General features: G+C 37.6%; 13 protein-coding genes and 2 long non-coding RNA genes across 24 annotated transcripts; 5 read left to right on the top strand and 10 right to left on the bottom strand.

Annotated features, from left to right (window-relative positions):
- The first annotated feature begins 18214 nt into the window (after window positions 1-18214).
- On the top strand, window positions 18215-44869 carry LOC5578347 (liver carboxylesterase 4). 3 transcript variants are annotated; one of them, XM_021849100.1, is made up of 6 exons: window positions 18215-18770; window positions 19348-19531; window positions 41943-42146; window positions 42206-43285; window positions 43354-43778; window positions 43833-44869. In XM_021849100.1, the coding sequence occupies exons 3-6, from the start codon at window positions 41982-41984 to the stop codon at window positions 44407-44409; spliced, it is 2247 nt and encodes a 748-aa protein (XP_021704792.1). In that variant the 5' UTR covers window positions 18215-18770; window positions 19348-19531; window positions 41943-41981; the 3' UTR covers window positions 44410-44869. The 3 variants fall into 3 exon arrangements, with proteins under 3 accessions (XP_021704792.1, XP_021704793.1, XP_021704794.1); XM_021849101.1 differs by lacking the exon at window positions 19348-19531; XM_021849102.1 differs by lacking the exons at window positions 18215-18770; window positions 19348-19531 and adding an exon at window positions 19561-19672.
- LOC110678194 lies at window positions 44410-44869 on the top strand (the record flags this gene model as incomplete). Its single annotated transcript, XM_021850821.1, has 1 exon — window positions 44410-44869. A coding segment is annotated over one exon (420 nt), but the record flags the coding sequence as incomplete, so codon positions are not given.
- Window positions 44870-66309: 21440 nt separating this feature from the next.
- Window positions 66310-68481, bottom strand: LOC5578346. The gene is made up of 2 exons (XM_021849099.1): window positions 68365-68481; window positions 66310-68294 (listed from the first exon to the last, which is right to left on the bottom strand). The coding sequence occupies exon 2, from the start codon at window positions 68288-68290 to the stop codon at window positions 66680-66682; it is 1611 nt and encodes a 536-aa protein (XP_021704791.1). The 5' UTR covers window positions 68291-68294; window positions 68365-68481; the 3' UTR covers window positions 66310-66679.
- An 825-nt stretch (window positions 68482-69306) lies between these two features.
- LOC110677760 lies at window positions 69307-72833 on the bottom strand. Its single transcript, XR_002501174.1, has 2 exons — window positions 72676-72833; window positions 69307-69479 (listed from the first exon to the last, which is right to left on the bottom strand). It is a non-coding gene; the product is annotated as an uncharacterized LOC110677760 (long non-coding RNA).
- Window positions 72834-85212: 12379 nt separating this feature from the next.
- Window positions 85213-352436, bottom strand: LOC5574775 (RNA-binding protein fusilli). 4 transcript variants are annotated; one of them, XM_021851400.1, is made up of 14 exons: window positions 351338-352432; window positions 298559-299601; window positions 213117-213428; window positions 172171-172456; window positions 144625-144714; window positions 141852-141906; window positions 115319-115429; window positions 102402-102534; window positions 102205-102342; window positions 101928-102143; window positions 101520-101762; window positions 101209-101419; window positions 91719-91966; window positions 85213-87546 (listed from the first exon to the last, which is right to left on the bottom strand). In XM_021851400.1, the coding sequence occupies exons 2-14, from the start codon at window positions 298685-298687 to the stop codon at window positions 87055-87057; spliced, it is 2664 nt and encodes an 887-aa protein (XP_021707092.1). In that variant the 5' UTR covers window positions 298688-299601; window positions 351338-352432; the 3' UTR covers window positions 85213-87054. The 4 variants fall into 4 exon arrangements, with proteins under 4 accessions (XP_021707092.1, XP_021707093.1, XP_021707090.1 ...); XM_021851401.1 differs by having other exon boundaries at window positions 85213-87597; window positions 351338-352430; XM_021851398.1 differs by lacking the exons at window positions 85213-87546; window positions 91719-91966 and having other exon boundaries at window positions 97961-101419; window positions 351338-352241; window positions 352312-352436.
- A 10819-nt stretch (window positions 352437-363255) lies between these two features.
- On the top strand, window positions 363256-363918 carry LOC110678318. The gene is made up of 2 exons (XR_002501496.1): window positions 363256-363435; window positions 363496-363918. It is a non-coding gene; the product is annotated as an uncharacterized LOC110678318 (long non-coding RNA).
- A 17478-nt stretch (window positions 363919-381396) lies between these two features.
- Window positions 381397-383702, bottom strand: LOC5574773 (AP-3 complex subunit mu-1). Its single transcript, XM_001655281.2, has 6 exons — window positions 383541-383702; window positions 383304-383391; window positions 382924-383249; window positions 382704-382863; window positions 381679-382178; window positions 381397-381618 (listed from the first exon to the last, which is right to left on the bottom strand). Exons 1-6 carry the CDS (start codon window positions 383573-383575, stop codon window positions 381483-381485), a joined length of 1245 nt encoding a protein of 414 aa, XP_001655331.2. The 5' UTR covers window positions 383576-383702; the 3' UTR covers window positions 381397-381482.
- An 8556-nt stretch (window positions 383703-392258) lies between these two features.
- Window positions 392259-393186, bottom strand: LOC5574772 (histone H3.3). The gene has a single exon (XM_001655282.2). It carries the CDS (start codon window positions 393073-393075, stop codon window positions 392665-392667), a length of 411 nt encoding a protein of 136 aa, XP_001655332.2. The 5' UTR covers window positions 393076-393186; the 3' UTR covers window positions 392259-392664.
- A 12696-nt stretch (window positions 393187-405882) lies between these two features.
- On the bottom strand, window positions 405883-409034 carry LOC5574771 (IQ domain-containing protein G). The gene is made up of 5 exons (XM_001655283.1): window positions 408675-409034; window positions 408514-408612; window positions 407130-407422; window positions 406752-407060; window positions 405883-406063 (listed from the first exon to the last, which is right to left on the bottom strand). The coding sequence occupies exons 1-5, from the start codon at window positions 409032-409034 to the stop codon at window positions 405883-405885; spliced, it is 1242 nt and encodes a 413-aa protein (XP_001655333.1).
- A 5919-nt stretch (window positions 409035-414953) lies between these two features.
- On the bottom strand, window positions 414954-416800 carry LOC5574770 (IQ domain-containing protein G). Its single transcript, XM_001655284.2, has 5 exons — window positions 416408-416800; window positions 416252-416344; window positions 415829-416121; window positions 415462-415770; window positions 414954-415403 (listed from the first exon to the last, which is right to left on the bottom strand). The coding sequence occupies exons 1-5, from the start codon at window positions 416765-416767 to the stop codon at window positions 415223-415225; spliced, it is 1236 nt and encodes a 411-aa protein (XP_001655334.2). The 5' UTR covers window positions 416768-416800; the 3' UTR covers window positions 414954-415222.
- Window positions 416801-416857: 57 nt separating this feature from the next.
- LOC5574768 (coiled-coil domain-containing protein 65) lies at window positions 416858-436089 on the top strand. Its single transcript, XM_001655286.2, has 3 exons — window positions 416858-417223; window positions 433188-433664; window positions 435084-436089. The coding sequence occupies exons 1-3, from the start codon at window positions 417083-417085 to the stop codon at window positions 436062-436064; spliced, it is 1599 nt and encodes a 532-aa protein (XP_001655336.2). The 5' UTR covers window positions 416858-417082; the 3' UTR covers window positions 436065-436089.
- Window positions 433671-434808, bottom strand: LOC5574769 (general odorant-binding protein 71). The gene has a single exon (XM_001655285.2). The coding sequence runs from the start codon at window positions 434682-434684 to the stop codon at window positions 433770-433772; it is 915 nt and encodes a 304-aa protein (XP_001655335.2). The 5' UTR covers window positions 434685-434808; the 3' UTR covers window positions 433671-433769.
- Window positions 436090-436141: 52 nt separating the features above from the next.
- Window positions 436142-532533, bottom strand: LOC5574780 (switch-associated protein 70). Of its 5 annotated transcripts, none has more exons than XM_021852511.1 (5): window positions 516292-516393; window positions 455483-455872; window positions 437842-438030; window positions 436528-437781; window positions 436142-436469 (listed from the first exon to the last, which is right to left on the bottom strand). In XM_021852511.1, the coding sequence occupies exons 2-5, from the start codon at window positions 455579-455581 to the stop codon at window positions 436368-436370; spliced, it is 1644 nt and encodes a 547-aa protein (XP_021708203.1). In that variant the 5' UTR covers window positions 455582-455872; window positions 516292-516393; the 3' UTR covers window positions 436142-436367. The 5 variants fall into 5 exon arrangements, with proteins under 5 accessions (XP_021708203.1, XP_001655337.2, XP_021708207.1 ...); XM_001655287.2 differs by having other exon boundaries at window positions 455483-455869; XM_021852515.1 differs by lacking the exon at window positions 516292-516393 and adding an exon at window positions 516008-516280.
- LOC5574781 (E3 ubiquitin-protein ligase RNF25) lies at window positions 531239-543307 on the bottom strand. The gene is made up of 5 exons (XM_001655288.2): window positions 542979-543307; window positions 542800-542921; window positions 542610-542678; window positions 533229-533925; window positions 531239-533074 (listed from the first exon to the last, which is right to left on the bottom strand). Exons 2-5 carry the CDS (start codon window positions 542805-542807, stop codon window positions 532616-532618), a joined length of 1233 nt encoding a protein of 410 aa, XP_001655338.2. The 5' UTR covers window positions 542808-542921; window positions 542979-543307; the 3' UTR covers window positions 531239-532615.
- An 11246-nt stretch (window positions 543308-554553) lies between these two features.
- LOC5574782 (FACT complex subunit Ssrp1) lies at window positions 554554-568994 on the top strand. The gene is made up of 5 exons (XM_001655289.2): window positions 554554-554775; window positions 554844-555465; window positions 565344-565665; window positions 567431-568529; window positions 568653-568994. The coding sequence occupies exons 1-5, from the start codon at window positions 554725-554727 to the stop codon at window positions 568740-568742; spliced, it is 2184 nt and encodes a 727-aa protein (XP_001655339.1). The 5' UTR covers window positions 554554-554724; the 3' UTR covers window positions 568743-568994.
- Window positions 568995-569303: the final 309 nt, after the last annotated feature.

The following is a 569303-nucleotide window of genomic DNA, read 5'->3' as shown; positions in this document are numbered from 1 at the left end:
TTGAAAACGTGCACAATTTTAATTAAGGAATCACTAGTCCAACCGAAATTCAAATTACTCAGGATTTTTAACGCATTCTCAAATGGAGAACGTTTTCAAAAAATATTGGCGGACTGATTTGGAAGCGGACAATTATGGGAACTGTTATTAAAAAAATCATAAATATTAAAGCCCCTGTATCGATTTCTTTGCATCCTCCAATGATGGAATTTTTATATCCTCGACAAGAAATATCCAGTGACTAGCTTAACATTCTTGGTTGATATATTTAACAACTCAGTTGGCATTACTTTCTTGATGACTGGAAAATTAAAAACCGGCTTTTTCAATCAGTAAACTTATAAATTTTCAAACTTGTTGAAAATGTATTTTTAAACCAAATGTTGTCACCATCAATATTTTCCCATGGAAAATTTGGATTCTGACATTCAATTTTGACACTGAGCTGAACGTTCCAACAAATCTGAACGCTATTCATCTGGTTTTTCTCTTCTACACATAGAAAAAGTATTCGACAGCGTTTGGTTCAGTTTTAAAATTAAAAAAAATTGAACATTGTTAAAATAATCCATTCTGAAACTAACATTGTCACATCTGACTTACCTGAATTACCTCAGGAATGTCACAAAACTTTGTTTGCGGTTTTATGTTTAGATTTTAGATATGTTTTCATCATACCTTCGAAAATGGAAGAATTCTTCTAATGCTTCCACAACTTAATTTGCAATGTAATGTAATTGATAGTTTGATTAAATTCTACAAAATTGAGATGATAATGTTTCAGAACACATAACATTTACACATAAATAACGAATGTAATAATTTAAAGGATACTATTTAATGAAGGAATTTAAAAAATATTCATTCAATTTTCAGCTCATCCGTTTAAGCTCATTATGGTGTTTCGAGGGACAATCTTTCGCAGATGTTGATAACCCCTAGCGCAATCCAATAGTATAATTCTCGCTGTAAACGTATCAGCTGCTTGAAAATTGCGATAAAAATACATCTCAATGAGCAGACTTCCTCGGAATTCATAATTAGCATCGTTTCTATGTACAAATAAATCCCTTATCTGTGGGATCGCGAATTGTTTGCCGAATATATCTTTCGATTGCTTGGAAAACGGATTTACCTAATGGCACCACAGGCGACGAGTAAACGTTCGACTTCCGATGGTATTTTTCATTAATTGCAGGCAAAGTAAACGAAATCAATGTTCCTACAGCAGTGAGTTGCAGAAAATACTGTCAATATAAATAAATTATTTGTCCGCAATTATTTTGATAATTGATACAGAGTCGGAACCAGTAAGATTTTTTTTCAAGAAAGTTATCATCTAATTTTTACACAGAGAATATCACATTTTGAGGGAACTTTTTGCTTAATAGTGAATGAAATTCGTAATTTTTTTTTAGTGACAACAAACAAAAACACAGCAGAGTTCAAATTACGTGATTCAGTTTTTCTTCTACCAGACCTCATCTGACGCCTAAAATTACATTCATTTGATAAAAAAAATATTCTTTTGTTATATTCAAATTTGTCTTAGCACCATTGTAAGCTATGAGAAATGTGTAACAAATTTATTTAGGATGATCTATAAATATCAATAAAAGTATGCAGTCAGATTGGACCAAGTGCTTTAAACCAAAATAACGAAAACGTTCAATGGAGTGCGAGAAAATGGGAGACATTCCATTTCCATTTGTCAAACTTTTCAGCATTCAATGCTTCACCTTCTCTTGCATAAATGTAAATTGGTTAACTCTACGTAAACCCGATGCATTTGATTTTGATTTGTTACTCGATTTCAAAGTAAGATTTAAGTTGGCTGCCGCAAAAAGGCTCTCTTTCTGGTAGGGATCAGTCGATTTGACGTTTGTCTTGGGTCCGTTCAATATAAAACGACCCAAGCCAAGCGGCAGCCCTTAGCGCTTTTAAAAAGCTGGACAGATTTTGGACGGTACTCAACTCACTTTCTCTCATTTATCCAGAATTAAATCCAGGTTTTTATAGGTTTCTCCAGGAATTTCAATATGAGTTGGGTATGAGAAAAAAGCATTTAAACCTTAAAATCCCGCAAAAAACCTTGAATTTTTAAATGATCACAATTTGAAGACTAGTTGATCAATAAATTTGAAATAAATTTTAAAGTTAATGCGATTAGTTGGGCTTATTATCCTTGGGTGAGATATCCCCCTGACCCTCCCCCCTTTCTCCAAAATTTCCATCAAACGGAAATCTCAACATCCACATAAGCTAGGTTGTTGTCTTCGGAAAAGCTGCTCAGCAGATTAAGAGCTATCTGGCGGTGAAGAATTTGATCGGGAATTCATCCGCTATTTGGTGTTAGTAAAAATCAATTTTTAATCTTCTCTACATCAAGATCCTTATCAGTTTAGAGGTTGGTGTATTTGGTAAAGATATGCAACAGATTGACGGCTATCTAGCGGTGAAGAATCTGATTGAGAATTTATCTGCTAGGTGGTGCTAACGACAAATTTTCTTTGTTTGTATCTCAAGATTTTCATTAGTCAGAAGTTTGGTTCTTCTGCTTCTTCTTGGCATTACGTCCTCACTTGGACAGAACCTACTTCTCAGCTATTCAATGAGCACTTCCACAGTTATGAACTGAGATCTTTCTTTGCCAAAGTTGCCATTTTCGCATTTGTATATCGTGTGGATAGCAATACTCTAAGCCCAGGGACGTCAGGGACATTTCTATTACGAAAAGATCCTGGAATGAGCGTGCATTGAACCCAGACATCTTCTAGCTTTGCTATGTAGCGCCGGATCTAACTACTCGGCTAAGGAAGGCCCCTACGAGAAGGTCGGTGTCTTCGGCCAAGCCGTTCAACAGATTATGTACTATCTTGAGGTGAAAAATCTGATTAGAAACATATTCAATTGATGGCGCTAGTAACAATTTTATTTTCTATCTTTTGTATCTCAAGATCCTTATCAGCTGATCAAGGATTATTTGGCCATGAAAAATCATATTGAGAATCAAACCTCTAGGTGACGCCAGTAACCATATTTTCTTCAATCTCCAGTAAATCGATTTACTGCAAAAAAAGGGTTCGTGTCTAATGCAGCCCACAGACGCTCAGACGGTTTGACCAACATTGACTCCGCCCCCAAGTTAGTCAAACCGATTTATGTTTCTGCAACCGTTTGACCGACTGTCAAAGTTTGTTGCAGCAACACCATATTTCTTCGCATGTTTTGAATGCTCTCGGCAAGCCTAGTGAATATGTGATTGTTATTTTTTTCGATTTCTGTGGCTGTGGGGGTGAATATTTCTATGGCAATAATCGTTATGAGAAAGAGCAGAACTTTCAGAATTTAAATACCGGAAGAAATGGATATTGAGGAGGAATTACAATTACAATTCACACGAAGTATTCCGGCGGAACTCTAAAATTATGAGGGATCTCTATCGGGGATTATTCTGAGCAGTCATCGATATGAGAATGACTAGGGTAATTTCTTCAAAGTTTGTATTCGGAGTCTTTAGCGGTTTCCTCTAGTTATTCTACTTTGAAGTCTTTCCAGAACCATTGATTATACTAGGGATTCCACCAGAAAGTCATCTTGGGATTCTACCAGGAATTTCATCAACAATTCCTCTAGAAATTTATCCACATATTTACACAGAAATTCCTCCGAGGAAAATTCTTCAGGCTGGCTTTCTTCCAGAGGTTTCTTTAAAGATTCCTCTGCTAATTATTCAGGGTTTCCTCTACTGATTACTTCAAAGATCAAAAAAATCCTCAAGTGATTTCTTCAGTAATTTTTCAGAGTTTACTTCAAGGCTAACTTCAAGAATTCTTCTGGAGATTGCTATCACAATTTTTCAAAGATTCCTTTATTTCCTCTGAAAGTTATATCATTATTCAGGAATCACATAACGAATTATTTTAGATACTTCTCAATAAATTTATAACCATAAATTCCCATAAGGATTTCACCAGAACTTTTTTCAGGGCATCTCCTAGGACTCCTCCTTAAATTCAACCAAAGGAATTTCTTCAGCGATTCTTTCTTGTAATTTTCTCTACAGAGTCCTCCAGAGATTTACCTAAAAACTTCCGAGGGATTTATTCATTCAATGCTTCCTTCAAGAATTCCTCCAAAATATCTTCCGCAGATGTATTTAGGAATTCCTCCATCGAAACTTCATGAAATTCTATACAGATTATACAAGGATTTTTTTCCTGCGCTTTTACTAGGAATTCCTCTAGAAATTTTTATAGAGATTGCTCAAGAAATTATTACAGGAATTCCATCAATAATTCCACCAGGAATTTCTCCTATGCATCAAAAACCTTTCCCTAGGAGTACCTCCAAAAAATCCTTCAGTGATTAACCCAAACATTCTTACAGAGATTACTACGCGATTTTCGCTAGAAATTCTTCAAAAACTCCTACAGAAATACATGTAGAGATTCACTTTAGGAACCCTTACAGTGATTCCACCCAAAATTTCTCCAAGGATTCATTAAGGAATTCCTCTTGAGATTCCACCAGGAAGCTTTCGAGAATTCAGCAAGAAATACTGCAAAATAATTCAAAAAAAAATTTCGCACACGGGATTTCACCAGGAATTCCTTTAGAAATTCCGCTTGCAATTTTTCGAGAGGTTCCCCCAGGTTACTTTCAGGGGATTCTTCTAGGGAATCTTCAATAAATTATTTTCTGAATTCTTCCAGTGTTTCCTTAAAAGATTTTTCTTTGTATCCCTTAAGGGAACCTACGAGGCATTCTACCTCGAATTTTTGAAGGAATTACTTCAAGAATCTACCGGATATTTCTCCGAGGATTCCTAAAGGAATTTATCCATCAATTCCTTCCAGTATATCTTGGAGGGTTTTTTCCAAGGAATCCACCAGGGATTGCCTTAGAGAATCCTGTATAAACTCGTGAATTTCTCCAGTGTTTTCTTTGGTGATTCCTCCAATGATTTCAGTATAAATAATTCCATGATTTTTTCCAGAAATTTTCCAAAAAATCCTTCAAGGAATTCTACTTGAAGTTCAACCCTTCGTGGAATTGCTGGTTGATTCTCTCGCGGTTTTCCAGAAAAAAATAGTCATTTGAACTTGTGGTTTTTTTTATTGATACCCTGGAGGAATTTCTGATAATCCTGAATAATTCGAAAAAGGAAAATCCTAGTCAAAGCATTGAAGTATTTTCTGGTAGAACTTCTGGCGAATCTGTATTAGATTTTTCTGGTATAGAATTTCTAGCGAAATTCTATTGATATTCCTAACTCTGGAAGAACTCATGGCAAAATTTCTTAAAAAACTCTGAAGGAACCAAAGGATTTTTTCCAGAATGTTTTGGAAGAACTTTCAGAAGATTTTCTTGAATTTCCGGTGAAATCAACGGAAAAATATTGATGAAGCTTCTAAAAGAATTTTTAGTGGAATCCCTATGATAATTTCAGCTCATTCCTTGAAGTTTTTCCTGATGGAAATCACGGAGAATTATCTGGGCGAATTTCAGATTCAATCCATCGATGAACCTTTGGTGGAATCCAAAATTCCTGGAGGGTTTTAGTTGGAATGCCTAGAGGAAATCCTAGCGAAATTTTCGAAGCAATTCCTGTTGGATTCAATGAACGAATTCTCAGAGGAATCGCTGAAGGAATTCCTTTTTTGAATCCTAGGAGGAACTCCTCACAGAGTCACTTGAGGATATACTGATGGAATCCCTTATTACTTGTGAAATTTTTATTAGAAATTTTTGGTAAAATTGCTGAATTAATTTCTGAAAACCCCCAAGAATCTCTGAAGATATTTAGTGAGAAATTCCTTGAGAAATTTCCGATGGAATCTGGAGAGTTATTCCGGTGATAAAATTCTGAGACATTTCCGGAAAAATCTTAGGAGGAATTCCTGATAACCTTTGAGTATCGTTGGAGATATCAATTCCTTGAAGAATTTTCGGAGGCATCCCATCCGAGTGATTAGAGTCCGCGGCTACAAAGCATCGCCATGCTGAAGGTGTCTGGGTTCGATTCCCGGTCGGTCCAGGATCTTTTCGTAAAGGAAATTTCCTTGACTTCTCTGGACATAGAGTATAATCGTACCTGCCACACGATATACGAATGCGAAAATGGCAACTTTGGCAAAGAAAGCTCTTAGTTAATAACTGTGGAAGTGCCCATAAAAACAGTAAGCTGAGAAGTCGGCTGTGTCCCAGTGGGGACGTTAATGCCAAGAAGAAGAAGAATTATTGCAGGAACTCCAGATGAAATCATAGAAGGAACTCCTGATGAAATACCTTGAACAATTCCCTATGGAATCACTATAGGAACTCCTGATGAAATCCCTGGAGGAATTCCTGATATAATTCCTGCTGGAACTCCCGATAGAATGCCTAGAGAAATTCCTTATGATATCCCTAGAAGATCCTGATGTTAGTCGTAGGTGACCTCCTGATATAAACTCTGGTAGAACTCCTAATAGAATCTCGAATGAAATGCTAGCTGGAATTTCTGAAGGAACTCTTGATGGAATTCCTGGATGAACTCGTGATGAAATCCTCAGAAGAACTCTAATGGTAGCCCTAAAGGTACTCCTAACAGAATCCCTATTGGAATTCCTGATAGAATCCCTAGAGGAACTCTTGATGGCATCCTTGGAGGAATCAGTAACGAATCGTAACCTCATTTTCTACCTGTCCTATGATTCTAAAAATACTATTTCGACAAATTTAGAATATAGATCAAAAAGTAATCAAAGAGTAAATTATTGAAATCGTCCTTTCTAACAAATCTCTGCTCATTGCATGCAAATTTGTTGCTGAAATTCTAGAATTTATATTCGTGGGACAGGTAGATTTGAGGTTAGGGAATCGTTACTGGGATGAAAATAAAGATATTGTAAGAGGAACAACTGATAGAATCAGGAGTCCCGATGAAATCTCTAGATGAACTCCACATGAAATTTCTGGAGGAATTCCTGATAAGTTTCCTGAAGGAACTCCTGATAGAATCTATAGAGGAACTCCTGATAGAATCTCTTGAGGAATTCCGGTGAAATCTCAGAAGAAACCCTGGAGGAATTTCTTGCAGGAAATCCTAAATATATTATTGGAGGAGCTCCTGATGGAGGAATTTCTGATGAAATTCGTAGATTAACTAGTGATGGAATCCCTAGAGAAACCCCTGATGGAATCTCTGGAAGAATTCCAGGTGGTATCTCTGAAGGAACTTCTAATGGAATTGCTAGATATATTCCTAATGGAATCCCTGGAGAAGTTCCAGTCGCTGAAGGAACTCCTAATGGAATCCCTGAAGAAATTTCTGATGAAACTCCTGTAAGAATCTAGAAGAATTCTTTATGATATCCCTAGAAAGAGTCCTGATGGAATTCCTCAAGGAATTCCTGATATAATTTTCTGGAGGAAATCCTGATTGAATGTTTGGAGGCAATTCAGGTGGAATCTCTTAAAGAACTCTGGAGGAACTCCTGATGCAATCCCCAGAAGAACTCTGATGGAAGCCCTAAAGGTATTCCTGTTAGTACCCCTATAGAAACTCCTGATGGAATCCTTGGAGAAACTCCTGATGGAATCCTTGGAAGAACTCTTATCTATAAATATTCTTGAAAAAACTCCTAAACATTGGAGGGACTTCTGATGGAATCCCTTTAGGAACTCCTGATAAAATCCCTGGTAGAAAACATGATAAGTTTTCAGATAGAACTCCTGATAGAATCCCTAGAGGAACTCCTCATAATATTTCTAGAAGAAACATTGATGGAATTCCTCGAGGAACATTTGATTTAATCTCTTGAAATCTCAGAAGGAACTCTTGATGGAATCCCTGGAGGAACTCCTTATGAAATCTCCAGAAGAACTCTGATGAAAGCCCTCAAGGTACTCCCGATAGAATCCAGATGCAGATACATAAATACAGATAATATAGATACAGGAGCCCTTGATGAAATCCGTGGGGGAACTCCTGAAGGAATTCTTGGAAGAATTTGTAAAGATATTCTTGAAGGAACTCTGTATGGAATCATTGAAGGAATTCCTGTTGAAATCCCGAGAAGAACTCCTAGAACTAGAGCAACGACGGACAGAGTCCATGGATGAATTCCAGGTGGAATCTCTGAAATTTTCTTCTGATAGAATCCCTGGAGAAACTTCTGATGAACTCCCTAGTTGAGTTCTAGGTGCAATCCCTGAAAGAATTCCTGATCGAATCTCTGGAGGAATTCCAAATGGAATCCCTGAAAGAATTCCTGGTGGAATCCCTAGCCGAACAGCTGATGATACCCCCAGAAGAATTCTTGATGGTGTTCCTAAAGGAACTAGAATCTCTAGAGCTTGTCCTGATAAAAACCCTGAAGGAACTGCTACATGAAACCTTCGTGAAATTTACGATTGAATCTTTAGAAGTTCTCCTGATGGAATGCCTGGATGAAATTGTGTTTAATTCCCTAGAATAACTCCTGATTCTAGAGGCTTTCCTTAGCCGAGTAGTCAGAGTCCGCGACTACAAAGCAAAACCATGCTGAAGGTTTCTGGGTTAAATTTCCGGTCGGTCCAGAATCTTTTCGTAATGGAAATTTCCTGGACATGGAGTATCATCGTACCTGCCACACGATATATGAATGCGCAAATGACAACTTTGGCAAAGGAAGCTCTCAGTTAAAAATTGTAGAAACTCTAGAGTTGAGAAGCAGGCTCTATCCCAGGGAAGACGCAACGCCAAGAAGAAGAAGAACTCATCATTCTCAGAGGAATCACTGATGGAATCTTTGTAGAAACTCCTGATAGAATCCCATGAGGAATTTCAGTTAAACTTTCGGTAAGAATTTATAAAGGAATTCTAACAAAAATTTCATGTTAAATCACTAGACAAAATCTTGATTGGATTTCTGGAGGAACACCTGGTGGAATCATGAAGCAGTTTTGGAAGAATTTCTGAAGATATTACAAGAGAATTACCTGGAGAAATTCCTGGTAAAATTCTTGAAGGAATCCCTGAAGTACAAATCCAAATACAATCCATGGATGGATTTTTTTGAATTACAGGTAAAACTGCTGATGGATTCTCTGAAGATATTTCTGGAGAAATTGGTTCAGGAATAATTAAGGAATCCTTGATGAATTTGCTAAAAAACCGGTTAGAGATAGTTGGAAACGATATTTTACTATCTATATAGAAACAACTCAAAAGCGCGCATTTGCTAGATCACTATGGCACCGACGCTGCGTAAATTCACGCATTTTGACTTTTCACCCATCTGCATCGGTAGTTCATGGGACGTCGAAGCTTCAATTTGACATGATGACGTCGATGTTCGTGCAACATCCCTACAGACGGTACGATCGGTTCGTCAAACATTTGGCTCCGCCTACCAGTGGTTTGAGCAAAATCAAACTCGTTTGGTTTTGGCCGACCGATTCGTCAACCGTCAAATCGGTTTCACAAACTGTCAAATTGGTTCGTCAAGCAGCATCACACACGGTCAAACATAGCACCAACATGAGCATCAACCTGGGGGGCGGAGTCAATGTTGGTCAAACCGTCTGAGCGTCTGTGGGCAGCATAACGGTGGAATCTAATTGAGAATGAATCCAATGGATGGCGCAACAGGCATCTCTCCATAATTTTATATTCAGAATATTTGTATTGAGTTAAAGAACCATATTAAGATACAAGACAATCTAGATGAATTCTTAACAACATAACTAACTAGTCAAAGTGAATTTTACGGAACTAATTTATTTCATGACCGTACGGTCAGTGTCGTCAGATATTAAAACACATCGTGTTAAGGTTCAATTCCCGCTTCAACTGTGCAGCTAAATTGTTGAAGACGACTTCCGTGTATATTTTGTTGGAATAGTATGGGTCAATAGTCGCCGATAAGCGAAACAAGCGTCGTCATCGGAAATTGTGTGGATTTATTGAAAGAGGTAGGTATTTCTTAGAAGGAATATTAATATAAAGGGTATACGGAATTAAATTGCACCACTTTTATGTGGCTGTAACTTTTTACCCGTTGAATATTTTCTGTTCAAATTTTTAGTGTAATTTGTTCAATATACATTTGTTTACGCTGTGTAAGTTTCACTAGCAGATACGCAATCGTTCTGAAGATGGAGTCGGACGAACAACAGCGGCGCAAAGAAATTTTGCGCACGTGCCTCGAAAACCCGGGTCTATTTCATCGTACCATCAGCAGAAAACTGCGAATGGTACATTCTAAGGTATCTCGTGTTTTTAATCGGTACCCCGAACGTTTGACCATCGATCGAAAAAAGTGACAAAAATGGATCTCCGTATTTGTAGTGTTAAGAATCACAAACGGGTAGTTCAAGCTTTCAAGAGGAATCCCAACAGTTCAGTTTGATATTTGACGAAGAAACTGAATCTATCCAATAGTTTTGTGCAAGAAGCCAAAAAACGAGGAGGACTACATACAACAAAGTCCAAATCGCGATGAACGGCAGAATACGGTAGGGAAAACACGTGCACGGAAGCTCTACACCCAGATGTTGACGAAACCACATTGCCTCGTTATGGATGATAAGACGTATGTGGAAACAGACTTCCGGCAGCTTCCGGGGCTCCAGTTTTTCACTGCTCATCATAAATTCGATGTCCCTGAAGACGTTGGAAAGCAGAAGATGTCAAAATTGACAAAAAAAATATGTGCTATTTGCTCGTGTGGAAAGCGGACCACCTCATTCGTGACATTTTTTCTACTATTGATCCCTTTACGATCCTTGTTTGGACCCGTGCCTTCGATTTTTCGTTGGACCCGTTGGCGAAAGCTAGCGGTGGTAATCCTTCTTGGGAGGAAACCTCTCGAAGGTCACGTCTTTTTTCGTTTATTCACTAAACATGGTTGCAACTACAAACAAAAGGAAGGGTGAATCTCTGAATTCACAACTTCCTCCCAAAAAAGTGGGATTTAAAACTGTCACTAAACGTGGCAAGAATGGAAGAAAGGACGTTTCTCCGGAATGCGAACTTTTTTCCAAGGGTGAAATGAATAATGTTGATAATTGCATCGAAATGAGCAATCAGTTCGATGCTCTAGACAAATTTTCCGAACACCCAATCGAAGCTGTCTCTAGCCCAGGCTCTTTGATTCAAGTGAGGAAGCAAAAAGTGCCACCTATCGTGGTCAGTTGTTCCGAATTTGGGGAATTTAGGCAGGAGATCTTGAACTCCTTTAGGGGAATCAAGGTCTCCATCCAAATCGCAAAGAAAGGAGACTGTCGCGTTTAGCCGGAAACTCTTAAAGATCGCGAACTTCTTCTCAAACATCTTGAAGAGAAGAAGCACAATTGTTTTACTTATGATGACAAAACTGAACGTTTGTTCAAAGTCGTCTTGAAAGGTTTCTCAAGTGACTATAAGTCACCTGAAGAGATCAAAAATGGAATGAATGATTTACTTGGATTTTCCCCAGTCCAAGTAATCATTATGAAAAAGAGAACCCAATCTGGCATCGCTCGGAAAGAGCTTTCTCAAGAATATTATTTAGTTCACTTTAACAGAAAAGAACAAAATAATTTTAAAGCTTTAGAAAAACCAAACTTTTGTTCGTTGTCCGTGTGACGTGGGAACATTTTCAGAAACCTGGAGGAAATTACCAGAACCCCACTCAGTGCCGTCGGTGCCGGCTCCAGAGACACGTTCCCCGCCATTTGGGAGATTTGTGCCATCGCCATATTTGAGTCTATTTCATCATCTACCCGATAGGAGAGGAAAGGGAAGAGAAAGATGGGAGGAAATAGGAGTGGGGTCCCTTGAAGAGGGAAAAACGCATAAGCAAAATGAGAGCATGTAGCTCCATACCACAATAGGTTCGAACAGCGCCCTAAAAAGGGCACTGCAAAACGCATGATTTTTAGATTTTTGTTTGATAAAACGTTTTAAACTATTAGTATTACAGACTAAGAGGAGCAGATAGCTGTAGCGGTAAATGAGCAGCTATTCAAAAAGACCAAGCTGAGGGACGTGGGTTCAAATCCCACCGGTCGATAAGCTCACGAAAAATTATCAATTGGCAATTGCAATTGGCAACATAGCTGAGGAGTAGGCTCTGTCCCAGTTGAGACGTAACGCCAGATAGGAAATTGAAAATATCATAAACTTCCGAAGTTTTCATAGTTTCTAAGAAATAAATGTTTTTTTTTAATGTTATCAGGATCATCTTCTAGACTTTTTTACTCAAGCTATTATAGGCAACTGTATTTTTAACATTGTCATAATTATTTTCCTTTCTTTAAATATTATGTTATGTCTTCAGGGCTAACAAATACAAGGACTTATATGTTTCAAAGGAGATTTACCCTTCTTTATATAATTGATTATTCCTTATATTTGTAATGAAAAGGATTTTTGCTGCCTGCAGCTAACAGAGGCAATGGAAGTTATATAAACAATATTATGTCATCTCATTTTTCAATAATTAAAATGATTGGAAAAAGTCAAAGAAAGACTGGTAATAATAAAACGTTTGCAAAGAGGCTTTAAGTGAAAATGAAATATATAAAAATCGGAAAATACAGAGTCGCTGACAGTCCCATAAAAATAGAAGTATTGGAAGTGAGTTAATCATGGAATGTTAACCATGACGTTTATCTAATTTGTAATCTTCAATGGCTCAAGTGATTCTTAAAACATAAATGTTCATAACTGAGTTGTTTCGTACAGAAAGTAACTGAATATGAAACAAAAAATTCTGTGAGTTTTTCGGTTTCCTCCGTGCATCATGGCCACGTGGCAGTCCTCCAAGGGATTTCTGAATATCGCAGGTACCAGATAGCAGAAATACTGAAGATTGAAGAATTTTTCGGCAGCCTGTCGTAAATTCTGTAAAATTATTTTAAAACAAAAAACACGTGGTTCAAATTATTTTTAAGATTGAAAAAGTTTAACATTTTTTGCAATGACTGAATAATGTATATAAATTTATAACCGAAATAACGTTGGGCTGAGTCATTAGATTTATACTGTTAAAATAATTATTGGCGCTAAACTTGTCATATTTCAAACATAATTTTCCCTTCTTTCAATGAAAGGCTGTTGTTTTTAGTTGTTTTGCGATATTTCGTAAAGATACACTATTCAGCAATTCGACTATACTAATTCATGCCAAACGCTCTCAGCTCTTTTTCCTCAGGTCAGCTATATAACAAAAAAAGGTAATCTTACATCAGTTCTGCCACACACCTGTCACGTTGTGCAAATTGCATAAAATTGTATGCGAAGGATTGTAACAAAATTGACTAAATTACATAGATTGATCAATCGAGTTGTTTTATATTCTTTATAACCTGAGGGGTGCGGATACGAATGTTTCGGTCATTCAATTTGAACACAATATTTTCCACCAGTGCTAACCGTTGTTTGTTTGCTTGTCTCGCAGGAAACTAATTCCAAGGCGCACACTTAAAATACTTCACAAATAGTCTATGCTATTTGATGCAGGCAATAAATTCAATAAATAAGCAGGACCAGATAGTTTTTGATCGTACATTAACAAGACTATGAGATATGAGACAAAAGTTTAAAAAAAAATATGCATGTGTATTACCAAGTATAACGTTTCTTCAAAAATTGGCAGTTTTTGTGTTACATCAAATGTATAACATTCTTTAGCGTGACTAAATAATGATCGCACACTTCTAGGCATACTAAGATCATTTTTATGAAAATTTTATTTTGACAGCAGCCTGGCTGCTTGTTGATATTCACTTCGCACCCCCAGGTTATCACGGCGTGTATATGGGAAAGGTTTATCACAAAAAAATAAGCATCGCTAAATCTTTCACCATTCGAAAATATAGGTTTTTAGCTTTCATTTGACGTGTTCCCCAAAAAAATCCACCGAGGGATCCCGAACATTTTTTTTATTTAAAATTTTTGTTTTTTTTTAGAGTACATTATTTTTTAATGTAATCATTGTGAAAGACAGTTTCATTGGTATTGAGCTCGATGAAACTTTAAATTCCAAACAAAATCTCATCAAATATATAAACATACATATGAGGTTAATTTTATAAAAAACAAAACTGTCCTATGTCAATTTGAGGATTTTATGAGCCATAGGACACTTATTCGATTAGATATGTTGGAAGTTCGACTGTTGGACACTTACCCGTACTGTGGAAGTATATCAATCCGAGCACTGATTCCTTTCATGGTTAGAAGACATTAAATATATCTTCTTCTTATGTCTGGCATTACACCTCTGCTGGATTATATCCTGCTTCCCAGCATAGAGTTCGTTGAGCATTTAGATATTAAATGAAAGTTTTCTTTGCCAATCAACCGTAATTCCATAAATTACTGTCCGTATTGGTTTATTATGAGGTTCATAAAAAGTATAATCGATCAACATTACAACAGCTTACGATAGGGAACGAAATATGCTTGAGTGCCGTACACCCAAAGCTTCAGCAAAAAGCTTCAAAAATCCTCATTAAACATTTGATTCAGGCACCCCGGAGTAAGTGACAACCCAAAGACGTGTTTAATAGTATTGAAATTATTTTGTTGTTGTTAACATAGAATTTCAAAATTTAACAATAATATAGTGGACGATATTTCCAGTTCAATCAAACCTTAAAAAATAATTCCACCGTTAAAATGGTTTTCTGACAAGCATACAAACAATAACGCTATTTTCACATTAACTGCAGTAATTGAAACACGTAATCAGCTTAAAAACAGGAAAGTTTTACCATTTCATATTCTTTTTTTTTTGATACCATATTCTAATAATATATGTTTTCAACGTGAAATATGGATAATTATGTGATTAATGACAACGGAAAGTATTATGAGGTAGATTATCAAGATAAATTTCATGTGTCCCACTTACAGAGCAGATTATTTGCAATTTACAGTATTTGTTTAAGACTTTCTTCTAAGGGTTTCAATATCTCGAAAAGATACATTCCTGTTTATGCGGACATCAGCAGATACCCTGCACCATCTTTTAGTCGGTTTGTGAAAATTGAATAAATTTGTAAAAAAAATGACTCAATAATTTTTTAACGTGGACGCTGGTCCAAACAGTTACTACTTGGTCATCGGATGGCGTTTCTTGAAACTAGAATAGATTTTCTGTTCCTCGAATGAGGCATTTTTGCTTATTTATTGGCTTCATATGGTATCTGCCTGTTTTTCAAGGAAATAAAAGTTGAGTTAACACAACTGCGAGACCATTTTCAATTCAAAGACGGACGGGGTTGGTGGTCTGATGGCTACCGCTTCTGCTTCATATGCAGAAGGTCATGGGTTCAATCCCAGGCCCGTCCCTTTCCTCGTACTTTGTAGTTGTATATCTCTCACTTGCTTCTATCTTCCATTCTAAATATACCACACTCAAACTATTCGTTCATAGCAAACGCTAGAACCAGAGACGGACAAGAAACCGTTTCCCTAACGCTTCCTACTTCCACGCGCACGCCTTTCTTACGCCTGATACATAGGCAGTCTGCTAACCACAAAAGATGCAGTGGAATATACGGTCTACGTGGGAGTCAGTTCAATGCATCATCAATTCCTCCCCCTTCCCCTCATTGGTCTGCATTCTGACGTGGCAGGTGCCATTGTTGCCTAAAAATAGAAGATCACCAGCATTTATACACTGAGGATGCCTGTTAGTCCCAAGCAGTCATTTGGTTGGTTCCTTGTGTAAGTGTAGCTGATCTGGCGATACTGGAGTGCATCCACGGGCGGCCAATCAAGCTCAAGCTCAAGCTCAAGCTCAAGACCATTTTCAATTCAAAGAGTCACTATTTTGGCATGTTGTTTCGGTGTAAAGTTATTCATGATTGAAATTGTACTGAATTGACGTTTTCAAAACATGTCAAACCAAACCAATCGATTAATGTCAAAGTTATTCAATGTTCACACACCAACATAAAAGATGACGCGCCGTATATACTATCACAAGGTGATCCATTAGATATTAAAAATATTTGGAATTGAACATTTTATTGCAAAATTCACTGAATTACTTATATGTTGCCCCGTTAAATTAAAATCAACTGCTCTACTGCGCTTACTTGTCCCATGCTCTAAGTAAACCTTATAGACCGCGGCACAAATATGCGTAGAACGGCAGTCAATCATTATACTGACTGAAGGATTAATCTCCTCTCCTTTATTTTCTCACTACCAAACTAGGAAATCAAGCATCTTTGTTTATCATTTTAATTGTGAAAAAGATGGAAATCAATTAATAAGTAACCGAAGAACTCTAAGCTGAGAAGCTGGCTTTGTCTCAATAGGAGTGTAATTCCAGATAGAAGAAAAAGAAATCTCATGCATTCTAACCATGAAAAGAAACAGTTATACGCTAAAATCAAAAACACACTTAAATCAAAATGCCGATCACAGCTGTGCAAATCTCGGTTAAAGGTCGTTTGCTGACATCTCAGTAAAAGTGACGTTTGATGTCAGTGGCACCCAAAGGTGCGGCTGTAATTAAACTTATTTTTTGCTCACATATAAATTAAAATTCATTTGCTGACTGCTGGGCTGTGTGGATCTTAGCAAAAGAATGAAAATTAGTTGAACTCAACTGAGTGTGTACTTCCACTCTACGAATAAGTGTCTCATGGCTTATTAAATCCACAAGATCACAAAGGACAGTTTTGTCCATTACAACATGTAATCTTATATAGCTTTGTTTTATCAACTTTCATTTGAAATTTGGGCTGCCATCGAGCTTGAGAAAAAAAAGACTGTCTTTAACCATGATTTAATTTGAAAATAATGTGCTTTAAGGAACAAAAATTTAAAATAAAAAAAATGTTCGGGATCCCTCGGTGAATTTTTTTGGGGAACACGTCAAATGAAAGCTTAAAACCTATATTTTCGTATGGTGAAAGATTTGGCGATGCCTATTTTTTTGTGATAATATTGTTCTACCAGACACGCCGTGTTATAACATTACAATGATATGAATATTATTTGGCACAACATTCACGACGCGATGTACTGCAGAAGTGCCGCTAAATTTCAATTCATGCAGTGCTAATAGTCCAATCCTCTTGATGAAATAATCTGAATGTCAATGTTTCATGATCTAAATACATATAATATAAAAGACTTCAAGATACCAAAATTGCAAGTATTGAAAAATTTGGTAGCCTCAAATTTTCTACAAATATGTCGATCAATAGATATCAAGGTTGAAAATAAATTACAAAGAAATGATTCTGGGGAATGGTTTCCTGGCGAATGGTACATTTTGGCAAATGGTTTTCTGGCATATGTCGTACAATCATTTTCCCATTTGCTGGGCGGATACGGGTTAATTGGAAGAGCATAAGAAACATCATTCAAGTCTCTAAGTATTTATATGAAATGATGTTTGAATTGGTATCGATAGATTCTCATGTTTCGAAATTAAAGTCAACCGTGTTTGGAATATGAATAATTATATTTCGAACAAAATCGTGTGAGTTGAATTAAGTAAATAGGGCAATGCATACATCTAGGCGTTAAACGATATATGGGAATTTCCTATTACAAAAATGTTCCCAATTTGTAAAAATGCTCTTCGCTAAGAGATTTGTGACAAAATTCCAATTCTAAAATAACTAGGCTGTGAAGAATTAGTGACGAACTTTTCAAAACTTCATCAAAAGTGATCGTAGAACAGATTGTTTGTAAGCATTTCAAAAATGATACATTCAAAATTCGATTGAGAGCTTCAAATGTTCTCGACTCCAACGAAAATAGCTCTGACATAGAGTGTCATACTAATACTCTTTCCTTTGCATTAATTTTTCTTAACTGATCTACATAAATTATGTTATTTCGTTTTGTATACTGTGGATCCCGCACTGTCAAAGTTAACTGTATTAACAAAGAAACCATGATTTACGGTACATTTATTAGTTCCAATATCATCTGTATTTGACTACTTCAGGTTCGCAAAATATGCACTAAGTTTCTACTAGACTATAATGAATTCTTTTAAATCGAATAATTGATGATCGCTGCCATACACGCAACTTCCCATCTATCGCTCCCTCTTTAATCAGCCACACACTCTTCTGCGAACCCCAAATTGCATTATTTAACCAAACCTGCGTCCACAATACCTGGCGAGGCACATAATAACAATATACCATTAAAAAAACGAGCTGGTGATCTTCATCGGTTGGATGACTTTTTCCCGTGTGGCCACCGAGAGACTGGAGTTTTCAGTTCAGTTCTAATTCGGTGCTAGTGACGAGTGGTTGATCGTTTCGTGCAGAACTTCGGGTCACAATTGGTACCCCCGTTGCTGTGAATTACAGCCAATTTTGGAACCATTGTTAAATTGAATTGAGTCATCTCAAAATCGCGAAGAGGGCGTTTCGGTTGCCGTGACCTTGGAGCCGAAGAAATTTGTTTGTTTTCTCAACGAGGTGCTGCTTCTTCACTGTTGAAAAAATAAGTGTATAAGACAATGGCAACGGCCAAAGAATCGCGTCGGAGATGCACCAGACCGGAAACGAGGGGCAAATTTTAAAACGTTGTGCACTGCATGTTCAAGTCTGCTGGAGGATTAATTGTGCAAATATAGTTTGCAAGAGTGATAAAGTTTTTAGAAGAAGTGCTTAAATCTTTAAAACAGTGTGGCCTGGCGACAAAAATAACGATTTCGAAACGCCACCACAATCAATTCGTGGATTAGCGAAGGTTAATTGGTGACGGATTGGTGACCATCTCTTCCGCGAATTTCAAACGGTTTTACCCCGGATAACACACACAAAAAGTAAGCAAAGCCTAGAAAAACAACCCTGAAAGTCCGCAAAACTGTTGATTGGACATTTTTGGTGCGGTGATATATCGGTGAATGTTCGCCACTATGGGCCTGAAATCAAAAATTCAAGCGCTTGCATTATGAACAAATATCAATCTAAAAACCTACATGAAAAAGTGGTGTTTGGAGTTATTAAGATGTATTTTGAATTAAATTGGGAACATGGTTTTTGACACTTACACCCCTTTTGCTGCTAAACCCCTCATTTTTTTGAAAGAGACAGAAAATAGTACAAATTGTATAAAGTAGGTTAATATATAAAGTGCAACGGAATTCTGTAGTAAATCAATAAATCGTTGCTATACAATCACACATGTTCTCAATAATGAGAAAACCATTTCATATAATGTATTCTATAAAAAGTAGCTTGAACTTTGGTCACTTAATTTTGATTCCTGGCCCATAGCGGTTCGGTGGTTTTGGATGACGCGCAATTTTCCACCCGCACAATTGAAGCCGAGTCGCGTTATGACAACCAACGAGGAAATAGCGCTCTAGAATAATACGAAATTTCCATTCTACCCATCAGAAGCGTAGCAAAGCGGCGGCGGCTGTGGCAGAACAAAACAAAAAAGAGCCGGAATAAAACACAAATCACTGATCCATTCATTCAACCACCACTGAGCTGAACTAGCCCGGGCTGGAGAGTGAAAAGCGTGGAGCGTGAACTTTTTGTGTCGGCTGGAAAAGTGAAGCTCGGCATATAGTCAAAGGTGGGTGAATAGAACCATTGCTGGATGCCTACCATTGAAAAGCGCGCCAATTAAACATTTTAAAAGCGTGAAACGAGGGTGATGCGGATGGGAAGAGCGCGATCGAGATAATGATCTCTGATGGACGAATTTCTAGCTCCGGTATTTATTTATTATTGGTTTTTGCGATGCATGTTGCATTTTGTAGCAAAATCGACCGCTTTGCCTACGAAATGTAAGGTCACTCAAATGATTTGCCACTAACTGGCGAAGTTGAAATCTGTCTTCTGTTAGGCAGACACTAAATTATTCGTGTGTCAACAAAAACACTAGATTTGCACACCTAGGATCTTATAAGCAGTGCTTCAAATTGATTTGATAGCATTCGATAATTAATCATTTTTAAGGAATCAAATTAGAGATGGAGAAATGATTGAAATATGAAAGAAAGTCACCCAGGAAAGGGAATCTTTTCGGTGTCTCATTGTATAAAATCAAATATTTGAGTTCAGTTTTAAAATAGCTAATTCAAGGCGACAAGATCTGTCATTAATTTTCGAATTTTCAAAAGCAGTTTTTTTTTGTTCAAAGTTAAGAACAGGGTTTCCCAATCAGTGGTCCGCGGACCCCTAGGGGGCCGTGATGCGTTCTCAGGGGGTCCGTGAAGCCATCGAAAGTACATAAGTGGCGTTTCTCCTGATTAATGAATAATTGTGAGGAATATTTTATCCAACTTGATTTAAAGAGAACATTTATACTGAGTTGCAATTTTTCTGTGCAAATTATCTGTTAAGTATTTTAAAATTAACATCTATTTTGTTTGTTTTAACTGTGAAAAAAAACCTTTATTGTGATCAGTTAAGGATTGCAAGTCTGCTATAATACTCAAGCACATCCATTCTAATTCTATCCAGGGTTTCCTAAAAACTAAAATCCATGATGTATCTATAGAAAATTTCCGGAATATTTGCGGCTTAATCTTTAGTAGATTTTGCCAGCTTACTGACGAGATGCAAGGTTTTCCTGACGACTTATTTGATAGTACTCCCAGTTGGCTTCTAAAAAACCTATGAAATCTGCAAATCTCCAGGAAATATTTTTGACGATTTATTAGCAACTTCAGAATGTTTCCATGTGGAGTATTTTATTATTTGCATTAGTGATTCTCGACAGTTTATTTTTTTAAGAACTACTGAACTTATATTTGGTCACAATACACGTTGTTTCCAAGCACTGCTAATTGTCACGTTTCAGACAATTAAAACGAGAATGACCTGGTCAAAAAGGATCGTGCATAAATTCTTTACTTTATCTTGAATCGTACATAAATGCGGCTTATTGATGTTTTTCAGACTATTAGATAGCAAAACATCCCAAGGAGTTTGTCCTACTTGCCCTGCATGACTTGTTGAATTTTGTCAAGATCCTTTATGAAAGTTGGAAAATTCCCGACTCAATTTTTAGCGGACCACAACAGGATTCTAGCATTGACAATTTTTCCATTAACATCTGTTGGTGACTACAAACATAATTTGTAGAAGTGCCTGCCCAGTACACCAGATAACACTGTGAGAGACCACGTGCTCAGTAGCATAGCATCGTAGCAACATAGGCGTAGCAAGGTGTAACATAGTAACCTAGTTGACTTGTTATGTTGAATAAATAAGTTTTTTGCAATTTCTCATCGTAATAGGCTGTTTTTCATCACGCCAATCTGTCATGAAACGGCCTACTTTCCTGCACTGAAGTATGCAGTGCGGGAATAGTCATTACCTAACTGAAAGCAGTGCTGTAATGATTCATTACGCAACGCATTCTCATTACGCAACTGTTTTGAGTTGCGTAATGAATCATAACACAACAATTTCTCAGAAATTGTAAAATAATGGTGAATGCATTCCGATATAATTTCTGATACTCTCAAGTGGTCTTCAACGAAATTTGCAAAAAATGTTGTACGTAACTCGTTGCAGAACTCGATTTTTACAGCACTCGTCGTAATTATCCTACTCGGCAAGCCTCGTAGGATAAATTTACCACTCGTGCTGTAAAAATCATCATTCTGCAACTTGTTCCGTAAACTATTATTTCATTCCCTGTTGATGAATCACTCAAACAAGACGTGTTTCAATACGCGCTAGTTGCATAGCTCTATCAGGTTGTGGTGCCCAGATAAAAACCACTAGGCGTATTTGAAGTCCAGTAGGAGTGATTATTTGGAATCCAAAGTCAAGAAGCGTAGCAGTTGATATCCTGTGATGGAGTGGGGACGAATCCCGAAGCTCAACAGTTCCAACTATCAGTCGTGGTCGTTTGCGATGAAAGCGTTGCTGAGACGGGAGCAATTATGGAAATTTGTCGACCCAGGGACAGCACCGGCTGAAGTAACCGACGCGTGGACGAATGGTGACGAAAAGGCTCTGTCTACAATTCAACTTACAGTGGAAGAGAGTCAATTCACCATTATCGAGGCAGAAACGACGGCAAAATCGACTTGGAAGGCGTTGAAGGAATATCACAGTAAGATTTCGCTTGGACAGAAAGTGACTCTTTTGAAGCAGATCACCAATCAAAACTACCGTGTTGGAGAGAGCATGGAAGCTTATCTTGCGGATATACTGAAGAACTACTCAAGACTGGATAGTTCCAGTTTCCAGTCGCACTTATCCTTCGAGGACTTCCGGAATCTTTTAACCCTTTGACGACGGCTTTGGAAGATCGTAAAGAAGAAGATCTGACGCTTGAATTTGTGAAGATGAAACTCATCGACGAAGCCGACAAGCAGTCCAAACCGAAGGGCGGAATGGAAGAACAAGCTTTAAAGATAGGAGGCAGAGGTAAGCAGCAAAAATCTGTGGCGTGTTACTTCTGTGGAATTCAAGGTCATCGGAAGAAGGATTGCCGGGCCTATTTTGCGGAGCAGAATTCCAACGAAAAGTCCAAGAAGAGGTCTTACAAGGAAAAGGCGAAAGTAGTGCATGAAGATGACCAAAATAAGGCGTTTACGTTTATGGTGCGAAGTCGTAGACAGGAATCAAAATCCTAGATAGTGGACTCCGGGGCGACATCCCATCTTGCGAATGATCACAAATCGTTCCAGCGTTTGGACAGTTCAGCGCGTCCGGAAATCACAGGTGCAGCAAAGGCAAAGAAGTGAAGATTACGCTGACTGAGGTCATCTACGCCCCTGACGTTGAAGGAAACCTGTTGTCGATCACGAAGCTCACGGAAAAAGGTGTACGTGCTATGTTTGAAGCCAATCGATGCAGTATGTGGACCAATGGTGAGGAAATTGCGACGGCAGATCGAGTTAGTGGCCTGTACAGGCTGAATACGGTAGAAGAATCGCGTTCCTTGATGGTAGCAAATCGTCAACACAATAAGGACTGTCAACACTTGTGGCATCGCAGACTTGGCCATAGAGATCCGGATGTTCTTGGAGAAATCGAACGGAAGAATTTGGTATCTGGTATGCAAGTTAAGAATTGTAGTATACAGTTGACGTGTGAATGCTGCATCGAAGGGAAAATGGCCCGACCCACATTTGCAAAGGAAGCTGTGAAGACTTCAAAGGAGATTTAGGATATCGTTCACAGTGACGTGAGTGGCCCGATGACGAAAACTCAAGGCGGTTGCAGATATTACCTCACCATTAGACTGGCCCTTAAACAAAAAAGTTGTAAAACTCAATGGGGCACCCCCTAGATATGAGCCTTAGGGTAAGAAAAACGCTCTCTCAAAATTTCAACTCAATTGGTTGCTTCACCAGCTGGCGCATTCGATTTGAAGTTTGTATGGGATATTCGTCTCAAATATATTGAAAATTGATCCTATGTCACTGTTTCGTTCCGTATACTAATTGTTCGCGTTCAAATAAGCCCAGAATGACAAATACACTAGTTGATACCCTAATGAACATAATTGCAAAAGGTTGTATCTGGATTTAATCTCATTTTCATTACTCTTTCAGTTGTTGAAAGTTAGGCTTAGATCAGCACTCCCGTACAGTCACTTATATGCATGCGGCATGTGCCTCAGCTCGCCCACGGTCATAGGTGGCTATGATGCGCTCAGTGGCTACCTCCAAGCTATGTTGAAGAAATACAAGCAGTGTTGCATGATATACTTCAGATAGTTAAAACACCAACGTTATTAATTTTGATCATGGTACAATCTTCTACAATATTCTTCGCTATTATATCAAGTAGTGTTTTTGACATTCTGGGTCCAATTGAACGCGATCATCAATTTTCCTGAACCAAACAGTACATGATGTGCTGTTGCCCATATGTTTTAGCTGAAAATCCCATATTAACTTCAATCCAAATGCGCCAGCTCATGGAACGACCAAATGAGCTGAATTTTTCAGAAAGGCTTCGTCTAACCCCAAGAAATAATCCTGGGGGGTGCCCCGTGGAATCATACTACTTTATTTTTCTCCCATACGGAGCTGGGCCAGTCTACTCACCATGATAGATGATCACAGCCGTTACACGATGGTATATTTTTTGAAAGAGAAGTCCGAAGTTGAAGGCAGAATTCGTGAGTATGTACGTTTTGTTGAAACTCAGTTCGGAAGAAAACCGAAAGCCATTCGATCGGATAGAGGGGGCGAGTACACAAGTCACAGTTTACGGAAGTTCTACGTTTCGGAAGGTATCAAGGCAGAATACACGGCTGGGTATGCACCCCAGCAAAACGGCGTGGCGGAACAAAAAAATAGAAGCTTGAATGAGATGGGACTGTGCATGCTGCTCGACGCTGGACTACCGCGGAAGTTTTGGGCGGAAGCAGTTAATACAGCAGTATATTTGCAGAACAGACTTCCGACGAAAGCGACTGACATCACACCATTCGAAGTACCGTCGATGGGGGTGACAATGGGTCTAGGGGGTGAGATTGGGTCAAAACGGAAAAATATGTTTTGTGAAATATTTCAGCTAATAACGCTGATATTACTTAAATTAATAATTCATATGTTAGGGAACATATTATTACACATAATTCATAACAATATACATTTTTAGAAATAGTAGTTTTTGTTTACTACATCAATAAACTTGCATGTTGAAACTAGATAAAATTTACAACAATAAATTTCTCCTGTACAAAGTATCACGCATGTACTCTAGCCTCTATCGTTGTATTAGTAGAATGTTAAAAGTCTTTTCATTACACATCACAGGTATTTTCCGCAATTTCTTTCAGCATCTCTGAAACATCAAACAAGTCTACTTGAGTATTCCGTGCATTGAATAACAATATAACGCATTTTGTCAACTTCTCAAACCAGCAACTGTGTTTCGTGCGCAGCAACATCGTAAATTTTTATCAAAAGGGTGTTTTTTTCTAAATTTGATTATTTATCAGTGTTTTCATATAATAGAAACATCTCAAGGAAGTACAAATGAGTTGGATCGCTGAAATACTGGGATTATGACGTCAACTTCTGCCTGAAATTTATTGATCGTGGAATGTGGCACCGAAATTTAACTATTTGCGAAGGTTTAAAATAATCACTGTTTCATTACACCTTTGGGGAAGCTGAATGGGCTTTATAGCAATGGGGATGAGACTTTGAAGACAATTTGAAGGATAAACCAAGAAAATTTATGTAAACTTGACGATAAATGTTGGGTTTACATATTTTTTCTCATAGCTCTTCAATTTGCTGTATAATATTCCTTTTAAGTGGGTTTATCATACTTGTGAAACATCTTAGATATCTTTTTGTCTTGTTTGCATCGTTTTTTATCAATATTTTTCAGTTGTGAATGGTTTTGAAATCATATTCTCAAAAACAAGTTATTTTTATTACAGTGACCCAATGTCACCCCCTCTATGGGGTGAGATTGGGTCATTTTTCATTCACTTGTGGTGCCGCTGTGAATAAAAATTTGTCTTTAATTTTTTGAACAGTTGTTAATGTACCATCAAAGTACATACACACCAAATTTGAAGTTTATTGGAGTTAAATTGCGATAGTTATTCAAAAAATAAGTCGCACATATCCCTTTTTGACCCATTGTCACCCCCAACGACGGTATGGTTTGGAAGAAAACCGGATTTAAGCCACCTGAGGGTGTTCGGGTGCGGAGTGTATGGTTGGAAACCACAGCAAAAACGTAAAAGAAGTTTGAATCGAAGGCAGTGAAGCTTACGTTTGTTGGATATGCTACCGACAGCAAAGCATACAGATTATTGAACACCAAGACGGGAGAAATAGTCATTAGCCGGGATGTAAGATTCCTGGAGGTGGACGAATTAGCGAAGAAGATACCAGACGGTTCCATGGAAAAACCAGCAATTGATAAAGCTGAAGAAACAGAAGTTCCTCTACAATTGACTGATTTGGAAAACGTCGCGCCGGAAGTAGCTGAACAACGTGATGAGTTTAAAGACCCCGAAGTCGAAGATGATGAGGAAGCCTATGAGCTTGCGGAACTAACATTATCGGATGGTGACGAGAGTCAACTAAATGATGACACGATGAAACAAGCAGTAGTACGACGATCAACTCGGCCGAACATTGGAGTGCCGCCTGATAGGTCCCAAGACGTGGTAAGCCTGGCTGTGGATCTAGCTGAACCCAAGACGTTTGCAGAAGCAGTATTTGGTGCTGAGCAAGTTTAGTGGAAGGCTGCAATGAAAGAAGAGATGACGTCACATCGAGAGAATGGAACATGGGAGATTACCGAGCTACCACCTGGTCGGACAGCGATAGGATGTATATGGGTCTACAAGCGGAAGCAAGATGAGACTGGTCAAGTGACAAGATATAAAGCGAGACGTTTTGACGCTAGCAAGCAGGGACCGGATGCTGGTACACCATGTAGACATCAAGACAGCCTATCTGTATGGAGAGCTGCAGGAGGAGATCTATATGAAGCAACCTCCGGGTTTCATGAGCAGCAATGTGAACGACGTGTGCAAATTACGACGCAGTCTGTATGGACTCAAGCAAGCTGCAAGAGTATGGAACCATAGGATCGACGGAGTGTTCAAGAAATTGGGCTTCCATAGCTCAACTGCGGATCCATGCCTCTGCGTGCGGCGAACGAAGAATGGATTCTTGTATTTGCTGATCTATGTAGATGACATTGTCGTTGTTGTATGAACGGAATCCGAGTATCGAGCATTGATGGCGGCGCTTAAGGAGGAGTTTAAAATAACAGAATTGGGAGATTTACGTTTTTTTCTCGAACTGCGAGTGAGGAAGAAAAATGGAAGATACTCATTGAATCAAAGAAGCTATATAATAAAAGATTCGTCTCGATTCCGAATGGAGAATGCCAAGACATCGAGAATTCCAATGATGACCGGCTTTCTACAACCAAAGGAGGAGAAATTGATGCAGAACCAAGGAGAGTTCCAGAACCTGATCGGATGTTTGTTGTATATCGCCGTCAATACTAGGCCTGATGTGGCAATTGCAACTTCTATCCTTGGACGACGAGTTTCAAATCCAACCACAGCGGACTGGAATGAAGCAAAAAAAATACTTCGATATCTCAAAGGCGCAGCGGACCATCAATTGCACTTGCGTGGAGGAGAGCCATGCGAGATGGAGTGCTACGTGGACGCAGACTGGGCTGGAGAGATCGGTGAGCGAAAGTCAAACACCGGCTACATTCTCAAGCTAGGAGGAGGTCTTGTCAACTGGAGATGCAGCAAACAGACTAGCGTTTCGTTATCAAGTACTGAGGCGGAATACATTGCACTTGCAGAATGTCTTCAAGAGCTGCAGTGGTTGCGCAAGCTGATGGACGATCTAGGCGAGTCGATGAAGTTACCAGTACGTGTGAACGAAGATAATCAAAGCTGTATTGCCCTTGCTGTTGCAGATAGAATCACTCGAAAATCTAAGCATATTGACACTAAATACTGCTATGTGAAGGATCTTGTGAAGAACGGAATTGTAACTATCCAATATTGCCCAACGGATAAGATGGAAGCTGATCTGTTAACCAAGCCTTTGGGAGCAGTTAAACTGAAGCAGCTGAGAGAAGCGATTGGAGTACGGCTGGCCAATGTTGAGGAGGAGTTTGAGAGGCCACGTGCTCAGTAGCATAGCATCGTAGCAACATAGGCGTAGCAAGGTGTAACATAGTAACCTAGTTGACTTGTTATGTTGAATAAATTAGTTTTTCATTCTCTGTTGATAAATCACTCAAACAAGACGTTTTTCAATACGCGCTAGCTGCATAACTCTATCAAACACTTCAATATTCACATTGTGAACTTTGTACAACACAGTTGAGTGCTTCTGGCGATGGTGAACCGCGTGTAAATTGTTTAGAGAGATTCGCAATTTCCATAAACATTGATTTCAAGAACATCCATCTTTAAGGGTCCACAAGACGTTTGTAAATCTTAAAAGGGGGTCGCGGCTCCGAAAAGGTTGAGCATCACTGGTCAAGAAAGTTTACATGCAAATATGGTCACTGTATTATATTCTTTATTACTTTACTACACCTCATTTTTCAAGCAGGCAGCTTGTTGGTATGAAGACAAGTAGCATTGATTACAACGTACTGGAAGTAAGCTTCAGAGGTTGCTCCTCATGCTTTGAGATTGCGGAGTCGAGTGGAGTGATTTATGCATGGATAAAAGTTATGGAAATATAGTGAGATTTTATATTGCCGTGGAAATTCTAAGATTATGAAGAGAATTCCGGTGAGAATATAGCAATTTCCGAGGGAATTTCAAATTTTCATGGCAATCCTGATATTATAATCCTTATTTTTCGATTTTCATAGGAATACTTGAACTAGGGTGACAATTTAGGAACATTAACGAAAATTCTGAATTTGACATGAAAACTCTGATATTAAAAAATATATCGGGGCTTTTGTGAGAGTTCTAGCACACTTGCGGAAATTTTAGAAATCCAGTGGCCGCTTTCGGAAATGAATCTTTTGAAATCCTGTGGGAATCTTTAATACTCCGACCGGAATCTTTCAGATTCAATGGGTCCCCTGCCATCTGGTTCGAATCTTTGGACTTCCAATGGCACTCTTGAAATCGATATGAGTATATTTTCAATTTCAACTAGTTGTCCCGGCAAACTTCGTCTTGCCATCAAGTACCGTTTTGATTCATATTACGGACACTTAAGGCCTCAGTGAAGTATAACCCAGCATAGAGCATACAAAATAAATCATTCTGTATAATTCTTTAGCGTTATCAGGCGTCGGAAGCCCTAAACTTTCAAATGGTGGCTAAAGAATACGCTTTCGCAACTTGAATAATTTTAAATAAATCAAAATATGTGGCCTTTTCATGATTCTTATTCCGGACGCTTCCTCACTTTTGCCTTATATTCCGGATCATTAATGGGACAGTCAAATCATCAATTGAAATCGTCAAACCACTAAAGAGACATCTAAGGTAGTTGGGCATTATAAATTTTCAAAGATATTTATGGAAAAATTTCAAGATCATATCTATATGAAATATTTCAAAATCGGATAGCCCGTTCTCAAGCTATTTCGTGACGTACAAAAACCATTCCATTTTTATTTTTATAGAAGATAATCATCGATATTCCGGAATTTGGTACGAACCTTTTGAATGCCGCCGATCGGAATCTTTGTGATAAGAGTAACATTATTTACGGTGATCCAGAAAATATTTAAACCTTAAACCTAAAAGCAGCCAACTAGAAGCAAACAATACCAGTTCACTGTAAACGTCCACGGAGTGAAGAAGTTGAAACGTTAGTACGTAGTATCCCGACCAGAAGGAAGAAACAAGATTATAACAGAATATGTTCCCGTGATATGATTTTTTTTATATCACCAGTTGTTATAAAACTTGTACCGTTAGTAGTTAAAATAACAAAAATTCTAACTAAATTTGCACCATACTAAACTAATATATAACAAACCCTGTTATAATAATAACAAAATTATTACAGAATGTGTTGCAAGGATGTTACAAAATAACAAAATTATAGCAAACTATGATACTGTTTATGACATCGGATGTTATTTGCAACAAACTTATAAATGTGATGTCAAAAATATAACAAATGTTGTTATAAATGTGTTACAAAAATGTAACAAGATGAAAACAAAGCCATCTTGATAACAAAATTATATCAATTTCTGTTATTTTTAACTGCTGCTGATAGGAATGTGTTATAATCTTGTTACGTGGTTCTGGTCGGGTATACCACTGTTTAACGCGGCTTCTGAAAGTTACCTGAATTGAGATCGCACGAGAAGCCATTATAATTATTGTAATATATAAATTACGTCACGCTCCAAAGGGGGGGGGGTCAAGCCAAGCGTGACAAGCCTTATAAAACTTTCTAAGGACTCATACAACAAACGTGTCAAAGGGGGGGGGGGAGGTAGTAATTTAGCGTGACATAATTTGTGTACCATCCCAGACATCGATTTGAATGTCATATTTGGTGTAGGGACGTTCCGATATTTTCGATGTATCGGAATACCGCTATTTATCTTTCGATATTTCCTATTCAATATATCGGGGATTTCGACATTTCCTTACGATATAGCGTACCCTAATATTTGGAAGACAATATGGTTTTATATGGTATGGTTTTCTTCAAATAAAGTTTAAATTTTGTATTTGTATCATTTCCCATTCAAATTCCAATATAGTTTATCTTAACAGAAGACATTTAAGTCAATTTAACATATTAATAATCTCAAAGATACAAGGTTTTATTTTCAAATCTTGAGAAACTAAACGGTAGGTCACTAAGCGTTATAGGATTCGTTCGCCATTCAAATTTATCATATGTTTCAAGTTGTATCCTTACTACCTCAAAGTAGACTTAGAACGACCGAAGTTAATAATCAAGCGGACGAATAACCAGCGGACCAGTGAATCAAATTATCATCGAAATAGACAAAAAACAAACAACAAAACAAACTCGCTCACAACCGTTTGTCGCAACTGTTTTGGATAAGGACACAATCGAAAGCAAAATTATCATGACAATCACAGAGTGCAACATTGTTGCAACCTTTTCAACTCGCAATTAATCAGTTATTTTAAACACAAAATCAAATTTGTTTTATGGATGCTGCTTGATAATGTGCCAATGTTTACTAACACGAAGAAAATTCTCAAAAATTGCAATGCGAAGCACAGAAAATCGCTGCGCAAGTGGCGATCGATCTTTGTCATATTCTGTTCAAGTAATGATAAACTGATGTTGCGGAATAAAATTGTTGCAACAAGAATAGGAGGTGACAATGTCTTTGTTGCTGCGTGTGGGGTGACAATTGATACACTGCAGCGGACTGTTCCCTAAGCACGGTTATATTTACGCTGTCTGTCTGTTTGTCTGTGATTTTTCTTTATAAAAATTCGTATAACAAATACAACCAAATAATTTTAGGTTTGTTTCTGAATTTGTGTGTCAAGCTTACTACAAGAAGCACTTGTGGCATTGAAAGTCATGAAAATTGTGCATTTGGATGGAATGGATGGAGAAAACCCCAGAAATAAGGAAGCCTTTGAATGCTATTTTTATGCAATAAACTGAATTGCCCCATAATGGGGGATTTTAAGGTACCCATCATGGTAAATGGTCGTAAATCAAAATCAAATGCATCAAATTAAGTAATATTTATAAATTTCTATTGATGGTTAAGTAGAAGAATCATTCGATGTCGAAAAATCTGACAAATCTTTTGAAATGTTTTTCATTTCCTCGCATTCCTTGGCGCGCTGATCATTTTCGCTGTTATATTAATAAGCACCTGGGTTCTCTGACTGCACACTTTAATCGATTTGTATTGATCATCCAAAGTAAATTTGTTACATATCTCTCGCAGTTTACAGCATTCATCAAATCCGATCAAAGTGAGACGGAGGTAAGGTAATTTCGCATCTAATGAGAGAATAATCCAATTTTCCCAAGTTTTGTACTTGGTCCCTTCTGACTTAACACCAACCAATTGTTTGTCGAAAAGGTAGATCGGAAAAAAAAACTTCGACGGTGGATGCTATTCGGACGGTCATCGCATGCAAGGAGAATTATCGCGTCCAACTGCACAGTTGTAGCGATAGATGTTAAGAACGCGTTCAACAGTACCAGTTGGGAAATAATCGCCGCAGCCCTACACAGAATGCGGGTCCTCGAATATCTGTGTAAAGTTCTGCAAAATTACTTTCAGAACGGGGCACTGATTTACGACACAAACCAGGCCGGCGGGAGTTCCACATGGATCCATACTTGGTCCAACACTGTGGAATATGATGTACAATGGAGTACTTACTGAATGGAGTCAAGATCGTCACAGATGATGTCGTTCTTACGATAATTGCCAAGACTTGAGTCAAGCTGCAGTTGGCTCATCATAAAACGGAGGTGGTGCTGGTCAGCAAATGCAAGGCGGTTCAGCAGTTCGAGATCAACATCGGAGAACACGCAATCTTATCGAAGCGCTCTCTAAAGCACCTTGGGGTATCGGTCAACAGTAGGCTAAACTTCGACAGCCACGAAGACTATGCCTGCGAAAAGACAGCGAGAGCAGCTAACACTGTACATGCCCAACATTTAAGGACCAAGAAACAGTACGAGGCGTCTTTGAACGACCGCATCAACATTCATATTGATATAAGAAGCTCCGGCTTGGGCTGCAGCGCAATCAAGAGCAGCTTGCAGGTACATTCCGGCTCACGGCTATACGGATGACGAGTGCCTACCGTACTATATCGTCGGAAGCAGTGTGCGTTATCGCCGGAATGGTCCCATCTGCATCACTCCAACTGAGAATATAGCATGCTACCAGAGAAGGGACACATAGGGGGTCCGTAGCCTTGAGGTTACGCTTTCGCTTCATAAGCGGAAGGTCATGGATTCAATTCCCAGCCCCTCCAAAAAAATAACCTGTCCTGCCACTAGAAGACGCCGCACGGAGGACCGTGCTTAGGGGAGCACATCTATCCTCCGTCAGTATCAGATGGTGACTGAGACAAACTGACCCACTTCGCAGGCAGCTAGCCTCAAATGACTCAGGAACACGGCAAAACGAACCACCGCAAGAGTAATGGACTATGGCTTATGGAAATCGATTGGACCAACAGCAGAGCACTCTCCTACCTGCTCGGTGTGAGAGCAAAAGAGCAGAAGAGAGTGAATGCAGATGTAAATATAGATTAGTTAAAAATAGAACTGTATCGGTAAGGAAGATACAGATAAACTGATTCCGGCACAGTAGTGGCCACGAGCACGAAGTGTCATAAAAAAAAGAGAAGGGACACAAGAAATATGAGAAATACTTTCAGATTGGATGTAATGGACAAGTTGCAGCAGGAGTGGAATAACTCGGAGAAAGGATGCTTCCGAAAATATCTACACGGATCAGATAACGCAGAGTATCCACATTACTGCTGTCGATTCAGGGATATACGAAGCAAGATGATGTCAGAAACCGCATTCGTCTTAAATTTGGACGACATCGTGCATAACATGACTCAACATGAAAGCACTCGGAATGCGGTGAACAGAGGTGAACAAGGCAGATTATATCGTCGCTGCAAAAAAAAAGATGGTGTGAAGACCAGAGCGCTCCGGGCCGCGATCGGAGTAGGTTAGGCGGCGTCCACAAATTACGTAACGCTGTAGGGGGAGGGGGAGAGTAGGTTCAAGCGTTACGGCTCATACAAAAATTTGAAATTTTTCATACAAAAAGCGTTACGGAGGAGGGGGTAGGGGGTCAAAAATTTCAAATTTTAGCGTTACGTAATAAATGGACGCTGCCTTAGATCCTCCGTCGTGGACTAGACCGAGTAGAGCGGGCGTATCGTAGTAATGGTAATAAGTCATCTGTTACCCGACCGGTCGGAGGGACCTGGCTCAAATATAGAGACTCTTAGGGTCGGCTTAAGCTCGTCAAAGGTTCAAGTAAAACGCACTCAATTTCTCTGATTCTTTTATTTGACTTACTGGGTGTGATGTGGGGGTGACGTGTATTGTCTCGATGCGGCCGACCGGAAGTGGGGCACGTGGGGGTTGATCGGCACGATCTATGCTGAACGCGATGACTTTGCCAACTCAGTGGGTATAGGCTGATACCGGTGCTTCAACGGGTTGTGCCAACTTCCTAGAGCGTCGGAGGATCCAATGGTCTGCTGCAGGTATCCTTGGCGTGATCCTTGGACCTTGAGCGGACCTTCAGGGCAGCTATATGGGTTCACCACTGGTTTAGACCGGTCGTTGGAGCGTTTGCCAAATTCTTCAGGCAAACGATAACGGGTCCTGGTAGTAGGTTTATGGGTAGGGCGTTAGGATTTCTATTGGGGTTTCTGGATACCTTTTGTATCGAAGCTACTCAAACCTGATTGGAACGGTCTATGCATTTATGTAATTGAATCTGAATAACTTACTAAGCGCCAACTTAATTTTGGAAATATTTCCGGGTGCTCTCGCTGAGATTTAGATTGGAAAAGACCTTTTACTTGGCGCATTTCAACCTAGATGCCTGCGATCTTCTCAACGGTAACACATTCTTCAACCGGAAATGCAGAACCGACTCTGACACTAGGCTGACCAACATCGAGTCGTAGTAGGCTGAGTAATTCGTCCTCGGCATCTGCCCGTATAGCATCAGTTCGGCATATTTTCCGCCACCAGGGAAATCATCGTCGGAGTTGGATAGATCCACCCTCGTGGACTACTCTGAGTAAAACGTAACGTATCACCGGCTTGAGTCGTCCGGGCGCGCTGTGAACCGGAAGTCATTATCCAACCGGAATCGTTGGACCGACCTCGGCATCCAACTGGTCAACCAAAAGAGCTCGAAAAGCACCAGCGGAGAACGAGTCGTTGTAGAATAGCGAAATGCACATGAGCGTCCAGTAGAAGTTAAACAGAGCACTGGAGTGAGGCCAGCTCAAGAGAAGTCACGGAGACACCGTAGATACCACACTTAAGGTGAAGGTTAGTCGAAGCCAAAACACAAATTTTCAAGAGCACGAATCTGGAGAACTGAACATCCATTCAGGCTGAAAACTTAATCGGTTGATCACCAGCTGGTGGTGACCAATCGATTAAGTTTTCAGCTCAAATGGGTGTTCGGTTCTCCAGATCCGTGCTTTTGAAAATTTGAAGTTTGACTTCGATTCATCTTCACCTTAAGCTGGTGGTGACCAATCGATTAGGTTTTCAGCTCAAACGGGTGTTTAGTTCTCCAGATACGTGCTCTTGAAAATTTGAATTTTGGCTTCGATTCATCTTAACCTTAAGCTCTAACAGCGAATTAGCAGAATCAGGCAGGAAGTTCTTAATAATTTTCATTTTGGAAAAGTATTTCTAAAGCACTTAAGTACTGATTACGCAGGGGAACAAAAATAACTTTTTCGTGAGTTTCAAAGTTCAAATTCCGTGTCTACAGTATATGTCAAACAGTTGAATGTTCCAGCATATCACAATTTTGTGCTACATGTCGTCAAAGTTGTACAAAATATGGGTTTATCAATGTTTATATGAAATTACTGCTGGAGAACAGTGAAAGCAGCCATCAACGATGCAGCTGAGAGCAACGTCGCGGGTATGTGGGATGCAGTAGTGTAGCTAGGGGGGTGCGGTGATTGCGGTCCACACCGGGCCCCGAGTTCATAGGGGCCCCCAAATCGAAGTAAGAATTTATTTGAATATTATGAATTGAATATAATGAATCTTTTATAATTTCTAGAAAACTAACACATTAACAAACAGACACAAATTTAGTTTCAAGGTGACCATGATTGTCAATGTGTAGGGGCCCCTTGATCAATGGTATTAGTAACTAGAGTAGCCTAAACACCTATTCAAACTTCATTCTCCATAACTTGGTTAAATTTTGCAATTCAGTCAGATCTACCTAAATGTGTGGGCCCATAATCGTATCTGGAACTGATTTGGAGGTATGTTGCAGACCATATTCTTAACCCTCTAATATCCAACCTCGCCTTTGAACGGCGTACACTTTAGAATTTTGTGTATGTTTTCGTTGCTCGGAAATCAAAATTATTTTATTTTTGGCTTAAACCTTGGCTAATAACACGTATATAAGGAAGGTGTTTTATGACTTTTGAAACTTTAATGTTTGTTTTCTCAACTTTTTTTTAACAGATTGTAATTTTATATAACCTACAAATGCCTGGAGTACCTACAAAATATCGCACCATATATATTTTTCTACTATCAACTTATCACAGAAGAAGAGCCTGGTGGTACAAAAATAATTTCAAACCTGTTTTTCTGTAGTTACTTAAAAAAATATCAAAAGTACCGTAAAACTTGAATTTTTATTATTGCTAAAAATCAGTGACCAGAAGAAGCTTCAAAAAATAAATGAAAAATAACAGGAATTTTGAGCTTGATTGGCCGCCCGTGGATGCACTCCAGTATCGCCAGATCAGCTGCACTTACACAAGGAACCAACCGAATGACTGCTTGGGACTAACAGGCATCCTCAGTGTATAAGTGCTGGTGATCTTCTATTTTTAGGCAACAATGGCACCTGCCACGTCAGAATGCAGACCAATGAAAGGAAGGGGGAGGAATTGATGATGCATTGAACTGACTCCCACGTAGACCGTATATTCCACTGCATCCACGTCAGTTCATGCGGGAGTGTATGGATTGGGGGAAAGGCATGGCAGAGAGGTTTGCTTTTGTGGTTAGCAGACTGCCTATGTATCAGGCGTAAGAAAGGCGTGCGCGTGGAAGTAGGAAGCGTTAGGGAAACGGTTTCTTGTCCGTCTCTGGTTCTAGCGTTTGCTATGAACGAATAGTTTGAGTGTGATATATTTAGAATGGAAGATAGAAGCAAGTGAGAGATATACAACTACAAAGTACGAGGAAAGGGACGGGCCTGGGATTGAACCCATGACCTTCTGCATATGAAGCAGAAGCGGTAGCCATCAGACCACCAACCCCGTCAGCAGGAATTTTCAAAAATTAAAAACAATCACGAAACTTCATAAATTTACGAATAAAAATTAATCATTGTTCAAAACGTGTGTAGAACGATTTTAGAAAACGAATCGAAATAAAAATATGGGTATTAGAGGGTTAAACAAATCATTTATTATCTTCCGGAAATGGTCTGTACCCATTCAAGTTTGGTAGCAGATCTCTTTTTATATACTAAGTCTCCATTTTTAACGGAAGGTCTTGAATGTCTCTATTTTAAGTAAAATGGTCCTAAAGTTACTTATTTCTCTATTCTGCTTGCAGAGATTTCTGCTTCTAGATACTTTTTTTTGCATTCAGTCACTTTCAATCAATTTTCAGATTCCTCGAGGAAAAACTTTAGGAATACTTCTAGTGATTTATACAAAGATCTCTTCAGGTATACTTCTGGGATCTTCTTCAGAAATATCTCTATTAGTTCCACCACCAAGTTTCCCAAAAAATCTTCCAGGGCTGTTGCAAGCTAAGACAAGACGTGACAAGTCAAAGTACAAAAACGAAACCAATTGCCTGTCAAAAAAGACCACTTCCCATTGGTCGTTTTGGCAAAGGCCTACTTTCACAACGTTGAGTTGGATCGCAACAGGGCACTTTGTTGCTAGCCCGGCCGTGCTGCTAGTTCATAGATTAGAATTTTTATCAAAAGTTCGGAAAGTTTTCATGAAATCTTTTTGTTTCAAATCTATTTATGTTCGAACTCAACTTCAAAGCATGAGCTCCTACAATGCAAAAATGAATAAAAAATACTTTATTGTAACCAATATAATGCTAATTATGTCAATTCTCTCTGAAAATGTCGCCAGTTTTGAATTTAACCCTGATTTTTTTAAAATATAGCATCCTCTGTTGTACTAAATGAATTAACCGTGCAAGAAACAATCAAGTTATGAGTTTTGATATTTAAATTTATTCACAAGATTCTCTTCAAAATGATACTGGTAACACTGGATTTAGTATCGTCAAGGTTATTGACTGAAAAACAAAGGGGCAGTCTTCGTTGAGCTGTCACGTCCTGTCCTAGGTTGCAAGGAATGATTATAGGAATTTCTACTTAATTTGCCCCAAGAAATCCATGCGCATTACAACGCTTTTCTTGCCTATTCCAATTTCCCCAGAGTTTCCTACAGGAGTCTTAAGAAAAAACCTACAGTACTTGAAGACATTCATTAGAGGATTTTTCCAGGAAGATTCAAGGGAATTTTTACGCCAGTTTCTCCAGTTATCCTTTCAGATTTTTTTATTTAGGTTCTATTAAAAATTCATCCCCATTTATTCTAGGAATTGCTACTAAAGTCCTGCAGGGATTATACGTGGAACTATAATCAATGCTCTTCCAGGTATTCCTCCTCAAATTTGACCTGTGTTTTTTCATAAAGCTCCATCAGAAATTTATCTAAGATTTCTTCAACATTCCGTATGAAATTATTCTTACAATACTTCCAATTAATTTCTCGTGCATTTTTTCAAGAAAAATCTTCATGGCTTCTTTGAAAGCTCATCTGAGTTTCCATACCAGCTAATACTACAGTAAATATTCCAATCATGTTAGCAATTTATCTAAGAAATCCTACAAGACTTCCTCAAGAGCTTAAGAGTTCTACAAAGGTAAATTTCAAATTTTATCAAGTTTCATCAGATGTTACTTTGGGATTTAAACAAATTCATAAATAAATTTTTTTTTATGAATTTTTTTAAAACCCTAAGGATTTCAAAAAAAAATCTTAAAATGATTTAAATAATTTCTGAAAAAAAAAATCTTTTTCTGGAGATATTCCTGGCAAAATTCTTTGAAAATATCATTGGAAAATTTCTCCAAGAACTTCTAGAATAATTATGGAAGGAATCTTAGGAACAATCTCTTTTCGAAACTTTCTGGCGAAAATACTAGTAGAAATCTTCAAAATGTTGTAAACGGAAATCTTGGTTGTAGTTGTAAGAAAACGATAGTAAAATAATTGGATACATTCCTGGTGTACCCATGATTTTCTTGAAAAATTTCTTAAAGAATCCTTGAAGGAATTCATGGTGGAATATCTGAGGTAACTTCTATGGTTATCCTTATAAAAAATCTACTTTGCATTTTTGAAGGTATCTTAGGAAGTTCGTGAAATCACAAAATTAACACCTGAAGAATTTCACTAGAAGTCCTCGCTATAAATCTCAGTAAGCTAATTTTTTTCTGAACAAGAATTAAGCAAAGAACAACTTGTTTAGTCATAATTTTACAAAATTTATTTGTTCTCGTTTATTTCAACAGTCGATTTCACATTAGCGCCTTATACCTAGACGGCGTTCATCTTAATTTTGAGGGCCCCTAAATCGAACTCCGCACCAGGCCCCAAAAACCCTAGCTACGCCACTGGTGGGACGGAGTCGACGGAACGATTGGTTCAACGAGGAATGTAGGCAGATTCTGGAGGAGAAGGATGCAGCGCGGGCGGTCATGCTGCAGCAAGGGACCCGGCAGAACGTGGAACGTTATAGACGGAAACGGCAACAGCAGACCCGCCTCTTTCGGGAGAAAAAAAACGCCGCCTGGAGGAGACGGAGTGCGAGGAGATGGAACAGCTGTGCCGGTCTCAAGAAACGCGTAAGTTCTATCAGAAGCTCAACACATCCCGCAACGGCTTCGTGCCGCGAGCCGAGATGTGCAGGGATAAGGATAGGAGCCTTCCGACGGACGAGCGTGAGGTGATCGAAAGATGGAAGCAGCACTTCGACGAACACCTGAATGGCGCTGAGAGCACAGGCAATGAAGGATGGGACAACGGAAGAAATGCCTTCGTCAGTACTGCGGGCGATATGGTTAGTTTCCAGCTTTGAGGGAGGTTAAGGATGCCATTCACCAGCTCAAGAACAATAAAGCTGCTGGTAAGGATGGTATCGGAGCTGAACTCATAAAGATGGGCCCGGAGAGGCTGGCCATTTGTCTGCACCGGCTGATAGACACAATCTGGGAAACAAAACAGCTACCGAAGGAATGCAAGGAAGGGTGCCTCATCCACAAGAAGGCAAAGTTAGATTGTGAGAACTTTCGAGCGATCACCATTCTAAATGCGGCCTACAAATTATTATCCCAGATTATCTTCCGTCGTCTGTCACCCGTAGTAAACGAGTTCATGGAAAGTTATCAATCCGGCTTCGTTGACGGCCGATCGACAACGGACCAGATATTTACTGTACGGCAAATCCTCCAAAAATTTCGTGAATACCAGATCCCAACGCATCACCTTTTCGTCGATTTCAATGCGACATACGACAGTATCGACCGCGTAGAGCTATGGAAAATCATGGACGAGAACAGCTTTCCCGGGAAGCTCACGAGACTGATAAGTGCGACGATTGAAGGTGTGCAAAATTGTGTGAAGGTGTCAGGCGAACACTCCAGCTCGATTGGATCCCACCGGGGACTACGACAAGATGATGGTCTTTCGTGCCTGTTGTTCAATATTGCGCTAGAAGGTGTTATGTGGAGAGCCAGGCTTAACAGCCGAGGTAAGATTTTATGAGATCCAGTCAATTTGTTTGCTTCGCGGATGATATGCACATTGTCGGCTGAACATTTGAAAAGGTGCCTGCCTGAAACGCGAGGCAGCAAATGTTGGTGGTGAGTGCGACCAAGACAAAGCACATGTTAGCTGGTGGGGCCGAGCGCGACAGAGCTCGCCTATGTAGCATTGTTACGATAGACGGGGATACGTTCGAGGTGGTCGACGAGTTCGTTTACCTTGGAGCCTTGCTGACAATAACGTTAGTCGTGAAATACGGAGGCGCATCATCAGTGGAAGTCGGGCCTACTGTGGCCTCCAGAAGAAGCTGCGGTCAAAAAAGATTCACGCCCGCACCAAATGTACCATGTACAAAACGTTCATTAGGCCGGTAGTCCTCTACGAGCATGAAACGTGGACCATCCTCGAGGAGGACCTGCAAACACTGGGAGTCTTCGAATGTCGGGTGCCTAGGACGATCTTCGGCGGTGTGTAGGAAAACGGTGTGTGGCGGCGAAGGATGAACCACGAGCTCGCCCAACTCTACGGCGAACCCAGTATCCAGAAGGTGGTCAAAGCTGGAAGGATACGATGGGCAGGGCATATTGCAAGAATGCCGGACAGCAACCCTGCAAAGATGGTGTTCGCGTCGGATCCGGTTGGTACAAGAAGGCGTGGAGCGCTGCGAGCTAGGTGGGCGGATCAAGTGCGTATCTATTTGGCGAGCGTGGGGCAAAACCGAGGATGGAGAGATGCGGCCACGAACCGAGTATTGTGGCGTGAAATTGTTGATTCAGTGTTATCTGTTTAGATGTTAACCAAATAAATGAAATGAATTATATAAATTTTGACACCAAAATTGTTTCAGCGATAGTACTTTGAGAAAAAAAAAAAACAACAGGTTAGTTGCTTGTATCGTTTGCAGCACTCATATGAGACATGAATCTTTGGTAGTGTCATCCACTATCATGGAAATTATTGTTTCGAAAAGTTAATGAATTTGCATATAAACAAAACTCAATTTCAACAATAATCACAATTCTTATAAGCTTATGAGTATGAGAAAAAGAAGCACTATTCGTGCATTGCAAATGTTCCATCGAAAAATGTTGATTCGCTCTTTTTACGAGGAGGTTCATTCTGATCAATGTTACCTCGCTGATCAAAACGGGATAACAATTATGAGCTCAGTAGCTTTCAAGTAATCCATTTGCCGAAAAGCAGACTTGCTATGACATTTTTAAAACGGAAATGGATTCAGGGACCTTATTAAGTGATTATTGATATTTTTAAGCTTGAGACAAAACTTTCATTGCCCAAAACTTATTCATGGACCCCTTGTTTTTAAGAATGCGATCTGCCATCAACACGCAACAGAACTGATGGTATGGGTAACTACCGGCCGCATGTTCAGAATTTTCACTCCGCTAATTTATTGTCACCTGTTTCGAATTGCTTCCCTTCGAAGTAGGTACGTATATTACACGCTCTCTGATGCGTATTGCTCTTCCAAACAACCCAGTAGTGATCTCGTCAATGTTTTATGATGCTTTAACATGCTATACAACGATACCATTTTCATGCAAATGATGTTTACCGCGTGGTTGCGAAAAAAAACATTGATAAACCGTTACTTCACCACTACACGACTATACAACTGAATTCGTATGTTTTTGAGAAATAATTTTAGTCTTAAAATACATCGCAAATATAATCTATGATAGTCACAACACAGTGATGACCACCGCATGGCCTTAGTCCCTTACGCTATCGCACCATGTCATTACAGGCAGTCTTCTCCCCTTTGTGAATTATTTTCGGAATCGATGCGTGACCGATCATTACAGCAAAAAGCTCCGTTTCACATGTTAGTCTGCTAAGCACGGGTCACATGCCCAGCCCACCTTACGACACTGGTATTTGATTGCGAAATTTACTCGTTTGTGTGATAAATGGTTAATAGTAATAACCCCCCACTTTTTCACTTTCGCCCCCACAGACTTGGAGTCGATCAGCATGTCGAACCTAATCAGGTCCTATGTTTTATCAACTGAAGTTCACTATTAGTACCGAAGTCATGATCGCGGTGAGATCATTGCTTTACAGGTTCACGCTAGGAATATTACTGTTAGCTACGCGGAGTACAACACGGGCCCAGATACAAGATGTCACCATTGTTCTCAGCCAGGGAACGATTGTTGGGGTAATCCAGATCATTGATTTCATTGAGTATTTCTTTATTGACGAAATTCATTCCCTTAGCTCAAAGTATTTCCAGAAACATCCAGAATACCGGTCTTCACCTACCTAGGAATCCCATACGCGAAACCTCCGCTGGATGAGCTGCGATTCACACCCCCAGTGCCGAGTCCGGGATGGAACAGAACTTTGTACGCCCGAGACTTCAAACCCATCTGCCCACAGTTAGAACACAACAGTTACGACGATGTGGATTCCCAAGGTCACTACAAGTTCCGCGAAACGAGCGAGGATTGCCTTTACCTAAATATCTGGATGCCAGAGACGGCCATTCGCTACGGAGGTTTTCCGGTGCTGGTCATGATCACCGGCGAAGAAATGGCTTTCGATTGGTCCATCAATCGGGCTACTGGTCTTGATCTTGCGTCTGATGGAATCATTGTAGTTACAGTTCAGTATCGAACCAATGTGTTTGGTTGGCTGTCCCTAGGACAAAAGTATGCACCAGGAAATCTTGGTCTTCTCGATCAGCAGCTGGCCTTGGTTTGGGTTAGGGATAACATTCAGAAGTTTGGAGGCGATACCAACAGGATCACGCTACTAGGTCATGGAACTACCGGAGGACCAAACGTAATGACCCACATGGTTAGTCCCATGACTCGAGGGCTGTTTTCCAAGGCTATCGTAATGTCGGGCACAATCTTCTCGCCGTATTCTCGCGTGAACACAGATCGTGGTTTATCCGATGAAATTGTGAAGATCCTAGCGTGTAATTACGATATCGGGCGTAACGTTCTGAAGTGTTTGCAACAGAAAAGTGTTCATGACCTCCTCAAGGCTTACGAGTACGTCTACCGAAATGGGAACTACACGGTCAACCTGGGTCCGATCGTAGACGATTATCTTCCTGTGATGGAGCGTTACATTCTGGACGATCCTCGGGCGTTGTTCGCATCCAAGTCGTTCATCATAGAAGATATGCCGATCATGTTCGGGATCACTAGCAACGAGGGTGGCTTCATGCTGAACAGGTGGCTCGACTTTGCCAAACAAGGTCAGGACTATCTGCGAAAGTACATCAATGAAACGATGATACCGAACATTTTGGAACAGTACGATTTCGACGGGGTTGGACGGAATCAGGTGAGTTTGTTAACAAACTTCACGGCACGTACAATTAGATAAACAATTTTCATTCCAATTCTTTAAAGATTCGTGAAACCATCAACTGGCGGTTCTTCGACCAGATTCCGGACACCACTGCGCACCTGCTCCACTCAATCATCAAGCTGACAACGGAAACTAAATTTGAAATTCCGTTCTACAAAACGCTGGAAGTGTTCAGCATGACCTCTGCCGATCAAACCGATCAGGATCCTACATTGAACGACGAATCTCTACACCAGCAAGCCCTTCGGGGTGGTGGCAACCTTTACGTCTACCTCTTCCATCATTCCAACTCGATGGATATGCGAGGCAAGATCAACTATTTTGGTGGGGCTTCCCATTCTTCCGACCTGCCGTTCCTGATGGGACCCAGTTTGTTTCAGGAAATTGGCCGAAAAAGGCTGTCTCAATCCGAGGATAAGCTGTGTAAGAAAATACGAGCGTTGTTCACCGAGTTCATCAAAGTTGGGTAAGTTATTCGTTCCCTGTTGCACGCACATTATAATTCCCAAATCGATTCCAGCGATCCAACGCCCGGTCGTAAGATTGACTCGTGGACACCGTACACCGAGAACCTCAAGTACATCAAACTGATCTCCACGCGAGCGGAGAACCTCTTCCAAAACGACAAACACAGTCTGGAAACCAGTTTCGAAGACAACATCAAAACTATCGAATCCAAACTGCTGAACGTGAACCAGGATGACGCCCCCAACCCAGAAAATCCCTACCTCTTGGGTCACATCAACCTGGACGACCAGGAGAGCTCCCGCTCGTCCAAAAGCGCCATCTACCTGGACAATACCAAAGATTCCGAGTACTTCCATTACCTTCGCCGAATCGACAGCTTCTGGTTCGGATTCCTACCGAAGCTGTCTCATATTATGAACGCCACCGACCAGGAACGACTTCGGAACCGACGGATCGATCTGATCCTCGAAGAAGAGCAGGAACTCTTCCGTGAGTCGTCCGAGGCATCCCGCTACAAGCATGCCTTTTTTTCTATGCTAACCCTAGTCTGCATGCTACTAGCGGTGCTGTGCGTCTGCGTCTACGTCCTGAAAAAGAATACGAACACAAGCTTTACCAACATTTTATGACACAAGTTCTTCTTCCGGTCGAAGTTGTTCGATCGGAAGAACCGCTCGAAAAAAGCGGGAGTGAGTGATAGTGCGGCGGAAGACGATGAGTTCAACATTACCGGCATCAGCCACCGGATCAAGACGACCACCGCAAGTGGAACGTCGACGAGCCGAGTGGTGCGGAACAATCCGTTGTACGGAGAGAACTTCAAGAGGTTCGTCGCTGGAGGTGAGAGTTTGGGGGCCATCAGTTTCGGTGCTAGTGCTAGCAATAAGAGTGTCATTGGAGGTTTGAGAACAGTGGAAGGATCTTCGGTGAGTGGTGCTCGCCGAGGGAATAACGAATTCGGGGAGAACGTAAATGCTATACTGACCGACTTGGACGAAGAACTGGAGGTCAGAAACTGGCGGTATCAACTTTCCAATGACCATTTCTAGAGTGTAAGATGTGTGTGATAGGTGTACTTGGATAGTTTTATGACAGACAAAATTCAGGAATAATGAGTGACTTTCATTAGTGGACTTTAACCAAAGTATTTTTTTAAATAAAGTAATCTTTTGAATTTAAAAGGTATTCTGAAGTATTCTGATTGTCCATGGAACTTTTGGTCTTATAATAGGGTCACAAAATGACTTTATTAATTTATTTATTTGGTTTTACATTAATGAAAAATCCTTCATCACAATCATCGTCATTATCGAAATTTCAAAAGCAGTTTTTCTGTTCAAAACTGAAATTTATTCGCTGAAAATAATAGCATATCATATCATATTATGTTCATTTAAGGTGCTGAAGGTGTCTGGGTTCGATTCCCGTCAATCAACCTTAACTTCAAGTTTTTGTAGGCTCGTTTTTTGGAGGCATTTCCAACATGGTCGTGTCCGTAGAGGACAACCGGTACAAATAGTTTTATGTGCATTGGCGTAGCCAGAATTTACGTGAGAATAGGGGCGATGAGCGTTTAAGTTCGCTTCATATAAGAAAATATTAAGCTATAAGGGACACCCATTTTTTTCCTTTTTTTATTCACAGTGGAGTCTAATAGTAGTACGCTGTTCATAAGAACTGTGCAAAAGGATTGGACAAGAAACCGGCAAGGAATGATTCCGCTATCGAAATTACTTGAGCTATAGGTAGTTTTTATTAGTTGAATTGAAATATTATACTAACATTTGTTGCATTTTTCCTCCGTACACTATTTCAAGTTATTTTCCATGGATTTCATTTCAATAAGTATTTTTATATTAGATCCACTAATAATACATTCAATTTCTTAAAGATTTCTTCGGATATTTTCTCATGAATTCCTACAGACATTCTCTAGAAACTCCTTTAGGTATTGTTTCAGACATACTTCCAAGGTTTAGGGTAACCAATATATGTTGGACCTCTATATATTTTGGACCCCCTGGGCCATTTTCCTACATAATTCCCAGTTTTAATAGAAAGACCAACTCAATTCGCATGTCATTTGGAAAGATAGGACTATTCCGCACTTGCATCAACCGTTTGTACATAGAAACTGTGTTTATTTTATCTGAAATTAATTTAATTTAATTTAATTAGTTCATCCATGCAACGAGCATATTATACAACCAGTGTCGTGGGCTTTGTCGCCAAACGATAAAAAAATGCCGGGGTCCAAAATATATACTTTGAGGGTCTAAAATGTATTGGTGTGTCCAAAATAATGAGAAACAGCGCTTCACAATTCAATTATTTTCGACGTTTTGTGGATCCTATATGACCGTATGGGCATTTTTATCTCGTAGAGGAAGTTTTTCTCTACATGTTGGCATGTTCTTTGACTTGGTCACGCTGTGCATTTAATTAATTGGACAAAAAACTAAAATCACTTCCTTAGGGTGTCCAAAATACGACCGTTACCCTATCTATCTATCTATCTACACAGCGGGGATTCGCTGATTGGAATACGACTGCCCTCTATCTAGGCAGCACGCTGCTCTAGAGTATTTCACTCTAATGATGTTGAGGATCATTATCAAGCCTATTACAGTGATACCCTGTAATAGAGTGATACCTCCATGAGTCGATGTTCCATGACTCGATATCGACTCATGGAACCATAGAGTAAGGTGGGGCAAAAGTTCGACTTTAGTGGTATAATCAAAGTCTCCAAAAAAAAACAATAGCAGTTAAAACAAAACAAATACCATACAGTGAACCTTCAACATATTGGCTATAATTTTGCTGAACAAACTTGTGTCAAAATATTTACCCATTTTTAGTTATAACAGTTTCAAAATTGATTGTCTTATTCGAACTTTTGCCCCACCGGTGGGGCTAGAGTTCAAATCTAGTGTGGGGCAAAAGTTCGCTGGCTAAAACACAAAATATCGATTCTTTTATGACAGGCATACTTCACACCAGCCGTAAACTTAAGTTTGACGAAAAATACACACTAAATTTTCATCAAAAAATTACCCAAAACCGGGTTGATTGTAATATACTCAAAAATACCAGTTTTTCGCAAAACTAAGTAGAAATGTAAAATTTTGGTGACAGTTTTCACACGATCAGACTAATTTAACTAAGTTTGAAGATAATATGTGGATTTTAGGCAATTTGAAAATTTTTCCGTGATTTTATACATAGGTCGAACTTTTGCCCCACTATGGACCAAAAATTGTTTTCAAGCATTTATGCAAAAACGAATACACCTCAAAGCAACCTTATGATAGGCCTAGAAACGCCCTTACATAATTTATTGAAAAAGATTTTATCTTCAATTGATTCCTTGCAACGAAAGTTTGACCAAAAATTACAATATTCACGTCGAAAAACAACAAATAGCCATAACTTTTCTAAATCTCAATCGATTTTTATGATATTTGGATTGAAAGTCTCTTACTTGAATAGCATTCGAACCACCGTGACATTTATAAGATTTGTTTTGAATTGACCTAGAAATCTTAAAAAGAAACTCTTACCCCACTCGAACTTTTGCCCCACTTTACTCTACTAGGATTTCGGTTCCATGACTCGATATTTCCATGAGTCGATGGTCCCTTCAGATATCGACTCATGGAGGTTTCACTGTATATAAAAGCCCTTCAATTATGCTTTTATTTTTGAAATGAAAACAATAGGGGAACATGGTCCAATTCGGACCAAGTAACAGTTTTTTGGCCATATATTTCCAACACGATGAACGGCATGAAAAGTTTTATGTTTGATTGAAAGCCTATTTCAGCGCGCGCACTTTTCTCTTAGAGAGTTTTGTGATATCTCCTACCAGGACATGACTAGACATGTTTGAACAAAATTCTCCAAAAGGTCCGAATTGGACCAACCCTGTTCCATTTCGGACCCCCCGTGTTCTAATTCGGACCACCCTATATTCCATCGTTATTTTCTATGGTAGTTAAAAAATATAACTCCAATTTGTTTGGTATTAAAGCTCGTTGAATTTCTTCAATAAGCGCAAGCATAAAAAATAAACTCAATGCTTGAAAAATTCTCTTTAATTTCGAGTCACAACTAGCTCAAGTAAAATTTTAATTTCTTTAAAAAAAACGTGGATGAAATCCAAACCTGGTTCAAAATTGAGTACAGTGAATTTTCCCTAACTCGGTTTTAAACGTACCATCGTGTATGGGATATATCGATATTAAAAAAAAAAACATTTTTTTCAATTTTGGAGCTTTCTGTTATTTTGACAAAATACATTGGAGAAAAGCCATTTTTGGCTCAAATATAGTAAATATTGAAACGTGGCATTGAAATAAATAGATGAACTTGTTCGGGAAACTGAAAGAGACAGCATGGAGTCTCGGGACATCAAGTTGGAGAAATATTGACATACTTTTTAGGGTCAAAGTAAGCTATATTAAAATTTTATAGTTCAAGACATATTATATCGGGTAAGGGAAAGTTGATTGTATTGTTCTCAGTACTCGTAAACGTTTACCATCCATCAATATTACAACTTGCGTGATCTTCTACCAAGTCGAGAAGACTTTTACGGGGTGGAGCTTATGAAAAAGACTGATTGCTCGTTGAAAATCAAGAGGTCCATATTGAACCATATCAAAAGATCCGGATTGGACCAACACATATTTTGTAATTTTCAAACTAATAGAGCACAGAGAGTGCATAGACATATCAAAACCATATGGTCAGATTAAAGCCTAGGCTTGGGGGATTCGATTATAAAATAACACAGAAAGATTGGAAAATTATTGTCAATTACAGAGGCTTTCAAATAATGTTCACCGATAGCACACTAGAGCACTTCAAAACAACAAACTTATATAAAAATCAAACGAATTATCTGAAAGGCATCAAATTTATTATGTTAGATCCTAGCCAGACGGTGGGTACAAAAACGGTACACACGATCTTTATAGTAGCGCCAGTATTGAGAAATGCATGATGGTCCGAATTAGAACAGGGTCCGAATTGGACCAGCTTCCCCTTATAAATAAATGGATATTTCGTCTGTTTAAGCATCGCCTAGATAATAGGGTCGTAAAGCCCTGTCCCAATTTTAATATCACACGCTTAAGTTTAGGGCAGAAACACATGTTTACTCAATTTTTAAATGATTTTCATTGATTTAAGTACAAAAAACATTTTTCTATGATTTTTGAGATTTTGTCACGCCCCTTGGTTCAAACTCAAATTTTGGGTATATTTTGTTTTCCGCGTCCCTTCCGAAAGGTCAGATAGGAACAACCCCAGTGTTAAAACTATAAGCCCTGTGGCAATTTTGTCGAAAAAGTGAATGTCAAACATGATCACAAGTGTCAAGGTTCATATTTGGAACTATTTGAAAATTGTGTCAAGGTTCATATTTGGAATTGAATTTTAAAAAGGTTATAGCCGTTATTTGAGCTAGAAAAATTGCTAAAGTAGTTGCAAGACCATGCTCTTTCGTATTATTAAATAAAAACAAGAATTCATTAAACATTTTAGGACCCCATTCCCAAATGTGCATGCTCAAATATAATTGAGGTTTATACTAGTACGGCACATTTTTGAAATATGCACTACTTTTATGTATTTTGCCTACTACTTTTCTATAGAAAAGATATAACTATATATAGCTAAGATAGGGGATAAGTCACTCAGGAGAGATTGATAAAAGTAAAGTGTTCCAGTTTACGTTTTAGATCAGACTGTCTGATATAATTTATTTTCAGTTTAGTTTAGCCCTTCGGCTCTGCCTATCGTTCACATACATATACACTGCCCATAAAAGCATAACTGTCCCATATTGATTTGCGAACCAACACCTTTTATCATCGCAATATTCATGTTTTAATATGCACTTCACTAGGCATATGAAAATTTATACACTTTGTTCGAAAATGTTGTGGAAAAACATGAAGTTGGTGCAGTCTCATATTGGAAAATAAAGGCATAACAGTCTCTATATGAACTTTTAACCCCAATAGAAACTCCAAAACTGGAATTATGTTCAACTTTATATTTTTTACTGACCAATATTAGCAAATTGAGTATTCTGTGGGGTGAAGCTAAATCAATATTGCATTCAAAAATGTACTAGAAAATTATAAACATTTGTATGAAAATGCAAACTTTAAACTTTGAGCGCTGTTTTCTCAATGCCTACTAATTCCATATGGGACAGTTATGCCTTTATGTGCAGTACAGCTTTGTATAAAGAATCACATGTAATGTATTCGTTCTTATGCATGTAGAACACAACAGTTCTTTCCCCTTAAGAAATCATTCTGATCTTCAGAATTTGACCTTCGTCAACCACGAACTTTCAATTCAGATTTCGATTCACTGGTCAAATCGGTAACTAACTTAACACTTTAAATATATCTATGTGGGAAAAAAATATAACAATCCTTGTACCCAGGGCACTTAGATTTTCTAAATCTATTCCTGACTTCTACATATAATATTAACAATTTCGAATGTTTCATTTCAATCGTCCATTTGGAGCTTCTCGAAGATGACTAAAATCAGGAATTTAGCCTGCACATACTGCCACTCGACGTTGTTCCGCATCGTATTGCGCTGGGTATCATTGTTGATTTTCAATGTATTCAGCCACGTCGTAGTCGTTGGTTGGATTAAGCATTCGCGATCCCACATCTAGTAACAATAGTCACCATTTTATCAATGATTTTAAAATTCTCCGTATGAAGTACTGTGTCATTTGTACAAGCCTTCGCTTCCACCGGAATTATCCCTTTTACAAAATAAAACACTAGTTGTTCTCCTGTACCTAGTACTGCACATTAAAATGATTATCCTGTCAACAAAAAGGAATTCGTCAACAATGCAGTGTTTCATAGCATTTGCTAATTTTGTCAATTTATACAAATTTCTTCCATTACACGAATTTACTACTACAATGAACCTTAAGGTGACACAGGAGACCGTGCTATTTTCCCTATCTTTCGTCTCACTCTAACAATTATCATCAAAACTTTGTGGAAGCAAATCTCGAGTTTTAGTCAACCGATGAAGCCAAAAACTTATTGGGTTGTGCACTACATATATAGAATCATAGTGATACATTTTCACATCGATATATGGAGTGGTTCTTGGGATTTGCTTCTTGAAATGGATAAGGTGATTATGATGACGTACCGTGCGGCCTTAAAACCTCGTTTGACACCATATTATTAGCCAATTTAAAGTCCACAGCGACTTCATTAGCACACAACAAAAACATACTCACAAAAACATATTGAAATGTACGTTTTATTGCATTTGCAATTGTTCCTCCTGGCCAATAGTAAGGTCTGGTCGTTGTTAACATTCTTGTGATGCCATATTGCTCACTCTTTTCATATTTATCCCTCAGCATCCGTTCTATACACATTTATATCACATGCACTTCTTTTGCACCACTTATGTATGCTGTTTGCTGTGGAAACACGATTATTACCACACTATTGATTATGCAAATAATTGGACAGTGCGTGCCCCAAGAATCATTTGCCTGTTTTATAATCATTTATTAAGCATTTTTTCACAACTACATATTGAATAGTTGCTTTATTATATTACTTTGCAGCTGCTACGCACACATTGTTCAAGCAAATCTGGCGAAATCATTAGGCTACTTATCATTTAGTGATTGTAACAGGCATGGATCGATGCACGAGTTCACTATTTGACGTTTGAGCAGTGCCGTGTTATTTATGTGGCCATGACAACGACTGAATTCGGCACCGCTCAAACGTCAAATTAGTGAACTCGTGCATCGGTCCATTGCAAACTCATCTAATAAACGAGATCATCTTCGGATAATGGAAAGATATTATCTTAAATCCAAGAGCGCTCTGAAATGATATCATATCTCAATCTTGATCATCAAAAGATAACCTTGACAGCTGTTTTGTTGTTTGCTTCAATCTTCCTTTTTAATTTATTTTTACGCTTATTTTTCTATTGACTTTCATTACAGAATTAACAACGATGGATTTGAGAGCAATTTTTCGGAATCTTTTTGTTTTCCCAACAACTGTGATCTTTGAATATACCGTCCTATTTGGCACTCAATAATGGCGAGAAATAGTTTTGGAATATTGGTTCCAAGCAATGAAAATTTAAATTTATGAATAACACGAGCACTTTTCTTGTACCACAATGCCGGGCTTGTATTATTTTTATAATAAAATAACAGTATTTCCATGAACAAAACTCATAATGTTATGCCTCAGAGTGACCGGGAAGTTCCTTTTCAATTCGTTTAGTAAATATATTGTCCTCTTGTTCACCTCATGAGCTGAGTTTTTAGCTGTCCAGTATCAGGGAAATCCAGATCATCTGTTTCATCTCCCACTCTATAGGTAATCGAATACACGGATTCTTTCTGGGACGATCTTGAAAGGCGGTGAACCATCTTAACAGGATTCGTAGATTATGGAATTAGATGAACTAGATGACAATTAAACATTATTTTCGTTGAGTGAGAGTTAGAGTGAATGCCTTGTAATTGTTGCCGCTAAAACCATGTTCAAATCAATTGTGTGTGTTTCCATATTTATGCCACGAGTATTCAATATACGTTGTTCAATCAGATTCCGACTTGGGGATAGCTATAGGTACATTATTAAATAATATACAATAAAACTACATTTATGTAGATGAATTGAAATTAACAAACTTGCAATCCTTCTGATTAACAACTAAAATAACTTTTATTGATCCCATCAACTATATCATTTCTAAATTTTTTTTCCGGCTTCCGGTAGAAGAAAAATGTTGCAAATCCTAAAAAAGTTAATGAAAATTAAGACGAGGTTTTATTTTAACAAATATTATTCACGTAAATTAGTTGTGATTGATGATTTCCGTTGCAGTTGGGAATTTGTCCGGTAGTTTTTCACTAACAAATAAAAATAAGTGGAATTCCGACAAGTGTGTGTGTGTTTCCGCCAAGTAGACCAAACGCGTGGATTGCTGAGCTCAAGATGACTCATCTGAGCATAAGATATTGACGAAAAATCGATCACAGAGCTCTCACGATTCGATCCATATCATGCTCAGAGGATCCAAAGATGGGATGAAATGTAATGCCTGGATTGTAATCATCTATCGTAATGATGTTCAATCAGGTTTCACTAAGCCTAATAAGGATTGTTGATTTAACAACGCCAATTTAACAAACAACATTATTGCAGTTTAATTCAGCATCATGTTTAACAACATTTTATTTATTTTCATGTGAAGCCTTTGTTCAGGCGTTGTTCACACAATTTTGGAGAAGTTATAAAGCGTGTCGTTGTATAGGGCAAACGCTCCCTTAGTGGAGGTAGATCCAATAGTGGAGGTAGTGTGTATTGACATGTTTCGCACTTTTTTATGGCTATGTGATATTTTTCTATGATGTACGATGTGAAAATGATACAAGTTATCGAAAAATATTCATGAAATTTAACCATAAACCTATTTTAAACAATTATTTTGCTTAAATTTTTTGCTCCTTTGCACCTATAGTGGTGCATCAGTACCTATAGTGGAGGGTCTCATAAGAAATCAATGGTTTGCGCCACTAAAGGAACCATTATTAAAACATACCTCCACTAAAGGAACAGTGTTCCTATTGTTGGTGCAAGGCTTTTTGCAGGGAAATTTCAAATGAATCGTGATTTTTATACATTTGAAAGATAGAAGGATTTGAGATCTAGCGATTGATACGCTAAAATCATATAATTCATGATTTTATCACCATGTTTTAGCAGTTTTCCCTTAGGTGCACCACTAATGGTACATTTGCCCGATTGACTTTATTCTACAACTTTAAAATCGCTTTATAAGCATTTATCACAGCTTTTATACAACTGCCACAAAATAATTGAAAACAAATAAATGACCAAAAATTGCTAACATTGTACATCAAATGCCCACACTTTTTATTTTGTGATTTTATTTTGTCGCAAGCTTCTGCGAATACTATAAATCGACTTAGAGTAGCTTTAAATTGTTGTGCTAGATTTGTATTCAATCTCAACAGATATGCAAACGTGACTCATTTACAGCATTTTTTAATTGGTTGCAGGTTTGATAAGTTTACAAAACTTAGAAGTGTTGTTTTGTTTCAAAACATTGTACAATCCAAAACACCACCATATTTATTTTCGAAAATAGTACCATTAAGAAGTCAGCGTGACAGGAAGTTTCAAATCCCCCGTCATAGAACATCACAATACGGGAGCTCATTTTTTGTAAGAGGCATACATTTCTGGAGTGAACTACCTTCTGGTATTCAAACCATTAATTCCACATGGGGTTTCAAAAGGGCGTGTCTTGAGCATTTTAATTAGTAAGTTGGAAGTTGTGTTAATTTTTAATGTGTTTCTCAGCGTTTTTTTTGTAATCATGTTATTCTTATCCTCAGCACATAAACATAAAAGACAACAGTCTTAAGTTTAAAGAGATCAATAAATAAAAATTAAAAAAAAATGCAGTGTATTCTTTTACCATGAATTAATAATAGTCACTTTTAATAATTATCTGGATACTGGATTCAAACTCGAGACCTTCCCATCGTCAGCGGTATACCTTTCCATTAGCGCCATCCTTGAATTCATATATCAGCCTTTCAGTGCCCAATATAAACCTCTTGCAGCTGAATATTGATCATGCTTGAGCTTCTATTCAACAATTTCTAATAAACATGTGCTATGCTGATCAACAACTGAACAAACGCATTCTTCTGCTACTGTTCAGTACTGATGCAAGCTGAATTCAGTCGGCTATTTATAGCGCATAGTGATAAAATTTATGTCAATTCTGGTCGAAAATAAAGTTTATTCTTAAAGTGAAACAGTCTGAAATGTTTAATCGAATTTCATAATAAGTTTCAACCTGTTAAAACTTCAATTTAATTGTTCATCTAACTATACTATTTCAATTATTTCATGTACAATATTTTTATTAGGTTAATATTTTAATTATTTTTCGTACCTTTTCTATCTCTTAACAATTATAGAATTATAAAATATATTTCAATCATTTGTATGTTAAATGTGCTCTTTTTATTTTTCAAAATAATCCTTAATCAGAAGACTGATTCAAAATATTTTCTAAACATAATTGAATGATTGCATTGAGAAAGTTATGATTGTATCCAATATGTGTTTATATATTAGCAAGTTAGTGAAGAATTCGCAAGAGCGAAAAACTAATCAAATAGAGATAAATAATAATAATATTAGTAAGTTAAACATTGCAATACATTAGGAATACAACGCAATTTTTAGATATTTTGTCCATTTTTCGAAAATTTGGCTATGGTGTGACCTCTTTTGTAAAGCTTATTTGTTGTTAAACAATGTGTTTAGTAATCGTTATTTTAGCCTTCTAAGGATGACCTGCTCGGATGATATATCTATGTTGTACTAAAATGTTATAAAATACCTATTCAGCTTTTAATCATGTTCATGTTAAGCATAGAAACAGCTGAAGTGTGAAGCAACCAAAACGTTAGTTCGCCTCCTATACATCTGTTTACACAACTACATTTGTTTGGTGGAATATTGGCTCTTTAATAGACGGAAAAATGACTTGTTCAACTCATTAGTAAAACAATCTTGACAAGTCGACAGCGATTATTTGGAAAAGTGTAATAAGTGTTGATTCTATTATTATTCATTCCAATGAAAAATGTCGAACATTGACTTAAATTTGAAACTTAATAGCATCTTCTCAGCTCTTTGTAAGGCATTTTTTTAGCTGTCACTATTATTCAACAATAATTGAACATGTATGTTTATTTGTGATTCTGGACTGTAGGTTTCGTAACCACTTTCATGTAATTATTGTTAAATTATTATTTATGCTTCGATTATTATTAAAAATGTTATGGTAAGTAACTTTTACCGATATCAATAACGTCGCAGATGATGATCACTACATTTGGAAAATTTAAATTGTGATCTTTTTAATTCAATGTGATTCGAACTTTATCCTCGTTGATCCATAGTCGCCTACATGTCTTAGATTTGATTTGAAACATTTGTAAATAACATAAAAAGACATAATATGTTTTGCTTGAATAAAAGCATACTCATAGAGTCATAGACTGTTATTCGCATTGTTTTTAGATTTTACTAATCATGCTGGTCAACATTTTAAGTATAAGACACTGAAACTTTTGTACGATTTGTTGTTAATCAAATGTTCAATATTCTTCTAAAATGATGGCTACAACCTATAGAAGCTTTTAATCAGTCAATTGTTAAACTTCTTATGTGTTGTAGAACAGAAGTTACTTTAAAAGCATTTCCGGAGGTTTATTCAGCTCTTACTCAAAACACAAACTTCAAGTGGAACAACAGCTTTTTTATAAGCGGAAATTAATTTTATTCAATTAATGATTCAACTTAAACATTGTTCAGCAATGGTTGCTGCTATGCAGCTTGTATTAAACACGTAAGTATTTTAAAAGCTACCATTTGTTCCTTGGGGCTTTGTTTTACCATGAATGTCTCATCAATGAAAATGTAAAACCGATAGGTACACGATACTACAGTTGTATGTGCTATAGATTTTCGCAATGCCTTTGTTTCTTCTATTGTACATTGCAAAGAATGAGACAACGATTTTCCACACAATTAATATTGTAAAACACAACAACCGATTTTGTGCCGACTTATGTTGATTCAATAAACCAAACGGCAAATAGGTGCATTGCCTTAATGTACTTTGCACATCTATCCGTCTGTTTATAATCAGATTTTTTTTTTCAAATAAGGTGATCCAACTCCGTGTAAGTCATATGGTCAACCGTACAACCCAAAATGATGATTGGTGCACTCTATACGAATAGATACGATGAGTACGATGAACATAAACCATCGTAGGCTGTTGATGTACCAAATAAGACGCCTCTATATAATTTGGCGTTGGATACAAGAATTAATGATATTCACACGCGAAACAATGTTTTTCTCGTCACCACTTTTGTATACCTAATACTTTTCTATAGAAAAGATTTAACTATACAGCCATTCCATGAAAAACCGATCTAGTGGGTCTTCGAATTCCGTGCAAATTTGCTATTTTGTTCCTCATCCGAAATAAGGATACACGTATTTTTGGATTTTTTGATTAGGGTGACCATTTCCAAAATAGGGTGACCAGAAAAATCGCGATTTTGCAAAATTTTTATTTTTAAAAAAATTATAACTTTTGAACCGTTTGACCGATTTTCAATCTTTTTGGACGAAATGAAGGCTAAAGATTTTGCCTTTTCGGGAAAAATATAAAATTTCACAAAAATTGTGTTTTTTACATGAAAAAACTCAATAGTTTCCGTTTTTTCGTGTTTTGAAGGCCTCGGGACCAAAGGGGCTATTGCTGTTCTCATTTTTTCTTAAAAGTTCAGAAAATATTACGTAAACTGTCAAATTTCCAGCGATGTATGATTTTTAGTTTTTGAGGTATATTTTTTTGAAAATAAAAAATCAGTCATTTTTCATCGGCACACACTGTAGATCTCAGCGCATTAGATTTGTAATGTTTAAAAAAAATCATAACTTTTGAACAGCTCAACCGATTTCCAATCTTTTTTATGGAATGAAAGCTTAAGGTCTTTCATTCCATAAAAAAATACAAAAAGATTGGAAATCGGTTAAGCTGTTCAAAAGTTATAATTTTTTTAAACAGATATTGTATAAGCTACAGCTTTGTATAAAGAATCACATGGATTGTATTCTTTCTTATGCATGTAGAACACAACAACTACAAGAGGTGAATAGACCGAATATGGTTTTAGTATAGCATTTAAGCTTTTCAGTATATTTAATTTTCTGCGTCGACAAACGTTGACAAACAGTTTGTGCACAGTGAAGCTAAGAAAAATGTTACCCCTATGCAATTTTAGACCGAAAATTTAATGTTCCTATATTTGAGGGGTTCAAAACGCAAGAGGTGTAAGTGACGTTTTAGTCGGTTTAGTCAAAGAAATTCTACTGTTTTCAAGCGTTCTAATGATATTTTCAGGAGACTAAACCTCTTGTCTTTTTGAAATAAGAAACCTCTGCCCGAAAAAAGAGATCTTAAAAGGAACCAGAAAGAGGCCGTAAAGAGACCAAACCCAATAGGAGCTAGCAGATAAGAGATTGATTCCTCTCAGCATCAGAGCTGACATTTCAAGATCCAAGACCTTTTTGGAATTACTTGATTCCGAAATTTATTCAGATAAAATGTTCAGATTTATTATGCCAAGGAGAAGAAGAAGCTCAGATATTACTCAGGAAATTTCTAAAGGAGTTGACCGGATTTTTCTAGGGAATTTCTCAAAAAAAAATTGTTTTTGATGCCTCAAGAATTACCTGGATGTATCCAAGAAGAACCAAAGAAATACAATTTCTCCAATGATTGTTTCAGGAATCATCATAATTCCTCCAAAAAGTCCTAACTCCTATAAGATTGTATCCAGTGATTAATCCATCAATTTTCCTGGGATATCCGGCAAGGCATCTGGTCAAAACATTTTCTAATATTTCAATCAATAAATTCACCAGAAATATTGCCAAGTATTTTTAGATATTTTCTCTGTTTTGAGAATTCATTTAAGATTTCATCTAGCAATTAAAAATACCTTCAGCAATTGCCCCAAAGATTCCTTCCAAGATTTCTGCAGAAATTCGTCTTGTAATACTTTGAGACTTTCCCAAGTATGTCTCGAAAGTTGTTTTTTTATAGCATTGTCTCCAGGGAAGTGACAAGGACATTTTCAGGCACTTCTTAAGAAAATCCTGAAGAAACTTTATATAAAACTAGTGGAAATTTTGAAGCCACTTCTCATGAACAATGATCTCTGAAATAACGCCTGGACTCTAGTGAAAGTTTAAGTAGATTTCCTAGATAATTTAAAAAAAATCAATCTCGGGATAGTATTTTCCAGGGTTTTCTCAACGAATTTCTCTAAAAACATTGGACAGAATTTCTATGGAAGTTTGTGTATGAATGATTGAAGGAATTATTGGGATCTCTGGGAGAATTCATAGATGAATTCTTGAAGAAATCCACATGAACAGGCGGCTGTATTATTGTAGGGTTTCTAGAAAAACCACTCAGCCATTATTTTCTTCCAAAATCTCTGGAATAAACCTTCGAAGATTTCCTCAGGAGAAATTCTGTAGAAATCTAAGGAAGATATTATTGGATTAGTGAAAAAAATATGTAGTGGAAATTCTAGGATAGTTTTAGAAAAGAAAATCAAGGTAATATCTGAGAAAGTTACTGGAGGTACTAGCTTTAGAATTCTCAAGGATTTCCTGGAGCATATTCTGAGGAAATTTTTCTAAGCATCATTTGAAAATCTCTGGAAGAGCCTGTTCGACCCGTAATAGGCTTTGAAGGTATCGCTGGTAACCTTAGAGATATTTTGTTTAAAATATAGGCATATGAGATGTTTCATTTAAAACTTTTGAGAGACTTGCATTAAAAAAAGGAAACAAGACTTTAAAAATATAACTGCTATCGCCTCTATTTTAGTTCATTTATTGGATCAACTAGTATTATGATTCATATTGAAATATATTAATATCCTCTATATTTATATTCTTTTTGATTCAATTTTATTAAGTAATTTAGATTAAAATTGATTATCTTTACAACAAGTGAGGTTGTTCTATTTTCCTAGATAACAAATTGTGAACCTAATTGCAAACGTTGTCAGAAAAAAAACTAAAGATTCTTGAAAATTGTTTCATCGCGCAAAACCTCCATCAAATATTTTACTGGACTTTCTTTAACAATCATGCAAAAAAAAAACTTTTAGAAAATCGTCACAATCTGCTCTAAATATGTTAATTATTGATGCCACAAACATCAGCGGGAATTTCATCAGCTCATATTTCAGGAAATAACTTTTGGAGTTTTTAAGGAATTGCCTTGAAATTCAGCAATTCAGCATTACTCAGATAGGTTATATCAAGAGCGATCGCACTTTCGGAAAACGCTAGCACCGCCACACTCGTGCAGTGTATAACACGATTGTTCAATAAATTACTATGGAAGTTCCAGCAACTTGTCAAGAATTACTTCCAGGAACGCTCATGGCAATCTATCCCAGAACTATTAAGGACTGTTCATTTTATAAAGTGGACACCTTGTTTATGGTATATCTTTTTTATTTATTGATGAAATCGTAAACGGTTTTCTGTGTATCGTTCAACTATTATTCTACAATGTTATGAAAAAACAGAAACTTACAAAATGCTTTCGGTTGAAGAACTATATAGTTTTTGCAAAAACTCCTAAGAAAAACTGTTCGTCAAGTTTAAGCATTATTTTTCGCATGAAAAAAATCCTAAATTTAATGAACAAATTGTATGTTGGTATCCTTTACTATTCAACTTAAGGTAGAGCTTTTAAAAACATCAATAATATTCCATCAGTTCCTGACGCTGAGTCACTTTACTGATCTATTCCTTATGGTCAAATTTGCTGATACACCACCTTTTTACTACCAGCAAAAAAGTAAAGTAATAAGCGTGTTCAAAACTGGTTTATATTAGTAAAGAAACTATATATGTATAAAAAAAAAGCAAAATCTTAAGTTTTAACCGCATTCTTGGGTACCAAATTTACTCTTTATGGTCGTTTTATTGAAAAATCCCATACTTTTAAAATTATATACGCATGTTTATCGATCTAGAGCAAACTGTAAGCGTTTTTCTCAAAATATTTTGATAGGTAGTCTCAGAATAACACATTCTGAAAATAATACATGCAAAATAAATTTGATTTAATTCAAGCAGTGTTCCCAATCTTGATGATTGTCATTGTGCTTTGAGTGGTCTTCTGAAAATAAATTATTTGTTTTTCTATTGTGCTTAAAATATGACGTGGGGACTAAATTAGCAACTCTATGAAGGCGTAAGTTATTTTTATTATAAATACTATTTTATTACTTCCGTCTGGACGTACTTTAAACCTTAAAATTCTACTCATATCAGTTCCATTTAAATTTAAGATATTTTTCTTTAAAAAAAATTGATAAAAAATGATTTTATGATATCTGCAAAATTGCTTCTCCAAAAATAACTTGATATTTTTTAGCAAGCTTCTAATTGATGATGCTTTCTAAGTACAAGCATTTTTTGAAAATAAAAAATATAAATTGTCGAATTTTCCTGCCGATTTTTAATAATCCTTGATTTTGATAACCTCCAAAAATCGACCGTTCTAAACGTTGTGCCTTATTAGTGTGAAATCATATTATTTTGGTAACTTTTTTATTACCACAGCATTGTACAATATTAGTCGAACGATGTACAGAAAACCGATTTCGATTTTGTGATAGCTTGAATTAAGTACGTCCACTCTCTGTAGGTGCATACAATAATCTGAATTTATTATTTACAAATCTAATCAAAGCCTACTAATACACAACGATAGCACATCTCCTTTTTCTTATAATTTTGGAATAGCAAATACATAACAGGTTATAACATGGTTCAAAAGTTCATAAAATAATATTATTCAAATTTAAACATCAATAGTTCATTGTCCAAATCCGCAAATCAGTCATCAGAAGAGAATCCTCGGAACTCAGGTTCATCATCATCCGAAGGTAGGATTGTTGATTCCTTCGTCATCACTGGGCCTGATTCATTAAATGTAGGGTTGTTATAGTCTTCACAATTGAATGTTGTGGCTGATATGGAAGGGTTAACCTTTTTCAAATGTGCAATGTTTCTTTCGTATGTTACTCCTGTTTCTTGATCTTCTACTATAGCTCGGGCTCCTGTACGTTTTGTCACTTTATATTTCGATCTCCCAAACGTTGTAGCTAGTTTATTGGCTGGTAACAAGTTTATCATTAAAACAATATCTCCATCCTTAATATCCGATTCATGAGCATGACGTCTTCTATCTTCTCTTTCTTTTCCTTGCTGTTTGTTTATTATATCTTTATCACGATAGTCCGATGATACTGGAACTGTTTCTATGTCTTCAATGGATGGTATCTTAGATCTTATTGTACGTCCAAAACATAATTCCGTAGGAGTTTTGCCTGTTGTTGAATGCGGGGTCGTGTAATACATGATTAAATAATCGTTCAAATCCTTCTTCCAATCTCTTCTCAATGCATTACTTATTTGCAATCTTTTCAAAAGCGATCTATTTTGTCTTTCAACCAATCCATTTTCCTGTGGCCAATATGGTGCAGAATGGTTCAAATGAATTCCGTGTAATTTACAATATTCTTCAAACTCTTTCGCAATAAATTGTTTCGCATTGTCAAGAGTTTTAGTTCTTGGATATCCCAATCGTATAAAAATTTTATTCAACTTGTTGACAGTTTCCCGAGAATTGATCTTTGACATGACTTCATCTTCTTTATATCTACTGAAATAATCCACTATCACTAGTAAGTATTCTCCTGAAGGAAGTGGTCCCATAAAATCAATAGCAACATCGATCCATGGTTTTGTAGGTAACTCTCGTCTACTCATTGGAAGCGGTTTACTTGGTAGTCCTATTAGTTGACATCCTTCACAGTTTGAAACAATCTCTTTTGCTTCGCGGTCCATACCTGGCCACCAAGCTCGATCTCGTAACCTTTTCTTCATAATCGACTCTCCTGGATGACCCTCATGTGCTAACTGAAGCATTCTAGGACGCAATTCTTGTGGAACAACCAATTTATTTCCTCGTACAATTGTATCTTCAATCATACCAAGCTCATTTCGAAATGGTTCATATGGTTTTACTAAAGGATCAGTCCAATTTCCTGACACAAGACAATCCTTGACTGCTTTGAGTTCTAGATCCACTTTAGAAGCGTTTTCGATTTCACCCACATCAATGGCCGCTGATTCTTGAACAGCAAGAACAAGAAAATGATTGTCAGTTTCAAACTCAACTGGATCATTTCCAACAACAAGTCGTGATAGAGAATCTGCAATGTTTCCTGATCCTTTCCGGTACTTAACGGTAAATTTGAATGATTGAAGCCTTAGCACCCACCGTTCAATTCTAGCACAAGGTGTAGATGTAGGTGAAAATATAATCTCCAGTGGTTTATGATCCGTTTCTAATTCAAATTCTCGACCTATAAGGTACATTGAAAATTTTTCTACTGCCCATACCAACGCTAATGCTTCCTTTTCCGTTTGGCAATATCTTTTTTCCGTTACAGTTAAACTTTTGCTTGCATAGCTGATGATACGAGGATCACAATCTTTCATTCCATCAAATTGAACCAATACCGCACCTAAAGCTACTGGTGAGGCATCCGCAATCACTCGTGTCCTCAATGAGTTATCAAAAAATGACAGCGTTTGTACATTAGATATTAATCTTTTTAAATGTTCAAAACTTTTCTGATGTTCTTGCGTCCAAACAAATTTGTTCTCTTTGCAAATTAATTGACGGAGTGGTTCCGTGATTGAAGCTAAATCAGGAATAAACTTTCCAACATACGTAACAAGTCCCAGAAAATTCCTGATCTCTTCGGAAGTCTTTGGTTCTCTAAATTTCTGTAATGCTTCGACTTTGCTAACAGTCGGACGAATTCCTTCTGAAGACATCAAATGCCCGAGAAACTCAACCTCCCTACTTTGAAAATACATTTGTCCTGGTTCAGCAAGATATTTCGATTTTTCAGTACATTCAGAACTTTCTCCAAAGCTTCGTCGTGTTCCTTCTCAGTCTCACCAAATATTATCGTATCATCAATATAATTAACCACATTTTCGCATTCTGCTAGAATATGCTCCATTATCTTTTGAAACATTTCTGGTGCACATGAAATGCCAAACATTAGACGTTTATAGCGGAACAGCCCTTTGTGGCATATGAATGTTGTAATATGTCTAGATGATTCTTCCAGCTCAATCTAAATAAATCATAATCAAAATAGGACAACATTCAACAATATTAATAACTACATAATAATACAAATACACATAACTGTCTTTAAGATTATCTATATCTAGTTTACCTGGTGAAAAGCATCCTTGATATCTAAACGACTGAAGAATCTAGCTGACTTGAAACGTGGCAGAAAATCTTCAAAGGATGGCATCATATGGTGTTCTCTCTGAATTGCTTGGTATGGACGGCGCATATCCACACATAGGCGTAGGTCACCATTGTCTTTGATGACAGTAACCAGCGGAGATACCCACTGTGCTGGACCTGATACGGGTTCAATTATATCCATAGCCAACAGTTGATTCAATTTGTCTTCAATCTTGTTTAACAATGCAATCGGTGGACGGCGAACTCTTTGCGTAACTGGGGTAATACTCTGGTTGATGGGAATCCTCACCTTAACATTCTTCATTTTTGGAAAAGGACGTTTCTCCATAGACATCAGCATGTTAATTGAATTCTCAGGACCAGGTAGTCCAATTCTTAACACACCTAGAGATTTTGCTGTTTCCTTGCCAAGCAATGATTGTTGTCCTCCTTTTATAACATAGAACGTCGCGATTGTTTCAAGTTTGCTGTCTGACGAATCAACAGATATCGAAGCTTCAAAAACATGAACGATTTCCAATGGTTTCGCATTCGGGCCGTATCCTCTCAAAATTGTGCTCGGTACATAATTTGGAACGCAACTCTTCACATGATGTTTTTTCATGTACTGCCAGGTTGTGTCATCAATAATATTCTTTGAACTACCTGAATCTATTAATACTTGTATCAGCACACCTCCTACTTTTGTCCATAGGTATTCATCTCCATCACCAATATTGAAAATAAAACTCTCCGGTTCATTTTGTCCATCGTCGGTGCTTTCTTCATCTTCGATAACATCTGCTCCTTCTATGGAATAGAATAAATCTTGAAGCTCGAGGCCTCCCTTCGCAAGCAATATGTTTTTGATTTTCGTCGAGTTCTTTTCCTCACTGGCTGCAACAATGACCTCAAAGTTTCGTTTCCATCGCATCCATTCCTTTCGGGTTTGTGTCTCGGGAAGATGGTTGAACTTAAATGGATTTATATTCCATCCTTCCATTCTTTCAGCTAAAATTTTTTAAACTTAGTCATAGGGATGGTTGCTATGGTAATAGCTCATCTGTTATTTTTCAAACAATTGTGGATTTTTTTTCCTGCATTTCGCAGTGAAAGTGTCCTGCTTATAGCAGTATAGCTTATTTCTACAAATGGTAGAGGCTTTTACGCCTTCCCTGCTATTAGCAGCGGAGTGTCCTGCGTATAGCAGTGTACTGTTTTTTTAAAACACATTAATTTCTAACCAATTCAAAAAAATGTTTTCTCTAAATTCGTAATCCTTTGAAATATTTGTCTTTTTGAAATAGATTCGTTATCCGTTTGAAATATTCGTAATGCGTGTTCCGAGTTCGTGTTCCAAATACTTTGATCCCACCCTCGTCGCCAGATGTGATAGCTTGAATTAAGTACGTCCACTCTCTGTAGGTGCATACAATAATCTGAATTTATTATTTACAAATCTAATCAAAGCCTACTAATACACAACGATAGCACAGATTTCATTGATAAATTAAAAAGATATTGCATGTCCAAAGTGTCCACTTTATAAAATGAACAGTCCTTACAGACTAGTCGTGTATATTTTTCAAGAAACCATCCATTGATTCATTCAGAAATACCATAGAGGATTGCTCCATTATTTTTCTAACGGTTAAAGAAGTTTCTAGTAACAATTCTTATAGTTAGTTTCCTATTCGGTATCATTCGCCACACGAGCTTGTATGTATATTGAACAGATGATAATTAATTTAAATTAATTTTCAAGCTTTTTCCAAAATTTATTTTCTTTGTTTTGAATCGTGGGTAGGACAATCCTTTGACTGTCCCACCGTGGTGTTTTTGTGCGTAGTACATGTCCTTCCTGTTCTACCCACTTCCAGCGCCATTTAACACACATTTTAACCAGTGAATCAATTGTCACCCAACACGCAGCAACAAAGACATTGTCATCTCCTATTCTTGTTGCAACAATTTTATTCCGCAACATCAGTTTATCAGCACTTGAACAGAATATGACAATGATCGACCACTACGCGCGCAGCGATTTTCTGGGCTTCGCATTGCAATTTTCGAGAACTTTCTCCTTGTTGGTAAGCGTTGACACGATATCGAACAGCATCCATTAAGCAAACTTTGTTTTGTGTTTAAAATAACTGATAAATCGCGAGTTGAAAATGTTGCAACAATGTTGCGCTCTGTGATTGTCATGACAATTTTACTTTTTATTGTATCCTTATCCGCAACAGTTGGGACAAACGGTTGTGAGCGAGCTTGCGAGAGACAATTTGATTCACTGATTTTGACTGATTTCACTGAAGAATTTTGCGTTTTTAAACAGATTGTGTTGTTTATATGCGTGATTAAATGAAGTGGACTCATTATTTTACCGGTGACCTTATATGGGTTCTCAGTTATACGCATCCGTTTTGTAAATCTAGGCTTTTCTTTCAAATTTAAATAATTATGACATGGTAAAATTATGAAGGTGTATACAAAAATGATTTTTGTATTTACGTTGCATCAAATTTCAATTTATCAGTGGGAATATTCGTGCTTAAACCATGAGAATCTAGTCATTTACTTAAAAATTTAAAAACTAAATACTGTTGCTTTTTAAGCGAGAAACAAAAGAAAAAAAAACGGTTTTACAATTCATCAAAATAGGACAGAATGCGTTGAAACGCATTTCTCGCACGAGTGTAACTGTTCAACATCAAAAACGATCAAATTTAGAGTTGGACCAATACACTTACAGTTATAAAAAAGAGTATCAAATACACACTAATACAGCTAACGTTAAGTCGTCAAATGTGATAAAAGCGAAGAACCCAGCCTTTTGGAGGGAGACTACTTCACATCTTTGAGCAGTTCCATTGTGTAGAAGTAGCTGGCGTTCAGATTCTTCCGGTTCCGTTCCGCTGGGCTGTCCAACTTCTGCTGACAGAAGCGAATCTGGTGGTGGTCCAGCTGGGTGATTGTGTAGAAGCGCTGCTGGCATTTTTTGCAACTGACCGTCTTGCGTTGATCATCGCTGCTGCTTCCTTCGCCAGGGCCTCCGCTCGACGAATCTGGGGTCTGTGAGAGGAGTGTGTTTTTGATCATGTCCACCTCATTGGGAGATGGTGCAATTGGAGCTGGAGGAAATCGTGCGGGCGTTTTGAGATTATTCGGGGTGGTGACAACGAGTGGAGCTCGATGGTAGTTTAGATTGTGTGCTTCCAGTTCGGTGACCGATTCGAATGTCACGTGGCATTCTTCGCACCGGGTAATCGCTACCAGAGGGGAGATGGAAGTTGATCCGGTGGTGAATGAGCTTCGGCCATCATCAACTTGACGGTGCAACACAGAAGGTGAAACGATTTTGGATCCCTCGGGGTTGAAGCTCAGTCGAAGCTTCTCCAAATTGCTCAGGAAAGATTGTTCGATTTTGATTGACTCCTCGTCGGCAGCTTTCGCACTCGAACTCTCTACAGCTTCCAGTTCCGGTTCGATACTTTGCTCGCCGTAGCAAGAAATTATTTCAACGGTTTTCTTCACGGAGAACACTACCCTCCGGATGAACTCAAACGAAGAGATAGATCGGTTCTCCTTTAGAAACAGGAAATGATACACTTCCCTTATGAACTTAACCAACTTGAACAGAAGACATTCTTTGAGATGTTCGTTGTACGATTCCTCGAACATGAATCGTCTCCGGCAAGAGGGACACTTCTTTTCCTTATAATCTTCCGGCAGATTAAACGTTATGTTGTGCTCCTTAAGATCGTCCAGTTCCATGATATCATCTTCCTGAAATTCCTTCTCCGTATAACTGAAGAATCCCCTCGCGTCTTCCGTTCCATTTTCCTCCGGGGACGAATCATGCCACCTGCTGAGCAACGCCTCCTCGATTCGCCTCTGCTCCTCTTCAGCGTTATTCTGTTTCTTCTTCTGTTGAACGTTCCCACCCAGCACCTGCTGAAGCACTTCCTTGTCCAAATTCTTCTGGAAAGAGATTCCAGTCTTTCGTCCTCTTCCTCCAGGGTTCATCATTTTGTAGCTAATTTCGTTAACGTTAGCCCGAATAACCGTTGGGCTTGGCATCGTTGGAATGATCTCCATCGCGTCTTTGGAATCCTTCCTTTGTTCCTGCACCCCAATCAGATACTTGGCTGCCAGCAAGGCTGCAACGTTGTCGATTGTCTGCCTTCGGAATGTGTAGGCGTGTTTCAGGTACGAAATGCAGAGGACGCAAATGTGCTGTGGAAGCCCATCATCCTGGGTAATCTCCAGCCCCGTCACTTCCGTGATGAGCCTGTGAATCTGGAACGGCCACCGGGCGCACTCCCGAGGATGTTCATGCAGGTAGGCTGGAATTCTTTGGAAAATGCTGTGCGATCCGGGAGCGGAACAAACTCGGCATAGGCTTGCGATGTTACTGCAGATGGTTTCCTGTGAGGTGACAGTGCTGCAAATCATGGTGCTGGGAAGATTAAACGAGAGATTGGTCATTTAATGCAAAAGGGGGAATCACGATTTGCAATAAATCTTACCTTATAAAGAAAACGGAATGAACCGAAAGGAAAGGGCAATGATTTTTCGACGCTGCAGCGGATTCTTGTTGTGAATTTCTTGTTTTGTTTTTGAAGATGCTACTAATGTGAAGCTCACTGTGAAGACGATGACAGCTGCGGATAATGTAGGAGCGTTACATTTCATAAGCACCTATTTTGAATCCATCAATTCACACTGAAAAAAAAATCACGGAACCTTGTGGGGTCCTTCCTTAAGGTGAAGATGAATCGAAGCCAAACCTCAAATTTTCAAGAGCACGGATCTGGAGAATCACACATCCGTTTAAGCTGAAAATTTAATCGATTGGTCACTCGCTGGTGGTGACCAATCGATTAAGTTTTCAGCTCAAACGGGTGTTCGGTTCTCCAGATATGTGCTCTTGAAAATACAGATTTACCGTACTTCATAGAGTGGCTACCATAATAAGACATAAATGATATCACTGAAAAAAAAACTACACGCTTGATCCGTGTGTTTAAAATTATGGATCGATTCATGAACGTCTATGAAGATTTGTTGTAATTTTCTTACAAACTTCGTGTGTATTACACATTCAATTCTTTAGTTTTGCTTCATTGACTGATTCATCAACCGACAACATGATTATTTGCCATTATTTTGCTTTCATTTATGTATTTTTTAATTATTTTTGCATTGTAAGAGCACATGCGGTAAACTTAACATCGAATATAAATGGATTGAAAACAAAAAGATTTCATGAAATTTTCCAAACTTTTGATAAAAACTCTAACTTATGAAACTAGCAACACGGCCAGGCTAGCAACAAAGTGCCCTGTTGTAATCCAACTCAACGATGTGAAAGTAGGCCTTTGCCAAACCGACCAATGAGAAGTGGTTTTTTTTGACAGGCAATTGGCTTCATTTTTGTACTTCGACCTGACACGTCTTGTCTTATGTCGTTTTCGATTATTCCCGACGGTGCACCGTGCGAGTGTAACAATTGACACCGGAAAATAGAACGGTTTCGGTGCAATATTTTGACAGCGTATGATAGTATTAGTGAAGGCGTCAATCAAAACAAAATGTCATTCTTCAAACAGATAGAACAGCTGTTTCTGTTATTCATGATTTGCTGTAAGGGATTCGGAAACATTAGATTCGTTCGGGTTTTGGATAGTTTGTTAATGGTGTTTACAACACTGGCTGAATGTAAAATGTTTAAATAAATGTTTGGCATATGAACATTAATTTATTTTTCCTGATAATTGATACCATGAATAAATGCTAAAAAAATCAGAATTTTCATATTTCAATAGTGTAAGGACTTATTTAATTTCATCGATCCTCTCTCTGGCTAATAACTTCGCCAAAACTCATACTCCCGCAATGTTTCTAGCTCACGATGCAAAAGCTGATTTTTTTTTTGTAATAAGGCGAAGAGAGCAACGGAAATCAATCATCATTAGAATTTAATTCTATTGGAAAATCAATGTCGATTACTCGTCAATATTTTTGAAAAACATAGAACCAGAAATTTTGAATTCCGTGCTTAAGATACGGGAACATACAGCTCCAGCCGCTACTTATTCTATTTTGTTGGCATCCATGAGCAAATTTCGGAAAATTTGACCGAGCTAAAGTGTTTTTAATGTATTACTGTAGTACTGGTATACATGCAATTCAAACACCTGAGAGAAGCCTTCCTTTTTTTAATATAAGCCGTAAAAGCTCCTACTGATGAAACATACTCAGTATATCTTATTATTCTTATAAAACCTGTATTTATTGTAGCATTAATAAATACTAAGAATATTCAATTCCGAAATAAATCCATTTTATCTGCGTAGTCGAAAATGAGCGCAAATGTGTTGAATTAGTGTAGTGACAGCCCCTTGGTAGGAAACACAAAATGAGTGTGTAGTCAACCCCTTGGTCGATGCAATGACAACTGTTTGATGAGTGACTATGAGTGTGAATGTCAGAAAAAGAGATCGACGATGCATTTTTGCTGAGAACTATGTATATTTATTATTGTATGTTGATTGTTTAGTCCGTACTATACCGTAGTTAAATAGACGTCGTAAAGAAACGTAGTCCGTGTTTTTCTACTTTCTTTGTACGTGAATCCCGGAACAAGAATTCGCGGATTGTGTTGTCGTATCCATTGCGCTGGGATTCTAATAGGTTATGGCCCAGTTTTTTCACGAAGAAAGTGACTAAAAAGTGTCTATCGAAAAAGGCATTGTGTTAACTGCGTTTAGTGAACGTTTCGAATAATGATTGTTTCCCCGGCGTGTCTAAATGCTGCGTTCGAATAGCAGTTTTAGGAGAAAGTGTTGAGTCGGTGGAGTACGTTGACGGCAATGTAGGCCATACAAAACCGAAATTGAATAGTACGGACAGAGTTGTGGTGGCAAAAGAGTTAGATCGAGGAGGAGTGGTTGTCAGTTGCGCCGATTCAAGTATTGAAATGTTCTACTGGTGTTCATTTTGTTTTGCTCTTGTGTAGACTATCATGTGAGACTGTATTGTACTGTACGTGTTGTTATTTGGAAACAGTAGAGAGAAAGACAGCACAGTGGGCCAAGTAGATTTGTTTTTGAGATAAATTGAACCAGTTGTGAAATGGCTGAAGCGAAGATTACGTTCGATCGGTTGAACGATGTCAACTGGTCAACATGGAGATTCAGAATGGAGTTGCTATTAATGAAGGAAGATTTGTGGACAGTAGTGAAGGACCCTAAGCCGGAGCCGCCAGATGTAACGTCAGCGTGGACAAGGAAAGATGAAAAGGCTCGAGCTGTGATTGGATTAGCGCTGGACGACAGCCAGCTGATCCACATCATGGAAGCTGCTAGTGCGAAGATAATGTGGGACAAGCTCAAAAGCTACCATGAGCGAGGATCATTATCAAACAAGATCCACGTACTGAGGAAACTTTGTTCGATGCGTTTGGAAGAAGAAGGAAACATGTCCGATCATCTGGTGGAAGCTTCAGAGTTGGTTCACCGGCTGGCTAGATTAGGCGAGTCTTTGAAAGAGCACCTTGTTGTGGCGATTTTGTTGTCCAGTCTGCCTGTGTCGTACAGCCCTCTTGTAACTGCTCTAGAAGGACGCCCTGAAGAAGACCTGAAACTGGACTACGTGAAGGGGAAGCTATTGGATGAGTGGAGAAGGAGAAACGAAAGCTGTAAGCAAGAGAATGTCCATGAAAAGGTGATGAAGTCTACAGTGCAGTTTGGGAATCGAAGAAGTTTTGTTCGGACGTGCTACTACTGTGGACGTGAAGGCCATCTCCAGCGAAGTTGTCCTGTTTTGTTGGAAGAGACGAAAGCTAGCATGCGAAATGTAGGTCAAGCTAAATCAACAACTGTGCAGCAACCGGAACCGGAAAGCAATGGTGATGATCGTGGAGTATGCTTCACGGTGACTACTAAAAGTGATGTGCCTCCTGAAAAATGGATTCTGGACACCGGATGCACAAAACACATGACGAATTCGATTGCGCACCTTGGCTGGTGGAATCCTAGTAATGAAGATGTGATTTTGGCAGATGGGAAAAAGGTTAAAGCAAAAGGTAGCGGACAGGGAAGAATTACTGGAGTTAGATTAGATGGTGAGCAAGTTGTTGTCAAACTGAAGGAGCTTCTTTATGTGCCTGAATTATCTAGAAATGTGCTGTCGGTTAGTCAGATAACGGAGGAAGGATACAATGTAGTTTTTGGTCCAACGAATTGTCGGATCATGGATGTTAATAGGGTGCTCGTAGTAGGTGAGAAAAGTGAGGGTTTGTACTACTTGAAGCAGTAGGAGCAAAGTTTTTTTTTTTAATTCGAGTTCTACGTAGGAGGAGTATAGACGAGACAGTAGATTAGGGGGCTGCACTAAGGAGGAGTGTTGAATTAGTGTAGTGACAGCCCCTTGGTAGGAAACACAAAATGAGTGTGTAGTCAACCCCTTGGTCGATGCAATGACAACTGTTTGATGAGTGACTATGAGTGTGAATGTCAGAAAAAGAGATCGACGATGCATTTTTGCTGAGAACTATGTATATTTATTATTGTATGTTGATTGTTTAGTCCGTACTATACCGTAGTTAAATAGACGTCGTAAAGAAACGTAGTCCGTGTTTTTCTACTTTCTTTGTACGTGAATCCCGGAACAAGAATTCGCGGATTGTGTTGTCGTATCCATTGCGCTGGGATTCTAATAAAATGAAGATCTCGCTTGTTCGTTACCGAAAACAACAAAATCTACCAAAACGACCAAAACAAGAACACCACTGACAGTTAAGATCCATATATGTATTGGTAAAAAGAGTGCATTACCTGCTACACCCAGCTCGATCAGGGTGTAGGATTTTCTGCACCGGTGGCAACCGAGTGTAAAAACGGTGTGCTACCTGCGGAATAAAAGAACGGTTTGGGTGCAACTTTTGCTACACCGGTGGGAAAACGGTGCAGGCGGTGCAAATAAAGAAAAACGACATTAGGTGTTCATGTTCAGTTTTTGAACAAACACAAGGATTACTAGACTGATCGCGTATTCGTGTTCTCAAACTTTTTGACAAGCTCGCATTTACAGTATCCACAGCCTTACAATCCCACGATTCCACTATCAATCTACCGTTTTGACTCGTATTCCGAACACTTAAGCACAGACAAACAGACGTCACACTCTCATCATTGTCCATCGACCACCTTTTTAACGGTCGATTCAAAAATATGGTAGGTGGCCAATCCGCCACCCGCAGCGCTCGCATCGTTTTTGTTCGCGTTTGACGTTTACACACTACCGCCATCTGTTGGCCCGTCGGCCAAATACACTAATTCTAGCATTGGGCGTACATGTCTTCGTGACTATGATTTGGATCGAGATTTGTTCTAAGTGTTACGTCTGTTTGTCTGTGACTTAAGGCCAACAGTGGAGGGATTCCACGGAGGCATGCAAGTCGATTCTGATCGACCATTTCAAAAATATCTGAAACTTTGCACAGTTTTTCAGTTCCATCTAAATCGTCATTTTCCGATAACAAATCTTCAAGTTGAGTCACGACTAACTTTTCAAAAGGGTGTATGTGAAAATGGTTCAAAAATATTCAAAAAGCTGCACAGCAAAAACGGTTCGTTCGATTGTTAGACAACTAAAGAAACAAAGTTAGACAACTAAATAAAGATTCCAAAAAAAATACACACAGTAAAAAAAATTTTTTTTGCATTAAGAAACATCAATTTTGTCACAAAAACTCAAATATCTCAAAACCCTATCGGAATACCAACGTAATTTTTTGAGGGAAAACGGTCCATTATATTAGCTATCTACCATAAAAATGGTGATGGTAAGCCAATAAACAAAAAAGTTATGACATTTCAAATATTTCACAAATTTGACACTTAGTGATAAAAAATTTTTTTTTTCATTGTTAATTTTTTTTACGACCGCAGTTTGTTGCTGAATTTTTTATTAAGGGTACCACATGAGGTTAACAAGTTGTTTTCATGATATTTTATTTAATTATTCATAACTATTATAGCATCTATTAGAAAGTTAGACGCGATCCAGTGTTGTGATCTAAAGTCTTGATAGTGTCATATTTTTTATTGTACGTAACTGAAGAAAAATTCTCTCGATAGTGTTGAAACCTTTTGATAAAAGAAACCTATAAGAAATCTAATATTGAAGACAAAAGCAACAAAAAAAGTTTTCTATACAGGTATACGACTAGTTTACCTGCAAAAAGTTTACCTCGTAGAGAACAAGGCGGGTATATACCCAGGTGATCTAGTATACGTAAAGCAGGTCGGTTTTCTCGGCGCTGGTTTTCTCCACAAAGTTAAAATCTGATTACACCTGGGTATAGACCCGCCTTGGTAGAGAATAGACTTTGTTAATCATATTTGGGAGAAAGCGAGTAACTTCAACAACATCAAAAACATGATAGGTACATACCATGAACATACTCACGAAAAAGCTAAAAATATACTACCACTATGGTTATAAAAGATTTAATTGTAAAATTTTTCTTCAGTCAAGCAAACGACACCAAACTAGTCAGTAAAAACTTAAAAGTGATTTTGTTTATTAAAATCTAACGAGCAACATGAGTAGTCGCTTTCTCAACTGTTGCAGGCCGTTTGCAGAAAAAAAGTGTTCGAAAGAGCTACGAAATCTCACCGAAGCACCATAGATAAACTGAAAGCGGCTGGTTATGCTCCAATGTCTACATTGAATACAAATTTACGCATTTGTACGTCCTGCCGTTTAAACGTTGACAAACGGGCAATCTGTACATCATCGGTGGATCAGGTTGCAGGAAGTTCGAAAACAACAACAACTGAGGAATTACTAGATGCACCGACAACAACTGAGGAGTTACCAGAAGTACCAAGTGCAGATAGTCTTGCCACGGTACCATCAGCGACATCTGTTTCAACAAATCAATCAGAAGATGAGTGCATCCAGAAGGTCAACATCGAACGCTTCAACGAAGGGATAGCTGGAATAAAAGTGACTCCGATTAAATGGACTAAGATGGGTTACGTCAATTATCCCGAGAAAAAATACCGTGAAATCAACGAAGCTGTACGAAGAAACCTCTTCAAATTAGGACCTGAGGATGTGGAAAATACAGACTACGATGAGGTAATTATGAATATGAAGGAAAGGTTCTCGAATCTAGCCACGACAAGGAAAGAAAAATTATTGATTTTGTCGATGCTGCCAAGCTCATGGTCTATTCAAGACGCCATTGATGAGTTCAAAACCAAAAGAAATACAGCAAAAGAGGCAAAACAATTCAAAAATAACTGTCTTGCAACCAAAAATGCTAGGTCGAGTACTTCATTAACAGATGAGACAAAAGAAAAAATAATTCAATATTTTGAAGACGATGAAGTAAGTAGAGCTATGCCTGGCCAAAAAGATTATGTATCTGTAAAAAAAGATGGAAAGCGTCAAGCAATCCAAAAACGATTAATGATGACTACTTTGAAAGAAGCGTATACACGCTTCAAGGAAATTAACGAAAATATTAAAGTAGGTTTTTCCTCATTTGCAAGCCTTCGTCCAAGGCAATGCAAGCTTCTATCCAATTCAGGAACACATAATGTTTGTGTGTGCACAACACACGAAAATATTAACCTAATCTTATTGAGCATTTTGCACCTTATTAGACTACTGTGCAGAAAATATTTGCACAGTGAACAATTGCACACTTCACACAACCACGTACTTTAGAGTTTGAAAGCATGCTTTGATACTAACTTTTTAAGTGTTTGTTTTGATTTGGGGAAATGATTCAACTGACGAACTAAATTTACTCGGTCCGGGAATGCAATCCGAACATTGCCAGAAATGCCACCCAAAGAAAGATACAATGGCTTGTGCAGATATCATACCTGGTATACCTCTAGATGACAAGTTAAGTTCGATCCTCAACGTGAAATAGTTGGGTGAGCCGTTGGACAGCGGCGAGGATCAAGTTAGTAAAAGTTCTTTCGCTAGGAGGAATGCTGAATCGCTAATCGATTACGTACTGTATCTGCGGAAACGGCTCTGATTCCGAAGACGATTTAGATGATGGATCATCAGATAATATCTTCACAAAGAAAAAAAAATCCATCCCAATTGCAGATGCTGGCTGTTGGCTGCCGCTCGCGATTATAAGACCCAGGAAAAGGGACAAGAGAAATGAAGTTTGTTTGTGGGATGTAGCTGGCAATACGGTAGACACTTTTCTATACCAATGCTAATTACTTTCTAATAAACATAACTAAAAAAAAGTTTTCATTTCTCTGCTTGAAATTATTTTGAAACGTCATAAATAGCTTTCGAGGCATATGCCTACTGGTGTTAGTGAGTGTGCAAATTGTCTCTAGCACATGAACAATTTCAATAGAATCTAAAAATTCGTGCAATGGTCAATACATAGTTTGAAAAGAATCAATTTATCAAAGGATATTAAAATGTTAACTGGTAGTCTTTTGTGTGAAAATACAACATCAAATTGCTATCTACGATCTTGTTCGGATTGTCCAAATTCTTCATCATTGGAAAATACTTTATTCGCTGAGTTTGAAGAAAATTATATTGATCAGTTATCATTTGAGCAATGGGTGACCACGGATAGGTGTGACCTAGAAACTATTGTAAAACCTGTAGATGAGTTTGTGTCATGTTTTTGCTTGAAATTAGAAAGTTTAATTCCTCACGACTTTATTAAAACAGAGCAATCCCGCTTTTTAAAAAATACGAAAAATACATTACAAGATAATGAATTTTTAGTCATTTGTGATTTTTCTGAAAACTATAGCTTTGTATTGCAAGATGAAGTGCAGTCCCATCACTGGAACGTACAACAAGCTACAATTCATCCATTCGTTATTTATTTCAATGGAAGTACGCAAATTGAACATTTTAGTTTTATTGTAATTTCCGAAGATTTAAGACACGACTCAGTATCTGTAAATTTGTTCATTGCCAAAATGATTAACTTTTTACGCGTTGATAAGGATAAAGAAATCAGAAAGATATATTTCATGTCTGATGGAGCAGCATCGCAGTACAAAAACCGTAAGAATTTTTCGAGCCTATGTCAATTTAAATCAAAGTACGGAATTGATGCAGAATGGCATTTCTTTGCTACGTCACATGGCAAAGGTCCTTGTGATGCTATTGGAGGAACCATAAAGCGCATGGCCACAAGAGCAAGTTTAGCCAAAGAACGTGAGCATCCAATTAAAACTGCAAAAGAAGTATTTGATTGGGCGAATCGCAGAAAAGAAGAAGATTTAACAAAATTATCATTTTGTTTTACTACTACTGAAGAGTACGAATTAACGGCATCAGAGCTCAGCGAGCAATATAATAACGCGAAAACGATCCAAGGAACCCAAAAATTTCACTGTTTCATTCCATTGTCAGAAAATAAAATTAAAGCAAAACTATACTCGAACTGTACTGATAATGATGCAAAAGTGTTCGATATTGTAAAAAAATTGAATAACAATAAATAAATAAATAAGTATTAATAAAATGTTTTCATGATCTCATAACGCATACCCAAATCCAAAACTTTTAAAGTTTATATATAACATTTACAAACTCATCGATCATACTCTAAAAAAAATATCCTGGTAAAAAAAAAATATTTTCGTGTAATCTGTTAATTCATTTTAATTTATACATATATACATATACATATAATATTTATACATATACATAATATTTCTACATATAATATACATAATACTAATGAATACATGAAAACGACTTGTTTAATTCACGCAAGGCCCTTAACAATAAAATCAGCAACAAACTGCGGTTCCCGTAATAATTTAAACCGAAAAAAAAATTTTTTTTCTACTAAATGTAAAAATTGTGACATGTTTGAAATGTCATAACTTTTTTGTTTATTGGTTTACCATCACCAAATTTGTATGGTAGATAGCTAATATAATGGACCGTTTTCCCTCAAAAAATTACGTTGGTTTTTCGATAGGGTTTTGAGATATTTGAGTTTTTGTGTCAAAAATTATGTTTTTTAATGCAAAAAAAAATTTTTTTGTGTATATTTTGTATATTTTTTTGGAATCTTTATTTAGTTGTCTAACTTTGTTTCTTTAGTTGTCTAACAATCGAACGAACCGTTTTTGCTGTGCAGCTTTTTGAATATTTTTGAACCATTTTCACATACACCCTTTTGAAAAGTTAGTCGTGACTCAACTTGAAGATTTGATATCGGAAAATGACGATTTAGATGGAACTGGAAAACTGTGCAAAGTTTCAGCTCAATAGAAAAAAATGAATTAAAAAATTTACCAAATTTTGGTGCTGTTGCTTGGAATCACTCAGTGACTTCAAATGCATCTGGGAGGCATAAATAAGCTCATATTTGTGAAAATTTAAATTTCTTCACAAAGTCTAACTGTTAGTTGTTGGGTGTGTCGATGAAAAAGTTCATTTAAACTTGTTTAGTATTGTTTTTACGTAAAAGTATGTAACAACATTTTGATTCAAATGCCGAACACTGCGTTCATTCTGTCTCATGTTCCGAACACCTTGACTCAAATTCCGAACAGCACGAATGAATCGCATTCAGATGAATAATTTTGCAAATAAATATATCTGAGCTAATTTCACTGACCTTGACCTAGCGAATTATAACCACTCCCGGGGTATAACATATATTTATATGCGTTTAAATTGAATTTCAATTGACTGCCATTTCATGGTAATTTGGTGACATATTTCAGCGAAACATTTCAACAAAATCGCCATACAAAAACCGAGTGTTCGGAATATGAGTCTGTTCGGAATTTGAGACAAAACGGTACCCCTTTTTCTACCCCGATTTTAATATAGCGTGGATCTATTGATTAGGCCATGGCTGCGCCTCAACAAGGGAATTGTATGCACTTATTGAGCCAACTGAAACTTGGGATGAATGATCAAAAATCACACATATCCAGCTTTTTACGCTAGCTATAAAACAACGAGGGGTGAAACGTTTTGAGAAACAATTGAATAGGATAACCATGTATCCTGCATTTAATTAACCATGCACTCAGGTAAATTAATTAACGAATTTCAATTATCCTTATGAAACATTGAAAAATCTATAAAAATCTATTTCAGAAGGTTAATATGGATTTCATACCGTTGAAATGATAATAATAATTAAGAAAAATGTTATATATAATGAACTTTTACAAATTTCATTGCAAGCCTTATGATTTCCATTGCCGTCATGAGTCATTTTCTAAATGATACCATATTTCATAAGGCTATTATGGACTTCATATTAGTTCAATGAAAACCATAAGTGCGAAGCATGTTTCACTTCATTATCATATTACCACAGACAAAATTACCATAACACAAAACGGAAAATCAAAATTTCGTTAAACGATTTTTGTTTTATAAAAATTTCTTCAATAGCTAGGGTTATTTTTTATAATAACGTTCCATCTAAAATTACTTCAAATACACATAAAATAACTTCATGAACCTTTCAAAAAATTAACAATGATTGAACCAGAGAGCACCCGACGATTTTTCAGAGATTTTTTCAAGGATTTTCGTATAAGATATAAGTACAGTCAACTATCGTTCGTTGCACTAAACCTGTAGCCTACTAAGTGAAAAACTTTCACTAATCGGGCTGATTTTCGAGCTGTCAAATAACATAGAACAAAAGGAAAACAAAGCTACCAACATTGATAATAGGCCTTTTCATGTGACAGGTCCGTCTACATCGGTAGATTATCGGGACTGTCATGACTGTCATCTCCATAGATCAGAAAATGACGTTTGTCTTCGTTTTAGGTGGGCTACACACTAAGCTCTTACGGTGAATTTCACCGTAATCTCAACAGCTGAACAGTTCGGTGAAATAAAACACCGTAATTCAGTCGAAATTTTACGGATTCCGGTGATTTTTCACCGAATACTGTAAAAATTTACCGTACTCCGTTAATTTATTTCACCGAACTGTTCAGCTGTTGAGATTTTACAGGAATCCGTAAAATAATATAAGTTTGTATAGCCCAACTAACGGGAGTCCAATTAAAACGTAGCCCACATAAAAATAGTGCAACGAACGAAATTCAACTGTATTAAAATAATCCTTTGGAATAACTGCTGGCAATTTCTCTGAAATCCTGTCATGAGCTACTTCATATATTTAGCTATTTAGTCCTCCATCGATCCTTTTCTCTGAAGTCGATTCATGAAATGCATTCGATAGTTCGTCCCGAGAATCGTCTGAGACCAGCATTGAGAATTCTACTAATCATTTCACTAGTAATTATTGCAGACTTACCTTCTGGGATTTTTCATGTCCAACATCTGCAACTATTTGAATAATCTAAAGATTTATTCAAGATAATCAAAATTCCTAAACAGATTCATTTACAAACAAGGGATAACGAGCTTTGTAGGAACTATACAAAATACGCATTCAATATTCTTCACTGTGGACATTTTCTTTCTAAATAAATGAGATTCTTCACAACGGTACATCTACCTTTAAAAAAATAGTTCATTTATTGTAACCAACGTTGTTCAAACTTGATTGGGCATGTATTGCACAGCGCGTGAATTAATCGGTCGATTGTTACTAGTGTAGTAGTTGGCATCAAATTCATCGTAAATTAAAAAAAAAAACATGAATAAACATCTAAACAGCAAACAATTGTCAACCAATGATTTCGATTACCTGATCGGGTTTGATTTAACTTCCTATACGTATATACGTCACCTTTGAGATGGATTTAACATTAACAAGAGAACAATAGTATGTTATTGCAGCGTTTTTCTTTATCATTGCTTCAACTTGAATAGTTGCTCTGTTTTCGTCGTTGGCACTTGAGCGCATCCAATTTTACTTCAAAAGTATTTTTGGTCGTATTGTGTCGTTCGGAACACTCTAAAATGATTAACAAACACATTGTTGAACAATTTTCCATTTCATACCTATTCGTTCGATTTGAAATCCTTGGGTAAGTAACGATTCGTTTGCTTTTTTTTTGTGTCGATTGGCATGTTAGGGCTAGGGGGATTGAGCAAATGTTTTCTTTCGTTTTCCACTATATGTACAATTGGTTTCGGTTTAGTAAGATTTATGAATGATAGTTCAGTAAATTGCTATTCACTTTGCTTTGGCTCGTTACCGCCGTCAGAGACCGGAAAGCACCTTCGATTCGAGATTTGCGTTGGTTGGATGGTAATGTAATATCTTCCTCGAATGTTTTATACTAACAATGTAATCCAACGCAACGTCACCAAAAATGCAACTTGTGCATAACCATAATATCAGCAAGTTGCATTGATTTTTTTTGCTCATTTAGTTATTCCATATATCACTGAAGTAAAACTTTCTGACGGCTTACAGAGCTGTTGGTAGATTCTTATATTTTACTCAAATAATATAATTTACTATGTCTATGTACGAATATAACACTGACAAACAGACGTAGCACTCAACTAATTGTCTTTCGTCCACTTATTAACGATCGATTTGCATCGTTTTTAATTCTGTTCAGTGATACGTCTGTTGGTCTGTGAACATAACTTAAACATATTTCATAAATTAAGTGCAATGAAGTGTTTCGCCGATGTAAAAAGTGGCAATCATAAACTTTGTTTCCACTACTCGACTACAGTGCTTTCCCTGCTGAATGTGACTCACACAAGGAGATAGTTTCTTCACAGAATATGGATGCTCAAAGTTGTTATCTGATTCATGACCAAAAAAATCGCAAATAAGGACTGTGACAAACTAAACATGGACGTTTTCCCTTTCAGTAATCTATGCTAATGTGCCAAAAATGTGGAATAATAGGGACATTCATACTATAAGCACGAATTGTATTTATTAACATATCAAAAATATCAACGTTTTTTTAAACAAAAAGTCAAGTCCCGATATCTGGCAACAACAAACTTTCGGTGTTCATTTGAATAAATGGTGTTTTCTGTTACTTCTAGTCTTTTTTCCTTTTGCGTGTTTCAGGTTTTTGAACTATCGCTCTTGTGGTTCTGTATTTATGTTGTTTATTACATATTTCATAGAGAACTCCAAAAGCCTAGCAATTGCTAAAGGTACTTTTTTCTCCACGCCTACTAGGACTCCGAAATGTTAAAAGATCAAAACTGTAACCCTTCCTGTTAAGGCTGTGAACCGTTTCACCAGTTCGTTTAACTATTAGTTAAAATTTGATATTTCGATTCGTTTCTGATCTTTGCATTTTAAGCTTTCTGCTACAAATAGAGATGAAATGATCTGTGAGCAGATGAGAATATTTTGTGATGTCTTGATAAATTGAAACATTTTTTAGGAATCCTGTAGTGAATTTTGTTATTAAAAACAAACGAATCAATAAACGAACAGAAGAACTGATGTTCTTTTCAGAATACTGGACATAATTGTTAAAAACAGAACGGAAAAAAAACTTATACTTATACTGATACTTTGCAGAAAAATTTTGAGCAAAAATGATAAATAAACTTATTTTTTCAAACTTTTTGTGAACACAAAAATGTAGACAAATTTTTGGAAATATTGGAAATTATTGTTTCAAAACCCACTTAATTTTTCGTAATTAGTGGAAGAAAAACTTCTTTTAAAAAAAGTAAAACAAAATTGGAGTTCTTGGATTTTTGGCATGGTGAAAGAACATTATTCCAAAGAAAATAAATAAGTGTCTTCAAAAGACCCATGAAATGAAAGTTTAAGCTCTTCCCTTTTATTAAGTGCTAAAAAGGAAATGATCTATCATATTCCTATACAAAATTTTGGGAAACCCGAAAATAGGCATTTTCTTGAAATTATGGAGGGTGCCCCGAGGGTAATTCCTATAGAAAATGCTGGAGATGCTCCTAGAGATAACCCAGAGAGCCACTCGAACATTTTTTTTTGAACGCTCTTACTACCGATACTTTGAAATTTCTGAAGAAAATGGTGGAGACTTCCTAGGGAAATTCTCGATTGAACTATTCGAATGATGTTTGCATTTTCAAAATATCTATTGAACAATTTCTTGAATAAACTCCGAAACATGCAGCAGAAACTGTATTTAAAAATTGCAAATATTGGACATTATTCTCTACAGGAGCTAGAACAAAGTTTTCTGGATAATATTGAGAAAGTTAAACTATGAATTTGAACAACAGTGGAATATTTAAATGAATCTTGATTAGAATTGTAAGTGCATTTTGTAAACAAGTCTAGTAAAAACATAAATAGAAATATATTATTTTACATTAATACAATTCAAAATAAATTATCATTTTTCATAAATTTTCTTACTGAAATACATCCAGTTTTTTTTACAAGCCCCGATGTCTGCCACAAAAAGGCTCGCTTTTTGGTAGGGATTAGTCGATTTGACGTTTGGCTTGGGTCATTCTATATAGGCCTTTTCATGTGACAGGTCCGTCTATAGGCCTATCCAAATGACGTCTCAAATCAGCTGATCGGGAAGCACTTTGACATTTCTTCTATGGAAATGACAGCCTCGTGTTAGCACCGGTCCTCCACCGATGTAAACAAATGCATAGACGGATCTGTCACATGAAAAGGCCTATGCATTTGTTTACATCGGTGGAAGACCGGAGCAAACACGAGGCTGTCATTTCCATAGAAGAACTGTCAAAAAGCTTCCCGATCAGCTGATTTCGAACGTCTTGTGAATAGGCCTATTGAACGGATCCAAGCCAAACGTCAAAACTACTGATCTCTACGAGAAAGCGAGCCTTTTGCGGCAGCCATTAGCGTTCGTCCTTTTCTAATTTGTACCTCTTTTTGTTTTGGGTTCCTGGAATGGTTGCGGGTCACATTGCGAGTGGTAGAAAGTTGTTTTAGCTTTTCAGATTCTCAACTACTTCGCGGCAATACGGGTACGACACTTTGTATTTCGCGGTAAAACTACTCTGCAAAAATGAAAAAAAAAAAAAAAAGGTCAATCAAATTCATAACGCTGAAGGGGGTGGTTCCTTCTGATGTTACAGTTCACACAAAATTTCTAGAATATTCATTTAAAAAGCGTTACAAGGGGGTGTCAAAAATGGCAATTTTTGGCGTTATGAAATTTGTGAATAAACCCAAACTGGATTCATGCAAACCGGCGTAATTGCTACCGGTGATAGCAAAACTTATAAACAAACTGGCGAAATTGACAATTGTTTTTCCAATTGGACTAGGCAAGGGCGCAATTGGATTTATGACTGAGATCGAATATTCTGAAAGGCGCAATCAGCACAGCATTCTAAAAAGGGCGTGATGATAATTTTCGCAAATTGAAGCGGCAAAATCAGCATAATAAAATTGTGCAAACGATAAAATATTTCATATTGAACAAATGATGTCGATGTCAATATCGCCCTTTTGAAAAAGCGTACAGAAATAAGCTCAATTTCCCTATATTGATAAATGGGTTTCGATCCACTTCGTCGCAAGCGCTATTATTCGTCGTATCAAAGTTGAAATACTCCACAATGGCGGGTATTCGAAACATGGATTCTTTTTCCAAGTGTAATTTTGTGAAAGCTGTCATGGTTCGCCCACTTGTACACCAATAATACAATAAAACAACTGTATTTCGGTAAATAACTTCAGTTCAGTTATCCACTTTGCATTTTTTTTTATCACAGTGACGAAGACGTACCGACCGAAATATGCTAAGCGATCCACTGAGTCTCACCACATTATGATTCAAATTTTTTCCCGGCCCCTGTGTGACTTACTTCACCGGGCAAGTGTACACTATGGAAAACCTTCGTACATCTTTACTGAAGGATTTCATACCAAACTCGCGCCGTAAAACTTGTTGTGATTGTTTTCGCTGCACTGTGAGTCGTCATCTAGGGACAAGACACATACCATAAGAAGCACTTCAATACGACGCATATTGTGGCCAAATATGAGCTTTGTAGCTTTCAAACACCAATAGAAATATTAGTAGTAGAACGCTTGTGGCAACAGCAAAATTGATTTTATTTTTTTTTTACCTTAAATTATGGTTTTTCATTGTTTGCTCCATTCCATGTCGTTGTTTTGGTTTTTAAAATTAATTTGACACTTTGAGGCCCGGTACTCACGTTGTCAGACGTGGCAAACTAGATGTTGGTAACACGAACAGCAGCGACATTAGCATTCTTAGGTTAATGCTTCTACTCAAACACCCCACTGCCCAAATGAATCAAAAGTACCAAGAATTGGATCCGGCTTCCTATAAGGATTAGGTCATAGCGGGCCACTTATAGGCACTAGTACTATCAAGTAACGATCAACCTTGTAGACGTCGAGAATAGCTGAATCGGCCTTTTTGTCCTCATTTTATTTATTTCATTCCGCATTCGGTATAGTTCGTCTGAACAATTCCTTCTGTCAAAAATGAAAAGACAAATATGGATCATGGCTAACTCGGTGAACTCTGCACTTTGAAAGTATTATATAAGTAATAATACCATCTAGTAATACTTAATCCTGCTAATTTCATCAAAGATGTCTTGCCCCTAGGTCGTCATGTACTTGTTCGGTCAAAAGTAATTGTGCTTATACGTTTGTGTATTATTTTGATGGGACCATTGGATTTTAAGGGAAATATTTCATGATGCTGTGAGAATGGAGATGGATGCTTGAAGATCAAAAAATCTTGTTAAACAATTTATTATAGCGTTGAAGTGTCGTATTTTGACCACTCACTATCACAATGAGCCGTTGGTTGTGAGACGAATAAAAACTGATGACGACCGATATGAAAAAGGATACGACGAATGTAGGCTACGGTAATTTCATTGTATTATTTCCAATAAACAAACAAGTTTAATCAAAATCTCATTGCACATTGCAAAAGCCGTCTAGGAAAAGAATAGTTTGACATCGGTTTGGATCAGCATCATTCACTGCAACACTGGGAAAATTGCAGATGCTCACTGATCAAAGATTAATAAGATGTTAACATTTACTGAATGCTCGGAGTTGTTTGGCATAAAATCAAATAAATTTTCATGAAAACATATTTATAAGATTATTGATTTGAATAATAAAGCTGAATTTTAAAAGTATGTACAATTAATGTAGACAATTTTACTTCACTACGAGTTTTTTTGTGCGATTGCAATCCTACTCAAATAATTATTTGAATAATGCAACTGTTGACGAGAGATTAAATTGTTATTGATGCTCAACTCTTTTTATCAGCACTTTTTACGAAAACATTTTTTTTGTATCAAAACAATTAATGAAAGTCATGAATAAGAAAGAGTTAACGCGGTTCTTCGTCTGAATTTTTCAATTCTATGTCGAATAATTTGTCCAGGTATTGTACGGTGGGCTCCATTTGCAATGATATCTATGGATGAAATTGATCAAGAAATTTTTTTGCAAGGTTCACATAGCCCCTTCAAGATAACTTTCTCCAGCGTGGGTCGCTAATCAAGCATTGAGAAACACTGCACTAGATTCCATGACATAGTTTTTTTTTTTACGATCTATAATATTTGGAAGACATATTGTGAATCTTTTGTTGTTCAATAAAATTTCTTCTTATACAAAAATAATATATAAAGATGTCGAACAAAACAAGAAACAAATATGATGAATAAACTTAACAGGTAATAATTGCTTAACCGCTATAAATAGAGCACAACATGTTTCTTAGTACGCACAATGTGGTGGTAATCAGTTATGTGAAAACTTTGAGCAAATAATATGGTATTGCTTTTAGCAAATCTTATACAATAGTCTACACCTAACTATCTAAACATAGATAAACTGTTTGCTAAATAAGTTTAGAAAATATAACATACTTTTAAAAATTTATACTTCATCTATTGTACTTAGCGTTCTTAAAGTGGGATTAAACTTGGCTACAACTACGATGCGCGACTGCTTCTTCTTCTACTTCTTCCGTCTTCCTCGTTCTTAACCGCTAGGCTTTGATATGTATGTCTTGGATTAGGTTGTTGGAATGCGATTTCTCCTGCCACATCGATTCACTTCGTGGATTGAGCATTCCTTTTCGTATCGAAGTAGATCGTTTTGATTGCTTTTGGTAAAACTATAAATAATATTGTTCCTATAAAACACTGAACAGAAAACGACTCGCACACACTGAGGCAAACATTCACTCGAAACTCGGAAGCTTTAGGTGGCCTTTCTGCTTGGCAACTGCTTTCTGCAGTTCTAGTCATGCGCTCAGAGACTAAACGATGAACAACTCGACGTACTGATTTGGGATGAGCGAGGGCGTGGTCGCGGTCAGGATGCTTCCCGGAGAGGTGACCAGCTTATCGTGGATATGGTGCTCGTAGGTGGGAGGTGGCGGTGGAAGCTGTTGATGTCCAAAGTGGCCTTGGGGATGGTGATGGTGATGGGGGTGATGATGATGGTGGTGGTGATGTTGGTGCGAAATTGGCGATAAGGGTGTCGTTGTGTAGGCTGGCAGGTGGGTAGTTGGAATCGGAATCGTCAGGGTGGACGCCGGAATGGCGGTTAGGAGGGGCGGTGACGAGGTATTTCCGCTTTGTTGTTGCTGCTGCTGCTGGGAAAAGGAAGGTGGGATGGGGGATAGTGGAGACTGGGGCTGCGGGGTGGACGATTGCTGCGATTCGCGACCTGATGAGGAACCAGCCACGGAACTGGCCTGGGTTGGTGTTGCCGGCGGTTGCAGATGGTGATCCGTCGATACCGGAAGCTGTGAGAGTGTGGGGTGGTAAAGAAGTTAGAAATAACTGTCAATTGTGACCTGTTACGGGGAGAGGAAGAGAAAAGTGGAAGAAAGAGAAGAGAAGAAACGAGAATCATGTACCGAGGTGTTACTAGGGTTTGGAACCCTTAATTTTGTCTGATCGTTACTGGGGGACATAAACCAGAACCATGCGTAATATTACGTTTAGACTAGAGCTGATAATTCGTATAATAAGTTCTCTTAACATAGTTTTCCTGTACCAACCGTCGAACGGTATCTTTGATAATGCGGATAACTTTGATAGTGCTGGATCCACAACACACTAAATAAAACAAAAGACAATTTTGGCTGTGATTCGAAATACCGCCACCCCCCACCCTCCCCCTAATTCCACCATGGTAAGATTTTTCAAAAAAAAAAAAAATAATAATTTGTTTGGTAAGTAAGAAATCTCCAAAACTTCCACTCCATAATTTCTTGGACAATTAATGTAGTGTCCCTTCATAATTTCTGATAATCAGTTAGACGCCACCCACAAATTACGTAGAAGGGAAGGCATAGATTTAAACGTTACCACTCATACAAAAATTTGAAAATTTTCATACAAATTGGTACTTTAACATTTATGCACCCTATATGCACGAAATATTGAACTATGAAGAACATCCACCCTTCTTTTTGATTAACAATGCCCAAAGTAAAATCTATAACACTCTTGAACAGTAAAAAAAAACTGTGGAAACATGTTTTTCAAAGTGCTAAAAGTATTTTTTTTTCGGGAGATGATTTGCTTGCGTTTTGCTCGAAAGCGCTCTGTGATATATCCAGCAATAAAATTCGTTTCTCGCGACTCGTTTTTTTTCTATCTCCTGTTTGCGTTAAGCGTGTTGATTGAAAATATGGAATGTGAAAAGCGACGGATTGCAAAGGAGATTCGAAAAAGGAATTTGGTGAGTTTGTTCTGATCAGCAGCGCATGATCTTCTTCTTTCTGGCATTACGTCCCAACTGGGACAAAGCCTGCTTCTCAGATTAGTGTTCTTATGAGCACTTCCACAGTTATTAACTGAGAGCTTTCTTTGCCGATTGGCCATTTTTGCATGTGTATATCGTGTGGCAGGTACGAAGATACTCTATGCCCTGGGAATCGAGAAAATTTCCTTCACGAAAAGATCTTCGACCAGCGGGATTTGAACCCACGACCCTCAGCATGGTCATGCTGAATAGCTGTGCGTTTACCGCTACGGCTATCTGGGCAGCGCATGATCACAATGCGTAAATATTAACAATCATTTGTCGGCCAGAACGTCTACCAATCGTATCCTATAGCACTAACCTTTTCATCAACATTCCACAACATCCCGTAACACCTATGAGAGGTCGTAGAGTTCTAAGCATCTTTCTTAAGTAGGTGTTCAATCAATCATCCTTTCCCATTCCACAGCTTTCGCAAGGACGTGGCCAGGACAGCTCTCGATTATTGTAGGATGCGTCAATCTTGTCTAAGAGTTAGAGGTTAGTCCCAAATTTCTGACTTTGGTAACGGACGGGAAGGAGGCAACCCTCATACAATGGTCTAGGACTACGAATTTGTACGAAATGCTTAATGCTAATGCTAATGCTAACTTCATTGAGTCATTAAAAGCAAAAAAAAAAAACCCGAGAAAATTATCAGGATCAATTTCTAAAAGTATATCTTGAAGGATTACTGATTTTATCTTAAATAAAAACTGCCTGAGTTGAACAAAATACTTTCAAAGTGATTCTAAGAAATATACCTCCTAAAGCAAAATTGTGGATTTAATTTCCGATCAAGTTCAAACGGCAGTGCATGAAAAAATGTCCTGAAAAAAATATGTAGAAAAATTCACGATGGTGGCATTATAGAAAAATATTTGGAGGAATACCTACAAACTTCTCCTTGTATTTAAAAAAAAGTTTTTCAAGATTTCATAGATGCATTCTAGGAGGTGTCTTGAGTGAAATGCTTTGTGATGTATTTGTAGAGATTTTATAGGAATTCTTGGATGAAATCCAGGATGAACCTCTGAAATGAAAAAAAAAATTAAGAGGCAAAAAAATTTCTGAGAGGTATTGCTGAGGATTCGATGTAGAAATTTGAGCTACTTTCAGGAACGATTTCTGATATCAATGTTTGGAATGTTTAATGAGAAGCTCCTTGCAGATGCGTTGGAAAAACCTTTAGTGTTTCATAACAGATTTTTGGCAGATTCCTGGCAAGATCCATAACGGACTGTTGATAAAACCTACGCATTGTTTCTGATAAGTTTTTTGGTAGATGTCCGATTTTTAGTTGGACTCCAAAAATTGTTCGAAAAGTTTGTCTTGTTGACAGTTAACAGTGGGGCCTAAGGAAATGAGTTTTAAAAAAAGATTAAACTGAACTTCACTCGATGAAACGCGGATTTTGACAATCTTTAAAAAATTCAACCAACATATTTATATTTGTGGCAAACCAGAATTATTATTGATCCATCATTTAATGCAATCATCAAAGAATCCATTATTCAATCATCAGCAATCATCAAAAATTAGAAACATTTTTTTTCGTTCAAATTTTAAGCAATCTTTATAAGTGCTTCGAAATGGCCCGAACAATCAAATTGGATTTTGCGTCTCGGTGGTGTTTTTTTCTTTTTGTTAAGCTCATGTGCGTTCGGAGTGCTGGTGATGGAGTTGAAAGTAGCTGCCCTATCGACGATGAATTATCAATTGGCGAACTCGTTCCATGTTTCTATTTAAAAATTTTAAAATTTGTTTAACCGTGCCTTTATTGAGACAACAGTATAATTTTTATGTTTATGAATTTATTAAAAGAATATAAATTTTTCATATTTTTCATATATAAAGACCTTTGCTCTTGTTTGTAATTACAAAAATAAATTTAATGGTGCAACACAAGAAGTGTCGACGTTTTCTTTATAACCTGGTATGCAGCACTACCCTAGTTAATTTTTTTAAATGTTTGAATGGTTCAGAACACCAGCGATGTCGACATACTTTATTTCCAATTTTATCTATCTAAATGGATGACATTTTGAGGTTAAATGAATCACATCACTTACTAAGGTAAATCCTGATTGTGTAGCTTCTGATCCCACTAACCATCCCAACACCATCCCACTAACAAAAACTTCTTCCCGTGTGTCAAGCATGAAGATGCAATACTCGGCTTTAGTAACAATCGATGTCACAGTAACATTCCTTCTCTTCTCCGATGGCCGGTGCCGTTATTGAATTTATAATGTTCTGGAAATTGTACTATGAAAATTATAGCTATGTACTCTCAAGCTCCGTCTGTTGATTCCAAGTGCAATTCGAGTTCAATCACGGAGCAGCAACTAAAAATTGTACGGCCATCACTGCTCATGATCATGCCCATGCTAAAATTTCAATAGCAATCATCGTGAATATTTATAGTTAAATTTCAGCTAGCAATGATGGATTTCATTGACCATTGCGTCGATTTTGAGCAAAATAACTGGTTTTGATTTAATTTAAATATATTATTTTGCTCTTAAATGGAGAGTGTCTAAAACACATACTTTAAGGGTCCAGAATGTAATGTGGTGCCAAACATAATAAAAAATAGTGTTTCATACAGGAAATATTTTCAACGTATTTCGGACTAAACATGATCGTGTGAGCAATTTTACCCCTCAGACGAAGGTTTTCTCTTTATTTGATTGACTTCGTTACGCTGTGCAATTTATTATTTGCGACAAAAGCCTAATGTCACTTCCTTAAATGGTACAAAATTCAACAGTTACCCGGCGGTAACTTACCCCCAGATGTTCTAGAAAAAAAACTACAAAATTTATCCCGTTTCACGGAATCTAGATTTCACTGGAAATAACAAGTATGACATTTGATATCAGAATATCCCTAACATAAGGGTGAGTCGCCAATTGTTGACTAAAATAATTTCTTGCTCAATATTGAATTGTGCCTGCTTTTCTTAGGGGGTGTTCTACAATTAGTGAGAAATTATACCGTTCAACATTTGGTTACTTACCCAACGTAATATTAGCTGTAGTCTGAACGTAGTATAAGAAGATCATGAATGAAATTGCTAGAATTTTGAAGGGCGTATTCAATATTTGCCGAATTCGGAATTATCTAGGGTAGGGGAGGCGACCAAAACTATTTAAAACTCACCAGCGCCGGTTGATGGTGATGATGCGGGGGCATGTTTGGTGGCAGATGGTGGTGGGGTGGGGCGGTTGCCGTCGCCGGCGCCCCATAGTAGGTGGTCGGCGATACTGGCGGGCTGGGATAACCCCAGTATAGGATCGGCTGCGGGTAGAAGGCCGGATGGGCTGGGTGAGCTCGGGGCGGCAGAACCGCCGTCGGTGGCGGTCCAAATGGGCTGAATCCTGCGAATGGGGCTCCTACAATGGTACCACCTGTGTCCGATGGGAGGGTGGAGTGGGGTACGGGGAGAGATATGAAGAACGTTATTCAATTGCTTAGGGTAAGGTCTAAAATTATGAAGCTAATCAAGGTAGAACTCAAGAAGAAATCATAATATTCAACATGATGAACAGGGATTGTATTGGGATGAGGAAAATTGTTTTTTGGGGGGGGGAAGTTCAGTTGTTATTTGCTGCAAATTTAATTCTCTTTCGTTTTCCTATTATACCTTAGACTTATTTACCCGTGCAAATGAAACGAAAATGCGGAAAAATCTTATTCTGAAACACCAATTATCCAACTATTGTAGCACTCATGAGATTTAGCGTAATTGAACTGCAGCTAGAAAATGAGCAATACAAAATTATTGCAATGTCAAAGAACAGCCTTTGTCGACTGAAAACAGATATAGCAATTGATATAACCAGTTTCATATAAACTTTTTAAAACGATTTCGACTCTGGTCGTCCTACCATGCTGTGGAATGAGTAAATATATGATTGACATTCTTATAAATACAACCATTTGTTAAAAGCTCTTGAATTGGGGTTTTAGTGTGAACAAAGTTTGAGCTTTCTGAAGCTTGCTCCACTAATTTTTCCTTAATATGTCATCTTCTTCTTGGCATTACGTCTTCACTGGGACAGCGCCAGCTTCTCAGCTTAGTGTTCAATGAGCACTTCCACAGTTATTAACTGAGAGCTTTCTTTGCCGAAGTTGCCATTGTCGCATTCGTATACCGTGTGGCAGGTACGAGGATACTCTATGCTCAGGGAAGTCAAGAAAATTTCCATTACGAATCGATCCTGGACCGACCGGGAATCGAACCCAGACGCCTTCAGCATGGTGGACTCGAACCACTCGGCTAAGGAAGGGCACTCTCCTAAATCAGTATAACATAAATTTATTATCAATCGATATCCTTATTTTGGTATTATGAAATACTTAAAGAGATTTTGATCTTGTACCTATAATGACATTTTAATTCATATAATGAAATCTCATCGCAAATGTTACTTTGCCAAAAGATGATTCAAAAGTTATTTCTATATAATTAGGCGTTCGATAATGGCGCGATTCGATTTTGACTATACTTGGAGAAATTCAATGTAAGCACATTTCGTCAAAAATGTTAATGATAAGTACAATCTCATATAAAAAAAGCTCACAAACGAAGCTCATACCTCGACAATTTTTAGTCCCTTGAAAAACATATCAATTCTAAAGCTATATTTTAAATCATAAGACTTTTGTATACTACATAATTATTTCAAAAAGTTTTCAATCTATGTTTAACAGGAAAAATATAAAAAGTAGTCATAAACTTTGTTTTTTGTTTTGTATTCAAAACTGGAATATTAAATAATGAATCAGTTGCATTATGTTTTTAATTTCTGTTCCTGAATTTGCACCCTAGGTTGATTTCTTATGGAAGGAGGCGTATTTAAGAACACCATTTAAGAGGAAGGGAGCTTGGAAACACACTTCAAACAAGCTAAAATTTCAAGATTTTTTTTTCAATTGTTTTCACAAAAAAATTAAGGTATCTGAAAATACCATCAATCGTTTTAAGGCTAAGTAACCCATCTTTCTAGGGCCCATATAGCCGTACGAGTGAATGTGCAGCTATTCCACAAGACCAAGCTGAGGGTGGGTTTGAATCCCAGCGATCGAGGCTCTTTTTTTATGCGAACAAATTTCAGTGACGGCCTACTTCGCCCTAAATGATTCAATGAGCATTGAACAATTTCTGTCTATTTTCGTCATAAAGCGGTATATAGTTAGGACACATACATAACGCTCGGTTTTATTCTATTGTTCAGCAAAATATCGCTAAATTCTAATATTTCGTAGGTAGTATGCCACATGCTCCCTTGTGGTGCTCGTATTGCTTTTGTTCAAGTTTGACGTTTGTACACTATAGGTGCCCTATGCGTTAGGCGAAAAGCAGTATTTTTTAACATGGGGCGTCAATGTTCACGGCACAAGTCGGACTCGATTATGCAAACATACTCGCCAGATAGCCAGCTGTAGCTTCCACCTTCCCGGCAGCTAACTTCACCTTGCATCCACTGACTGCTTTGATTGATGAACCTCCCTTCAAGTAACCTTGATGACGGCTTTTCAAGAAATGTTTTGGTCCGGTGCGAATGTTTAAATCAAACTAGGGAGCCGGATCCTATTCTTAGCACTTTTGATTCATTTCGGCAGTGGGGTCTTTTGAAAGCTACTGAGCTCATATTTGCCCACAATATGAAGTGCTTCTTATTGCAAAGTTTCAAACAATTCGACCGAGAAAAACCCCCCATGCCAAAGTGAATCATGGAAGTTCCCGAGGAAGCTCTTCACCCTAACATCGTTCTTAGGGGATTTCCATAGTAGATTCTTGGAAGTACCTTGGTAAACTATTGACGGGATTGAAAAAACTCGGAATTCTTTGCTTTTTTCACTATTATTCCACTATCAGCAGGATCTTTGATGAGATTTTCGACTCATCCTTGAAAGATTTTCATGAAGACTCTTGAAGGACAATGTTTTTGAGGAGTTCCTATCGATATTTTAAACGAAGTCTTTCAACGCTCGTTAGTGTGCATTTATGAAATCCATAAGCATGCTGAACTTCTGTCAAAAACCTTGGGGATACTCAAGGAAATCTAGGGATAATAATCCTCGGCAATGAGCCGAAAGTATGTCAAAAGAGAATTGAGAATGAGTCAAAAACGAGTCTGTATATAAATGAAAGTGAATCAGAGAACCGAGTGTGAGCCCAAATTGTGTTAAGACATGGATTGAATCCTGAGAAAATTGAGCGAATCTCTCACTTATCGCTCTCTGAACAATCATGATTCGCAGCACATGGTGAGAGCCTGTTTATCTTATACTGTTACAGCTCTGACTAGATCGGGTGGATATCACTGCATGATGAAAACCCCTCTAAGCTCCAAACCTGGGGACACTCTTGCAATCAGATGTTCGAAGATTGTTTACTGTGCCAGTAAAATAAAACACCTAATCCCAGTATATAAAGCGAGAAAAATGGAATTTATCATCGCTATCTCGTTTGTTGCTCTTGTTTATAAAACTTGTTGCTACTTGCGATACATTAATGATCATGGACCGCTGCAGATGAAATATACTTCTCAGCTTGTTTTGATCTATTGATTTCAAAATCAATAGAGAATGAATTCTGCAATGCCTGGTTAGAACTGTTAAGTCAGATTCCAATGAATTTATTCGAAACTTTTGCAGGATTTCTTCGAAAACCTGAGTAATTTCTATTGCCGTAGGAGAACTAATGCAAAACGCTAACAGATTTCGAAGATAGCAATCTTCTGATTGTCGACATATATCGTTCCCAAATTTATTGTGTAAAATCGAAAGATAATGGAGCTCAACTTAGGAAAAGTAGTTAAAAAACGAAAAATTAAGGCAAGTGGATGGCAACATCTCATCATGGCTAACTTTAAGTACGTACTGTGATATAAAATAAACGCCAAAAGCATTTCGGAACTTGCATTATGATTAGAACGTTGAAAGCGCTGAAAAGCAATAATAATTTGCTACCCCAAATGGATGATCGATAACACAACCCATCAATATTTTTACTAGTCTACCATTCAATTTTTAGCTAAATCTCATGCTGCTTTATCGTTGATTGTCGTCTATTTCACCGTTACATAACCATTAAAAAACCTAACAAATCTAGAACATTGCCATAATGTTACAGTAAATTCAAAGCATTTGAATTGGACACAGGTTATACATGTATTTAGAAAGTATTTTCATTAACCGTTACCCACATGTAAAAAAATAAAACGAAAACCTATTTTCCCGCCCCTAGTAGCGATAACAACTACCGAATAGGATAAATGAAGAGCGTGAAAATGTGTGAAGGACTTATGCTGGGATTTGGTGGTGATCTTATGGAAACATAAATAAACTAAAGAATGAAAATGAGAAATAAGCGACAGATTAAGGTTAGAATTTAGGACAAACAATCGAAATTAGGTTGGACGAAGATGATAAGAATACCAGAAGGAAATTAAACAGAAGATAACTAAGATTAGAGTAGAAACAATAAGTACAAAGAGGAAATGACAGAATGTGTAGATACAAAAATGTATAATAAAAAAACACTCACCGTAGATGCAAATTATATAATAATATTATGTTACCATTGCATGATAAGAGAGAGGAATTTGCCCACAAACCACCGAATATACTCTGGCCATAGGAAACACTCCGCGTTGCAGTTGTTGTTGTGGTAGTTATAGGTAGTAGTGGCTGACAGGTAGGTAGTGATCCTTCTGTTTGGTTGATTGGTTGGTTTTTAGACAAATGAACTGGAGCGCAGTAGGCGAGGCTTGCAGGCACACGCACACAGACAAACTGGTTTTGGTTATTCTAAGCCCGATTACACAAACACACCGCCATCCCGATGATACTGCAGTCCCCTATAGAGCACGTGGTTGTGGTGGTGGTTGTGATGACAGAGAAGGAAAGAAGCGAACTGCTCCAATGCTTTTGTTCTACGTTTAGGCCGCTCTATTGGTTGTTATCCGTTTGTTCCGTTACAGCGTTTTAACTCAGGCGCGAGCACACCCGTTCACCGACCGTTACACCGCGTTATTTGTTTGAAATGTTTACCGCTTCGAAATGATGATGAAACAAAATCCGCCACGCAAACGCATACACACTACGCACACATACAAACTTCACCCATTGCTTTCGTTGCCCTCTAGATTATTGCGCATTTCTTTCGCCACTGGACCATCGCAGTTCTTACAAGTTCAGAAACCCTAATAAAAGTGCGCGATTGCATCAAATTGAGTTGGTGTCTTCAGCGGAATTAATCTTTGTAAATCAAAGAATAAGTGTTCAGAAGACACCAACATAATTCGCACTTTCGCACTTATGAAGCCGCACTTCGCAATCTAGTAGTGAAAGAAATACACAATATACAAAAGACATACATTGCGACAGCTGGAACTGCAATCTTTGTAAGATTACTTGGCGCCAGTTGATCGACATTACGAAGGAAAAGTAGGCGTATAAGGATTCACTTTTAGTTTTTAGTACAGACGTATACGGCGTAGGCATCTCTACTACATTCTAGTTGACTGGCACGTATCTTATTATTATTCGCCATCGACCAAGAACAAGACACTATTGATGCAGCATCCCTCCCGTATTAATATAGCATTTGAAAAGTCGTAGTATAAAATGAAAGTTCTACTCTTACAAGCAATATTCAGTGATGTATTTGCTTGGATTAAAACAGAATGAAAATGATCTAAACAACAGCACTTGGTTATTCAAGGAAGTTTTGACGCTACCAGGGCTAGACCAAACTTTTTGGTGGAAACGAAACTTTTTGGTGGAAGCGATGATAGCATTGCTGATTACAAGGAACAGATTTCTATTGTCTGAGGAAGTTGGACGTTTGAAGAGGATTTTTATGCAAATTTCTGTTCTAAAACATTGTTCTGAGAAAATTTAATATGAATTAAAAGGCTTGAATAGATGACGAATTTGCAAAAAAAAAATACGATAACTCTGGTATAAGATAAGAAAACGAGAACATAAATGAAGAATTATTTTAGGATGCCAAATTCGATGTTAGCCTTTTTGGTGGTAATTTCTTCAGAATGGCGTAACTAAGTCTATCTTACAGTTTTTGATTTTTGTAACACCCTTATTAGCCCTGAGGCGAAAAGAGGATTGCAAAAAGCGTTATTTTTTAGAACAAAAACGCAGATCAATCAATAGTAGTTTTCATTATTTTACAAACATGACATTTGTGACAAAGTAAACACCACTTCAACGTTTAGCTCCTCAGCCAACAAAATCCCAAAACCTAATCGAATTGCGATGCACAATAAAAGGATAGAGAAGTGAATGGGTGTAAATAAACTGCAACCACGTTATGGATGTTTTTTTTTGTTATTTAATATTAATTGTATTAAGGTTCCATTGCTTATTGATAAAATATGAAAAATAAAATCAATGAAAATATTAAATCTACTCGGTACATCATAAACGCTTATCCACGTACACAATCTAAGGAAAACAAATCTATTTAGCTGAGCAATTAGGAAGAAAATTGGTGTCTTTTTTCAGTTTTTAACGGACGTAACAATATCATAGGTTTGTTTTTTCCTCGACCTCTAGCGCTCTGGAGACTGTCCGAGGCCAAAACTGCCTCGAAGGTCCCAGGAAGACAGAAGGGCGAAATCCCAAACGGAAGAATTTCCGGTCAGTTGTGCGAATTTAAGCGAGTTTTGTAAAATCCACCGACAAAGAGTATTTCCGTAAAGTGCAACATTCTGATTTACAAGCAGACGTTTAGTAATGAAATAAACAAAATAAAATCCAAGTGATAAGAGAATAAATGTGAGAGATGACAGTAAAAAAACAATCAAAAACCATAAAACAATAGAAGAGGCCCGTCTACCAAACATTCTTGCGTCTGGATTCCCCGTTCTGCCTTTACAACATTTATGTATTACGAAAAATAAAACTAAACAACTAACAAACCTTAACTTATATAAGGAAAAGTACAGTTTAGCCTTTTGCTTGACCTTTTCTTGTCTCCAATCACTTTAGCCGGATCGGAAACGACAAACTGCGTGCGTTCATGGTTTGCTTTGATAAATTCCATTTTTAGTACGGTTCAACAAACATAGAATAGCATTTTGAGCAAAATACTTTTATTGATACACACTGTTTCGCCGTTTCCCACCCAAACCAACACAGTTAAGCCCTTTTCACCATCCGCTTTACATTGAGACATATTGTTTAGTTGGTCCGCTCCATTAAATAAAAAAAAAACAACAATATGAATTATAATGTGAATGTGTGTGTTTGTTTTTGATTCCGTTTCTTCACGATGATCTAGATTTGGTTAGGAGGAAAAATGTGAAGTAAAAGCAGCCTCACCACGCGGATTAAGAATGTAGATTTGGAGCGGCTGAGATGTACTGACGGCTAAAAACAATTGCATCTAATAGTACGAGCACAATGTAACAATAGGCCTGAGCAAGTTACGTAACCGCACCTTTCGATTTGGCAACCGGTGCCCCTGATGAAAAAGTGCGGCCAGATAACTCCGATTAGTGTTTTCCGAGGACCGATTGGTGTGTATGTGTTAGTAGGAAAACGATCAAAATGCCTTGGAATGCGTGGTGTGCGTTTGTGTTTCTGTGGCTGCCTCGATTGGAATGTATTTGACAGTCTGTCTAAAATTTAGTACATCGATTATCTAATTTCAAAGTTAACTGTTGTGGAATGTGATTTGTTTGATTTCATTTTCAGGCAATCGGGAGAATAGTAACAAATAAAAACGAAACTCAAACGTGTTCCTTATGCAAATAAGTCTTAGATTTTAGAATTCACTAACAAGGCATTTAATGATAAAAGAAAGTACTAATCCTAACATTGCAAAAATATCAGTGATAAGAGCTGCTTCCGACCATCTCACACAAAAGTTCATTCACAATGAATCCTTCTCCAGTCTGTATGTGTTTACTCTCTTGGCGCTATAGCGCCTCACAACGAAATTACATTAAATAACGATTGTAGTTATAATAATCCCGACACCCCCAGAGTTTTGATTTGTATGGATTGGTATTTAAGGTAGAATGAGTCCCAACAAACCGCCTTTACATAAACACACAGCAGCAGTCGTTACTATTATATGTATGAGGTACCATCGAACACGTTCCATTGGTGTTGGTGTGAGTGTGTTTTGTTCACATATAGGGCTTGCGTTGCGTCATTCCCCAAGGGATAGTGTTAATTCTTAGTTGGATTAGACTGTTCCATGTTGTTTGCAAATTGCCGGAAACCAGGTCACATGAAAGAGGGGGATAGGAGTAGCTTTTTGGGGGTGGATCGGGTAAGGATTTGGGTTTCATGTAAGCACAACTTTTTCGCTTATCTAACTAGCATTTTGTGTATATAAAGACTTCAATAATATATATATGAACAAGTTTATATCAATATCTGTGGAAAAGTGTATATGAATGATTGCTCTAATAAGTACGTTTAGTAGCGTCTATCGATTGGAAGAGAGTCTTCTTTGATGAGTGCGTTTGCTCACAACCACGCTCTAAATGTCTTGTGGGTCACAACTTGGTGTTCTAAATAACGATAGCTGCATCGGACTGCAGTGGATGGAATAGTTGTTTTCTTTTGTCTAAGTATTAAGGCAAATCTAGCTACAACTTATTGGAATGAATTCATAATTTAAAAAAGGCAAAAAGCACTATAAAATAAATTGGTAATGTTTTAGTACATATGTACTAAAATATCAACTTTAGAGCCAACATGATACCTAGCGTTAAATTAACCTAAAGCTATGCTTTCCCTCATATGTGGGGATGATAATAGGGCGTATAGAGAGCCGCCGTCGCCGCAGCTGCTGCAGCCGCCTGGTTGCCGCCATGGAAGGCGCGTTTTGAGCCGGTGGTCGTTGTCAGCTGTGATTGGTCGTTACGAAAGGCATTATCGTAGGAGCGTTTGATGCTACTCGGGAGCATAGAGGCATTGGCTGTCATGGCAGCGGCATGTTGTTGCTGGGCAGAGGCAGCGGCGGCAGAGTGGCTAAGTGTACCGGGGTGTGCAATTCCGGTTGGTGTAGCAATTGGGGTTTGGGCAAGGCCACCGGTTGCTCCTGCAGCGGTGGCCGCTCCGGGAAAGTGCAGAGGGCTCATACCTGGCGGCATGAAACCAACCGGAAAGCCACCAGGCGCAAACATTTGCCGTGGCATGAACACAAATTGTGGATATTGTGCACCCTGAACACCAGCCGCCGTCAAGTGGCTTGGAATGCCGGCAGCGGCTGCTTGATTCATGCTTGGAATAGAGGGAGGAGGCCCATGAGTGTGTTGCATTTGATAACTCGCAGACTGTGGGCTGACAGTTGTCGATGTTGCATAGGTGGGCGGGGCTTGCGATACGACTGCCGAGTTCGCACCCGTTGAGTGAGTCGGGTGCATTGCAAGATGTTGGTACAAGTATTGCTCTTGCTGTTGGGCGGCTGCTGCTGCGGCGGCGGCTTGACGCGCCATTAGACTATGTTGTGCTATGAAATGAGCTTGCTGTTGTGCTATCATTTGGGGAGTGGGAGGGGGAATCGACAAAGTTAGCGGAGGTGGAACGGACAACGGGAGCTGAGACAGCGCTAGTGCTTGTTGATTTTGTGTTGGCGGCTGTTGCGCAGTTGGTAACATACCGGGTGATAACAGTGGCGGCTTGGAGATATTCGTCGGCGGCTGGAATCCACCGTTCAGGACCATGTTCATATCATCACCCGAACATTGGAACACTTCGATGTAGCGCTGCTTTTTACCGAACATCATGTTCTTGTGGTGCTTTTGTTGAGCCGACTGGTAGGCGGCTGTCTCCGAATCCATTTGGATGAATGCTTCGCCGTTAAACTGACCCTATACGTATCCACAGAAAATGAGAATTTGTTACCATCGACCACATGTTAGAGTAGATACCCAAGCACAGAAACACCCGAAGCATGCAAAAGTCACCTACCTGTGCGTTGTAAACTAGATGCACGCCCTGGTAGACAATGTTCTTGGCAAAGTCCTCCAGGAAGTGTAGAATGTGCTCCACCTTGGCTTCGTACGGCAGCCCACGCAACCGAATGCAATTTTTCTCCGTCCCACTTGTGATCACATGCTGTGGAAGCAGCGGCAACTGCACCGGTGGCAACGCGGCAATCAATGGTGGCTGCGGCGGCTCGTATGTCTTCGGATCCATCGAGCGGTTCAGAACCTGTATTTGGAGTAAAACAAGTCCACATTAACGATCCCATCGTACTTCAAAGGCGACACTCTTACCAATAAGCTTCCAACTTTGGCAATGCAAGATAGTTCAAATCAAATTCTGTTTTAGTACAACACGTGTTTCAAGTCCCATTAACACCCCAATCTAACTTACCTGCTGAACTTCCGCCGTCGTTGACCGGAACAGCTCGATGTAGCGCTGCCCGATCGATTCCCGATGCTTGGAGAGCGCCTTCGGGGCGTCAGTTTCCTGTGAAAATAGTACGAACGCATCTCCGGTAGCTCGGCCGTCCGGTTTCTTCACGAACAGTATCCCATCGGCTCCGTCCAGGACGGTGCAATTGTTGTCGCCATTGGCGAAGAATTCAAGCTGCAAGTGGATACTCATTAGAAATACCATCCAAACGGCGATTGAATGCAAAATAACCTACCACTTGCTTGGCGGTGCAATCGTAGGGGAGTCCTCGCATGCGGATGATGACCTGAGCACCCTTGGAGAGAAACGCCTGCGCCTCGTTGGATGCTCCACCGGCAACGGCTAGGAAGTCTTCCCCGGTAGCTCGGTACACCTGAAAACAAATTGGATTTATTGTTAAATTGAAGATGTTAAAAGGTTTTGAATCCATACCTCGATGTACCGGTTGCCAATGTGATGCTTGTGTCGCTTTAGCGCCATGTCACGGTGCTCCTGTGAAACGAACCGCACTAATGCTTCGCCGTTACGGCGCCCTTGTGGCGATAAGCAGAGTGCAACTCCACCTCTGTAAATATAATAAGAAACGAAAGTCATAAGAAAAGCGATTGCGTGTGCAAGGTATAAAAAAAGTGAGAATTACTAGTAAGAAAGTTGCTGTTCTCGTGATTCTAATCTTTCGGGGGGAGTTGTAGTATTCAAAACGAATCTTGCAATTCACAGGGTATAATGTAGATTAGATTAGTAATGTTACGAACCGTAACAAAATTATGTATCTCGTCATAACGTCATGTAACGCTGATGATAGATTTCAGAGAAATAGAAGAACTTCACAGCAATCCCCATAGGATACCTGTTGGTTACGCTTATATGAAAACCACGTGAGACTCTAAGCCTGTGTTGCCACACACCACTTTTCCGTCAATCTGTTTTAGCCAGAGCTCCATGATTACAGCTTACGACTTACAGACAATGACCTACATACTAGCTCTACAAACACCTATATCCTGCTACTGTATGATCATTCAAAGTTAATGTCTTGCTAACAGAAACTCAAGAGGTAATCTACAATTCATGTGTGAGAACAAATAATGTCACTGTAAGTATAGAGTGCTCCGCAAGCTCTGGCTGGACGGTGTTCAGACCAAAGATAGCTTTGCAACAGGTACATGAGCTCCAGGCTGTATGGGAATCAAGAACTGACGCACTGGGTTTCAAGGACCAACTTGCGTAGAGCTGCACGCGAAGAGGGTCGAACCTACCAACAACGAACTTGACGATAGAACCTGACAACAACTTTACCGATTATAGACAATTCCATCATTATTAAACATTTAATTGCAAAAAGGTCCAATACTATTTTTCTGAAACAAAACTTTAGGCATAATTTCCCGCAATACTAGGATGGGTTTACGCATAATTTTAGGTAAGATGTCAAATTGTCTGATTTCCCAAAAAATCTTGAATGAAAATCCTGGACAAATCCAGGGACTCTGCTAAAATTTTAGAATGATCCTTGGGCGAGATTGTGACTGGATCAGAGGCAAAACACCTACAAAATCTTGCACATGATTTCTGCTAGATTATGAGCCGTATTCACTCCGAAAAATTCGGCGAGGTTTCTGCAGAATCCGAAAAATGGTTCTCCCAGAATTCTTAAAATTGTTATCTACTAGATACTAAAGATTCTGACAGATTGCTATGCAGATATCAGAATTACATATGAGCTAGATTCATATACAATTTTTGACATTATTGTTACAAAATCCTGAATCAAGTTTGAACAGATTTTGACGTAATCATAGAGCAATTAATACAAAATGTTGGGAAGAATTGGTGTAGTTAGAATAAAAAATGTGTAAGAGACAAAAAACTACTGTTGAATGAAATGAATTCGAAGTTTTTCTGTAAATTTGTTTTTTCATTAAAATTGTATAAGAGTGGTTTTTGCCCTAGGTGAGTTCACCACTCAACAAATTCAATTCTATGAATTGTGTGATTAGTCTGGTTGAGCCGAAAAATACCTTAAGCACCATTGGAAAGCTTGAAAATAGTAGATTGCTTGCTTGTCAGCTCCTTAATTCTAACTCAATCCTGAGCATGGTTCCTAGCAGCATTTTTTCTACCATTTTTTGAAATCTTTTTTAATAGCTGAATTATGTTTTATTTTACAAATATACTGGAAATATATGTGCACTAAAATAATGTGGCCCGCCGCATAATGTTGTTTCCAAGATGCCCTACAAAAAATTCGAATTTTCTATGGAAATGAAGAGTGACCAGATAACATATGTCACGCAACGTATAACTCACCCAGACAACCAGAAGTCGAATAACAGTTTACGAACAAAGTCGATTATTTATCCAATTTGCATCATACCCGCATCATGTTATAAGATGGATGAAATCGTATTATCGATGACGCATTAAACGCTATTTAATGAGTTCATATGTACATTGCGTTTTGTCTCATATACTCGTACAAAGTGAAAGACAATTTACACCGTCTTCAGCCAAAGCCAAAGCAGCACAGACTGAACATAACTTACATTAGACAACGGACACACGGAACAACCAGTGGACCAGTGAAGAATTTTTCGTTTGACGAAAAGTTTCCTCCAACTGGGGCGGGAATTGAACCCACACTCCGTAGCGCAATACGCCTAAACGACTGACGCCGCTAGCCGCACGGCTACGAAGCCCACAACTCGGATCAATCCGTATGAGCTGTCAAATAAACTTTGTTATCATAAATTAAGTCACATAAGTGTACGGAATAGTTTGCAATAAAAAACAACACACTTGCATTGCATGCTATTTTTCATCGTACAATAATACATGCACGTATATCGCCTTCAGTTTTGTACGTAGACTATTTCGCTACATCTAAATATCTTATAACTTTGCGCGACGTTCGTTTCATTACCATGCTCAACAGTCACAGCACGAGCGGTACAATGAATGTCGACAAACACAAAAAAGTGTCAATTGAATCAGACGACATAAGTTTTTCATAGTCATAAGTATTTCATAGAATTTAGACATCGGATCATAAATAACATGAATAGTTTGATCTTGACGTTATGTCGAATGTGACACACATACAGCGAAAGCAGAACAGAAACAAACAAAACCGTAACGTTTCCTAGCAAAGCTATCGTGGTTAGTGGCATTCAAATGACCTTTTTCTTTTCGACATTCGTTTGATTGCTCGTATTGCGAATGTTTAAGGGAAGCGCTGCCGAACGTGTCGACTACCGTAATTGCTTACAACACTGTTCTTTGGTTTGGAAGATTATGAAAAAAAAAAAAACCTATCGAAGTATTAAGCTGCCGGTGAAAGCATATCTCTCTGAACATTACTAAAGCACCTATGTACAAATGATAGGTTATCTCCTCTCTCACTCTCTTTCGATTATAACAGTGGAATATAGTTTTTGGAAAGTTTTTCACTATAGATTGGAAGGCAATTTCAGGGTGTTCCAGATTTCCTATTCTCGGAATTTTCCCGGAGGCCCAATAAATTAAAAAAAAAACGGTTGGGAAAATGATCCCATGACTTTATTTTTTTTCTCATACAATATGGACAAATTTGTAGAAATTGATCTAATTTATTTATGAATTATTTTCAATTACATTTATCAAACACTGTGAGCTCAAAACGGTTTGGAAAAAAAAACATTCTAACGTTTTGAACAAAAAGATATAAAATAATTATTGAAATATCACAAAAAAAACGTCCACCCCCAAGGATTGAAAGTTGAACAATTTTGGAATTATATAGATAAAATCCTACTCTGTGCATCTAAACTTCATGCCTCCGGAGTTGTGCGTTAGACATGGCCCATGTACCTGGAGAAGTTCTCGATATGTTGAAACTCATCCAAGCAAAGATCTATTTAACAGAGACGATTTCTCCAAATACATTTTGTTGTTCTTCTTTGAAACTGGCTGTTACTTTTGGCATTGACATTGACTTTGGTTGAATTTTCCAAGCTTCTTTGAAAGATTTGGTCAAGAATTTTTATATTAGGGGGAAGTGGGGCAAAATAAATCACAAAAACATGCAAAATCACAAAAACTGATATAACTGCAAGTATGTACCATCAAATTTCGTCTTCTTCTTTCTGACGTAACAGAAGCCTGCTTCTCAACTTTCATGAGCACTTCCACAGTTATTAACTGACAGCTCTCTTTGTCATTCAATGGATCAATTTTATAATCACCTTAGCCATATTAAAACATGAATTAACTTTTTGATCATAAAAGTGAAATTGTTACGTATATTCCAGCTTTTTGAAAAATTACATAAAACAATAAATTTTTTTCAACTTTATTGAAATATTTGGAAACTATCAGATTTGAAACTAAATACACTGGCAATGCTTCTAATAAGACAATTCATAAGACAGCTGCGATCAGCAGGCTTTTTGGTTTGTCATGAGTTTTTAAAGTTTCGCAATCGGTGTGACCGTTAGATTACAAAGGAAAATGTAAAGCTCTGACCCTACTTGTATGTTTTGTTTTCCCTTTCATTTCGGTTGCATGGGCACTTTTAGCTGTCAATCCTACAGTGGAAAGTTTCCCGGCAACATTATGTACGATTGTAATTCTTTGGCTTTCTCAGTCTTATAATTAAACGGCTTTTTTGGCCGTTTTGATTATAAGACTGAAAAAGCCAAAAAATTACAATTATCCTCCCAGTCGCAACACCATCACTAATTATGTACGATTATGACCTTTGAAGGGAGCATCTCACGAATCAACGGACTAACATGAAACGCCAAATGCAAGGCTGGTAGCGAGTCACTTTTAAGTGACTTGGTCACTTTTTTGAGGCCAGTCACTTTAAAGTCTCTTTTTTGAAGCCATTTCAACTTAAGTCGCAAATACGATTCCCAGTACTAGTTGGGTATCTTTCATGAGCATATGAAATAAATAATATTTGTAGGAAAAGATTAGAGCTAGTAAAAATAGTATATTTTCAGGTAAGCAGATCTTTTTCAAAGGCTTGGATACTATTTCAATGCATATCTCTAAAAAGTGTTTATTTTTAGTTAATATCTCTAAAGACATTATAATCAATATGGTATCTAAAGTCACTTTTTTGACATAACCCTCTTATCAGATCTTATCTTTACTTATCAGATTAATCCAAAAGTCAACTAACTTTTTAAATAGTAAAACTATTGGTAAGCAATCAGTTTACTATTGTAAAACAACCAACAAATTTTAAACTGATTTTGAAAAAAATATACCTTTTGAAATAAAATTGTTTTTTGAATTACTTTTTATAAAAACGCTTTTTCATAAAGAAACTGTCGATTAAAGTAGTCGGAAATAGATGGTTGATCTGCTTGCAATGAATTCTGGTGCAACATTCTAGAGGCTCCAGAGAAACCTTCAGAGACTATTACGTAACTATTTATCCAGAGATTCCTTCTGGAATACTTTCAAAAACTCCACCAGGAATGCCACCAGAAATTTTTCAATAGAAGCTCAGAGGAATTTCTTCTCAATTTTATACTAAAAATTTTAGAGCATTCCTACGCTACTACCTCCAGTAATTTTAATAGAGATTACTCTGAAGAAAAAATCTCAGTATTTCCTCTAGATCACTGATTCTTTCACAGATTTCTTCAATCGCTACTTGTAGGATTCTTCCCGCATGCCCTACAGAAGTTTTTCCCCAAAGGTTTATCATAGAGTATTCGAAAAAAATCGAAATTTTACAAGAAACCCTACAATAATTCCTACGCCTTTTTTATTTAATCCAGGCAATTTTATAAGGATTCTCTCAAAAATTCATCCATAATTACTCTCCGAAATTTCTCAAAACTTACTTAAGGTATTATTGGATAAAATCTTTTATAAGAATTGCACGATGAATTGCATCTGGGATTCCTCATTAGATTCCTCTAGAAATTTCTCCAGCATTTCTTCAAAATATTATTTCTGCGGCTCAAACACTTCACTGATATTTTTTCGAATACAGTTTCCAGACCTGCATAGATTCTTTAAAATTTCATTCAAGGTTCCACACTAGTTAATACTACAGCAATTATTACAGTTATAGCTCCGACCATTGATGGATTAATATGCTTTTATTATCATAGCAATTTATCAAGAACAATATTCATCAAGAATTCGAGAGATCTTTCAGTAATCCTCGTAGGTATTCATCATTATAACTCACACAAGTTTCATCAGAAATTACACTAGGATTTTTTTTAGAAATTCCTCGTGGATTTTTCAAAATTATTCACAAAAAATATGAAATTGTTTTAAATTTAAGTTTTTTTTCGTTCGTGGTTTTTCTTAAAAAAAAAAAACAGATTGAATACATGAAGGTATATAAACGATTCTTAGAAAATTTACATAAAAAGTTCGTAAAAATCACAAAACAAACTCCTGAAGAGGTATTCGAAGTAATAATAAATTTACGGCAAAACGAAAAGTTACTTGTCGAAATTGGATGAGGAAGTCTTAGAATGTGAATACCTTCCATTAAACTTACTGATGGAAAATTTCTTCTTTAGTCGGCGTTTAAAGGACGCGGTTTGAGCAGTATTCCAATTAAATTCGATCTTCTGTCATCATTTTTTATTTGAAATATCGATTAATGCATAAAAATATTGACATTATTAGGTAGAAAAGCTGGAGTTTAAATGGAAATGTGAAATGACAAAAAATTAATTTTACAAGTGTTCCAAATTCTTATTAAAATTCACAATATAAAATACTTTGGCAATATAAAAGACACACAATTTTGAAAATATTGAAAATCTAATTAAAAATAATCCTTTTTTAGTAGATTTTCAGATTTCAGACGTAAATATAAACTACCCTGTTTGAAAAAAATCTTCAAATTTGTAAATTTGAAAGCACAATAAAAATGTCCAAATATGGTACTCAACTAGACCTACTACCTGCAGAAGATCATATGGAATATTCCCTATCATAATTGATGTTGATCGTAAAACAGTATACTAGAATTGAAATAAAATTGATTACGGCTTGCTTTTCAAGTCACTTTTAGTCACTTTTTCGAGAATAGAAAGTCACTTTTTAGTCACTTATTTCTCAAATTTGGTTACTAAAATAACTTTTTTTGGTACCAATTCTTGCTACCAGCCCTGCAAATGGCACAGTCGTAATACGTTCATGACGAAAAAAAAAACACTGCAGCGGGAATTGAACCTACACTACTTTGATCGATACAGCTAGTTACTTTGCAACACTATACGCAAATATAGTACTGCAAAAGTTTTAAATTTCCCAGTTCAAAACGCATTTCGTACATCAACATCATAAACAACATTTTTGCGAGGTATACCAGCATGGGCTGCATACATCAATAGTATGCCATTTAAAATACTCTGCAGTTCAGAAGCAAATAGTAAGTGAAGGTTTTCATCTACAGTTGTCCAATTTCATAAATATTATTGCAGATATTGAACCAGCATGCATTGTAGAACACCAAAATGGATTATCGCTTCAACATGGTATTGACAGATTATCAAAGCAAGGGGACATTCAAATATTACGTCCATTGTTTTAAGTCTATCTAAATCCTTCCTATGCTCACTAACACGCTTTTTCCCAAACCCCTAGTACTAGCACTGTCACACTTTCGTACATCCCCATTCCCCTAAATGATTGTCGTAATTTTTTAACGTTCCTCAAAAGTTTTACTGTTTCTTATACTTTGCTATAGGATATTTAAAACAATAAATGTGATTCGCAATCTATTTCAAATATGCACTTATAAAAAAAGTGTTAAACCAAAGCTATGAGTTTCTGTTACATAGTTTTTGTACGGTACATAATTTTATGATTCGTGTGTAATCACTAATTAATGTTTTAATGCAATATCATGCAAAATTGTCGACATTAGAACCAGTTTCATTCAGTTATCTTGATCAAAATACTGAAAATGAAAATTGGTAGTCCACAACGAACATCGACCGGGTAAGTGCCAGCACCAGCACAATTGTGCTGGTCCCACTTTGTCCCTCCAGAAATCTTTGCTGTGTGAATCAATTCTAATTTGGTCTTCACCATTTCAAAGAATGACTCTTTCACTCTCGATTCATACCTGTGCATACCTAGAAGCAACGAATAGTTGAAAAGTTGCGACAGATAAAACTTTTTCAATTCTTACGTTGTTTTTTTACATTTTGTTTACCCTGAGCTGGTGTTTTCTAAACACGATGTAAACAAAAGCTTTTGTGCTTAATTACAAGTATCAATTATAATTCAATAATCGAAATCAAAAAAGTTTAGTAAAACAATGATTTATTGGCTAAAAGAATCATTCAATGTCATGGGTGCCGAACAGCACAATTGTGCTGGTTCGTCCCGAAAGGGATATTTGAGGAACAATATATATGAACGATTAAATAGCATAACGTCAATGTATTGTAATCTTGGTTAATCCATTTTTACGAAGTATGTTAAAAAAAGTTTACTTAATTCTTCCAACCGTTTTTTTTTATTAAAAATACCTTCTCAAACAGCATAACCTTCAAGTTTACAAACCCCCATACAAACCAAATCCAGGTTGCGCCACTGAATTGAACTTCTGGAGAAGTTCCTGATGATTCCTGCAAACATCTCTAAAAATTCGTGGACTTTCTGAAAGAATTCCATGAAATACATAGTACGAAATCTCTGAACAAATTTTTTATGGAATAATGGGTGGAATTACTGGAATAATTGCCAAAGTATTTACTGATAAAAAACCCTCAATGAACTTTTGAATAATCAATGAAGATTTTACTTGATAAATCATTCGAGAAAAGTTTGAGAAAACTGCAGAAGTAGTTCCTGGATGGAGTGTTGGAGATATTTCTGGAGATATTCATGAATTTCCAGTCGATTTTGTTGAGAAATTCTTGGACGAGTTCTCAATGGACTTCATGATGCAATTCTTGGAAGAAGCCGTGAAAAAATTCTTGACGGAATCCATACAAAAATGGCGGGAAGGGCAACTGGAAAAACCGAGATGAGAAGGATTTTTTTAGGGGTTTCTGATAAAACCTTAGCGAATATATATATTTAAAAACTCTGGAATAAATCTTTATGGTATTTTCTGGAAGATATCCTAGCATCTAGAGTAACAACTGTAGAAATTGGTGAACAACCAGTGGGAAAATATGCTTTGGCATGTGGAGTTTCCATTAGAGTTTCTTTGCAATGAGAAGTACTTAAGTACGTCAAATATGAGTTCAACAGTTAAAAAAACCTCTATCGAAGTGAATCAAAAGTATCAAAAATAGAATTCAGATCCTTGGTTCTTGGGGAAATTTAAGTAACCCAAGGAGAAGGTTGAGGTGCTCAAAGATTTCCTGTAACAATTTTTGAAGAAAAAAGAAGAAAAAATCGCTCAGCGAATACTTAAAGGATTTCAATTATTTTTCGTCAGTTTACTCGTATACATATCTAGTTCCTAAAAGTGGCCAAAGGATCTTGGGAATATTCATGTGGCCGTAGTTATACCACTTAGGTCGAGTGAAAAGGGTGCTGTGGGTAGGCAAATTTCAAGCCACAGATAGTTTCCAGAATCGGTTATAATGTGACCACTATGTCAAACAATTTTAAGATGAACGCATCAGCGTGAACCTTTTGAGAAACGATTGAATTGTATAACCATGTGTTCTCATTTGATTGACCCTACAAATGACCATTGTAGGATCCCCGGGACGCCACAAATTTATAACGAAGTGGCGAATTTGTATCTAAACATCTGTCCCAAGCTTATGGGAACGCATTTTGTAGTGAACTAGTATGTTTGAACTCTAGATTTCGAGAATTGAAACGATTTAGTATACATCAAAACTTTAGCCGGTTCCTCAGGGCATTAAGTCCGAGTGGCCACATCCGATACATCCTAAATGGTGCTAACCTCTTCATTTATAATGATGAGTATCAGATTTTATTGATTTATTCAAATTAAAATGATTGTCATTGCAAATAAATAAAGATAACTTAGCATGTCCCGGAAATTAGTGCTTTTTTACCCGACTTGACCCAGTGACCTTCAGTAATAACTCCGGCCACATGAATATTCCCGAGCGCCTCTGGTCACTTCTTGAAACCAGATATGTGTACCAGTATACTGACAAAAAATATTTGAATCCGTTAAGTATTCACTGAGCAGTGAGGTTTTTAGCAATTTTGCTTTCACTCAGGCCTATACGGGTTAAAAAAGTGACCGAGATTCTAAAAAGAAACCCGCTACCAGCCCTGCAAGAGCTATCAAATAATTGTCAAATAGATTCAGAATTTATTAGTTAGGTGGCGATGCCGTATACGCAACAAACTATGCGTGTATAGGGCCTAGCCGTCCGCATTTTTTTGTTTGGAAATTTAGTGAAAATAGCGACTGTTCTAAATTTTAGTTGAGCTTCAAGGAGTAATTTTTGTTCGTAGCCAAATATGGAAAATGTATAAATTGCAATATGATGTTCACTTCCTTAAAAAAAAAAATTAGTTGCTGCGCAAAGTTGGTGCTTACACTGTTGTAGTGTATATAGAATTTTGAAGACTTTCATATCCAAAGATCTCAATAAGTCTTCGGCAAAGTTCTTCAACAGAATGATATTGCTTATAAATTGGATCGATGGATCACTAAAGACGTTTTCAAGCTTAGTTCTTCTTCTTCTTCTTTGACATTACGTCCCCATTGGGACAGCGCATGCTTCACAGCATAGTATTGCATAAGCACTTCCCCAGTTACTAACTGAGAGCTTTCTTTGCCGAAGTTGCCATTGCTACATTCGTAAATTGTATAACAAGTACGATTACACGCTATGCCCTAGGATGTCCGAGAAAATGTCTATTGCGTAAAGATTCTGGATCGACCTGAAATTGAACCTAGACACCTTCAGCATGGCTTTCGGCAAAAGCCTGGTATTAACCTTGTGTTAGACTGGAAATTTTCTCTATTTCCTTGGACATAAAGCATAATCATGCCTTCTCTATGATATACGAATGCAAGAATAGCATCTTTGGAAAAGAAACCCATCAGTTCATAACTATGGAAGTGCCCTTAAACACTAAGCAAAATAGCATGCTATATCGCAGCTAAGATGTAATGCTGAAAATGAGGAGAACATGTTTAATAACTACTGAACAAAAATATGATCATCCATCCTTCTGCTGACCAACAAAGCTTGGCGCCAGCATTGTAACAAAGCTTAACTATGGTGCGCAATTACCATCCATCACCGGCAAACCGCTATCATCGCTGTCAATCTCAATAGGATTCAAAACACTGGAAAGGGCCCACGTCTTGGCTAGGGATTCTCCTCACCCTTTCACAATAGATCATCAAAACTATAAACACAACGGTCAGAACAACACTGATGGAGCAGGAAAGAAAGTTCAACCTCATTATACCTAGTGAAATCATGCGCCACTTCTGTTGCAAGTCCTCCATTAGTCACAGTCTCGGACCACGACTCATTGGCCGACCTCAAACCTTTGCTACTACTGCTGACCGTCGGATCCGTTAAACAACCTTCTTGTATCACAGAATCAGCGGAAACTTCAGCTTCACTACAGACACTTTCGCTCATTTTCTAAATCGCACTCCGCGGCCCTATGAACTGTGTACGCACTCCTCGACTCAGTGCCGCAGTAAGCAGTCAGCAGAGTGTGGTAAGCGCGAACTTACGTTGATTGAACCTTAATGACCTCCGAGCGATGGACGGCCAGGCGGCAAAGCGGTCAGTTCACTAAACTGAATTTGCAAATTTTGCGAAAAAAAAACCGTGGCAAGCACAAAACCTCGTAGGTATACGAGTGAAAAAAAATGTTAGTAGGTAGAGAGGTGTTCTACCGGACGAGTTCTCTCCGTTCTGGCCGCACTCGTTGAACTCATTATGAGAGAGATTAGTGCACGGGGTTTGATTTGCGACTTGGAACATCGCATCGTGGTGGACGTTGTGGTAGTGTGGTGCGATTTGTTTCGAAAACAACCCAGAATCGATCGCGTACTTGATATTTATGCCGGGTAAGCAAGCGCAACAGCTAGCAGAAGCGTGTTGGTTCCGTTGACCGGTATTGGAAATGTAACGTCCTATGATCAGTTTAGGTCACATCAATTAGTTCGGTTTTTTAGAGCAATTGGCTGATGTCGTCGTGATGTATGGGAATTTGCATTAGGTGGTTCTGCAATGCAGTATTTTTTATTGTTTAAAATATTTTTTCAATATAGTACCAAATTGAGTTATTGCCTACTGAACAATATCTAATTATGGTATGATACCAAAATATGGTATGATTAGATTATTGCGAGTTATTTGTTCCTACTCGGGTGGCCAGGGCAAAGTTTTCAGTGAATGGGACTGCAACCAGTTGAATCTTTTTTTTGGCCTGGAATTGCTCAAGCCATCACTCAGCTTTACAAATTGATCCAAGGCGAAATTTGAACTGCACAATGTGAAAAACGTTCTAAGTTTCATTTACAAATAGTGCTGTGGCTGAGTATACCCAGGTACCTCGTATATCGGGCTCAATCCCTTATACAAAGCTCATACAGTGCTGGAGCCTTCTTTGGCCGAGTGGTTAGAGTCCGCGGCTACAAAGCAAACCCATGCCAAAGGTATCTGGATTCGATTCCCGGTCGATCCAGGATCTTTTCGTAATTGAAATTTCCTTGACTTCCCTGGGCATATAGTATCATCGTACCTGCCACACGATATACGAATGCTAAAATGACAACTTAAGCAAAGAAAGCTCTCAGGTAATAACTGTGGAAGTGGTCTTAGAACACTACGCTGAAGCCCTCAGTACACTCTTTGCCAAGTGTACAAATTTTTCCACACGCATAAACTAACACTTGAATATCCACTTGACACTTCAGATGTTTTGTCATTGTTGAGACCGATGTTTGCATGTTGGTTTATGCGTGCGGAAAAATTTGCACACTTGACAAACAGTGTACTGAGGGCTTGAGTAGCCGGTTCTGTCTCAGTGGGGACGTTAATGCCAAGAAGAAGAAGATAGTGCTGTTCAGCAGCTTATAGGCATTATATCAACCGTAATTGGACATTTTGGACGAATAACCAATAAGCCGGTTATATGAGCAAGATTCATTTTTGCGCGAATTTCATGAATAAACCTATAAGGTCAATCGACTCCCTGATGAAAATCCAAGCTACACCCATGCTAATCCGAACCAATGTGAAAAGGTCGCTCAATTATCAGCGGCGCAAAGACGAGCGTGTTTGCATTTTCCGACAAATGTGCACTTGTGTGGTGATGTCTCGAGTCTTTTAGTATAAATGGAAACGTATTGGGACTATCTATATACATAGGCGCTAGAGATGGACTACTCTACTTACTTGGCCACATTCAGTCCCCGGAAGAACCGAGCGATGTCCTGATCGCTGCTCTGCCAGGGTAAACCACGCGCACGCACTATACACGTGCCATCGATTTCGTCATCGATTGAGCTGAAAACAAAAAGAAAACAAGGATTTAGATTCAATACTAATGAATGTTCAATTGTTCGGCAATGTTGATGGTTTGGTGAAAAAAAAATCAATTCATACGTTTAGAAATTGCGAAGTCATTCTTGTCAATACACATACATGTATTGAACTCATCCCGCACAGACAGTATAAAATGTTTCTGATAAGCGTCATTAAACCATTATTACGCTCAGTCATTTCGCGATCAACAGTACTCTCATGGAGCAAGTAAATAAACGGTTTGGTGATGTCGCTGGATGGCGTAGATCCGATATGACGTAGCCAAGTATTTTTTGTATTTTGTTTGGTACACGGAGACGCGATTTAACTCAATTTTGAGATGTTTCACGTTCTTCTTCTTCTTTCTGGCGTTACGTCCCAACTGGGACAAAGCCTGCTTCTCAGCTTAGTGTTCTCATGAGCACTTCCACAGTTATTAACTGAGAGCTTTCTTTGCCTATTGACCATTTTTGCATTTGTATATCGTGTGGCAGGTACGATGATACTCTATGCCCTGGGTGTCGAGAAAGTTTCCAACCCGAAAACATCCTCGACTGGTGGGATTCGAACCCACGACCCTCAGCTTAATCTTGCTGAATAGCTGCGCGTTTACCGCTACGGCTATCTGGGCCCCAGATGTTTCACGTATACTTAGTTTAAAGCAAAATTGAGTTATTTAAACCCAAGCTTAAGAAAAAAAGCCATTTACCCAAATTAGGCTTATCGGGCCAAAGTACTCCCATTGGATATATGCCGCTCTCTCTATTTTTGGCAACATTCGAAAATAATAAAGCGAATACCGAGAGATTTTGGGTTGAAAGAATTATCGGTATACTTAATTTTAGGTGTAGTAAACTCAAGATTTAAGTATTTTTTCATCCGTGTATTACGTTTCAGGAATCGTCCATAAACACGTTACGCCAAATTTGGCCGTTTTCAACCCTTCCTCCCTATGTCACACTTTTTGTATGAAGACTTTGAAAATTTATGGAAAATTATGAATCGCAACTTTTCTCCAAACCCAATTCTCACCCCTAGAACAGTGACATAGTTTACGGTCGGTCAAACCGTGAGTTTTACGGTTTCCCAAAAAATCACATAGTATGATGGGAAGTAAATACGATTTTGTAAAAACATATGAATTTGATTCGGCTCCGTTATACCTTAAGGCACTTAAGCCATTTAAGTTTAGCGGCCCCTTAACGTGGGAATCGATTTCATGGAAAATATAATTAATACAGTTACAGAGTAATTTCCTCTTTTCGAGCTGTTAAGCTGCCCATAAATGCATAACTGTCATATAAAGAAAAACTAGCGCTCAAAGTTTGGAGTTTGTCTTCTCATATAAATGTTCAAAATTTTCTAATGATGTGCACAAATGGCTACAATATTTTCAAACGAAACGTGTTATTTTGTATATGCGTAATCAAATAAATATTAAAACATAAATGTTACGATTAAAAGATGTTAGTTCAAAAGTCCTCTCTCGAAGACGTCATAGCCTATTGTTTTATAGTTACTGGCAAAATAAGAAAAATGAGTGAAAAACATGTTTTTTTTCACAAATTTTGACATTTTTCTTAAGAACTATGTCATGTATAATATTTTGCTAATAACAATATAACAAACACAAACTGTGGTTAAAAAGTATTCATAATACCAGGCAGAAAAATTAAGAAATAATGAAAAAACTTGAAAAATAGAGCATTTTTTAACCTTGGTAGGTATCTTAAAAAGCGCAAAAAATCGCAAGCGAAATTTTTCAGGCAAAACAGAACAATATTAGATGGAACGGATATCAAAATTTCAGAGAGGTGTTTTATGGTGTTTGTGAGTTTTTTTTCATTTTTCTATTTTATTTTTATTACGCGATTAATATTTTCGTGGCAAATATTTAAGTGTTATTTAAAAATAGAGGAAAATATATTTTATTAGTTCATGAAATTATTATGTCAACCTACAAAAAAGCGGTTTCTTACTAATTTGGTCTTATTTTGTCAATAACTCGTATACAGTGTGGAATTTTGACGTCTTCGAGAGAGTTGTTAATTTTATCAAAACATGTCAAGTCTCTAGAACGTCACAGTAAAAAAATAGATTGCACGCCACCTAAGCGGACGATTTACGAACTATCCGTTTATGTCAGTAGATGATCATCTTTGTTACAAAAACTTTGCTGAAGACACCAAATACCGGAAATGCGTCGTTGCCAAATTATCAATTTTGTCCCGCCAGATTGCGTCCCTGGGCCATAGTGCATTGGTCGGAATGTAAGATTTCAAATCAACATTTATTGATTGTTCATAACTTATATTAACAAGTTGAGAAAAATTAAGATTTTTTCCAACTTTTCGAAACAGTTATCTCTATTATCATAGAAGATACTATCAAAGATCCATGTCTCACATGTGTTCTGCAAACGATATAAGCATGCATTGCAGATTTCGATATCATTGGATTTTGAAGCACGATCAAAGTAAGTGAGAAAAAAATCGCATCTCTATCGATCCATGATCGGCAATGTTTCGCAAAATGTATCAAACTTGACAAATAACAGCAGAGAAAGAGAGCCCTAAAGAGAAAACGTGAACTGCTATAATTGTTGATCATTGTAATGACGAAAGATCGATCCGATCATATGCACTGATCCATCTTTATCGGCTCTAAACTTATCGCGATAATTATCACAAGGTACATAACAAAAATGTTTGCCACCGATGGGATTCAAACCCATATCCATGAACAAAAACGTTTTCAGAAACGCGCGCGCACCATAACCAGTCAACCACGCCAGCTGGACGAAGGGGGAGAGATATTTGGTGTATAAAAGCTACATGCGGAAGCGAAGGAAACTTAAAACGATGAAACAAGGGTAGAAAAGAAGGAAGCCAACTTCTCGCTGCTGTTGATAATATAAATTCGCTGATACAGATCTCATGAGAGCATATTCTCACAGTACACACGTTTCTTTCCTTCGGAAAATCGACTTGAGCGGTAGGCTTCTGATTTTCGACGTGGCCGATAATTTCACTCCCTGGTCGAAAGTAGCCTCTTTTTTGTTTTCAAGGGCGCATTTTTTTCGCTATTCAAGCATTTTTTTTATTTCTTCATGGATTTTTTTCATATTTTGCACGTTTGCTATGCACATATACAACTTAGATATATGCAAGAGTTATCGAAATCTATCCATAATTTTGAAAGATACAAATCCTCAAAGTTGAAGAATGCAAATAATGTCAAAAGAAGCCCCGTTTGACAGTAGGCCAAAATCGTATGGATTGGTTTAAAATTAGTGCTAGGTAATTTTCCCATAATTGTCAAGAGACATGAATTTAATTCGACTCCTTAATGCGCTTATGTCACCAAAGATAAGCGCTTAAGTTTTAAAATATTATGAACGGCTTAGAGCCTCTTAGTGCCCGTAGAACACTAAATTGAGAGGTAGACTTTCAGTGGGAACGTACTGATAAATGAAAGAAAATACTGCTTAGAACGAAAGGTATGTTGAAGAATGATTTAATGGTACATAAAATATCGAATGGAACTCTTAAGTACGTCGGTGTCCGGCCATTTGGCCGAATATCATTTGGCCGAAAGGGTAGTTTGGCAGAATGCCGTTTGGCCGAATTACGAACGAAAAATTAATAAGATGCGTAGAATTTATAAATGCGGCCCAATGACTCATCAGCTTTTGAGTTTGTAGTTTTTTATGATGCTACCGGACGTCATGTTTGTCACTGTATAAAGCTTCAAGAGAAAGATTAAACCGATTTGTAATTTGAGAAAAATCCTTGAATTTCGCACATGATTTAGAGACTCTTAGCTGATGACTGATTGGTTTTTGGGTTATCCACTTTGTGTTGAAGTTGATGTACTTCTGATGTAATCAGATTTTTTTCCTTTTTTAAACATAGGCTATTCATTCGAGTTTGACTGGTTTCATCACTATAGACAAAAACAAAGTCATCCTAGATTTTTCTTTCTTACATGAAAAGGGTATTCTTTCAATTTATGTACTATCAGCAATGATTATTTCTTCAACTTATACTGCAGAGCTATATATCAATGATAATTTGTTTAAGAAATGGGCTTTTCTTTCAATTGATAATGATAAAATAATTGGCCGGTAGTAATGTTTGCTTACGCAAGGACTCTCTTAGAAGAGGGGATTTTTTTTTATTTCCGTACAAAGTGGGCCGAAGGGTCTCAGATTTTCATGAAACTTTTTCCACAGGCAGAGCTCATCAATATATAAATAAAAAAAAATTGAGAAAAATTCAGAGTCGCTTATTTTCCCGGAAAACTCAGTTGGAAATTTTTTGGTTTCCTCTGACACTATTTACTTTGAAAAATCATAACACAAGAACGAAGCATCGTAGAAACAAAGTTTTTTTTATGAAAATGAAAGCATTGCTCAAGAATAAAAAAAAATATTAACTGGAAAAAGTTTTCCACAAAATTTTCCACCGTTGAGAAAATTCGTAAAGAAAAGCCGGAAAAACTATGCTCCAACTCGTAGAAAATTTTCAAAAAAATATTTTTGAGAAGATAATTTTATAAGCTTTAATCGCTGAAATTTTTGAAATGGTATTTTTTTTTTTCGTTTTTGAGTTATGGCCAATTTTGTAAACTATGTGCATATGTGCCATTTTGAGCCTTTTCTTTGAAAAATCATAACTCAAGAAAGTAGCATCGTAGAAACAAAGTTTTTTTTTATGAAAATGAAAGCAAATTTTCTCAGGAATAAAAAAAAACGTTAAGTTGAATTACCTTCTCAAAAATATATTTTTGAAAGTTTTCCACTAATTGGAACATAGTTTTTCCGGCTTTTCTTTACGAGTTTTCTCAACGGTGGAAAATTTTGTGGAAAAGTTTTTCCAGTTAACATTTTTTTCTATTCCTTAGAAAATTTGCTTTCATTTTCATAAAAAAAAACTTTGTTTCTACGATGCTTCTTTCTTCTTCTTCTTTCTGGCATTACGTCCCTACTGGGACAGAGCCTGCTTCTCAGCTTAGTATTCTTATGAGCACTTCCACAGTTATTAACTGAGAGCTTACTGTGCCAATGACCATTTTTGCATGCGTATATCGTGTGGCAGGTACGAAGATACTCTATGCCCTGTGAAGTCGAGAAAATTTCCAACCCGAAAAGATCCTCGACCGGTGGGATTCGAACCCACGACGCTCAGCTTGGTCTTGCTGAATAGCTGCGCGTTTACCGCTACGGCTATCTGGGCCCTGATTTTTCAAAGAAAAGGCTCAAAATGGCACATTTGCACATTTTTTACAAAATTGGCCATAACTCAAAAACGAAAAAAAATACCATTTCAAAAATTTCAGCGATTAAAGCTTATGAAATTACGTTCTCAAAAAAATATTTTTGAAAGTTTTCCACTAATTAGAACATAGTTTTTCCGGCTTTTCTTTACGAATTTTCTCAACGGTGGAAAATTTTGTGGAAAACAGTTCTTGAGTTATGATTCTTCAAAGTAAGTAGTGTCAGGGGAAAACAAAAAAAATTTAACTGAGTTTTCCGGGAAAATAGGCGACTCTGAATTTTTCTCATTTTTTTATTCATATATTGATGAGCCCTGCCTGTGGAGAAAGCCATCGCAATTTCCGGGTTTTCCTGTATTTTTCCTGATGGATTCAAATTCCCGTCTTGCTCCCACTGTATTGACCACCTCACCAAGTGTTCCACCAGAAATTCCGTGATCGTCTAGATTTGACCTTTGAAAAACTTCATTGTTAATGATTCAGAAAGTTTTTGAAAAATTCTTTACCAATACGCTCATTTGGGCCATGACGAAACTGCCCAGCAAAACGCCGAAAATGAAACAAGATTTTCAAAAAACGAACATGTTTGCTTCAGATGTAACGAAGCATTGCCTTTCTTCAATGAAAGATACAAGTTCAAAACAAATGATAAAATGCGTATTGTGAAAGTGTTCAAATAGACGATTGAAAAACAAATCTCAAAGATAGGTGCAAAACATCAAAGTATCCTAGTTATATTGTCTTTTAATAAAGTTTTCTCAAACTAACTGCAAAGATTCTTGACTACTATAGCTTTTCAATGTCCAGCGTCAATCCTATGAACATTTTCATTCGTAAATTTTGTACGTTAATATTACATAATAAGCTCTAATTTGAACTTCTAAGAAATAATGGGAAGTATACAAATCACTGAAACTTTTCTCGAAGAAATTATTTCAAATTTACAGAGAAGATGCTTGGATATCACATGCTTTGAATGTTTAATGCAAAGCTGATGGTTACTCGGCTGGTTTGCAAATCAATAATGATGCACTTTTGGGGAATATTTTGAAGCATATGAATATCCCTTTCAAAATAGCTCAAAATCTTCAAATCTCGATAACTTTCGATTCCCTCGTTAGAATATTTTCATATTCTTCGACACTGGCTCAGACTGACCACGCTTCACTATAGGTACGCTTCAAGCTCGTTCCGGTTATTATGGTTCTGAACTCGGGGTCTGTACCACAATACATTTGTCGCCACTTGGTAGCTTTGCAGCTTAGACCAATAGAGAACAGTTTGAGGTGAGGAATTACTTTTTGGGAAAGACGAGCGGAATCTGAATATTCGAATGATTCTACTTTCTAGTTTGAGGTCAAATAGAAAAGCGAAAATTATGATTCTCGCAAGTGGTAACAAAACTGGTAAAACCAGAAGCTATGTTGCAGTTCGAATAGAAAAGCAGCAGCTATGCTTTTGGTCATTGGGTAATTGACATGCATGCACGCATTGAAATTTGAGCATACACAACGTCAAACGGTAAATAGGTGGATGTGGTTGATACTGGGACAGTATGAATAGGTTTCAGATATGAAGCTTTTTCTGAAGATTTGTTATGAATAAAAAAATAGTTTTATTCTGGTTAAAAGAGTTGATGTAGGGGCCTTAACCGGCGAAAAAAAAACAACTAGTTTGCCACAAATGTGAATATATTGTTTGATTTTTTTAAAAATGGTACCTATAATATAGAAAATTGTCTCATGATTAACTTTTTGAGTAATTCTTGTAGTTATCCTAAAACTAATTAACTTCCAACAACTGCCAAGAATCTTACCAGAAATCATTCGAAGGTTTTACCAACAAGGCAGCTTCCATTTATTGCGTAACGCTAAAATTGCCAATTTTTGAACCTCTGCTCCCCCTTCGTAACGCTTTTTGAATGAAAAAAAATAAATAAATTTTTGTATGGGCCGTAATGCTTGAACCTACTCCCCCTCCCCCTAGAGCGTTAAGTAATTTATGCTCGGCGCCCAATCCGCAGTGGATCTTGCGATGAATCTGCCAAATATCTCATGAAACTTTTTCAGTAATACTTCGAAGAGAGCGATAAGGAATTCGATAAGGAATTACTCTACGTATTCATCAGGAATTTATTCTGCCCATTCTTCTTGTTTCCACTATATATGTATTTTTAGATTCTTCATGGAATTTCCCCAATAAGCATTCCAACAATACTTCTCAAAAATCTTTCCTAGGAGTAGCTCATCTTATCTTCAGCAATCTCTCAATATATTCCTCGTTCTTTATCTTTATTTTTCATGAAATCTGTACGAAAAAAATCACAAAGGATTTCTTGGAAGACACCTTTAAGAATTCATGCATAGAATCCTGACAAAGCATCAGAAAATCATAGAAATCCTGACAAAAACACAGATTTAATCATTTTTATATATTTTTTTTTAATTGCAACATGAATTATTTCAGTTATTGCAGTCTTTAGTAAGGTGTTGTACTGGGAAGTTTGTAGGGATTCCTCAAAGTATTATTTTAAGATGACACCTTCAAGAATTCTTCTAAATACCTTCACGCATTCTATCTTGAACTTGATCAGAAATAACATTTTGAGATTCATATTTTTAACTAAAATTCTTCCAATTTTTTCTCAAGACATTGTTTGTTGTAATTGATCCTGATCTCACCGGCTTTTGTCTTTAATGACTTTAGAAACCTCTGAGAACACCTATAAACCATTATAAACAACTTCTCCAGAAAATTCATTTCCCTTCTACAGTCAAACAGAACTAAAACCAAACAAGGAATTTCACTGAGAACATCGGAGAAGATGCTTGAATGCTATATCTCTCAAACGGTAGGTGCCAAATTTTTGGACATTTTTTTTTGCCGGCTTCTGGCACAGCGTGGGTTATTATAACTGAACTGAAGAATACCTTCAAGATACCTTTGGCGAAATTTTAGATAAATATAAAGATCTTCTTGAGAAGTTCCTTGAACTAATTGGTTTTATGACAAATGGCAAAGTTGAGTCTATATAATGAACTCACATAACTCATGTGTATCTCACGTCGAAAAATAACGAACTTCACTAACCTTTTTGTAACAATCAATCAGCAAGATAAAGAACAATACAGCTTTCCCCTAAAGTTACAATCTAACACACGAAATATGCTTCCTAATCTTCTTTCAGTCCAGGATACACTTACACCAGACAAGAAGCGCACCACTATCTTGGATCACTTAGCTTCTCTTCCGAAATAATCTAATATTGTTATGCTTCCTTATCACCGCACACGTATCGATCCAAATTGGGCTTCAACCACTAATCACTATCACTGGATCGTAATTCGAATCGCCTTCCCGAACAACTTCCCTATCACTAAAACTCCACCTAAATCCCTTGACGTGAGCCACACATGCGATTACACCGACTGACTGCGTTTCATTCACATCCACCGAACGATTACAGCTCGAATACGTGGCACCACGCCGCCGAAATTTGGCCCACCTCGTCACCACATATGGAGAGTGCTTAATCCACACACTTTAAGCACTTTTTCCAGCTACATGAAAAAAACTGTTTTGCTCATCAAAAAAGACTCGAATCGAATTACACCGATCGGTTATTCCACCATACAGGGAGATAGGCCTTTTTCAAATCACGACACGCTCTGAGTCACGAAAGGTCGAACCGAATTTGCACCACCAAGTCGCGCAACGTGTTCAGCGCAGATCCTACGGGACGGCACGTATCAACTCGGTAATAATTGTAACAAGCTCTCTGCGCGCTATTAAGCAGGAAAAATCTAAATCGCGTTCTGGCTGCAGTCGAATCGTTCGGAATGTCCACAGAAAACGCCGCGGCCTGCCTTCACTGCGAGAGAACGCGACTCGGAATGGATGGCGCTGCGCTGGGAGATCGGCACAGAACTATACCATTCTACTAGCCCGAGCAGAAAATGATGACAATCGAATACTGTACTGTTTAAATTTAATACCAGCAATAACAAAACATGCTGTGTAAGTTTTCAAAGGATCTTCACTCTTGATTATATTACAGTCAACCCCTCCCTCGATATTCTGCTTCTCGATATTGAGCTAGAGAACCATAGTAGAAGTTGTTTTTTTCGTGGCTAATTCGATGGTCCGTTGGATCGCATTTGCACTGGTTTTGTGTACTATAAGTCGATACCTCCATAACTCGATGGTCCCTTCAATATCGTGTGATGGAGAGTTGACTGTATATCGTAAAAATCGAAAAGAGTATATTGTCAACAGCCCATTCTCTTATTGTAGCATAATATGGTCTTCATCAGCTTATCCATATGATAGCATATCAAAAATGGGTCGAGGTATTGTAACTCATTCAAGCATGTGATTGTTATTAACTTGCTGTTTTCCTCTGGTCGGGATGTGCTCTGCATGGCCGACTGATGTCGCTCGCGCTATCAGTAGGTATCGCCCAGCGCCGTAGCAGTACTCTGAACCAGTCGTTTGTTGATTTTTCAGCAAGTGGAACAACAACAGAGGTGACCGTGCAGTGGTGCTGCATTGAGAAATTGCTTGGGGTTGACAGGGTTAGGGTACCCCTATTAGGGATTTTTGAACTTCCAGATGTCTAAATTTTAACGATTGATTTACTGCCGTGAATCGCATGTCAGTCCCATCTGTAAAAAGCAGGCATTGAGAAAATGACTGAGAAGTTTTCAATTTCATTCCCCATACAAATATTCAAACAAAATTAGGAGATTGGAACAGATGGGATTGATTTGCGATTCACGGCAGTTTAGGTTCGATAACTTCAGCTAAACTTAGTATACAATATTTAAACTATTATAAATCAACAACCGGTATGACATCACATTTAAACCCTCACTTCAAGCTCAACGCCAATCAGAACTTAAGACTGAAAGCCTCTAAGAAAATCCCCGGTGCGACGTCAACGAAAGTGAAAATTGAAACATCTTAACAAATAAGAAGTCTTGTTGCAGGAAATCTGGAGCACAGCTGGGTAAATGTTGAATATGCAGAGAAGGGGACGGAAGTCTTCTTCTGAATGAGTCGAGTCGAGAATAAATGTGGGATAGGTAGGAGGTTCGAGTTGGGTCAGAGGTTTCCAATGTTTGCCATACAAGCCAATGGAACTTCTTGTACCGAAAATAGTTGATATGAGTTGTGTGTTTAAGAATTTCTTAAAGATTTTACGATCCATTTGAAAATTGAAAGAACACAATAAATGTTCCAAGACTGTGTGAAACTACTCATGAGAATCGAAAGATTTGGATGCAAGAAACTGACACTGAAGTAGGATGCAAGTGGTAGTCGAGGTACACTTCTTCTTCTTATTATTTTTGGCTTTACATCCCAACAGGGACAAGGCCTACTTCTCAACTTATACCTTTTTGGAATGCACAAGCAAAGAGTTACTTTTTGCCCTGGGAAGTCGAGAAAATTTCCTTTTCTAGAAGAGACCGGCGAGATTTGAACCCATGACCTTCAGCTTGAACTTACTGAATAGCTGCGCGTTCACAGCTACGATCTCACGCAAATTACACGTATTTTTCAACATTACGAAATGAGAGCGACATGATAAGATACAATACTAAGGGATGGTACACAAATTATGTCACGCTAAATTTCAACTTTTTCGAACCCTCCCCCCCCCCTCTTTGTCACACTTTTTGTATGAGTCCTCCGAAAATTTTGTAAGGCTTGTCACGCTTGGTTCGACCACCTCCCCCCCCCCTTGGAGCGTGACGTAATTTGTGCATGATCCCTAAATAGAATCATGCATCAATTCAAATTGTTGGAGTTGGCTGAATTTTTTTTAAATGTGATGGATTCCTGGAAGCTCAGACTCTTGGTCTTAGTATAAAGTGACCAGATATTTTGGACTTCAATGCGGGACACCAATTATAAACTTTTGAAAATAAGTGTAAATAACATTGAACATTACTCCAGTTTTTGAAACCAGTTTCAAAGACATTGAGGCAAAACTGGATCGAACTGGATCCTTTGAGGATTCTGTACTGAATATTCTAAAAGAAAGAATCTAAATCTAGAATGCTCCATATTTAGATCCGGTGAGTTAGTATGCTAAACAAAATCCTCAGAATCTAGAATTGATTATGGGCAAAATCTTTGCAGGAATTGAAACAAATATCTTGAAAACAGAACAATCACAAATTATTGGAAGCTTCTGAACAGAATCAAGAGAAAGTTTTCAACAGTGCCAAGAGAAAATCTTGAATTGAATCATGAGCTGAAAATATGATAAATGTTGTTCCGTATCCTGTTAGTATTTTGATCAACTTTGGCAAAAATATTGTGAAAATGTCTACCCATGAACACCTACTGTGAAAATTCTGATTTTCACCAGAATTGTGTTAGGACTTTGACTATAACTAAATCTGTAGATTTCATAAATTCCGATCATAAATCAAATAGTTACAGCAATCTGTATGGATCCTGTATGAATCTTGATTAGAAGCTTGTTGGTTCATGAAGAAAACCGACTAGTATGTGAATTTAAATTTTCAATTTGCATATAAAAATAAATTGCATTTCCTTGTTTATATTTAAAGTACAATTTTCATGATTTTTGGCTATTTCTACAATCCGGGACGTTTTTCGGGACGCTTGGTGATGCGGGACAGGTTGCTCAAATCCGGGACTGTTCTGCATAATCCGGGACGTCTGGTCACTTTATCTTAGTACATCCGTGTTTCAAGGGTTATCTATGACTTTTCACATGTTAGTCTAGCAATGAAGCATCAGAGTAGTGTTTGATCCTTTGCTCGCGTCACTTGCTCCTGCGGGGGCGGGTGATGTGAACAGAATCAATCATGTCGCGCGTCGCTCGCGTGGCATGATTAATTAGTGGCGCGGATCGCGAAGCAGGTAGTAGTGTTTAATCATTTGCTCGCGTCAAAATTTTTATCATGGTCTAATCGCTTATCAAAGTGAATCCTGTGACCCAATGATCCTCCCCATTAACAAACATCCCTCCCAGTAACCTTTGTGGAGATGCAGAGGCAAACACGGTCTCCAAATAGCAAAGGTTACACACTAACATTCCTTCCTCAAATCCCACCTGACTGCAAGGACGTCGCCGGCGCCGTTATTGACCCTGTATAAATAGAGGCACTGAATTATGCACACTGAAGAAGATTATGGCCAATCCCAGCCGAACTTCTAGTTGATTCTTTGTGCATTTTCACTGACTTCGGTCAATCACGGAATAGCAACCATTGATATGTGTAGTCAGTCTAAGCTAAGCTAAGCTAAGCTAAGCTAAGTTAGTCTAGCAATGAAGCATCAATGGTTGGTGGATCCTTGCTTCTTATAACCCATTGGTTCCCAACTTTTTTGAAGCTGCGACCCCTTAAAAGATTAACAAACCTTCCGCGGACCCCTAAAAACGGATGATATCAAAACGAAAAATTATGGAAACTCTAAAAAAAATAAATTATAAAATAATAGATATCCTTGGTAGAGACACACCCAAATGTTTCGTCTGTAATTCATCATAATGCAAGAATTCTTCCATGATTATCTGGTATTCACTAATTCCACTAAGAATCTCTACAGGAGTCTATCAAAAATCTTCCCAAAAGTCCGTTCACGTTCAAGAATCCATCATCGTAATCATCATCATCATCGAAATTTTAAAAGAACTTTTTTCGTTCAAAATTAAGAAAGTTCACATGAAAATATGTTCACTGTTTTTCAGTTGGAGAATATAATATACCTAGTGAACGAATTTTCATGTAAAGTTACTTAATTTTAAATGAAAATCTGCCTTCGAAAATTATAAAATCAATGACAGATGCTGCCCCTTGAGAAAATTAGAAAAAATGATGTTGCTAAAATCCAACTAAAAAATATGTGAAAAAATTTCTCAAAAAAAAAAATCAATCGTTATAAATTTCCCAGGAGTTCAATGAAGATTTCTTCAAGAACCAAACGAAAAAAAAAATAATATAAAAAAAACATGTGTGTACTCTTCAAAGTTCCACCAGAATCCGTAAAGAAATTTTTCTTAGATAGGTAAAGAATACACCAAGCTTTCCGCTGCAAGCTGTTTCAATATTTTAAGAATATTTCTTAATGAGCTTCTAAGGAGCCCACTAACGGAGACGAAGATTTCGCAATGAGCTCTTAAAAAATCTTGTCGGATATCTGTAGAAAATCTCATAAAAATGCCATTGATTGTTTGAGAATTAATTCTCCAAAGTTATTTTTTCTAAGATATTTACAACAAACTAACGAAATCTGCCAAAAGCCAAGCCTGAAGTATTTCGGAAATATAATTTTTTTTATATTTTAAATATTTAAATTCTCACATTCATCCATCAATCAAAAACGAAATTTATTAACAATTACTTCGCGGACCTCCTGAGAAGTCATCACGACCCTCTGGGGGTCCGCGGACCACCGGTAGGGAAACCCTGTTATAACCCTTTATGGGATTCAAAAAGCACCATAAGATCTTTTCGATCCTCATTAGTTTCACACAGTCTTAAAACATCTACCGTGTTCTTCAAATTTTCAAATGAATCACAAAATCTCCAAGTTTCTGTTTAAAACTATGTAAAGTGAATCTAAATTAGAAAATGAATTATGTTTGATAACGCCAGGGAAAAAAAAAGAGATGTGCACTTCGACTACCACTTGTAGCTTTCTTCAGTGACAATCGGATGACAGTAACTGCAATGCTAGTCGACATGCGCGTATCGGACAAATTATTCAAAGGGTAACAGAATAATTTTAGGAACTTGTACCCCACAACCCATTGCCAAAGCTTGAGTGAATTCCATTAATTCTTAAAAGGGCCCAACAAGCTCGAACGTTGAATGTAAAAAATTGTTCAAATTTATGGGATAGACAAAGAGTTGTATTCGATGCATTTCTTTCGTTAGTGATCAGTCTTCATTCTCCAGTTCCATCAGTCTTCAGTCTTCAGTCTACAGTCTACAGTCTTCAGTCTGCAGTCTGCAGTCTTAAGTTATCAGTCTCCAGTCTTCAGTTTCCAGTCTTCAGTTTTCAGTCTTCAGGTTTCAATTTTTAGTTTTCAGATTTCAGTCTTTAGTCTTCAGTCTGCAGTCTTCAGTCAACAGTCTTCATTTTCCAGTTTTCAGTTTTCAGTTTTCAGTTTTCAGTTTTCAGTCTTCAGTCATCAGTCTTCAGTTTTCAGTCGTCAGTTTTCAGTTTTTATTTTTCAGATATCAGTCTTCAATATTCAGTCTACAGTCTTTTTAGTCTACTGTCTTTTTAGTCATCAACCTTTCAGACTTCAGTCCTCAGTCTTCAGTCTTCAATCATCATTCTTCAGTCTACATTCTTTTCAATCTTTAGTCATTCAGTCTTTAGTCTTCAGTCTTCAGTCTTCAATCTTCAGTCTACAGTTTACAGCCTTTAGTCTTCAGTCATCAGTCATCAGTCATAAGTCATCAGTTATCATTCATCAGTCATCAGTCATCAGTCATCAGTCATCAGTCATCAGTCATCAGTCATCAGTCATCAGTCATCAGTCATCAGTCTTCAGTCTTCAGTCATCATTCTCCAGTCATCATTCTTCAGTTTTTCAATCTTTAGTCATTCAGTCTTTAGTATTCAGTCTTCAGTCTTCAATCTTCAGTCATCAGTCTGCAGTCTTCAGTCTTTAGTCATCAGTCTGCAGTTTCCAGTCGTTAGTTTTTTTAGTTTACAGATATCAGTCTTCAATCTTCAGTCTTTAGAAGTCTTTTAGTGTTCAGTCTTCAGTCTATAGTTTTTCAAGTCATCAGCTTTTCAGTCGTCAGTCTTTGTCTTCAGTCTACAGCAGGGCTGCCCAACGTCCGGCCCGCGACGCTATTTTGTGTGGCCCGTGGAAGGTACGAAGGTTCTTTTCATATTTGGCCCGTTGACTATCCTACCAACCTGAAGTTATAAACTATTCTATTTTCATTTTAGTTTCAACCTAATATTTTATATAGGTTGTTTTGTTTCCTTTAAATTTTTTCTAGATACTTAAATTTATGAATGATTCAAGTTCTAATTCTCAAAATCTGTGTATTTTAACAATGTTTCTACCATGACTTCCTTAGGCATTCAAAAATGCAACCTAAACAAAACTTATGGACAAAATGCCAAGTTTTCATACACATTTTCACTGAATCATAGGCTACCATTCTCATAGAATCCTAGAAAATAAATTTTACCAACACCTAGGCGTTATTCACGCAGATTCCTTACCAGGATAACAAAAAGACAAGATTTTTACACAATCTTGAACCGGATTGTTTTATGAATTCTCAACACTACTTCCACGGATAACATTTACAAGATTCTCACACATTTCCCCAGGATTTCATACACTACTAGCCAAGATTTACAACGGAATCATTATATAATTTTCTAAAATTTTGGGCAAGATTACAATACACCACTATATAACGTTTTGCTAGAACTTTAAGCTAATTTATATTAAAATTTTAAGCAGCTAACTTTTGAAATACTTTTTAGCACTCTCAAAGATTTCAAGGTTGCATTTCGATATAATTATTTAGTGAAACTCTGAAGGAATCCTAGGCACGATTCTTATATAATCCTGGAATTCTGCCCAAGATTTTCGTAAAAGTTTGATCAGGATTTTAGCACATTTCGGTTCGGATTTTGACAGAATTCGGAGTATGACTTTTATAAAATTCTGGGAATTCTTCGCATGGAATCCGAAAATTTTGAAATAGATTCTGCAAAATATTCTGCACAAGATTATTATATAGTTTTGGAAGAAACTATCGCAATATCCGGCAGAATGCTTAGCATCTGTTTTTCGAACTCTTCAAATCAAATTCTCTTCATTCACTGATTTTTGTCAGATTTTATGAACTTCATTTTTTTACTTTTGTCAGAGTTCATGCGAATAATTGTGCTTTTTTTAATGTGGCTCGCGACACAACATTGTTTCTGTGATTTGGCCCGCGGTTCAAAAAGGTCGGGCAGGCCTGGTCTACAGTCTTTAGTCTTCAGTCTTCAGTCATCAGTCCTCAGTCTTCAGTCTACTGTATTATCCTGAAGACTGGTGCAGTGTTCAGTTTTCAATGTTTTTAGTTTTCAGTTTTCATTTTTCAGAATTAAGTTTTTTAGTCTTCAATCTTCAATCTGCATTCCTCAGTATTCAGTCTTCAGCCTTTCAGTCTACAGTCGTTCAGTCTTCAGTCGTCAGTTTTCAGTCTTTAGTCTTTGATCTTCAGTCTTCAGTCATCAATCTCAGTCTTCAGTCTTCAGTCTCCAGTCATCAGCCTTCAGTCTTCAGTCTTTAGAATTTAAGTCTTTTAGTTTTCAGTCCTCAATGTTCAGTCCTCAGTCTTCGGTCTTTTCAGTCTTCAGCCGAAAAGTCTTTTAGTCTTCAGTCTGCAGCCTTCAGTCCTTAGTCTTCACTTTTCAGTATTAATTTAATCTTACTTTTATTACTCTTTAGGCTTAATTCTTAGTCTTTAACCTGGTTTAACAACTGAAAAGTTCAATAAAAAATCTGCTAAAGTTACTTTTCTTTTCTCCATAACTACAACCAACACTCCCGCTGTATGATACGGTAATTTACTGCCGCCCGTCATAACTTGCTGGCTGGCTTCTAGAGTTGCCGTCATGTTTCCAACCACCAGATGATATAGCAAAACTATCAACAACATAGTTTAATGCAACACCTCTATGACTAATTCGGCGAGAAGTGCCCTCCTTTCTTCGACACTGGCTCAGACTGACCACGCTTCACAATAGGTCGCTTCAAGCTCGTTCCGGTTATTATGGTTCTGAACTCGGGGTCTGTACCTCAATACATTTGTCGCCACTTGGTAGCTTTGCAGCTTAGACCAATGGAGAACAGTTTGAGGTGAGGAATTACTTTATGGGAAAGACGAGCGGAATCTGAATATTCGAATGATATTACTTTCTAGTTTGAGGTCAAATAGAAAAGCGAAAATTATGATTCTCGCAAGTGGTAACAAAACTGGTAAAACCAGAAGCTATGTTGCAGTTTGAATAGAAAAGCAGCAGCTATGCTTTTGGTCATTGGGTAATTGACATGCATGCACGCATTGAAATTTGAGCATACACAAAGTCAAACGGTAAATAGGTGGATGTGGTTGACACTGGGACAGTATGAATAGGTTTCAGATATGAAGCTTTTTCTAAAGATTTGTTATGAATAAAAAATTTAGTTTTATTCTGGTCAAAAGAGTTGATGTAGGGGCCTTGACCGGCGAAAAAAAACAACTAGTTTGCCACAAATGTGAATACCGTTTTGACTCATATTCCGAACACTTAAGGCCAACCGTCGCTTCAAATGCCACTGATAGGCATAAATTAGCTGATATTTTTGAATATTTTAATTTCTTCACAAAGTCTAACTGTTAGTTGTTGGGTTTGCCGATAAAATTGTTTATTTAAACTTGTTTAGCATTGTTTTTACGTAAAAGTGTGGAACAACATTTTGATTCAAATGCCGAACACTGTGTTCATTATGTCTCATATTCCGAACACCTTGATTCAAATTCCGAACAGCACGAATAAATCATATTCAAATGAATAATTTCGTTCTACTGGTCTCAAACTAGAGAATCATCACTACTCCCGAGGTATAAAATAGATTGGTAGACGTTAAATTTAAATTGCAATTGACTGCCATTTCCTGGTTATTTGATGACATATTTCAGCGAAACATTTCAACCAAATCGCCATACAAAAACCGAGTGTTCGGAATATGAGTCTGTTCGGAATTTGAGACAAAACGGTATATTGTTTGATTTGTTTTAAAAATGGTACCTATAATATAGAAAATTGTCTCATGATTAACTTTTTGAGTAATTCTTGTAGTTAACCTAAAACTAACTAACTTCCAACAACTGCCAAGAATCTTACCAGAAATCATTCGAAGGTTTTATCAACAAGGCAGCTCCCATTTATTGCGTAACGCTAAAATTGCCAATTTTTGAACCTCTGCTCCCCCTTCGTAACGCTTTTTGAATGAAAAAAAAAGTTTTTGTATGGTCCGTAATGCTTGAACCTACTCCCCCTCCCCCTAGAGCGTTAAGTAATTTATGCACGGCGCCCAATCCGCAGTGGATCTTGCGATGAATCTGCCAAATATCTCATGAAACTTTTTCAGTAATACTTCGAAGAGAGCGATAAGGAATTCGATAAGAAATTACTCTACGTATTCATCAGGAATTTATTCTGCCCATTCTTCTTGTTTCCACTATATATGTATTTTTAGATTCTTCATGGAATTTCCCCAATAAGCATTCTAACAATTTTTCTCAACAATCTTTCCTAGGAGTAGCTCATTTTTTTCCATCTTATCTTCAGCAATCTCTCAATATATTCCTCGTTTTTTATCTTTATTTGAAAATTTTCATGAAATCTGTACGAAAAAAATCACAAAGGATTTCTTGGAAGACACCTTCAAGAATTCATGTATAGAATCCTGACAAAGCTCTGTGTTTTTAATCATTTTTATATATATATTTTTTTTTTTTTTTGATTGCAACATGAATTATTTCAGTCATTGTAGCATATAGTAAAGGGTTGTACTGGGAAGTTTGTAGGGATTCCTCAAAGTATTATTTTAAGATGACACCTTCAAGAATTCTTCTAAATACCTTCACGCATTCTATCTTGAACTTGATCAGAAATAACATTTTGGGACTCATATTTTTAACTAAAATTCTTCCAGTTTTTTCTCAAGACATTGTTTGTTGTAATTGATCCTGATCTCACCGGCTTTTGTCTTTAATGACTTTAGAAACCTCTGAGAACACCTATAAACCTTTTTAAACAATTTCTCCAGAAAATTCATTTCCCTTCTACAGTCAAACAGAACTTAGACCAAACAAGGAATTTCATTGAGAACATCTGACTTAGGCTGGGATTACCCAAATATTTTTATTTATTGCTATCTAAAGTTTTATCGGCTCTATCAGTTTTTAGGCAGCTAAAACGACTTTTGCTTCTACTTCTCCGACGTTTCGACGTATATTTCGACTTCTTCAAGGGTTTAGAAACGTCTAAACGTCGGAGATGTAGAAGCAAAAGTCATTTAAGCTGCCTTAAGACTGACAGAGCCGATAAAACTTTAGAAAGAAATTAGTCATCACAGTCGAGAGCATTATTTATTGCAAATTTTTTTCCAGTAACCTGCTTGGAGGTAATATCCTCGCGATTTCCCCCGGGAATGCTGATTGGGCTTCGTCCAAGAATTTTCCAGAATTCATATAATTGGAATTTGTTCCAGGAAGGAATTTCTCATGTATTTTTTTCATGTATCTCTTTTCGGATTATTCTTGGAATCACACCAGGTGTAACACGAAAAATAACTTACAATTATTCCTTCATTTGTTCCAGATATTTCTCTGGAATTTCACCAGAGATTTTCCTAAGAATTTTATCAGATCATTCTCCTTGGAGTTATTTTAAAGATTGTTAAAAAAGTTCATCAAAAAATAGCAAAAAGATTCCCATTATTTGGAAATTTTCAAGAGTTCCATACATTTAATCAGAAGTATCTAAAGATTTATGTTTTGATTTCCTTCAGGTATCATTACAAAACTTATCATAACGTCTCGCATTGATTGCAGGAATTAAACCTGTAATTTCCCTAGAATATTTTTTCTCAGAACTCCTTCAAATATTGAAACAGAAATTCTACCAAGAATACATTAGAAGATAGTCTAAACAAAATTTTCCGGATTTCATCCAACATTTCCTTTTGGCTTAACAGAAATTAAACTAAGACTATCTCTAAGAACACTACCAAAAGTTATTCTGAAAAATCAAAATCTTCTTCTTGGATTCCATACATATCTGCAAGGGATCTTTTCATGAAAATCCTAGATGAAAATAGAAAAGACAATTTACACCGTCTTCAGCCATAGGCTGCACAGACTGAACATAACTAACATTAGACAACGGACACACGGAACGACCAATGGACCAGTGAAGAATTTTTCGTTTGATGAAAAGTTTTCTCCGACTGGGGCGGGCATCGAACCCACACTCCGTAGCACAATACGCCTAAACGACAGACACCGCTAACCGCACGGCTACGAAGCCCACGATGAATCTTTTGACTTCCTGATAAGTATTCTGAAGTATGTTTAGACGAAATTTCTGAAGAAACCCCCGGATGAATTTTACAGGAGTTCTTTGGAATATTCACGATTAGATCTCAGGATAAGATTCTAGAAGAATTTGTTACATTATGATCAAAGGAATGCTTATAAAAGGAAATAGCTGTTAGGAAATTCTTAAGAAACACACAGAAAAACTATTATATTAATCTCTGTAAGAATTTTAATTACCTAAGATATAAAAATATTGAACTTATCGATCGGTGTAGTTGTTGGTGCTCATTCTGAAAGAACCTTTGAAAGTATGCCAGAAAGTACTTCTGAAAAATCTTAGGAGATTTTTTACAATTTTTCTCAGAGACATCCCTGAAAGAACTTTTGAAGAAATCCCAGAGTTCCAGAAAAATGCTAGGAATAACATCTCATGAAATATCTTGACGATATTCCATGGAAAAAAAAAAGATGCTATTTAAAAGAAATTCTTGAAATAATTTTGAATTTTTTCCTGAAACAAACAATGACAGTATCTCTAAAATAATCTCTTCAGAAATTTTAGTTATAATTGCTAAAGAACTTTAACAAACATTTTCGAAGAAATTTGCTGGGAAATTTAATTTATCGTTAGTGGAACTCTTACAAAATACTCAGAGGAACTTAGGACGAGGATCTTTTCCGAAACCGAGTATCTTTGTACCTGACACACGATATTTATATTCAAAAATAATCAATTGGCAAAGAAAACTTTCAGTTTATAAGTATGTAAATTTTCATAAGAACACTAAGCTGAAAAGCAGGATTTGTCCTAGTTGAGACGTTCAGCTATGAGGAAGAAGAACTCCATGGTAAAATCGCTGGTCTTTAGGGTCTCCATCAATCGTATTTTCTAACATTTTCAAATCGGACGTTTTCCAAATAGTAATGTACCTGTTACTCAGAAAATAAATAGGGTAACGACTGCTAACAGTTGACAACCTTTTGAGCATTCAGTTTCTCTCACTAGCCGTGGAGCGGCGACGCTGATGCTTGCATTACAGTCACTGATCGCGCTACGGTTGGTTCTCAAACATCTCGAACTTCCAACACAAACGCATGGAAGAAAGGTAGTCAAGAACTGTCAAACCGTATGGAAAATAATAAAAAACGTATATTACTAGCAATTAGGAAACTGGAACGAAAAAGTAGTTATTAGAAATCAAGCGTAATGTCAAAAGGGAAAGTGTCCCACTTATGGCCATAGTGGTTTGCTATTTGGTCATATGTAAAATTTCCATAACAATCACATTTTTTTGTTTTTGTTTTTAAATCAAGGTGTCTCCTATATCTTACTGCTAAAACACACAAAACCTTTCAAAATGTGGAGACATTCAAGTTATCACGTATTGCGAAATAGAGAACCAGTATGGCCATATGTGGAACACCCTATACCCTACACAGTACTAAAAAATCATGTCATTTACGTCTTTTGGGATGCACATAAAAGAAGCGAGCCAAATGACGTAAATTTGAGTCGAATTTTAAATACGTTAATGTCTGATTCTGGAAATGTCGCTCACACTTCTATCGTTTTCGTGTCCTTCAACATGTAAAATTACATTTTTGGTTAAATACATCTTCAAGGCCACGTTTTTGTGTCGTTCCATCGCTTACATCATGTGCCATTCAGTCACAACTAGAATTACGTCCACAGTAATTTTCATTATTTTTAAGAGTGTAGAGAACTTGTATTTAGTTCATCTTCCGTGGTACTTTCTTTGCTTCAGGATTTCATTATACTACTACTAAAAATTGCTTTTCAATTAGTAGATAAATTCAACTGAGATGCGTTTGGGGTTTAAATCACGTTAATTTGGCCTTTTGATTTTCTCAAGACTGGGAAAACCAAATCGATGTACCAAGACGTATTTTGGACTCAACTTTGCTAACAGTAAACGAAAAACGAGGATTGCTGTTCTTCGTAGTTCAATGTTTCATGCAAAAAGGGTGCAGAGTACCGTTTTGATTCATATTACGGACAGCTTCAAATTCCGGACATTGTACTTTGTATGTGAAACATTTCACACGAAATGTTTCAATTTTTGCCGTTCAAAAGTTCTCACTTTCAAGGCTCATTTTAGTCAACTTTTTCCATAGATATCTATGAAAATTTATAATGCTCAGCTGCCTTGGACGCCTCTTTATAGAGGTTTGCAGATCTCAATCAATGATTTGATTTTTCTATCTATGATTTTCGGACAGATTCGAATCAGAGTGTCCGGAATATGAGGCAAAAGTAAGGAAGCGTCCGGAATGAGAATCATGAAAATTCCACACATGCATACTTATTCAACATTATTCATGTTGCGGAATCAAAATCTTCATCCACCATTCGAAAGTTAATTGTTTTGAAGGCTCGATAACGCGGAGGAATCATAAGTGTCTGTAATATGAATCAAAACGGTACAATAATAATTTTGGTTAGAATTCGTGAACAAGTTTTCAATGCTCGCTCTGGTAAGGCAAAGTTTAACAAAATAGATTCAACTCGGCAATTTTTCTGTGGATGTACCACATTTTCATGTTTAAAAATAGGAAAAGCAAGTTGTCTCACTGCAAGCCGCTCTCCCCTACACGAAAATACATCCACCATGAGACCTTTGTTGGGAAGCATAACAACCGCAAAATCATGCCAGCGACTGAGCAAAACACGAGGTCCCCAGGCCGGAAGTGAACTCGAAATCCACGCAGTGGTCCAGATAAAAAAAGAAAGGTTTCACATTCGCATTATTTTACTATTTCTAGCCATGAAAAGTGTTTGAGACATGATTTAGGGTTGAAGACTTCGTTTTTGGCATATTCACAGTTGTTGTTGGCTCACAAAAACACAGTTCTAACAAAATTGCTATTTTTTATACACTTTTTAGCTATCAACTTTATCAAAAATCCACTGTTTAGGCAAACATTTGCAAAAAGAATCTTCTCTTATCGATTCATTTGTCTTGAAGGCGCGCTTGTGCAAGATATCTCCGTGGGGAGATATGGGGTCGACATGTAAGGCATAGAGAAACTGACCTATAATTGCAGAGCGAATTGATTGAAAATTGTGTTGTCGCCAGCTTTTTGAAATACTAAACCTCTGTGCCACAGTAAGTTTAGCACGATGTGGTTCCAGCGAAGTTATGAAATCGACGTGATTTCATCGCGTCGTCCCTTCCCATCATTTATTGGCACATTGACGCTGCAAGTCGCGGTAGTGTTGTTGCATCGCTGCACTCGGTCAACAATGAGCGCGGTTTGTAAATGTATTGAATCAATATTTGACACTCTTGAAAACCTTGAACGCCACGCCGGAGGAGATGCGCTGTAAATCTTGAGTGTGCGATGTTGATTTTTCTCAACCATAAAAAATCTTTCCCCGTCGCAGGGGAAACAGCAATCGGCGTTTACGATTCTAATAAATAATTGCAATTTACCCGGGGGATCATTTATGCAAAATTCAAAATCGCCAATCGGAAAGAGCGATGCCTATCGGCGGCTTGAAGTGCAGCAGCGTGCTCGAAGCGATTAAAGTCCATTTACCGGTCTGTGGCGCTCGCATTCACGCTCAAAGAAAGGTATACAGATTTGACTACGATTACACTCTTGAAATCACACTTATGCTGAATTATTCTTCTTTTGCTAAAGTTTTGTAACGTACAGGATTGCTCGATATTGGTAATCATTTCTGTATGTCATAAAGTGGTAGAAAAACAAAAAAAAAACACAGGAGCGATTTTAAGATGAAACATGTCGGAATCTAAACATGGTTGTTACAATGGTCAGTTTGTGCCCCTTCTCACGATTTCCACTAATATGCAAGAATAGTGAACGTAAGAAGTCAATGTTTTTATTTAAAACTTTCTGCTAGTGCACAAATTTAAAATAGGAATTGCACCCGACAGTGTAGATTGATGCTTCTTTCGCGAGATTTGTGCGCCTCCAAAGTTATGGAACATTATTGAATTTGGATCCCAAGCTATTTCGCCTTAAGGAACATGTAAAACTTACACAAATTTTGTGTTGGTCCAGAAGAGTTCGATTTGGTATGGGTCGTACTCAATTCTTTGTAACTTTTTCTAAGCGTGTTGATTGTCAATGGTTCGGTAGGTTTAGTGGCATCATTATTTGAATGGTAGCTCCCCGGCTGTTGATAACTCCGAAATGCCACTACAGCCCACCATTCCATATGTTCCATTTGATGGCACCGACAAATTGTTCGATTGGTTGGGGGCTCTCCATCTGAATTGTTTAGATAGCGAAGCTTGGCACTTGTGCCGATATGTGAAGCTGGGTTTTCGAGTGGTTATGAGTCCGAAATACATTTCCTACGTTTTGAAATCGAGTAATAGTCACTTGTTCACGACCAATGATTTTGAGAAATCATAGGCAATGAGTGTTGGAAGTTATCGAAGAATTTCTCCAGATTTGTTCACTATTTCTTCTAGTGACTGCCCCAAAAGATACTTCAATGATTTCTACAGATATGTCTCTTAGAAAAGTTCGTCTAATAATTCTTCTGAGAACATCTACAAGAATTATTCTGATTCGTTTGATATTATGCCAGGCCTTCTGGAGTACCTTCCAAAATTTTTTCTCTTTCCGAAATCATGTCGAGACACCTAATCATTTTTTTTCTCTTGGAAGTTTTGTTCAGCCAAATATTTTGTTTCTATCAAGGATTCCAGTAAACACACCTGGTATTGTTTTGCAAACATCATGGAATTAATTGATAATTTGACAATTATCAAGAAATTCCATGTTGTTTGCAAAAACTGTCAGGTCGTGTGTCTACTGGAACCTTTGAAAAAAAAAAAACGGAATATTTGGCTGAACAAAACTTCTAAGATCCTGTGAAGATTTTTTAATAATACTTCGAGGCATTAATGCTTCCTGGATACATTCCTAGTTCACCGAAGTTGCTCAACGAGTTCATTGGCATTGGAATTAAAAGTGGTGGAAGAAAAAAAATGGCGACAGTTAAATTCCATGGGTAGTATAGAAAAGTATGGATTTCATCCACTTCAACTGTAATTCGAGAACTACCATCAGCAGCTAATAATGATAAGGATTCCCCAAATCCACTTGAACTTGCAAGAGACCATATCCAAAGCAACACCTAATCTTTAAAGTACAACGATCATCACCACCATCATAATCATCATCATAAACATTTTGTGTACAAGAAATATGATAATAACAAAGATTCCCTCCGTTCACTAAGTAGCTACGCGCACGTCGCAGCGAATCACGCAAATGAGTTTTCCTAGAGTCCCGCTACAGCTGAAGCTGAACAACTGAAAAACCGATACCGAGCGCGAATCGGACAGGGAAAAAATCTGGTTTCACTTACGACCTGCGACCGACGACGTCAAGTGTCACGTTGTGGCAACCGACAGAGTCGTAATTTCCCATATCGTTCTAACTACGACCACCGTCGTTCGCGTTTTATGTTTTCCACATATGTTGCTTTTATGTAGTTTGACCCTTTGTATGTTTTTTGTTTGTAATGCTCTGTGATTTGTTCCTGAAGGGAAATTATTGCCATCAGTGCAACACAATTTTAAAATAAAATAAAACTGATTACTGATTTGAACAATTTGAACGATTCTCTGTTTTACCATAAATGTTTGACAATTGGGAACATCTTCTTCTTCTTCTTCTTGGCATTTACGTCCTCACTGGGCCCAGATCCTGCTACTCAGCTTAATGTTCTTATGAGCACTTCCACAGTTATTAACTGAGAGCTTTCTTTGCCTAAGTTGCCATTTTCGCATTCGAATATCTTGTGGCAGGTACGATTATACTCTATGCCCAGGGAAGTCAAGGAATTTCCATTACGAAAAGATCCTGGACCGACAATTTCGAACATACAGACGGTCAAAGGGCTGCAAGTGCAACTCGAAAATCAACAACAGACGGCTAACGATCGGTCGGTGTTAAAAATGAAGTATCGATGACGATACGGTATGAAAAGTGCAATGAACATAAGGAAACTCGATACTCACCATATTCCAGGTTCTAAACTTAAATTCACTACTTCGTTTGCTTCGAATTTATGACCTGTAACGGGAAGAAAGAGCAATGAAATGGATTAGTATTATAAAAAAACGAAAACAAATGATAAGCTTCGAAAGATTTCAAATTTGTTTTGTGCATATTGTTGTTATCTAGCGTAATTTAATATTTATTATATTATAATAGATGCATGATGCAATTAACATCACATTCTTGAGCAGTCCAGGGCTCTGTTATCCAAATTGAGCAATAAGGGAAATGACACCCAAACATACTTGTCGATTTACAAACGAATAAATTTCTCCGACAAAGTTATTTTAAATTTATAGATCAATAAATTACAATATTCAAATATTGCAAGGGTTTTTATGAGTTACAATAATTTTGAAAATGATTGAACATATGAAAAGACATAAACAAAACGGGTGCACGCCGTTAGGCATAAGGACGTTAGGCATAAGTACGATGGGCATAATAGACTTTTGACGTAATAGATGTTTGGCATATGCCAGCAAAGTCGACGTTCTCGACGCTCATATGTAACTCCAGTGATAGGACCCCTTCGTACATCCCATTCCACTGTGTCGGTCCCAGTATGGATCCTTGCGGAACTCTCGCCGTTACTCGTAACTCCTTTCGGCCGGCGTCGGTTCCATACACGAACACCCGATACTCGAAGTAGCTCTGCTCTTCGTTTTTGCTACGATGCCTTTTCGGCCGTTCGAATTACGTCTACCGTCAATTTTCCCTTCCGGAATCCGAACTGTCTTTCTGATAGTCCATTCTCGCTCTCCGTACATTTAGCCACCGTGTTAAGAATGGCCCGTTCCAAGAGTTGCCCAGTGTATCCAGCAAGCATACAGGCCTGTATGCCGATGTATAACCGGGTGGTTTTCCTGGCTTCAGTAGCAACACCAGCTTCTGGATCTTCCAAATATCTGAGAAGTAACCTTCTGCATTTCTGCATCACCTTCCGGAGCATATCCGGGTACGCTAGGATCGCCGTTTTATGTACCACATTCGGTATTCTATCCGGTTCGTGGCCCTTTCTTACCTTCAATGCTTTCGCTGCTGCTACAAGCTCGTCATTGGAGACCTGACGATCCTCGGCGTCGGTCATGCGTTGGGAAGAGACTCTCGACAATAACTCACAGCTTTTCAGCACACGTTTCAACCGGCTCTGGTAACGCGTCCTGGCTTTAAATCAAGCAGCACGGAGCGCGTTGAGTTCCTCGTTCCACCAGTACGCGGGATATCGATCATTGCGGGGCTCCCGTTTTCGTAGCATCGCTGTATCACATGCCCTTGCCATCGCTGTTGCCAGTCCTACCGCATCCAAGTTCCGGGTATCGGTGTCGGTGCGAAGTCCCTCAACGAAGAGATCTTTCTCTAAATCCTTCGTCTTCCACTGCCGATCGCCAATTGTGTTCCTCTGAACTGCCGCAATATTCCACTGGCCAATTCTGTAGCGTATCGCCTGCTGATCATCATGGATGTACTCTTCGCTTACCCTTCAGTTCATGTTGCCCACCAGTGATGGGCTACAAAATGTTGGATTGATGATCGACTCCCATCCGTCTTTTCGAAATGTGCTAACGATGCCTTCGTTACACAATTGTAGCCTCCAGTAGGTGGTTACCCTGCTACCCCATTCCACGACCCATCCAATGAAGTCACCTCCAATCAGCACTGGTTTTCGACCAACTAGCTCGACGGTCAACTCCTCCAACATCCGACTAAATTCTTCGAGCGTCCATCTTGGAGACGCGTAGCAGCTGCAAAAGTAGATTCCGTTGATGTTGGCGATCACGAACCTTGTGACTGAGCTGGCAACTACTTCCTGGATGGGAAACCTACCCGTTGCTTGTATCGCCGCTGCGCCTGTGCTATCCGCCACCCAACTGGGGTTATTGAGTGGTAATCGACATGGTTCAGCAACGTCGCACTTAGTTTCTGTTGTCGACTGCCACAAGAGTTGCTGTGCGGTGTAACAGTGATTCAGGTTGATCTACGTTACCTCCGTTACTTTTGGGCTGCGATCGCCTTTTGGTACGCACGGCAATTGAAGCTGCCCGTCGAATGGCTGTGATGTGATGACTAAAGATCCCTCTATCAATATCAATATCATAATAAATCTCGTAAGAAGTCTTTCGATTATGGCATCAGGAAACTAGGAACTTTCAGGAAGAATTCGTAAGGAGCTCGCATGAAATTATAGTAAGGCATCTGTTAAGCAATGATCTTGAAATACGCTAATTGGTTCTGTAAAAATCTTGGTAGAAACCTATTTTTTTTTAATTCAACAAGCAATACAACATGAATTTTACCAAAACTCAAACAAGCAGAAACAAATCTATCCGTTAAGTATTTTGACAAGCATTTCATCAGAAGTATCTCATCAGAAATAAAGGAAGGATTCTTCTTCTTATTTCTGGCATAACGTCCCAACTGGGACAAAGCCTGCTTCTCAGATTAGTGTTCTTATGAGCACTTCAACAGTTATTAACTGAGAGCATTCTATGCCAATTAACCATTTTTGCATGTGTATATCGTGCGGCAGGTACGAGGATACTCTATGCCCTGGAATGTCGAGAAAATTTTCAAAGATCCTCGACCGGTGGGGAGAAAGGATTAAATAATATCAATTAAATTAATTGAAACTTAATTGATCTTAATTTAAAAAAAAAAAAACAAACGTTAGATTCGATTAGAAGCACCAAAGTGATCTCCTGAAAGCGTCATGCCAACGGCTCTGCAACTCACCTAATGATATCATGTGCTGGATGATTGTGACCATATCACGAGCTTCTTTCACGTAGAACTCGTTGTCCTGGTACGCTGGAAGATCAAGATCTGAAAATAAATTTAAAAACAAAACTCCATTTAATCAACTGAAAGTATATGTATCTACTAAATCAAGAGATAAGTTAGCTAGAAAAGGTAAAATTTAATGATCCCGATTCATTGAATTGGAAACGTAAATCAATTGAAACAATCGCAAGCCCTTAGACTTTCGAAGCATTCGCCATCAATTGTTTTACTTTTGCAACGCTTTTCCTTATTTTGTGTGCATTTGGAACGTAGCTATCTTTCAACCCATGATTCATTGGCACATTGGATTATATCTTGGATAATACCTTGCAAGCAGCGCACGGGTGTGATCAAACAATGAACTAGATTCTTAAATGCAATCTATAGCGAAAATCGATTTAGCAGCAGATTTTCACACTTTCGGCAGCCCCCAAACTCCAGCTACGTGACGTAAATCAGCAAATATAAATAAATCTATAACACTATTAACTGTAATATCCATAACCAATGCGCATTTGACACTGAACGTTCATGCTGCAAACCGCGAAAACCCCAGATTTATGTGTAACTCCGAAATCACCGTCAAACTGAAATTATCCCCGCGACGTATTTTCACCCATTGGGTCCAATAAACCGACACCCAAACGGCAGCAATGAACGCGATTAATTTGATGTTGTCATCACAACTCAATCAACGCGAACCCTAAACCCATTAATCGAATTACTGCTGACTGCCTCGCGAAGTGATTTAGTTCTCCAGATAGAAATGGATGGCTGACGGACGCACTTCAAAGATGACGACGACAACCAAAGACGCGAACTAGTGGAAGCTGAATGGATATGAGCAGGGATATGTCTCCTTAGTTTCGTACGTGATATCCTGACTAACAAATGATATCAAAATGATATCGTAGATGTATCATATTGAGATTATTTATAGTTGTTATTATTTAGGAATCTATTACAAAAGGTCGAAAGGTCAAAAGGTCCAAGAACAAAATAGAAGGGACAAGAGGTCGAAAATATTTTTTCAAAGAAGGAAACATTTCCCACCTAGTAAAATTTTTTCGACCTTTTGTCCTTTTGACGTTTTGTCTTTCGACCTTTTGTCCATAAGCCAAGTATGGGTATTTTCATTTGAATTGGAACAATTCGAACGGTTACCCGTAGTGAGAAAATTTTAAGGGGACGATCTAAAATTACCTAACATTGGCATAGGGTATTTCCATTCGAACTTAAAAGATTCGAACGGTTGTCCGATGGAAGAAAATTTACAAGAGATCTTTATATGAAAAATAAAAATTGTTGGAGATTTAGCCTGGAGATACCGGCTACGAAAAAAGTTGCCGTTCATCTGGTACGATCCCCAACGATTCATTTGCGCGAAGGACAATCTGAAAAGTTAGACTTATGATTGCCCCCGTGAATAGCGCATACAAACTTTTTGGTTTCTTCCTTCACTATATTTTACCCTGATTCATTCTTATCCAGAGTGGTCTCTATAACAACACAGAGCCTACTACAGCGTAGCGTTCCTATGAGCACTTCCACAGTTATTAACTGAGAGCTTTCTTTGCCAAATTTGCCATTTTTGCATTCGTATATCGTGTGGCAGGTACGATTATCCTCTATGCCCAGGGAAATCAAGGAAATTTCCATCACGAAAGAACTTGGACCGAACGGGAATCGAATCCAGACACCCTCAGCATGGCTTTGCTTTGTAGCCGCGGACTCCAACTACTTGGTTGAGGAAGGCCCGTTATGATTCTGTTAGTTTCAACTTGTCGGGATATGATGTGTTCAGCTTAGCGTTGAGCTCATATGTATAGTTAAGTCAAAGGCATTCTACTGTATACAGAATGTTTGTGGGATCAGCTAAGTGTTACTGCTACCAAACTGTAATGTTTCGTATGCGGGTGTACGATTGAATTATTCCAATAGGAAGTGGAAGGGAATGGAATTCCTAGGGAATGACAATCTACCAATTAAGTTTTCTTGTAGGTCTGCCATATCCAAAACAAGCAATTTGAACTCGTTTTTTCAATATTTTAGATTCATAATATTTAATTATCCTATATGTAAATATCTGCTGTCTATTGAAGTCTTTTTCCGTTGTAATTGGCAAAGATAAATTTAGTATCATAGAATCAGTTTGAATAGTAAATTCATTAAAACTACTCTTACTTTTAATAACGGGTTTTAAGTCATTTGAAAAATCTATCGTTTAGATTTTTCCGTAAAACTGAAAAGCCTTCAATTCAAAAAGGAGAAAAACAGTCGTTATCAAATTTATACTACTCCCAAATTTTCGACTTCTAAATGAATCAGTGACATGTTAAATCCACGTTCAATAATGATTCGATTTTCCACTTCAAAGTTTTCCCAAGCGAAGGCCGGCAGCAAATGGCAACAAGTGTTTTCAATTCGACAGTCCGCTCCGGAGACGACAAACATAAATGCGATTATCCAAGCCCAATACCTACTGAGCATGTCGGTGTCGGTCGTCGGAGCAGTGATTTATAAATCTCTCCAACCGCACGCATCAAGTGGCACTCCAGTTTGCGACACGACCACCAGTTGCCGACGAATGCTGACTATTAGAGCTAAACACTTGAAATTGGCCTATCTTCTGAAAGAGTGGCTCTTGTTGTTTACTTACAACTTTCATTAGACAGTATATTTTTAAGTTTTTCAGTGCTTCCGTAATAAACAAGTAATCTATTGGAAAATTTTATACAGTTGATTCAACCATGATTGTATATTGATACAAAAATATATGATTGGCCAACTCATCTCAACTAAGAAAGGAGTCACAAGCTTGAGAAGTGTCCAAAAATACCAGGCTGACAACGGACTAGATATACATTGTTATAGATCTTGGATAAATTTCAGGAGTATAATATGCAGAATCATCATCTGTTCATGGATTCCAAGGAAGCGTACGAATGGAAAGAAATGCACTGTGGCAAATAATACCTGAACATGATTTTCCGGCGAAACTAAAATTATTATACGTGTAACGCTGCATAATTCGAAATCGAGTGTACGGAGTGCGGACGGGGTGTGAACCTAGTTTGAGACGTTAGACGGGTTGAAACAAGGAGACGCACTTTCAAAACTATTGTTAATTCAACCAAATCGAAGATCATGGTTGCAGGAAGAGATAGAAATAAATCTAGTGGTGTTGGTACTGAGATCCTAAATTCAATACTTGAACGTAGTCCTACGTCAAAACATATATCATTACTGAAGGTATAGTACACCCCAACCTCTTTTTACGACCGTTATCGGGGGGTCGTAAAAAAAATCGGTCGTAAAAAAAATCAGGGTTATAATTATGTTGTTGAAAAATGCAACGTCTAGATGCGGAAATACTGATTCGAGATCTTCGGCATAGTTGAAGCATGGATTGAGAACTTTCCAAAATGGCCGTTCAAGTTTTCATATTTTGGTAAAAGATGGCAACACTGCTCGATTGTTATCAAAAGAGCCAATTTTATGGGGGTGTGATTTGCAAATACCAAAACAATTAAAGATAACGATACCGAATGTTCACCAAAGTCGAAGGAAGTGTTGCGTGCCATACAATCGCCTGAATCACAAATGTTCATGTGGCTGGCAACACTGTTTAAGAAGAATAAAGTTAAGATCATAACCATCAAACTTGAGCGGAACAGAAAAATATAATGCTTAGCAACATAGCAATAGTCTTCAACTGTAATCCAGTTTTTCATGAAGGGTTCAAATTTTTTTTCGTAGCTGGCAACACTGCTTAAGTGAAATTGCGCCATCAGGCAGTACAAGTGTGCATGCAACTATTGTTTTGCGGATATCTCAGGATCCTGGCCATTTATGAAGATGGCGCCTTCGGCAAAGTTGTTCAGTAGCTCAAGGACTACACAGCGCAACAAAAATTACATTTTTGCGTGTCTCAAGGATGTCTCTAGTAGATTTGCGATTGATGAATCTGATGCCGCTCTCAGAAATTTCCCATCACGTCACAATTTTTAGCTACAGGTCGCCAAAGTTGTATAAAACGTTGGTTTTATTGATGTTTACCTAATATTTGAAGTATATTTTATCAAACTGTTTTGTGATCTTATCCACCAAGCATGCAAAAGAGGACCTAAACTTTTGTTTTAGATATCCTTTGGTTGAAATTTCACAATTAAATTTAGATTAAACCGATTTTTTCAACATGCTTGCAGCCTCCATACAAAATTCTTCGCTTCTCTTATATGGCAAATTACAATTCTTTTCTAAACCATCAAAAAATAACTTTTCCGCATCAAAACTATTATAAACTTTGATGATTAGTATTGTTATACACATAAAGTTTGAACTCTGTGGCAAATTAAGCAAATAAATTTCCTTACAAGCTGGCAAACTTGCATGCAAGTTCGCTGAAATAGTCAATTTTTGCATTTTCAACAATCAATATCTCAAAAACTAGACGTGCTATGATATTTCTGTAAACAGCAATGGTTTCAGCTACCTTTAATTAAGTGAATAGAGGTATTTTGATGCTGGAGACAAAATCGTGTTCCGCAGTGCTATCATTATAAACGCTATGAGGTTCAAAATTTTGCCACCAGGCGGTGCTAGTGAGCATGATTTTTTTTATTTTGCGGATATCTCAGGATCCTGGCCATTTAGAAAGATGGCGCCTTCGGCAAAGTTGTTCAGTAGCTCAAGGACTACCATTTTAAACGCTATGAGGTTCAAAATTTTGCCACCAGGCGGCGCAAGTGAGCATATAAAAAAAGACACTGACACGTTAATGCTTCCAGTGGGCATTTATGCCCTTTGAAGGAAGCACCACACTAGACAACGGACTAGCATGCCACGCCCAGTGACACAGTCGGAAAACTTTCCTCACGAAAAGTTTACTGGCCTGAGGCGGGAATCGACCCCTAGGGAGTGTGGGTTGCGGCACGATGCGGCTTAATGCCTGGTGACACTAACCACACGGCTACGAAGCCCACATTAATTTTTGTTTTCAGGATAGCTCAGGATCCTAGCCACTTAGAAAGATGGCGTCTTCGGCAAATTTGTTCAGTAGCTCAAGGACTATCATTATAAAAACTGTGAGGTTCAAAATTTTGCCACCAGGCGGCGCTAGTGAGCATGATTTTTTTGTTTTGCGGATATCTCAGGATCCTGGCCATTTAGAAAGATGGCGTCTTCGGCAAAGTTGTTCAGTTGCTCAAGGACTATCATAATTCTAGCCAAGAGATTCGAGATGTTGCCACCAGGCGGCACTTGTGAGCATGAAACATTTGTTTTGCGGATATCTTAGGATCCTGGCCACTTAGAAAGATAGCGCCTTCGGCAGAGTTGCTCAGTAGCTCAAGCATTATGATTATAAAAGTTGAGATTCGAAATTTTGCCACCAGGCGGCGCTAGTGAGCATAGAACTTTTATTTTGCGAATAGCTTAGGATCCTGACCATTTAGAATGATAGTGCCTTCGGCAAAGTTATTCATTAGCTCAAGGTCTATCATTATAAATGCTATGAGGTTCAAAATTTTGCTACCAGGCGGCGCTAGTGAGCATGAAACTTTTGTTTTGCGGATATCTCAGGATCCTGGCCATTTAAAAAGAAGGCGCCCTCGGCAAAGTTGTTCAGTAGCTCAAGCGATATACTAAAAATAATCCACACGTTTGATCCTTATTATTTTCAACGTGGATCTGTTGTGTCGAATTGCAAGGTGAAATGACATGTATAACTTGTGATTATGTGAAGGATTGACTTTGGTTCGATAGTAAAGTCGTTTACACATGATTTGAACGTTTTTTACAATGGAGAATTCAATCACTAGTAGAACTAGTTCACGCGTGACAGGACATGTTATTTTTGGAGAAACTGGGTGCCCGTAATGGGTACCTGGAATCAGAAAATCAAGCAATAAAAATTTGAAAATGGTTCTGAAGCTTCCTCCCTGCTATAGTACCAATGAGTTACATAGAAAATCCAATGTTGAAACATTGGAACAAATGACAAATAAAATAATTAAAATCATTACAATCTTCTATTGCCACGATGAATGCGTTATATGTTTAGGTTAAGTTAGGTTAAGTATATTCAAAGCGTTTTTTTTCTCTTATAAGCAGGTAAAATCAACTCACCTGTAAAAAATCTGAACTGCTACGGCAAATAAAATGTAATATGTTGTTAACAAAATGTTAATAAAATCTTAAATTTGTTTTACCAAATTAGGATGATAGTGTTGTCTAATAACACAGAACACCTAGGTATAAGAAATTAATGTAATGTTTGGAATGATACTAATAATGAATTTGGAGCCGATAGCGACTGGTTTTACACCATCGTTTGATGAGTTTTACAATTAGTGAAATTCACGTGTGAAACACATTGATCCAGCTTGTAGAATGTTTTCAGTGTATCATTATAAAAGTTATGAGATTTAATATTTTGCCACCAGGCGGCGCTAGTGAGCATGATTTTTTTTGCAAATATCTCAGGATTCTGACCACTTAGAAAGATGGCGTCTTCGGCAAAGTTGTCCAATTGGTCAAGCGCTATCATTATAAAAGCCATGAGATTGAAAATGTTGCCACCAGCTGGCGCTAGTGAGTATGAAACTTTCGTTGTGCGGATATCTCAGGATCCTGACCAATAAGAAAGATCGAGTCTTCGGTAAACTTGTTCAATAGCTCAACTTTGCCCAAGACGCCATGTCTATGTAGTCAGGATCCTAATATATCCGCAAAACAAAAGTTTCATGCTCACTAGCGCCGCCTGGTGGCAAAATTTTGAATCTTATAGCTTTTATGATGATAGTCCTTGAGCTGATGAATAACTTTGCCCAAGACGCCACCTTTTTGAATAGTCGTAATCCAGAGCTATCCGGAAAACAAAAATTATATGCTCACTAGCGCCGCCTGGTGGCAAAATTTTGAATCTCATAACTTTTATAATGATAGCGCTTGAGCTACTGAACAACTTTGCCGAAGGCGCCATCTTTTTAAATGGCCAGGATCCTGAGATATCCGCAAAACAAAAGTTCTTTGCTCACTAGAGCCGCCTGGTGGCGGAATTTCGAACCTCATAGCGTTCATAATGATAGTGCTTGAGCTACTGAACAACTTTGCCCAAGACGCCATCTCTCTAAGCGGTCAGGATCCTGAGCTATTCGCAAAACAAAAGTTTCATGCTCACTAGCGCCGCCTGGTGGCAAAATTATGAACCTCATAGCAATTATAATGATAGTCCATGAGCTACTGAACAACTTTGCCGAAGACGCCATCTTTCTAAGTGGCCAGGATCCTGAGATATCCGCAAAACAAAAGTTTCATGCTCACTAGCGCCGCCTAGTGGCAGAATTCCGCAATTCAATGACCACCATATGTTAGCCCTTGAACTACTGAACAATTTTGCTGAACATCATGATCCTCTATTTGAATAGTTTTTAAGATAATAATAATTTATAAAAACGGTCGTTAATCTGAATTTCGGTCGTAAAAAAGTGGTCGGAAAAAGAACCGTCGGTAAAAAAACGGTCGTAAAAAGAGGTTGGAGTGTACTCATAGATTCCAACCATACTATCTTCGACCCATCAGCATCGCTCCATTGCATTGCGGGCTGGGATATTTATCAGTCCATTCACACTCGCCATGCTCCTTTATTGAATCGTTTGGCTACCTTTTTAAGATAGATCTAACCGGTTTACATCGGACGGATCGGTTCACACAACGGGCATTGAAGGAGCGTGCCAGACCCTCTCGGCGACGGACGGTGCTCAATGATCGTGGTTTTCAATTATTAGCGGCAGACATTTTGGCGTCGGTGATTTTTATGTGGAGCTCACTGAATTAATGTTCGGCAGGAGGCGGCTGACGAAGTGCAAACAAAGTTTTCTGGGATATGATCGAGCGGGTCAATAACTGGTGGTGTAATTGGGTTGTGTCGTGGGTGAATACATATCAATCAATGTGTGACATAGAGAATTGGGGATAGTCCGTTTAGCTGCTTTGAGAACCGTTAAGCTTGATTAATTACTAAGAAATAATGCCTTGGCTAGATTTTGGAGAAAGATATCCCTGATAATCCAATAGGATTTATGTGTATTCAAATTTCATTCCCACTTGCGTACTTGTCAATCACTTCGTAGTTTGCACTGCTCTACATACGGTAGTGTAAAACTTGTATGATAAGCACATGGCGCACGACAGTGCAGCGCCAATCTACCCATTAGTGGTCGCTAGCCAAACTGGTGCGCGCGGCAACCGATACTTTGCGCCAGTTGATAACATTTTGCTTTAATGCATCATCAAATCGAAAATCTGCTGAACCAGTACGAATGCAGTGCTGATAGCGTCTGGCAAATAGGAACTTTGGACACGTCTGGCCTGAAAGACGAGACCAAACCAAAATTAGAAAATAACTTAGTTTTAATCATTTTTCCTCAGAGAATCCACTCAGACATCTTTCAGATGGTTCTACTTCTTATTCTTGTCATTACGTCCTCACTGGGACAGAGCCTGCTTCTCAGCTTAGTGTTCAATGAGCACTTCCACAGTTATTAACTGAGAGCTTTCTTTGCCAATGTTGCCATTTTCGCATTCGTATATCGTGTGGCAGGTACGATGATACTCTATGCCCAGGGAAGACAAGGAAATTTACATTACGAAAAGGTCCTGGACCGACCGGGCATCGAACCCAGACTCCTTCAGCATGGCTTTGCTTTGTAGCCGCGGACTCTCACCACTCGGCTAAGGAATAAATACATATACTTACGATGATTATAAACACAACTTTGATGATTAACGAGCTAAAATATTAGCTAGTAACGATATTGAACACTTGTTAGCCTCGGTATGTTCTAGCTCAGGGTTTCTCAACCGGTGGTCTGCGGACCCCTAGGGGGCCGTGATGACTTCTCAGGGGATCCGCGAAGCCGTTTTTTAATAAATGTTATTTTTGCATTGGTGAATGAATGAGAGGAATTTCTCGCCTCGCTTGTTTTGCAAGAGTTCATAGATAGTGGAGTTTTATTTTTTATTAATATTAGAAAAACGACTTCTTTTATTCATACAATTCCCGATAAAATAATAATAATGTAATTATGTCCATATGAGGTTACAAGCCTAACTTTCAGTGCCAGCCAGAAAAAAAATTAACATCTTTCCTAACGATAATCGTAAAAAAAATCCTGGCATTCTTCAGGGCTAATTCTTGACATATTTCGCCAGTTTCTTGGTGAGATCCTCGAAAAGTTTCTGGGCAGTGTTTTAGCGAACTGTTCACGGGATAGAAAAAATTGAAATTATTCTCTGTTTCCACACAAACTATAGGCAAAATCTTCTTAAATGGATTAGCAGGATTTTTATGAGATTTTCTGGTCCTTGAAAAAATACTACGAATTTTTTTGTTGAGTGCTTCGTGAAGCCCAAGCAGGACAGTTCGGTTTTGAGTCGTCCGATAGATTTTGCTCATGGTTTCGCGCGTGTTTTTGTCGCCGGAGATTTTTTTTCACGCGTATCGTTATTTTATACAATCCGATGACTCTGGAGGGATCGGTTTTGCTTTTTTACTGGCTATTGAGCAAAAATATTACTGCCCAATCGACAAGCATTTCGCGAAATACTATTTATACTATAAATAAACGTTTGTTTTCTCTATTGATTGCCGGCATTCAAAAGATCAAATTGAAAACACTTAAACAACAAATGTTTATGATCTATCGCCTGCTTTCTAGGCGAATCCTGACAATATACCTTCCCCAACCTCCAACTCCTTAGCACTTATACTTAACTTTTTTCTAACCGAAGAAATCTTCCATATCTAGTACAAAAAATTACAATGTTTTTCGGATAAATTTTCAGTCTAAGTACCCCTGGACATTTCTGGAAGTAATTTTTGCTGAAATTTTCTCAACTAACTGATTTATTGTAGGATTTTGTAAGATCCTTCAGAAATTTATCATCGGATTCATGGGAAGATGTTTGACAGACTGGCAAAATTTTTAGTAGATTCCGAATGATCTTGGAAAAATTCTCCCATTATCTTGGAGGATCACAGAGTAAATTATCGGGTGGGTCTATCAAGGATATCTGTTGATTCATGAATTATCTTTGAAAAATGTTCAAGACCTCTTGTTTGAAGATCATCAAATTTAGGGGTCCGCGGAAAGTTTGTCAAACTTTGAAGGGGGTCGCAGCTTCAAAAAGGTTGAGAACCACTGTTCTAGCTTCAGCTTGGTGGAATAAACAAAAGGTCAAATATGAGAAGAATCTTCAAAACCTCCGCGGGCCGCACAAAATGAAGTCACGGGCCGGGTACGTTGGACAGCCCTGCTTTAAGAGATTAATCATACAGTTGCATGTAACAAAATTACCTCCATCACATTCAACAGATTTTAAAATTGAAGTTTTGCGCATGTATACAATATTCTATGCAAGAAATTCTTTGGTGTAAAATTATAAGCAATGTTATATAAATTTGAACGTTATTATATTTACGTTGGATGTAAATTTCTAAATTTTCATTTTTGCAGGATTTTTTTCCAAGGATACCTGTAGAGACTAATCTATAGATTTATTTATATATTTGTTAAAAAAACTTCCCCAGAGATGCTGTCTGAATTTATGCAAGGAGATGTGAAGCCCTACCTGCATTCATTTTGTGACTCTTTTATGAATATCCTTAGGATTTCATGGTTTTCGCTTGAGACAATTTCTACAGAGGTACAATTTGTGTTATTTACACCTAACATAAATCTAAGGCAGCATCCATTTATTACGTAATGCTGGAATTGGAAAAATTTGATTCCCCCCCCCCTGCGTAACGCTTTTTATATGAAAAATTTCAATTTTTTGTTTGAGCCGTAACGCTTGAGACTACTCTCCCCCTCCCTCCCCTTGAGCGTTACGTAATTTGTTGATTTCTGGCAAGGAATTTTGTATACAAGCTGCACACTTAGTCTGGGGCTGTCCATTAATTATGTAAGACAATTTTGCTGGTTTTTCAACCCCCTCCCCTCCCCATAAACCCTTAGGTAATTAATGGACCACCCCAAACCTTAATTTTAAAAGCCAATAGGGTCCTAAAGCCCTGTCCCAATTTTAGTGCCAAATGCTCAAGTTTAGGTCAAAAACACATGTTCACTCAATTTTCTAATGTTTTCCGTTGGTTTAAGTCCAAAAAACATTTTTTTTGTGTATTCTTAGATTTTGTCACACCCCTTGACTAAAACTCAAAATTTGGGTGTATTTTGTTTTCCGTGTCCCTTCCGAAATGTCAGATAGGAACAACCCCAGTGTTAAAACTAAAACCCCTGTGGTGTTTTTGTCGACTAAGCGAACGTCAAACATGGTCAAAAGTGTCAAGGTTCATTTATGGACCCAATTTTCAAATTAAAGTTTAAACATGATATAGACGTTATTTGATCGGAAAAAATTGCTAAAGTAGTTGCAGTAGCATGCTCTTTCGTGTTATTGAATAAAAACAAAATTTTATTAAAAAATTTAGGGCCCAATTGAAAAATTTAACTGTGTAGATTACTATCAGTGATTGCAGGACATCTCCAGAGCATCCGCCAGGCATATTCTTTAAAATTTTCGGTCAGTATTTCAGTAAGATTTCAACTCGAAATTTCTCCAGAAATTTCTTCAGGAACATCTCCAGGGATAACTTCAGGAACATCTTCGGGTACTATCCCGTTAGGCTGAATGCCGAATCGGAAGCCGAAGGTCATTAGACCGAATGCCGTTAAGACGAAAAGGTCATTAGGCCGAAAATGACCGATAGTTCTATTGAAATGTAAGGTCGAATGGATAACTATCAGGGATAGGTCAGGATGATTTGCGTTACGTAGAAGCTGTCGAATGAATTTTTCGATCAGGATAATTTGAATTACCTAGAAGCCCACAATATCCGTAGTGAAATATAACTAGAGAGAACAGCCTTTGAAAGGAAAAAACACTGATGAATGTGTTAGCCATATGAAATAGTACTAAATGATCAAATGTTATTTCACCCTACCGACCCTTTCGGCCTAATGGCATTCGGCCTAACGATTTACACCCTCTCTAAAATTTTCGGTCAGTATTTCTGTTAGATTTCAACACGAAATTACTCCAGGGATATTGTCAGGAACATCTCCATATCATATGACCAGTTCGTTTACCACCTTAAACATCATAATTCCTCACGACAATTATGAGTACCAAAGGCTTTTCGGAGAAGTAGGCTATTCGGGGAAATGGAATATTCCGAGCATGGCGTTCGGGGAACCGACATTCGGGGAAAGTAGCACAACCGTGAATTAAATATAACCAATATAATGCCCACTTCAGACACGCAATCCAATTTTTTGATAAAAATCGTTCTTTATTTGTTTGAATGACGTATAGATAGGATTCAATATTTTGTTTTGTGCGAATCTTGTCCATTGTTTCGAAACACTTTGAATATTTTTTTAAACACCTTAGATCTTAAAATTCGATTAGATTAGATTCGAAAATATTGGTACCACTTCATCGGATTCTAATTGAGGGGCTTAAACTCAAAGAGATGTGACGTTTTATTAGGTTTGAGTTAAGTATACTAAAAATACTACTATTTTCAAGCTTTCTACCACTTTTTTCATGAATTTTTCTTCCAATAAAAAATAACAAATTCATAGTAGATTAGCTTGCTTTTTTTGATTCTCATACAATTTTAATGGAATGAAAAAATGCTAAAAATAAAATTTCTCAAAGGAAGATTTTTTGCTTTTAACCGTTTGTTCTTAGAAGCCTGTTAATAAATATTTTTAAGTGAAATTCTGAAGAATTCTTTTACGCCAGGTCTGCCCAACATTTTTGAACTGCAGGCTAAATCTCAGCAACGAAATATGACGACAGGCCAAACTTTTTGTGGTCAACAAAAAAATCTTTTTAATAATATCGAACAAAGTTATCCATTAAAACATTTGCTTGCCACTTTTAAAGAGTTTTTTTTTTGTGAGCATCTTTCCTTGAATTTTATAGGAATGAAATTAAAGTTTTTATAGGACAACTACTCAGATTTCTTTCACGATCCAACATGTTTCTGGTAACCGACAAGTGAATAACAACAGAGTTGTGACAGATTTTATCACTCAGTTAGCGCGTTAAAATATTGGCTGATTAGTAGTTAAAATAACAAAAATTATAACACAATTTCCTCTACACTAAACAAAGTTGAAACAAAATATATTATAATTTAAACAAAAATATAACTCATTATGTTTCATATCAAACAAAAATCTAACTCATTTTATTATTTTCCATAATAAAATTATAACAAAATTAGTTATAAGCTATAGAAATCAATCTATTATATCAAATTGTGTTATAATTATGTTATAAATTGAAACAAGTTTTAAACAGACTTTGTTATTAGAATTGATTTTGTTTCAATTATAATTTCCTCCATCAACTCAATGTGCTTCTAACAAAAATGAAACAAAATTTGTTATTTGTAACAAATCTTGATATAACTGTGCTATAATTTTGATGTAAACCACTGGTCGGGTAGTCCTGCCTAGAATTCTCAAAAATAGGTCCTGGATTTTTCGAGAAGGCTGTCCAAGATTTTGCCTAGAATTATATGAGAACTATGCGCAGGATTCTGTAAAAATAGTGCATAGCATTATGTCAGAATATTGTTTAAGATTTGTTTTGTGATCCTGTCCAGGAATATGTGAAACTGCTGTCTAGTACATTATTTGAATCCTACTCAGAATTTGATAAAAATTTCACCTTAGATAATGTGAATGCCTAATACATGATTATGTTCCAGATTTAGTGTTTAATTTATCGAGGATACTACCAAAAATTTTGTAAGAATCCTGCCCAACACACATGAGAATTTTGCACAAGTTGTTCGTAATATTCATGTCAATGATTTTATAAAAATCATGCCCAAGATTTTTTGCAAAAGCTTCCTAATATTTTCAACATTCCTGCCCAGGGATTTGATTTTCCAGAATTGTGTAAAATTATTTCCCAGAATGAAGTACGATAGAATTTCAGTGTTTTTTTTTCTATCAAAAAGTGAAAAATAGGCTTTTTCATTATGAACTTTAAAACTTCAACTTTTTGCTAAATTGAAAAATAGTTTTAAGGGATATTTAAATTCTACAAAAAGTTCATAGAATCCAACTTCTACATATTCACTCATTAAAAAAAAGGTAGATAAAGTTCATTTTAGAAATAACATAAAAGAAAAGGAAAAAAATAGTCTTGGTATGCTCTAACTTCAAGTTGGTAAAACATTCAGCGGGCCAGATATGAGACGAATCTTCAAACTCTTCGCGGGCTACACAAAATGAAGCCGCGAGCCGTACGTTGGGCAGCCCTGCTTTACACTTTACTTGGGAAATTTTCGGTAGTAATACCTGGATGAAACGGTGAAGACATCTATGGTAACATTTGTGGAGGAAATACCAGATCCTGGAATTGGGAATCCATGGAAGAGTTTTTAAAAGATTTAGTGGAATAATCCCTGCATGAATTCATGAACAAATATAGAATAGTGGAGGAATTCTTCAAGAAAATCCTATGAAGCTGACAAGAAGAATTTCTGAAAAAAAATGTCGAACTAACATCTCCAGGAGTTTTTAGGGTCCTAACCGAATTTCTTCAACCCTAGGATAAGCCTTTGTAGATTTTAAGAGATCATGCATAAATTATGTCACATTCCAAGGGATTGAAGGGGAAAGAAGCGATCGAAAAAGCCCCAGTTTTTCTTGTCATAATTCATGTACTATCCCTAACTATTAGGGGCAAATAGAGAAATTGTTAAAAGACATCCTGGAAGAAATACTTGAGAAATTACTGGAGGAAATTCTTAGAAGCATTGCTTGAGAAATCTTCAAAGAAATTAAGAGGAAGATGCTCTGAATGTATTCCCGAACAAATCCCCGAAGAATCCCAGAAGTTTTTCCTCCAATAATCTGTTAAATATTTCCAATACAATTTATGGTACAGTCGAGTAGAAAACTTTGGAGTACATCAGATAAAAAGCAAAAAAAAAACATCAGAGTTCATTCAGATTAAAAATTTAAATTAGAGACATACTCTAAAAGTCTTTGGAAAACTTGCTACCAGACCTGAGACATTTCATTCTAATTCGTTCATGATTTAAATGTTTCGACATATACAGATGTACTTCTTATATATTCGCAGACACACACAGAGAGTCACACGATTATTCATATCAATTAAATAATCTACAAAATCGTTTATGACTAACTCAAGGAATTGTTCCGAAGCTTCCAAGGAAGCTATGTTATAATTGTTTCAACTCTAATATATGGCATACTCATAAATTGTTATGACATCCTATGACAAAAAAAGTAATTATTTAGATCGCTTAAAAGCTTGCCGTTTTTTCCTCGGTACATTTTCGTCCTTGGCCATGATTTAGCATGGCTCTGTCACTTACCATTCAATCTCCTACTCATCTGTTTCAGCTACTTTTTTTGTTATCAAACCCATCGTGGCAGCAATAATACGCAAATCGTGCCATTAGGTGACGATAAAGAAGTGCCCACCATTCTCCGGCCGAAAACTAATTGCAACTTCATTATGAGCGTGTCATTAGAACCTTGGCCAATAACGTTTTTTACTAGCTGTCAGATATTACCATCAAATGGTCAAGACCCACGAGCAGTGCGATCATAAATCACCACAATGGTGGCAAACAAAACCGAACGCTGGATGATCCCATAGGAAAGCCCGAAAAGAGCCAGAGAAAAGTTTTTACCATCCGTGCGTCGAGTCGAGTCAATTACCATTGCGTTATGCGAGACTTATGCGACGGCCCATTAGCGCCAGACAATTTCCGAGTGTGATGAAACGACACAAGAGGTTTAATTTCTGTCGATGATACATCTTCAAGGACCGTGTGTTTAGAAGAAGGTAACCTACACTAACGCACGTGTAGCTCGTGCGTAGATCCCGATCGCACCAAAGATTAACAGCGACCGCTCTTGACCTCAGATATTGACGCCACTGTGCCTGGCGTAATTATGCCATACGGGCCCAAAATTAGCTATCAATCACCGTGCCACAGTGAGCTGAAAAAAAGAGCGATAATCTTTCCTCAAGAAAGAAAAGGAAATGTATAACCCATCCATAGTCAACCGAAAAATGGTCATTCGAAGGTGCTTCAGCAGTTCGTGCAGTTATCGGAGGCGCATTGTTCGGATTACCTAATTCAAGGTCTGCGAGCTCTACCAAGATAACCAACCCACTCCTCTGCAGGGGGAGGGGCGGAGGTGTTTGGTATCGTTTTTCGCCAGCCCCACAATGATTGTCGCTTTTGGCTGGGAAGGAATTTGAGTGATAGAGCAGCCGGCCGGCGTTTTGTTTCCACTCGGTGCTTATCAGAGCATCACTGGGCTGATAAGCTTTTCTTTGGGTTCACAATAACCCGACAAGTGGGTTAGAACAACATTCTATCACAATTACATGAAAATAGGAAACAAATAACAATTTTAATCAGGAGTACTCTGAATTGAAGGAAAATATACCATAACTGAAACAAAAATAGTTATAACAACAAAATCTGATTTTATTTTTTTAATTAAAAACAAATAATAACAAAGTTTGGAATAATTTCAACTAGTTATAAAGAAAATAACATTTTTTTTTGTTCATATTCAGTTATTGAAAACACAATAATTTGTTATATTTTTGTTTGAATTTTTACAAATCGTGTACTTTTTCCTTTAAATTCTAACAAATTTGTTTTATGTTTGTTAATTTTATTTTAATTGTTTTTATTTATACTACAAACGAGCTAAAATTATAACATATTTTGTTAGAAAAAAAAAAACAGTTACAAAATCTGTTACAATTCAATGGTAGTGCACTGGTCGGGAAGACTCGCGCATGGGGGTGCCCGAAGGAGCCATTGTTTACTGCCGCCGTTTGCCGGTCCGATTGTGACGTGGAACTTACAAGCGCAATTATCTGCAAGTGGTCAAGTGTACTTAACTGGATTGCACACAAAAAAACGCGTATCCGTCACTACCAGAGGATTGAACTGGTTTTGCGTTCATCGGTGGGTGATATGAGTTTTTTTCGTTGAAAAATAACAAATGATTGTTAGATTTCATTTTAATTCAAATTGAAAACACATTGAGGAAATCAAATTTGATTCCTTTTCAATAAAGTACTCTAGACATATCTGAACTATTCAATGAATTGTTTCTTATGGAAATTTACGATTGACTTTGAACTGCATTGAAAGGTTATGACGTGCATGTAGATTTACACTCTGAAAAAAGACGATGTCTTGAAAAGCTTTCCGCATTTTTTGAAATGCGAAATGACGTCAAACTTTAACTTAAAACCTTGCCTAATTTACGCCGTTACTTTCAAGACTGACACTATTCTAAAAACAATGAATATTTGAGTGCTCTTCGGAAACTTGGTATATATTTTTACATACAATTACGTCATAGACAAACAATAAAATTCGAAAAAGTGGTAACGAACTTTTTAGCATAAGAGCATTTCCGTCCTGTTTGACGATTTGATAATCCTTCAAATCAGACGTTGAACATACAAAAGAAAAATATATCTTTAGCAGAATTACAAATCGTATGGTGAATTTTATATTTTTTTTCTTACTCGCCATAGGATTTTTAACCTGCTGAGAATGCCCTTTTATATTGTATATAGAAATTTGAAAGATAAGGTATTAAATCTTCAAACAGGATGAAAATGGGTACTCTTATGCTAAAAAGTATGTGTAGTTAATTGATAAATTGCAATTTGAAAATTTATTTTTGATCGATTTTTGGTACCATAATTGTCGATGCAGATTAACCACAATGTTTAAGGGCCGTCGTGTTGAAACGGTTCGCACAGATTTTTAGCTTTTTAATCATAGATTAATTTTCCAATTCTATTCAGTATATTTAAAACACTATGTATTTTTAGTAAATTGATGAAAAACAAGAGTGATTGAACTGAAAGGTATTGAAAATCGAAAACAAATGCATTTGATCCTAATTTTGGTGCTTATTATCATCATTTTTTATAGAAAACCAAATCGATACAAAAACATCGATTCAAAGGATTTAAAATTCTATAAACCTCGAAATTCTTCGATCGATTTTTATGAAATTTTTAGGAAAAATCACAAATGAGTTCTCGCTGAGACCGGCCCACTTTTTACACTTGGTCTTTCAAAATGTCTAAAATTATGCTCATTCGAAGCTTTCGAAAGCTCCTGTCGAGTAACTGAAGGCACTGCATTCGGTTGGTCAAATTGATGGACCCATCGGTAGAAATAATCAAAACAGTTATTGAGGACCCCTCGATTTTCAACAACCCCTACAAAATAACATGGTTTTAGAAAGAGAAGAACAACATTCATTCATTTGCAAAAATAAAAAAATCAACAAGAAAATTATTAAGCGTAAAGGAGAAAAAAACGGAGAACATTTCTACGCCCACTCCAGTTGTTTAGCAAAAATATTGTGAGGAAAAATTGTGCTTACTTTCTTCCTTCATTTTCAGTTATACACATATTTCTGAAGAAAATTGATGTTTTCGTTTGATCCAAAAGGATAGTTTTCAAAGGAATTAGTTCGATTTGCGTAAGGCTTCTAAATTCCTTCAGAGCCTCTTTCATAAATTCCACAAATAGGTCATTCAGGGAACGGTAAAGGATATTTTTCAGATAACATTAGAGAATTTTTCTTCGAAAACATAAGAAGGAACTATAGCAGGGCTGGTAGCAGTTGGACAGCAAAATAATAGTGACTTTAGTGACCAAAATGATCAAAATAGTGACCAAAAAGTGACCTAGAAGTGACTTCAAAATTACAAGTATTAGTCATTAAAATGACTAGAAATGAAAATTCGTTATATGTGTAGCCAATCTACATATTGGGTGAATATAGAATGTATAGAACTGCAGTAATTTCAAATCTTAAACAATAAGCTATCCGGAATGAGACAAAAAGATGGCGCATTGTAGATTTCACATATCATTTTTTTACGAGACGATCATTAACTTGATATAAGTGACTATTTTATATTTCTGATTTCAGTCAAAAAAAATCAAATACATGAACTACGGTACTCGTGATAGAATGTTTAGAATAACTCCTGTTCATGATGAACTTACAGGCAAAAATTCATTGAAGATTTTGAAGTAGGGATGCAAAACGAATTACTAGAAGCATTTCTCAACAAATCTGTGGAATAAATCGGTGGAAAAATGTTGGTTGAAGACAAAACTGTGGTGAAAATCGTCAATTTATTTCAAAGTATTCTGAAAAAAATCCTTACAGAATTACAAGTTCAAAAAACGAACGAAAAATTAAAATTCAAGCCAAATTTTCGACAGAATTTCTGTAAAATTAAACCATTACTTCCGAATAAACAACGGTAACTCTAAAACACAACTGCTTATTGGCAAACTCGAGACAAACCAAATTCGATGAATGTCTTGCATAAAGATTTAGAAAATAATTCCATGCATACTTAAAATACTTATATTTCAATTGATCGTTTCTATAACTAAATTAGGTTTTGAAAACAATCATATCACCCAGTGGCGACTCGTAACCACACGTAATTGTTATCGTCCAATAATGTTGAAGCATTCATTATAGTAACGTGTTTTTTGTATAGAAAGAGTTGACCATAGTCGTGTATAAAACTGCCAATAGGTAATCAATGAAAACATGTATAGTTTATATGTTGGAATATCTAATGTAATATCAGCAATGGTTCCTAGCAAAACTAGTACACGGTATTAAAATCATGGACGAGTTTATGACAAACTTTTTGAATTTTTGTTGTTATTTCTAATCGTCTTTGACTTATTCTCCAGTTGAGTTTTGATGATGTTCATTCAGGAGGCAGGTTTAGGATTCCTTCTATAGCCGTAGATTACTGCAGAAAGTTCACTGGTAATTTATTCAACACGTCTGTTAGATATTAGTTCGGCTTTGTGTCAAAATTTATCAAAATATTTCGGACAAAAATTTCTTCCCGAAGTTGCTTCCTAAGTTTTGCCAGAATCTTCTCCAAAAACTTTTCCCAGGAAATTTTTACATTTTCCGTTGGAAATATCTATGGAATATTCACCTGAATTCTTCCAGAAAGTTAGTTGGGAGTCTCTATTTTGCTTGAGTCAAGAATCTTAACACTTTGATTTCAAAATCACACTATAGTTGCCTTGATAATGATAAATATCTATTTCTTTTTGATTATGTTTGAAGTGCTATCCCTGTCTAAGATTTCTTGCATACTCTGAGATAACGCCCTAAAAGCCATTGGTAGCCACGTGTGTAGCTCGTTATTTCTGAGCAAATGAAAGAATAAGCATCCAAACCAACATCACGGGCTGGTAGATAATGATCCTTTCTTCCACATAGTGTTGTTAAATAACATGAAAATCCATTCAAATGCTCAGAAACAACGAGCTACACACATGGTTACCAATGGCTTTTAGGGCGAGATCAGAAGTTATGCGAGATTTCATTATCATCAGATCACTTAAAAAGTGACTTTAGTGACATTTTGTCGAAAGTAATGACTTTTTAGTGACCAGGTCGAAAAAAGCGACCAAGTCACTAAAAAGTGACTTACAACCAGCCCTGCTATAGCAGCCTTGATGGAATCTTAGAAGACTTTCAAGCTTAACTGCTGGAGTTATTGTAAAACTATTGGAAGATATTTAAAATGAAAGATTCTTGCAGATTTTTCTACAGGAATTCCTAATCAACCTATGGTAAAATTTTTGTATGAATAGTCGGAGGAATTACTGTAATAATTCCTGCAACATTACCTGGCGGAAATCCCAAATAAAGTTTTTGATGGATCCAAGGAGGAGTTTTGAGCAAGAAAAACTTGTTGAAAATGCTAGTGGAATCACCAGAAAATAGGTATAGGTATAGGTTTAAAACCCCTTCAGATTCCTTCAAAAACTCTGAATTAAACTTTTGTAGAATTTCCTGAAGCAATTTCTGTAGTAATCTTTAGACGATCTGCTGGAGTTTTAACTGCAGCATGGAGAAATCTGTGGAAAAACTACCAGAAGAAAGTCTATCTAGAAATTACTGCAATAACTTTGAATTGCTTGGAGGAAATTCTGGAGGAATTTGTTTGAAGATTCTTCAACCAGAAATCTTAGGTGGAATTTCGAAACGAAACCCTCTAAAAAACGGTTGAAGCAACCTGACTGTCTTCCTGAGAAAAAAAAAACCTTTAAAAAATCAATAGAGAAATTACTGAAGTTCTTTCTACTAGAACCTGAAAATGAGTCTCTAAAAATAACACAATGGTCCTAAGCAAGCAGAGGCGCCAACTTAATGAAAGCATTGAGGGGCTGAAGTTTCTGTTTCAAAGATCTTGAAGATTTTTTTGTAGTGTGCGAAAGGAAATACTTTTGTAAATTTTGTTATTTGAAAAAGTGAGAATTTCAAACTCTTACCTAAATAAGACCTTAACTAACTAAGTATCATTAATTTACAGCTATGATTCGACAGTTTATTTTGCATGGGTTTGTATTTAGATTAAACTTATGAGAAATGTCTGAAAGTTGAGCAATTTTTAGGGGTATGTTAAATCTTAGGGTTGAGAGTGAGGTTAGATTTTGGATTTTTTATTGTTCTTCAACACCACTTAGAGAAGATCTTATGTTTGAGTTTTTGGACAATTGCATGTTTCCAGCAGCTTCGTTATAAGCAGGGCCAAACTTTTGCAATATTCGTTGGTGTTCGGAGGCTGAGTTCTGAGATAATTGAGAGAATCTCTTACTTTTCGCTCTCTGTAACAATCATCAACCGCAACTCTTCATGGAAGTCCGTTTATCATCTTCTGCTACAGCTATGATTAGATCTGAGGAATAACTGTGCATGATTGAGGGGCCAGGATCCGTCATTGATTTCGGAATTTTCGAAATTAAGAAATTTACAGGAAAATGTGTTCACAGTATTCTTCTCTCCAACAGAAACACAGTGAACACATTTTCATTGAATAATTTTTAGTTTTGAACAGAAAAACTGCTTTTGAAGTTTCGATGATGACGATGATTACGATGACGGAGCGTTGAACGTTAACCCCATCAAAACAAGCTCCAAACCTGAGGGACTCTATTACTTAGGATGTTCGGGAATTGTTTATCATTTCAGTACAATAAAACAATCATTAGGGGGAGGCCCAATGACAAATGGTCGAGAGAAACGGGATTTATCATCGCTCTCTCGTTCGCTGCTGCTTGATAAAACTTGTTACAACTGACGATACATTGCCGATCATGGGCTGATACAGATAGTATGTCTTTCTTCGCTGGCGTCGATTGTGCTTCAAAATCATATGAGAACGAATTCTGCAATCCCCGCTGGTGTTTATAACGACTAAGCAACGGAATGCCTTATGATTCTGCGGAGTAATGATGCAGGTGATTTCGTACTTCTTGTAGATGATCAGCTGCCCCTATTCAGCCTCAATATTAGGGCAAATCTTCACCATGAAAGATCAGCAACGATCAATATTTGCAGGCTCATGCAAAATACTACAGCTCAAGAAAAAGGAATTTCTATCTAGGTAATCTCGTCGTGGACCCAGTTTTTACTACTTTCAACAAACATGAACTCGCAAGGTTCGTGGTTTCTACGATTTTTTTTTTTTTGGTTTTGCAAATGCATATTTATGAAATTGAATCCGATTCCTAGTGGCGAATGCCGAATTTTGATATGGCTTTTCTATGTACTTAGATTGACCTTTTGCATGAGTGCAGAAGAAAGCTGACAAAAACGTTAGCATACGGCTGACTGACATATTGCGTGAAATTTGTGGAAAACTGCTTAACCCATTATCTAGTGATCTATTTTGAAATCAGTTACTTTTATGAATACAGTTAATTTTTTAAACAAAATGGATGGATGGTATCTTGGCAATATTGTGAAAGAGCTCAAGGGCAGTCTAATGACAGGTTTCAGATTTCTCTCGTAAAGTTGCACTGTAAGTAAAAAAATATTTCAATTTTTTCAGCTGTTTTATCAACAACTCTTGTCGGCATTATCGTCCTATATTAAAATAAGCAAAACCAGCGAGGATTTCGGGATTCCAGTGTGAATTCTGAGAGTTCAGAATGGATCCTACGATTTTAGGATGGATCATCATGGGATTCCAGTGTGCATCCTTGGATTCCAGTATGGATCCTGCATTGTAGTGTACAATCCCTGGATCCACACAGGATTATTATGTGGATTGCTGAATTTCTGTGTGGAACTTGGGATTCTTGTGTGGATCTTAGTGTGGTTTTTGGAACTCCTGTGTGAATCTTGGAATTTCATTGTGGATCCATTCATTATAATATGGATCATGGGACTGTATTATGGATTGAAGTCTGGATCGCATAATTTCGGTGTGGTTCTTGGGATTCCAGTATGGATCCCAGAACACTATTGTGGATTCTGGCATTTCAACGTGGATTCCTTTATTCCAGTGTTAATCTAATCCGAGTGTAGATCGTAGGCATTGGGGGAGAGTTCCTGGGACTATGATGTGGTTTTAGAGTGACAGTGGGGATCTTATTATTCCAGAGTGGATTCCAGGTTTGACCCTAGTATTGCAGTGTGGATTTTGGAATCTCCGGTAGTTCCTGGGACTCCGTGATGGATCTTGGGATTACAGTGCGGATCTCGAGATACCAGTCTGGATTCTGATATTTCAGAGTGGATTCTTTGGTAACAGTGTGAATCTTATGATTGAAGTGTTCATCGTGGGATTTCAGTATGGATCTTGGGGGATCACAATATTCCAGCCAGGTTGGTAGTTCAATGTAAATCTTGGGTGTAAAGTGTGGAAGTAGGGATTTCAGTACGGATTCTAGGATTCCAGCGTAGATCCTGTGATTTCAGCGTGGAGCATGGATTACCAGTATAGATTCTGCGAATCCTGTGTGGATCCAGGGATTGTAGTGTGCATCCTGGTATACAAGTGTGGGTATACTAGTGTGGCACCCGGGATTTCAGTATGGACCCTGGAATTCCAGTATGAATGCTCAGATTCCAGTATAGATCTTCGAACTCCAGTGTGGATAACGATATTCGATTGTGGATCCTAGGATTTCAGTATGGATCCTGGGAATCCAGCGAGGATTCTGGGGTTCCAGTGTGGATCCTGGTGTCACGGTATGGATCCTGGTATTCCAGTATGGGTCCTAATATTGTAGTTTACCATGGAATTGCAGTATGGATGCTCGAATTTCAGTGTGATCATGGGATTCTAGTATGGATCCTTGTATTCCAGCGTGGATTATGGGATACCAGTGTGGATCCTCGGGATACAGTATGAATCCTGGTATTCTTGTAAAAATCCTGGGATTTCAGTATTGATTCTGAAATTTCAGTGTGGATGTTGAGATCCCAGTGTGGATGCTGTGATGGTGTGATTTTTGATATTTCAGTGTGAATCCAAAGATTCCAGTGTGGATGCTATGATTCCGGTGTAGATTCCAGCATTTCAATGTAGATCCAATAAAGCCATTGTGAATCCTTGGATTCCTGTATGGATTCCAGTGAGAATTGTTAAATGAGAATTCTAAGACTCCTATGGCTTTGAGAGGCAATACTGTAGGAGTTATGTTGAAATACTAAGCAAATGTCGTGGAAATACTGCGGAAATAGTGAACAAATCGTTTGAAAATACAATGAAAATCTTACTGGAATCCTGGGATTCTTGTTAGTGTCGTGTGCAAATTCTTTGGATATTCTGAGAGGTTCCAGTGTAAGTTCGGAGGGAATCCTGTAAGAGCTATGTGCAAACAATTAGAATTCCTGAGAGAAACCTGTGGAATTACTTTGGGAATCATGTAAGAATACCATAAGAGTCCTGTAAGAATTCTCTGGAAACTTTGTGCTAAACCTTTAGGAATTCTGTGGGATTTGTGTAGAAATACTGCGGAAATTGTGAGAATCCTATGGAAATCCCATATGGTTTCTATGAGCATCCTGGGGAAACTCCAATGGAAATTCAGTGGGAATCTGGCGGATATTGTGTGAGAATCCTATGGGAATCCTGCTGAATTCATTTTGGGGTTGTGTGGGAAACTCCAAAATTCCTGTGGAAATAATATGGAAATATCTTGGCAATCCTGCTGAACTCTCAGTGATTTTTATTACACGTTGGTATGTATGTATGAACGTAAACGAGTACGTGTTCTGCATATTCGTCTATGTGCTCGTTTGTGTTTCGTACGCATGTCACTTTTCAATATCGACGGGGTTGGTAGTCTAATGGCTATCGCTTTTGCTTCTCAAGCAGGAGGTCCTGGGTTCAATCCCTGGCCCGTTCCTTTCTCATCTATGTAACGTTCTATCTAATAGCTATCTTTTTCTATTCGGCGCCGTTATCAATCTAGAAATATCAAGGATAGTGTAATTGCACATTGAAGATGGTAAAAAGCTAAAACCCAAGCTCCCATCTGAGTGGTTCTCTGTGCAAATACTATCCTGATTGATCACGGAGTAGCAACTACGAAGTGTATGTTCCATCAGTTGATCGTTTTTGTTTTTTGATCGTACGCATGTCACTTTTCAATATCAGTTGTTTAACTTTTCATAATTTACAAATAAACCTCGTTTTGTCAATTGTAATTATAACTGTAAATTTTATCGAAGATTACCATTTAAATGATGATTTTCTCATTCTCTTATCATGTTGCGATACTCCAGAAAGAATCAGGTGATTACTATGAATGTAAAATGATTCGGGCGTTAATGTGTTGATGTTATATTCCCTGTCAAATATTGAAATATTTTGAACTATGGTAACCAGAAGAAGGTAATTAGCGACTAAGTTTTTAAAAAGATACTTGCTACTTGATAATAGGTCTAAGAATATTGATATGTTGATTAATTGACGCTTGGTGTTCTGCAAATATCTTGATGAATACCTAATAAGATCCTGATGAACTCCATGTGAGATCCTTGGTTGATCTTGATATATATTCATATGCAAATATATGTGAGATCTGGGGCAGATTTCTGATAAAATCTTCAACCAATGACTAGTGATGCCTTGGCTGTTTTCAGTGCTAGTGAATTCACAACTTAATATGATATCATCTTTTGATACCAAATCAGTTACAGCAAGGACCCGATTTTGTCAGCCCCCGATGAATTTTAGAAATGAAATGGGGAACCTGACAAAATCGGGTCATTTTATTTTGTTCCTGTTTTTCAAATTTTGACGTGTTACATGGTTGCATGGACTTTTAAGAGGGCGATAGACATGGGCGATGCCAGTTTTTTTTTATCAGGGGCTCCCCCCTCCCTTATATTGGTAATATAGATTTTTAACACTTAATAAGGGGCATTGCCATTGTCCCCTTTGGCTACACCTATGCATGCATGACATCAAACATCATCATCAATTTTAATGTAAACGTGGTAAAACATGACAATAATATTTTTTGACAAATTTAAAATAGGTAAACAAAATTGGGTCAAAAAGCTGTCAAAATCGGGGGTAGACAAAATCGGGGGCAAAAAAAATCGGAGGCTGACAAAATCGGATCAGTACTGTGTTACATTACATGACTATTACGAAGCCACAAATGTAGCTTCGGATGAAATATCCTTCACAGTTTTCTGACGAGATATTTGAAGCATTCTTGGTAGAGTTATTTGGACGGATTCCAGAGTTTTCTTGTTTTTTCGACAGGAATTTACTAAAAATTATCCTTACATTTCAGAAAAAAATCTTAAAGTTTAAGCTTTGGCCTTCAAACCAGTAATTTGATATACCTATTTGTCTTCCAAACCTCAGTTTTTTTCAGCTTCTGGAGGTAAGCTTTTCTAAAGCTAGTTTTTTCAGATTTTAGAAGAGAAGCTCTTCCAGCTTCTGGCAGAAAAAAAAAAATTTCCAGCCTCCGGAAGAAAAAAAAATTCCAGCTTCTGGAAGTGAAGCGTATCCAATTTCTGGAAGAGAAGCTTTTCCAGCTTCTGGAAGAGAAGTCTTTCCAGCTTCTAGAAAAGTAACTTTTACAGCTTCCGGGAGACGCTCTGGATTCTGAAAGAGATGCTTATACAGCTTCTGAAGGCTTCGCTTTTTAGTTTCTGTAAAAGCGTAGCTTTTTTAGCATCTGGTATAGAAGTTTTTCCAGCTTGTAGAAAAGAAACTTTTCCAGCTTCTGGAATAGAGTTTTAACAACTTCTGGTAGAGAATCTTTTCCAATATCTAGTAGACATATCTTTCTAGGGCTCTGTAAATGCAGCTTTTTTAGGGTTTATAAATATGATATGATGTGATAGTGAGCTTTAACAGCTTCTGGAAAAGAAGCTTTTCCAGCTTCTAGCTAAGAAACTTTTCCAGCTTCAATCTAAGAAACGTTTCCAGATTTCTGTAGAAAGGTTTTCAAGGTTTAAGATTTTCTAGCGGTCGCAGTATAATTTGCTGTTGAAAGTTTTAAATTGCATACTCGTACAAAATCACAATAAACCACCATACAACCAATCTAATACTCACCTTGCATAATATCAGCCACCGAGGCGGGCACCGTCGGCAGCCGGGGCATCGTGTGCAGCTTGGTCACATCGGACACCGGAACCAGGGCCCGAGCCAAATCTCCAGCCTTGCAGCGCACGTACTCCTTCCGCAGGTCGCTGAATCGCCAGTAGTACGCGGGTAGCTGAATATCTTTGGCACCGGCTTCCGGGTGGAGACACTGCCGCAGGGGCAGCTGTCCATCGACCACCAGCCGAAAGTTGCCCCCGCAGGGGTCAATCTGGAGGGACCGTGTGTAGGAATCGAACTGCAAAATAGGGTGGAAGAAAAAACGAAATGATGATTAGTCGAGATGTAAGGGGGTTTTGGTTGGATGCTGCTTTGCCCGCTTATTTTATGGAAACAAAGCTTTTGATAATAATTTTGGAACTTAAGCACAATAGAGTCCTATTTTTTTTTTTTTTTTGATAATACTTTGTTTTTATTGAATAACACAGGGGTTCAACTTTTTATCACTGGGGTGGTTCATATCTGACATTTTAGAAGGGACACGGAAAACAAAATACACCCAAAGTTTGAGTATAAACCAAAATCTCAAAAACCGAAAACAATTGTTTATTAGACTTAAACCAAAGAAAAACGTTTAAAAATTTAGTAAATATGTGTTTCTGGCCTAAGCTTAAGTATTTGGTATTGAAATTGAGACAGGGCTTTAGGACCCAATCTTGAGATACGTCGTACGTTGTATTAACCAAGCACGCACGCTTGGCAATCTTATCGCAACGGGGATTTCGGTTTATTGTTTTCCCTCCGGAGGGGGCGCCCGAGTATATATGCACAAACAGAAATTTACGACCCCGGGTGACTGCTGGCAGCAAAATTCGATAAGTTACGGTAGCCGATCGAGTCGAATTTGGATGAGTCTGTTTCGCTATTTCGTAATTTAGTAGGCTGCCTCGAGGAGAAAGAGGGTAGGAAACTACTCATTTTCTGTTTGGTGGTCAACATATGCAACTGTAATGCAACGCAGCAATGGAACGAAGGAATAGTGGGGCAGGATGGCGCTATCTATCACCAGAGAAATGAGAGAAAATTAGTCAGCCACTGGGGTATCTAAATAGCAACATTGCGGACACAAACTGGTTGCCATGGGTGGCGAAACCTAGGGCCCGGTTTTAATTATAGAGACCTCTACGGGGTGTGCAATGGCTAATTCTACGCCAATTGGAGTCATTCGCAGTCGTACACACAGACTGCGTGACACGGTGGTACACTTTCCGGGTTTTCCATCTCGGCATTCGCTTTCAATCGATTGGTGTCCAGTGACGATGCGAGGGATGGGCAAAAGGATGGTCAATCAAGATTAAGTAAATTAGAAAAACATTCGGTTTTTCACTCATACAATGTGTTTAAGGCTAAGTAGCCCGTCATTCGTTTTGGGAACAATGAAGACTTTGCAGCTTGCAATTCCAAAGTGATATAATTCAGTCTTGATAGTTTATATTGGCTTGAAAAAGTAACACTGTACCCGCAAACATGCATAAAGTATGCTGATACTTTTTTCAGCTGTGTCAGTGCAAAATCGGCAAAACCAACTGGTTTTCTTTGATTCGAAATTGTGAGATGAATGAGCAACAATGATCAACGACGGGTACACATTTCAATTACGGCCTACTTCGCCTTAAAATAGAAAATAGAAAAATTAAAATATTGAATAATAGAATGATCTCATCAGTTTGTTTAGTACATATGATATAAAAATTTCCTATAAGGGGTGATCTTTTGAACTACCGAACCATACTCGACAAAAGAATAGTAACTATTGAGTCCTTGAAGAAGATCATCAAAGGACCTAAACTTTGAACAAAATAAAATAAACAGCCGGACACCCTCATACTCTGTGACTTCTTATACGAAGGACAATTATTCGTTACATTTTTTTTTACATCGTCAAACAGAAAAAAGTTCTCAAACTGCCTATGATCACGATTGCCCAGCTGTTCGTAAATGACAGATTAGTCATCATGATTCAGTTGTTCCCTCTGATGGAACATCGCTAAGCTTCAACTTCCCACCAGTCAGCGCACTTCACACAAATACGCACATTCCTGCCTCATACTGTTGAGAGACGAAAACTAGTTCTGAAGCATTTCTCAATCTGTCATGTTGTAGCCGTTGATCGTTTGGTTGGATTAACGACTCTCCATTTCATGTGGAAACATAAGCTCACGCACCAGCAGCAACTATACCCGTCTAGTATCTATTTAGCAGTAGCTCAGACTACTAATATATTGAGCTCAACATAGTTGCAGCCTAATTATTAAACGACAACGATTAAGCCCAACAACGAACGCAAGCTTCAATGGCTTTGAACTGTCTGTCCGTCCGCCAACAAAACTTCATTCTGCGTTTTTTCTTGCTCCCAGTCGCTTATACTTATTACACTGATTCAATTGAGTCGAAAAAATGGCGACAACCGGAGAATGCTTGCATTACATGCATTACAGCTCATTATTGCTTGCCAAGCAGACAAAGATCAAAGTCACTTGTAAGTATGTTACACGGCTGAATCAAAACACCAATTCGATTGTGGCTTAGACAGTTCATACCACGAACCTAACAACGATATAATTGGGCGTAATTAGGCGGTGGACATTGATGCAAGTAAGTGCCGACATCTAGACTAAATGGATATGACCACTGTATGGCCATTCAGCGTTGACAGACAAAAAGGTTCGAAATAAAGTCGTTTAATGCCACAACAATAATTAATATCGAAGGCGCCTTGAAAACAAGGACAGCGACACATAGATCCTGCATCGAAATACATTGTAAACGCAACTGAATTCTAGATTAAATCGAACAATTTTACAACAATCTTATTCATGTTTGAATTGAACTGCAATTAGAATAACAATAATTTTCTCAAAGTTCTTTTCTTTTACTCCGATCGACTTTCTGAAATCTTTTCTTTTACTCCGATCGACTTTCTGACGCAGTGTTCGTAGATTCACGCTCAAATCCCAATCATTGAGTTCTCCCTCGAGGGCAAACTCATATGAGATTAGCTTCGCATGCAATTTTGATGCAAGCGAGTGATTCGCTTACACTCATGCCGTTCAGACATAACACCCAATGATATTGTTTACATCACAAAAATTTGTTGTATTTCTAAGCAAAAGCATCAATGACCGTACAATTCGTAGTTACTACTCCGTGATTGACCAGAATAATCAGAATTGCACTAGGAACCAACAGACGGAGGTTGGGAGTAGCGTACCATCTTCAGAATACAATTTCGAGAAATCCAAGCATTATAAAGTCAAAAATGGCGCCGGCCACGTTCTTACGGTCATCAGGGAAGGGAAGGAATGTTAGTGTTACTAAAGACCGAGTATACCTCTGCATCTCCATGGTTGTCACGGAAAGGAGTTTTTGTTAGTGGAAAGTAGTAGGAAACTACACCATTTGCACGCAAACAAATCCGTTCTCATAATCGTGAACAAAAAGTCATGGTAAACGGAACACAATGCTTGTTCTATTTTATGAATCTATTCCCAAAAGCGTGATTGTTTGCATCTCGTTTATATGAACCTAATCAGTAATCCAAGAACATAGTTCTTGCCTCTTCCAATAGCATGCTTGTTTAGTAACGCTTTCGGTATCATGACTCTCAAATCATGATATCCAGAACCCATTGAACCATTTTCACGATTTGGTTCCTGATAACAAGAACTCTGTTCACGCGCGCTGTCAAAAATGATAACGCATGCGCATAAACAAATATCCTCGGTAGTCAACAAAGGAATGGCGGTCCGGAATGAGAATTGAGAGTATGCATGTTTGTTTTAGATTTTCATCATAATTTGCATGTTTGAACGTTTTCTGCGTGAATTATCAAGTAAGTAACTATTTTTTCTTCATGCTATGCGTGCAGAAATATTACGTATTGCTCAAAATGTGCTCGATTTGCTGCTGAAAAATTGCGTATTCCTTCAACTAAGCGGGCGTAGCTTTCGAAAGGTGTTGAAAGAAGGATTTGCTGCTACCTTGTCGTGTTTTCGGATTGCGTAGCTTACGGATTTACAGTCATGGCATCTCAATACAATCAATTGCATTAGAAAATACTTCTATAATCATTCACTAACGAAAAACAGGCCATAAAAAATCATCATGTATCTTAAAGGTGCCAGGAATCCAAAACATCACCATGAACTATGTTCCAGGTTCCAAGAATACTGTTCTAGTTTACTAGAACAAAAATCACGGATCCTTGATTTTCTTCCTACCATTGATCCGTTTCGCAGGCGTTACGAATGATTTGAGGAACATAGTTCCCGATGACGTGATTTTTATTCATGGTGTACATTCGTAAACCGAAATTCACCTTGTTCCAGAGTTCGTGATTGATTGTGCGCATTTTCTGGAACGGTTTTATTTGCGTGTGGATTCACCTTGGTAGGTGATGTGATTAATGTAGCCTCAATTTAAAATTATCTTTTTAGATGAAGACTGAAACATGAAATATGTCGACACTTCTGGTGACGAACCATTCATAATTTTTTGCAAATACAAAAGAGGATATGTTTGGAAGGAATTTTAGTATGGCATCCATTGTGACCAGAGACCGAGTATATTTAAGCATCTCCATGATTATCACATAAGAATCATCTTATAGATTTAATTTGATAAGTTCTTCTTCTTCTTCTTCTTTCTGGCATTACGTCCCCACTGGGACAAAGCCTGCTTCTCAGCTTAGTGTTCTTATGAGCACTTCCACAGTTATTAACTGAGAGCTTACTGTGCCAATGACCATTTTTGCATGCGTATATCGTGTGGCAGGTACGAAGATACTCTATGCCCTGGGAAGTCGAGAAAATTTCCAACCCGAAAAGATCCTCGACCGGCGGGATTCGAACCCACGACCCTCAGCTTGGTCTTGCTGAATAGCTGCGCGTTTACCGCTACGGCTATCTGAGCCCCCAATTTGATAAGTTCTAGAACATTAATTAAGAAAGTCATCTATCAGTCTCGAAACGTCGACACTTCTTGTGTCGAACAACTCAAACACAACAATTATTCTTTGTAATTTCTAAGCAAGAGCAATCGTATGTGTCTTTTTTTTTATTTATTTATGGGGAAAAGCCCGTTGAAGTGAATTCCTTTCGAGTTTCTTCTTCAATAGGCATAAAACCCATCTATTTTTATTATTTTTTCCGAACATTTTTACAAGCTTTTAGCATTTTCCAGTGAGTTGTACTCTTTTAAGGAATTTGCTACGAATCTCATAAATTAATTGCATACATTAATACATTATGAACAAATTCTTGGAATTCAATATTCAAAGATTATTAGTGATAATTGAGTTTGATGTTGAAGCGATGACGGTGGCGATGAATGGCGGCGGGCAGTTTGTGGGCGGATGATTTGCGTTAGGTGGCGGGTGGTGGGTTGGTGGTAGGCAGTGGGCGGTTATTGGTGGCTGATGGCGGGTGGCGGGCGGTGGGCGGCAGTAATTTTGGTCACTTGGTCTTTATGAATGGGATTGTAATTTAATTGATCACGGCATCCTGTCAGTGTACGCTCCCTATTTGGACAAGGAAAAAGTAATGTATGTATGATGCAAAATATGAATTAGAGCATGCCGACACTTAAGTGTGCACTTGGAACCAATGATTTTTTTATATACATTTTCATATACGTTGAATTCATACCGTTTTCCCGATAAAGATATGTATTGACATATTTCAATTATTTCAAATAGAAGCATGAAACGAGCTCGCCAATTGGTAATCCATCGTCGTCAATTTCGTCATCCATACACCTAACATACACACGGGCTGCCGAAACGCGAAATCGTAATTGATTGCTCGGGCCTTCTCGAAACACTGCCCGGCAAAGACGCGCAAACCGAGAGGGAAAAACCAAACACACAATTCCTTCTCGGAGCACTCAATTACATTACAAAGATTTGTTGTATTTCTGTCCCAAAAATAAAGAGTAAGGTTTGAGTGAAAAAACTGTGGAAATTCATAGAAGCCAATAAGTCAAAAACATGAGCCAAATCATGCAAGATGTCTTTGCTGTTGAAATGCGTGAGCTACAAAAAAATATCAAGCATGAGATATGAAAATATGAGAATTTAGCTGTACACACTTAGATCAAATCACGAAGTCGGTAATTTATTTACCGAAATCTCAACAGCTGAACGTTCGGTAATCGGTTCGGTAAACGAATGGATTACCGAAATTTCGGTAAATTGAATTTTTGAGCGCAGCTGTCAAAACTACCAATTTTTCGGTAATCTGCTACCGAAAAAATGTAGCCCTGTCCCCCGGTTTTTTTTTCCTTGATAACCTGCATTACCATTAGTAATACCAATAAAATAGGCAAAACTATACTATCACAAAATAATTCTCATATTTTATTGTATTGTGCAATCGCGAACAACTACTATTGCTTAACATCCAAAATTAAGCACGTCTGAAGATGAGGGCCATCGATGTTGGAAGTACCATGAAAAAAATGATAAATTCTTTTGTTCTCATGACTTTTACTGTGCGCCGTGTGTTGTTGCTGTCTCGCTCTCTCTCAAGCACATTTTGAAAACAGGGCGCACAGTAAAAGTCAAACGTTTTATAGCATGCATAGGCTCATATAAATTCCAAAGGGTATACTGCGAAACCAGAAAAAAAAGACACATGACGACAGATGTTGTCAACTTGCAGATTTACCGATTTCGGTGAGCTGATAGATAGATTACCGAAACATCAGTGAAATATTTTACCGTTGCCGGTGATGCTGGCGATTCACAGACGCAGATCAGCGATAATTCACCGAAATTCGGTAGTATTGCTGTCAAGAACTGCTTCATTACCGAAACATCTGTAATTTATCGTTCTACAGTTCGAATTCGGTAATTTTATTTACCGAACTCCAACACTCTGTTTAAGTGTGTACCTGATGTTTTGTTCGAAATCACAATAATTTGATTATATCGACCTTAAACAATTGCTTCCAAGAATGAAAACCTATTCATTTAGTGAATATAAATGCGGAATTTACTCGTATTACCCAAAAAAAAAGTTTCAGTACGATTTCTTGAACTAGAAATTCCAGAGGTTTCTACTAGCAGCGAAGTATAAAAATACTGCAGTTGTATTATACACATTTTACAGATTCTTCAGAAGTAGGGCCTAGATAGTTTGATCTACAAATGTGAAAGATTTGGTGACATGTGACTCAGAGGTATGGGAAAAAATATGACCCTCAGTACTTCACTGCATGACACAACATAACATTATAAATGTTCAATAAACATGAAATCTCATATCATTCTAATCAAAATTAAATTTCTGATAACTTTTTAGACTATCAAATTTGTTTCAAACTTTCCCAGATTTCTTCATGTGCTTTTAACCCTTCAGTCGTCGCGCGGTTTGGCACCGTCAGAACCACCACGCTGATGCTGTGTACGATAAGCGAGGTTTTTTCACCACTGTTGTACAAAATACAACAGCGCGACGACTGAAGTGTTAAGAATAATTTCATTGTTTTCGAACGATGTAAACAAAAAATGAAAAAATGCTTGTTTAAGTTTCCATAGTTCATATGAGAGATAAGCTAGTAAATCTGCAATGTTATAGAATAAAGAAGGTCGCAGAATTTTTTTAAATTTTTATTTTATTTTAAAACAACAATACCGTTTGAGTTTATATTGCATGTATTTAAGGCCTCAGCAAAGCTCAACTCTTCAAGCACTTAAGGCTTTAATGAAGTCTCATCAGCAAACACAAATTAATTATTTATGTTCACACCTTAGCATTACCAATCTTTGAAAGCCTTCGGATGGTGAGTGAAGATTTCGGTACCGCATATTCAATAACCTCAAATAAATAAACATTTGTGGTATTTTAGTGATTCGTATTGCGAACGCTAATGAACATATCATTAGAAACGTCAAATCAAGCATGACTTTTCAATCCGACGTATATGCAAAATTAAACAAATCGATAAAATGTGCTTTGCATGTGCTCGTCAAACGCAATTATTATTTGACTTTAGAAAACAAATTTAGATTATGTCCTACGAGCAATTTTCTCAGTGCAGGCATTGCAGAAATCGTACTTTTTTGATTTAGCACGATCAAAGCAAGCGAAGAAAAACATCCCATCTGTTGCGGTCTATTATCGACAATGTATCGCAAGTTGTAACAAGTCTGATAAATAGGAGCAACGAGCAAGAGCCCCAAAGAGAGAGCGATGATAAAATCCATTTTTCTCGTTTGTTTCGGGGGTAGGAGTTTTACTTTAGTGGCACAGTAGACAATCCCCTAACACCCGATAGCAATAGTGCCCCCCAGATTTGGAGCTTGTTTAGAGAAGTTTAATCATGCACTACTATCCCCCCGATTTGATCAAAGTTGTAGCAGTATACGATAAACAGTCTCTCAAAAAGTGTTATGATAGTTACAGAGAGCGATACGTGAGAGATTCTCTCAATTTTCTCGGGATTCAGTCCCTGTCTCAGTGTTTTCAATTTGACTACATACACCCTACGTTTGCAAAGCGAGTCAACTTTCAAAAATATTCACGCTGGCACATACACCATACATACGCCCATAGTAAAACGACCTATGTGCAGAATCAAAACGTACAATTTCGATCAATAGATACGTCATATTGTATCTGAATCACTAAACATGTTGGAAATCGAGAGATTCGAAAACCAATATTTGTTGTTGCTGAACATAGAAAGTGACGAATTATAACTTACTTTATTAGGTTTTTATGTGAATTTACAAACCTAAGTTTGTGAAACTTCAAAACAACTACCGGTGTATCTTAAGTGACGCAAGTGCAAAAGTAACTGTAAAATCAACGCACCAAGAAAGGTGTATGTAACAATGATATCGACCATCGACCATGACTAGAACAAAGCATAGGGTACGTTTAATATTTTTATCATATTTTCAATCTAATTTAAAGCAACTCGGCATTGCTTATTAGTGGTTAGAAACAGTGTTTTTTTTTTTCAACTTATACAAAATACAACAATAGAAAAAAGCAAGCTATTTTTAATAGGATTTAAAATGCTATACAATATATTGCATCGCATGTTTCTCGAATCCTTCCGAGTGTTTGATACGCAGTTTTTTTACCAATGTGGTGATATGAGCACCTTACTTTTGGTTGTAAAATTTTATCATCTATCTATATAAATAAAAATGGAGTGGTGTTTGTATGTCACGAAATGGCTTCCAAACGGGTCAACCGATTTGAATGGTTATTTTTCCGTTTTGTTCGTCAAGTGTTCCAACGTGTTTGTGTGTATAAAAATCCCAGGATATTCACCGGGAAAGTCGGAAAAACGAGCGTGAAGGAAACTGTCATTTTGTATGGGGCGATCCAAAGCATTTTTCAACAGCCTACTTGATGGCAAGACGAAGTTTGCCGGGCCCACTAGTATGTTATAAAATTGCAATTATTTTTTTAAACTGAACTTCAAATTTATTAGTATTTATGAACACTTCGTGCAAGGAGATTAAATTTTAGAGAATATTCTAACAGTCAAACATCATCATTCTTAAATGATAAAATTTGAAAAGGACATTTGGGGCAATATCGGTAGTTTTTTCGAATATAATTTGTTTATTTTTCTTTGAGTTTATTAAGTATTTATTCATACAGTTTTCAAGCGATGCTCATTCTATCCCATCGACCAAACCGTCCCATCTTTCCCTAAAACAATTTTCATACCAAATCTGCGGAATTTGAAGCTGCCCGTAATTTGAATCATAACGGTATACACCTTTACATGATTTTTATTCCAGACGACTCTTCGTTTTTTGTTTTATATAACAAACACATTGATTTGAATTTCGGATTGCTCATGAAAGGCAACATTAGAAAAGTCAAACAAGTGATAAACTCATCAAACGATTAGAGATACTGTTTAGTTAGATAATCATTGACATGACATCAATAAATGTCAATAAAAATAAAGATTTATTGAATGAGCTTCCAAAGTTGAAAGCTTATGTTTATCAAGACCTAGTTGCTTATAAGTTTCTACTTGTAGTTCTCGCGTTGAGTATCACACAGGCGATGATCGTTTTTCTCTTTGGATTAGTACATGAAAATCAATTGGTTTGCGAAGCATTCTGAGATGCAGGATAACAAAGGACGACGATTACTTTCTACTGAATCAGAAACAACAGTCAAACACAATCACTCGGTCAAGCACTTAACAAAAAAAGTAAATCAATGAAGATAAATCGATCGCTGCAGATACGCCCTCATGAAACTGAACGCGAGAGTTGTTGATTGAGAGCTTTCTTTGCCTAGGTAGCCATTTTCGCAATTGTATTTCATCCGACAGGAACGATTATGTTATATGTCCAGGGAAGTCAAGGAAATTTACATACATTAAAAAAAGATCCTTGGGTGATCGATAAATTATACCCAGACACCTTCAGCTTACACAATTAGATTTTTTCACGAGCTCAGCTGTGCAAATCTCGGTTTTTCAGTTTCAACTGAGACTCAGCTAACAAATAGTCCGGTTGCTTAGTAACGAACACAGATAAAAATATTGAAATTCCAATGTAGTGTAAACTGAGGCATAGAGTAAAAATAAATCAAATTCATCTATTGTTACGGCATTTCGTTTAGTTTTCAACCAAAAATGCTGGAATGCTACATGATCGTGTAAATTTATAGTGCATTTGATAAAAAAATAAGCAATTTCGCTAATATTTCAGTTCATTTTATGCTCCAAATATGTGCATGAAAATAAACTTAAATTTACAACATATTTTGAGCTATGAAGCACAATTTACTGATACTCGGCTTTTATTTCCTGAGTTCCGAGGAAATTTGTTTGCGGACTGCTCGGCTGTGCAAATCTCGATTAAAATTATCCGATATTCGGCATTCTAAATTAAGTGTATAAGAGAACTGTTTTTTTGTTATAATGGCAATAGTTCCAAATAAACAGTAACCTTATTTAACAGTTATCGCAAAGACAGGTTTCAACAATGGTATTATATTCACATTTACAATACTTTACCTAACATTTGATAGAAATTAATTTATGAAAAACTACTGAGAGTTCTGATATTGATTTATAATTTTTTTTGTCATACTGTGCTAAGTCCAATTTGGTAAAGTCTGTGCTCAAAATACAATTACTTGAAACATACATCTGAAAATATATCGTATCGTACCTTACATCTTCTTCTTCTTGGCATTTCATCCTCACTGGAACAGAGCCTACGTCTCAGCTTAGTCTTCTTATGAACACTTCCACAGTTATTAACTGAGAGTTTCCTTTGCCAAAGTTAGCATTTTTGCATTCGTATATCGTGTGGCAGGTACGATGATGATACTCTATGCCCAGGGAAGTCAAAACAAGATCCTGGACAGACAGTGAATCGAACCCAGACACCTTCAGCATGGCTTTGCTTTATAGCCGTATACTTTAACCACTCGGCTAAGGAAGGCCCCATCGTACCATAGATACGATCATTTTAACAACTCTTTCATGAGGCTAAATTATCCATTGAACGGTTTCACTTTGCTGCACTACGACAAATAGGTAGCACGAGGTTGAATTTTTCCATAATGTTCACGCTGCAGTTATATGTTACATCGCAACTTTCCAGTCAATAAAAGAAAAACAAAATGTTCGTGGTGCACTGATTTGAATACTCGCCCATCGAATGGAAAATTTTGCTGCCCTTCTATTATTAGAGTGGTGGGCATCTTATAAACCGCTCCAGATGACAATAAACAGGAGCAAAAAAGTCCCCAACTTGTTGATTCTACTGCCACGCAATATCGCCTTGACGCCATAGGACTTTCCTCAATCAAATGGCGACTCTGCCATAAGGCACTTTACAGCAGCGTCGTTATAAGATGACGCATACGCACGGCAGCAAGATGCGATGGGATTTTGACAAGTCCAATCTCATCGACCGCCATCCTAAAAGTAGATGCTTTTAATGCATCTTGTTACTGTTACTGGTCGTTTGAACGCACGGTACAAAAAGTTAATAGTTATGTTATTATTATTACTGACACGAGATTATACAAGAGCAATAGCGCACGTGCTGCTCGGTATGTTTCCCCTTGTAAATTACGCTTAGGTTGGTGGTGTTGAATGTAATTAAAATCATGTCGTCCATAGTGGCCCTTCTAGTCTAGTGCTGTGGTGAGTAGAGGCCGTAAAAGTTGTACATTATGATCCTAAGAGTAATACTACATCTGATGTGCGCAGTAAATCAAATGCATATGTCGGTGCGATACACCTTTGAATGTAAGGTAATACGCATAATGTTTGGATTGGATAAAAACAGTATAGTATTATGCAACATGTCCCAATATGTTCAAATTCCATGTATCTAAGATTCAGGAATTGAATTTTGAGAAAATTGAGAGTATCTTTAACTTATCGCTTTCTGTGAAAATCATGATCCTCAGCAAATCACGAGACTCTGTTTATCATCTTCTGCTATAGCTCAGAATAGATCGGGGTATAAACCTCCTAATATATGGCCTAGATAGCCGTAGCGGTAAACACAAGACCAGGCTTTGGGAAATTTAACGATCATTGACACACGAGCCATAATTTCATCCAATTTATCCGGCTGTATTCATACAACACGCATGACATTTATCGTTCGTGGAAGATAACGAGCCATGAACGAAAACAAGACAGACACACACCACCTACTGTTTGGCGCCGATCACTGTGTGTCAACACTTGTAACATTCGCTGACCCATTCTCATTCCAATCAAGAAAAAGGCGAATATTTTTTTTTTATTTTCTGTGCTATGATTGCAACCAGAAAATATGAATGTTATTACCAATTTAATGCAAAACATAAATCACCCGAATGGCTCGATACTGTTGCAATCTGTGAGAGTTGCTGGTCTTGAACGCTCTCGTGCCACGGTACCAAACGAGAGAGTGAATGTTTACATTTATAGGGCTCTCCGAATGCGATGTGTCACGAACTGTTATGGTTCGTGAACTGTAACACTCTCCAAATATGGTTCGATCGGCTAATTCGGGACAAAATCCAAACACTGCACAAGATCAAGCTCAGGGTTGTGTTTTCAAATCCCACCGGTCGAGGATCTCAATTTCCCAGGACATAGAGTTCCATCGTATTTGCCACGATAAACACACTCAAAATTGGTCAACTGGCAAAGAAAGCTCTCAGTTAATAAACGTGTAAGTGCTCTTAAGAACACTTAGCTGAGAAGCAGGCTCTATTCTAGTTGGAACATAACGCCAGAAAGATGAAAAAGATCCTAATGTATTAAGAAAATGTTACGCAATGGCAAATCACTTTGAAATGCTCTAAGGTTTTCATTATTTTCGCTTTACATTAAAGGGTTTATTCACAAAATTCATAACGCCAAAAATGGTTATTTTTGACACCCACCCACCCCTTCGTAACGCACTTTGTATTAATATTCTACAAATTTTGTATGAGCTGAAACATCACGAGGACACCTACCCACCCCCTTCAGCGTTATGAAATTTGTGAATGGGCCCAAATACATGAGAATCTAGAATGAAATCACGCATATTTTATGTAAATATGGCCATTTTGGACACATAGGCACCAGTAACCTACTTCAAAAGGAAGCCACATTCAGAATTTCATACGATTGACAACACATGGACAATCATGGATACCTAGATTTGGTCAAAATTCAGTGGAAAACCTATGGACCTATGCACGGATTCACTATTTGACGTTTTAGCGGTGCCGTGTTATTTATGTGACCATGGCAACCAGTGAATTCGGCACCTTTCAAACGTCAAATTAGTGAACTCGTGCATTGGTTCAATTGGTGAAGTTCAGTCGTCGCGCAGTTTGCCACCGTCAGAGCCATTGCGCTGCTGTTGTGAACGAAAAGCGAGGTTTTTTCAGCGGTGTTGTACAAAATACAACAGCGCGACGACTGAAGTGTTAAATACACTAAGTGTGATGTTTGCTTGTGTATCAAAAAAAGACAAAAACTTCTTCACAGCTTTTTATTTTCCACCAGAATTGACGAGAGGTGTGCAGAACACGCTGTTCAAATAAAATGTATGAGTAAAAACAATCAAATAGAAAAATATTGACGTCTCTTTCTTACCCTAGTTGCAGTCATCTTGCCATCACAATAAATATTTTTTCAGTTCTATTCATATTTTCGAGTAAAATGTTACAAGTTTTGTTCTGGCGATTTATCCAGATATCACATTTTCTATTTTTAAACTTTGAAAAACCTCGCGGGAAAGAAAGGGTTAACAGTTCCTCCAGTGATTCTTCAAGAAATTCTTCCTGAGAATCCTCTAGATTCCCTCAGAGATTCTTTCATTTATACCTTAAAGAATTGCTTCAGATACTTCTCAACATGCACAGGATTTCTTTCAAAGTTTCCTCCATGAATTTTGACTGAAAGTTTTCAAGCTTTTTCCTCCCTAGATTTTTTCTAGAAATTCCTCTGAAGTTCTTCCGAAAACAGGGATTTCCAGGGTTCCACTAAGTGTTTGGCCTGGATTTTTTCAAGTTGTTTCTCTGATAATCCTCTAGAATCTCGCCCCAGGGCTTTTCAAGGAAAATCTCTTGGAATTACTCTAAAAATTCCTCAGAAATTTGCAGCTAGGATAAAAGAAATTTCTCTAAAAACTCTATCAGTATGCTTCTAGCGATTTCTCATGGGCTTTTTCCTACCATTCAGGGGCACATGCAGGTAGTCTTCCTGAGATTTTTCCAGACAACCCAGATACCTCTGGCATCCAGAATTCTGACAGAATGTTTCAAAACTACTTCTCCTATAAACTTCTCAATTTTCCTCCCAGTATTTTTTAGAAATTGTTTTTGGGATTCCTCTAAAATTATAAAAAAAAACAGGTATTCCAGTAATTTCCACCTCTTATTATGGACTGGATTTTTTTCAAACTGATTCTCTTATAATCATCTAGAATTTCTTCCTAGGATTTTTCAAAGAATTTCTTGAAATTACTCTAAAAATTCAACAGAAAATTCCTACAAGGACCACAGGATTTTTTTTTTTTTTTTCAAAAATTCCATCAGTATTTCTCTAGCTTTATAATGGCTTTATAATAAGCTCTAGATTTATAATGGGCTTTTTACTAAAATTCTCCCAGGAATTATTGCAGGTATTTTTCCTGAGATTCCTCCAGGTATCCATTCAGAAATTCCTCCAAGAATCCCTCTAGAAATTTTTTCAAGTGTTCATTCAGAAAATACTCTAGAAATTTATCTAGACCTCCTGTGAAGAATTTCGAAGAATTATCGTTTCGGTAATCCTCCAATAGTTCCCACTTGAATTCCTTCAGGTATTTCTTAAATAGTTCTTCAAAGGGGTGCCTCCTATTAGAGTTTCAGCAAATCTTTCAGAAATTTCTAAATGAATTCATAAAACGCTTTATCCAATTACTTCTGCCGGAACTTTTTTTCCCGGAATGTCTTCATAGATTGCTATCTGCTCTTCCTCTAAGAATTCCTTCAAAATTTTCTTCGGTCAGCCCTCCTTAAAATCCTCCAGAGATTCCACCATATATTAATCTACGATTCCTCCCAGAGATACTATAAAAAAAAATCAGTAAGTTGTCTTGAATCCTCCTGAATTTTCTTCTGGAATTTTGCCAGAATCTGGATTTCGTTTAAGGATTCATCCAATAATTTCTCAAGAGAATTCTTTACGGAAGGTGTCTCTACTTATCACAACAGGGGTTCTTACACTCCTGAAATCACAGATGCCTGTAGGTGCAAAGATTACTCAAAAATTCTACCAAACAATTCTTCCAAAAATTCCAAGATTCTTTTAACAATTCCTCCAGGGATCCTTCCAAGAATTCAAGCAAAGGTTTTATTCAGAGAATCCTCAAAGAATTTCTTATGAGATTCCTTCAGTCATTCTTTCTGGGATTTCTTCAAGAATTCCTTCAGAGATTCCTTAAATAATTCAGGAATTCCTCCAAAGAATCTCAAAAGATGTTTTTGGAAAAAAAATCCTAGAGAGGAAGGAAACCTTGAAACAATTCTTGTGTGAATTCTAGGGATATTTGGAAAAAATCTTTATGGAATTCCTGATAGACTACCTAGTAGCAATTCTTGAGACAAATACTGAAGGAGCACGTGTAGAACTCCTAGGAATCCTAAGAGAAATCGATTGAAAAAGTTTTTTGTAAGAATTCATTAAACAGAGACACTGGAGAACATATCGACGGATTTTTCAAAGAAATGCATTGGAAGAATTCATAATGACATCACTGTAGCAATTTATGGTAAACAGAAGAATTCTTCCATGAGAAATACATGCAAAAATCGCAAGAAAACCTTCTGGATGAAACCCTAAAGGAATTCTCGGCGAAAACCACGAAGAAATTATATAAAAAAGATTGCTTTGACATTCGCAGAAAGAATTTATGGAACCTACATTGAATTACTTCTTTGAGCAACTCGGATGAGAGTTCTCAGAGAAAACACCGAAGGAATCTATGGTAGAATTCTTATTGGTTCTCTGAGAGGAATCTCTGGAGAAATTTCTAATACATTGCTTGGAATGAGTTTTCCATTGCTATCTTAATAAGTACTTTATAGAATAATACCTATAGATTCCTTGGAGAAGTTGCTTAAGGTATCACATGGAGAAGTTGCTTAAGGTATCACATGAGATTACTTCAGTTATTGTTTGTGGTATTTTTTCAGGAATTTTTCAAGTAATTTCCTCTGGGCTTCGTTCAGGAATTCTTGCAGAGATAACTTCGAAGAACTCCAGAAGACGTTTTTTTGGAAAAAAAAAAATATCTGCCAAAACTCCCGGAGAAATTCCTGAATAATCATTTATAAAAAAAAAATCTTGAGGCAAATACTGGAGATGCACATGAAGAATTCATGAAGAAGTTTTCTTGTTGAATTTCCTGGAACAGCTGTTTGAAGAATACATTTAAAAACACGGGAGATGATTTCGACAGAATTCTAGGCGAAATGCCCAGGAAAAATCATAAAGAAATTAACGGATTACAAGAATCGCATGAGGGGCCTAGATAGCCGTAGCGGTAAACGCGCAGCTATTCAGCAAGACCAAGCTGAGGGTCGTGGGTTCGAATCCCACCGGTCGAGGATCTTTTCGGGTTGGAAATTTTCTCGACTTCCCAGGGCATAGAGTATCTTCGTACCTGCCACACGATATACGCATGCAAAAATGGTCATTGGCATAGTAAGCTCTCAGTTAATAACTGTGGAAGTGCTCATAAGAACACTAAGCTGAGAAGCAGGCTCTGTCCCAGTGGGGACGTAACGCCAGAAAGAAGAAGAAGAATCGCATGAAGAAATCTTTGGATGAAGCCCTAGAGGAGTTCCAGGCGAAAATCATGAAGGAATGCCTGAAAATTTTCCTTAGAAATTCACAACAGAATTTCATGGAACCATCATTGAAATATTTTTGGAGCAAATTGGATAAAAGTTTTCGGAGAAAACACTGAAGAAATCTCTGGTGCAATTCTTATGGGTACTGTATTAGGTTCTCTTGGAGGAATCTTTGAAGAAACTCCTAGTACATTGCTTGGAATGAGTTTTGTAGCAATCTCTAAATCCTTCCTGTAAGAATTCTTGAAGTTCACTTTTAGACATTTCGGCAGGCATCGGATAAGGAATTTATGAAAGATTTAATGATGGAATTCTTGGGCAATCCCTAAAAAAATACAAAGGAATCTTTTGCTGTAACTTCAAAAAAATCCTTAAAGTCATTTACAGTGATTCCTAAATAACATTTTGAAGAATATTCCACAGTGATTTCTAGAACAATTAATATAATATTCTGTGGAGGATCCCTGGAGAAAACCACTTGTAGCAGTTCTTGGATAAATTGCCGAAAGAAGATGAATTTCTTAAAAATACACGTACAGTCTCTAGAACAATTCGTAGAGGTTTATCTATACGAATTCCTCAAATACGGTAGCAGTTGAAAGTTCTTACTGGTCAATGGTTTTACATCTCTAAGCTCAGTGTTGATAGACTCACTCTCAAATGTCAATTAATACGCTCTCCCGTGAGAGCAAACTCATTAGAGATCTGCTTCGCAAATCTCACGCTTGAGATTTTGATGCAAAATCAACTCAATCAACTCAAACCGTAAAAAATGATTCAGTCGCAAAACCCGGCAAAAACTCGTGAAACCCGAATGTTTTTGTTTACTTTAGAAAGGATTACTATAATTTTACCAGACTAACAAGAAATTATTGCCGTGTGTGAGTAAACTGTGGAAATACGAGACAATGAGTCAAAAAGGTGAGCCAACTCATCCATGATTTTTTGACTGCTGAGTTGTGTGATTGACAACTCACGCATGAAAAATCTCAGGCGTGAGTTGTGAGAAATTGAGTTTTTCACAACACTGTCTAAGCTTCTAGATAAAATCATGAATTTAAATATATTCAATGTTATCTTCATTCGGTGCCAACAGTTAGTAACCAAATGCTGTTTTTCCATACACAATGTCAAAGCTTGGGTCTCGGAAGCTTAGCTTCTGGTTGTCCAAATTGGCTGAAATCTGGATGACGAACTACAAATATCCTGGAGCTTTGTGAATACTGAACTTAATAAATTTCAGTCATTTCCCAAGAGTTTCAGAGGGTTGCTCGAAGACAAAAGTCCTTACGACTTACTATTTATTAATCAAATCAAAAAACCTCTCAGTTACTTATTATTGTCTTTGAACAACTCTCTGCAGCTCTTATTTGTAGTTCATCCTCCAAATTTCTGACTACCAGAAGCTGAGATACTTTGGTATTTTGTATGGAAAAATAGCATTTGATTATTAACTTTTGTTACTGACTGGACAATCTGGACAATCTGGATAAAAATCCTTTATGTTGTTCCGTTCAATCAATATAATGGATGTATCTTATTGCACGTATATATAATAATTTTCAAAAAAAAATCTCTTTAAACGTGTAGCTTATTTAAATACTAAGTCAATTGGTCAAAAATGAAGAAAGGTTAAGAAAACTACATCTGTTATAGTTTCATGTCATGAATATCACAATAAATCAACATAAATTTCCTCAATGTGCCTTAACTTGCTCAGCAGCGAAACGTGATTCAATAAATAGACGATCGTTCAATAAAACTTTTGATTTCCTTGCACTGTGCTCGATAGCCCGAGCCCCGAGTTCCTGATCAACCTGTCGCAATGCTTCGGCAAACGATTATTCCCATTGATGACAGCAACTCACTTTTATTGAGTTAAAGCTAAATCGAGTATTTGCACCAGTCAGAGCCAGTCAGTGAACGTTTTCTACGATTATCATCAGCTGCTCAATGGAACGAAAATGAAAACGAGCTGCCCGAATCGGTGAATGGGAGTCTCGTCAATTGCCGGAGTAAGAAGAATAGTGATATAAATTTAGTGCCAATCTCGATTGTCGTAATTTTTCTTGACCTCTCCCGCTATTCAAAGTTTGCCCTCCAACAACGAGAGCAATCTGTCTCGAGGGGGCAATCATGCATGGCATGCATCAACCCAACATATGCGCGGACCAAATTATGGTAGTAGCACATATATGAATGCAGGAGTGACGATGCTGCACTGCACCTGGTGGTGGAACGAAAACGTCTGATCATTTCATAATAATGGTGGTCCATGATTTGTACCTTGTGTCTAATACATTCAAATTAATTCGAATCGTTTTTCTGCGATTCCCATTGACAAGCGCAGGGACGAAACGACGACGACGGAGCGAGTCATGCGAATGCTAATGCCATCGCTAATCATGCCGACTTTATTTGAAATTGATTGTTTTGATAGTGCTCGGTCCGGTCTTGGCGGATGAACTGGAATCGAACCGAAGCGGGCCCGAGGAGCAGGAAGCTTGGTTGTATTGAATTATTGGAGCGCATAGAGGCGCATTCATCTGTCTCATGGTGCATAATTTATGCATGGAGTTTTGTGAGGCTGGAATTTCCACTGTTGGTAAACCAACGGGTTAAAACCCGTATTTCAATTACTCGGTTTTTCCTAATAAAATTTCCGATCAAAGTGTTGTTTCGATGGTTTTAAACTGCGAATATACAATACAACGAGCAAACGAAAAACCCAAGAGTTTCTTCTTAGCCACATTAAAATCAAACCCACTTGACAACAAAACAGTAATTTGAAGCACTGGATTTGTATTTCGTTAAGCTGACTTAAAAAAATCACAATAAATTTAAGGGCTTTCTGAATACCAAGGTGTACAAGAAAGCAAAAGAGAGGCCGAATCAATATCAATGACTTTTCACTTTATTAAGGCTAAGTAGTCCGTCATTCGTTTTGGCAACAATGATGACTTTTCAGCTTGCATTTCAAAGTGATAAAACTCAACCTTGATATTTTATATTGACTTGAAAAAGTATCACTGTACGCGCTAACATGCATAAAGTATGCTGATACTTTTTAAGCTGTGTCAGTGCAAAACCAACTGATTTTCTTTGATTCGAAATCGTGAGATGAATTAGCAACAATCATCAACGACGCGTACAAATTTCAATGACGGCCAACTTCGTCTTAAACCATAAGCCTACGCATTTTCATCGAAGTTTTGATGATCACATAATCTGAGTGTGCGAAAGAGGCACTTCCCAATTATCCGTTGCATCGCTGGTTCAAGCGGTCTCTGTTTGCGATCGTCCTCCACAAGTGGAACAGCATCCACATTTTATCATATTATACGATAATTGCTACCCTTTGGCCCTTGCACTGCACCGCATGATATGTTTCATACTACACACCATGCACAATGGTACCCATTCCACTGTTTATTCGATCTGTCTCCTGTTTTGATTGCCGTACGCTGTGGATCTCATTGAACCAATTACCTTTCACATTTTGATCACGTGATTGCTAAAGAGCACGAACAAAATCGATGGAGAGGTTCGAACAGATTCTCTGAAGATATTCGACAAACAGAAACTCAACGTCTGGAGAGCTTCAAACAGAATCTTTGTAAAGATTCGAACAGAATCTCTGCAGAGGTTCGACCAGAATCTCCAATAAGATTCGAACAGAATGTCTGAAGAAATACGAATAGAATCTCCAGAAGGATTCGACCAGAATGGCTGGAGACATTCAAACATAATCACTTGAGGGATTCGATCAGAATCTCTGGAGACATTCGTGCAGAACATCTGGAGAGATTCAAGCAGAATCTCTGGAGAGACTGGAACAGGATCTCCAGAGAGATTCGAACAGAATTTCTGAAGAGATTCGAACAGAATCTCTGGAGAGATTCGAACAGAATCTCTGGAGAGATTCGTACAGATTCTCTGGAGAAATTCAAACAAAATCTCTGGAGAGATTCGAACAGAATCTCTGGAGAGATTCGAACAGAATCTCTGGAGAGATTCGAACAGAATCTCTGGAGAGATTCGAACAGAATCTCTGGAGAGATTCGAACAGAATCTCTGGAGCGATTCGAACAGAATCTCTGGAGAGATTCGAACAGAATCTCTGGAGAGATTCGAACAGAATCTCTGGAGCGATTCGAACAGAATCTCTGGAGCGATTCGAACAGAATCTCTGGAGCGATTCGAACAGAATCTCTGGAGCGATTCGAACAGAATCTCTGGAGCGATTCGAACAGAATCTCTGGAGCGATTCGAACAGAATCTCTGGAGCGATTCGAACAGAATCTCTGGAGCGATTCGAACAGAATCTCTGGAGCGATTCGAACAGAATCTCTGGAGAGATTCGAACAGAATCTCTGGAGCGATTCGAACAGAATCTCTGGAGAGATTCGAACAGAATCTCTGGAGAGATTCGAACAGAATCTCTGGAGAGATTCGAACAGAATCTCTGGAGAGATTCGAACAGAATCTCTGGAGAGATTCGAACAGAATCTCTGGAGAGATTCGAACAGAATCTCTGGAGAGATTCAAACAGAATCTCTGGAGAGATTCAAACAGAATCTCTGGAGAGATTCGAACAGAATCTCTGGAGAGATTCGAACAGAATCTCTGGAGAGATTCGAACAGAATCTCTGGAGAGATTCGAACAGAATCTCTGGAGAGATTCAAACAGAATCTCTGGAGAGATTCGAACAGAATCTCTGGAGAGATTCGAACAGAATCTCTGGAGAGATTCGAACAGAATCTCTGGAGAGATTCGAACAGAATCTCTGGAGCGATTCGAACAGAATCTCTGGAGAGATTCGAACAGAATCTCTGGAGAGATTCGAACAGAATCTCTGGAGCGATTCGAACAGAATCTCTGGAGAGATTCGAACAGAATCTCTGGAGAGATTCGAACAGAATCTCTGGAGAGATTCAAACAGAATCTCTGGAGAGATTCGAACAGAATCTCTGGAGAGATTCGAACAGAATCTCTGGAGAGATTCGAACAGAATCTCTGGAGAGATTCGAACAGAATCTCTGGAGCGATTCGAACAGAATCTCTGGAGAGATTCGAACAGAATCTCTGGAGAGATTCGAACAGAATCTCTGGAGCGATTCGAACAGAATCTCTGGAGCGATTCGAACAGAATCTCTGGAGCGATTCGAACAGAATCTCTGGAGCGATTCGAACAGAATCTCTGGAGCGATTCGAACAGAATCTCTGGAGCGATTCGAACAGAATCTCTGGAGCGATTCGAACAGAATCTCTGGAGCGATTCGAACAGAATCTCTGGAGCGATTCGAACAGAATCTCTGGAGAGATTCGAACAGAATCTCTGGAGCGATTCGAACAGAATCTCTGGAGAGATTCGAACAGAATCTCTGGAGAGATTCGAACAGAATCTCTGGAGAGATTCGAACAGAATCTCTGGAGAGATTCGAACAGAATCTCTGGAGAGATTCGAACAGAATCTCTGGAGAGATTCAAACAGAATCTCTGGAGAGATTCAAACAGAATCTCTGGAGAGATTCGAACAGAATCTCTGGAGAGATTCGAACAGAATCTCTGGAGAGATTCGAACAGAATCTCTGGAGAGATTCGAACAGAATCTCTGGAGAGATTCAAACAGAATCTCTGGAGAGATTCGAACAGAATCTCTGGAGAGATTCGAACAGAATCTCTGGAGAGATTCGAACAAAATCTCTAGAGAGATTCGAACAGAATCTCTGGAGAGATTCGAACAGAATCTCTGGAGACATTCGAACAGAATCTCTGGAGAGATTCGAACAGAATCTCTGGAGAGATTCGAAAAGAATCTCTGGAGAGATTCGAGCATAATTTCTGGAGAAATTCGAGAGATTCTTACACTGGACAGATTCGACATGAATCTCTGGACAGATTCGGCAGAAATATCTGTAGAGATTGGACAGGAATCTCTGTAGAGATTGGACAGGAATCTCTGTAGATATTGGACAGGAATCTCTGTAGAGATTGGACAGGAATGTCTGGTGAGATTCGACAGGAATCACTGAAAAGATTCGACAGGAAAATCTGGAGAGATTGGACAGGAATATCTAAAAAGATTTGACTGGAATCTCTGGAGAAATCCGTCAGGAATCTCTGGAGATATCCGACAAGAATCTCTGGATAGATTCGACAGAAATCTCTGGAAAGATTCGACAGGAATCTCTGGAGAGACTCGACAGAAATCTCTGGAGAGATTCGACAGGAATCTTCGGACAGATTTGACAAGAAAATCTGGAGAGATTGGACAAGAATGTCTGGAGAGATTTGAACAGAATCTCTAAAGAAATTCATCAGGAATCTCTGGAGAGATTCGACAAGAATCTTTGGAGAGATTTAAAAGTAATCTCTGGAGAAATCTGACAGGAATCTCTGGAGAAATCCGACAAGAATCTCTGGATAGATTCGACAGGAATCTCTGGGGAGATTCGACAGGAATCTCTGGAGAAAGCCGACAAGAATCTCTGGATAGATTCGACAGGAATCTCTGGAGAGATTCGACAGGAAGCTTTGATTTGAACAGAATCTCTGGTTGAGTCGAACAGAATCTCTAGTCACTTATAATAAAATGTTCACACTAGCCAATAGAGGGAGAGCCTTGTTCCAAGAGTCCAGCGCGAAATATATGCCAAAGCTAAGCTCATACAGTGGATACAACACAATTGTGCAAACTCCATAATCTTCATCGGCCTGATTGGATTAATGTCCCCAAACGCCGGTTCACGGAGGGTTCACGGAGTGTGGAAAATTGCTTTCCAGAAGCAGCAATTACACTTGACGAGCCCGTGTAACAAGCACTTCAGCGCTGTTCAGCAACTCGTGTTGAGAGCCTCATTGACTTTGGCACCGCGACGAAGCCAATTGAGAGGAGTCTCTATCTACCGCAGTTCTTGGGCGATCTTCGGGTCGCTCGCGCACGCGCTGAGTGCATAGTGCACCGCGGGTTCGGTAGGTAATTAGAGGCCAAAAGGGTAGCATCTAAATGAGTCTTAATTGGTTTGTTGGCGCGCGGCTCGTTCGCTGGAATTGAACGGACACAATCTCGGATTGCTGACGGAATTACGATTTTTCCTCCCTCTCGAAGCCAACATCGAGGCTGCCTGCTGGAAAACAATGTTGTTCGAGAGCGTGTTTGCATGTATATAATTAACAGCGCCTGACCTGGACCACAATTGCCATTTGTATGGATAATGCAGTTCGGTTGAGGTACATTTATTGCACTCCACACACAAGTGCGCGGCGCTGCTGTGCATTATTCGAAGCGCGATGATGATGGCAAATGCATGTCAAGACGCTAAAAGTTGAGGACAGGTGTCGAAATAATTGCAGCTTTGTTGTTTGATGGTTGCGTAATGCAAATGCAAAATTTTAAGCTTCCACTGCACTGACTGTTTGCTGCACTTCGGAAGGTAGAGAGGTAGAGAGGTAGAGTATAGAGTCCCATTTCGCAAGCGCAAACAAAGCCTGCGATCGATAGCCATCGGAAAACATGTTACCCGAGTTGTCCCAGAATTCAAAAACCGGTGGTGGAACTCTCCGGGTGGTGCACACACTGGGGCAGATCGCTGATTTGGATGGCCAAAACATCTAGTACTCTGAAATATCATCCTAAAGGTTTGGTGTCTTGGACAAAGTATTTTGGAATAATTTGTACTACATTTTTAACCAAAAGGCTGGGTTTAGATAAGTTATAACTGATCTAAATCAGTTATATCATTAACCAATCGAACGTCCTAACAAAAAACAACTTTTTTCTCCAGAATCGTTCGTTCTTCCAAAGAAACTGCTCTATCACTGACTGGTATCCCAAAATATATGGGCACAACTTTGATAAAAAAAAATCTTAGTAGAGTAAAGTGGGGCAAAAGTTCGAGTTGGGTAAGAGTTTCTTTTTAAGATTTCTAGCTCAATTCAAAACAAATCTTATAAATGTCATGGTGGTTCGAATGCTATTCAAGTTAGAGACTTTCAATCCAAATATCATAAAAATCTATTGAGATTTGGAAAAGTTATGGCTATTTGTTGTTTTTCAACGTGAATATTGTAATTTTTGGTCAAACTTTCGTTGCATGGAACCAATTGAAGATAAAATCTTTTTCAATATTTTATGTAAGGGCGTTTCTAGGCCTATCATAAGGTTGCTTTGAGGTGTATTAGTTTTTGCATAAATGCTTGAAAACAATTTTTGGCCCATAGTAGGGCAAAAGTTCGAATCAGCGGGGCAAAAGTTCGACCCATGTATAAAATCACGGAAAAATTTTCAAATTGCCTAAAATCCACATATTATCTTCAAATTTAGTTAAATTTGTCTGATCGTGTGAAAACTGTCACCAAAATTTTACATTTTCACTTTGTTTTGCGAAAAACTGCTATTTTCGATTATATTACAATCAACCCGGTTTTGGGCAATTTTTTGATGAAAATTTAGAGTGTATTTTTCGTCAAACTTAAGTTTACGGCTGGTGCGAAGTGTGCCTGTCATAAAAGGATCGATATTTTGGGTTTTAGCCAGTGAACTTTTGCCCCACACTAGATTCGAACTCTTGCCCCACCGGTGGGGCAAAAGTTCGAATAAGACAATCAATTTTGAAACTGTTATTACTAAAAATGGGTAAATATTTTGACACAAGTTTGTTCAGTACAATTATAGCCAATATGATGAAGGTTCACTGCATGGTATTTGTTTTGTTTTAAGTGCTATTGTTTTCCTGGAAACTTTGATTATACCACTAAGGTCGAACTTTTGCCCCACCTTACTCTATTTATTTATAAAATTAATATTTTTATATTTTGATTTTTTTTTAATGCTGCCTGTGATAGTTTTACTAATTTAATGAAAATTAATTATGTTTCATAGAAATAAAAATAACTTATTCCAGAATTATTTAAGTACATTTTTTGTTTATTTCAGTGCTTAGAAACTGACTGTATTGAAAATAGAATTTCTCTAATCAATTCAGAAAAAAAATCTTTCACATTTCGCCTGAACAAAATGTTTGAAGACATTTTTTGCGAATTTCATTAAGAATCTCAGGACGAATTTCTCGGAGAAAATTAAGAGAAATATCTGGAATAATTCCTCAACAACGGCCTGTTCAGTTGGCAGTTATAATCGGATTTCACACTTGGGACATGAGTGAATGAATTACCGTAAACTTTTATGAATAGAAACAATATACATCGCTTGATATGCTTAATGCATATCAAAAACATAGCTTTGGCATACATTTACGTAAATCAGTCAGTATTTATTGGGTTCAGTTTTCGGCTCGCACGGGTTCATATTTTTGAGCTGAACAATATTTAAGACTACTTGATCGCTGCGTTCAACAAATTGAACTGGAACGCAAACTGAACGCGTTCAAATGAAACACTGCCAGAAGGTATCCTCATAGAAATTTCTGGTTGAACTCTTAAAGAAAATCAGAACGACAATTTCCTTCAATCTTAAGAATTACCTGGAGTATCTATGGTGGAATTATTAAAGATGTTTAACACGGCAATCTTGATGGAAATCCTAGAGAAGTCGACAGAAAAATCACTTGATAAATTGTTGTAATGAAATTCTTTAAAAAATCTTTATACTTCCTATCTTTTAAAATTCCAGGTTGAATTCTTAAGGCATTTGAAACAAAAATACTGAAAAATGCTTTAGAAAGTCCTAAATGAACTTAAGATATCTTCAAAGCATTATCCGTAGGAAGCTTTGGAAAAATAACTAAATCTATTTTTGAGATAATTACTGGAGAAAAGCAGTAATACTTGTTGTCACGAGGAATTCTAAAAAGGACAGCAATTTCAGTTGTGGTAATGTTCGCATCACGAAGCACCTCGAGTGTAAACCAACGCAAAATAAACATGGCACACTCGCGAACAAGCTTGGTGTGAGTAAGTTCGTACCCGCCTGCTCGGAAGAACATACCAAAAGAAAATGCAAAAATTTCGGGATCATTTACTCGCCAATATCCATTAATGCCAAAGAAATAACGATGATAAAACCCCTTTTTTCCCGCTTATTTATCATTGGAGGTAGGTGTTTTACTTTACTGGTATGATAATTCTGATAACAATAGTGCCCCCCAGGTTTGGAGCTTGTTTATCATGCACTGTCATCCCCCTGATATTATCAGAGCTGTAGCAGTAGATGATAAACAGACTCTCATTATGTGCAGCGGATCATGATTGTTACAGAGACCAGTTAGTGAAAGATACTCTAAATTTTCTCAAAACTTAATCTCTGTTCAATACTAGGTTTCGATCCTTTCATCCTATTTTGGCTAGACTGCTAGGATTTTGTATAAAAATCTGAAAATTGGCACAGAATTCTTGTAGGTCGAAAATTAGTGCTTCTCACCTATTTTGGTCTCTCTTTGGATTATGTTTGGTCTCTTGTCTGAAGAGACCTTCAGGCAAGGCTGGGCTCTTAGAAGTCTTGAAAAATATCACTAGATAAACTGCTAAGAATATTATTGAACAAATAGTCGATCGAATCTCTGGATAACATCCTACAGATTTTTTAAATGACTTCCTGGATAAGTCGGGGAATTACTGAAATAACTGCTTGATTATTGACTAGTGTGAAACCTCAAATGAATTTTTGAAGAATCTATGAGAAATTACTTGAGAAATGTTTGGAAGACTTGAAGCAGTTATCTTTGGGTAAAATGCAACAGAAAATCCTAGAGAAATTTCATGAGAAACTTCATTAGTAATCCCATGTTGAATATATTGAGAAATTCCTGGAAGAAATTTAATAGATTTCCTGGGATTAATCATGAATGAATTCTTGAAGGAATTCATATGAAATGCCAAAGAATTACGTAAAAATTGGCGTACAAAATTTGGTAGAGTTTCTTAGAAAAATCCCTAAATAAATTCATTTAAAAACTCATATATAAACCTTTGCAAATTTTCTTGGATATACTTCTGAGGGAAGAATCTCCTAGAGTAACTGGAGAAACCGATGGAAAAATAAGCGGAACAATTCTTGTGATAGTCTCTACGAAAACGTTTAGTGTAACTCCTGTGGAAATAACTGAAAGTAGTAGCGACGGGGTACTCAATGATTTCCTGGGCAAATTCCCCTAAGCATCTCTCGATAAATCGCTGTGAGAATTGGTGGGCAAAAGTATTTCAGAAGAAATCTTAGGAAATTTTTCCTCGAGGAATATGAGAATGTGTTATTGGAGAGCCTCTGGAATAGTAGCGTAATAGTCTCTGAAGGGTACTCTACAATTTTTTTTTTCCAAGATTCAGCGCGAGCATAATGAGAAAAAATAAAAATTAACTTTAAGGACCATTTGGTTTGGTTAAAATAGATACTTTATAGGTCTTCCGTTGAAAATAGAGGCATTTCAGAGACTTGCATTACAATAATTAATAAGTTTCTAAAAAGGGACCTACTACCAGATTTTTAACATGTTTTTAGTATAGGGACAGGTTTTTAATCATATTTTGAACAACCACAGCTGGAATAGAATTTTTAATTCCTTTCTTATAGTTTATAGTTGTAATTCAAACCTGAGATAGAGGAGACAGCTGGCTTTGATTGGGAGCTCCCAAAATTCGTCGCGAACCTGTTGTCAACTGTCAATGAAAACCGCACATTGGTCTGGTAGAGCGCAAAAATTGGCTAAACTTCAATTGAACAACAATGAGAATTAAGATTGTTTGCCTATGGTCTTACATTTTGAATCGTGGAATAAATATACATTGTTTACTGGACACAAATTGCCAATGAAATCTCTTAATTGTATTTTTTTCTCATAGAAAATGAGATGTGAAAATGGTTTCTACCCAGATTTTACTTCCATTGTGCACAACCCAAACACGAGACGAAAAAATCAAAGAAATTAAGAAAACATGCCAGCTAGCAGTGAGCTGTCTCCATTCTCTCATATTAAAACTAGTTTACCCGGTAAATGTCCATTGTCATATAGTAGGCTATGTGAAACCCTGTTTTAAAGATCGTGCTACTTTTCCCCGAATGTCTCCATACGCCAATTCCTCCAAATGACCCCTTTTCCTGAATGCAATTTCTGAATGACCCGTTTTCCCGAAAAGTGATGCACTTCAAAAAGATTAAAGAAAATTTTTCAGTGACAGGGTGATGAAATAGAAAGAACGATAAGCATAACAGTTAAGGTGAAGATGAATCGAAGCCAAAGCTCAAATTTTCAAGAGCATCCGTTTGAGCTGAAAATCTAATCGATTGGTCACAACCAGCTAGTGACCAATCGATTAAGTTTTCAGCTTAAGGCTAAGTAGCCCGTCATTCGTTTTGGCAACAATGATGACTTTTCAGCTTGCATTTCAAAGTGATAAAACTCAGTACTGATAGTTTATATTAACTTGAAAATGTATCACTGTATGCGCTAACATGCATAAAGTATGCTGATACTTTTTCAGCTGTGTTAGTGCGAAACCAACTGATTTTCTTTGATTAGAAATTGTGAGATGAATTAGCAACAATCATCACCGACGCGTACAAATTTCAATGACGGCCTACTTCGCCTTAAATGAATGTTTGGCTTCGATTCATCTTCACCTTAAGATAACAGTTGGTGATCCTTAAAAAAAAACGAAATTCAAGCTGAATTCCTGGAGAAATTTCTGTAGAAATTCACGTAAGAACTACCGGAGGAATGCCCATGAGAACATATCGCGAAATTAACAGAGGAGTTCCTGGTGAAACCGATGAAGGACATAAAATTCTTAGCGTTTTTAGTTTTAATCTCTGCGTAGTGCAACTCGTGGTGGAACTTATCGTTCGATTTCGGAGCAATTATTACTTAGGAGACGGACTTAGGAATTCTTGGAGGAAGAATTAAGGAATGCTTGAGCGAACTCCCGATGAAAGTTTTGGAGAAATTCCTGGGAACGAAATCCTCAGAAATTTTTGGAGGATCTCCTAAAGAAAATTTTGGGCGTAACTCCAGAAGGAACACCTTGCGGTATTCCTTGAAGAACTATGGTTGAATTTCTGAAGGAACTCTGGAGAAACTCAGGATGAATTTCAGAAAGAATTTTTGAGGAATTACAGGTGAATTCCTTAGGAATTTTCGAAGGAACTTCGAAGGATTACCCGGATGTTTTACAAAGTAATTCCGAAGGCATTCACTACTGCGCTCCGAAGGAATTCCCGGCAGAGCTCCAAAGGAATTATAGTTGGAGCTCCGGAGACTTTTCAGGAAAAACTTGTGATAACTTCCCGATGAAGCTCCAGAGACATTCCTGGAGGAACTCCGAAGCAATATATAGAAATTCAGAAAGAATTCCTGCGGAAGTGTTTAGAAATTTCTGGAGGAACTCTGGAAGAATACTCAGATCAAAACTCTAAAGGATTTCCCGGAGGAACTCTGGAGTATTTCCCGGAGGAACTCTGAAGCATTTCCCAGAGGAACTCTGGAGTATTTCCCGGAGGAAGTCTGAAGGAATTTTTATGAAAAATCATGACGAACTCCTGGAGGAACCCCGGAAAAATTACTAGAGAAACTTCCGAGGAATTGTGGAAGGATTTATGAAGAAAATCTGAGGGAATCGTCGGTGGAATCCAAAGGACTTCTTAGAAAAACTCTAAAGGAATTTCTGGAGGATATCTGAAAAAATATAGAACTCTGGAGTGATTGGTCCTGAAGCTTCCCTGTAACAATTCAAAGATTATTGTTTGAGGTGCTCCGGAGAAATTCCTGGAGAAACTATGGGGGAAATTCGAAGGAATTCCCGGTGGAGCTCCAAAGGAACTACTGAGGAATGGCTGAATCAAATCGAAAGCAATTTCCAGCGGCACTCCGGAAGGAAGAACTTCGGAGCAATTCTCGGTGGAACTCTGGAAGAACTTCCGAGGAAATGCTGGACGAAAAACAGAGGAATTGCTGAATAAAATCCAAAGGAGGAACTTCTTGAAGAAACGAATTCCTGGAGCAACTCCGTAGGGATTCCAGAAGGAAATTTCAAGAAGCTCCGGGGGTATTCTAGAAGGAAGTCATGAGAAATTTCCGCAGGAATTTTGGAAAAAGTCCGAAAAAAAGGAAGGAGGTCCCGGAGAACTCTGGAGAAAATCATTGAATATCTCCGAAGTAATTCTTTGAGGAGCTCCGAGAAATTTCTAGAGTAAATCCTAGCAATTTCTGAAGGAACACTGAAAGTATTCCTTGAGAATCCATGGAGGTAGCCCGACGGAACTCCCGCTGGAGCTCCGAAGGAATTCCCGTAGTAACTACGGTAGAATTTTCAGACGACCTCTGAAGGATTTTTTATGAAGCTCCAAAGGAATTCCCGGCAATAATTCTGAAAAAAATTCCTGAAGGAACTCCAGAACAATTTTCAAAGGAACTCTGAAAGAATTCCTAGAGCGAAGCCAATCCTGGAGGAACTTCGTACAACAATGTCTCTAAAAAATAACGCGATGTTTGTAAAACTGGTTTGAAGTGGTCCTAGGAAATGTAATGCCGTTTACAAATTTATAATGAAATAAATCGTTAAATATACAAGTTCCACTCTTGAACACCGAATTTTTATCTGCACTAGTTTTTGAAATGGCAGTATGGTAAAATCGTACACATACTTTCTGGAACATTCTATTGATGAGACTGTATGGCATGTTATAGAATACGTAAAAAAAACTAGTTCGACCATTTTGTTTGGTGAAAAATAAAATATTTTGTCATCTGGATTTTACACTTAACAATTTCAAAGAAAGTTGATATCATTTACTCGAAAAATTGTCATATTGAATGATGGTTTTGATTAAAACAGTTCAAAATAAGTATTCTAGGGGAGAAGTACTAATTTTCAACCTACAAGAATTTTGTTCCAATTTTCGGATTTCCATACAAAGTAGGCCGAAATCGTATGGATGGGTCGAAAATTAGAACTGTGTCAAAAATTGGTACTTTTACCCTACAAAAGCAGCAGAAGGCAACTATTAAATTATTTTCTACTGCTAATTAGGAACTGGTCGATGTCGATGACTGTCACAAAAAATCGCTAAGTGGCACAACTTTTCTTTCTTCACGATAATGTTGTTGTTAGCAATCATGGTAGTCGACACATTTTCATTGATATTCGACAGCCTTTGCCTTCAGCATTCACAACACGAGCGATTAAACCAACATACGAGATACGAAATAAAAATGTCAATTGAATGCAGGTGATCACGACGTCGTCACCAGAAAACGGTACGCTTTTGTTTATTTCTCTCATTTTTCGTAATTAGAGTTACTATCGTTATAAGTGTGGCACATTCGACATAACAAGCAAGATTAAACTATTCTTGCTGTCTATGATTGGAAATTTCTGAAATCTATGCAAAATTTATTATTCATGAAAATGTCAGACGACATTCATTCCACAGTTTTTTTGTTTCTCGATGTTCATTCTATCGCTCGTACTGTGTATGACAGCCGGTGGTAACGGATGAATGTAGAGAAATCGTTTGACAGATAACACTAGTAGCATAACGGACGGTGCAAAAAACATCAATGCCGCCATCTGTCATTTCATGAGTTATTTGAGATTATAAAGACCACGTGTTTCGAACATTTTTCACTACAAGCATCGTTCCATCTGAAAATATTTCGAGTTTTTGGAATCAACTCAAAAATCGTCTTAGAGTAAAGGTCATAAATTTCTATATATCAGAATACTAGAGATTTTGTCCGTCAAAAACAGCAATCTGCCCCAGTGTGTGGCAATTACAACGACCAAATCGACACACATTGTCGAAAAAAAGAAAAGAAAAATGTTTGATCATTCATTGTGCGAAAAGTGAAAGGAAAACTCGATGAGCTGTAAGCTGGAACGCCCGATGGAGGTAATCAATCGTGTATGAGTCGTAGTGTTTTGTTTTCCATCCTGGGTTGGGGATCTCACATCGAGCGCTGGGCCCGCAATTTGTGGCTTGACCGGGGTCGTTCCGAATTCCGTGTCGCGGCACCTGACCAATTTGACCACAGCACATCGCATCGAAGGACTACTGATGGCGATGGCAGTGATTAATGGGCGACATTCACTTTCCCGCGGCTATACGCAATAAGCAAAGTACCTACTACCTAAAGAGAGATAGCAGATTGAATTGAAACCCAGATTCAGGGCAAAATGTCAACCAGCTTCGCGGAAGGTTTATACCGTGGCGCGTTGTTATTGAACGGAAAGTGTTTTTGATTGTGATTGCTACCACAAACAAAAAGAAGGGTGAATCTCTGAGTTCACAACTTATTTTTAACAAAAAGATCTTAAAACTGCCCTTAAACGTGGCACAACTGGAAAGAAGGGCGTTTCTCAGAAACGCTCTTAGATAGTGTTCTAGCTCAAACTTTTCAATTCATGTGAGGAACTAAAGGATACCGCCAATCGTGGTCAGTCCTGTATATAGGTAGGAAACTCACACTCATAAGATATCCAAACTATTTCGTTAATCGAAATGATCGCCTGGATGAAACATGCTGTGGAGTTGCTATCATCATCCATAGGCTTATAAAACATCTTTTTTCTCATTCAAAACCAAAGTTATTGATAACGCCGTAAAACCTTAATATTAAAATTGAAAGTGTTTAAATGGTGTTGTTCGCTACAAAAAACATCAATTTTCAATGCTAGAAGATTTCAAGCTAGAATAGGGATTTATCAGAATAATATTCTACTCTACACATTGTAGGATAGATATTATTCATATTTTTTAGTTAACCGACTATACTGAGCGGTACATGATTGGTTCTGCTAACTATACACGCGGTATTGAACCTAACAATTACATGATAATTGTTAAATTTGCATGAAATTACAAGCTTATCACTTACAAGATATAATTAACACAATATACAATTTTAGATTAAGTTGGGTAATAAATTTACTGATACCAGTGGCAATTCAATGGAATTCAAAGAAATTAGATTCAATTACTATTGTCATTTATAATTTTTATTTTATCAGACAATTGCTTCAACATTCCAATATTGGATATTTCATGTAATTCGTTAATACTATTACAGAAAGGAAGCTTCAGAATCAACTTCAAAATTATATTGTAAATCCTCTGGACAGCTCTCTCCCCGATATTGCAACAGCTGGTCCATGTTGGAACAGAATTCAACATGGCTAACCAAAAAAAATGTATGAAGATCACAAGCTTGTTCTTAAGACAAAATTTTGCTTTTTTGTTGTATAATTGAAAAAGATTCGTTAAAAATCGTTAATGCGAGTGCAAATCACATAATATCGCAAAAAGCAATAGTATTCCAAAGAAACCTTTCAACTAATTATTTTCTTGATCAATTGTTAGATTAACCCGAATAAGAGTAGCAATATGTTGCAACTTTAATCGCAAATGAGCAAAAGAAATCTAACCCAACTCAACATTGCAATTAATCTCCATGCAAAAAGGCGCTAATCGTGCACGCATTCGCCATAAAAAGCCAATCGATCAGTTGCATCAATAAGCACAGAGTAATAGATCTCAACCCACCACCACCGCGCGAAACCCGATCGACTTCTAGAGCTCTACAGATTTGTCACGTGCCGATCAATTCGCAATAAATTTACCGTAAAAGTATCGGCGGCGTGAAGAAAACCTGATCCGATCGCCTGCCGGACTTGACGCGTAGCTCTATACGCATATCGACCGTCGTCTAATCGACTTTCCACCGAGCGATTCGTTCCGGAGGGAGAGCGGGGGATGTATGATAGGGTGTGCCAGAAAATGTTCAAATTGTCATGGAGCTCAACCCTCATCCTCTGCCAAATCAACTGTCTTGAAGAATGTTTAGAGGTTCCACCAAATCAATTTATAAAAAATGGTAATGTTTGACAAAAAATGTCATATTTTGAAGTTTTGTGATTTTTTTGTTTTGCTACTAGTTGACGCGGTGAAAGTATTGCCACTTAGTAGACCGTTTTATAATGCTATGAAGACTCCCATACAAAGAGACAGTTTTATTTCTCCTCAATTTTGTCTACTCTCCCTACGATTTTCTGACATTATTTGTTAATATGAACACGTTGGTACCCTTGTCCAGTGTTGTAAACAATCACGATAGTCGTTTTAGATGAAATTCGACAGCGCTTCCCTAAATCATTCACAACACGAGCGAACAAACGAATGTCAGAAAGAAAAATGTCAATTGAATGTCTCTGATCACGATAGGTTCGCTAGGAAACGTTACAGTTTTGTTTGTTTCTGTCAATTGTCGAAATAGGTGTTGCTTTCACTGTATGTGTGCCACATTCGGCATAACAAGCAAGGTCAAACCATTCATGTTGTTTTTGGTCCGATATGTCTGAATTCTATGCAAAACTTATGATTTTTGCAAATGTCTTCGTGTCAGACGACATTCAATTGACGTTTTTTTTTTGCTTCTTGGTGTTCATTCTACCGCTCGTGTTATGTGTGTGAGAGATAACTAGCGAGAAGCTAGAGTCTAGAAGCTGGAAACCGGAAGCTAGAAGAGTGATTCCAAGCAACAGCACCAAAATTTGGTAAATTTTTTAATTCATTTTTTTCTATTGAGCTGAAACTTTGCACAGTTTTCCAGTTCCATCTAAATCGTCATTTTCCGATTTCAAATCTTCAAGTTGAGTCACGACTAACTTTTCAAAAGGGTGTATGTGAAAATGGTTCAAAAATATTCAAAAAGCTGCACAGCAAAAACGGTTCGTTCGATTGTTAGACAACTAAAGAAACAAAGTTAGACAACTAAATAAAGATTCCAAAAAAAAATACACACTGTAAAAAATTTTTTTTTTTGCATTAAAAAACATAATTTTTGACACAAAAACTCAAATATCTCAAAACCCTATCGGAATACCAACGTAATTTTTTGAGGGAAAACGGTCCATTATATTAGCTATCTACCATAAATGGTGATGGTAAACCAATAAACAAAAAAGTTATGACATTTCAAACATGTCACAATTTTCACATTTAGTAGAAAAAAAAAATTTTTCAGTGTAAATTATTACGGGAACCGCAGTTTGTTGCTGATTTTATTGTTAAGGGCCTTGCGTGAATTAAACAAGTCTTCTTCTTCTTTTCTGGCGTTACGTCCCCACTGGGACAGAGCCTGCTTCTCAGCTTAGTGTTCTTATGAGCACTTCCACAGTTATTAACTGAGAGCTTACTATGCCAATGACCATTTTTGCATGTGTATATCGTGTGGCAGGTACGAAGATACTCTATGCCCTGGGAAGTCGAGAAAATTTCCAACCCGAAAAGATCCTCGACCGGTGGGATTCGAACCCACGACCCTCAGCTTGGTCTTGCTGAATAGCTGCGCGTTTACCGCTACGGCTATGTGGGCCCCAAGTTAACAAGTCGTTTTCATGTATTCATTAGTATTATGTATATTATATGTATAAATATTATGTATATATATAAATATTATATGTATATGTATATATGTATAAATTAAAATGAATTAACAGATTACACGAAAATATTTTTTTTTTACCAGGATATTTTTTTTAGAGTATGATCGATGAGTTTCTAAATGTTATATATAAACTTTAAAAGTTTTGGATTTGGGTATGCGTTATGAGATCATGAAAACATTTTATTAATACTTATTTATTTATTTATTGTTATTCAATTTTTTTACAATATCGAACACTTTTGCATCATTATCAGTACAGTTCGAGTATAGTTTTGCTTTAATTTTATTTTCTGACAATGGAATGAAGCAGTGAAATTTTTGGGTTCCTTGGATCGTTTTCGCGTTATTATATTGCTCGCTGAGCTCTGATGCCGTTAATTCGTACTCTTCAGTAGTAGTAAAACAAAATTATAATTTTGTTAAATCTTCTTCTTTTCTGCGATTCGCCCAATCAAATAGTTCTTTTGCAGTTTTAATTGGATGCTCACGTTCTTTGGCTAAACTTGCTCTTGTGGCCATGCGCTTTATGGTTCCTCCAATAGCATCACAAGGACCTTTGCCATGTGACGTAGCAAAGAAATGCCATTCTGCATCAATTCCGTACTTTGATTTAAATTGACATAGGCTCGAAAAATTCTTACGGTTTTTGTACTGCGATGCTGCTCCATCAGACATGAAATATATCTTTCTGATTTCTTTATCCTTATCAACGCGTAAAAAGTTAATCATTTTGGCAATGAACAAATTAACAGATACTGAGTCGTGTCTTAAATCTTCGGAAATTACAATAAAACTAAATTGTTCAATTTGCGTACTTCCATTGAAATAAATAACGAATGGATGAATTGTAGCTTGTTGTACGTTCCAGTGATGGGACTGCACTTCATCTTGCAATACAAAGCTATAGTTTTCAGAAAAATCACAAATGACTAAAAATTCACCATCTTGTAATGTATTTTTCGTATTTTTTAAAAAGCGGGATTGCTCTGTTTTAATAAAGTCGTGAGGAATTAAACTTTCTAATTTCAAGCAAAAAAAATGACACAAACTCATCTACAGGTTTTACAATAGTTTCTAGGTCACACCTATCCGTGGTCACCCATTGCTCAAATGATAACTGATCAATATAATTTTCTTAAAACTCAGCGAATAAAGTATTTTCCAATGATGAAGAATCTGGACAATCCGAACAAGATCGTAGATAGCAATTTGATGTTGTATTTTCACACAAAAGACTACCAGTTAAAGTCTCCGAGATGAACTAGCCCAGGGCTAAAAATCTCGTTAATAAAGTCAAACCAACCAACCTACCAGTTAACATTTTAATATCCTTTGATAAATTGATTCTTTTCAAACTATGTAAGATTAGGTTAATATTTTCGTGTGTTGTGCACACACAAACATTATGTGTTCCTGAATTGGATAGAAGCTTGCATTGCCTTGGACGAAGGCTTGCAAATGAGGAAAAACCTACCTTAATATTTTCGTTAATTTCCTTGAAGCGTGTATACGCTTCTTTCAAAGTAGTCATTATTAATCGTTTTTGGATTGCTTGACGCTTTCCATCTGTTTTTACAGATACATAATCTTTTTGGCCAGGCATAGCTCTACTTACTTCATCGTCTTCAAAATATTGAATTATTTTTTCTTTTGTCTCATCTGTTAATGAAGTACTCGACCTAGCATTTTTGGTTACAAGACAGTTATTTTTGAATTGTTTTGCCTCTTTTGCTGTATTTCTATTGGTTTTGAACTCATCAATGGCGTCTTGAATAGACCACGAGCTTGGCAGCATCGACAAAATCAATAATTTTTCTTTCCTTGTCGTGGCTAGATTCGAGAACCTTTCCTTCATATTCATAATTACCTCATCGTAGTCTGTATTTTCCACATCCTCAGGTCCTAATTTGAAGAGGTTTCTTCGTACAGCTTCGTTGATTTCACGGTATTTTTTCTCGGGATAATTGACGTAACCCATCTTCGTCCATTTAATCGGAGTCACTTTTATTCCAGCTATCCCTTCGTTGAAGCGTTCGATGTTGACCTTCTGGATGCACTCATCTTCTGATTGATTTGTTGAAACAGATGTCGCTGATGGTACCGTGGCAAGACTATCAGCACTTGGTACTTCTGGTAACTCCTCAGTTGTTGTCGGTGCATCTAGTAATTCCTCAGTTGTTGTTGTTTTCGAACTTCCTGCAACCTGATTCACCGATGATGTACAGATTGCCCGTTTGTCAACGTTTAAACGGCAGGACGTACAAATGCGTAAATTTGTATTCAATGTAGACATTGGAGCATAACCAGCCGCTTTCAGTTTATCTATGGTGCTTTCGGTGAGATTTCGAAGCTTTCTCGAACACTTTTTTTCTGCAAACGGCCTGCAACAGTTGAGAAAGCGACTACTCATGTTGCTCGTTAGATTTTAATAAACAAAATCACTTTTAAGTTTTTACTGACTAGTTTGGTGTCGTTTGCTTGACTGAAGAAAAATTTTACAATTAAATCTTTTATAACCATAGTGGTAGTATATTTTTAGCTTTTTCGTGAGTATGTTCATGGTTTGTACCTATCATGTGTTTGATGTTGTTGAAGTTACTCGCTTTCTCCCAAATATGATTAACAAAGTCTATTCTCTACCAAGGCGGGTCTATACCCAGGTGTAATCAGATTTTAACTTTGTGGAGAAAACCAGCGCCGAGAAAACCGACCTGCTTTACGTATACTAGATCACCTGGGTATAGACCCGCCTTGTTCTCTACGAGGTAAACTTTTTGCAGGTAAACTAGTCGTATACCTGTATAGAAAACTTTTTTTGTAGCTTTTGTCTTCAATATTAGATTTCTTATAGGTTTCTTTTATCAAAAGGTTTCAAAACTATTGAGAGAATTTTTCTTCAGTTACGTACAATAAAAAATATGACACTATCAAGACTTTAGATCACAACACTGGATCGCGTCTAACTTTCTAATAGATGCTATAATAGTTATGAATAATTAATTAAAATATCATGAAAACAACTTGTTAACCTCATGTGGTACCCTTAACAAAAAATTCAGCAACAAACTGCGGTCCTAAAAAAAATTAACAATGAAAAAAAAAAAACAATTTTCACTAAGTGTCAAATTTGTGAAATATTTGAAATGTCATAACTTTTTTGTTTATTGGCTTACCATCACCAAATTTTTATGGTAGATAGCTAATATAATGGACCGTTTTTCCTCAAAAAATTACGTTGGTATTCCGATAGGGTTTGGATATTTGAGTTTTTGTGACAAAAATGATGTTTTTTAATGCAAAAAATTTTTTTTTTTACTGTGTGTATTTTTTTGGAATCTTTATTGTGTTGTCTAACTTTGTTTCTTTAGTTGTCTAACAATCGAACGAACCGTTTTTGCTGTGCAGCTTTTTGAATATTTTTGAACCATTTTCACATACACCCTTTTGAAAAGTTAGTCGTGACTCAACTTGAAGATTTGATATCGGAAAATGACGATTTAGATGGAACTGAAAAACTGTGCAAAGTTTCAGATATTTTTGAAATGGTCGATCTGAATCGACTTGCATGCCTCCGTGGAATCCCTCAGCAGGAAGGTCATGCTAGGATTGACACAATCCTTCATGGGGGTTGTGTTCAGAGCCGGATCGGTGTAGGTCAGGAATTTTACATCTGAACCTACTACTCACCGAGGTTGATGACGAGTTTCAAACGTACATAAAGGCCTACCAAGGTTTCATCAGGACGAAGGCAGACTCCTCATAGTCCTATTCGCTGTTTCAAGTTGGTATCACCCTTCCTTACGCAGGCAACAGTAGTTGTTAGTAGAAAACTAGAGCCAAACACATGTTCAATAATATCTATAGAAGAAAAAAAATAGACAAATAATAGGTTTTGGAAATATCTGTACAAACGTAAAAATATGTCAGTTCTTCAAAAATGACTATTTTTCATGATCCGATATGGCGGAGCCTCTAAACCATTTTTTAAGTTGATTTGTCTGCAAAATGGTACAAATAAATAAACATACCTTTCAGTCAAGGAGTAGCACAATGATTTTTCGAACATTGTTTTTTTTTTCTGGGACACCCTAATATCACAAGTATGTCAAAGAACGCGCGCGTTGACAGTCAATGGTAGTGGTATTTGCATTTCATTGGCGATCGACTCACCTGTTCGAGCACCTCCTCCAGGGGTCGCCCATTGGACTGGATCAGAGACTCGATGGCGGGTATCTCCTGGCTGATTGCACACTCCGGCACTCCGGCTGTCCCCGACGACGATGACGAGGAGGCGGCCGACGCTCCGCTGGTTGAGTTGTTCGAACAGGTCGTTCCGATGGACTGGTCGAGCGAGGTTTGGCTGGAGCTGATGTTGTTCTGGCTGGCACTGTTGGCACTGCTGCTGCTGTGAAGGGCATTCTGGTGTTCGCGGCCTTGCTGTGGGTTGGACGGCCGCACGAAATACTGCTTGACGCCGACGATCTGGAATAGGAGGAAGAAAGAGAGAAAGTGGGAATGAATGGATAGCTCAAATCGAGATTGTTGATCGGAATGGATATTACTAGTCTAGAAAGTCAATTTCAGAAATGTCAAGCTTCTACCGGTGGATTGAGGTTTGGAACTTCCAGAAGATACAATGCATTTTTTTTGTGTGATATCATGTTCAAGAGAACGTTTCATAAGCTACTTGAATAGAACAAATAAGCAAAAAAGTTTCGAGCGCATAAGAGAGCAAAAATTTTCATTTTTCGTTGATCAAAACGACTCCTACAATTTAATCCTTCCTTCATCAAAAATTTCAGATATCACTTGTAAACGTGCAGGGGAATCTCAGCTTTCAAACAACGTATTTCCCCCAAATGACAAGCATTCGAACGCTGCCAAAACTGGTATTGAGTATTAGCTTGAGAATTGATGGCCGTACAATTTGAAGATGCTACTCCGCGATTGACCAGAACAATCAAAATTGACCATTCTCAATAGGAACAAATAGAAAGTTCGAAATTTGGAAGTTAATAACAGCGCCAACCACATTGTTACTTGATACCGAGATCAGCTCTGCATCTCCACTGTTATCATGGAAAGAAGTTTATCATAGCGAAATAAGGTAAGTATCTATACAAAACTGTCACGAATAATTGAAGATTACAGACTTGCCCAACGTATAGAAGGCCCGCCTCGTGCAACTTGGGTCGACTCAGAAATCGAACGTCAACCCGGATAAATACATCAATCATCGACGACAGCTACCCACTGGCTCCCCATAACTTCAATCAACTCTACCAAGTGCACGAACCCTGCCTGCACAACAGAACGAACGATTATCACCCGAGATCAATCGATCGATTCGAATTTTTTCACCTGCCGCTGCATTGTGATTGGATTTTTTCGTAATCCTGCCATTAGGGGGCAGCCCGGGCAATTTGCCTGTCCCGTTTTGTCCCGGGTGCGACCCCAAAGCTTGGAGTAGGCTAATAAGCTGTAACCCCCCGATCTTCCCGTCCCAAAGGAATACCCTCGCCCCGTAGCCGTATAAGCTCAACGAGCTGTGGCGTCGCGATAGGATCGATCGATTATAGCCGTGATTAAATGCGATGAGCTACTGGATATTGTTGGCGCTTTTTTTTTTTGCTGTTGTTCGGAAGTTTTTGTTTAAGCGTGCTTTTTGTTGATTGGATCGCTACTGCCAGCGCTCAAGTGGTGACCTTTTTTGTTTCCAACCGTACAAACGTTTTTGTATTGGCTGTTTTCCGACGAACCTGCGCCATGATCATTTATTACTGGATGGGCATTAGGTTAGAGTAAAAATAGAAAACGGCAAAGCTTTAACGAGCATACGGCTTCGGCGATTGATTTTGCATGAAGTAGGTTGAGATGGGGAAAAAAGGTCAATGTAAGTACTTCCTGTGCCGTAACAGGCATAATTCATATCTGTGTCCGATTTGATAGAGTCAGAGCTATCTATTGATGCATAAACAGTAACAGTAAGACAACGGTATGAAAAAAAAATCAAACCGTAAATAGGGTCGGTGTACTCTTATTAGACAGTCCCCTATAGTCGCACTAGTGGCTTTTACGTCCGTTTTGCATGAATTGAAAAGCTATTTCTCTAAGTGCCATTGATTCGCAGCCGGATTTTGTTCAAAAAAAATGATCGAAATAGGGTAAAAGCAACGGTTCTATCATATGAATGTGATCTACTGAACACAAAAGGTTTCATGCTGGTTGGCTATGTAAAACGGTGTATAATCCGCTATGGCTACAACTGGCGTATGGCCAAAACCGGTGCTCCTACCCTAACTGAGAGCTTTCATTGCCAGAGTTACCATGGCACAAGTTCTCCTATTTTCAGAATCTGTGTCGGTATTGACCATCAGTTATCTAGTTTTGAAAATATTCCGATATTCGTTGGGGGGCCGACATTTGCCATATAAAATTTCATTGGTCGCCATTTTGTTTTGAGCCAATTTATCAAAAATAAACCGTGGACTATAAAATATCAGAAGCTCCTTCTCTGAGAAAATCATATGAATCGGTTGACTAGTCTTGGTTACAAGGTATGATGGTCCCCTTAAACAGCATTCTAAAGATAATTTGTTCCATATCTCGATATATCCATAAAACGATGTTATTTCCAGGGCAGGCAATCGTCATCGTCAAATGGAAAAAGTCGTCGACGAAACTAAAAAAGAATCGTCATCGTCACTCAACCAGCGTTGGATGACGATTTGCTGCAGTTGTCCGCCACAAAGACTCGGCGTCATGACGAACAAAGAAGCCTCCTTCGTTATGGTCGAATCTTCGTTCGGGAGCTCTGAGCCGACTAAAAATATGAACCGTGGCGTCGATAGATTATGAGCCTTTTTTGAAAAAATAAAACAAAACGTGTCCGGAATTGAACAAACGAGCTCTGAATCGTCAACGTCACGCGCTTACCAACAGAGCTATTGTTGAAGCTTGAGAAATACGGGTTAAATTGCCAATACAAGCAACTCTGGGATGGCATTCGCCGTTTTGTGCATAGCAAGCGAATATACAATAAACGCCTCCTTCGTTTAAGAAAGGGGAGCGAACGGAATGAAGACAAAGTGGTTGGTTGACGATTTTGGATTGACGTTCGTCGTGCATTCTTTCGTCGATGACGAGACGACGACCTGCCAGAGTTATTATACTAAATGACGATGTCTTTATTTATTTCGTCATCGCACTGTGACGAATCTAACGATTGCCTGCCCTGGTTATTTCTAATACCGGCACATGGCAGTTTAACTATACATATTCCCTTCATGGTATTTTTCTCTTAATAAACTATGCTATTAAAGCATTTAGCAACCAGTAACATCATATCTGTCCTAGTGAACATTTCTTAAGTTTCGAGATTTTGTAGGTGTTGATCGCTAATTGCATTTTACATTTAGGATAATAAACAAAAATAGCGTATTTCATTCTTAAAATTATTGGGAAAGTATAACTCCGATTTGTCCCATTAGAAAAGTAAACGCCAGAGCGTCTCCGTACAGTAATCAATCGGATTACAAAGTTATTCAAAATTGGTTAATGTTCGTATTGAAAATTGTGTAGGTGTTAACCAGGGCTGTGCATTTTCGAAAGCATTTTGTGAAACACGAAGGCTTGGTTGCGTCGTCTCGATGATGACGAACAACTGCGTCGCTTCGTTCTTCTTTCACCACTCATTCGTTTCGTTACCTGATTGAAAGCAGCGAACAAGAAAGGTGAAATGAAAGAGTAAGAACTTCGTTTCATTTGATTTCATTGAAATCTATCAAAATGTTTCAAATTGAATTTCACCTATTTTTTTGCAATAGTGATGCATATAACTTGTTAGGTGATAAATTAAGATAGGGAAAGTATGCGGGCTACCACGTCGTTCATTTGAATTAATCAGCTCCTAAAGTTAGAGACTACCGATTGAAAGACCAGCTCGCTGCGGTGAGGCTCTGATAAATGACGCGCGACGCACAAGCAGCACGAAAGAAATGAAAGACTACGCTTGCTGCGATGAAAGGAAATGTTTGTCGGATTGAAACGAAACAGTAGAGTTTCATTCGAAAGGGAAGCTTGAGTCAGTCAGTTGTGGTCTGAAAATGCTTTCAATGAATGGACGGCCCTGGTGTTAACACATATTTGGTCGTGTAATCTTCACAACGAAAACAAAACACGTTTTTGCCCTTAAAACTTGACTTTCTGGATTGTCAAATCTGTTACATGGGACAATTATGCTTACACCAGCAATTAATTTTTGCAGTGCTGATTTACTTCCGACCTACTGCAATTTCTATCACAGATTGCTGCGCCTAAAAATAATTCTCATTGTTGACAACTTCAGACCATATTTTTAGAACAACAATGTTTTGCAATTTTGTCCGTTTTATAATACGTGTTTTAAACTTAATATATACATAAATTCTTCAACTCATTTTTTTGTATTAAAAACTTTATTAAAAACATTAGCTTCAACTTTACAAATCCACTCAGGCCTGGTTGCACTACTGTGTGTCAATAATTCTGCTGGGGAATTTCTGCTTTAAATATCAAAAGCGTTAATGCCAAAGGTACCAGAATAATTCAGATTATGTTTGAAAGTCGGATAAATTTATAATTTGAAAATCAAAAGCTTCAACAGAAGAACCAATATAACGACAGTACTTGAAAACAGTTCATACTTGAAAACAGTTCATACTTGAAAGCTTTTCTAAAATACTAAGCTCTAATCAAATATATTATGCATAAACAATGCCCGCAAGAACAGCCTGTGTATGAAAATAAATTTTGTGTTCATCGTATTGGTCTCGGTTTCAAAGAAGGGTAGTTTTATGATAAAATTATTCAAGGATAGAATGTCAATAATAATTTCAACAAAATAAACTGATGATCAGAAGATGTTGGAAAGAAGAGAAATTATATAATTCGAAAGTAATATTGAGTACTAATCAGTGCAATAGAATAACTCAAAATAATGTGGAGGGAAACAATCTGATTGAAACCATTCAACATCAGTACCATTTATTATGCTTAGAACACTCTCTGTTTACAAGAAGTAGATATTTTTAATTTAACATCCATAATTATTATAACGGCATAACTGATACGATCACCTCATGTAAGGAAAAAGGGTTGATTTATGGTTATTGTGTCAGAAGTAGTATAATCAATTTTAATTTGAGCCAAACGGCTATTATGCCAAATGTCCATTATGCCAAATGATCTGTTCCCGCGAATACGATCGGGAAGGTATTTGATACAACTCAGTATGTCCTATTTATAATCCACTCTTCCCTATTTACTTGCATATAATTTTCCATAAATGTATTGTTGTATACAATAATATGTTGAAAGGTAACTGTTATACAATTGATGGATTAAATCTTCTGAAACTTCCAGACAATGATACAATCCAAGAAAGGTAAACAATAACAATGTTGAATCATGAATGATCTGGTGTGTAAATGTTTCAATTGAAGATTAATAGCTTTCTAATGGACGGGGTTGGTGGTCTGATGGCTGCCGCTTCTGCTTCACAAGCAGAAGGTCATGGGTTCAATCCCAGGCCCGTCCCTTTCCTCGTACTTTGTAGTTGTATATCTCTCACTTGCTTCTATCTTCCATTATAAATCTATCGCACTCAAACTATTCGTGCATAGCAAACGCTAGAACTAGAGACGGACAAGAAACCGTTTCCCTTACGCTTCCATTCTTCCACGCGCATGCCTTTCCTTACGCCTGATACATAGACAGTCTGCTAACCACAAAAGCAAACCTCTCTGCCATGCCTTTTCCCCCAACCATACACTCCGCATGAACTGGCGTAGATGCAGACGGTTTACAGTGGGCTATTATAAGTGCAACATCATTTCCTCCCCCTTCCCCACATTGGTCTGCATTCTGACGTGGCAGGCGCCATTATAGCCTAAAAATAGAAGATCACCAGCACTTATACACTGAGGGTGTCTGTTAGTCCCAAACAGTCATTCGGTTGGTTCCTTGTGTAAGTGCAGCTGATCTGGCTATACTGGAGTAGCATCCACGGGCGGCCAATCAAGCTCAAGCTCAAGCTCAATTGAAGATTAATAGCTTTCTAATGGTTTGTTAATTTAAGGTATATTTCATGGTATGTAGAACAGGTGAGTAGAAGTGTTGCTATTTTAGTGGATTTAATTATTTTTGGCCGACAGCATGAGGTATACTGCGTCTACTAGTGTGTGCAATAAAGTACCACAGTAGATTGCCGCTAGCCCAAACATGACCTTTATGCCAAATGACCTTATTCCAAACGGATTGGATCATTGGAATTCATTCGATCGATCATGTCATCCGGTAGTTCTGGAAAAGCTTCCAAAAATATCACATATCACATAAAATATGCCCACGGTGTCTTTGTGGAGTGACTTTATTACAAAAAAATAGGTAAGTCTGAAATTTCGAACTAAAAACAATAAGACTTTGCTCTTTCATTTGCGACCAAAATCAAAATAATCGGTCGGGGGGTCCAGAACATTTTTTTTTATTTTGTGCGAAGTATTCATGGATATGTGTTTTTGTACCGACACACATTGCGTTGAACATAGATACGGGACAAACTGCAAGATCAAACCATTTGAACACCTTGGCTTGGAAGGTAAAGTTGTTCTTGCTCAAAAGAGCTGTAATAAGCATATATGACATATGATATACGCATAATTGCAAAACTGTCTCAAACGTCATTTTAGTTATTGTCCACGAAAAACCTTGAAAATCGTACTTAATTTGGTCATAATGATGTAAGAAGTTATTAGAAAATATTTTTAATAGGTGAAGATGCATCGATATCAAACCTCGAATTTTCAAAAGATTGTTTGTAGATTTGTATCTTGAGAACCTGTCAACCTTTTGCGTCGAACATTTTATTGATTAGTCGCCACCAGCGAGTGACCAGTGAGTTACCGGTTGTCTGCTTCTCTAGACTTGTGCTTTTGAAAATTCGAGGTTTGGCTTCTATGTATATTAACCCTTAAAACCATTGATAACCAAGTGTATAGCTCGTTGTTATTAAGCAGATAAACCGACCAAAATAAAAACTGTCACCGCTGGGAGACAGAGGAGGATCTTCTCTTCGTCGTAGCATTGTGAAATAAAGTGTAGATCCATTCGTTAGCTCAGTAATAACAAGCTATGGCTTTAAGGACGAGATCATAAATTATGCCAGATTTCTCTTTTTACTCGTAGGGGATGGTACACAAATTATGTCACGCCAAATTTCAATTTTTTCGACCCCCTCCTCCCCTTTGTCACACTTTCTGTATGAGTCCTCTGATAATTTTGTAAGGCTTGTCACGCATGGCTTAACCCCCTCCCTCCTTGGAGCGTGACGTAATTTGTGCATGACCCCTAGATACAAAAGTGACTTAACCGCCTTTCAAACAACATAATTTCAGTTATTCGAATTAACTAGTAGAGTACTTCGCATGTGATAAACCTTGTTATAAGGCATGTAATATACTTGCCCCATGGTGCTGAAAAATACGCTAATTTGGATGGTATTTGAGAAGTTTCAAATCTTATATTTATTATGTTATTTTCTTAATGGCACATTGCTTATGAAAAGATCAGAAACTAACATCATGAGGCTAAAATGGGTTTGGGATTTTTGTACTTGTTTGCAGTACTATAACCCCATATTAACCCCTCTACCGGCAGCTTCAATTTTTCAAAATATTCAAATCGCAATAACTTTTTTGTTTCTCAATATTTTTGAAAAAAATTTCCACATCTTCTCAAAAAACTCTCTTATTTTCAGAATCTGTATCGGTTTTGAGCATTGGTCATCTATATTCGGAGATATTTCAAAATTCCTTGGGGGACCGACGCATAGCCATAACTCTCGTAATTATCTCTGGCTACAGATTTTTTCTCATATTCGGTTATTCGCTTTTCAAAACTAAACTTTGATGAAAGTCTATTGTGAAGAAATTTAACAAATCGTTGTAACTGTTTTTGAGCAATGAGCTTTTATGTTTTCGGTACCACTCTAGCCGTAACGAGATCTTGAAAACTTCTTAAAACATCATATTGAAACTGTATATGGGAAGTGTCGGTCCCCCAAGGAACACCGAAATATTTTTAAAACCAGTTGACCAATGGTCAATACCGACATAGATTCCAAAAGTAGAAAAGTTTTTTGAGAAGTTGTGAAAAAATGGTGGACAACTATAGGGAAACAAAAAAGTTATCGCGATTCAAATATATTTTTGTGCTGGAAAAATGAAGCTGCCGGTAGAGGGGTTAAGCTAAATAATAGCAAACAAACTCATGAATATCTCTCTGCTATCTGTCGAATTGAATTTCTCTCTTCAGCAAATTTCTTTATTATGGTTTGAAGAATGAGCTTTTACAATGAGATAATAAGTTTGTACTTACATTACAGTACAAGCGTGTTTGGAACATACCTCACAATTTCTTCATAGTAATTTCCATACAAACCTACTTTGCCTTTGGGCCACCTTTAAATCGCCACCGAAAAAGCTGCGAATTTCACAGAACACTATTTTTATAGTAAGGATAGTAAGGAACATATGTGAGATTGAATTCTCAAACATTTTTTAATTTTGAACCGCCCTAATGTACATAAACAAATAGATAGGCAAATTCAAACATATGTGCAAGTCTCTCGAAATCAAACAAAAAAAAATTACTCTGGACCCCCCGACCGATTATTTTGGTTTTAGCAGCAAATGAACGCGAGAAACCTAGACTTTATTGTGTAGAAGTTTCAGACTTACCTATTTTTTTGTAATAAACTTGTTCTACGAAACACACCGTGATGCCATTTCCCCCAGGGCACCCCAAACCCACTACAGAATCGTCAGTACATCAAGCTTTTCAGAATATGTATGCTTGCTTGAAATTCGATGCACAGTTTGATATAGATTCGAATAATGTATACATGATTGTAAATGCAAACATGACTGACCATATGTTCCAGAACTGGTTTTACAGAAATTTCGAAAGTTCTCCAATAAATCTTAGTACGTCTACCGGCAAATAGAAATTAGTTCTAATTTCTAGGGCAATTATTAACAACAATTAAACTTCAGACCACACAAATATATAAGCGACATAAAAAAAATGTTATGGAGTTTGTTGTTGAGTTTAGACAACATTTTGGCTTTCTCAATCACTTTTTGTTTAATAACTAAGTCAAAACAATTTTTAATTTAATTCGTTGTATACACAGTATGAAAACAACTATATTAGCTTCAAAAGCATGTTAAAAGACCTGGAATGGAATGAGTATTTATGAAGTTATAATCAAACAAAGCAGCAGAGAAATTCGAAGACGTATAATTGCCGGAAGTCGTGCTTACTATGGATTTCACAAGACCTTGCGTTCTGGTAAACTTCACTTCCGTACTAAGTGTACCATGTACAAGACGCTGATAAGACCTGTGGTCCTCTACGGGTATGATACGTGGACAATGCTCGAAGAGGACCTGCAAGCGCTATGATTTTTTGAACGACGTTTGCTCAGGACGATCTTTGACGGAGTAAGTGAGAACGGCCTATGGAGGAGAAGAATGAACCACGAGCTTGCGCAACTTTTCGGTGAACCCAGTATCCAGAAAGTCGCCAAAGCTGGAAGGGTACGATGGACGGAACACGTTGTGAGAATGCCGGACAACAATCCCGCAAAAATGGTGTTCACCTCGAATCCGGCCGGTACAAGACGAAGGGGAGCGCAACGAGCTAGGTGGTTTGACCAAGTGGAGCAGGATCTTGAAAGTGTGGGGCGATCGAGAAACTGGAGGTTAGCAGCCATGAATTGATTTAGTTGGCGTAACATTGTGGCGCAGGTCATGTCTTGAAGGACGTAGCGCCATCAAAAGTAAAGTAAGTAAGGGGCGATCCATTAATCGTAAGACATTTTTCGGGGTTTTCCAACCCCCCTTCCCCTAATGATAAGATTTTTTGTATGAAAATTTAAAATAATTTGTATGGCGCGTAAGAAAACTCAAACCCCCCTCCCCCCATAAACCCTTACATAATTAATGAATAGCCCCTAAGGAAGTAATCAAACAAAAATGTTTTTTTTTTTTTTGTTAGTAAAAAGAAGATAAATTTAGAGAAAACTACTTTTAACTAAGACTAGTTTTGATTTTTGACAAATTTGATACCGTAATTTCGGGTGAAATCGATCATTTTTCACGGTGTTTCTAGTCTGTTTTCTATAATGTTAACAATGTCAAACAACTAAATGCAGGAAAACAAGTACGAAGGTGAGCCTCATCAACTCATGTACCGAAATTTTCTAACAAATGTCATTTTAGTGTTAACAAATATCTCTAAAATAAAAAATCAGGGGATCTCATTTCGGGGTGAAATTGATCACTTGTCAGTGCCATTATTGTTAGTTTTCAAAACGACTCTACATGATAAATTTGAGCTCCCTGAATCCGAATATGCTTGTCAAAATCTTAACAATGCAATATTTATGTAAATAACGAATAGTTAAATTTCAAGAATTACGCGGAGAACGCCTAAATGTATGCAATCTAACAGAAATTCAATTATTTCAACCATTTGAGCTAAATGGTACGAGTTTTGGTGATGAAATCTTGTTTGCGGATATATCTTAAGCATCCTCACAAACTTTCAGGTTTATACTATGTTCAAATCCTTGCTTAGAAATTAAAGTTTATAGGTATTTGTCAATACCGTACCGTGCATGATTTTGAAATTTTACATTATTTTCATAGTAATAAACATTATTCAACGCAAAAAACTTCACAACACACAATTAGACAACAGTTACGACCAACAACGTTCATTTACTGCAGCTTACATTGATATTTGTGCTCCATTACGCATAAGTAAAATCGTGTGATACGATGATCAATTTCACCCGCTTGATCAATTACACCCGATTTTACGGTATTCCATAAACTTTTCATAGATTTTATTTTGAAGCGAAAGATGCTAAGAGTTTAAAAATTGGTTGAAAGTTATAAAGCCTTCACTAAAAGTAATGTTTCATAACTTGAAAATTCACCTTCAAGTCGCTGCGCTACCTCTAAATCGTAATATTTTTGGCTCAAAATGTGAGGTTTTCCTTTTTATATGATTTGAATTCAGAAGAGCCCACGAATTTTTGGTTTTGAGACATTTAGAAAAATAAGCCGCACTCTACTATGTAGCTATGCGAAAGATTCTAGTGATTACCAGCTTAGTCTGCCTCTGGCACTCATGGATGTTCATGACCAAACAGCAGCGATTGAGTTATGATAAAATTGAGAGAATCTCTTACTTATCGCTCTCTATAATTCTCTATGATTCGCAGCACATCATGAGAACGTCTTTATCAGCTTCTGCTACAATGCTATTATTTATCAAGCTTGTTATAACTTGCGAATCATTGCTTATCATACACCGATAAAGATGGGATGTTTTTCCTCGCTTGCTTTGATCGTGCATTAAAATTAACTGAGAATGAATCCTGAAATGCCTGTGAACTAGTCTCACTGAAGATTCATTTGATGCGAATAACACCACTATTTAATTCAACGTTGCGAAAATACACTATTTTGGTTCTATCGTCCTTAGCAGGGATATAATGCTAGGAAGAAAAACAATCAAAAACCTGTCGATAATTACCGACTTACCACGGTCCTCATCCATCACATCAACAAAATCAGAAAAATTTGCAAGTAATGCCTATAAATTACCTTCAAACCCAAATTTACCAACCAACACAATTGGCGGCTGAGTGCCAAAATAATACTTAGCCAATGAAGCGCCGAAAAAAAAACAAAAATTGCCATACTAGATTTATCAGCGGCGCCCTTTGAATCTATATTTGGTTCCTGTTTCTGGCGCTCAATACTTTTTAGCTACTGCCAGTCGTTGCTGTGTTGCTGTGAATAACTGACGGAGCAAATCCTTGCCGTTCTCATCTTACGCATGGAGGAATTGCATTCTAATTATTACTGCGTGCTTTTCACATCCATGCAGCGGCGTTTGAAGAATGAATATAGGATTGCTGTAGGTGCTATTCTATTCAGGTTATTAAAAACAATGACTTTGAAGATGTCGGAACTTGGCTATAGATTGTACTATGGATTGTGCTTGGTTTGTTCTGAGCTTTCACTTTCGAATGTTACCCTGGGCAGAAATGTACTTTATTTGGCATGTTTGAATATAAGTTCACGCACCAAACACATATAAACTTATATTTTTGTTACCGACTATTGCAAATAACAAACGAGTCGGATATTATTAAGCCAAAGGACATCAATAATTATATTTCAAAAATATATTTTCATTTTTTTTCCTAACACTTTTGATACATGTTTCGAAGATTCATGGTTTATTTCTCGCTGAACTTTACTAAAGGATCTATTTACCAATGAAAATTTCCCACTCTCTTGCTCTCTTCCGATTATAACAGTGCAATACTGAAGCCCGTTCGAAGTTTTTCACTATGGATCCAAATACAATGTCCTAAGCTATCGTTCATACAAAAAACGCAACAGTAGAGGTGCATGTCGCTTAGTTATTGATTAAAGAGACAGTAAACGAAGAGAGCCTCTCAATGTTAGATAGGGTAAGTGTTCCCTTAGTTGTGGGTGTTCCTATAGTTGCGGTAGTGCCGTTTTCACTGATTTTATTGCATTAGCCACAGAACCGACACTGCCAATCGACGTTTTGACTTGTTGATACACGTAATAGTTGAAAAGAGCGTTCAAATTGCTTTAAAACTGATGAAATATCACTAAAATTAGTAAAACTGTTCTTGCTTGTACCAATAGTTGCGGTAAAGTGTTCCTATAGTGGAGGATCCCATAAGAAAACAACGGATACCGCAACTATAGGAACACAAATTAAAAATATACCGCAACTAAAGGAACGGTGTACCAATAGTGGAGGTATTATTTTTCACTGACATGCCGTGGATTACTGCGATGAAATCATTTCTCTCATTAAGTCAATGGTCGTAACTTCCCGATACAACATCAACATGTGCATTAATTGCGCTTCTTGAATTAAAGCGGTAAAATGAAGTTCAACCGTGCTTAGTACCTCCACTATTGGTACATTTACCCTAGGTCCTTCATGCTTTATCTTTCATCATTATACAATTTTCATATTTGAAAGGAAATATCTTCCTATTTTGATAAATATTTTGATCAAAGCTGGAGACGAAAATTGAAACTCATGAAGGGTATATTAATATTAAAGGTGGAATTATGTGTTTGGTGAGCTCATTCCATTATTATTTCAAAAAATCAAAAATTACTTTGAAATTAAATTATTGTTGTTTCAAAAATGACTTAGGGAAATTGTACCAGTTATGGCTATAGTGGTTCCCTATTTTGCCATATGCAAAATTTGAAGAACTTTTATATTTTTAATCTTTTTGAATGTTTTAACGACAAGATTTATTTTTTAATTTACTGCTAAAACACAAAAGATTTTGCAAAATATAAAGGCATTCAAAATATCACGTATGGCGAAATAGGGAACCACTATGGCCATGACTGGTACACCTACCATATACATATTACTTCCATATTCTCCTTTAGTTGTTTAGTTACCTGCATAATATGAAACAGTCGATCAAATACCCTATACCAATCCACTTCGCAAAGGTAAGATTTCGGCGTACTCTGAATAATCATCAATCGAAAAAAAACTGACCCATCACCAAGCAGCAGTCAAATTCGATCGGAACTGCAAACACCCTTGCGCGAGAAGCCAGGTGTTAAAACCATAATTAAATTGTCGACGGTGGTAGTTGCTTAACGGATGATGGGTTAGCCAGGCTATAAATAATCTTTTGATAGCAAGTTGTATTTTTTTCTCTAATTTGCTTCCAACTGCTACCGGTTGAATTTGGCTAGTCTACAAATGGAATGTGGAATGGAGCCAACCAGGCAACGAAAAAGTGGTGCGCAAAATTTGGAGGCCTGCGCGCTGGGGCAAATGCCAATAATCATCAATCGGTTGGATGGAAGTGTGCGCGCGAATGAATGCGGCAGATTTGTATCCAAAAGCCCAAACGTGTGTCGAACGAAGGATTTCTTTTTTCTGTTTGTTTTGGCGTTCGTTTTCCACGTTGAACCGCTAGCCGTGATGAGAAAAATGGGGAAAATGAAACCAAGTTGGCAAAAATTGTGCAATCGGAGAGGGGTGTGACCAATTTTAAAAACGATTTTTAGCATAGTGAGTTTGCGTTAAATTTATTTTTTGTTGAAATTTCTGGAAGGCTTAGTATGTTATGATACTGGTTTATTGTTTTTATTATGAATTAATATACCATGATCAATACAGAGTAGCTTGTTTCTCAAAAGTTCTTAAACCCAAACAATCGTGTAGAGCATTACCTTACATTGATTCAAAATCTCATACAAGAAGAAACCTCAAAGTTTGAACGATTTATAGGAGGCGCAAGCAACTAAAATGTGATTTTCCATGTATTAAATCTATGATGTTTACATAACTATGTTACTTTTCAACCAATTTGACCAACCAATCTTTGAATATCATTTTCTGCAAATTGTATAGAAAGTTTGTAGCCGATCAAATTTGTTAACTGCACTAGTATTGGTTAAAAGCAGTTTTCTCTAAATTTTTCCTTATTCTGCTAAAAAATTTGAACTTTATTTGACCTATACTTGATGAATGATTCTACTCCATTACCCCCAATGACCAAAAAAGGGGCCCATATAGCCGTAGTGGTAAACGAGCAGCTATTCAGCAAGACAAAGCTGAGGGACGTGGGTTCGAATCTCCGGTCGAGGATCTTCTCGTAAAGGAAATTTTCACGGCTTCCCAGGGCATAGAGTACCTTCGTACCTGCCACACGATGTATACATGCAAAAAAGGTAAGGTGTGCTATTACTTAATAACTATGGAAGTGCTCATAAGAATACATCAGCTGAGAAGTAGGCTCTGTCCCAGTTGAGACGTAACGCCAGAGAGAAGAAGAAGACCCTTAACCCCGAATTTCAATGGGCGTTCAAGATAATTGGTCATTCGGGGAAATAGCATTCGGGGTTATGGAATTCGGTGTAATGTAATGTAATGTTCGGTGTAATTTGGGATAGTTGCATTCGGAGTGATGGCATTAGGGGGAATGATATTCGGAGTGATGGAGTAGAACCAGTAAATACTATGCTATAGGTTAGGAGTGCCATTTATAATCATAGAGATTCCCTATTTCGCCATATGTTAAAACTTGAATGTTTTACATTTCGAACGTTTTTGTATGTTTATCAGTAAAATGTAGGATTATCTTGATATTCAAAATTCTGCCAGCATATCATCCAAAAATCAGTTTTAAAATCCTGTTCTGGAATCAGAAAAAATCTATCCTGCTCCGAACTTTGTTAGGAATTCATCTAAGATTTTATGGGAATATAACTCAAAGAAAATACTTGGATTCGAAGATCATCATGGCTGTCTAAAATAAATGAACTATTATTCTGCATAACATTTGTTATAATCTTTCCCAGGTAAAAAGCTCAGACACAGGAGTCTGTGATAATCCGGCATTTAACAAATACCATGGGCGTAACCAGAGGGAGACAGAGGAGAAGGCGTTACTCTCCCCTAGCCGACGGAAAAAAATAAAACCTGCTGGGTTGGGTGAGTGAATATTTTGTTTGAATTTTTTAAAGATGGTCTTCCAGATTCATGTGGTTGTGAAATTGCGTCATGATAAACATTTTAAATAATTCGTAGAATCCAACCAAGAAATCCGGCTTCTGCCATAAAATTTGTCAAAAATCATTCGAAGGTTTTAACAAAAGTCCGCAATTGATCTTGCAAGGATTCTGCCAAAAATCTGCTATGAAACTCAGAGTTTTTTTTCAGCTTCTGTGAAGTTACCTTAAAATGGATTCATCCAGGAATACCTCGAATAAATTTTCGAAAAATCCCTTAAGAATGCGATACGGAATAACTCAACATATTCACCAGTAATTCCTTCTGTGAATGCTTTTTATTTTCCAATTTTAGCTTTATAGATTCTTCAAGGAATTTCTTCAATAACCATTCCAGCAATTTGTTCCAGAAGTCGTTCTTGGTAGAAGCTCGAATTTCTCTATGAAATCCTCAGCAATATCTCAAGCAATATATTGATTTGACTCTCCAAGTTTTCCAAGTAAATCCTTAATTTCATCCGAAAATTTCTATGAAACCCCTGCAAAGAATTTTTATTCGACACCTCCAAGAATTAATCTTTGGAATCCAAACTAAACTTTGTTCCAAAATGCTAGGAATTTCATCATTAATTGTTTTAGTTATGCTAGCAAATATCATACTGGGAAGCGCGTAGGGGATCCTCCAAGTAAAAGTCAAAGTTGCCTCTTTCAAGAATTTAACTAATTTTTTGTAGAGTTTTCGAATATGTATTCCCTGTCAAACTTGATACATCCATAATTATTTTTGAGGCATTATATAATTTCTTGAATCACTTCAAGAACCTTTTACTTTTAATCTTTAAAATTCGTCCACTTTTTTTCTACAGATATATTCTGCAATCTCTCAAGATTTCTTTTAGGAAATTGATTCCAATTACTCTCTTGGGATTTGGCCTACAATGACTCTATGAAGTCATTCAAAGGTCCCTGAAAAATTTTCTCTGAAATTCAACCTGCCACTAATCAAAAAGTTGTCTGAGAACTCCTCTAACAACTGTTTTGATCATTCTTCCAAAAATGCTATTTCCCTTCTGGAATCAATACAGACTATACCATTACCAGAAATTAACTGCGAAAATCTTAAAGCATTGCCTTAGGCAGACGTTTCAAAAAAAAAAATGCTATTTTTTAGTAATTTTCCTAAAGGCTCTAGAAACCATCATTATATCATCAGCCATCATAAAAAAAACAGTTTTTCGTTCAAAATTAACGATTCCAACGATTTCTGCAAAAAAAATCCCCAGGCATTTCTTTTTGAGTCCATAAGAAATTTTTCAATGAAATTCCATTTGGAGTTGTTTTAAGGATTTCCCAAAAAGTTCATCAAAAATTTATATAACCACTCTCATTTAATTCCGAAAGTTCAAACGGTTCCTTGGAACTTGGAAGTAGGTGGCGGTAGTGAATGCCTCTGGAAACACTACCAAAAATGAATCTTCAGAATCCAAAGAGTCAAACAGTCTTAAGAGTTTTTTGAAATTCATAAATACTAAAAAAATAACAATTAGGGGTTTCTATTCAATTTGTATTGATCTTTTTTATCTTTTAAGAATATTTGTAGATATGTAGGTGATTTAAGTTAAATTAGGAATATAGTCTTGATTCTTTAATTAGTTGTTGGTGTCACTACTGAAAGAATCCTAGAAAGTATGCCAGGAAGAATTTCTGTAAAATAATAAAATAATTATTACAATGTCTTTACTGAGAGATATTTTGGAAATAACTTAAGATAACATGCTCTGAGGAAACTCCCCATCGATCGAAGAATCATTTATAGAAGTCCAGAAAAATCTAGGAAATAAAATTTAGAAGGAATTCTTGAAATAATTTTAAATTGATCCTGAAATATGCTTTTTAGAAATTCCTAGAGGAAATATTCGAAGGAATCTGCTGAGAAATTGATTGTATCATTAAAGGGACTCTCACAAAAATAAGATCCAGTAAAAATTAATTGAGAAATCTTTGGAGTAGTTAACAGAGGAATCTTTGCAACAAATTTTAATATAAGTTTCAAGCAATCAATCCTTGTGTTTTAAAGTTCCAACAAAAACAAAATAACCAAGCGTGTTAGGACTCTGATTTGCTCTATGAATTAAAAAGCAGGATGGATGTCCTTCGTAGTTTAATGTTTCATGCAAAAAGGTTACATAGATTGTGAATAATCAGGGCTGGATTTACAAATGTGGGGGCCTGGGGGGACTTTTTCCAGAAAAAAAAACATTTTGAGATTTTAGAATAAACGAGATATTTTTGATGTTCTTTGTAATGTTGTCATTAGCAGAAATCATACTATATTGTAACGTTCGAAAATGCATTTAATCCCTTATGAACGTAAACCATTTTGAAATTTCATATAATGTTTTCTTTAATTTTTATATATCTTTGTAGAATTTATAAATTTTTGGGACTTATTTGTTAACAACAAAATTTATTCGATGATTCCTTTCTTATTGGTGCCTTAATTCAAATTATGATTATTATATTCATGTTTTAATATTCAAGTTGTTAAAAATACAAATTTTTCCAACAGGTTTGAGTTGAAGAAATTAGTGTTTTTCCTGAGAATTGGTCTGTATTTAATGCAGCCTCTATTGTCAATGGAAGGTCGCTAAGGTCTCTATTTTAATCAGAACGGTCCTCAAAGTCTCCTGTTCGTTATTCTAATTGCAGTGAATTACGATGCAAAATTTTGCAAATTCCAGAGAAAAATTCAAAGACTATAACGTGGCTATTTAGCAGGTTCTTCGAGAATTTCGTCTCACATGAAAAAACTTCAAGAAATCTTCTAGTGAATAGTCCAGAGATTCCATCTGGAATGCTTCCAGGGACTCATACAGGAATCTCTTTAGAGATTCTTCTAGAGATTCCTGTACCACTTCTTCCAGAAATTATGCCATCTATTTTTCAAAGGATGCTTAGAAAGGGTTTACTCCCGGAGCACTCCAACGATACTACTTCCAATATTTTTTTTCAGGGTTTTCCCATTTTTTTTCCAAGAGTTCCTCCAGGCATTCCTCTTCTTCAGTTGTTTCATAAGAAGTTATCACAATTTTTTTTTTGAAAATGTTCTTAACGTAAATCTAAGAGGATATAAGAATCACCAAATAACATCCTGAAGGGCTAGAGACTTTCTTGGAAAATATCTGCAAGAATTTTTGTAGCCATTCCTGATGAAATCTCTTAGATAATTTCCATGGCTATTCTTGAAAAACCCAGGTTATACTCTTGAAATATTCGAAACAAAATTCCCGTAGGAAAATTCTTGGACGAATGCCACGGAAAATAATCATTTGAAGAACTCCTAGAAAAATCTTCGGAATGTAATCTCTGGGAAAATGCCTTAATTCTAGTGAAATTTGTAGAGAAAATCATGAAGAAATACATAGAGTAAAACGAGCAGTAATACTGTCGTTATGTCACCAGAAACTACCAAAAAATAGAAATGTCAGGTATAGTTCTATGAAGAAAAGTCAAATTTTCCATTCCATTTTCGGTCTCTTTTTGTTCTCTTTTTTAAGCTAGAGGTCTCTGAAGTTCCTACATTCAAGGCATTCAACTACTACTACAGTGTGATCGATAGAGTCATTTTCAAAATAAATATCCAAATCATTAAGCTTTGTTACGTGATCTGCAGATATATAAATTACATTCGAACCTAGTCATAAACTTTGTTGAGAATGCATTCCTTAAAAATAAAGTTTAAATTGGAAAAGTCACGTTAGGAAATCGTAAGGAATTGAATTAAATGATGGCCTCTACTTGTTTATCCAAATTATGTTTAAATCTTTTTTAATCTTCTTGTTTCTCGTGAATTCAACAAAATCCAATTATGAATGTTCTTATCTTCTTCTTCTTTCTGGCGTTACGTCCCAACTGGGACAAAGCCTGCTTCTCAGATTAGTGTTCTTATGAGCACTTCCACAGTAATTAACTGAGAGCTTTCTTTGCCGATTGAACATTATTGCATCTGTATATCGTGTGGCAGGTACGAAGATACTTTATGCCCTAGGAATCGAGAAAATTTCCTTTACGAAAAGATCCTCGACCAGCGGGATTCAAACCCACGACCCTCAGCATGGGCATGCTGAATAGCTGCGCGTTTACCGCTACGGCTATCTAGGCCCCAACCTGAATGTTCTTATATTTTGTTTTAATAATTCTGTTTGAGTTGATTTGTATAAATTACACCCATTATTCCGGATTTATGGAAACAAATAGCATCTTTCATATCATATGTTGCGATTCCAAAAAGTATGTACTTTTGCATTGATTCTAATTATTCGCAAAAGTTTAGCTATAAACATTTTGGTCGAGATTTGTGGGGGCCCTAAAATGTAAGGACCCGGGGGCCGTGGCCCCTTTGTTCACAATGTATGAAAACAATTAAATTATTTTCATAAGCATGTTAAAATATTTGGAATCGGATGAGTATTCACCAAGGTCTGGCAAATCAAGTAATTTTGTCAGTAAAATGAGAAAAAAAATCAGAGAAACCTGCTTGTAGCTAATACTAGTTATTGTTTTTTAAACTAAATTGCTTGTGAAATAACTAAATTAGGTAAACTTCACTGAAGATCAAATATTAAAACTTGCAAATATACCTCAAGCTACCTCAAAATATTAATAGTTTTGGCTGAAACTATAAAGTTCCTTTTCTAGGTTATTTGAATTCAAAAGAGCACATGAATTTTTGGTTTTTGGGAACTTATGAAAAAGAAGGTCGCACCCTAATGTTCAGGGAACAAATTGCCAGACAGTAACAACATTCCCGAATTCTTAAAAATTCAAGGAACGTCTCTCATAAATGATCTAGATTAGGAAACGAAAATTAACCTACTCTGCATTCATGTTCGCTGCATATGAGTTTCATTGTTGTTCTGTGCAATACAATGGAGTCATAACGCGCTCTTCAGGCTGCTTGTTAGAAATGTAAAACATGTACACAATAAAACTACGACCACTTTTTGTGACTTGTGGCGGTTTTGAATTGTAACAAACAGATGAGATGGATGATTTTGTTGCCGTCGGATCTTGTGCGGTGGTCGGCAACACAAACTGTGACAACGTGTGCAAATCCCATTTTCCTTTGAAATCAGATGTAGAACAGGACTGCTAATGTGGAACGTGTCTGCGGGACGGTTGCGTTGCAGAATAACCTTGAATTGATCGCAAATATACAAACGCGTTGCATTTGATACCTTTATTGAACCTATTAAGCATTTCATACAGGTGATTTACTGTTCATCGGTTATTTATGACTTGTTTTGAGGTGGACGCGGACCGTTGAATCCGTGCAATTTTATAGCGATTATCCTTAAGTTTCACATACGAAATGAGTTAAATGTTTCAGATCGTTTCGTTCCGTACTATGAACAAATATGTGATGGCTTGTTTTACTGTGATTCTTGTTAAGGAAGTTCTGAAACTTGATGAAAGAAAATATAACACCGGCATCATCGGAGATGATCATTTTGCATGTAAATTGATAAAATTGGACACCGTGGTAGTGTTCTATTTTCCAAGCAGCTTTATTTTAGTTTCATTCGGTCGTAAAAGGTACGCAGGTTGAAGGTATCAGTCATTGAGCCCTTCAAATCGAACAAATCTATTATTTTGTTCCACCGTTAACAAGCTCCTACCTTTGTTGTCACTGAAAATTGTGTTTGCCGTGCACACAACGCCCATTCAGTCCCAATTCACATTAGCTCCATGATGGATGCTTACTTAATCTCGGACAAATCTCACAGCCCATTAATAATGGTGCAGCGCGGCACACGATGAACCTATAATGAGCACCCCGATACGCCCGGCCAAGTTTAACACCTTTAATCACCGCCCAGTTGTAGAAGCTCACTAACAAGCTACACAAAAAAACGGTTTGGAGACCATTTGGCACGGCGTTGCTCACGCGAAACGGCTATTTCTAGGCGATCCGGTTCAAGATGACTCTCGGATGCGGCAGAATCGGGTCATTTATCTCTCATCAGTTGGGCCGGAGATTCTGAATAGTAAGAATCTTCTTCTTCTTCTTCTTCTTGGCATTACGTCCTCACGAGGACAAAGGCTGCTTCTCAGCGCAGAAGTGATCTAAGAGCACTTCCACAGTTATTACCTGAAAGCTTTTTTCCCTTTTTTTGCATTCGTTTATCGTGTGGCAGGTACGATGATACTCTATGTCCAGGGAAGTCAATGAAATTTCCATAACGAAAATATCCTGGACCGACCTGGAATCGAACCCAGAAAGCTTCAGCATGGCTTTGCTTTGAAGTCGCGGACTCTAATCACTCGGCTAAGGCCCCAACAGTAAGAATATTAGAATCTAACTAGGAATCACACATTTAGGGGACCACAGGTTATATTCACACGGTTTGTTGTTTGTTGCACAAGAAACCAACCAGATGACTGTTGATCTTCTATTTCTAGGCAACAATGACGCCTGCGTTAGAATGCAGTCCAATTAGAAGGAGGAATTGATGATGTAGACCGGATATTCCCCTGCATCTTCGTTAGTTCACATTATACTTATTATTTATAGGAACTTTGAGACAACAGAGAGAGAAAACCGAATGCCAATCGAATGAAATTGTTTTTGACAGTTCAAAAATTCCTTATTTCACTATTCGTCAAACTTACAAACTGGTCTTTGAGAACCCCTGTTCAGTTGTGGATTATTCGATTACGCAACACATGACACTCTCGCCGTTCATATCGAGATCCCCATTAAGAGCTAGTATCTCTATAATACATGTTAGTATGTATATTTACACCAAGATTTGCACCCAACCCTCTGCACCTCTTGGTATCCCCGCTTCCCTCGCTCCACGTCGGATGGAAAGCAATTAGGAACAGTATGCACGCGCCACATTTCCATACAACACTGCTGGAAACCCGGCATATTGTTCGGAATGCGGGATGGCACTTGCCTGCGGCAAGGTACACACATCATTCCGCCATCGATGATGACCCTTGGCCGCACAAACCAGGGGATACCAAGAGCACACACAACCCCAACGATGGACGAAGGGAAGAAACTGTGTTTCATTAAGCTAGAAAGTGCATCACCGAGTGTTCGTCGGAAGATTCCCGCGGTTTGATGTGCAATCTTCGTTCGCCGACAAGTTTTGCTCGTTGAATAATTTTGCCTTCGAAGTCTATGGAGTCGAAGTGACTTGGTGCTACGCACTTCCAGTGACACACTCACCGTACCCGATGCATGCATTAATTAGCATTAATAAACCATCAGCTTGTAAATGGGTGAGACAGAGAACCACAAACCAACCATTAAACCAGCAATCAGAAGGTGTACTTATCGGTTTTCTTTCAGCAACTCGGAGATTAACCGCCGTCACGGTTCCAAGTAATACTCGAGCGCGGAACTGGATCTGGAGGAAGTCGGTCGAATGTGTCACCACCACCATAAGTCGCATAAGTCGCTGCGAATGGCACTAGGCAAGAAAATTGAACTTTGGACCATTTGCAGTGGAATCAATAGGTTATTGGCCTGTTGATTTCGTAACACGTACAATTTTGAGAAAAATGTATTTTTATGACCAGATTTTCACGTGAAATTAACTTTTCTGTTCAACAACATAACAACTTCTCATCTCATGAAATTTTGAGTAATACTAGTTTAGAGTGTTGTTTATGTGTGCAAAATTTTGTCGCGATCTGTCCAGTAGTTTTCAAGGCGCATTCAAAACAAGAAGAGCTACAACAGCAAATCTTGGGCGCGGTTGTCGATAATCCTTGGAATCCACCATTCCACCGTGTCCCGCGTTGTGAAGATGTTCCAGGAGACGAAAACCATCGAACGGCGCGCTGGAAACGGCCGGAAACCAAAAACGGAATACCCAGAGAAGGCGCGGAAGATAAGGCAGTACTTCAAGAATAACCCGAACCTTTCCACCCGAGACGTGGCCAAAAAGGTCAATTCGTCGAAGTGGCTCGTCTAGCAGACCATGGAGCAGGCGTGTTTTTAAGGTCAGGAAGACGCCAAACTGGACTGACAAACAAAACACGGTGACCAAATTGCGTGCGCGGAAACTGTACCGTGAGTGGCTGGTCTAGCCAGGCTGTCTCGTCATGGACACCATACAAATCCCCAGCCTCGAAGTTTTTGTCATGGAGGTTACGGAGAAGAAAGATTGACAAATTCACGAAGAAGTATTGTGGCAGCCGATCTGCGAGTGCGGACGGTACAGCAAGCCGTTCGTTACAACCGGCACCAAAAACGGGCAGATTTATCGAGAGGAATGCTTACAGAAGCGCTTGCTGCTCTTCCATCGCTCTCACCGTAATCCCATGCTGTTCTGGCCGGATCTTGCTTCGTGCCATTATGCCAAGCCTGTAATGTACTGATACGAAGCGAAAGGCATTAATGTGGCCCCGAAGGAGGCGAACCCGCCAAATACACCAGAACTTCGTCCGATCGAAGTAAATTTTTGGCTATAATGAAGAAGAAGTTGAAGAAAAGCGGTAAAACATTCAAAACCGATGAAGCTTTCAAGAAAAACTGGGAGAAATTGGGTAAGAAAGATGGGCAAAGCCTCGCCCAAAATCTCATGGGCAGTGTTAAAAGAAATGTACGAGCATTTAGCTTGGGGGAAGAAATTCAAAAAATAAATTATGCCAAAACATAGCTAAAAGATGGTGCACCAATTTTAGAGCCAGCACTAGTTTTCGACCCATTTATATGATTAAGGCCTTTGTATGCAAATTCGAAAAAAATTAAATAGTCTCCATAATAATCAGGAAATCGAGTGAAGACAAATGTGTCATTTGGTACGGGGGATTGCATGACGTTTAACAACAGCCTACTTGATGGCATAACGTAGTTTGCCGGGACCGCTAGTATGACATAAATACTATTTACCAGCCATAAACTTATGTATGCTGCTTCTCAACAATGTTAAAGAAGACTCTATGTTAAGGCTTCAGTAAGAATCAACCATTTGTCAAAACTAGAAGACAATTTTTTTTCTCGAATGACCAATAAATCAAGAAAAGCGAGAACGTCCGTTTATCGTAGTTGACAAATGGATGTTGTTATTTTTCTAGAATCTTTGTCCGTCCAGGAGAAAACTGCTGTGTACATTTTGGCAAATAACCGATTTTGAATAGAACCTTAAGGGATCTGGGTGAAAACGTGGTCAGAGCCAGACGTACCCAAAAAGATGAGATGCTCTTTAAGTTTAAGGAGAATCTTACAATCAACAGTATGGCTATTCAGGAGCACATGACTCTATCGCTGGTGAAAAGGCAGAAGCTTTATGCCCGGATATTGTACTTGTTTGCAAGGATCTGGACGAAATTACATCGAAAGAAGAGCTGAGTGCTGCACTTAAGTAACAGTGTAATTTAGACGACGTTCAAATGGCGATCTGTTTGAGGAAGGTGTATGGAGGCATACGGGCAGTGGTAGGTCATTTGGCATAAAGTCGTTCGGCATAATGATCTTTTGGCATAATAGTCGTTTGGCATAATGGTCGTTTGGCATAATAGTCGTTTGGCATAATGAGTCTGAAACCAATCATTCGATCTTGAATAAATTTAAGCATATTACGAAAGTTATTGACAATAGTATTTTACTATTTATCCAGAAATTACCCTTCTTTCATTAATTCTTCTTTTGAGTTTCGCTATTGGAACAAATTTTTGCACTGAAGATTTTTATACATTTAGCACAAATTTACCCTTCTTTTAATTGTTCTATTTTTTTCCTAATTATGATGTAACCACAATTATAGGTATGAAAACTGTTGATTTAAAATTTCAATAAATTTCTCCTTCTTTTATGCATAGGCTGTTCTTTGGAGCTATATTTTTTAAGTATTTTTGTTTACAACTGACAAAAGGGCGGCAATCGATAACATTGATGTAACAATGGTAACATTGGTGTTGTTAGAATGATAATTATTTTAGAACCTGCCAATAGTCAACATATACTTTTTTTGGGGCTAACGCGTGATCTCCTTCCGAGATATGCTGGAAAAAATATTATTTCAATCACAAATTTTCCCTTCTCTCGATAATAAACGGTGTTTTTGATGTACACTTCCAAAATTAGAATTTATATTGAACCGTTGAAAAGTTTTGCCACAAATATTTTCTTTTCAAGATGTGTTGTTCATTTGAGCGATGCTGTGAAAAGATTTTTTTGCGTTAGAGTCCGAAACATTTTAAACGAAAAATAATCTGCTCTCGTATAAAGACTATTTTTGCATTAAGTTGCATTGATAGATCTTTGGATTAGAACTTTTGCCCCACCTTACTTTATTTCTCGTGTTCCGATATTTCTGAGAAAAGATGCAAAGTTAGTGGGCCTAAATTTATTGCATCCTTTGTACATAGCCAAATGCGTAAACCAGTGTTTCCCAGTGTAATAATGGTAGACCAGAGAGCAGGTCAAACAAAACCGGGTATAAATGTCAAGCCGCTTTTGGGGATGATCGCTTATCTGAACAAATTTCGTTCCTCGTTGATCGATGTCTACATACAGCCCCAACCAGAGAGGCTTAATCGTCAAAAGCGTTCGTCAAAGGAGTGGCCTTCGAGCGAACCGATATTGGCAGTTGTGGAGTAGTAGTGAGGAGGTAAATATTCACCCGAGCACCTGACCCCATCCCGCAAATCACAACCGCGGCCACCGCGAACAGCCGGCTAATTACACGCTACGATTAAGTGGTTGATGGGTTTTTGTGTACTTTGGACAATCTTGAAGCGTAGAGGAGAGGACATACGACTTCAAGAATAGGAGATCGGTGAGATGGGGTCGTGTATGGGGAGAAGACTGTGATGCGCGAAAGTGTTTTGCAATATTGGAATTCACTCAAGTCAATAGTAATAAAACTACCTGTGTTGAATTCCTTGCAGCTTACGTTTTCACTGTGATTCAATTGGAAGTTTATACTTAACCCATTGGTTCCGAAATTGCTTCATAACTCGTGACGTTTCACACGGATTTACCTACAAGATTTTCAAGGTTTTAAACAAAATGTCTGATAATGGTTTTCTGGCAAAACTAAGAAGGCTAATAGGTCGCTGAATCACCATATCCCACTTACACAAGCTCCTTTCCAGGAAAACTGTGGAGATACTGAGGATTCCTCGGTCTCTAGAGTACATGGCTGTCCGACTAACATTCCTTCTTTTTTTTGATGACCGTGATAAAGTGGAGGGCGCCGCTATTATTTGTGCATGTAGAGAATGCATGTTGAGAATGAATAAGGCTCATTAAATCAATCACATTTTGAGTTTTAATACGACCTCAGATATTTTTTGTTGTTATTTCAAATCATTTTTAGAACCTTAACAAAACTTGAATCGTTTGTTGGGCAATACTCATGCTTAAAATCATGTTACAGAGACTTCTCAGCTAAGTGTTCTTTGAGCAGTTCCACATAGCATTTCCGGAAGAACATTTGTTCTCGAACAGAAATACAACCTATTGATATGTGCATCTTCTCCATTCAATCCCCACGCAGCGAATCACTTGAAGGCAAATTTTGCGATCGTTTATCTACAACAACCGCCTGGAAACGCACCGCCTATTTTTGGATTCAATCGGATGCGAAACCCATTCGTGTTCATCTAGCCTACCTAATGACATGGAAATGATTACAGTGGCAACAATGATGAAGATGATCATCGTACTGACCGACGACGACGACGATCCACCCGAACTGTTCAGCGCGCACAGCTTTAATGATCAACCCATCATTTGCGCACGGAATCGACATGGTAGGGTCGAACAAAGTGGCAGTCGTCTAAATTGCAATTCTCTCTATCTTTACGGGTCGCGGAATGGTGTTGGTTTCACGAAGTTTCTATAGCTGCCTAGTTGAGTTCAGCAATCATTCGCACTGCCGAGTGGATCAGTGCCAATTTTACGACCTGCAGTTCTACAGAAAACATCAAGCCCGCCTAGCTAAGGGAGAGATCATGAACCGAATTGGCTAGTTATCTTGGAAACAGGTCTTATCTCATCTCCCAATCAGAAAACTAGGTAAACAGCGAAAGCCAAGTCATCAGCTCTCGGCCGACTTAGCGCCATAAACGCAGATGAACGGGGAGACAGGGCGATATGGAAGCTAAAAAGTCGACACGCAGGCTCAGATGGTGTAGTGGAGAAGGAAGTACCTATGCGCCCCGATCGCGAATAAATATGTCAATTAAAATAATTTTCATATTTTGTTTATATCTCTATTGCAAGCATATTGCGGGGTTGTGATTGCAACTAGCGAGGCCAGATAAATACAGTGTCCACCGCTGTCCAGTAGTGTTAATGAATGGTCCCCCGTAGAGCAAGCCGGGTGCAGTACTCAGTAGCATGGGCGCAGTCAGGATCTCCATCAGGTGGGGCGAGCGACTAAATACTGAATTATATTTTGTACAGTTCATCCAAGAAAAATTTCATCATCACTTTATACAAGAATAATATCCAAAATTCTCCAGGTATTCCTCAAAGAGGTTTTCGAAGTAACCATTCATAGAACGCAGTAGGACTTATCTAAGTATTTTGTGTTTGGATTCCTCCAAAATTTTTTTCAGTTATTCTTCAGGGCACTTTGCTCTTTTAAAGGATTTTTTTCCACAGGCAAGTAAACAGAAGGCATTAATTTTTATTAAGATTTTTTTGCAAAATATTATCTATAAACTACTCCAAGGATTTCTCTGAAAAAAAATTTAACATTTCCACCTTAAATGGTTCGCTTGGTGGGAAATTTTTCCTTCTTTGACAAAAGATTTTCGACCTTTTGTCCTTTCTTCTTCCATCTTCGATCTTTTGTCCTTTAGAACTTTTGTCTTTCGACCTTTACTGCCAATGTCTTTCCAGGAATCTGTAAATTTTTTTCAAGTGTTTTATTCAAACTTCATCTATCTTTTTTCTCATGTCATCCTTAAGATATTTCTTCAGACGTTGTTGCTCCTGGTATTTTTCTAGGACTCTGCCAAAAATATTCCATCAATTCCATCGAAGATATCTCAATTGATCTCTCTCCGTTAAAATTTCTTTGGAGATTTCTAATGAACTACATTGATGAGTATTTAAAAAATTCTTTAGGATATGTGTCTCAGAAAATCTCCAAAACATTCTTCACATTTCGGTTCTCGCGCGAATTTTTGTAACGCGTGTTGTACTTTGTACAACACCCTTGATTTTTCATGTTCAACATGAAATACCTCGCGATCTAGATACAGTATTGGACAAAACATTTGCAACTTTTTCGATTTTCCATACAAAATGACCAACTTTGGTAAGCTAGATCTCAGTTATTTATGGACCGATTTGAATGAAACTTTCACAGAACATCAGATATAACTTGAATTTTAACATATATTTTTGAATAGTTTTTCCAGTCACGAGTTTATAAGTAATAACGGTTTGAGTAAGTGTAATTTTCGACGAAAAATTCAAAACTTTTTATCTCAAAATCTGATAGGCCTACACAAAAACAGTCTTCAGCAAACTTATTCATCTCGTCAAAATCTACAACTTTGCTGAGGATACCATGAAGCTATTCCTTCAATATGATTAGTTATGTCAATTATAAAAAATCGTCAAAAAATTCACTTCAGTCAAACCGTTACAGCTTTTCAACTTGTGATTGGAAAAATCACTCAAAAATATATGTTAAAATTCAAGTTATGTCTGATATTCTGTGAAAATTTCATTCAAATCGGTCCATAAATAACCGAGATATAGTTTATTAAAGTTGGTAATTTTGTATGGAAAATCGAAAAGGTTGCAAATGTTTTGTCCAATACTGTAAATATAGAAAAACCATCTTCGATAAAGTTGTTTAGGAGTTCAAGAGCTGGCATGGGGTGATTATTCAGTTTCGAGATTCTGCTACTAGATGGTGCAAATGTACATGAATGTTTTGTTTTGCAAATATCTCAGGGGCCTGAACACTTAGAAAGATGGCGTTTAAGGCAAAACTGTTCAGTAGCTCAAGGGCTATTCAAGCTCAAGCCCGTTCTCAAGCCATCTCGTGACATACGAACACCATTCCATTTTTATTTATATAGATAATTTATTTTCGAACATGAGAAAAGCAGTGTTGCCAAAAGTTGAATCTTATATCATCATATTTCATGACAAAAACTTACAATATTTGTACAATTTGGTTATTTTATTTATGGACACTTGTAGGAGAACATGTTTTGACTGGTTTATCTTTGATACGTGTGTTAATCCTCAGAAGCCCGGAACGAATTGAAATTGAATTTTAAATGGCCACAATTTAGAGACCGGTAGATCAAATAATTTGAAATAAATTTTGAAGTACATACGATTAGTTGGTCTTACAATTCATAAGTAAAACCTGACCCCTTCCCTTTTCCGGGGAACGGAAAAAGCGTGGAAACGATGAGTAAAAAATTGGCAATACACGAATATATAAGGACCCCGATGAGCTAGAAGGTTCGTGTCTTCGATAAACTCGTTCAGCAAACCAAGGGCTATTTGACGATAAAAATACTAATTGAGAATTTATCCGCTAGGTGGCGCTAATAACAAACATATTTTCAATCTTCTATGGCTCAAGATCCTTATTAGCTTGGAAATTGGTATCTCCGGTGAAGATGTTCAGCAGATCAAAGGCTATATGGCGATGAATTTTTTTATTGAGAACTAGTGGTCCCGGCAAACTTCGTCTTGCCATCAAGTAGGCTGTTGAAAAATGGCATGCGCTATCCCATACAAATTGACAGATAAGTCTTCCCCGGGTTTTCCAACTAATCCGGAGACTTTTCAAAACTGAGTTGTACCGTGCCCCACATGTTTGAGCTTCATCACTATCAGATCGACATTGTTCATCTGAATAACGTTTCCAGAGATACCAACTATAATTCCAACTTAAAATTCAGAAGATCAAACATACTTTAAACTACAGTCAACTAAAAAAAAAAAACAGTGTAACTGCGTTTCAAGAGTCTATTGAGTAAACCATGAAACCCATTTCTACTATGGTTCTATAGCTCGATGTCAAGAGTCTGTATTTCAAGTTATGGAGATGACTGTAGCGCCGTCTATCGGATCAATCTCCAATCAGATTCCAGGCCAAATGTCTGAAGAAGGATCTTGAGATACAGAACATTGAAACTTTTTTACCAGCGCCACCTGTCGTACGAGTTCTCAATTAGACTTGTCATCATTAGATAGCGCTTCAGCCGCAAGACACCTTTGGCAAAGACACCAACCTGCTAGCTAACAATAATCTTAAGATTTAGAAAATTGAAGAAAATTTATTACTAGCGTCATCTAGTGGCGGAATTCTCAATCAGATTCATCATCGCCAGATAGTCCTTGATCTACTGAACATCTTTGCGGAAGAAACGAACCTTCCAGTTGATAAGGATCTTGAGATATAGATAATTGAATCAAATTTATCACTAGCACGCTCTAGCGGATAAATCCTCTATTAGATATTTCATCGTCATATATATACTATCCTTCTAGCTCATCGGAATTTTTGAATATCTGTGTATTGTGAATTTTGGACCCCTCGTGTCCACGCTTTTTTCGTTATCCTGAGCAGAGGGAGTAAGACAAACTAACCTCATAAACTTCAAAATTTATTTCAAATTTATTGATCTACTGGTCTCCAAATTGTGACCATCCGAAAACTTAACGTTCGTCTCGGGCTTTTAAGGGTTGAACACATCAATATTGAATTTGAATATGCATAAAAAAGAAATATTTATAAAGAAAATGTATCATATTTAGCAAAATTTTCATGTTTTTAATTTTACTGCATGTACAGTAGGGTGCGGCTTATTTTTTAAAAATTCTCAAACCCAAAAATTCGTATGCTCTTATGAATTCAAGTCACATTAGAAGAGAAACCTCATAGTTTGAGCCAAAAATATTAAGATTTAGAGGTGGCGCAAGCGAAGGCTAGGCCTTCAGTGAAGTCGCTATAATTTCTGTAATTTCTAACCAGTTTTGAAACTTCTAGCACCATTATCTTCAAAGTTGAATTTTTGAAAACATTGTCGAACATCAAATTTGTCTAAAATCGAAACTAGTCTATGTTAAAAGTGGTTTTCTCTACATTTTTCTTCATTTTACTTAAAAATTCATATTTATTTGACCATATCATCATAAATACTCAACCGATTTAAAATCTTTTGGCATGCTTTTGAAGCAAATTCAATTGTGTTCACACTTTCCATACAACACATTTTTCTAAAAAATTGTTTTGTAACAAAAACTATCCAAACACATGATTTTTTAATGAAAAAATTCAATTTATTTGGATTATTTAAGTTTTTCGCCGAAAATTACATTTTCCTATAAAACTTAAGTTAAAAAAGCATCTTGTATTAATTACAAGTTAAAAAGTGCAAAAATATGTGCAAACATGTGCAAAAATATGTTTTATTCAAAATTATTTTAAAATTGTTGCAAAGTCCTTTCCAAATGTTCAACAAATGAGGTAAACCAGTTTCAGCTTTAAAAATATTGTTTGACTGACAAAATTTTGAAAAAACTGGCGTTTTTCATTCATTTATGAGTGTTCATGAAGTTATTGTCACACAAAGATATTTTTAGGAAAATGAGGAAAAAATTGGAATAAACTACTTTTAATTGAAACTAGTTTTGATTTTAGATAAATTTGATGTTCTACAAATTTCATAAATTTAATTTTGAAGATAATGGTGCTAAAAGTTTCAAAATTGATAAAAAATTACCGAAGTTATGGTGATTTCCCTGAAGGCCATTCACCTTCAAGACGCTTGCGCCACCTCTAAGTCTTAATATTTTTGGCTCAAACTTTGAGGTTTCTCTTCTAATGTGATTTGAATTCATAAGAGCACCCATTTTTTTGATTTTGAGAACTTTTGAAAAATAAGCCGCACCCTAATGTACAGGCTTGCTGCCTCAATTTCTTTGGTCCAATTTTCACAAATTCTTGTTAGTTTTTGCAAATAACAATATAATTTTTACTTTGATATTGTGTTATTTTGCACTGCAGTTTAATAATATATCGACGGCAAACAAATTCATAGAGTATATTCGTGATACTTATTCATTATATGATGTTTTCGAAATGATATCTAACAGGTTACGCAAAATAACTGCAAACTTTAACACTTCAACCTTATTTTATTATGAAATTTTACGGGATTTGCTTATATATTTTGATATTATTCATAAAATATTCTTAACAAAGTTAACCGAATGTTATAATTATCATGCATACTGTCTTTTATTTAAAAATATATGTCTCATCACCTAATTTGAGATGTATTGTTCAAATATTTTCGTGATTTTTTGCTAATTTTGTGTTGTTTATTATTTTTATCGGCATTATGGTTTTAATATGCTGGCAACACTGCTCCCGTAAATTCAATGCATCATTTAAGTTCATGCAATGCGCAACTATGTTATCATAAAAAAATAATTGAAAAAGTAGCATTCAATTGGTTAATATGACCTTGTAATATATGATTTCTAAAAGAGGTCACATCTTTTTGAAAAGCTTATATGTCACATAATGTCTATTATATCAATATTTAATATTATGGATATAGTGATGAAAAAAAAATCGTGGCTTTTAACCATAATTAGGTATAAGATATTTCCTAAATCATTTACTGAATTCGGATTATTATGTGTGTTCATAACATTATGAAGAGCAGTATATATTTCCTGAAGAAATTCCTAATACATTCCGAGAAGGAATGCTTGGAAAAATATTTTGGGGAAATCATTTCAATCATACGAGGTATTTGGCTGAATTTCTGAGGGAAGCCCAGAAAGCATTCCGGTAGTTGATTCCCAAGACAGTATCTCAAAGTATCTGGAAGAATCCTTGGAGTAGTGGCCTTTTTAGTCGCAATTCAAGAAGAAATATTCTAAAAGGTCATTGAAGGAATTCAGGGGATTCGCAATGCGGGGTGGACGGAAAATGCTTGAAGATGTGCTAAATGAATTTCCTAGTCGAATTATTAAAAACCTGGCCAGACGAAACGATTATCTCGAGAAATTACTAAATAAAATCATGGATAGATACTCTCCGGAACAATTTATGGAAGTGGATCTTGGAGAAACTCCTTGGAGAACATTGATAAAAAAAAATATATAGAGGAATATTACATGGAATTCCAGTTGTTGGGAGGGCGTGAGGATAATAAATTCCTTGGTTAATATGTGGAGCTTTCCCTAATTAGATTCTCTGACGAATTCTTCGAAGAATTTCTATCATTTTTATTTCAATATAACTAGTGAATCTGCTGGTTATATCACTGGCAGGTCCACTACGGATTTTTTTTTGTAGATTATTCGTAATATCAAATTGCAGATTGTTGATAAAACCTTCGATTAATTTCACTCAGCTCTTCTATTGAATCCTGATTGCTTCGAGGGAATCCAAAATTTCTTTAAGAAATCTATCGACTCAATGATTTTATAAATATGAATGTTTAAGACAATGTTTGAAACATTCAAACACCAGATTCATTACCGTTTCAAAAATGTATCCATCGGCCAAGAGAAACGTATATGCCCCCTGACTACGCCCATGCTCAGTAGCTCAGCAGCGAGACTCGCTTCTTGGAATCCGCCATGATGATCCACGAATGCAAAGAATTCGCTCATATCGGCAAACAACTCTATTTGTGATCATGTAACTGGTCGCACTGTCAATCATAAGCGATTTCGCTGAATCGGACAGCGACAAAGTCACACACATCTATCTCACAAGAAAATGCAAACTCATTCCGCACCGAATTCAAACATCCCGGGCGATCCAACAATTGCATCTTCTCGGAAGGCGAGTTCGCATTTCGCACAAGAGCAATTATGAGCCGACGGGTCACGTAGTCTCCATGTAGTACCACCTCCGGATGGAATTATCCAAATTCAAGCTGTCCGCCCTACGGATTCAAAAAAAATCGCTGCTTCAGGAAGGGATAACATTCCGGACCATAACCATCCATGCTCTCATTTGGCTTCAACGAAGTGGAACGTTGTTAATTATGCTTTTCCGAGTACGTGGAACAGCGCAGTAGCTTCGATGCTTGTCACCGGCGTTGCTGTCGTCATCTGGCCATTCATAATTAATGATCTTATTTGTGGAGGCCTCCGAGGTGGGCCATGCCGGGGGTTGTCCACCAGTAGTGCTTCTGGACAATTTCAGCGCTGATGTAAGCTAGTAATCCATCTTCGATTGGATGTCATACTCGAATTGACAAATGTTGAGAGAGTGAAGTATCTTTTGTTCGTGAATGAGTGATGAATGCAATTTGAGCTATGTAAGTACAGTCAAATCTCCATAGATAATTGTTCGTCCATTCAACATGGAATCTGTCATCTTGAAACTGACTTAAAAGGGATTACCTGTAGGTTGTATGAATTCAGCAGTAATTTGTTTTAGAATGCATTGAATGTTTAAGGATTGCTTGCATCCAGTCTGTGATAATCTCAATTCAATCACAAGATATACTATACACAAGACACAAGGCTTATACAATGTTATCCACATTCAGTGTATCACTTAAGTACATGTCTATCTTAACAATTTGACAACAAATGCATAAAAGCGACAGTTCTTAACGACACAATAAAGGTCAAAAGTAATCAAATAGAATGTTTGCGGATGACTCCAAAAGGGAGTATTATTTGATTTCGAGTTAAACATTATATGTTAAGACTAATTTATGAACAATATTCACTTCAAGAAGCTGGAAGAAATTCGCTTCCAGAAGCTGGAAGAGCTTCGCCTCCAGAAGCTAGAAGAGCTTCGCTTCCAGAAGCTGGTAGAGCTTCGCTTCCAGAAGCTGGAAGAGCTTCGCTTCCAGAAGCTGGAAGAGCTTCGCTTCCAGAAGCTGGAAGAGCTTGGCTTCCAGAAGCTGGAAGAGCTTCGCTTTCAGAAGCTGAAAGAGCTTCGCTTCCAGAAGCTGGAAGAGCTTCGCTTCCAGAAGCTGGAAGAGCTTCGCTTCCAGAAGCTGGAAGAGCTTCGCTTCCAGATGCTGGAAGAGCTTCGCTTCCAGAAGCTGATAGGAAAGAATCTGGAGGAGCTTCGTTTCCAGAAGCTTGAAGAGCTTTGCTTCCAGAAGCTGGATGAGCTTCGCTTCCAGAAGCTGAAAGATCGTTGCTTCAAGAAGCTAGAAGATCTTCGCTTCCAGAAGCTGTAAGATCTTCGCTTGTAGAAGCTGGAAGAGCTTTGCTTCCAGAAGCTAAAAGAGCTTCGCACCTTTGAATAGAACACATGTATGCCATAATTTGAGGTTTACCTCGCTATTTTATCGACATAATAATAATTTGTAACATGTATTCGACCACAATAAATGAAGACCGCAGGGCAACTGGTGACTTGACGGTACTTGGAAATTCATTATCCAGAAGGTAGGGCCGAAATCGAGGTTGAGGAGACACAACCATGTGCTGAATAAATTAGCAATTCCGATGTTAGCGATGTTGTACCAAGTTGATTGATGTGATACTATGTAAATGACTACTATGTAAATGAATCATTGGAAATCGGCGTTTAGAATTCCCATAAAATTGAAACTGTAACATTGTTTCAGTCATAGAACATCTGTTATCAAACTTCAAACGTCCATGCTTTCCATAGCAAATTTTAGGCTCTATAACTGAACTGTGGTCAACTAGAGCACTACCCAAATTAAAACAATTAAATCAATCCATAACGGAGTCCCTTAACAGATGGAACGGACCTTACTGCAACTTAAAGATGGTTGTGCCGTTGTAAAAACAATGACCATTTTTCGAATCGATCTTAGTCCGTAAGAATACTACAATTATGTGTTTGACGTAATGAACCACCTTGTGCCAACCAAAAAAAGTAAGATCTTTAATTCCCTTTTGAACGTTACCAATTAAATGCATATCCAGCCATGCGGCAGTCGTAGCTGCTCGCCACAAGCAGATTAGGTAATTCACGCTTAAAACATATGCTTTTCTTCTCCTAGTCGAAAAAACTCACTATTCCATCATATTTACCGAACGTTGACGCTTTACGTAAAACTTGGCTTGGTCCACACTTACCTGAAACGAGAAAAGAGAAAACAATTAGTTCCACACTCTTTAAGTACACACCGATTTGCTTGCAGATTTGGATTTCGGCCGAAGTAACCGAAATAAAAAACCGCTTAGTGCCGTCTCTCTACTGAGCTGTCTCTCTCCCTCTTTCTTTTGGGGGGATGATAAATTCGACGGGGCGCAAGAAATGAAAGTACACCGCAATTGGGTACGCCTTTCGGAAAAGCCGACGCAACAAAAGGATCGACAGTTTGAACCTAAGTATTATTGGAAGATAGTGGTTCCTAAATTTCCGGCTCCATTGCGAATGGTACTCTCGGGCTGTTCATACACAAATTCTATAAACTGAAGGAAGTTTTTAAGCTAACGAAAGCAATAAAACACTACATTTCAGTGCTACTTTTATATTTCTTGATCCTTTTCCGATGACAGTGGTCATCCTACTTGGACACCCCTGTGGAAAAAAAAACTTTTAAGTTTCTTATTGTTTATTGAATATGGTTGCATCCTTAAACATAACGATGGGTGAATCTCTAAATTCATATCTTCCTACCAAAAAACTGAGTATCAAAATTGTCACGAACTTCCCGAACATCAAAACGAAGCAGCCTCTAGCCCAGACTCTTCGATTCAAGTGAGGAAGCAAAGGGTGCCACCAATCGTGGTCAGTTGTTTCGAATTTGGAGGATTTTGGCAGTAGATCTTGAACTCCATTGAAGGTTTCCTTTCAAGTCGCAAAGAAAGGAGACTGTTACGTTTTGCCAGAAACTCTTAAGTATCGCAAACTTCTTCTCAAACATCTTGAGGAGAAGAAGCACATTTTTTTACTTATGACGACAAAATCGAATGTTTGTTCAAAGTCATCTTGAAAGGTCTCTCAAGTAAATCACCCGAAGAGATCAAAAATGGAATAAATGATTTATTTGGATTTTCTCCAGTCCAAGTAATCATTATTAAGAAGAGAACTTAATCTGGCATTTCTCGGAAAGGGCCTTGTCAAGAATATTATTTAGTGAGAAGTTTAATTTGGTAAATCTTTAGAAAAAGCAAGACTTCCCAAGTAATCATGAAGCATTTGAAATGGAATTATTTTAGCATTATATTCGCCTCAAAGGCATGCCAATAAATGCTTGTCAGCCGGATATCTGCCGATAGTGCTGCACCAATGCAGGTTTTGGCAAAATAATGGGCTGTTGTAGTGCTAGACCTTCAGTAACGTCTATTTGTGGTCGTCAAAAAGCGTAACGCCTCGGCATAGAAGAAACCAAAACAAAAATAGTTTCACCACTTCCCCCCTTCTCTATATTGCTCCTCCCGCGTCCTCACGCTTTCAATCATTTGATAGTATATTTTTTTGCTTCGAATAATGACTGCAATTCATGCTTATAACCAGACGGTATCATGATTTTGTTCTGCCGCGCTCCAGTATGAGCCATATGTGATGGGATGAGCAGCGCTGATTTTATGCCGTATTCAAACCATCATTTTGTTAATTTCTCCTGTGTAAATCAGTTTTATCTCTTGAGCAGGGTAATTTTGACATGCAAATCTGAAACATTCCTACTAATTGGAAATAGTAGATATAAATATAGTCTGCAAATGATTTTCAGTTCTTCTGTAGAATTCAGTAGATTGCATACTTCATACCCATCAGCAAGAATCATAATTGTAGTATAAAATTAGCAAGTCATATTTATGAGGATCAGGAACGGAAGAAATTTTATCATTGGCTTTCTTCCCAGCCTTCTGTCACAACATTCTAATCAAATGAAAGACACGAGGAAGTGAAAAGGATAGCAACAATATCATCAGAAGCCAATGTGAGCAACGCGAACATGGCATGGGTTTGAAAAAGAAGGAATATCTTGTCAGATTGATAACGTGTCATCCATACTCTTCTTTCTTTGCTATTGGGAAGCAACAGAAGAGCATTTGCTTTGAGTCAAAAACTACTTGTGCAGTTAAAATGCTCCATCTTTCATATAACGGATGGTATTAGAACTAAGTTGGAGGCGATGATTTCGCATTTTGGAAGAAAACATCACCTCCAAACACTAGAGATTTTGCGGTGGAATGTTAACGTTTGATCACTAATACAGCAACTTCAACGTGATAGACAAATAATTTTGACTTTTTATATCCACCTCTGTAAAGCATGTAATAGTTGGAGTCGTATACAAGACTGTCATTGGGCTAAAGGACAAGCTTTTGATTGACTTTAACAAAATTCTGATATTGTCAATATTTGAATCTCTGTCAGATCTCAACCACACCGTGTACTAATATTTCGGCTCAGAATAGATATTTTGATAAAAATGTTTTCACTGTCAGCTGGGAAGTTTTATAGCATCTTTTTGAAGGTTTTCCTGAAATATCTTTAGGTTTTTTTATAATCAAAATTTTCGACGTAAGTTTTTGATTTATTTTTGGGTATCAAGGGTGTAAGTGTGGTTAATTGTACAACTATGATTATGTATGCTCATATGTTTGTCTGTGTCTTATTTACGTAGTAGAGCAGAAAGTTGAAATCAAGCCATTGAATGATTTTAGCGTTAATATGCATTTATCGACACTGACATTTTAATTTGTCATGTTTCAATAGGCCTTTCCATTTGACGTTTAAAATCAGCTGATCTCGAAGCACTTTGACAGTTCTTCTATGGAAATGACAGGCCCGTGTTAGCACCGGTCCTTCACCGATGTAAACAAATGCATACACGGACCTGTCAAATGAAAAGGCCTATTGCCTTATCAGGGTACGTCCATAAATTACGTCACACAAAGTTATGTCATATCCATCCCCTCCTCTCCCCTTTATATCATACTTTTTGTCATTGGCGTAGGAACAGGGAGGGGGGTACGCAGGCGGTCAACAGATTTGTAGCAAAATTCTTAAAAAAAATCTTTCGATATTCCTTGAAGAATTTTATACTTCTACTGGGATATTTCGTTGAAGGTTCTCCAAGAAATTCCGTCAAATAGGTTTCCTAAACATTTAATGATGAATTATTTCTCGAAGTTTATCATAAATCCTTCAAATATATTTTCAAAATAGGGTGCAGAACCACTTGGGCACTTCAATGATTCACTTTGATATGAGTTTTTTCTCCGCCGAATTGTCTGAAACTTGGCAGTAAGGAACACTTCAGTACTACGCATATTGTTGCCAAATATGAGTTCTGTTGCTTCCAAAAAAAAAACCCCATTGCCGAAGTGACTCAAAAGTGCCAAGAATAGGATCTGGCTCCCTACATCACAAATTGCACCAGAACTTTTCAAGCAAAAACCATTCAAAAGGCAATACTTTAAAATATATAAAGAAAAAGGAACGTTCAAGATAATTTATAGGACTTTCTAAAAATCCAGAATTCTTATACCGTTTTGATTGATATTATGGACACGTAAGGACTCAGTGAAGTAAAACTGATCAAAAAGCATATAAAATAAATCAGTTCGTATGTTTCCTTCACGTTATCGAGTCTTGAAAACACTTAGCTTTCGAAAGATGGGTGGAGATTTTGATTCCGCAACGGGAATTATTTTAAATAAATACAAATGTGCAGACTTTCCATGATTCTTATTCCGGACGCTTTCTTACTTTTGCCTTGAATTACGGACACTCTGTTTCAAATTCCGGACAGCTCATGAAAATCTATAATCGAGAAGTCAAATCATCAAATGAAATCACTAAACCACTAAACAGACGTCTAATGCAGTTGGGCATTGTTAATTTTCATAGATGTCGATGAAAAATACTTTTTAAAACAAGCCACGAAAGTGCGAAGAGAACCTCGAAGACAAAGTTGGAAAACTGTTGGTGAACTCTCTGAAGAATTTGTGGATAGAATCCCTGTTTGGTGGTCTTGAAGACAATTTTGGTGAGACTCCTAGAATATCTTTTATCGCTTCTTGGAGAAATACTCAGTAATTTCAGAGAATCCTAAACAAATTATACATGAACAACTGGATGATATTTTAAACTAGCAATTGGAATTTCCGTATAATAAAAACGTAGAGAAAAGGAGAGTGCTCTGTAATGGCACTATAAATTGAATTCGTTTCGCGTGACTTGTTGATTCAAAAATTGAATGTGGTTCGTCGATGCTCAATTCGGGATGGATTAAGAACTGCAGTGCGTGCATTATGATGGGCAGTGCTAAGTTACGGCTCACGCTATTGTTCATTATTAGAGGAGCGACAGATTGCAGCAGATTTTCGAAAAGGAATTTGGTGAGTTTGTTTTGATCACCAATCATAAATACATAATCACAATGCGTAAATACTAACCATTTGTCGGCCAGAACGTCTACCAATCGTATCCTATGGTACTACCCTTTCCATCAACATTCCACAACATCCTGTAACACTTATGAGAGGTCGTAGAGTTCTCTGCATCTTTCTTAAGTAGGTGTTCAATCAATCATCCTTTCCCATTCCCCAGCTTTCGCAAGGACGTGGTCAGGACAGCTCCCGATTATTGGAGGATGCGTCAATTTTGTCTAAGTGTTAGAGGTTAATCCCAAATCTCTGACTTTGTTAACGGATGGGAAGGAGACAACTCTCATACAATGGTCTAGGAGTGTACCACCTATGAATTTGTGCGAAATGGTTAATGCTAATGCTATTGCCAATGCTAATAAGTACGTAGTGAAACCTTACTTCAGACATTTTTAAAAGAACTTTTAAAACATTCTCTGGCAAAATTCTTTAAGAGATTTTTTTAACCAATTCTGTAGAGATAGTATAAGAAATTTTCTGGTACAATCAGAAAGCCGAAAAAAACTTCAGGTAAAATCTACTGAATGATAATTACTAATCCAGGGATAATGATTTTCCCTGCAATGCCAGGAGGAACTCAGTAAAAACTGTTAAAGGTATTCGGTAATCATTCATAAAGAAGCTCCATGAAAATACTCAGACTAATCTCTTAAAAGCACATGTTTGATTACCTGAAATGTTCGAGGAAGAATCACAAGGGATATTCATCGCGAGCTTTTTGGAAGAATTCATGAAGGGTTTTTTTTTCTGGATAAGACAAAGAATGAATAGTTTCTGTAGTGAAAATCGAAGTTTACAAATATTACTAATGTGCAGCGATATGAGGCAATATTACAAACAAATGAAATAAATACAAAACTATGCAAACTACGAAATTTGTGGATATTGTGATAATGCGACCGAAATTACTTCTGTAAAACAAGAATTAGAGTCGTATACACACGATGTAAAAATCTCGATCATTGGTGAAACTTCATGTACCTCGAAATAAATATCAGAACTGCAAGTCTGAAAGACTTTCTGTAAGTACTGGTATTCCTTAAGACAGCAGTTTGGGACCAATATTATACAATATTTTCTAATCTGGCTAACCTGAGTTACTTCAGGGGTGTTAAAAATAATGACACAGGCCTATCTGGCAAAGGACAAAGCCTGCGTGTCATCTGTAGTAGGTTGCAAAAAAAGTTTGGATATTTTTTCTTCATACTTGCTAAAATGGAAGATTTCTTCTGATGCATCCAAAACTAAACTTATAATATTGTCACATAAACCTAATACACTTGATTTGAATTGAAGGTTCTCGTTGCAGACCTGTTGTCACGATGAGAGGTATTCTAATAGATTGATCAGATTGAAGGACTTCTGTCAGATAAAAAAAAATAACTTTCAAAAACCACATTGAGGGCTTTTAAGCCAAATTTAGCAATCATGTAAAGTGTATGTTTCCATTTATCAACAGAAAATCAAAACCTTGTCATAAAAATTGCTTTTGATTATCAAACAACTTCTGAACTGCTAAAATATCCAAAAAGTAATTAATTACAATTTTTGTAGTTTCCGGCAAGAAAATCAATTTGAAAACCACTATTACACACCGTTGCACCTAGTCAACACTGCAAATCGAAAGGAAAATCACAATCGGCTGCAATTATTGTTCGATCGGCGCACTTTGGCTACAGCATCCATGAAATCGTACTATGCTCCTGCGCCGTCCCCAAATCTTAGGCCATTTTTTTCCATGAATTCAACCGCAGGTTGAAGAACCCTCGCAGCTACAAAAGCTCAGCGCCAACCAAAGATAATCGATGGCGGCGGAACAGATGGGAACACTTATGCGCGGAGCCGCCGATAAATATCGGCAACTTAATTAGCAATTGAACGTTGCACCAACCAGACATGATGGGTGCATCGCGCCGCGCCATTCATCCCGGCAAAGAATTAACGATGATGCAAATTATGGCCACCGCGTTCCAGCTACTAAAATCCAATCATCGATCGATCTCTCTTGATCGAATTGCATGCATGCATGAGCGCGCGCTTCCTTTTCGTCCCCCAATTTGTCATGACGGTGCAAATTTTAGAGACGGCTATTGCACAAAATCGCATCGTCTCTAAAACAGGTGGAAAATCGGCGGAACTGCATGAACTTGTAGCGAGCCTGTGAGACTGCGGCACGTGTGTGCATCGCCTATGGTTAATTATTCGGCGCGGACGGTGCAGCGGCTAATCGCGGTTCAAGGATACCCTTTGGAGTGCATCGGTGCAAATTTCGGGGGGAAATCGCTCGAGCGCGGTTGGTTGGAAGAAGGTGATTTTCGCGCATGATAATGCGCTAACAATAATGTGCAATAAATGCGCCCCGCTCGAGGGCACCAGACGGATCCACTTAAGGTGTGCGCCTCTGCATGGATTAATCGGTAATAAGAACCATGATTGAGGGGTCTGTTCAAGTCGCAAGGTAGCAGCTACTAGCTGCCTCGTCGATTGGGATGTTGCTGATGATTAGATTGATAATTGAATGATGAAAGGATTAACACGGATGCAAAATTTGTGAGACTTGCCATGGCAGCCATCGGCAGCCATGCTTTAAAAAAAAACATGATTATCGTTTTATTGTAAGAAAATTTTGGATTTATTGTAAGCCGACAAAAAAACGTTGTTCAAGCTTAATCAAATAAGTTGAAATGTAGGGTCGTAGTAGCAAAGTTTAGAATAATTAGCATCAATTTCAAGTCACTTCCGTCACCTCCTCCTAGTCTTAATATTTTTGGCTCAAATTTTAGGGTTTCTCTTTTTACGTGATTTGATAGCAAAAGCCATAGATATTTTTTCACGAAAGTTGAACAAAAACATCTTAACTCGTGTAACACAATTTTGATCGACTGTAGATTTATTGAATTGCCCGAATACAACCAGACAATCTGGCTAGGAACGATCCTATCAGAAAAAGGTGAAACTCCCACAGACCGCAGCAGAGTGCAACCCCAGCAATAAAACATTTTCGTGCTCAGCCACTTTACTCATCATCATCATTTAGTCTAATCAGCAATGAAAATAAAGGGAGCCCGAGGGGGAAAAAACCCTCCCCCTTTGATCGTTGCTATGTGTGTACCAGATATCGGCTACAATATCTCACCGATCGTAGTAAAGTCGTCGGTGGTCGGCGGGGTTCATCATGTAGCGCATAATCGGCGATAGCGCTAATGAGGGGTTTGGATGCACCCTCCACCTGATGCACCTCGGGTCTAGCTTACATATCTAAGTGTATATGATAAGTACGCAGCAACAACACCCAGTTGGAAATCGAACTTTGCAGCAGCGTGCCGATGATGATGACTGTTGGTTAGGGCGGTTCAAAATTCAGAAATGTTTGAAAATTCAAATCATTGCAATCTTTATAATAAAAACAGTGTTCTGTAAATTTTTCAACCTTTTTGGTTATGATTTAAAGATGGCCCAAAAACGATGTATGTTTGTACAGAAGTTGAGTAAAGGAAAATGATTTAAACACAGTAATACTTTTATGTGAGTAAAAATTGCTGTTTAAGATCAAAAATAATGTTGCTGAAGAGAGCAATTCAATCTGATGGATAGGAGAAAATTGTCCATCTATTCGTGATCTATAGCTCCAGTAAGGAATTTTTATCCATTAAATGTCTTCAAAAAATATATCGTTGATATGAAAGTACCGTTGTCATGGACAAATTGGTTGCGTTTTTATACAAAGTTTTATTTAACTTTCCTTAGATATTGCATATTTATACGTGGAATTAAGGGGCCTATTTCGATGGCCATGATGGCTATTAGGGAACGATTTTGACGAAATACTACAAAATTTCCGCCTGTAGGATACGTTTTCCTACTCATGGTCAATTATTGTAGTGATTGCTACTTCCAGCCAAAATACATTCATTGGGTAAACTCATGGCTTTGACAACGAAGTCTATGGCTTCGATTGATAATAAGTTGATAATTAATTCAATGGAAGATAAAGATTCGCAAAATAAGCCTGAATGAGAAAAACGACATCATTTAAGGCAACGACGGAAGGGGTCTATCGGTTTTGTGAAGGAATTCCCCTCACCACATATTGAAGGCTTGAAGTTTGTTCAAAGAATACCAGTTTACCAATTCAGATTATTTGCACTCTATCATGTTGTCCTAGCATATGCAACCTCTAGTAATAGCACCTACCATACATGCTTTCCTCTTTTTCAAGGACCCCAGTGTGTGTTAACATCATTTCGAATTTTCGACTGAATGTCTCTCCAATCAAATATCATATGCTTCTTATAGCAATTAAATTCTTTTCGACCAAATCAAGCGTGTGCTAGAATAAGGGCGTAAGTCGCATGATCGATTTCTCTTCGTCGATCCTCTCTTTTATGAATAAAGGTGACAAGATGCTGGTTTGCCAGCTCTTTCTAACTTCAGGACGCTAGGCAGCGATGCAATCTTGCGTCCTGAGGTGAAAAAGTGCTGACAAACTTGCGTTTTGTCACCTTTATTCACAGAAGAGAGGATCGATGAAGAGAAATCGATCATGTGACTTACGCCCTTATTCTAGCACACGCTTGAAATGTCCATTCACCAAATGTAATTTAAATTACATTTCAACTAATTGTCATTCGACTAAATGTCATTCAATCAAATGTCATAGATTCGTCCGTTCAATCAAACGTCATTCACAAATCCATGACATTTGCACTGTAAGCTCAAAGTACCCTTTAAAGGGTAAAAAAGTACCCTCTTTGAGAGAAACTAGTTTAACTCATAAAAAGAGTAAAGGGCCTTTACTCATTAAAGAGTAAACGGCTTGTCCGTCAAATCGACGAGTAAATTTTACCCACTATGACAAACTTATTAATCGTGAACAGAGTAAAATTTACTCTCTTTATGAAAATTGAAGTTATTTTTATATTTATTTTTGTAGAATAATGAACACTAGACTTTTATTATTATAAACACATTTTATTCAAAAATATATTGAAATTGGTGAGATGCGGAAGAACCATTATATAAAAGCTGATTTGTCGGTCTGGAAAATTAGGCTGAAGCGACTGGAGGAACAGCAGAGCATGCATTGTATTTGCTCGGCAGCAAAAGTATCCTGTAAAATTTGTTTATGTACCTAATCAGATTACGGCGGGAAAAGTAAATGCAATGAACCTACCTTAAAGCTACATGCATGTCTAGAAACTTTTCTGTCTGGCACAGAATTTATCTATTATAAACTGCAAGGAATTTTTCACCCATTATAGAGTAAATGAATCGAACATGTGATAGGGTACTTAATACCCATTATGTAAAAAAATAAATTACCCGTTATTTTGACATTTCCATATATCAGCAAATAATGGCTATTTTTTCCACATTAAAGAGTAATGACGAGTTAACAGTGTGTCAAAAGACATTTGGTCGAATGACATTAAGTCGAATGGCGTTTGGTTGAAAGTACGTTTGGTCGAACGGACATTTCGTCGAATGAACATTTCGTCGAAAAGCAGAAAGCAGAAGTTTGAAAATTTGTTTTAGATAAACATACATTTCATCGAAGTTTAATAATGAATCGTCATATGCATTGATTATTGCTTTCTAAGTTTTACGTCGTTGGTCCGATAACTTGTTGCTTTGAATAGTCTGAATTATCAACTGTTATTTAATGAAATGACGGTTAATTAATCATACATAGTTTTTTTGTTATCTGAAGTTATTCAAATATCTAGAACTTCGAAGCTTATTTAAGGTGAAACAGCTTGGAATCAAAATTCAATATTGTACCAAAACTTTGAAGGCATAAATTTTGCGAAAGAAGCATCAAACTACAGTGCAATTTCTATTAGCGTTTTGCACTACCAGAAAGCTTAAAATAAGAAGATTGACATTGTGAGTTCATTATTTCAGCAGATTAGTGCCTTTGAAGTCGTGAGTAGGGGTACAAGCCGGCCCCAGATTCAGAGATGTGTCACCTTAAATGAACTTTTCGCCCATTGACTGGAACATTCTTTGAAAAAACTGCTCTACAAACTGTATGATTACTCAACAATATGACCACAATGATTTATTGAATTCATTATTCTTTCAAAATGTCTTCGTTCTTCTTAATGAACTATCGATCTTCATATGATGGAAGCATTTGGAGAGAGTGTCATGATATCGGACCTTGAAGCTTACAGACGTGGCTAAGATTTCGAAATGTGGAAATCAGACTCAAAATGGCAAAAAATAATTGCTTTCAGAAAAACCTTTATGACGAAATGGTTCTTAAGTGTCGCCAACAGGATACAAGTTTCTCTACTTACGACTTACGACTTCATAAGATTCCTTTAGCAAATACATTGATTTGCTAACGGTGTTGAGAACTTCGGGCGACTAACAAAGTTTGCGATAGGAGGTTTGTATGGTTACGATGAGAGCACTGCTATTTCTCAGTGATCGAAAATAACGGTTGTGCTACTTTTCCCCAAATGTCGGTTCCCCGAATGTCGTTTATCCGAACGCCAGTTTCCCGAACTATTTCCCCAAATACCCCGTTTCCTCGAATAGCACAGTTTCCCGAAAAGTTTTTAGTACTCATAATTGTCATACTTTTTTTTTCATTTCAAGGGGGTGAATGAACCGGTCATCGAATATGCACCCTTCTTTATTTGTTGGCGGTTCTTTCGAGTTTTACCATCCGCAGCATTTTTAGCAATATGTATTTAGTCGAGAATGATCCTTCTTTTGATTACTGACCGTTCTTATTAGTTCAGCACCCTGTCCTAAACACTATTATTGTACCTCTTTGAACTGTATCACTTTTCAGGGAAACGGATTATTCGGGAAAATGGATTTCGGGGAAATGCCATTCGGGAAAATGACATTCGGGGAAAAGTAACACGATCGAAAATAACTACAGAAAAAAACGTGTGCTTATTCTGAATATTAGGTGAGCTAAGACAAGTTGATTAAGGTCATATTGATTGTTGGTAAAATTGCTACTACTTTTTTCAGTTATTCAATCACTCTGTGTATTAGCGACAAAATGTTACTCTCGACGATAATCGAATTGATCGTAAAATTTTGTACCCATACTATTGAGATTCGATCAAATGTCCTTTCGACGAAATGCCTTTGTTCCAAATGTCATAGATTCGATTACAAAAGAAGGGATATGAAATTTGGTCGAACCGCCATTTCGTCGAAAGGACATTTGGTCAAAACCGTTTTATTACAAAGCTTAGGACAATTTGTCGAACCGACTTTTTGTCGTAAGGACATTTGGTCAAACCTAAATAGTATGGGAAAGAAGTTTCACGTTCAGTCCGATTATCGCCAAGAGTAGCATGTTGTGAATAATATGCTTTTCTACGCTTTTCTGCGATTCAAGACGAGCTGCTCAAATGGAAGCAAGCCAAGTTTTGTCACCTCAGAAAACTTATCTGACTTCATTTGAGTGCATTTTTTATTCTAAGTTTTTTAGATCAATCTATTTCTCGGTGCTTTCCTCGTGATCACATCCAGCACAAACTCTGTTATTCACCTGAAAACATCTACACCGTCATAAAAGCCATATATTTACTTAAGAATTGATATTGAGATGCGTGTCTCATCAAGCCGATTGATCATAAATAGAGAAATGTATCCTGTTGCCAACACTGAAGATTCGTTTGGACATTTTTTTCCTGTCGTTTCATGTATTATTTCCGCATCGGTAAGCCTCAAGACCCGAGCCCTCTCTGAATGTTTTCATCAGAAGAAGATCCGCTATTCAATTCGAAGAACGATGACATTTTTAAAGAATAATTAAAATCAACATATCATAATTCATACAGTTGTGTAATGAAAAAACATGTTCAGCAATTGTTCAAAAAATGATGATATTTTAAAGAATAAATTCACTATAGCAAAAAATTTCAGTCAATGTGCAAAATATTACTTATAAGAAATTCATTTAAATAATCATCCTAGATATTTGCATATCATAAAAAGCACGTTCTCCGCCAATTATAAAATCTGAGCCAGTTCACCTAACTTTTGATCGAAAGTTATAAAGTTGAAACTATGCATTCTATTGTGCAACAGTTGCATTTCAGTCATATGTATTTTTATCAAATGACTTATTCAAATGACAAAAAATCAGAAATATGAAATTTTTCAATCTTTCGACCGAATTTCCTACCGACCAAACGTCATTCGACCAAATTTCATCCGACGAAATGTTCTAAAGATATTCGACCATATGTCCATTTGAACAAATGTCCCTTCGACTAAATGAACTTTTGACCAAATGTCTTTCGACCAAACGTCATTCGATCAAATGTCATTCGACCAAGTGTCCTAAAGCTATTGTAATCAGACGTTTTCGACCAAATGACCATTCGACGAAATGTCCCTTCAACCAAACGTACTTTCGACTAAACGTCATTCGACGAAATGTCATTCGACCAAATGTCTTTCGACCAAATTTCATAGATTCGATTCACCATGGTAACATTTTTTATATAAAAAAAGTATTTTTTAGTATTTGCTCAAAACACCTCAAGAAGATTAATACAATCTACATTTTAAACTCAAAATCATTCAGACACCGTATCATTTGAATACTTCATAAATCTATTCTACATATACACTCAAAAAATGCACCAATTCATGAAAAACGGAACTTAAGTAGGGAGCCGGATCCTATTCTTGGCACTTTTGATTCACTTGTTTTATTGTCCAAGTAGCTCAGCTTTCTATAACTTTGCAAAACGAACGTCTTGGTCAAAAAATGACATTTTCTGTGTTTTGGCCCTCGTTTTTTAATCGTATGGCTATGTGTATATTACCTACTCACGTATAAGTTACAGTACAACGAACAAAAATTTTGATAGTAACTAATATCTTGCGTTTCTGACACTCGGCTAAACGAATGAAGATCACTTTATTAAGATTTGAAGGTAGTGCAAGCCATCTGGAAGTGTTTTTTTGTGACCTCCAGTGAAGCTCACATAACTTTGTTGTTTTCCAACCTGTTTAGAAACTTTTAGCACTATTCTCTTAAAAATCCAGCATAGTATAGCATGACATACACATGCTAAGGGTTGCTACTCCGTGATTGATTTAAACTGGTGCGAAGTGCACTTCGAGCCAAATGAACAACACACTCCCAAAATATCATATGATTTACGTCTTTTTGGATGCACATAAAAGGAGCGAGCCGAACGAGTGTGTGTCGTTCCATCACATACATCATGTGCCACGTAAAAATGTGTTATCATAAGCATGAAACGAGCTCACCAGTTGGCAATTAATCCTCTACTGAACACAAAAGCTCGCTTGCTTGGGCTTTCCATAGTACACTATTCTCTTCAAAATTCATTACAGAAAAATATATAAAATCTCAATCTTGAGGATCCCTTCGATATTGAGATGTGAAGAGTCCACTGTATATCTTTCATTAACAATATTTGGAAAAAAAAATTTACACAAGCGTATTAAAAAGTTGAAATCGGTTGAGTATACATGTTTCTAACAAAACTATCAAAATTCATTTTTTGGTGAAATAGTATTTGGATACAAACTTTTGTAAATCTAATTTTAAAGAGAAGAAGAGCTAGAAGATTTAAAATTGTTTGAAAACTAACGAAGTTACCCAGAAGCCAGAAAACCAAAATGTACGCATAGATGCCCACATGCGCATTCACGTTCATTCACGTATAAGATGCCTCAAAAAGGCCTTATACGTTCAAAAGTGGAGGCGATATACGTGCTTATTTTATGATGAAACATTTTTTATGATGAAACATGACATACAATGCGAGAATATAAATTTTCTTGAGATCTAATCTGTAATCTTATACGATTTCATTTATGATTACAAAAGTTTGTTTTGACGGCTGCTGCGGATTGATTCGACTTACTTTGTATGAGTATACGGACGAAACGAAACCGAAATGTACAAACGAGCTCCAAAAGTAGCAGTTTATGCGAGGAAACTCATCAATCGGGCGATTTCATCGACCGTGTAGTGCGGACGTGATGAAACTTGTGTGAATAAACGAGTTATTACGTTAACTGTAATGCGACTTCTGGTTGTCTGGATGTGGTAGTTTCCATAAAGTTCATAAATAAAAACTTGAAAATTCACCTTAAAATCACTTGCGCCCAGAGGCGACTCGTAACCTCAAACTTTGACGTATCTTTTTATGTGAATTTAATTCAAACTAGCCCACGAACGTTTGGTTTCGAGAACTTTCGAAAAATATACCGCACCCTACTGTCGACGATACTAGTAAAGACGCGCGGTGACTCCGAGCCAGGGAAATACCTTCACCTTATTTTGATGCAGTCATCGCCGGTTGTGTTACTGGCTGCAATTGACTGACTGACTGTTTGCTACTTGCATGCGAATTGCAATTACTGTACGATACATTAGCCAGCTGCATATATTCAGCACCGAGTGCAGTACAGTAATTGTTCACAAGAGTTCAGCAAATAATCGGGGACCTTTTTGATTTGTTACGGCGCAATAGGCTGGGGAGTTTCCGAAGACCCTTGTGTCCCTCCTCGAGCTTCAGAGGTCTTGGAAGAGATCTCAACTGTATTTTTTTTTTCTAACATATGCTGATGGATGATGAGGTGATATGAATGGAACGCGATTGGCACTCTTCCGTCGGTGCAAATGTCAGTAGGGAAAGGTTAGCAAATTTATCGCGTGTCTTTGGGGGATTGGATTTTAATGAATGGTTACACCACTGCTAACTGCTCCACAACCTGATGAATTTCTAAGGGTAATAATTTAAACAGGACTCGCCGTTGTTCGGAGTGCTCAATGGCAACGACAGGTCACGTTCGAGCCCGCACTTCAATTATAAAATTTATTGCTGTTATTACGCGCCGCTAAAGAGGTTCTAAAATGGAACTCTTTTTCTATGAACCATGTTTTTGCTTCATGGCTTCCCACTTTAACTAAGTTAATGGCGCAGTTAAGCTGCCTCTCGAATCATTGTCGGTGTGAGGTTAACACTTAAGTGAATTAATAACAATTATGAAACAGGTTAAAATGTTTCCTCAAGATCAAACTCTCAAACGACTTATTCAAGACGAGAAGCTATTCCTGAATTTGACCTCTGGTTCTCATTTTGATTTTATGCTAAATTTTCCAACTGTTATAACAGTACAACCCCTCCGTGATTAAGCCGTTACCGCAAATGGTCAGAAACGATTTTCTCTCTTTCCACTTGATTAGCTCCCCGATTGGTTATTTTTCACGCACCCGGTGGGCAGCCCTGGCAGCGGGTATAGAAATCGCTAATTCGTTTTAAACTTGCAGTTGATCGCCACTTGCTGCTACTGCTGCACAACTTGCTCCTACAAATACTTCCATAGGTGGTCTTCTGTGGGTTTTGGTTCAACGAATCTATGGGTAGTCGCCGCCATGTAAATATTGCATCACTAAGTCGGGCAAAAGCGAGGGGTTTTTCAATGCATGTCTTGAATAAAAGTCTTTTATTACTCACATTATTATACAAAATTGATTCATCATTTCTTCTGCATCTTTCTGTATTGCATTCATGGAAGACCCTCTGTGTTATTTTATGCATCACCTTGATGGGTCGATAGGAGAAGTGGTGAGCTCGTTTTGTTTTATTTCTCTAAATTTGTATAGTTACATAGTTTTGTTTTCGTATCGTCATGTGTATTCTATGAAATTATTTGAAAAACAACATAACAGTCCATTTACGAACCTATTCAATTTACGAATCTTCATTCTACAGTCAACTCTCCGTAACTCGATATTGAACGGACCATCAGGTTACATAAGCAACGAGTTATAGAAAACAAAACCAGTACAAATGCTATTCAAGGGATCATCGGGGTAACCATGAAATCCATTTTTACTATGGTTCTCTAACTAGATATCGAGATACCGAATATCTAGTAAGGGAGAGTTGACTGTAGTTCTTAAAATAAGGATTCAGTGTACGTACAGTGCAGATACAAGTTGGTTGTGAAGGATTGCATGCTAATTTCATGAGCATAAGATTTATCCGTCATCAATGATGTACGGTACCGACGCCCGCCCCGGTACAATCTCGAGCGGCTGAAACAACCGGATGTCGCCAATGCGTACGCGCAGCATCTTGAGGCAGCGTTGCCGGATGAGGGCGAGCTCGATAGGGGCCCTCTTGAGGACTGCTGGAGGACAGTCAAAGCAGCCATTAACGACGCTGCCGAAAGCATTGTCGGATATGTGGAACGGAGCTCAAGAAACGATTGGTTCGACGAGAAGTGCCAGGAGGTTTTAGAGGAGAAGAATGCAGCGCGGGCTGCAATGCTGCAGCATGGTACGCGGCAAAACGTGGAACGATACAGACTGAAGCGGAAACAGCAAACCCGCCTATTCCGGGACAAAAAGCGCCGCCTGGAGGAGGTGGAATGCCAAGAGATGGAGTTGCTGTACCGTTCTCAAGAAACGTGGAAGTTCTATCAGAAGCTCAACACATCCCGCAAAGGCTTCGTGCCGCGAGCTGAGATGTGCCGGGATAAGGATGGGAGCATCTTGACGGACGGACGCGAGGTGATCGAAAGGTGGAAGCAGCACTACGATGAACACCTGAATGGCGCAGAGAACACAGGCACAGAAGGTCAGGACAACGAAGGCGATGGCTACGTCAGCACAGCGGACAGCGGAAACCAACCAGCTCCCACGATGGGGGAAGTTAAGGATGCCATTCAACAGCTCAAGAACAACAAGGCCGCTGGCAAGGATGGTGTCGGAGCCGAACTCATCAAGATGGGCCCGGACAGGTTGGCCGCTTGTCTGCATCGGCTGATAGTCAGAATCTGGGAAACGGAATAACTACCGGAGGCGTGGAAGCAAGGCGTTATATGCCCTTTCTACAAAAAGGGCGACAAACTGGAGTTTGAAAATTATCGTGCAATCATCATCCTAAACGCCGCCTACAAAGTGCTATCCCAGATTCTCTTCCGTCGTCTATCACCTATAGCAAACGAGTTCGTGGGAAGTTATCAAGCAGGTTTCATCGACGGCCGCTCGACAACGGACCAGATCTTTTCCGTGCGGCAAATCCTCCAGAAATGCCGTGAGTACCAGGTCCCTACGCACCATTTTTTCATCGATTTCAAAGCGGCATACGATAGTATCGACCGCGTAGAGCTATGGAAAATCATGGACGAAAACAGCTTTCCCGGAAAGCTCACAAGATTGATCAGAGCAACGATGGACGGTGTGCAAAACTGCGTGAAGATCTCGGGCGAACACTTCAGTTCATTCGAGCCTCGGCGGGGACTACGACAGGGCGATGGACTTTCGTGCCTGTTGTTCAATATTGCGCTTGAAGGTGTTATGCAGAGAGCCGGACTTAACAGTCGAGGCACGATTTTCACGAGATCCGGACAATTTGTTTGCTTCGCGGACGACATGGATATTATTGGGAGAAAATTTGAAACGGTGGCAGATTTGTTCACCCGCCTAAAACGCGAAGCAACAAGAGTAGGGCTAATGGTGAATGCGTTGAAAACAAAGTACATGCGGAACTGAGCGCGACAGGACCCGCTTAGGAAGCAGTGTTACGATAGACGGAGATACCTTCGAGGTGGTGGACGAGTTCGTCTACCTCGGATCCTTGTTGACGGCTGACAACTCTTGGGGTTTTCGAACGCCGAGTGCTAAGGACGATCTTCGGCGGCGTACAGGAGAATGGCGTGTGGCGGCGAAGGATGAACCACGAGCTCGCTCAACTCTATGGCGAACCCAGTATCGTGAAGGTAGTTAAAGCTGGAAGGATACGCTGGGCAGGGCATGTTGCAAGAATGCCGGACAACAACCCTGTAAAGATGGTGTTCGCTACGAATCCGATCGGAACAAGAAGGCGTGGCACGCAGCGAGCTAGGTGGATTGACCAGGTGCACCAGGACCTGGAGAGTGTGGGTCACAGTCGAGGATGGAAAGAAGCAGCCATGAACCGAGTGAATTGGCGAATTATTGTTGGCGAGGCTTTATCAAGATAATTGATGTAAAGCCAAATAAGTAAGTAAGTAAGATTTATCATAGGTGATGGAATTCATAGGTATTCAAGCGTAAAATTGTAAATGGATCACTTATTTTGGAAAAGTTCGAAACATTTGACAGCGATGAGGGTTTTGTGAGCAGTCTATTTCACCAAATGATTATCGTACCCAACCTTGAGTCCAAATAGACACACATTTGTCACATCCCCTTTTACTCTGCAAGTGATAGTTTGAAGTTTATAGTCTTTGACATTCCTGAACGCCTTTTTTATTACCTACTTGAATGGCCAGAGGGCAGCGAAAAGTGCAAATTAATTAACCCCACACAAGTTACTCAAACGGGAGATGGTTGTTTAGAAAGGGAAACGCTTTCAAAATTTGCACCTATGGCAAACAAAAACCGTCTTTTATGGGCTGTGTCACTGGGTCGGTCGGATAACAGGCGAGTCTCTTCGTTCGTTGACCCCCAAAGATCTCTGTCTAATCTCAAATGGTGAGAAAAAAAGAGAAACGCATCTTTGCGACTTGACTGTGGTGTAGATGACACTGATGTTACTAAGCAGATTTCGGCAGTGATATATATAATAGATTTTCGTAAATCGTTAGTCTCCTACAAATTAGGGCCCTGCAATTCTGAAGGTTCTGGGTTCGGTTCCCGGTCGGTCCTGGATCTTTTCACTATGGAAATTTCCGAGAAATCTCTGGACATAGAGTATCATCGTTCCACACGATATATGAAGGCGAAAATTACAACTTAGACGAAGAGAGTTCCCAGTTAATAACTGTAGAAGTGTTCATTGAACACTAATCTGAGAAGCAGGCTCTGTCCCAATAAGAAGAAAAAGGTCCCTCAAGGACAATCTCCAATCTACGAACAACAAGGCAAGGCAACTGATTAGCCCGCCGCACCGATTAAAAGCTTCCACGGTAAAAATGAATCGGTTTTTACGCGAACTTCTCCACCGAACGGAAGAAGCGTTTCTAATCGCTAATTAGTCTTTGTAGGTGCGCTAATGACACGTCGCTAATTGTTTCCCACTATCTGGCGGGAGAAGTTTTATGCTCCGCCGAAATGTTAGAACCAAAAAAAGCGGAGCCACTTCGTGCCATACTGCGATTTAATGCGTACACGCACAGCAGGTTACCGAATTTACAAGCCCAAGCGATAGCTTAACACTTGTTGTTCTGTAGCTTGCGGCGCGACAGCGATGTTCGGGAATGTGTGTCAATGATCTTTTTGTTTGTGCGTTTAGGCCTATACCGAATGAATTGGATTTTCACTCGAAAACAAGTTGGGGTCGATGGTGGCGTCAAAATATTATGTTTCACGTGTATCACGTAGTTCTCAGTCCGATGAACTGAACAAAACATGGACAAACCAATCGTAGAGTCCCAACGCAAAAAACAAATTGATAAGATCAACAATTCCTTTCACTTTTCAATGTAAATATTGTCCAGAACATCGTTTAAAATTTTCCTAAATTCACTGGAAATCTCGTAGCCATTCTATTAAAATTTTCTTCAGTAATTTATTCAATTGTAATGAAGTGATTTTCAACACATTTTGTCAAGTTCACATAAAAAAATACAAATTAAACCAATACAAATTACAACCAATCTTCTCAGGGAATCTCCAAAAATCCCTCTAACATTCTCATAATATTCAATAGTTTTATTAGATTTAGGACTCTCCGTAGAAGTCTACCCACGGTGCCCTGCTAGACCGTTAATATAAAAAAAATGTCTATCAAACCTGAGTACAGGGCTCGATTGCTGAGCACCCCAATTAAAAAATAAACAGTTTTTTCGGAAAAAACAGTTTTTCTTTTCGGAAAAAAATCAGTTTTTTCCGGAAGTAATCGATATCAGTTATTGTACATTTCCATGTTTATGAGTGTGACAATTTAAGCAACCTTAGAATGCTTTATCTTATCGTGGTTTGTTTCGATTAAGGGTTTCCCAACAGTTGATGGAGGAGTTGTTCAATACAACTAATGGTCGTCCAGTTAGCACTTATTTATGTTAGGATTTGAAGTCAGATAAAAATCAAATCTTCGACTAAAAGAAAGCCATCATTTTTGCTAAGAAGCTGCACCTTCAACTGGACGATATTTTTCGCTATCGTCCGAGAAACACACATCCTCCAAAGCCACATTTCCAGCAGCTGTGCGGAAAAGCGAAATCCAAGATCATCGGAAAGTGAGTACGGCCGGACAATCACACCACCATCATGTAACAACTGTCCGAGAGCATACCCCCATCATCGGTCTGATATGTACGTTGCCTGGTTGGTTGGATCATTGCAATGCAATGATGGATCAGGCTTGAAGCCAAGTAATTTACCTCGCCGGGGGCATAGCGCAGCGAAATGAGCCTCCATTTGAATGGTATTCTCCCGCAGACACATAGCAAGCAGCAAACAAAGTCGTCACCAGTGCAGTGATTGGTGCTGTCTTCCTACCATAGATATGTTGGTTGTAGAGGTGTACCTACCTACGATACCCAAGGAGGTAAGAGAAAATTCGAAACGGAAATTCCGATATTATATTTTCTTTCCTCGTATGGCGCCCAAGCAATTCATCGCTTCAGCCAGCAAACCGTAGCCTGAAACCAAGTTCGGTAATTTGCAACAAAAAAAAATGGCAAAACAATGCACACATGAATCGATGACGACGGTGCGGTCAGCAAAGACGGACGCAACGTAAATCGGATTTTGGGCGCGCGCGTGTTTGGTTGGTTGGATGCCCGAGCAGAAGGGGGGTTAAATGGTGGTCTCGATATCAGAAAATGACAAAATTTGTGAATTTGAATACTAGCCAATCGACCAAACATACATATTTAAAATGGAGTATCAACCTAAAAACCTTTATGCTCACTTCTATTGGTCTGCTGTATTTGTATTAAAACTTTTCCAGTAATTCTCTATTGTGTGTGATCTGTAGAAATTAAACCGGAACACACCTTTGTTTATTCACTATGAAATTTAATAAATGTATACACTAAAACCTCAATTTACGAAGTCTTTTTTACGTAAATTCAATTTTCGTTATTTTTTACAAAGCTTGTTTCTTGTAAACTGAATTTAGACAATTAAATGGTATATTATGTATTGGAATGATGAGCTACGCGGAAATAATCTGTTCTGTTTTCAACATATGATTTGTAGCTTACTTCAGAAGTGTTTAATCCATGAATAAATATAACATATTATCGGGCATACCAGCCATAAACTGCAGAATTCTCTGGAATATAGTCTCCAAATCTACAAGTGTGATCTTTGATTCTTTGAAATTTTTACATATGCAAAGAATTTCAAAGCAATATGTTGCTTCGTTTTGTTTCATTGCATTTAACGTTCAACGCTCCGTCATCTTAATCATCGTCACCATCATATCTTGAAAAGCAGTTTTTCTGTTCAAATTTAAAAATTATTCGATGAAAATGTGTTCACTGTGTTTCGGATGGAGAATAGAATACATTGAACACATTTTACTGTATTTTTTTTTTTGATTTTGAACGAAATAATTTTGAAAACTCCTAAATCAATGACGAATCCTGTCCCCTTAAGAGACGTCATCCAAGAACTTCTTGCCTGGAATATGTTATAGAATCATACGTGATAAAGTGCATAGTGGACGGTTTTCGCACTATTAGTAATTCAATAAAGTATGTTTCATTCAACCTAAATAGACTTCATTTGAAACAAATGTTTATGATCATGCAAGAAGTTTCTGAAATATAGTTGAAGTACTCAACGAAAAATTTTGAAATTATTGAAAACACCATGTTGAAGAATTTTGAATTTGATACATGTTCAAAAATATTTGAAGAATTTTACTGTGAATCTTACTCCGTTTCGTTATATGAAGAGTTAAGAGTCTATGTCATTATTGAAAACTATCAATATACAACTGATTACGCTTTAAAATTCTTAGGCCTGTATTCCTTTGAGTCATTGGGGGACCAAGAACATCGGTACTTATCCATGTAATGCCCTGTTTACTTATATGAACGAGAAGGACCTTTTCGTTAGTTCGAAAATAATAGTTTTTTTTTCTGTGAGATATTAAAAAAGCACCAGCAAGAAATTGCACGCAGTGCGTTTTTGCTACTCGAATGGAAACGTTCTTTGTTTTTCCTCGTGTGATTTCGGGAAGTGGTTCTTCTTTTTTCTGGTGTTACGTCCCCACTGGGACAGAGCCTGCTTTTCAGCTTAGTGTTCTTATGAGCACTTCCACAGTTAATAACTGAGAGCTTACTATGCTTATGACCATTTTTGCATGCGTATATCGTGTGGCAGGTACGATGATACTCTATGCCCTGGGAAGTCGAGAAAATTTCCAACCCGAAAAGATCCTCGACCGGTGGGATTCGAACCCACGACCCTCAGCTTGGTCTTGCTGAATAGCTGCGCGTTTACCGTCAAGGCTATCTGGGCCCCTTCGGGAAGTGGCATTTTGGTCCGTTTTGCGCGTTGGCCGACCACCCAGACAACCAAAATGTACGTATAACGAAATCACCTTTTGCGTTATGCGATGCTTATATGTACAACGTTTCCGTATAAGATGTCATCAAAAGGCCTTATGCGTACAAAATTGGAGGCGATATATGTGCATATTTAATACGATGAAAGTTGACACGCAATGCGAGTGTAAAGATTTTATTGCGAACTAATCTGTAATCTTACGCGACTTAATTTGTGATAACAAAGTTGATTTGACAGATGCTACGGATTGCTTCGTACGTACTTTGTATGTGTATACGGAAAGAAACAAAATGCACTGATAAACTCGGAAAATAGCGCTTTATGCGGAGAAACCCGTCACTCAAACGATTTCCGACACTGTTTTGTGCGGGTTTGTTGTTATATTTTCAAGTAAACAGGTTTTCACGTTAATTCTTATGCGACTTCTGGTTGTCTGGGCAGTTTCAGCTCATCAATTGGTGAGTTCGTTCTATGTTATTTTTATTAAAATTGTGACCTTCTTGAATTGATTTTTTTTAAATTATTTATTAGTGATTTTATAAGGGAATATTTTTATTATTCAATTTATCAGGCACGTCGCTAAATATGTCGACATTAACATTAACTATTGATTTCCATAATAAATAAAACACTCACATTTTATTTGCTTGTTTTTGTATATGTAAAAATCTTTGAAAAGTTCGTCACCAAAGGTGTCAACATACTTGTGGTTCACATTAGAACTAGAAATTAGATGTTCTAAAATTGAGGGTGCATGAGTCGCATCACTAACCAAGGTGAACATGTAACATACCATGACCCAACAGTTATGGATCAAATAGTGTGGAGTCCAACCTATAAAATTCAATGAAACGACATGAAAAACCTAAAATTGTAATTTAAAAGCACGAATTGAATCGTTTCAAATTGGAACTTCGGTTATTAAACTGTTTTGAGTGTAATAGATTTTCAACTCAATGCATCTGTATTGCATGATTTGGCGAAAGTTAACAATGTGTCACATATTACAGCAAAAAATAGCAGTGTTAGAGCTGAAAACAAGGGTAAAATGCCATTTTTTTTTTGTGATACTGCATTGTAGTAACTGAGACATCTACTGTTTTCGCTCCATACCAAGTTTTCCACCCAATTTTTGCCTGCTAAAAAAATGAAATTTACAAACCTTGATGTTTTATTAGTTTTATCCTTAGTGCTATTGTCTGAAAATGTCGATTCCAACGCTTAGAATGACAGAAATCAACATTCTTCGGAAGTGATCCATAACCGTGGTAAACAATCATTTCCTGGTCCATATTATGGATCACTAGATAGAAGTGCTAATATTTGGTATTTAGAATCATTAATCAAGAAAAATGTTTTCCAAAGATGAATTCATACTGAATCGAAGCAAACGAGCATGTTTTATGCTATAACATTTGAATTTACCACCTGTGGGAGCTTATGAATGCTGACGGCACTTCTTACATAAAACAACCATAGCTGTGTAGTACCAACTAAAAATTTGACAAATACACCGTTATTTAGCGGTTGAATGTTGTGCTTAACATTACAAATGGTAGAAGACAAATAGTATAACATGGGAAAAATATGTTTTACGTCAAAGTTTATGTTTTGAGCGAGTTATCCGATGTTGAACGCCAAAGTGATCCGTCACTTTGGGTGATCCGTAACTGTGTGGGCATGGTAACACAAAATGCCGAGTTGATCTCGGATTCTAGTAGCAACGGACGACACCCTCCCATCTCCGATGACCGTAAGGACGTGGCTGGCGCCATTGTTGACTTCACAATTTTTCAGGCTCCCAAGAGTGTACACTGAGGATGGTAAGCTTTTCCCAAGCTCCTTCTGTTAGTTCTTTGTGAGATTTTGATTGTTCTGATCAATCATGGAGTAGCAACTACGAATTGTACGGTCATCTATGCTTATGCTTTTTAAAAACCATCAAAAGATTGCTTATCACGCCAGTATATCAAAGGTATTTATTTCAGAAAGTTTTCGGATGAACTAGAATTACTTTGGTTGATCTTGACGATACAAACGGTTCTTCGAAAAGAGATTGTTAATTCTTCTAGAGTCCAGTATTGCGATACATTTTTCTGCTTAGAAATGACAAATTGATCTACATTTACTGCACATTCCCTCATGTAGAATAATATGCAAAAACTCCAAGGAATTCATGGAAAACATTAACTTGCACACATTTCAGCCTGATAGAGAACCAAATAAATCAATAATATTATAGAGATACTGAAAAAGCAAAATTTCTCAAAATAATAAAAAAAAATCTCAAAAGTAGACTGCAAAAGGCTAAACTTTGTCTTACGAACTAAGTTCCCTCGTTTTACGAACAAATTCAATTTACGAATTCCCGATTTAGTTCGTATATTGAGGTAACAGTGTACTTTGCAGTGACCGAAATCTGAATTCCTGTAGATTTTTTTCAGGACTTTTCTAAGAACTTCTTCAGCGGTTCTTCTGGATTTTTACAAACATTCATTAAGAATTATTTTTGAAGAAATCTTTAGGCACTCTTTCAGGAATATCCAATAACTTAGAACTTTCAAATTCAAATCCCCACAGATCACGCAGACCTTTTTCACAACCCACATCCATCCATGCCATGCATACTACAGTCCTGGGTTCGAATCCCAGCCGAGCACGTGGATTTTTTTTTTCATTCTTTCACCCATAATTTATCCATCTATACCACGCGTAATGAGTTAAATAATTTAAATTAATTTTGAGTTTATGAACGTTTAATTCTAATCTAGAAAGATTTGTTTTATTTGATTGAGACTTAAGGTGTGACAATTGGGCATCTAATTGTAACTTTTTATGATTTTTCCTCAAATATTTCAAAATTCTGATTATAACCGGCAGAATAGCTTCGCTTAAGAAATTTTCGAACTTTTGGTTTTGTGAGCTTCTGTAGCGAAGTATTTTTTCTGAGTCTATATTGATGTGTATATATGGATTAACCACTAGTTCAACATTCACGGAAATATTCATATTTTTTTAAAACTCGTAAAATATTTTTAATGTTGTATAACCGGTATCAAAATTTGGATTATCATTGAAGTTGCATGTTCTTGAGATATTTTTTCGACGAGGATAAGTACTCCAACAAAACTTTAACATCTAGAAAGTTATAGAATATTTTGTCGAGTTTAATTGGATTTTTTCCCGACCAGTAAATTGCAACAAAATTGCAGCACAATTATATCAAGATTTGTTACAAATAACAAATTGTGTTTCATTTTTGTTAGAAGCACATTGAGTTGATGAAGTAAATTATAACATTATTAAAACAAAATCAGTTATAGTAAAAAAAGTTGTTTCAAATTTGTTTCAATTTAAAACATGATTGTAACACAATTTGTTATAAAAATTTGAGCGCAATTGCTTATAACAAATTTTGTTTGAAATTTGAATCATAAATAATTACATTTTTTGTTTAAATGATTACATATTTTGTTTCAATTTTGTTTAGTGTAGAGGAAATTGTGTTATAGTTTTTGTTATTTTAACTACTAACCAGCCAAAATTATAACAAATTTTGTTACAAAAAACACGCACAAAGTAGTACTTTTCAGCATTGTTTTTTAGAAGGTCATTATGTAGTGCATCTCATCAATGAAAAGTTGATTAATTTGCAGCGGAATCACAAAAACTTTGTTATGTCATTTACCATAACATCGAGAACAACATAAGGTCTATTTAAGAGCACAAACCTAGGGTACGAAACAGTGGTCTAAAATTGAAACAAAACTGTTGGTATGCCTTGGTTTGGTATAATTTAAATCGTATTTTTAAGCAAAAAGTACTGTCGCGGAGCACTTGCAAAGGCTTCCAACCAAGTGCTCCGCCGAGCACGAGATGAAAACCGCTGCATAGACTTTCGACATTCGAGTGCATTTTTGTTGTCGAGTCATTCTATCTAGCGGCGTCCCAGCGAGCGCATTTCAACAGTCCCGAAACAAACTAAACACATCAAATATGAGCTATATGGTACTTTTCTCTCCTTGTAAAATTTTTAAGATTTGTGTGCTTTTTTGAAGCTATTCACAAAAAATAAGTCAATGGACGAATGTGATTTTGCTGCTGTAAATTCGTTTTGGAAAAGTTTTAAATTTTCCGGTATAAGAACATTTGCCTCTGTGCTGCTCGTAATTTAACAACTGGAAATACCTTAATTTTCAACTGTCGACACTTTTAAAAAATGTGCTGCAGTAATACAACTAAAATAAATCGACTAAAACTACTTAGCATTGAGCCGTACGTCGGACGAAAGTTTTATGGTGATTGGATTCGTTCTTTAGTTTGTTTGTATACCTCTTCTAGCACCAAACCGAATAGCGCCTTCCGCTTTTTTACTAGCGCTACCTTCCATGCCATCCCATGATCTATACAGCGCACTACTTCCGACATTAGGTTCAACGTACAGGGATGGCAGCGCTAGTAAAATAGCGGAAGGCGCAATTCGGTTTAGTGCTAGAAGGGGTATAAATAATATCGGAAATTTTGATGTGTCCGCTGCATGTTTTAATCTCACCATTCCAAAATTGTTCACAAAAAGTTAAAATCGTATTTGTATCCTCCTTATTCGAAAATGTATACGCGCAACATCTACCAAGTTATGATTATTATTCGTTTAATCAAAGAGCTATACTTTGTCTTAAATTTTGAGAATGTGCATCTCTTACTTTTTTACTTAAACTTTTTTGGTAATAATTCTTAAAGCTATTTGGTGAAATACCTGTAAATAGAAAAATCTAATTCACTACTAGGAACGATTTCAATACCAACTAGAATTGGAATCCTTGGACAGATGAGCGTATTTAAATCTCAACTGCAAGGCCGTCTGCAGTGTCGTATACAATTGAGATCGAAATACGCATATATGTCAAAAGACAAAAATTGTAGTTGGAAGTAAATTGAATGGTAGGGAGCCGGATCCTATTCTTGGCACTTGAAAGCTACTGAACTCATATTTGGCCCCAATATGCGTCGTATGAAAGTGCTTCTTACGGCAAAGTTTCAGATAATTTGGCCGAGAAAAACCCCTACTGTATACTGAATGTAATAAAATCTATGTTTTTTTTGTATACCGCAATAATCCCAAGTAACAATTCCACAGCAACTTGGATTTCGTGTGGATTTATTAATGTTTAATGACAGTAACGTGATTGCTATAATACTTAGAGGCGACATTTAACGTTGCCAAAAGATGATATTTTGTAATTCTTGGCTGGCTCTTGGCTGTTTTCAAAACCTTTTAGAGCCAAAACATAGAGTCAAAATTTAGTGGCTACAAAATCAGCTTTATTGCAGCGTACAATACCTTATTTAAACTGCTTGCCATGGCTGAACGACTCTTATTTGTTACGGCTATGATAAAATACTGTGTTGGATTACAATTTCTGCAGTTTATCGTTAAAAACCACAACCCACATTTTGTCGCTACATTTACGTCTCCACCAACTAAGAACGGATGATCCACACATGGAAGACTGCTGTTTGCTGGTCCGACCATTTTAGCTGTGTGAAGCAAGATCTTTGCACGCAGCATCCAGAAACGATACAAACGATGCATAGGTATTGTAATTGTTTACGAGACGCATGTAACCAATTCTACAGCAGATCAGTGTCAATTATCTCACCATATCAGCAATACGCATCCGTACCTTTCTGTCCATCAATGTTAAATTTAAGTTGTGCCACTGTAACGAATTCTTAAGAATCAATTCATAATAAGTTAAAATATAGTGCCTAAGAACATTAATGAACTTTTTGTGCATGTGGTGTTTAAAAGTATTGTTGTCATTTGCCTGATTGCCGATAATAGAAACCGAACAAAAGGAAACTATATAAGTCCACCAAAAACCGTTTGAGCGTCGAACAGACTGATATAATACAGCTTGTTGTCATAAAAGCTGCTTTTAAGCTGCATGACTTCCACTTGGTTTCTGATGACTTACTTTATTAATACCTCCCAAATCAGTATTGGGGCTCATAAGATGCGAAAACACTATAAGCATTGCAAATTTAATACTTTCCCTCCAATATAATGTCACTAATATTGCGTTATTACTAAGGAACACTTATTCCCAATGGGAAAATGCAAAACTGATATCCATTTTCTTTTTTCTCGCGTATTTTCTTCAAAACATCACGCCCGAACTGTCAAACTTTGTTAAATGCTGCTTAGTTACCATAAAAAGCGAAAAAAAGCTGAATCATCTTAAATCAGCATATATTACGGCAATTTTACATCCACAAATGCCGAATCATAACAGTGTGCCCTTATTCATGTATTTATGATAACAAAACAGCATTTGTCGATGACAATCTATCAATTATGGTTCCGGCCATAATTTCACTATTTTCAAATCAATTTTTTGCATGAATTCACTCATAAAATGCTATGGTATGATGATTAAACTGATAAAATATAAAAGCTCAATTACTGCCCATACAAACCAATAAATGTTGAATATGGTTTATTCTTCTCCTGGCGGTTTCTTTTAGCAAACGCTAAATAACTTGAAATATATCACTTTCAGAGGGGGGGACACGCAATTTAACTTCTTTTTCATCACACTTCACAGTAAATCTCACTCGACACTAAAGATTTGCGCACTATATCAAAATAAATTTCTTCAAATATTTACCAAGCACTACGAGACAAATTATTATTTGATGTTTTCGATCTTATTTTGGTTTGTTTACGTTGGAATAAATTCGGCAAGATCAACGTTATGATAAAATCATTTTCAAGATGAAGCAACATTCATCTAGAACAGGTGGCCTCAAAATAGCTACCATAAATGTTATCTTGCTTTATTCGTGTGACATAATTATACATTTCATAGCCTCTTTTAGAGTGGGCCAACTAGTCACGTTCTAATCTACAAGAGGTTTTGGGGGATGCGATGAAAGCAACAGTGCCTTGATCGTAGTTTTATGGGCGTTTATTTATAGCACCCTGGAAGTAATTCATAAAACTAAAATTGTTATTTGGGAGGACGGCACTACCGAAATAATAGGACAGAGGAAGAGCTTCAGATTGATGTTAAAAAATGTTTGTTCGATTCCAAAAATTAATTTTTACTTCCCTATAATAAACTATACTAAAGGATAGTTTTAACACGTCACATTGCAAAATACTTCAAAATTTAGATTTAGGACACTGAAATACACACTTAAATTATTTTACGGATTCCTGTGAAATCTCAACAGCTGAACAGTTCGGTGAAATAAATTAACGGAGTACGGTAAATTTTTACAGTATTCGGTGAAAAATCACCGTAATCCGTAAAATTTGGACGGAATTACGGTGTTTTATTTCACCGAACTGTTCAGCAGTTGAGATTACGGTGAAATTCACCGTAAGAGCTTAGTGTGTACGATTTTAATTTCAACACCGTGCTTAAGTCCTTCTTAATAGGACGGATACCCTATATCTCAAAAAGTATTATATTGTATACTGTTCGTCCAAGTTTAACTTGTAAGTCACAAACATTACTTTGAGTGTTTTTTTACAAACATAACGAGAACTTCTAGCACCTAGTCAACAAGCATAGTGTATGTCTGCATATAATGCGGCTTTATCATATGGTCTTTGACGATACACAAAGCAATTCGATTTCTTCTGGCATCCTCCAAAACCCAATTTCTACGGAGCACTTTTGGTGGGTGGATGCATAAATGGCGTTTCCCACCCCCTCGCTTCTATCGTACACACCACACCAATTGTTGGAACAAGCTCTCATAAGCAAAATGTATCGTTTTCTATTTTTTCGCCACTTATTCCGACCCCGAAGCCGGGTGCTTCGGCCATTAATTTGCTTTTGTGTGCTCGGCTAGGCGCGAAATTGGAGAATAGCACTGAGTAGTAGTAGTAGCAAAGCGGTTATCCAGTAGCAGTAACAGCAAATACATCATGAAAATTGTGGCGCCCGAAGAGGATTTTGTATCTCCACTATGGCCATAAAAACATAACTGTCCCATGTTGAGCAAATAACGCTCAAAGTTTGAAATTTTTCTTCTCTTCTATTATACCTTTATTTTTCAACAACCACATTAATGAAATATTTTTCCACGAAATTCCTAAATAAAGTGTGTTAATTTTTGTATGTGTAGTACATATTAAGACAAGAATATTGTGATGAAAAAACGTGTTGGCTCGCAAATCCACATGCGACAGTTATGCTTTTACGGGCAGTATGGGGGCATAGGGGGAAGGTGGGGAAGATTGCAGTGGATAAGACACACGTGAGCCAAAGGATGGCGAGAGCGAGAGCTCTTTGAATAGAGTTTAATCAACTAGATGAGATGATTCGTTAGTTTAGCTCGGTGATTGTTAGTAAATGAGGCAATCAGTGTATTGGCATTTGGGAAGACATCGTTATAGGTAGTAAAGTAAGGTGGCGTAAGCTGGGAAGTGCGCTTTGTGTAACAAAATGCGCAGTTTTGGTTAGTATTGTGCTCTGCAAGATAAATCCACGTAATGCGATTATCTGAAAATGTCGATATACCGTCGCAGTGATAATGAAAATCACCAAATGTTTCAGATTTAGCAAATTTGAAACATTTGCGTCCTTGAAGAACGAAAAAATCCAAGCATACTTGAATTTTGACGTTGCGTTTGAATTGCGCGCATATCTTCTGCGCGTTACCGCCGCCGCTGGATGTGGATTTAATATAAGCGCCGCAATAATAGAAAGATTTAAACTGCAGCGGAAAGAAATAAGCAACATTCATGCTGCTTGTTATCCAAAAATTAAATTTTTATTTTGCTTAGTCTAAGATACTTAACTTCATCAGTGCAATTTACTGGAACGCCTCTCATCGTGACCGCAAGTCTACTTGAAGATTTCGAATAAGGGGTCATCCAAAAATGACGTCCATAATTAGGGGAAGGGAGGGGATCTACGAAAGTGTGACAGCGCATGGTATTGGAAAAAGCGTGCCCCCTTTGTCAGCGGGGGTCCAGAAATGCAGAAAAACGATGGACGTCATATTTGAATCTTCCCTAAAGAGCTCTTGGTTTATGTGGAAATATTATAAGTTGAGTATTTAAAACATTTGGAGACATCTTTTCCGTTTGCAAGTATGAAGAAACAATACCTAACTTTTTAGAAATCTACTACAAATGACACACAAGTCCTTTTGTGAAAATGCCTGATGATACGATCAATCGATTTATGACACTGAGGTATCTTTAAATTATTCTAAAAACGTATTAAATTTTACAATCAAAACTTCATGTAAAATACTGTCAAGTGTTTTTCTATGTCGAGATAAGCAAAATAGCTTTCAGATTCGAAAAAACGAATCAAATTCGTGAAACGTAAAAATTGAGTGGTAGTCGAAGGTCCTTAAGGTTTACAAATCAGAATTTCTCGAAATAAATATGAAGAAGTACCTTAATATCTGCCTCTGGGCTTGAACTCACGATCTTCCGTATCGACTGGTAAACGCTAACTATACACTACTACCAAACAATGCAGTCGAAAAAAAACGTTGAATTTAGTTGTCACTTCGAACCAACAGTTCCGCTATTCCAACGGAAGTGCTTCCGAAACCCATTTTCGCAAAATCAGCATATTATCATCCGGGCGATCACCGCCTTATTTCCGTTCTACTTTCAAAATATAAAAAGGGAGAAAACGAAGAAACATTCCTGTACCCATACCTGCACCGAAACGAAATACAAAACGTGAAACACACTCTGCAACAGCTTACGCCTTCATTGTCCACGGGGAACTTCGGACGGTGCCGAGCAAAATCCATCGCTAATGAAAAATTCATTTCCAGTTCTGCTGATCCCATGCCGATGGGGTTACCGCGTCCAAAGGTCAATCTTGAATGCAGCTTTGATGGGCAGCACCTACCTAGCCCGGGTCCCGACGACTGACTCTCTCCATATCTATTCACATTGACCGATCGATGGCGACGACGACTTCACCGCAGCAAATGGCAGGCCTTTGTCAATCGGACGGTAATAAATGTGCATAACTAAGTGCGCCCGTTCCGAAAGCCGACAACCTATATTTGATTCGGCTCCAAAGAATGAAGAGACACACTCGAAGTGCGGATCCCACTTGAAGTGCCGTCATAAATTGGTTCTTGAGGTTTCCCATGCGTTCCGGCCCGGCCGATATCGACACGAATGTACGCTAGCGAAATAGACGACGATAGTCGAAGGTCAAGTGTGTGGCGACCTTTGACTATGACGTCGTTATCCACTAAATGGCTTTAAGGAATCGTTGTCGTATTTGTACATTACTGTCTCGACTGGTAGATAGCTTGTTATGAGCTAACATATCACTACTATGAATGAAGAATACTGTAAATTGTAAGAATAACCCAGACAACCAAAATGTACATATAACGAAAACACCTGGAGGCTTTGTATGTGCAAAATTTCACTTATAAAATGTCGCAAAAAGACCTTCTACGTACAAAAGTGGAGGCGATATACGTGCATGTATTATGTGATGAATAATAGCATACAATGCGAGTGCATCAATTTTCTACCGAACTAACCTGTGATCTTATACGACTTAACTTATGATAACAAATGTTAATTTGACAGCTGCTACGGATTGATTCGACTTATTTCGCACGAGTGTACGGGACGAAAAAAAATTGTATAAAAGAACGCAGAAAAAAGCTTTTTATGCGAGGAAACTCATCAATCTGACGATTTTATCCACCGTGTTTTGCGGGTTTGATGTAATTTGTATAAATTAACGAGTTATTACGTGTACTTTTATGCGAATTCTGGTTGTCTGGGAAGTAATGTTATACGTAAATTGGACAAACAAATGCATGATCCGTCTTAAAACGTGAGGAGATGGCAATTTCAACGTACTAGAGATATAGCTTCGGAAATTATATCGCAGGATCTGCAATAGAAAATTAAAAGCAACGTTTTTTGGAATAAATAAAATAAAAAAAATTGAAAACAAAATCTCACAATTGAACCTTGGCTCTAAGCCTTTTTGAAAACTATCTCAAATTTTGAAAAAGCCTCAAAACCCGAATCCAAAAAAGTTCAACAACCTTCTAAATGGTACAACTACTCAACAACCTGCAAAAAGGCGTTTAAAATTCGCACAAACGTAGCTATGGGGGTGCGGTCCGCACCGGCCCCTGATTTAAATCATGGTGAAAATTTCTCATAGCATTAAACATTGAGTTTTTGACAAACTGAAAAGTATTGGGGCAAGGAAAATCAGGTTTGGAGGAGCCCTGCAATGGTAATAGGTAGGGGCCCCTATATCATCTATAACAGAATATCGTGGTTTTGGATTCAAAAATACATTCTTCTGTTAATCATCGAATATCAGGTGGACCCTCTATAAGCCTGAGGAAGACATGAACAGGTTTTGGAAACAGTTTTGAGCCATATCCTGAACCAAGCCGAAATGAATTTTGTACACAATAGTTTCTACATTACAGGTCGGACTCGATTATCCGGAGTATCGATTTTTTTTTCACTCCGGATAATCGAATCACTAAGAAAAAAATTGAATTCTTCGATAAAAGAACTTAAATATTATCTTTTTTTTTTGTTGTTTGATTTATATGATCCGGTGGCGTAGCCAGAAATTATTTCTAGGAACAGTAGGGCTCTCTACAAGAAAAAATAAAATTTCGACCAGCATACACAAAAAAACACTTTTTTCAACCCCCCTTTTCTTAAATACGTTCAAAATTGCAAAACCATTCATATTGTATATTTCAATACCAAATTATCTCAGATTTATGCATAAAAATTGAAAAACAAGAACATCAAAAAACAAATTCCGGATAATCGAGTCTAAAATTCCGGATAATCGAATCCCGGATAATCGAGTCCCTGGATAATCGAGTCTCCGGATAATCGAGTCCGACCTGTACTACATGACTACTCCATAGTTCCATAGATTTTCATCTTCGGTAATTCTTATAGAGATTCATACAGAGCATTTTTTAGTTTTACGCACAAAAACTTCTCCAGGGTTCCCCACACGAATTTTTGAGGAGATTCCTCTAGTAATCCTCCCAGGAATTTGTCTTGAAATTTCTTAAATGAATTCTTAAGATATGTTAAGAGGATTTTTTTCAAAACTCCTAAAATCCATTAGCAGTCTAACAACGGAATTACAACGAGAGTTCTTTTTGTAACAATTTCTTTTGGTATTACACTGAGTTATCCAAAAATATTCCTAGAGAAAAGAACAGAAAATAACAAAGGTTCGTTCTACGATTGCGATTGGTGTAATACGTGTAAAATTACCTCGATAATCTATTGTAGCAATTTTTCAGAAATACCTTCAGCCGTTTTCAAAACCAATCCTTTGATAATTACTTCACTTATTATCCCAGAAATTGCTCCATAAAATCTTCCAGGGATCATTCCATAAAATCTTTAAGGATTTTTTCAAGAATTTCACAATAAATCCAACCAAGGATTCCTCATAAATTTCTCCATAAATTAGGATTGCTTTCAAAGATTTCTGGAATTATTTTCGAAGTCATTTTCTTCTTGGATTCTTCAATTTGTTATGTTTAAACACAAAACCCTACAGTAATTATTCCGGTAGACCGTCAAAGAGTTTCACCCGAGATTTTCCAGAAATTTCCTCTAACAAATTTTGTTAGGGTAATTTTTCAATTATATCATTACTAATTTCTTTGAAGACTCATCCAAAACATACTCAAGAAACCAGAAGAGATTCGGAAATCTTTGAAAGACTTCTCTCTTGTAGGAATTTATCATATATTTCATCAGTGATATCTTTGCTATTTCGTTTGGTTTTTTTTTAAGGAATCTCCTCCAATAAAATCTGAAAATTACCTCAACATCTTCTTGATCATATTCCTAGTGAAATCATATAACAATTATCTGAGAACTCCTTTGGGAAATTTTCTGAGGTAATCACTGGAAAAAAAAAATCTGTCTGTATAAGTTCTGATTGAGTTTTTTCTAGATTTCTCGAATGAAAGTTCAGGAGGAATTCCTTGGAAATTGAAAGAATCGTTCAATGTGCTCCTGAAGAAATCTTCAAATTAATGGTTGAAGCAAACTTTATGCAAATACCTGAATTACATTCTGATGGAATTTCTGAAGAAAATCATTAAATCCCACATAAACTTTTACAAAGATGCTTTGAGAGTTGTCTGGTTGAATTAGTTGAGGAATCCTTATCGAAAAGTGGTTCCTGTTCTGTCTCATTTTGGTTTCATTTTTCAGCCATGAGCTCTCTAAAGTTCTTTTTTTTTAGGACACTTAGCCGCTATCAGCTCTGAAGTGGTCATATCGTTATATTATTCTTTACTAAATAAAAACTGAAAATGACTTTAACAGTAGATGAACACAAGGTCCATTATTTCCCATCCCAAACATGAATATTGCTTGAATGTATATTATTGTTTCAATAATGGATTACCTGTTTTGCTCTTGTCCACAGTTGATCAGCAGAAGTTTTCTCATCACGCACAACCAGTACCAAATATTTTTTGGAAAATAGTTCCCAATTTTGAGAAATAATTCGTTAGATGCATTTCGCCATACAAATATTTTTCGCGTTACCTTTTAGCGATTTTTCGCACATAGGCACTAGCGCATGTGCGTTACTATGTGGCGAGTAGCGGATCAGGGCATGCATGTAACCCATTGACTACTCAGTTATATAGAAGGGTCCCCCATTTTGACTTTTGAAAATGTTGGGCCATTATGAAGGAGGACCTTCTAAAAAAAACTGTCGATTTTGAGGTCGTGCAAAACCTAATGGATGAGATTGAGGTTAAAATTAAGAAGAAACAAAATAAATGAATGATGCCAAAACTAACTTTGATTTTTTCTTTTTACTCCCTGAAATTTTGGCGATCATCAGATAAAAACTCTATATTTTAGAATGAGTGTTGTTTGTGCGAATTATGAACGGTACACCCTTTATACACAGCAAAAAAACAATTGTAATATCACGTCATTCTTGCTGCACATCAGTCCTGGCACAAATCGGGTGAACAATTACATCTCTTGAACATATAAACTTTGAAATCTCTTAAACATATAAACTTTGAAATTGAACCATCAAACGATAGAACCGGTTTGAGAAATTAAAAATATGTAAAATTTAGACCGAGATTCGAACCCTGGTCTAGCGAGTGAGAGTCCTACCCGATACCACGCGATAATCTCACCACACTGAGAGAAGGGAGTGAAATGGATGTGATTAAATTGACTTACGTCCGATTATTGTTGCATAGCCAGAAATAACTTCGTACGATATAAATTTATTTTTTACTGTGTACCTTGCCTGCCCAACCTTTTTGAACTGTAGGCCGAATCGCAGAAACAACTTTGTGTGACGAGCCACTGTTTTAAACGCACAAATATTCGCATGAAGCGTGACAAATTTCAGTAAATAGATCTCATGAAACCATTGATTGAAGCAAATTTAATGCTAAGCGTCTCGCCGAAGATTGTGAGTGTGCCTTTCAAAGTTATATTATAATCTATCCAGAATATTTTAAAATAATCATACTTAAGAATAAGAATGACTCTGAACATGTTGAAATCCTGATCAAGCTTTTACGAAGATCTTGGCCAGAATATACAGCATTTTACAACAGTTGTGCCCAGGATTCTTTCAGAATCTCACCCAATAATCATTTCAAATTCCGACTTTGAGATATTTGGAAATGTTAACCACTAACCTCCTCACAATTCTATAATAAATTCACTTAAGATTCTGTCAAAATCTTACATAGGGTTAAAGTATAACGCTACTCAGCATTTTAGAAAATTACGCATTGAATTCGTTGAAAATCAAGGCTCGAATTCTGATGGAATTCTGATGGAGATTTTGTGAGAATTTTGCCAATTTTATCCGTGAAGGTCATGTGTATAAGTCTCCAAAATTCCTGTTCAAAATGTTGTGAAAACCCAGTATTTTTAATAATCTTGCCAAAAATTCTGCGTAAATCACGCCCAGGTGTTGGTAAAATGATTTCTCCAGGATTTTTCGACAGTTGTTTGAATGATTCAGTGAAATTATGATTTAAAATGGGATTTGTTCAGGCTTATTCATTGAATGTTGAAGGAAGTCATTGTAGAAACATTGATGTTTTAATCCTAATGATATTAATATTTACCACACATTTATTTATTTTTTATTTTTTTTTTTTCAATGCGTAATACACTTCAACCTGCTAATTAACATCTTGCTGTAAAATGTCCAGAATTTAAGATAAGAATTTGAATCATTCAAAAAGTCATGTATTCAAGAAGATTTGAAAACAAACTACTTAAATAATTACCGAGCTATAAAATTAGCTCCAAACTACATTGAAAACATAAACAGTTAACCTTTGTATGTTTTAACTTCGGCTTGGTAGAATAGTCAACAGGCCAAATATGATGAGATTCTTCGAACCTTCAGCGGGCCACACCAAATAAGGCCGTACGCCGGGCAGCAGTTTAAATACGCGATCCCTCTAGTCCAAACGAAAATTAATCTGCATTAATTCTTAGAGCTTTCACAATCAAGAGAATGTTTTGAGCAATTTTTGAAGCACTTATTTTGAAGAAGTATAAAATGTTAAAGAGAATTTAAACAATGAAATTACCTAATAACGATGGAACTTTTTACATTCACTTCAAGTAACTTCTAGAAAATAGCTTAGAGTAAAATTTAACAGAAGTTCGTCCTTTGTGGTATAATCAATATATTTAGAAAATCTACAATACTTGAAAAGAAACGAATACCACACAGTAGACCTTCAACATTTTGGCTAAAATGTTGCAGAACAAACTTGTGTCTAAATATTCACCCATTTTTAGTTATGACAGTTGATTGTCTTAAAGAGCTTTTGCTCCACCGGTGGGGCAAGAGTTCAAATCAAGTGTGTGAAAAAAGTTCGCTGATTAAAACACAAAACATCGATACTTTTGTACTGAGAATACCTTTTCTTCTTCTTCTTTCTGGCATTACGTCCCCACTGGGACAGAGTCTGCTCATCAGCTTAGTGTTCTTATGAGCACTTCCACAGTTATTAACTGAGAGCTTACTGTGCCAATGACCATTTTTGCATGCGTATATCGTGTGGCAGGTACGAAGATACTCTATGCCCTGGGAAGTCGAGAAAATTTCCAACCCGAAAAGATCCTCGACCGGTGGGATTCGAACCCACGACCCTCAGCTTGGTCTTGCTGAATAGCTGCGCGTTTACCGCTACGGCTATCTGGGCCCTTTTATCTGTCGAATACCTTTTATCTGTCGTAAAATGATGTTTGCATAAAAATATGCACTAACTTGGGCCATATATTTGCCAAAAACAGGGTTAATTTCAATATACTCAAAAATAGCAGTTTTTTTGTAAAACTGAGGTAAAAGTTGAAAATTTTGTGACTTTGTTCACATTATCAGGCATGTTTAGCTAAATTTAAGGATACTATGTAGGTTTTGAATAATTTGCAAGAGTATTCAAAAGAAATTTTTGTTCCACTGATTAGAACTTTTGCCCCACTAAGGAACAAAATTGGTTTCTGAACATTTACGCAAGAACTAATACACCTCAAAGCATGCTTAGGATAGGCTCAGCTAAGTCCTACATAAAAGAATCTAATAATGTTTTATTTTCATTTTGTTGTAGGTAGGTAATGAAAGTTTGACCAAAAAATATTATTTTCACGTCTAAAAACAAAAAATCGCTGCAAACTTGCACGATTTGTTACTTGTGGTGAACATTCGTTGAAATTTACAGCGTGATCGGCTATTTAGTTCTCTAGGTTTGTACTTTAAAAAAGTCCAGCTAGGGCTTCGGTTCATTTTTACCTTAAGTTCGTATATTGTAGAATAGTGTAAATCTCACCGTAAAAACTCGATGAAAATAGTTATAACGTAACTAAAATTGTGATGATCCTGATTGCACAACTCCAGAATAGTACCAATTAGCCGTTTACCACAAGCTATTTTAGGAAATATAGATCCACATCAATGAAAATTCAATTATTGCCAATGAACAGTTCGGATTCCGCCATTGTCATTCGACCACTCATCAATTTTTACGTGTAACAAATTTGATACGTTCCAACAAATCCGAAGGCTATTCTACTGGTTTTGCTCTTCTAGACATAGAAAAAGCATTCAACAGTGTTTGGCATGAAGGTTTGATCGTAAAATTAAAAAACTTTAATTTTCCAACACACATTGTTAGAATAATTCAAAGTTATCTGTCAAATCGTACACTTCAGGTTAATTATCAGAACTCCAGATCTGAAAAACTTCCTGTAAGAGCTGGTGTTCCCCAAGGCAGCATTTTGGGACCAATATTATACAATATTTTTACATCTGACTTACCTGAGTTACCTCAGGGATGTCATAAATCCTTGTTTGCGGATGACACAGGCCTCTCCGCCAAAGGACAAAACCTGCGTGTCATCTGTAGTCGATTGCAAAAAAGTTTGGATATTTTGTCTTCATCCTTGCAAAAATGGAAGATTTCTCCTAATGCTTTCAAAACTCAAAAATATGTAAATGTCTCTATCCTGTTATTAATTAAGAATCAAAACTTTGTATTAAGAACAAGCTTTTGATATTCAAACAAATTTTCAGGCCAGCCATGTTGTATGATGTACCAATATAGACTAGCTGTTGTAATACCAGGAAGAAAGCTCTGCAGAGAATTCAAAATAAAATGTTGAAAATAATTTCGAAGCTTCCTCCCTGGTATAGTACCAATGAGTTACATAGAATATCCAATGTTGAAACATTGGAACAAATGTCAAATAAAATAATTAATAATTTCAGGCAAAAATCGATACAATCTTCTATTGCCACGATTAATGCGTTATATATTTTGGTTAGGTTAGGTTAAGTAAATTGAAAACGTGTTTTTTCTTTCTCTTATAAGCAGGTGAAATCAACTCACCTGTAAAAAATCTGAACTGCTACGGCAAATGAAATGTAAAATGTTGTTGAAAAATGTTAATAAAATCTTAAATTTGTTTTACCAAATTAGGATGATATTTTTGTCTAATAACACAGAACACCTAGATATAAGAAATGAAAGTAATGTTTGGAATGATACTAATAAAGAAATTTAAAAAAAGAGGAAATACAGATAAGAGATACCACTCAAAAGCTTGACAAGTGATTATGTGAATCAAAATAAGCTGTTTGCAAACATAATTCTAGTAATTCGATCTATATGATAGAAGTACTGAGTCAGAGTTACTGACTTTGAACTTCGTTCAAAAGAGCGCTAATAATATTTATTCACTTGAAATTGATTCCCATCCTTACGGTATAAGTTCAAGAGTGAGATCATAGCCCGCACTCTCCGTCTCGTCTCGTCTCTCTCTCTCTCACACACTCTGAACCCGCATCAGAAAAGTAAACACCCATCCATTATTCGAACAAGTGCATCGAATCTGCTCTCAAACGGGCGCTGGCTGCTTATCGGGCGCTCGCGCGGATTGGCCATCGTCGTCGTCTTCATCTTTAGAAGAAAAAAAATAATCAAAACAAACTGCCAGTCAGCACTTGTTTGGATTGTGCGCACTTTGTACCCGACCGAAAGCGGGACGCGATTGGGCCGAGCAATTCGCCCAACGGCTAATGCCGCAGTTTTACACATATCACATAACTGCGTCAATGTAGTTGGTTTGGTTTTTCGCCATACCCTGATGCTGTATTGAGCGTGACGGATTTGTAAAAATAGCCATCGCTAAATGGGTGAGCAAAGTCCAAGAAACCCAATCCAAGGCGTTTTTACATGAGGTGGCATAAATCATGAAAATGACTGAATAGCTAGCTATATTAGCTTTCCTCGGATTGAGGTAATGTGTATCACTAGAGCTGGTTTCGCCGATCACCTAGTTTACGAGAAATGCTCAAGTACTTGACTCCTAAGTTTTCTGCGTCAGATTCTGGACCCAACATTATACAAATTGTTCAAAAACAGGTTGATAAATCGAAATAATGTTCCCTCACCCTAGTTGCCACTTGGAAACTTCTTAAAGTTGTTAAAGCCGTGATCACTGATGATCATACGTGATCGACCACACACATGACGACTAATAAGCAGGCGGAGTCGCTTTTCAGGTTTGAATCTTTGGTCGCGTCGCGTCAACTCGTGCAGCATCGATCGCGAGAGAAAGAAATGGAGAGCCCTGAATAAACAGCGGACAGACCAAACTTGCCTTATCAGCATAGCCAGAGCTAAGTAACTAGTCAAACTCGCTGCAAAATGTCTGCTGAGAAATACTATAGCACTGGAAAAAACGTATATTTTTCGATAAATGTGCTAAAATGTGTGCTTTTCATCTAATCAAAGAGTCATATGAATCATTATATTTCCACGAAAATTAAGCTGCCTTGCACCAGCAGTTGCCGTCGTGTTCCAATAGTGGATCAACTGATGGAAGCAATTTTTTAAATCTATCTACAGTCAACTCTTCCTAACTCGATATTTCGTATCTCGATATCGAGTTCGAGAACCATAGTAAAAGTTGGTTTTCATTGCTACTTGGATCATAGTTGCATTGGTTTTGTGTTCTATAACCCGACACCTCACTAACTCGATGGTCCCTTCAATATCGAGCTATGGAGAGTTGACTGTTCTTGAAAAATAGAAAACACCTCATATTCCATCCACAACGCATATTTACAACCAAGAAGAAGATACCCGGCTCAAAGTTCAATCCATCGTCGACATCGTATGTAATACGTATGGGTAAGTCAACTCTGTAGTCTGCACTGTACGTACAACGCATACCGTCCGACCGATTGTCCGTGAATCCCGCCATCATCATCATCATTATCATCAGCCTCAGCATCAAGAGATGAAATGACCACCACCCGGTTCGAGCATCCATCCAAAGTCACCGCCGCCCGGCAGCGGGCTTGGTCACACAAAAAGTGTCTGTATTAAATAAGCATTTCCCGGGCTTCTTCTTGGACACAGCAAAAGCAGCACAATACTTACGTACCTTACGTACGTAGATGCGAATAATTATCCCTACCAGCACAGCATCATCACTTGCGCTTCGGAGGGAAACAAGAAGTTGAGAGGTGACGTGAGTGGCAGAAAAAAAACTCACAAGTCCAGGAAAAAATACAGCAAAAGTGTTTGGAAGCGACCGGTAGGGGTCAAAACTGAAGAAGTGGTTTCGGTACAAGGGTAGAAAAATAAACCGGCCAGGAATTCCGCTCCAGGCCCGGGGCGTTCTCTTCAACCGACTACGAATCGATTGACGAACTAAGGGGTTTTTAATCAATCTATCTGACCAAAACTGTTTCGAGGTGTTTTTCGCATTCTTTATGTGTAGTTATTAGTAGAACAAGTTTTACTGGTACAGTAAATAGAAGATACTGCGAGCTTGTAAATTTAATCTATCTTCTGTGTATAATATCGAGGAGAATCACTAATTTTCGACTCACCCGAGTTCTGGTCCAATTTTCGGATATTCATACAAAGAACGCCAAAATCGTATTAATGGGCCAATAATTGGTGCTTTTCCCCTAGTCTGTATTATTTCTTAATCTTCAAGTCTTCAGAAGAATTTATGTACGGTTTTGCTTTGAGAAATATTTAAAACAGAGGCCGTTCATAAACTATATCACTCAAACTAAGGAAAATTGAAATCATGAGGATGTCCACAATGGATTAGATCAGTTCTTCACAAACTTTTTTAACTTTCGCCCCCTTGAGGCTAATATTTATCTGGATTCCAGATTCTGGAATCGCTCCTCAGATATACAGTCAATCCATGAAAAACCGATCTAGTGGGTTTCTGAATTCCGTGAAAATTTGCTATTTTGTTCCTTATCCGAAATAAGGATACACGTATTTTTGGATGTTTTGATTAGGGTGACCAGAAAAATCGCGATTTTGCAAAATTTTTATTTTTCAAAATATTATAACTTTTGAACAGTTCGACCGATTTTCAATCTTTTTGGACGAAATGAAGGCTAAAGATTTTGAATTTTCAGGAAAAATATAAAACTTCACAAAAGTTGTGAAAATGAAAAAACTCAATAGTTTCCGTTTTTTCGTGTTTTGAAGGCCTCGGGACCAAAGGGGCTATCGCTGTTCTCATTTTTTCTTGAAAGATCAGAAAATTTGACGTATACTGTCAAATTTTCAGCGTTGTATGTTTTTTAGTTTTTGAGATATATTTTTTTGAAAATAAAAAATCAGTTATTTTTTATCGGCACACACTGTAGGTCTCAGCGCATTAGATTTGTAATGTTTAAAAAAAATTATAACTTTTGAACAGCTTAACCGATTTCTTTTTGTATGGAATGAAAGCTTAAAATTTCAACTATTCAGACAAAATTGAAAAATCTGATAAAAATATGTTTAAACGTGAAAAAATATAAAAATTTCTAGTTTTTTTTTTAGAAATTTTCATATTTTTAATGTGAATTTTTTTTTTAAAGTTTTCTATGTTTTTCTATTTTTTCTGAAAAGTTGAGACCTTAAGCTTTCATTCCATAAAAAAATAGATTGGAAATCGGTTGAGCTGTTCAAAAGTAATGATTTTTTTTAAACATTACAAATCTAATGCGCTGAGATCTACAGTGTGTGCCGATGAAAAATGACTGATTTTTTATTTTCAAAAATATATATCTCAAAAACTAAAATACATACATCGCTAAAAATTTGACAGTTTACGTAAAATTTTCTGAACTTTGAAGAGAAAATGAGAGCAGCAATAGCCCCTTTGGTCCCGAGGCCTTCAAAACACGAAAAAACGGAAACTATTGAGTTTTTTCATGTAAAAAACACAATTTTTGTGAAATTTTATATTTTTCCCGAAAAGTCAAAATCTTTAGCCTTCATTTCGTCCAAAAAGATTGAAAATCGGTCAAACGGTTCAAAAGTTATAATTTTTTTATAAATAAAAATTTTGCAAAATCGCGATTTTTCTGGATATTTCGGAAATGGTCACCCTAATCAAAAAATCCAAAAATACGTGTATCCTTATTTCGAATAAGGAACAAAATAGCAAATTTGCACGGAATTCGGAGACCCACTAGATCGGTTTTCATGGAATGGCTGTATAGATATGTGATTCAAATATTTTATTTAACCGCTGTACGCCAAAAAATGTATCCGACTCGCATATCACCTTTATGTACATCTAAAAATATTTTCTTGAATATCTATAACCCACAAATATTAGGAATGATTTACTGAACTGTAATTTATAATAGCAATTTTAACAACATCTTGCGTGCATACCAGGCTGCTAAATCAGTTTTCGATACAAGTTTGGCCCAGTTTCTACTATTTATATGTAATGTAATGGATTTACGGATTTTAACTAAACCCGGAACAACACACTTAAAATAAAAAAAGAATTCTGTAAAATAGTTCACAAATCAAGAATTGTAAAATATTATTCTATATTTTTTTTTCTGACAAACAAAAAGTTTCAAAATTCACTGAAAATCCTGTAAAGGCTACAATATTACAAAATTCCGTGAAAATTTAACATACAGTTCGGTGAAGATAAGAATGCTTACCCTTACACCGAAATTTTGTGAAATCAATTTTCGGCCATATTCACAACTGTGAACTTCGCTATAGAGTTGAAAATTTTTAGTGTTCTGGTCTAGGTTTTGGTTACAAAATGGAGCATATTTTGAACTTTCAAAGCAAAACTACACAAGCTACTTCTGGTATTATAAGGTTATCGTGGATTTCTCTTAAAAATAAAATTACCTATTTCAACATAAAGCTGAGATATTTGAGAATTACTAAAATTTCGTAAATAAACCACAAATTCACAAAAAAAGCTATATAAAATCTCCGAACTATTCGGTACTTTGACGTTCAGCTTCTTTCGAGTATCACAGATCGTTCGGTGAAATAACATAGCACCGAACAGTTCATCGAAAATGATGTTTAGGGAAGTGACATTTGGGGAAACGTCATACGGGGAAAAGTGGCACAACCACTAAGCCATTTTGTAGCTAAAATTATTATGTAAGTTCTTGAGATTTTTTTTAACCAAACATGTTCAAAAGGCATATAACCATCATTTTAATAAGTATACATGTTTTTTTTTCAGTCATCTTTGACTTTAAAAAATTTGAAATCTCGATTTGTGCACATTGAGCCCTATTCATCAAATCTTTGTGCAACTTTGATTGTTCAGGTCAATCACGGAGTAGCAATTACGAATTCTACGGTCATCTATGCTTATGCTTATATTTAATCTGAATGATGTGCAAATTAGCGGGGATCAATTCAAAAACTGGTCAGATTGAAAGCGGTCAAGCCTAACGGGGGTATCCGGTACTTACATTTTGAAGCAAACAGTAAACGAATGAAATCGCATATGTGTTGCTGAAATTCATGAACAGCTGGACTTGGCGATAGGGAATTGCCACTAATATTACTAGAAATGTATCATTATTATCTAACAATGTTTAAGCATTCATTACTAAAACGTGTTTTTTGTACAAAAAAATTAACCAAAGTCATGTAAAAACAGTATTGATTGAATGGAAAAATGTATATTGCATAGGTTGGAATTTCTAATTTAATTTCTATAATTATTTGTAGCAAAATTAGTACTCACATTTGAAGTTGGATGAGTATTTCACAAACTTATTCAATTTGTTTGGTTGTTTGCAAGCCGTTTCTGGCTAATCTTCCAGAGGAGTTTTGATGACATTCTATCAGATGGCATGTTTAAGATTTCTTCTATAGTCGCAGATTACTATAGAAAGATCACTAGTAATTTATTCAACAGGTCTGTCAGATATTGGTCCTGGTTTCACATTTTTTTTAAACATGTTGGCCAGCAAATTCAGATTAAAGTCGCCAGGAATCACAATTTTTTTTGATACTTAGATTTCCCAACAACATTGTATTTGCCTTCAAATATATCAAATATCATTATCACGAATAATGTCTTTAGTGATCATTTTTGTGAAAAAGTGTCTTTAGTGATTTTTTGTTGGAAACAGTGATTTTTAAGTGACCAGGTCGAAAAAAGTGAGAAAATTACTAAAACATGACTTGCTACCAGCTTTGCACTAAATAGCAAAACTTGAAAAATGTACTTTGCAATTGGATTAAATGGACAAAGTTACACGTCTTCTCAGTAAGAATCGAACTCACGACTCTCTGATCTCTAGTTAGGGCGCGTTACCCCTACGTCATGAGAGGACTCATGAACGCAGAAGTTAACCTGAATTCCATTTTCAGCTCAAAATTCACGTGGTCCTTTTTCGCAAAGTGCACATCTTTCGGAAGAATTAGATGCCCATCCAAACACAACGCTTTTTATCTATATTTATATCCAATGCCAAACCCGAGAGCGCATTATTTTTTAGGTATGGAAATAGCATACAACACTAGCCAGCAACTGTGCTGGGTGAGGCTTCCACTCGGCTGGTTAGCCGTAAACCACGATTCATAATTAAAAACAAGTATTGAAAAACGTTTTATTTTTCATAGATTAATATGTTTCAGACGGACATAGTCTATAAATTGTCCAAAAGTGCAACTAATCAATCATGGAAAGCAATAAAATTTTGTTTATAGGTGGTGTATGTTTCCTTAGCCGAGTAGTTAGACTCCGCGGCTACAAAGCAAAGCCATGCTGAAGGTGTCTGGGTTCGATTCCTGGTCGGTCCAGGATCTTTTCGTTATGGAAATTTCCTTGACTTCCCTGGGCATATACGATTAATAGGAACGAATCCGAAAATGGCAGCTTTGGCAAAGAAAGCTCTCAGTTAATAACTGTGGAAGTGCTCATAAGAACACTAAGCTGAGAAGCAGGCTTTGTCCCAGTGAGAACGACATGCCAAGAAGAAGAAGATGTTTAATTTTTGATAGGTGTACGAATTTGTGTTTTGAATTCTATGATATATATTCATATTTTTACAAATTTAATATGACAACAGTTTCCTGTAGAGTAAGGTGGGGCAAAAGTTCGACTTTAGTGGTATAATCAAAGTTTCCAGGAAAACAATAGCAGTTGAAACAAAACAAATACCATACAATGAACCTTTAGCATATTGGCTGTAATTTTGCTGAACAAACTTGTGTCAAAATATTTACCCATTTTTTGTTATAACAGTTTCAAAATTGATTGTCTTAAACGAACTTTTGCCCCACCGGTGGGGCAAGAGTTCAAATCTAGTGTGGGGCATAAGTTTGATGGCTAAATCAAAAGATATCGGTACTTTTATGACAGGCATACTTTATACCAGCCGTAAACTTAAGTTTGCCGAAAAATACCCACTAATTTTTTATCAAAAATTTTCGAAAAACAGGGTTAATTATAATATGCTCAAAAATAGCAGTTTTTCGCAAAACTAAGTGGAAATGTAAAATTTTGGTGACTTTTTTAGCACGATCAGGCAACTTTTGCTGATTTTGAAGATAATATGTGGATTTTAGGCAATTTGCATTTTTTTCCGTGAGTTTATACATGGGTCGAACTTTTGCCCCGCTGATTCGAACTTTTGCCCCACTATGTGCCAAAAATGGATTCCAATCATTTATGCAAAAACTAATACACCTCAAAGCATCCTTATGATAGGCCTAGATACGCCCTTACATAAAATAATTAAAAAGATTTAATCTTCATTCGGTTCCATGCAACGAAAGTTTGACCGAAAATTACAATATTCACGACGAAAAACAACAAATAGCCTTAACTTTTCCAAATCTCAATCAAGTTTTATGATATTTGGAGTGAAAGTCTCTTACTTGAATAGAATTCGAGCCACCATGACATTTATAAGTTTTGTTTTAAATTGAGCTAGAAATCTTAAAAAGAAACTCTTGCCCCACTCGAACTTTTGCCCCACTTTACTCTACGTATATGAAATTGAGTAAATTACTGAAAAGCAGAAACAGCCCGTATTCGCAAATATTTAAAATCCTGATTTTGAACGGATGCAGCAAAAACATAAACTTGTATAAAGGCAAACAAATAGAGGCATAATTTTACAAATATTCATGTGTCTTTTGCAGAACAATCTTAGAAATGACTTTTGGCTACATAGGTTCGTCAAATGCCCTTAGTGCGACACTCACAGGCGACCGGTCCCAATCGAAAACCAGAGAAAACGGGCCACATTACAGATATGATGATGGATGGTGTACTTACATTATTTGTCTGCACATCGATGATTACGTAAATCAGCAGAACAATCTCCTTCTCGTCGGAGCCAAGTGCCGCACCGTTATAGCCGCACGTCGCCACATACAGTGACACCACATGTCCCGGAACTAACATCTTCCACCGGCGGCGATGGCTTCTGCTTCTGCTGCTGGATGCACAGAGCTTTGTACGGGCTTCTTGTCTTCTCCTTCTATCCACTCACTCCACAGCAATTCACGATCAAGTAGTCGGTCAATCCGTCCGGTACTTAGGAATACTTAAGGAATTGGGTTTTCCTAAACCAGGTTGCCCCAGCACATCCACCAAGTACCACAAGTTTTTCTTTTCTCTTAAAAAATTTCACCTAAATCCACGTCTCACAATACTACCGCGCACATGTACTCGCACTTTGGCCAATCTTTCCCGGCTGACTCTTCAAGTAGAGGTTTCTTTTCGACACATTTACCGCACTTGCTCGATTTTTTCCTTTTTATTGCCAAACTACTTTGTTTAATTATGTTGCTCTCTTGGCCACTCGCTGTGCACTTGCTCCGGTCTTGCTGGTTTTGTCCGACTGCACTCTTCTACCAATAACGACTGCTAAGCTTTACGGTGCAGTAGCAGTACAAACGAACGTTGATGAAGTTATTGTTGATAATCACAGAAATCGTTAACTTGCGCTCACGACTACCGAAATTTTAATTGCACGTCCACTGTACTGGAGGCGGTACTTTTCCACTAGCTGCCAGGGAGAGTTTGTCCGATCTACCCGGCTTTCGGGGTTCGTCACTTGCAGCCAGCCGAAGTTCTTTGTGTGCAACCGAACGGAGGTCAAATCAGGTGCAGCACCACTCACGCACTCTTGCAATTTCCGTTGGGTTTCGCGCGCAAAGTGCCGCTAATCGTCTTGGAATAATGAGTAATTGTCTACAACTAAATCGTGGAGGCGGCTGCTGTTGCTGCTGCTGCTGAATCGTTAGTGGCTCTGATTATGATTCAGATTTCTCACGAAGTGTGTGGCTGGCGTTCGGCGCACTGTTGATTACTCTCTGTGGGTCAAAGGGAAGAAAGAACAAGCAAGGGGAAACACTATGATTAGTTTAAAATAATCACGATTAGGGCCGGGTAAACATAAGGTAGTCGTGTATGTACATTTCACACGAGGGGAAGAGATCAATGATCAAACAAGCTAAATGAGTTATTGAAGTTGCCAATGGGTTGGAAATTGTAATAGCCACAAATCGATGGTACAAATATAGATTTGAGTCGGATAAGCGAATAATTGTGATTTAATCGCTTAATTCAAACTGACGAGTACGAATCGCGTGAATATGGATCATTATGCAACAATTTCAGAGCAGGTATCGATTGGTTTAAGGTGATTATGAAACGAAGCCAAACTTTGAATTTTCAAGTGCACAAGACTGGAGAATCTGACAACAGTTCGCGTTGAAAACCAATCATATTGATTGCTTGCTGGTGGTGACCAATAGGATAAATTTTCAACGCGGAGCGCTGTTTGGTTCTCAAGTCTTGTGCTCTTGAAAATTTGAGGTGTGGCTTTATTTTATAATCACCTTAACTGTCCGAACACGGGTATCGAGCAAACCGTTGTTTTACTTTGTAAGCATTAAATCTACAATGTCGTATCCCGACCAGAACCACATAACAAAATTATAACACATTCCTATAAGAAGCAGTTAAAAATAACAGAAGTTGATAAACTTTTGTTATCAAGATGGCTTTGTTCTCAACTTGTTATATTTTTAGTAACACATTTATAACAACATTTGTTATATTTTTGACATCGCATTTATAAGTTTGTTGCAAACTGCGGCTGATAGAAATATGTTATAATCTTGTTATGTGGTTCTAGTCGGGATCCGATTTCATAAACAGTAACATAATTTGCAATAACTTTGTTATTTGGTAACATACTTGCAACACATTCTGTAAAAATTTTGATATAATTGTAACAGAGTTTGTTATATTTTAGTTTAATTTGATGCAAACTTTGTTAGAATTTTTGTTATTTTAACTACTAACGGTACATGTTTTATAACAACTGGTGATATTTAAAAATCATATCAGGGGAACACATTCTGTAAATCTAGTTTCTTCCGTCTGGTCGGGATTACCTAGCTATCCTCGGATATCTAGCATCTCTATAACCGTTTTATATGAATTGCAGGGTTGCTACGAAAGCCCAAAATATTTTTTGTGACAAATTCGCGCCGACCAAAACTGAAAGAAACTTAATCGGCGCTGAATCCGGGCGTAATTGATTAGTAAAAACATAACGTCTGCTCGGCTGAGTAATATTGATGCTTTATAACTTCAGCATTTTCATCTAAAAAACATTAATCTTTATTGCGTGGTATGTACCTGAAACGTAAAGCGCTCAAGTGAAATGTCTCCTTTTCATCAAAGTAATTTTGAAAGCAGATCCAGTCAGTGTCGGATCTGGGCTTCGGGGGCCTGGTTCATATCTCATAAAGGGGGCCCTTTATACAAAATTCAGCACGTTTTGGGATTCCTCAAACCAATGTATTGAATTTGAGTTTTAAACGAGATGGTCGGTCCAAAGATGTGAGGGAATTCTATATATTTTGTATGGAGTAAAAATTGCTGAAAATCTTCAAAGATGTTTTTTTCCAAAGCTCCTTTTGATTCTTTTTACTATAAGTTTCAAGTTTGTCTCTGGTTGAACAAAAAAAAAACGATTTAGAGTACTGGCATGACTATAGTACACAAAGTCCAATTTTTATACAAAATGGTCAAGTTTGGAGACCTGCATCTCTGCTTCTAGCAAACCGATTGACCTGAAATTTGAACTGCTGAACTGAACTTCATATTAGATCTGTGAATAAATCATTAAATTCTATGCAAAAGTGTCTAAGTTCTTAAAATTCACTCATTTTGACAAAATTGTCGAAATTTTGATAACAAGATGTTTTTAAAACAAACTATTTACTATAAGTATAATTTTCTACAAAATGTTCATTTCATCTAAGTTAACAAATTGGCAAAAGCTTGCATGCTTGTAAATGTTCACATTTCAAAATTATTTTAATTTAAAATTTATGGTATTTCTTTCAAAACAGTAGTTTTTAAATATCTTCCAAACTCTTGAATAGAATAGAATTAAATCATCAAGCTATTTATGAGATGTATTTAAAATTTCAGGTCAATCGGTTCATTAGAAGCTGTTATACAATTCCCTAAATTTGAACTTTTTTTTTATGAGAATCAACCTTTATGAACTTTTTTCTTGCCAGTACTATATTTTCTATGGATTATACCATACCCACACAGTTACGGATCACCCACAGTGACGGATCACTTTGGCGTTCAACATCGGATAACTCGCTCAAAACATAAACGTTGACGTAAAACATATTTTTCCCATGTTATACTATTTGTCTTCTACCATTTGTAATGTTAAGCACAACATTCGACCGCTAAATAACGGTGTATTTGACAAATGTTTAGTTGGTACCACACAGCTATACATTATATGGTCGTGTTCTGTAAGAAGTGCCGTCAGCATTCATAAGCTCCCACAGGTGGTAAAATTCAAATGTTATAACATATTTTATGCTCGTTCGCTTCGATTTAGTATGAATTCATCTTTGGAAAACATTTTTCTTGATTGTTGATTCTAAATATCGAATATTAGCACTTCTAACTAGTGATCCATAATATGGACCTGGAAATGATCGTTTACCACTGTTATGGATCACTTCCAAAGAATGTAGATTTCTGCTATTTTGTGCATTGGATTCGACATTTTCTGACAATAGCACTAAGGATAAAACTAATAAAACATCAAGGTTCGTAAATTTCATTTTTTAGCAGACAAAAATGGGTGGTAATATATGACACATTGTTAACTTTCGCTATACCATGCAATACATATGCATTGAGTTTAAAATCTCTTGATTTTGCGCACTGATCCGTAATATGTCACAATTTGATCCATAATATGAAAATTGATCCATAATATGGTTTTCAGAAACCGATACAATTTTTAATTTTTATGCAATCCTATGTAAATATTATACTCAAAATGGTTTACTAACCGAAGTTCCAATTTGAAACGATTCGATTCGTGCTTTTAAATTACCATTTTACGTTTTCCATGTTGTTTTATTGAATTTTATAGGTTGGACTCCACACTATTTGATCCATAACTGTGGGGTCATGGTATTCAAAGCTAAGCCTTTACTGGATTCAAAGAATATTTCATGAACTGTGGCATACAAAATAGAAAAGTGTTTAAAAATACTGACTACCGCGTCACAAAAGAATTTCCCTTACACTTCAAATTTCTAATAGAATTGCAAATATGTTTAAATTTTGAAGTTCTGATAGTAACACAATAAACTCTTTGAATTGAACAGTGCTTTATTTTTAATTCCAATATTTTTTGAAAACTAATTAGAGAAGAATTTTTAAGACTTTGGCTTAACATTCATGTTTTCTTGCAACATATTGAGGAATAATTATTGATCAAATCATACTGTGAGATTCAGGTGAAGAAAAAATATTTGCTCAAGTATTTGAAAGTTGAATCAAATGTTTGAATTCTATGCTCAAATGTCTAAAGAGAAAATATTAAAAGATATTTCAGATCCTCGGGGGGCCCCCTTAATCGGGGGCCCGGGGCATTTGCCCCCTTGGCACCCCCCCAGTACGGTCCTGGATCCAGTATGAGCGAATTGTCACATTTACTTGCGGAATAATTGAGCGGCACATTTTTCCGTACGGAAAAGTGACAGCTCCATTTGATTTGTACGGCAGGCGTTACTGACGTTATGAAATCAGCTCTACTTCTCAGCAGCGTACAGCTCAATTAATTTCGGTAGCGGAATCATTCCTTGACCTTTTCTTGTCCTATCCTTTTGCACAGTACTTATGATCAGCGTACCAGCCATATAGGTTCTCTTTTTTGAAGTATTTGTTCACCATTTTTGACACATTTCTACCATTTTTTTATGTTTGTAGGACTGGTAACGACAGAGTATCTAAACAAATAGGAATCTTAGAAACCTCAGTAACAGACCGAACAGAAACCGAAAAGAGATCAATAAATCAAAAGAAGACAAAACAAAAGACGATAAGAGGTACTCCTTCATTCGTAATAACAAGATATTTCTCGAAGAATATTTCTAAGAATTTTCATCGAGGTTCATCTAAATATAAATATTACACCAGTTATCACTCTTGATGATGATTTTCTTCAAGAATCAAATCAAACGTTAGTTCAGGCATTTTTCTAGAACCCCAGCTATCCACATATTTTTTATCCATCTATTCTTTTACAGATTTCTCAAGTAGTTCACCCAAGATTTTTGTTTAGGATCTTTCAGGAATTCCACCAAAAATTCCGCTCAAGTTATCTCTAGAAGTTACTTCAAAGATTTCTCTAGGGTTTTTTTTTATAGGTTCCATGAGAAATTTCAGAAAAACCCGGTGATTATTGTTATGTTCAGAAATTACTCTAATGATTCCCATATCAATCCATCCATCCCTGAGAAAATCTGGAAAGATTTTCAAAGTATATTGCTAGATTGATTATTGGAAAAAACAAAGGAAAACCAGAATAATGTTTTGCAAGATACCAAGGACATAATCTCCATAGAGAAATGAGGAGAAATAATCGCAGACATTACTGGCATTAGTTCTGACACATTTCCTTATAGAAATTTTTCAACGGAATCCACTAGATAAATTACTCAAAATCCTTGTGAAAATTCTGAAGAAATACTTGGAGAGTTCTTCGGAGGAACGTCATGAACAATATCTGGATCAATTTACAGAGTAATCCAATTAAAAATCTTAGGTTTTCTAAAGGAATTTCTTGAGAAATCATGAAATAAATATTGAAGAAATTGAAAGAATTGGTGAACAAAATTAGCTTAAAAACTCCTGGGGCAATTCTTGTAGAATGTTTAGAAAAATTCTGGATCAATTTTCACCTAAAACTCTGGAGCTAACCTTTGTGGCTTCTCCTGGAAGAATTCCTTTAATAATCTTCGAAGAATTATTCGATAAGCCCTGGAAGAATTGATAGAAGAATTTTCAGAACGATTATTGTAAAAATTACTGGAGATATTGTTCTGCTGAAGGATTATAGATGAATTCCTTCAAGCATACTTTAGTGATATCGTTAGAGCAATGTTTTGTAAGAATACTAGCAAGAAATTATTGTAGAAAAAAGAACATGAAGAAGACGCGCGTAGATTTTCTATAGAAAAATCTTGACCGTCAAGCGTTTATATCAACATTCTTCTGAGAAATTTCAAAACCAAATTCTGCAGTAATAATATTAGCAGCTTTTTCACTAAACAGTTTGAAGATTTATCATCACATATTATGAAATTTTAATTCATTTTTCAGTTCTTTCAGAATAAACCTTTAAACGCACATGGAGTCTGTAGAGCACCATCAGTTTTAGACGAATTCAACATAAACCAATCCAGTTCAATATTGTAAAATTGTTATTGGAATGATGTCATGGACTCGTTACAGTACTCATATAGTCTTACTAATGGTTTTATAGTGTAACTATTTATAAACAATCAAATCACTATGGATCAACAACAAAAATCTTGTTTTGCTGCTTCGATAAATTCAGTGATGAGATTTAAATTGAGTGTTCCAAACCAAAACATTAGTTAGCTAAAATAAAAAAGCTCAAGATGAAATGCTGTAACTATGTTTCCCTATGAGTAATCGAAATTTTGACAGAGAACTACTAATATGTTTCATTGACTATTTCAACAATTGATAGATTTTTTTTGTTGTGCAATTCTGTGTAAATATTTCGCACCAAATAGTTTACTACCTACATGCTCAAATGAAGTAACATAAAATGGAGTATGATTCGCACAAGGCGTCATCCACAAATTACGTAACGCTCTAGGGAGAGGGGAGAGTAGACTCAAGCTTTACGGCTCATACAAACATTCAAATGTTTCATACAAAAAGCGTTACGGAGGGGGGCAGGTGGTCAAAAATTTTCAATTTTAGCGTTACGTTATAAATGGACGCCGCCAAATCGAGCTCTTCTGACCAACGCAATAAGTGTGGAATTTTAACACATGCTAGAAAACCTTTTCCCAGGATGATTTCATCGTTTTTTTCTCAACACGTAAAAAAATCCGTTCTGATATTCGTGAACAAAATATCATAGGAAACAGAACGCACACCTTATGCAGATTCGTGATTTAGATCCTGTCATCGTGATTCAACACATTTGATTTTCATGAACTGTTTTCACTAGTTCGGGAACAAACTTCTTGTCTGTATTCTGGCATCTTTGTTTCGTAACACTCCCAACACCATGATTTTAAAATCACGATACCGTAAATCCAAAAATTAATATTTGTGATTTGGTTCCTGGCAGCGCGAACTCTGTTCACGCTCGCTGTCAAACATAATAACGCATGCGCAAAACCCAGTAGTCAACAAAACTGACCCGAGTGCAAAACTGCAGTTCATTTTTTGGCAGAAACTCTTTTTTTTTCAGCTAAATGTTTAGATTCGGCTGGAATATTATTTAAATATGACTTATCCAGACGTTGTTCCTGCTAAAAAAGAAGCCTGCTGCTAAAATGGAACGATTTCGTAGCTGATACGTTTCATTTCGAGTGCGTTGCTGCCTGTTCAATGGGACAAACGACGTACATTTTTTTATGCTACCCCTTCAAATTATGTAGTTTTCTGGGCTGTTAAAAGTTATACAACCTGTTCATTTACAAATATTGTGCCATAATGGTAAATTTTGTGCTAATTTGAAGAAAATGTTCTAAAATAATCTTCTATAAAATGGGCAGTGGAAGGGAAATCAAAATTGGTCATTAAAATCACGGATCGCAGAACGCCAAAAGCGATCCAGAACAATGTTCTGGTTCTTGTGAACGGAGTTCTTGTTTGTCAGAACAAACATCACGTTTCTAGGATTTCTTAAGCGGTCTGTGATAAGATCAGCAGGCGTTACGGCTGATTTGTGGAACTTTGTTCCCGAATCTGTGATTTATGTTCATGGTGTATTTTCGTAAACCTGGATTCGTGACTGATAGTGCCTATTTTTGGGAACGGTTTTATTTGCGTGAAAAAAAAACGACACATAAAGAAGCTCCGCAATACTAAGCATCTCTGTGCGTCGTGAAAATTAAGCAATAACCAGCACAAAATCGATTTCTTTAGAATACTATGAAAATAACACACATTGCAGGACTGGTTGCGAATCACTTTCTAGTGACTTGATCACCACCGTGCACCCTCGCCAATTTGAACGGTTCCTCCTGCAAACCATTTTTAATTTTAACTTCTGGTTACCCTACGAACGACAGAAAACCGTTTTTCTGGTAACCTCTCTCACTGTTTTGTTTTGATTCTGCGTTCCGTTTTCGGTAAACTTTGACAGGTACTGGCACCGTTGTTTTCAGATTTTCCGAAGGAGGGAAGGAGAGCGATTTTCTGATGACGTCACCGTGTAATGGGCAATTGTTGCGTTCCATTTCACTTTACTCCGGTTGAACCTCGAGCTGCTCACTAAACAGTCACTATTTGCAACAAAAAGTCACTACAGTCACTACTTCAAGCTCTGGTGGCAATGAAATTATAGGATGAATTAGCTACTAAAACTGAAAGACAATAATGTTTTTTTTTGTTTTTCCAAATACGAAAACTTGGTTGATGTTTCATTTGAAAATCAAAGTGACAAGAATTACTCTCCCAAGGCTTCGATTGATAACTTGTATGCAGGGATGTGGTGCAACTCAAATCTCTTTCGGTGCTACACGCGCTGCTGCGAGAGATGCTTCTCATGTATTAAAATTAAAAATTAGGTAATCCAAGCCATTTATGGCAATGAAATCTCATGTTCCGTATAGATAACTGTTTAGAAATATTTCAAATTACTGCAGCTCACTATCTCTTTGTTTTCTTTTTTATGCATTTTTTTTTAAATAATACTCTATGTTTTAAAGTCACTTTCTAGGCACAATTTTGATCATTTTAGTCGTCAAAGTCACTATTATTTTGCTGTCTGCTAGCTACCAGCCCACATGGTTGTTAGTCAAGAAGAACCCGATTTTGTGTAACTTTTTTCAGAGAGTAATATTATCTGAATACGCATTAGAAAGCGAAGGAAGCGAATTTTAAAACAACTCCAAATCGCTTATTTGACTTATGTGCAGTTCACAAGTTCAGGATATGGCTGAATTTTTCAACATTCCGCATGTGCTAGAATAAGGGCGTAAGTAACATAATCGATTTCTCTTCATCGATCCTCCCTATAGTGAAAAAGGGTGACAAGATGCAGGTTTGCTGGAACTTTTTCACTTCAGGAAGTAAAAATATGAAAAAGTTTCAACAAACTTGCAACTTGTCACCTTTATTCACTGAAGAGAGAGTCGATGAAGAGAAATCGATCATGTTGCTTACGCCCTTACTGTAGCACACGCTTGACATTTAAAAAAAAGATACAGTGTTTCACATTAGCTGTTATTTATAATTATTATGGAGTATTATAATAAATTTAAAATAATCACGATTAGGGTTCCGTTAACATAAGGTAGCCTGGTATGAATATTCCACACGAAAGGAATAGATCAATGATCAAACAAGCTAATCGCTTAATTCAAATTGACCAGTATGAATCGCGTGAATATGGATCATTATGCAACAAAATCAGCGCAGCTATCGGTTGGAATAACTGCTCGAACATGGGTTTCAGTAGACCATTGTTTCACCTTGTAAGCATAAAATCAACACTGTCGAATTGGATAGGTTTGTTTGTTAGAGCTGAAATGTTGTTATAGCAGAATCACTTGAAATGTAAAACATACAACGATGTAAAACTAGCAGAAAAAAGTAAAAACAGGTTTGCTGATGTCCGAAAAATATCCCTATCTACTGAAAGATACTAGACTAAAACTAAGACTAAAAACAGACTAAAACCAAAAATTAAAAACAGGAAAATAATCTTAAGGGTATATCCTAATCTGTCATAACAAATGAATTTAAACTCTAGTAACAAAACAATAATGAAAATCTACGAAAATGGTGAATAAGGTTTTCGAAAGATGCTGAACAATAAAAAATATACATCAGTAGGTGAATTCCGGCGAACAATTTCTTCGAAGAGAAGACATTTTCTTCCATTACGCACCAGCAAGAAAATTTTCTTCGAAGAAAAGAAAATTTTCTTCGTGGTGTGTAATGGAAGAAAATTTCTTCTTTTCGAAGAAATTGTTCGCCGTAATTCACCTACAGAACTATAGATAAGCTGCAATCGCACAACAAACTAAGAAAATTTAGCGTCATCTAACAAACTAAGAGATGTAGCGCCATCTTCGATAGCTGATGATAAGGCTGATCGTGATCCGCAAGAACTGCGTTCTCCACGTCACTTATAGACATCAAATTAGAGAAATGAGGATATGTCTAGTAGAATGATACTTAACATACTCACTATAAACGGTTATGAATACCATCGCTACATCTATTCTGACGATTTACCATCGAGCTGACAAGGTATTCGAAAAAGCACTTGTTCGAAAGCATTCACGTTCCATTCAACATACCGAATTCTCACGTCGGACAAATACCGCGCATTGAACAAAGCAGATAATAGTTAAATTTAATGCCTAGCCCGTCACTGTCAACAGAACCACGTACGTAACAAATTAACACCAAAATTATCCCGCACACACAATCGCCGATCATTCAACCAACGACGAAGCCGTCTTGCCAGACGTGAAACTCCAAAACAGGTTGGCGGTAGCAGCCATCTCTCGTTCCTATAACTGACCTAACCCGGAAAGCTGACCAAGCGAGCAGGCAATCTACCAAACCGCCGAACGAAACTGAACTTAAAGCGCCACGCACTTACACTAAAAAACGATACGCACCTTTGAAGTACGATTCCCAAAAATTGGCACACCGAATTGTACACTTGGGATACTTGAAGAGGACGCTCTTATCAGTTCGCACAAATTAACGACACACCTTAGCCAAAAGTCGGGTAATTGGCTGCCAGCAATCCAGAACTTCGCTTGAGTTAGATAGGTCATTCGCACTGTGTCACACTCACCTTATCATAAGCTTCCAAATAACACATTGAATCAATGAGTCTCACTACTAAATTATAAATAAACAATTAAAAAGCAATATCGTCAAGACGGATCCGTCCAAACTCTCTAAATATCACCCGACAACACAAACTACTGAACTGAACAAACGAGCTAGCGACTGCGGCCAGGTGAATGAGTGAGGTGAAGTCGTGGTGAACGACGTCGACGTATTCGATGACGATCATCAACGAATGACAAGTGATGATGACGATGATGATGGGGAGAGATTCCAAATTACACCAGGTAAGAGCAACTACACGCATACCCAGGTGAAAAGCCCATGCGTGCCAATACAGACGCACCTCCCGGGATGGCAGCGCAACGCAGCAACGATTAGCTCACACGATATTTAGGGAAAGATGCCAATACTTATCTCACGCACACCTGTTGCACTGCGGTGTTGTCTGTCTGCCTGTCTGTATGTGTATGTATGGAGAGTGGTGTAGGGCACAATACCATGGCAGCAAAAACGACAACACAAGGTATGAGAGAAACACGAGTAGATCATGCAACAGGTCCAATGGGTCTTCTTTGAGCAAATGATTATCGTTTTAATTTACGAAATTACAGAACGAAAGCTTTGCTTAGACTGACTACACGGACTACACTTATCAATGGTTGCTATTCCGTGATTGACCGAAGTCAGAGAAAATGCACAAAGAATCAACAAGAAGTTCGGGTGGGATTGGCCATAATATTCTTCAGTGTGCATAATTCAGTGCCTCTATCTATACAGGGTCAATAACGGCGCCGGCCACGTCCTTGTAGTCAGGTGGGATTGAGGGAAGGAATATTAGTGTTGCTTTGCAATTTGGAGACCGTGTTTATCTGTTGATGGGAAGGATCGTTGGGTCACAGGATTCGTTTTGACAAGCGATTAGACCATGATAAACAATTATTTATGTTTACAAATAATGTCGACACTTGAAGTGACGAGCCATTCAAAGTTTGTTGAACGAATAGCTAACCGCACCATTCCTACAGCTGTCATAACGTAACACATGCATTATCATATTGGCCAGTGCATAACTCTTTTATGTCGACATTTACGGTGGCAAACCATTCAAAGTTGTTGAATAAAATAAAACTTTTGCAAATCGACACTCATGGTGTCGAATCATTCAAAGTATTTTTTTTAATTACAAAACCAAAGGTAGAAGGAAAGGGGTGTTTTGAAAAAAAAATTGTAAAACATAAATAATTTATGAAGCAGAGTCTATGCCGACACTCATAGTGACGAACCATTCATAGTTTGTTGATGAAAAAATCATATTTACGTATCACCGCTGAACAATTAAATGTGCAGTCATACAAATTTTACAGATTTGAAATAGAAGCATGAAACGAGCTCATCAATTGATCCACACAAACCACATTCAGGTTCACTTAACGCAACAATCCGGCGACGTTACGAAAAAATCATGCTTGCTTGACGCCAAGCCCATAGGAGCCTCAAAAACACGGTAAGGATTTTTCATAGCATTAAAAGATCGACACAACTGACAATTTCTAAGTCCCCAAAAAGGAAAATGAGTTTGCCAAGTTTTGGAGGAGACCTGGATTGGCGATGTACAGAAGCCCCTTGATTATTTCTTATTATTAATAAATTTCAGGGCTAGATTTGGAGTAAACTATCCGTCAGACAGTGGCCTTAGGTCCCCATATTTATGGTGACACGGGAGACCGTGTTATTTTCTCTTTTTTTGTCTCACTCCAACAATTATCATCAAAACTTTGCAGAAGCAAATCTCGAGTTTTGGTGAACCAATGAAGCTGAAAATTTAATTCAATATGTAGAATATAGTGATAAATTTTTCACATCGATATATGGAGTAGTACTTGAGATCTGATTCTTCAAATGGATAGGATGATGATAATGACGTCCCGTAGGGCCTTAACTTATTTTCTTTTGAATTTTGAATTTCCATTCTCACGTATTACATAGTCTCAAGCTTCCTTATCATCATGGCTTTGGAGTACTTAAGTAGGATCAAGATTCTATTAAACCGGATTTTTTTAGAATCTAAATAAGCAATTGATCCAGGAAGCTTCTTCTATGTAGATACTAGAATATATAATGTTCTGAGCAATGCAACGAGGAATATTTCTATTAATTCCTGAAAGATTTGCTTTGGGCATAAAGTGACTCGAATGAAGCAGATATATCTGATTTTTTTTTTCAAGAAGATTTATAGGAATCGTTTTTTTTTTTTTTTTCAAGGATTTTACTGAAGAGACCTCCAAGTATTTTCCCACAGGGGTACGCAAAGAAATCATTCCAAGGGTTTTCCGAAATATTCGAAAAGGGTTCTTCCACGTATCACTTAAGTTTTTCCAATGATAGCCTTGAGATTTATCTGAGAATTTCTTTCTGGTGCTCATCTAATGAGTTTGCGAGAATTCTTCAGAATATTGGCCATGCTCTCATTTTTTCTAGGCAGCTTATCTTTAATTCATCCAGGACTTATTGCAGGTAAACTCTCGTAAATTTGAAGTCAGTCCCATCTGCATTTTGGTCAAAATTAAGTTCATATCAGTTTTCAACATATCTTTCTATGATCTTTCAGATGCACTGACGAGACTTCACATTTTATTCCTTAAAATAACAATAAAACACCAAATCGGATTGTCCCATAACGAAAAGTAATCGCATATCAGTCTCACTGCAGATTTCCGCACCGCGTAACTCAAAATAAACCATATTTCGGTCATCTTCAAATTTTTCTCAGGAAAGTATCGGAGAGAAAAGCAATTTGTGGAAGTTTCATTGAAATTCAAACAAATTTGAATCTTCTGATTTTTTTTATATTCATATGAACTTCTTTAGTGATTCTATCATTTTCTCTCAAGACTTCTTCTAAATTTTATTGCAAGAGTTCTTCTAAAAGTACAAGGAAAGAAAAGTTGTTAGAGAATTTGATCAAAAGTTCTTCCAATGGTACTTTTATGAGTTTCGCTGAGAATTCTTCCTAAAATAACAACCACTTGATTATAGAAGTATTTTATCTTAATTTCCTTTGAGAAATTCATTAAAAACCATCACCAATATTGGTTTTAGTGATTTCCGCAAAACTAACTATTTGAAGCTCAGGAACTCGTTCAAAAATATCACCTGATATTTTTCTATGAACTTTTTCAAGATACATTTGACGAATCTTCCAAATGATCAACTAGAAATTATTCTAAGAAATATTTTATCAATTATTCCAGGTATTCATTCTTGAAAGCTAAACATAGAAATTTATTCAAAAAAAAACTTAAAGATCCTTTTGAAATATCATATTGAAATTTCTGGAGTAACTGTTACTTGTTTTTGGTTTCCACAAGATCCTAGCTACGCTCATGTATGCGTGACATTATGCCGGCAGGATATTTTTCGAAAAAATACGAAATTATCGTCCAAATGTCTGAACGTTGTCAAAAAAAATATCCCAACAGGAGTGGTATTTAATGAGCTTTTTTTCAGCGCAGGAATTAGCCTTTTTCAATCCAGGATCACGACATTAGTAGCTAGACACCAATTTCTTTATCTAATTACAATTTCAAAAGGGGTACGTAATTCACTAGACCCCGTTTTTTACAGTGGCACGATGTACATCTCTATTTTATGGGCCCCTAAATTTGGACCCCGAAAACTAGAGCTTTAGCTAGAGCTACGCCACTGATGAATTCGAATTATACACTTTCATTCTTGTTTACGGCGGATCCAACTTTCGATCGAATCCTATTCGTTCGCATCTATGGCACACTTGATTTTACTGGTGTAAGCGAGAATGCCAAACGATTTTCGATCGAAAGCGCGTTCGAACGTAAACAAGATAGGGGTGATAATTTAAGAACCGTTAAGCCTCAAGAATCCATCATTCAAATAATCAGAAATCATCAAAAATTAGAAATCATTTTTTTTTTACAAATTTCTATGAATCCTCATGAAAATCTATCAATGAATTAGAGAGAGCAAGTGCAATGCAATGAAAGATTTTCTTGAATATTGCTTTAATATTTAGCAAAAAAAAAACTGGCTCTGAAAATTTCTAAAATGATTATGGTTATTTTCCTCTTAAAATACTTTAGAAGTCATCCACCCACGTTTATAAGCCTATAAGTTTAAATAGATTTACAACTTCTTTTTCTTATTCTCCTTCCTTTTCTTTTTATATTAGTAGATTTAAGTACATTCAATTATTTATAATCAAAAGCTGGAAATACAGTCTCTTATGTATTATCTATATGAACATGTTCAATTATGTTTGAGAAAGTTATTATTAATGGAGAAAATCAACGAAAAAGAAAAAAAACTGCTACAATCAGTATTGCAACACTTCATACTGAACATAACAACTTTAAAAAATATTTTTGAAATTACGGATTACCACATGTTTACATTCGATACTTGTATCTGTCAAATATAAATCTATCTCTCTATATAAATAAAAATGAAATGGTATTTGTATGTCACGAGTATATTTGTAGAAATCCACTGGAATAACTGGGAATACAAATTTGACATTTTGTAAACAAATTTGTCCGTAGCCTACTGTAAAGCTAAAATGGTGATGTAACGTACAATGGTCATCACGCTCAAGTGTATAGGCGCCTTTGTGTAGATTAGTGTAACTCAGAGGAAAACACGCTACCTTGGAACACCCAGAATTTGGGTGTATATTTTTTTGAACCAACTCATTATGCGTGGTAAAGATGAACAAACTATGAATGAAATTATGAAAAAAATCCACGTGCTCAGTGGGATTCGAACCCACGACTCTAGTATGCTAGACCATAGGTTCCCAAACTTTTCAGGTGCACGACCCATCTAACCATCAGGCATATTTTTTGCACCAAGAAAAAATCATGAAAAAATAGTTGTTACACACATTTTTTTTTGTAAACTTTTGCTTCATTAGCGATGGGATTCCATCAAAAACAGTTAAACATTACATAACCCTAAGTCTTATCAACATTGAAAGTGTCAAAATGATATACTTCTGATACAAAAATATTCAAATATGGGATGAATAATAATTTATCAACCACTCTTAAAATGAAACAGGCATCTTTTTCAAGATGAACTAGGACTCTTAAAAATGCGTGAAAAAACCAAAGCGGCCATGTTTGGATTCCAGCAATTTTGTCCAAACGTAACACAATTTAAGTCATACTGCAACCTTAGTTTTGATTAAATTGTAGAAATTGTTGATGATAATCACCAAAATCGAACAAATTTCAGAAAACCGTTCTATTTTCGTTAAGTTTTGCTTTGCTGAAAATAACAGCTGAGAACAGAAGTTAGCTAAAATAATTGAACCATGAATTGAACATTTCACCATTTTGGCTAAATCCTGGGTTAAATCAAATTTCCAAAATTTTTAGTTTCGCGATATTAAGCTAAGCTTTTCTGTATTATCAACAGGAAATAATCGGCGTACTTTTCTAAAAATCTATCGCAATTCCATATACAGCAGCTTTGCGGAGAAAAATACAACATATTTTTGCAAGAATATACGAATGTGATGAGAAAGATATTATGCGAACAAGAGATTTTGGCAGATATTTGTCCGTTTTACATATCAAATTGTCTAATATGATCATCGACTCAAGCATGCTAAACATGTCGATTTCAGGAATCTTGGTCAAGTTTGAACTGATCCTACGCCTGATTATTTCAAATAAATAGCACAGAATCTGATATACCAAAATCATAGAGAACAAGATTTTTTCTCGCGACCCAACAGAGATCGGTTTACGACCCCCCTGGGGGTCGCTTCCCACAGTTTGGGAAACTATGTGCTAGACGAATGCTGTAGTGCACTGCTGCACTAACTAAACGGCTGAGCCACTTGATGACCTGATAATTCCGAAGGTTGTAACCGAATTCAAATCCCAACAGTTCATGCAGACCCTTCTCATAACTCATATTCATCCATTCCATGTATACACAAACGCGCAGCGTGAATGCGATTTATTTAGTGTTGAAACTGTTTGCCTATTAGTTAAAAAATCAAGTCAAAATTTTACGAATAGGAAAGAAGGGTGTAGCTCTATTTTGTGCAAAATAGTGATGAGTTGAACAAATATTGGATATTGTGTTTCCCCCTAGACTGATCTATCAGTCTTCATAAGTGCCAATAAAAGTTAAAGTACTGTGATATTTCATTTGCAAATGAAATTTGAATTATGCGGGACGTGTTCATAAATAGCAGCACCATCTTCTAATGTACTTGTAAACAACTTTGTAAGGAGTTTCATATTCAAGTATTTTTAACTAAATTATTTCAAAACTTTGAAGCAGGTATACAATTTTCTGGGGAATGGTTCATTCTGGGGATTGGTTTTCTGGGGAATGGTTCATTCTGGGGAGTGAATTTCTGAGGAATGGAATTCTGGGGAACGGGTTTCGGGGGAATGTATTCCTGGGGAATGTTATAGAAGCATCAATGCATGTTTTATGTACAGCGACACTTGTTTTGTTGTTCTTTGAGGCCCATCGTCAACAGATACCAAGTTTGGGTGGCAATGTTATGGCTAATGGCTAATGTTATGGCTCAGTTATTGCGATCTTATACGATACGTGGTTCACTGGGGTGTGAACCACGTATCGTATAATGAACTGCAGATATTTACTTATTTCTAAATTATGATTCTAGGGACTAATTCAAGTATTCAATTGAAAATATGCGCAAGCTAACTAAGCGAACTGTCTATTTCGGTCTGTGCTCACTATTATTCTACCTTATGACAGTCTGATCTTACTCAGAGACAAACGATACATCTTGTAGAAGTCTAGAGTCACTAAATACTACAAGAAATCATTCAGTTATTTCCAACAACGTCTGTAAAGTAAAACACCTACTCCCAATAGTAAAACGAGAGTAGTGAGTTTTATCATCGCTCTCTCATTGGGGTTCTCGTTCGCTGCTATTATTTATCAAGTTTGTTAAATACACCTGCGAAGCATTGCCGATCGCAGATCGATACAGATGGAATGTTTTTCTTCGCTTGCTTTCAATCTAGGGGGTTTGTAAACAATGTTAGAAACAATTTAATAATGCCAAAAGTTAGCATTAAGTGAAAATTATATAGCCCGAAGAAGGCTAATTAACCCCTCTACCGGCAGCTTCAGTTTTTTACCGCAAAATTCAAATTCAAATCGTTATAACTTTTTTGTTTTTCAATATTTTTGCACCATTTTTTCACAAGTTCTCAAAAAACTCTTCTAGTTTTAGTATCTGTGTCGATATTGATCATTGGTCATCTGATTTTGAAGATATTCCAAAATTCCTTGGGGGACCGACCCGTAACCAGAACCCCCCGTTGGTTTCTCAGCTGGTTTAACCGTATTCGGATATTCACTCTTCGGAACAATACATTAATGAGAGTATGTTGTGAAAAATGAAGCAATTTGGTGTAGCCGTCTTTAAGTAATGAGCATTTAGGTTTCTTGAACCACGCTGGCCAAATAAAGATCTTAAAAACTTCAAAAAACATCGTATCGTAATTTTCAGATATCTCCAAGAATTCCTAATTGATTTGCATGATTTTTTCAGAGTAGCTCCTTATTACCTGGCATTATATAGCCTACATTTTATTTTTTTGATAATTTGATCAAAAACAAAATGGCCGCCAAAGACATTTTATATGGAAAATGTCGGTCCCCCAGGGAACATCGGAATATCTTTAAAACTATACCACCAATGATTAATATCGACACGGATTCCTAAACTAGAAGAGTTTTTTGAGAACTTGTGAAAAAATGGTGCAAAAATATTGAAAAACAAAAAAGTTATAACGATTTGAATATTTATTTTGCGGTAAAAAATGAAGCTGCCGGTAGAGGGGTGAAGGCACGATTATCATTAAGTTGTGCAAACGAGAGCACAATACCTTTTCTCTCCCAATAAACAATCATATCACTCCAATCGCTATCTTCCTAGAAACTATTACACATCAATACGTGAATAAATTCGTGCCATCTCTCACTAATATATCTCAAACAGTCCGGACTTCTTACAACCACAAGTGAACCTGCCTCACCTGTGTGACCATAGCTAATGTGATTGAAGGAGCCTATACCTGTCCCATTGCCTCGTCTTCATCAGTGTGAAATTGAGCAACGAGCAACAAAACCAACATAGGTATTCCGAACCCTGGATCGGGACCTGCCTCATTAGTGGGCACCCTGCGCCACCATATGAAGTTGGATCCGGTCGAATAGCTTCAGCGCGCCTTCCCTAAGTGGCCTTGCTGGCTCATAATCCGTAGGCTCGTCGTCCTCACTCGGTGTAAACGTAGAGCATATAGGATGCACCACAGGTATATGAATGAACGCACTTTTCTCCTCAGGCAGTCATCATCGTTCTCTCACGGTGCAGAAATGCGGTGGAGGCTCACCTGTTTTCCAAAGTGAAACCCCCATTAGAGCTCTACATACAGTAACGGATAACACATTAGCAACTTTTTCGATTTTTCTTTCAAAATGGATAACTTTAGATGGTAAGGTCTGATTTACCTTTTCGTGAATAGATTTGAGCGAAATTTTGGCAGATTTTCAGCAATAACTTGATTTCCAACATATACTTTTCAGTGGTTTCCAATCAATTCAAAAGCAATAACGATTTGACCAAACTGAATTTTTGGCAAACTGAAAAAAACAGGAACAGCACTATGGTATTTCCAGCAAAGTTGAAGATTAAGGCAAGATGATCAAATTTTCTTAAGACAGTTTTGTGTAGAGATTTCATATTTATAGATATATAGTTTGGAATGTTTCGGTAAAAATTTACTTCAAGTTTTTATTATTTACTTTTGAACAAGTGATTTGAAAAATCTAGATTGATTGATTGACTCTTTATTAGGAAAATTCATCCCAAGGCTCATCAAGGCCAAGGTTCATCCCCAAAAAATCTGGAATTGGAAAAATATATATTAACATTCGAGTTATGGATGACGTGCTTTGAAAATTTCATTTAAATCTAAATAACTGAAATCTACACTAGCATTATTTAGTATGGGAACCGGAAAAGTTTCAAATGCATTGCCCAACACTGTAGATAGGTACGTTCGGGATTGGGATCGTTCCGGTCCGGTGTGCGAGGTGCGTGCGTGGGAGCGAGATGGGTGAACCGGTATGTTTATGCTGGCGTTTGCTCTCCTTTTTTTTCTGTTCGTACCTTTTAACAGCTCCCCCGGCGCACCTGTGTCTTATGCTGGTCAGTGTTTCTGACTATGGAAGCGTTATAGGTAAGCAATAGTACACGTGTCACGTTTTGGAGGTATGCGGCTGTGGTGGCGGCAGCAAAGCTGTCTGCACTAATTGACTTCTAATTTTGCGTTAATTGATTTGCATATCGGAGAATTTGCTGGTCTAGAGTGGTTAGACAAAGTCACTCATCTCCGAAATAGGATCACCCGTCGGTGCATTTTGATGCTTGATAGACTTCCACTATCTTTTGAAAAGGATATTTTTTTATCCCTATATTGGAATCATTTCTAACATTCATTTTAAATTTCTTTATTAGTATCAATTCAAACATTACATTAGTTTGTTATATCTTGGTGTTCTGTGTTAGGTAATACTATCATCCTTATTTGGTATAACTAGATTGAGCTATTCTTAACATTTTGTTACGATATTACATTTCATTTGCCGTAGCAATTCAGAAGGTTTACTGATGTGTTAATTTCATTTGCTTATAAGAGAAAAATAATAAACCATTTAGTTCCACCAGAGATTGTATCCTTTGACAGATAAGCGTATTTCGACCTCAACCGTAAGGCCATCGTACCGTAAGGCTTCAGTGTTGTGTACTAGACTCGACTCGACCCCTAATAAGTGAATGTTTAGTAGATGGATTCTAAGCATTTTTTTTTTATTTGAATAATCAATATAACTGTTCTTCGTAATTATTTAGCTTTAAAATACTGTTTTGAAGTTCGTAATGTGAAAGTCCATTTCTCACATGAATTTTATGGAAAGCTTGGGCAGGATTTTTACAAAATCTTCAGCAGTATTGTCGACAGAATGAACAGTGATTTTGAACAAAAACAATCACAGAATCCTGGGCAAGGTGTTCTCATAATCTTAACGATTCTGACAGATTCTGAGCGAAATTCAAATAAAATCTTAGACAAAAATTTCACATGTTTCTGGATAGGATTACAAAAAAATCATGAACAAAATTCTGACAGAATTTTGCGCAGAATTCTGCCCAAGATTCTCATTTAATTATAGATAATATTCTCTCAATATATCGATCTCTTAATTCTCTAGATTTTCAAAATTCTATAAGAATCTTTTGAAGAATAACTTTGAATGCTCGTTTATAAACCAGAAAACGAAGCAATTGAGAAATTCAATTTTGCCATCATACGTTTTGAAAATGTCAACGTAATCACCAACAATGGCAGAGAGATTTGGGCGAAATTTTTGTATCTTGAATTAGTAGGAGCATTTACTGTACACAATAAAAACAATGTATTCTATTTTATTTTTTGTTCGAAACTGTTGTGTTCAGGATAAAATAAAGTCATGAATTTTGAGCTGTCGCACGATATGAGTGAATAAGATTACAATAGTGTCTCTTTGAGGCCCTACCGGAACCGATTCCGGGGTATATTGGTGTGGCCAGAACCGTGATCCATAGCAAGATAAAAAATCATGCATTTTGAGCCATCGCACGATATGAGTGACTAGGATTACAAAAGTGTCCCTCTGAGGCACTGTCGGAACCGATTCCGGAGTATCCGGATGTGGGCAGAACCTAATATTGGTACATGGAATCATAGCTATGGTGTTCAGCATAAAAAATCATGAATTTAGAGCCGTCCAACGATATGAGTGAATAAGATTACAAAAGCGTCCTATCGGAACCGATTCCGGGGTATCCAGATGTGGCCAGAACCTCATATTAAACCATGGCATTACAACTATGATGTTCAGCATGAAAAATCAAGAACTTTGAGCCGTCGCACGATATGAGTGAGTAGGATTACAAAAGTGTCCCTCTGAGGCCACGACGGAACCTATTCCGGGTTATCCGGGAGTGGCCAGAACCTCATATTGGTTCATGGCATCATAACTATGATGTTCAGGATAAAAAAAATCAAGAATTTTGGGCCATCGTGCGACGGCCCAAAATTCTTGAATTCTTGAAGTGAGTAGGATATTTTTTAAAAACTTCATTTGCAAATGCATATGTTGCAAATTTTTTATTTTTTAAACAAATGATGACACCCAATGCTCGTGGCTAAATACTGTATTTTGTATTCTGAAAGTTTGAAGCATGTTCAAAAAAATGTCTTAAGTGATTATTTTATTTAGCTGATATGGGGTAACATTGATCACCCATGAAAACAACGTTCGGTAAAATTGAAAATATCATTACTTACTAAAATCATGGTCCCTGAAGCTGAATATGAAGAACAAACTCTTACAAGTCACTTACTTTTTGTGTTATTTCAAAATTTGAAACACCATGAATTGCGAAAAACGCTTAAATGTAGGCAATTTCCTAAGGAACTTCTGCATTATTAATAGTAATTTGTTAATTAGCTTAAATGAACATTCTTATGAGAGTTTTGACAACGGAATCGTTTTCAGTGATGTCACTTTTAGTAATGACTGCGTTTTTTCTGCTCATATTGGCAGGATTTTTGTCCCGTTTACGTTTAATAATTGCAGGGTGTTAATTCAAAATCAGTTTTATAATTCCTGTATTTTCCCCGGATGCCCACGAAATTGATGACAAAATGATCCTGCGATTTGGCATATATATTTTTGTGTACAAAATAGGACAATTAGTAGGAACCTATCTAATTTATGTATTAGTTATTAATAAATTTATAAAATACTTCCATGATGACTCCATAAACTTTATAAACTTCCACAAAAGGGTTCAAAGTTCAGCCAACCCATTACCTTCTAAGAATTTATTTGAAATTATGCGTTAGACATGGAGAAATTCTTCATCCTGTAGAATTCATATTGGATCCAAGGAAAGACCTTTTTAATAGAAACGATATCTCCAAATACATTTTATTGTTCTCCGATAAAGCTGGCTAAAACATTTGTCATAAATCCCAGATTTCATCTTTCAAGCAACATTTTAAACAGAGGCGACTCGTAACCTCACTTTTTACCTGTTCTACGAATCTAAAAATGGTTAATTCGGCAGAATTAGATTAAAAAGTAAACAGTAAATCATTGGAATCGTCCTTTCTAACAGATCTCTTTTCAATAGATGCAAATTTGTTGCTGAAGCTCAAAAATTTCTATTCGTGGAACAGGTAGATTTGAGGTTAGGGAATCGCCACTGCTTTTAAAGATTTGATCAAGAATCTCGTCAAAAATTCAACTATTTATTTATTCATCTAAGATCGTGCTATGAAATTTGATAGAGAAGATTGGAAGAATTCGCCGTGTATCTTCAGTGTAATCCATTTTTTTTTTTCCTGTGTTGGGTGTATAATCACTGCGACCATTTATTTGATCTATTGTGATACACCACCCATTTTAATGTATAACCGTATTCAAGGTGATAGATTACTATGATTAGTTATCCTCAACTCATGATTTCGGTATTTTCAAAATGGGGAATAATATGTCGTATAAACCGAACTACTTTGAATGGAGCTAAGGACCATATATCAGAGGGCTGTAGAAACCCTTGATCAAGATACTTTAATCTCACAGCAAAAAGTGCAGCGCAGTTACACAGAAGGTGTTCAGAGGTTTCTGTTTCCTCACTACAAAAGCGACAAATATCATCTTCAATTCTTTTGATTAGTCGTAAATGATATTTAACTAAACAATGTCCTGTAATTAGTCCTGTGTATGCACACAGGTCTTTTTTTGACAGGGCGAGAAGTTTTTGTGTATTTGATTTATTGGGTGTTATAAACTTTTTAGATTGGCGGGCTACAACAGTTTTATTCCAGTTGGTATTTACCATGGCTTTTTCCCAGTTCCTGAGCTCCATTTTAATGGAGCATGGTGAGACTCCACAGAAAGGCTCTGGCCCTTGTAAATGTTGAGATGATCCAACTCTTGCCAGCTCATCTGCTTTTTCATTTCCTTGTATTCCCTGATGCCCAGGCACCCAGTAAAGAACTATAGTATTATTTACCGATAATTTTTGAAGTAATAGAGTACATTCCCAAACCAACTTCGAAGTACATGTGTATGATTTCAAAGCAGCGAGCGCTGCTTGGCTATCAGAAAAAATGCATATGTTGGAATGCTTGTATTTTCTTTTTAAGCAAATAGAAGCACATTCTAGTATAGCTTGTATTTCAGCCTGGAAGACGGTTGGCCATCTACCCATTGAGACTGATAAACATACACCGGGACCTGTAACACCAGCTCCCACTTGATCGTTTTGTTTGGAACCGTCAGTATAGAAGACTATTGAACCTGAGCGAATTTGTGGTCCTCCCACATCCCAGACAGAGCGATCCGGCTCTACTACATTGTACCTACGATCAAAATTAAATGTCGTTTCCATCCAGTCATTGTTGACTGTAACTAATGGATTAATTAGAACTTTTTTCAAAATTTCCAAATGACCTTTTATGTCACCATCATAAAAAACCGTAGTTCGTTTAAGCCGTAGTGCGGCTTTTCCAGCTTTTAGTTGAACGAATTGATACAGAGGGAGTAGATTAAGCATTGCATCTAATGCTTTTGTAGGTGTGCTGCGCATTGCGCCTGTTATGGATATAGTAGCCAGCCTTTGTATTTTTTCTAATTTTTTTATTGCACTCTTTTCCAAAGTCTTCGGCCACCATACTAATGAAGCATACGTAATTCTGGGTCTCACAATAGCCATGTATATCCAGTGGATTATAGCTGGCCGCAGTCCCCATTTATTTCCAAAAGTTCTTTTACTTATCCATAGTGCATTTGCTGCCTTATCGAGTATGTTACTTAAATGTAGACTCCAGTTTAATTTACGATCTAAAATGACTCCCAGATATTTAACATTCGATGAAAGTGTCATTAAAGTCCCTCTCATACGAAGATCAGATATCTTGAATGTTCTTTTCTTAGTAAACGGAATGATGCTTGTTTTTTGAGGATTGATGTCCAGTCCTTCAGATTCGCACCATTTAATTGTGTAGTTTATAGCTGCTTGCATTCTGCTTGCAATGATATTGTCATGTTTTCCTCTGACTATAATAACAATGTCATCTGCAAACCCAATTACTTCAAATCCCTGTGCTTCTAAACTTGCCAGTAATTCATCAACAACAAGTGACCAGAGAAGAGGCGAAAGAACGCGTGTAATCCATACAAGATCTGGTCAGGGGCCACATAAAAACTTTGTCAAAGATCAAGCACTTGTCGAACCAGTAATTCAGACAAGGCTTCATCAAGGATCAGTATCATCAATAACCCCAAAAATCTGCCGCATCCAAAAATCCGAGAGCATTGTCAATACCAAATTTTGCTTGCAAGGAAATGTAAACATCAAGACTATCAGTGAGGTTTTTGGGGCCCGGTGCGGAGTTTGATTTAACCTTCGGGCTGTCGCGCTGTTGTACTTTGTACAACAGTTGTGATTTATATGCTATCATTTTGCAACAAAGATACCTATCGACACCAAACCAAAATGTATTCCTCAAGAATCTTCTTAAGAACAATACTCGACAGTTTTTATTTACAGTATGGCCTTCAATAATACGGTAAAATCTGTACATTTGTTGAAGTCGCATAATAATGTACGCACTATGTACGGTTCGAGGAAACCACAGTTCGAAATCGCCATATCTTAAAATCTAGATAGTATAGAAACTTGAGGTCTTTATTAAAGTTGTTCTGGAGGTAAAGCGCTATATGATGGTACCTCATTTAATTCGGAATTTGACCGCTAGGTGGCACTAGTGGGCATGGAAGTTTTACTTTTGTATTGCAGATATTTCAGGATTCTGTATATTTAGAAGGATGTCGTCTTCGGCAAAGTTGTTTAGTAAGTTAAGGACTATCATTTTTCGAGCTAGTTGATTCAAAATTTTGCCACTAGGCGGCGCTAGTGAGCATGAAACTTTTGTTTGCAGATATCATGTAGACGTTACACATTTTTTCAAATTGCAATCTCCTTGTTCCATTTTTATTGCCGAATTGATTGCTTTGTATTTTACATGTAACTTAATTAAAGAGTGCTCTCCAAATGTTTTCATTATATGTACTGATAGTATGAGTTGTATAAATGCTATTAAATCCATTAATTTTCATTATAAGACACACCATTTGTTATTATTGTTGAGAAGTTTGTTGTATAATTTACATAATCAAGGATTCGTGATTAAATTTGTCTGGGTTCCAGCTCATTGTCAAATATTTGGTAACGAGCAAGCCGATTGTTTAGCTAAGATGGGTGCAACTCGTGGTATTATTTTCGATCGTGATATTTTTTATTCAGAATATTTTTCAAAATTGAAAAGAGTCACAATGAACTTCTGGCAAATTGATTGGAATTCTAGTGATAAAGGTCGTTGGTGTCATTCCATTTGCCCAAATGTCAATAAAAATCCCTGGTTTAAGTATTTATCTGTTGGTAGAAATTTCATTTGCCTTTTTTCTAGGCTTATATCTAATCATTATATTTGCAATAGCCATTTATATCGCATTAATATTGTAGATTCTAATTTATGTGACTGTGGCGAGTCTTATCAAGATATTGATCACATTATTTTTCATTGTAAGAATTATGTTTTACCTTGAAAGAAAATTCTTGATCATTGTCAAACATTAGGCCACTCTGTACCTTCATCCATTCGTGATATTATTGGCAGTAAATCTCTTTCTATGATGAAAATTATTTTTGAGTATTTAAATGAAATTTGTTATGTTGTATGATACCGCCTTTTTCAATTATCTTTTCAGAGTTCAAGAAATCTATCTCATCGTTTGTCCGTTGGCCACCACAGCTTATTGATGTTCTCCCTTCAAGATCTTGGCTCTGTTATGGATTATTTCCGGTTGAGCCTTTACTTTATAAGTAGTCTAGTCTTATTTTATAACGTTTTTGAAAAGATGAAGAGGTTTTGCGCCCTTTTGAGAAGTATTTTTAAAGAAAATCACTCAAAGGGGTTTTTCCCTTTTCCAAATTTTTTGTTAAAATAAATAAATAAATAAATAAATCTCAGGAGCCTGACCATTTAGAAAGATAGTGTCTTCGGCAAAGTAGCTCAGTAGCTCAAGGGCTATCGATATTTGAGCCAAGAAATAGGGTATTTTGCCACCAGGCGGCGTTAGTGTGCATGAAATTTTTGTTTTGCGGATACTGGATGATCTCGACTTTTTAGACAGGCACCTTCGGCAAAGTTGTTCAGAAGCTCATGGACTATCATTATTTTGCAAAATCTCGAACTTTAAGGATTAAACAAAGAAAGAATTTGAGCTACTGAACAAATCTGCCGAAGACATCATCTTTCTAAGTGACCAGGCTCCTGTGATATTTGCGAAACAAATGTTTTATGCTCACTAGCGCCGCCAAGTGGCAAAATTTTGAATCAACTAGCTCAAACAATGATAGTCCTTGGGTTATCGAACAACTTTGCCGAAGACATCATCTTTCTAAGTGGTCAGGATCATGAGATCTGAGAAACAATAATTTCATGCTCACTAGCGCCGCCTAGTGGCATAATCCCGAATTTCTTGGCTATAATAATAATAGCCCTTAAGCTACTGAACAATTTTGCCGAAGACGTCATCTTTCTAAGTGGTCAGACTCCTGGGATATTCGTAAAACCAAGGGTGTTGTACAAAGTACAACGCGCGACTACTCGCGTTACAAAAATTCGCGCGACGACCGAAAGGTTAAGGGCCCTCAAAATTAAGGTGAACGCCGTCTAAATGTTGGACGCTAATGTAAAACCGACCCTTGAAACAAACATTGAACAAATAGCTTTTGCAGAATTATAACTAAAGTGATGGATCTTATGTCAATTAATGAGCCTACAGTTCTTATTTTTAATACTTGTGCAGAAGCACATTGGTTCACTAAAAATTATCGAGAGGATTTCCAGTGAATTGTCATAGAAGTGGAAATATTAGCTGACGAAGTAGCGCTGGAGAGCAATGATTCGTTACATCTTTAATAGGGTCCTAAAGCCCTGTCTCAATTTTAGTACCAAACGCTTAAGTTTAGGGCAGAAACACATGTTTACTCAATTTTTAATTGATTTTCATTGGTTTAAGTACAAAAAACATTTTTTTATGATTTTGTCACACCTTTTGGTTTAAACTCAAATGTTGGGTATATTTTGTTTTCCGTGTCCCTTCCGAAATGTCAGATAGGAACAACCCCAGTGCTCAAACTATATGCCCTGTGGCATTTTTGTCGAAAAAGTGAATGTCAAACAAGATCACAAGTGTCAAGGTTCATATTCGAAACCATTTTTAAAATTGAAGTTTAAAAATGTTATATCCGTTATTTGAGCTGGAAAACTTGCTAAAGTAGTTGCAATAACATGCTCTTTCGTATTATTAAATAAAAACAAGAATTCATTAAACATTTTAGGACCCAATTAGGTATTGTAAGGAAGTTTCCTCAATTTTATGTTTTTGAGTCTGGATTGATTTTGAAATTCTTGATGAAAGAAATGCCTTTAAGATCGATAAATTTTCTTAAGGATTGCTTAAAATAAACAACCAAATGAACTCCAATGATTTCTTCAGGAGTTCATGTTGTGATTTTCACGGACTTCCTTCAAAAATTCAACGTAAAATTTTGCTAGGGGTAACCATTGTCAAGATTCTCGTTTACAACATCTTCGAGATTTCAACTATTATTTCCTCCAGGGATTTTCTAGAATGTTCTTGAAAATTATCATTCAGATTTCAACCAGACAATCCCTTAAGAATTACTCCAATGATTGTTGCTAAGATCTCTTCAGGAATTTCTTAGAGATGTCTTCAAAGAGTTTCCCTATTCACTTTCCCAGGAATATCTCCAGAAAGATATCAAGGAGTTTTTTTAAGAAGTTATTGGTGATTTCTTTTTTTTTTAATCCGTTAAATATTTTAGAAAGATCAAAGTGACATCTGATGAAACTCGATTTAGTTTGAAAGTAACTCTTGATGAATTCTCAGAAAGTTCTCTGAAAGTACTCTTGAGGAAGGCTCGAAGGATTTCGTAAGCGAATTGCTATGATGATTGGAATTACTAGAATATTTAGTATTAGCTGTAGTGTGGGACCTTAGATGAACTTTTGAAGAAGCCATGAAGATTTCGCTTGAAAAAATACACTAGAAATTGTTTGGAAGAACTGCAGGAGTGATTTCGCATGAAATGTTGGAGAAATCTTTAGAGAAATTTCTGAAGGAGCTCCATGAGGAATCCCAGGTCAAATTTGAAGAGGAGGATTCCTGCAATAGTATTAATTATATATCCTCGGATAATCCCAGGAAGAATTTGAGGAGCAACTTCTTGGGAAAATGTGGATGAATGCTTGAAGGAATCTATATAAATCATAAAAGGATAACTGGAGGAACAGGCATAGAAATTCTCGTAGACCTTCCTGGGAAAAGCCCCAAATGAATTACTTTCAGAACAGAAGAATGATTTTTTTCTTCTCACGAACACTCGTCAAATGAAATCCTGTCGATGGAATTGCTATGTTCACGATAAAAAAATAGACTTATTGCGAGTAAATTTCCTCAAGTCAGTTTGACTCAAATGAATTTGCTATCCATTGCATTGAAAAGGATATAATATGTACAATGCATCCCGATTTTTGGAATAATTAGGTATGTGTTCAATCTGAATCAAGCCGTTAGAAACCAGTTTTAGGATGTTTTGCGTTAGCTCACTGCTCACCAACCCAAATTAGGAAATGCCAGATATCAGGTCATAACATAGTTGCGAAAATGTGGGCCACGGAAGTTGAAACCAGCTGGCAAAATTTGCACAACCTTTTTTTTAGGAAGTTTGCCAATTTGCTCTACCCATCATAACGGAATGTGTTTCAACCAAACGAACCAAATTCGACCCCAACATAAGAGAGGGAGCAGAGTCGGTCAACGAACGGCCTTTTAGGTCGTTCAAGCTCGCATGTGCTCACCGAGCAGCGATGGAACCTGGGCTGGGACGAATCTCCTCAAACAGAGGCGAACTGGATTCAAGTTTTCTTTCCCCCGCCTTCGCAGCTAATCTCATTCATAAATCGATGAATCCGAGAGTGGATGGGGACGGACAGTCCTGTTGTTTACGTGATTCTGCTATAACACACTCGCTTTTAAAAGCCAGCAATGCCAACGATCGGATCGGCGACTCAAAACTTCCAAACCAACCACCTTCACATGTAGGGGAGCCAATGCGCCATGCGGAATACCACTTGTACGCCGCTCGTAGCTCGAAGAAATTCCTTCCTACCCCGCGCGCGCACACCACGCACCACATATCCTAGCGATGCACTAAGGGATGTTTAGCGGATGTAGCTGGCCAAAAGTCATTTCTGGAATTCGCTCAGATATTGAAAAAAAAACATGTTCTGCATATACTAAACATAAAAGGATGTGGAATAATATCAAATACTTAAATTTTTGCTTATTTAACCTTCCTAAAGCAGTATGAAAAAGTTTCACAGTAAAGGTAAAAATTGACCCATGACTTAAAAACATTCTCAAAAATACATTTTTGAACCGATTCTCGTTTGTCCAGATGTATATTGATTGTAAATTACAAATCAAGATTGAGAAATAAGATAGTCACATAAAGTTTGATGAAACTTCTGTTTACAGTACTTATAATTCATTAAAAGTGTGTAATTCACCCATGTTACATCAAAATACCGTTCAGAACGTGTTTCGCTACCAACTGAACATGAAGAATGCAAAAAATGACTTGAGATACTTTTGGCCAGCTAAATCCTCCAAACACCCCTTAGTCACATGCGCGCGTTTTCGCTGATTTCACAACGTAAAGTAAACGAAAAGCGAAATCTTCACCACCCCGACGAAAGTGGCCATTCGGTGACCGTCGTCGCGACGGAAGACGATGGCGATCGAAGACTCGCCGAGGATTGTTTTTAGCATTGGTTCGCAAATTAATCGCCAATCGACACACGAGCTACTGCCATAACACCACGAGAGCTGATTCAAACTGCCTATAATAGATTCCCATCACAAGCTAGACGTGAGGCTTTTCAAAAATCTTAACAAACTTGTTGTAGGCAGGTGGGTCCGGTATCTTTCAATCCAGAACACTGATTTGAAAGATGCTCTCCTTTTCACGAATTGCTGCCTCAGTTCAGGAAGCGTTATGAACCAATTTAGTTCAATAACCTTCCCAAATGGTGGAGGTGCCGTGGTTGATGATGGAATGTGCGAAGAAGCAACAAGTGAAGAGATAAAGATGATTTAAGTCTTGCGCAAGGGCCACCGCAAATGAATCGAATGCGAGGAAACGAAGAGGAGCTGGAACCGAAGCGCACTCTGTGAGTATCGATCATCGATGGATTGCTTACATGGGCATGGCTTGATGTGATATCGGATTGATGGACTTGTGCGAAATTTGAATTGATGTAATGTGCGTATCTTTTGGTCATAATAGTAATTGATTGCGAATCGAAAAACTAGGTGACCGCAAAAATGTTGCCAATTTCATTTAATTTGTCTCATACATGTTTAGCATGCATGAAAGTAGACCGAACAAACCCTGTGGTTGCAGTTAAGATACATGAAAATCGTTAATCCGAAATCCAGGAAAAAAGCTAGAAATAGTGAACTTCTTGAAGTCTTACCAGAAATCTTAACCTTCGGGCTGTCGCGTTGTTGTACTTTGTACAACAGTTGTGATTTATATGCTATCATTTTGCAACAAAGATATCTATCGACACCAAACCAAAATGTATTCCTCAAGAATCTTCTTAAGAACAATACTCGACGGTTTTTATTTACAGTATGACCCTTTATAATGCGGTAAAATCAACAAATGTACATCAAAGTCGCATAATAATGAACGCACTATATACGGTTCGAGTAAACCACAGTTTGAAAACGGTATATCTCAAAATCCAGATAATATAGAAACTTGAGGTCTTTAGAAAAGTAGTTCTAGATGTGAAGCGCTATCTGATGGTACCACATTTAATTCCGAATTTGACCGCTAGGTGGCACTAGTAAGCATGGAAGTTTTACTTTTGTTTTGCAAATATATCAGGATCCTGATCATTTAGAAGGATGGCGTCTTCGGCAAAGTTGTTAAGTACGTTAAGGACTGTCATTGTTCGAGCTAGTTGATTCAAAATTTTGCCAAAAGCGCCGCCTAGTATGCATGAAACTTTTGTTTGCAGATGAGATATCTGGAGGTCCTGGAGCTACTGAACTACTTTGCCGAAGACGCCATCTTTCTAAGTGGTCAGGATCCTGAGATCTACGATACAAAAGTTTCATGCTCACTAGCGCCGCCTGGTGGCAAAATTTCGAATTTCTTGGCTCAAATAATGATAGCCCTTGAGCTACTGAATAACTTTGCCGAAGACGTCAACTTTCTAAGTGGTCAGACTCCTGAGATATTCGCAAAACCAAGGGTGTTGTACAAAGTACAACGCGCGACTACTCGCGTTACAAAAATTCGCGCGACGACCGAAAGGTTAAGGCATTTTTGAGAGAAAATTGTGAAGAACCCTTTAACAGAAGTCATTTATAAATTTGCTAAAGATGTTCTGAAATACTTTATGGCATGCCTCTCAGATATATGCCACATCAAGCTACCGACTGTCAGATTTTTCTACTAATATTAGCCAATCATAGCATAGCATGAATATTTCCACAATTCGTAGATGGAGTTGCAGAAATACACCTATTACACCATTGGGGATTTCGTCAATATCTGCAATAGAGTAGGTTACAATTTCTGAAAAGCGCTCTGGTTAGACAAAGGAGAAATTTTCATCCAGTAGTTTGTATTGCACTACTGGAATAACTTTTCGGAAATCTCTGATGGAGCCCTCGAGTTACCAAAGTTCCTGTTGCAATCCGAAGAGGAATTTTCGGTAAATGTGAAAGAATACTTTAGAATCTTCAGATAGATATCAAAGAATGGAAATCTTTCTTGCATAAATAAACTCCCGTCCATAAATTTGGGTCTTTAAAACATACAAAAGTGTTTTGTCCAAGTCTCTGGGATTAGAGTGAAGTGGGGCAAAAGTTTGAGTGGGGCAAGAGTTTCTTTTTAAGATTTCTAGCTCTATTCAAAACAAAACTTATAAATGTCATGGTGTTTCTAATGCTATTCAAGTAAGAGACTTTCACTCCAAATATCATAGAAATCGATTGAGATTTGGAAAAGTTATGGTTATTTGTATTTTTCGACGTGAATATTGTAATTTTTGGTCAAACTTTCGTTGCATGGAACCAAATAAAGATAAAATCTTTTCCAATATTTTGAATAAGGGCGTTTCAAAGCCTATAAATGCTTGAAAACAATTTTTGGCCCATAGTGGGGCAACAGTTTGAACCAGCGGGGCAAAAGTTCGTCTCATGTTTAAACTCACGGAAGAATTTACAAATTGTTCAAAATCCATATTATCTTCAAATTTAGCGAATTTTGCCTGATCGTGCGAAACATTTTACCAAAATTTTTCATTTCCACTTAGTTTTGCGAAAAACTGCTATTTTTGTGTATATTACAATTTGGTATTGGGCAATTTTTTGATGAAAATTTAGTGTGTATTTTTCGGCAAACTTAAGTTTACGTCTGGTGTAAAATATGCCTGTCATAAACGGATCGATATTTTGTGTTTTAGCCAGCAAACTTTTGCCCCACACTTGATTCGAACTCTTGCCCAAATCGAACTCTTAAGCAAATCAAAAACTGTTGTAACTAAAAATGGGTTAATATTTTGACACAAGTTTGTTCTGCAAAATTATAGCCAAAATGTTCAAGCTTTAGTGTATGGTATTTGATTAGCTTCATCTGCTACTGTTTTTCTGGAAACTTTGATTATACCACTAAGACCGAACTTTTGCCCCACCTTACACTACACATCCAATTGAAACTCTCTATAGCACATTAGAAATACGATGAGTATATCTTACTTCATATGTGTTTTAACAACAGCCGTTAACTCGAATTTTGTTTACCAATTTTTTTTTTTTAAATTGTGACATTCTCCAAAAATTAGACTAAAAAGCATTGCTAATTTTCTCAGCATTGGATCTAATAAAATTTTAATCCGTTTCTGCATTAGAAACATTGTCTTATAACCTTTGAATAGCACATGAAAAAAATGGCGGAAACATCTGAAAACTATTAAAACATTCATTCAAGCCATCGTGCAAAAGTTTTGGTTCACCCAAACTTTTGCACCATGACTTGAATAACTGTTTTAATGATTTTGAATAGTTTTAAGATTTCTTCGCCAAAAATGTTTAAGTGGTCTGCAAAGATTATTAGATTACGGTTTTAATGCCATACCAAATTAAAATTTTGGTCATTCTAATGTTGCGAAAGTTAGCCATATTTTTTTAGTGTAACTTTCAAAAAATGTCCCGACTTTAAGAAAAAAATTAATAAACAAAAAATAAAAAAATGTTGTTAAAATACCTACGAAGTAAGATGAATTCATTGCGTCCCGAATGCGCTATTCACTGTTACAATTAGACGTGTTATCTTAGAAATATGGATAAAAACCTTAAGTATGATTTTTAGGGGGTGAACCGAACTTTTGCACAGGAGTGTGTGAAGAAAAAGAAGGCAAACATATCATGAAAAGGGCTGACTATTAAAAGTAGAAGCAGCTGCTTCCTATGTTTGTCGTTATCTTGTCCTGTTTTCACTGCTTTTAGATTAATCCTTATGAAGTCAAAGTATTTTTGCATTCCCAAAAATAAAAACCAAACATATTTTCGTTACTATATAGGTATTTCTACACCAGTTTTTGGTAGTCTACACTAGAGCGATCCAAAAAACAAGATTCAAAATCCAATCTCCCATATTTGTTCTTGCCATCCTTACAATAAAATGAGTGCTCTGTGGATGTTTCTGCTTTTTCGGTTATGATTTGAAGGTGGCCCAGGTGGTAGACGATGTTGGTTTATATGGAAATTAATTACTATGAAGGAATTTTGAATGTAAGTGCATACTTATCATTTGATAGCGAAAACCCAATTTTAAAACCTTCATAAGTTTCTGAAAAAAAAACAAACTTTTTTGAGGTAATTCTGTTTGATTTTTTTTTGCGGAAAAAAGGGGCAACAAATTCATGAAAAGATATTCTCCCGTCCGTCGGGTAAAAATGACCCCAACTTCCCTTCCAATCAACTTTTGCTCAACTTAATATTATAATACTGACTCCAACTAAACTTGTTTCTATAATTTCAACTACGGACGTCATGTGAGAACTAAATTATGAGACCTCCTTAGAACCGGGCAAAGACAAGTATATTTTATTTTCGTTCTAAACTGTTGAAATTTGGGTTTTATCCTTCGTCATTTCAATAAGCTAACTCAGACATGGTCGTGGGGAACAATTTGACGAAAATTGGCCACCTAGATGACAGGTCCAATGACTTAGTTGTGAATTATCTTTTTTATTTTTACAAAATGGGAAAATTCCGAGGATAGATTGTCAACTATTACAGTGAGGACCCGATTTTGTCAGCCGCTCGATCAATTTTGGGCTAACAAAATCGAGTCATTTTATTTTGATCCTGTTTTTTTTTAATTTTGACGTGTTAATAATTGTTCGTGAACCGCGTCAAGAACTTACACGGACTTTTAAGGCGGCGATGGACATGAAGGAAGCCAGGTTTTTTTTTATCAGGGGTAAAATATCGATTCTTCACATTTATATAATGATTTTGGCCAAAAAGATCATTACCGTGATTTCGGGTGAAATTGATCATTTTTCACGTTTTTTCAAGTCTGTTTTTTATAATGTTAACAAAGCAAAACAACTAAATGCAGGAAAACAAGTACGAAGGTGAGCCTCATCGACTCATGTACCGAAATTTTCTAACAAACGTCATTTTAGTGTTAAAAAATATATCTAAAATAAAAAATCAGGGGATCTCATTTCGGGGTGAAATTGATCACTTGTCAATGCCATTATTGTTAGTTTTCAAAACAACTCTACATGATAAATTTGAGCTCCCTGAATCCGAATATGTTTGTCAAATTCTTAACAATGTAATATTTATATAAATAACGAATAGTTAAATTTCAAGAATTATATCTAACAGAAATTCAATTATTTCAACCATTTGAGCTAATTGGTACGAGTTTTGGTGATGAAATCTGGTTTGGGGTATATCTCAAGCATCCTCACAAACTTTCAGGTTAATACCATGTTCAAATCCTTGCTTAGAAATAGAAGTTCATAGGTGTTTGTCAATACTTCATCGTGCATGATTTTGAAATTTTACATTATTTTCATAGTAATAAACATTCTCTAACGCAAAAAACTTCACAACACACAATTCGACAATAGTTACGACAAACAACGTTCACTTACTGCAGCTTACATTGATATTTGTGTTCCATTACGAATAAATAAAACCGTGTGATACGATGATCAATTTCACCCTTCTGATCAATAACACCCGATTTCACGGTACCGTAATCCGGGGTAACATTGATCAGTTTTTGAGATATTTCATAAATTTTTCATTTGAAAATGCAAATGTCGCAGGTTTTATATTTTTAAAACAAGTACTGGCACCCATCGCTCTTGGCCATATACTGCATTTTAGTTTTCAAAAAATTTAAGTATATTTAAATGTTTTAAGGGTTCATTCACAAATTTCATAACGCTGTAGGGGATGGGTGGGTGTCTTTGAGATGTTACATCTCAGACAAAATTTTAAAAGTATTCATACAAAAAGCGTTATGAAGGGGTGGGTGGGTGTCAAAATGACCATTTTTGGCGTTATGAAATTTGTGAATGTACCCTAAGTGATTTTTTGATTTAGCTGATATAGGGTAACATTGATCACCCATGTAAACAACGTTCGGTAATATTGAAAAGGTCGTTGCTTACTTAAATCATGGCCCCTGAAACCGAATATGAAGACCAAACTCTTACAAGTCATTTACATTTTGAGTTATTTCAAAAATAAAATCACTTTGAACCGTGTAATACGCCTAAAGGTAGGCAATTTCCTAAGGAAATTCTGAATTCTTAATAGTAGTTCGTTAATGTTGCTTAATTGAATACAATTATGAAAGATTTGACAACGGAATCGTTTTCGACGATGCCATTTCTATTAACAATCACATTTTCATTGCTCATACCATTTGCAGAACTTGTGTGAGACATGAATCTTCGGTAGTGTAATCCATACAGATAAAAATCATTGATACAAAATGTTGACAAACTTACGCATGAATGAAACGCAATATTTGCAAAAACGTCAATTTTCATTAGCTTATGAATGTAGGAGGTAGAGGCACCATTCATGGTTTGAAAATATTTCATCAATAAATGATGATTCGAACATTTTACGAGAAGGATCATACCGATCAATGTTACCCAGGATTACGGTATACACTATCTCTGCACCCTTTTTGCATGAAACATAAAACTATGCAAGATATCCACCTTATGTTTGCATAGCAAGTAAAGTGAAGTCCTAAACGCGTCTTGTTTCAGTGTTGAGTGACGGGTATAATTAAGGGGGCAGAATCCGTCATTGATTTCAGAATTTTCGAAAGCAGTTTTTTCGATCAAAATCAAGAAAATTTACATGAAAATGTGTTCGCTGTATTCTATTCTCCACCAGAAACACAGTTAACACACTTTTATCAGATAATTTTCAATTCTGAACAGAAAAACTGCTTTTGAAGTTTTGATGATGATGACAATGATTACGATGACGGATCCTACCCCTTAACGATCAACGCTCCATCATCGTAATCATCGTCATCATCGAAACTTCAGAAGCAGTTTTTCTGTTCAAAACTGAAAATTATTCGACGAAAATGTGTTCACTGTGTTGCGGTTGGAGAATTGAATACTGTGAACACATTTTCCAGTAAATTTTCTTGATTTTGAAGGAAAAAACTGCTTTTGAAAATTCCGAAATTGATGACGGATCCTGCCCCCTTAAAGTCTTGGAGATATACCTATTGGAAAAATTTTGAAGATTCGGTTCGTTGTGGTTCCTTTGATCGGCAATTTTGCTCTGGCCAGTAAGACAAACGGAATCAACCTAGTTGTTTCCTAGTTATACATGATCGTTGAATTATCTCAGAATTTCTCCCAGAACACCGTAATTCATATTGAAATTCCTCTAATTTTTGTAGAAACTCCTTCGAAATAGCAGAAAAATTGCCTCGAAGCTCTTCTTGGAATTCTTTTAAGCATAATTTAAAACGTGTTTCATCCGGAGATTTCCACACAAATTTTCCTAAACATTATGTTAAAACTCATCCAGAGGCGTTTTGAACATTTTTTCAAGGATTTGATCTGGAATATATGTAAAAATATTTGTTATAGTATGAAAACCTAGAAATTAGTTTCCATAGATTATTTTTTGGTTTGTTCTTAGGTAAAAAGTATTCATAAATTACATTACATGAAGTCGTGCTTAAATCTCAGAAATTATTCCCATACCTATGGGATGATTAAATGCTTCAAAATGTTTTTGGTGAAATTCCCGGTCAAATAGCTGGAAATCTCGTAAGGGTACATTCACATATTTCATAACGCCAAAAATGGTCATTTTGACACCCACCCACCCCTTCGTAACGCTTTTTGTATGAATACTTTTCAAATTTTATATGAGATGTAACATCTCAAAGACACCCACCCACCCCCTACAGCGTTATGAAATTTGTGAATGGACCCTAAGATGATTGCGAATCCTTCGATAGAGCATGGAAATTCTCAAACAAAGAACTTAGAAGGGAAATTGGATGAATTTCTGACGGAATCTTTAAAACAGTTTTTCGAGCAATGATAGAAACATAGATTTTTATGAGTCTTAGGTCAAACTTTATGAAGAATATCCTAAGAAAGCTTTAACAAAACGTATTTTTGAATCTTTTAATGAGCTTATGAAGTTATTGTAGGCACAATCTCAATAAAAATTTAAGTAATTGTGAGCGAATATTTCGAGACATACTGAAGAAAATTAATAGAATTTATTTAACAAGGAGTAAAAGAAGATAATTATTGAAGTAATTCCTTAAAAATTAAATAATTTTATAACAATTTTGGGTGTAGTGGTCGAGTTCAAGGGAGAATGCATGAAGAATTTTCTCGATTCCCAGGGCATAGAGTATATTCGTACCTGCCACACGATATACACATGCAAAAATGGTCAATCGGCAAAGAAAGCTCTTAGTTAATAACTGTGGAAGTGCTCATAAGAACACTAATCTGAGAAGCAGGCTTTGTCCCAGTTGGGACGTAACGCCAGAAAGAAGAAGCATGAAGATTTTTTAGCTTAGACAAAAACCCCTTCAGTGTACCCACTATGTTTCTGAAACAATTTTTATTAAATTATTTCTTGAACATTTTTGAGAAAAAGATTTAGCAGGAACTTTCAGGAGGTGATAGTTTTATCGGAATACTTATCCTCATCAACAACAATCAGATGTAACTTCGATGATAGGGTATCCGTCCTATTATGGAGGACTTAAGCACGGTGTTGAAATTAAAATCGTATTGCAGTGTCCAAAATCTAAATATTATAGTATTTTGCAATGATAAGTGTTAAAACAATCCTTTATCTGGAGTATAGTGAAGTAAAAAAGTAATATTTGGAATCATACATACATTTCTTTGACATAAATCTGAAGCTCTTCCTCTGTCCTATTATTGCGGTATTTTGTCCTATTATTGCGGTAGTGCCGTCCTATTATTGCGGTATACCAAAAATCATAGATTTAATTACATTCAATATACATTCAATACCACGCAATGTTCGAGCATTGAAATTATGCTCCCTCTATGTTAATGACACTGCACGGTACTGTCAGTTTGTGTAACTTTTGACATATCTATGAGGAAAACTAATGCATTACTTTATGTCACGATTCGAAAACAAATCAACAGAATCGAATGATTTACTGTCGGTTTCGTCTCTTCTTTCGTCGTAAGTGGACAATGTTAATGTGAATAGACAAGGTTCTTCCATCTGAGACCACTAATCGCTATATAAGAAATTAATTTGTTGACCTAAGTATAACCTATAATTTTGATGTTTTAGAAATATTTTCCACTAGCAACACAAGTCTAAAGGTTTGCTTCCTTGCGATCGTCTTATATCTTAGTTTTTCAACGTATTTTTGGCATGTGTTCCGATTTTCAGTCAGTTTACGTGATTTTTTGGTAAAACATTGTGTTAATTTGCAAAATATTTGTAAATAAGAGGAATTACAGGGTAAAAATAAACATAAACATTTTGTTTGACTAAATAAATGTATGGATAACTCAAAATTATGTCCCTAATTAGTATCCTAATAATATAATTAATGTTTCCAGCAATTACATTTAAAATTACTATTGAAATATCCAATTTTTGAATGAGATTTGCAGATACCGCAATAATAGGCAAAAAGCTATTTTCATTGTCCTATTATTGCGGTATATGCTTTTTCTCAAAAATATAGAACTTTTATTCAAAATTCAATATCTATCATGTAACTACATCCATACTGAACTGATATACGCGCTACATATAATTGTTTTGGTTTTAAACTTAAAAATTTAAGCTTATGAAAACCCGCCCGTATATAGAGAGGCTGGTTAAAAAATATAGGCTTTTCTTGATGCATCATTTGAAACTGTTCTTCCAACGATCAAAATCGTTTAATTTTTGTAGCATTCATCTGGTTGAGCTTGGGAATACTATAAGCTTTCATCATCATCAATAATATCCATAGAAAATAGAGTTTTCGATTAATAATGAGGGTTTAATTCTTATACCGCAATAATAGGGAATACCGCAATAATGGGCAAATTACCCTAGTCGAAATTTCGACACCATGATATAAAATTACAAATGTTTCACGAATTTCATCAAAATTAAGAATATTTCCGTAAGTGTTTAGCTTGTGATTAACTCATCAAAACACATTCTTAGAAGCTTAAAAAAGATATATTTCGTTACAGAAACTCGATCCTTTATCAGAACTAAAAACTAAAAGTAGGAGAATTTGCTAACCAAAGTAATTGTGCCGTTTTCAAATCACAAATGTAGAAATCTTCGACGAAAAAAACAAGTATACAGTTAGGTCTTCTATTAGACGCAGCTACCCTCACCGCGATTTCTCAACTACTGTCCTATATCTAGTAGGTAATAAGCTTATAGTATGCCTAAGTGACATATAAAAACCCCATGAGGAACTGCTGCGAAATTTCCGTGTGAGGAAAGTTGGTGGCAGCGTCTTGTAGGAGAGCAGACTGTCGTTCTTTTTTTGATGCCTAATTGTCACAATTTAAGCCTGTAATGAAAATGCTTGCTCACTCAAATAAAACCAATTCTTTTTTGATTAAAATTGAAATATTGAAATGAAATCAAAATTAATAAAAGATTGACCACTGTAGTATAATGGACGAAGTATATCAGATGAGTTGAATAAAATTTAATATAACAACAAAATTATTTAGCTATTTTTTCAGTGTGTTCTATCTTCGCACAGATTTTTCGAGAGCCGATCGTGATCCCAGGTTGTGGAAACGGGCGAGACACGAAGATGTTCGTCTCCTTTCGGGAAGCGGGCTCGCGCTGAGCCGGGATGATGGAATCGATGGAATGATGGCTACGAATAGGAGAGAGAGAGAGAGATGAAGCATGAAGATGAAAAAGAGATGGGAAGCGGTTTTCCAGACGGGATGGACTTGGGGAGTTCGACGAAGAGAACTGCGTTGAAGCGGATCAGTTTATTGGCGATTTTCTGCGCGAATTGTTGTGCGTACTTTGCGGTGTGATTTAAAAAAAACGTAACGCGATTTGTTGTGCAACTAAATTAATACTTATAATAAATGTCTGTGTGTTTAAAACAGTGATTAAAATAAGAATTTTATTAATTTTGTGATTTCGAACGGTTTGTTTGTGCAATGGAATAAAAGAAAATATAATACTCAGTGATTTTATCTCGACAATGTTGTGTGGTAGGTTATTCTGGGTTGATGTTAAGAACGGGTATTTTGAGTTTATTGTTCTTCACCGATGGAATGTAAGTAGAAATTGTATGAGGAATGCGATGTTTTGAAAGAAAACGTTAAATCGAAAATTGAGATTATTTTCATGCCAAAGTGTGTAGAGATTTGCAGGACGGGTGGGTACCTGCATGTTAGAAGAAGACACGAAACAAAAAAAAAACAAAACAGAGTAGAGCGAGTGGGCTACTACTCCATGTGCAGGACGAGTGGGTACCTGCATGTGAAAGAATGAAGAGAAAATGAAATTAATTTGAGAGTAGAGCGAGTGGGCTACTATTCCACGATCAAAACAGGACGAGTGGGTACCTGTATTCAAATGAAGAGTAGAGCGGGTGGGCTACTACTCTATGCTATATATAGGACGAGTGGGATCCTATGATAGTAGAAAGAAAAATGATAATATGAAAAAAAATGATAGCGTGTGGGCTACTAGTTACAGCTTTGGCATGGGATTAAAAGAAAATTAAATAAAACATAAGTTGAAGTGTGAGACAAGATAAGCATGGAGAATAATTGAAAACGAATTAATTTTTAAAAGAAACAATCAAGAAAACAATTACAGGTACAGTAAGGTATAGTCGATTGCAACCAATGTTTAAGAGCTTGATTGAAGATTTAATATATCTTTAATTGAAATGTTGCAGTGGTCTATTGAATAGAACTTTGACTAACATTTATAGTTTTTAGTTAGGTTTCATATAATTTAGTTACAGATATATTGCAAAATGATTGATGTTGATTGTGATTTGTTGAGAAAAACACATGAACTGGCCAGAAGAACCAAAATGTAGACACATTTGTTATGCTATTACGATAGAACTTTTTATTTTGCATAACGGATCGTTTTAACGTGTGACAAGCTCCATCCATGAACTTAATTGAAACAAGTGATTATTTTGAACAGGGAAAATGACAGTTGATTATATTTTTTGAACAGTCTATTTTCTGCAGGGAAGTGATTAAAATAATTATTGTTGATCGCGGAAGGAAGAACATTAAAAAGTTTGGTTATATTGGAGCTGAGTTGTTTTTCTTGATTGGTCAGTCGTCATAATATGTTATCGGTTTGTTTGGAGTCTGACAAACTCCAACCATAAGATGCAATAAAAATCAGCGTTTGTTAGAAGCAAAACATACACTTTTTTCAAGTAGGACATCGATAAACAATTTTCTGATTTTGTTACTAAACTCAATATTTTTGGAGCTTGATGAACTCCGTGTATAAGAAACAATAAAAATTAAAGAATTTTATGAAACGCTGAAAATTTGAGAAATGATCAAAATCTGTGGATGTTTACAATGCAAGAACAGGACAATTTCGTTAGCTTAGGAAGTTATCTGAAATTTCCAGGTGGATCTTTTGAAGCCTGATAAGCTTGATATATGAGAAATAATTGAGATCAGTGAACATTGTGAGAGGAAGAACAAAATAAGTCAAGAATTGAGGTTAATTCCATTAATTTGCGAAGCCTATTGAATTCTTCTGATTTACTCGAAGGGTCTTTTTTTGACGCCTGGGAAGCTGAAGATTGATTAATCTAACGATAGTTTCAAGTTTCGAAACAAACCAATTTATTTCAAGTTGGTATTTAATATCAATCCACATGAAGTGATCAAGATTGGATAATGAGAAATGATCAATATCGACGAATGTTTATAGTCATTTTGTTTCTGGTTTGCGTATTCGACGGATCTTTTATATCTGAATCAAGTTCAATTTATGGAAAGTGATCAAACCAACAATTGGGTTTTCGTAAGGACGAACATTTTAATCAAAATCAGCGATAGTTTAGACGAAAAACATACAAATTTCTTTTGTTTAGGAAGTTGATTGAAAATTTTCTGGTTTGTTACTTGACGGACCTTTTGTATCCTGGAAAGCTTCATCATTAAAAAAGTGACAATAATCAGCATATTTTATGAGAAGAATTAATTTGAGAGATAATCAAAATCAGTTCATGTTTTCAGTGCAGAAACTCGACAAAAATCCATTTTACGAGATGTTCAAGAAAAACTCACATTTTATGAATGGAGTTTTGACTGGAGGCGGTGTCGTAACGCGTGGAAATAACAGCAAAATCAACAGGTTATTGTTTCGTAAAATGGATTAGGTATTTCGTTAGGAGCTAAATTGGAATTTTCTGGATCGTCATCCGACGGATATTTTCAAGCCTGATAAGCTTCACCCATGTAAAGTGACGAAACAACGAATGTTATGAGAAAAAGAACATGTAAATTTGAAAAGTGATCAATATCAGTGAGTGTTTGCAAGGAAGAACAGGTAAATTACGTGGGTTTGGGAAGGATACTGTTTTTTTTTGGTTCTGTTGCTCGATGGACCTCTTAAAGCCTGGCAAGTTATCAAACCAGCGATTGTTAAGGATGATGAACTTACAAATTTTAAATTTGCTCACAGTCAGCAATAGTATATGAAAAAAAAATATGTAAATGGCTTTGTTAAGGAAGATGATTGTAAATTGATTGGGGTGTTGTTACCTTACGGATCTTTTGAAGCCTGATAAGCTACATCCAAGCATGAGTGAATAAATCAGCGATTGTTTTGAGATTAGGATCTTACAATGATCAGAACAAACAATAAATTTAAAATAAGGAATCGCAAAAAAAATCTCTTAAGGATGATAAAAGTTAGTGAATGTTTTGAATGAAAAAACAGGACAATTTGATTAGTGTAGGAAATTCTCTGAAGTTTTATGTTTATTTTTACTCGATGAATCATTTAGAGCCTGGTAAGCTCCATCGATGAGATGTGACAAAATAAATTAAAGAATATTATGTAAGGAAGAACAAAACCAGTCAATATTATGTGAAGAAAAACATGTATATTTGAAAAGTGATCATTATGGAAAAGAAATACGTGAAACGTCATTTTGTTTCGGAAGTTTTTTGGTTTTGCTACTTGATGGATCTGTTTGATGCCTTGCAAGCTCAATCCATAAGAAGTGATCAAAAACAATAAAGACAGGTTCGTGATTTCCGTTGAATTTCTGTAGCATAAATGTAGCATTGTAGCATTGTAATTGTAGCATAATTGTATTATATAATTGTAGCACTCAATTGCAGTACTAGAACAGGTGGGATCGGTGCGAATCTATATATAACATTTGAGAACTGATTGAAAACAAGCTGTGATTGTTTTTAGGGTAGACAATATGTTAATATGGGAAGTGATCCAAATCAGCGAATGTTTTGAGTGATAGAACAAGACAACTTCTTTGATTTGATAATTTTACTGTTTCATTTGATTTTGTTACTCGACCAATCTTTTGGATTCCAAATCAGCTATTAGTTTTCGGAAGAAAGAACATAAATATTGTAAGTTTATAGACTAAAAAAAAAACAAATGAAATGTGCAATAGATTTTTCTTGAGAAGGATCGATTTAAGTAAAATGATTAGTAAGATTCATTTACATATGCAAAAAAATCCATTATTGTTGGTTAGTTATGTATAAATTCGTAATTTCATGAAATTATATCAGCTCTATGAGCTCAGTGAAAACTGTGTAAGGGAGAACAAAATAAATAAACATTATGTAAAAAAGAAAATGTAAATTTTAGTATTGGAAGGAGGTTCGTGCAAACTTCGTTTGTTTCGAAGGTTTTGTTACTTGGTGAATTTTCGGAGCTCCAACCATAAGAAGCAATCAAAACCAGTGATTGTTTTGAGATAAATAACATGTAAATTTGAGGAATGATCGAAATTACCAAATGTGTTGTGTGTTAGAACATGATAATTTTTCAATTTGTTTTAAGATGACAAGTTGTTATTCAAATCAATTATTGTTATCCGGAAGAAAAAAACATATGTTTTGCAAGTTCAAAAACAAGATTAAAAGAAAAGTTCCTTATTTTTTGTATATTGGAGCATTCTGGAGACTGCTTATCTAGATTTAAGGGAAATATGGTCCTAAAACCCTGTCTCAATTTTAATACCAAACGCTTAAGGCAAATAACACATATTTACAGAATTTTTAAATGTTTTCGTTTGTTTAAGTCCAAAAAACATTTTTTTAAGTTTTTTTTTTCAGATTTTGTCACATTCCTTGGCTTAAACTCAAAATTTGGATTAATTTGTTTTCCGTGTCTCTTCCGATATATCAAATAGGAACAACCCCAGTGTTAAAACTAAAACCCATGTGGCATTTTTGTCGACAAAGTGACCGTCAAACATGATCAAAAGTGTGAAGATTCATATTTGACACTATTTTTAAAATTAAAGTTTAAATATGTTATAGTCGTTCTTTGAACTGAAAAAAATACTTAAGTAGTTGAAAGAACATGCTCTTTCGTATTATTAAATAAAAACAAGAATTCATTAGAAATTTTTAGACCCAATTATCAGCAAGGTCTTTAAAATATCCAAGAATCGGTATTGTTCATTAATGAATGTTTGCCCTTTACTGGCATAAACCAGATTTGCTGGTATGTCTGAAACATAGTCTTTGGAAACTTGCAATCAGAAGACACAGTGTGTTTGTTTGACAAATTGAGACATGAATTTGCGAAAAAAATTATTTTGCGATAATTGTTGTTTAACTCTTTCGGGACAGACGATTTTTCATCTTTATGATCATTTTTTTTTTTCTTGCAAGGAGGTAATGCTACAAAATGAATTGTACTTTTTATGTTCATCTGAAACAGAGCCAGAACGAGCCATTTCAAAAAAGTATGTCCAGCACAACTGTGCTGCATCGTCCCGAAAGGGACTGACTTGGTTCGTAAATTAGTTTGTAGTTGGTAAATTCGTCATTCAATGAGTTCGTGGGATATTTTCAGGTTTTGCTGCTCAATATTTGCGTATTGCTCAACTTCTAGTATGAAACAAAAATAACAAACTTCTCAGAATATACTAACTTTGTTGAGAAGGAAGTTAGTTGATAAACTCACGAATGTTTTTTGCTTGTTTTTTTTGCGTTTTGTTGAACTTTAGAAAAGAAATTTAAGACGGTCATCAACATTTTACTGTTTGTTCTGATTTGTTGATACAATTTGAAACACTTTAAAATTAAATATTTATTTATACATCAATGGACGCCAAACATTTGTTCACGCATAGCTTTAGAGCGGTTTATCAGATTTGTACTGGATCTATTTCGTATAGTTTGATTTCACGTAAAGAAGGTTAATGAGATTAAAACATGATACATTTTAGGGAAGTTTGGTTTCCACCGTCATGATAACATCATGGTCGAAGTTTGCCTTGTGACAGCAAGTATGTTATAAATAGTTAAAATAGATTTTGTGACAAACTGTTAGGCACAAAACAAATTTTGCAGCCAAAATTAAATTATGTATATGATTGAAAATTATCTTCGCTAAAATATATTTGATGGAGTTATGAGAGTTACCTAGTATTAAAGAGAATTGGGTTAAAAAAATAAGTAATTTTTAAGTTCAACGTCAAAGAAGATAACATGTTTATATAATAATTAAGGCTGGCTCATATGATTAAATAACTCATATTAAACCTCTCTGTTTGTTGATGTCCAAATAACTTACGACGCTATTTGCACCGATATGAAGTCCACTTTTTATACGTTTTTAACATAATTTCTTTTAGTGTAGGAAAAGCACAGTAATCATAGATGTATAGAGTGGTCAAGTTAGGAATGATATTATGATTCCGGTAGAAATCATGACAAAACATTTTTTAAATCACTTGTTTTTCGGTCCACGAATCATAAAAATGCAGCGCCATGCTAAAATCCGGTTTCAAAATACGGCGAGATGAATAACGTCACGAGTGAGTTGTGCGCTGTTCGATTTGGTGGCGATGCGATAATACAAAAGAGAGCACTGCAGGACTCCAAGGAGATTTATTCATTCAGAAGTTAAACATAAAATTCAAGTGGGGCATGTAAAGTTCGATGTTAATTAAGAATAGGTAGTAAACATAGTATAAGAAGTTTGTTGTAGGAGAACAGAGTGGAAAATTTAATAAACAAATAACTGTGGTCTTTCAATATGTTTTCAAACCATGCATGTTTGCATAACAGTATACATTTTATTAATAAATAATTTTGGGTTTCATGAGTAGAGGAGAAGGCGAATGTAGTATAATGGACGAAGTATATCAGATGAGTTGAATAAAATTTAATATAACAACAAAATTATTTAGCTATTTTTTCAGTGTGTTCTATCTTCGCACAGATTTTTCGAGAGCCGATCGTGATCCCAGGTTGTGGAAACGGGCGAGACACGAAGATGTTCGTCTCCTTTCGGGAAGCGGGCTCGCGCTGAGCCGGGATGATGGAATCGATGGAATGATGGCTACGAATAGGAGAGAGAGAGAGATGAAGCATGAAGATGAAAAAGAGATGGGAAGCGGTTTTCCAGACGGGATGGACTTGGGGAGTTCGACGAAGAGAACTGCGTTGAAGCGGATCAGTTTATTGGCGATTTTCTGCGCGAATTGTTGTGCGTACTTTGCGGTGTGATTTAAAAAAAACGTAACGCGATTTGTTGTGCAACTAAATTAATACTTATAATAAATGTCTGTGTGTTTAAAACAGTGATTAAAATAAGAATTTTATTAATTTTGTGATTTCGAACGGTTTGTTTGTGCAATGGAATAAAAGAAAATATAATACTCAGTGATTTTATCTCGACAATGTTGTGCTCCCTTGTGAATACGACAACCACCTCCAATTTTAATTCAGCATTTAATAATAAGACAGTTACACGTAAATTCTTCCAGTGGACGATTGTGTCCTTTGAAGGAAGCACCACACTATCAGGGCTGGTAGCAAAAAGTGATGCCCAAAAAGTTATTTTAGTGACCAGATTTGAGAAATAAGTGACCAAATAGTGACTTTCAATACTCGAAAAAGTGACTAAAAGTGTCTTGAAAGTCAAAACGTAATCAGTTTCATTTCAGTTTTATTACACTGTTTTACAATGAAGAAGGGAATATCCAATATGATCTACTGCAGGTAGTAGGTCTAGTTTAGTACCAAATTTGGAATTTTACTTTTACTTGGATTTTACTTGGAATGACATCCTAAAAATTATGCTAAAAATCCTAAAATTGAATTCATTGCAAATTGTATAGGTCTCAAAGCTTTTCCATGACTTCAAGTCGATAAGAATTTAAGATTTTGTCTACACGCTCAAAAAAAAGTTCAGGAAAACGTCAAAAATACACCATGAACTAGGCAACGCGTTCACATAAACATGATCTAGTTCACGATGTATCTTTGCTTGTTGACGAGTTCACGTCTGCTGTTCACGGATACGAGAAAAAAAATATAAACGTATAGATGAAGTTCGATGTAATGTATTATTCACAGAAGGATTCTTTCTAATTAGCTTTATTAGGTTCTACTTTAACCCTCTCTTTCCCATGGTAGCACAGGTGATCCAAATATTTTTGAAGAAAACTGAATATATCGAATTAGTACGATTAGATCAATAATGATTGGAATAAACTTATACGCTCATTTTTCTTATCTAACATCGAAATAAGTGACACAATGGTCCAACTATTGAAAAACAATCAACTAACTTTTGATTTCCATTCAAAACATTTTATAATGATTTTGAATAATTTAGCCTATATGCAACAGCTTCTGTTTAAGCACTTCTTTTAGAAACGCCATTTTGACTGCTAAATTGTCGAACAAAGATGTGGGAAAGAAAGGGTTAACGCTTCTACCAAATAATGTCATTATTTTGTGTAACCACTTCAAGAATACGGAAAATGTAATATGTGACCATTAACCATGAATATGATTGAAATACTACTTGAAACCAAGACAGAACAAATGGTTGACTGAAGCCTGAGTGAAATTTTCCATCAGTAAGTTTGTTGGGAGATACATTTGGCCGAAGGGACATTTAGCATATAGACGAGAGGCTTCTTCTGGGTTATGCTGTTAAATTAGTTATTAGCATTTAGCTTCTAATATTTCAATCATAATTACTTGGATAATTTCATTATTCACTTGGCATTGGGTCGAATTGTCATAAACTATGCAACAAAAATACTTGAAGACTGCGAATATTCTTATCACTGAGTGTGTAAGTGGTTTATTTTATTCCTGAGAAAGTGAATCAAAAATGAGCAGAGGATCTGACTCCCCACATTTCTTTGAATCTTGCATGCTTTTATGATTTCATAAGCGATTCTATGAATACGATAAATTCTCTGAAGCATTTCTGTATTACAATTCTTCTTAACTCATGAATATGTTTTGAAAGCATTCTCGAAAAGCTGCGAATGAGATTTTTTCAAAATTTATTCCTATAAACAATTGGTAATATACATTACTGAATAAATGCTTAACTACATGCATAAGAAAAAAGGAAGTATACTCTAGCCCAGGTCTATGCGGCCTGCTGCTCAATCCTCTAACACCGACAGACTTGATAAAATCTTTGTGGAAACGTTTTCACAACGCTGCGAACAACTCTTGTCAGTGTAACTATTGTCGGCAGCCTCATTCACTTCGGCAACTTTTCCATAAGAGCTGCAGGCGAATCTGTTCGGCAGCTCCAAATCAGTCGCATTTTGAGGCTTGTTCATTTGAATTGATGACATCTCTGGCGAAATTTTTTGATCCGTCTCGGAAATCTCGTCAGCGGGTAGCTGACAGAACGAAGAATCATCTGAATGTTTTCATTGGTGTGTTTTTATAGAAAAATACTGTGTATTTGGCGTTTGAAATTTGGTTGCCGATAATAGTTCGAAGATAAACATCTAAACATCTAATTAAAGGGGCCCAGATAGCCGTAGCGGTAAACGCGCAGCTATTCAGCAAGACCAAGCTGAGGGTCGTGGGTTCGAATCCCACCGGTCGAGGATCTTTTCGGATTGGAAATTTTCTCGACTTCCCAGGGCATAAGAGTATCTTCGTACCTGCCACACGATATACACATGCAACAATGGTCATTGGCACAGTAAGCTCTCAGTTAATAACTGTGGAAGTGCTCATAAGAACACTAAGCTGAGAAGCAGGCTCTGTCCCAGTGGGGACGTTAATGCCAGAAAGAAGAAGATCCACCACCAGATATAAACATTCCTACTAAATGAGAATGCACGAGATATTCAAAAGAAATACTAAACATTTAAACCTTTAGTTTTACAACAATGAACTTACATCATACTAATAATAACTTACTATTATACTGTTACAAATTACGTGGAACTCTATTAAATATTAACTTTTTTCACAAGAAAATCATGTAAAAATATTTTGATACTGACATGAAGTTGTTCTGGTGATGACCTAACTTAAAACTTAACCTAAATTGAGAAAAGGTCGATTCATAATTTTCTCTCGAAAATTTAGCTCAAAATAGTTGAAAAAAGTGACTTTTTGACGAAAAAAGTGACTTTAGTTGAAATGGCTTCAAAAAAGAGACCTTGAAGTGACCGGCTTAAAAAAAGTGACCAAGTCACTAAAAAGTGACTCGCTACCAGCCTTGCACTTTACAACGGACTAGCATGCAACGTCCAGTGGCACAGTCGAAATACGTTCCTGACGAAAAGTTTTCCGGACTGAAGCGGAAATCGAACCCACACTCCTTGACTCGATGCGGCTAAAATGCTTAGTAACACTAACCGCACGGCCACGAAGCCCACATTTTTGTAGAAATTATAGGGACGATTTAAGCGTGTAAAACAGCCAGATTTCAAACAGAGTAATGATGAAAAACAGGTAGGTACTCCGCGCAACAATTTTATTTCAAAAAGTAGCCCTATTAACAGAAAAAGCCTCAAACTCCTGACTTACAGTTTGCAAACAAAAATATAGCAATAGAATTAGATGTGCTTCTTTTCAAAAACAAAAAAATCCCGCCTATCCAGATTCTTTTCGGGCTGCAAAGCTCCTCGATTTTTCAGAACATTGAGTATGTTTGTTATTGCCAAAAAATAAAAATATAAAAATTGTAATTTGTTTATTAATTCTTTCGATAGCTTGTTAATTTATACTTTTTATCAAGTCTAGGAAAATTATTCATTGACACAGAAAGCTCTCAGCTAAGACTGTGGAAGAGTTTATATAAATCTAATATGAGAAACAGACTTTGTTCTGGTAGGGACATTATATCAGAAAAAAGAAGATCAACACTCAAAATGGAAGTATCCATAATACAATGATCGAATTTTGTCCCAGTTGGGCCGCAGTGCTTAAAATAAAAAATATAAGAAAACAAACGAAAAAAGCCCCAAATGCACACATAACAAAAGCCAAGAGCGCAATTTAGTTTCTTCAAAAAGTGGCACAACAATTATCCAGCCAAAATTCGCATTCAATGCGGCGAAAACCCAAAACACAGTCCACAACAAGAGAAGGTCACTGAACCGAACCTCTCACGATATTGGCAGCCAGTGGGTCCACTTGAAGAAGGGAATCCTCCAATTGATCCAGCTCCAGTGTTGCAGTTATCAAAAACAAAAAAAAAAATCGCACTCGGTTTCCACACGCAACAATGCGAATATTAAAGCATACAATGGTATCAAAAATACATGCAACTGCGAACTTAAGCCTAGTCACTTACCTTGTGGTGATGATGATGATAGCCTACTTGGTTGAGGCGCGGTGGTCGTTAAGGAGGGGGAACCTGTTGCACACTAGATGTCCACAAGAACCGGAATTTTGGGACTTTATGCTCCTCTCTCGCTTTGCATCCGGGTAAATTACTCAACCGAACGCGTATATGTCACTTGAATGTTCTCAGTGCAGCTCGACTGGGGGTAGTTGCACAAAATTAAATCATTCACCTCTTTTCGACCGAAAATATTTTGCCCCAAAGTTTCGTCACACAAAAACAGCTTTTCTTCGCGGTTCTCACTCCAGCCCGTGGGGGACAACTTCTCTTTCCCAGTTCCGTGCAGCTCACCAGCAACAACTCATCAAAATATAACGGAACGTGCTCGAGTATGTCGTCTCCTTCGCGCAAACTTGATTTTCCAATTTCCAAAAACAGCGAATGGATATAAAAAAAATTGCTTAAACTCGTCTCACCATACACACTTCTCCCGAGATAGTAATCATCACCGTCCGTCTGGCGCAGTTTTTCTTTCCTCTCACTCGCACTCGCACACCCAAGCACTGTCAGTGTTCAAGTGAACTTAAGTTTTCTTAACTTTGTAAAATTACTTTAACAATATATTTCACCTGTTTAAAGCTCTTCCTTCCTTCAATCGATTCACAGTTCAATACGCACTTGGACCCGTTTTGGCGAACGCGCACTGGAATTTCACTAAATTCCCAAATCGGAGCACCTCTAATGCCGTCCTGCTCGCGCAAGCTCTTAGTCTGCCCACTAAAACGGTGCGCAAGTCACTTTACTGCTGCTGTTGGCACTTGTGCGATTGATTCGATTAGGATTTCACTCAAAAATACCGATAGTGAGAAAGGCCAACACCAGAGACCCTGGCGTAGAGTATCGCACAACAAAACTGCAAATGCAACAAACCGTGAAAAGTTTTGTAAACCAACCAAAAAGCAAATTCGCAAATAAAACACTACCTCTCCAGGTGTAGTAGAGTTGTTAAGGGGGCTGACTCTGAAGGCGAAAAGCACACACCAAAGAAAGCGTCAGAATCGCTACGAAACAGGCACAAGACTGACGACGTCGGCTGCCTGGTACCGTCTCTATGTAGGTATATTTCGGATTGGACAACTCGCGATTGTGTGTGCTGCTATGCCTACGAGTGCGAGCCCATCAACATCATCAACAGGTAAGAAAAATACAATACCTGTGCAAGTAACGACACCAATACGCCAACGGCAATGTTGTTGATTCGCGGCTGCACAAACCATCGGACAGCAATTCGGGCTTGCGTCAATCCGACCCAACGAACAACGCCAAAACACTCTCACCTGTGCTCTGACAGTGTGCTGGACCGGTGGACAGGAGACGATGCGATGATACGGCGGAACCGATGGAACGAGAATAAGGTATGCAGGGGTATACTGGGATGGACATCAGGAGGATTCAAAATCAAGTAGGAGAAAATGTTTAAATTATAAACGTGTAACGGTCTGTCCAAATTAATGCTTGCAAAACTCAACTTATAATATTTTATATCAACTAAAAGCTCTTTATTTGAAACCTTCAAGTAGACATGTGGTCACGATGAAAGGGAAATAAATCAGGCAGATGAAGTTAGGTAACTAGGACTCATGGATAACAATCAAACTTTTAGAAACCAAATTGAGAGAATTCAAGCCATATGTAACAAATATATAAAATGTATGAAAGCGGAAACAACAGACCCGCCTATTCCGGGACAAAAAAGCGCCGCCTGGAAGCGATGGAGTTGCCATACCGTTCTCAAGCAACGCGAAAGTTCTATCATAAGATTAACGCATCCTGCAAAGGCTTCATGCCGCAAGCTGAAATGTGCCGGGATAATGATGAGAGCATCTTAACGGACGAGCGTGAGGTGAACGAAAGGTGGAAGCAACACTACGATGAACACCTGAATGGTGTAGGAAATACAGGCACAAAGGTCAGTACAGCGAAAGTGATTGCTACTTCAGCACAGCGGAAGGTAGAAACCAACCAGCTCATGGCGATCGATTTACTGCATAAGATACCATGTTTATTCATATTACGAACAGCTTCAAATTCCGGACAATCTACCTTGTATGGGAAACATTTCACACGAAATGTTTCAATTTTCACCGCTCAAAAGTTCTCATTTTTGAGGCTCGTTTCAATGAGCATTTTCCATAGATCTATGCAAATTTAGTATGCCCAACTGTCTCAGACGTCTCTTTAGTGATTTAACAATTTCAATTGATGATTTGAATTGTCTATTTATGATTTTCATGAGCTTTCTTGGATTTGAATCAAAGTGTCCAGAATATGAGCAACCGTCCGGAATAAGTTATTTAAAAATATTAATGTCGCGGAATCAAACTCTTCACCAACTATCCAAGAGTTAAGTGTATTGAAGGCTCGATAACGTGGCGAAATCATACAGAATGATTTATTTCTTATGCTTTCTGATGATTTATATTTCAATAAGGCCTTAAGTGACCGTAATATAAAACAAAACGGTACTATCCCAAGTAACCACGAAACTATATATGAATACTTTATGTTTGCTCTATAGTGTGCTATCAGATTTTGTTTCAAAGCTAATCTTCAAGAGCTTTATAAAGCCTAATTAAAGTAGCCAAACAACCAAATTAATGCAATACTTGGTGAAGCAGTTTTAAGCCCTACTAAAGCATTTATGGTTGTATTTCTAGGGTTCATGATGTATATTAGCTTAAAATAATGCTTAAAAAGGTTTAGGGCATGCGTAAAAAGCAAACAAAATTTTGAGTCCATTGGCTACCTTCAAATGTTTTTCTTTAACATCTCAATGATTTTTTTTTGTTGGAATCAGGATTCGAACTCACAACTAGGATGATGGCGTGCTGGATGCCTGGCGCGTTGGTGCTGATGATGTGATAAGGTAGGATAAAAGTTTCTTATAAACGAAGCCACTGTGTGTGTTAACCATAACTATTCGCCAAGTTATTACGAATAGAAAGAATTCTCTTCCGCGATTGAACAACAGTATTTTTTTCCTCACCAAATGAAACATCAATAGAAAGAATTTGGTCACCATTCTTTCTCGTAGATGAAATAATAGAACTTAACCCACAAAACACAGCCTTAGCGCATTGAAAAGATTTCAGGGGAGAGAAATTGACCGACATTTCTTCTCGCTCCATTTGAATATTGCGGCGCTTATATTGAATCCACATCCAGCGGCGGCGGTAACGCGCAGAAGATATGCGCGCAATTCAAACGCAACGTCCAAATTCAAGTAGGCTTGGATTTTTTCGTCCTTCAAGGGCACAAATGTTTCAAATTTGCTAATTCTGTAACATTTGGTGATTTTCATTATCACTGCGACGGTATATCGACAATTTCAGATAATCGCATTACGTGAATTTATCTTGCAGAGCACAATAAAAGAGTCTCATAGATAAAATACAACATAGTTCTGAATGAATACATATAACCTTAGATCATGGAATGGGGGTGCGAGATGGAAAAAGTCATTTCATTATGAAAACTATTCTTTCTCCATATCCCACAAAATGTAATGAGCGAGTGCGAACGTGCTCGATTGTCTTACTTAATTATTACAGATACGAGTGCGTTTAAAGAGGTTACGTAATCTTGGATGACAGCATAACTGTATATTTACTCTAAACGCTTAACATAATGCTGAAATAAAATAATGCTACAAAACATTTATAATGTTAATCAAATAGATCATTGCTTGACAGTTATTGAATAAATGCATGATAACATTATTATTGCAAAAAATGCTGACTTTCGATCAAATTAAGGCTAAGTAGCCCGTCATTCGTTTTGACAGCAATGATGATTTTGCAGCTTGCAATTCCAAAGTGATAGAACTCAGTCATTTTAAATAATATTGATTCAGAAAAGTATCACTACTTGCGCTTACATGCAGAAAGTGTGCTGATACTTTTTCAGCAATGTCAGTTCAAAACCAAGTGATTTTCTTTAATTCGCAATCGTGAGACGAATTAGTCACAATCATCGATGCCCAGTACAAATTTTAATGACGGCCTACTTCGCCTTAATGCAACGATATAAAACTATGGTAACTTGGGTTGGGCAGAAGCACCGGCCATACGCCAGTTGTAGCCATTTTTTTTCTCTCTATTCGGATACGCCACTGCGACCAGTATTTAGATCTATTGTGGCATTACCCGTATCCTTAGCGTATAGTGCATGTCGCATTACTCCATTTCCATTGATAGGTAATGAAGCATCGATTTCTGTACAGTTTCTGTTTTGATTCCTCAGATATTGATAAAAATCGACTATGATGAAAAGGTCCCGCTATTTACACCCTTCATAGAAATTTAAATCTCATCGAAGGCGCGCCCCTTAGCAAACATAATCGATTAAATTTCTGAGGAACCAAATCGGTACTACTGATATTTGATCATGCAACGGAACCCTAATCACATCTTTGTTTCGCTTTTAGTTTAGTCCCAGAAAAATACTATAAAAAAGGGGCTTTATGCTAGCAGCAAAACCGAATCAAGCTAGAAAATTTGTTTAGTAACAGAATTCACGTGAGTCCTTGAATTACCAGTACTTACAGTCTTTGTTGAGTTAATACTCATGATTGTTATCCTGGCTTCAAGTGTAGTCTCGAGACTGACCAACTCCGAGTCTTTAACCATCTGCTAGGTAAAATAGATTAATTTTCAGAAACTGTTGCCAGTAACAAGGACTTTGTAGCGTGAATCCTTGAATTACCAGAACATATTACCCTAGCCCGACAAACAAGATGAGACTAGGGTTCAAATTGGTAGATCTTACCCCGTAACGCACCACGAAAAGGTTATCTACCCGCGTTACGGGTAAGTTGTAGCCATAGTGGAAACATTTTGTGTTCAGAAGATCTGGTTCACTTGATGGAGCTACATTCATTTACTCGTACGAATTGATTCAAAACATAACAAAAATAATAATTTTTCCTTAAAATTTTAACACCCGTACACCTAATCTGGCCAGCGTACTCCTCATTTAACCACTCTCATAAGAAATCAATGTGATTGGTCAATTTAGGAACCGAAGATAAATTTATGGTCGAAACTGGTTCTAGTGGCCTAAATTAACCAACAAGATTTTTAAAGCGAAAAAATGGTTTCAGCTCAGTTTCGATATTTTTCATACATAATATGGATTGAAAGCTTGTATTTGACATATAGGGTATACAGACATACTATAATATGTACATACTATTCTCATATAATTTTTAAAGACATGTTCTCTTAGGCTGGCCAAACCCGGCGCTTTTACCCTAAGTGTTTGGTTTGTTGATTGTTAGTGATGATGAGATTTTGTATGGGGCCCAGATAGCCGTAGCGGTAAACGCGCAGCTATTCAGCATGACCATGCTGAGGGTCGTGGGTTCGAATCCCGCTGGTTGAGGATCTTTTCGTAAAAGAAATTTTCTCGATTCCCAGGGCATAGAGTATCTTCGTACTTGCCACACGATATACACATGCAAAAATGGTCAATCGGCAAAGAAAGCTCTCAGTTAATAACTGCGGAAGTGCTCATAAGAACACTAATCTGAGAAGCAGGCTTTGTCCCAGTTGGGACGTAACGCCAGAAAGAAGAAGAGATTTTGTATTTTTGTTTGTTCGTTAAAATATATGACAGGAAATGTTCGTCGACGTTGTGTAGGGTGTTCTTCAGTAGGACTAGGCATACAACAAGGGCAAAAGTATGTCAGCTGATCGTAACCATGCAGGCTACCACCAACAGAGTTCCCAAAACCCATCACAAGATGTCAAGCGTTCGGGCGGCCATGAGCGGTGGCGAAATGGGAGCCATCGTTGAAAACCCGAATGGAAAAGGGTAATGACCGACGACCTAGGTCAAGAACCTCTACGGCTGAAAATAAATTACTGGTCGTTCACTTGCCCGGATACAGCTGAAGAAGCAAGTCGTTAAAGTAAAGCTAGATTTCAAAAAGTTAAGTGGAAAGCAGACGAAGAGTTGTGGGAGGAATAAGTTAGCGGAACACCAGGTAACCGTAAAAAAAAAACACAATTTCTATTACCGTGGTTTAAACCCTTTTTGATTCCATCAGGTCCCCGCCGTTTTTGAGCCCAATTCCTGGTACATTCGGCACTGTCGTTGGCCGAAGACCGATCCATCAACATATCGTTAGCCTAGGAAGAACGCGTAGAAGGGTCCCAGAAGGCTGCTGCAGCCGAAGTACCCCAAACCAACCCAAGGAGAGCGTGGCCAGATGTGGCCGATGCATTTGAGATCGGTAGGAGAACGCAGACGACCGTTACCAGGTCGAGAGAAAGGAGTGAACAGGTGGTAACTGGAAGAAGAAGGGACCCCTAACAGGAAGGAAAAGGTCAGATTAGCTAATAAGAAAGCGGGAAGAAAGTGTAGCAAAGAAGTGGATAGTGAAGAGAAGTTTGTAGCCCAAATAAAACAGTATTAAAGGCAATAAAGTAGGAGTTTTAAATTGCTTGTGGGTTTTCCTAAATTCTAGTGCGAAGATTCCCTGTCCGCGGTAAACCTAGGTGAGCGTGCCGACCCTGAGGCAGTTGAGTCGGCGAGTCTTCAAGACGCCCCTGATTGGCTGACCGAAACTTATAATTTGCACAAAATTTATGACATAATCCTATCAGAATCCTGACAAGGCTTTCAGGGGCAAATCTTTTGTAGATTTTTGACAGAGTTCTGTCGACAAGTTTTTTATGAAATTTTGGTCTTAATTCTCATAAAATTCAAAACAAGGTTCTTGAAATGAAAAAAAAACCTGGGCTAGATGACGTAAGTTATGATAAGTGCAGTTCTCCCATTAACTTTGATGAGATGCTGAGCTGCAAGTATCTAAAAACAGCTTTTATATTGTCTAACTTTTGTTCGATTCCACGAAAATAGATTTGTTTGTGGACTCAAAAAAATTGACCCGCCACCAAGTCTTGTTACTGAGATTTAGTCCGCCTGATTTAGAACCAGTAAATTTTATCAGATCCGCATAATATACCCGCATGTGTGCTTTCTTGCGAGTTTTCCATGTGTTTCATCAGATAGTCGAACTGTATCTGCTACACAAAGTCCACTATCTACTTTTTGACAACACCTGACTTATGGGTTACATAGGATAATTTATGTCCTCGGCACCATTCGACTATTATCAGCAATCAAAATTTAAACGCAAAGTTCACGGTATTTCTCTATCAAAGGGCAAGATTGCTGTAATCTTTTCAATTCGCGAATAGTCACAACACTGTAGGGGGGCATGGGGCAAGAGTGCCATCTTTAATTTCACGTAGTTCAAATCAATTTTTGATGTTTAACGCAGGATAAGTATAAATTGAGTACTAATTGAGGGTTGTGTAAATATTACAGTTAAAAATGTTTAGTACAAAAAAATAGAAAAATGTCTTTAACTCACCAACGCAAAATATGCGAAATATAATAAGAATGTAAGACTGGAAAACAAGGTTTGACTCCCAATAAATACAAAACATATTGATTTTTCCGCACAGTATTGATGATCTTCAATTGTTTAATATAACTGTGAAGATTTTTTTTCGAAAAAGTCCTTTTGACATTAATTTTTACATATATAATAACAGTATGTCTTATGGGGCAAGAGGGACGCCAAAATTTTCTGATATAAAATCAAATGAATTTTTATTTTTCTTGTTTAATATTGCATTCAATCAATGGTTCCTACTAAATAAAATCAAAATAAACCATCTTGGACATTCAAAATGGTTTCTGAAAATGTTTACTATTATTGTTACAGTCAAATAAGATGAAAACTAAATTAATTTCGTAAAATTACTTTTTAACTATAAGTCAACTTTTATCCCTCAGTTTTTATCTTTACTCACTCTACAGTTTATCCTTCAGGCGGGGAAATAATAATATACAAAATTTGTGGCATTTTGCTCTGGTGGTCTTCTTGCCCCATACGAGTGGCACTCTTGCCCCGTGCCTCGTTTAAAAACCTCATAAGAAGGGACATTTTCAAAAATCTCAAATCATCATGTGTTTCTTATATTTTTGAAATCTATCGATAACATCATTTAGAACAAGAGCTGAGCTTGCCCCTACACTGGAATAATCTTCAAAAATGGTGCTTATCAACCATGATTTGAACCTATATATCTTAAGGTGTCCTTCTTGCCCCCAGCCCCCCTACACAAAATGAAGTTTGTGATGTTGTAATGTAATGTTGTAATGTTGGCAACAACACGAAGAAATTTCTGCGAAAAAGCAATGCAAATCCCAGAAAATCGTTACGCATTCAAATCCTCTGAGCAGAATCTCAATAAAAAAAATGTACAATACTCAAATCTGAAAACCACGCGTAATGAGTTAATTAACTCAAATCTACTTTTTTGATGGCATTTTTTTGTATCTTTGAAATGTACATCCTCTTGGTTTCGAAGGTTTTACATGAGTTTTGTTGATACAATATATAATTTCGACATTTCTTGAGTCAATTCTAATTGTTATGAAACCAGTAGCATAATGTCTAATTAATGCAATACATCACATCCCGTACAAATTTGTCTTACCATCTCGTTGTAAATGAACATAGAACGATTAACCTGTTTTGTATGCATATCCAAATTATATACTTTACCCTAATAAGGCTACTAGCAAGGATGGTATCGGAGTCGAACTTTTTAAGATAGGCCCAGAAAGGTTGGCTGCTTGCGCTACGCTAATTGGCGTGGGGCGCAGCGAACTAGCCCTCGATAAGCACTTTATATATTAAAGTTAGGTGATTAAAAAACGTTATCAGTCTTATAATTAAGCGAATCCGTAAATTTCTAAACTGATCTTCTTCTTCTTGGAATTACGTCCTCACTGGGACAGAGCCTGATTCTCAGCTTAGTGTTCTTATGAGCACTTCCACAGCTATTAACTGAGAGCGTTCTTTGCCAAAGTTGCCATTTTTGCATTTGTATATCGTGTGGCAGGTACGATGATACTCTATGCCCAGGGAAGTCAACAAAATTTCCATTAAGCTATTATTAACATTTCGTTAGCGACATATTACAATTCATTTGTCGTATCAGTTCATGGGGCCTTCCTTAGCCGAGTGGTTAGAGTCCGCGGCTACAAAGCAAAGCCATGCTGAAAGGTGTCTGTGTTTGAATCCCGGTCGGTCCAGGATGTTTTCGTAATGGAAATTTCCTTGACTTCTCCCTACGAATGCAAAAAATGGCAACTTTGGCAAAGAAAGCTCTCAGTTAATAACTGTGGAAGTGCTCATTAGAACACTACGCTGAGAAGCAGGCTCTGTCCCGGTGAGGACGTAAATGCCAAGAAAAAAAAGAAGAAGTGTGGGATTACGTCAGATCGATATGGTGTATACACCGCACTTCCAATAAATGCGGTGAAGATACCAGGCCAATCCGGCGTAATAGGGGAAAACGGAGTAAGAGCGCCCGCCGGGGTAAGACGGACCACCTTCAGTTTGTGAAGAAAATGACGGTTTTCTTGAAAGTTCATCAAGCACTTTCCATAAACACAAGATTTTCGACATTCCGAACCATTTGGGGTGATAATTGCATTATTTTTTTCATAACAAATATCAAACACAAAGTTTCTGCTCGTCTATATTGATTTTGATCTAAATTTAACAGATGCTCACTTAAGGGTTTCGGAAGGGATTTTTTGTAAAAACATTACAAATTACCCGTCCATGCTATAACAGCATTGTGAAATATGCATTAGTGAAGTGAAAAATTAATTGTAAATATTTAGCTTTGAAATTAGGCCATAGTTCTGAAAATTGCGCTAGCGGGGTAAAACCGACCATTGTTGATGGGGTAAGACCGCCACCCCTAATTTATACCAAATAAAATGTCTAAATCATTTTTAAAGTTGTAACTACATTCAAGTAAAATGAAATCAAATTTGTTGAAAATTGTTTTCCAAAATATGGGTTTCTTAAGGTAATGATAAGCATGTATCCATAAGTAAACATGGTTCGCAATTATCATAGAAAAACATAACGTGCTGATAAATCAAGAAACACTATATTCAAGCGTTTAAAGCTATTAGAAATCATGGAAATTCTCTAAAAGATGTTGTCAAATATTACAATATCTATATGTCTACTTCGGGCAGCCAATTAAAAGGAAGACGTTGACTGAAAAGTTGCAATATTAGAGAACACACGGAAATCTCGTGGAATGTCTATGTAAAGCTACACGCAGCGAACTGGACTATCGAATTTCATACATTTTGCCTTATGAAAGGTGGAATGATTATTGCAATACGGACGCTTTATGTATCGTTTTAGCTTCATTCCACATCAAGGCGTCGATAGGCGCGTGGTGTACGCTCGGGCCTATCGATCGCAAGGTTCTTGGTTCGATTCCAGGTTGCCGCGATAATGTTTTTTGTGTTCAAATTGTGGTTTCATAAGGCAAATTTATGAATTTCAATCCGATTTCTTGTGGCGAATTTTCATAAGGGATTCCTATGTTTATCGATAGTCCATTTGCCTGAGTGTAGTTCAAAACATAAAAATGGGGTATAGGTCTATCCACATAAAAAAGACGTTATTGAAGGATTCTGTTTGATTTCTCCCGAAGAGTTATCCGACTTTCTCAAAAACAAATAACGAGCGGTGAAAATTCTACAGAGCAGAAATCCAATTGCTGTCCTATATTGTAAGAACTAACATTGGAAATGTTGCAGTTATAATGTTGTCGAATCATTTCAACTAACATAACTAAACAGAAGAAAATTGAAGTGAAAAGAATAACATTTCCTTTGTTTACATGTTACTTATGTTATTGTTCATTGGGAAGCCTTAACAACTGTTAAAGCTAATAGAAATCGTGAATCTAACTGTTTGTTTTTGAATTTATTGTTCAAAACGGTGAACTTTTCACTTGCCCCCCTTTTGGGGCAAATGAAAAGTTAAGAGACATTTTTCAAAAACTTTTTCTGTATTTTTTTCTTCAATTTTTCATAAAAAACAATTTCAACATGCTGCTTATATATGGTGGGAGTCAAGCTAAAAATGTACACAACCTCATTTGTTTCAATTTTAAGTCTCTAGAATTGGAAGAATCTCAACTATGCGAATTCCATTACCCACTTGCCCCACGGTACCTTATTTAAGTTTTTTGAATTACTAAACCCTAAAAATGATTCAATATCGACGTTAATCAATGTAGAATTCAGAAAACATTATACTTTTTAGAATCACAGGGAACTAATATATTTTTTCGATAAATTGTGTACGAAGATCATGGTGGGCGGTTTTACCCCGTCACTCAAAATAATTGTGATAAGACATCACTTTTTCAAGCTTCAAGAAATAATTAAATTTCTACATTTCCTTGGAGGTACGACTGTTATGTTGATGTTTGAGGTTATGGCTATCAGTCTTAAATAAAACTCAAAAACGGATTTTTGCTTACATCCGACGTTTCGGAAACAAGGCACAATACATGTGTCCGAAACGTCGGATGTAAGCAAAAATCCGTTTTTGAGTTTTATTCAAGACTGAAAGCCATAACCCGCATAGCAAAATACAGTTTGCCTTACTTTAAGAACAATAAATATCTTGTAACAGTTACTGTTAATGTATCAGAAATAGTTGCTTTTATGTATAACCATATGGACTTCAAAGCTGTTCACCATTTCAAACAGTAAGATCAACCCATACCTATCAGTAACAATATATGATACTGCTCTGATATTGTTAAATTATATGGGAATGGATTTAAGCAAGATATGGTGGAAATATATCGCCACCATTCGGCAAATTGTTTTTGTTTAAATTTGTGCAACACACTCACACATTTGCATTTGACAATATTGAACTACATTTTAACAGTTCGACAAATAGTTACATTTTGTTGGTATTTGTAGGCGACATTTAAAATAAAAGCGTTGAGTGTAGAAAAAAATCGCCGTCGGATTGCCGTCGAAGGAAAACTGTCAAGCTGTATTGTTTACTTCTTATTCCACTCTTAAAACTGTTCAAAGCTTACAATTAATTTATAAAAGTCGAGTGAGAGTGAAATTAAGTTTACAGAACAGCAATGCACATAAAAAGGACAACTTCGATGGACCCAGTAAGTACAAAGATATTTCGCCAATCTGTTGGATGTTTGGTTCAAACCCAATCCCCGTAGGAACTGCGCACCAAAATCGATACCGCTTGCCGGATGGAGGAGGAATTCATCAATCTGTACAACGAAAAAGTAGCCAAGAAGCGGCATCAGATGACCCGGCTCTACATGGACAACGGTTTGCTGATGTCATCAGCAACATCCAGAAGTACTTCCAGGAACTGCCCCGCTTTGAACACATTATGAACACCCTGGTCACTCAGCCGATCATTGGCGACGCTGTGTCCTCGCAGCTGACGTTCATCATCAAGGTTTCGGGAACGGTCATCTACCAGGACAATTCTACCAAACCCTTCCAGAAGACATTCACGGTTACAGCCCAGGGCGACAAGTGGAAGATTGCGAGTGATTGCAGCGCTGCTTCCGGTTGTTGGATGCTATCTTTTTAGGGAATCGATCAATACATGGATGCATTGGAAAGCGATATTCCGCGAGTTTCAGAAAGAATGAAAGAATATCCTTGAGGTGATATTTAACTTTAATTGAATCATCACAGGGCTGGTAGCGGGTCTGGTTTTCTATTTTAATTCGAGTCTTTAAAAAGTGCAAAATTAAGAGTTTGATTACGTGACTATTCATCTGATTCTTCAAGAATTTCTTCTCAAATTCCTCGAGAAAAAGCCTCAGGAATTTTCCTAGTGCTTGCATTATATTACATAACAGAATAGGATAGGGTAAAAATACAATAAAGCACCGTAATCCAATAATTATGCATACGTTATTTATTTCATTTAGAAACATATGGTTCAAATGTATCAACACTGTTTGGCGTACATTGATTTTGCCGAAAAATGGACAGTATATCTACCTTTTAGAAAACTGTTGAAAAATTTTGTTCGAGAAAATCGACGTTTTCAAATGGTTACATAACTTAACCGCCTATTCCCCACATTGTGATTTTCCTATTTACCGTTTGTCGAATTGTTAAAAACGTTTCAGGTAAGATGGATATATTGTTATTTTTCATTGTAACCAAAATCATTCAGATATTGTTGCAAATGGTTGTGGACCTTTCGGGAAACTGTACTGATATAGTTTTTGTTTATGCGGGAACCTCAAACATAAATTTCTACATATACATCAAAAACGATAAGCTACGTCGAAAAATAATTTATTGATTCTTGATTTTGACATATGAATTAAAATGCTTAGGCGGGCGGTCTTACCCCGTCTTCCCCTACGGCACTTCTATTAACAATTCCGCACTTATGAAGTGGTCCAGGTTGCATTGCAATTTATAATATTTCGAACTTTTCACACATCAAATATCAACAAGTTTACCCTTCTTTTCCCTATAAATACAATCGCAAAAAGTGCAATCATAATACAACACGAAAAAAACATTGTGTGCCATACAAATAGGTACCATACGTAGGACAGGCCTCAGCTCAAGCTCACCTGGATTTTTCATCCACCGATACAAACTTGGAGTTGCGTACGCTTTCAGTTAGCCACCAATCACATTGGAGCGCAAAGGAGGGATTGATATCAATGGTCTATCTCTTGTGCTTCTTTGGCAGTTGACAAGGGTTGTCAGATTCTGACAACTCAGGTTAATTTTACCTCGGTGTAACGGTGCGTGTCTTGAGCTGGGGAACGGTGCAATGCTCAGGTGAAAAGATAGTGCTGCCAGATTAAACTATTTTCAGAAGTTAGAAACATTTAGACCATTTCAGTGAACTTGCGTGCCAGTTTACCAGCCTGTATGGCGATTTATTTGCTCAATTTATTACAAAATTCAAACATTACGTATTCAAGAACACTTATCAACAAAGTTTAAAATGTTAATAAATCCTCGAGCTGTTAGGCGAAATATCAATAAAAAATAAATAAAAACCGAATTCAGTACCAGGTACACCAATCAATTCCACAAGAATTTGTATCCTTTGTGACAAAGCATAAGCATAAGCATTGATGACCGTACAATTCGTAGTTGCTACACCCACCCACCCCCTCCAGCGTTATGACATTTGTGAATAAGCCCATAATATATTTCGCACATTTAAAATAAAATCATGAAACGAGTTCACCAAATTGATCATCCATCCTTGATTGAGCAGCTGTATGCTACTATAATCAGCATGTTCATTTCACAAAAGCAAAATAGCACTCCGTCAACGCGAAAAACCCATGGGGCCTCCCTTAGCCGAGTGGTTAGAGTCTGCGGCTACAAAGCAAAGCCATGCTGAATGTGTCTGAGTTCGATTCCCGGTTGGTCCAGGATCTTTTCGCAAAGGAAATTTCCTCGACTTCCCTGGGCATAGAGTATCATCGTACCTGCCACACGATATACGAATGCGAAAATGGCAACTTTGGCATAGGAAGCTCTCAGTTAATAACAGCGGTAGTGCTCATAAGAACACTAAGCTGAGAAGCAAGCTCTGTTCCAGTGAGGACGTAATGCCAAGAAGAAGAAGAACAACAACGCGAAAACCTGAACTGGATTGCACTCAGAACAATAGAAGTAATAAACCATAGAAGAAGAATGTCGCTGGCTTCGCAGCAGGAACATCTTTTTGCTGGCGGAGATAGGCGGGGCTATAAATGTCAACGCGAAAATGTATGCAGTTTGACACTTTTGTACCCAACATGTTTCTGAGCGAGAACAAAGGGAACACCAGCGACATTATTCTTCTATGGTTTATTATTTCTATTATCAGAACGCGTGTAAAAACGACGCAAAAACAAAAACAAATTTTCTGGTGAAAATGAAATGAAGCCAATACTCAAACCCTCAAGAGCACAATTCTAGACAGAACAGCGGCTCAAGCTGACAACTTGATCGATTGATCACCACCAGCGAGTGATCAATCGATCAAGCCCCCGGCCCAATCCGCTGTCTCGTGTTCCCAAAAATCTGAGGTCCGGCCTCGTTGCATCTTCACTATCTGCTTGGGCTTTAACAATCATTGCCGAGCAGAACGCATGCAGAACTTATTTATGCTAGACATTTTTTTCCGAAACTGCACCAGTCGTTTCACCAGCCGAAACTTTATTTCAATCAGTATGCTCATTTCACAAAAACTTCCGCTTCAAACAAACATTCAAAAATTGTGAGTGGCAAAAAAAGTCCTCATATTGATAAGATCTACGAAGTTTTAACTTATGCATATGTGGTCATCATCTTTTCGTAGCTTGCTCTATCAGAACGGCATTTCAATCACCCAAACTAAAAACATACTCACAGAAGATTTCTTAGTCCGAACAAACCATAAGATTCAACTGAATAGAATACTTGGTGGAAATGAAGAATGCAAAAATGTAGCGCCTGCGCCTAACGCCGCTCATCAATGGAGCAATGGCAGTCAAGATGCAATATGAAACCAAATTCTCAAGTAGCATAGCTCCGCCTACAGACCGCCGCGTGACATCGATTAGAACCGCGAGAATGGGAACAAAGCTGTGTTAGTTGTTCTCATTAACGCTCGCAAGATGTGTGTTTCTCTTTCTCGTTGCGATGGGTCGTCGAGTATCAGTGAATCCATGTTGTCCATGATGGCGGAATTTTTACATAGTTCGATTGAAGACTCAAACACAGTGTTCGTTGTGCTTTATTAGAAATCGTGACACTGTTTATGTAACTACTGCTGTCAAACATCATGAATATCACGTGACTTTGTCATTCATATTTTTCATATTTTTTATTTCATATTTATTATTATTATTATTATTATTATTATTATTATTTATTTCATATTTCATATTATTCATATTTTTCATATATTCATATTCATATTGCTAATATCATCGTTCCTTGTGGAAAAAAGTAATCGGAAAATGGTTTTCTCAGTGACCTTTTCCGAATTGCAATCGGTTGCCAATATTTGCTTATGCGATATTTCGCATACGAAGGTGAAAAATGCATTTTATTTTTTTCAAAATTTGACATTTAACAACACTAGTTTGAATAAATACAGTGACTTAATTTTATATTCCTACACCGAAACGTTATAATATCAAGTTGTTATTACTAATTCTAATTAGTACAACATGGGTATGATTTTCAGGATATGATATCCATTGGTACTAAAATAAATTCGAATGTACCAATCTTCAGTTTACATACATTCATTACATATTTACAAATTTTAATTTTTGATAATAATATTGAGGCCCAAAAATCCGTAGCAGTAAACGACATAGACCGGTGCACGACGTTAGGCATAAATACGTTAGGCATAAGGACGTTAGGCATAAGGACGTTAGGCATAAGTACGATAGGCATAAATACGAGAGGCATAATGGACGTTTGGCATAATGGATGTTTGGCATAATGGACATTAGGCATAATGGACGATAGGCATAATTCTCAAAATAAAAAAAATGAAATTGTTTGTGCGAAAAGTTATCTGACTTCTTTGGTAATTGTGGAGGGCTTCAAAGATCAATAGTGTGTACTTTAAAATACGATTGCCTATCAGTCGTCCCATAGTTGTGAATCCTTTGAGGTCAATTTCTAGGACAAAACTTGATTAAATGATTAGCATGAAAATGCTGGAAATTGCTTTCATTAGCTTTGTGGTAACTTCTGTGACCATAGAGTAAAGCCATTCTGAAGGTATTTTAGTTCGGTTTCAAGTCGATCCAGGATCCTAGGCCATGAAGTATCTACGTGCTAATGTATCGTGCACAAATAGGAATGAGTCGAAAAAATCATAAATCGATCTCGATAGTCTTCGATTTGGATTAAATTTTGCACATGTTTTTGGTATGATACAATAAGTGTTTTCCATAGAGAAATTTATCATTTTGACTCAAGAATAACTTTTGAAAATGGCCTATAAATTTTTGCATGCAACTTATTTGAAAAATTCTAACTCCGAAACTGTTGATTTTAGAGAAAAATGTTCTATGAAGAAGTTGTAGTGAACCATTTGGCCTACAAGAAAAAAATATACACTGAAAAAATATTTTATGTTTTTTCATGAAAAATTGAAAAATAAAACTTAAATTTTATTACACAAAAACCCCATTTTTATTTTTTTTTTATTTTCACCATATAATCTTGATAGTAAATAGATGTTTGAGACAAAGTTTCATGATGGACAAATTTTTAATTAAAAAGTTTTTCTAAGAACAAATTTTGACCGATTTTCAAGAATTTGATTTTTTGTCAAAATTAATACGTTTTGATGATACAATAAGAATCTTGAATTTATTCTGAGCCACAATGATTATATGAATAATTTCTCTAGAAGTAGTCATTTTCAAATTAAATCGAATTTAATGCAAAAAAATATTATTTTAATATTGACATAGGCCTTTTTCATTAGTTATTCGTGATTCTCCATCAAGGAAAATAAGTAAGTGGAAAGAAATCAGGTCTTTACTCTTGAAAATGTATAATTATTTATAGAGAATCGGGAATAACTAATAAAAATGGCCTATTTTACTATTTACATAATATTTTTTTGCATTAAACACGATATAATTCGAAAATGGCTACTTCTAGAGAAATTATTCATATAATCATTATGGTTCAGAATCATTTCAAAATTCTTATTGTATCATCAGAACGTATTTATTTTGACAAAAAACCCAAATTTTGAAAATCGACCAAAAGTTGTTCTTAGAAAAACTTTTTTATTAAAAATTTCTCCATCCTGAAACTTTGTCTCAAACATCTATTTACTATCGAGATTCTATGGTAAAAATTTAAAAAAATATTAAAAATGGGGTTTTTGTGTTATTTAAAATTTACGTTTTATTTTGGAATTTTTCATGAAAAACATAAAATATTTTTTCAGTGTATATTTTTTTCTTGTAGGCAAAACGGTTCACTACAACTTCTTCATAGAACATTTTTCTCTAAAATCTACAGTTTCGGAATTAGAATTTTTCAAATTATTTGCATGCAAAAATGTATAGGCCATTTTCATAAGTTATTCTCGAGTCAAAATGATCGATTTTACTATGGAAAACACTTATTGTATCAAACCAAAACCATGTGCAAAATTTACTGCAAATCGAAGATGGTCGAGTTCTGCGACTGACCGATTTGACATGGAATTCGTCGTAGCAAACATTCGGTTAACAATGGTGGAAGTACTCCTAGAACACTAAGCTGAGAGCTCGGGTTGGGACGTAATGCCAAGAATATGAACGACGCTGTAACTGGTGCTTATTTTTTGAGTTTGATTGTACACATTGACAAATTTTTCATCAGAGATTATCCCTTCTTTAAATTGAAGGCTGTTATTTATAGCTATACTGTCGACAAAATTGTTGGAGTTAGTGCTGCTAATGTTTTAATCAAAAAACATTTCTTTCTTTATAATTAAACTGTTCTTTCGGACATACTTATTCAAAAAATTATGTCACTTTTACTCTTGATACTTCCATCATACATTTTCCCTTCATTGAATCATAGGCTATTCTTTATACTTATACGGCCAATCTAATGACTATAAGAAAGGGACCTTCTTTCAATAATATACTGTTTTGTGGATTCTTGCTGTTCTAATAGTTTTTTTTTTTGAATTGTAGATGTAAATATTTTCATAAAAAATGCACGCTATGCTAAATACTGAATACTATGCTATGTTAAATTTGAGCTTGACTGTTAAATTGACTTTGAAATCAAAGTTTAATTTTCAAATTCGTCGAATTTCAAACATTTTCTAGATGGTTTCGGCATATTTGGCCGATCAAAATTGTTTGAAAATAATCGAAAATTGTTGACAAAAGAGGCAAAGGAACTGTTTTCATCACATTAAATTGATGAGGCGTCATACTACCAGAATTTTATTGTTGAAGATTATGTCACCTATCATAACATTATTTTTTTACTTGACTCTAGATTGTTGTCTTCAAATTAATCATTTGAATTATAGATACTAATAATTAAATGGAAGATTTCCCTTCTTTAGAATTAACGCAATTATGTATGAAAAATATAACAAAAAATGTCATATACTCACCAAACCAAACATCTCTAGAAATAAATGGGGACGGACCTGGTGTAGTGGTTAGAACACTCGCCTCTCACGCCGAGGACCTGGGATCGAATCCCATCCCCGACATAGTCACTTATGACGTAAAAGTTATAGTGACGACTTCCTTCGGAAGGGAAGTAAAGCCGTTGGTCCCGAGATGAACTAGCCCAGGGCTGAAAATCTCGTTAATAAAGTCAAATCAATCAAATCAGAAATAAATAACACTTGCTCATCGCAAATATTAATGGATACTTACAAAATGGATTGAACTGGACTTAAGAATGATAACAATGTCCATGATGACAATCTTCATCCATATCTCCCGATAATGGATTCATTGTCAAATTTCAAAACACCGAAAATAGTAATTTATAATCGACCAATTAACCCACACCCTGGTAACGCTTTTTGTTTTTTTATGAGCTGTTACATCTTAAGGACACCCATCCACCTCCATCACCGTAATGGAATTAGTAAATGGACCCGAACAATTTTCGAAATGAGAAGAGTTTTGAATGACACACACGCAAATGATTTTATGCCGAACGTCCATTATGCCTAACGAATTTTATGCCTAACATCCATTATGCCTAATGTCTTTATGCCTAACGTCCATTATGCCGAACATACTTATGCCTAACGTCCTTATGCCTAACGTCTTTATGCCTAATGGGGTATACTCGACATAGACCACGGAGACTGTCCATTAATTGATGGAAAATTAATCAATGAAGTCAAGTATTGAGCCGTACTGAACGTGATAGGTTCGAATTTCACTGTTCGAATATCTTTTGACTTCGGAAATTTCCTCGACTTTCCAGGCCACAAGTAGGTAACATAAATGTAATCCAGCACAAATATCTAAATTTCAACTGTAATTGTGGGTAATACTGAACTTCATTAAAAACAGCAGGTATTTTTTAAGACAATCTAAAAGTAATCTCCGATGAAACACCTGGAAAAAGACCTGATGGATATTTGCCGAAGAGAACGCTGTTAGATTATCTGAAGGAACTTGTGGGCCTATGAGGAAGTCCAGAAGAATATTCTAGTTAAATTCTCGCGTTCAGTATCATACAGGCGTATCTGCTGTGATCGATTTTCGAAACATTCTGGTATGCTGCAAGACGAAGGACCATCGCAGTCGCCAGGCCAAGTAATTATCAAAAGAGAAAATCGACGAAGAAACTTCGATCATTGCAGTTGCGCCCTTATGATACTGAACGCAAGAATTATTAGAATTGTAAAAAATACCAAACGGGACGAACCGTGCGGATCCCCTGGAGAAATTTGTTTAAGAACAATCTGAGGAAATAGTGGAATAATTTATGTAGAATATTTTCTTGAAGCCCCTAAAGGATTTTTTGAGAAATCAATACATACATAATTCACTTTAGAAATTACTCGAAAAATCTCTGGAAGCGAAAGCGGAAGGAGTAATTCCTAAATGAAATGCTAGGAAACCCTTAATGAAATCTTTGAAGGAAATTGCTGGAGTAATTTTATGAGGAATTCCTGATAAAGTTCATAAGAGATTTCCTATAATAATCATTGCACATTGGTCCCAAAGCTATACCTACCTACCTTGATATCTTGATGGCTACAGTGTAGCGTCACGCCATTGCCGGGCGTATTGTAGAGCTCCATCTTCGTCGGTCTTGGGCGAAGCTTTTTCAGTTGCCCCGAACGTTTAGGGTCCTCAGGTCATCTTCCACTGCGTACAGCCAGCGTATTCGTGGTCTTCCCCGAAGCCGCCGACCTCTACCTGGTTCCTTGCTGAATATTACTTTCGCAAATATTTCTCCCGACATTCTTACTAAGTGACCAGCCCACTGAAGGCTGCCGTATTTTACACGCTTGATAATATTCGCATCTTTGTACACTTGATACAATTCGTGATTCATGCGTCTGCGCCACACACCATTTTCGAGTTTCCCATCGAGTATTGTGCGCAGCACATTACGCTCGAAAACACCGAAAGCTTTCCGGTCTGACTCTTTCAACTTACACGCTTCGTGCCTGTAGAGAGCCACCAGAAGAATCAATGTTTTATACAGGGCGAATTTTGTTTCCGTTTGCAAGCTGCGGGACCTAAGCTAGACTAGCGTAGTCCGTAAAAGGCCCTATTCGCAGCCGCAACACGTCACAAGTGTTCCAAGGTAAACAAACTCTTCAACAACTTCAAACACATCCCCATCAAACACTACCTCAGCACCTACACCACCATGCCTGACTCTATCTCTACCTGCAACCATGTACTGCGTTTCGGTAGAATTAATGGTCAGACCTATTCTCGCTGTCTCCCTCTTCATAGGCACGAATGCCTCTTCCACTGACCTGCGATCGATTACAATTAGGTCTATATCGTCCGCAAAGCCAAGGAGCATGTGCGACCTTGTGATAATAGTGCCATTTCTCTGCACGCCAGATCTCCTAATAGCACCCTCGAGTGCGATGTTGAACAGTAAATTCGAAAGTGCGTCTCCCTGCTTCAATCCGTCTAACGTCAAGAACGAGGTTGACACCTCGTCTGCAATCCGAAAACTTGATTTCGAACCATCCAGCGTAGCACGTATCAGCCTAATTAGTTTCGCCGGAAAACCATGTTCAGACATCATCTGCCACAGCTCATTTCTTTTCACTGAGTCGTACGCCGCCTTGAAATCAATAAACAGATGGTGAGTCTGCAAAAGGGGCCCAGATAGCCGTAGCGGTAAACGCGCAGCTATTCAGCAAGACCAAGCTGAGGGTCGTGGGTTCGAATCCCACCGGTCGAGGATCTTTTCGAGTTGGAAATTTTCTCGACTTCCCAGGGCATAAAGTATCTTCGTACCTGCCACACGATATACGCATGCAAAAATGGTCTTTGGTATAGTAAGCTCTCAGTTAATAACTGTGGAAGTGCTCATAAGAACACTAAGCTGAGAAGCGGGCTCTGTCTCAATAGGGACGTAACGCCAGAAAGAAGAAGATGGAGAGTCTGCAATTTATATTCGCAAGGTAAACATCTGGTTCGTTGTCGAACGGCCCTCACGAAAACCAACTGGGTTTTCGCCGACGAAGAACTCCTCGAGCGGTCTCAGTCTGTTAAACAAGATGCGCGACAGATTTTTGTACGCCGAATTCAGCAGAGTAATTCCTCTGTAAATGGCACACTCCAGTCTGTGCCCTTTCCTGTAAATTGGGCGTATGAGGCCATCCAACCAGCCGATGGGCAATTCTTCGTCCTCTCATACCTTCAGAAGTACACGGGGGATCGACTGATAAAGCTGCTCATTTCCGTGCTTGAGAAGCTCGACCGGGATCTCGTCCTTCCCAGCAGCCTTACAGTTCTTCAGCTCGCTGATAGCCTTTTTAACCTCTCTTATGGTCGGTGCACAGCTTGATCTCAATGTGCATCCTGCTACATTTCCATTTTCACCGTTCAACAATTGGGTTGTTTATTGATGAAAAATTCACAGTTTTTTGTAGCTTGATCAAAAGAGCACATTTTTCTATGTGTAACACGATTCTATTGCGCTTTGATAAATTAATTTTGATGTAGTAAATGATTAAATAGGATTTCATTCCGCCGACTCAATGACATTTCAGTTTACATAATGACAGCTCGCCCCGAAGTAAAATTTGCCGAGAGGTGATTCAAACACGATTTCCATACTAAATTCACACGTGTTTTAAAAATAGTTCCAGGGCACAGAAAATTATGAAAATTTGGATTCTGGCTCAGTTTTTAACGTAGAATCAGAATATGTACAAAACAGGATACCCCTAAACAAGCCAATTGCTGAAAGTGCTCCTTCCACCTGGCAGCCACAAGCATACGGCTTCTGGCGACATTCTTCATGTCTGTCACTCTCTTGCACTCTTCATCGAACCAGTCGTTTCGTCTTCGTCGTTGACCAGTGCCAATCACTTTACGCGCCGTTGTTGTCACAGCCTCGTGGATAGGGTCCTACAGGCTATCGATGTCTCCAGCAACTTTGATTCTTCCCAACTGCTCGTCTAGCTGCTGGCAGTACTGTGCAGCTATCCCATTCGTCGACAAGCGTTGTATATTGAAGCGCAGCGTTCTGTCGGTTCTGGAACTCGTGATCCTGGATAACCGCGCCCGAATTTCAGCCACAACGAGATAATGATCCGAGTCGATATTAGGGCCTTGGAAGATCCTAACATCTATGACATCTGAGAAATGTCGCCCATCAAAAAGCAGGTGGTCTATTTGGGAGCAGGCATCGCCACTCGGGTGTCGCCAGGTGTGTTTGCGGATATTCTTTCGTGCGAAGTAGGTTCTGCTGATTGCCATCCTTCTAGCAGCAGCGAAGTTTACTAGCCGCAGGCCATTATCATTGGTAACGGAATGGAGGCTTTCCGTTCCAATGATGGGTCGGAAGAAATATTTTTTCCCGATCTGCGCATTTGCGTTGCCGATGACTATCTTGACATCTTGTTTTGGTTATTCTCCGTAGGCCTTGTCCAGGCTATCATAGAATTCATCCTCCATGTCATCGGCTATAGTTGAAGAACTTGCCCTTCATTCTCAGCACACAGATTTGGTCGCATACCCGTTTCCACCGAATAATTCGTTTCATCTGCTTCTCAATCACTATGAAGCCAACTCCACGTTCTGCTCTGTCGCCACCGCTGTAGTAGATGTGGTACTTGAAAAAAGTGTTGGCGATGGAGTCCACCGCTCGGAATTCACGTTCTCCGGTTCTCGGCCAGCGTATTTCCTGGATAGCTGCCACGTTCACGAGCCAGGAGCCCAACACGCGCGGATTCATTCAAAGTTATATCTAGGAAGACAAAAATGGTTGCGTCTAAGCCCTCAGTTTAAGATATACAGTATGGTCCATAAAAAAATGCGAAAATCGTCATATCATGTTTAATGGTAATTTTTACATAGAAAATGTAAATGACACATAAATATTTTACATTACTTGTATTCCCAAGTAACAATTTCAGTGCTTTTTGATCTTAGATGTTATTTATGGAGGTTTTATTAGAGATGTATTCATTCCTAACAGATTTAATAAAGCATTGCAAAGTGCCAAACGTTCTTTTCGGTAAAACCCACTTTAAAATGCTTTGTAGATATCTACAAGAGCTACCGTTAAAACTTATTTGCTGGCCACATTTGTTGATAATAAATTGTATTTTAAAGGAGCTGTGTAGTGTCTATTAAAACCTAAACATAAAACCTCATCTTGCTTGTCTTGTCAAGGCATGGGTAAAACTTCTAAGACTACACTAAGTCATGTTAAAGCCTTCTTAAAACTCAGCACACAACAGCTGAGCTACACGAAAAAAGCTTTCATTTTTCAGGCACTTATCACTTACCGTTTTCTGCATCAGTACAGCCGATCAAGCACGGCGGGCTTCATTATAACAATCCAGATGCATAACGGCACAAATTTAATAAAATGAATTGCATCACAAAACTGAATCTTCCGATTTGTTTACCTTTTTGACAGCACTAGCTTTCCTGAGTGCATTGAGTTTAAGTCAAGGCTCTTAAAAAACCTATTTGTCTTAGTGCAGAACAAATATTCTGATTTAGGAATATTTTAGCCAGTGAGGGTTTTGCGCACGGGTTCTTAAGATCAAAAGCGTTTATGAATGATTATATTGTTCAGAATAATCACCAATTGATCTTAAACTATCCCAGACAAGACCAGCAAGATTTAACTGGATGGAATCCATTTTTATTGTCGCCGTTTCGGATTGATAATTGCAATATGCGTGGGAAATTTCAATTTACGATTGAGATGAGCATGAAATCATTCTGAAAATGGTATGGATTAAAATATTAGATAGCCAATAATGATGTCGTAACTGTGGCGCGTTGCTGTAAATCGAAAAATTTTATTTCATTCCACCAGTAAATTTTTATTGGCAGGAATTTCACGCGATCGTAAGGAAATTTTCTGCCATGCAAAAAATGATTATTTTAATTGATTATTATGAGTCGGCAGACATCATGACGGTTTCAATATCAAAAAAGGTTATGGTTTATAAACAATTTATCGGTTGATGTTTGTTCAATCATAAGCTCTTAACATTGGTTTTATTCCGTGTATTAGGATATCTTAAAAGATTCAATACCGCTAGTTGAGCTCAATAAGTCTATACAATAGCTCTTATGAATGTTTTATAGCATACTACAAGGGTAGATGTATTCATACGATACAAAACTAAGAAGTTTAGAAACAGTTTTAAGGTATAGTCTCAACAACCTCCTGTAGTGTGGGCCTTTTCGGGCTTAACGGAGTTTTATCAAAGGTTTATTAAGGTTATTAAGACTAAAGAGTTCTAAAATGAGTTTTAACGATATGGTGGTAACAACAGCTTGTAGTAAATGAAAACGCTAAAAATGTTACTTGGGTTGTTTAATCTATTTAGACTCATGTTCTCCCTTTGGACATGATTTTTATCTACTACTTTTACCTTTCCAGAGAGGAATTGGAAGCATACCTTCAAATTTTATCATGCGGACGTCGAGTTCAATATCTGTGTGATGAAAGCTTCTAAAACATCAACGATGGCGTGAGATTCTTCACAGGCCTTGTCTCCAGCATACGCCCATATCAAATGATAGAACCGGTTCATACCTGGGTAAATGGAGACAAACATATTTTCGAAAAAACGGCTCATTTTGGAAAGCTTTGATTGAACCTTCATATAAGTGTGATAAGCGGCTCCGTTTTGCTCAAAACCTATGAGCTAGTATTGATATAAGTTGTCTCCAACCGAAGGAACAAATTTCATCCTCAAAAATCTGTTATAGGCCTTTTTATTCAACTTTAACTAAAAATAAAGGCATATCAAACCTATAAGACGCAAATGCCCTCAAAACTATGACCCTGGAAAAATATTTTATTGTGATCATGAAGAACACGTTTTTAAAGAACTCCTTCATCCTCTGATACCGAACAAACTAAAATTTTCAACAAAAAATGGGATTTTTCAAGGTGGAAAGTTTATTACCAGAGTATACGACAATCAGACGCTGTTTCTAGCTTTGGGCGGAAAATCCCTTTGAACTTATTTGCTTTATTACATTATTTAGAACAGTAAGAAAAATACGACATAAATTGTCCTGGATAGCGAAGTTGTGTCAGAATATACTACAATAATCAGAAATTACATTCACTATTAAAAACAATGAAAATAACGCCTGTGTATGCTATATTTACGTTCAAATAATTTTCGCATTTTTATGTGTTTATACTGTATGTGGGTTTATTCTACGCGAGGTGACAATTTTCGACTCGAATGAAGTGACTCTTCATTTGTTTTACATGGCGAGTCACTTCAATCGATTCGAGAATTGTCACCTCGCTATACGACACCGACAATTGTCACCTCACGCCACTCTTAGAATAAACCCAATCGTGTCTTTGACAAAGTTTCTCCATATTTTTGAAACAGTGATGTGGAAATAGGGTGACCCGCATGGTATCCCGACCAGACGGAAGAAACAAGATTATAACATAATGTGTTTCCCTGATATGTTTTTTTTATATCACCAGTTGTTATAAAACATGTACCGTTAGTAGTTAAAATAACAAACATTCTAACAAAACTTGCATCAAATTAAACTAAAATATAACAAACCCTGTTACAATTATATCAAAATTATTACAGAATGTATTCCAAGGATGTTACAAAATAACAAAATTATTGCAAACTATGTTACTGTTTTTGACATCGGATGTTATCAGCAACAAACTTAAAAATTCGATGTCAAAAATATAATAAATGTTGTTATAAATGTGTAACTAAAAATATAACAAGTTGAGAACAAAGCCATCTTGATAACAAAATTTTATCAACTTCTGTTATTTTTAACTGCTGCTGATAGGAATGTGTTATAATTTTGTTATGTGGTTCTGGTCGGGATACGAGATCAGCATATAAACTTTTTTGCTGATGCATTTAGGCCTATACAATGTTAAAAGGAAAAAAGACACGGACACCGTCTTCAGCCATTTAGCTGCACAGACTGTAACTTAACACTAGACAACGGACAAGCATGCTCCAATGGTACAGCCGAGAAACATTCCTGACGAAAAGTTTCAATGGCTGCAGCGGGAATCGAACCCACACCTCATGACACGATGCGCTCATTGCCTTGACGACACAAACCGCACGGCCACGAAGCCCACGTTCTACATTTTTTAGTACAATAGATTTAGAGCAGCTTTGCCAAAGAATCCAATTTTATATCTCTTATGGTTCGCGAGTTATGATTTTTTTAAACAAATAAGTTAGGATGGTCCTTTAAAAGAAATTTTATCTAGATAACTATTTATACGATAATTTCTCGCAAAAACTTTGTTCCAAGCACTTTTAGAAGCGTTGATTTTTTATGAATACTTTGTATCAAACACTATCAGAACTTTCAATTTTGTATATTTTTGCTGAAAGCACCAAAGAGCTTAAAAAAAACCAAAGGTTATGGACGATTTTCGTTTAAAAACATATTATTTTCAAAATTTTGTTAATCTCTTCAAACAAAAAAAAGTCGTCACAGTTTTTTCACCATAAACAGAGAAAAAGAATATGATTCTAATGGCGATAAAATATTGAGAATCCGTTTGCGCCTTTCAGAGATATCGGCATTTGAAAACAACCACTTCTTATAAAAAAAATCTCTGATAACTCTGCAACCATAATAGATAGGAGCCTATGGAAACTATAACAATATCAAAGTTGGTCTGCTGAAGGAGCAAATTTTAGAAGTATTCCTTAAGAAATCGTTAGAGAAGTTTCTGGACGAGTCCCTTGAAGAATTGCTAAAGGAACCTCTTGAGAAATTTCTGGAGAAGTCCAAGAATGTATTCATGAACGAATTTCTGGACGAATTCCTGAAATTTTTCTTCAAGGAATCTGTTAGGAGTTCCTGGAGATCCTGTGGTGGAGTCTTGAAGGAATCTCGGAAGCATCCAGGAATATCTGGATTCACTACAGGTATTCTGCCACGAAACTACATCTTGATCATTCATGGGATTTCTTCCAAAACTTGAACTAACCAATAGAATCAATCCTACAGGACTTTCTGAAGGAATGCCTTGAAAAAACATCGGACGGAACTAATAAAATAATTGCTGTAGTAATAATTTATGTGGAGCCATAAATGAAATTTTGAAGAGTATACTTGGAAATTTTATTTTAAAAATTACTCGAGATTTTTTTTGGAAAAACTGCAGAAGTAATTCTTGAATGAAATGCTGGAGAAATTCCTAGAGAAATTTTGGAAGGAACTTCATGAGGAGTTCCAGCTCGAATTTATTGATTACACTGCGGAACACATTTTTGTCTCTAGCACACAAATACCGCTGTTTACTCAAATAAGGGTTGTTGCCATCCAAAAATATCATAGCACGTCTAGTTTTTGAGATATTGGCTGTTAAAAATGTGAAATTTGACTATTTCAGCCAACTTGCATACAAGTTTACCAGCTTGTATGGCAATTTATTCGCTTAATTTGCCACAGAATTCAAACTTCATGTGTATAACAATGGACCATTGAAAGTAGTTTTTGTCAGTGCGCACCGCATCAAAACAAAGGCGCCACTGTATATGGGATTTAACATTGTGACAGCATTGCTGTTTTGTCAAACACACAAGGCTACGGTGGCCCCAGCTATGCTTTCCATAGCTACCGTTTTGGTTATTTTAATGATCCATTATTATCAACAAAGTTCATAATACTTTCGGTGCTCAGAAGTTATTTTTTGTTGGTTTCGAAAAGTATCATATTTTGCCATACAACAGAAACGAAGAATTTTGTATGGAGACAGCAAGCATGTTGGAAAAATCGATTTAGGGGAAAAAGGGGCAGTTTGGCCACCTTAAGAAAAAGTCAATTAAAGTGCTGAAAATATTATGGAAACTTTGGGTTTTTGCGTGATTTCCAACAATTCTTAGATCAATACACTAGATCTGTATGATTTCCGTTGGCTTATAATATTCCCGAATGAATGAGAAATTTTTCAAAATTTGTATCTTTTTTAGACGATTTTTTACCGATGGGGTGAAATGAGCACCCTATATTTGGTTGTAAAATTATCTCAGATATTCAAAAAAATCAATTATTTTTTTCACCACACTTGAAAGTTACTAGTATTTATAAACACTCCGTGCAAAAAGATTGAATTTTAAAAATTATTTTAACACTCAAATTTTATAATTCTGAAATGTTGGAATTTGAAAGAGCCATTCGGGGCAATATGGGCAGTTTTTTCGAACTTCATTTATTTATTTTTCTTAGAGTTTAGAACACTGACTTCTAGGATGTCTATTGCTTCATTTCCTTGTCAGCTTTGGGGTTGCATGTTATTTCAGATGAAATTTCAAGAATTTGTGCAGTTTTCAAGGGGTGCTCATTCCACCCCATTGGCCAAACCGCCCCGACTACCCCTAATCCAAATTTAAACGTGCAATTCAACCAAATTATATCTGGAATGAAACTCAAAGTCATATAGGTATTGCATGCTTTGTGGATTAGATCACAAAAAAGTTTATTAAATCATACTTTGAATTTCATGTAAAAATCAATGAAAACAGCTTTAACGACTTGTAGCTAAAAATTGACGTGCTGGTCCATTTCTGAGAACGGCATCAGATACAGAAACCCCAAATCTACTAGAGACACATAATTTGATCCTTGAGACACGCAAAAATTTCATTTTTGTTACGGTGTGTTATATGGATTTATTCAAAGATTTCTTTGAATAATCTCTAGAAGGAATCTTGCACCAATTCTGGTGCCCTAAAATACTCTATAATAAACCTTTTTGGATTTTAGTGGAAGAATTCGTCTAGGAATCGTTGAAAGATCCTTTAGAGAGCAACAATCGGATGAGTCGGTGGAAGAACTAGTAGAAAAACATCTGGAAGAAATCCAGTGATAGTTCCTGATGTGGGCTCATGAAATTTCGGACAATTAGCTCTACTTTCTTCAAGATGGAATGATATGATCGTATAAATATATTACTGGATGAGTACAACATAAAATATGGTTGAGATTGACACAATAATAGAACTTTACCTTTACATGCGGATCTGGAACTTGCCTGCCTTCGTAACATACTTGACCCCTTTGAAGGGTTTATACTTTTCACCGTACATATCCAACCGATTGACCTTCAATCCGGACACTGCTAGTTGCGATATGGTGAATTGTACTCTGGGAACAGAAAATTTCATAAATTGAAGTTACTAAACCATTAAATTTCGTAGAACATACCGATCAATACTCGTTTCCAGCGAAGTACATCCCGACTGCACCGAAACCGTTCCCCTAATGTTCGGCAGTTTGGTCACATCAATTCTTCCCACATCCCAGTGAAGCGTTTTGGTGACCGGATCGAACGTATACTTGCCTTGGCTAGCGAGCAGGGCACAGGTTAGCACCGCTTTTGGCATCCGGATTTCCAACTTAACGCCTTCCACTACCCGGCCCAGAGTCGTCTTCGGTCCCACCGTAATGTCCATTCGACCTTGTTCGCCCGGTTTCAAGCTTAGATTGTGTCGCACGTAGATCGGAATAGCTACGACACTCTGCGAACCGACGTGGTAGGACATTAGGCGAAAGTTACCGTCTGGTGGGATGAAGGAAAGAATCCGTTCCGATTCCCAGCGCTTGAAGCGGACACATGGATGGAAGGAAACATCGTCGAACAAGCGTGGATTCATAAACGACAGTGTTAGGTCCGGCATACCGCTGAGCTTGATGCAACAATCAATCTGGGAATGGAAATTGAATTGTTAGTTTGCAGTTCTGTAGCAGTGTTACATTTCATCGATATCGTGCGCTTCTTAAATTCATCTATACCACCGTTGGTTTTGGCGATATGGTTGGTTTGGAAAAGTTTCTTGATATTTTGAAGCGCATCTTTTAATGCAAAAAGTTTGTATAAAAAGTAATAATATACCTAGCAGGAAGATAAAAATTATATTTTTGCCAATTTCGTTATAGGTTGTTATTTATTACCTACACAAATTGCAAAATAATGGTAAGTAAATGCATCGTGATATGATGAATCGTCGACATGACCCAATTCATCTACTTGTTGCGTAAACTACTGTTTCTATTTCACTTCTAGGTGGATCGATCACAAAACTTTTTGCATCAAAAAATGCACTTAAACTAACATACCACGAAACTTCTACGAAAATATCGCTAAAATCAGCGGTATTAGACATTCCTCTGAAAACCCCACGAAATCGACAACTCAAATCACTGTTGTGTTGTAGGTAAAATAGTCATACATATCCTTGAATTTCAGCGAAGATTGTCTGCCCATTTTTATCGATAATTGCATCGACTTCTTCTACCACGTCAAAGTACGCCTCATTGTTGGTGTACTTTACACCGGTTCTCCTCCAGGGGATAGCCGAAAGTTGACCGGTAGGAAGCGTGCCACTAACACTGAAAGAAGAAAGTGTGATTAGTTTCAACTCTTACATACAAATTATTGATCTCTCATACTTTGACTTCCCCGTCACGGAGTTGGCAATGGTCCGCAAAATATTCGGCGGTTTTATTAGCTCCTTCAGGATATTACTCTCCGTGGCCAACGGGAATCCATTGTCCAACATTTCGTCCAAAAGCTCATACACCACGACATAGTTTTCCTTGATGATGCTTTCCGTACATTCTGAGAAGTAATCTTCGAACGTGTCCACCACCCGATGGAGGAACTCAATGACGAACAACGGGGGACATTCCTGTTTACAGGCCGCGACCAACGAGACACCTCCCCGCTGGATCGAAACCAGATAGTGATGTGGCGTTGAGATCACCGGTGGAACATCCTGCAATTGCAAAGGAAACTGAGTATCGAGTAACAACAATGCTCAATTACATACATTAGGGTTCTCCCGCTGGGCATCCAGGAAGTAGGACACACACGTCCGGGACACGACACTGCGCCAATGTTTCTCCAGGAAGACATCGCTAAAAGTGGAAGATAGGTCATTATTACTCATACTGGCAACACTGATTAGAAATCGCAACCAAAACAGATCGATGCAATTTGCGAAGTCTAACATAAACTGTTAGCTGCACGTCCAGAATCAAGCTGTAAACGCTTCAATTCAACTTACCCACTTGAGTTGACGATGAACAAACTGTGGATCATGTTTTTTCACACGAAAATTGCACTTTTTGCGGATTTATTTCCGATTTTTTCAACGATGATCCGCTCCCGGAGGTGATGATGTGTTGTTCGATTCGGGTTTGTTTAGCTCGGTTGTCAAAATCTGTCAATGTGTGCGTGAGTTTTGACAGCCGATTACAAGGAACGTTTCGGAAAACGAAACGAGTCACAGTCAATCTTTCTCGAGTCGATATTATGCGTGGAGCAAAAAATTCTGGCGCCAGCGATCTTAGAAAAACGCTTAGAACCTTTAGAACATCGCAGCTATTTCAAATCGTATTGGTGTCTTCTGCGCGATCACTCAGAAACACGGGTAGTCACAGAATTACTAAATTTTAGTAATTTATGACTATTTTCTATCTGCCTCTCTTTCATTCTGCAAGGAATTTTATTCCTATTTGTCAATTAGGTATAATGATCGTCGTTGTGATAATCGAGTGATGCAAGGTAAATCAAGGCGGGTTCAGCTCCTCCTAAGGTGATACATTATGCTCACTTTGTGGAGAAAACCAGGAAGGGTAGTTGAGGAAGGGCTGGCCGTTTTGTTTACAAACATCTAAGTACATGCCTTTTCCGGATCGGCAGTGTAGTACCCGCTCTCTTCCCGACCAACCAGTCTTCATAATTCTTTATAGATCTTTGACCAACGATGGCGATCGCTAACGGTTCAAAACGAATCTATATCGATCGCTATCGAAAATCACTGACTGGTTGACCGGGTTGGATGGCAGAGATGATCTTCTGATAGTTGGGACTGATGGGAGGAGGTGCTCCCAGAGAATTGAGTGGCTCTGGTGGATATACGTAGACCATGAAGTTCTGGTCGGTGCATTTGGTGAAGTCGGAGCATGTTTCCATCCGACAGGTTCGGATCGGGGACGGGAGTGCCGTTATTTAAGCGGGAAAATGGCTAAAGTAGTTACAAGAACATGCTTGTTGCCGCAACCACTGTGCAGTAAGGCCCATATTAAAGTGTGAAGCAATACCCATGAGATTACCTACACACATGCAAACATTTAAAAACCAACGTAGCTTATCATATGGATAAGTGTGTGATTTAAACTATTGTTTTATCGCTCATACCTATCAGTTCACGGTTTGCAGTAGAAACCGATAAAATTATTGGATTTGGAGACACGTTGAATTAAGAAATTATACAGAAATGTAAGCATACAAACATGTATTGAATTAGATTTAAGCTAACAACAAATATATTTCAGCTTAGAAGTTGTTCAGTCAAACAGCTCCTGGACTCTGCCACTTCAACATCCAAAATTACTCCAACAATGCTCTTTCGTATTATTGAATAAAAACAAGAATTCATTAAACATTTTAGGACCCAATTCATTCCTATATGATTTCTGATACCTTCAAGTGGTCTTCTATGAAATAGCAAAAAAAAGTTGTACGCAACTCGTTGCAGAACTCAATTTTTACAGCACTCATAGTCAGTGTTGACCAGACTCATTTCCCCGAAATTCGAATTGTGAAGCCATGAACTGTTATAAGGGTTCATTCACAAATTTCATAACGCCGAAAATGGCAATTTTCGACACCTACCCACCCCCTCGTAACGCTTTTTGTATGAACATTCTACGAATTTTGTATGAGCTGTAACATTTTGAAAACACCCACTCACCCCTTTCAGCGTTATGAAATTTGTGAACAGGCCCTAACTGTGCGTTGTATTCCTGAGATGGAGGGGGAGGTGGTTGGGCTTGAGTGTTGCACATGGGATCCGACAGTTTCGATCTCGGTGAAGACAATTTTGAAAATGTAAAATTTTGGTGTATTAATGATACCACCTCTTTTTAATATATATAATAAATGAATCAGTCGAATTGAAAAAAACACGTGGGTTTATTCACAAATTTCATAACGCCAAAAATGGTCATTTTTGACACCCACCCACCCCCTCGTAACGCTATTTGTATGACCATTTTCCAAATTTTGTATGAGCTGTAACATCGCCAAGACAACCAACCAACCCCCCTTCAGCGTTATGAAATTTGTGAATGAGCCCCGTCATTTGCACACTAGTTTTTGAACTTCGGTCAATATTATTCCCCGGAAGAATTTGTTAGACGACACTTTTGCGAAGATTTTGGTTAATCCGAATGGCAATTGGTGCTGGAATGCTTCCAAATACTTGTTGTCTTCTATCTACGTTACCAAACAGGTCCTACTGGAGAATGGATAATAATTAATAAAAGTCAATATCCAGTTACAAAAACTTACCAACTAAACAACATTTTGTGCACGGTAAACGATATTAACGGTTGCAATCCTGTAGGACGTTTTTAATCAGTGACGGGACGGATCCTGCGTGAAATTTTCAGCATGATGAACAGAATATCCGGCTAAAGCTGCTGCTTTTTTAGAAAACTCAAAGGATTTTGTATTGCGTATACGAAGATGATTTGATCTTTTAACTTATTTTTGAGATACAGACCTCAATTCTTGAGAAAAAACTTTTATTTTGAACTTTTGCAACCGATTCAGATTTTTTACTTTTTTTTATTACAAAAGCAAAACCAACATGACACGCTCAAAAAACACACACTGTGGATATAAAACTTTTACTTCACTTTAAAGATTTTTAATAATTTAAATGTACAAAACCTACAACATATTTTATATGTTGGATTTTTTTTTTAATTTTTCAGTACAAAAAGGTGGTGCAAAAAATGCCATGATGCATGTTTGTTTTTTTTTTTTAACCTGGAAACAGCGTAAATTAATTCAAACAGCCACTCTGTAATTTTTTAAGCGTATGCTGCAAACTCCACCGTTTGACAAACTGTAGATGTTTAGTATCATATAGTGAAATGTGCATGTGTTCTAAAACCGTTTTCGAGATGGTGATGACACGTTTCCAACATATCGCACAAGCCTTCATGCTCATATTGTTTAACAATATCACCACTCCGTAAGAAATTATCACAATTTAGTATAGATTACTCAAACATTATTTTATAGTCTGAAACTTTTGATTGCGTATAGTGGAACACAAAAACAACTGTTTGTGATACATTAACCTTTTCAGAAACAAGAGGTTTACTATTTCTAATGTAAGACAAGTTGTTTTTTCCTATGCGGGTAACCATCTGCTTTTCTATCTTATAGAATAGGATAGAGCATGGTTGTAGTAGTTCGTGGCTTCGTAGTTCGGAAAATGTTATTTTCGGGGAAATGAGTCTGAACAACACTGCTCATAGTGATTATTCAACTCGGCAAGCCTCGTTGGCTAAATGTACGACTCGTACTGTAAAAATCATCATTCTGAAACTTGTTGCGTAAACTACTATTTTGACACCACATTTCTTGTGAAAAATCTTACCGCGTTTGGTGTTCCCGCATTTGATATTAGCATTTCAAACGCACACAGCAATATTAACGACACTTTACACCAGAAGGATGCGTTCGTGTCGGATTAAAGATGGTTTTAGGTAGATACAATTAATTTAACAATTCATGAAAGCTGTTTATAGAGTTTCGTTTCGTGAAGAAACTTCAATAACCTTTCGATGGGTCCTCTTCATTTGCTAAGCCTTCTCATACTTGTCGTAGTAATTTCGTTTTCTTGTCTTTTTCTATCGAATTTTTCTGGAATTATGTACCGTCCCGATCAACCATAGTGTTCTTCTTCTTCTTGGCATTAACGTCCCCACTGGGACAGAGCCTCTGCTTCTCAGCTTAGTGTTCCTATGAGCACTTCCACAGTTATTAACTGAGAGCTTTCTTTGCCTATGTTGCCATTTCGCCATCGTATATCTTGTGGCAGGTACGATGATACTCTATGCCCAGGGAAGTCAAGGAAATTTCCATTACGAAAAAATCCTGGACTGGCCGGGATTCGAACCCAGACACCTTTAGCATGGCTTTGCTATGTAGCCGTGGACTCTAACCACTCGGCTAAGAAAGGCCCCTAACAACCATAATGTGTGCGTAAGCTGTATACTCTGAACAACATCGCCTGTCATAGGTAGATTGAATGATTTTTCCCTCATCTGAGCCTCATACCGCTCATACCCAGTGTTGTGAACAATCACGGTAGTCGACACGTTTGAGTCATACCTATTATGTTAGGCGCGAAATAATTCTCGCGCCGACGATCTTAAAAAAATGCTTGCAGATCGTCGCAACTATGTACTTTGAATCGTTTTGGTGTCTTCTGCGTGATCATGTCTTGGACAATCAGTAATAATCGCGCAGAAGACACCAATTAGGAGATACTTTTTAAGACTCAAACATATCTATATAAATAAAAATGGAATGGTGTTTGTATGTCACGAAATGGGTAGAGAACGGTCCAACGGATTGTCACAATTCTTGCACTGTTGCATTAGCCAAGGGTTCCGACGTGTTCGTGCGTAGAAAAAGTTTAGGTAAGTCTTCGGAATAGTCTTAGAAACGGGAGGAAACTAATGGGCCATTTTGTTTGGGAGATTGTATGACATTTTTCAACAGCCTACTTGATGGCAAGACGAAGTTTGCCGGGACCACTAGTTTAAAATAATTTTAAAATAACAGTTGGAATTTACACAAAAAAAAACAGAAATTGAAAAAAAAACAAAATAGCAAAATTTACATGGATGGAATATTGTTGCCTAACCGACATTTAAATACATTTAGAATTACACAAAAACAATGTGGGTCAAACAAATAGTGTGTCATCCTTTTTGGAGTATACTTGTCCCCGTTGTTTTGAAATATGCATATTTCTCGCATAGCTTCTGATCTTGCCTTAAATTCCATTGGAGTGTGTAGCTCATCGTATTAAGCGAATTAATGGTCCAAGATAAAAACTATCACAACCGGGAGATAAAGGAAGACATTCTCTTCATCATAGCATTGTTAAAAAAATGTCGAATCACAATCACCTATATTTTTTTTTTAGTTTTATAACTTCATCCTACAATAGTAACCCGTAACGTATATGAGGATTTTGAAGCAGTTGAAAACTAATTTCTGGTAACTGGAACCTAAAAGTTTTTTGAGAAAAAAAAAATTATAAATCCGGCCCGACCAGCCCCATTAAATACATGCTTGGTAATAATAAACGATTTCGTATACACACTTAATCTTGGTTTCGCTGTTCGGTAATTTATTTTACGGTGTTTGAACTGTAAATTGCTTAAAATACTGAGTTTTCATCAATTATGTCGACAAATTACTGACGATCAGTATTGATTCATACTTTTAACGTAATTCAGTAGATTTTCTTACCGACTGCACCGTAACATTGCAACCTTACCGTATGTAGTCAGTAACACTAAAAACATCAGTAAAAATAAGAACCGGATTTCAGTAAAAATAAGGTTTTGCTGAGATGCCGGTAGAACAAAATCAAAACATTACAATGCGCGTACGCAACATACTCTTCAGAGAAACATCAGTCAATGGAGTGCCTGCAGCAGGATCTAGAACGATTGAGGATCGATCTGCAGAACTAAGATAGTCATGGGTGAACTGCGACATATCATCCGGATAACATTATTGAGGTTATGTTAAGAATATTTGCAAAAATATTTCGTTACAGATCCGGAACAAGTATTGGCCCGATGCAATCAAAGCGCAATGGCGCGTGGGAATTCGCAAATTTGAAAAATTAGAAATCTGGTATATCTAATAAAAACGCAATGAACACAAATTTTCCGTCGAATTTTACTGGGGAGAGTATTACGTCGCGAAGATCAAAAACAAATAGGAAACAGATTGCAAGAGTCGACGTTACAGGATTGGAGGGAGGGGAAAGCTGGGTATCGTTTTAATAGCTGGGAAATTCAGTAATCCAATGTAAATAAAACTCATTTTGCTGAAAAAGCCGGTATTCTTCTATTGATAATATTACTGACTAAGACGGTACTTTTCGACATCACGGGAATTCTCTGCTTTACGGATTATTCGGTAAAGTTAAACTTTACCGAGTTTACTCTGCTGTTCAAAAACCCAGTAAAAGTTTACCGACTTCGGTAATAAAATCTAAGTGTGTAATAACCTGGGAGGAAGGCACCGATACTACACACAAAGTTATTTCAAACTGCAAGAAAACTCCAACTTGCCAACGACAATCAAGGCAGACTTGATGAAAATTGCTAGTTTTTGTTTGTTGTGTACCTTCGATCTTTCTGGACAAACATGGAAAAAGGGCCAAAGTTTTCTATGCAGTTAATTTTCGTTTTTATGGGAAAAAGTAAAATTATAAGCATTTGAATACTTTATATTCAATCAGAATAAAAGGAGCTATCGTGACATTACTTTTAAATAAGCATGAATAGCTTTTCAATCAATTGTTTGTTACATTTGATAAAATGGTAAAATATGTTTTGATCAATTACGCGCTTTCATCATGTTTGTCCATTGTTTAAGATCTGGGCTCACAGTGACAGTTCGTGACAGCAAAATCTCGGCTCACCTTGACGTACATAAATTTCGTATCGGTTTCTCCCTCCCAGATAATAACCAAACGTTAATAGTTTTATACACATTATATTCTATATTGTTAATTATCCATATCACAAATTCATATTAGTGCAGAAATTGTTGATCTCATGGCCGCAATTGCATGAAGTTGCTGCTGTGAGTCCAGAATTCTGGTGGTGAGAGCCTTAGGATTCGGTTTTTTATACACTGGAAAGCGAGCTCAAAAGTAGTAAACATTTTTTTTTTTTTTTTTTTTTTTTTTAATCTTTATTTGAGTGTATTTTAACACACGAGGGCTAGTTCTACACTAGTAAACATAATTGCTGTAGAAATAATTCTGGACAAATGCTCCATACAGAGCAATCACTTGTGAAATACACGAGGCAAAACTTGAAACAACACGCTGCTGCCACCATATTTTATGTACCCAAGAATATTTTGACTAACAAGAATAATTCTTTAAGTTGCAGACGATAGGCCTATCTGTCAAGACAAGTAACATATTATAGTTTAAAGGTATTTGTTCGCCTTAGTAGCGATTTTTAGTAATTTACCATACTCTAATAATCCCTTCCATTAATTTTTAAAAAGTGTAGTGAATATTTTAACGTTTAGGAGCTTTAGTTTTCCGTATGATATTTCAGACGAAGTTAAATGATTTTTTATTAGGGGTATGGTACAAAAATCCGTCAATTATTGCATGTTTTTCATTTGTGTTTTCCTAATTTGCATTAGGAAAACACAAATGAATAATATGCAATAATTGAAGGATTTTATTTACTATTTACCATTGTTGATAGACTCACACTCAAAATCTCAATCAATACGCTCTCCCGTGAGAGCAAACTCATTAGAGATCTGATCCGCAAAACTCACGCTTGAGATTTTGATGCAAAATTAACTCAATCAACTCAAACCGTAAAAAATGATTCAGTCACAAAACCCGGCAAAAACTCGTGTAACCCGAATGTTGTTGTTTATGTTAGAAAGGATTAACATAATTTTACCAGACTAACAAGAAAATATTGCCGTGTGTGAGTAAACTGTGGAAATACGAGACAATGAGTTTAAAAGGTGAGGCAACTCATCCATGATTTTTTGACTGCTGAGTTGCATGAAAAATATCAAGCGTGAGTTGTGAGAAATTGAGTTCTTCACAACACTGCTATTTACTACTTATTGTGGAAATATGGCACCTACAAGAAAAACTTTTTTTTTTAATTTCTTCATTAGTGAGGCTTTCAGCCACATGCTGATTCGCCTCCATCAAGCAAAACTATATATATACGAAAAAAAATCATTTGAATCATATCCCTGATCAGCATAAGTGTAGCATTCTTCTACACACATATTATTTAGTAACAAACATTATTGGTAATATAAATTATTGGTTTGGACTGAAAAAATTTAATCAATCCAAAAATATCGAAGTTTGTTTAAAAAATTGTAATCTTGTAATCAACTTATAAAAGATTTCGATTCTATAACAATACCTAAAACTACAACTGGATCAAACTTATTCTGCCTAATCTGAAACGTGCTTCGGCGAATTTAATCATTGAGCACATTAAAGGACAAAAAAGAGTTCGGCACAAGAAACGTTTTGAAACTACATGTGGCTATCGCCTGTATTATAATGAGCTTCCAGAAATTTCGAAAATCTAGTTCTCCCTAGGGTGAGAGGGGATCGAATTTGGGTACCCAAGTAACCAAATAGCACTTTAATTTGCCCTCCGTGCTAATATAGTGCTATTGCAGAGCTAACATGCCCTATATTAGCCGTATAATAGCCCTATAAGACCAAAAAGGCGAATTAGCGGGCTAGTGGTTACTTGGGTAATGCAAAAGGCCATTACAATTCAACGCGAAACTATTAAGATTGGTAATTATGTCACGCAAAGTTTCAACTTTTTAGAACCCCCCTTTGTCACGTTTTTTGTATGAGTCCTTCGAAATTCTTGTCACGCTTGGCTTGACCCCCCCCCCCCTCGGAGTGTGGCGTAATTTGTGCATGACCCCTAAGTTATGCAGGTAAAACCTTATTTGCATAGTTGAAAATCTACTTGAGAAATTCCGTTTAATCCAACATTGGTCCATATTTGTGGGTTATCCATAACTGTGGGGCGACTGTAACTGTAATTATATCCATTGATCGGCTAAGCCTGTTAGTTACACAATTGTTTGACTAACTCTAGAAAGGGCCATTTGATTTTCTCAGAAAATAAAGGAACACGAACAATTTCTAGTCACTTTTTGTTTATATTATGTACCCGTACTCTCTGGTCCTCGTACATCATCGGTTAAGAGCACTACCGAAACCAACGCGACGCTCTATTTGTGCCGTCGTTGCATTTGCAGTTTCTTTTCTACACCTTTTCACACACGCACACACATACACTTATATTTCTAATTTGTAATGTAATGTAAAATGGGGGACGCGCCTAACCGTTTTTCTTTTCAGCCCTCCAAAAAGGGACGCTTCTCTTCCAAATTGAAATTTGCGAAATTGAAGTCCTTTCGTGATCTCAAATGGCTGGTCCTGAGAAAAACCGATTTGGTTTGCAACTTGATTCCGTTCAACTGTACATATATGGTAAAACACAACTTCAATCCTCCGCACTTCTCCCGGAACTTATGCATCCTCCTTAGGCACGCTCTCCACGGATGCGTCTGGCCAGCTGGATGTCCTTGGGCATGATGGTGACGCGCTTGGCGTGGATCGCACACAGATTGGTATCCTCGAACAATCCCACCAGATAGGCCTCACTGGCTTCCTGCAGGGCGGCCACGGCAGCACTTTGGAAGCGCAGATCCGTCTTGAAGTCCTGCGCAATTTCACGGACCAAACGCTGGAACGGCAGCTTGCGGATGAGCAACTCGGTGGACTTCTGGTAGCGACGGATTTCTCGCAGGGCCACTGTTCCCGGCCGGTAACGATGGGGCTTCTTGACTCCACCGGTAGATGGGGCACTTTTACGGGCGGCCTTGGTGGCCAGCTGTTTACGCGGAGCCTTTCCTCCGGTAGATTTACGAGCGGTTTGTTTTGTACGGGCCATTTTACTTTCCTCTGATGAAAACTTCCTTTTCTATTGAATCACTTCGAGATCAAAACACTTTGAGTAACGCACGAATACTGATGCTCCAGACCCGAACGGCAACCCCTTTTATTACGTTCCCGGTTTGGCGCGAAAATTCTACCGCCGAAAGGGGACGACGCTTTTGTTTTGGAAATGCCCCGAAAATGCAAGGTCGCTTTCACGCACACACGTTCACAATGTTTGTGTCCGGATACGGCTCTAGCTAGGTATGTATCGTCGGAATCCTCTTTATGCTCTATTTTCTTCTCCTCTGTTTTTATCTACCCATTCCGAAGGGTGTGATGATGAATCAACGAGGACAACGACGATCAAAGATCGCCGGGACGCTGGTTTCTCTGCCTTTCATTGACCATTCACCATCAGCCACAAACAGCGGCATATTTGAATGAAGTTGGCGCGCGCGCGCAAAAATGTTCGTTTTGTCCCGCGTTATAACTACATGAAAACACATGAAACAACATGTTTTGATTTGTTTTCCTTGTATTTTTAAAGAGTAAAATATTTTAGAATTTAAAAAAAGTCTCGTTGCACAAATTTAACAAATATATTTGGCCTATTTATAATAGTTTAACACATACTGTCAATGTAAGTCTGAAAAAATCGCGCAAATTTTCAGAAGGTTGAGAAATAGGATGTTCTTCATTCCCCGCACCACAAAACAGCAAAATGGAATAGAAAGGTCCGTGGAAGGCAGTTCACACGGATGCCACACCATCGTATGCTTCTTTCTAGGAGATGTTTGATCCCTCTTTTTTGCGGGAAATCATAGGGCGCTGCCATAGTAAACGCGTCGAGCGATGCGTGCGCGTGTGCGAGCCCGCAAAGCAGAATATCAACAACAGGAAATCCTTTGATCGCATCGCGTTCGCGGACGCGGACGCGTTACTATGGCCTCGGCCATACACTGAGAAAAATCTACACGTCAAGGTCGTGTGTTTTACTTATAGATTCGCGCAATGAGGAAAACCACATGATTTGAGTGTGGTAGCCATATGGATTTCATCATTGATTTCACGGTATAATAACATGTGTATCAACATTAGGTTGTCATGTGAAACAAACATGAATTTCCTAATATTAAATCATGAAAACCAACTGATTTGCTTATTGAATGCGAAATGTAGTAGCTTTAGATAGTCATGTGTGATAGAACATAAATGTCATGGGACTGAAAGAAGAAATTTGGTAGAAAAACTTTTGCTCCCCAAAATATGGATCCGAGGCTCCTCTGCTTGTCGCAAGCTCTCTTGATTTTTTTTCAAACCCGTGAGCCAGCAACAAGCGGGGCACCGCAAATCCATAATTTGGGAAGCCAGGGATAAGCATATTCCATTTTTTTCGAAACTGAAAGCCAGGAAAATCTGTTAGTGGAATCCGATTTTTCTACTAAACTATACATTATAATCAATGTTTTCTTATAGAAAGGTAGAATTCTCGTATATCGGTCAACTTCACTAATAAAAGAAAAATCGAATTCACAAATTTTCATCTAACACTTTCAGCTTCAAAATTTGCTTCTTCTCTTTGGAAGCATGATGATGACTGTCGTTCGACACGAGGTCCAACCGCAATTCAGTTCACTATGCATCCCATGGGTTGATCACAAACAATTTAGAAGCTTTGAACATGGAAATCGATAGCATAGCTCATGGATTTCATCATAACAATCTTATTGCGCAAATCAATGAATCGACCAACTTGAACATGATGATTATGACACAAGATAACCATAAGCAAAACACACTGAATCCGTGTTGGAGTGATGATCTATGCGTCCATAGGTTGACACATACGAATCTGAAGAGAAAGCTTCGGGAACTTATGTTGAAAAAATATGGAATCCCTGTTGTCGGTTGATGAATCAATCCATGAAGCAAAACACAGGAATTTAATGTGTAACACACACGAAGTTTGCAAGAAAATCATAGCAAATCGATGTGGACGTTCATGAATCAATCCATAATTTTAAACACACAGATTGAGCGTGTGGATTTTTATCAGTGTACATACGTGCAAAGTACAGTTACGCATCAAAACACTCATCATTCGGCGTTGTGAAGTAAATGGGCTAGGTAAATTAATGATGACCTTGAAGAGAACATTTCACAGTGGTATTTTTTTAATGATAGTTTGATTTATTTTTTAACAAATCACTGTTTTTTATCACAATAATAGTATGCATACCAAGTTTTACAGGTATGCCTCGATATCATAAACATAACTTTCTAGTTTAATGTTGAATTTTATTATGTTTGACCAATTCTGAACATGCGTTTTTGTATGATACGTAACACTAGAATGGAAATTGCAGTGCACAGTAGACTGATGCAAATTTTGAAGTGTTCGCTCCCCTATGCTTAAACGGTGTCAATTATGGTGAAAATCATTCTCCGAGAATTTCAAGTGATTTGAAAGAAATTTGGTTGTGCACACGCCATTTGAAGTTTATATGGAAATTACTATGGAAAAGACAAAGCTTTTGTATTCAGTCCTCTAACTGCTTGCCACAATAATCAATGGAAAGTGAACAAAGTCTTCTCATGTGAAATCTTCCCAGCTACAACTTTGCCGAAGACCACATTTTGATAGGACGTAAGGATAATTTGTTATCATTGATAACAAAGTCTAAACCATGCTGAGATGATCATTCAATTACTTCCAGAGCAAGACTACTTTTTTGCTGTAGAACTTAGTAGCATAGTATGATGAATAGATAGAGGGCTGAGCACAAAAGGTTAGCGTTTTCTAAAATAATCTCCATATAAACTTCGAATGGCGTGTGCACAGTCAAATTTATTCCGAAACATTTCAAACTTTTGGAGGATGCTATTTACCATAATCGAAATCGTTTAAGCATAGTGGCGCCAAAATTTCAAAATTTGCATCTCTCTAGTGGAGAGTCTGAAACGCGGTTTAACTTTATTTCTAGTTTGAATATCTGGTCCATTCAACGGATTGAACAATATAGAATTCAAATATGTTCGAAGATTTGATTACTTTCGGTCCCAATAACCGGCAATTTCGTCTTGTTCAAGTAGAGACTTGGAGTCATCCTGATCATTATTGTAAACGACTGCTAACTTATATATTTTATATAGTTCCTCTTAGAAGCTTTTGGCCCGGAATCACTCTAGAATTTCAATAAAGGTTTCGAAAGATTCCAGAAATTTCCTTTAAAATTTAAAGGGAACCAGGTGTATTAAAAATTCTTCATATTATAATTAATATCTGTATACTGTATAACTACTCCAAGTATTTCGCAAGGAATTTGCAGATTCCATTGAGTATTCACTAAAAAATCCAATAGATAAGTCAAGAAATATCTCCATAGATTGCTTCAAGCATCTAATATTGAATTCTCATATGTTACACTAAAATGGCAATTACAGTAGACTTGACTCTATTTCCAGTTTGAAAATCGTGCCCATTCAATGGATTGAGCAATTTAGGATTAAAATATGTTCGAAGATATGATTGCTTTAGGCCGGCGATTTCGCCTTGGTCACGTAGACTTGGTGTCATCCTGATGTCCATATTGTAGACGACTGTAGGCTTACAGATTTCATACAATTCCTTACGGAATTCTCTAAGACAAATTTCACTTGCTTTTCACCTAGAATTATGCCAGAATTTCAATGAAGGTTTCGAAGTATTTATTCCTTCAAGGAATCCAATATAAATTTCTTTTACAATTTCATTAAGGATTCTGGTAAAGATTCTTTCAGATTATTTTTATTTCTTCAAGTATTTGGAATTCTTCTAGAAATTGTTTCAATACATACTTGGCATTAATTACTTTATAAGCATAACTAGGAATATTGAAATTTCTTCATATTTAATAATTATCTGTATTAACGAGACTTTCAGTTATTGGCTGGTTCTCGTAGATTTCGATATAAACTTTTCCAAGTATTTCTCAGTGAATTGAGAGATTCTATTTAGTATTCACTAAAAGATCGTCAAGGAACATCTCCATAGATGGCTTCAAATATTTCTTTTTGAATTCTTCCAGAAATAATCCTCGAAAGTCATGCAGAAATTGTATCAAGATCAAGATTATCAGGAATCAAATTATTTTTTTTTTTTACAATTTATTATTCAAATTTATTATTCCAATTTCATCCAGTTTTTTTCTCTGAAATCCCCCAAGGATATGTTTTGGCATTATTGATAATAATTCTAGGATCCTGTAGTAATTTACTAGAGGAATTCAACCAAGAATTCCTCTACGGATCTCTTTCCTGGAGAATTTCTTTGATTCAAAACTTTTGGAAGTAGCTACTTCAAGAGTCAAAGAATTTCTCCAGGTCACTGCATTTTTTCAGAGATTCATCTAAAAATTTCTCTAAAAATACCTCCAAAATAGTCACTATGATTTCCTAAGAAGCTCTTACTGTAATTTCTGTAAACAAATTTTTGCTTTCCATTTGAGAAAAAACAACTGATAAAATCTTAACCCTCTAATACCCAACCCCGCCTTTAGACGGGGTACACTTTGGAACTACGTTTTTTTCCTAGTTCGGAATCGAAATTATTTTTTTTTGTGATACACGTATATAAGGAAATTATTTTTATATTTTTTGAAAAAATATATATTTTATGTAGGTGTAAATTGTCTTTTTTGAAAAAAAGCAGTTTTCTCCTTTTAAATCAACAAATCAAAGAAAATAAAAACACACAGCTGTTTTATTTGACAAATATAAGAGCTGTGTGTTTTTATATTCTTCAATTTGTTGGTTTGAAAGGACAAAACTGTTTTTTCAGCTTTGACATTTGCACCATTTTTACTTGGAGCTTAGGTTGTATTTTTTTTTCCCTCAGGAGCTACTGCGAAAGTATAAGCCTAATTCGTGAAAAGGCGAAAAAGGGGGCGAACGTTTCGGTCGTCGCGCGATTTTTTGTAACGCGAGTAGTCGCGCGTTGTACTTTGTACAACACCCTGGTGTTTCGAATATCCCAGGAGTCTGACCACTTAGAAAGATGACGTCTTCGGCAAAATTGTTCAGTAGCTCAATGGCCACTAAGCGGCGCTAGTGAGCATGAAACTTGTGTTTCGCAGATCTCAGGATCCTGGCCACTTAGAAAGATGGCGTCTTTGGCAAAGTTGTTCGGTAACGCAAGGAATACTATTATTTGAGCTAGCTGATTCAAAATTTTGCCACCAGGCGGAGCTACTCCTGTGCAAAGTATCACGCATGTACTTTAATCTCTATTGTTATATTAGTAGAAGATTCAAAGTCTTTTCAATACACTTCACTCGTATTACCCGGAATCTATTATGTTTCCACAAAAATTTCATTTTTTTCGGTACGGTGTCTTAAACATTAAAATGGGGTTGAGATTGGGTCGTGCAAGAACGATTGTGAATGAAATTACAAGCCCACATTTTTGTCATTTTAGAAATACAACATAAGGACTATTCATTTTATAAAGTAGACACTTTGTTTATGTTAATTCTTTTTTTATTTATTGATAAAATTGTGATCGGTTTTCTGTGCATCGTTTAACTATTATTCTACAATGCTATGAAAATATAAGATTTAAGAAAATGCTTTTGGTTGAAGAGCTATACCAAGAAAGATTTGCCTATTTTATAATCTTTTATTAAGCAATTTTTCACAACTACATACTGAATAGTTGCTTTATAATATTACTTCGCAGCTGCTATGCACACATTGTTCAAGCAAATCTGGCGAAATTATTAGGCTACTTATCATTTAGTGATTGTATTCATGTATTGTAATGATGTTTATTCAGGTTTAACTTAGCCTAATAAGGACTATTGATTTAACAACGCTTATTTTATTAAAAAATACATTATTGCAGTTTAATTCAGCATCATGTTTAACAACATTTTAATTATTTCCATGTGAAGCCTTTGTTCAGGCGTTGTTCACACAAATCTGGAGAAGTTATAAAGCGTGTCATTGTATATTGACTTTGTTCTACAACTTCAAAAGCGCTTTATAAGCATTTATCTCAGCTTTTATTCAACTGCCACAAAATTAATTGAAAACAAATAAATGATCAAAAATCGCTTAACACTGTACTTCAAATGCAGTGTAATACTTTTTCCATGAGTTAATAACCACTTTTAATAATTACCTGGATACTGGATTCAAACTCGAGACCTTCCCCATCGTCAGCGGTATACCTTGCCATCTGCGCCATCCTTGAATTCATATATCAGCCTTCCAGTGCCCAATATAACCTCTTGTAGCTGATTATTGACCATGCTTGAGCTTCTATTCAACAATGTCTATTCAACACGTGCTATGCTGATCAACAACTGAACAAGCACATTACTTCTGCTGCTTTTCAGTACTGATGCAAGCTGAATTCAGTCGGCTATTTATAGCGCACAGTGAGAAAATTTATGACAATGCTGGTCAAAAATAAAGTTTATTCACAAAGTAAAAACAGTCTGAAATGACTAATTGAATTTCATAACAAGTTTTAACTTGTTAAAACTTTAATTTAATTGATCATCTAAGTGTACTAAAATTTAGAGATGGTCGGGTTTCACATTTTTCAAACCCGAACCCGACCGGTACCCGACTTATTTTATTTCTTCAAACCCGAACCCGACCCGAACCCGAGGCAATAATTGAAAAGCAAACCCGGATCCGACCCGAACCCGAAAAATTTTTACTGTGTAAACCCGACCCGAAACCCGAAAAATGTTTGAAAGAAAAACCCGAGTTCGAAAAGATGGTGAATTCATCGTTTCTGATGCATAGGGAAGCTTTTAGGTTGTTACTCTGTTCACAATTCTCACCAAACCCGACCTAAACCCGACTCAAACCCGGCTTTTTGTAAGCCCGAACCCGACCCGTACCCGATAATTTTGTAGCCTTCAAACCCGACCCGAACCCGAACCCGAAAAATTTCAAATTTTCAAACCGGAACCCGACCCGAACCCGTCGGGTTCGGGTTCAGGTCGGGTTTCGGGTTTAAAAACCCGAGACCCGACCATCTCTACTAAAATTCATTAATTTCATATATTATATTTTTCATTAGGTTAATATTTTAATCATTTGTCGTATTTTTTCTATATTTTAAGTATTATAGAAATATAACATATATTCCAATCATTTGTATGTTAAACGTGCTCTTTTTGTTTTTCAAAATCCTATATCAGAAGACTGATTCAAAATATTTTCTGAAAATAATTCATAATTCAATTCAATTGTATTGAAAAATTATTGTATCCAATATGTTTTTATATATTAGTAAGTTAGTGACGAATTCGCCAAGGGCGAAAAGCTACTCAAATAGAGATAAATAATCATAATATTAGTAGATTCCAGTAGTATTCCACTTTCCGTAAATTTGGCTATGGTGTGACCTCTTTTGTAAGGCCTATTTGTTGTTGAACAATGTGTTTATTAATCGTTATTTTGGCCTTCTTTGGAATAACTGCTCGGATGATATATCTTTGTTGAATTAGGATTTTATAAAATACCTATTCAGCTTTCAATCATGTTCGTGTTAAGCATGGAAACAGCTGAAGTGCGAAGCAACAAAAACGTTAGTTCGTCTCCTGTACATCTGTTTACAGAAATATAATTTTTGGTGGATGTTTATGTATGTTTGGTTGGGTAACAACTTTAATGTAATTATTGTTGAATTATTATATATTCTGCGATTATTATTGAAAATGTTATGATTAGTAACTATTTCCGATATCAATAACGTCGCAGATGATGATCACTACATTTGAAAAATTTAAATTATGATCTTTTTTATCCAATGTGATTCGAACTTTACCCTCGTTGATCCACATGTCGCCTACATATCTGAGATTTGATTTAGAAAACATTTGAAACATTTGAAAATAACATAAAAAAGACATAATATGTTTTGCTTGAATAAAAGCATACTCATATACTGTTATTCACATTGTTTATAAGTTTTACTAATCATGCTGATCAACATTTTAAGTATAAGACACTGAAACTTTTGTGCGATTTATTGTTAATCAAATGTTCAATATTCTACTTAAATTATGGCTACAACCTATAGAAGCTTTTAATCAGTCAATTGTTAAACTTCTTATGTGTTGTTGAACAAGGGCTACTATATTTGCATTTTCGGAGGTTTATTCAGCTCTTACTCAAAACACAAACTTGAAGTGGAATAACAGCTTTTTTATAAGCGGAAATTAATTTTATTCAGTTAATGATTCAACTAAAAATTTGTTCAGCAATGATTACTGCAATGCGGCTTGTGTTAAACACGTAAGTGTTTTAAAAGCTACCAATTGTTCCTTGGGTAAATATTTTTTTTCCAAAAATTCTTACAGAAAGCTGATTGTCAAAGTTTAACATTATTTTTCGCAAAACAAAAATCCTAATTTTTATGAACAAATGGTATGTTTGTATTATTTACTATTCTACTAAAGGTGTAGCTATAAAAAAATCAATTATATTCCACCATTCACTGACATTAGATAACATTAGTTATTTATCCATTTATGCCCAAATTTGCTGATACACCATCCTTTCACTCCCAGCAAAAGAGAAAAGTAAAAAGCGTGTTCAAAACTAGTTTAGCTAAGTTAATAAACTATATTTGTATAAACGAGAGCTAAATCGTGAGTTTACATCGCAGTTTTAAGTATAAATTTTACTCTTTATGGTCGTTTTACAAAAAAGTCTCATACTTTTAAAATCATGTACGCATATTTATCGATCTACAGCAAATTGTAAACGTTTTTCTTCGACTATTTCAATTGGTAATCTTAGAATAATATGTTATGAAAATTATATGTGCAAAATAAAATTGATTTTATTACAGAAGTGTTGCCAATTTTGATGATTGTCAATGTGCTTTGATAGATCTTCTAAAAATAAAGCAATTGTTTTCCATTGTGCTTTAAATGTGACGTGGGGACTAATGAAGTAACTCTATGAAGGCGTAAGTTGTTTTTAATATTAATACTATATTAGCACTTCCGTTAGGACGTACTTTAAACCAAACAAATTCTACTCATATCAGTTCCCTTCAAATTTAAAATATTTTTCTCCAAAAATATCGGGGAAAAATGATTTTATTACATAAAACTATATAAAATTGTTGCTCCAAAAATAACTCGATATTTTTATCAGGCTTCCGATTGATGTTGCTTTCGAAGATCAAGCCTTTTTTGGAAATAAAAAATATGAATTGACGAATTTAAGATACAGCATGCACAAGGTGTCCACTTTATAAAAAGAACAGTCCCCAACGACGGTATCCGCAAACAAAAGTTTCATGCTCAAAAGCCGCCTCGTGGAAAACAATTGAATCAACTAGCTCGAACCATGATAGTCTTTGACTTACTAAACAACTTTGCCGAAGACGCCATCCTTCTGAATGGTCAGGCTCCTGAAATATCTGCAAAACAAAAGTAAAACTTCCATGCCCACTAGTGCCACCTAGCGGTCAAATTCTGAATTAAATAAGGTACATTCAGATAGCGCTTTACCTCCAGAACAACTTCACTAAAGACCACAAGTTTCTATATTATCTGGATTTTGAGATATACCGATTTCAAATTGTGGTTTACTCGAACCGTATACAGTGCGTTCATTACTATGCGACTTCCATGTATGTAGATTTGTTGATTTTACTGTATTATAAAGGGCATACTGTAAATAAAAATTATCATGTATTGTTCCTAAGAAGGTTCTTGAGAAATACATTTTAATTTGGTGGCGATTGACTGTTTAACGATAAACTTGCGCGCCACCATATTTCACATAAAGGGGTTATTAGAACTAACTTGGAGGTGATGTTTTGGAGGTTATTTGGCAGTTTGGAGGTTAAAATCACCTCCAAACACTAGCGATTTTGCGGTGGGATGTTGACGTTTGATCACGGATAGATATCTTTGTTTCAAAATGATAGCATATCACCACTGGTGTACAAACTACAACAGCGCGACAGCCCGAAGGTTAAACGAGCTAGTAAATGTTCATAATTGATTTCTTTTTCAACAGATTGTCAACATATATTTTGTGAGATAAATGATAGGTAAGATTTTTGACAAATCAAAACGTTTGTGTTGAAAAAATTTACCTACACAGAAACATGTTTCATTAACTAGATTTTTTTTATCTATTGTTGTTGTTTTCCTGGTTGCTGAAACATAACACAATATTTTAATTTGTGAATTCCATGCGCTTTGTGAGTGGTGCTGATTTTGGAGATACGGTTTGTTTGTAGAAGTTTTTGTGGTATTCCGGGGGGACCGTTTTTAATCTGAACACCTTTTATTTTGACCCCGCTAATTTACACATTTTATGACAGAATCCCAAAATATCATCTATCATCCTAACCTGCTTCAATTGCGTCCTTTGACTTCCTGGTTACGAAACTATCATAATGTTCAATGAAAGATAAGTGTTTTTGTGGCACCTTTTACAGTAGCTTGGTTTTTCTTGTAAAATCATGATTGAAGCGCATTGAAGTTAAGATAATGTTACGGTTGGTATACGTCGAAGTTTTCCATTTCTTCAACATAAGTAAATAAAAAGGACATCACAAATACACTAACATGCAGAGTTATATCTCGTTGAATCGCATTTACAACGAAGATAAGAGCAACATGTTTGTATAATAGTATTGACCTAGGCTGCAACATCGAACAAATAAGTCAGGATGGCGAAGGGTGCATCTGTGAAGTGCATTCGGACAGGGACGAAAGAGAGTTTAAAAGGATATTATTTTGCATGCTTCAAAAACAAGATCGTAAGCATCCATGTGGGTATGGGAAGGGTGCGTTTATATAAAGAGGGTGATAAAACACAAGGGATCAGAGTTGCTCATGTTTCCCGCCAAAGGAAAAAGAAAAAAGAGTAGTACCTTATGAGATTTGGTGCCTAATCATCAATTGTGTTATTTAGCTCAGGAATGTCTGAAAGGAAAACAACATTCGGGATGTCTTGATTGAATACGATTCTGCTAATTAGCTACAAAACAAAATGAAATCTGTACCACAGACTCCTTTTAGGATGTCATACGAGTGTAGACTTGAAATTCCGACATCTTTGTTTTAAAATTATTAGGTCTAGTTTACAGTGCCAGTTCAATTTTAACAACACGTCAAAAACCTTCATGTTGCCAATAACGTATCGTGTCAATCGTATCTTTGTATGTATTTTTCCAAAACATTCTTTGAACTTTGTATACTAAATTTTTACTTAAAGTTGTGACATTTAAAAAAAACACACTGAAAAAACATAGCTATTTTCCTCAGCATAGGATCGACCAAAATTTTAAAACAAGGTGTCATTGGAATCGTAATCTTATATTCTTTGAAGAGCACTCCTAATTTTTTGCGGAAAAATCTGAAAACTATTCAAAATCAATGAAAAAATCATTCAAGTCATCGTGCAAAAGTTTGGGTTTACCCCTCAGTATGGTGTATCGTGCAAAAGTTTGGGTTCACCTGAACTTGCTTAAAACACGAAAAATCTGTGAAATCTCAAACCAATCATGTACGCGCTATTATTTGCGCTCGAAAATGCTTTAAACTATTAAAATCGGATGAAAAATGGCAGAGATACGGCTCTGGTGCACAAACTTTTGCACGATAACTTGACTGACTGTTCCATTGATTTTGAATATTTTTCAGATTATTTTCACCAAAATTTCGTGGGGTCTCTTCAAAGAATATAAGACTACGATTCTAATGACACTTTGATTTAAAATTTTGATCGATCCAATGCTGAGGAAATTTGATATGATTTTTTAGTGTGTTTTTTGAAAAATGTCAACTTTAAGTAAAAATTTAGTATAGAAAATTCAAAAAATATTTTCGGAAAAATACATACGAAGTAAGAATAACTCTTTGCCTTTCGAATGCGGCTTCAAATGTTTCAATTAGACGTGTTATCACAGAGATATGGACTGAACACTTTTGTATGTTTTTTAGGGGGTGAACCCAAACTTATGCACGGGAGTGTAGGTAAAGTGTATCAGTTATGGTTATCGTGGTTCCCTATTTGGCTATATCTGAATTCTCTTAAACTTTCTAACTTTTTGAGTACTTTTCAATTATTAAAAAAAAGATACTATACCGCTTAATTCAACTAGACTTTGTATCCTTTGATAGTTTCACTATTTTGACCTCAACTGTAAGTTCAGTGTCGTGTACTAGACTCGACATATGCGAAATACGCGTATTTGTCAAATGACACAAACTCTAGTCGAATTCAATGATATATCACTAAATTCAATTCTCATTTATTCATAGATTTATTATCATACTTTTGAATATTTCAACATCAAGATATATTTGATATCAAACTACTTCAAAACACATCATAAAAATAAAAAAAATCACGTTTGGCGAAATAGGGAATCATTGTGTTCATAACTAGTACACCTACCCTATTTCTCTGAATATATTATATTGTAATATATTTTATCTTAATAATGAAATGCAAAGCATAAGTTCATAGATTCATCTTTACTGTTCAATCCGTAAGAAAAATATGTTGATAGTAATGTAATAAATACACAAAATGTTGAACTATCGATCACTCTTTTCAAATTCGAAACACTTAACACTCAGATCACACTGTGCATCACGGCATTTCGAGACAAACCTCTGCAGATCACATACACGTTCAAAACCACGCCCGAAAGGAACCGAAAGTTGCAATTTACTTCCTGCAAAAAGGCAGTTTCATCATAAATTTCAATACTGAATTTGGAGATTAGGACGAAATGTTAAGGATGATTGTTAGGTTTCATTTTGTGTTTGATGTAGGAACTTTACTTTTTGCCCTTGGCACGCCGTCCTCCTCGGCGTCCTCGCATTTTACGTTTCCGTTCGGCAACGGAACGCCAAGCACGCTGCAGCACAATGGCCGCCCGTTTCATCATGAACTGGTGTATGACTTCCTCCTGGGCACGCAGTTCATCCAGGCGCCGCTCTTCAATTGCATCAAAGTATCTGCAAAATGGAAATACAAAGAACACAAAATATTTCATGGGAAACCTTAAAAATAGGGTACGGCTGATTTTTTTAAAGTTCTTAAAACCAAAATTTCATGTGCTCCTCTTAATTCACATAGAAAGCAAACATATAAAAATTTAGAAGTGGCGGATGCATCTTGAAGGTGAGTTTTCTAGTTAACAAATATGATCTTGTGTGAAATTTACATAACTTTGTTATTTTTCAATCGATTCCGAATGTTTTAGCACTATTTCGTTTAATATTGAATTTATGGAAAGTTTGTATAATATTAAATTCTCGCATAACTTCTGATCTCGCCCTAAAAGCCATTGGTAACTATGTGTGTAGCTCGTTGTTTCTGAGCATTTGAATGGATTTTTATGTTATGTAAGAACGCTATGGGAAAAAAAAGGATCATTATGCCCATGATGTTGGTTTGGATGCTTATTCTTTCATTTGCTCAGAAACAACGAGCTACACACGTGGCTACCAATGGCTATTAGGGCGTTATCTCAGAGTATGCGAGAATTTGTCTAAAACCAGTTAAAACTTTAAGTTGTACCATCAGTTGTGACAAAGTTATGTAAACTTCACTGAAGGTAATATTTTATAATATGGAAGTTCACCTTCAAGGTTTTGAGAACTTTCGAAGAAATAAACCACACCCTATTCAACAATCACATACTTCTTCTCCTGTGGATCGAACACAGTGCGCTTCCACTCATCGAACTCTTCCTGGCGTTCTTGCAATGTATCGCCCAAAGCATTCAACTCCTTGGTCCTTTCGCCGGCATCCTTGTCGTACTTGTTGAGCCACAACTGAAGCTGTTGCGTCAGTTTTGCCTTCTTCGTTCGGTTGGCCTTTTCCGATTGAAGATCCGCTTCCAAGGTTTTCTGATACTCTTTGGTCCTGTGGCTCACTTCTTTCTGGAGCTCTTCGTAACGTTGATCACTTCGCTCGAAATAGTGAAACATTTTCCGATCGGATTCCTCACTAGAAACAAAAAAATGGTAAATTTAGATCTCAAATGTCCAATATGATGAACTGACGGAAAATACCCACATAAAGGCGTCAATTTGCTTCTTGCTCTTCTCTTCCAGGCGTTCAATGTCGGCCCGATACTTTTCGATGATGGCCGTCTTCTCCTCGATTTCCACCTGAAATGAAGCCCGCTTCTCTTCCAGAACCTGCTCAATTTTGGCAATTTCCTTAATGTTGCGCTCGTTTGATTGCCACATCCGATGGAGGATCTTCTCCTTGGCTAAGTCTTTCTGGGCGGTCATCTTCATCTTGGTGATGGTAAACTTGCGGAATTCGCGTATGTTGGACAAAAATTTCTTGTAGATCTTCGGTAGCTACAATACATAATGCAGATTTTCAAACTTTTGAACTATTATTTTTGTAGAAAAAGAGCAAAACAAAAGAAGTCCAAAAACTATCTATGGAGTCAGAAAGCGTGCACAATTTTAATTGAAGGCTCACTAGTCCAATTGAAAATCAAGTTTTTCCAGATTTTGAAATTCTCAATCAAAAGAACGTTATCGATAATTCTTGGGAAACTGATTTGGTAAAAGTGTAAACTATTATTTAAAAATTAAAAAATACGATGGATTTTTTTATATTATCATCAAGAAACTTCCAGTAAGTAGTTCATCATTTTTATAGCTATTGTCCAATCAGCTTGCTTTCCTCCATCACTAAACATAAACATAAATCAGTCACATGAAGTTAAGTATCTAGGGCATATGCTAAATAAAACTTAAACTTTCAACAATCTCAGTGAGGGCAGTCAAGTGAAATGTACCAAATATATTAAATGTCTGTATCCATTTATTAACAGAAAATCGAAACATTGATTTCAGAATAAGCTTTTGATTTTCAAACAAATTTTAAGGCCAGCCATGTTGTATGCTGTACCAATATAGACTAGCTGGTGTAATACCTGGAAGAAAGCAGAGGAACATTTTGAAAATTATTCTGAAGCTTCTTCCCTGGTATAGTACTAATGAGTTACATATAATATACAATGCTGAAATATAGGAACAAATGTGGCATAAAATTATTAAAAATTTTAGACAAAAATCGTTGCAAACTTCTATTGCCACGAAAAATGCGTTATGTATCTAGGTTAGGTTATGTTAAGTTAATTGAAAGCTTTTTTTCTCTTATAAGCAGATGAAATCAACATATTTGTAAACATTCTGAACTGCTACGGCAAATGAAAAGTAATATGTTGTTGACAAAATGTTGATCAAAGCTTAATTTAGTTTTACCAAATTAGGATGATAGGGTTGTCTGACACATAAAACCTAGATATAAGAAATTAAAGTAACGTTTCAAATAATACTAATAAAGAAATTAAGAAAAGATGAATGTCATGTTTAAAATAATACTGTGTAACGGAGAAATACAAAAAAAAAAAAAATGAAAACCCAGCAGAACTTACATTCTTGACGTGACTCGAAATCTCCTTATGAAGATCCTTGTTCGATACCATTTCAACCAACTCGATGAACTTCGTCGAAGGAAATTGTAAATCTGCCAACTAAGAGCAATCATCACATTCTGTATTACTCAAAAACCAGCCAAATTGCTTCCGATACTTACATTTACAATTTCCGGCACGTACCCTTCCCCATCATCGTCCGATCTCATGTACTTGCACAGCAAACGAAGCACATCCTGCTCCTCGCCGTTAAAATGTTTCCCCAACAATTCTTCGTTCCGACAAATCAACGGCAAGCTGAACAGCACCTCCAACGTGTCGGACATCTCCTGCAGAATCAATGTCACCCTATTGATCTGGATGTTGAACTCGACCTTCTGCAGGCTCTCGGGATCGTACGAGTCGTACTCCTCCTCACCGTGCGACATGATCTCCAGTCGGATTTTTTCGATCATGTTCCGCACCGTTTCGATGTCCTCCGGGGAATCATTGGCGAAAATTTCTTCAATCGCATCGGCCATCCCTCCGAAGTGCACAGTTTTGGCAAACAGTTGCAACTGCCGTTGAATTGGTCAGCTCGAGAGACATCGATTTAATTTGAGTATCGGTGTAGCGTGTTGCCATGGGTCAAACTGTACCCCACTTAAAGTGTTTAAATTAACACTTGGAATAGTGGAGGGGGAGTTCTTGTTTCAAATTAGCACGTGAATTTAAGGCAAACAAATGGCATATGTTACAATAAAATCCATTCCTAATAAACGCACTTTTTGTTGTTAAAAGTGACCAATCATTGTTCGCGAAAATGTATTATCATTAACAATTTAAAGTGATTGACAAATAACAATGTAAATTTATATAAAATAATATAAAAGAAGTTATAAAAAATCAATAATTTCGAAACAATTTATGTATACCTTTCTCAAGATTTTTTTTGGATGATTCATCTAAACAAATGCATAAAAATTGCATTCACGATTCCTGTAGACAACCCTCCAGAAATTCTTACATGTTTTCCAAAGAGGACTTCAGACAGAAATTCCTCCAGAATATCAATGATGAATTCTTAAGAATTCCTGCAACATTTCAGGATTCTGAAGATTTAAGAAACATTTTTCTAGACATCGTGTCTAGAAAAATCTTTCTTGAATCGTCAGAATCCTGAAATTTAGCAGGAATCGTTAAGAATGTATCATTGATATTTTGGAGGAAATTGAAGTCCTCTTTGGAAAACCTGTAAGAATTTCTGAAGGGATGCCTACAAGAATCCTTAATGCAATTTTCGTTAATTGATTCCCTTATTTTTCGAAAATGCGAAATGTTATAAGTTCGTCATTGTAAAGTCCTCGTTTTGGTAAGAAAAAAATCAGGTAAAAATTTGAAGTCCGTACGTGGATGCTAAGTGATCCCCCAACGACCCGAAAGGTATTAGATATGGATGACCCTCGTACGCCAAATCAAGTTCGCTGCTCCAGTGTATGCAACACGAACACAAAAAGCGACTAGTAATAAATTGATAATCAGCATGAAATTTAGAGTAAAATAATGTTTTATACTGTGGATATCTTCATAACACTGCACGCTGACATAAAATTCATAACTATAAAGGGATCATTCAAATATTACGTAACGCAACAGGCAGGGGGTCGTCAAATTGTTACCTGATTTTTTTCTTACTAAAACGAGCACTTTACAATAATGAACCTATAACATTTCGCATTTCATTCTGTGTGCGCAAAATAAGGGACGGCCTAATGCATAACCAAAAAAATATTGAAAAATCAATGCTTGTTCTCAAAAAAATTAATCAGAAATTTCTAGATTTTTTACTTGAAAATTCAGGAATGCTTCATGGCTTCCGTGAATCCGTGTAGCTCAGAGAAGATTTACATAATGAATACTCTAAAACATCATGAGTTTTTATAGTGTAGAAAGTTTCTGGATGGTTCAGAATTTATAAAAGATAATCTTCGAAAGAAATTAAAAAAAACGTCATGGGAATAATACACAGCAAATACTTTGAGGGCCATCTGATTCAATTGGCAGAGGTTTCACTTAGCGAATATCTACTATTTATAGGTTTATTTCCTGTAGAAATTCTGGAAGTTAAACTGAAGAAATACGTGTAGTAGTTTTTGAGTAAAGTACTAAATGAGTTTTAAAGTAATTCCAAGAAAAACAACATGAGGGGAATTTTTGGGGGAAAACCTGTACGTATTTTCAAGAAGTACAAAGTGGGAATCTCTCAGAAACTGCCGTTAACATTTTAAACTTTTCTGTCAAAAAGCACCCTTATATAAAAAGTCTTACATATATGTTCTTAGAGTCAAAAATCCTTGCCTTAATTACTGGTGTAATCCCAGATCGATTCAGAGTGAAATATATTGAGGAACTTATTAGATGAAATTCGATAGAAATTTGCTGGAATTTACCGGAACGTCGGAAGTGATTTCTTGCAAAATATAGGAAACAATTTTTGGTACATTCTCGGAGCAATGCCAAAGGATTCCTCTGGAAGAATCTTAACCTTCCGATGGTCACACGGTTGATCACCACCAGAAGCATCGCGTTGATGCTAAATACGAAGAGCGAGGTTTTTCTACCTGTGTTATAATAAAGATGGTGTAGGTACTGAAGCGTTAACATTGCCCCATAGATATTCTAAAAAAAATCTGATCAATCTCTTTGAGGTTCTCATAAAACTCTCAAATTACATTCTGAGAAAGACGTTAAAACCTTTAGAGAATAAAAAAGGAGAAATTCTGCCTCATTTTTTAAATTCTTGTTTTTTTTTAGTAATTTTACTAAGCATTCTCCAAAAATATTCCTGTTGGATACGCTGCTGAAACTGCTATAAATAACGCCTGGAGTAAGACCTAGAGTTATCTCAGACCAGTAGGCAAATTCCAGTGCGTATTTTCTTCGAAGAAAAAAAATTTCTTGGTTGTAGTGATGGAAGCAAATTTCTTCTTTTCGAAAAAAAATGTTCGTCGGAATTCGCCTACAAAGGTCTGAAAATCAAGGCATATCGAAAAAGAATTACAAATTATTAAAAAAAATCCTTGCTAACTTCCTAAAGAATCCCAGAAATGCTTCCCGCAGAAATCTTTAGGATAACACATGAAAAACTCTGAACTAATCTCTAAAAAAGACTAGAATAATTTGTGACGGTATTCATTGACGATCTTAAACTAAAAACATATCAGGACTCAGGAATCCTTTCTTTTTTATTACAGGCTGATCTTTCTTCATTTTCCTCATTAGACCCAATGACAAATTCGGCCTAATAACCCATGCGTTCTTAACGAACATTGGCCTAGTGACCCAGCGCTCTCTTGAATTCGGTACTGGGATCTTATCTGATCCCTTTTTGCCAACCCTGGTGGACTTCTGATGAATTTTTTTAATTGGTGAAATCCTTCACGCTAAATCGAAGTTGTACAAAATTGAGTACGATTTGCAATAAAACGAGCTCTTCTGGACCGTATGTAATGTAATGTCGATACATTCTGAAAAACTACTCCTTTGTTAATTTCATTTATGGGAAAAGCACTAATTTTCGACCTACAAGAATTCTGGGCTAATTTTCGGATTTCTATACAAAGCAAAAATCTTATGGATGGGTCGAAAATTAGCGCTCGGTCGAACATTGGTGCTTTTTTCCAACTTTTTCGCAAAGTTGTGACGCATGAAAATGCTTCGCAATACGAGGCTTCTCAATGTTACATGAAATATGCATAAATGAAGCATGAATCGGCTCAAAATCGATTTATTAGCATGTGTGAAAATTACAAACAGATAAACACTGGAAGAGCCGGATTTTGTGTAACTTTTTAAAGAGAGTTGGCAGAGATCTAAAATGAAAATGGATTCTTTATTTTATTAAAATAAATGCCGAAAGGAAACTTTCAAAAAAATGAGCATTTGGGTAATCTACAAAAGTACAAAAGGTAAAACAAATCATCCAATAGAAGAGGGGGGAAAAGGTAGCAAACCAGTGTTCCTCTAGGAATTTTCCAGCAACTTCTCTAGCGATTACTCTAAGAAGTCTCTGCGAATATTTATCTACGAATTTCTTCAGGGGTGTTTCCAGGTTTATTTGTAACTTACTACATGATTCCTCAAGAAATATTTCTAATAATTCTGGCAGTGTTCGTTTTACAACCCCTCAGGGACCTTTAGTAATACTACAACGAATTTCTTCAAGAATTTTCATAAGGACTCTATGACCTCCAGTAATTTCTTCGGAAATTATTTAAATGCTTCTCTGGAAATCCTTCAATTTTTTTAGATCTTCCTTAAGAAATTCTTTCGGAGATTCTATCAGAGATTTCTGCAGAAGGAGTCTGTAAGGGATTTCTGCAAAACATAATATAACCTCAGAGGTTCCGCACAGTATATTTCCAGAGTTTTCCAGCGATTTCAACAGAAATTAAATTAAATCCTGCTGATTTTCTTCTTATAATTCTATTCGAACTTTTCCAGGGAGTCATCCAGGATTTTTCCAGGGATGTCCAAAATTTATGATACTTTGTCGAATTCATTTAAGTAGTGAATCCCCAAACTATTTAAACGTTTTACGTCTAAAGTGAAGATGAATCGAAGCCACACTTTAAATTTTGAAGAGTATAAATTAGTGGCAATAGAAGATTGCAACGATTTTTGCCTGAAATTATTATTTATTTTATTTGACATTTGTTCCAATGTTTCAACATTGGATATTCTATTCAACTCATTGGTACTAAACCAGGGAGGAAGCTTCAGAATCATTTTCAAAATTTAATTTTGAATCCCCTGCAGAGCTTTCTTCCTGTTATTACAACAGCTAGTCCATATTGCCACAGCATACAACATGGCTGGCATGAAAATTTGTTTGAATATCAAAAGCATGTTCTTAAGACAAAGCTTTTATTTTCTATTAATAAGGGGATGAAGACATTTTACATATTCGTTACATTTAGCTTGAATGTCGTCAATGTGATTTTTGAAAAATAAATTCTTATCTAGCATGAGCCCTAGATACTTGCCTTCATCTGACCAATTTTTTGAAACCCCTCTTATAATAACAACAATAAAGTAAAGAGCTTTTGGTTTATGTGGAAATATTATTAGTTGAGTTTTGGAAGCATTAGGAGAAATTCTCCATTTTTGCAAGTATGAAGAAAAAATATTCAAACTTTTAGGCAATCTACTACAGATGACACGCAGGCTTAGTCCTTTGGCGGAGAGGCCTATATCATCCGCACACAAAAATTGTTGACATCCCTGAGGTAACTTAGGTAAGTCAGAGGTGTAAATGTTGTATAATATTGGTCCCAAAATGTTGCCTTGAGGACAGGAAGTCTTTCAGACCTGGAGTTTCGATAATTACCTTGAAGTGTACGATTTGACAGATAACTTTGAATTATTCTAACAATGTATGTTGGAAAATTAAAGTTTTTTAATTTTACAATCAAGCCTTCATGGAGTACCGTGTACTTTTTAATTCCGTTCCTAAATGCTTATCTTTGACAGATACGCGTATTTCGACTACCTCTTGCAGTCTTCTTCAGTGTCAGTTACTCGTATCCACTGCACATACGAGTATCCACAGTGCTAGAAGCTTCTGCAGGGTTTTTGTCTGGTTTTAAAAATGGTACAACCTAAGCATTTTTTCATTTGTCAGGAACCAACTGAAAATATTTGTTAAATTTATCAACTAAGTATGGAAATTTCTTGATTAGGATGTAGACAATTCCATTATCGCCAGGAGCTTTCATATTCTTGATTTTTTTAATAATAGTTCTCACTTCTTCCAAATCAGTCTCCCAGGAGTTTTTGAAAACGTTCTCTTGATTGAGAATGTTTTCGAATGACTTCGATTCTTCTTCACCTTAACTCAAGGAATTTCACAGGGATCAGATTTCGTGTCTCTAGTAAATTTGGAATTGCTGAATTCTTGTCCGCTTTCAGAAATACACTACAGGTCCTTTATGCTGTATAAGTAGAATAATGATTTCATTGATGTTTAAATGAAAATTTATCTATTGATGAATTCAGTAAACAAAATAAAGTAAATACCGTGCACCCCCGCTAATTTGGACGGTACGATGCAAACCATCGGGGTTCATTTTTAATTTGAACATCTAGTCACCCTAGAAACGTGTTTCTGGTTACCTCTTTCTCTGTTTTGCTTTGATTCTGAGCTCCATTCCACAGCGTTTCATTTAACTTTACTCTATACCATGAGCTAAATGACGTTTGAAACATTATTAATCTGAACAATGCATGGAACAATGTGCAAATTAACGGGGTATAGATTAAAAAGTGTTCAGATTAAATGTGGTCGAACCAACGGGGGTACCCGGTAGCAATATTTTGGTGCTTAAGACAAAGCATGTTCCACGTGTTATTATGAAAATTCACAAATCATTCAAGGAATTCCTCCAAAAAGTTTACTAAGTATTTTTCTGAATATTATTGCAGAGTTTTATTGATAAGTACCTTCAGAGATTTCTCAAAAACTGGCATCTAATGATGTGATAATTAAAATTTTTGTGAAGTAATTCGTTTATATTCGTTTGTATTGGCAAATATTAGCTTAGAATGATTATTAAAAAATGATTGCTGGATAAGAATACTGCTTTTCTTGTGTGATTGTTAATGTTGTCGGTTAAGATATTCTGAGGTAATGGAATTGATATGCAAACTATGATGATTTTTCCTGACGCATTTACTTTTTGCCCTTTCCACGTCGTCCTCCACGACGCCCACGCATCTTGCGCTTCCGTTCGGCCACCGAACGCCATGCACGTTGCAATACCTTAGCTGCCCGGTGCATCATAAAGAGGCGAACACGCTCTTCGTGGGCCTGCAGTTCGTCCAATCGACGCTCTTCAATTGCTTCGAAGTACCTGAAAATATGATTGTAAGTGGTGAGATTTGTTTTTAAGACTGTAATAATCAACGCACTGTTTCTCCTGTGGATCAAAGTCGTTCAGCTTCCAATCATTAAATTCCTGCAGCCGTGCTCGCAAGGTACTAGCCAAACTTTTCAATTCTTTGGTCCTTTCCCCGGCATCCTTGTCGTATTTGTTGAGCCAAGTCTGCAGTTGCTGCGTAAGCCTGGCCTTTTTCATTCGATTTTCCTTCTCCAAGCGAAGATCCTCCTCCAGAACTGTGTCGTATTCTTTAGTCCAACGATTGGCTTCCTTCAGCAGTTCTTCGTAGCGGTTATCACTTTGTTCGAAGTACCGGAACATGTTTCGATTGGATTTATCACTGAAAGAAGGGACATTTAGATCAAAATTACGAACATAAACTATGTGTAAGTACGAACATAAAATTTGTGATTTGACTTTTACTTTGTTCCTCCAGCCGTTGGATGTCTGCCCGGTACTTCTCGATGATGGCAGTCTTCTCCTCGATCTCCGCCTGAAATGAAGCACGCTTTTCCTCAACAATATCTTCAATTCGAATGATTTCCTTGATGTTGCGCTGATTCGATAGCCACATTCGATGTAGGATCTTCTCTTTGGCCAGATCTTTCTGGGCAGTCATTTGCATTTTGGCGATGGTAAACTTGCGGAACTCGCGAATGTTGGACAGGAATTTCCGGTAGACTCCCGGGAGCTGAAAGGGGATACGCTCAGTAACAGAGAAGATTTTGATAATTTCATTGTTAAATTTAAAAGATATTGCATTTATAAAATGGACTGTCCTCATGATCAGTAATCACTATTTCTGAATTAGACTAACTTACATTCTTGACCTGGCCTGCGATGGTCTTATGGAGTTCCTTGTTCGATACCATTGCAACCAACTCGATGAACCTTGTTGGAGAAAATGTGGACAACTGAAAGGGGTGAGGCAATAGCAATAAATTTAAATGGATACATGGATCCAAAATTTCACTAACTTCAGCGACGGAAGGAGTCGCTTCACCATCATCAGCCTTGGATCGCATGTACTTGCACAGTAAACGTATCACGTCCTGCTCCTCGGCATTGAAGTACTCATCCATCAAGTCCTCGTTCCGGCAAATAAGCGGCAAACAAAATAGCACCTCCAATGTCTCGGACATTTCCTGCAGAATCTTGGTGACCCTATTGATCTGGATGCTGAACTCTACCTTCTGGCGACATCCCGGATCGTACGAATCGTATTCCTCCTCACCGTGTGACATAATTTCCAGTCGGATTTTTTCGATCATATTTTGCACCAACTGAATGTCCTCCGGAGAGTCACCGGCAAAGATATCATCAATTCTGTCCGCCATGTGGTTAGCCGCGTTTTCTGTGCACGATTGAAATTCAATCGGCAACGCACAACTGCGGTGCAGCAATGCAAGCATCGAATGACGTTGCTATGGATTGAATGTTGCTTCAGCCATGCGCTGCAATGCATATTCCCCCGGAACAGAACCACACCCGATGGAAACGGATTTCGTCGTTTCCTGAGTAACATACGGTCGCAAGAATTTTCAAACAAACTTTTCGAAATCCTAGTTGATCAATCATCAGTCTTTGATTTCAATTGGTAGGTATCGGATTGGTACCTTGAGAAGTAAAATAATTAGAATCAGTGAGCAAAAATGGGTAAGAAAAAAGGAGGTAACAAGAACAAGCTGGCCAAGATGTCCGAGGAGGAACGGGCACGGTACCTCCAGCATCGGGCCGACATGGAAGAGGAAGCTCGACGCCGCAAGCAGCAATTGATTGCGACGTTCATGAAGGTAAAAAAATCTTTCGGCAATGGTTTTATGTTAATATCATCTTGGGCAATTATATCATTGAATACATTTTGCAAAGCTTCATAATTTTTAACAATTTTTATGGATTTTACATTTATGTAAACGTTTTGCATGACTCTTCTTCTTCTTCTTGGCATTATACGTTCTAACTGAGACGGATCCTTCTTCTCAGCTTAGTCTTCAATGAGTACTTCCACAGTTATTAACTGAGAACTTTCTTTGCCGAAGTTGCCATTTTCGCATTCGTATATCGTGTGGCAGGTACGATGATACTCTATGCCCAGGGAAGTCAAGGAAATTTCCATTACTAAAAGATCCAGGACCGACCGGGTATCGAACCCAAACACTTTCAGCATGGCTTTGCTTTGTAGCTGCGGACTGTAACCACTCGGCTAAGGAAGGCCCCCTATGACTCATGACTCATGAACTCAATAAAGGAGCCACGCGTTCACGCAGATCGCGTTTCATACAAAATGCCATAGCAACATTAGGGTCGCCCTACCCCAAACCTAATTTTAAATTAACAAAAAAAAATATGCTCAACTAGGGTTGTTGAGTAAAATTGAGCGGCGATCTCTCTATCGCAAAAGGGGTCGGAGATACGACCACGTCGAAAGCTGGACCCATACTAACCATCTCATTGAGCCAACGTCGGTTTATAAGCAGTGTGGCACAAACAAGGGATCGTTCAAATATTACGTAACGCAACAGGGTGAGGGAGGGGGTCTTACATTGTGTTACAGTCCATACAAAAATTTAAAATTTTCCATACAAAAGCTGTTACGTGGGAAGGGAGGGGGTCAAAAATCGGAAAATTTTGCGTTACGTAATAGTTGAATGAACCCCAAGGCAACAGTGCGACGCTAAAAATAAAATCTGTCACTGTTGTTCGTAGGCATGCTTGGGAGAGTCGAATTGGGCATCTCAGAGAGATTGATAGGGTTGTGAAGGAGAAAATGGGGTCGTGACGGACTTTGGGTTGAGGTTGGTCGATTGCGCTGCAGAATCGTTACCCGTTCTGTGGCGTAGTTGTTTAACGCGCCCAATCTAGTGTATTGGGAGTCGTGAGATCGAAGCCCACCATAACGATTCTATTATTTTTCACAATTTTACATCTCAATTTGTCTAAATTGACTTTTGTGTCTACGACCTTCAGGTATTTAAAAAAAAATATGATTATTGTAGGTAGTCTTTGATAAAATATGATTTTTTTCAACGAATTCAGTAATTTTATTAAAAACATCATGTTTGTTCTTAAAAACATGCCAATTAACATTGGAGTAGAGACAGCCGTACAACGCAACTTAGTCACGTTTTTTCTCACAAGAGCGCTGGATGTCCATCTTCCTGATCCTCGTGATCTACTGATTCGTATCCTTGGCCCGCCAATTAATTTTGTACACTAGCCACGTTAAGCTTTCTCGATTATAGTATCAATTTCTCGGCCATTTTGCTCGTCCCGGGATTCGGAAGTACAAATTTAACAATACATTTTATTCAATTAAATTAAAAGATAATGTAACTTTCCAAAATAATATGTTAATTATAGCAAGTCACATTTCAGAAAAGACTTTCTTATTCTGATAAAGTAACCTAACGAAAATCAAAGCTTAGCTTGACTAATTACGGATTTGCTATGGATTATTTTTTTTAAATTCTCCATAAAGTTTATGAATGGAAGTATGATAAAAACTTAAGTCATAATTTTCAAGCAATTTGCCTCAAACATCTGTAAAGCTTAGCTTAGCTTAGCTTAGACTGACTACACATATCAATGGTTGCTATTCCGTGATAGACCGAAGTCAGTGAAAATGCACAAAGAATCAACTAGAAGTTCGGCTGGGATTGGCCATAATCTTCTTCAGTGTGCATAATTCAGTGCCTCTATTTATACAGGGTCAATAACGGCGCCGGCCACGTCCTTGCAGTCAGGTGGGATTGGGGGAAGGAATGTTAGTGTGTAACCTTTGCTTTTTGGAGACCGTGTTTGCCTCTGCATCTCCACAAAGGTTACTGGGAGGGATGTTTGTTAATGGGGAGGATCGTTGGGTCATAGGATTCACTTTGATAAGCGATTAGACCATGATAAACAATGATTTGTGAGATATATACATGTTTATACGTAAATATAATATTTTCATTTGATATGAACAATTTCTATGTTAGGAGGATTATGCCGACACTTGAGGTGACGAACCATTCAAAGTTTGTTGAACAAATACCTAAATGTAACATTCCTACACTGCCCATAACTGCATAACAGTCACATTCGACATTTTTGACAAATTGGAGTTAAGACCGGGGAGAGTCATCAAATGATAAATACTTTCGATCAACTTACTGAAATCTGTGAGATTGTTCTAGAAAATTCGAAAAAAATACCAAGTTGTTTTGTCACATTGGTAATTATAACCGCATAACAGTCACATTGAGATTATAAATGAGCCTCGTAATGTAATAGCAATGAAATTTCTATCAGAATTTTTTTCTGACCATTCATCTAGTATGCGATATGAGTTGTACAGAATATCAGCCTCAAATAAGCACTTTTGAGTTCATGGTATTTTTTAGAAATTTTAGTTTCCTCTCATACTGCTATAAAATGCACTCTTGGTATTCCATTTACTCAATGCCTACTTTTGTCGAATGTTACAAATATGCAGTTATGGGCAGTACAGCTGTCAGGACGAAAGCATGTGTTATTATATTTTACTCATTTGAAAAGAAACAAAAAACTCGATTGGTTGGGACATCATAGAACACTCTTATTATTATGCCGACACTTACAGTGGCGAACCATCCAAAGTTTGTTGAATAAAGTGAACCTTCCGCAAGTCTACACTTGTAGTGTCGAACCATTCAAAGTTTTTTTTATTACAAAAATAAAGGTATATAAGAGGTGTTCTGAAAAAAAAATGTTAAACATAAATAAATCATGAATCAGAGTTTGTGTCGACACTCACAGTGACGAACCATCCATAGTTTGTTGAAAAATCATATTTACATCCCACCATTGTAACGATTGAATGTGCAGTCATACATATTTTATAGATTAGAAATAGTAGCATGAAACGAGCTCACCAATTGATCCGTTATCCTTGACTGAGCAGCCACAATCCACTTTCGGCTTCACTCGTTTGCTCGGTTATAAAAAAGCACTCAGGAAAAAAAAATAAGCGCGCGACCCAAAAAGAATAAAAAAAAAACTGTTCGGGCTTTCTTGACGCACTGCCCAGGAGCAAGCGTCAAGGTCGAAGGATCAAACAGAACTCAATTTGCCTCAAACATCTGTAAAGCCATAAAAACTTTAGAACAAAAGAAACTATTGTATATCATTGAAGGTAGTGTAGATCATGCTAAGCATAATTACTGAAAATTATTGACTGAAATTTACTGTCGTGAATCGCAAGTCAGTCCCATCTGCATTTTGGTCAAAATGAGTTGATATTAGTTTTCTTTATATCTTCTAATGATCTTTCACCTACACTTACGAGAAATCACTTTTTGTTCAGTAAAATTAGGAAAAACACCAAGTCGAATTGTCCCATAATGGAAAGTAAACGCCTGTCAGTTCCACTGCAGATTTTCGCATCGCGTAAAATAAAAATGATCGTTATGTGGTCATCTTTATATTTTTCTTGGAATGGTAACGGAAGGAAAGGAAATGTTGAAAGTTTCAATGAGATCGAAACATGTTCCAATCTCCTATAATTTTTTGAATATTTTTGTGGAAAACGAGATTGAAAACTTCTCAGTCAATTTTCTCAATGCCTTTTTATAGATGATACGGTACTGACTTGCAATTTGGGGCAATTCAGGTGTACTTTCAAAATTGTTATCTCAGCATAGGCTTATAAAAACGGCTAACGTTGACAAGAAAATCATTAAAACTTTGCAACTAGACAAATAAAAATATGTGTTTCTAACTTGGTAAATTGATCTTTTCATGAAAATAATTACTCGTTTTTTTTTTTTCATTATGCTTTACTACTTCATCAAATGTGGTTGATATTGAGGAAACATGTCATTGTTTTTCATTGAAATTTAGTGGTTTTCATCAAATTTCGTACATTTCGGGAATCCCAGGATTCCCGGGATGTCAGAAATAAAATCCCAGGAAACGGGAAATCCCGAAATTTGTCAAATTCCGGGATTTTTTGTCCCGATTTTTGGGATAGACACTCTATTCTCGATGATACGACTGTGATGATTATGTTCTAGGTTATGGCTTTCAGTCTGTTATGTTCAAAAACGGATTTTATGTTTTCATCCGACGTTTCGGATAAATTTATTGTGCCTTTTTCAAGAAATAAACTGTGTTCCGTTTTATCGTTAGAATGCCCACATAGGCAGCATAAATCAACATACGAGGTTTTACCCGTTCTGGTATCTAACACGGGCGTAGAATTCGTAAACTAGGGCACTGAGGAAGCCGAAAAAATCCTCAATGGGACGGCACTTGGGCAAGTTGGTCGGCACGTACGGCGTTTCGTAGAACTGTACAACACGCTCATAGAGTGCTTGCTGTTTCGACACCATCTTCGATTGAACTTGCAGCACCCGAGCGAAAAAAAACATGTCAACCATTTTTAGGGAGTCCAGAGAGTATTGAAATCATTCTTTTTTTACTGAACACCCGTTATAACGATAAGAAAAACACATTTCTTCTTTTACTTACAACAAGTTTGGATTGCTAGAAAAATCCTCGACAAATATCTAGAAGCATCCGTTCAAAATTCCAGTAAGAAATTTTAAGGGATTCTTGAAGTAATGTCTGAAAATTTAAAGCAGTTCTTGCAAGATTTTTGAAATAATTATTGCAAAATGTCAAAAGTAATTCGAAAAACCCTCGCAAAAATTCTGAAGAATTCTTGAATCCTGGAAGAATCCTGAAAGAACTTTCAAAGGCTTCCTGAAAAAATCTTCGAAGGCTTTTTGAGAGAATAATCGAAGAACCATTAACATAATCCTCAAAGGTGTCCTGAAAAACTCCCCAAAGCATTCTTGAGATAGTCTTCAAACATTTCAAGAAAGGATCCTATCATGACTCCAGAATTCCTTCAAGAATTTCAGAAAAAAAAATAACATTTCAGTACTCCAGAAATAATCCTCCCAGGGTTTCAGAAAGAATTTTTAGAATTCTAGCAGGAATCCTTTCAAGATTCCAGAGAAAATCCTTCAGAATTCTAGAAAAAAAGGGTAACAGAAAAAATCCAATCAGAATTCTAGAAAAAAAAATCCTTTCAGGATTGAAGAAAAATCTTTTCATAGAGAATCTTTTCGCGATTCCAGAGAAAATCCATCCAGGATTCCAGAGATAACCCTCTAAGGATTCCAGATACAATCATTGTTGGCCACGCCAACTGGAGGGAACGGTTTCCGAAAAATTGAACCACCACAGGGATTTTCGGTTGGTTAAAATTTCCTTTAATGAGCAATTCATTAGTGATAGTATAGTATACAGTTATCATATCACTTACGTTTAGTGCCTCCTGCTCTCTCTCTCTCGTCTACCTTAGAATGTATTCCTTGAGAATTTCTCCTCCTAGTAGGGCTTATGTTGCATGTGCATGCGTCTATAGCTTTAACAAATTTAGGAAATTTAGGTTTTACTAATTCATTGCATGCTTAGGTATAACTTCTTACCTTTAAGTTTAGAATAATCAATTATAGAAATGTAAGTACACTAAGTGACAATTAGTTTTATAACCTGTATAATAAAGGCGGTATGCGATAGACAACAATGATTAATTTTGTGCTACAAATTTTATCTAGTCACAATATCTGCTTTACCACTGATTAATTTCTGGCGTGTTCAAAAAACTAATACTAAAGGGATAAACTATAATTTAGGAAATTCACTTATAATATAGGAAATATTGGAATAGATATCATCAGCACTTCAGCTCACTTGTGGTGAATCAGCATTCAATAGTCTCTTTCATCTATTGTCTCCCGAACCCAATGTCAGTCGTTTGGACGTCATGCCGTTTGAATACCATGAAGAGGTTCAACGAAGCAGGGTGTTGAGATGGTATGTGCGCATCGTCCGAGGACGTCACACTCCCCCCCGGTACGCGGACCAAGTCCTTTGGTCCAGCCTACTTCTTCTCGCGCTGAACATCCAACACTGCGAGTTTAACTGTTGGTCTCTCGTAGATTCCATTGGCTGTTTGAACGGTCGCCTTACGCGTTTGTCCTCCATTGGTACTTACTTCAATAACCCGTCCCTTAGGCCAACAATTTCTGGGGTGCTCATGGTCCACAATGACTACTACGTCGCCCACTTGTAGAGGTTTAGCCTTCTCGTGCCATTTAGTACGTCGTGTTATGTCGGGAAGATAATCCCTGATCCAGCGCTTCCAGAAAAGATTTGCTAACCATTGCGAAGTCGGATGTCCTCGTCGTAAGGCCGCAGTATCCGCATCAATCAGGGACAACGGTTTCGACCCATCTGTTGAACCCAAAAGGAAGTGGTTTGGGGTTAAGGCCGGTGCGGCTTCATCATCAATGGGCACGTGAGTCAATGGGCGTGCATTCAGTACACCCTCTATTTCCGTCAGCGCATTTCGCAGTTCTTCATCGGTTGGTCGACGTGCATGGAGAATTTCTGACAAGTTTCGTTTTACCGACTGGATGAGCCGTTCCCAACTACCGCCCATGTGGGGCGCAGCCGGTGGATTGAATTGCCAAGCAGTAGAGGAAGTGACAAACTCACGCATAAGCTGATTCTGGTCGATCTTCTCAACGGTTTCCAAAATCTCTCGGTTGGCACCAACAAAATTAGTGCCTCTGTCACTGTAAAAGCTGACAGGCGTACCTCTACGTGCAGTGAAGTTCCTCAAAGCCATTATGCAGGAACTGGTTGTCAAAGAGTGAGCCACCTCAATATGCACGGCCCTTACCGTCAGACAAGTTAGTAGAACCCCCCATCTTTTCTCAACCCTTCGACCCACAGATACCTCAATTGGACCAAAGAAATCCACCCCTACATGTGCGAATGGCCTAGTGTACGCGGCTAATCTGGCAGCCGGTAGATCTGCCATTTCCGGCGGTTGAGGAGCAGCGTCTCGATTTTTGCACCATTGGCAGTTTCTTCGGGTCAAGGCGAGAGCTTGCCTCAGGCGGAAGATGCTATATTTCTGACGGACTTCGTTAACTACGATTTCGTAATTACGGTGCAAATACTTCTGGTGGTAATGGGTTAAGATGAGCGATGTTACTGGATGCTTTGGCGGTAGAATCACAGGATTCTTTGCGTCACTGTGCAAGTATACACATACTGTAGTTCTACCCTTCATTCTCAATACACCGGAGTCGTCGACGAATGGGCTCAACTTGTAGAGAGAACTAGACTTTGGAATTTGCTTGGCAGCGTCGTTTTTCGCCTCCAAAGTTGATACTTCGTCCTTATAAACATCTAGTTGCGCTTGCCGATAATGATGAAGTTCTGCTTTTCGAAGTTCTTCACGTGTCAACGGTCCAATCATCACAGGATGCTTCCTGAGACGGCGCTGAAGGTTTGAACAAAAACGCAGGACGTAGCCGGTTACCGCTAATAATCGTCGCCAAGAGGAAAATCTTCCCACGTCTATTGGTGATTCAGGAACTTTGAAGTGAAGTAGAACACTAGGTCTCATCTCTTCCTCCGTGATGAACGGGGTCTGTTGAAGCGATGGCCAATTCTCTTCTGCTTGCATCAGGAATTCTGGTCCCCTAAACCACCTGCTTTCCGCTGATAAGTTTGGTTGATTCTGCCATCTAGTCCCGTCATCCGCAACGTTTGAACGTGTTGGGACCCATCTCCACTCGCGGGCCTCCGTAGAATCTAGGATTTCACTTATTCTGGATCCAACGAAGGCACTATATCGTTTGTGATCAGCTCGTAACCAACAGAGAACATTTCGTGAGTCTGTCCAAAATGTCCGCTTTGTGATCGTCATTGTAAGGTTGCCGTAGACGCTTTTCGCCAGTCTAGTGCCAAGAACTGCAGCTTGCAGCTCCAGACGTGGAATGGAGGTGTATTTGAGCGGTGCTACGCGCGTCTTAGCTGCAACTAGAGAACATTCCACCTGGTTATCTTCTACGAATCGCAGGAATACAACCGCTGCCATGGCACTTTCGCTTGCATCCACAAAAATGTGCATTTCAACGGCAGCAGTGTTTAACGACGAAACAACTTTCCGATAGCATCTAGGTATACGCAGCTTCTCCAACGCTGTCAGCATTCGCAACCAGTCACGCCACTTGTCGAACAGGTTTTCAGGAATTTGTTCGTCCCAATCAACGTTTGCGCGCCACACCTCTTGCAGTAAAATTTTCAGCAGAATCAAGAAGTGATCGATGAGGCCTAGAGGATCATAAATGGTCATAAGTGTCCGAAGAATTTCCCGTTTGGTAGGGCAACGACTTCCCTGGAGCAGATCTGAGTCGAATCTTGTCCATCCGATCTTGAATTTGAAAACATCGCCATGTGTATCCCACCACATTCCGAGGATTTTTTGACTAGCTAGCTCGGCTGTAATGTTCAGGTCCTTTTCTGACGTAACTTCTCCGCTCATTTTTGAAAGCACCATTGGAGAGTTAGAAACCCAATTGCGGATTTCAAATCCACCCTGCATGTGAATAAAACGCACTGACTCAGCCAGTTCGACTGCTTCTGCTTCCGTTTCAACGCTAAATACCATGTCATCGACATAGTGTCGCCTTTTGATGATCGCCACCGCAGCTGGAGATTCTTCTTCGAATCTATCGGCGTTCCTGTTCTTCACAAATTGAGCAGTTGCAGGAGAACAGCTTGCTCCGAACGTCATTACCTGCATTATATAAGTGTTCGGCTCACCATGCTCATCGCAATCGCGCCATAGAAATCGCTGACAATGCTGGTCTTCAGGAACAATCCTGACCTGGTGAAACATCTCTCGGATGTCGGCACACAGGCCTATTCGATGCTCACGAAACTGGTACAGTATACCTACTAGTGACGCCAACTGATCAGGACCGGTCAGTAGTGCGGAGTTCAAGGATACACCATACGCTTCGGCAGCAGCATCCCACACAATCCTGACCTTCCCTGGTTTATTCGGGTTGTACACCGGAAAAATAGGCAGGTACCATATTCGTTCGCGTCTTTGTGACAACTCCTCTGACGTCAGCTTACGGATGTAGTTTTTTGACCTGTATTCCGCGATCTTATCGTTCAAAGTCCTTGACAACTCAGGATCTTTCCCCATGCGCTTCTCCAAGCATCTCCAACGACGAACTGCAACTGCTTTGTTGTCCGGTAGACGGATTTTATCAGACCGCCACAATAGTCCTGTTGCATACCGCTCTCCGTCGAAATACGTTTGAGATTCAAGTAGAGACATTGCTCGTTCATCATCCTTAGAAAGCTTTTCGATCTGGTTTGACTGAATCACTAAACTATCGATGGAAAAGTAGTCTTTTACCATCTGGTTCAGATGAACAGAATCCTTTTCATTGCACGAACAAATGTGATACGTGTGACTGGCTGTACTCGAAAAGGTTTGTGATGTCCAGCCACCGTATACAGTCCAGCCGAGATTGGTTTTAACGGCGATCGGCTCTCCCATCTTTCCTTCGCGACTTTTGCGCACCAGCATGAGGTTCGCATGCTTCAAACCAATCAGTATTCGTGGACGAACGTTATGGTACGATTCCACGGGCAGTCCATGCAGATATTTGTGCTTTTCTTCCAGATGGTCCATATCCAGTGACTGGAAGGGTAATTGTAGCTCTTCAACTGTTCTTACATCCTGAAGCAAAGTCCGTTTCCCATCCTGTCCGGATATTTCAACATTGATGCTCTGTGAGTCAGATTCGTAGCGATGGGTCCCTCCCGTCCACTTTAAACAAAGCGGGAGAACCGTTCCAGAAAGCTTCAGGTCTTCCGCAAGCTGCTGATCGATGAGTGTTAGCTCTGATCCGTCGTCTAAAAAGGCGTAACAATTTACTTGTATTCCATCGCCGAACAACGTTACAGGCAGATAGCGAAACGAACCCGGACCCGTTGCAGATTTGTGAGTATTAACGGTGCGTTCCTCATTCTGCTTCAGAAATCCTCCTTTGTTGGACACGCCACTGCTGGAAGCGGTTGGTGCAGCCATATCTTTGTGGAGCAGCACATGATGCTTGAATGTGCACCCGTTCTTTCCGCATTCTCCTGAATTACAGCCACCTCTGTGCTGCCGAAGGCACTTACGGCAGAAATTGAAGCCACGAACTGTCGCCCATCTCGCTTCATACGACAAATCTAGAAATCGCTTGCATTTTCCCAGAAATTTGCAATCGCCTTTGCAGGCCGGGCATGGCTTGCTCTCTCCACTCGTTACAGTCACCGACAGACTGTTCTGAACTGGATAAACTTGCTGACTTCTATCCTTAACGGCAACTTCTGCGTGGGTATTCACATGTTTCTCCTTCCGAAGTCCTCGAAATTCCTGAACCTTACTTCCACGGTTTTGCGGCTCGAAAACCACGTTCACATCCTCTGCTAGATTGTATATCCACCGACTAAAGGTAGACAACTTCACTTTAGACAGCTTCCTTTTGTATCGCGCCCAGTCAAGTCTGATTTGTGGCGGCAACTTCTTCTCAAACTCCTTCAGTAGTGTCGTATCGCACATATACTGCTTTTGACCACAAGCTTCTATGGTGGCACAAAGGTTTTGCACTTCCAGGGCAAAGTCAACCAGCTTGTCCATTGCGTCTGGTCTAATGACTGGCATCGCTATGATTTTCTCCTTCAAATACTCGATGATGGTCTCCGGTCTGCCAAACCTCAGTTTCAAAGCACGAATTGCCCTTCCTACGGTTTCAGGCCGCATTAAGAAACTCCGAACAGCATTGAACGCATCTCCCTTCAAACAATTTCTCAGCCGAATCATGTTTTCGGCGTCGGTGTACCCACACATAGTCGAGGTGTCTTCAAACGTCGACAGGAACATGGGCCATTCCTCTGGATTACCGCTGAATTTCGGCAGCTCGCGGGGGACGACTTGACGTGCTGCTAATTCATCTTTAGAAAGTCTCTTATCGCTCCGAAAAGACTGTTGCCGCTCTGTACCGGACGGTTTGCTGCTTCCACACTTCGCATTTTTGCTGGTCGTGGTCATCTTCATCCCATAGCGTCTGCGCGCTTCCAGCTCTCCGACGGATCGCTCTTCCACTCTGTCGCAACGAACTTCACTATCGGATGATGTTTCATCTTCGCTATCCAATTCGTTTCCGGTTCCTTCGCTCGACGTTTCCGTGACTACTTCGTCGTCGGAGTCAGACGAACTTGCTTCCTTATTCGGTAATCGCTTGCTTTTTGTGTGATCTTCGCCATGGTGCTTCAACCAATGTTCCACTTTATGAACAGCATTCGGCTGATCGACGGCGGATTCTCCACTACCTTCCAAGTCGGCCATCTCTTTAAGAACCTCAAACTTCTTCTTCGCTAGTTCTCTTTTTCGTTGCATTTCTTCACGCATTAATGCCTCTTCAGCCTCAATCTGCTGTAGCTCAACGTCCAATCGTGCCTTCGCCGACTTTCGCGACGCTCCCGAGGTTACGGAAGCGGCCTTGCTAAACTTTGCACCCACCGTTGACTTTGCATCTTTTACGCGCCCTTCAGCCTCCACGACATCCTTCTTGATGGAATCTTCAACGTTCTTTTTCTTCGTTGTCCTGGAAATCGTCTTCTTTGCACCTTTTGCCGCTGCAGCTCGAGTCGTCATCTTTCGTACAGTTGCACCTTTGGTCGCCTTCGCATTCACGCACTTCAAGCAGGTCCAACTATAGTTCTTGATGTCCTCGGAAACACCCGCGCACGAGTAATGGTACCACTCGTCACAAGTATCGCACTGCGCCATATAATCATCGTCAGGGTTACCGCATAACACACAACCCGTTCGAGCCACAGGTTTGCATTGGTGCACGAGATTGGGGGGATTTAAGAGATTGGGATTTGAACTAGCAACGATGTCGCTCTTGGTGCATTTATTATGGGTCTGCTTAGATGGATCTTCAGGGGGTTCTTTATTGTCTGAACTTGTACTAGGAGGTGTCTTGTGCAGCTTACCTGAGGTACCTTTGGCCTTGCTCGCCACGTTCATACCGGGATCTGACATCGCTCCGAGGTAAACGAAATTTTAATATGTTGGCCACGCCAACTGGAGGGAACGGTTTCCGAAAAATTGAACCACCACAGGGATTTTCGGTTGGTTAAAATTTCCTTTAATGAGCAATTCATTAGTGATAGTATAGTATACAGTTATCATATCACTTACGTTTAGTGCCTCCTGCTCTCTCTCTCTCGTCTACCTTAGAATGTATTCCTTGAGAATTTCTCCTCCTAGTAGGCAGTGTTGACCAGACTCATTTCCCCGAAATTCGAATTGTGAAGCCATGAACTGTTATAACTGTGAGTTGTATTCCCTTGCTGGAGGGGAAGGTGGTTGGGCTTGAGTGTTGCACATGGGATCCGACAGTTTCGATCTCGGTGGGCCCCAATTCAAGTTTCGGTGAAATGATTCGCACTCACTCACTCACTCATTTCATTTCACCGAAACTTGAATTGTGGCTCTCTGGGATCAAAATAGATCGATTTTGTGTGCAGTACTCAAGCTTAACCATCTGCTTTTCTATCTTAGGAGGATAGAGCATAGTTGTAGTAGTTCGTGGCTTCGTAGTTCGGAAAATGTTATTTTCGGGGAAATGAGTCTGAACAACACTGCTAGTAGGGCTTATGTTGCATGTGCATGCGTCTATAGCTTTAACAAATTTAGGAAATTTAGGTTTTACTAATTCATTGCATGCTTAGGTATAACTTCTTACCTTTAAGTTTAGAATAATCAATTATAGAAATGTAAGTACACTAAGTGACAATTAGTTTTATAACCTGTATAATAAAGGCGGTATGCGATAGACAACAATGATTAATTTTGTGCTACAAATTTTATCTAGTCACAATATCTGCTTTACCACTGATTAATTTCTGGCGTGTTCAAAAAACTAATACTAAAGGGATAAACTATAATTTAGGAAATTCACTTATAATATAGGAAATATTGGAATAGATATCATCAGCACTTCAGCTCACTTGTGGTGAATCAGCATTCAATAGTCTCTTTCATCTATTGTCTCCCGAACCCAATGTCAGTCGTTTGGACGTCATGCCGTTTGAATACCATGAAGAGGTTCAACGAAGCAGGGTGTTGAGATGGTATGTGCGCATCGTCCGAGGACGTCACAATCATTTTCAGGATTCCAGAGAGAATCCTTTGAAGATTCCAGCGAGAATCCTCTCAGGACTCCAGAAAGAATCGTTCAAGAATTTCAGAAAAAACCATTTCAGTATTCCAGAAATAATCGTCTCAGGATTTCAGAAAGAAATTTTCAGAATTTAAGCAAGAATCCTTTCATGATTTCAGAGAGAATCCGTCAGAATTCTAGAGAAAAATGGATACCAGAAAAAATCCAATCGAAATTCTAGAAAAAAAATCCTTTCATTCTAGAAAAAAAATCCTGCGAGAATCCTGTCAGGATCCATTCGAAAATCCTTTCAGGATTCCAGAGATATTTTTTTAAGATTGCAGAGGGACTCCTTTCAGAATTCCTGCGAGAATCCTTTCAGAATTCCTGCGTAAATCCTTTCTGAATTCCTGCGAGAATCCCTTCAGGATTCTTCCTTTCAGGATTCGAAAGAGAATCCTTTCATTATTCTAGAGAGAATCCTTTCAGTATTCCAGAGATAATCTTTTCAGTATTCCAGAGAGAATCCATTCTACGTTTCCAGATTTCGACTATTAATTTTTTTTTAAATTTTTTTTTATTACATAGTATCATTCCAAACATTACATTATTTCTTATATCTAGGTGTTCTGTGTTATTGAACAACACTATCATCCTAATTTGGTAACACAAATCTAAGATTTTATTAACATTTTGTAAACAACATATTACATTTCATTTGCAGTAGCAGTTCAGATTTTTTACAGGTGAGTTGATTTCACCTGCTTATAAGAGGGAAAAAAGTTTTTAATATACTTAACCTAACTTAACCTAAACATATAACGCATTAATCGTGGCAATAGAAGATTGTAACGATTTTTGTCTGAAATTATTAATTATTTTATTTGACATGTGTTCCAATCTTTCAACATTGGATATTCTATGTAACTCATTGGTACTATACCAGGGAGGAAGCCTCAGAATCATTTTCAAATTTTTTATTTTGAATTCTCTGCAGAGCTTTTTTCCTGGTATTACAACAGCTAGTCCATATTGGTACAGCATACAACATGGCTGGCCTGAAAATTTGTTTGAATATCAAAAGCTTGTTCTTAAGAGAAAGTTTTGATTTTCTATCAATAAGGGGATAGACATTTTTTATATATGTTACATTTGGCTTGAATGCCCTCAATGTGATTTTTGAAAGTTACCCAGTGAACCACGTATCGTATAAGAATGTGTGCTAAAAAATTCATATTCATACATCAAAAATCAGAATCGCACAATCATTTATCAATGCAGACTAGCATCAAATGAAATCGCAATAACTTAGCAAAATTTGCCACCCGAGGTTGGTATCTTCTGGCGGTGGGCTTCAAAGAACAACAAAGCGTGTGTGTTGTAGAGCAAACTTCCTTTCATATTGGCAAATAATCATAACTCATTTTTGAAGCGGTCTGTGGCGTAGTGGTATGGTACTGGGTTAGGGATCCAAAGGTCTGGTGTTCGAGTCTCGCTGGAACCTTTTTTTTATTTATATCGGAATTTTGTGGCATCGTATTTCAGACCATGGACAGTCTGAAAAAGTTGTGGGAAGTGCGTATATGGCCTCCACTTTGGTGTGTATAGAGCGTTTTCATGCATTTTATACGAGTGATTTGATTCATATATAATGATGTATAGCAAAAAATATACCAACCAAAATGTTGACTGGGTAAATTCTTATCTAGCATGAGCCCTAGATACTTGCCTTCATCTGACCAATTTATTGGAACCCCTCTCATCGTGACTTTCGACTATTAATCCCTGTGGTTGTCATATAGCCTATTTCCCATATCAGAAAGCGAAGAAATAGGATAAATAGGAAATAAGCTATATGAAATTGATGTCTTGGTAAGGAGTGTAATCTTTTCACGATTCCAGAGGGAATCCGTTCAGAATTCCTGCGAGAATCCTTTCAGAACCCCAGGATTCTTCCTTTCAGGATTCCAGAGAAAATTCTTTCAGTATTCCAGAGAGAATCTTTTCAGGATTACAAAAAGAAAACTTTCAGGATTCCAGAGAGGATACTATAAATATTCCAGAGAGAATCTTTGCCAGATTCCAGAACCAATCCTTTCAGGATTGGTTGGGAAAACCCTTTCAAAAACTCTTCAAATATTCTTGGACAAATAGATTCGAAGGTTTATAGAAGAAATGCTTGAAATTTTTTTCGAAAAATACTTGAAAACTTTTAGAATTCTTGAACTTTTAGAATTCCAGATGAATCCTCTAAATAATTCACGGGGAATACTCATAGACGGATTATACAGGAAACATGTAGGAACATCTTGTCAAGAATTATTAGAGTAATCGTTTACTATTTCTTTTTCGAGAATTTTTCCAATGTTAAAATGTTTAATGATTTCTAGATATATTTTCCAAATATTTCTGGAGGAATGCCGAAATTAGTTCATTATTGGTAGAGGAAACCTTGAATGTTTTTGTACATTTTCTTAGATTTCTGAACGAATAGCAATTCAAAATAGCAGGAATCTAGGAGAATACTTCTATAGATATTCTGGAAGAACATTTTAAAGGAATCTTCCATGGATTTTTGGATAAAATCTGTAAAAAAAATATCAGGATAATGCTTCTATGACATTACTGGTAGAATTCAAATTCATTGATATACATTTGCCGATAATTTCTTCTCTTCTTTCTTCCACAGAACAAACTAAAGCGTGAGGATGCCTTCGCCCGGCTCAACCTGGCCAAGATCAACCAGGAATGGCGCAGCATCCTGCGCAACATCAAGTGCAAGGAGCTCAAGAACGAAATCGAGCAGGTTGAGAAGATGTGCACCGAGTGCATCGAGAACAAGAACGGCATCATCCGGCGGCTGCTGTGCGATCTGGACGAATCGGAGGAAATCTACTCGACCATGCTGCACGCCCACATGGAGAAGATCGAGAAGATCATGAACATCCACAACGATCGGCTGTCGTTTCTGACCAAGCTGTACGAGATCGAGAAGAAGGAGATCATAGAAAATTACGACCAGGAGATTGCGAACTACAAGAGCAAGAAGTTCGGACTGCAGAAGGAGTTGGAGTGTGTGTTCTACGGGTTGGCAGAGCGATCGAGGGTCGATCGGAGACGCTCCGAGGAGGAACATATGCTGAAGAAGGACGAACTGAAGAATTCGGTGAGGTCTTTTCAGAGAAACTTTGCTTTTATTTGGATTGCTTATTAAGGTATTTGAGAGACATTGCGTTGCTGGTGCTTCGTGAAAGTTAACATAGTGAGCGATCTAAAACATGATCGCTTCATTTTCCCAATCGTTGCAGTTGGCTTGCCCCCGATCAGCGAGACACGTTACGAACTTCATTGAATAATCACACTTATCCTTGAGTTTATTGTCCATGCTGATCATGTGGAAGCACTCCTGAATCGAGTCCGTGTAGAAGTCGCGAAGTTCGTAGTCCCTTAAATCTTTCGTTACAACGTGCAGCACCTTGTGTTTGTCAGGGAAGCCTTCATTATTGGTCATCTTCATTTCCTGGAAAAAGCACTGCATCATGCAAGCTCGATCACGTTCCGTGTTGTTGGTACCATTACTGGAAATGTTACCATTGGGATGCATGAATTGATTGCGATCACGATTGTAGCGATCGTTCTGTTGATAGTTGTATCCGTAGCCACCCTGAGCGCCATCGTTGTAGTATTGCCGTTTGTATCGTCCTTGCTGATTCCGTCCATCGTCCATTCTTCGTCCCATCGGACCGTAGTCGTAGTCTCGTTCGCGATCTCTGCGTCTTCCGTTATCCTGGCGGTTTCTGTTGTCTCCTCTGCTTCGATCATCACTGCTTCTGCTGGAGTCTCTCCCTCTACTCATGTCTTCTCCATTTCTTCCCCGCGTGTTAGTCGATTGATTGCCGCCGTTGGTTTGCCGCCGGGTGTTTCCCTCTGTACTGGACTCTCGATCCTCATCACTATTGGAATCCGAGTAGGACGAATCGTAATTTTCGTACTCATTGTTGCTTTTGTTCTCTGACTCAGAGGTGATTCGTTTCATGCAGACTCGAATCACCTTCCGGATTTCGTCGCTACTTGGGCCGTCCTCGGTGCGACATTTGAGGGCCCAAGTCTCTTCCAAGAGAAGAAACAGGAATACAATCGAAACTGTTATGAGGATCGAGTGTGATGATGGCCAATGGTTTCCCATGGTAGCTAATTACGATATCCGAACATGGCTTTGGTTTAGAAACAAAACGGACCACTTTGTATTGAAACCGTAGATACTACGGTGTACTCCGATGAAGTTCAAATGTAAATTGATCATGCACGTTCTTCGGTAGTGCTTTTATAGCTACAAATGCAGACTTTGATTGACACTTCCGAGGGGTAATTTATGATGAAAAGTTCTATATTGCATAACAATATCACATGTCTGACCTTTTCTGTTATTGGATTATGTAAATAGCTTAATGTTTCAATGATCTGGATTGGTTACACATGAAAGTACATAGTGACACCTTGATTTGCATTGTATAAGCTCCAGTAATTCAGCACATTGATAGTTTCCATAAGGCCACTCTTACCTAAATGACTTTATCCATCGCAGATGATTCTCAAGCTGGAAATGATCACGAAAGAGCGCGAACGGCACATGGAGAAGCTCTGGAAAGAATTTCAAAAGGTCCTCAATGCTTACCTGCGTAACACTGAAGAGTACCGTAACGAGTACAGTAAGCTTCGCGATCAAGATGCGAACGATACACGCCACATCCAAAATCATTACATTGAAGTAGCTCGATTGAGCGAGTTGATCTCGAACCTCAGGCAGAAGTTGGTCACCATTAAGGACGAGCACGAATTCAACGTAAAACAACTACAAAAAACCAAGATGGAACTACAAGAGCGCATTCGGAACATCAAACAGGAGATGGAAATAGGACTGAAGATGGACGATGAGAAATTGAAGCAACTTGCAGTTTGCGGTCATGGTGCGCTCAAGTATTTGCAGAACTTGTTGAGACGCGGAAATGCCATTTTACAGATTGCAACGTTCTGCAAGAAGTTTGAAACGGAAAACGAGAGCTTGCTTCCGTTTGTGCATAGCGCCGTGAAACGACAAATGTTTGAGGTAGACGAAGACGAACTGAAGGAACCTACTACAGAGTTTGAAGTTTTCAAGAAAGATACTTTTGGGATTGCAAAGAAGTTTGAAAACTTTTGGATGAGGTTCAATAAGGCCAGGGTCGACTGTGCATGCTTGCAAGAGGAGAAGAAACAACTGTTGGAAGATAATGAGAGATTGAAGAATCAATTGAAAGAGTATCTGATTACGGTCAATATGAATAATGGCGGATCGTTGGAGTCAAACGAGACGCTGCTTGCGGAAAGACCCAGCTCGATGAAGGTCGAAAAGGTGATTCATATCGACTTGAAGCTGAAGTCGGTTCGGTTCAGCAAAAATGGTAAACGCAGACCTGTGACTTGTATCGAGGGAAACTTGAGCAATGCCATCCGCAATGACAAATTGATGGAAATGCGAAGCAAACCTAACCAGTTGTACTCGCTGATACGTCAATCTACGTCGTAAGAATCAGGTTTGTGTGTTCATGGTTTGGCTGAATATTATCTCTTTCAATAACAATTTTCTACACACTAATGTGCACGTGTTAATGGAATGTAAAATGTATACTTTATAAAAAATCTTAGTCTTAAAATATTGCTTCACAATAATGAGTTAGTGGCGGCACCAAACGATAATAAAAATACTGAACTTCTTAAGTAATCTAGTCTAATAATTTACTCAACAGAAAGAACGATCCATCCTCGTGGTTGTCTTCGAATGACTAAAACAAGATCTTATTATACTGGCACTGCAAAATGGTGACGCGTTCTAACGAGGAGCTGCGACGATCACCGGTCGATCGGATGCCACAAACGACTGCGTTCTGCGAATCATAAAGTCCGGCGCTTTGCGATACGTCGGGGCAATGGCCTGCAAAAAATTATATTCAGTTTATTGTAATCATATTATTTTTATCTAAAACACTCACTTGTAGTTTGGCCTCGACTATTCCCTTGTTATCCTCGGACAGCTTTATCTTCTGCCTGGCCATATTAAGCTCTCGGTCCAACTTCTTGCGTTCCTCCTCCAATTGGCGTAATTTTTGTTCAGCTTCCTTGAATCGTTTCTCGTTTTCCTGCTGCATATGCTCGAACTCAATCCGTTTCTGACGCTCCAGTTCCAGCAGGGCTTTCTGCTCTGACTGCAATTGCTCTAACTCTTCTCGTTTCTCCCACTCTTCCGCTAACACTCTTGCCTGCAGTGCCCTCACAATTTCCTCGTCCCGCTTGGCCTGAATCTCATCTTCAAGCATTCTCTCCAGACACAACTTTACATCTTCTAGTTCAGCGACCCTACGAGAATCTTCTCGTGCTACCGCTTCGTACTGTCGTGCTTGCGATTCCGCTGCCAGACGTGCCAGCTTCTCTTGTTCTAACTGAACATTGGTTTCTTCCAGCTGTTTCAGATGAATGCTACGTAGCCGTTCCTCTTCCTGTCGTTTCCTAAGTTCCAACTCGCGTTGCTGTTTCCTACGATTTACCGTATCTCGTTGAAAACCTTCACGCCCTGTGGAATACGTTATGGCCAACTGTAAGGCCGATATCCACTGGAGACGTGTTTTGTGATCCTGTGCTCCTAATTCATATGCGCGATCACCCGAAATCAGGGTAAACTTTGGGATGCGTTCAGTCTTTCCCGAGGACGATATGCAGGGCTTGACGTTAAATTTCGAATCAAGCGCTATCGTCCCGCATACATCTCGATCCGTGTGATGCTTGTAATACGTCAACTCACAAGGTTGAAGCACGAAAAAGTACTCCCGGAATGTTGGCAGCACATATCCCCTCCTGAACAAGTAACCCTTCTTGATCACATCCATGATCAAAGTTTGATATATGTCCCTAATGGCTTCGCAAATCGACGCTACGTAATCATTCAGCTTATCGAAGTCTTTGAATCTCAAAATTACTAGAAATTCACCAAATTCTAGCCCATCGTCCCACTTTTTCAAGTAGTCGTACTTCTCTTCATTGTTGTAGTCCAAACCGAGCGAGTTCAACAGCTGCTTAACGACGATCAAAGCTTCCGAAGGATGGATCTTTACCGTAAACAAGTTATCGTCCAATTCATCATTATACAAATCGGCCATCATGCAGAATATCCGGAACAACTGATAGGTGGCCTCCTCCGTGAAGTAAGCATCCTTAAGTTGAAAGTCCTTGTGACAAACCAACCAGCACACCTGAAATAAACGTATAGATGTTAACGAGGTATTTGTAAGAACTTCATAATCATATTATACCTCATCAATCTTGCTTTCGTAGTTGCGTACGGCCGACAGCGGAAGCTCGTTGGAAACGGAGCAGAACACCTCCTGACCCAAGTAGTACAGATAGTGGTCAAAGTTCAGCGTCGGTGTCGATCGGTAATGATCGAGCCCTCGCTCCACACCATACAGATCCAGCAGGGTGGCGATGTTGGCTGTGAGAACCTGGAAGGGGAGAGAAGACAAGATTATTAGAGCATCAGTTGGGTAACATGTAATCCTTACTAACAACTTCAAAGATCAACACTGCGCAGCTTTCCAAGGAACTGCAAGGCTGCAACAGTGATCTGCTGAGCTCTTATACTATTTCTGAGCATAACAAACACTGGTAAACCCTAGTAAACATGTATCCTATAAAAAAAGTTCATTTCATTTTGAAAAATACCTATAGAAGAATTCAAAAAGCTGGCCTTGAAAGAACGCTTGTAAATTTTTTACAAGCTTTAAATCCTGGAGTTCATTCAGCGATTGTTCAATCGATTTCGCTAGAAGTTCGTCTAAGATTTCCGTTTGTGACATTTTCATGAAATCAAGCAAAAATAATTTCGCCAGAGATACATATCTCCACTGGTTTCTTAAGGTAACACAGGAAACCGTGTTATTTTCCTTTTTTTTGTCTCATCTAATTTAATCACCAAAACTTTACAGAAGCAAATCTTGAGTTTCAGTGAACCGATGAAGCTGGAAATTTAATGGGTTGTTAATTATAGTGTTACATTCCGCACATACATATATGAAGTGGTACTTTAGATTTGCTTAAGATTTCCTCCAAAATTGTCGTTCAGTGATTCGAGGATTTCAACCAAAAAAATCTAAAAATACCTCTGAAAGTTACTCCAGTGATTCCTCCTATGATTTATCCAGAAAGTACAGCAGATTTTTTTTTTAATTTCCCAGAGAAGTTCTCAAACAATATAACCAGATTTTTTCCAGTGTATTGTCGAGAATAATTTATAAGATATTTTTGAAGGAATCCCTTGCGAGGATCTCTGAAAAACTCCCTAACTCTGACTTCCTTTCAGAAGTTTTCTTAGATGGATTTGTGAATAAGATAATTATTGAAAAAATAATAAATTTAATCCCTGGATAAAATCCTGCATATTTTTCTGGAGGCATTTCTTGAATAACATTGAACAGAATCTGCGAAGAAACTTGTGTGAAATGGTCATAATAATTGCTGTAGTACTTGCTGGTGGGAAAGTGAAATAATGAATTCACAAAATTCATCTACGATTTTCTTTTCTTTAAGTAATGCCAAGGAGAAGGAAAATAGTGACTTTAGAGACCATTTTGGTTAAAAATGAGACTTTAGAGCTCTTCTATTAAAAATAGAGACTGCATTTGAAATAGAGAACAAGTTTCTAAAAAGAGATTTGCTTGCAGCCCTGGACCTACCATGCAGAGTAGATTTTTAAAAAACTTGCATTACAATAGAGACCAAGTCTCAAAAACAAGCTAACATATATATTTTTAAAGATTTCCAAGATTTCGAAGATTTTTTCAGGAATTAATGTTTTCTTGTTTTTTTTCTACGATCTTCATGAATTTCGTTGAAGATATCTTTAGTATATCAACCTGGATTTTCAGGGTGTCTACTCGTTAACATAAATGAAATTAACTGATAATTCCAGGTTTTTTTTCCAGGTCCAACAAAATAATTCCAGGTTCAGTACTGAATTGTATTTGATAATGAGACTTCATCTTTTTTATATCGTTTGTAAGAGATGCACTATTCATTTTTGGCCAGCGTTCAGTGAAGATACCTCAAATGATATCCATGGGCTGTTTGGATACTTAAGACGAAAAAAAAAATGGCTTACAGATTTCGCATTAAAATGATCGTCATAAGACATTGCGCCAAATTTTCCAATTATTTTCTCAAAGAATTTTATCAGAAATTATTGTAAGTATTCGCCCAAAGATCTAGATATTACTCAGGCTAGGATAGATGGATAGATTTCTTTATTTGAGAGATTTGCAGCCCGAGGCCAGCTCCATGCATATTCCGCCAGCTCCATGCATATTCCGGATATATTTCAAGAAAGCCCTAAGTCCTCCAGGATTTTATTAAAGGATTCTTCCATCGATTTTCCTGGGACATACTCTAAGACTTCCGCTTAGAACTTCTTCAAAAATTCAACCAGAAGTTTCTCCAAAGATGCCTCCAGGGATTTATTAAAAGTTGTCCTTCATGATATCTTTAAGATTTTAACAAGGAATTTTTCTAAGGATAACTCCAGGAATTTTTCAGAGATTTCTTCAGGAATTCCTACAATAATTCTTTAAGATTTCTCACAGAAGATCAAATTTTGAAGTAATCCTTGATTAAACTTGTGTAAGTTTTAAAGTCACCCTTGATGAATACGGTTACTAAAAGCACTCGATGATCATAGACCCTTGAGGAATTTTTAGAAGAGTTTCTAAGTTGTTTGTTGGGATGATTGAAAAATAAGTGTAGGATTTTATGGCGAAATTAGTATGTTACCTTAAATAAACTTTTGTAAGTTCAATTGTTTTTTTAGAAGTGTTTTGAAGAACAACAGTTGTAATTCTTCAATGAAATTCTGGGGAAATTTCTAGAAAAAAAAATCTAGAAGGACTCTATGATGAAACAAAGGGTCGAATTTGGGGAATTCTTCTTCTTGGCATTAGTTTAAAAAAAGTAAAGACTTCAGAGACCTTTTATCAAAAATAGAGGCTTAAATTAAAATAGAGACCAAGCCTTTAAAGAAGGACCTGCTATCAGCCTGATAAATTGATTGTTTCGACGTTTTTAATTGATAGTTGTTTGTATTCCAAATTACTTTCCCAATATCAGTTTTTCAAATTACGAATAATTTAAAAAATCGTACATGAAGGTATGCGAATCCATTACTGATCAAATATTATTCCTAAAATTTAATCATGTTTTGGGAAGTCGATAAAATGTCATACCTGAAGATCCTTACAAGGAGCATTTTGAAAGGGGCGCAGTCGAAATTTTTTGGAGCGTTTCGACGTGAAAATCCTTTGTCATGAACAAATTCTACCATGAATTACTCCCTCAAAAAAAATTCCCTGATTGTAATCGAAAGTTGTTTTTCTAGATTTAACAAAATTCTCTGATAATTCCAGGATTTTCGGGTTTTTCCAGATAGTAGACACCCTGATTTTCTTTAAGTTTGACTCTAGAAATTAATATTTTTTTCAGGAATTCTCCTAAAGGTTCCTCCACAAATTCCAAAAAAACAGGTATTTCTTTAAGGATACCTTCACAAGTTACTCCAAATACTACTCTAAAATTTTATCGAGAAATGTCTGGGATGTCTTCAGGATGTCAAAGATTATTTTTATTTTTATTTTTTTTTTTGAGAAATTCCTTAACCTTCCTGTTGCATTCGGGTCAATATGACCCGAAACCGACTTTTGAGCACTTGTAACTTTTAAACGGAACCACCTAGCGCTTTGAAACTTTGTGACTTTTCCTATTTCCTGGAAAACTGTGTTTTGGCAAAAAATCAAATTTCTAGCATGTTTCTGAAGGGCGCCACAAAAAAAGTTACACTTAAGGCATTCGGGTCATATTGACCCGGATTTGACATTGCAATATTGTAGGTATTTTCCAGCCAAATTTCAAACTTTTTATACTCAAAAGAATCGTCAGTTCATGAATTTTATGAATTTGAGCGGTAAACTTAGATTGACCGGGTTTAACGGCTTAGAATCGGCGACAAACGGATCAAGGTTTAGCCATTCTTGGAAGACCCCGGAAATGTGGCCAATTTGCTATTCCCGTTGAAACCAGCCATGCGACATATCAAAATTTGCAGAATTTCATACAAAACACATCCGAGGTAATTTGAGCAGCCCTGGGCCATGTTTTGGCAACTCGGTGGCCAAATAATCGGTTCCGTAGGTTCCAAAGGTACCAGTAAAGTGGCCAATTTGAAATTTCCATAGAAGCCTGCCTTGCGACATATCAAAATTTTCAGAATTTCGTGTAAAAACCATCCAAGGTAATCTGAGCAGCTTTGGGCCATGATTTGACTACTCGGTGGCCAAATAATCGGTTCCGGAAGTTCCAGAGGTCCCGGTATAGTGGCCAATTAGAAATTTCCATAGAATCCTGCCATGCGACATATCAAAATTTGCAGAATTTTATGTAAAAAACATCCGAGGTAATCTGAGCAGCCCTGGGACATATTTTGGCTACTCGGTGGCCAAATAATTGGTTCCGTGGGTTCCAAAGGTCCCAGTAAAGTGGCCAATTTGAAATTTCCATAGAAGCCTGCCTTGTGACATATCAAAATTTGCAGAATTTCGTGTAAGAAACATCCGAGGTAATTTGAGCAGCCCTGATTCACGCTTTGGCTACTCGGTGGCCAAATAATCGGTTCCGTAGGTTCCAAAGGTCCCAGTAAAGTGGCCAATTTGAAATTTTCATAGAAGCCTGCCATGCGACATATCAAAATTTGCAGAATTTCATGTAAAAAAACATCCGAGGTAATCTGAGCAGCCCTGGGATATGTTTTGGCTACTCGGTGGTCAAATAATTGGTTCCATGGGTTCCAGAGGTCCCAGTTAATTTGCAGAATTTCGTGTAAGAAACATCCAAGGTAATTTGAGCAGCCCAGATTCACGCTTTGGCTACTCGGTGGCCAAATAATCGGTTCCGTAGGTTCCAGAGGTCCCAGTAAAGTGGCTAATTTGAAATTTCCATAGAACCCTGCCATGCGACATATCAAAATTGGCAGAATTTCGTGTAAAATACATCCGAGGTAATCTGAGCAGCCCTGGTCCATGATTTGACTACTCGGTGGCCCAATAATCGGTTCCGAAGGTTCCAGAGGTCCCAGTAAAGTGGCCAATTCGAAATTTCCATAGAAGCCTGCCATGCGACATATCAAAATTTGCAGAATCTCGTGTAAAAACATCCGGGGTAATCTGAGCAGCCTTGGGTCATGATTTGACTACTCTGTGGCCAAATAATCGGTTCCGAAGGTCCCAGAGGTCCCAGTAAAGTGGCCAATTTGAAATTTCCATAGAATCCTGCCATGCGACTTATCAAAATTTGCAGAATTTCATGTAAAAAAACATCCGAGGTAATCTGAGCAGCCCTGGACCATGTTTTGGCAACTCGGTGGCCAAATAATCGGTTCCGTAGGTTCCAAAGGTCCCAGTAATGTGGCCAATATGAAATTTCCATAGAAGCCTGCCATGCGACATATCAAAATTTGCAGAATTTCATACAAAAAACAACCGAGGTAATTAGAGCAGCCTTGGGTCATGATTTGACTACTCGGTGGCCAAATAATCGGTTCCGTAGGTTCCAGAGGTCCCGGTAAAGTGGCCAATTTAAAATTTCCATAGAATTCTGCCATGCGACATATCAAAATTTGCAGAATTTCATGTAAAAAAACATCCGAGGTAATCTGAGCAGCCCTGGGACATGTTTTGGCTACTCGGTGGCCAAAAAATTGGTTCCGTAGGTTTCAGAGGTCCCAGTAAAGTGACCAATTTGAAATTTCCATAGAAGCCTGCCATGCGACATATCAAAATTTGCAGAATTTCGTGTAAGAAACAACCGAGGTAATTTGAGCAGCCCTGAGCCACGCTTTGGCTACTCGGTGGCCAAATAATCGGTTCCGTAGCTTCCAAAGGTCCCAGTAAAGTGACCAATTTGAAATTTCCATAGAAGCCTGCCATGCGACATATCAAAATTGGCAGAATCCGAGGTAATCTAAGCAGCCGTGAGCCATGATTTGACTACTCGGTGGCCAAATAATCGGTCCCGATGGTTCCAGAGGTCCCAGTAAAGTGGCCAATTTGAAATTTCCATAGAATCCTGTCTTGCGACATATCAAAATTTGCAGAATTTTGTGTTAAAAACATCCGAGGTAATCTGAGCAGCTCTGGGCCATGATTTGGCTTCTAGGTTGCCAAATAATCGGTTGCGCAGGTTCCAGAGGTCCCGGTAATGTGGCCAATTTTCCATTTCCATAGAGTCCAACCATGCGACATATCAAAATTAGCAAAATTTTATGAAGAAATCATCTAAGCTAATCTAAGCTGTAATGTGCCATGTTTCAGCCATTCGGTGGACGTATTTTCAAGAGGTCCCGGCAATGTAGTCAATGCATACTTTTAATAGAATTCACCCATGCGATATATCAATATTTGATGGATTTTATGCCAGAGTCACCTGATGCAATCAGTCCACTCTCCACAACTCGATATCCTCTATATCTCGATGGACTTTTCAGTCCCTTTAAATTTCCATACATCGTGCTCTCCAAAAGTCGATATTTCTATAAATCGATTTCTCCACAAGTCGATGTCACGTAAGAGGTAATTGTGACAGGCGTTCCATACACTTCTTATAGCTGAAATATCTTAAATGATGTTTTATAAGCTTTATGTATACTATTTGTACACATGGACCATGTGGAAACCAGAATCGCATAAGTGATCTTTATTTAAGAAATGAACAAATTGTCAAAATAGTGTTAGAATACAGAAAAACTATAATTTGCGGAAAATTCTCAAGTCTCAAAAATTCATAAGGACTTTCCAGGCTGCCACTAGCAATCTCTGAATTTCGCTGTAAATCTACCCGACCAGAATCACATAACAAGATTATAACACATTCGTATCAGCAGCAGTTAAAAGTAATAGAAGTTGATAAAATTGTGTTATCAAGTTGGCTTTGTTCTAAACTTGTTATATTTTAAGTTACACATTTATAACAACATTTCTTTTTATTTGACATCGAATTTATCAGCTTGTTGCGTAGAACATACGATGTCAGGAACAGTAATATAGTTTGCAATAATTTTGTTATTTTGTAACATCCTTGCAACACATTCTGTAATAATGTTGATATAAATGTAACAGGGTTTGTTATATTTTAGTTTATCGTGGTGCAAATTTTGTTAAAATTTTTGTTATTTTAACACAACGGCACATGTTTTATGACAACTGGTGATGTAAACAATCATATCAGGGAAACACATTCTGTTATAATCTTGTTTCTTCCGTCTGGTCGGGTATTCAGAATCCTCAAGATTTTGTCAGAAATATTGAAAATAAAACTGGTCATCCACAGTTTTCCGCTACAAATTCACATGCCGCCTTAGAAATCTTAGGAGTTTACAATTAATCAACAGATTTTGCACAGCATTCTCAATAACTAAATATACATTCTCAAGATCCCGCAAGAAATACTCAGATTTCGCTCAGTACTTTCAATATTCTCAGTAGCCCATAAAAATATTAAAAAAAAATCATAAAACATAGGATTCCATTAGGGTAAAAGAACTCATAGCTCCAGCAAACGGTCGATAGGATATCATAAGGAACATTTTGATAAATTCATTCAAAATCTTGATATCTTACGCAGTATAATCTAGCCTGAGCATCACTGATATAGAATGTTGGATCGTTTCTTAAAAAGTCCAACGTCATACAGAGTATCTATCGTATTCATTGAAGCGTGCGTCGACCTTATTGAGGATGAAGTGTACATCCTGTTCTTGTGAGTCATTTATTGCTCTAGGTATTGTCAAAGTTATGGATTATACAGTATCGGGCATATAAAATGCACCAAAGCCGTTTTCCCTTACAAAATGGGCATCTTCAGAGGGCTATATCTCAGCCGTTTCTCAACCGATTCTTTTCATTTTTTCTTTGACGAACTACAAATCATCTCAATTTTTGATAACTATTGAGAAAGTTGTGCGAAAACTATTGATTCAAAAGTTACAGATAGGTTGAATTTTTACATAAAAAATGCACCAAGAGACAACGTGGTGTAGCAAAAAAAACTATGGGTCGAATCATCTTGGTGTCTTCGACGCATTTGTTCATTGAGTGATAAGGACCAAATGCGCCGAAGACAGCAAAATGGTGCGACGTGTAGTTTGTCTGCTACATCACTTTTTGTCTTGGTGCATTTTTTAGGTCAAAATTCAACCTATCTGTAACTTTTGAATCAATAGTTTTCGCACAACTTTCTCAATAGTTATCAAAAATTGGGATGATTTGTAGTTCGTCAAAGAAAAAATGAAAAGAATCGGTTGAGAAACAGCGGAGATATAGACCTCTAAAGTTGACCATTTTGTATGGGATAACGGCTTTGGTGCATTTTATATGTCCGATACTGTATATTGACACTTATGGAATATACTTGAAAACGAATCTACTTGAAATACGCAATTTATTTTATGAAATTTCATGAAAAGCTAAGAAACACGACTGTTATGCGTCTACATACGCAATACATGTCATTGCACAATAAAAATAACAGCGAGCTGAAGTGGTGAGTTATATACTTTTTGTTCTTCTTATGACAATACTGCTTCGTTCAAACGAGCTGTTCCAAATCTGAAGAAAACATTCTTATAACTGTATCACCTACCGGCATACTCAAGTGGGCTTGTAATACAGCGTGAATGCCTGAGTAAAGATGTTGGAACTCTAGTTGAGATACTCATAGAGATTAATGAGTTCGTGAAACGTTGCGAACATACGACTATCTAAAATTAAATAAGCGCATAAGGTACTCCCAAAAGTTTAGTGATATTTGGGGGAATATCGGCGGAAATTGAGCTCTGAAATGCGGTGAGCGTGAAGCTGGCTTGCTTTTCAAATGACTAAACAAAAAGACATAATAATATTTACAAAAAATATAAATTTTAATGGCATTCGAAAATGTTGCCAAAAACGGATTCATTCATTCGGAAGGGGAGTGATTCAAAAATGGAGCATGCCAAAAACGAAATCCCACTGTACAAGAATTTGTTCTTCCGATTTTGTGATTTTTTGTGTCGGTATATTCTATAACTCGATAATTCTACATTCAAACCTCAATGAGTCGATATTGCAAGGAACCATCGACTCATGGAAATATCGAGTCATGGGACAAAAATGCTTCGGAAAGCTGTTTGAGGGAACCATCATAGCTACCATGGAATTTTGATTCTAGTATGGTTCCATGAGTCGATATCGAGTCATGGAACATCGACTCATGGAGGTGTCACTGTATAAATCAGTGGTCTCTTGAACATCGAGTTTTGGAGAGTCGTTTTTATGCGACATATCAAAATTTGAAGAATTTTATAAAATAAATTAGCTGAGGTAAACTTAGCAGTCTTGGATACTTGGTGGCCATATAATAGATTCCGGAGGCTCCAAGGATCCCGGTTATGTGGCCAATTTGCAGGCTGACTATGTTCAATAAAGGTACATGGGATAGGCAAAATGATTGATATAAGCAAAATTTCGCCTAAATTCAAATGCTTATAACATTATGGAAAATTGATTAAATTGGATGCATCTGGAAGAAGTCGACCGCAAATTTGTTCTAGTTTCAGGAACTTGCTTGGCCAATGGCCATATATATTGACCACCGGACGCCGGAGATGTTCCCAGTTCCCCGAGGTCATGTCCAAATGGCATTTTTCATGTGGCTTGATATTTTCGTGCGGTGTGAGGTTATACAGATGTTTACTATTTTCCTAGAAACTAGAACTAATGGGAAATTGAATGCCGGCGGACGCAATAATATTCGTTGGAAATCTTCCGATATATGACAATTTCCGTGAAACTGGTTACGGAAAATATAGTCGGTGATGTTTGTATTTCCAATCATATAAATATTATCCGAAGCTACCTATATACAAGTGGGCATCGAACTTTGAAATGATGTGTCCAGCAGTATATTTAGAACCATCAGATGCACTGATCATTATATAGTAGGTTCCAGGTGTCCAGGGGAAGTGGCCGATAAGGAACATACCGTCAAACGGGGTTTCTTTTGACATTATTCCCACATTCTTCAACTTTGATGATTTGTAACTCTTAGAATTATGGATAGATATTGATAATTCTTGCATACATTTAAGTTGTATATGTACGTAACAAGTATGTAAAAGATGAGGCAAATCCATCAAGGATTAACAAAAATGCTTGAATAGCGAAAAAAGTTTGTCCTTCAAGACAAAAAAGGGGCTACTTTGGACATTTCCACAATTTGATAATGAAATGATTTTTTCTTATAAATTTCAAACTGATTCTATGGGTTATCGTCCACTGTGATGTTATTGAACGTATTTTCATTGATAAACATAATTTAGAATTGCAAAATTCGAAACAATTGCATATATATAACAAATTTCAGCGAAACATGCTATTTACTATTTTCAGTTTGCAGTATGAAACTTAAACTTTCAACTTCCTCTTAAATGGAAGTATCAGTTACGAATGCTAGATTTTTAATCTAAACGAACGATGTATCTACTAGGTACTGCGATGATTAATGAGTTACATACGTACAAAAACTGTATTTTCTATTCGTTCTGTTATATGAACGATATGGAAAAGGATAACATTAATACCAGTAACTAAAAAGTAATTTCCATAAAAACCCCATCTATAAAGTAAAGTTTTACAAGATCGTAAAGAAGTGAATGTTTGCTTTTGTAATATACTTTAAGCTTCTTAGCAGTTTAGAGCTGGCTTAAGAGTAGCTTATTTTGGCAATTGAAGGATGCAATTGTTTTGCACTGCAAATTCATGTAAAATACGACGGATTTTTTTTTTGAAATTATGTTGTGAACTTGGTATTCGAAGATGTGTGTTTTATTTCTATTCACTTTTACAATTATTTATCTCAATTTTTTTATGTTGTAAAATATTCAAATCAAAACATTATAATAAAATAAAAGTCGTAAAAAATAAGACCTTTGATCAATTATTTTAATAAAACAACAATTTTGAGCAAAACAAATCACAAGATTTTTATGAAACTTGACGATTCGATAGTATTGTGATACTCCCAATAAGTTTCGACGACATGGGTAAAATTCAAACAATGTTTGCATAGCCAATGTGTTATACCTTGTGAATATTTATTCGGCCTTTTTTTAAATGTTTTCTTGTTTATCCTGTTATTGTTGATGTTGTTCCAAAAAATTATTATGCCTAGTGGTAGAGCATATATTGGTTAATAAAAGTGCTGAAGACACAAAATTGCTCAGATTAATATTTTCGCTGCAAATAAATACACAAGGTTACTGTCCAAAGTAGCCCCCGGAATCAAAAGTAGCCCCGTCCGACGGTATCTGGAATAATATAAATATGGGCATCAAACTTCAAGGTTTTCAAAGCTGATGATTCCTGAACCATTTTCACTACCACCGGCTGCCACGACCATTGTATAGTTGGCTCCAGGTGCCCCGAGGGATGTGGTCAATTCAAAACATGTCCGAAAACACATCAATATGGGTATGAAACATCAAGATTTTTTTAAGTTGATGCTTTTGGAAGTATTTACAAAGCAACTTATTTCTTAATACAGGTCGGACTCGATTATCCGGAGTATCGATTTTTTTTTCACTCCGGATAATCGAATCCTCCGGATAATCGAATCACTCAGAAATTAATAGAAATATTCGATAAAAGAACTTAAATGTTATCTTTTTTATTGTTTTATTTATATAATGCGGTGGTGTAGCCAAAAATTATTTCTAGGAACAGTAGGGGTCTTTACAAGAAAAAATAAAATTTTGACCAGCATACACAAAAAATCACTTTTTCAAACCCTCTTATCTTAAATACGTTCAAAACTGCAAAATCATTCATATTGTATATTGCAATACCAAATTATATCAGATTTATGCATAAAAATTGAAAAACAAGAACATCAAAAAACAAATTCCGGATAATCGAGTCTAAAATTCCGGATAATCGAATCCCGGATAATCGAGTCCCCGGATAATCGAGTCTCCGGATAATCGAGTCCGACCTGTAGTATGTTCCGGGTGCCTTGGGGGAAGTGGCCAATTAGGAATTTGTCTGGAATCATATCAATATGGGTATCAAACTTCAAGATTTTTTAAGGGTAGCATTTCCAAAATCACAGCTTGCTAGACCACTTTATAGCAGGTTCCAAGAGCCCCAGGGGATCTGGCCATGTTCCGAATTGGAAATTTGTGTAGAAGCTTCTGTAATCTACCATTGAATGGTTATTATGGATTATAGTGGTCACATGGAACCTACTGTTCATGGTAGACGGTGATTCTAAAACTGCTTCCGGAAGCATGAATTTTAAAAATATTCAAGTTTGTTACCCATTTTGATATTATTACGTGCATGGGTGGAATTGGCTACTTATATCGGGGTACCTCGAACGTACTATACAGTGGCAATGGCAGCCAGTGGTTCTGGAAGTGTTTTCAGAAGCATCACCTTCTAAAATATTGATACCTAATACTTATATTTGGCCACATTCCTCGGGGCACATGACACCTACTATATATTGATCATGGCAGTTGGTGGTTCTGAAATACCTTCGGAAGTTTGATGCTCATATTCCTAATTGACCACTTCCCCCAGGGCACCCTGAACCTACTATAGAGTAGTCAGTGCGTCTAAAAGTTCTGAATATGCTGCTGGGAGCATCATCTTGAAGCTTGATGCTTACATGGATAAAGCTCCGGATAATATATATACATGATTGGAAATACATGACTGACCATATTTTCCGGAACAAGTTTTACGGAAATGGTCATATTTCGGAAGATTTCCAACGAATCCGTATGCGTCCGCTGGCATTTAACTTTCTATAAGTTCTAGTTTCTAGGGAACTTCACACCACACAAAAATAACAACCGACATGATAAATGTAATTTGGCAATGACCTCAGGGAACCGGGAACACCTGCAGCGCTCGTTGGCCAATATACATGGCCAAGCGAGTTCCAAACTTGCCAAATTCTGTAAATTTTGATATATCGCATAGCTCGATTGTACATAAACCGTTAACTGGCCACTTTACCGGAACCTTTGGAACCGGTTCTGTGACTACAGGGTGGCCATTTTGGCTTAAAACAGCTAGGATTACCTGTAGTGTATTTTACAAGAAAATCTGCAAATTTTGATGTGTCGCATGGCTAGATTGTACATAATCCGTAAGCTGGCCAGCTTACCGGGGCCTCGGGAACCGATTCCGTGGCCACAGGGTGGTCATTTTGGCTCAGGATAGCTATTATTGCTTGAAGTTTTCTTTTCATGAAATTCTGCAAATTTTGATATGTCACATGGCTGGGTTGTACATAATTCGAAAATTGGCCACTTCGCTGGGGCCTCTGGAACCGGTTCTGTGGCCACAACGTGGTCAATATGGCTTATGACAGCTAAGATTCCCTTAGATGTTTTTTATTCATAAAATTCTGCAAATTTTGATATGTCGCATGTTTGGGTTCTGCGGAAAGTCTAAATTGACCACATATCCGGATACCTCTGGTGTCTGTCTGGGGGCTCTGAGTCCTGTTCCGTGGCCACCAGACAGTTCTAGATGCTCCAAATGATTGATAGTAGCAATAATTTCAGTTATGATAGGAAGCTTCTACATATGCATCCATTTGTAAACCAATACAGATAAACTTCACGACCCCTATCGTGAAAAGCATGCCCTTACAAAAATGGCCAAACCTTGATCTGTTCGGCGTCGATTCTGAGCGGCCAAACCCGGTCAATCCTTGTGTCCGGACCAGATTCAAAAAATTTATGAACTAACGATTATTTTGAGTATAAAAACATTGAAATTTGGTTGAAAAATGCCTGCGATATTACTGTGCCAAATCCGGGTCAATATGACCCGGAATGCCTTAAGTGTAACTTTTTTTGAATGCAACAGGAAGGTTAAAAATCCCAGAGAAGATTGTTTTTTGTACGCTCTGATAAAGCTTCTGTATAAATTCTTGATGAACTCTTGAAAGAACTCCCTATTTCTTGAGGAAGTCATGGTGAATTTCTAGATAAATTGGTATTTATTTGAAAAATAATCAATTGAATCTATAAATAATATTCTGTAGGACTTTCAGAAAGAATTTTTGAAAAAAAAACATCGAACGCAATCCCGAAAAAAATATTTGTACATGGATGATCAGAATGAATGCTATAGTATATGGTGGTGTGAAACCATAAATGAAATTTGAAAGTATCCATAGAGATATTTGAAAAATTACGCGAAAAATGTTTGCAAGAACTGCAAGAGCGTTGGAGAAATTCCTAGAACACATGAATTTTGGAGTAATTCCTGAGATAAACCGTTGATGAGTTCTGTAACAGGGTGTCCGTAAATTATCCGAACAACAAAATTCGGCAAAGATTATCTCTCACTGAGAACAACAAAAAATCGATGTCCATGTACTTTTCTAATGCGTCTAGATGTTTACAAAAAAATTAATTTTCAATATTTTAAATATCATTGCTTCGTCCTAAAATCGTCAAATTAAAATTGGTCGGTGACGTTTTCTCTGAAGGCCGATAGCCATCTAACAGATTTTTTCTCCCTGAATTCTAAAAGAGATGAATCCAAATGTCGATACGATATCGGCAAAGGATTTACCGTGGGTAGATACATTCGAAATTAGGAGATTCAAACGGCTACCCGACGGATTAAAATTAGTTTGTGAATGAGCATGATTATGATCTTCCTGATGGGTATGATTCCTAATCATGCGATCGTTAACTGAAAAATGAGTATTGTTCGATACTCTACCAGGCAAATTCCGGAAACGACCGTTTTCGTAACGGATATTATCTTTCATCTGCCTGGCACGAGCCTCAATGACTCTCCTTCGCGAACGGCAATCCCAAAAATTGGACTTATGATTGTTCCCGCAATTTGAGCATATAAACTTGGTGGTATCTTCCATCACTGGACAGACGTTCTTGGCGTGAGAAGAACCTCCGCAAATCATGCATTTAGCATCCATGCGACAATTTTTTGTACCATGACCCCACTTTTGACATCGACGGCCTGAGTGGGGTTCTGGTAATTTCCTCCAGGTTTCTGGAAACGTTCCCATGTCACACGGACATCGCACATAAGTCTAGCTTTTTCTAAAGGTTTAATATTATTTAGTTTCTTGAGAAAGCCTTTTCCGAACAATGCCAGATTGGGTTCTCATTTTCATAATGATTACTTGGTCTGGGGAAAATCCAAGTAAGGTACCGTGGGGCAAGTGGGTAATGGAATTCGCATAGTTGAGATTCTTCAAATTCTAGAGACTTTAAATTGAAACAAATGAGGTGGTATATATTTTTTAGCTTGACACCCACCAAATATAAGCAGCATGCTGAAATTGATTTTTATGAAAAATTGAAAAAAAAATACAGAAAAAGTTTTTGAAAAATGTCTCCTTACTTTTCACTTGCCCCAAAAGTGGGGCAAGTGAAAAGTTTACCGTTTTGAACAATAAATTCAAAAACAAACAATTATATTCACGATTTCTATTAGCTTTAACATTTGTTAAGGCTTCCCAATGAACAATAACATAAGTAACATGTAAACAAAGAAAATGTTATTCTTTTCACTTGAATTTTCTTCTGTTCAGTTATGTTAGTTGAAATGATTCGACAACATTATAACTGCAACATTTCCAATGTTAGTTCTTACATTATAGGACAGCAATCGCATTTCTACTTTGTAGAACTTCCACTGCTCGTTATTTGTTTTTGAGAAAGTCGGATATGATGTCGGATAACTCTTCGGGAGAAATCAAACGGAATCCTTCAATAACGTATTTAGAATCTTTTTTATGTGGATAGACCTATACCCCATTTTTATGTTTTGAACTAGCTTTACATAGACATTCCACGAGATTTCCGTGTGTTCTGCAACTTTTCAGTCAAAGTCTCCTTTTAATTGGCTGCACGAATATTGTAATGTTTGGCAACATATTTTAGAGAAGTTCCATGATTTCTAATAGCTTTTAACGCTTGAGTATAGTGTTTCTTGAATTATCAGCACGTTATGTTTTTCTATGATAATTGCGAACCATGTTTACTTATGGCTACTTAAAGAGAAAACACAAATTCAATCTCTAATGATAAACTTTTCACTTGCCCCACCTGATAAGAAAATTGACGGTGTTTAAATTTAGTTATTTTTAGGTCTCCGTCGAATTAATTCTAAAACTTTTTTTATTGCAGTTTGAAACTGTCACAGAGGACAACTAAGAAGTGGTACAGGAAATTATTTTCCGCAACTTTTTTCCACTGAAAATATTAAAATAAGATTGTACGCCGCCAACTTGTTACGGAGTAACAGTTGACAGGTTAACAATTTTTCGCTCTATTATGCAATAATGGCTGAAAAATCTCAGAAATTTCTTACCTATCGTAATGTTCTCAATTGCCTCGAAGGTTTGCGCATGAGTTTAAAACGTTAATTCACATATTCAGTAAAATATATCAATTTTTTTCACTTACCCCATTTACCCACTTGCCCCGCGGTACCTTAAATCATTAATTCCATTTTTGATCTCTTCAGGTGACTTATAGTCACTTGAGATTGAGAGACCTTTCAAGACGACTTTGAACAAACGTTCAGTTTTGTCGTCATAAGTAAAAAACTATTCCATTTCCGTTGTAGCATCAATGGTATCATACAAGTCACATCTAATTGACTGAGAGTATCCATGAAACACTCCTGCGGGTCTTTAAAGCTGAGACTTTTACAGCTAGTTTTGTATTACAGCAGATCGATGCATGTCTGAGGGTCAACATCTTAGGGAACATTTAAAATTACGTCCATCATTTGAGGGAGTGGGGACTACAAAAGTTCAACGGTGCATGTATATGTACTAAAAACTTCAGAAGAATACCGTCTAGAAATTGAAATAATGATTTTAGTACCGTAAAATGGGGTGAAGTTGATCACTTTTGAGCGGTTATAGTCAATAAGATCTGATAGGATGCATGTATTATCATCCAAATATTTTTAAAACCAGTACTGGATGAATGTTCATCAAATTATGTAGAGGGAACATTTACCAAATGCTGTTATAATAACACAAATAATTTTTAGTAATCGAAAAGTGATTTTTTTTAATCCGGGGTGAAGTTGATCATATACTGTGAACCTTGGAAACCTATTCCAAAAGTAAAAAGACATGCTTTTCACTAAATATGGGGTCACTGAATTCGAATCAAGTCTCAAAAATCTTACAACTTGTTGATAAATCGATAAATTTTGTAATTGAAATTTATGAATTAAAGAATAAAACAAATTAAACGCCTAAACGACAAGAACATATTTTATCTTCGGAAATGATTTTTTATACTCAATTCAAATTTGAAACTGGGTTCAGAAAAGAAGTCTGGAATTTATGAGACAATTCTTTTGAATGGTGTATTTATATGGGCTCGGTAAAACTCGATTGTTTGAAGAAGAACCCTTCAACAGTTCATAAAACATTTACTGAAAATTCTGTTTTTTTATAGTATAATTATCTCCAATGTCAATTCAAATTTAGGAACATCAAGAGCAGCTATCAGACAATGCGACATCACAGAAATTTTGAAAATTGAAATCTAATTATAGCTCTACTGGCAGACTAAACATGTGGGTACGGGAATGATCAACTACACCCCGAATTACGGTATGCATATGGCTACAAAAGTGCAATGTAGTTTCACGAAGGAAACTTGCAGACGTCGAAAAAGTTGAAATTTAGCGTGACATAATTTGTGCACCATCCCATTGAATACGAATTTGTGAAGCGTTGAACAAGTTTTTCGTGAAAAAAATGTGTTGCAATTTATAAATAACAATCAGAAATTCCACCTACCTTCAGTTTGGATTTCCCCACAAATCCGGAGCAGTCCTGCTGTAGGGCGCGAAACGCATGCCAGATACTGTTGGTCACGTTCTTCAGCAGTGTCGTCATGGCTGAGCCTAGTTGATACGTGCTCTCTTGGGGCGCACTGCTATTCTTCTGTAGTCTAATGTCCCAACCAACAGCAACGTCTTCTTCGGTGGTCGTCTATCACCCTTGAATCACACAATCGCGGCAGCAGATAGTGAGCACACAACTTTTCATTTCTCTTGCCGGCCAAAAGTCTATGCCGAGAATGCGTTTGTTCCAGCAATCATTCTTCGGTTACCATTTGTTCTTCACGACTAGATATACAAAACTTAAATCGGGGTTTTTGTTTCTCCGCCACGCACTCAACACCTGCTAGAATGGGAGATGGGAAATTCTCACGATTAACTTGGGCATATTGTTCGACTCGTTTGCGCACAAGGTAAGCATATTTAAATTAGGACGCGACGCGTGGCGATTGGGTGGTGGACTACGCGCAATTTATCTAGGTAGACGTTCGAGAAACAGAATTTGAAATGAGCAAAATCTCAATATTTTTTGCGCAATTTACAAGGTTTACAGACACTTTTGCGTTCGACTTATTCAGAACAGATATATACAGTATTGGCCAAAACATTGGCAACTTTTTCGATGTTCCATACAAAATGGTCAACTTTAGTAGGCTAGATATCAGTTGAAGGGTTAGAAGCAAAGGGGTGTGAGTGACAAAAAACTAATTTTGAGAAAATTGAGTTTGAAGTTTTTTCAGTCATTTTTTATTCCATACAAATTGTAAAGAAACCGAGAAAATGGTAACTCACACCTCTTTGCGTTTGGGTCCCTCAGTTGTTTTTAATCGTTCCGAATGAAATTTTCCAATAAATGTCAAGTATAAACTAAATTTCAGCATTAATTTTTGAGTAAATTTTCAATTTGTGGTATTAAAAATAATAACGATTTGACTAATGTGAATTTTTTTAGGAAAACTTTCAAATGAATTATCTTTACAAAAAGTATGTTTAGCAAACATTTTTATTCCATGTCAATCTACACCTTTGCTGAATATACCATGAAACTACTTCTCCTTTAATTGTTAAAATTCACATTAGACAACCTGTTATTGCTTTTCAAAAACGGTGAAAAAATTATATTGAGATTTTAGTTATGTGTAGAGTGCTGTAAATATTTCATCATCCCATAAATAACTCATATGTAACCCTCTAAAATTGATTGTTTTGTATGGAAAATCGAAAAAATCCAAATGCGTTGTCCAATACTGTAGGTTTTGGTTGGATGATATGGTTTGTTTTAGCTGTGGATTGCCATTATTTTGTTTCTTACGATGAAACGATAGGACTGTTGCTGTTTACTAAGAGGTAAGTTCGCTTTAGCTGGTTTGAAAGTTTCACGTTTCAGGTGTCAAGTTTGTGTAAACAATGAATATTGTATTACATTCCTTTCGCATGTGATTCACAGCCGGTGGTATATCAGATGCAGTTTAGCGGAATGAGGTCATTATTTTTTCTTTACCTGAGTTTAATAATCAGGGTGTCCATTCAAAGGCAGATTTCAAATTCTCGGATTTATCCCGAATGCCTAAAAAAGTTAAAATAGAATGACAACATGCAATTACATATTTTCCAGACATGTTTGAAAGAAAGTTTTGATATTTGATTTTACTTTCAAAATGTTCGTTAGGATTTTAAAGCAGTATCTTCAACTACATTCGTAAGATTTTTCACCATAGACAAAATTTATGCAGTTTGATAACACCATGTATCTAGACTGTCAAATAATGGAGAAATGTTGTAGTATAATAAAAATGAATTAAATAGAATAGAGGATTATATAAGTCTAATCATTAACTCTTACAAGCGTCTCGTAAATTCTTCATTTACTTTCTCTTGGTGTTAAATAATGAGTAATACCAAATCATTCAAAACATTTTCAATGTCATGGTTAGCACCGAAATTCTGTTTTCTCTTCTTTAATTGTGTTCATTAACCCGTATCCGATTAGATGACGATTTTTTCAAATTGTTATTGTGAACGTTCAATTCAACTGATTTAGATGTGGTTTTCTCTACATGCAATCCAAAGGCTTTTAGTTTCATATGCTGGCACAAGTGTACCAATTTATTTCCGGTGGCCGGAGTTATTCCAGTATCGGGTCAGGTCGGGTGAAAATTCGATCAACTTCCTTTTCTGAACAGTTTAATCATAGTAAATAGTGTTTAAACACCTCAAATTAAACAGAAAGCGGAAATTACGTATCCTCGGGTAGTATTGGGCAACAGGTAAAGATCATTGACTATGACTTAGAAAGCTGGGATTTTTTTTTCCAAACGACGTGCAGTGCTGAGCTTCAAATTAGTTTACCATCGTTGCTTCAGTATGATCTCGAAAAGCCATGAAACCTTGCATGCAAATTGTTAGGAAGAACGCATGCAAACTGTTTGGAAAAACGCAGCTCTGTGGATCAATTGTCAGCAAATGTTCATTTTTTCTAATGTTTCGGATCTTCCGGATGGCCATGTATTCAGTATTCGAGATCATACTGAAGCAACGATGGTATACTAATTTGAAGCTCATCACTGCAAGTCGTCTGAATAAAAATCCCAATCTCAGCTAGTCTCAGGCAGAGGAACTTGCCTACTCAGGCTCGATTGTAACCGTATGGTGCGCGAGGTCAGTCCTGCGATTCCGGTGGAGGAAGGCTTCCGGTTCGCAGGTGCTCCGACTACTCATTACTGATACTACATGAATGGCAATTTCTTGGTTCTCCGTAAAATCCGGAATATCCGTAAAAGTGGACGTATCCAGAAAGTTGACTTATGCTATCAACTTTCAGGATATGTCCACTTTTACGGATATTCCGGATTTTACGGAGAACCAAGAAATTGCCATTCATGTAGTATCAGTAATGAGTAGTCGGAGCACCTGCACCATCGAGCGTGAGTAGTAGGCAAGATCCTCCTCTTGGGACTAGCTGAGCAGATCGCGAAACGGACCGACAAATGGTCGTCGATCGCCTGTGAACCGGAAATTTCTTCCGTCGAACGACCACGGCTGCTACCCGGCCAGCTTCGGAGTAGGTTGAGTCCACTGTCGGGGACTAACTGAGTAGATTGCGTAGTTGCACCGGACAATGGTCGCCGGGATGCCTGAGAACCGGAAGTTTCCCTCCACCGGAATCACAGAACCGACCCCGGCATCTGCCTGGATAGCATCGGGAGATCTTCCGCTGTCGGGGAACTCTTCGTCGGAGTAGGATAGATCCATCGTCGGGGACTATTCTGAGTAGTCCGTAGCGAGTCATCGGCTTGAGTCGTCCGAGCGCCAACCGGCCAACAACAGAATAAGAACAACGCGTAACGTTACCGATTCTGGGAGATATTTCTCCATTAAGGAACTCTCCATCGGAGTAGACTAGACCGTCTGGAACTACGCCGAGTAGTATCGGTCACGACGAATCGCCGGCTTTGGGTCGTCGAGACCCTCGTCATCCAACCGATCCGCACGAAGAGCATTACGAGCAGCGTAGTAAAGTCCAGAGAACCAACATGTGGCCGGCCTCAAAATGTAAGTGAGGGAGACCGCAGAGACAAATCGCAGGCAGAGCGAATACAGCCAGAGGTGACGAAATGGTGTGAAGGAATCTACAAGCCCTCAGCCCCCTGAAGTAATACCATGAGGCAGTTCCAGGAGGACATCGGACTTTTAGCCCAAGCCAAATAAATGTGGCGTGATACAAAATCGTTTTCCACTTTTTTTCTCTGTACCGTAATCCGGGAGCAAATTGATCACTGGGGCGAATTTGATCAGGTCGGTGCCAAAAAACATTTCCTCCCGGGGATGCTGAAGGTTTCGTTGGCACCACAGACATTCCATGTTTTGTACTTTATAGATGTCTTATGATGATTTTGAACTATTTCATTTTCATTGGGGTCAGTTTTGTTTTAAAATATTCACACTTTTTGAAGGTGTAAGCAATACAGTTGAAAATGTCGGTGCTGTGGTGCTATGCCTATGTCAACTTTGAGTGATTAAAGTGTTGTGTGAGCTTAAGTATGAACTGGACTCATTTTTGATATCATACAGCAAATGAGGTAAAGAGTTTTGCTCAAAAAACCGTTTATTCTCAAATAACGTGCTTATTTCAAGGGAAATTGCCTACAAATAGGCGTATTTGGCAGATTTTCAAAGTTTATTTTTGCAATGAAATGATCAAATACTCGAGTTGTAAGGATTTTGACATTATTTTCAGATTCAGGAGACCCAAATTAAGTAGATAGGGAAACTTTTTATTCTTACACCTGCTTTGTTATATGGGGATCAATTTTTTTTTTATTTTATGATATTTGAACAATTTTATGACATGCTCAATATTATTTCATGAAAAGTCGATTTCGTAAACTGATGAAGATCAATGAAGTACTGGTTGTGTCGAAATTTATTGACGGTATTTGAATTCCGAAGGAAAACAACAAAAAATTGTAAAATAGTGATCAATTTGCCTCCGGATTACGGTACCATACTCGAGACGTGCATCCGTAATAGACCGTTGAGTGAGACCCACAGATCCTAAACCCCATTAGCATCCTAGATAGCCGAAGTAGGTTTCTAACAAACGGGGAAGTTTCTAACTTTGCTGGAATTTCGAAAATTCTATATAAAAAAAAATATTATAATTAAAATTCTAATCATTATAAAGAAAGTAGCTGAAAAGAGCAATTCAATCTGACGGGTGGGGGAAGAGATATTCATGGTTTTTTTTTTTATTTTTGCTCAATAACATGTATTGAAAATTTTTTAAAATTTCTCCATAGTAATTTCCATATAAACTTACATTGTCTTTGGGCCACCTTTGAATCACCACGAAAAGCTGAAAATTTCACTGCTCACTTTTTTATGGTGATGATGGTATTGAAGGTGTCTGGGTTCGATTCCTGATCGGTCCATTATCTTTTCGTAATGGAAATTTCCTTGACTTCTCTGGGCATAGAGTATAATCGTACCTGCCACACGATATACGAATGCGACAATGGCAACTTTGGCAAAGAAAGCTCTCAGTTAATAATCGTGAAAGTGCTCAGAAGCAGGCTCTGTCCCAGTGAGGACGTAATGCTAAGAAGGTATGAAAGATATGGGAGATTGGATTTTCAAACATTATTACATTTTGAACCCCTCTAATGTACATTTTGTTTCGACTATACTATGTATACTAGTACAAAGTAAGTCGGATCAATCCGAAGCAACTGTGAAATTTATATTGTTATAATAAATTAACTCGCATAAGAGTACAGATTAGTTCTTAATAAAATCTACACACTCGCATTGCATGTTATTTTACATCACATATAATATGTACGTATATCGCCTCAACTTTTGAACTCATTAGACTTTTTCGCGACATCTTATACGTAAACATTTCACATATGAGCATCGCATAACGCAAAAGGTGATTTCATTATACGTACATTCTGGTTGTCTGGGAACACCTCGATAGTCACTAATGATCATGAGGTCATAATGACGACTACCTTCGGAAGGGAAGTAAAGAGATGGTCCCGAGATGAACTAGCCTATGGTTAAAATTATCATTATTAAAGATTTAAGAACAAATGTGCTTCAATGATTGAGCTATTCCGATTTCTAATCTAAAATTAAGGGTTCTCTAAAGAAGGTTTTAACATGCATATAATTACATATAAATCTTAGTCCGATTACTTAACAAAAGGAGACTCTTAAAACTTAAAGTGTTTTTAATATGATATATTTTTCAATATGATCTCAGATTCCAGCCGGTAGATAAAAAGCTTCAGGAAATTCGAAATTTATCACCTTTGAAGAAATAAATTATGGCGAAATTTAGGCTTAAGTGAGGATGAATCGAAGTTAAATCTAAAATTTTCAAGAACACAAATGTAGAGAACTAGACAACCATCCAAGCTGAAAACTTGATCGACTGGTCACTTGCTTATGATGACCATTTGATCAAGTTTTTAGCCTAAACCGCTGTCTGGTTCTATAGATTTGGCTTCAACTCATCTTCACCTTAAACCGTGAATGAATTATCTTTCGCATTTGTTTAAATTTCTAGTAAAATTATTGAATCAATATCTTTTTACATTTTTGAACTAGTTTCCTGCTGAACTACTAGGCATAATTGCTGAACAAATTTCTGACAATTTAAAAAATAATTTTTCGTTTAATGTACTGAATCAGTTACAGGGTTCTTACTTAAAAGACTTTTGCTGAGTTTCCTTCGAAAGGTAGGTAAAAGAACCCTTCTGGCTATTCTTCGTTGATTACGCCACAAATGTTACCATGAATCAGATCTAAATAAACTTAGCGGGTCTATCTGGAATTCGTCCAGGTTTTCTGTCAGAACCCATTCCTACGCCAGAAATATAAGCCGACATTAAAATTTTAAAACTTCACCGGAACTTTCATCACAAAATCTAACAAAAAAATTCAGACATTCTGTCAGAAATATCTGGACAACGTTTACATGAATTCATAGAAAGTTAGCAAAGAATCCATCCCTTTCAAGACACTCTTATATTCTGATCGAAAAAAAAATGTTTGTGTAATAATACAAACCAGTAAAACATTACTGTCCTGCTATTTCATTTTAAAAAGCTGATACAGATTATTGTTGATTTATCATCAGAAAATAGTGACTATAGTGACCATTTCTCTGAAAAAAAGTGATTTTAGTGAATTTTCGTTGCAATAAGTGAAAAATGTGACCATAGTGACCAAGTCAACTAAGTAACTCAAAAAGTCTAAAGTAACTCGAGACCAGCCCTGTGGTAATTTATAATGAATCCATCCAAAATTCATTATTTCACCCAATGACCCAAGCTTTTCACCAACTGCTAGGAATTTACTAAAAAAAATCAAGAAAAACAGCCAGGGATCTTTTATTCACTAAAAATCGTATTAGTAATCCACTAATTACCTTTTTTAGTGATTTTTTATAGAACTTTCAAGAAACTGGTCAATTATCGCTTCGATTTCCGTTAGTATTACTGCAAACTTCTTTTGAGATTTTGCCATGAATTTGAAAGGAAATCTATCAAGCATCTCATCAAGAACCCTGCCAGGAATCCCTAAGTACGTTTCTAAAAAATGTTCAAGGATTTCAATGATGTTCCATACGATCTTAATTAAATCTGCCCAATACCTTCAGCCAGGAATTCACAAAGCATCTCACAGGAATGACAATTGTCAGTAAAAATTGTCAAAGATGTCGAGGATTTTTAACAGAATTTAACTGTAAAATACTAGAAACCGTTAACTATCTGTGCACGTCAACCCACCAAACTCATCAAGATATTCTTCTTTCTAGCATTACGTTCCAACTGGGGCAAAGCCTGCATCTCTGCTTGATGCAAAGTGCAAGTTGTCAGGCAATCGTGCATGCTCAGGCAATATTTTCTACTTCGCCCATAGCGCTTTTTTTATTAATGACATAGTGCTATTTTCTAGTGTGTTCTATATTTACCGTATTTTTTCCGGTTATTTAAAATTAGCTGGGTTTTCCGGTTTCTCCCAGATTTATTAGATGGATGGATGCCCTGTCAATGGCTTTGAAAAAAATAGGTTTCCGTGCAAATTTATTAGAAATCATATACATATTGGCATTGATTTAAAAGTCCATGATCCAAAATAACGACTTCACGTCCCAAATTCGGCCAAAACTCATCTTTTCAATTATAGAAACCAATCACAATAAAAATACATTCGCCGATAAAGGCCAGCCAGCCTCATCTCTGATTAATTCGAACTAATTGCAAACAAGTTTTTGATTGGATTACCAAAAAAAAAATCACGAACCACCCAGCGACCTAGAACCAACGTCATTACGTCTCACAATGTGGCCGTTTGCACTGATCGTCCGCCGTCTAATCTCGCCAATTTTCACACCGAAATGGTCAGCTTTGCCGCCTACCTATCGGCGTTCGATTCTACGCAGGGGGACCGGTGGTGTTGTGAAACACCTCACTATCTACAGCTATCTTTCGCCAGTCTTGTTCGCGGAGGCGTAAAGAGTCGTTTGATCATTTTTCATCCGAGACGCAGTTTTTTGTTTGTTTGGGTTGATTTGCACATGTCGTAGTGTTATGTGAAAGAGTCGTTTCAATTGGGACAAAGCTTGTTTCTTAACTTATTGTTTTATAATATACTGTAAATTACTGTAACCTCTGAGCTTTGTTTACCAATTAACCATATTTGCATGTATTCATCCTGTGGCAAGCACAACAATACTCTATGGCTCAATGCCCTTGGAGGTAGAACAAATCTCTAACACGAAAAAAAAAAAAATAGACTCAGCGGAATTCCATCTTAATTGTTCTGCAAAGTTCAGGTTTTGATTTTACATACTACATAGTACTAGGCTTATGAAGGTGTTGTACATAGTACATAGTACTAGTCTATAAACAGTGGAAATAGTGTATAAACAGTGGGTATAACGATAAACCTTGAATTAAAAATGGGAAAATATGCAAGGATTTGACATTCAGTAGTTATTCCAAGAGTTTCAAAATAACAAATATTGATACGATAGCATATCTTGTTATTGTAATGTGATGTCCAGCTTTTCGTAAAAGCCTTTGAAATATTTAAAATAGTTATGAAAGCAAAACATGTGTTTACTTTGTTTTTGATTTCAAATTCCCCTGTACCCGGCAACATTTAGTATCTAACATCTGGCGGCAGTGGCGGATCCGAACAGAAATAAAATAGGTATTTGGGAAGAATCTTTCAATGAATTACTACGACGGATTGCTGATGATATTTCAAATATCTTTGAAGGGGTCACGATCTGCAACAGATTCCTATTCTGGACTCATTCCATGATATTTGAAAAATTCTTGACCATACCTAGACTGTAAGATCTTTAGAATCTACAAGAGGACACTTTCGTTACATTACTGGGAAAATGAAAGAAACTTATAACAAAACGTTTTAGTTATTCACAAGTTTTTTTTTTTTACAAAACATCGAAAGGACGAAAAGTCGAATGGACAAAAGTTCGTATCCAAAAGTGGTAGAGATATGCGAGTATATTTTATTTTGGCACGAGCTGACTAGCTATTTCTGCACAGTTTCTCAAAGCGATCGAAAGGTGAAAGGTATACTATGCTGAACACCTGAATGATGTAGAACACAATGGTACAGAAGCTGAGGATAGCGGTTAATAGTAGCTCACTAACTGATAGGAACGAAAATCGTTAAGCAATCCAAGATTTTTTTATTCTTGTATTTATAAAAACGTACAAAAACATTCCTCGTTATAGTATAACCTCGCAAAAATTCAGTACGTTTAAATTCCTCTACAGTAACTGGATCTGTATTACTCAACAAGAATCCCACCAACCGCAAGTTCATGGTCCGCACTTGAGCGTACACAACGGTTATTCCCGCACCGTCAATGGCGAACTTGAATCAAAATAAAACAAAAAGCGGTGGGTACCTGCGGCCCAGAGGTAACAAGAGACGATAACGACGGCGACGTCAGTCGTTGTTGATATGGTGTCAGTATGGTATGCAGGCTGTTCTCCGTCAGTCACTCGGCGGTTTACACATCGTGAACAACAACAACAACAACACCGTCGACATAAATCTCGTTTTATCCTTTTTAGCCTTAACTGGAAACGGATGCTCTCACGACCAGTTGCGGACACCGCCAGCCAGACAGTCAGAGTGCAGTCAGGAGTGCTTTAGATAAAACTGATACCGAGAATTGACCCGTTCGGTTCGGTCGTCAGTCGTGTGTTCAAAAATTCTAGAACAAGCTGTTTTAATGTGCGACTCACCGCATTGATTGTGACGACTCACTATGGGACAGAAACCTGCTTATGTTGGCCAAAACCTCTAGCGATCTGGTGATGCTTTCCAAATGACATCAAACCATCGAAATTTTTTTTAGGTTAATTAGAGCCTTATATTGGCGGTATTTAACTGTACATAAAGGCATAGTTGTCCCATATTGACTTTCAAGCTAACACTTTTTTCATCGCAATATTCTTGTTTCAATATATATGTCACTACGCATATGAGATCTAACACACTTTGTTATAAACTATTGTGGGAAAATATGAAGCTGGAGCTGCCCCATATCGAAAAATAAAGGTATTAAAGTCTCTACGAGATCTTTCAACCCAAATAGTAACTGCAAAACATGAATGAGTATGAGCATGAGCCTAGATGACCGTATAATTCGTAGTTGTTACACCGTGATTGACCAGAGCAATCGGATTTGCACAGAAATTTAATGAATACCTCTCTCAATGAGCACAAATCAAGAGCTAAAATTTTCAAGGTCAATAACGGCACCGGCCACGTTCTCACAGTAATCGGGGAAGGGAAGGAATATTAGTTGGATAACCATTATGTTTATGCACTTTACCGGGACCGTTGGCAAAAGATGTTTTCGGACGTGCACTTGAAACTCGCGACGCAGAATTGCAATTCAAAAAAGACCGATTTATTCACAGCACTTTATTGCTCGACGGATTTGTTCACTGTGCAAATTCTGTACGAAGCGAGACGGCTCGCGGATCGAGTAAAACTGAAAAACTACCTTTCGTATAGAGGCGATACGATAAGGCCAGTGGTGAATATAGGCATGATCATAACCGATCGATTGCGATCGGTGATATCTACATCTAACTACTATATTCGATAAGAGATAGGAGATAAATGCGTGAGAAAAAGTGGGATGAATAATTTACGCATGTGGAACGTATCTGGGTGTTGCCAGTCAGACCGGCATTTCTGAGTTCAAACATGCCGGCCGCCTTGAAATCGCATAGATTTCAAACTAAAAATGTAACTAAATTTTGCAATCTGGTGTAGTATACCTAACGCTACCTAAGTCCTTTTCAATGATTACTACTCTTATTATATCTCTTGATGTAAACAAATTTTCTGGTTCAACTATTGGAGACACTGATATTTTGATACTGCTGTGCTGCTTAGTGACCTTGGCCAACTTTCGATTGCCGACCGTAGTGATGATAGACTGCATCGGTTGCTCGACAGTGGATGCACCAAGCATGCAAGATGATGAGCAGCTTTAGCTGGGAAAGCTGGAGTTGGGTGGATGACGATCCATCTCCGGTCGTCTGCCATTGGCCATGGTAGTGGAACACACTTCAATGGTTGTCTGTCCTGGCCGTATGCGCTCAGGAGATCGCTGATGGAGGCCTCCGGGCCTGGTGAGAGAGCACGATTCTACAAAATATACGAAGCTTTTTACGAGGAATTGAACAATTTTAACATAACTTGCCTGGTGCGGAGGCCCTTGCGTCCGGGCCTCCGCGGGTGCCCATGGCACCGCGATGCTGCCGAGTTTGGCAGACGAAATCGATGATCACATGCTGACGCTGAACATCTAGGTTGCCGGTTCACGGTTGACGGAGGTCTTCCTGACGAGTGATCAATTCGTCTGATGACCGATCGGATGGAACCAGCGACTCGAGCGACGGGCCCATCGCTCAGGGGACGATGTGTGGCGTTACTGTGATTGCGAAGAATTTGAACAATAGGAAGGCAAAATCATGCACCAAAACCTCGGACGGACAAGCGACGACACAGGACAGTCTTCATGCAGACCGGACGGTTGGCGGACTGGGAGGCCAATGGTTGGAGACGGCTCGATGATGATGACTATCCCGGTGACCGGGACGTCGATGCAGCTATGGGGGATAAACATTCCTTGAATTTTTTGAATTACATTATTATACAACTACTTAACTGGAACCGGAGGGCCACTATGAGGACCCTCCGTGGTGCGAAGGCACCTCGCTCGAAAAACTACTGCTTTTCTGATTGGGACTCTTGATCGTTGTCCCGGATGGGAAGGATGCAAATTTTCGAAATGCCCCTTCGAAAGACGCCGTCCTGCGTGCGGACGGTTATGACGCGGACGTTTCCGTCGTCACCGTTGAATACTTCGGAAACTCTGCCCAATCGCCACTTTTGTGGTGGCAGATTGTCCTCCTTCACGAGGACCAAAGTTCCAACGTGGAGATTATCGCGTTTTCGGGTCCACTTCGTCCGATTGTGGAGATCCGAGAGGTACTGCGACTTCCACTTTCTCCATAGCTGCTGGACGAAATGCTGAGTGCGTTGCCACTGGGACAGACGATTTTCCGGAACCTCTTGTAGGTCCGGCTCTGGGACGGCCGTGAGAGGTCTGCCAACTAGAAAGTGGCCTGGTGTGAGGGCCGTGAAGTCGGCGGGGTCGTTGCTGAGCGGTGTCAATGGCCTAGAGTTTAGGATCGCTGCAACTTGATGAACAACGGTGTGTAGCTCGTCGTACGTCAATGTTCTGTCACCGATAGTCTTACGGAAGTGGCCTTTAAAGGATTTCACTGCCGCCTCCCACAGTCCACCGAAATTCGGAGAGCGAGGCGGGATGAACTTGAAGTCGATTCCATCTTCAACTGCTGCATTGACCAGTACGTCTTGCTGATGATTCAGCTGCCGACGAAGTACTTCAAGCTCCTTGTTCGCTCCTACGAAATTGGTCGCGTTGTCACACATGACCAGTTGTGGCTTACCACGGATTGCGACGAACCGTTTGAAGGCCGCCAAGAAAGCTTGAGTTGATAGGTCGGCGACGATCTCCATATGAACGGCCTTGGTTGCCAAACAGACGAAAATACACACAAAAGTTTTTATCGGTGCACTTCGTCGTCCTGGATATCGGATGTAGAACGGTCCACATAAGTCGATTCCTACTTTCTGGAAAACAGTTCCGGGTGTAACCCGGACGGACGGTAAATCGGCCATCAACTGCTCGTGGACCTTTGGTTTACTCCTGAAGCAGGGAACACAACGATGGATGGTCCTACGGGCGACGTCTCGGGCACGTGTTGGCCAAAACTTCTCTCTGATGGAACTGATCAAGAGTTGCTGTCCGGCGTGGAACAGTTTTCGGTGGTAGTGGTCCATTATCAGCTGCGTCAGCGGATGTTGATGATGAAGAATCAGCGGATGCTTGCGGCTTTCTGCTATGGGAGCATTATGCAGCCGGCCGCCGACACGAAGTACGCTTTCGGCCAAGAAAGGATTCGCTGTAAGGAGCTTCGACGATGGACTGATAGGCTGATTTTTAGACAACGCAGCTATTTCCGCCGGAAAGCTTTCCGACTGGGACAACCGGACTAACTGTAGTTCGGCTTCTTTGAGTTCCGATGATGACAGATTACCACTGCGCTTGCAGACACGGTTTCTCGGGATGGCGTTGTGTGCGAACCGACGAATCCATGCAACGAGTCGGACTAGTATCGGAAACGATGACCGGAGCAAAAATATCGAACTAGGTGGCTTGATTTGAGCGGGAAATGATGTTGCTGGCTTTTCCTCCAGCAATGCCTTGTTCAACTCTGGTTGAACAGCAGTTGACTTGGGCCAAGTGGTTCGATCTTGGCGTAGCCACAATGGACCTTCGAACCAAACCGACTGATATGTCAACTGTGCAGGTGTCATCCCGCGGGATACGATGTCCGCCGGATTGTCAGCACCAGCGACGTGATTCCAGACTCCAGACTTAGTAATGTGCTGGATTTCTGATACTCTGTTGGCTACGAACATTTGCCAACGTGACGGAAGTGACGACAGCCAACACTTGACTATCATGGAGTCCGTCCAGAAGTAGGCATTGGCGGAAATGTGGACGCTATTCCGGAATTTCTCGAAGAGATGACTCAGAAGTAAAGCCGATGAGAGCTCCAGTCGCGGGATCGACTGCTTCTTCTTTTTGCGGGAGAGGTCCTCCAGCGGCGCCACGCGCGATTTCGACGTGATGAGGCGGACGGTAACTGACCCATCCGATGATTCGCACCGCAGATACAGGCAAGCACCATATGCTGCCTCCGATGCATCACAGAATCCATGCAGCTCCACCGATACTAAGCTGCTACTGAAGCCTGTCCATCTTGGAACCGAGAGAGTCTCGAGTGCACCAGCATTCCGACGAAACTCGTTCCAGACGGCCTGGAAGTTTTCAGGTAAAGCCTCATCCCAATCTGACTTCTGCTTCCACAACTGCTGAAGAAATATTTTCGCTTGGACAGTAACCGGACTGATGAGGCCCAGAGGATCGAAGATGCGGGCGGTGTCGGAGAGAACAACCCGCTTGGTGATGGTTGGCTCAGAATTCCAGCATGGTACGGCGAACTTGAAAATGTCCTTAGCAGGTTCCCAAGTGAGCCCAAGAGTTTTAACAATCGACGTTGACGAATCGAGTTCAAGGGTGGAGCGTTCGTCTCGAAGCTCTGCTGGAATCGTGGCCAACAGCTCGGAACTGTTCGAGCTCCACTTGCGCAACATGAAGCCTGCTGAGTTCGTCAGCGAAATTAGATCTATGGCGAGTGCTTTCCCATCGTCGAGGCTGTCGGTACCAGTCAACAAATCGTCAACGTAAAAATCCTTGCGGACGACTTTCGCAGCTGCCGGGTGCGACGCTTCTCCTTCCGTTGCTAGCCGTTGGAGGCACTTGGTTGCAAGATATGGTGCTGAGGCCGTGCCGTACGTGACCGTTGTCAATTCGTACGTCTTGACAGGCTGGTCAGGCGAATCTCGCCATAGAATCCGCTGGAGGGGCTGATCGGCTTCTGCTACCTTGACCATTCGGTACATTTTAGCGATATCCGCAACTAACACGAACTTCCAACAGCGAAAACGCAGAATGATGGCGAGCAAGTCATCTTGCACCACAGGTCCTACCATTAATCCGTCGTTCAAGGATGTTCCCGTCGACGTTCGACAGGAGGCGTCGAACACAACACGTAGCTTTGTTGTCGTGCTTTCGGGTTTGAGAACGGCGTGATGTGGGAGATAGTAGGACAGCTTGTCATCTTCACTAACGTCAACCTCGCGCATGTGGTTCATGGACAAATATTCTTGGACGAAGTCGATGTAAAGAGTTCGCAACATGTCGTTGCCGATGAAACGTCTCTCCATCCCGTGAAGTCTCTTCAGCGCCGTGAGCTTGGAGTCGCCCAATTGATTGATGATATGCTCCCTTTTGGGAAGGGTGACTACAAATCTTCCATCTCCATCACGTACTGTCGTCTTGTCGAACAACTCCTCGCACACTGTTTCTTCCACCGACATCGTACTGGAACTGTTGCAGGACTCCAACTCCCAGAACTTAGCGACGAGATCTCGCAGCTCAACCGTGGAATATGAGTGGGTAATCGTAGAGGGAATCTTGATGGCGTTCCCGGGAACTCGACCAGATACAACCCATCCGAAGACTGTGCTTTGCAGCGTTGGTCCATCTTCGAACAGTTTCTTCCTATCTTCCAGGAGAAAGTCGTAGTAGTATTCTGCGCCGAGGATAATGTCGATTGGGCCTGGTTCGCAGAAATTAGGATCTGCCAGGATGATTTCACTAGGAATAGCTAGCTTCTCGATGTTGACGGAATGAATCGGCAACTCAGAGGTAAGTTTCGGCAGGACGTGAAGCTGGATGTTCGCAGAGTATGATGAAATGTGGAACGACCGCGCAGCTATAGTGGCGTCCACCTTCTTGGTGGATTTCACAACAGAGCCTCCTATTCCGGCCACGGATAGGTAGCTGGATGTTTCAGTTAGTCTCAGTTTTTGAGAAAGACTTGTTGTGACGAAACAGTATTCCGAGCAAGAATCGAGGAGTACTCGAGCTAGTTGAGTGTTTCCGTATCTGTCTGACACGCGAACTAGCGCTGTCGACAACAAAACTTGGCGAGAAGAAGTGTGTATGGTGGCGGGTAGGGAATTGCTTGAAAGTGTGCGATTTGTGGTGGCTGGTGGTGGGGGGTGCGAACTTATGTTTGCGACGGGAAATGATCCCGTGCTAGGTGTCTGAGTCAGTGTTGGTTGGTTCTGGGCTTGTGTCTGTGGTTGCTGCGTGTTCGTCTGTGATCGGTTCTGAATCTGTGGGCCGGAGGAATCGTTTTGAGCGGCGGGAATGGCAGGTTTTCCACCGGCACCACCTCCAGAGTGGAGGAGAGAATGATGCTTCCTTTGGCAGTGTCGGCAGACGCCGGCCGTACACGCTCTAACCATGTGTGACGAAGACAAACAATTCAGGCACAGTCCGTGCCGTTTCACTTTCTCGTACCGCTCAGGAATCTTCATCTTCATGAACTTCTGACACTTAAACGCTGAATGCATCTCTTCTGAGCAAAAGGGACACCGATTGGCTGGAATGGATGTCTGAGCGTGGCTCACGGTGAACTTGGGCTTCTTCGACTCGGTTTGAGCGGACTTCGCTGGTGCTATCGACTGCAGGATAGCACAATGCTTGCGCAGGAACTCCATCAGCTCTTCGTACACTGGCACCTCCGTTGAGGCATGATGCGTTTCCCAGATTCGGAGGGTTGCTGAATCCAGTCTAGAGCACACCATGTAGACGAGAATGGTACTCCATCCGGAGGTGTCTTCGCCGATTTTGTCCAGCATTTGGAGATTACGGTCGTACTCGCTAATGAGATGACACAATGCCTCGTAACTCTCCCGTTTCAACGGCTCAACTGCGAAAAGTGCATCGATATGAGATTTGACGATGAGTTTTTTATTCTCATACCGCTTCTGCAGTTGCTGCCAGGCGATGAAATAATTCGCCGCTGTTATCTCTATCCGTTCAACCTCTTGAAGAGCTTCTCCTGCTAGTGAAGATCGGAGATAGGTGAACTTGTCGATATCAGTCAGCTGGGTGTTGCGGTGGATCAGACTCCTAAACATATCCCGAAATGTCACCCAGTCACGGATGTTTCCATTGAAGCTAGGTAACCGAATCTCCGGTAGCTTGACTGTTGACAGAGCCGCTGAACCTCCTTGGGAACTAACAGATGGACCAGAGGAACCTTCTGAGGGCGGTTTGCCACGTAGAAGCTGTAGCGTTGACTTCAGCTCACAATAACTGTCTTCTGCTTGCTGGATGATGATGCTATGTTCTAACTGCCGCTTTTCAACGAGTGCTTCCAGGTTTGCCTTCATCTCTTCTGGATCACCCTTGGTAGCCAGCAACTCCTTCTCATCAGCTTCCTCCGTGAGCGCTTCGATCTTCCGACGCAGACCGTAAAACTTCTTCATTGCTTCCTCCAGGATTTCCACTCGGGTGTCGATTTGAGCCTCATGCCTGTCGCGCTTGAATTTCGCGATAAACTGCTTCACTCCCTCAAACGTGCTCCGAATTTGTCGCTGTTGCGACTTCAACTCCTTCAGATCACTCATTTTGAAAATTCACTCTCGAACCACTTATTGAAAAATTCAAAAAAGTTCAACTGTTCCCTATTATTTGCACCGCACTGTAGTCTGTCAAGCAAACCGCACAATGTTCAAGTTCACTTGCACTCACTATCACTCGACAACCGCGATTCGCGACTCGACTCGACGGCCCACAAATTGACTGAGAACAGACCGACCAACTTGACAACAACGAGGGGAGCCAACCAGGTGAAATAACGAGCCTCGGAAAAGCCAGCAGAACCAAAGACCAACCGTCAACTGAACTCAGGGATACAAATTCGCATGCAAATGAAATCTAGTTTTCAACCACCATTTTATTTGGATGTCCATCAATATTATCTCATCTGATGTGCCTCATGCATGGCGCACCACAAATCTTAAGCAATTCTACTTCCCTTGTCACTGCTGATCCTGGATCCAAGCAGAAGTCGTTGATCGCCAGCACTCTCAATCCGCAGCTCAGCGTCGATCGGTTACCGCCCAGGGGTTGAGCAGAGCACTTTACGTTCGATGAAGATATCATCAACCGGGTACAGGAACAGCACCAATTTCTGTTTCTTCGCTCTTTTGAGCCACAATTCACACAGGCGATTGAAGCTTTGCCAACAATGGCCACAATTGTCCTCGCAATCACTTTTCAATCGCAGACGGCGGTTTGATTGTTCACAGTTCAATAGTTCACGATCGATCGTCCAACGGTAATCCGGCTCGAAGGACCAAATGTTTATGCACTTTACCGGGACCGTTGGCAAAAGATGTTTTCGGACGTGCACTTGAAACTCGCGACGCAGAATTGCAATTCAAAAAAGACCGATTTATTCACAGCACTTTATTGCTCGACGGATTTGTTCACTGTGCAAATTCTGTACGAAGCGAGACGGCTCGCGGATCGAGTAAAACTGAAAAACTACCTTTCGTATAGAGGCGATACGATAAGGCCAGTGGTGAATATAGGCATGATCATAACCGATCGATTGCGATCGGTGATATCTACATCTAACTACTATATTCGATAAGAGATAGGAGATAAATGCGTGAGAAAAAGTGGGATGAATAATTTACGCATGTGGAACGTATCTGGGTGTTGCCAGTCAGACCGGCATTTCTGAGTTCAAACACATTACTAGAGACCCAAGAATCTTATGCATCTCCACAGTTGCCATGAAAAGTATATTGGGTTAGTGGGATAATGTAAGGATCTGGAAGTCCTTGTGGGGCGACACAAAGGTTTGCCGCCCGGCCCCGCAAGAACAAGCGACAAGGTCAAAGGATCAAATACTTCTAATGATCCGCGACACTACGCAAGCGATGCACGACAGGTTTCCAAATAGTAACCGCAAAACATGAATTGTGATTAAGTTTATATTTTCTGCTGATCGACAGAAACAAAATGAGTTATGCAGAAATGTACAAGAAAATTATGAACATTCGTATGGCAAGACAAATTTCAAGCCTTAAGGGGGCAGGATCCGTCATCGATTTCGAAATTTTCAAAAGCAGTTTTTTCGTTCAAAATCAAAAAAAAAATTTCAGGAAAATGTGTTCACTGTATTCTGTTCTCCAACCGAAACACAGTGAACACATTTTCATCGAATAATGTTTAGTTTTGAACAGAAAAACTGCTTTTCAAGTTTCGATGATGACGATGATTATGATGACGGAGCGTTGATTGTTAAGCCCGATTCGCTGCTGACAAGTAATTTCTCGGCCTATCTTGATGCATGGGAAATTTCTGCAAGGAATCGATCAAGAATGCGCTTTTTTCTGATCGCAATACGCAGTTGAAAAGAATTGTTAGTTCAAACGGGAGTCGCTGTGAAAATTTCTGCACGGAATCTGCGAGAATTTTCTTTAGCGATTCCTATCCAGCAGCAAATTAGGCTTTAGGCGCTATTTTCCAAATGCCTACTTTTCCCATATGGGACGGGTATGCTTTTATGGACAGTGAATTTGATCTAAGAAGCATATAAGTTAACTGGATCAATTCTATCTTTTGACAGACGCATCTTAGTAAAACAATTCTTCTGCGATATCTACTGGTAAATTGTTTCAACAAACGAGCACCAGCAATTTTTCATAAAACAATGCTAACAAGTTAAAAACATAATCTAGATCAGTTTCAGTTTATCTAGGTCTCTAAAAACAATTGAAGTGCATTTAATACATTTCGAAATAATTACTCCTCTACAACAGATGTGAATAGCATTGTCATTGTATTTAGAAGAAGCCAATTTTATGAATAGTTGATGACCGTGAAGTTCTCTCCAAGGATATATTCTAAACTAGTGGTCCCGGCAAACTTCGTCTTGCCATCAAGTAGGCTGTTGAAAACCACTACGAATCGTCCCATACAAAGTGACAGTTCCGTTCACTCTCGTTATTCCGACTTTCCCGGTGAATATCCTGCAACTTTTATACTCACAAACACGTCGGAACCCTTGACGAACCAAATGGAGAAAAAATTATCCAAATCCACTGACCCGTTCGTAAGCCATTTCGTGACATACAAACACCATTCCATTTTTATTTATATAGATTTGTTTCAAAATAAATAAAAGGAAGAATTAGCCGTTATGCGCAGCGATATTTCAATTTGAGGCAGTTTCAAAATATCATGATTTTCTAACATTTGTTTTTGTATGATATCGTTATTTGCTTATCATAAAGACTCAAACTTTTGTTTATTTGTATTTCAAAATATGACTTATTTTTATAATAAATCTTTGAGCTGTAAAAGCTGTAAAAGAAAACCGAATTTAGTTCTATACCAGTTAATTGTAATAGCGCTTCTATCCTTTGACATATACGCGAATTTCGTCCTCAACTGTAAGGCCGACAATACCTTTAATACGCGTATCTGTACTTCGACCTCAACTGCCTCACAGTTGAGGAAGATATACGCGTATATGTATGTCAAAGGATACGAACTCTATAAGAATAAAATGGTATAATACTAAATTAGGTTTCCATTAACTTTGAATTTTAAAAAGATAGTCTTCAGAATCTATGTTTATGTCCAATTGCGTCATGCTGAACTTTTGGAAAAAGTCTGAAGTTAAATTCTTCAGTCTTAGAGAGAAAAGCTTAGGAATTTTTCCTATGTATTTTTCAAGCAATCCATCTTGGATTATTCTTGGAATCACCCCAGGTATAGTATAAAAATAGATCCGGCAAGAATTTCCCCAGGAATTTCTCTAGGATGCTTTGGGGATTTTCAAGAGTTTACACCGTGTCCAGTATATTCTCATACAAATTCGAGATAACATTACTTTGCGCTTGTCTAACTGACATCATTGGTGATAATATTTTTTGATAGTGGTTACAATACTGATTCACTACAGGCAATATTTTGGAAATATTTCAATTATAAACTTATTTTATTAACCTAAGAATATACGAAAAATATTTCCAGCGGCACGCTCATAGGCAGAGCCCAATTTCAATCTGCAGTTATCGCACATATATTTATCAAATTTTATCAATATTTATCTATTCAAAACGCAATATGATCAACTTAAAGTTTCTGAAACTTTTTTGTGAATGCTCTGATTTTCACTTTGTAAACCAGACCAATATGAACAAAAATTCATTTTAAGTGCAAAACACGACTTCAATGGACATTTCATCACTCATCATAGCAATTATTTTTTCTTATTCATAAAACAAGCTTTTCTACGTTAGTATAATACTACCAGACTACAATGAAATACTACAATATTGGATTATCCTACATTCAGTAAAGTTATACCAAAGAAAAGAAAAAGTGTATGAGAATATATTGGACACGGTGTAATGTAGAAGTTTTCATTTTAGTTAATTTAAGTATTTAAAAAAAAGTCTTCACATCTTAAATATTTTTGAATGCTTTAACATCGAGATATATCTTAAATCTAACTGCTACAGCACATACAAATTTTCAAAATTTGAAGACATTAAAGTTATCACGTATGGCGAAATAGGGAACCACTATGTACATAACTGATACACTTACCCTAATTATAATTTATCTATGAATATCTCAAAGAACACTACCAAAAAAAAAATCATCAAGATCCTAAGGAAATTTCCCAAGATATTTCTCGGATTCCATATTCCTACAAGGGATATTCTTAGAAAAAAATCTGGATAAATCCTCGTAGGATTTCCTGAAAGAATTCCTAGAGTACTCAAAGAAGAAATCCAGAAACTTATGGATGGATTTTTCAAAAGTTCTTGGGTAAATGTATAAAGAAATCTCTGGATGGAACTTTGGATAAATCATTTTAATTATGCTTAAAAGAATGTTAAAAGGTATTCCCGCGAAAAGACGTTTGGAGTTTCAACCTCTGAAAATTTTTGATGATCTAAGAGTATTTCTTGATTCTTGGAGTTGAAATTAATCTTGAAATTGCAGAAATGCGTAAAAATACTTCTGATAACATTTTAAAAACATATTTTCTCAAAGACATCCCTGAAATAACTATAAGAAAAATCCTTGGATGTGTTTCATTAAAAATCTTCAATAAAATTCCTCCAAAGAGATCGATGGCAGAATTCTTTGTGAAATTGGAACGAAAAAAAAAATACTAGGAGCAATTTCTAAAGAAACATGTTTATGATATCCCAAGAAACGAACATAAATGAAATAGAAAAACATAGACAGTATTCCTAAAATAATTCCTAAAGCAACAGCGTAACTTCTAAAGGAATTCAGAAGGAGATTATCGAAGGAATCTGTTAAGAAATTGAACTTATCATTGGTGGAATTCTTAGAAAAATACGTACAGGATACAGGGAGTAGTTTACGGAGAAAATTTTGCAACAAATGTTACCGTAGAATTCATGAACTTATGTTTTGTGTTTTTAAGTTTTATATAAAATACATAAACGGAGGAAAAGCTAAAATCAAAACATTTAGAAAATTATTAATCAAAATTTCGAACTTTTTACAATATGGATTTTTTAAACCGTTAAAGGACAAGCTACGCAGAAAAAATGAACCACGAAGGTTTTTCAGTTCCACTTTACTAACTGTGAATGAAAAATAAGCATGGCTGTTCTTCAGAGTACAAAGTTTATGCAAAAAGGGTGCTGAAATTGTGCATACTGATCGTTTTTGCGTAAAATTGATGAATAAACTTTTATGATTGCTTGCCCCTCCCTGACGGAAATCCCATGGTGATCCTTGACAGTTTACAAAGAATATTCTTGACGAACATATGACAAGATTTTTAAAAAGATCTTCTCTTTTTAATGTATTCGAGTCCTCTGAGCAGAATCTCAATAGAGAAACTTAAAAGTAGATGGAGTACCTTGTAGCTTTTAATTCCGCCCCTAAATGCTTATCTTCACACATACGCGTATTTCGACTACCACTTGCAGTCTTCTTCAGTGTCAGTTACTATTATCCACGTATCAGTGGATACGAGTAAATGACACTGAAAAAGACTGCAAGTGGTAGTCGAAATACGCGTATGTGCGAAGATAAGCATTTAGAAGCGGAATTAAAAGGTAAAAAGATCTTGACAAAATTTTAAACGGATTCTTGCAACGGCCCTTTGTTGGCTAAATTATCTTTGGACAATTTCCTGGCCAGAACTTCGCGAATTTTGGTGGACCCTTTGGAGATACCCGCAGTAATCTACATCGTACTGAAAAAAATATCTTTGACAAATTGCACGCAATTTTTTTGTTAGGATCTTTTCAACTGAAGGCGTTAATTAGAAAGGAAAATTAATTTGGCTTCCTAACCGCATCAATGGTTATCTGGGTTTCTGATTTTCAGTTGGATTTAAAAACGCACTTTTTTTAATTCTTGAAAGAATGTTTGGCGGACTTCTGGTATGATTTTTAGTGGACTTCGAGAGCTCCAGATGATCTTAACAAGATTTTTGCATTGCTTGTGACTCAGGGTATATCTATCAAGGATATCATTTGATTGATATTAATGAGATTTCAAGAAATTACGTAAATGTTTAATCCTAGAACACGCAACTTAAAGGGTCTGCTGGATGTTTAAAGAATTTCGTAGAAAAAGAAAGGTTGAGAATCACTATTTCAGAGCATGTCGGATCATCTTTCAAATAAATTACGATAAACAACTTCTCAGAAGAAAGTTTTATTTTGCTAGGACGATCATAAGATCTAGATAAATTGTAAGCTATCTACATAAAATTTAGTACCATCCAGCTCTGATTGATCTAATCGAAGCATTAAACCTCTAGACCATTGATTCCCAAAGTGGGCGAATTCGCCTCCCTGGAGCGATTTACAAGCCTAGGGGCGCAAATTTGAAAAAAAAATTTGTGGGACGATAAAGCAAGGAAGGGTGCGAAAGTGCTAGTATGAGAACAATTGAAAATAATGGCTCAAACAATTGGTAGAAGATACTAATTTTTAGATTAAGCAAAAGCATGTGAATATTTATCAATTCGAAGTATCTCTTTGTTCATAAATCCAAGCATTCTTATTTTCAAATAATGCTATGTGTAGATTATAATACGTGTATCAGCAATGGAGAGTTTCCTAAAAGATGGTGTAGATATAGATAGGCGTAGATATGTCGTCACAGATTTTTTTAGATAAAAACTAGATGTGAAACGAAAACAAATACTTCAAAATCGTAAAAAATGTGTTGATGACTTTCTCATAGGGAAATATGAAGATTAGTCTGGGTTTTCACATATATTTTTATCGATTCTAATCATTTTGAATTTTTTAAAGAAAGGAAGAAAACATCAGAGTTCCACTAAACTAAAAAAAACCTATTATGTTGCAGTGAAATAGAAGTGGTAAAATTTTCTGACTGTCCATGTAAGTATGTAAGTATGTATTGGAAACTTCTTCAGGATCTTCGAACATTAATTTGAAATTTTTGAAACTTTTTTCAACAATTTCAGAAATATCAGAAGAATTAAAATGAAACAATAACGAATCTATAAAAGTGAAAAACAGGAAATGAATCGAGACTGTATCGATGGTCGCAGTTTGATGAAAACTGATTTAGAAGCCAGAAGTGAACGCAAGTAAGTTTTCAGCTCAATCGGGTGTTTGGTTCTCCAGATTTGTGCTCCTGAAAATTTGAGGTTTGGCTTCGATTCATCTTCACCTTAATAAAATTCAAGTTCTACTGAAACAGCGTTTTTCCTAAGTTTTGTAGGCATTGCATTCAAATAGCAATCTTGGTCTCATAAGGGAGTCCGGGAACCTCAGGAGTTTCTTGGAAGAACTGTTTTTCAGTTCAGACTATGTTTCTAAAGATTTAAGTTTTTTAATTTGCTATTCTGAAAGTTATGTCAATTTTTAAGTAATTCCGGCACATACGGTATGTGACATACCGTTAACTTTTAACCCTTTCATAACTTGTGCTGTTTTGCTATCATTTGACATTGAGCTGGCCCGTATTATCAGATAGGCTGGAAACCACTGCTCAAGGACGCATCCCCAGAGCGCTATTGGTTTTGGCCAACCAAAGTAAGTTCTTGCCCCATAGTGCGACTCTGTGGATGGCGGCGCCATTTAAACTATCCGGCAGAAGAAGAACTACTTTCCTTATTTGGGTAGTGTTTTGAGTGCCTCTCGTTTCAGGAACTAAAATTTCCGAACTTATACCGGATTATAAATGAGATAGGTCTCACTGGATGGATGGATAGTGAATGGTGGTATAGTTTAACAGTTATTGCCGTTTTTTTATTGCTCTTAGACTGCGTCTGAGGATAACAAAGGAATTCGAAGTATGGGTTCGGGGTGCTTGAGTAAACAATGACTGACTGATGATACCGATCGCTGTCCGTCCAAAATGGAATTCCAGGTTATTGCGATGACAGAAGTTCTACGAGGCGGTTCTATCCATAGAACCGAGTTCGTGTATATTATAATCCATTTATACAATTACCATAAATAAGTAGCAGTGTTACTGATGGCGCGGACAAAGCAAAAGCGCAGTCGTGACAGAGTAATTTGTCTATCATGTTTTCAAAATATGGCATCGAATGGTAGAGGCATATAGGAGAGTACGCAGAACACCCATGACATTGCACGTGTCCGTTTGTTCTCGATGGGAGCAGCAGTGCTTCCGGCGGTTGTTTGCAAGGTATTTTGCACACGACGACCGTTGGCGATGATGTTGAGCCGCGCATTTCATATATGGGCATAAGTTCATATTTCTCTTCGTCAACTCTGCCAACTGTGTGGCTTGTGGATAGAGATCGGCGCCATCCGCTGCGATACGCCACAGAGAAAAATAAACTATCTGGACGACTGCGCGGTCAAGGTCGTTTCTCCGACTTCGAGTGGCTCTTCCTCGATCACTTCCTCTTTAGGGCATCCAACTCTTGCGTTCAACCTATCGCATTTATTTAGTGACTCACCAGCCATCCAACCGGTACATTTTGAACCCTACCATCATCAACCCACGGGATGGTGTTGTGACAGACAAAAAGACGTAACACTCTATTCTTTTCTTCGTACAGTTGGTAGTTAGACCAAAAGCTCACCCATGGCGCTTGTATCGCTTTTGTCAGACGTTTGCCCACAACCACCACCTAGTTGTCAGTTTGCCAGGCAGAGTTGATTGTTTAAGGTGTTACGTCTGCTTATCTATAGTGTAGTGATACTCCACAACCAGCGGGGTTACCATATTTGGAGCAGAGTAGAGCGCGCACGTTGACCGCCGATCGCAATCAACACGTCCTCCTTCTCGATCCAAGTCCAAGCGTAAAACTCGGTGTGTCATGTTGGATTGTTTTGCTTTTCTCGCGTCTAAATGTCCACCCTCGCACGCATTTCTCCGACTATTCATCAAGTCAGTGACTTCGGCAGTAACCATCGTATGATTTTTTGCCACTCTAGTCAAGTAAAAATATGTAATATAAATTATATGGTCGTTTCCGTTCATGAATTCTTGGGTAAGATCAACTTTTGAGAAAAAAAATCGATATGGCTCCAAGATTTGTCGCATAACTTTTTAATACAGGAAGATTAAAAAAAATCGTTTTGAATTCTTAAACCGGTAACGACTTCGGTACTATTTCAATCATAGTTAGTCCAAAATTAGCATAAAGCCTGAGAGGGACTAATAATTTTAAAAACGTTTCCGTACATTTATCAAACGAGGCTTGCCGAAATAAACATCGCATGGGCACAACTTTCACTAGAAAATCATCAAATTCTCCATAAAGTCCATTATAGCAAATAAAGGTCTATACAAGCCACATGAACCTGAACCATGTTACAAAGCATCTTCCCATTCCTCCGCTATCACAAGAACGTGGAAAACGCAGCGCTACTGATAATGTATGAATCTTGTTTGAGCTAAGAGTGTTATTTTAAAATTTTTGGACAATTTTTTCACAAGTGCCCAAAAAAGCATTTTATTTTTAGAATCTGTATTGATTTCCGAAATTCCTTAGGAGAACGACGCGTAGTCATAACCCACATAAATATCTAAGGCTACATATTATTTCTCATTAATAAAAAAAAAACAATTAACAATAAAAAATAAACAAATTGGTGCAATTCTGGTACCACTTCGGTCGTAAAAATATCTTGAAAAATTCAAAAATACCATATTGTAATTTGTATACATCTTGGAGACAACTAAACCGATTTGTATAATTTTCTCAGAGTATCCTTATTACCTTATAATGCAAAGTCCACATTTTTTTTATTTTTGAATAATTTGCTAAAACAATGGCTGCTGAAGAAATTGTATATGGGAAGTGTCGTTTTCCCAAGCAATATTGGAATATCTTCAAAACGAGAAATACCACTTTCAATATAAGAAGAATCAGTTGAGGTTAGGATTCATCTCCTCCGTCCTCAAATAACCAACAAGCAAGTTGCACAACGATTGCTGGAGTATCGAAATGCTATTTTGATTCGAGATGAGACATAAAAGGATTTTTACCGGGAGCTCCTAATGGGATAACAGTTCTTCGGATGAAGCTAAGGAAACTCATTCCATCGTATATGACAGTGGACAGTGAGATGAGCCTGGTGATTTACAAGGGGCAGGCCGCCACTTGTAAATATGCCAAAGAAATGTTCACTACACACGAAGCTGCTTAAAATACGCCAAATCTCGGAGTGTATCGGTGAACGAGCGACTAACCATGGCTGTGGCCTTGATGAATATCCGAAATATTTCCAACAACCAAATGGATGGTTACATTAGTCCTATGGCTAGAACCTCCAACATCGCTGATTTGACAATGGGTGCGTTAGACGTATCACCTCATTAGTGAGTGAGATTTCACTTTCTTCTACGGAACAAATGGAGGAAGACTTTCCTCAACTGCCTGGTGTAGTGAAGGATGCGGTAGTAGAGGCTTCGAATGCCTTTGCTACAGCGGACGAGAATGGGAATGATCGACAAGCCAACTGATCTTCTGAACACATGAAGCAAACAGCAAAAAACAATCCCCAATGTCAAACGTCCTGGATCTCCGCTTGTATATGACAACAAAAAATACTGAAAAAAAGATTATCTCGATCGGAGGTACGCTTAGATCAAATCGACACACGAGCGTACTCAAAAAGTAGGAAACACTAGCATCTGTACAGTACAACCTTCGAAGCAATAATGTATACCATCATCATTTCTACAAGTAGCTACAACTTTGCAGAAGATCGTTTTAAAATCGGACGTCTCAGTAATTAGTTATTGATTTATAGCTAATCGGTGGTTCTTTCACTTAAGGCCAACAGTGACTTCACATGTATCTGGTGCGCATAAATTTGCTCGTGAAAATTTTAATTTCTTCACAAAGTCCAACTGTTAGGTGTTGGATGAGCCAATAAAAATGTTTATTTGAAATTGTTTAGTATTGATTTTAAGTGAAAGTATAGAACATCATTTTGATTCAAATGCCGAACACTGTGTTAATTCTAACTCATATTCCGAACACCTTGATTCAAATTCCGTACAGCACGAATAAATCGCATTAGAATGAATAATTTCGCAAATGAATTTATCTAAGCTAGTTATACTGGCCTCGAACTAGAGAATCATCACTACTCCCGAGGTATAAAGTAGATTTGAAGATGATTAAATTGAATTGTAATTGACTGCCATTTGCTAGTAATTTGATGACATATTTCAGCGAAACATTTCAACCACATCGCCATACAAAAACCGAGTGTTCGGAATTAAGTCTGTTCAGAATTTAAGACAAAACGGTAACTTCAATGACAGAATGATAAATCTTCTGATCAGCTGTTATGGGAGCAGCTGTTCTAGAGTAATGGCCAATGGAACTCAGTCCCAGGTAATCAAAATACAAAGATCTGTGCGGCTCCCCTTTCTATGATCTTGTTTGTTATTCATCTCTAATCTCTCCTGGACAAACTTACTGTGATGTTTTCCTATCTTTAGCGCTTACGCCGATGATCTTTTGATGTTCATTGAAAGTGAACAGCAGCTTTGTGCTGTAAAAGCAGTTGTTTTCGATTTTGGAAGAACTTCAGGTGCACTTTTGAACAAAAGTATGACCGCAGCGATGATGTCCGGTATTGTACAACTTACGCCACAAGCTGAATGGCTTAGAGTTGAAGACAAAGTGAGTATACTAGGAGCTACGTTTGCAGAAAATATGATAGACGTTGTAGACCAAAACTGGAGAAAAGTACTCTCCAAACTCGATTGTTGTTAAACAATACGAAAAACTTGAATCTTGTACAGAAAGTAATTTTGTTAAACACTTCCATAACCTCAAAATTATGGTACATCGCTTCCATACTACCTCTACCTAAAAAATATCTAGGAAATTTATCACGAGAATCGTGTCTTTTCTATGATACGGAAAGCAAGGACTCGTATTGCTCGTGCATAATAATAATTGAAGTGGTTTGAATTTACATTCACCAGAAATTAAGGTAAAGCATTGCGTGTGAATAGAACTACGTCAATGTCAGCAGAGCCTTCCATTATGTGGAGCTTTTAGAGCACAATGTGAGCCGAACATCGGATTATGTTGGGACTGTTGTGAAGGAAACGGCTTTTCTTCCGGACAGGGTAACCGCTTCAGTATCCTCCAAAGCCATCCACCAGTTTTATCCTGCACGTTTGAAGGATCCGAAGTTCATTAGAGAAAATCCTAATAGAGATTGGTATTCAGCAATCTGCACAACAAAATATGCACCGTAAAATTGAGACCAACGAAATGCTTTTCAATAGGGGCAGAAAAGATAACCCAGGATTTGACCGATGTCCTGGCGAAATCGTCGAAATCTTCACAGTGATACATCATCTCTTCAAATGTGGAATCAATAGGCAGGTTTGGTCCTACTTGCCAGGCTTTGGAAAATTTAACGATCATTGACACACGAGCCATAATAGATCGTTGCACGCCTGACATAACCTCGAAACCCCATATAAAAAAATGTCAACAACTCCAGCAGTGAATGTCAACTCCATATAAAAAAAGCTAAACAATTCCAGCAGTGAATGTCAAAGATTAGTCAATTGGACGCGATGAAAGAGGGACAGAGAAGGAGATTTTTTCGTGACACCACCATGCACTCTTCTATTTCATTTCATTTATCCGCCTGCATTCATACAACACGCATGAAATTTATCGTTCGTGGAAAATAACGAGCCATGAACGAAAACATGGCAGACACACACCACCCACTGTTTGGCGCCGATCACTGTGTGTCAAAACTTGTAACATTTGCTGACCCACTCTCATTCTGATCAAGCAACAGAGACGAATATTTTTTATTTTCTGTGCTATGTTTGCAACTAACGGGGTCTTCAATGGTCCAATAGATTATGAATAGGTTATTACCAATTTTATGCAAAACATAAATCATCCGAATGGCTCGATACTGTTGCCGTCTATGAGAGTTGCTGCTCTTGAACGCTCTTGTGCCACGTACCAAACCAGAGAGTAAATGTTTACATTCATAGGGCTCTCCGAATGCGATGTGCCACGAACTGTTATGGTTCGCGAACTGTTACACTCTCCGAATATCGGCTTATTCGGATCAAAATCCAAACACTGCTACTTGCGGAACTGATTCATAGCAATAGATCGTAGTGTAGCAAGTTTGGATGCGCAAGTATGGCTGTATCTGGTATTACTTAAAATCAGAAGACAAATAAGACAACATTTCGTAAAATCACTTAACATAATGATAAAGTATATGGTTGCATTCAATGAAGATCAACGTAATATAGATGATTTTATGTTTGATATGAACTACAATACTGGACAAAAAATATGTAAAAAAGAGAATTGTTGATAGACAAAAGTAAGTAGCAGAGATTTTTCAATCAATTCAAAAATGGTTGTGGCCTTCCTTAGCCGAGTGGTTACAGTCCGCGAATACAAAGCAAAGCCATGCTGAAGGTGTCTGGGTTCGATTCCCGGTCGGTCCAGGATCTTTTCGTAAGGAAATTTCCTTGACTTCCCTGGGCATAGAGTATCATCGTACCTGCCACACGATATGCGAATGCGAAAATAGCAACTTCGGCAAAGAAAGTTCTCAGTTAATAACTGTGGAAGTGCTCATAAGAACACTAAGCTGAGAAAAAGGCTCTGTCCCAGTGAGGACATTAATGCCAAGAAAAAGAAGTTATGGGTAGTTCATTAGTTCAAAAAAGTTGTTCAGGTTGTTTTAAGTTCATCATGTAAGTTTCAACCAACTCGGACCACCAGAAGCTAAGACACAGAACCCCAAACTTGAGCATTTGGTGTGGAAAACAGCATTTGGTTACTAACTTTTGTTACTGACTGTATGTTTTATTTATTTGTATAGAATACTTATGTTAGAATATCCAGACAAACCATGCAGCTCCAAAAGTTCTGAGAGCTTGTCCACAAGTTCTGATGTATGAAGCAATTAAAACCGACACTTATGCAAACAAAACAAAAGTGTCAACAACCTCTATCCAAAGCGTTTCGAATTCATAACCATAATCTTATTCGCATTACTGGGAGCAAACACGTTAAGGACCTTACCTGACTGCCCCAGACCAACCTCGATTAGACGCTTGTAGCGCACCCTTGCGCCCGAAAACAACAAAGACAACGGTGCCAAACGACCAAGAAATTCGATCCCACGTTGGCGTTTACAAAAAATGGACAAAGCCACTTTTCTCGGCGTCCTCATTGGACTTGACCATCGTCATATCGTCAAAATCGATAAATATTAAATTAATTGTGCGAATCATGTATGAAATCTCGTAAAAAAAATGGACACCGTATCAGATTGCGCGTGGGCACGCCTCACTCCCGATGGCTTCTTTTGCACGGTGGCATAGGCTTACTATGGGAGGCTACCGTAAAACGGGGTAAGACATTGATCGGAATATCCTCCTAGTAAGAAGTTCGAATCAAAATTCGTGACAAAAATAACATTTTTGCGTGTATCAAGGATCAACTTATGTTGCGCTAGTAAATTTGAGGTTGCATAAGGTTGAGCTACAGGTCACCAAAGATGTATGAAATGCTTTTTGCAAGCTTGAAAAATCTCTTTGCTTAGAGTACTTCCCTTAAAATCATTGAAAAGTACTTGATCTGATCTGACTTAACAATGTTGATCAATGTTACCCTGGTTCACGGTGCACAGCTCGATTGATCACGATCGGTCAACTAGTTTCGGTTGGTGGGAATTATATACGGTGCGCAATGAATCACCAATCAATCTTGTGTTCACTGTGAGAACACCTATTAGGCAAACAGCTAGAACACTCGTTCTATGACTAGTTCTTCACTTTTGGAAAGTAATTTGCGCTGACGACTATGGAATACCAGCCGTCATACAGATAGCTATCATTCAATCGCAAAAATGAATAACTCAAGTAACGCTCACCTACAATTAGAGAACCACTTTTCTCCAGGGGTGGGCAAATATGGTGGTGGCTTCTAATACGCCAACGTACGCGGCGAAACTCTGGATATGGAACATGCACGTTTGTTTCTCCTCGGCTGTTGCTGATGCTGAATGAGATGGATCAAATAAATCGGTAGCTGGGCGGGACTGTAACTTGCGGATCAGAGAAAAAGTTGGCGTGACCATAAAACCAGCGTTAACGATCGATCAGGTTTGGTCGATGGTCGCACGATTGGAGATTAAGTAATTAGATTTATATGAAATTACTTGAATGAACGACAGACAGGCTTATGGTAGAGATATGACACATTTCCAATGTTTATGAATAGTTGCTGCTATTCAGCTATTCAGAAAGCTCATGCTGAGTTAATGCAGATCATTGAGTCCCGATACAAGCGAGGATCTTTCTAGATTGGAACGATTGGAAAATATAACTGTTCATCAAAATTTTATCACCACCACATCATTTTTAAATATCGTTTTGTCTCAAATTCCGAACATTTTCCGAAAAAATTTCATCAAAGGATCATCAATTCTTCTATGAACCAAGTCCTACACTTAAAAAGTTGTATAAATATTAATTTTTACCCTGAATCCCTACTGCTCAGAAACAATAAATTGTAAGGTATTTCTAGACATGAAATTATTATGCTTTTGTAATAACTAAACAATATTAGAAATAGACACAAAATTCAATTGCAAATTAATAATTTCAACAACTAACTATATCCTTGTCCTGATCCAAACGCGAAGAACTCATTTAGTTGGTTAGTTAGTTAGAGTTTTGTAATCAATAGCTCAATGATAACTAATTCTTTTACTTCCTTCTATCAATCTGTTTATATTTTTGTTATTACAATGACAAAATAAGATATTATTCAATTTTTATGTCATACAAACTGAGTCATTGAAGCGATTTTTTTAACTTATGAGGAAAAAATATGAAATCTTTGTTGTCGGTTGTTGAATCAGTCCATGTAGCACAACTGAAGAATTCAATGTGTAACACACACAAAGTTTGCAAGAATATCACAACAAATTGATATGGACGTTCATGGATCGATCCATAATTTCAGGCAAACAGGTCGAACGTGTGGATTTTTATCAATGTATGCGTTAAAGGTAGCTGAAAGTGGTAAGTGGCTGCTCAGTCAATGATGGAATATTAATTGGTGAGCTCGTTTCATGCTTCCATTTAAAATCTATTATATACTAGTGGTCCCGGCAAACTTCGTCTTGCTATCAAGTAGGCTGTTGAAAAATGACATGCAATCTCTCATACAAAATGACACATTAGATTTCTTCCGTTTTTACTACTATTTCGAATACTTTCCCAAACTTTTTCTACGCACGATCACGTCGGAGCCCTTGGCGAATGCGACAGAGAAAGAATTGTTAAAATTCGTTGAACCGTTCTCAAGCCATTTCGTGACATACAAACACCATTCCATTTTTATTTATATAGATGAATGACTACACATTTGTATCGTTTCAACGTTGGGAATGTTACGTAAATATGATTATTCAACAAACTATGCATGGTTCGTCAATGCAAGTGTCGGCACAAACTCTTATGCATAAAATATTTTTGTTTTACATAGGGGTTTTCAGCCTTTTTGGCTCGCGGAGCACTTTTTGAATTATAATTGTTGCGCGGAGCACCTTGTATTCATCACCACGAAATAACGCTTATATCAACCCTATAGCTTTTAAGAAAATCGTGTAGTTATATTTATGTTGGTCAATCTTTAATTAACTTTGATTTTTTTTTTTTGAACTGTTTTTCAAATGTTTTATTTAATAGAGCAATCTTTTCAATAAAAAGCTCTAATTACAACGCTAAAGCATTCAAATATAAGAGACGATTGACCGAAAAAAAAATACTTAATGCATTTTTTGGAGGATTTCAGGAAGAGTTCGAGAGTAAGTTTAAGATGATACAGGGAAATGGTTTTTAGCAGAAAAATTGTATATAAATTCCTAGAATGTTTTTGTAAAATTTCCGGCAAAATCAAGAATTAAAAATATAAGAGGAAACATACCAGTAAAATATATTAAAACTTAATCCTCACTCGCTCACAAGGTAGCCTTATCTGTTTTGGATGAACTCGAGAAAAACTAAATGAGGGGATTATTTGAGGCCATTGAGAACATTTTTTCCCTGTGCCGGAATCATAACACTGTTCGACAAAAAAAGTCGATCTGAATGCACAGAGACCGGACACCCCGGGCTTGAAAGTATAAAAATAAACAAAAATAATGGCGTTTTCAGAATGTTCGTGTCTGCCTCAGGTCATTTTTAAAATATACTTGAACTTTTTGCATTTTTTATTCAAAAATCTAATCTAATCAATAAGTGTTTTATATTCAGGACAGCGGAATTCATGTGCCATATAATGTTTTCAACTTTAAATACAATATGAAGAGTTGTAATAAGATTTGCAGGGAGCCCTCCCACCTTTTTTTGTACCCTCCCCATTTTTAAAGTATCGCAAATGATGGAATATTTGATATACAGGGGGTTGTCAAAATAACTGGGACAGGCAAAAATTGGGCCAACTTTGGAATGCTGTAACTTTGACAAAAAATGACCGATTTCAATTCTTTAAGAAGTAATGGACGGGTCAACTAATCTAGTTTTGAGGTGCATCCACGGAGATGAACTATGACCACCGGATACCGGTGATAATCCGGATTTCCGGAAGCATGTCTTATGCAGTAAAATTATGACGTGATTTTATCAAAGGTCTCGGCTAAAAAATCAAAATGTTACTACACATGAAGATAGAAGATCAAATTCTGAAGCGATTGGTGCGCCAAGTATTAAGATCGGTCCAGAAACAACCAAGAGATGGCCATTTCCCTGGAATCGGTGCCGGTAGTGGATCCGAATTGGGATCGAACAATTTATTCACTCAAAATATATCGCGCAATATTGTTTTCTCCCTAGCTCATCATAAAATATCCTATTATAAATTGAAAATGAGTCTTGTACAGATTTGGCCACTCATGGCGCCGCCAAGTGCCCCGGGGGAACCTTGCATAGGGGACATTTCGATTTTGACACCAAAGCAGATCATGCGACGGCTCATTCTTCATGTCTTGTCGTAAATAGAGCAACTGTAGACTCAAAATGGATATTTGACTACAGTGACTACTTTTGGGACCACCGGATGTCCCCGAGGAAACCTGTAATTAGGGACAATTGAAATTGAACTCCAATACATATCGTGCGACGGTTCATTTTTCATTTCTCGTGCTAAATAGGGCTATTGTAGACCTAAAATGGATAATTGACTACAGTGGCCACTTTTGTGACCACCGGAATTTCCCGGAGGAACCTGTCATTGGGAACATTTCTGTTCTTACACCGAAACATATCATACGACGGCTCTTTATTCATGCCTTGTCGTAAATAAAGTAACTGTAGACTCAAAATGGGAATTTAATTGAATTGGCCACTTCTGGGACCACCGGGTGTCCCCTAGGGAACCTATGATTGGGGACAATTGGAATTAAGCTCCAATACTCATCGTGCAACGGCCCATTCTTCATGTCTAGTCATGAATAGGTCTACTTTAGACCGAAAATTGATATTTAACTAGAATGGCCACTTTGGGGACCTCCTATAGTTCCCTAAGGAACCTATCACTTTTAAGACCACCGGAATTTCCCGGAGGAATCTGTCATTGGGGACATCACAGCCTCCCTCAGGGATATCCGGTGGTCCCAAAAGTGGCCACTGTAGTCAACTATCCATTTTGAGTCTACAGTTGCCCTATTTACGACAAGACATGGAGAATGAACCGTCGCATGATATGTTTTGGTGTCAAAATCGAAATGTCCCCTGTGCAAGGTTCCCCCGGGGCACTTGGCGGCGCCATGAGTGGCCAAATCTGTACAAGACTCATATGCAATTTATAATAGGGAATTTTATGATAAGCTAGGGAGAAAACAATATTGCGCGACATATTTTGAGTGAATAAATTATTTGATCCCAATTCGGATCCACTACCGGCACCGATTCCAGGGAAATGGCCATATCTTGGTTGTTTCTGGACCGATCCTAATACTTGGCGCCCCAATCGCTTCAGAATTTGATCTTTTGTCTTCATGTGTAGTAAAATTTTGATTTTTTAGCCGAGACCTTTGCTAAAAACACGACATAATTTTACTGCATAAGACATGCTTACGGAAATCCGGATTATCACCGGTATCCGGTGGTCATAGTTCATCTCCGTGGATGCACCTCAAAACTAGATCAGTTGACCCGTCCTTTACTTCTTAAAGAGTTGAAATCGGTCATTTTTTGTCAAAGTTACAGCATTCCAAAGTTGGCCCAATTTTTGCCTGTCCCAGTTATTTTGACAACCCCAAATATTCAAACATTCCATCATTTTCAATACTTTAAAAATGGGGAGGGTACAAAAAAATGTGGGAGGGCTCCCTGCAAATCTTATTACAACTCTTCATATTGTATTTAAAGTTAAAAACATTATATGGCACATGAATTCCGCTGTCCTGAATATAAAACACTTATTGATTAGATTAGATTTTTAAATAAAAAATGCAAAAAGTTCAAGTATATTACGCCATTATTTTTGTTTATTTTTATACTTTCAAGCCCGGGGTGTCCGGTCTCTGTGCATTCAGATCGACTTTTTTTGTCGAACAGTGTAATTCATCTGTAACTACTTTATCGATACAGATCTATTTTCAGGTAATTTATATTTACATCTAATTTCACTTTTTTTCTGTTTTTACTTTCAGAGACAACAATTTTGGCACTCATCCCATCTAATCGATTGGCTCTTTGGATACATGCTTGTGAATATTCATACTGATTGAACATGGAAGACTTCGGCTCCGCTATGGATCGATTCCGGGAGAGCCTTTATTTAATATATTATATTATAACGTTATTCGAAAAGATAAAGAGGTTTTGTGCCTGTTTGAGGAAGATTTCATTAGAATATCACTCAAAGGGGCTTTTCCCTCTTTCAAAATTCGTGAGTTAAAATAAAATAAATAAATAAATCTACTTTCACTCTCTTATTCTCACACCGAGCAGGTAGGAGAGTGCTCTGCTGTTAATCCAATCAATTTCCATTTAAGCCATAGTCCATTGCACTTGCGGTGGTTCATTTTGCCGGATTCCTGAGTCAGTTGAGGCTAGCTGACTTCGAAGAGGGTCAGTTTGTCTCAGTCACCATATGATACTGACAGAGGATGGATGTGAGCTTGAGCTTGCTTGAGCTTGATTGGCCGCCCGTGGATGCACTCCAGTATCGCCAGATCAGCTGCACTTACACAAGGAACCAACCGAATGACTGCTTGGGACTAACAGGCATCCTCAGTGTATAAGTGCTGGTGATCTTCTATTTTTAGGCAACAATGGCACCTGCCACGTCAGAATGCAGACCAATGAGGGGAAGGGGGAGGAATTGATGATGCATTGAACTGACTCCCACGTAGACCGTATATTCCACTGCATCCACGTCAGTTCATGCGGGAGTGTATGAATTGGGAGAAAGGCATGGCAGAGAGGTTTGCTTTTGTGGTTAGCAGACTGCCTATGTATCAGGCGTAAGAAAGGCGTGCGCGTGGAAGTAGGAAGCGTTAGGGAAACGGTTTCTAGTCCGTCTCTGGTTCTAGCGTTTGCTATGAACGAATATAGTTTGAGTGTGATATATTTAGAATGGAAGATAGAAGCAAGTGAGAGATATACAACTATAAAGTACAAGGAAAGGGACGGGCCTGGGATTGAACCCATGACCTTCTGCATATGAAGCAGAAGCAGTAGCCATCAGACCACCAACCCCGTCCTGACAGAGGATGGATGTGCTCTCCAAAGCACGGTCCTCCGTACGGCGTCTTCTGGTGGCTGGACGGGTTTTTTGTGGAGAAGCTGAGAACCGAACCCATGACCTTCCGCTTCTGAAGCGAAAGCGTAACCTCAAGGCTACGGACCCCCCCCTTAAGAGGGGATTGTTGGGCTATAATAATTAGAGAATAATTTAGACGTATTACATTAACTAGACTAGATATTTTTCAATACTTGAAGTATCCAAAACAACCGTATCATTAACGCCTCTACCAGCAGCTTCAACTTTAAAAAAAATATACTCATATCGCTCAAACTTCTTTGTTTCTTAATATGTTTGCAAGATCAATGATTAAAATCGACACCGATTCCAAAATTAGAAGTTTTTTTAAAAACTTGTAATAACATGATTTCATAAATTACTGAACTAGTTTCTTGGTAAAATATTATAGGGTTAGTTCCTGAACAAGTTTCTTACAAATATGATAAAAAATTGTTGGTTGAAATTTCCGAGATGTTTCAGGCTTCTTTGTTGAGGTAGGTCAAAGATCCCTTTAGGCTATTTTCCGTAGATTTTTCCAGAAATCTATCTAAATAAACTCAGTAGGTCTGTCAGGAATTAGACTGACATTTTTAAACTTTATCAGAATTCTGAACCCAACAAATAAATTCCAGATATTTTGTCAGAAATGTCTGTGCACTGTTCATCTCCTCCAGACACCTTGATATACTGATAAAGAAATGTTTTCATTAGAACATTAAAAACCCCGTAAAACAGCACTATTCTACTGTTTAAGTTTATGAAGCTGATCTATCAATGACTATCGTTGATTTATCATTAAACATCGCTGCTAGAACTGAAATCTGCAGAAATCTATACAAAATCTTAATCAAGAATAAATTGAGGGGCCCAAACGTAAAGGGGTGAATCAATAGTTTTCACACAACTGTGCATTTTTTGTGTGCAATACTGTACAAGCTTTGATACAGACGCAACCATCAATAGAGGTCAATGACTGCACCTTAAAATCATACTTCAATTTTACCATGAACTAAATTGCCAATTGACATTTGTCAATCCTAGGATAGCTCCTAAATTATGAGCAAGGACTTCATTATGGCCAGAATAATGCTCTTACCCGGGTCCAGCGCACTTTACCATTCAGTTCAAGCAAACACTAATCAATCAACTGCCATATCTCACGGAGGAATGCCGCATTCAAACGATAATGTCATTTATCTTATATTCAAGTGCATCCAATCCGAGCTAGTGAAAAAAATGGCCATTCAGCGTCACATTATCAGAAGTCACATTAGCCGAATGTCCAGTTTGCCTTGTTATTAGAAACGGCCATATCGCTGACATATCATAAATTACATAAACGGTCACGTTCGCAGGCCAGCGATGATGACGAGAGTGCTGCGCTGCCTACATACTTTGTACGGGGAGAGCGCAACAAAAAATAAACTACTGCAGAAATGGATCTCCAATCGGCGGACGAATGGAACTTTGCGCGAAATCCTGCAAATATGTTAAAACGCAGTGGCGGCTCGAAGCCGCAACAAAAAACAAACCAGCAAAACGCATAGTGGCCGCACTCGATACAAATGTTGGCCATAAGTACAAATCTTGCCATGTCGTTCAAACATCCTAATTCATTGGTGAAACATTATTTTTAAGGCTATTTGATGAAATTTGTCACTGAAATAGAAACAAATAGATATGTTTAATAGGTTCATTTGGAGGAATCGACTTCAAAAAGTAAAATTTCATCAAAAAAGTAGATTTGAGTATTACGAATAGAAGCTAAACCGACAGAGAATCGAACCCAGACACCTTCGGCATGGCTTTGCTTTGTAGCCGCGGATTCTAACCACTCAACTAAGGAAGGCCCCCTGCTTGGAGGATTGCTTTTAAATACTAAAAACAAGCAAGAAATAATTCTTTTACTGAAAATTCGCAACCTTAATTTTTTGACTTTCAATCAGCCCTGGACCAGTGTGCAATGCGCGCGCGCGGGTTGATGATGAATGTGACCAACGACCGAAAAGCACGCAACAGCCGCTGCGACACGCTGTCACATCACAACGTTGGCTGTGGCGGTTGCCCGCTGCTATATGTTCGAGCTGTTAATGTTGTGATTGCTTAGCAGTTTGTAAGCTCGCGAGAAAAAAAAAAACGATCTCCATCCTTCGCGCTTCCGATCTGAAAGCTGGCGTGCGCGCGCGCGGCTTGCTTATGATGCGGATGAGGCGACCAAAAAGGAAGTAATGCGAACGAGCGCACCCATTTGCGAGATCCCAGCCCGCGACTTGCTGGCGACTGGCGGTTTTCCTCTGCACAAGCCCCCGAGCAAGCGGCAGCGCCTATCAACACTTTGGTCAGGGGTTCCCAAACTGTAGGGGAGTGTGTTTTCAAATGCAAACTTTAGAGGAGGAGCTCTTTTACATACCAGAACGTTTGACACCCATTAATAATATACTTTTCACTAAATTCAACGAAAGTGGAATACCTTTTTGGCATCCTCGTTTTCGACCCAATTGTCTATATCGTTTTTGTTCCTTTGATATGATGTTACACAAAATGATTGAATGCAGCACGTCATACTTATTACGAACTTGGAAACTAGCCGAGGGTAACGGAAAAATATTGCCATTCTATGGTCTTGAAATAAGCAGTTGCTTAATGAGTCCATTATGCCCCTAATCTCCCTACTATAGTTGGTCCCTTGGTACTACAAAAGGTACCCAAGTTTGACAGATCGCAATATACTTTTCACGGCATTCTAGATTCTGATCTATGTATTAACTTTTCGGGGCTGCTTGGGAACGTTAGGATATTAACCCCCTTTTCATCAATATTAACCTCCTTTTCCCGAGGAGCCTAGATAGCCGCGTAGTGTCGGTAGCGGTTGTTTCAATTGGCTATAAATTAAGGGTCTGTCTCAATTGCGTTGTTAAAATTAGTCCGAACTTAAATTTGACAGATCGCAAATTAATTTCCCTCCGATTTCGATCTGTCAAAAATAAGTCTGCTCTAGAGTAGACTTATTTTTGACAGATTGAGAATTATTTCGTTAGTTCGTAGTTGCTGTTATGGATATCGTTTTGTTTTTTGGTCCCGCTTTGGTGATTACCGATATGGACATCGGTATGTCCTTCCAGCTGGGTTTCGGACGGCACATCAAGTGGGATATATTGCTGCTCAGTGAATGGGTAAGTTTTTCTCCCGGTGAGCTGGTTAAACAGTGCATGTATGCCAACGGAAAGTTCTGGTATGCAGAGTACCATCGGTTCCTGTGACACTGTGCTATAGTAACAAAAGGCTCCTCTTCGTATACCACAGATCGGTATCAAGGAACTTCAATGCTTCCGTGCATGGTGTGGTAGGTTCGTTCCGTTCGTTCAATCCTGATGGTCACAAAAATGTGTTGTCCAAAACGAACCGTTGCAGGGCTGGTAGCGAGACAATTTTGAGTTAATTGGTCACTATTTTCGACCTGTTAACTAAAAAGTAATTATTTGCAACTAAAAGTCACTAAAGCCACTTTTCCAGAAAAATAGTCACTTAAATCACTATTTTAGTGAATTAATGATAAAGAAAGTACAAACTGGTCTAGCTCCTCAAGTTCAAACAGCAAACCAATAATGTTTCACAGATTTTTAAAGACATCAACTTCGTTAAACTGGAAATTAAAAGGTAGGAATCTTTGGCTTTTCCTAGAAAAAAATCAGGTAAATTCCTCTGATATTCCTGTCCGAAAGTAAATGTTTGTCGGGCTTTTTGAAGAATTTTTGGAGGCAATCGGGACAAATTTGGGAAACCATTCTTGGCTGAACTTTCTGGTCGAGATTTTTTTAACGAGAACCGGGACGAACGTTTGAATGATGTTATATTTATTACATGAATTCTGCTACAAAGTTCACAATAGATTCCTTTTTTTAATTTTGCAAGTAATTTCGCCATAATGTTCTAAAATACGTATCCACGAACATTAAAAGATATCCGTCTACAATCACCATTGAAAATTTACCCTCCAATTGGTATTGGAGGTGTTAACACCTCCATAAATATATTCAAAACTGCCCTAAGTAATTAGTTTTGCAACTCTACATTATTTTAAAAAATCATAAATAAACTTTTCCCGGAAAATTTGTCAGAAACAAGAAATTCGTCAAAACAGGTTATCTGATTTCTGATTAGAAACAATTTTCAATTCTTATTCCAGTCGAATAATTGTAAAGAAATGTAAAATTTGAGATTATTCATGGAAATGTGTGATTATGGAGATCACGGATTCAAAGGGGCTATCGGGCTTTTAGACGCTTTTCTAATTTCAGTCCGAAAAGTGTTTCATGAGGAACTAACAGTGCAGTGCCTTATACTAACAGGTATTTCGCTGTGTAGGACTGAAACTCAAGCTAGAATCGTTGATGTGTTGGGAGAGGGGATAATATTTGGCCATCCTAAATTTTGTACTCATCCTGACTATGCTATATATTTAAGCATGGCACGAAAAATTCTCGCGCCGACGATCTTGAAAAACGCTGTGCGACCATGCCTTGAACAATGAGGAATAATCACGCAGCAGACACCGAAACAATTAGAAGTAGCTGCGACGATCTGCAAGCATTTTAAGAAGTTTTCAAGATCGCTAATAACTGAGGAAGTGCTCAATAAACACTAAGCTGAGAAGCAGGTTCTTTCTTAGTGAGGACGTAATGCCAAGAAGACGAAGAAGAAGGGTCAGCAGCTGCAAACTTGTAGAGCAGAACATGAAAAGAAGTAAATTCAAGAATTAGAAACTCATCTTTAAAAAACATTTTGATGATATTTTGTGTTAACTTGCCTGCACTGGCGTTGAAAATTTCTGAATCGGCGACGTTGTCGAATTGGATCAGACGAAAATTAAATTCGACAGTTCATTGATTGATTGGTCGGGAAATAATTTCCGAACTGTCAAATTTAAGTTCGGACTAATTTTAACAACGCAATTGAGACAGACCCTAACACTACGAACGGCCTGTTCCGAGCTTGAGCTTGAGCTTGATAGGCCGCCCGTGGTTGCTACTCCAGTATCGCCAGATCAGCTGCACTTACACAAGGAACCAACCGAATGACTGCTTGGGACTAACAGACATCCTCAGTGTATAAGTGCTGGTCATCTTCAATTTTTAGGCGATAATGGCGCCTGCCACGTCAAAATGCAGACCAATGAGGGGAAGGGGGAGGAATTGATGATGAATCAAACTGGCTCCCACGGTAGACCGTATATACCACTGCGTCTACACCAGTTCATGCGGGAGTGTATGGGTTGGGGGAAAGGCATGGCAGAGAGGTTTGCTCTTTGGTTAGCAGACTGCCTATGTATCAGGCGTAAGGAAAAGGCGTAATGATGATAGAGTGGAAGCATAGCATAGCATAGACTGACTGTACATGTCAATGGTTGCTACTCCGTGATTGATCAGAACTAGTAATAATTGCACTGCGATCCAAATGAATAAGGGATGGGAGTTTCCACTTACTCTCGGAGTGCAATTTTAGCAGAACTAATATTATTGATCAATAACGACGCTGGTCAAGTCCTTACAGTCAGTTGGGATGGGGAAGGAATGTTAGGGTGTAATGATTGTTGCTTCTAGAGACCGAGAATACTTCTGCATCTCCACAATCATCACGGGAAGGGTGTTTATTAGTGGAACAGGAAAAAATTTGGGAGTCACCTTTGGTCGGTGATGCGATCCATGGATAAGGAGGAAAATACGACTTATACTTAAAGCTAGTTTTTATTTTTGTCTCGAAAAGTTTTTGGTAAAAGATTTAAAATAAACGTCAACATCTATAATGTCAAACCATTCAAAAGAAATTTTTATTAATGGCGAAAAGTGAAAAATATATGCATATATTATAAATTATATATAACAGGAATAATGCCGACACTTGTAGTGACGAACCATACATAGTTTGTTTAAAAATTACATGAGTGTATTGCTGTGCATTTTTGTCTCAAGAAGAAAAGTCTTTGGTAGAAGTTCAAAAAAGTATCTTAAGTAATATCAAAAATTTTATATGTATATTAGAATTGTATAAAACAAGCATAATGCCGACACTTGTAGTGACGAACCATACAAAGTTTGATTGAATATTACATAAAACTAACGCTTTCATGAAAAATGTGTTATCATAAGCATGAAACGAGCTCACCAATCCATCCTCGATTGAACACGAATATTTTTCGCACTGACACAGCACGAACAGCAAAACTTCGCGGTGCCCCGAAAACGAACCGTCTTGCTTGGGCTTTCCGAAGCACTGCTTATCAGAACACGCGAAACCAAACCAAACTCCCGGCGTCCCGAAAACGAAGCGTCTTGCTTGGGCTTTCCGAAACACTGCCCATCAAAACACGCGAAACAAAAACCAAACTCCCGGCGTCCCGAAAACGAAGCGTCTTGCTTGGGCTTTCCGAAGCACTGCTTATCAGAACACGCGAAACCAAACCAAACTCCCGGCGTCCCGAAAACGAAGCGTCTTGCTTGGGCTTTCCGAAGCACTGCCCAGCAGAATACGCGAAACGAAACCCTACTCCCGGCGTCTTGCTCGAGCTTTCCAAGGAATCATCGGTACCTCTTCTTTGAACATTCAAATATAACTGCGCAGACTTTGAGTTTTAGGAATCGCCGGTCAACAAACTGGGAACTCTATATTGAATTGGTTGCGACTCAATTTCATGAATATTCTCCGTCCATTGAAAATCCAAGTGATTTGGATGATGCTGTTGACACTACAACATCCTACATTATTGAAGCTCTGCGGTCTGTGAAGACTACAAGAGGGACCCCATGGCGGAATTCCGATCTGACTAGACTCAGGAAACAATATAGAAGGAGAGAAGGAGTTGGAACAGACGCCGTTCAGCTGGATCAGAGTCAATTTTCCCTGACCTTCCAGTCGATGTCCAGACCATTGCATTCAATGAGTTAATGATTTTTCAAGATTTTTTGTCGATAGCATAACTTTTGAATATTTATGATATCTTAAGGAAAAATTGGCATTAGAATAGTTGTATTATCACTCAAAAATATCAGTTTAAAAAAAATCCTACAAAATATTCGAAACTTTATAGCAAAAACAAACCCTAACAGTGTTAGGCTAACAAATATAAAGTATTCATCAATTGAACGTTGAAAACCGGGCGGACCCACCCTATGACACTTTGCTTGTATTTGTGTAAGCAGTCGAATGTACGAGTAGTGGTGGATGATGATGAAGGATCAGTGTTTATTCGTCCTTCGCATACTTTTGCGGTGTCCATTTAAGTTAAGACCACAAGTGTTTTACGTGTGTTTTGAAATTTTTAAGAAGAAAAAGTTCATTATGTCGAAGGGAAAAGCACTGACGGATAAGGAGAAAGGCAAAATAGAAGCATTTCACCGGGATAAAGTTGGAATCAGAGAAATTGCTCGTCGGATTGGCCGGTCACATCAAGTGGTCCTAACTTATCTGAAAAATCCTTCCGGATTTGGCAAAAATCGGAAGAAACCTCGCAAATCGAAGCTTTCCGGACGAGAGAAACGTGAAATCGTTAGAACCGCTTCGAACTCCCAAAAATCGCTGAAGCAGATTAAGCAGGAGCTGAATTTGAACGTTTGCCGGGAGACTATTCGTCAAGTTTTGGTCCAAAGTCCGTACATAAAAAGGGCCAAAAAGGCAAAAGCTCCAAACCTTACTCCATCCCACATCGAGAGACGCTTGAACTTTGCAAAAGCCAACATGAATCGACAGTGGACCATGGTAAGTTGTGAAAAGGGCGTATTATTTTAAAGCAATTTTCAGCGTGTTTAAGGAATGTTTATTAAAAAGTATGTTTTCTTTTTTGTTTACTTCCAGATGATCTTCAGTGATGAAAAGAAGTTCAATCTGGATGGTCCCGACGGATTTAATGGATACTGGAGAGATTTGCGGAAAGAAGAACAATATTTCACCACAAGAAATTTTGGTGGCGGTTCATGCATGGTTTGGGCAGGATTCTGTGCATCTGGAAAGCTGGACCTTGCGTTCACGTCGTTCAAAATGAACAGCAAGGACTACATCCAGGTGCTAGAAACGCGTCTTCTACCATTCCTGCGCAGATTTCGACGCAAAAAGTTCACTTTTCAGCAGGACAATGCTGCTATCCACACAAGCAAGGAAACCAAACAGTGGATAAAGGACCACAAAATCGATCTGCTGGACTGGCCAGCGCGCTCCCCAGACCTAAATCCTTTGGAAAACCTCTGGGGAATCCTTGTACGCCGGATTTATGCTGAAGGTAAGCAGTACGCCACTGTTGATGAGCTCAAATCAGCTATTTTGTAGGCATGGGGAAATATTGAGAAGACTGTACTGGAAAACTTGGTTAACAGTATGCCGAACTGAATGTTCCAGGTTATTAACAGGAATGGTAAGGTGACCGATTATTGACACATTAATTTCACTGTTTACATAGCTTTTACTGTGTAAAAGCGAACAATATATGAAATGGTCCTAAATAAAATGGACAGCAGAAATCAATAAAGTTGCTCTAAAAAATTAGATTTATTCATTAGTCGTAAGTTAATCATTACAAAATACTGTACAACTGAAGTACTCAATAAAACATTCACAACTACTTTGAAGTTCAACAAAATTTGTTTCATTTGTTCTAAAATGTAGGTGGTCTTAAGCTAAATGGACACAGTGTATTTCTGGCAGATTTTCAAACTAAAAGATTACCTAGAGTTGAATCTCAAGGGAAAACTAGTGGACTCTTACAATATCTTAACGGAATCTCATTGAAATCCATATCACGTTATCTCTCTAACGGATTCCTTGTTAAGCATTCTATAAGATCATATTGAGTTCCCAAAAAGATTTTTGTTAGACCCTCTATAAGATCTTTGGACTTTTTGAAAAATTATGGAAAGTCGCTGAAAAGGTTATGGTGAACTCTTTGAAAGTTGTAGGCAAATTTTTCTTGGCAGTTTAGCCGATTCGTAGCAAGTTTTTCAGCAGACACGAATTTATTGTAAATTCATCGGTAACCTGCTGGTAAAATGCCTGGTGGATCTATAAATGGATTCCTTTTCATATCTCCGCTAGATTCTTAAAGATGCCTTGTTGGCAGATTTCTGGCGAATCGATGCAAATGCAGATATAAGATATCCGACATAATCAAAATTGTGCAAAATTGTGTGCTATTTGTTAGACAAATCCTAAGGCAGATATGTTGTTTTCTGATGAATTTCCAATAGGACTTGCTCTTGATAAATGCCCTTGAAAGATCTCTGATAAGATTGTGTATGTGGTGATTTCTTAAATTATAATGTCTTGTGAGATTCTTGAGTATTTCTTAGATTTTTGATACATGTCTTTAGAGGTCGTTCAAGTTTCCAATAAAAATATCAACTTATTCTTCAAAAAAGACTTTTATTGAGTTAATGGTGCATTCCTGGAAACATGTTAACAGAATTTGTGAGAAAATATTTAATATTTATTTTTGTTACAACGTTTTTGACAGATACGCGTGTACACCACACTTATCGTTTCTTTTGAAGATCTTTCGTTGGATCCAATGAGTATCTCTCCTCAAGTATTTCTAGAGGAAACTACCACCTAACCCCCCCCCCCCCCCCCCCCTTACTCCCTCTGTCATGCTTTTTCCAATACTTAATTCTCCCCTAAATGACCCAAGTAGCAAAGTTATTTTTATGCTATTCTTGAAGTATTCTCTTACACCAATTCTATAAAACTAGAAATAAAACCAGTAATTCTACAAACCTATGCTAACCCAATGATAAACCTCTCATAAGTCTAAAGTGGCCCACACTAGAGACGGTGTTGGAGAGCAACTGTCAAGTATCTCTTAAAACTTGTATTCATCACTTATGACAATCTTCAACACATCAATAAACCTTCCACAAGTAGTTCTCAAGACAAGTTAAACTCACAAAATGTTTATCATGTTGGTTTGGCTAACGAATTTATAAATACTTCTTAATAAAATTATCAATCAATAATAAAACACAATCCCAATTAAAACATTTGTGATGATAACTTTCCGCTTTTTTTCGATACCTACCTGTGTTTCGGTTGTCACGCTTATTATATCGTGAATATCATGCATGAAACACCCGAAACGCACAATGCGCCTCGACAATATTGCATTTTCAGAAAAACAATTTCATCAATTTGGTGCCCGAAAATGTTGAACAATCCAGCATACATGGTTTCTCCCACCATGGCTCCCTTGCCAAAGCATAGATAATTACAATCATGGCGGTAGTTTTACTCAACACCATAATAGAACCATGATAAATTTTGCTGAACTCGGGCAGGCGTAACAAATATCACTTAAGAGTTCTTAGGCTTAAGGCGATCTTGATGAAGACAAAATAATCTTCTTGAAGAACGTATTACCAGCTGTGGATAATTTCTTAATAAGGCCCAGATGTTGAGCAGGGAAAGCAATAGGACATTTAACTACATCCAGAAGTCCACCTAGCAAGGAGGTGTCCAGTGGTCCAGTTCCGCTCCTATATCATGGCCAAGGGGAGGAACACCACTGGAACTGGTTTTTTTTTCTGTTTCTGTTCGGGATGAACCACTGCGACCAGTTTTTTTGATCTTTTGTAGCATACCCGTGTCCTTTGTTTAGTGCATGTCGTTCTACTCCATTACTATTGAGAAATAATGAAGTAGTCGTTTTTTATACAAATATCATTCTTTACCATTTTGCATAGAGCCTCTTTAGAAAAAGATACCGCTATTTATACCTTTTGGAGAAAACAGTTTGTCACCATTAAACTCTCAAAAGCGCGCCCCTTAATCAGGTTCGGCCACTAAGCTGGTTGAATGATACTGATTTTGACCATGCATCGGTACTCTAGCGTATCAAATTAATGCTTCTATTTATAAGGTTCAAAGTCGTTTTTTGAAACTGTGAACAGGTTTCATCGCATGAGACACTTAGATTCCTTGAAACAAAAAGCTTATTTTAGAAGTTAAGAGGTCTGCTACTCCACTGATTCGGAATCGTTTCCCTCCTAGATATCGAAAGATAAACTCTTGAACTTGGAAAGAAATTGTCTCATGCGTTGAAACCAACCTCAGATGCTGATTGAGCCATTTTTCCACTTCGACCTCCTCATCATCTAGGACAAATAGGTGGGTCTTAGTGGCTTGTTACTCTCTTATACTCTTCCGACCGTAACTTATAAGTATTCACAAGAAAAGATACAGCAAGAGTACAATTTGGTAGATCTTACCCTTTAACGCACCTCGAAAAGGTGATCTACCCGCGTTACGGGTACTGGAACTGGTTATTTGCGTTATTAGTAAGTTGTGCGCCGTGAGTTCAACAACGACTTCCGTGAAGAACAGATCGAAAATCCACGCAAGGATTCATAATACTACAATCAATAATGTACATATTAGTGCGTTGATTGATGGGGGAGAAATTTATGATGTTCTCGGCCAAGAGTTCTTACTCTCGCTCGAGCGCGTTCTTAAAGATAAATACGAGAATTTCATAAAACTGATGCCAAGGTCACTTGTTCATATTGTAAATGAAGTTTTATGTGATGCATCCGAAGTGTTCTTGAAGAAGTATTTAAAACCAAAAACGGTTCAAGACCATTTCTACTGGGTGAAAATCACTATAAAACCTAGAAGAAAATGCAAATCTACGATAAAACTATCATAAAAATAAATAAAGCCAGTTAGAATCTAAATTGTTACTTGGGGATGGACGTCATTTTTGAATGACCGTCCACCATAATTCCTACTGTAAAAATGTGGACCACCCTAATTTTGAGTAACTTAAAAAAAACTAACTTATACAAACAACTCTGTAGAATACAGTTTTTGTCTTGTCTTTGTGTTGTATTCTGGAGCTCTAAAAATTGTATCACACTGCACACTCGGGTCCCAATGGCCTTTAGGGTGAGATTTGAGTTTTTTTGTCTAAGTTCTAAACCTAGATTTACGCATGGCAACAGCGTGGAAGATTGAGTAGATGATTTTCAAAGTAAATTTCGGCATCACAAGTTGTAAGAAATAATTAATTCATTTAAAATACAGTAAATTCTTCATAACTCAATATTGAAGGGACCATCGAGTTAGGGATGTGTCGAATTACTGAACACAAAACCATTGCAACTGCGATCCAAGAGACTATCAAGTTAGCAATGTAATCTTGGTTCTCTAACTCGATATCGAGATAGGAAATATCGAGTAAAGTTGACTGTACTTGATACTAGACGAAATAGTCACCGGCTGAAAGTCTCGATAATAAAGATATTGCTAATAGCACCCTAACCCGTGAAAATTCAACGGAAATTGTTTTTCCCGGTGACCTTTTCAGGATAACTATCGCTTGGTAATATTTGCTGATGCTATAGTTCGCATGGAAGCATTTAAATTTTTCCAAAATTCTGACATTTGCAAACAATGGATGTGATACTTTTCCAGAATGCAGATTCATCGAACATTTTTGGCACTGATAATTGTCATAACTTGGAACATTTCAGTGTAGTGAATGAACGGATGTGATATAATGATATGATATGCACCGTTTTTTTCTTTGATATGCGATTATTTATATTACGTCTCACCGTTATTGGCATCTTCGGCTATACGTTTTGCCGAAACCCAATAAACCTTTCTTTCGATTCCTTATCATTCTTTCTGGTTCACCACCCTGTCATTGAAGCTACTTTACTGGGAAACGGGGCATTCGAGGAACATCTGGCGTTCGGAGAAATATCATTCAGGGTAACGACATTAGAAGAAAAGTAGCACGCACAATCATAAATGTTATGATACGATTTGATTAGAAGGGCCACACTTGAAAGTAATGACATGTTATCATTGACAATTTGTATTTTTTTTTCTGTAAAATTCCGCTTCCCCTCCCAAGTCGAGCAAAAATGCCTACATCACCCCAAGACAACGTCCATAAAATACATCACGAAGAATTCCACTCTTTTCGTATGGAAACTTCAAAAACATGCATGCACGTCAGGTTTAGATGAGCCCTTCCATTTCATTCGAGAGCGTGACACTATAATGTCATGCTACCCATCACAATTTGGGAACCCCTGTCTTGAGGGTAGTACCCCACAAAAAAAAAGAATGTGCGTTTACGGCTGCGCGCCACCAAAGTTCAACGCATTGATCTGAGGTTGCCGCTGCCGCCGTGGGTACGAAGATCGCACGCGCAATGGTCCTTGAAATTCTTCACAAAACTGCGAGAGCTTGCCCGGGTCGGCGAGAGCTCAAGCTACTTATCGGTAGACTACGTGGTTGACGCGTGGTCTTCGCTGCTGCTGACAGGCAATTGACCCCGCCGCGGCGCTGCTACTCCTACTGTCGGCCGTCTCGTGACAGAGAACCGTTTTGGGGCCTGCATCATCACAACTAGGTATATCCAATTCATCCAGCCAGCCAAACAAGATATGTAGTGAGTGAGTCATTGGCGGTATGCTCTTATAGAGTGGGGAAGCGGATGATGCATCGTGCCAAGGTCGTTCAAAACTAATGGATTAATCGAAGATGCTACCTGAGGAGTGAGTCAGCAATCAGCGAAGTGATCGAATTGAAATTATGAGGAAATATTATCTAATAGTGCTTTTTTTAAATGTGGAAAGCATTGATGGCTATTAATGGTTGATTTGTTTATAAATAAATGGATCAAGCAGTGGCTTCAGACTTCAGTGCACACAGAGTGCGCCTTTGTGAACCTACGTGCTCAGCTCGAAACGATAAGATAAGACATTGCATTCCATATCTGACCGATTGCCAAATACAGGGCTGGTAGCGACAGAGTGTAAATTGCTACAAGCATTACTCGTGACATCACGAAAGTAACTTGACGTGCCCTATTACCGTGAGGTCAAAACAACTCGAGTTTCCATTGTTCAGGAAAAAACATAATAAGTGATTATTTTTTAAGTTTTTTAAGTATTACAGTCAACTCTTCCTTACTCGATATTGATATTATCGATATCGAGTTATAGAACCAGTAAATGTTGGTTTTCATGGCTACCTCGATGGTCCCTTGGATCGCATTTGCACTGATTTTGTGTTCTGTAACTCGATACCTCCTTAATACGATGGTCCTTTCAATATCGAGTTAAGAGAGTTGACTGTTTCATATAACTTGCTGAAAATATGATTTGTACTTTTTAGAAAATTTCAACCATTGGTACAGTTGCTGTTATTAGACATACCATTATGCCAAATACCGCGCATCTGGTCTCGAATGCCGAGTGACATTTTGAAACATTTCTCAATTGAATAAACAAAGTGAAACAATAATCAAAACTTTTGTATAAAACATCGCCCAGAGTTTTTATGATTTATGATTAAGTCGATATTTCTATAACTTGATATCTCCACTAGTCGATGTCACGTGAGAGGAATATTTCGCTCCATACTCGATACCTACTTTCAAATTATTATTACTTTGGAAAACTTGATCTGATTTTAGTTTGGAGGTGAATAAAAAGTTGTAACAAAAATTGAAAAACATGAAAATAAAAAAAATATTGTCAGTACCGTCAAGCTACCATTCACCGTGCATTTAAGAAAAATTTGAACTTCAAAAAATTACAAAACTTTTCCAAATAATTTTATGCATACTAGAATACCACTACGCAGCGTCCAATTATATGATAATTCAGGGAAAAATCTAGAACTAATGATGCAGCACAAAAAATTACTCAAAAATTATGTTTGAAAAAGTCATGTTAAGGTCGCCTCGTACCGTTCTATGTTACCATTTACCGTGCACACTAGTGCACCATTCACCGTGCATATAGTTTTCGCCATGATTTAATTTTGTATCTTGAAGAAACGTTGTTGATGGAGCAGTTATGTTGCTAGTAGTGCCCGTATTTATTTTTAAGAGTATTTAAATCTGTATTTACGATAAAAACCATAAAAAGTTTGAAAATTGGATCAATAATTATTTTTTCATTAAATTCGTTATAGGAGGCTTGACTGTTTTGTCTAAACCATTCCTTAATTAACTCAAAAACTAAATATGAAGTAGTTTAATGACGACATAACAATAAATCTAATATTACCGAAAAATTTCATGCCTTTTACACTAATGCACGGTAATAGGAACCATATATATTGAAAAGGATCCATTCACCGTGCATTTGGGTTTCGACTGAAACACAATAGAAAATTCTAATTTGCATGAAACCTCATTGCTCATACGATGAAATACATCTAATTGATAGTATCCACAGTGAATACTTGTTGAAATTTTGAAAAAATTCGTACTCTATCGTTAAAATGAAAAATGTGAATTTTTGGCGTTTCTACTAAGAGTGTTGAGAAATCCCATTATCAAACAGAATTTACATGATTTTGACTACATAAACTAGGGTTTTCAAAATGCTTTGTGACAAAAACTACTTCATTTCATCAGTTTTATCTTATTTTGCTGACAAAAGAATGATTTGTGAAAATTGTATGAGTATTCTGTAGGAATTTGTATATGTGCACGGTGAAGGGAGGCCGCACGGTGACTGGTGACTTAACGGTACAAATATCGTGATTTTTCTAGCATTTGAAAATATCAATAAATAATCGTAAAATACTATCAAAAAAATAATATTGCTTCCTAACAGAAGAGATCATATATGTATTGGAAATACAGATTTTTTTCCTTCGATTTCGTGTTTTTTTTTGTGTCGGTATATTCCATGACTCGATAATTCTATAAGTCGATGGTTCCTTGAATATCGAGTTATGGAGAGTCGACTCTGATGCCTCTTCTGATTCTTTCGAAGGATACATTACACGCAAAAAAATGTGCGGTAAAAACTACTATTTAAGGGGGTTAACTTAAGCGCTCGCACTGGCAATTTTCAGCAGACCAGAAATATGCTTGATTTTACCATGTCTGTAGTCGAAATCAGATTGTTGTAAATTATTTCTGTCAAATGTACCAGTAATGTGGTGGGATGTACCGTAAACATAGTAAATTGGTCTGAAATACCATGGTAGTTTCAAGAATGGGCGTAGTCAGCTAAAATAGTATATTTTACCACAGATTTTTTTCCCGTGTAGGAATTCTCCAGAAATGCTTCAAGAATTTTTCCAACGAATTCCTCTTGGGATGTCTCCAAGAAATCGTCAATGATATTTATTAGACATTATTGTAATCCAGTAGGATTAGAAGAAAGATAGAAGAAATTAAATCAATCTTCTGTATAAGCTCCTGGACTTATCTAAGGAAGTCTTGTAAGATTTTCAGGATAAATTGCTCAGATAATTATTGAAAAAATAATTCATCAAATCGCTCAAACATTTTCTGAAAACATTTCTCGAAAAACAGCAGGCGGAATCGCTGAAGAAATGTGGGTGGGAATGTTCGGAGGAAATACTGGACTAATTGACTAAACTTTAGAAATTCCTAGAGAAATTTCTGGAGGAACATAATGATAAATACCTTGTCAAATTTATTTATTCTATGAAAACCCATATTTCTCATGAACTGGCTAACTGGTTTTGGGAAAATTACCTTCCTTTAGGCGCAGAATTTTCAGTGATTCACAATTCAATGGTTAAATTTGTCGTAAAACAATCTGTTGTAAAAATAGAGTCTTGATTAAAATTAATTGACTTGAAAGAGTAAATCCAAGTAATCAGTAGCACGCTTATTCGCCTTATAGGGCTATTATACTGCTAATATAAAGCGTATAAGCTGTAGAATAGCACTATATTAGCACGCAGAGCGAATGTAAGTGCTATTTGGTTATTAGGTAATAGCATATCTCTTTATTATTGGGGCTATTTACAGTGGTAGGCCTACTTTGACCTACTTCACCCAGGAATTGAATACAGCCAGGTCTCCTATAAAACGCTGCCCTCCACTGTCCTTCCAGCGCTTTGCTCAGCTGTTTCTTATGGGATGAACCTGGTTTTTCATTTGTGGCTAACACATAGCTTATACATTACCTAATGAATTATCCCTGAATTAATTGGTTGACAGCTGATTTGTCGTGAAGTGGGTGGCAGCGACTAATAGGAGACCTGACTGTTTTTCTTTTAGAAAATTATTTCAATGATTACTACAACTTTGTGTGAAAGTTCGTTTACATAATACGATAAACTTTACATCTGTGCGGCTTAATTTTAGAAAGTTATCAAAACCGAAAATTCGTTTGCTCTTCGGAATTTAAATCATATAAAAAGAAAAACCTTTGGGCCAAAAATATTGATATTGAGAGGTGGCGCAAGCAACTTGATAAATTTTTAGGGTAAGAATAGGACCTTCAATAACCTTGTATTTTTAAAACAATTTTGAAACATTTAATTTTCTTCGAAAAAGAATTGATTAAACGTTTGGAAAATATCAAATTAAGTCTAGATCTGGAGTGTGCGAACTCGAACATTTTGATCGTTCAATTTGAACACAATATTTTTCACGAGTGTTGCTAACCTTTGTCTACTTGCCTGTATTGCAGAAAACTGTTTTCAAAGTGCACGTGCAAAAAACTTCACACAAAGCTTATGTAGTTACATGCAATAAACTGACTGAATCAGAAAGTCTCAGACCATATGTTAGTTATAAACATATTTTCTAAAAGTTCTGAAAGATTGATTCATGCTTAGGATTGAATACAACATTATTAAAAAGTTGACAGTCTTCGTGTTACATAAAATGTTTAACATTGTTTAGCGTGACGACTTATGACCGCAGAGTTGATTGATGTCCATCAATAGTAGTTTGCTCCAAATTTTTCCTAATTCTACTAAAAAAGTCATCATTGTTTGATCATAACTTCATGAATACTCAACCGATTTCAAATCTTTTCACATGCTCCTGAAGCTAATTTAGTTCTTCTCAAATTATGCACACAACATTTAATTAATAGAAAAATGTTGACTTATTCAACAAAAACAACCCATGATTTTTTTAATACAGAAAATAAAAATAATATTTTTTTTTGAATTAAATTCAAAAAGCATCTTTTCACAACTACCAATTGAATAGTGCATATATTTTTGAATTAATGCAAAAATATGTTTGCTCTAAAATTCATAAAATGATTGCTAAGACCTTTCAAAAGGTTTAACAAACGAGAAAAGCCTATTTCTGCTTTACTATTAACTTTTAACAGGCAAACATGTAAAAAATACAGTGGGATTCCGTTTTTGACACTCTCCGTTTTTGGCATGCTCCATTTTTGGCACCCCCCGATTTTGGCAACAAAATGGATCCGTTTTTGGCAAATGTTGAATACCATTAAAATGTGTATTTTTTTGTAAATATTTTCGTGTCTGTGCTTTAGTAATTTGAATTACTGGTCAACTTCACACCGATTACATTCCAGAGCTCCATTTTTGTCGATAGTCCCCCAAATCTCACCAACGACCCTTACGACGCGCTTATTTTCTTCTGGGTTGTCATTGGTCATGCATTCGCAACATTTCATGAGGCCGATAATCTCCACTAGTTCTGAGGCACTTTTACTGAGTGACCCGCTCATGTGAGTCTGCCAGATACACTAAAAAAACACTTTTTTCATATTTGGAACAGCTTGTTTGAGCACAAGCATCGACATAAGAGGAAGGAAAATTCTATGACTCACACAGAAATACTTTTGAAAATTTTCATAGGAGGCTTGAGAATTTTCAGTAATATCGCAGCGGAATCCGGGGTTCTGAGAATTTTAGGCGAGATCCTACGGATTCCTAGCAAGATGCTTCGGAGCCCTAGCGTTTTTCTGAAGATTCCTATCAAGCTCTTGAGGTTTCATAGCGGGATCCTGTAAACTTCTGTTGATCTAATTTACCGAATTTACCTTATGACTAAAACATATAAAGCTAAATAACAATTCATTTCAAATTTCAAACGCATATATGGATCACCGCATGTTTATGTTTGCCTTTTTGACTGCATTATGAAATGCTTTACTTTATCAGAAACACAGATTAAAGGAGCAATTTTAAACATACTACCATGACCCCACAGTTATGGATCAAATAGTGTGGAGTCCAACCTATAAAATTCAATAAAAGGACATGGGAAACGTAAAATTGTAATTTAAAAGCACGAATCGAATCGTTTCAAATTGGAACTTCGGTTAGTAAACTGTTTTGAGTGTAATATATACATAGAATTGCATAAAAATTAAAAATTGTGTCGGTTCCTGAAAACCATATTATGGATCAATTTTCATATTATGGATCAAATTGTGACATATTACGGATCAGTGCGCAAAATCAAGAGATTTTCAACTCAATGCATCTGTATTGCATGGTATGGCGAAAGTTAACAATGTGTCATATATTACTGCAAAAAATAGCAGTATTTGAGCTGGAAACAAGGGTAAAATGCCCTTTTTATTGTGATACTGCATTGTTAGTAACTGAGACATGAACTGTTTTCACTCCACACCAAGTTTTCCACCCATTTTTGTCTGCTAAAACATGAAATTTACAAACCTTGATGTTTTATTAGTTTTAGCCTTAGTGCTACTGTCTGAAAATGTCGAATCCAATGCATAAAATAGCAGAAATCTACATATTTTTAAAGTGATCCATAACCGTAGTAAACAATCATTTCCTGGTCCATATTATGGATCACTAGTTAGGAGTGCTAATATTCGGTATTTTGAATAAAAAATCAAGTAAAATGTTTTCCAAAGATGAATTCATACTAAATCGAAGCGAACGAGCATAAAACATGATATAACATTTGAATTTTAACACCTGTGGGAGCTTATAAATGCTGACGGCACTTCTTACAGAAAACGACCATATAATGATAGCTGTGTGCTACCAACTAAACATTTGTCAAATACACAGTTATTTAGCGGTTGAATGTTGTGCTTAACATTACAAATGGTAAAAGACAAATAGTATAATATGCAAAAAATATGTTTTACGTCAACGTTAATGTTTTGAACGAGTTATCCGATGTTGAACGTCAAAGTGATCCGTCACTGTGGGTGATCCGTAACTGTGTGGGCATGGTAAATGTTGTCCAATTTTCCGCTGAAGTCTAAAAGTTAAACTGATTTTTAATGTCCATCAAATAAAAAAAAAAGATATGCCGTTTTGCAGTACTCAGCGCTTTTGTATTATAAATACGTCTTTGAAAGAACGCAGTATTTTTACACAGTTTTAAGAAATTGTCGAGGTTTTAAAAAAAGATCACTTATGCGATTATTGATTTTACGAGGCCCACTCATACAAAAAGTGTACATAAAGCTTCCAAAAAACGATTGATGGTTTTTAGGCGTTAATAGTATGTTAAACGTTTGCTACAATCAACATTACGGGGCTATAGATTCATAGGAAAACTGCTTCGAAGTGAACCGTTCCGAGGTCACGATGCCATATGATTCCATAAGGATCATGTAATAACATTTTAATGATGTTTTCAAAACCAAAAGTTGAAAAATAAAATTAAAAATATGGGTTCCGATTTTAGCACGGTTCCATTTTTGGCAACTGAAAATTTCGACTTTGTTGCCAAAAACGGAATCCCACTGTATTGATTTTTCATTAAAAAAAACATGTTTTTTGACAGTTTTTGTTAAATGACTAAGCCAAAACATGTTTTAATTAAATGTTTTGTATATAAAGTTTATAAATAACTAAAATACCTTTGAAAGTATATAGAAGGATTTAAAATGAATACTCAATCATTCATGAAGTTATGGTCAAACAAAATATATTTTTTTAGGTAAATGAAGAAAAATTGAAGAAAACTACTTTTAACTTAGACTTGTTTTGATTTTAGACAAATTTAACGTAAAGGAAATTTTCTCGATTCCCAGGGCATAGAGTATCTTCGTACTTGCCACACGATATACACATGCAAAAATGGTCAATCGGCAAAGAAAGCTCTCAGTTAATAACTGTGGAAGCGCTCATAAGAACACTAAACTGAGAAGCAGGCTTTGTCCCAGTTGGGACGTAACGCCAGAAAGAAGAAGAACGTTCTCCAAACTTTTCATAAACTTAGTTTTGAAGATAATGATGCTAAAAGCTTCAAAATAAGTTATAATGAGTTCACTGAAGGTCATATTTTATAACTGGAAAATACACCTTCAAGTCGTTGGCGCTACCTCTAAATCTTAATATTTTTGGCTCAAGCTTTGAGGTTCCTCATTTTATGTAATATAAATTCAAACTCGGCCTTTCTTAGCGGAGTGGTTTGAGTCCGCCACTACAAAGCAAAGCTATGCTGAAGGTGTCTGGGTTCGATTCTCGGTCGGCCCAGGATCTTTCCGTAATGGAAATTTCCTTGACTTTCCTGGGCATAGAGTATCATCGTACCTGCTACACGATATACGAATGCTAAAATGGCAACTTTGGCAAAGAAAGCTCTAAATTAATAACTGTGTAAGTGCTCATAAGAACATTAAGCTGAGAAGCAGGCTCTTTCCCAGTGAGGACGTTAATGCCAAGAAGAAATTCAAAATAGCACACGAATTTTGGTTTTAAGAACTTTCGAAAATTAGGTCGAACCCTAGTAAATATTGAAAGTCAATAACAAGGTGCATGCATCCCAACAGATTTTATAGAACAGAATCGCTTACAAGTGATCAGCTTCACCCCATTCTACGGTATGTGTTGAAATTGCACACATGATGTGTTGGTTCAGAAGATTTTATGCGAATCGTACTTAATTTTGTGTAACTTCTAAATCTTTGGAAGATCTGATAGTGTAATTACTGAAAAAATCAGTGGCAAAATCTATGGAGGAAATTTTGGTATAGTCTTTGGAAAAAAAAAACAGAGTAACCTGTGTAGAAATAACTTAAGATTGGATATCCGGGAGCAAATTCTGGAAAAATCCCTCCAAGAATTCCTTGAAAAATCGAAAGAGATAATCCTGGGCGATTTGTCAAGAGGAAAATTGGTGGTGAATCTTTAGAAGTATTTCAGGAGAGATGCCGGCTGGAGTTCCCGAAAGCATTGTAGAAAAAAATTCTGGAAAAATCACTAGAAAAATGTCTAATGCTTTCCCTAGAGGAGTCTGAGAAGTAGTTCCTGAACAATTCGTAAAAAGAATCGCTTGCAAGTTTCTGGAGGTTTCTCTGAAAACTCTAGTATTTTGCGCCAACATTAATTACAAGGGAAACAAAAAAAAAGAGACTCTTGAAAACCTGTTTGGTGAAAAACTGAAACTGTAGACACCTTCCATCTAAAATAGAGACTTTAAAAAAAAAACTTGCATTAACATAGTAATTGTAAATGTGTTTATTGATCATACGATAACCAGCTTTCGGGTCAACAAAGTGACCATGTCGCAAAAAAGAGACCTGATACCAGCCCTGCAGATATGGCATAATTTGCACAAAGAAATTTCTTTGCAAAACCGAACAAACTTCTATATCCGGGTAACTCCTTCTTTCGATATCAGCAACTAACAGTACTTGACAGACTTATGTATGATATCACTCTTATCTACATATTTCCAGACACATACTTGCTTCACAATTGGTTTCCAAATAAGCCTACGTAGAATGCATTCCGACTTCAAGCTATACAAGCAAATTGCGCACGTGCATTCAATCACCTTAAACGCCGGATACACATGTTCTACTCACGAACTGACGGCCACAAATCTGATCCGATCCTGATGAACTAATTAATTGTATCGATTAGCGCCGACAAACCATAATCATCCAACCACCCAACACGGATGGCATCGATCGCATAAACAACTGAAAACCGTATGATCCACTATGGTACGCGTGTAATTTCACACGTGTTAAACAACGTTCGTTCGCGCAACAGACACGGGGTCAGCGCCGAGTAACCTATTGCCACATAGATCCCAACAGTCTAACGCAGTTTCAACAACATGCAACAATCCTAGTAATATACGCACTTGCTCTTGCACCTTTCCCACTAAACTAACTGCGAGCCCCGAACCGAGGAGTTAAGCGCATGCGTACGCGACCGAGCTTGAAACGATACTAAGAACGCTGCTGCTTGACGGAGAGTCTAGCTGCTCAAGTTACTCCCAAGCCCAACCACCGAACGTCGTATGTTCAAATTTTGAGTCATCATGTGGATGAGAGCACGACTCGGACGACAACAGTTGCTCGTCGGCTCGCCGGGATATTCGATATCACGTATTTAAGTCAGTACCGAACCGACGATACGCGGCGGCTTAGACGGATATGGAGCGGACACACAAAGTGGAAGAGTAATAACAACAAATTGACTATTCGTTCGGAGAAGAAAAAAAAAGCGTTGAAAGCGACATGAGACTTATGAACATAATCGGTCGCATGGGATTGCAGCAGCAACTAGAGATGTGCATGAAATCCATAGGGATTTAAAGCAATTAAAGTATCGAGATTTATAACATTAAAGTATTGGCTAATGAGGTTGATTTCGTCATGTTGCTTTTTGTGTAGATCCATGTCTTGGAAACTGTTTCCAGCGTAGTTCTTAGAATGGTTATATCAGGTGTTAGGAGTCGAATAATTGACGCGTCTCAATTATTATCTGGTAGTGACGACTTTTTAATGTTTCAGTTGGTTGACATTGGTCTACGACGTAGATCAAATAGTTTGTTGAAGAGATCTACAAAGTGACAAACGAAAATAGGGACGTCAGAAGTGACCTGTACTCGGCTCAAAAGAAAGCGATACATAAACCGGAACGATATGCGGAGATTTTAAGCAGCTTCCAATGTCGTGTTGAACAGCTGCTTTACTGATAATATATTTCGTTTCATATATCCACGCCGTTTCGCAAACCCGATTATTTTTGTATTTTTTGAATCGCCTGAAAATTTGCATACAGATTCTTTATGACCAAAAATGCCATTATGCACCTTCAGACCACCATTTTGAACCTCGCCTTATTTTTGAGAAGGGCGTATCGGAAAATGCATGGCAAATCTTTAAAAAACTGTATCTCGAAAACGGTTTGTCCGATCGATTTGAGATCTTCTACAAAGTTGTAGGTATTGCTTAGTTGTACACTGAGGCAAAAATACTTCGGTTTTCCATAACTCATGACTTATGAACCAGCCAAATTATGGTTTCATTGAACGCCTAATTATTTCGAAACTGGGATCATAAGTTTCATAAGTGAGAGCATTGAAATATTTAAGAACCATTACTTGAAATAATTTTCATAGCAATCGCTACAAGAACTGCACCGCTTTCAATGTTGGGTACAAGTTAATCGATAGGCGATCACATGTTTTCAAACATGTCAATTTTTGGACACGCCTGAAACAAAAGGCAAACATTTATCAAAAATGATAATTTTAGGTAAGCAAAAATCATTGGGTTTGTTGCTGAATTTCATTGGCCGACTTATGAAATTTAGTAATTGAATTCTTGACCAAAGTCATAAGAAAAACTTGAAAATTTCAACAATAATCGTTGTGGCGCCAAATCATAATTATTCCTTGAGAAATTATAAAGTTTTTTTTTGCCTCAGTGTAGGTATATGGAGAAAAATATGCACGGTAAAAAAAAATTACAGATTATTTTTTATTTCAAAAACAAAATTTTAAATCGATTTTCTCCAGAAACGCAGTTTCGATTTTTTTTTTTATTTTTGGATATGTTATTATAATATGTTATTGCACAATGTTTCAAAATGGAAGAATTATGGACAAAAAAGTTATGATTTTTTTTTAAATTACAGATTTTGAAAAAAGAATCGAAATAGAGGAAAACAATAATTTTTTATGTGATTATTTGAAAGTACAGAAAAATTGCAATCGAAAAGTACTTAAGTAAATTTTTTCTAGGTTGCATCAATTTCGAGATATACTCATATTTAGATAAAATTTTCAAATAAAAAAAGTAAAATAGGCCCTTTTCAAACATATTTCGTGTTTCTCCATTCCAGAAATATTGTATTTTGATTGAGTGAATCGTAGCTGAATTGTTTATTGTTTGATCAAACAATAAACGATTTAGCTACGATTCGCTCAATCAAAATATTTTTTTTCTGGAAAGGAGAAACACGAAATATGCTTGAAAAGGGACTATTTTTCTTTTTTTATTTGAAAATTTTATATAAATATGAGTATATCTCGAAATTGATGCAACCTAGAAAAAATTTACTTAAGTACTTTTCGATTGCAATTTTTCTGTGCTTTCAAGTAATCACATCAAAAATTATTGTTTTCCTCTATTTCGATTTTTTTTCAAAATCTGTAATTTAAAAAAAAAAATCATAACTTTTTTGTCCATAATTCTTCCATTTTGAAACATTGTGCAATAAATCACATAAGTTGTCCCCTAAAACATATCCAAAAATAAAAAAAATCAAAACTGCGTTTCTGGAGAAAATCGATTTTAAAATTTTGTTTTTGAAATAAAAAATAATCTGTAACTTTTTTTTACCGTGCATATTTTTCTCCATATACCTACTACTAAGCAATACCTTCAACTTTGTAGAAGATCTCAAATCAATCGGACAAACCGTTTTCGAGCTACAGTTTTTTAAAGATTTGCTATACATTTTCCGATACGCCCTTCTCAAAAATAAGGCGAGGTTCAAAATGGCGGTCTGAAGGTGCAAAATGGCATTTTTGGTCATAAAGAATCTGTATGCAAATTTTCAGGCGATTCAAAAAATTACAAAAATTAAATTAAAAAAAAAATCGTCATGTTCGGTGGAATTGCTCAGTACGAATTTATAGAGCTTTAATGCATCCTACGAAATGGGTCATCCCTAGTTCCTGCATTGCACATATACACTACCCACCATAAGTGTGGAATCGTTGCAATACTGAGTATTGCAGCACTTTTAAGTTTAGCATCACCCAAAATCCAGTGATAATTTTTTTTTCAACAAAAATAAAAAATCGCAAGGGCTCAAAGACGTAGTTTTTAAGATGACCTTAAACATACATTGACCTAGCACTTCAGAATCACGAGATAATATTCATTTTAGGTGATGCTAAACTTTTCTAGGTGCTGCAATATTCAGTATGAGTGTTGCAATACGCGATTCCATACTTATGGTGGGTAGTGTATGCTCTTCCCAGTGCCCTTAACGGCAGCGCTGAATCATAAGCAAGTTTATGCGTCATTCTCCAAAGGGCTACCACTATACACCGCTCTGTCGCCATATCACTCCCAACTGGATCAAAATACCTGTTATACGACTATTTAGGCGCCCATAGGGTCGATGTTAAGTCAGACGGAATCAAAAGTTTTTTTTTCGAGTCAAGCGGGAAAAAAGTACAGTGTACAGTAGAAACAAAGGCTTCTTTAAGACAATGGTAATTTGCACAACACACCTTCTTCTTCTTCTTTTTGCCGTGACGTCCCAATTGGAACAGAGTCTGCTTTTCAGCATAGTGTTCTTATCAGCACTTCCACAGTTATCACCTGAGTTTTTATTTTTGCAAATTGACAATTTTTGCATGTGTATATCATATGGCAAATACAAAGATACACTATGCTCGGGAAAGTCAAGAAAATTTCCAAACCGGAAAAATCCTCGACTGGTGGGATTCGAACTCACGACATTAGCTTGATCTTGCTAAAAAGCTACTGGTATCTGGGCCTCTTTTTTTATTTCATTATTAGTATCATTCCAAACATCACGGAGTAGCAACCATTGACATGCACAGTCAGTCTATGCTATGCTATGCTATGCATTATTAGTATCATTCCAAACATTACATTTATTTCTTATATCTAGGTGTTCTGTGTTAGACAACACTATCATCCTAGTTTGGTAAAACAAATTTAATATTGTATTAACATTGTGTTGACAACATAATTTCAGATTTCTTTAAAGGTGAGTTCACCTGCTAATAAAAGAAATCTGGGCCTCTAATTTGTACAACACATGGCAGTTGAAAGTAGTGTGTGAATTTTATTCCAGGTACGATCCGGAATAGCTGCCCGATGTTTATTCACAGTGATTAGAATTGTGCCTAATATATGTACGTCTTCAAATACAATAAAGATACAATTCTTGGCTCACTAAAACTGCCGAGCTAGTTATACATAAAATAAGTAAAAATCAGATATGTATGATTTTTTACACAAAATTTATGTGCGATTTTGTGAAATAATTCTTATTGCGGTGGTGCTTGGGTTTCTGATGATGCAAAATTTTTCAAAATCGGTTGTCGAACATCATGAAAATTCAGATTTTTCGATCAAATTCAAAGTGACCGCCATTTTCGTTTTGTTTTTTTTTTTTGCCAATGAAGCACCTATATTTTCTCTTACCAAAAACATGTTAGGGGCAATGGGGGCAATATGAACATACGGGGCAATATGAGCCACCCGGCTTTGACCTCAAAAACAGTGTTTTAAAGTCTAGTGTCATTATGATCTGCTAAAGGATGCTTCTAATAGCCACCACAATAAAACCGTCAGAATATTCGTTTAAACACTCAAGATATTTACAAAAAATGTACAAATTTGTCCTTTGTCATGAAAAGCTTATAATGTTGGCAGTTTCCATTTAAGTATACAAGATAATATTTATTATTCTGGTAAATTTAACAATCCATTGAAACTTCTGATCATACTGAACAATTCGTGCGCGAATTTGGATTTTTTCGTAAACAAAATTATTGGAAAACAATATATTATTTTAAAGATGAAGGGGCGGGGCAAAATGAGCCACCTAGATTTAAGCAAAACAAACGGTGTTTTGAACATAAAAATGCATTGCTCAAATATACCAGATTATTTTTTTACTGCATAGTCATCTGTATGCACCATTACAAGTGGAACGCTTTGCTAGAAAATACGTTGAACCAAGTATCGCAATTTAGTACTACACTGATAGGCAAAATAAAGTGCCCACCTCACCAGTTTTCGAATTTCTCTCATTGATTTGGTTCAAATTAAAGTTAACACACTTAAATCTTTTTTGATATTTTATTTTTGATATTCTTTTAAAGTTGCACTTACGAAATTTTGATAAAAAAAAAGAATTTTACTCAAAGAAAAAGAAAATCAATTTGTATTGAAAAAAAATAGTGACAAAATAAAGTGCCCACTTCCGTCTTGGCCCCAGAAAAGATGATTTAAAAAAAATAAAAAGCAATTTAATAGTTAATGTGCCCTCCTTTGGCCTTAAGGACTTGCTGGAGGCGCTTCGGCATGCTTTTCACCAGGTTTTGTAGGTGTTGTTGTTCTAGTTCTTCCCAAGCACGCTCCAAGGCTTCAAAATAATTATTTTTGTTGGTAACACCAGTTTTTTCAACCCTGGCATCGAGAATCGCCCACAAATTCTCGATGGGGTTGAGGTCTGGGCTTTGTGGAGGCCATTCCAGCGGTTTAATCCGACAAGACCGGAAGAAAGACTTGGTCTTCTTGGCAGTATGCTTCGGGTCGTTGTTCTAGAGAAATATGAATTTCTCTTCAAGCCCCTTTTGGATCAGCGAAACCTCCAGATTTTCCCACAAGATGTTGATGTAGGAATCTGCCGCCATTATTCCGTCGACTTTCACGAGGCTTCCTACTCCACTCCATGAAAAACACCCCCAGACCATCACATTTCCTCCTCCATGCTTCACCGTTCCTTGGATGTGGCGCTCTGCACCACACACGAGCCCGCCGCTTTCGGTTAAACAGCTCGAGCTTCAGGAGCCCTACATCAAGGAACGGTGAAGCATGGAGGTGTGATGTGATGATATGTGATGGTCTGGGGGTGTTTTTCATGGAGTGGAGTAGGAAGCCTCGTGAAAACCGACGGAATAATGACGGCAGATTCCTACATCAATCTTGCGGGAAAATCTGAAGGTTTCGCTGATTCAGACGGGCCTTGAAGATAAATTCATATTTCTCTAGAACAACGTTTTGACATTCTTTTAAAGTGCAACTTTAAAAGAATATCAAAAATAAAATATCATAAAAAAGATTTACCGTTTTGATTCATATTACGGACAGCTTCAAATTCCGGACATCTATGACGCAAAAATAAGGCAGCGTCCGGAATAAGAATCATGTAAAGCCCACACATTTCCTTTTATTTAAAATTATTAATGTTTCGGAATCGAGTGAAGACTCGCCATTCGAAAGCGGTAGAAGGTTCGATAACGTGGAGGAATCATACGGAGTGATTTATTTTACATGCTTTTTTGTAAGTTATACTTCACTGAGGCCTTAAGTGTCCGTAATATGAATCAAAACGGTAAGTGTGTTAACTTTAATTTGAACCAAATCAATGAGAGAAATTCGAAAACTGGTAAGGTGGGCACTTTATTTTGCCTATTTGTTATGTATCTATCAAAAATATGCCGCTAGAATCAACAATTTCAAGCAAAGCTAATACAATTTCCTTTCCAATAATGTACTATTCACCATTAACTTTTCTCTACACTGTTTAAATAAAAATCATTCGATCGATTGAGGTGGGTCATACTGCCCCATATGGTTGGTGAACACGCAGAATAACATGGTTTTCCAAAACGTTCATAAAATAATGTTCAAGTTGATATTAACATTGTTTATCGACGTAATATGGAAGATAACATTTTGTAGTACAAGTCGCTTGCATTTAAACGATATTTTTTGTTGTTTTTCTATGCATTCCATGACTTTTTTCCTTAGGCCACCTAAGGATAGCCCCGATCGCCCCTATTGAGAAGAGGTTGTCTAGGAAATTTTTATGTTATGGCAGTTTTAGTGAGACAAAAATTGTCTAGAATGGAAGAGTTGACAAAAACGGTTTCAATTATAACTAACGATTTTCCATCATTTGACTATCCGAAAACAGTTTCGTTACTTACTCGATATGAGCTTTCAAACGAGCATAACGGGGATGAATAAAATGTGAAATATGGACGCTGTTAGTCCATAAGTTGGGTCAATCTTGAACCCCGAGTTTTGAATTGTTCATCCAACCAAGTGGCCATCAAACTACTGATTTTGATTACATTGCGGAGCCTGTTTTTGTCTCAAGCAGCAAAATATAGCTATTCAATTAGTTACGGATCGTTGAATCCATTGCCGATTTCAAAAATATCATGGTTCTATCCCGTTAGGCCGAATGCCATTACGCCGAATGTCGTTAGGCCGATAGCCGAATGCCGTTAGGCCAAAAGAGTCGTTAGACCGAAAGAGTCGTAAGACCAAAAGGGTCATTACGCCGAAAATGGCCGGCAGTTTTAATGCCTAATGGCATTCGGCCTAATGACCTGCACCCAGATATGATAGCATGTCTAGTTTTTAAGATGTATTGACTGTTGAAAAAGCAAAAATTCACTATTTCAGCCAACTTGCATGCAAGTCTTAAGCCGTATAATCCTTTTCTCGAAAGAATATCTTATGACCAAAAGAAGGACAAAATCTAATGACTTCTACTGTAGAACATTACTCCCAAAAATTCCGGTACGTGCCAACAATTTGGCTTTTCATGTGCCATTTGTACAATTTGTCATAAAATTCAATGCAGCATCTTACCAGGCCTGTCCTCCAATATCTGTTGAGTCTTGGTCTTTATCACTTCCACGCATCCACGGTGTACTATATTAAGAAGGTGATATATTCCGAAAACTGAAAGCTACTTGACGACATCATTCCTATACACCTTGAACAAATTTGCGAAAAAAAAAAGATTTAGTGGTCCGGAAGGTATATGTTATAATTGTGCAATTGAATCATTTTCAAGAATTTAAAAGGAATCGACTAAAATGTCAAGCTCAGGAATAACTCTAGACCAATCCAAAGTTTTCTCTTAGTCTTATTTTTTTTTTTTAATCCGGGCTTGGCAGTATCCTCAAAGACCAAAATGTTGCATTGTTTCAATATGGTTCTGAGAGCACAATGTCCTAAGCTCATAACAAATCCGAAATCAGTAATTCTAGTCAAAACCTGAGAGAGACTCGCGAAGAGGAAAAATATCAACGTCATATGCAGCCCAGATTCCCCTCTCACGAAACGTCAAATGCAGCCCACCGTTTTTATGGCTGAAAAAGTGAAAAGTATTGTGTTCAAAGTAAACTGTTATTAAAAACCTCAGTCAGCGGAGCAGTTTTTTCCAAAGTTGCTGATAAATCTAAGCAGAAGATTAATTATTTCTAATGTCTGCTACGTTTGCTGGCATGAAATTTCACTCAAATGGCTGTTTATGATTCGATGTGATGCAAACTTAATCATTTTTTGCTGAGAGGTTCATGTGAGGATTTGAACAGCATGCGCATAATTGGTATGCGCATGCGCATAATTGGTATGCACAAAGTGGAATAAGAAAAAAACTCAGCAATCACAGAAAAAGAAGACCGTCTTCGCGAGTCTCGTCTCAGGTCAAAACCAGGCGCCATCGGCACATTACGGAATGAGAATTAGAGTCTTTTTTGTCGCTGTTCAGTAGAATATGTCGAAACTAAAGAAAGAGCTTTTTGATGATTCCGGGTCATTTGACCGAATGCCGTTTGGTCGAAAGAGTCATTTAGCCGAATACAAACAACAGTGCAGAGTTCAGATCACATGTTGCAATCTTGATTTTGGGAGAGAATGATATTTCACCTAAGTTAACTTTTATGCTAAAAATATGTTTTGAATAAAACTCTTTATGAACGTATTATAAGCATCAATTCCAAAAAATATATCTTAAAAAATCTGGATCTGGAGAACCAACTAGCTGGTGGTGACCAATCGATTAAGTTTTCAGCTCAAACGGCTTCAGTATGGCTCTCCAGATTTGTGCTCTTTAAAATTTGAGCTTTGGTTTCGATTCATCTTCACTTTAAAATCAAAAATAGCGAGATTATGCCGAACTGTTTGTGAGATTCCTCAGTTTTTGTTATATTCTATTCTATTCTATTCTTGCTATCCCAGATTCTCTTCCGTCGTCTATCACCTATAGCAAACGAGTTCGTGGGAAGTTATCAAGCAGGTTTCATCGACGGCCGCTCGACAACGGACCAGATCTTTTCCGTGCGGCAAATCCTCCAGAAATGCCGTGAGTACCAGTTCCCTACGCACCATTTGTTCATCGATTTCAAGGCGGCATACGATAGTATCGACCGCGTAGAGCTATGGAAAATCATGGACGAGAACAGCTTTCCCGGGAAGCTCACAGGATTGATCAGTGCAACGATGGACGGTGTGCAAAACTGCGTGAAGATCTCGGGCGAACACTCCAGTTCGTTCGAGTCTCGACGGGGACTACGACAGGGCGACGGACTTTCGTGCCTGTTGTTCAATATTGCACTTGAAGGTGTTATGCGGAGAGCCGGACTTAACAGCCGAGGCACGATTTTCACGAGATCCGGACAATTTGTTTGCTTTGCGGACGACATGGATATTATTGGGAGAAAATTTGAAACGGTGGCAGATTTGTTCACCCGCCTGAAACGCGAAGCAATAAGAGTCGGGCTAATGGTGAATGCGTCGAAAACAAAGTACATGCTGGTTGGCGGAACTGAGCGCGACAGGGCCCGCCTAGGAAGCAGTGTTACGATAGACGGGGATACCATCGAGGTGGTGGACGAGTTCGTCTATCTCGGATCCTTGTTGACGGCTGACAACAATGTTAGTCGGGAAATACGAAGGCGCATCATCAGCGGAAGTCGTGCCTACTATGGGCTCCAGAAGAAACTGCGGTCAAGAAAGATTCACCCCCGCACCAAATGCACGATGTACAAAACGCTCATAAGACCGGTAGTCCTCTATGGGCATGAGGCGTGGACTATGCTCGAGGAGGACTTGCAAGCTCTTGGGGTTTTCGAACGCTGAGTGCTAAGGACGATCTTCGGCGGCGTACAGGAGAACGGCATCCTGGAAATACCGAAATTTCTTGCAGTATTTTCTTGTCAGCATTAATATTTGCAGCATATCAATGAGTTGATACAAATATTAAAATGGCCAAGCCCACTGTGCAGACTTGGGGTTTGAAGGTAGTTTAAAAAATCCGGCGATCAGATTATTCACGAATGAATAACATGATAGACGGAATATTTTTAAATATTGTGAGGGGAGAAACGGGGACAACCGTACCAACCGTTCCATTCAGGGAGATCGGGCAAAATCGTTGTAACGGTTTAATCAACGGTCCAGACGCATCGAGAATCAAAAGTTTATTTGAATGAAAACTGAGATTGGTCGAGCTCGTCGAAGTTTGTAAATGATGAGCAAGTCGAGTATTTCACATACAATTCAACAACTACTGAGAAAATATTAGCGCTAGGCTTTCGGGATGTTTTAGGACCGACAAAAGACACCATAGCTTGAGTTACATATTAGACATTACGAATTTAATGACTTACTTCGTTTGACAGAGTGGCATTCTTCTTCAATGGCGCTTTTTTATCATTCGCTATTCCTGTTTCCATTTCATTGAAATTACACTGAAATTGAGTCATCTTAAACACTACACCGCTTATTTTTTCTTGATTGATTGATGAGTTTATAATCGTAGATTTTGTTATGCATTAATTACTTTATTAATTTATTAAACTGCTACAAATGTGACCAGAATCTGGCGTATCGATTGAAATTATTTTTTTTCCTTTGATAATCTCAGTTCACTGTAAACACTAAGCGTACCAACTTTTTAAATTCTTCTCTTTCTCTCTACAAATGTAATATCAGTAATAGTTTTGACCGCCGTAATTTCTTGGTTGCGCTTCCAAAACGAAACAACAAGTTGTGCCTTTGGTTTTCCTCACAATATGTATTTATTGTGATACTTAAGATGTTACTAATATTGGATTTCAATAAATTCACGCATTATCCCAAGCGATAAAAAGAGGAGAATTCAATACATGTTGCGTAAGTTAATGAACTTTTCCGAACAAGTTTATAAAATTGTTATAGATATTCGATTCTGTTTCTTGTTGCTCATCATAATTTGCGCTATAAAATAAAGTATACACGAACAAAATCACACAGGAACTAATCAATACACACGTGTGCTGCTTAAAATAAGTGTTTGATTGAATCAAAACTGGCATCAATGAACACACTAGCAACAATACAAGGATTTTTCTGTACAACTCTACGTTAACACAATTGCAGGAATGTAACCATTTTGATGACGTGCAGTAACGTAATTTGCATATGGCTTGAAGGGAGCCGATTGATTTTCTGCAATATCTGATTCACTAGTTTTGAACCCCAAAGAGGGCTTGCTGATTCATTGAATAGGATTAGTTTTTGCTTTAGGTTCGTGAGCTACCCTTTCGATCGATGAACAATGGTTTAAATTCGTATTACAAGTAAATAGTTATGACCCTCCAAAGTTGACGGGGTTGGTGGTCTGATGGCTACCGCTTCTGCTTCATATGCAGAAGGTCATGGGTTCAATCCCAGGCCCGTCCCTTTCCTCGTACTTTGTAGTTGTATATCTCTCACTTGCTTCTATCTTCCGTTCTAAATATATCACACTCAAACTATTCGTTCATAGCAAACGCTAGAACCAGAGACGGACAAGTAACCGTTTCCCTAAAGCCCCACGCACAATGTGAGCGGCAGCGCGGTACAACGGCATTACGGCAAGCCCATCTTGAGCTACACTCGACTTGTCAAGTCAATGTTGAAAAGGATTTAGTCAACATGGGATTGATAACTAAAGTGTAGATCAAGATGGGCATGCCGTTTTGCCGTTGTACCGCGTTGCCGTTCACATTGTGCTTGGGGCCTAACGCTTCCTACTTCCACGCGCACGCCTTTCTTACGCCTGATACATAGGCAGTCTGCTAACCACAAAAGCAAACCTCTCTGCCATGCCTTTCCCCCAATCCATACACTCCCGCATGAACTGACGTGGATGCAGTGGAATATACGGTCTACGTGGGAGTCAGTTCAATGCATCATCAATTCCTCCCCCTTCCCCTCATTGGTCTGCATTCTGACGTGGCAGGTGCCATTGTTGCCTAAAAATAGAAGATCACCAGCACTTATACACTGAGGATGCCTGTTAGTCCCAAGCAGTCATTCGGTTGGTTCCTTGTGTAAGTGCAGCTGATCTGGCGATACTGGAGTGCATTCACGGGCGGCCAATCAAGCTCAAGCTCAAGCTCATGACCCTCCAAAGTGCCCATGGTCGCAGAAACTTTGAACAATCTCTGGTGATACCACTATATTTAATTATAAACTATTACACAAATTAATATTACATCAGCACCAAGCTTGAACCGAACAGTAACTAAATTAAAAAATGACACTTCGATGAAGTACTTAGGTTACCGCATTAAACTAGTACGCACAGATAGATGATCGTGTGTTGGATTCGCCCCATTTGTTCCAACTGTTTAACAATTGTTCAATGTGATAACTGATGAGATTGTTTGTGATCGAAATTTGATGCAGATAGTTGCCCAAAGTATCCTTCGAATATTAATTGCGAGATTTCTTCAGCAGTTCATACAGTGTTGCTTTAATTGACTGCCTAAGAAGTTCATCCAAGAATTGTGTACAAGATACCTACAAGAATTCAACCCGATTTTTTTAAGGTTCATCACACAAATTACTCCATATATTCCACCAGGAATTGCCTCGAAGATTTTTTTTTAGAAATTTCTTCACAAAATCCAGGAACTCAGTCAGGGATCAATGCTTTTTTAGTACACCTTCAATGATTTAACCAGAAATTGCTCAAGAAATCCGTCCAGAGGTTTTTAAGGGTTTCCTCCAAAATTGTAATTCCATTTAGTTGAATTTCTTCAAGGTTTCAATCAGCATATTTTTTCTAAAAAAAGGATACCTCCAGGAATTACTTCGAGAATTTTTCAAGGAAGTCAACTATGAATTTATCCAGTAAATTGCTAGTCATTTTTGTTAGAAAATATAAGAGAACATCCGGAAGATAGGTATTTATAAAAGAAAACACTGTTACTTCAATGGGGCCTAACTGACATGAGCGATTTCTCTTCATTGATCCTCTCTTTCGTCAATAACTTCGCTAAATTAGATAAATCTGTAATATTTCTTGTTAACGAAGCAATTCTTCATACTACAGCACAAAAATCAAGCGTGTGCTAGAATAAGGGCTGATGTAGTGTTTGCTGGTGTGTAACCTTTAATTTACTTTTGAAGAATTCATGGATATTTTACTTGAGCAATTATTCGAAAAATGTTTGGAAGAGCTGGATTAGTAATTCTTAACAGTTCTCCTAGAATAATCCCCGGGAGAAATGGTGGTTCTTATAGAAATCCATACGAGAATGGTTGAAAGAATAAACGGAAAATCGATGTAGGAACTCTTGGAGAAATCTTGTAGCGTTTTCAAGTAAATCTCCTGAACGAATAACGTCAACAACTCTGGAATTGACCTTTGAGGATTTACTTGGCTGGATTCCTGTAGGAAACTTCGGAAAAAATCAGTGGAAGAATTAGTGGAAAAATCTATGAAGCAATTGAGAGTAATCCCTGTTCAAATTTCATGAAGAACCCTTGGAAGAATCGTGTAGGATCTCTGGACATTCAACGTTTAACATCTGGATACCACTAATTTTAATTAGTCATGTTTTTTTTTTCGAATTTCTCCAAAATTGCATACAGAAAAGTTCTACAGCAGTTTCTGAAGTATTTCTTGCAGAATAACGAATCGTTTTTCTTTTTTTAATGAAAGTTGTTATTTTTTTTTAGAATTACAAGTGATTACTGCTCGTATTTTTTTCAGGAATTCCATCAGAAGCTGATTCATTTAACGTTTCTTCAACGGCCTTCTTAAGGAATACCTCCATGAAATTAGTTTAAGATACCTTCAAAAATTCGACATGGTTTTTTTTTTAAGGATCACCCTGGAAATAGTTCTCTAGACTCCATTAAGAATTTCTTTAGGAATTCGTATAAAGATACTTTCACAATTTTCTCAAGAAAATCTTGGAGTTCATCAAATGATTTTTCAAATGATTTCGCTAGGAGTTAGTCCAAGACTTTCGTGGTGGACCATTTCAAGAACTCAAGCAATAATTTCTTCACGGATATTTCAACTGATTTCATAGGATTTTCTTCAGAATTGTCGTTCAGTTTTTCAAAGATTTCAACCAAGAACTTCTCTAAGGATACCTTTAGAAGTTACTCCACAGATTCCTCCTATTTTTTCTCCAGAATGTCCAGCAGAAATTTTTTGATAGATTGCCCAAGAAAGTTCTCAAAGAAATATCCAGGATTTTCCCCAGGGAATTGCCAAGTACATTGAAAATTGTCCATTATTGGAGTAATCTCTGAAAAAAATTCTGAAAGTATCGCTATAACAAATGCTACATTCATATATGATAAAATTTCTGTAGATGAATTCTCACGAGGATCTCTAAAGCTTCTGAGGAAATCCTGCAGAATTTTCTAGAAGGCAGTCCTTTAAAAAACATTTTACAGAATCCTCGAAGAAACTTGCGTAAAGTGGTTCGGATAACTGCTGTATTATTTGCTTATGTGAAACCTTAAATGAAATATTGAAGAATCCATGGAGTGTTTACTTGGAAAATTACTCGAGTATTTTTGGAAGAACAGTAGGGGTAATTCGGGGATAAAATGTTGAAGAAATTTCTAGATAAATTTCTGAATCAACTCAATGATGAATCAAATACAATGGAGTCTATTAAGTTCCTTAATAAAAAAAATCCCAATAGATTTCATAAAATAATCACCTAAATAATTCTGAAGCAATTCTTGAAATAAACCGTAGATAAATTCTCGAAGGAATCCATATGGAAATGGTTGGAGAAATAACTGAAAATTCGATATAGGAAATTCCTGAAGAATTAAACTCTCGAATAAACCCTTGCTGATTTTCTCGGACGAACTCCTGAAGAAATCTTTGGAAAATAAATCTGCTAAAGTAACTAATGGAAAGTCGGTAGAAAACTGGAAAAGGTGGAAATATTTCTGAAGAAAATTCAAGAATAGCTTTTTTTTAAGTAATACCTGTGTAAATTCATGGTTGAGTATTTTGTATCAGAATTCACTACAAGGAGAAGGAAAATAGTGACTCAAGATACCATTTTGGTTAAAAAACAGTGAGGCCTTATATTACACATAGATACTTTTAGAGACTTGCATTGAAAAAGAGACCAAGTCTCTCAAAAAGAGACCTGCTATCACCCCTGATGGACTCAAACCGATAACTTGAGTAATGATCAGCCAAAAAGCTGTATAGTTTTGGATTCAAGATTCTTCATTGTGTAAGAAAGAAAGTGGGAGACACCTTTCACGTTCAATACAAGATTTCATCATAATCATTAAAACACTGTTCGTAGGTTACGAAGGTGCCAAAACAGTAGTTTTGCATATACTTTGGAAAATGACTGAGGTTTTTTGGAGGAAAAAATCATTGGAGAAGCGAGAAAAAGTGACTTTTAAGTATGACGAACTCGCGAAGAGCAAAAAGCCACCTAAATAATGAATAATAAGTGACTTTCAAGACCATTTTGCTTGGAATTTGGAATTTATTTTTCCTCAGTGTAGGAGACAAACTTTAGAGACCTATCATTGAAAATAGAAATTTTTCGGAAACTTACATTCAAATAGTGACCAAGTCTCTAAAAAGAGACCTGCTACCAGCCTTGCAAGTCAATAGAATTATCAAATCAAACAATCTTTAGTTATCTCAATCAATGGCACTAGTCGTGAAATGTAAAACAACACACAATTTCAACGAAATCCAACACAGACACGCATTACCCTGATAAATCAGATACATAATACACCTAATATCATTGCAAAATACCTATCACAAAGCAGTGCTGTAGTAGCACTTGGGGGGATGCACAGCCTCCATCGTCGGCTGGGACAACAGATTCGAACCGAACTTATCAGAACTTCCAGCAGCAGTGCCAACAACGGCACCACGACAAACATCTCCTGCTTCACCGCCATTGGCACGCTAGGAAAAAAGTATGATACTCTAATCAGTCGAATGGGTTTACACGTTTGGGGTTGCGCTTGAGACAGCGTTACGCAATTTGATTGACTATTACTAATGGTGCTACATCTACTGCTACGAATACCATTTTCATGATAACCATTGCCGGGTTTCTGGGTGATGATAGTGCTACTTAGAGCGGATAGTAGAGGAGCAAGTGCTCCGGTAATTGCGTATTTTGCCACATCGATCCTATCGAGCGAATGATTTTGTACGAGCTTACCTTGCTGGGCCAAGTGTTAAATCAGCAATCGTTGCCGCCGCGGTAAAGTGTCGTCATCCAGCAGACGCGCTGCTCGATCCAGGAGCATTAGCGACGACCTATGGTGCTGCTGCTGCAGCTTCAGTGCACTATGGGTCCACTGTTCGATTTCTGGGGGCAACAATTGTCACCTAGCACCGGATGCGCAGGGATTGTTCATGTTCTTCTGACTGGTTCCTGTATTGGCATTGGTTGCAGTTGAACTTCCGCCGTCACCTCTATGATGATGACCTCCGCCGCCATGATGGCGATGATGATGATGATGACCACCTCGGCGATGACGATGACCACCACCTCCCCTATGATGATGGTGAGAATTGTTCTGCTGAGACTGAGAAGCCTCAACGACCTCCACAGTTGCTCCTGGTCCATTCTGAGGAGCACGATTCGTTCGATGGTTACCCTGATGATGATTTCGACTCCCTCCGGGGCCAGCCCCGAAATGTCTAGACGAGTTTCCGCGATCGTGTTGTGCGAATGTTTGACTATTAACCGCCGATGCGCTGTTTTGCTTATGCACTTGCGATACCGGTAGAGTTTCTGCCAGAGTGTTTACCTGTGGTACTTCGTTTGCACCTTTTGGTGCCTGAAAATAATCGATAATAGTTCAAGGATGTTTGTTACTAATACATATAGCTTTCTTGGGATTAAAATTCTAGGAAATGGTACGGAAACGGTTCATTTTGGAGAACGGAATTCTGGGGAATGTTACAGAATCTCAAAATACAATTAGAACTCACCTCACTGTTGGCACCCTCTGTTTCGATGGCAATCACGTTACCCTCCTCGGCGTCCAGATCGATGATTCCGCCCCTGCTCTTCTGGTGCAAATACAGTCGACTCATTTGTGCTTGCAACGTTTTGAGCTCATCGGTGACACGAAACTTGGGCGCATTGATCAGCTCACTCGGTGGTCTGCATTTGGACAGTGGTTCCACTTCGACCTCGATAGGTTCCCTACAAACCGGACACTGTGCCTGATAAGGTTTGGTTTCTTTCTGCTTCCACACTGGCATTTTGGCCAGCTCATCGTCGTAGTTTCGCTTCGAAGCATTCAAATGGCACGCCAGGCAATGACTGTGCAGATAGTGATAGCATGCCGTTTTAGTGAAGGCGTCCCCCTCTTGGAAGCCGTACAAACAGATCACGCACTGCCCCGAAGGGAGGTTACTCTCAGTCAAGTGCTCCCGAATGATGTCGATCAAATCGAAGACCACTGGTTGGCCCACGGATTCGTCTAGTTTTTGCCGCACCGCCGCCTCGATGTTGTTGATAATGTTATCATCGAGACCTCGAGGGTTTTTTAACTTTATGGCCGGTTTGACATCCGGGTAAGCGGGACCCGGAAGCACCTGTAAGGTTATGCACACGTACTGACTGTCCAATTCTTCGCCGACTGTGGGAAACACTGTCGTTTCGATCATCTCCGGAACGCCGCTGGAATAAATGAGGATACAAATTGTGTGGTTTAGAATGAATCCCTCTCATTGTTGAATACAGTTTTGCAAAACTAGCAAGTTTACCCTAATGATCGATCTCAGCGTCTTACTATCAATAGTCATTATTATAGTGACTATTTAAGAGTAAGGCTACCTTAGGTTTCTATTACAGTCTCCTACAAGATTCACTTTTTGGTGGCAAATGCAATGCTTCACAACGCCTACTTTCTACTTGTAAATTTCGCGAAAATGAAGCTGGAATTAGATTATTTATACCGTTGTTACAAAAGAGGTATTTTTTATTATGGCAATGTAAAAACCATATTAAAATAAGATTGTCGCCACTTATTCCTACTCAGTGAATCTACTAGTCATTTTCCTAAGGGTTCCTAAGTATGTATCTAGCTAGCTAATAGTAAGAGTGGCTACGGATCATTCTGGTTGGCAAAAGGCAAACTGAACGTCACCAATAGTATTAATGTCCACTTCGAATAGATTAATTATTTGAAATGGGCATCAATTCTATCAATGACGCAGAATGTCCGTTGGATCACATCCGAGATATTAGTGCGTCTATGCCGTATGAATTATGACTCGGCTTTAAGCAAAAAATGCCAAAATGTGATACCACCACTAGAGTAAAGTGGGGCAAAAGTTCGAGTGGGGTAAGAGTTTCTTTTTAAGATTTCTAGCTCAATTCAAAACAAATCTTATAAATGTCACGGTGGTTTGAATGCTATTCAAGTAAGAGACTTTCAATCCAAATATCATAAAAATCGATTGAGATTTGGAAAAGTTATGGCTATTTGTTGTTTTTCGACGTGAATATTGTAATTTTTGGTCAAACTTTCGTTACATGGAACCAATTGAAGATAAAATCTTTTTCAATATTTTATGTAAGGGCATTTCTGGGCTTATCATAAGGTTGCTTTGAGGTGTATTAGTTTTTGCATAAATGCTTGAAAACAATTTTTGGCCCATAGTGGGGCAAAAGTTCGAATCAGCGGGGCAAAAGTTCGACCTATGTATAAAATCACGGAAAAATTTACAAATTGCCTAAAATCCACATATTATCTTCAAATTTAGTTCAATTAGTCTGATCGTGTGAAAACTGTCACCAAAATTTTACATTTCTACTTAGTTTTGCGAAAAACTGCTATTTTTGAGTATATTACAATTAACCCGGTTTTGGGTAATTTTTGATGAAAATTCAGTGTGTATTTTTCGTCAAACATAAGTTTACGGCTGGTGTAAAGTATTCCTGTCATAAAAGTATCGATATTTTGTGTTTTAGCCAGCGAACTTTTGCCCCACACTAGATTCGAACTCTTGCCCCACCGGTGGGGCAAAAGTTCGAATAAGACAATCAATTTTGAAACTGTTATAACTAAAAATGGGTAAATATTTTGACACAAGTTTGTTCAGCAAAATTATAGCCAATATGTTGAAGGTTCACTGTATGGTATTTGTTTTGTTTTAACTGCTATTGTTTTTCTGGAAACTTTGATTATACCACTAAGGTCGAACTTTTGCCCCACCTTACTCTACAGGTTACGCCTTTGGTTTCCATCATATGGGCTAATGGATTATGCCCTCCCATCGCGGCAAGGTCGCATAACCAAGGGGAGGGGGTTTATCAAAGTTGGTCATTTTGTATCGAAAATCGAAAAAGTTTCAGATGTTTTGTCCAATACTGTACGTAATAAACGTTTCTAAAACTAAATACTTAAGAAATCTTCTAATCAACATTGCAATTCTACAAGAAATTCGTCGAAAGATTACTCAGAAAATACCTAATGATATCTATCTGGGTTTCTTCGGTTCTAGGAGGTTCTAGGATTGTGATGAATATTATCAGAGTTAAAAATAAAAGCCTTCAAAGATCACATAAGTGATTCTGGTAGGAAGATCGTGTTATTTTTTATTGTACCTAATTAGTTGCAACAAATGTTATTTGAATATGTTTTATTATGCAATCTTAATTGTATTTTGAATTACAAGAAAAATATTGATTATTCTGGCAAAATTTTATATTTTTTTGTAATTACGAAATTGAATGAAACTCTCTCTAATTCCTTAAATAGCTTTTTAACTCATGCATTCATAACAATTTTAAGCAATTTGAATTTCAATTGGTAGGAAATACAATGTCAACTATATGCCCAGAAGCATTGATTCATAACTATGGGGCATTGAAAATCGTACCACAGTTATGAATCGAAGATAAAGGCTGATCTCGCCAATTCCTTGCAAAAAATATCTACAGCGATTCCTCTTCAAATTGACATTTCTTTTCAACTGTGTACTGCGATAAGAAAAAAAAAAGGTTTCTTTGACGATTCCTTGCCGGAATTTTCCAAGCATCAAATTACTTTTTAGCAACAAACCAGGTATAAGGTGAAGGTGAATCGAAGCCAAATCTCAAAATTATAAGAGCACAAACCTAGAGAGCTGAGCCGAAAACTTAATCGATTGGTTACTATCATCAGCAAGTGACGTCTACACTAGGCCGACCCTTATTTTTCGAAAATGTGAATGTTATTAGCTCGTCATTGCAAAGTGCTCGTTTTGTTATTCTCATTTGCTCTTTGCTCACCAGAGCGTATATTCAAATTGACAGCTGTTCATTTTTAGTACAGAGCCCGTGTGACTATTCTTCTTTATCGATCGATTCTATTTGTGGATCTGATCTAAAGTTGCGCCCCTCTTTTACACTCGACCATCGTCAGTAGATGAAAGAGCACGTGATGTTGCATATCAGTCCAGAGCGAAGTCCGTTGTTTCTTGCGCGTTGGTCAATTGCCGTGTTATCCGGGTTCACTAGAGCAGCGGTTTTTAGATCGTGCTCCGCAGAGCAAATTCGTACCAATGCTTTGAAATATCTCAACTTTTAGGTTTAAAATATGCTTATAATTATATCAAACCAAGCCATATAGAGAATTTGGGTTGATATTATGTAATTGAAAGATTGAAAGTATTCTGGCGGCGAATATTTGATCATATATTTTGTATGGTATAGTTTTGGCTGTAAAATTGGATTTTCCTTGATTTAGATTCCATTTTCTCCAAAACAATAATTTGAAACTTTCAGGGTATTCGTCGAAATAAACCGAACTGAAGTAACTCCGATAAAAGTCTAAATTTCGAAACGGTTTGGAATATCTCACGGTTTTTTTTTATTTTCTTTAGGCTAAATAGCCCGTCATTCGTTTTAGCAGCCATGTTGATATTTTAGCTCCCAATTTCAAAGCGATAAAACTCAGTTATCATAGGTAATTCTTCTTCTTCTTTCTGGCATTACGTCCCCACTGGGACAGAGCCTGCTTCTCAGCTTAGTGTTCTTATGAGCACTTCCACAGTTATTAACTGAGAGCTTACTGTACCAATGACCATTTTTGCATGCGTATATCGTGTGGCAGGTACGAAGATACTCCTATGCCCTGGGAAGTCGAGAAAATTTCCAACCCGAAAAGAACCTCGACCGGTGGGATTCGAACCCACGACCCTCAGCTTGGTCTTGCTGAATAGCTGCGCGTTTACCGCTACGGCTATCTGGGCCCCTATCGTAGGTAATATAGATTCCGAAAAGTATCACTACTTGTGCTTAATTGTAAAAAATCATGCTGATACTTTTTCAGCTATGTCAGTGCAAAACCAAGTTATTTTCATTAAATCGCAATCGTGACACGAAATATCCACAATAATCGATGCCCAGTACAAAATTCAAAGACGACCTACTTCGCCTTAAGCGTGGAAAAGAAAAATTACGCTACAGAAATTTGCTAAGTTGTTCGAACTTGAAATGTAAGTCGGGATATTTCCTAATCATAGCAGGTCTACCGCAAGCCTCAAATTTTAAAGTTTCAAAGGATTGTTCGAAGACAAAACAAGTAATCGAGCGATTATTTTTAATTCAATTAAAAAACGGTTAGTTGTGAGCGGTTGGTTTGCTCGGCAAACTCATTCACTTTTAAAAGTTATGCAAATTACAAAACACACCAGCCACCCACAAAATACCGTTTGTTAGTTAATGAAAAATAAAATAACTCGGTTACTTACTTTGTCTTCGAACAACTCACTGAAACTCTTTGGAAAATGACTAGTAGTCATTGACTACATTGTAAAAAAAATCACAAAATTTCAGGTTATTTGTAGTTTGTCATCCAAATTTCAGTCAATTCGGACTACTAGAAGCTGAGATACAGTGCCCCAAATTTGGGCATTTTGTATGAAAAAAAAGCATTTGGTTACTAACTGTAGTCACTGGCTGTAAACCTCACTTCACGATTTTAGTAGGAATTATCGGAGATAACGAACAGGTGCTTCACGCAACGCTTTATTTTCAAAAAGTGCTCCGCGAGCCAAAATGGCTGAAAACCCCTGTACTAGAGCATGTTCGCTCAGAAGAGGGTCAGGTTGTCAGTTCGCTTTCAGACGGCCATGGTGTTAGACGGGTGGAGGTCGTGTCGTTTTCATGCGGACTGACCAAGGCTTTTTGTTCGGGGGGACTGGGAATCAAACCCATGACCATCCGCTTATGAAGCTTACTATGCCACTTTGCCCTCCAAGTGCTCGTTTTGGTTAAAAAAAAACAGGTTAAAATTCAACGGACTTCAACGTACGTGGACGCTAAGTGGTCCCCCAACGGCCCTGAAGGTATCAGATGTAGAAGATCCCGTGCACAAAATCGAGCTTGCTACTCTAGTGAAGAAAATAATCTTCTGTGCTAAATATAAACGCGCGCAGAAGAATTTGTTACTAGCCGCTTTTTGTACTCTTGCTGCGTGACCTAGAGCAGTGAGCTCGATTTTGCGGACGGGGGTCATTTACACCCTATACCTTCAGGGCCATTGGGGGACCAACTTAGCGTCCACGTACGGACTTTAAATTTTTACCTGATTATGTTCTTACCAAAACAAGCACTTTACAATGGCGAACTTATAACATTAAATGAAATTTTCACATTGTAATTGTAATTGCTCAATCCACACCCTGGCAGACAATTGTCCGCCAATCTAGACACGGGCTGGGTGAGGACCTACCAAGCCTCCCCCGTTAACATGTCCTATACCGTTTAGCACACCGGGTTCTTCCACAAGCAGGCGCCGGAATTAAAGCGGTCCCACGAGTTTCAGATACATTAAATAGATATAGTCCCTCTGGCACTAAACCGAATAGCGCCCTCCACCTCATCACCAGCACTGCCCATCCCGCACGCCAAACAAAATGCCGGAAGTGGCGCGCCGTGTAGCACATCAGATGTTCTACAGAGCACACCACCTCCGACACCATGCTCAACGTACAGCAAAGACAGCGCTAATAAAAGCGGAAGGCGCACCACTCGGTTCAGTGCCAGAGGGACTATAAGTATAACGAAGAAGAAATGAAAAGATAGTAGAGTTGGTTCGGTTGTTTGATTGCTGAAACGAAAAAAACAGAAACAAAGTGTTAACATTAAAACGGGGTTTTATAATTGATAAATGTATCGATAGTTTCTCATCTGTTACGTTTCCTTGTCGTAGCGCTGTCGATTTTTTCCATCTCCAGGGTGTTCATCTCCGCTCGAGCAATGAGGACCATGATGAAATGAGAATATAAAAATGTGAGCATTAGTGTTGATCTACTAATAGATTAATTTAAACTGCTTTTCATGTGCTTTCAAGCCCTAAGTAACTTGTAAACTCCTACTCAATTATGTTTTGTTGGCCTCCACGTTTTATTTAGACACAATTTTTATTTAGAAAACTATTTGGATCCGAGATTTTAGGTGCAGATTGAGTATGTTTAATAAAACAAGCATCCTGTTTTCCTGTTGATGATTCTGTTATTTATACCAGCTGTATACAAGAATTTATTAATGTAATATATGGATATTGAATAAGTTTCAACGCGCGATTATAATACTTCAGTTTTCGTGCAGTTGTATTGGTGTATGTAGTGGGAAACCAATCAGTTTGGTGATTCTAACGGTAACAAATAGCACGACGAAAGGAAAGTTGATAATCTATCATCATTATGATTTCAGTCCTAATTTCATAATCCGTTTAATAAATTCCGCGTATGCTTCGGCAATTTTAACAATTTATACATATGTATTCGAAGAAAACAGACTACGAGCATTTATTACCTTGCAACACATTCATAAGTGATCAGATATTTATCATTTTCTACAGCCTAATTTAATAATACCTACATTGGGTTGTAACAAAAAAATTGATCTTGGGATGTTGATTTGCCTCCTAATCATAGTTTCGACAATAGTCACATGCTTACTATCCCTTATGGCAGTGTTGTTGATTCTATTGTCTATCGCTCATCAGTTTCGCGCTACCCGGCAGGGACTTGGTCCTATGTACCCAATACTCTGCTATGTCTTAACTTCACGCAATACATTCTGTAGATGTGTGATACAGTTTGCGGAATATTATGATTTATCACTTCATCCAGATGAAAAATTCTGTTATGGTACCATATTCACATATCAGATAACTCCCACCTGGAACGATGTAATACATCGGAGACATGTAGATTCAGATGTATGTAGACGATCTATGCCTAGTTCGGCTCTGATCGACAGGCAATCAGTGTATTCAGTTTTTCAACTAGCTTGAAGCGATGAACGTATCAAGACAAGCTCTCCACTATATCTGCTAGCAATCACCGGTCGTCGATAGACATTTCGGTTCTTTTCTGCTAAAGAAAGATCCAATTGTATGCCAAAGACTATGGCTCATGCTTTTCAATACAGCTGGAAAAACAAGAACTACACCCAGCACCAAATAGTACGTAACTATGAGGCGGACCGGAAGGTTTGATGAGCAATCCCCACCAACATTAAATGAAATTTTCACATTTTTCGAAAAACAAGGGACGGCCTACACTACACGCAAAATAAAACTGTTGTGTTATTTTAAAAACACAGTCATTGGAAACAACCTGTTATGTATTCATTGAATTTTCCCATCAATTTGTTCATTCCAATGTAGATATTTTTTTTTGACAATAAAACTTTGATTAGAAATTATTTGTTTTGCTCGATTTTAATTTCAATTGGTATGGGGTATTATTTGTTCAATCAAAAATTAAGTTTTTCTTGCATGGTATTCAGTTGGAGCTGCCTGACAGCTTTACTTGTCAAGGCTGAACTTTCGGTCTGGCTTGTGCCAAGTGTCCCCTCTACCAGGACCAATACTCAGACTGACTAGGCTATTGTGCCCACTTGAACACTGTTTTTTTATAAGTATTGTAACATGATAGTTACTGAAAACAGACACATTTTCCCTTACTTCTGAGAAAAGGAAGCATTGTGAAAATTACCAACTCCATTAGAATTTGTTTGAAATAGTAGTGTCATTACTATACTGTCTAGTCAAAATAATTTTGTCATTTAAATGTCCTTTTTAGTCATGCTATTGTGATTACTCCTGTCTTTTACGTAAGATTAGAGCCTTGAATGTCAATTGGCTTCAAGTCTTATCAAAATTGGTCTGTTTAGTCGTAGTTCTAGTTCATTTAGCTATTCTTGTTGTTGAAAGTATTTATTGGTCAATTCGTTTATATGTCTTCAAAGAAATAAGTCACATTCCTTGGCTGTTCATCACTTTCTCGAAACTAGCAATCTCAGCGGCATATTTTACATAGTCATAAATATAGTTACCTTAGGCTTTAACATATATTACAGTCTCCTTCAAGATTCATTGGCAAATGCAATGCTTCACAACTATCTATCTACTATCTAGGCTTGTAATTTTTGGAAAAATAGTTTTTTATACCATTGTTGCAAAAGAGGTATTCCTTATTATGGTAATGTAAACTCCATATTAAATTAAGATTGTCGCCACTTATTTCTACTCAGTGAATCTACTAGTCATTTTCCTCAGAGTTATATTCTTTACGTCGTAGAAATCAGAGAAATTCTCATAAACTCTTATGCGACTATACCACACTTTCTTCAGAAGTTTCTTCAAAAATTCTGCGAGGTAAAGTTTCTGAAATTTTTCTAGTTTTACTCCAGAGATTTCTTCTGGAATACTTTCAAAGACTACTCTAGAGATCGCACTAAAAAAAATTCCACTCTTTTTTCAAGGAATTCGTCAGGAAATTCATGCAGCGGGTTTGCAATTTTCCAGGAATTTGCTCCAGGAAACCCTTGAGCGCGGAAATGGCAACTTTGGCAAAGAAAGCTCTCAGTCACTAACTGTGGAAGTGCTCATAAGAACACTAAGCTGAGAAGCATGCTCTGACCCAGTGAGGACGTAATGCCAAGAAGAAGAAGAAAATGTTGAAGACCATTTTGATCAAGAATAAGACTTGACTTTTTAGGGACTTACATTAAAATAATGACCAAGTCTCCAAAAAAAAAGCCCCCCTATTCCAGCCATGATTGGCTGGAACACTAATTTTCGCAGCCAGGCCTGGTTCAAGTTAAAAAGTAGAACTAGAAAAGGAACTGTAATGGTTTTGTGTGGTCCCTCCCAGTCACATTCAAAATCAGAACAAAAATTGAATGAGAGGTGTGTAGTAAAATCGATTTTCTCTATCATCTGGCTAACCTTTTGGAATTCGAAAATTGAACTCTATTGCAGTTGTGCAATCGATTTTTTTTTTCTAATGCAAAGTAGACTGCATCGCCAGAAATCAAAAAAGAGAGGATTTTTATGATTCCACAATAAGGACACTTACCTACTGTTCCGGATAATCGTAACATCGTCCATCAGAATCGCTTCCAGCGATTCAACTTCGTCAATTAACCTACGAAAAGCGATCCGGAAGAATGTTCAATCAATATTGACGCCCAAAGCTTGTCATAAGGAAAAACGCTTTTCCTCTCAATAGGAAATCGATTTTCCCCATGCGGTTTTGCTATACTTACGCATCCATTTGCTTTTTTGTTATCTGTGCGCTTTTGGTCCTCTCGTAGATTGAGCTTCAGGATTCAACCCGAAGGATTTTTATTCGCAAAACTCGTCCTCACCTCGAGCAGAGCTAACCTGGCTATGGGGAAAAATCAATTTTCCGCACCTAGTCGTTTTCCATACGTCTGATTCTCACCTCCTCAACACAATGCTCCTGTCCTGCAAAAATGCACGATGCAAGTGCAAATTGCAGATTTTTCTTTGCTTTCTTGCCACTTTCGATTCGGAAGGAAACAATCAACGCTGATATCAACCACTCACTGATGAGCACGAAAAACGAAAGGGCAGACCACAACGGTGGTCCACAAGTCCTACAAGATGCTCGGATCGGAAAACGTCGGAAGTTTTTCAATTTTTAATTCTGATGCAGATGTTGAACAATCCGAAAAACGTAGTCGAATAAAGCCAGAGGAAAGGAAAACAATCCGCGCACGAAAGGAAGCCTGCGTTCCTTTTGACAGACAGTTAAAGTGACAGACTGCGGCGAAGGAGAAACGGGATAACGGCGATAACGGTACATGGAGGTAAAATCGGTAAAATGCCGAATCAAAACAAAACAGGAAGCATCCATGAATCACGCGTCTGCTAGATTTTTTTTGGGAATTGCGTAACGTAAAGGCCCAAACGCAATGATAGCGGAACGGAACCGGAGTGTGTAAGCTCAAGCTCCATTTGCCTGAGTGTAGTAAACTCAACTTCGCTACATTTTTTCAAACCTGTTGTGTAGTAGCACCTCAACAGAAACGTAATCGCCTATCTCGATGCGTGTTAAATATTTTCTTGCAAGAAATGCTCAAGAAAAGTCTTTTTCTTTGATCGTAGTATGCAGTTGAAAAGAAATGTCAATTCAAATGGAACTCACTGTAGAAAATTTCTTGACCATTTCTTTCCGCAGAAATTTTTACTTTTCTTGAGCTGAACAGCATACTTAAGCTAAGTATACTGTTTCGCTCAAGAACAGTAAAGAAATTCCTTGACTGAATGGGTCAAGAAATTTCCAACAGAGAGCCCCCTTTGAAATGACATTGCTTCTCAACTGCGTACTGCGATCAGAAAAATGTGATTTTCTGGATCATTTCTGAGAAGAAATTTTCCATGCATCGAGATAGGCGATTCCTTTTCTTGTCAGTAGCAAATCAGCCTTTAAGCGAAGTATGCACTTCAACAGAAAAGTAATCGCCTATCTCGATGTGTGGGAAATTTATTGCAAAAAAAGCTCAAGAAAAGCATTTTTCTTTGATCGCAGTACGCATTCGAGAAGAAATGTCATTTTAAACGGAGCAAACTGTAGGAGATTTCTTGACCATTTCTTGAGCAGAAATTTTTACTTTTCTTGAGCGGAACAGCATACTCAGTTTCAAACTAAGTATGCTGTTTCGCTCAAGAACAGTAAAGAAATTCCTTGACTGAATGGGTCAAGAAATTTCCTACAGAGAGCCCCCTTTGATGTGACATTTCTTCTCAACTGCGTACTGCGATCAGAAAAATGTGATTTTCTTGACCATTTCTTGGAAGAAATTTGATTCTATAACATTCCCCAGAAAACCATTCCCCCGAAACCCATTCCCCAGAATAGGGTCCTAAAGCCCTGTCCCAATTTTAGTGCCAAACGCTTAAGTTTAGGCCAAAAACACATGTTTACTCAATTTTCTAATGTTTTCCGTTGGTTTAAGCCCAAAAAACATTTTTTTAGATTTTGTCACATCCTTTGGCTTAAACTCAAATTTTGGGTGTATTTTGTTTTCCGTGTCCCTTACGAAATGTCAGATAGGAACAACCCCAGTGGTCGAACTAAAACCCCTGTGGTATTTTTGTCGACTAAGCGAACGTCAAACATGATCAGAAGCGTCAAGGTTCATTTATGGACCAAATTTTAAAATTAAAGTTTAAACATGATATAGCCATTATTTTAGCGGGAAAAATTGCTAAAGTAGTTACAGTAACATGCTTTTTCGTGTTATTAAATAAAAACAGGATTTCATTAAAAATTTTAGGACCCAATTCCATTCCCCAGAATCTCATTCCCCAGAATGTGCCATTCCCCAGAATTTCACTCCCCAGAATGAACCATTCCCCAGAAAACCAATCCCCAGAATGGACCATTCCCCAGAAAATTATATACCTACTTTAAAGTTTTGAAATAATCTATTTAAAAAACTTGAAAATTAAACTCCATACAAAGTTGTTTACAAGTACATGAGAAGATTAGCATTGGTGCTGCTAATTATGAACACTTTAATTCAAATTTCATTTGCAAATGAACTATCACAGTAGTTTCACTTTTATTGGCACTTATGAAGACTGATAAACCAGTCTATGGGGAAACACAATATCCAATAAATACTACTCATCACTATTCTGCACAAAATAGAGCTACACCCTTCTTTCGGTATAGTAGTTTCCAAATGTATAATTTCACATGTATGTCCAATTTTCATCAAATGTAGTGATGTATGCAGCTTTTCATCAATGTTTTAAGAAGGTGCATCATCTCTTACTTTTTGGGGCAACACCGATTAGAATAAAGACGTTCGTAGTATCATATTATACGTTTCCGATATAATGATTACGTAAACTCGGCAAAATAAAAACTTACTATTCCGCACATTAAAATGATACGCCCTTCTTTACGTCAAGTCTAAATTACAAATGACTTGTTTGATTTTGCACAAAATAGTGATACACCCTTCTTTCAGTCTTATCCTGTTGACGATATAGACAAAATGTTCCGTAAGGATACTAAATGGCAAGAAGGCAATTGGCATAATTGATTAAATCTCGCGTAACTTTTCAAAACGGCCTATCTAACAATTCACACATTTCGAGTAAATCGAGCTTGAAGGTTGTGAAAATATATTTTGAAACTGTATCAAAATGAAACAATTTTTCCCCACTGTGTTGCTTGTAGAGGGAAGCAGTGTAATAGAGTTCAACGTAAGAAATGAAATTTTGTCAATTTATTTGGAAATTACACTGAAATTTATAAAAACATCAAATAGGACGTTTTGACCAAAAATATGTACATAGGATAAATCACATAGGTCGTTCTGTTTCAACAATTGTTACATTGGACATTCACTTCGGTCATTTTTTTTTCAGTTATAGTAACATCGGACATTTTGATTGGAGCACACAGCAAGCATGTTTTATTTCATTTTGTATCCACGTGCGTTGAACTGCTTCAACATTCAAGTTGAACTGCTCATTTTGTTGCGGTGTGATAATCGCAGGCACCAGCTGTGCATTGTTTTGATTCATTTGAAGAAGGGACGAATGACCTTCGGGTTAAAGTCTCTCACAAACAACAACAATTTGATTCATTCAATGCCACGCCGTCACTTTTTCTCCTCCGTCTATGTGTCCTATGTAACAACAGAAGGAGGGGAAACGTTGAGCTGTATTTGGGACTTTATGCTTTCTCGCTGTTTCTCTCTCAATCTTCCCCCCGTTTCAATGCTGGTTTCGCCCACACTTGTTCGTGTGTGAGTTACCCACTGCACAACGGGTGGTGACGACTGTGTTGCATTCGGCACCAGCCGTCGGCGCAAACAAGAAAAAGCGGTGGGAAATACAATAAAATCATGATGCTCAATATCTTTTCCCTACATGCACTCAATACGCTGATAACATGAAAAGAGAACTGGCAGCTGAGCGAATGCTGATCCAATCCAGCGTAAGCCTAAAACATGATTTGGCAAAAAGACCAAAATACAGTTTTGTGTACCTCGTTCTCTTTTTGTTATTTGAGCGTATTCAATATTGCGAGGCAGAGCGACTCTGAAAATATCGACATTAATAAATAATAAATAATAAAATTTTTGTTGCGGTGTGCTAATCGGAGACACCAGCTGTGCTTTGTTTTGATTCATTCAATCCCACGACGTCACTTCTTCCCCTCCGTCTATGCGTCCTATGTAACAACAGAAGGAGGGGAAACGTTGAGCTGTATGTAGGACATTTTGCTCTCTCACTGATTCTCCCTCAATTTTCCCCCCGTTTTTATGACGGTTTCGCCCACATGATCATGTGTGAGTTTCCCACTGCATGACGTGGTGGGGGTGACGGCTGTGTTGCAAGCAGCTCCAGCCGTCGGTTGAAACAAGAAATTGCGGTGAGGAATAATGACGATGACGACGCCGTCCATCTTGTTGTAGGAACTTGAGAAAGGAGCTCACGCCTAACAAATACATACAGCTTCTCCGCTCTTCGGTGATTGATCGCTCTGCAAATATGTGTGAGCAAGTCGCGCATGTACGTTGCTCGTGTTGCTGCCGAGAAGCATATTTATATGCTTGATCGACCATGCATCTGAATCAAATTGATACAATGACATCATGATGCTCAATCTTGTGCTCAATATCATTCCCCTATATGCACGCAATGCGCTAATAATATGAATAAAGAAGTTGCAGCTGATCCAATCCAGCGAAACGGTAAAACATGGTTTGGAAAAAAGACCAAAATACAATTTTGTGTAACTCATTCTCTTTTTGTCACCTGAGCGTTTTCAATGTTGCGAGGCAGTGCGACTCTGAAAATATCGACTGAAATTATTGAGAAGCAGTTATTATGGCATTCTATACATCTAAGTAGTGTCTCAGACACGCTTCTACAAATCATTCTACCTTTTAAACTCCATTCCAAAGCTTTATTCAGGAATGTCCAATGTAACATTAGAATCGTGTTTATTCATAAAAGTTACATAGGACATGTGGTTGGTTCTCTGATCAAAGGTCGAATGTAACAATTGATTAAAAGCGATGCAGTTTTGAACATTGGTCATTTTGGTAAACTTTTAATAGATTAATTTGTTGTTAATATATCAGAACGAGTGTTCTAGTGTGCTGCTAAGTGATGCAACGCAAATGATTTGCAATGATAATCTCGATTTGTTTACATTTGTTACTTAGGACGTTTTGAAAAGTTACGCGAGAAATGATCAAGGACCATTTGATATAATGGTCATTTGGCCAATGACCATTTGGCATGACATGAAGAACATCATTTTTGAAAAGAAGGAGCATAAGTATGGCTGGATGGCAAATGGCTTTATACCAAATCATTTTATGCCAAGTGACTTTATGCTATATGGGCTCTCCATCGATATATTTTGCCTATATCATTAATGAGATAATACTGAAAGAAGGGTGCATCACTGTATATGCAAAAATAAACATATAGTCTGTATATTCTATGGGAATGTATTAAAAGAAGGGTGTATTATTATAATATGCAAAAAAGTCATGAATAGGGGGATTAGGGGCATATTGGACACATTAGGTAAATGCTTATTATACATAGAATGGAAATATGTTTCTTCTAAAATTAAATCTACCGCTTCCACCACTTTGCTTATAAACTGATTTGAAGCTGAGAAAAAAATATAGTAGAATTTCAGAGGACAAATGAAGCAAAGAGTAAACTTTTATACCGTCAAAAAGTTCATATGCAATACAGATTTCGTACAGTTTATAATGTTTTGCTGAAATATGCATATTCTCAGAGAGTAAGGGGGTGTCCATTTCGCCCTGTGTGTTCATTATGCCCCTAACCCCCATACCTACATATTTGTTTTGTTACATCAGACCTTAGCCTGTCACATAAGTGACTCTTCTTTTCTGACGTTACGTCCCTACTGGGACAGAGCCTGCTTCTCAGCTTAGTGTTCTTATGAGCACTTCCACAGTTATTAACTGAGAGCTTACTATGCCAATGACCATTTTTGCATGCGTATATCGTGTGGCAGGTACGAAGATACTCTATTCCCTGGGTAGGCGAGAAAATTTCCAACCCGAAAAGATCCTCGAACGGTGGAATTCGAACCCACGACCCTCAGCTTGGTCTTGCTGAATAGCTGCGCGTTTACCGCTACGGCTATCTGGGCCCCCACATAAGTGACTCACGCAAAGCAATAATTAAAAAAGAAAAAAATGGATATTCATATAGCTTTCTGGGGAATGAAATTCTGGGGAATGTTACATTCTGGGGAATGATTTTCTGGGGAATGGTTCATTCTGGGGAACGGAATTCTGGGGAATGGTTTTCGGGGGAATGGTTTTCTGGGGAATGTTATAGAATCAGAAATTTTCCACGCATCGAGATAGGCGATTACTTTTCTTGTCAGAAGCAAACCAGCCTTTAGCTTGAAATGTAAAGCGCTCAAGTAAAGTTTCTCTTTTTTTACCAAAGTACCAGCTCCATTTCATTTGTACGGCAGGCGTTACCGACGTTATGAAATCAGCTCTACTTCTCAGCAGCGTACAGCTGAAGTAATTTCGGTAGTGACGTCACTATTTGCGCTGCATTAGAACAGCGGGAGACTGAAAGAGAGAACTAGTGGCACGCTTCAATCATGTGCGCCACCTTAGTAAAATTCATCCCAAGTAACCACAAGCATTATACTATTGCATTAATTTGGTCGAAAGTCAACATTTTTTGTATAATAATGTTATCATGCATTTATTCAATAACTGTCAAGCAATGATGCATTTGATTAAAATTGTAAATGCTTTGTAGCATTATTTATATATAGCATTATGCTAAGCGTTTAGAGGGAATATACAGTTATGCTATCATACAAGATTACATAACCTCATTAAACGCACTCGAATCTGTAATAAATAAGTAAGACCGCAGACAGACGTTTAAGCAGGAACAAATTTATTCAAAATTCCTGTGTAAATTCTACCGTGGTGTCACCTAGGGAGCAAATTGCTGCAGTACAGTGACAGTTTGTAAAAGCACGTGGCTTCATCTTCTCGCTTACCACCCAGTCCACCACCCACTGAACAAAACTATCAAAACAATCACTTCAAAAATGATTCACACAATTGTGATACTTACACGCCAATTTATTTTAAATGAGTAACGATCATTCAAGGGTGTTATACTAGCATGAATCTGTGAGTAAATTGAATGCCAACTTGTGGTTAAAATTACAATGGATTTTATTGATTTTTACATGAGAAATTGGATCCAAAAGGGAACATCACCCACCCAGCCCAAAACAAAGGTACATAGTTTTTAGCGTTGAGCACGCCGGCTGTGGGAGCGGTTGTGTGTCGTGCTGTCAACGAAATGTGATCGGGGTGGTGGCGGGACACATACGCCACTAACGCCATCTGTTAGCTGATTGCCACTTGGCGATTTGTGGCGGCCATGTTTTTACACAAGTAGCTGAGTCTAACTTGAACGTCTGTCTGCGGTAAGACGATCGAGCACGTTCGCACTCGCTCATTACGTTTTGTGGGATATGGAAGAATAATAAAATGACTTTCTTTCATCTCGAACCCCCATTTCATGATCTAAGGATATATGTATTCATTCAAAATTGTTGTATTTTATCTATGAGACTCTTTTATTCATAAGGAGCGGAGAGGAAATGTCGATCAATTTCTCTCCCCTGAAATCTGTTCAATGCGCTAGGGGTTTGTTTTGTGGGTTATGTTCTGTTATTTCCTCTACGAGAAAGAATGATCAAATTCTTTCTATTGATGTTTCATTTGGTGAGGAAAGAAAATCAATCGCCGAAGAGAATTCTTTCTATTCGTAATAACTGGGCGAATAGTAATGTTAACACACACAGTGGCTTCGTTAATTTATCTTACCTTATCACATCAGTAGCTTTAGCACAGGACACCAATGCGCCAGGCATCCAGCACACCATCATCCTAGTTGTGGGTTCGAATCCTGATTCCAACAAAAAAAGAACATTGATATGGTAAAGAAATCCAAAGGTAGCCAATGGATTCATTGTTTTGTTTATTTTTAACGCAAGCCCTAAACATACATTATTTTAAGCTAATATACATCATGAACCCTAAATATACAAACATAAATGCTTTAGTAGTAAGGCTTGTGCATTAAAACTGCTTTACCAAGTATTGCATTAATTTGGTTGTTGTGGAGCCCTTTTCCACTTTAACCCCTCTACCGGCAGCTTCTTTTTTTACCGCAAGAAAAAAAATCAAATCGCGATAACTTTTTTGTTTCTCGGTATATTTGCACCATTTTTTCACAAGTTCTCAAAAAACTCTTCTAGTTTGTGGATCCGTGTCGATATTGATGATTGGTGATCTGGTTTTAAAGATATTCCAATGTTCCTTGGGGGACCGACATTTTCCATACAAAATGTCTTAGGCGGCCATTTTGTTTTACGTCAACTTATCGAAAAAGTATAATGTGGGCTATACAATGCTATATAATAAGCGTCGGTCCCCCAAGGAATTTCGGAATATCTCTGGATCCAGATGACCAATGCTCAATATCGACACGGATCCTCAAATTAGAAAAGCTTTTTGAGAACTTGTGAAAAAATGGTGCAAAAATACCGAAAAACAAAAAAGTTATCGCGATTTGAATTTTTTTTCCTGCGGTAAAAATGAAGCTGCCGGTAGAGGGGTTAATTATGCTTTATAAAGCTCTTAAAGGTTAAATCTGATAGCACACTATAGAGCAAACATAAAGTATTCATATACAGCTTCGTGGTTACTTGGGATCACATTGAGAGGAATCATTCCTTGACCGTTTCTTGTCCTATCCTTTTGCACAGTACTTATGATCAGCGTACAGGCCATTTGACTGGTTGAACAGGATATTAGCAGAGTCTATGTACAGAGAGTTGCGCGAAGAGACTTCTTTGAATGATTATTTTTCTTCATCTTCGAAAATATCCCCTATTTGTTTTGCTGGTCTGCTCAATAGGTAGACGATTTGACAATTCGATAGGTAGATTTGGTTTCACTCTTCGCGCAACTCTCCATTCATAGACTCTGGATATTAGTGCTTCACTCACGCTGTTCAAAAACGTCTCGTAAAATGGACTCACGCCCTTATGAGCCTATGCATGCCATAAAACGTTTGACTTTTACTGTGCGCCTTGTTTTCAAGTTGCCCGTGAGAGAGAGCGAGACAGCACCAACACACGGCGCACAGTAAAAGTTATGAGAACAAAAGAATTTATGGCACGTACAGAGCCCGAATAAAAAATACAATACAAAAACAATATAACGTATTGTAACAGTACCATTCAATATATTGGAAATACAATACAGTATATGTAAAATGACAATACAATTACAGTACAATATATTGTTTTGAACAGTTCACTGTATGGTATATGAGATTTTTGCAATATAATGTATGGGTGGTTAAGTATCGTAACAATACAAATATAGATATTTTCTCATACAAACATTTTGAAAATACAATACGATATAATGTTCATGTATTGTCTTGATTAGCAATGCGTGTATTGTTGTACAATACAAAAACAATTCAACAAACTGTATCATGGTTGCATTCGTCGTTACAGCTAATGTCAAGTGACTTCTAAAAAACTACTTATTTTAACTTTTTGAATATTTTTCACCCAACATTTCTTGCTTTCTGAACTTGTTTTGTTTATTTCTTTCAGCAAAGCTACATAGAAAAAAGCAACAGTCGTTTTACGCGAAAATAGGAATTTGACCAAAATTGTAAGGTATAAAACCAATTAAAAACAATACAATGTTCTGTTACAATATATTATATTGTTTTTGAATTGTATATCCAAACAAGAATAATATCTCGATTACTTTTTCAAATCGACGTAAGTAACTTTCATATGGTTTTGAGAAAATTAATTCAGAAGAATCACAACCTGTCTTTTAAAACTGTTTTAAAATTAATCAACTTTTTAATATTTTTTCGCCGTGTACATCGCTTAAATTTTGCATACATTAAGCTCGCGTTCAAAAACTAGGGAGTTCCTGTTATTTCCCACAAAAAAAATATTACAAAATGATAAGCCGATTTATTCAGTTACTTTCGACGTTTTTCTACCAGTGTAAAATCGGCTCAAGTAGTGTTTTGTTTTGATTCGTGGTTAAGTCACTTTGTCTCTCCATACAGCGGGGCGGCGAAAGTAGTGGTTAGGTTGCGAAAGTTGAGAATCTTACTTTCGTCGTTTTGTAAATCCGGAAATTAAACGTTTTAAAAGTGAAAAATCGAGTTGGTTCAGAGCGCAACGTGTAGAATTTCGTCTGCGAAACACGTAGAATCGATAAAGTAAGTTTGTATACTTTTTTGACTTGAGTCTGTTAGAATAAGTTTTCGAGATATTGGTTCGACATTCAATTACAATACGCTGTATTGTATCCAATACGTTATATTGTACATTAATGGTTTATTCCATTCACTGAATGATACGTTTTTATCCGGGAGGCTCAAGGCCCAAACGCAATGATAGCGGAACGGCAACGGAATGCGGAACCGGTTCGCCAGAATGAATCACAACATCTCCACTGAGCTGTCAACGAATGAAAGTGAACCAATACTGAGTCGACTAGCATGTTATAGTTCATCCTGGCGGACCGGTTCCGTTTTCCGTTGCCGTTCCGCTTTCATTGCGTTTGGGCCTTCATTGTAGAACATGCTCATTGGGATAGTTCAAATATTACGTAACGCAACAGGGGCAGGAAGGGGGTCTTACATAGTGTTACGGTCCATACAAAAAATTGAAATTTTCCATACAAAAGCTGTTACGTGGGGGTGAGAGGGGGTCTAAAATTGACAAATTTTGCGTTACGTAATATTTGAATGAACCCATTTATACTCCATTTCAAGCATAATTCTTCAATCCGACGTATCTGCAAAAATAAACAAACCGAGATTTGCTTTGCATGGGCTTGACAAACGCATAATCTACATATTGAGCCAACAAAAGTATTCCTAAAACCATTTTTCGATTTTTTGAAACAAATTTCAATTCTGCCCTATGTGCACTTTACTCAGTGTTTTTAATTTGGCTACATACACCCTGTGCTTGTAAAGCGACTCAACTGTCAACATTTTCATGCTAGCACATACACCGTACATATGCTCATAGTAAAGCGACCTATATGCCGAATCAAAACATAAAATTTGAATCAGCAGATACGTCATACCGTTTACGAATCACTAAACATGTTGGAAATCGAGAAATTCGGATTTCTACAATTGTAGCTAGCTGACGCGTCGGCAAACTGATGTGGAACATCATCAGTATTCGGTTCTTGACAATGTTTCTTACCAAATTTCTCACAAGAACTGATCTCCATCTACTTTTGTTACTCACAGCTCCGTCCGGTGCTCCTGTTAGTCGAGTTGAAATTGGAAACATTCGCAAACCAATATTCGTTGTAGTTGAACGTAGAAACTGTCGAATTAACGAACTCTATTAGGTTTTAAGGGAATTTGCAAATCGGTGTATGTGCAACTTCAAAACAATACTGGTGTATATGACGTGACGCATGTGAAAAATGAACTGTCAAACCGACGCATCAAGCAAGGTGTATGTATCAATCAAGGTATGGTATCGACGAATCATCATGGTGTATGTGAGCAGCACAAAGCAAAAGGGTTTATTCGATAATTTCACCAGTTTTTCAATCTAATTCAAAACGAATCGTAATTGTTTAATAGTGGTTAGAAACAGTGTTCTTTTTTTCAACTTGTAAAAGACACAACAATAGAAAAAATGCAAAACATTCTAAATAGGATTTGAAATGCTTTACAATATATTGCATCGCATTTTTCTCGAATCCATCCAAATGTTAGATACGCCGATTTGAAAAATTATGCTTGATTTATTTTCCACCGGGTCTCGAGCAAGATTTTACCGTCTGGCATTAACGGCGCCGTTACTCACACAGTGGTTGTTGGTAGTTGTGTGTTGATCCGTCAAAACATAACCTTTTGCATTTCGGCATCAATCCGCTTCACGATCATCCTTGTTCTCAACAGCAAACTTTTTAGCGGCATTCCATCGTGTCCGCGCAACGCATTTGCAGTTTATTCCCGATTTTCCAAAGTAAAAAGTTCCGTTTGTGTTCCGGCAAATTGACCACTAGCCACCAAGCGCGATGGATTTCCTGGAGTACTCGTCGATTAGCTCCGAAGTGCGGGGTGCGATGGTGAGTAATTTTGTGGATTATGATTTGCCAAGACGCCATTACTCATGGTTCGTGTTTTTTGTTTGCAGTGCCCCGGGAAGCTGAAGATGACCGATACGGCGATCGTGTTCAAGAACGAGAAAACGGGCAAGGTGGAACAGATTAACGCGTCGGACATTGATTTAATCAACTTTCAGAAGTTCGTGGGAAACTTTGGGCTGCGAGTGTTTATGAAGAACGGACTGTTGCACCGGTTTATCGGATTTACGGGGGATGAGCAGAAGATTGCGGATTTTGTGAAGAAGAACTACAAGCTGGATATGCTGGAGAAGGAGCTCTCGATGCGGGGATGGAACTGGGGAACGGTCCACTTCAAGGGGAGTGTGCTGTCGTTCGATATCGAGAACAAAACCAGCTTCGAGATTCCGTTGAATCATGTTTCCCAGTGTAACAGCGGCAAGAATGAAGTGACCGTGGAGTTCCATCGGAATGACGACGCCCCGGTCAGCTTGATGGAGATGCGATTCCACATTCCGACGTCGGAGTCGGCAGAGACGGATCCGGTCGAGGCATTCCAGGAGCAGGTCATGAAGCAGGCTTCGGTCATTTCCGCTACCGGCGATGCGATTGCCATCTTCCGGGAGATCCATTGCCTGACGCCGCGTGGTCGCTACGACATCAAGGTGTTCCAGAGCTTCTTCCAGCTGCACGGTAAGATGCACGATTTCGAGATTCTAGTGATTCGATCATTCTTATACATATTTGTTGGGAAGTCGTCCTATGTTTTTCAAGAATTCCTTCAGACATTCCTGCGGGATATTGTCTATAGATTCGACTAAATGTTACTAAATTCAATTTTATTCTTTTTTTTTTCAATTATCTTAGCAATTTATCTAGGAAACCTTGTAAAACTTCCTCAAGATTCCTTGAATTCATTTAAAAATCATTTATCAAGGGTGACTTTAACATACACAAGTTTAAGCAGAGGATAATTCGGTAAAACATTTTTTTTGTACGGTATTCAGTTGGAGCTGCCTGACAGCTTAACTTGTCAAGGCTGAATCCTCGGTCTGGCTTTAGCCAAGTTTCCCCTCTACCAGGACCAATACTCAGATGGACTGGGCTATGATGCCCACATGAACACTGTTTTTCATTAGTATTGCGACGTGGTAGTTTTTTTAAAATACCCATATTCCCTTGCTTCTGAGAAAAGGAAGCATTATGAAAGTCAGCAGCTCCATAAGATTTTTTTCGAAATAGTAGTGTAGTACTGTCTAGTCGAAATGGTTTTGAATAATTTGTCATTTAAGTGCTATTCTGATTACTCCTGTCTTTTACGTAAGATTAGAGTCTTAAATGTCAATTATTGTCGTCAAGTCCAGTGTTGTTCAGACTCATTTCCCCGAAAATAACATTTTCCGAACTACGAAGCCACGAACTACTACAACCATGCTCTATCCTCCTAAGATAGAAAAGCAGATGGTTAAGCTTGAGTACTGCACACAAAATCGATCAATTTTGATCCCAGAGAGCCACAATTCAAGTTTCGGTAAAATGAAATGAGTGAGTAAGTGAGTGCGAATCATTTCACCGAAACTTGAATTGCGGCCCACCAAGATCGAAACTGTCGGATCCCATGTGCAACACTCAAGCCCAACCACCTCCCCCTCCATCTCAGGAATACAACGCACAGTTATAACAGTTCATGGCTTCACAATTCGAATTTCGGGGAAATGAGTCTGGTCAACACTGGTCAAGTCTTAACAAAATTAGGCAGTTAAGTAGTAGTTCTAGTTAATTTCAGGTCTTTACGTTCATATATCCTTAAAGAAAAAAGTCACTTTCCTTGTCTGTTCAACAATTTCTCGAAACTAGCAAATCTACCCTAATGATCGATCTCAGCGTCTTACTGGTTTGGTTGGTTTGACTTTATTAACGAGATTTTTAGCCCTGGGCTAGTTCATCTCGGGACCAACGGCTTTACTTCCCTTCCGAAGGAAGTCGTCACTATAACTTTTTACGTCATAAGTGACTATGTCGGGGATGGGATTCGATCCCAGGTCCTCGGCGTGAGAGGCGAGTGTTCTAACCACTACACCAGGTCAGTCCCCCAGCGTCTTACTTTCCACAGTCATTTTATAGTGAATATTTAAGAGAAAGTTACCTTAGGATTCTATAATTCTCCTACAAGGTTCACTTTTCAGTGGCAAATGCAATGCTTCACAACGCCTACTTTATACTTGTAAATTTTGCGAAAATTAAGCTGGAATCAGATTATTTATACCGTAAAGTGCCCTAATTCAGCGCATTGCCTAATTCCGCGCATTTCATACAAAATTATTTACATATGGAAATACACATCAATACTGCAGCAACTTTTAACGCCATTTGATGCTACTTTGATTTAGAATAAGTTTGAATCACAAATAAAAGCAAATAGAGCAATTTTTCGCGGCGTAAAAAAATAATCAGTGGAGGCCCGTCTGAGTAGACGCCATTTTTTCAATTTCCTTAGCGTCCGTGCTAAGACAGTAGGACACAAACAAACGTGATTTCTATACTGAAAATGTTTTGTTATTTATGCAATATTCTATGAAAACACCTTGCTACAGATGTGTTTCATGATGCTTCTATGAAATCTTATCAAATATTAGCATAATTATTGAGATTTATCCCAAAAAGTATTGCGCGGCATTAGGGTACGTCATTTTTCATAAGTCCCTAATTCCGCGCACTGCTATTTACAGAACAACAAACAAGTAAAACATGCTATATTTATCTGAGGAAGTATTTTCATGCATAAATACGTTTCGCAAACAACCGGAATATCGGGAAAGCCCACTTACAGGGAAACTAGCGGCCGTTCAGAAACCACGTGGTCATTCTTGGTGGGAGGAAAAGTTTGTCCAAAACCAAGGTCCATAAACATTTGTTATTGTATGAACAGTGCAGACTACGAATATACAGACTTATTATTATTTTACAGGAATCCGTGAAATTCAACGTAATCCCAACAGCTGAAAATTTCGGTGAAATAAATTAACGGAGTACGGTAAATTTTTACAGTTTTCGGTAAAATTTCACAGCAATCCGTTGAATTTCGACGGAATTACGGTGGTTTATTTTACCGAACTTATCAGCTGTTGAAATTACGGTGAAATTCACGGATCACGGTAAAATAATTTAAGTGTGTAGAGGTAGTCGGGGCGATTTCGCCAAACTGCATATGTTTTTGAAATTTCTTCTGGAATAACATGCAACCCCAAAGCTGACAAGGAAAAGGAAAAAATATCAACGTCTCCGCAGTCGCGAAACGTCCAAATGCTGAAAAATTGAAAAGTATTGTATTCAAAATAAACTGTTATAAAAACCTCAGTGTTCGGAGCAGTTTTTCCAAAGCTGCTGATAATTCTAAACACAAGACTATAGTTATTTCAAATGTCTGCAACTTTTTCTGGCATAAAATTTCACTTCGAAGGCGTTTTATGTTTCGGTGTGATGCAATCGCAATTGCATATTTGCTGGGATGTTCATGTAAGGGTTTGCGCATGATTGATACAAACACAGAGGAATAAGTAAAAAACTCAGCAATGACAGAATAAGAAGACCGTCTTCTCGAGTCTCGTCTCAGGAAAAGACTATAACAAATGTTTATCCTTATTTCATGTGATAGTCAAAAAATTATAAAAAAGTCTACGTTACGGCTCATACAAAACTTTACTTTTTTTCATACAAAAAGTGTTGTGGAGGGGGGGTAGATGGTTGAAAATGTTCAATTTCAGCGTTACGTAATGAATGGATACTGCCTTATACAAAATTAATGTTAATTTGATTGTTTTGCAAGTGCGCGGAATTAGGCATTCTTCTGCGCGGAATATGGAAAAGCGTTAAAAAATTGCGCGGAATTAAGCAATTTCAACGAGTGAACTATTTCAAAAAAATCACAATTGTAACGTGTGAATACAGTCTAGTTTATATTTTTGCCATAATCTAAAACAGATTTGCTAGCGATCCACCCATAAAGCTTTTTTGTTAATGCAATACTAATTTTTAATTAACCATTTGAAATGTTTTATTTGTTAACTGCGCTGAATTACGGCACTTTACGGTACCGTTATTTTATATTATTATTTATACTCCTCCTCAAGCCGCAGAGATTCCCATCATCTGACGACACTCTTCAAACTTCGTCCGCTGCAGTGGTTTGGTAAGGCCATCGGCAACTTGCTCCTCCGTGCCAACGTACGCTAGTTGTAACCACCACGGCTCAGTGCGTCCTTGATGAAGTGGTGGCGTATATCGATATGCTTCGTGCGAGGATTATACCCACCATGCTTCGCGATTGCGATGCAGCTTTGGTTGTCGCAACGGATTTCTATGGGATCGTCGTTGTTGTCCAGTAGCGCCGAAAGTCCACCCTTGCTTCCTGTACAGCGGCTGATACGGACATGTACTCCGCTTCACAGGTAGATAATGCAACCGTGGGTTGCTTCTTGCACATCCACGAAATTGCACCGCCTTGGGCCAAAAACACGTTGCCGCTGGTTGATTTCCGCTCGTCTAGATCGGATCCCCAATCGGCGTCACAGTAGCCGACAATACTGGAATCAGCATCCTTCTTGTAGACCAGCTTGAAGCCGGAAGTACCACGTAGGTAACACAGAATGTGCTTCACCGCGTTCCAGTGCTTGAGTCCCGGATTGTTGTTGAATCTGCTGAGAGTGTTCACCGCAAAAAATATGTCCGGCCGAGTGCTCTGCGCCAAATACATGAGGCACCCGACAGCTTCCTGATACGGAACGTCCTTCATCAGAGCGGATTCATCGTCGTCCTTCGGGCTCGCTTCCTTCGTAAGCTTCTCACTGTAGTTCATCGGTACTTTCACAGGTTTGGATTGATCCATGCTGAACCGCTTCAGAACCGACTCTACTTACGATTCTTGATCCAAAGCGATGGAGTCGTTTTTCCTCTCGATCCGGATTCCAAGGCAGTGTTGCGCTTGTCCCAGATCCTTCATACGGAAGCAGCTGGATAGTTGTTCCTTCAGCTTCTTCGTCCACATCCGGTGGTGTCAGTCTTAAACGTCGTAGCGCCGCATCTAGTTTGTGGTTCCAAACTCGGCTCGACTGCTTCAAGCCATACAACGCCTTGTTCAGCTTGCACACCATCGTCTTCTTTTTTCCATCTACGAAGCATGGAGGCTGCTCCATGAATATCTCTTCGTCGAGATCCCCTTGCAGGAAGGCCGTAACCGCGTCCATCTGGTCTATCGCCAGATCGTGCTTGACCGCTAGTGCGAGAAGGTAGCGCAGCGAACTGTAGCGAACCACATCCCCCTGGTTTTTAACCAGGTTTCCCTTTTCCTAAACAACCCCACTCTCTTTATCAATATGAGATGAACCAGCCTAGGGCTGAAAGTCTCAATAATAAAGAAAGAAAAAAAACTAGCGAACGACGGGAGCATATGTTTCATCGTAATCTACCCCCTGTCGCTGCGAGTAGCCTTTAACGACCAAACGAGCCTTACGTCGGGTCGGGTTTCCGTCAGCATCACACTTCGTTTTAAATACCCACTTGCATTTGATAGCTTTCCTACCCTTGGGGAGCGGGGTGAGGGTCTAGGTGTTGTTGGCCACCTGAGCATCAAATTCCTCCTGCATGGCACGCCGCCATGCGTCGCTATCCGTCCGAGCCAGCGCTTCTTGATGCGAAGCGGGATCATCTCCTAATTCGCCATCCATGCCAGATGTAATCGCCACAAGACCATCGTCATCGCTCGGTCCACCAGTGGAATCGTCATTAGGGAAACCATGGAAGTCCCTCGAATCATCGTCGGAGATTGGCTGTGGAAGTGGTAAACCGGGTAGGCCAGTGCCGTCAACATGAAAGTCTCTATACCATGACCCCACAGTTATGGATCAAATAGTGTGGAGTCCAACCTATAAAATTCAATAAAACGACATGGAAAACGTAAAATTGTAATTGAAAAGCACGAATTGAATCGTTTCAAATTGGAACTTCGGTTAGTAAACTGTTTTGAGTGTAATATTTACATAGGATTTAATAAAAATTAAAAATTGCATCGGTTTCTGAAAACCATATTATGGATCAATTTTCATATTATGGATCAAATTGTGACATATTAAGGATCAGTGCGCAAAATCAAGAGATTTTAAACTCAATGCATCTGTATTGCATGATTTGGTGAAAGTTAACACTGTGTCACATATTACTGCAAAAAAAAGCATTGTTAGAGCTGGAAACAAGGGTAAAATGTCCTTTTTTGTGATATACTGCATTGTAGTAACTGAGACACGAACTGTTTTCGCTCTACACCAAGTTTTCCACCCATTTTTGTCTGCTAAAAATGAAATTTTCCAACCTGGATGTTGTATTAGTTTTATCCTTAGTGCTATTGACTGAAAATGTCGAATCCAATGCTTAAAATGGTAGAAATCTACATTCTTTGGTAGTGATCCATAACCGTGGTAAACAATCATTCCCTGGTCCATATTATGGATCACTAGTTAGAAGTGCTAATATTCGGTATTTAGAATCAACAATCAAGAAAACTGTTCTCTAAAGATGAATTCACATTAAATCGAAGCAAACGAGCATGTTTTATGCTTTTAAATATGAATTTTACCACTTGTGGAAGCTTATGAATGCTGACGGCACTTCTTACAGAAAACGACCATATAATGATAGCTGTGTGGTACCAACTAAACATTTGTCAAATACATCGTTATTAAGCGGTTGAATGTTGTGCTTAAGTTTACAAATGGTAGAAGACAAATAGTATAACATGGGAAAAATATGTTTTACGTCAACGTTTATGTCTTGAGCGAGTTATCCGATGTTGAACGCCAAAGTGATCCGTCACCTTGGGTGATCCGTAACTGTGTGGGCATGGTACTTGCCTGGCAAAACGTGCTCCCGTTCGCTGCGCCTCAACACCTTTGACCGAGGTGGTTGTGAAGATAGTCGCGAAGGGAGTACAGGGTCAGTCAACGTTGCGGTACTTGTGCCGCTATCATCGCTTGAAACACATTCTTCGAAGTCGTCATCTGTTTCCGCTTCGTCATCGATCATCGGATCTTCTGGTTCCGCAACAGGCCTCTCCAGTGTGGGGGAGGGAACCGGCTCCTCGAAGTCCAATTGAACGAACGTTGTTGGTCTCTTAAGTGGATCCGCTGGAGATATCGCGTCGAATGAAACACCTTCATCCAGGAAAATTACTTCCCGACTCACGATGGTTGACTTCTTCTTCGGAACGTACAGGCGATATCCTTTTGTTTCTTCATCGTAGCCCGTTAAAACGCATTCATGGGATTTGGGATCCCACTTGCGTCTCTTCTGCTTTGGAACTTGAACCATTGCTTCCGTCCCAAACACACGTAGATGTGAAAGGTTGGGTTTCCTTCCATTCCAGGCTTCCTCGGGGGTCAGATTGTGCCCACGAGTCGGAGATCGGTTGATGAGATACACTGCTGTAGATACGGCCTCCGCCCAGAAGCCTTTCGACAATTTGCCTTCGAATAGTAGACACCGTGCCATTTCTACTATCGGGTCTACCACAAAAGGTCGAATCACAAAAGACCGAATCACATAACGCCGAATCACAAAAGGCCGAAACATACATAAGGCAGAATCACAGAAGGCCGAATCACAGAAGGCCGGAATATAAATAAATAAATTTTAGGGAAAGCCTCATTTTTCTACAATATTATGGACATTTTTACAGTAGGGTAAGTGGGACAAGATGCACAAGTAACATTACTAGCTATAGTTCATCGACATGAATGCACCAACTGGTGTAAAATGTCACAAATAAAAAAAAAAAAAAAAACATTACTAGCTGAATAAGAGTTGTATAATTAGTGGTTTTTGGGTGTGTCAGCTGGTCTATTTTTAACTGACACCAGAGCTGTTAAATGTCATGAATATCACGTGACTTTGACAATTGAATATTACTAATATCATCTTTCCCCGTGAAAAAGTCATTCGAAAATGTTTTTCCCGGTGACTTTTTCCGAATTACTATTGGTTGGCAATATTTGCTGATGTTTCGCTTTGGAGGGTGCTATGAACATTTTTTAATTTTCAAAAATTTTGACATTCAACAGCACTGGCTGACACACCAAAAAAAAAGTTCTATAATTGGAGCTTAAGTAGTCATGCTGTTGTATTTTGTACAACATAAGTGTAAAAACCTCGCGAAAACTGAAAGGGTATACAGTGCCTGTTCGATTTTGGCAACATGCAAACATGTTCATGTTGCCTAAATTGAACCGTTCCAAAATTTAATGGTTGTTTTTATTAAACTTGTATCGCCGTAATAATGACCACGAATAAAATTTACCTATTTTGAATATGGCAAGCCTTAAGAAGGCTTACAGAATTAATGAGATTGACAGGATTTGTGACTTGTTGCCAAATTCAAATCGAGTCAAAATCGAACAGGCACTGTGCGATGAAAAGTATTCTTAGTTAACTTACGATTCTTATGATCACTTAAGGTGGTTATAAAACGAAACCAAACTTTGAATTTTCAAGTGCACGAGACTGTAGAATCTGACAAGAGTTCGCGTTGAAAATCAATCAAATTGCTTGCTTGCTGGTAGTGACAAATTCGCGAAGCGCTATTTGGTTCTCAAGTCTTGTGCTCTTGAAAATTTGAGGTGTGGCTTCGTTCTATAATCACCTTAAACATTTGTTATACCCAATCTCAGCAATCATTCTCCTGCTTGTTGCGTAAAAGACTATGTTGGCATTATACCGGGCAAACGCTTGCTGTCCGAACTCGCTGTCGCTCGTCGGACCTAAAAATAGAAAAATATCTTCTGCTTGCATTATACCGGGCAAACGCCTGGATTTGCTATTTGCATGGCACCGAATAGATGCTATACACAACCTTCGGATATCGGAGACTTCGGCGGCCTTCTGCCGCCTCATTTCCTCTATACTCAATGCGGCTTCGCCGCATGGAGGATAGCGCACTGGTTACTGACATGACTGCATTTAACAAAGCATGGACTTGTTTTTTTCATATTCAAGCTTTATTCGGCCTTTTGTGATTCGGCCTTTTGTGATTCGGCCTCTTGTGATTCGGCCTCTTGTGATTCGGCCTTTTGTGATTCGGCCTTCTGTGATTCGGCCTTCTGTGTTTCGGCCTTCTGTGCATTCGGCCTTTTGTGATTCGGCCTTCTGTGCATTCGGCCTTTTGTGGTAGGCTAGAATGTATTCGGCCTTTTGTGATTCGGCCTTCTGTGATAATCCTCTACTATCGTCCAGTTGGCGCGCTCCGCCAAGCCGTTTTGCTGGGGAGTATACTCGTTCGTCGTCTCATGCCGGATGCCTTCTCGCTGTAAGTATCCTTGAAAACTTTTGTTCAGATATTCCTTACCGTTGTCAGTCCGGATCGCTTTGAGCTTCTTGCCGCTTTGGCGCTCCGCCATCGCGTGGAATCTCTTGAAGACCGCAAATACTTCATCTTCTGATTTTGTTTTCATAAAGTACACGAACATACGCCTTATCTTGTCATCGATGAACGTGATGTAGAACCGATTACCGATTAAGCTTTGAAGAATGAGTTTTCACTATGGGATAATAAGTTTGTACTTACATTACAGTACTAGCGTGTTTGGAACATATCTCAAAATTTCTCCATAGTAATTTCCATATAAACCTACATTGTCTTTGGGCCACCTCTAAATCACCACCTAGAAAGCTTAAAATTTCACAGAACATTATTCTTATAGTAAGGATGGTAAGGAGCATATGGGAGATTGAATTTTCTAACATTTTTAAATTTTGAACCGCCCTAATCCACCAAACTCGGAACAACTGACCACGATAGGCGGCACTCTTTGTTTACTCACTTGAATCAAAAGACCTGGGCTAGAGACGCTTCGATTTGGTGGTCTGAAAATTTGTCTAGAGCATAGAACTGATTGCTCATTTCGATACAATTATCAACATTATTCATTTCACCCTTGGAAGAAAGTTCGCATTCCGGAGAAATGTCCTTTCTTCCATTCTTGCCACGTTTAGTGACAGTTTTAAATCCCACTTTTTTGGAAGGAAGTTGTGAGTTCAGAGATTCACCCTTCCTTTTGTTTGTAGTTGCAACCATGCTAGGTGAATAAACGAAAGAAGACGTGACCTTCGAGAGGTTTTTTCCCAAGACGGTGTCCAAGGAGGATTACCACCGCTAGCTTTCGCTAACGGGTTCAACGAAAAATCGAAGGCACGGGTCCAAACAAGGATCGTAAAGGGATCAATAGTAGAAAAAATAGTACTGGAAAGTACCGTTTTTAATTTTAGCACTGAAAAGTACTGTTTTTGTAGCACTGAAAAGTACTATTTTATTGCTTTAGGTAGTTATTAAAAAAGAACTTCCAAGAGCAGAGAGAAATCGTGTACGCACAGCACGAAGGTACGATGCGCACTGATTCTAGCAACGTTTTTGCAAGCCAAGATTAGACCAAAAAATGACACCCAAAATTTCATCCTGACACTTCTCCAAGCCAAATTATCATGCGATGCTGCCTGAGATAACTCAACTATACTTCATCACTTCCCCACAGGTAAGACGTACGACTTCAAGATTCCCACCTCCTCGGTTCTGCGGCTGTTCCTCCTCCCGCACAAAGACAACCGGCAGATGTTCTTCGTCATTTCGTTGGATCCACCCATCAAGCAGGGCCAAACCCGGTACCATTTCCTGGTGACCCTTTTCCAGATGGACGAGGAAACCAACATCGAGCTGCCGTTCACGGAGGAAGAGCTCAAGGAGAAGTACGAGGACAAACTGACGAAGGAACTATCCGGACCGGTGTACGAAGTCCTCGGCAAGATTATGAAGGTGATCATCAACAGGAAGCTGACCGGGCCGGGTACTTTCATCGGGTGAGTTTTCAATTGTTATTTTTCCTTTTTTCAATCCAAATTCGGCTTGCATTTTCAATGTTTCTATTTGCTCTTATAAGAAAGCTTGTTACTTATTCTTTTCCTCGGAATTACGTCCCCACCGGGGCAGAGCCTGCCTCTTAACTTCTATTAGTTCTTCCATAGTTATTAACCGAGGGCTTTATTTGTCGAATTCGTCATTTTCGCATTCCTATATCAAATGGGAATCGATGAAATTTTCATTTCGAAAAGTTCCTGGACCGACCGAGAATCTAATCCTAATACCTTCAGCATGGCTTTGCTTTGTAGCCCTAAATCTTGTTACTTTAATAGAATTGTTTATTCAGTTTCGATTAAAATTTAAGCTTCCTTGCACCTATAGTACCAGTAGTAAGAGAAACATTTTTTTAATATAGGAAGAATTAAGAACTTATTACATGAATCGAAAGCTTTTGATCCATTACGTAAAGGAAAAATATGTAGAAATACCGTTTTGGTTTGTGTCTTGCCTACGCCGTGAAAATAGTGCTATACTAAAGGAATAGAAATTAGGAACTGTGCTACTATGTACCATGCCCACACAGTTACGGATCACCCAAGGTGACGGATCACTTTGGCGTTCAACATCGGATAACTCGCTCAAGACATAAACGTTGACGTAAAACATATTTTTCCCATGTTATACTATTTGTCTTCTACCATTTGTAAACTTAAGCACAACATTCAACCGCTTAATAACGATGTATTTGACAAATGTTTAGTTGGTACCACACAGCTATCATTATATGGTCGTTTTCTGTAAGAAGTGCCGTCAGCATTCATAAGCTCCCACAAGTGGTAAAATTCATATTTAAAAGCATAAAACATGCTCGTTTGCTTCGATTTAATGTGAATTCATCTTTAGAGAACAGTTTTCTTGATTGTTGATTCTAAATACCGAATATTAGCACTTCTAACTAGTGATCCATAATATGGACCAGGGAATGATTGTTTACCACGGTTATGGATCACTACCAAAGAATGTAGATTTCTACCATTTTAAGCATTGGATTCGACATTTTCAGTCAATAGCACTAAGGATAAAACTAATACAACATCCAGGTTGGAAAATTTCATTTTTAGCAGACAAAAATGGGTGGAAAACTTGGTGTAGAGCGAAAACAGTTCGTGTCTCAGTTACTACAATGCAGTATATCACAAAAAAGGACATTTTACCCTTGTTTCCAGCTCTAACAATGCTTTTTTTTGCAGTAATATGTGACACAGTGTTAACTTTCACCAAATCATGCAATACAGATGCATTGAGTTTAAAATCTCTTGATTTTGCGCACTGATCCTTAATATGTCACAATTTGATCCATAATATGAAAATTGATCCATAATATGGTTTTCAGAAACCGATGCAATTTTTAATTTTTATTAAATCCTATGTAAATATTACACTCAAAACAGTTTACTAACCGAAGTTCCAATTTGAAACGATTCAATTCGTGCTTTTCAATTACAATTTTACGTTTTCCATGTCGTTTTATTGAATTTTATAGGTTGGACTCCACACTATTTGATCCATAACTGTGGGGTCATGGTATAAGCGATGTTAAATAGAAAAACATGATTTTCCGCAGTTTTCATTTTTCTTCCACATAAACAAGATAACTAATTACAAGGACGTGGCCAGAGCATCTCTCTAATTTGTAAAAAAAATAATGTCCTACTTTTTCGAAGCCAGTCTATTTTACTGATTACATGTTTTTCTCCTCTCCAGTCATTCCGGAACTCCGGCGATTGGTTGCTCATACAAGGCCGCTGCCGGCTACCTCTATCCGCTGGAGCGAGGTTTCATCTACGTGCACAAACCGCCGGTCCACATTCGGTTCGAGGAAATCGCCTCTGTGAACTTTGCCCGTAGCGGAGGTTCAACCAGAAGTTTCGATTTCGAGATCGAACTCAAAACCAGCACGATCTATACGTTCAGCAGCATCGAAAAGGAGGAATACGGCAAGCTGTTCGACTTTATTTCGTCGAAGAAACTGCACGTCAAGAACACCGGCAAGGACGGCAAGAACAACTACAAGGAGGACTTTGCCGACTCGGACAACGAAGGCGAACCGGATGCCTATCTGGCGCGTGTCAAGGCCGAAGCCAAGGAGCGAGACGATGATGACGATGGAAGCGATTCGGATGAGTCGACCGATGAAGACTTCAACCCGAACCAACAGGAGTCGGACGTGGCCGATGAGTTTGACTCGAACGTGGAATCCACCTCGGAGGATGACTCTGATGAGGGAGGCAGCGGAAGTGGTTCGGATGGCGGTGCCAAGAAGGCCGAGAAAAAGAAGGAAAAGAAAGAGAAGAAGGAGAAGAAGGTACGTAAAGAGAAGAAGGAACGCAAGGAAAGTAAACCCAAAAAGTCTAAATCGGGAGGTCCGAAGCGTCCGGCGACAGCCTTCATGATTTGGCTGAACGCCACTCGGGAGAGCATCAAGAAGGATAACCCTGGCATTTCGGTGACGGAAATCGCCAAGAAGGGTGGCGAAATGTGGAAGGAAATGAAGGACAAGTCCGAGTGGGAGGGAAAGGCAGCGAAGGCCAAGGAAGAGTACGCCGAAGCTCTGGCCGCGTACAAGGCCTCCGGAGGTGGCGGAAGTGACGATGAGGGTGGCAAGGGCAAAGCTGCCAAGAGGAAGAAGGAAGCGGCCACGCCAAAGAAGTCCAACGCCTCACCAATGAAGGGTAGTGGTTTCAAGAGTAAGGAATACATCTCCGGCGATGATTCATCGAGCAGCGACGATGACAAGAAGGATTCGAAGAAGGCCAAGAAGGGCTCTGATGACGAGAAGGAGAAAAAGTCCACTGAGAAGAAGGTACGGTATTAGCTTGGTTTTGATTATTCTAAAAAAAATTATAGTGGGTATTCCCCAAAAACCATTCCCCAGAATAAAGAATCTTCTAAAATAGCAGTAAAATTGATATTCTCTTACTTTCAGAAATCAAAGAAATCCGATTCAGAATCGGAAGCGTCCGGCAGTGGATCTGAAGAGGAGGAGGAGGAGGAGGAGGATGCAGGCAGTGATTAAGTTACGTTCGATTGCTGAAGACACGTGGCACAGAGTGGCTAACTGTCTGGAGCATTTATCCTAATCTACTACAACATCTCTATTGAAATGAAACTCTTCGCCGGCTTTGAACGATTGGATGAATGATTGTTGGAACTACGATCCTGAGGATTTAGTATTAGAAGAGGACATGCTCGTTTTACATTGCTTTCTTTTACATTATTGTGTAAGGTTAATTATAGGCTAACAATGGATCACTTGTACAAACTCCAAGTGTACTGTCTGATTGGGTTAATGAGTTGGCGAATATCCGAAATGCCTTTTGACGGTGAGCATAAAGAATTGTAAACTTCAACGGTAACTATCGAAAATCATGATGAATAGAAAAAGGAGGGCGAACAGAAACAAAGCGACTTACAGTTAGAAATGTTACTGATGGCACGTTCATTTGGAACTATTTGGGAGTCTTCAAGGTTCAGGCGTTTGAGAATGATTCTTTCCAAAATTTTATTGTGGCTAATTAACAGGCTGATTGGACGATTGTTAATTGGCAGTGTTATATCCCAGTTCGGCTTACGGACA

Source organism: Aedes aegypti, chromosome 3, assembly GCF_002204515.2.
Source record: "Aedes aegypti strain LVP_AGWG chromosome 3, AaegL5.0 Primary Assembly, whole genome shotgun sequence".
Lineage (NCBI taxonomy): Eukaryota > Metazoa > Arthropoda > Insecta > Diptera > Culicidae > Aedes > Aedes aegypti.
This window is presented reverse-complemented; position numbering and strand designations above follow the sequence as displayed.

Bases quoted from the DNA above. Each gene is read 5' to 3' on its own strand.
- LOC5578347 (XM_021849101.1), top strand. From the start codon at position 41,982: ATGTTTTATCAACTGAAGTTCACTATTAGTACCGAAGTCATGATCGCG. The intron at 43,286-43,353 runs GTGAGTTTGTTA...AATTCTTTAAAG, and splicing joins ACGGGGTTGGACGGAATCAG to ATTCGTGAAACCATCAACTG. The intron at 43,779-43,832 runs GTAAGTTATTCG...AATCGATTCCAG, and splicing joins ACCGAGTTCATCAAAGTTGG to CGATCCAACGCCCGGTCGTA.
- LOC5578346 (XM_021849099.1), bottom strand. From the start codon at position 68,290: ATGATTTGCAGCACTGTCACCTCACAGGAAACCATCTGCAGTAACATC.
- LOC5574775 (XM_021851398.1), bottom strand. From the start codon at position 298,687: ATGTTAGTTCCGGGACATGTGGTGTCACTGTATGTGGCGACGTGCGGC. The intron at 172,457-213,116 runs GTGAGTCGATCG...CCTATTTTGCAG, and splicing joins TGGAGGAGGTGCTCGAACAG to TTCGATTCCTACACACGGTC. The intron at 141,907-144,624 runs GTGAGTTGCAGA...TTCCCGTTACAG, and splicing joins CCAGCACATGATATCATTAG to GTCATAAATTCGAAGCAAAC.
- LOC5574773 (XM_001655281.2), bottom strand. From the start codon at position 383,575: ATGATCCACAGTTTGTTCATCGTCAACTCAAGTGG. The intron at 383,250-383,303 runs GTATGTAATTGA...TTGCAATTGCAG, and splicing joins CCCAGCGGGAGAACCCTAAT to GATGTTCCACCGGTGATCTC. The intron at 382,179-382,703 runs GTATGACTATTT...TTCCATTCCCAG, and splicing joins TCGCTGAAATTCAAGGATAT to ATTGATTGTTGCATCAAGCT.
- LOC5574772 (XM_001655282.2), bottom strand. From the start codon at position 393,075: ATGGCCCGTACAAAACAAACCGCTCGTAAATCTACCGGAGGAAAGGCT.
- LOC5574771 (XM_001655283.1), bottom strand. From the start codon at position 409,034: ATGGCCGATGCGATTGAAGAAATTTTCGCCAATGATTCCCCGGAGGAC. The intron at 408,613-408,674 runs GTAAGTATCGGA...GATTGCTCTTAG, and splicing joins ACGTGCCGGAAATTGTAAAT to TTGGCAGATTTACAATTTCC. The intron at 407,423-408,513 runs GTAAGTTCTGCT...TATGTATTGTAG, and splicing joins TTTCGAGTCACGTCAAGAAT to CTACCGAAGATCTACAAGAA.
- LOC5574770 (XM_001655284.2), bottom strand. From the start codon at position 416,767: ATGGCGGACAGAATTGATGATATCTTTGCCGGTGACTCTCCGGAGGAC. The intron at 416,345-416,407 runs GTTAGTGAAATT...CACCCCTTTCAG, and splicing joins CGACTCCTTCCGTCGCTGAA to TTGTCCACATTTTCTCCAAC. The intron at 415,771-415,828 runs GTTCGTACTTAC...CCCTTCTTTCAG, and splicing joins AGTCAAATCACAAATTTTAT to TGATAAATCCAATCGAAACA.
- LOC5574768 (XM_001655286.2), top strand. From the start codon at position 417,083: ATGGGTAAGAAAAAAGGAGGTAACAAGAACAAGCTGGCCAAGATGTCC. The intron at 417,224-433,187 runs GTAAAAAAATCT...TTTCTTCCACAG, and splicing joins TGATTGCGACGTTCATGAAG to AACAAACTAAAGCGTGAGGA. The intron at 433,665-435,083 runs GTGAGGTCTTTT...TATCCATCGCAG, and splicing joins AGGACGAACTGAAGAATTCG to ATGATTCTCAAGCTGGAAAT.
- LOC5574769 (XM_001655285.2), bottom strand. From the start codon at position 434,684: ATGGGAAACCATTGGCCATCATCACACTCGATCCTCATAACAGTTTCG.
- LOC5574780 (XM_021852514.1), bottom strand. From the start codon at position 455,581: ATGACGACACTGCTGAAGAACGTGACCAACAGTATCTGGCATGCGTTT. The intron at 438,031-455,482 runs GTAGGTGGAATT...CTCCCCTTCCAG, and splicing joins TGGGGAAATCCAAACTGAAG to GTTCTCACAGCCAACATCGC. The intron at 437,782-437,841 runs GTATAATATGAT...CGTTTATTTCAG, and splicing joins ACGAAAGCAAGATTGATGAG to GTGTGCTGGTTGGTTTGTCA.
- LOC5574781 (XM_001655288.2), bottom strand. The intron at 533,926-542,609 runs GTAAGTGTCCTT...CATTTATTCCAG, and splicing joins ACGATTATCCGGAACAGTAG to CGGCGTTCCGGAGATGATCG. The intron at 533,075-533,228 runs GTGAGTTCTAAT...GATTATTTTCAG, and splicing joins CAGAGGGTGCCAACAGTGAG to GCACCAAAAGGTGCAAACGA.
- LOC5574782 (XM_001655289.2), top strand. From the start codon at position 554,725: ATGGATTTCCTGGAGTACTCGTCGATTAGCTCCGAAGTGCGGGGTGCG. The intron at 554,776-554,843 runs GTGAGTAATTTT...TTTTGTTTGCAG, and splicing joins CCGAAGTGCGGGGTGCGATG to TGCCCCGGGAAGCTGAAGAT. The intron at 555,466-565,343 runs GTAAGATGCACG...ACTTCCCCACAG, and splicing joins GAGCTTCTTCCAGCTGCACG to GTAAGACGTACGACTTCAAG.